Raw genomic sequence first — 576,716 nt, 5'->3', positions numbered from 1 at the left:
ACGTTGGGTGGCACGGGATACATGCGGACGTGCATTGTCCTGTTGGAACAGCAAGTTCCCTTGCCGGTCTAGGAATGGTAGAACGATGGGTTCGATGACGGTTTGGATGTACCGTGCACTATTCAGTGTCCCCTCGACGATCACCAGAGGTGTACGGCCAGTGTAGGAGATCGCTCCCCACACCATGAGGCCGGGTGTTGGCCCTGTGTGCCTCGGTCGTATGCAGTCCTGATTGTGGCGCTCACCTGCACGGCGCCAAACACGCATACGACCATCATTGGCACCAAGGCAGAAGCGACTCATCGCTGAAGACGACACGTCTCCATTCGTCACTCCATTCACGCCTGTCGCGACACCACCGGAGGCGGGCTGCACGTTGTTGGGGCGTGAGCGGAAGACGGCCTAACGGTGTGCGGGACCGTAGCCCAGCTTCATGGAGACGGTTGCGAATGGTCCTCGCCGATACCCCAGGAGCAACAGTGTCCCTAATTTGCTGGGAAGTGGCGGTGCGGTCCCCTACGGCACTGCGTAGGATCCTACGGTCTTGGCGTGCATCCGTGCGTCGCTGCGGTCCGGTCCCAGGTCGACGGGCACGTGCACCTTCCGCCGACCACTGGCGACAACATCGATGTACTGTGGAGACCTCACGCCCCACGTGTTGAGCAATTCGGCGGTACGTCCACCCGGCCTCCGGCATGCCCACTATACGCCCTCGCTCAAAGTCCGTCAACTGCACATACGGTTCACGTCCACGCTGTCGCGGCATGCTACCAGTGTTAAAGACTGCGATGGAGCTCCGTATGCCACGGCAAACTGGCTGACACTGACGGCGGCGGTGCACAAATGCTGCGCAGCTAGCGCCATTAGACGGCCAACACCGCGGTTCCTGGTGTGTCCGCTGTGCCGTGCGTGTGATCATTGCTTGTACAGTCCTCTCGCAGTGTCCGGAGCAAGTATGGTGGGTCTGATACACCGGTGTCAATGTGTTCTTTTTTCCATTTCCAGGAGTGTATTAAGAGAACCATATTTAATACGCATTTTTTCAGCCAACCCTCAATTTTATTTTGCAAAGGAGAGTTAAAGTAATAATTAACAATTAGAATTTTTAGTTTTTCAAACTGTCGTTTTATGTAATACGCAGGAAGCAACACATACAGAGTTTAACATTTCATTCTTTTACATTCGTATATTTTGATCTTAAAATGATGTGTGATGGATGAAATATGCTCATTACAATATCCTAGTAAGTTGAAAACCTATTTGTAATACGTAAACAACTGTTCAATTTTTAATTTCATCTGAAATTTGGACGAAGTTATACTTAATAAGCTCTTAAAGCTGATAATTTACAGTTGACTAGACCTGTAAATAATTATATGTTTGTATATTTGTTTCTAATTATTTTTATTGTTATATTAATTTGATGTATCTCATTTCGTTGTCAAATGATCTGCAGAAGATCAAATAACAACAAAATTCTTCAGAGTGATGGATTTTCCTTCAGAAGTCTAATGCCTATATTATGTATTTGATATAATTTCATCATGCAGATTGGAACTAAAGGCTTTCCAATTATATGTTTGTTTATATTGAGAAGAAATCTGAAATTATAAAGAAAACACGAGCATCCAATGATCAATATTATCTTTACTTTTAGAAAATAAATCTAAATATGAATGTTAAAACGACAGAAAAGTATCCTTTCGATAGATGTGGTATTGTAAAACACTAAATATTTTTAAAACGAATAACTGAACATAAATTACAAACTTTTTCCTATAACTGTGATGATCAAGGCTCGCAATTGTCAATAACTGATGTGGTTTGGGGGATGTAGGGATCACTGTGCTGTTTTGCAAACAAATAACTGAAAACAATTACATAAAGATGAAATTTGAAATATAAGTTTCTTCTTTTATTTTTAATACCAAGCCCACCATACTCTATTGTCTAGCAATTTGTTTCTCTTTGAGGGATAGAAGGGTTACCAGAAAGCTACATATCTGCTGATGTCACCTAAAGACGTCAACAGCACCACGCGAATGCTCGCCGAATGCCGTGTCATGGGAAGGGGCTGTGACATCTGCTCGCCTTTCCCGCACCGTATCGGTTTTTTGTGCCATATCAAAATGAACGAATGTTCGTCTAGACGTACTCATGAACGCTGTCGATACATCGGATTCGCTTGCAAGCGTTCTTGGGCAAGTAATTTTTCATTATTCTTTATTGTATTCGCTCTCTCAACATAACTGATTATCTTTATTTGTATTTCATCGGTTTCTTTCACTGGAAATTACCTTTATTTTTGTTATCATTCACAATTTCTGATTTGAATGATCCATTTCTTCTATCGATTACCTGTTTCTACATCTTCACACATATTAGTGCTTGGCGGAAGGTGCTCCCTAGTCTATTCCACTCAGATAAGGTTCTAGGAAGAAAGTGATGACATCTCTCCGCGTGATTACTGAATCTAAATAATTTCCAAAATTTAAAACATCTTTTGTGTCAAATAATTGATCTGAAATAAAAAAGAACAGTATTTCCGTGACACTTTCATTGTTAGTTATTATTAACGTAGTTAAAATCCTTATTAGACATTCTGCAAAAAAATTCAAATTTTCCAGTCTGTCAATAGGTTTGTGCCATTGTATCTACCAAAACAACAACAACAACAAATTGATCATAATTCTCAAATATGAACAAAAAGTGAATTAAACAATGAAGTTCACTTTAAATAGTAAGTTCTGAACATAAATTTACTTTTGATTGCTTAAATTTGGTGATATCATTCACTGTCTCTCTTCTGGACATAGCACACGACAACGTCATAGAAAGGACCTGCACTAAAAGGGAGTAAGATAGGGCTTAACGTCCCGTTGACATCGAGGTCATTAGAGACGGAGCACGAGCTCATTGTGTCAACGATGTGAAACGAAAGTGGGCATGCCTTTTTCATCTAGGCATTTGCCTTGAGTGATTTAGGGAAATGGCGGGAAACCTATATCTGGATGGCCCGACAAGGGTTTTAACCGTTCCCCTTCCAAATGCGAGTCCATTGTCCAAACCAGTGCCTCAACTCGCCCGGTCACCTACACCAATTACGAGTTCCGAGCAGCTTTCCTTTCCACAGGTCAGCTGACCGGCGAATATTATTTGTTCCTAGAGTGTGTCGATAAACAGCAATGCAAGCATAATATCTGTTCAAGGCACTCGACATGAGGCGAGTACTCTTCCTCCCCTCGGCTATTCGGATTTCGATGAGAACTCCCTCGGTGTTCGGCGAATGTCGCATGTCTCACGCCGCCTTGATTCTCACGCACATAGCAATAACATGATTATGAAGAGTGTCTAGGAAGAAATGTTTCCGTAGTCTCTTTCGATTAAGTGCCTGACGCAGTCCGCTGTGTCGAAGTATCCATGCTCAGATGGCCTCCCATTGGATTCATGTCTAGAGAGACAGAGGCCTTTCCATCGTCGATACTTTGGGATGAAGTTTGGCCAGTTTTTGTCGTTTTTTCGATTAGTACATGGCGCTACTGTCGTGCATCAAGACAAGCGTCTGTTCTGCTGCATAAAAAGACGTAATTCTTGGCAGCATACGAGGGGAGCTATAGTAATGGATTTTCTTTTCTGAAAGCTGGTTGGTTTCATTCTCGAATTCAATACGGCATATTATTTACCACTCTTTTGGCTACAAAACCCTATTTTTCAACATAATCTCCTTTCAATGCGACGGCCTATTATCACCTTACTGAGGAGGCTCGTACGATGGCCGCATGATATCACTCTACTGGTCGACGTCGGATACAACGTCCTGCTGCATCAATAACCTCCCCATTACCCACGTATTGCCTCCCGTAGAGTGCATCCTTCTTTGGTCCAAATACATGGAATTCGGAAGATGCGAGGTAGGGCTGTAGAGTGGCTGGCGAAGAACAGTCCTATTAAGTTTTGTGAGGTCTTCTCAGGTGCGCAGACTTGCGTGAGGCCTCGCGTTGTCATAGGGGAGAAGTTCGTTTGCATTTTCTTGGCAACGAACACGCTGAAGTCGTCTCTTTAATTTCCTGAGAGTGGCACAAAACACTTCAGAGCTGATCGTTGCACCATGAGGAAGGACATCACACAGAATAACCCCTCCAGAGTCCCAGATGACCGTCGTCATGCTGAGTGTGCAGCTTTTAACTTTTTCCTCGGATGAAATGTGATGTGGCCCCACTACAAGGATTATCGTTTTGTTTCTGATTCGAAATGATGAACCCATATTTCATCGCCTGTGTGTCAACGATCAACTTCGTAACACGCAGACAACTCCGTACAGATGATCCTTCGTTCTTTACGTTCGTCTGTCTGCAACGAGAAACCCAGAGCGCCCACACCTCTGAGTACCCCATCTGATGGACGAGTGCGTCAGCACTGCCAACAGAGACGTCATGCTCTCCAGTGAGAGGTGTCTGTGATCCGATCACCTCGAGTCCGCACCTCCCAACATTGCAGGACTCACAGCTTTGTGCGGCCAACTGGCAAGCGCGAGATCGGATACGTTTGTATGACCTTGTTGTGATGACATATGCCTCGTCCAACGACTCGCGGTGCTTTTGTTCACTGCCACGCCTCCGTGGACATACTACAAGCGGATATGGGTATCTACGCTGCTCTAAAAGAAACTAAATGACAGCGCTCTGCTTAGAACGCATCTCCGCTACAGACGCCATTCTGAAATCTACGTAGAGCGTCGCCACCTATTAGAATTTCATGAAACCGTCGGGGCTGGAGCGGGAATATTCCACGATGTCCCATAACAAATTCTGCATTTTTTCATCCGTAACTCACCAGGAAAAAAGAAGTGTTGCTTTACTTACTGAACGCCCCTCGAAAACATGATTTTATCGTCCGAGTCTATTATGGATAAAATTTCAACCAATTATCCCACTCGTGCTACAGTTCATTCTTGCTGTGGCAACAACTTGATCTGGAGGGTAGTGGATTTTAAAAGGTCTCCATAAATAGTCTCCCATTCTCGCCTAAACAAAGAATGTTGTTATCGGAACATATGAAGAAGTCCTAGATGTCCTTGCCAGCTTTGAGGTAAAATAGACAGATTGCTATGTACATACGTGTTCAAATTATTAGACTAAACGATTATTTTTGATAGTCTTATGTTTTTTGTTGTAAAAATAGGAGCGAAAAGCGTAATAGTTGATTTGTTTTAATGGTTTGATTGACGCCACGAAATTTTCCTTTCAAGCGACTCACAGATCACTGAATTTTTCACAGTTGGTAACATCTGTCACTTTCCTTCCAAATCATGTTGGTGTTAGTTGCCTCTGTACATGCTTTGAAACTGTTTTTACTGTATTGTTTTAAGTTTCTGTGGTATATTTCAGCTTGTTATTTATTCTATAAACTTCTTGCTACATGAACATGACATTATATCCCTTGTGAAGTTGCATGTTTCTAGCTATAGGAATAAATCGTGGAGTTTCCAAAGAAAGTGATGTTATGGAGAAGACAAAAGATGTTTCACCTCGGAAAGTTTCTGCCGTGGTAGCACTTCTTGCTGAAAATCGTTATACACAGCGCTGAAAATCGTTATAGAAATTGCTGACAGAATGAGAATACCACAGAAAACTATCAGCAGAATCAAACTTTCAGTGCAGAAATGTGGTGAATAAAAGCCAAACAGGAAATGAAAACGTGGACGTAAAAGAAAAATCAGTCGTAGAACAATGAAAAAACTTACAAACATGGCAACAATGAAACGCAAACTTACTTCTACAGACATGAGCCATCATCTGAAAGGTTTGGGTGTTGAAGTTTGTGGTTTAAAGGCATGCCGACCGAGGAAAACACAGAGAATCACACCTGCCGCGAAAACCAAAAGATTGAAGTGGGCTAAACAACTTCAGGAGTGAACAAGTAAGGACTGGGCTAAGGTACTACAATGATATGGTAAATTAAGTGGGCCTGGTCTCCAAATTTAGGAGTTCTGGATTGAAATTGTGATGTTTTATTGATACTGAAGAAATGCACATTTGAATTTTGGGACTGTTGAGGTCTCCGATGCTTCTATTCACAAATTTCCTAACTTGCAATTTTGTACACATGCTCAGGTATGCTTCAGTGACGAATCTGTATTCACTGTGATAGAAGAAAGCAGCCGGCATGTTCGTCGCAGACCTGGAGAACTGTTCAAAGCGGAGTGTGTGAAGCATAAGACTTCCGTTATGGTCTGGAGTGTAATGTCTGTGAAAGGTCCTGGCAGATTATACATTGTTGAAGGACAATGAGGCAAGAATATTATAAAGGAATCCTTGAAAAGAAACTATTCCCCAAATAAATGAGTGGTTTCCTAATAAAGATGTAATATTTATGCATGATGCGGCACCTTGCCACAAAGCCAAAAGTGTTTCCAAGTACTTGGAAGAAAAGCAAATGAAAGTGTTGCCCTGGCCAGGTAATAGCCCTGATATGAACCCTACTGAAAATTTATGGGCTATTGGGAAACAGAGGATAAGGAAACATTACAATACCCACCAAACAAGATCTCATGGAGAAACTAGAGGAAATGATATTAATATGTCGTGTGAGAAGTTAATAAAACTATGCCAAACAGGATAAAAAATGTTGATTAAGAACAAAGGCAAGCAACTTAGTATTGAATGTACAAATATAATCTGTATGGGGAAGTAAATGTGTAATAAATATAAGATTTTGGAAAAAATGTCTTTAGTCTAATAATTTGAATACGTCTGTATGCCTCTAGATGACGAGGTGTTCACTTGCGGCGATGGGACGCAGCAGAATAAGGCGTCGGCGGACTGCAGTAAGCGCATGGTTCTGCCCACTTTTCGAGCTGACATAAAATGGGGTTCAATCTTAGTCCTTAGCAGTCTGCTTTTTGACGACTACGAAAACCGTCCTGAAATCATCTTATGCACATATTCACAATTACCGTCAGTGAGATCCCTATTTACCTCAAAAGTAACAAAAACGAAGAAGATTTGAAAAGAACTACATCCAGTTATAGATTTCCTCATCTTTAGACGGCTGTGGATGCAACTCTCACGTAATACTTTAAGTCTCTTGCAGCAACGCCGAAAGCAATGAACGCGCGGAGCTCGATTTTACTGACAAATCTGGAGGAGGAAGGAGGGCTCTCCACTGTCGCGATTTCAGAGTTTTCGCCAAAAAATATCCACCACTACACAAGCTCACCATGAAAACCATCTACCGCTGTGCAGAAATCAGTAAAATGCTGCCACTATGGGTTTGCCAATATCAACGATTTTACTTCTACTGAATCTGTTACATACACATCAAAAAAGTTTTCCATCAGCTCGGTTCCGAGAGTTCCAGAACCTGCACGGAAAATTGGAATAGAGATTATCATAACCATCTTTTCTGCCCTTTTTATTGCTCATGAAAACCATACATTGCATGTTGTACCACCATACAGCGAGACCTTCAGAGATCGTGGTCCAGATTGCTGTACACACCAGTACCTCTAATACCCAGTAGCACGTCCTCTTGCGTTGATGCATGCCTTTATTCGTCGTGGCAAACTATCCACAAGTTCATCAAGGCACTGTGGTCCAGATTGTCCCCATTCGTCATAAATCCCTCAGAGTGGTTGGTGGGTTCGTCCATAAACAGCCCTTTTCAATCATCCCAGGCACGTGCGATAGGGTTCATGTCTGGAGAACATGCCGGCCACTCTAGTCAGGCGATGTCGTTATCCTGAAGGAAATCATTCACAAGATGTGCTCGATGGGGGCGCGAATTGTCGTCCATGAAGACGAATGCCTCGTTGATATGGTTGCACTATCGGTCGGAGGATGGTATTCACGTATCGTACAGCCGTTACGGCGCCTTCCATGACCACCAGCGGCGCACGTCGGCCTCACATAATGCCACCCCAAAACAGCAGGGAACCTCCACCTTGATGCACTCTTTGGACAGTGTGTCTCAGGCGTTAAGCCTGACCGCGTTGCCTCCAAACACGTCTCCGACGATTGTCTCGTTGAAGGGATATACGACACTCATCGTTGAAAAGAACGTGATGCCAGTCCTTGAGCGGTCCATTTGGCATGTTTTTGGCTCCATTTGTACCGCGCTGCATGGTGACGTGGTTGCAAAGGGGGCCTCGCCAGGGACGTCGGGAGTGAAGTGCAGCCTACTGCGCGCAGTTTGAGTCGTAACACGACGCCCTGTGACTGCACGAAAAGCATTATTCAACATGGTGGCGTTACTGTCTCTGTTTCTCAGAACCATCCGTAGGTAGCAGTCATCCACTGCAGTAGTAGCCCTTGGGAGGCCCGGGCGAGGCATGTCATCGACAGTTCCTGTCTATCTCCTCCATGTCCGAACAACATCGCTTTGGTTCACTCTGAGACGCCTGGGCACTTCCCTTGTTGAGAGCCCTTCCTGGCACAAAGTAACAATGCGGACGCGATCGAACCGCATATGCACGATTGAACTACAGACAACACGAGCCGTGTACTTCTTCCCAGGTGGAATGAGTGGAACTGATCGGCCGTCGGACTCCCTCCGTCTAATAGGCGCTGCCCATGCACGGTTGTTTACATCTTTGGGCGGGTTTAGTGACATCTGTGATCAGTCAAAGGTACTGTGTCTGTGATACAGTACCCACAGTCAACGTGTATCTTCAGGAGTTCTGATGACCGGGGTGATGCAGAACTTTTTTTGGCGTGTGTATAAGAATATATGTCCTAGGCTTACCTCGATACCACATTCATATGTTGGAACGGTAAATGGACGATTACGACTTTTTTGGAGTATTCTGACAAGGATCAATGTCGATGTCAAGGGATCATTTATAAAAATAATTCTACGAGGAGGATAGCGATAGAAATCAGCGGAGTGGTGCTAAATTCGTAACCGAAAGGTTTAGTCGGCACAGTCTTACAGGGATGTTTAGTTATCTTACACGAGAATCTCAAGAAGAAGGAATAGTCCTTTGCGCGAAAAACTGTTTAGCAAGTCGTATAATGCACAGAAGGAATACAAGGAGGGAGAGAGAGAGCGCGTACTGTCATTTTATCGTGCTAGATTCCTATAGGGGCAAATGTAAATAATAATAATAATAATAATAATAATAATAATAATAATAATAATAATTTCTTACTGAACTGCTCCAGTTGCTAAAAGGTTCTTAATTTTATTCCACGACTGGTTTTGGCTTTCATTTTTAATCCGTTTTCTAGTAGAACCTGAACCTTATTTTATCAGCGACCTAATCCGCGTCAGGTTTTCCATTTACATGCGTAAGATCTAGTCCACCTTGTACACACCCGCAGAGTGCAGAGTATCTAACTTGACCTTAGTGCAGTCAAAACATTCCGATTCTTTCTTACGTTGCAGAAGACCTGGTCTCTAACGTTACGTAGATTTTTTTCTGTTGGGTCGCTCCAGATTCCACTAGAAAATGGCTTCAAAATATAAATCGCAACCGGTAGTGGAGTAAAATACAAGACTTTAGCAACTGGAGCGGTTATTCAGAAAAGTTAATTCTTCTCATTTGATGTTTTATTTTCCTCTAGTATTCTACCATATTTTCACCACGTGCCCTTTTTTCCTATCTTCTGATAACTAACATCTGTTTTCTTCGTGCTTCTGCCTTCGAATCCTTATCCTGCTGCTTCTGCTTTTGTGTATTTTTGAATCTTCACTTGTCGGACCCATCAGCTTGTTAATTGCTTTTCCAGAGATACTTTGTTTTGTCAACTAACTGTAATTTGTCCAGTACAAATGTCCAAAAATCAGTCTTCTTTGCTTTCCTCTATTTTGATGTATTTCCTAGTTTCTGCTTGATTCCACGTTTCCCTGATTCTTACTGGACCTAAAATTTTCCTCGCAATTCTCCTAGCTAATGTTCACAGTTTGTCTAATTTATAATTTAGCGAGAGAGATTCATTTTTAGAGGTTTTCTGCTTTCCCTACCGTATTGTAATATATTACATATGTTCCTTGATACTTTTCACTGTAAGCATTTTTTTTATAACTTCATATGCAGTTTTCATTTATTGAAGATCTTTCTAACCCTTTTTCTTTAATTCTCTGTGGTATATCGTTGAAATTTTAAACTTTTCCGTTTGAACAACGTCTGTAAAAAAAGGTTGGTGTATTTTTATGTTAATTTTTGTTTCTGTTGTGGAGATTTTTTACATTGTTATGTTGGCTATCCATTATTAATTTATTACTACACCCTTTATCCAAAGACAGGCATACCTTCTGCCGCTCCTTATGCATCTAGCTTCATAGATGATGATTATTTATAACGGAGGACGCTAAACAGCAAGGTCATCAGCGCCAAGCTACATAGATACCAATTTATGGCGGTGGTAGCATTAAATTTAAACGCTTCAAAGTACATGCACCCACTGGAGAGAGTACTGATAATCAGGACGTAAAAACCATGTGATTCATAAAAACTGCCCCACTTTATCTGGATGGCAGCCCGTTAGTACTCTTACGTGATTACGATCTGGCTTTTAAGAGCGGCGAGGCATTTCTGATCAGAACGGAGCCAACAACCACTCAAAATGTTGACACCTTGCAATTTTTACATAGTGTATGGTGCTGCAGAAACTCTGAAGAGAATAAGATGCTGCAGCGACTAACTGACCATTTGGATTCTCCGTTTCGGTAACTAGTTCGAGAATTCTTCACCCATTAAAACTGCAGCAGTTGTCAAGGACGGGCTACTAGTGATGAATTCATGTAGTCACTTCGTCACCGGAACTTTTTATAGAAACCTAGAATTATGGGGATTTTACAAATAGAGAATGTCACGCAGGAGACAAGATTATCTTGTATCGTACCTACTTTCTGCCCGTTAAGCGCCCGGATCGTTTCCCCCACCATCCACAACACTGGAATACTTTAAAGTTAGTTTAAATTCTGCTACTTTAATGTTACAAAACATTGTGCTGCCATCTGCGATAGAAATACTAACATCGATTCTATACCGCAGCCGTATCTGAGGGTACCCTTATAAGGCCAGTGGGGACGAATAACGCTATCTGAATTAAAATATAAGACTTTCTCCCTGGCACAACATTACAGAATCAGTCGAAAAATCGAGATCGACAACAGAGCCGCTCGAGACGGAAGACAAGCTTGGAATGGACAAGAGCGAAGCATGAAACAGGCCGTGGATTTCTTTTAGAAATCATGTAACCACTCAACGTACGCGATTCAGGCAAACCACGGCATCCCTAAATACAAACCTTTCTCCTCGTGAGGGAGTCTCAAATGAATTTTTTATTCCAACTTCCAACACATGTACGATCTTTCATTGCCCAATGCATGCCGCCGCACGCTATTACTAATGCCAACCGCACACGCAGCCACTCGTTGCCGACCGGAGTTGGTAACGTGTCTGCAGCGAATCACTTCCTTTGTAGTTAAATAGGGCTCTGCAGACAGTGTGAGTGCATAGTGACTCACCAGTCAATCTCTTGCAACGCGTTGCCAACCAGTTGCTACCGACCCGGCACCAGAGTTGCCAAGCGATCTGAGTTGCGTCGGTCACCGAACACAGCTCTGTATTCGTTTAATTTCAAGATAAACGAGCCGTTTGTGAACATCTGCTTTGTACTGGCACTCGACAACCTTCCCCTTTGATACAACTGCAAGCTCCCAGTCTACCGAAATAGAGATTTGACAGAGAAAGTGGGATGTTGAAGGGGACAAAAATTCGAATGACATGTGTAATATACTGTACATCTATTGTTTAAAATAAGATTCCCGGTACGCCAATGGACGCAGATGTACAAAAAATGATTGTAAAACACGTCGACAGGATTTTGTAAGACTAGCAGCCTTTTCCGTTCTGTAAAATTACACAGTCAAATTGAAATCAACAGTAAAATGCCACAATGTCCGATACGTATAAATATATTGGTGTTCACATGTAAATGATTTAACGACCACAAAGCTGCAGCACCACATTTCCGTGCATATAAATCTCAAGATATTTAGGTTTTCTCAATTAAGGTCATGATGTGTTATGGCGCTAGAAATCAACAGCACCAAATCACTGTAGCACTGTTTAGTCGTTCTATAATAAACTAGAAATTTCGAGCACATCTGTTACACCTCCTTGGCTGTTACTTGCAGCATGTTGTTTATGTTCCTTTGGATGTACGAATAAATCCGGAATTTTCTTTGCTTTTTTTATCGAACAGAGAACATCTTCCTCTGAGCTTGAACGTGTTGTCGACATGCCGAGTATAACTAGAAGATGCTCTCCTCTACGCTTGCAGCCGCAGTTTTTCATTTCTGAGTTGCTCCGTGTGCGGAACTGCTTTGCCAGCTAGTTGGCAACCAATTGTCGGTGCAGGTCGCCTGCCCGTTGCGTTCTTTTGCAGTCTCTCCTTGCCCGGACAGCGGAATAGTTAACAAAATTTATACAACCTACGAAAGAGCACACAACGACCAGGTCTCGTATCTCGACAAACTCACGAGAAAAAGGAAGATAACGCATCACTTCATATCTTGCACTGTCATGTATGAGGCTTCGAATTCTTTGCCGATAAAAAGTACAAAGTGATACATCATATTTTCGGAACCGTTCCCAAACTCTCACCGTATGGACGATTTTGTCGAACAACTGAAGTGACATCTTGCCTCCTGTGCGCACAGTGCCAGTGGAAGTACATACATCGCATGTACTTATGCACTCACCCCTAGGATATGCCACAACACAACCGTGCAATATCGTCAGAGGGAGAGAGCCCACAAGTTTTTTTAGGTACGCCATATCCAGCTGAAGCCACTATTCGAAACAGTCGCAGACAGTTTTTCTGTGTGATTAAGATCCAGTGGTTTAGTGGACCAGTCAAGATGCGATAGGGTGCAAGACTGTTAGTCAAACCAAGAACTTATGCGTGCAGCCCTGTAAACTTGGGTGTGGTCATCTCATCTTGGACCACAGGAGTCTCCTAAGCACACTTATCTTTAAGTACATGAAATGGCAACACTTAGTCACCAAAAAATGTTGAAATAAACAACCTGGTTCATGTTCGCGGCAACCATTATTAATATTGTCCCACGTCATGCAACGAAAACCACCCCTCAAAATATAGGACCACCTTCGTCCTGAACAACATCCCACACAGAATGCCGGTTAAGCGTCTCTTGCTAGGCACAGACGTCTGAAACACTTGCCGTCACAGAAATGCACACACAGCGTACACGATCAAATTTGTCTATCTGGTGGCTAATTAAATATTCGGTTTAACAATTATCTGGCCAACTCATAGATTCAGTCACTTATTTCTATGTATAACCAATCTGGCAACGATGTTTTAGCACCGTTTCACATCTGTCCCAGTCAATTGCCCTAACATCCCAATACTGTTTTAATCAGGAACCAAGCCACTATATTAGCACGCTAGGTATCAGTTTCAGTCAACGCCGCTTGTTAATAACGGGATATTACCGTTAGAAAAACTTAAGTTTGGTATCAGTGTCAGCCCTCAGAGATTGTTTAATTGTGTGCAAACAAAAATATCCAACTGACTCCCCCGCAAATAGTCTGCGGTAAAGTGTCGCGTGGGTTGTAAACCATTTCAGACTATTCAAGCAACACTGCCAGAACCGTGATATAGTGTTCCTGATCACCCCCCCCCCCCCTCCTCCACCTATAAATGCCACCAAACACAGTCGGATTGTCAAGTTATATTGTTGTCACATACTGAGTAACATAAAGCACAGCGTTTATTACGATGCGCGTTCCGCTCGAGACACAGTTACTTGTTTCGGCCCAGAAAACATCTTTGGGCTATTTTTACTAGCTTCACTGTTGAAACTTGTACTGCGACGTATTAGTTAAGTCAAGTCCTGAGACAAACAAGGAAGCACGTGAAGATTCTGTACATCTTCGTGCATCACGCTACGAAGAGATCGTAACACAAGATTTTAAGTCTTGTCAAAAAATACCACCAGAACATCGATTTTGCGGGTCTGAAACAGATCATGGTACATCTTTGCATTAAGATTTAAATGAATTTTGTGGTAATATATTTTTCTAAAGTTAAATTGCTAATGTATTGTATTAGACCTACGTTCTTCTACTAGTGCGAGATAAAGCGTCCATTAATTTTGCTTCTAAGACGACTTGTGAAATATTTTTGAGGCTTAAAGGATTTTCGACAAAGTTCGCTGGTGTGAAAGAAAGTTTCCTTTCGAATATAAAAAAAAATCAAAGTATAAATGTACACTCAGAAACATGTAATTTTGCTATTTGACTTTTTTTTAAATATGGAATCTGCAGATCATCATTCCTTGAGATTTGTCCCTACCGTGGCCCACATGCGAGATTTGGTTTAGTAACAGCGGCGAAGCAAACGTTTAGAAGAACTCCCAACGTAACATACCCTTTATTTTCAATATACAAAATAAATACATAGATAAATCAGTTAGTGGCCTCGTCGCAAGTACGGCAACTTCCTGAACAGGAAACATCACTGGAGCGCATTTTGGTCGATGTAATCAACTCTTCCCAGAAAATTAGTTCCTATCGACATTTTCATGATTGATTAGCGCTGTATACCGCGCCCAACACAGGCAGAACGTTTGCAAGATAAAACTTACGAAATGTGTATATAATAACTACACGAGGTCGATCAACCCAAAGATCAGTAAATATTTGTAGCAAAAAGGGAACACTTGTTCTATGGTTACAACGTAACGACACTTTTTTAAATAAGGATCTCGTACGCAGTCACCTTTAATTTACAAACAATTACATTATTTATATTTTCTTCAATTAAATAGTACGCTCGCGCGTGAATGCTATGTCAACAAACAACCATATGCTCGTCCAATCGCTTTACATCCATCAAATCTGCGTTTTTGACCAAAAATTGTTGTTACACATGTGCCCACAATTGAGAGGAAACGTAAAAAAACGATGCCTATGAAACATGAATTGCAAGACTGCAGTTTGTAGTTTCGAAAGAGGTCGTACTGATCTAAATCAATATTATTAACGGTGAGATTTATGTAGGATATAAGCACACAGACCTCGAGGCCTGATAATCTTCATCCGAAAAAGGTCGCATTGTACATACTCATCTACGTCCTTTTTTTTTTTTTAGAAGCCATACAGTTACGCGTCTTTTCCATTCGGTTACGGATGGTTTGTCTCATTAGCAATTAGTCATTGACTGCGAATTTCGGTCCCGAGAGTGATGTTCGTGGTTTATTTGCAGGTCGAGTGACTGTCCTAGTCGAGACGGTAATAATCCGCTGTCATTTTCAATAGGCGTTTCGAACTGTAATGGAGCTGTGACACGTACTTAAATCATAACAACCTCAGGCTGATAGAGAAATTTTCCGCAAATTCAAGCGTAGTGTGAAATCTGGGAAAGCTTTCGGTGTGCCAGTACTCAGAAGGCTTCCCAGGACGTCTCTAACTTTTTAGATTATCGAATTCGCAAAAATCTTCGAGTGATTTCCTCAGGCTGTCTGATACAATATTAAGTAGAAAATGATTAGGCTATTACCGGCTGAGGAGACTGAACCTAGAGATTGCCTCTGAACGAGAAACAAGGCACTCTTTATACCGTAAAAATGCTGAGTGGGTAAAACACAAAGTTTAACAATTAATGTGATTTCCTTGGAACTCGTGAAATCTGGCAGACGATTGTGGATCCTGTAAGATGGAAGCAAACAAGTCTTGCGGGACCAACACGAGTTTTGATTTTCATTTTTCTAGCGTTGGTGTCTTTGATTTTACAGCAGCACTTTTGCATTTGATCTGGGAGCTAACAGATGAGCTGCTAGACGAAGAACCAGACTTGTCGCGGCTTTTTTTTAGAGGCTTAACAGACTGCATTAATTCCGTGAAAACTCGATTGGTGCGATTTCCTGCCCGTTGCATCTTCATTGTTATCCAGTTTTTGCATTTGTGCATTTTATGTGGAAGTCGCAAGGAACCGGTTCGAGGTAGTGTGTTAGCTGTTAACGATGAATTTTTGTTAGGGCTGTGCTCTGAGCATGAAATGTTTGTAAGAGTAGTCATATCGTTACAAAGCTTATTTCATCAGCGTCGAGCGCTGATAGTTTTTAACAGCGTCTCTCCGGGAAACTCGATGGTGGCGTCCTTTATCAAGACATTTACAGGTGTAGCAGTAACCAGAATTGATCGAGGTACACCTATAAAGATTTTCGTAACCAGTAGGAGGCGGCATACGTCACACGATTTAAATAATGCGCCACACACTGCTAAAAACGCGTGGGGTCTACCAAGAGCACTCGTAGGAGAGTGAAGAAACAGTATAATATGTCTAGTTTTGGAGTAAACTAAATCAAATTTAAATCACCGATGACAGTTCCTAATTACCTACATAATAAACGGAAACAAATTTCCAAATGAAAGTGATACAAGTTAAAGAGGACTGCTGTGTCTAAAAAAAATTATTGTCTATTGTGTGGCATTATTACACAAAATTCCAGTTCAACAAAATACAAAATGAAGAAATAAAAGTGAAATCAACTTTGTCAATGCATCATCTAGTCGATGTCCAAGATAGGAACCGCAATGACTTCGCTGACATCACAATTAGCAAAGTGTTTCAAGACAGCCAGTAATCATCATACAGGCTGATTACTGAATTCTTCGTTTTCAGATAGTTTTTTTCAATAACATTCTTTATTCGAAGCTGGTTATTTCCTCCCTATGAATGTAGAAGTGACACGGGTGACTAACATTGGATACACAGCTTGAATAGGGTAGGAGGAAGTGGAGGAGATCTGACCTGTTGATTACAAGCCATGAAAGCGCCTAAAAACGTGACAGACGGAGCCAAACCTAAAGACTCTAAAAATACTGGCGAGTACTATAAAACTGTGACTGGCGAGGTGCAGAAAGCACAAACTTCACACACAAAAACTGTAGATGTTCAAAGCGAATTCTTCACTGAGGACGTATGAAGGGCGCCGTCTGATAGATTACACGATATTAATGATTTCATTTGAAGAAACGACTGTTTACGTGGACTCATCCGATGTCTATAAAAAGCAGACCGCTTACTGGAATTAAGTTATATGGCAGTATACCCTTTCTTCAGCAATAAAACATCATCACAATGTTAGTAGGATCTTTTATCGGTTTTCGCCCGAACTGAGTTTCCCTCGAAACAGAACTACACACAAATCAGAAACAGATGAATGTTCTTTAGATCTGCGACTCACGGGGGAAAAAATCATTTGGCTGAAAATTCCCAAGCCGCAAGTCCAATATTATAGAAGGTTTCATGTTTATACTAGGTAGTGAGAGTGAAAGAAATCAATTTAGATGTTAATAGCCGAGAGAGATTTTCAATCGACAACTTTCTGCAACGAAACACTCAGCTGCGACAAGGAGAGGTGAGGTGAGCCAGCTGCTGATCATACCTGCACGTCTGATTAACGACAGTTTAGTCCTCCACAACTCTCTAGGTCAGAGATTCCAAAATTATTCCTCTGATTTTGAGACTCTTAGTACTTTGAGGGAACAACTTATTTATTGTTAAGTACACAAAATTTTTTTCGATGCTAGAAAAACTTGTTTTAATCCGTGATTACTTCATTATTAAATCATAACTAAGAACACAGAAATTTGAATGCAAGGTTATTCTGAATGATGGATCCATTTTCAAAACTTCGTATTTATTTAAGAACAAATCGAAAATGAGTTTTATGCCAACGAAAAGTGGAAGTTTCAAGGTTTTTTCATAATGTTTGATATCAATTTATTAATTATAAATGAGATAAATGATTTAAATGTTAAATGCGGCCACCATTGGCTGTACGGTCCATATCGACGCGATAGTATCTGCTGTTACTGTGTGCACGGCAGCAGTGAGCCGGTTCCGCAGATTGTTCAGAGTGGTTAGTAGAGGCGGGACGTAAACCACTACCTTCACATAACCACAGAAGGGCAGAGCCAGGTTCTCAAGTCACCAGCGACCGATCCAGCGCTCAGGAAGGGAGCCTCGTACATCACGGTGCCAATGGAGCAGAGCTCCATCCTATTGAAAAATGAAATCTTCCATAACTTATGGAACAACCATTGTTCCAACATGTCCAGGTACGTGATTCCTGTTACAGTTCTTCCGCAGCTAAGAATGGTCCATAAATCTTTGTGCGGGATACGGCACAGAACACGTTGATCTTCGGTGAGTCTCTTTCGTGTTGAACTGGTGAATGTGGATTTTCCAAACCCCATATGCGAACATTGTGCCTGTTGACTTTCCCACGAAGGTGGAACGTCCCTTCATCGCTAAAAATTACAAGCGTCATCCTCAATATTTGCTAGGAAGTAACCGTAAAATCCGACACGCTTCTCTTTATCATTGGGGTTGAGAGCCTGCACAAGTTGTAATTGGTAGGGCTTTTGCAGCAAACGTCTTCTCAGAACTTTCCATACATTTGGTTGGGGTATTTAAAGTTCTCTGCTGGCTCTATTAGTAGACTTATTGGGACTGCGCACAAAACTTTCCGTCGGACATCATCTTCTGGCACACACAGTCGACCTGTGCTTTTTCCTTTACACACATTCCCAGTCTGTTTAAATTTCTTAAACATTTTGCGAGTTGGTGGTTGAATACCGAATTTGGTACGAAATGCCCGCTGCGCTGCAATGTGGAACTCACTTTTCGGGAACTTCAGAACGCAGAAAACCTTGTGCTTCGCAGTCGCTATTTCCCTCACAACTGACAGTGAAACGGAATGACGGCCCTATTGCCGCGCGAACTCTACCGGCCGCGTCTGAAACCATCACCGCCTACCGCTGCTCGCCAAAAACGTAGGAACTTCCTCTTTTCATTGGTATAAAGCTTGTTCACTTTGGATTTGTACTTGGATACATACGAATTTTAAAAAATGTGTCAATCATTTAGAATAACCGAGTATTTTTAAAAAATAATTGGCATCCTCAAATTGTCGTGGAATACATCACGTTATTAATAGTTTCTCGCGGAGCACTTATTCACTTCTGTGGAATACATTTTTGGGGAAACCTGCTCTAGGTAATTGCTGGACAGGTTCCCACCTCTTCTTTAACACCGTTACAGAAAAGAACGGTTAAAACACAGTGAAAAATCACGCTTTTGCATATATAACTTTCCCTTCCATCTTACGCTCAAGTGAATATAGGATTGGTACGCGGCCACGAATTTTAATAAAGGCTCATTACTCTACCATTGTCGATTTAGTCGTACGCAAGACAGTGAAACAGAAGACTTTATTTAAAAAATTTCACACTAGCTCTTTCGACCGTCACATGTTTTTGTGTTATAAATTAGGCCATAATATATGAGCGGACTAAAAACGCAAGTTACAGTTTACAGATTGTTGTGACAGGCAATATTCAATGTTGCATTACACTCAAAAGTGAGGCAGATACACCACAGCATGTTTTCAACATAGTCAACGAGTCGTCGTAAACAAAGACTCCAAACATTCTACCAATCTTTCAGTTTTTCGACGACAGAGATCCACTCCGCGTAAACGTCCTCATCGTTGAAAAATCTGCGACTGCTACGATTCAGTTCCTCGACCGCCAGAACACTGTTGTCCGTGGTCGATGTCTATGGCCTTATATGTCTGCGCGGCCTTTGTAAAATTGTTGGCACCATGCGTTTGGTCCGTACACTGCCAGAATCACACAGTGAACCAGTGTGTAATTTAGACGGTTTGCCCACCAGAATCGTACAGTCTCGCATACTTCCACTTTGGAGCACGTTTCCAGCTGCCACTCCATTTCTCTCCCATACTGTGGTGCACCTGTTACCCGCACTACAGGAGAACTAGGTCTGCAGGAAACCTATAACGTACTCTCTTCTGACAATGCGCCTCTTGATGCGCAATGGTCTTGGCGTGGGATGAGACGTGTAACCTACGTTCTGAAGCCCCTCCCTCGTACGTATAACTTAGGGGGGCGTCATGGTGGTAACAAACTGCACGTTTGTAACAAAGCTTATGAAAACTGATGCAAGGACGTACTCAATTGGTCGATGCAAAGAACTCACAGTTGTTAGTTGGCAAGGGAAAAACAACGGAAATCATGTATAAACTGCTGTGAATACCCTACCAAATAACAAGCATTACTCACTGCCCTACAAGTCTGCACTGAACGGCCTCGGTTCCATTCGGCACGCTCATGAAGGCCGACCGGAAAATCTGAAAGTTAGCAAACGATAAATTTGAATGGTAGACGGTGGCTCTAGTCACTTCCAAAATAAGCTGCATGAATACTTCCTGCAGAGGAATCAAACACGTAGGGTTAGCGAGGGAGAACACTAACAAATGTGGACCGTCGTGGGGAAGGGAATAGCTTGGAATTTCTTCAAAGGAATAGTTCCGGCATTCGCTGGAAGCAACTGAGCGAAACAGTATAAAAAGTAAATCAGCATCTCCGGAACACCCTTCACTTCCAGTTTTTTCTTGGCCACTGTAAAGACTGTCGGTACCCTACTGAAGCAGCTCCGATAACGTCGGCCCAAAACAAGCTTTAAATATTTGAGAGAGATGTTAGAAAAGCAACCTCTGCTACAGCAAACTCTTCGATAAGTGCCAAATGTTCTCAATACTTATGCTCTGTGGCGAATAAAATTGTAAGCTCTTACTATTCGAGCAATGTAGCTACAGTGATAAGCCAAAGGCAGTTCCACAATACAGTAGTTTTCAAAACATGTTCGAACAGAATGGAAGAAAATTAGACTTTCCCGACTCGTCGATAACGGCGTCCTTAATTACAAGAGGGGCGGAAGAGAACGATGTTCTTGCCATCCTCCGACCCGTGGCGCAGAATCAAGTTGCAAACTTAAGTCTTTCACATATAGCAGAGATGGAAATCATGGTATGACCTAGAGGCAATCCAAAAGATCCAGTTTTTTCAAGAGCTCTCTGCAAGAGACTCTTGAATTAATACAAGATATACTTCTTAGCCAGGCGATTCATTAATTCTAGGTGTGGATTTTCCAATTGTGGTTGTGATCTGACTGTGGTACTAAAATTTAAGTTATTACGTGCTGTACTTCATCGTTTGAGAAACTTACTTTTATCCCTTGTTGACTTCTATAGGTAGTACTGGACTGTACGTAGTACTTGTCAACATTCAGTGATACTTCATTTATCTTTAACCATCTGTTGATGTTTTAGGATATTTCATTAGCTGCCTTTTCAATAAGGTGACTGGTACTATTTTTTATTCCAATACTTATATCTGAAGAAAGTACAAAATTTGCCTCTTCTGAATAAGCAAATGGAAGATCATTTATGTATATCAGGAATAAGATTGGACCCTGAATCTAATCCCGTCTGATGGCTTCAAATTCGCCATGCGGCTTCCATAGAGTGGGTGCCCATTGCTCTCTGTCAGCTGTAACACACTGCTCGCACATAACTTATCCAATTTGGGAAGAAACTCTGAATTTGTTAAAAGTGACAAGCCAATTTTAACGCAGGCGTTAAAGCAATGGCTAATAATGAATCACCTTCTTAATGTAAAAAGTTTTCCCTTTTTTGTAAAAACTAAAATAGAAGTTCCTTTTATCCACCATAGTAATGAATACCAGTAATTCGTTTGCAGACAATTACATTAGTAAAAGCAATCAAGTTCGTTACTAACGACTATAGTTCAAGCCACTGACAAGTTAGTGGAGGAATGAGTTCTTAATTGAAAATAAGGCCCAGTACCACCAAAATTTCTCCACTATCGGTCTCGGCCGTCAGGCCATTTCAAAGTGTTCAGAACTGAAGAACAGGCGGACCTCTGCCACTTTGAGAGCGCCAGGGAGCGTTCTCCAGTTGCGAATACTAGGAAACGCCCCGAGTGCCGAGACCGGAAGTGGAGAAATTTTGGTGATACGGGTGCTTCGTTCCAATAAAAACATCACTGACATTTGCGGATGCTCTGTGTGCAAAGGAAACCGAACAATGAATGACTCTTAAGCTGAATGTACATTGACTGCACCTGATTCGTGCACGGAGGTGACAAGCGGACCGACTTCTGTATACACACACACACACACACACACACACACACACAGTAGCGTTAGCGCTTGCAGCCGACCTTGCTGTGTCCCGCCGCCGGTTCTGGCTCGCACGTGGTCGGCGTCCTGCGTCGGCAGCGTGCGCGCCACAACTGACGTGGCCGCCGCAGCGGCAGGGACCGTCTGCGATACAACTGCCCCCACCGGGACCACCAGCAAGCGCCCAGTAGCGGCGCGTTGTTTACGCTGGCGCCGCGCCCGGCACACGACGCTCCTCCGGTACTCTCTCCTCGTAACGAACCATCACTTCTAGCTCTCGATTTTTCTGAAACAAAACCAAACAGAGGACTCTGTCATCTATACCAGTCACTAGCTGTTTAGCTGTTAGGGGCGTTGCAGGAATGGCCCAAGACACGATACAAAAAGCGAGTCAAACGATTTAGTTTGCTTAAAGCCCAACAGTGAAAGCCAGGTTTAGTATACAAGTACTAATATAGCGTAGGAATTTTGGAAGTAGCAATGATAGAGTTTACTAATAACCAAAGAAAATTTCAGAACAAATGTTCGTACAGGTTGTACGGTAAATTTCTCACACTGCTGACAACTGAAAGAACACAAGTGTCGTTGGACATTTTAGTACATTGACATTATCTGCTCTAGTATACAGGGTGTTACAAAAAAGGTGCGGCCAATCTCTCAGGAAACATGCCTCACACGCAAATAAAGAAAAGATGTTATGTGGACGTGTGTCCAGCAACGCTTAATTTCCATGTTAGAGCTCATTTTAGTTTCGTCCACCTACGCTCAATGGAGCACGTTATCATGATTTCATACGGGATACTCTACCTGTGCTGCTAGAACATGTGCCTTGACAAGTACGACACAACATGTGGTTCATGCACGATGGAGCTCCTCCAAATTTCAGTCGAAGTGTTCGTACGCTTCTCAACAACAGATTCGGTGACCGATGGATTGGTAGAGGCGGACCAATTCCATGGCCCCCATGCTCTCCTGACCTCAACCCTCTTCACTTTCATTTATGGGGGCATTTGAAAGCTCTTGCCTACGCAACCCCGGTACCAAATGTAAGAGATTCTTCGTGCTCGTATTGTGGACGGCTGTGATACAAACGCCATTCTCCTGGGCTGCATCAAGGATCCCATGCGATGGAGGGTGGATGCATGTATCCTCGCTAACGGAGGACATTTTGAACATTTCCTGTAACAAAGTGTTTGAAGTCACGCTGGTACGTTCTGTTTCTGTGTGTTTCCATTCCATGATTAATGTGATTTGAAGAGAAGTAATAAAATGAGCTCTAACATGGAAAGTAAGCGTTTCCGGACACATGCCCAAATAACATTTTCTTTCTTTGTGTGTGAGGAATGTTTTCTGCAAGTTTGGCCATACCTTTTTGTAACACCCTGCATAATAACTCTGTGGTGCGTGAATTTCACTGCAGTGGACAACTATTAATGGTCAATTCTCTAATGCAGGGTTTCCCAACGTGTGCACCCGCGGCCACCTTTCACCAAATCGTGTAAAATAATGAGTAAAACCATTGGATAAAAATGTTAAAATCAAATTCATCACTATTTTTTGGTTCGTGTGAAAACGTGCGTCTTCCCAAACAGCCTTTGCGGTTCCTAAGTGAGAACGCATACAGTTTGTACCGGAGAATGCGGCTTCTCTGATCGACTGTTTCGCAACAATACGGGGGTCGTTTGGTGCGCCGGCTCACGGCGCTAGATGCGCTGAAACCTTTTACGCATGAGCGGAGCGAGCTTTGTCGACCAATCACAGCGTTCGGTGGCACGTATGCGGCCGCTGGCATCATTAAATGTTAAACTTGCTTTTTCAGTGCACTACCTATTTCGTAAATCGATTTTTGACCTTCAAGTTGTTTTCATTCATCTCTAAACCAAAGACTATTGGAGATGGTGGGGGGGGGGGGGGGGTCATTGGGAACATGGCACTTGCATTAAGAAGCTTTCAGTTCCCATGGGCTTCGGTCTGTGTGGATACTATGCGCCACAGGGTTAAAGGCAATACAAAACGTTCTTCCGTGCATCCTTGACGTCGATGTTCCATTCCACTGACGGTTTGTGTGAGTACCGCTTTTTGAAAAGCACCGAGGAGTGTTCCGATGTTCCGTTCCATGGCGTCCAATGTGAGTCGACCTTGAAAATTCGAGATCTGACGCCAGTAGTCTATTAGCTGGCAAGCTTTTTCCAGATGTATGCCACACGTCCAAGGGGTGACAGCATCGTAGAGAGTGAGTATTACTGGCACTGAACCAATGTAAAGAGAGTTGCCCCATTAACAACCGAACAGCATGCCGGTATTCTGCTTATTCCTACTGAAGGTGTGAACCTGCTGAAATACGTCTCAAGGTGAGGATTCGACATGATGATATCTGTCTTTCCAAGCAAAGATCAGTAATCAGCTGGCAGAAAGTTCAATGTCTTACTACTTGCTTCTGTTTGGAAGTGAAGAGTGGTTTCTCTTGTTTCTCTGTCTTCATTACTAATTTAATGTTTGTTACTTAATCGTCTGTTTTACGAATTTTAGGTTCTGCGTCAAATATTATAAATGTACAATAGCTCAACCAGTTATATTCGTATAAAAGCCCCAGTTATTTTGACTATCACAACAGCTGTAGATATTTTTAAATAATTCGTGTACCTGACTGTTTCTTCCCAATTAATGAAATCAGTCTTGGGTCTGTGCCTATTGTGTGTGAATGTAGGGGGAAGGGGGCCACATTTCACAAAACGCTGGAAACCGCGTTAGCCGCGGTCGACAGCCTGTGGCGACGATGCGAGCGGGCCCTTCGGGCGACGGCTTTGCACCCCACATAGAATTGTCGTTGCCTATATAGTCTGATATTCACGCAGGGTTGAGTACTCGTCGTACACCTCTCTACTACCAGGTTAAGAACACTTCGAGGAGTTGTCCATCGCTGACAGTACGAACGATCCAGTAAGAGACACTTCACCAGTTGGGACTGAGGCAGTTCTCCTTGCTACAAGCTGACTTTCACAGAGAACGGACATTTTACACTTGTCGGGCAGCCATCGATACGGCAGTGGCACGGGAAGCCATATGGCGGTTATCACATATACGCGGGATGGACCGTTGCCGTTCGAACGACACACGGCAGCCGTGCCGTTAGCACGGTGACGCAATGGGATAGTGATTAGGGGCCTAGTAAACACTGACGCCTCCAGTCTTTGAAGCACAGCGCGTTCTGATGTTATTTACCGTTCTTTTTGTTTTCATAACATTTTCGTAGGTTCTAAGGAAGACATTTTTACCAGTTTTAATAAATTATTGTCTCTTATTGATGTAGTCACGATAGTTAGGAACTACTGTAGTCCGTAGCTGGCCATGAATCGGAGAGCATTTCCCACGCTGGCTGGCTAGGTGACCAAGCGACCACATGTCGCGCGTAGTGCGGTGAGGCTCGGCGCTGGACCGTAGCAACAAGCGTCGACCTGGGAAATATACATGACGGGAAGTACCGCCATCTTGGCGCCAAAGTCACCAATTTTGTTTATTTATATTTAATAATTAAAGTCATTTATGAAAAACATTCACACCCGTTCATTCACAAATGCATATCTTAGTAAGTACGAACTTGATCGTAAATCCACGAACTGTGACGAAACTAGTAAGAGATATGGACTGCGCGCCGAAGTCGGCAGTCGTCGTCAAGAGCTCTTCCTGTCTTGTCCGATGGTAGTATTGCTCTCGGTTACGAGTAGTTTGTGACACGAGTGTTTCATTATTGATCTAATAGGAATAGAAGTGATATTACGGTATTCTGAATGTTAATTTCGAATAAATAGATACCCCGAAGTTGATAGACAGCAATTTGAGATAATTAGCTTCCACCGACAGACACATCCAATGTGCCAATGAAGAATCTGCACGGGACGACATTTACGAGAGCTGTACCGCGCACAGGTATGATGAAATCCGAAATCAAGGAAGGTCCGACTTACACTCGCAAATTCCGGGTGGAAATGCTGACCAGTTATACTGTGCGTCACATATACCAACCACCCTCTACGGTCTAGCGGCTAAGCTGAGTAATAACAGTATCTGTTTAGAAGCGAGGGGATCTCGCAAGGTCTAAATATGGCTTGGGTCGCAGGCACTGAGCGAATTAATTAATTTAATGGAAGAATGGTGAGTTTCTTGGGCCAAACCTCTAAATCAGTGGTCGTCAAACTGCGGCCCGCGAGCCGCATGCGCCCCACATCATGTTTTCGTGCTGCCCTCCACCCTCCTCGGCTTCGCACGGGTAGCATTAGTTATCTACTTGTCTGGCGTAGCGGTGTTTTGTTTACAGAAACTGCGTAGAATTGTGATTAAAGTTGGGGAAGCGATTAGGTAACTGAAAACCATCCACCACTTTCGTTTAACGCGTCACTCGCCGGTGTCAGCAGCGCTGAAGGCGTGAGCGGCCTGCTAGCCAGCAATGTGAGCTGTACGTCAAACGCGCCTTGTGCCCACGGCCGATCGTTTGTCGGCTAGTTTGTCCCGCAGCCGCCTCATTGTTAGCTTTGTCTTGTCAGTTTGTCAGTCGTGAACTAAGTTTCGGTGCTGGGTTTATTTTTGCTCATATTTGGTGATATAATTATTAGTGGAATAAATAACGTCTGATGTACCCTCAAGAACAATGACAAATATGTGAAGAGAAAAGAAGTGTCCAATAAATATGGGAAAAAGGGTTTTGTCTTGTAAGTGGACACAAAAAAGGTACTGCTGCTTGCTTAATATGGCTGGATACGATTGTGGGACTGAGGAGATACAGTTTATTTCGCCACTACACAAGTAAGCACACAATTCATGTACAGTAGCTTTTCCTTTCAATTCAAATGAAAGAAAGGAAAAAATTGCTCATCTAAAATCTACCATTCGTCGTCAACAAAAGTTGGGCAATGTGAGGCTGTGACAGGAGCATCATACCAAATACATCATATTCTGGCAAAAAATATGAAAGCTTTCACTGATGCTGAATTAATGAAGCAATGTATGATGACTATTTCTGAAACTTTGTTTCAAAATTTCTCCATCAGTAAACAAATATCAGCTGAAATAAATAAGCTCACACTTTCAGAATCTACCTATCGACGTCGTATAGAAGGTATTTCAAAATATATGTTTGAGGCAGTAATTAATGAAGTCAAACTATGCAAATAGACTTACACTTAACGTATTATGTAACATAAGACACGATCACATGTTTTGAGTCATTTTTCTTCAACTCACGTGACTGAACTGCAACAGCCTTAATTTAATTAGTAAATATATAATTAAGGCTCACCGGCCACTTGACCATCTTCTTCTTTTGTGCGAATGCACAAACAGTGCCCGAATTCGTACGGGAATCGGCAACGCGCCGCGAGTAATGAGCATAATGGGCGGGGGCACTACGAATATAGTGCGGGAAAATACGTTGAGAATTTGGGTTTCGCGGGAGGCGCGCCAGAGATAAATCCCTGCAGTCGCGCTATCCTCTGTCCTCTCTGGCTCAGATGGATAGAGCGTCTGCCATGTAAGCATGAGATCCCGGGTTCGAGTGCCGGTCGGGGCACACATTTTCATCTGTCCCCGTTGACGTATGTCAACGCCTGTAAGCAGCTACGGGTGTTGATTTCATTGTAACATATCTAGTCAATGCCAGGTACTTCATCTAGTATGAAATAAAATTAAGGCTGTGCAGTTCAGTCACTTGAGTTGAAGAAAAATGACTCAAAACATGTGATTGTGTCTCATGTTACATAATACGTTAAGTATAGGTCCATTTGCTGTTATTAACCATCAGTTCACAAAGACAGCGCAGCAACATTTCGTTGGGCAATTACAGTGTTACAATTTACGGATCATTGAGGATGGCAACAATCTGAAACAGAACATTCTACATGTAGTGGTCCGGATGGTATCGAATTCAACGATAACTGCTAGAAAGTGAGTGGTAAACCTCTCGCTTCTTTACTATAGCTAGTCTATTGAAGGTTCATAGCACACCATTTACGTGATTTGCCAGTTAATAAAAATACCTGGAAATCTGCGGGGGTGCCATTCATATTTTTAGTTTTGGCCCTTGAGCAAGTTTGACGACCACTGCTCTAGATGATTACTAGGATAAGCTTTAAGAGGGCAGGAAACACACAAAAAATGCGTAGATCAATATATGCAAAGGAACTTGCAGGGTATTTCAAGAAACGAACGGCAAGGGGAAAAATGAAAATGGTACGTTGAGTCATTCTACTATTTTCAAAATTATGTTTACACTGAATGGAGTAATAACACTCCTTCGAAAAGCTATGTTTCACAAAACTATAAGTTTGGAGACCCAGTGAAGTTAAAAAGTAAATCAGCATTATGTTTCTCACATTATTTGCTGAAATTTTTCCCTGTACCTGTCTAGCTGCCTGTTACCGATAAAGTAGTTGTCTGACAAGGGGAACTTACCATATGTCACTGACACTGTCTAAACTTAGCATGTGAAGGAATGGTGAAAATATACATCTATTTTGGCCTAGTTTCGACGCCACTTCATCAGTCTGGTCGCAAGGTGTAAAGCCAAGTGAGTCTTATCACAGTTGATAAGAGCACTGTTTCAAATTTTCGCCCCGTGTTTAAACATAATCTTATGAGAATTGAATATTTTTTTGACATCGTGAAATACGATGGAATTATTGACAAATAAAATAAAAATATTTTCTTCATCACCTTTACAAGTAACAGTAACTGAACATGAAGTAAATTCTTAGTTATTTCAGTTTTTGTTCCGATTTTTACTTTTATACTTCAAGAGATCCAGTGCCTTCCCCAGGGTGGTACTGATCATAAAAATATTCAACGCATTCAAATTGGGAGCAACGTACGAAGCCACATAACCGCCTAAGCAAGTCACAATTTTTTAGTGTAACTATTGTTAGGAAAATGAACATCGTTGAAATTGCTAAATATCTTGCAATCTGGCGAGAATTTCGCGGCAGGACATGTATATAAAAACATTTTCCCGACACTGGGGCGTGAAATAGATAACGGAGGAAGGTGTGTACCTTATCTGCATCGCTTCTGCTTGTGATGTCTCTTTGTTGTGCGTTGAGAATAGGACACTTCTGTAGTCTGCGAATGTAATTATTCATCTGGCAGTATTAGCATACATCGCAGCGTTGACAGAACGGCGTACACTTTGGCGGAATTACTTTTAATGAGCAAGTTGTTATTCCGATATTATCGAATAAACAATCGATCATGTAAGGACGGACCTTTGCCCACGCCACGAGTTAATACTGTACAGAAGCGGCTATATTTTTACGTGAAGTTGTACAAGTTCGTCCAATACCTAGTGATAGGCATATTTTGTGAGCTTCCCTGATACTGTGGCTGCTGCATACGTAGTCTGATGCCGTTCCAATAAATTGGTTTTTGATTTGTTGGGCTCAAGTATCAAATTTGCCACTGACGTCTTGAAGATAAACGAAAACTGCTGTTAACCCTCGCATGGCATCGGCTCTGGAAAAATGTGTCTCAGGTCTTTTTTGATCACAAAATGACACTAGCAAAATGTAAAATATTTTCATAAAAATTACACTGATTTATTAAGAGCCCGATGCACAATATTGTGATTTCAACTCCATTGTTGCCTGCTGTAAGTTTCATATACGTTGTAGTTATGGAACAGCTATGTGGGATATTTGAAACAGGGTGTCCACGTGGACAAGGAAAAAAAATTCCCGGATTTTTCCTGTATTTCCCGGTTAAAAATACACTTTCTCCCGGGTGATAGTATATTTTCCCTTATCAATCCTTGGTTTTATACACGAGCGTACAATTTCCCGGCACTTTAGAAAACAAAACTCAGGGAAAAAGGCACGTTTTGGAAATGTCTTTGACGTGCAGCAACATGTACGCTGCATATTTTCATATTACGAAAGTATACATTGGAATTCCACCAAACACCGTGTGTTAATTCCCGAATCACTGAAATCGACCTTTCGAAGCGCTTTTATAAGCCGTTCGTAGCTCATGTCACGTGATCTCGCCAACCGATGACGCGTATATTCAGAGCACAGGACACGTGATAGCCAACAGCAACAGCAACAGCAACAGCAACATCACTGTTAAGTAGCACGAACACACAAACAGGGAAAGTTAATAGTTTACATTAAAAGCAAAGCTTTCATATATAATATTGGTCTCAAGCTGCAAGCGAAGCTAAGCTTTCGCATATACTGTTGATCTTTTTTGCGCGTGTTACGCTTTAAGATATCACACACAAATGTGATATTATTAAAAATTTTACTGACATACATGTCTGATCTTCAGGGTTCCAAATTCTTCTAAATGGCTCGTCATCAAAGAGTTGATTTTTAAATGAGAGTCAAACGCTCTGTGATTTAATAAATTTATGGTACATTATTGCACATAGTGCAACTTACGTAAAAGGATATTTACTTTAAAAGTAACGCTTTTCAAACTACTACTCGCAATATTTTCCCGCAGCCTGTTCGAAACGGGTTCGATTCAGCAGTTGCCAGAGAGCGCAGATAACAACCGACACCACGCTTGGCTAACTACCATGACGTAGGAAGCCCGTATGTACGTACGTGTAAAATATTGAAAGATCATACATTATGTCATAAAAGAAACAAGACGTCAGAGGATACTCCAAGAGCATCGGAATTTCGCGAACCATACTAAAATGTGCACATTCGTATGTCCAGATTCCCAATGAAGAAGACCTCGACCTGATATTAAGCCTTTCAGTGTGGTTTTCGGGATGTAATTTTTCTTGAAGCACCAGTACTGTATAATATGTTTGGTTCTTTATTATGGCATAATGCCATACGTGCTAGAAAATGAAAACGTGCACTTAAAATATAGCGAACAATTGAAATTAGCCAGTATTGTGAAATTAAACATTTCGTTTCAAATACACTGACTGCCTCTGCAGAAACGGCTAACAAAAGTCAAATTTGTTTCGCAAACAGACAAAAATAACTTCATTGCTCCGCAAGACGATTAATGGTTGACTGTCAGAAAGGTGGAAACTAAATAAAATCTGAAACTAATGACATATTTCAGTCTTCCGTAATTATGTGAATGTGTTTTAATTCACTTGATAGCTCCCGGCCACAGAAATCCGTTTTGTTTTCATTTGACGTTTGAGTAAACGAAGGGGAAACAGCAAAATCACTAAATGTTAACACGGGTCGCGTGGAGACAACCCACTATAACTCAGACTGCTCTGCGCATCAGCCCCGGATCTACGACATTTGTGAACCGAGTCAATATTTTAAAAAATCGAATTTTCAAAATATGTTCATCTTGTAGCGCACATCTTCCTGAAAAGACTGAAACATAAAACACATGTATTCGTGGAAATGTAAGACATACTATTTGGTCTTAAGTATTCCAAAGTGCAGGCCACGCCTCTTCATAAAGCATTTTTCTACCGCACGTCCAAACTATATCCAGGAGAGAGGAAATTGCAATGTCCTGTGGTACCTCTCCTTCTCCCAGTCAGCCGATTTGACAGCCTGTCCCTCTTAAGAAAAACATCTCACAATGAATAGCGGATGGGATTATTTGTAATCGAGAGAACAAGAACTCTGCAGAAAATCTGAACTCTTTATTGCCTACTAGTTAATAACTTGCTATTTTGAGTGACATAAAATTAAATATAGGATACATAAAACCAATACTGACGAGAGATGAGCAAGAAATTACACATTATTTCAAATCTTAGGTGCTAGCATTTTTTTTTTTTTTCTCTCTCTGATCTTGCTACAGCTTTACATGGCGTGCTTTCCTTCTGCGAAAGAATCTATTACCTCATCAAAGTTCCTCCAACGTTTTGCTACATGAAAAATCGAAATGTCGATATCTAGTACTGGAAAGACTGTTAATACAAATAATACCCAAGACTGGTGTGGTTTCTCGATCTGATTACGTCTATTTTGTCACTGCTAGATAAAACAGGAGGCCTTTCTAATATGGAAGCAATTTTGTAACACACCAAATAAACGAGATTCTTTTGGCACAAATGGCCATTTTTATAATACGACAGAATATAATCCAAGAACCAATATCAATGCCTATTAAGCTTACTACAGGCAAAAAGCTTTATGTTAGGAAATAGTTTCACATTTCATTCACACGCACCAGCTTCTTAAGCATGAGATCGGAAAGTAGTATTACGAAATTTTTATATATATTTGGAATCGTCTTATTCTTCCATAAATTGTGTGATGTACCCGTTTTTTCTCCTTCCTCGTTCTAACAGTCAATCTTGTCATGACCAATTCTGTAGCTATTGCTGCCACTGTCAAAATCCGTTCGCCGATTAACTTCACTAACCCTGCCAGAATCACAGGTTTAGTTATCCGGTTAGGCGTTGTCACGTGTTCCAACAACACGTTTTCCGCGTTACTTCCCGAATAGAATTTACGCGGCTGCTAGCCGGGGTCTGTACTACTGGTCCTTACTAGTGTAGCAATCTGGCCAAAAATTTTCGGTCAAAATTTCATTTCCTTGGATACACTGAGAAGATAATACGTAATCTCTCTCACCTGTTATTCCCGTCAGTTGTTTATTTCCATTTGGGTAGACCGAATTTATGGATTTCGCTAGTAATTATAACAATGCTGATCATTCGAAAACCCGATCAACCACATAATCAGACAGCGATTGGCATTCATTCGTTCGGCTTTACTCCCTCAGCTCGTATTGCCCCGTCCCCATTTCTCTGCGGAAAGTTCATTTCTAGATGCGACTAGGATTCTCCTGACAGAGACATCACGTACACTACGCATGCATTCAAAAGTCAACTTATGATTCATTCAGAAATCAACTTAAATGTGTTCAAAAACCAAAGGGAGGCGTTTCAAAGCCATATCAATAATCGATACACAAACGTGCACTGGATGCTAGGCGCTATGTGAAACAAGTTTTTTTCCTGAAGAATATGAATTTGGCGCCCCCTTTTTCCCGGTAGCATCCAGCTCCTTGCTGCGACTGCTTGCACAGCCACAAGGCTGTAGCTAGAAGCGGGAGAATCTACTACTCAAACGTGACTCAACTGCGCATGCGCATTACCCGGGGGGGGGGGGGGGGGGGGGGGGGGGGAGAGAAATTGCTAAAACAAATCTAATGTAAAATATTGCGACTACACGCTTATTGAGGCAACTTGTTATGAAGCACTGCATAATCTTCCTAAAGCCTTTGACACATTTTCAACTGGCAGACGCTTGCATGAGCATTGAGCGTCGTTGTATATGGCGCATTTCCTCTGCAATTTAAGTTATTTTCGTTTTTTTCTCTCGTTTACGTTCATACCAGTCAAAATTACAGAAAATTAACTGAAAACTAAAACAACGACAAATTTCCGGAATTCTAAAAATATCCCGGGTTTCTCCCGGATGATAAAATTCCCGGGTTTTTCCCGGATCTCCCGGTTGTCCCGAGTCGTATACACCCTGTGAAAACATTAGTTCCAAAAAGTATTTTAACACAGAATATTTATATACCACTCACTTTGTAACAATATTGTAATTAATTTATTGTGTAGTATCACTTACAAGGAACTGTTTTAGAAATAAACTTCCACTCATTCTCCACGTCGTATGATGAACACTTAATACACAACACTTAACGAAACAATGCCTGCAGTTCTGAAGGGTCAAGTTCAATCAAGATGTGAGTGTCGTCTGCACGATTATTGGTATGCATTACTATTTACACTCTGTATGCGATGTCAGACAGTCTGCCCTTTAATGTAATAGTGGTCTAAGGCGACGTGGAGTATGTGAAGTTTCACATATTGCATTCCTTGACTCCTGCTTGCGCAGCATCAGGTGGTACTAGTCACACGTCATTTACAATTAATAAAATATTATGGGCTATAATGTCGTAGTCTGAGGGATTTCATTTCAAAAGCCGACGTTTCGTCCTCATATGCAGACAACATTTTCATGGAGCATCGTAGTTTTGTTGAATGTCCGATTCACACCCTGGCTCGCTACTGACTACAGCAAAATTCCGTTTCTGCGCAGTGGCGGGACGTCACACGTCTTGGATGCGTGAGCGCAGCTGGCCGTTGTCGACTGCCTTCGTCGGCTGTTACTACCGTCCTATGGTGAAAGATTGGTTGGTACAAATCATATTCAGCACCGGAATACAAATTTCATCCAATTTCACGTCCTCCTTCCCACTAAAATTCCTGGGGTGTTTCACATTCTCTATGATCTCTCTGAATAGCCTCCCCTCCCGTGGTATCCGTTTGTGGCTGCCAGTACAAGAGTCCGGTCAAACTGGATGTGGTGGTCTGGTCTCCTGGTTGTAAAGCATGTTCCGCAACAGCTGATTTATCAATCTCCCCTCTTCTCCAATTGCCCTTGTGCTCTTCGGCTAATTTTTCCAGTTCTTTTTGTAGTACCCACTTATACCTCCCCACAACTACACGGAATCCCTTAAAGTTCAGCTTTATCCAGGATTTGGAGAGCATCCTTGGTCGATTTCAGATGATTTTTTATCTTCCATGCGAGTATGTAAACTACCGCAATGTTCCGCTTGCTCAACGTTTTTCCTATGCGGTCAGTCACGTCCTTAACGAATGGCAAAAAAACTTTCGATTTCACCGACGCTAGAGCATCACTGATTTCTACGCGGTGGTCTTAACGCCCTTTTCTCCTCACCGTACGAATAACCATTCTTAAGCAACGCAGTGGTGAGATGTTTTAATTCTGAGTCAAGCAGGTCTGGTTCACAGATTTTCCTTGCTCTATCCGCCAACGTTTTTATGACGCCTCGCGTTTGTTGCGGGTGGTGGTTCGAATCCCAATGTAGGTAACTGTGTGCGTGGGTTTTCGGTACACTGTGTGGCCCAAGCTACCATCATCTTTCTTGAAAGCTAGTACACCAAGATAATTTAATCTACCGCCTGCCGCCTCCTCCTCCGAAAACTCAGTTTTCGGATTGATCCCGTTCAGATATTTGAGAAAACGATTCAGTACCTCCCTGCCATACCGTCACAAAACAGACTTATCATCCACGTAACGGAACCAAATATTCCGTTTCTTGTTCACCGCTTCCAATGCTTGCTTCTCGAATTCTTCCATAAAGAAGTTCGCTATAACCGGGCTTAAGGGGCTTCCCATAGCGACACCATAAGTCTGTTCATAGAACTCTTCGTTCTATTTGAAATACGTGGTTGTGAGGCAATACTTACACAGTACCGCAACATCAGGAGGAAAAATCCGATTCAGCTGTTGCAACAATGGAACCATAGTAAATAGCGACACCACATCAAAACTAATTAATATGTCGTCCGACTGTATTACTACGCCATTTAATTTACTGATTTAGGATCCCCCTTGAAAACGTTCTCCGCAGATAGGGACAAAACGTCGCGTTTTGAAGTGAAATCCTTTAGACCACGGCATAATAGCCCGCTATATTTTATTAATTGTGAAAATTACGACCGTGAAAGTTTATATTTTACGTATATTATCTGCCTACTTCTAGATACAAGAATAGGCGCACAAATTTCCTGAATAACACTATCATCATTTTGACATTCACTTACATCCACTTCATCTCAGGCATGTATATCTTCCTCCATAATGTCTACATCAGCATCACTCTCACCCTCATTTCCAAAAATTGATTCACTATCACTTCTGTAAAACTGCTACAGCCTGCTCGAGAGCGTAGCCCCTTTCAAAATGTGTAGCGTCCAAGACGAATAAAATACAACACCATGTCTTATTTTAACAAAACGCAATTCCTAACCGGGAATTTCTCACAACAATGTACGTTTATGTACAGGATGATGATTATTGAACTATATGAAATAAAAGAGTCATAACTTCTGAACATAGTACGCACATTGTGTGGTTTGGTTTAGCGAAGCCCACTTTCATTTGAATGGGTTCCTCTATAAGCAAAATTGGTGCATTTGGGGGTATGAAAATCCGCATTTCGCGATCGAGAAGTCTCTTCACCCTCAACGGGTGACTGTGTGGTATATAATGTCCAGTCCCGGAATAATCGGTACGATATTCCTTGATGGTACGGTGACTACCGAACGGCACGTGAAGGTCTTGGAAGATGATTTCATCCCCGTTATCCGAACTGATTTCGACAAGATGTGGTTTATGCAAGACGCATGTCGACCCCATCGAAGCAAGAGAGTGATGTCCTATAGGAGCACTTTGTGGATCGCATTCTGGCTCTGGGGTATCCAGAAGCCACTGGCATGGGCCTCGATTGGCTGCCATATTCTCCGGATTTGAACACATGCGACTACTTTTGTGGGGCTTTATTAAAGACAGGCAAGCATATAGAACATATCATAACCTAAATCCGAATGTCTGTAGTGACGTGTGCATGTGTTGAATAAAGTATGTGCAGGCTGCAGTTTGTATGAGAGAGGGGGGGGGGGTTATGAGAGAGGGGGGTGGAGATGATAAAGAGGTATTTTACGCTGCCCCACAGATAAAAGTCATAAGGTGTGTGGTCTGGAGACCTGGGACGCCACCAGCGATGTAGTTCATCTTCTGCTCGTCCTCTTTCTCTCCAATGTTCTGGCATGGTGTCATTCAGATAACGTCGGATGTGCTTAGAGAAATTGTGACTTATCTGTGGGGTTACGTAGAAGAAGCCGCCGAGGCCGCCGCCGACGCTTCCACTCCCTCCCCCTCTACCTACCTCCCTTTATGTCAGACACTCTTGCCTGGCACATCGCTGTGAATTCGATAACGAGAGGTTAGCTGCTTCGTTTGTGGCAGGAAGTCAGCCACCATTTTGATATTTGTCGTGTAACACACGGTGCTCACATCGAATGCATAAAAATTCGAACTTTTCTCTTTCCAGGAACTTTGGAATTATGTTTCTATCTTTTATAGTTTGGAACCAATAATGTTTGAAATATGTTTGTTCTTTTTGAATAGCCCTGTATTTACAATTCTCTTTTTGCCATGTTAAATTAAGCTTCTTTTGTCAAAACATAGCAGATTTTAACAGGTCAGTGGCCTATGAAAAGCTCATTATTAGCATAAGAATAAATGCGTAATTTTTCCACCGTATCGTTTCAAACTCTAATTCTTGTTTCGCCAGCTTCCAATGGCCCTTAAAATATTAAATTTTCCCACTGGAAAAAATCTGTTGTTTCCTATACAGTGTGGTGTTAGCCTCATGGCAAAATAACTTCTTCTTTATCTGCTATCATTTGCCAAAGATTTCTTGATATCTCAAACCGTTTATGAGATACGAGGGATGATATGAACATTTAATTTTCAGTATATCGTTTGTGCGTGGCTGCAGAAATGAGTTCGGTTCATACAACCCATTTTCTCGAAACTGTAGACAGATATAGATCTCTTGCTAAGTTTAAGGAAAAATTAAACGTGTTAGCGTCATTTCGTATGAAGCAATGTATGATCTAACATGCACCAAACGTAAACACGTAGCGACTCATATTTTTCATGGTAAACAATTCTAATTTTGTGTGATGGATTACTTAATCTGGAAATATATTAATTATTATCATTAACGAAACTATAGGCAGTTCACCTTGGAACTGACGAATGAAACTACAAGATGTGAATGAATCAAACACTTTTAAAGAATATTTTCTGTAACGTCGTGAGAGAACGACTGCAGAATATCCGGTGTGCTCCGCTGCCGTTCTAGCAGTGCGACGCATCGTGAAACTGCCACGCTAAGGCGGGAAGAGAGTGTTTCATTCATACTGACAAACCGCACAGAGCAGCAGGACGATGGGTTTCTGCGCATGGGCCCGAGATTTTGGTGCGAGTTTTATCTTCAATCTCTGGAAAACGGTAACTGACTATATCGAGGGATTGTGTTGATAGTTACAAAGATAATGTTTAAAGAGGAGTCTCTGCAGTCCAAAAGGATCTAGTCTTCCGTGACCTAAATAAGAAATCTTCGGTCTTCCATGCAGTTCAAAAAATGTTGGTACACCTTACTCATTCGTAGGGGCTGAAATAATTTCTCTGGATCGCTACCAGCTCTTTAAACTAGATGTGAAACGCACTGTCTTTGTACCTTTAAAAATTAATTCGATGACACCACTGTTTTCTCTTTCTTCTTTTAATGCCAAACCTATGGAAGAAGGCTGTGCTGAGAGACTGGGAGGGAATAAAGTGAAAGGAGGTGCCGTGGCGTTCCGTCCGCAAAAGCAACCGGAAAAATTTGAAACCACCGTGGCGGCAAGCTGTGCACATTCTGTCGTTTAGGCCCATATTACACTAAGTTCTTTCACAGATAAAAAAGCTACCACCACATTCCAACTTTTATGAGAGACATGATATAATTAGCCCAGTATACTGTCGAAGACTATACAAAATGTCAATTATATCTGACAAAGATCGTTTCCAGCAGGGCCGGCCGCGGCTTGCCATACTTCACGCGTCCAGCAAGTGCGGGCCAAGACCCGGCCCGTCATACGGTTTTGCTTGGTCCTTCACGGAAGTACCGGCATTTTGAGGTCGGCACAACTCTCGTCAGAATCGTGATGTCAGCACTGTTTACCCTCCGCTATTTGTTCGTGGTATGATGGATGTTCACAGATTCAGTGGCTGTCCACACAAAATGAGGCAGTCTAGCGATATGTTGTCCCAATCCTTTTAAATGAATGGGAACAACGGGCGAGAGGGATGAGAATTCTCACAAGCGACAGGTACTTTTTATTTGCTACGAAACGGCATTATAGTACCATGCAGAAAGAATTTAAACTGTTAGATGACACATGAATTGAGGATACTGTCTACCTTACATATGTTTTCAAGTTGTTTTCGAGACCGTTTGCTGTTTCAGTTGAAAGCGCCCCCTGTGCATTCGCAGATGTAACTGACTGGCCTGCAAGGTAATTTTAGTTTTAATTACAAATCGTTTTACGTTAAACCCGTCCAGGGCTCCTCAGGTAGATTTTCAGTCTCCACAATGACGTTTCAGAAATGCTACAATATTTCGATCGGCATAGTTGTGCGAAAGAGCTGTTTTTCGATGTTGTTGTTGTTGTTGTCTTCAGTCCTGAGACTGGCTTGATGCAGCTCTCCATGCTACTCTATCCTGTGCAAGCTGCTTCATCTCCCAGTACCTACTGCAACCTACATCCCTCTGAATCTGCTTAGTGTACTCATCTCTCCGTCTCCCTCTACGATTTTTACCCTCCACGCTGCCCTCCAATGCTAAATTTGTGATCCCTTGATGCCTCAAAACATGTCCTACCAACCGATCCCTTCTTCTAGTCAAGTTGTGCCACAAACTTCTCTTCTCCCCAATCCTATTCAATACCTCCTCATTAGTTACGTGCTCTATCCACCTTATCTTCAGTATTCTTCTGTAGCACCACATTTCGAAAGCTTCTATTCTCTTCTTGTCCAAACTAGTTATCGTCCATGTTTCACTTCCATACATGGCTACACTCCAAACAAATACTTTCAGAAATGACTTCCTGATACATAAATCTATTTTTAACTAAATAAGTTGCGATTACGTGGGAACTTGAATGCGAAACTCAGTGAAATTGTCTGCGTCTGTCCATATGTTAGCTGTTTGTACCGGATAAAAATTATATTGTTTATTCAACTCGCCGACAGTAATTAATACTGAAAAGTTATTTCGTTTGGGATCTATGCTGCTAAAAAACGTGAAATATAAAATGAGTCTTATGCATTACGACTATATAACTATTTAACCCTACTAATACTATGGGGTCTATAATGACCCCAGACCGTAATTTTCTGTAAAATATGCTTTATTTCCTATTCGTAAAAATTATGAAAAATTCAGACTTTTCCTCAATTAAGTAATGGGCTCGTAATGTACTGCTACATCTTTTTCAAAATATTTAGTTTTGCAAAAAATCAAGAGAGAACCACTGAATACCATTGGGGTTAAATGCGACCCCATTTCCCTCTTGCGGGATTACAACCCAATAATGCTACATTGAATCCGTAACTGTTGCTGTATTTCCTTTGTTTTATTCTTGTAAATATTGTTGTAACGTATGATTGTTGCCAATAATTTACAAGCCGACAGTTATTTGTTCCATACAAGTGGAGACAACTATTGCGTGTGTTGCATTTAGTGGAAAATGTCTCGTCACCTTTCCGAAGACGAAGTGCTTGAAATATTACTGCAAGATAATACTTTATCTGGAGAATCAAATAGTGATATCAGCGATATAGTTTCTGATGTCTCATGCAGCGATGAAGAAATTGACGCCTTAGAAGAGAAGATTCCTCAAGCAGACGAGTTCAGAAGAAGATTTGGACAACGCAGATGTCCAGCCTGAACAGGAAGTAACACATTTCTGACTGTTATATGTAAGTACACCTCGTATTTTTGTGAAAGTGCGTTAGGGTCCAGCGCCAAGATATACGCATTGTATTTTTTATTTTTTTTATTTTGTGTAGGGCTAAAAACAAAGAAGAATTGTGGCACAAACACGAGTTGAAAAGAGCTTGTGGAAGAGAAGAGAGATGGAACATAATGTAAGTAAAGCCAGGTCCAACAAAATACGCAGTGAAAAATGTAGACTCGACAGAATCAGTTTTTCAGTTGTTTCTTAGGAGAAACATTGTTGATGTAATTCTAAAGTGGACTAACAAAGAGGGTAGCCTTGTTTACAGCAGTAAATGGAAACTAGTAGATGTCATTGAACTGAAGTGCTTTATCGGTGGCTTGATCCTAGCAGGTGCTCACAAGGCCCATAATGAAGCAGTTATACATCTGTGGAACAAAGAGGATTGTAGACCCCTTTTTAGTGAAGCAATGGCTAGAAATCGCTTTACGCAAATTTCAAGGTGCATCCGATTTGATGACGCAGATCGGAGACGTCACAACCGTGCTCCTGACAAGCTGGCTCCCATTAGAGAAATGTTTGAAATGTGGGTACACACATTTCAAGAAGCATAGGTTCCTCACAACAACGTAACAATTGATGATCAACTTGTGGCATTTCGTGGTAGATGTCCATTTCAGCAATATATTCCTTCAAAACCATGAAAATATGGGTTCAAATTATGGACTGTCTGTGATAGTGCAAACGTCTTACGTTCTCAATCTCCAAGTTTACACTGGTCGACAAGAAAATGAATCTAGTGAAATTGGTCAAGGCAATAGAGTTGCTTTAGATATGGTGAAAGGCCTAGAAAACAGTGGCCGAAATTTAATAACTGACAATTTTTTCACTAGCCTTAGTTTGGCGAGAGAACTTCTGAAAATCAATCTCACACTCTTAGGAACAATTAGAAAAAATAAAGGAGAACTACCACAAGTTTTCACTCAGACCAAAGGTCGAGTCAAATATTCGTCTATTTTTGGATTCCAAGAGCATGCTTCAATTGTTCCATATTGTCCGAAAAAGGGAAAAGTTTTAACTCTGCTCAGTACAATGCATTCAAGGAAAAAAGTGGAAGATCGTGAAGAATGCAAGCCAGTAATTATTCTGGATTATAATAAACCAAAATCAGGAATAGATACCATGGACAAGCTGGTTAGAACGTACATTACAGAGAGGATTAGCAGAAGGTGGCCAATGGTATTATTTTACAACATGATTGATATCAGTGCACTGAATGCATTTATCATATGGCTACATCTTACATCAGACTTGGCAGAAAGGACCAACTACAAGAGACGTGAATTTCTCATAGAAATAGGAAAGCAGCTCGTCGGAAGAAAGCCAGACAAAATTATTTCCCCAGTACTTCCATTAACAGCACAGACAAAAAAAGGTGTCCGTTTTGTAAAAGGTCTGAGGATAGAAAATTCACCGATAAATGTTCAAAATGTGGATGTTCTCTGTGTGAAAACCACTCTGCAATTTATTGCTGTAAGTGTAATGAGTCATAAATGTTAATTCGGAATTTAATCAAAAATGTTTGTAGTTCCATGACAATCTTTTGTAAATCTTGCGCAAATAAATAACTTTAAAAAATATGCATTTTAATTTAATGTAATATCACTGACAATGTTTTAGATTGTGGATAAAATAAGAAATGTGATTTTATTGCACCATTATTAAACCTATCCTTAATAAAAAATTAAAATTCGTTGGGGTCACTAAAGACCCCAATGGTACTCAGTAACAAAAAATACACGGTATTACAAGGGTTAAATGCGTCGCGTTCCCTGTTTCCACCTCTTCCCTCCCCCCCCCCCCCCCCCCCACCCCCCCTCCGCGCCCATAGACAGGGCGGCGTGGCGGTGGGGGAAACGTGAAGCGAGGCTGAGCACTTTCGACACTCGGGCCCGGGTATGGCCACCCGTGTTTTACATTGGAATTCGCGCCTTAAGCTTTGCCGGACATGGGTGAATCGGCGTTAAGACCAGACTTACAAGAGCGTCAAATAGACGCAAACGCGGCGCGGTGTCAAGTCACGCGACATAGCAGTACATTGTGAACAAAGCATCAGTTTCACATGACGTCACATGCCGCACTGTCGTCGCCTGTTTTTGTGACTCCAAAATTGTGCTGCCTGGTGCCCAGGTCGTACGTGTTCTCGTTGGTTGCGGCATAGGTCGCGAGATTGACGATGAATTGTACGTTAATGAATTAATAAACTCTTACAGTTATGCGAAATTTTACTGAAATGTGCAAGAACACCAGAACGTCTCTAAGAGTCTGTGCAGTTTTATTAAGAATAACGTTGACGACCAGGAGGAAAAGATCGCAGCACAACAGGTAAAAATGGGCGCCAAGAGGAAAGAATAATTTCTGTAAAGGCCTTTGAGGCAACCGACAGAGAGGCTGTGGAATTGTGCAAGATTTCGTTCATGAATACTACAGATCCAGAAGATAAGGAAGCAAAAGCTTTATTCGAATACTCGATTCCAGTTGTTAGTACTTTTTAACCCTGAAACTTAATTTTACAAGTGGCATTTGGTTCCGAGACCCTGCAAACATATTACACGACCTCCCGTTCTCTCTGTCTGATAAATACAATCAGTAGAGTTTGTTTCAACACAGCAATCATACAGTTTTTTCCTTCTTTAGGACCAGCACCATAGTATGCCTGATAATGACATGGTTATTAAAAAGATGCGGTAGAAAAGCTGCTTATAACAACTAATCGTTATTCAAGACTGACTGTTTCGGCATTTATCACCATTGTGAAGTACGTCGTTAGTGAACCGTCTTATAACTGTCACCGTTTTCATTAGATGGTAAATGACGAAAATTATTGGAAATAAAACGTTAATTACAGTTTGATAGTTGAACTGTCAAACCATAATTAGCGTTTTATTTTCAATATCTTTACGTCATTACCATCTTAGGAAAAGAGTGATAGTTATAAGACAGTTCATTAACGACATAATGTGGACGTCTTATCAGTCTTTGGCGATAAATGCCGAAACGGTCGGTCGCGAATAAATATTAGTTATTATAACCAGCTTTTCTAATGTATCTTTCCAATAATCATGCTACACAATAGGTTTATCTTAATGCTTCCCCACTTCAAATATATCGGTATTTTTCGTCTATATAGTGCGTCCGTGACTATTCCGTACATATTCCATTGAAGACTTGATTGAAGCAAATACTTCTTCCAGATTCTGCAATTCAAAGTGGCCGAAAGTCCGATTTGTGCAGGCACTAGGGCAGATTTGCTCAGGACAGACATGTTGTGTGCAGTTGTGTCCGCTGGAGATCACTCGTCATGTCCTCGTCAGGTGCCCGCACCACGCGACCGCATCACACCATCTGTGGCGCTATCATGTGCCAACGCTCGACAGTTGTGCTGCGGACCTGGCCGCGTGATGACCGTGCTTAAAGTACGTGCATTACAAGCGTCACTGTTGCCGCTGAGCGCGGGGTCATTAAGCAGTTCTTAGAACTCAGCGAAGACTTCAAATGTTTGTGGACTACTACTGTCTAGCAGTATTGCACAAGGATGCCTTCATTGTACTCATTAGGCAAATGCCGATTCGGCTGTTCCAACAGTTTGGAAATTTGTGGTGATAAGGACTATGGTACCGAACTGCTGAGGTCATCGCTCCCTAGGCTCACACTAATCTAACTTAACCTAACTTAACTTACGCTAAGAACACACACACACACACACACACACACACACACACACACACACACACACACACACACACACCCACGAGGACCCGAACCTCCGACGGGGGGGGGGGGGGGGATTACCATGCCAACAGAGCGTTTACAGATGTCCGGCCTCCTTGCCATTCGCTTCACGCTTCCGTCTGCTTTAGGTTGGCGCTAAACTTTCGCACTTTGACTTGCTCTCTAGTGCTGGTGGCTTAGAAGAAATAACAAGCTAACATTTTTCGCACTCGCTGACAAATTAATTAAAAAAAATAATTGCTGCTAATACTACTTTTACTGCAGAAAAGTAAAGAGGTCCAAGCCCCTCTCATCAGCTGCTACAGTATTCGCAGTATCATGGATAGACCATGTTGACATATTAGCGTATACCATGATTGACTTCATTAGCCCCATAGTGATGAACCAATAGGCTTTTTTACCAAGGCTGTCCTCTTTGCCACGACGATTTTCAGATACTTCTGGCCATAAATGCGAATGTACTGACCTCTGTAATATTGTGTTCTTTGGCCAGAGAGATTACTTCTTTTGAAGAGGTAGCATTGTGTGTTGAGCAGTCTGGCTATGTACTTTGGAAAGGATGGAAGCTTGGCCTGTTGTGTAGTGAAGGCTGCATTATTTAAAAAAGGATTTTGTGCTAATATATTTTGAGGAAAGAAAATGAGATTATGTTAGTGGAAGAAAGGCCACTTCTGAGGAATCCCGTTTGTTTTTTCCTAACTGTAGCTTCTTATGTTAGAACATATTGTGTATGGTTGAAGTTTACTGTAGAAGTCTTATAATGCATCACATGGTTTTGTTTTATAGTTGAAACCTTTGCCAAGGAAAGCAACTGTACACAGGAGAGATATTAAGAAATAATTTTGTTAATTTGTCTGTGTGTGAGTACTTTACGAAAGGGGTATATTGTTGTCATGGCTTTATGAAACACAGGTAAACTGAGTGTGTGTGTTCTCTTATTATTCGTTAAGATTACTTCCAAATTTTCATTTTACTTTCATAACATTGTTTGAACACTTGTATTGCCCATCGCAATTTATGTACTGAAGCATTTTTATGAAAATTGATAAAATACCGTCTTGTATTGCACATCGCAAGTACGACCAAGTACATTTGATTTTTGACAGTCACATTATTTTTACTAGCAACAGTTTACAGAGTATACGAGCATTCCATGGGCACCGGTATGTCCGTAATTTTAACCAACATCAAGGTTTACGTCCACTGTAAAGCACAGTGATTGTCAGTGTTTTTGTGAAAATCAGTAAAATATTTCAGTGAAGTGCTGTCTTGTGAATTTTTCGAGCAGTTTGATCAGGAAGTCAAATGCATTAATCTTTGTTCTGTAATTACAGTAACAGTTCTGGCACAGTGACAGTTTACAAAGGTTAGCCATATTCCGGACTAACAGTTTAAACTGAGTCATTTGTTTTGCAGTCAGATAGCACATGTAAATGTCGTTGAAAACTGATTGCTTACTCGCAGGCGAATTGTTTCTTGTACCAGATAGTCTGGATTTCGGATTTCGCATCGTGCGGCGTTGACTTCCAGATATTTCCGCTCAAAATTACACTTTCACGTAGTTATTTCGCTCTGGACCGAAATTTACACATTTTGATATCAAAATAAGTTTTACATACTACTTTCAAGTATGTTTTTTTCAATCGTATGATACAACCAAATGAAACTAGTCTCTGTGGCTATATATGTTTTTACTTACTATACAGTGGTTTCACTTAGGCTAAGCACAAACAGATTCTTAAAGCACTTTTGAATTGACAATAAAGCGCGACGCGCACGTTCCGCGCGGGTCCGGCGCATATTGTGAATCGTACGTATTCTTTGCTCGCGCCGGTTTGCGATGCGCTGCGCTGACAGAATCTAAGCGCAGCGCACCCTGTTGTAATCTTCCTTAAAGGATTTTACAGATGCTATTCGCTAAAAATATTTGAACTTTGCCTTACTTGTAGCGTTACATGTCAGCTTCCTCATGAAATGCCCATCAACTACCTAATGGTCATACTTATTGTGATACATTTAAGTAAGACACTGCGCAAAGTTCGAAAACTTTGCCATGAAAAATATGCGTCGCTATGATTTAGTAGTGTTACACCATATGTTGCTACGTATTAAAAATTTAGCTAACATACCGAAATTTTCTTTAGACTTAAGAGGTGGTCTACCTGTCTTCGATCTCGAGGAAATGGATCCATGTATCCGTTTCACTCACGATCACACGCCTGTGAGAAAGAAATATTCACAACATCCCTCGTATCTCCTAAACCGCTCGAGACATCGAAGCGAGATTTTGGCAAATGATAGCACACAAGGAGAAGAGTATGTTGTCAATTCGTAAACACAAGGAAATTTCTTGTCTATGGCAATATATCAGAAGTTATACTTTATTTTGTTCACTCCAATTTTTTGAGTATTCGACAGCTAGAGAAACGATAATTTCGTAGTATGAAAATAAACGTTTAATTTCTTGTCTTATGTTCCTGCAAATCAACACAGTTAGGTTTCTCATAAGCTATTGACATTTCTGATCGCCAATTGCTTGTTTAATGAGACACTACTTCAGAATTCTGTGACAATAGCTCCTGCAAGATGAGTTTGTTCAAATTATACTGTGGTTTTGGCAAAAGAAGCACTATTAAACCTGTACTAAGAGAACTGTGGCCATTACTCATAAATGGTGATGCTTCTTCGTTGAGAAAACGTTCCCAATTCACACAAATAAATCGCAAAGTCTGTTGCAGTTTTGGCTGACTCTCCATAATTTTTTAACACTGAACGAATGGGATTGAAACTTACCAAAGGATTCTATTCCTTTTCTTCATCTGAGCAGTATTAAATTAATGACGAGCGTATGCTTCAGACAGTATGACGCGCACATGCCAGATGCTGGTTACTCACTCACGGCTTGCCAAACTGACAATGAGTGATTCACGAATAAAATAGTTCTTATTGAGGAAAGTATACAATTTGTACGTTACACATCACAATGGTCAGTGTATTGTCATCAGCTGAGAATATTGCACGCGAGAGGAATGCGGACGCTTGCCATGTGTACCTTGAGAGAGGAAGCGTTCACCTTGTTCGAAAAACATTGTTATGAATGTAGGTCTGCCTTCGTCAGCAAGACATTTCAACATCTTAAATATATCAAATCATCACACTCTTTCAGGATACTCATTGTTTTGGAATAATACCAACCACTTCTCCATTGGTGCTGTTACATAATTAGTTTATTAATGCTGACGCTGTGTATACAATCACTGAAATGCTTTTTCTCGTCTCGACGAGCCAGTTAAAACACTCAGTTGCAGGGGTTTCTCGACTGTTTCTGGCTTTCAGTGGTAATGTGATGTACACATGTATTTACTATAACGTCTCTTATGTCCATATCTAACTAATCGTAGTGAATCTTATGCTTCAGACCTTGGACGACCGGCAGCACAAAGGCGTCACAACTATGGAAATTACTCCTTTTAGAATTTTTGTGACATCGTACTGATACACCAGCAAAATATGCACCACGTAGATAACGTTTTACTTTCCTGCCTTGCTTGTTGATCACACGATTTTATAATATTCCTTACTTCCTTAACTACCCTCATAAATAACTGAAGAAAATTATGTATTAATGAAAAATTATGGAGCGGTCAAAAGGAGAAACACGAAACACTACTCAGTGACAAAAATCAATATACATTAAGGCTATACTTTTCGGATTGGCAGCACTACCATTGGTGCGGTGCTGAAGGCAGCATATGGGAGGACTGCTTTCCCGCTCGCCACCTCACCCCTCTCGTACGTTAGAAAACTGCAACAACCATAGAGCCACGCGACCTGGCGCAGACTCGTGTCGCGTCCGAATTTACGCGATCCCATTTGAATCTGTGAAGTGCGCGCCGTTCTGAGCCGCACCACACGCGCTATACTCAATTTGCGCCTAGCGTCATTGTGGCTCAAAAATGGCTCTGAACACTATGCGACTTAACTTCTGAGGTCATCAGTCGCCTGGAACTTAGAACTAAGGACGTCACACACATCCATGCCCGAGGCAGGATTCGAACCTGCGACCGTAGCGCCTAGAACCGCACGGCCACTCCGGCCCGTATTAATGTGGCACAACCGACTGAAAAGCGTCGGCTGTTCCGTGAATGTTGTCATTCTGCCTCTGGGTTTGAGTGGTTTTGCTTACAAAGTTGTTCAGCCTCTGCGGTTATTTATGACTCAAGACGAGGATTGCCAACTTTCTTAGAGACAAATAACGTATCTTATTTTAAGAAGAGGTAAATGAAAAGAACATTTCTAAAAATGAAGTATTTTCAAATTGTATGTATTTAATTTTTTCGTATTTCTGGCATTGAATATCAATTTTTGTTTAAAATGAACAATTATATTCTTTCATTTAAATTTCGGTAAACTGAGGTGATGTGAGCAGAAAACGTAATACACATTTTTAAAGTGAATTAATCACTTGTTTTTCAACCATAAATATTTTTCGCAAAAAGTAACTGTCACTATTCGTTAATTTTCTTTGAATCTCTTTAATAAAGTTTCAGAAAATGAATATGTTCTTTCAGGTACTATAAAGGCTGTAACAAAAATGTATGGCACAAATTGCAGTACATATTCCTCACACGTAGAAAGAAATTATGTTACATGAACGTGGGTCTGGAAACGCTTTGCTTCCATGTTACAACTCATTTTCTCCAACTCAATCACGGAACGCGCACACGAACAGAACGCACCAGCATACCACATGCAGAGGCCAGAAAGATACACGGGCCCTGCAACGTACTTCGACGTCACACTAGTGCTTGTCCGCCACACTTCGCGAACGGTCGGTTCAGTTGCAGGGCCCACGGGAAATCAGTATTTAATTGAAAAGGTACACGCTATAGGTCTTTACTTTGTCGTGTGCTATTGAGAACGTGCATTTAAACATGCAGCCAAGAATTATTAAACTCGTCTTGCCTCCGGAGATAGCTGCTGGCATTCTTAATACCTGCAGTGTCAGTCACCTGCTGTGACGTACGCGCCACGGCCTGTCTTCCTCGTGGGCACCGACCACATGCAACTCTTTCTCACAGGAAATGTTCAATATGATCTCCGTGCGCATTGATACATACATCAACACGCGCGTCGTAATGAATCTCGGATGCGCTGATGGATCCCTGGGAGTATTTTGTTTGGTTTTGCAGCCTTCCCGGACACTGGACATCTTGTAAAAAGTTCCACACATAAGAGTTTTCTCGGATACCCGACAAATAAAAAGTCCAATGGGTTTAGGTCTGGAGAGCATGGAGGCCAGGCACTTTTCCATCTTTACCCATTCATCCGTCACCGAATTTGTTATTTAGAGGCCGACGGACATTAACACTAAAATGAGGTGGTGCTCCATCGTGCATTAAGTACATGTTTTATTGCACAACTAAAGGCACATTTGCTAACAGGTCAGACAGAACATTCTCTACTTCATTATGATCACTTTGGCCGCTGAAAGAAAGTGGGGCCCTACCAAAGTCAGCAACAATGCCGAGCCGAACATCGGCAAAAAATCTTTGTTCGTGACTTACTTCAACCGTTAAGTGAGGATTGACGTCTGCCCATACATGTCGATTGTGAAAATTTACTTTCCGATTTCGCTGAAACGCCCATCATCTGTGAACAGCACCGTAGCACTAAAATTAGGGTTGACACTTTGTTGAATACCATTCGCAGAAGAGTACCCGTGCGGGAAAATAAGCCGCTGACAGTGCCTGCACACGCTGTAAATTATATGAATACAGCTGGTCCTCTTGATACTCGCCAGGAAGTCATGTGGCCAACATTCAGTGTTGCACTGCATGTCTTGTACCGACACTAAGGTCGTCGTCAACCGCATGACGAATTCCGGCTCTAGTTAACCCATTAAGTCCCAAATTATTTTTTTTTAATTTCATTTTTTATTCCTTAATTATAACGTACATAGTGTATGAAACACAATAAGTACAAAAATAGCCAAAGAATATTTTTACATGCTGATATAATGGCCGTCCTCAAAATAGGACGCTGGGATCTAACAGTATCGTATAGCATACTAAACTGTATTCAAGTCTTAACTATTTATTTCTTGTGAAATGGTACAAAAACACTTCACACACAGTATTACACGACATTTAACACAATGTGTTTTTGGTTTCCCGTTGCATTTAGCTCTCACACATCTTCTTGGTGTACTTCTTTTGACGATATGACCAATTCCATCAAACCTGATGTCTGGTACCACCCTCAACTGACTTGATGGGTATTCCATTGGACGTCTAATATTTGGTCTTCCAATGTCCAATTTCAGGTATGTAACTGTAACAGCAAGTCTGAAATCCAGTGCATTTTTCCGATGTACTAGTCTGTAGAAGACTAGGAGGGCCATTTCCAGCATATGTGTAAATAGGACCCAGTACCATTTTTCCCTCTAAATACCGTCGCATATTTTCCAACTAACCAGTCATGGTGGTCAACACCTCCCATGTACGCGTTATACGACTTCAAAACGTCAGGTTGTTGCACTTGTGTCTTCTTACTTGCTTGTCTAGTGTACCGCGTAGCTGCTCCCAAAGGTTCAACTTTGTCAAAATTTTTACCAATTGTAACGCATCTGTTGTCGTGCCATCGAACAAATAAGACTTCACCATTCCTGTCGAACTGGTAGCCATAGTTTCCTCGAACTGTTTTTTCAGTTTGTTGCTGCTCAGTAGTGGACAGTTACCAACTCGATTCTCTCTGACAGTTCCAGTTGCTCGAAAACCCAAATTTCTCAGATGTATCAGAAGATCTCTACTAGTGAAGAAATTGTCAAAGTACACCCAATAATTCTTGGGGTTTTTCAATGCAGTCCAGCATGTTTAGGACTACTCTTGATCCCAATAGTAGGTCATCCCTTGCAGTATCTTCTGGATCCTTTGCACAGTATAAATCGAATTTGAAACAATAGCCACTTGCTAAACAAAGAGACCACAACGTATAGCCAAATCTAATAGGATTGCCTCAGAAAAACTGTTTCAGTCCACTTCGTCCATAGCATTTGACTATCATTTCGTCAACAGACAAATATTACTCAAATATACCAAATTTTTGAAAAGATTAATTATCATTTTCAAGACAGGTCTACTTTTGAATCCGCGATTGTGTTTGTTTTTATTGGCTAAACATTATCTTGAAAATGAAACAGTGTTTTCAACTTCTGATATTTTGGCTAAACATTATCTTGAAAATGAAACAGTGTTTTCAACTTCTGATATTTATTCCTTGACATAGCTGTCTTTATTATTGGTATGCCAATCTCTGTCCATCTGGAACTGTATTATTTACTAATGGCTAACATACTCATAAATATACTTATATAATACGCTGTAACTTCATATCCTGTAATATATGTATATAAAAGAGGGGTTGTTGCTTACCTCAGCAACAAAATCTGGTAAAATTACCACGTTCTAAAAAGAAAATACATCGGCAGTAGCAGAGTTTCATATTCGAACGTGCAGCAATACAAATAACTGAAATGATAACACCAAGTCCCAGTGTCCTATTTTGAGTACAACTAATTTTATAACAATGGCAAACAATGAATATAATTGGGCTAACAATGAAAGTGGTTTAAAAGACACATTGTTGACTATAAATAAACACAAAATGATCTTTGCCACATATTTCAAATATTACTGAATTTTCAATAGAGTAAATACCTGTAATAACGAAAAGTGTTCCTTAGTATTCAATATCAATTAATGGTATGATTTATTGCTTTTAAATTCCTGTAAGCATACATTTGTCATAAAAAGCATCAACAAATTACGTAGAACAGTAATTGTTTCAAATTAATAATTTATTGTCTACTTATAAATAATTATGTGCTCTGTCCTCAAAATAGGACACTGGTACTTAATGGGTTAAAGTACCCTCATCTTTCCATGCTCCGCCCGCCTAATTTGCAAAGGGGTTGAATCAGATTGCTTCACCTCTTCATCATCAACTGCTTAACACCTATTTGCATGGTGTCACCAAACTACGCCTCTTTTCGGATGGATGCTGTGGGAAAAAAAAAAACAAGATTACAAGAATGATTGGGATGTTCCTGTACTGGTTCCTGTACGCTGCTCCAGTACACAGAGAGGGTTGAAGTATGGTGCCCGATCGTCGGTCATTCTTTTATACCCCCTGATAAGAGTTTTTGGAAACATGGACAGAAAATTTTCAAAATTGAGCATAATCAAAAACCCTGCAGTATACGCCGGCATAATGGAAAAATTCACAACAGTGTTGCATTTGGGGTCGGACGACTGCAAAGTGAGAGACTGGAAGATCGCCACTGAATTTATCAAAGCTCGGGAAAGAAACTCTTCCTGAGGAGATTCCAAAAGGCGTCCCACTGAAAAACGCTAAAATTACGGACGTCAAGCGGCTCTTAGAACTACACTGGGGATTGACATGGCAAGAGAAGGAAAAGTTAAAATTCTACACTTGTATTTTTGAGTGTCAGCAGCAGCTGATCATGGAACGAGACGAATGTCTAAACGGCGAGGATGAAGGAGTTGATCCTGAGCTCTTAGATGATGACTATTCCCTGAATAGAGCCTAAACCTTGTGTACTTCATTTTACCTTGTTATCGTTTCTTTGCAATATTTCATTTTCCCAAGATTTGTTTCGAAAGATTTCTCAATTTCATGGCGATGAAATCTGAGTAATATTGATATTGTACCTTGTAGTTCATGTTTTTTACGTAAAGGTTTCAATCTCTTAAATATTTAAAACAAAACAGTATTTCAGCACTTTCTTCGTTTAATTTTCTTCCTTTGCATTATTTTAGTATGCTACTGTAGTCTGCCATTCTTACCGACATAGCCAAATAAACACCGGAATTAATTTTTCGGCCGGTTTTGCAATCGACTGCATTCCATCATGGCCGCCGATGCGGTTGCAGAAGCGGCTAACAGGCCTATTTGGTTGCAAAACGGGGGTAACTACAAATTTTTACATAAAAATACTAATAAGGGGTTAATGTAGGATTACAGGGTCATTTATGATTTGGTTGCTGCGTTTTTTTCCTTTTCTTATAGCCATTAACAACCGTTGTAATATTGCTGTGAGAACAAGGCTGCGTTTTTCGGTTTTTCCCAAGTATCTTTTAAAACTGACTTTGCTACCTTTACAACTGGGCTACTCGTATGTCAACGGAGGTATTCCATGCCAATGCTACGTACGGCTTTTTGTTTCTTTTTTCGCTAGCACTTGTGTCCGCTCGTTCAGTTGACCTACATAGATCAACTGAATGATACTCTGGCATTCTACTGTGCAAAAAGCGATGTGTGTAAAATTACATTCGAAATATGGACATCTGTGGTATGTCTACCATCTATTTTCTCTGCTACATTCCTTCGTTTCTCAACATTCGTCTATGTTAAATGGTCTGTCTTGGCAATGCATCATCTGTGGTATCTTGGGCGTCATTTTTCAAAAGCTGACGGTTTGTATCTCATTCTTCAGTATTCCCGATATTTCAGTAACTGATTTTGTAATGCGGAGAATTTTAAAGGGAAGCAAAAATTTTAGTTCTGACATTTCGTAAGTAGCGTACGAAGCACACACTAGTCACCGATTTATCTTGACAATCGAACTGACAATAGTTACACCAAAGAGGGTCATTTCAAAGGCAAGACAAAATGCCTTATGGCTTAAGAAGACATTAAAGAAATTTCATAAGCGGTTGGCACTGAAATGTTACGATTAATTAAATGCTGGAGTTGGCGAGAATATTTCAAAAAGGTTTACCAAAGGAATGAATTGGTACATATATCTAAAAATTATACAAAACATTACTCACGGAACAATTAACTAGAAGTGATGCCTAAAGAAGTTTATTTACGTTTTCCTACTAACACTTTGAACCTCTGGATTTGGGCATCAGAATACATTACAAAAACAGTTTGATACTGGAACTTCAACACTTCAGTGATTTGCAAGCGATTGATGGAATGAAAACGATAAAGGCTTCACTATCATGATACTAAAAATCCTATTTTAATGCGAGAAAAAACGATAGTGAACTATTTAGTGCGCACCCAACATTATATGTGGATTTTGTTTCGTCAATATGCTTACACTAAATAAGATCCTTTTAATTGAAGGTATTCGTTAGTGCTGGGAGGTGGAATTACCAATTAAGTCCAGCATACGATTGCTTATTGGTCACAACGTTGCTCGTACAGTGTTTCTAGCAATCTATTCTGAGAGGTAGGATAGAATTCTGCCACGCCAGTCCACGAGTAATTATGAAGTTTATTTATATGCTGAGGAAAATGTAGAAGAGAATGAGAGGCCATACAGTCAGATTCACGACGAATATTTAACATCCGAATTACTTTAAAGATCATGGGATGGGCCTGTTGACAGCGTTGAATGGTGATGCACCTATCACCCTACACTGAAGCAGTGTTTCTTAGTCATGCTGAAAATTGGAAAGATGTCAGTGAGAGAGCTGCAAGTCCTGGGAGAAAATAATACCCAGGATTATTTATGTAAACCAAATAGCTAATGTTACTGACGCAAAGAGGGTTTTTTAGGCAAGAGAGAGAGAGAAGGTAATCTGTCTTACAAAGCTCGTCCTGTAGCTAAAGGTTTCTAACAAAGAATGACATATACAGAAATGTACAGTCCAGTAGCACAATTAGTTCAGTAAGACTTTTTTGTAATGAGAATGTTTATCCCATTTATCAACTACGGTTTGTAGTGCTTTTCTCTATGGAGAGAGAGATCGAGACTTCTGTTAAAATGCTACTAGGTGTTTCAATAAAATGAAATAGTTAAGTTTGTAAACTTAGAAAGGCTATCTATGGTTTAAAGGACTCACTAAAAAATTGGAACATTAAACTCCTCACAATATTAACTGGTTTAAGATTTATAACAAGTGACTGAGCATTGCTTGTATATAAAGACACAAAATAACGAAGTGTACTTACTTGTTTATACTGGTGATTCACCGATAGCTTCAATTCTCAGTGAAATTGACAATTTAAAGTTGGTATTAAGTGAAACTCCCCAAGGATGTAGGTCTGATTAGGAACCGTTTGGGAATAAATATTTTCAAAATTTAAGTGCAGGAACTATTACATTTGTCAACATACATATCTTGAAAAATAGTAACTTTTTTTTTGATACATTTGAATGTAATTCTGTTTCAACTCCCAAGAGTAAAATTTTGGTCACAATGTGTTAAGAGCAGAAAAATGTGAAAATGAAGGTATTAAGATGCAGAAAATTGAGTCATTTATGCATGCTGTGTTAGGTTCCAGAACATTTGTGTAGCAGTAAGTATTCTACACAGGTACCAATCAAAGTCTGCACTTATGGAATGCTTTTTGCATTATATTAAGGGAACCCTAAAAATTAAGCATTACATCCTAGAAATAAAAATTGCACCAGCACTATAATTGGTCATGTAGACCATGTCTGGGCTGGTGACTGCAAAGAATATTCACAAGCAGTTACCTTTTTGAAGTTCTTGGTTATGTTTCATGGGCATCTAAGAATCAGCCCACAGTGTGTCACTAACAGACTCAGAATTTTTAACCTTAAGCCCATTTGGCTCCGTAGCTCGTATTTAGTCTTTCTGCCAATCAAAGAGTAGTAGTACTTTATGTTCACGTCAGTAAGTAAGCCTTAGCAAAAACCCAAAGTTTAATCATAAACTGTAGCATATATAGATCTCAAAATTTTATTTGTTATGGAGAACGTTACTGCTATGGAAGTTGTGTGAAAGCACAGTAGCACAAATGAGCATTTCAGGAAGCCACTAAGTAAAACAAAATTTGGAAAGTTTGGAACTTTGCTAGAACTGACTTAAATCATGTAATATAGTTTTTGTAACACTGATCATTAGTGATGTTAGTGGTATAATGTTAATGATTTAAGGTAGCAACATTGCCTTTTTGGTTTCTGTTAACTTTTGATGCTTTTGTTTTATTTTAGCCTTGGTGTGAGTCATTATCATCCATCAGTGAGTCGTATGCCAAGTGTATTTAAATGAACACTATACAAGCAGACTTATTATTGAGCTTCATTTACTGCCCCTGATTACAAGGATGAACTTCGCACATATTCATAAGCTATGGGATCACAGATGTATGAAAAAAAAAAAATTGCACAACTAATATGCTGTGAAGAAAGTGACTTTGACGGCCCACCAATACAAGGCTAATTTGTGTATATGCAACAGTCCGAGTGGGTAGAGAGCTGTTTAACGAGTCCAATGTGTGGCAATGCCTTTATGTCTTAAAGGAAGCACAACTACCCAACTAAACATTTTGATAATACTATGCATCTCCGAACTACTGGAAATTCAGAGGCCAGCCAAAATTTGCGTGATATCGGCGAGGTGTTCAATGTTGACTGAGTTATTTCACTTCTGTGGAGATTACAGATTACAGGGAGGGGGGAAGAGGAAACTTTCAACAGTACTACACTCAGTATAACAATCTTGCCTTCATATCCCAAAGATGACCAACCAATGAATCACCCATCTCCCATCAAGCTGGCTTGTCAGTTTCTATAGATTTATATGCATGCGTATCAGCTTGTCAAATACAATGTCCTTACACAAATGCGCAGTGTTGGTTGATGAATTCAGTGCCTTGCTCACTATGAGCAGATCCAGGAACAATGGGGTAGAGCATTGCTCGTGAATCAGGGAGAAGTGTTTATTGCAGTATGATCACTTTTCACACTTCAAGAATTCTTCATGACCCAGCATTTATTGTGGGAAGTGGACAGTACAGTGACACTAGTGTTCTGGCACCATCATGTAGGCCATAGCAAACGTTTCAGAGGTGCCTGACAACTGTAGTCTATTTGGGCAATTGACAGTGGTACATTTGCATTTGTCATGGTGCATATCCAACAAGATTCATTCGGACAGATAACACTTCCCAATTGTGAAGTGGTGGCCTGTTTAAGAATAATTGCAACAGGATGGTATCTTATGTCTAGAATGTTAAATCTTCCTTAAGGACTTAAATCCACTGGACACAAATGAGACATTCTAAGAAAAAGGATTGAAGCCCAAACATTATACGCAATACTGACCACCAGAAATCTTTTTCAGCAGTTGTGTTAGCACAAGCCATGCAGGCTAGCCTGACGGTGAGGGGAACTGTTATACACCTTTTATTGCCATCTGAGCATATCACTTAATCCACATGAAGTTTGTGTGCTCTTGGCAGAAGTACTCCACTTGTTAATTGCAACACAGGTATACCCTGGATCCACATCACTACACATGTTGCCATGGCACCTTTGACCACAGACATTAACTGCTATTTCATAATTCTCTCCAATTCCTTCACTTACAGACATGAATTAGTTACAGATGAAAACTGTGTGACTGAAAAAAATAATAAACAACACAATCAACTTTCTCTAAGTGTAATTGATCTGCACATCTGTTAAGTATGATTGCCAGTGCCTACTGTAATCAGACGCAGAGCTGGTGTCTACTTCAATCGGTACCACAATCAGAGTGAAGGAATGTTAATATAACATGGAAATATGTAAAACAGTGTCGGAGATAATTTAAGTGTTTGGAGTGGTGGGTGATCACCTATAAAGTTAATATGACACTGTCAGACGAACTCTTGGCATAGTCCAGGACAGCCCATAGCTGAGAATTTCTTCACTTTAAGATAGAATCAGTGCAAGACATCAGTCGGAAGAATAAATTTCAATTCTGGAGTGTGTGGCATCACAAGTAGTAAAACAAGAATGACTTCTCTTGATGTCTGATCACATTTCAGTCTGTCTGTGCATGATGCTTGATATTCTTCACACAGTCTTCCTAGGCTATACACAGCCAATCCTTGTAGTGCTCTTAGGTTCGTTGGTTGGTTGGTTGGTTGGTTGGTTTGTGGGATGTGGGATTAAAGGGACCAGACTACTATGGTCATCGGTCCCTTGTTCCATAAAAACTAAAACCACCCGAAGAGAATAAAAAACGAACAACAGGAAAGACAGCAGACTAAACAGTACATGAAATACTCTGACAGAGACCAGACAAAACAAATTAAAACACACAGTGTGACGGTGGTTGGCCGACCGTAGAGAAAAAGAGGAAAAGCCAACCACCAAGAACACTTTAAAAACTCAGTTTAAAATCAGAGGCTAAAAGCCAGAATCAACACTTAAAAAAAACTCAGATTAAAGGATAAAAACCCCCTGCCCGAATAAAACACAAAACCAAGTCCACCATGGCAGAGTCATCTGATAAAAGAGCAGAGAGCGTGTCAGGCATTGCAAAAGTCTGCCTGAGCACGGTTAAAAGGGCGCACTCCAACAGAATATGGACCACCGTCAAGGACGCCCCACAACGACAAAGAGGGGGATCCTCACGACACAGTAAATAACTATGCGTGAGTCGAGTGTGGCCAATGCGGAGCCGACAAAGGACGACTGAGTCCCTGCGGTTGGCTCACATGGATGACCGCCACACAGTCGTCGTGTCCTTGACGGCACGGAGTTTGTTAGGGGTGGTCAGACCGCGCCATTCAGCATCCCAAAACGAGAGAACTTGGCGGCGTAAGACTGCCCGCAAATCATCCGCCAGGAGGCCAATCTCCAGAGATGGCGCACTGGTGGCCTCTTTCGCCAGGCGGTCAGCAGTTCCATTGCCGGGTATACCAACATGGCCTGGGGTCCAAACAAAGACCACAAACCTGCCGCTGCGGGCGAGAGTATGCAGGGACTCCTGGATAGCCATCACCAGACGAGAACAAGGGAAACACTGGTCGAGAGCTTTTAAACCGCTCAGGGAATCGCTACAGATAACAAAGGACTCACCTGAGCAGGAGCGGATATACTCTAGGGCACGAAAGATGGCGACCAGCTCAGCAGTGTAAACATAGCAGCCAGCCGGTAACGAACATTGTTCAGAAGGGTCCCCTAGAGTCAGCGCATAACCGACTAGACCAGCAACCATCGAACCATCAGTGTAGACGACGCCAGAGCCCTGATACGTGGCCAGGATGGAATAAAAGTGGCGTCGGAAGGCCTCCGGAGGGACTGAGTCCTTCGGGCCCTGTGCCAAGTCGAGCCGAAGGCAAGGGCGAGGCACACACCACGGGCGTGTACGCAGAGCAGCCCGGAAAGGAGGTGGAACACGGAAACACCCAAGCCAGGAAAGAAGCTGTTTGACACGTACGGCGATCAGACAACCCAACCGGGGCCGACGTTCTGGCAGATGAACGACTGACTGCGGGAAGAGGACATGATAATTTGGATGCCCGGGCAAGCTAAAAACATGGGCAGCATAAGCAGCCAGTAATTGTTGGCGTCGTAACCGCAGTGGAGGGACACCTGCCTCCACAAATATGCTGTCCACAGGGCTGGTTCGGAACGCACCAGTGGCAAGGCGTATCCCGCTGTGGAGGATTGGGTCCAGCACCCGCAACGCAGATGGGGATGCTGAGCCATAAGCCAGACTCCCGTAGTCCAGACGGGACTGGATTAACGCCTGGTAAAGCCGTAGGAGAGTAGATCGGTCGGCACCCCACCTGGTGTGGCTCAGGCATCGCATAGCATTTAGATGCCGCCAACACGCCTGTTTAAGCTGCCGAATATGAGGCAGCCAAGTCAACCGGGCATCAAAAACCATCCCCAAAAACCTATGTGACTCCACCACTTTAAGAAGCTCGCCGTCAAGATAAAGCCGCGGCTCCGGGTGAACAGTGCGTCGCCGGCAGAAATGCATAACGCAGGTCTTGGCTGCGGAAAACTGAAAACTGTGTTCTACAGCCCAAGACTGCGCCTTGCGGATTGTGCCCTGTAGCTGACGTTCAGCAGCTGCAATGCCAATAGAGCTGTAGTAAAGGCAGAAGTCATCAGCATACATGGAAGCGGAGACAGTATTTCCACGGCCACAGTGAGCCCGTTAATAGCTATTAAAAACACACACACAATGAGAACAGAGCCCTTTGGCACACCGTTCTCCTGGACGTGGGAGGAACTATATGAGGCCGCAACGTGCACGCAGAAGGTACGATACGACAGAAAATTGCGGATATAGATCTGCAGAGGGCCCCGAAGACCCCATCCATAAAGCGTACAAAGGATGTGATGACGCCATGTCGTATCATACGCCTTCCGCATGTCGAAAAAGACAGCAACCAGATGCTGACGGCCGTCAAAGGCAGTACGGATGGCCAACTCCAGGCTCACCAGATTGTCGGCAGCGGAGCGGCCTTTACGGAACCCACCCTGAGACGGAGCCAGAAGGCCTCGAGACTCCAGTACCCAATTCAAGCGCCGGCTCACCATCCGTTCAAGCAACTTGCAAAGAACGTTGGTTAGGCTAATGGGACGGTAGCTGTCCACCTCCAAAGGGTTCTTCCCTGGTTTCAGAATGGGGACAACAAGACTTTCTCGCCATTGCGGTGGAAACTCACCCTCGACCCAAATGCGGTTGTAAAGATCGAGGAGGCATCGCTGGCAGTCCACTGAAAGGTGTTTCAGCATCTGAGAATGGATGCTATCTGCCCCAGGAGCGGTATCGGGACAAGCGGCGAGGGCACTGCGAAATTCCCACTCACTGAATGGAACATTGTACAATTCAGGATGGTGAGTTCGAAAAGAGAGACTCCGACGTTCTATCCGCTCCTTAATGGAGCGGAAGCCCAAGGGGTAGTTGGCAGAAGCGGAATTCAGAGCAAAGTGCTCTGCTAAGCGGTTTGCAATGACGTCGGAGTCAGTACAAACTGCTCCATTCAGTGACAGCGCAGGGACACTGACAGGGGTCCGATAGCCATAGCGGAGGCGAATCTTGGCCCAGACCTGCTTTGGAGTGACATGGAGGCCAATGGTGGACACATACCGCTCCCAGCACTCCTGCTTGCGTTGGCGGATAACGCAGCAGGCTCGCGCACGCAGCCGTTTGAAGGCGATAAGGTGGTCGATTGAGGGATGTCGCTTGTGACACTGGAGCGCCCGCTGGCGAGCTTTAATCGCTTCAGCGATCTCAGGCGACCACCAAGGCACAGTCCGCCGCTGAGGGGATGCAGAAGAACGGGCAATGGCAGATTCGGCGGCAGTAATGATGCCGGTGGTGACCAATTGAACCACTGCATCAATGGCATCGTTAGAGAGAGGCTCAATAGCGGCAGTGGAGGAGAACAAGTCCCAGTCAGCCTGATTCATAGCCCATCTGCTAGGGCACCCAGAAGACTGACGCTGTGGCAGTGACAAAGATCGGAAAGTGGTCACTACCACACAGGTCGTCATGCACTCTCCATTGGACAGACGGTAAGAAGCTAGGGCTACAGATGGAAAGGTCAATGGCGGAGTATGTGCCATGCGCCACACTGAAGTGTGTGAGGGCACCATCATTTAAGATCGAGAGATCAAGCTGCGCCAATAAATGCTCAACGATGGCGCCTCGACCTGTTGCCACTGACCCACCCCACAGATGGTTATGGGCGTTAAAGTCGCCCAGTAACAGGAAAGGTGGAGGCAATTGAGCTATCAGAGCAGCCAGGACATGCTGCGCGACATCACCATCCGGTGGAAGGTAAAGACTGCAGACTGTAACAGCCTGTGGCATCCACACCCGAACAGCTACAGCCTCTAAAGGTGTGTGGAGAGGTACAGACTCGCTGTGAAGAGAGTTCAGGACAGATGCAAACGCCACCCGACACCCTTTCAGAAGCTGCCCGGTTCTTAAAATAACCCCGATAGCCACGGACGGCGGGGGTTCGCATTGCCAGAAACCAATTTTCCTGCAGAGCAATGCAGAGGAAAGGGTGAAGGCTGATAAGTTGGCGGAGCTCAGCTAGATGGTGGAAGAAACCGCTGCAGTTCCACTGGAGGATGGTGTTGTCCATGGCTGAGAAAGGCTTGACGGGACTGGGAAGGGAGATTACACCGCTGGGTCACCTGCTGCCTCCGATTTAGCACCTGTGATAGTGCTTTCCATGGCGTCTGATGGACCAGCGAGATCGAGGTCGTCAGCAGATGCCAGAATCTCCACCGCATCCTCAGACGCAGAGCTGGAAGGTTGCGGTTGGATGGCTGCCACCTCGAGTTCCTCAGGCTGAGAGCTCTTCTTGGGTTTCTCACGACGTTCCTTGGGTCGCACCGGCTGGGAGGGCTTCACCGTTTCAGTCTCCGGGACGTAGGTGGATCGTGAAGCCCTACGACCAGCTGATTGCGGGCACTTACGCCATTGTCGGTTGTCAGGCTTCTCGCTGGCGGAAACCTGGGAAGGGAGGGACCCAAGGGACCCCTTGCGAGCGTGAGAAGCCGTAGAAGTTGGACACTTCTCTGGCTTAGAAGTGGAGACGGACGTCCCCGATGGGTGGGATGGTGTTGCTCCTGAGGTAGGTGGCGCAGGAGCAACCCGGTGGGTAGACCCCCCCCCCCCCCCCCCACTGGCGAGGGGGCAGGAGTTGTACTACTTGTTGATCCGGCCACAATTGGAGAAGCAGACGGGGCTAGCACAGGTGTTGTAGCAGCAGCGTAGGAAGATGTCATTCTCACAGGATGGAGTCTGTCGTATTTCCTTTTGGCCTCAGTATAGTTTAGTCGGTCCAGGGTCTTGTATTCCACGATTTTACGCTCTTTCTGGAAAATTCGGCAGTCTGGCGAATAAGGTGAATGGTGCTCCCCGCAGTTGACACAGATGGGAGGCAGGGCACATGGAGTATTGGGATGTGATGGGCGTCCACAATCTCGACATGTGAGGCTGGAAGTGCAGCGAGAAGACATATGGCCCAACTTCCAGCACTTAAAGCACCGCATCGGGGGAGGGATATAGGGCTTAACGTCACATCGGTAGACCATCACTGATTTTTTCCGGTAATGTATCCCCTTCGAAGGCCAATATGAAGGCACCGGTAGCAATCTGATTTTCCTTCTGACCCAGATGAATGCGCCGGACGAAATGTACACCTCGGCGCTCTAAATTGGCGCGCAGCTCTTCATCAGACTGCAAAAGAAGATCCCTATGGTAAATAACTCCCTGGACCATATTTAAACTCTTATGGGGTGTGACCATAACGGCAACATCCCCAACTTGTCACAAGCGAGTAATCGTCGTGACTGGGCAGAGGATGCCGTTTGTATCAGGTCTGACCTGGAGCGCATATTTGACAAGCCCTCCACCTCCCCAAACTTGTCCTCTAAATGCTAGACGAAGAACTGAGGCTTTGTGGAGAGGTAAGACTCCCCATCAACCCTTGTACAAACTAAGAAGCGGGGCGAATAACTGCTTCTGCCATCCTGAGACTTACGTTCCTCCCACGGTGTGGCCAGGGAGGGGAACGTTTTCGGATCGTACTTCTGAGCGTTAAACTGAGCCCGAGAACGCTTAGAGACTGCTGGCAGCTGGCCACCAGCGTGAGATGGTGTACCACGCTTCATTGAGGGTCATCCGCCCTGATGCCACCTACTCCGACCAAGGGCCCTCCCCACGGGCGCCACCCAGCCACGGCAAGAGCCACCTGGCCGGATGGCCGTTGCCGGAAGTCCCGATACCCCAGGAGGATAGGCATCTACTCCGTGGCAAACGTGGGGAGTTAGCCGGGCAGGCATCAGTAGAGCGATCCCTGTGTTGTCAGGGGGCTACAACCAACAGGGTACATGGCGGCCCCACCACAACGGACTGGCTACCGTGCTGGATGTTAGGTAACATGTGGTCCATGGTCGCCGTCGGTGCAGAAAGAGGCACTGCACAGAGCAAGGTGTTATCTGCATGCAGAAAAAGAGTCATTCCCAAGAGATGGAGAGCGGACAGGACTGCAGTTCAACGGTATATAAGCTGGCGAAAGATCTGATCGCAAGATGGACACAATGCACCAAGTAAGGCGCCCTTCCCCAATCGGCTCGCTCTTTGGAAAATTTTGAGAGGTGGAGGTCAAACCCAACAGGGGACCATCATATAAGGCCGAAAAGTTTGAGACTCCTATAAGTCGCCTCTTAGGACAGGCAGGAATACCGCGGGCCTATTCTAACCCCCGAACCCACAGGGGGCACTGTCTGGCTTAGTCAGTACAAAGATCCAAGTAACCCAAGGTGGTGTTACAGCAAACTGAACAATGCATAGTAAAGCACTGTGGTGCTCAAACCAAATTTTGCTTTAAGGAAAGCCGTCTCCAAGCCTGGATCAAACAAGACAGGACTCTGTCGAAGGAAGATGGACAGTGAATGCTAGTACATGATGAGAGCTGAAAGCCTAGGACGTTATTAGTAGTATGCAGTATTGTTGAGAAGGTAGAAGACAAGAACAGATTTAAAATGGATGATGATCTGAAGTGACAACAAAATGATTACATTTTTACAGTTTTACTTGGTTTCAAAAATCCTCAACATTCTGCTGCCTATGTTCAACTGATGAAATTGCTACCCACTAACAGAGCTTCATCAACATTTAACCTGGATGTAACAGGAGCAATACTTATGATGAGCTTGGGAATCTCAAAACATTCCACTGCTCGTGATCAAACATTAACCATTTATGGATTGTCTTAAAAACTGATTACACAAATAACTTTTTACTGGGATATTTCCACACTGGCTGGAATATGCTTAAGTTGACCTCTGTACAACAAAGGGACTAAATACAATAACACTTTTGTCGAATTAAATTTCTGCCAACATTCAACATTTTAGAAAGACTTTATACAAACAACTTCTTAACCAACTAATCAAAAAAAGTGTTTTCCTCACATTTTGATTTATGAAATATTTTAATACTGAGAAGACAATTTACACATACAACATGTATGACTATTTACTAGGTGGCAAATTAAAGGCCAGTGGTGTTTCCAGTAACTTGCGGAAGTGTTTGGGTTGTATGAATTTTAGGATTCTTAAGTAAATTAGAGTATTATTAAATCACAAGAAATGTTACAAAATGGTTCGAATTATGTGTGTCAAAAGTGTCATTATGAAAGCATAAATTAAGCCTTAGCCGTCATCTGATTCAAAGTAATTGAATGGGTGCCTCTCAGGGTCCCAGCTTAGAGCAACTGTTTTTTCTTGTGAATAATAATTAACTTTTAACAGTCATATTGAAGACACTTTTGTATGTAATAATACAAATATTATGGTCTAACAATTCAAACAATTTTTGAATGGGCTGTATATGGAGTTTTCTTGGTCATTAAGAAAAATTTATTGCCAAACTCATTGTCATTGCATCTCAAAAACAAACATTTGTAGATCATAACCTGTAAGATATTTCTACACATCATGTATAAAAAAAATGTAGATGTAGTGATACATATTGATGGTGTTAAATTGATTACAGCTTTATGATAAATTCATTTGAGAGTAATGTACGCAGAACTGCTGAAATATCCAAACAAATCAATTTGTAATGCTTAAGTTTTCTATGTCCCCAAAATGTGCAATTTAAATAATGTATGTTGTAAATTTAAGAAGATACTACAAAAACCTGTTCAAAGAACTGTGTGTGTGAATTTTTGTATCATTAACACATCCTTTGTGCTTCAACATATACCTCGGTTTACAAATTCAGTATAAGTAATAATAAAGACATAAATGCCTTTAGTCTGTTTCAAAAAGGTGTGTGTTTTACACAAGAAAATAATTTTTAATAACTTTCTAGCAACCACATAAGGTTTATTTACTATTTTGGTACTATTTAAGAAGAGTATCCTGAGAACTCTTGCATTTAAACTCTTACTCAATGGATGAGATTCTTCACAGGCCTAACTAATTTATGTATTACTAATATTAAATGTAAGTTTTATGTAGTATTTCACTTCTGCATGTAAGTGCAGAAATAGTAGGTTGGCACACAAGTGTAGCATTTTTGTTTTGCACGCTGGTATACTAATTGCTTTGAGTTTATTCATTGCTCATCACTTTTTCTCTGTGATTCACTGTTACTATTTGAGTTTTCATATTGTCATTTTTGAACTTTAAGATAGTGAGTGGAGCTGTAAACACTTGAAAATGGAGTGCCAAATGGACAAATCTGAAAATTTCTGACATTTTCTTCTGTTTGAGTTCAAATACAGGGGTGACAGCAGCAGATGCCATGTATGTGGATAATGCCACTGGATCGAGCATGGCAAGAAAATGGTTTTCATTTTAAAGAGGACTGTTTTGACATTTTAGTGACTTCATGTTCAGGAAGCCCTTCGAGGTTTGATGAAGGTTGTTTCAACAGATTAATCCATAATGATCAATGCCAGTGTACCAAAGAATTGGCAAATGTTATCATTCCACCATTGTGTGACATTTGCATACCATGGGAAAGGTTCAAACATCTGGTGTATAGGTACCATGTGCTCTAAGCCACAATCACAAAAATCAGCAGGTATGTGCATCTATGCTTTGCTCATCATCACTTGGATCATGAATAGCACCAACCATTCTTATTTATGTATCATTACTGGTGATGAGAAATGATGTCTTTATGCTAACATAAGGAAAAGGAATGAATGGCTGATCCCAAACAAAGCAACAACTCCCTGTACAAAGACCTGCATGCATCCACAAAAGATAATGTTATGCGTCTAGTGGATCAGACGCAGTGTGGTGTACTACAAATTGCTTCCTCTAGGTGTAACCATCACTGCTGACATTTATTGTCTACAACTGAGATATCTTGAGATGCAATCCAAGAACAATGACCATGAAGACTGTGTGAAGTGATATGATAATGCCTTCCCACTTAGTGCTAGACTTACAAAAAAATGCTATATAGGAGTTAGGTTGGGAAATCATTCTACACCTACCGTACTCACCTTATCTTGCATCCTCATTTCCACATTTTCTGATCTCTATCAAACAATGCTCGAGGAACTTCCTTTCCAGATGAAAATGCACTCTGGACATGGCTTGATAAAAACTTCACCTCAAAACCTTTTGATTATATTTATTACCTATACTTTGCCATAAAAGCCTAGGAATTATTTTTCCATGGAAAGGCCTGTACATATCATCATCATAATCATCATTTTCTATGTGACGATGACAATCATTGTTTCAGAACACGCAGGAACATAGTCATCAGTTCCCTCGCAGGAATATGACTAAATCCGTTTAGTAATTGAACAAACTTTTCACTCACAAGTAATCTTACTGTGAATATATTCCATGAACAGAAAATAGAGACTCTAAAGACAATTTTTAACAATGTCATGTTTGGGAGGGACAAGATGTGCCATCCCTCCTGTCTAGATCTGTGGTGGGAGTCAAGGCCCAACCTTAACAGTGGCTGTCCTTTTCCACTCAGAATGTAGGTCATTTCACTTTGTTCCCTTTCACTGTTGGGAACACACAATTCAGATACACATTGTGTTACAAATGATAAACGACTTAATAAAATATAGTACTATGAGGACACAGTATAAACAAACTATTTGTGTGGGGTGAATGAACAAGTGCATCCGATTCCACTTTCATAAAAGAACAAATATAACTTAAAATTACAAGAGACAAAATTTGGTCACCTGACTGCTGAGTGAAGTTTGGAATATCCCAATGTTTCGTGCCCATCAAATGGTTATCAAGGCGTATGGTATGTTTATATTCTCATTAATGCAGCTAAACACTCACTAGTGACTGAAAAAAGGTGGAAACATATGGGAGAAAGTTACCAGGAGTTTATAAAATAGAGTAAAAGTATCTAAGCACCGCCAGCTGGTGAGTCCTGTCACTACAGGATGTAGCAAGCATCAGGAAACAGTGCCCTGTTCTCACTCTTGTTAAGGCAATTTTTGGTGTGTGGCTCTTTTTGCCCTAATTTTCTTTTACAGCCAGTCAACAAGTTTTTCACTGAAACAAGACCATTTCTCCTGACACTATGGCAACTGCATGCATATAAAGATGGCATAATTTGTCAGCGAGTCCTTGGGATGCCTATTTGGCCACTGAGTCAGCTTCTTCACTGCCCTCAACTCCCAATGTGCCTCATTATGCAGCAGAATGGAACTTTCTCCTATAATTGTAAATGAAGCATGATGCCCTGAAAGCCCTGGACAATATTTTATGCTTGCTATATCTATGTGACAGCTTGCAGAACATCCTTTGATCAGCACTTATGTGCTCCAATTTACTCAGTCATCAACCTCTCCTGAAACAAGTTCTTTCTCCTGGGAGACAAGTCTCAAATGCATGATCAACTAAATATCCAGCAGCAGAAAGGAAGATTATAATTTAACATCCCATCGACAACAAGGTCTTTATAGACTGTGCATAAGCTCGGATTAAGGAAGGATGGGGAAGGAAATCAGCTGTGCCCTTTCCAAGGAACCATCCAGGCATTTGCCTTATTCAATTTAAAGAAATCATGGAAAATTTAAATCTTTATGCCCAGACAAGGATTGGAACCATTGTTCTTGCAAATTCAAGTCCAGTGTTCTACACACTTGGCTAATTTTAAAACCACTCACCACTTGGCCTCATTTGTAATCATGTACTAAAAATTTTTGCAACACTTAGAATTCAAAATAGTTACTTTGCTTCAATTGCAGATGACTTGGATGCTTTTCTGTGAGTTGCAATCATGCACTCAACAGGTATTCAACTAACTGGGCAGTCCAATCATCTCTCTATCCTTGACTGCACTTTGTATAAATGTCACACCATGTAATAAGTTGTCTACTGGTGGAAATGGTGGCTCATCAGCCTCTGCACATAGAGGCTTGTTTTGTAAGCCCATGTTGACAGCTTATGCACTTACGGTGATCAATGTTCAGCACCTTACAGTAAATCAGTCTAACAGAAAGTGCAAAACCATAGTACTAGCAGTGCCAAATAAAAATTTTATAGAACTCCAGCGCCTCAGGTCCTACCAAGCCCTGAATGCCCTTCCCAAAGATGTTTCACTTATGGTAACAACACGAGTTTCTGATCAGATGACAACGAAGAACTTCAGGTATTTAAAACCAACAATATTGTTTCACCCTCCCCAATACAACTGTGGCAATTTCAAAATCTATATAGAAGATTTAAATTTACACATACTGTCTTTTGTGGTGAAAAGCTTTTGCCAGTTCATCTATTTCCAAGGAATCTGATGTTCTGTACTAGCCACACTGAAAGGTAGACAAAAAAAAATCATCAACTAGTGAGCGATGATTGGTTGGTTGGGGGTTAAGTGACTAAACTGCACGGTCATCAGTCCCTCGACCCAGAGGTAGTTCATCTGGACTTTATGACATTTGCAAAGTACAGGTTCTAATGATGAAATTATGTAGGCACAATAAGGCTGGGGCACTGAAGGCAATAGTGTCTACTAATGCCAGAGCTAAGAAAGAGTTTATGGTGAAGTTCATGAATAGGCTGGTACATAGCCCAGAGCAGATAAGAGGTCTCCCATGACATCCAATGACAAGAAAAGCCCCACCTCTCATCTGACTCCCATCAGCCCAATGAATGGCAAAGATAAGTTACAAAGAAAGTCTTCTGGTCAGCAGGTTGAGAACAGTAAAAGTGAAAAGGCTGAAAATGTAATGGGCATCAGCTGGACCACCAATAATAAAAAACAGGAGTGAAATAAGTAAGTCAGCAGGTGAGCATCCCTGGGGCTCTACATGCGACAGGATTCACCCCACACATAGCCATCCTACTCCTGGTGCAGTACAGTCAGGTCATTATAAGAGCCACCCACTATTCAATGGTGTGCTATCTCTAAAACAAGGGTGGCAGAAAAGAGGACAATCTTCATCTAAAGCAACTAAAACAAAGTTTCATCTAAAGCAACTGAAACAGAAAGTAAGATTATGGTGAAAGAGTGAGCTGGTCCAGGAGACACAAATCTCAACCATCCTGTCCCTAAGATAGGTTACAATCTTATATCTGAAAATAGAAACCACTTTTACAGAGAAAATTGAGACCAGTTCGGCCATTGTGAATTGTCTGCCATATCTGAGACAGAATTTGTAAGGCTGTGCTTAGCACGGAGGGCCAGGAGAATGGTGGATTCCACCAGGATATGAGTTACTGTATCATAAGGCTGCACAACTAACATATGGGGACGGCTCTAAGTAAAAGGAAACTATGGGTTAGCCTGGTATGACCGATGTGGAGGCGACATTTCATGGTTGATCCCTTCCAGGACAATTGAAAGAGTACCATGCAGCAGTAGCTTCCCTGACAGTGTGGAGTTTATTAGAGGGGCAGTTGCCAACCAGGTATCAGTGAGGAAAGATACTGTTTGCATTTGTAGATCCACACCTGGGGCTGGCAGACCAAACGAGGCGGCAATTAATCACTCCTCTCGCCCAATGGTTGGCCAGTTCGTTTCCTGGGATACCCATATCACTTGGGACCCAGACAAAGGCAACTGAGTGGTCAGGTCTAAGTTCAGTAATAATTGTGAACAACAGAGACGACAGGGTGACAAACATTACATTGTCCTGGCAACAAAAGGTGTTCCTAACTGGTAAGGGATGTAAAAGCATATCTCCATCCTACACACATTTTTAGAGTGGTCTGTGTAAAAGAAGGTAGCACCCTGAAGCTTCTGAAGAACCTCATGTAGCAGACACTGAAATGTCAACAGACCTTAGGATCTTGAAATAGACCAGTCCTAATTTGTGGCTTGGGGAGGTGCACGAGAAAACATTAGGAGCACATTCCAGGGAAGAGGAGGAGATCGTGGCAGACAGCTGTGAGGCACATTTCAAATTTCTAGCAATCCCACATGAGGCTGCTTATTAGGAGGTTGATGTTCCTCATATGCAAAAAAAAAGAGGCATATGTTGGAATGATCAGTGAACTGTCGAAAGATGATTCGATAGGAGACCATAATGAGTTGAAACCTCTGGAACTGAAAGAGGTAAGATCCCCACTATGGTATTTATGGGATTAGTCTAGAAGGCACCAGTGGCCAGACAAACTTCACAATGATGGACTAGGTCTAATAATTTCAAAGCCAAAGGCACTGCCAAGCCATAAACCTGGCAGCCATAGTCCAGTCATGATGAGATCAGGGCCTGTTCAAAACCGAGAACAGTAGCCCAATCTGCACCACAAGAGATATTTGCAAAGAAGCAGAGAGTGTTAGGCCTCTGCATGCAACTAGTGTTCAGTTGCTGAATATGGGCAGCTAAGTCAGATTTTTATAAAAAGAAGTTCCAAGAACAAGTCTGCGCACTAACTTCAACTATGTACCCACGTAGAGTTCTGAACAGGATAGACTGTGGTATGACAAATGCATCACCAGCATTTTTGCTGGAGATAATTGGAAATCATGGGCAGGGTTCATGTACTGGCCTGCTGGTTGGCACAATGGAGCTGATGTTTAGCTGAAGCTACTGAGTGGGAGCTGTACTAAATACAAAAGTTGTCAATATACAATGCAGAGACGACTGGCTGCCTGGCAGAAGTCACAAGCCCATTGATGGCAATGAAGAGGTGTGTGACACTAACAACAGAGCCCTGTGGAATGCTGTTCTCTTGGAGCCGAGGAGAGCTCTACAAGTACCAATTCAAACCTACAACAATAAACAGGATAAAAAGTGATGAATAAAAATCAGTATGGAAACTCTTAAGCTCATAATCGTGTGTAAATAAAATGTGATGGTGTGAAGCAGTGTTGTATGCCATATGTAGGGCAAAAAGGCTGCAGTGAAGTATTGGTGTTTAAAAAAGCATGTCAGATGGCTGTTTGTAACTGGACCAGATGGTTGATTGTGGATCATCTTCGTAGAAACCACATTGACATGGGGACATATGACCCAACTTGAGAACCCAGCATAACACGTGGGCAACAATCCTTTCAAACAGTTTGCAGAGGTGGATGGTGATGACAATTAGTTGGTAGCTGTCTAGAGACACTTACTTCGCTTAATGGCTGGAGCAATGATACTATCTTGCCACTGCGAATATAAGACGTCTCTGAACCAAATATGATTGAAGATGCTGAGGAGATGTAGCATTTGAGTAACAACCATGTGCTGGATCATCTGATTATGAATTTAATCAGGTCCTGGGTTTGTATCATGAGACAACGCAAGAACCTTGAAGCAGATCTGGGTCAGTGAAAGATGGATTATATGATTCAGCTTGACTGGGAATGAAACATAGGCAGATGTCTTCAACTTGTCATTCCTGCAGTCGTATGGCACCTGGATAAGAAGACGATGCTGATGATGTTGCAAAATAGATTGCAAGGTGTTCAGAACTTGTACAAATACCACCCTGAAGGAAACAAGTCCTAAAACAGCTGTTGATCATCGGTGGTCCAGAAGACTGTGGTGCTTTTCCCCACAGCTGGGATGAAAAGGCCTACATTCCAAGGGAGGAGATGCAGTGTTCGCAGCAGTACTTCTTGCTGCATTTAATTAGAAGGCAAGCCATAGCATGAAATCACTTAAAAATGATTAGGCTGGTCTATGAAGGCTGTCGCCTGGAGCACTGCAGAACTATTAGGTGATTCTGAATAGCTATTACAATGCATCCACCATGGCACTGACCAGTGCTGGAGGCCACCATTAGAAATGGGACTAAAGTGTGGGTGATCATGTTGTAGACACCTAGCACAACCCCACCAACACAATGTGACAGAGGGGCCGAAGGTACCAGCAGAGACATACAACTGCCAGTTGTCTGAAGCTCCCAATGTGGTAGCCTGTTTGTCTGACTAGGACAAGGAGGCAACAAGGTCACCAGAAAGTGGTCACTGTCACAAAGATTGTCATGTAGTGACCAACACTGAAGCCATACAACCACATGACTGGAAGAAGAGATCATTACATCAATAGTTGGAAAGCTATGACGTGGGTAGGAGAAACAGATCATTGTCAATAAGAATCTGGTCAAGTATAAGGTGAAGTGGTACCCCTCCATCCCCACTCTCCTCCCTACAGGATGGTGTACACTGAAATCCCCAAGTAAGAGAAAAGGGACAAAGTTGTTGGATTAAGGTGGTCAACTCAAGTAAGTGGCCTACCTGACACGTATAAATGTTGCAAACTGCTCGCTGAGGTTGTTCGCACTCATACTGCTACTGCTTGCAACATAGTACAAAGGGGAATCCATTCACTGACAACATCTTTGTTAACCAATGTACAGATTTCTCCAGATGCCTTCTCAGAGCCAGCAAGGTTCAAACAGAATGCATGATAACTATGGAGCATTAGGAATGATCATCAATGAAGAGTGTTTATTGTAGTGCCACATTGCAGAAGACAAGGCAATAAGTTTTAGTACCAGCAGATGACAGTAGTATCTATTTTACTGTTCCACTGAATGGTCACACTAGGTCGCCTTGACTTTTTTCTGCTCCTGCTCCTCCTCATCCTTCTACATAACCTTTGGTGGCTAGGATTCAAGTGAGGGATTATACATGTCATGTTTGGGGACAGATTAAGAATAGGCAGTCCTGCCACCCACAGTTTGTGATCACTCAGCCATTAGCTGGCATTGGACATTTAATGTGGGTTTCCAGAAAGCAGGGTACCGAGAGGAAGCCCTGTCGCCGGTAGACACCACAGGAGGAGGCTGCTCATCCACCCAGATGTGGAAAGTCGTTTCCAAAGACTGTGCGGCAGGAATTGCAAGAAGGAAAGCAGTGAGAGAACTGGTTTCAGAGAAGTTGAGGTAGTGGAAGTTATGGCTACAACTTTCGCACAATCGGAATCCATATTAACAGGATGTAGGTGTTTGTATTCTTTTATCAGCTTCAATTTTTTTATACAACACAAGGTCCGTAGGTTTATATGCCTTCATATTCTCTCCATTTTTGAAGACTGGATGACACGATGAATGTGAAGGACTGTTCTGCTCAAATGAAACACAGAAGTGGTTGTTCAGAAAGACAACCTTCATGGAATGAGTATCCAAAGTTATGACATTTTGAATTCAGTGCAGTGGAATGACATGACCAAAGGGCAAGCATTGAAAGCATCTCAGAGGTGGTGGGAGGTACGGTTTCCCCATTATACCTCTACACCATAACTAAGGTGTACATTCCCTTCAAAGGGCCAGAAAAAGGCACTTGTATCTACTGTTTAATCTTGGGACCTTTTTGGATGGACCTGACCGAATGTACACCTCGCCACTCGAGGTTAGCTCATAGCTACTCATCTGAGTATATGGTGTCTGAAAGATGATACCTTGGACTACACTCAAAAGTCTTGAGTAGGGCAATGGTCACTGATACATCACCCAGACATTCACATGCCTAAAGAGTTTTAGATTGTGCAGCAGACAAGGCTTTAATAAATAGCAGCTCACTGTGCATTTTCCATAATGAATCAGCTTCTTCACATTTATCATCAATATTCTCCACAAAAAATGGTTTTGTCACAGTAGAAACAAACCCATCAGTTCGGATACATACTAAGTATGGGATAAGTTGTTTCACTCCTAGACATCTGGCTTTGCTCTTCTGTGGGGCAGCCAGGTAGGGAAAGCAGCAGGGTTGTAACTGTCTGCATTGAGGTTTCGATTTCTGTCCAAAAAGACTGCTAGATCAGAACTGTTTTGTCCTGGTGCAATCTAATGTGTGTCACATACATAATGCCCACCCTTATGCCACCTACTCTGATCACGGGCTCCCCCACAGGCACCAAGCAACCACAACAAAAGCTATTGCAGGGAAACCTGGTGCTACAGGAAGATCAGTAATCTAATCTTTGCAGTGTGTGGAGTGCTAGTAGCTCAGACATCAGTAGTGTTAGCCATGTGTTGTCAGTGGGCTCCACTGATAGGTTACATAACAATCTCACCACCTCACATTGGTTACTGCATTATGTTTTGAAGTAAAAATAAGAGACTACACAAGTAATGTGAAGGCACTATCTAAGATGTGCTTCCTCAATTGGTCCACATTACAGAAAAATTTGGAAAATGAAGTTGAAACTAGGAGGGGGCCAGAGATTACCAAAAGTTACTGAATGAAAGAATCTTCCAAGAATGAAAAGCAGGTGCTGGAAAATAGAAGGGTTGACATCGAAGGCTGCCACCATAATAGAGATCAAGAGTAGGAAGAATAGTCAAAGAGACTGCAGCACTTGAAAGGAAGGAAGTGCTTTAACAGCTTGTGCCCCATGCCCACCAATCACATACGAAAGTCTTGAGCCCCTTGAGGGCCACTGTTCAGTGGGGGTGGGCTCTTCACAACAGGTGTCATGGTATTTACAACAATACCAAAGAAGGTTGAACTTCAAATACTTTTCTAAGGAACACAATTCTCCTCAACATATTTGTCAGATAAAGTCAGAGTTTCTACAGTAGAAAAGATATACAGAAAGAACAAATTGTTAAATGTTGGCAGTTGTCCATGAAAACACCAGCTATGGCACTTTCTCACAATGCTCACCATGTCTTTTGGTTTATGAACCTATTCTAGACAGATTAACCATTCACTCATGAGTCTTCACTACATAGCTTGTCAAAGAAACACTGCAATAGCTAAATTGAAATGCTGAAATCTTTCCCAGATTTGGAATTATAAGGCCCTCTCTCAAATGCTGAGTAACTTCAATCAATCCATATGTTATTAACATCATGAAGGATCTCTCTAACTTATGCTTAGATGTGCCGTACTGAATACTACCCAGTGCTGGTGCTATATTGTTAGTAATTGATATATCTTAATTCGCAAACAGTTGTATGATTTGTGGTTTAAGAACTGATGTCCAACTGATCCCCATCCACAACTTTTTTATAATCCTGCAATTAGAATCCTGGGCATCACTAGATGTGAGCTGTGGGGAAAGGGGGGGGGGGGGGGGGGCACACGACACCATTTCATGTGGAAAGGTTTCAGATCGTCTGCATCTGGTAACCTGCCTGCCTCTATTTGCAGAGTGACATTCTTCACAACATCAAGGCATTGCTATTTTTCAAGCTGACTAAACAATACCTGGATGGTTTTAGCAGCTTGTCTAACCATTCCAGTAATATGATTCATGTCCTGGGTGTCATCCTGACATTATTCAAGCACAGCTTGTTAGCATTATCCTAGGCGTAAACCCAGAACAACTTTGAAAATTACTTTTGTATCTTCTATTGTCATCATTTAATGGCATTGAAAAATGATATTAACAAGAAGTGCAAAAAGCAAAGTAGGAATTGCTAGAGAAGAAATGCAAAGCGACAGCAGCCTGCACAACTATGGGGAAAATAATTGTAACATGTGCAAAGGAAACTTTGCAGAAAAAGTGTATCAGTGCATATATCAAGAGCTCAGATGGCTATCAAGCAATAACCAAAGAAGTGAATATATAGATGAACTATTTAAATATGATGACAATATTGTGTAAAGAGAACAGGTAGTGGATGAATAATGTGATACTGTGAGAAGTTCATGGTGTGGGTTCCTGTAGTCATGTCCTAGTTCATGAACCACGGGCAACGTATGAGTGGCCAAGTAAGTGGTCCCGACAGTCAGGATACCAGTTACTTTGGAATAAGGCTGGGCATCTCTGGCATATTCTGAGTCGTAGTCACCTTTGTGCTCATACGGCAAAGACTACCAAATCCACCAGTTAGTCCCTCAACCGTTGGGGGTAAAACTCAATGGGACTCAGGGCAAGTAAGGCTAGCAACCTGCTTCCCCGATACTTTCAATATGATGCTGGCAACAATCAGAGCAAAATGCCTCGGACCTTTGGAGGTGACGGAGTCCCACCTCTAACTGACAAACCAGAGACTCCTAAGACACGACTTGGCAAACAAATGGTAATGAGATGGGGAGCTGTTAATATCAATGGGGGCTACCCTGGCAAGAAGGTAGAGCTGGCAGAGGCTGCAAGTAAGATGGGGCTGGACGTTTTAGCTGTTAGTGACATTCGGTTAAGGGGTGAGAAAGAAGAGGAAGTGGGAGAATACAAGGTCTACCTGTCAGGAGTCAAAGCAGGAATAGCACAATGGGGTGTAGGGCTTTACATCAGGAAAGAAATGGAACCTGGCATAGTTGCAGTAAGGTATGTAAACGAACGACTGATGTGGATAGATTTGACAGTGTCTGGCAAGACAATTAGGATTGTGTCAGTATATTCGCTTTGTGAAGGGACAGATCAAGATAAGATGGATAGTTTTTATGAGGCACTCAGTGATGTAGTTGTTAGAGTAAAGGACAAGGATAGTGTTCTGCTCATGGGTGATTTTAATGCCAGGATTGGAAATCGAACAGGAGGGTATGAAAAGGTTATGGGTAAATTTGGAGAGGATATGGAGGCTAACAGGAACGGGAAACAACTCTTGGATTTCTGTGCCAGTATGGGCTTAGTAATCACAAACTCCTTTTTTAAACATAAGAACATTCACCGGTATACTTGGGAAGGCATAGGATCCAGATCTGTCATTGACTATATAATAACAGATCAGGAATTCAGGAAGGCTGTGGTTGGTTGGTTGGTTGGTTGATTGGGGTTGAAGGGACCAGACAGCAAGGTCATCAGTCCCTTGTTACAAAGGCGGTCAGTTCCGACAGAGGGACAGCTCAGAAGAGTCAAAAACGATAAAAGGTAAAAGGTAAAAGGTAAAAGGCTAAAAAAGTGCAGTTGTGTCGTCAATGATAAAAACACAAGGAGGGAAGTCAGTAAATGGGCAACCTCAAGAGAGGAAATATCCCACCTGTGATGCAGTACAAGCAAGACCACATGCTATTTAAAAGCGTTCAACCGCCAGAGTGTAAAAGGGCGGATTGTAAAAGGGATTAAACAAACCTAAAAGGCGATAAAAACAGTAAAAGGGAAAAAAGAAGGAACATGGCCAGGGAGGGGAGTCAGGAATCTCCAAGCACAGCCTACAGTGGGAGACATCCCAACCCTCACCGCCCTGCCCCTACTCCAGAGGGAGATGAAAATCCTTAAAACTGAGAATAAAAACCACTTTCACGGAGGAAACTGAGAACCAGTTCAACCATCCGGGAATCGTCTGCTAATATTAAGGGTAAAGTGCAGGGAAGTCTGTACTTAGTACGCAGAGCTAAAAGAAGGGGGCATTCCACCAAAATGTGGGCCACTGACTGGAAAGCTCCACAACCACAAAGTGGGGGTGGCTTACCACGCAAAAGAAAACCATGGGTCAGCCTGGTATGGCCGATGCGAAGACGACAGAGGGTGGTTGAGTCCTTTCGCGAGAGGCGTAAGGAAGAACGCCATGGGACAGGTGTCACCTTAATCGCACGAAGTTTATTAGACAAGGAGGTAGCCTCCCAGGATGTGGCCCATGATTGCGCAAAGTGGGATTTGAGATGAAGCCGTAAATCCGCCACAGGAGGGGTGACAGGGAATGGGGGGTAAGTGACTGCTCTCCCAGCCAAACGATCAGCAAGCTCATTTCCTTGGATGCCCACATGGCCAGGGACCCAAAGGAAGCTAACAGAACAAGCAGCATGGTGGAGATCAGCGAGATGGTCATGGATGGAGGAGACCAAGGGATGACGGGAGAAACACTGGTCAAGTGCCTGAAGGCCACTCATTGAGTCTGTACATAACAAAACGCGATTGAGCTTGGACTGTTTAATAAAGGCCAGGGCCCGGGAGACCGCCATCAATTCCGCAGTGAACACCCCACATGCATTTGGCAGGAGATGATTTTCCATGCCTACAGAGGAGGTGAAGGCATAGCCCACACGATCAGCAGATTTAGAGCCATCAGTGTAAAAAACAACAGCATCCCGAAACTCAGATAAAATGCGGCGGAAAAAACAACGGAACACCATCGGGGGAACGGAATCTTTCGGACCTCGGCAGAGATCCATCCGAACTCGGGGCCGAGGAACTAACCAAGGAGGTGTGTTGGGGAGGGAACGTGGGATACAGGAAAAGGAAGGAAGCTGAAAATCACGGCGAAGAGACGCTAGGCGGAGCCCAACCGGTAAACCCGCCCGAGGGCGGGAGTCAGGTGGGCGACTTCCTTGGGCAGGGAACAGGATAGAATAGGAAGGATGAGTGGGAGAGGAACAGACAGCGATTGCATACGAAACCAGAAGCTGGGAGCGCCGAACGGAAAGGGGGGGGGGGGGATCCCAGCCTCAACCAGGAGACTATCAACAGGGCTAGTCGGGAAGGCACCGATGGCCAAACGGATACCACGATGGTGGACCGGATCCAAGAGGCGTAATGTAGAAGGGGCAGCTGAACCGTAAACTTGACAACCATAGTCCAAGCGAGACAACACTAAGGCCCGATAAAGGTGGAGGAGAGTGGAACGGTCAGCACCCCAAGAGGTGTGGGCAAGGAAGCGAAGGACGTTTAGTTTACGGAAACATCCTATCTTCAGGCGTCTGATATGAGGCAGCCAAGTGAGCTTGTTGTCGAAAAGAAGGCCAAGGAAACGAAACTGTGGGACCACAGGTAATCGTTGTGCATTGAGATAGAGCTCTGGATCGGGGTGGACTGTCACACGGCGACAAAAGTGGACCACTCGCGATTTTAAAGGAGAAAACTGAAATCCGTGTGAGATGGTCCATGCAGAGGCACGCCGTATAGCACCCTGGAGCTGCCGCACTGCAGCGGCCATCGAAGAGGAACTAACCCAAATGCAGAAATCATCCACATACAGAGCAGGAGTGACCAAAGGACCGACGGAGGCCACAAGTCCATCTATAGCAATGAGGAACAGAAGTACACTCAATACGGAACCCTGAGGGATGCCATTCTCCTGGGTTCGCGGAGAACTTAAAACTGTACCAACCCTAACCCTAAACGAACGATGAAACAAGAACTGGCGGATAAAAATCGGGAGTGGGCCCTGAAGACCCCACTCATGAAGTGTAAATAAGATATGATGGCGCCAAGCCGTATCATAGGCCTTGCGAAGGTCGAAAAATACAGCAACCAAATGGCGGCGCTGGGAAAAGGCCTGCCGAACTGCGGATTCCAAGCGAAGTAAATGATCGATCGGAGACCGTCCCTCTCGGAAGCCACACTGGTAAGGGGACAACAGACGCCGAGATTCGAGGACCCAAGTGAGCCGACGGGCTACCATCCGTTCAAGTAACTTACAAACAACGTTCGTCAGACTAATTGGCCGATAGCTGTCGACGAACAGGGGGTTCTTACCGGGCTTAATGACGGGAACCACGATGCTATCCCTCCATTGAGAAGGGAAGTCACCCTGGAGCCAAATACGGTTAAATACCCGGAGAAGATGTCGCTGTTGTGGAGCACTGAGATGTTGAAGCAGTTTGTTATGAATGGAGTCTGGGCCAGGGGCCGTATCATGAGAAGAGGAGAGTGCGGAAAGAAGTTCCCATTCAGTAAAAGCGTTGTTGTATGATTCTGACTGGCTGGGGGTAAAACATAAGGCGGAAGCTTCGGCCCGCTGTTTCTGGGGAAGGAAAGCAGCCGGATAGGAGGCTGATGCCGACGCTGTTGCAAAATGGGTCGCAAGGTGTTCCGCGAGAATCAACGGGTCCGTGCAAAGGCCATCCGGGAGGTGAAGACCCGGGAGGGTAGACTGCCGATGGCAACCTTGGAGAGAGCGAAGTGTAGCCCATACCCGCGACAGAGGGACAGCAGAACCGAGGGAAGAAACAAAGCGTTCCCAACACATCCGTTTGCTCCGTTTGATTAAGTAACGGGCTTTTGCGCGAAGGCGTTTAAAGGTAATAAGATTGGCAATGGATGGATGCCTCTTAAGGTGTTGCAAAGCTCGACGGCGATCACGGATGGCAACGGCAATGTCCGAACTCCACCAAGGGACCTGCCGGCGGCGAAATGGTCCAGATGAGTGCGGGATAGCAAGGCTAGCAGCGTGAACAATCGCGTCAGACATGTCACGTATGACATCATCAATACCATCCGACAATGAGGGAGAAAAAAACGACCTGTGCAGTATACAGAGGCCAATTGGCACGTTTGAAGGACCAACGAGGTGATCTGTCCATAGGGGAGCGGGAAGGGAGCGAGAGAATCAACGGGAAGTGGTCACTATCGCAAAGGTCGTCGTGCGGTGACCATTGTAGGGAAGGGAGGAGGGAGGGAGAAGAGAGAGAAAGATCAATGGCAGAAAAGCTACCATGACCGGCACTGAAATGGGTAGGGGAGCCATCGTTAAGAAGGCACAAGTCGTGGTCGGTAATAAACTGGTCAATGAGATGACCCCGACTAGATGGAAATGCACTGCCCCACAAGGGATGATGTGCATTAAAATCGCCAAGTATAAGGAAGGGAGGAGGAAGTTGCTGAAGGAGGGCACTTAAGGAGGCAGGTGTAGGAGTTCTGTCACGAGGGAGATACAGATTGCAAATTGTGACCCCAGAGTCCAGGTGGATCCTAACAGCAACTGCTTCCAATGTAGTTTGGAGAGGAATCCACGTGCTGGCAATGTCCGTTCGGACCAACGTGCAAACTCCGCCAGACGCCCGTAGGGGGCCGACCCGATTTCGACAGAAAGCACGGAAGCCACAGAAGGTTGGTGAGTGACCACCAGTAAAATGAGTTTCTTGTAGAACCACACAAGCCGCAGAGTAAAATGAAAGAAGGGATTGCAACTCCGGTAGGTGACGGTAATAGCCATTACAGTTCCATTGGATAGCCAAAGAACGATGAGTCAATTGGGGGGTGAACAGGCTAATGTCAGTCATGCCGGTGGGTCACCACCCGTCACCGACAAGGAGGGGGCGACATCCATGAATAACAGGTCAGAGTCAGGTTGTGAAGATGGGGACGAGACCTCTGGCGACACCACAGACTCCTTGTCCCGGGACTTGTGTTTCTTCTTTCTTTCTGTTTGGGATCGTGGAGGGCTGTGCAACAAAATGGAGCCAGCCACAGCAAGATCGGGAACAGAAAGAGAGCGGGCGATCTGGGGGCCCGCAGACCGTGGTTCTCGTGGTGGCCGCGTGGCAGCAGACCTTTGGCCTGGAAGGTGCCGGGAAGGGGGATCCCGCGAGGGGCGCCCATGACCGGCAGACGCCGAAGAAGCAGGACACTTCTCCAGCCGGGGAGAGGAAGCGGTGCCCGGAGGGGATGGTGTGGGAACCGCAGGGGGAGGGGGGAGGAAAGGGGTTCGGGACTGGGGTAAGGAATGAGGAGGAGGGGGTGAAGATACTACTGAAGCATAACTAGTTGTCAGGGTCACTGGATGAAGGCGTGTATACTTTTTACGGGCCTCGGTATAGGTGAGACGATCAAGAGTCTTATACTCCTGTATCTTTTTCTCTTTCTGATACACTGGGCAATCCAGTGACCGTGAAGAATGATTCCCACGACAATTTACGCACACAGGAGGGGGAACACAGGAACTTCCCTCATGGAACGGATGTCCACAGTCACCACAGAGGGGGGCCTGCGAACAGCGCGAAGACATGTGGCCAAAACGCAAACACTTGAAACAATCGCATAGGTGGTGGGATGTATGGCTTCACGTCACACCGATAGACCATAATCTTGACCTTCTCAGGGAGGGTGTCCCCTTCAAAGGCCAAGATAAAGGCACCAGTGTCAACGCGGTTGTCCTTCGGACCCCTCTGAACCCGCCGAACAAAGTGAACCCCCCGCCGGCTTAGATTGTCCCGAAGTTCCTCATCAGATTGAAGGAGGAGGTCTCTATGGAAAATTACACCTTGCACCATGTTCAAGGACTGGTGTGGGGTAATTGACACAGGAATCGTACCAAGATGGGTACAGGCATGGAGAGCTGCAGACTGGGTAGCTGAAGCGGTTTTAATCAACAGCGACCCAGACCGCATCTTGCTGATAGAGTCCACCTCGCCAAACTTGTCTTCGATGTGTTCAACAAAAAACATAGGTTTCGTATGAGTAAAAGTATCCCCATCAGTTCTGGCGCAAACCAGATAGCGAGGGAAAGGTTTCACCCCCAGCCGACGAGCCTGGCCCTCCTCCCAGGGGGTAGCCACGGAAGGGAAGGCGGAAGGGGCAGAGGAAGCAGCACGTGAAGAATCTTTTCCAGTCAAAGAGACGGCCGGAGAACGGCCAGAGTTGTGGACTCTTATGTGTTTCATGAACATAGTGTCCGCCCAGATACCACCCACTCCGATCAGGGGCTCTCCTCATGGGTGCCACCCAGCCACAGCAAGGGCCGTCTGGCACGGCGGCCATTGCTGGGAGTTCCGATGCTCCAGGACGACAAGCAACCACTCCTAGGCTTACATGAGGAGGTCACAGCTCAGGTATCAGACGTGTGATCCCTGTGTTTTCAGGGGGCTCAACCAAAAGGGTACATAGCGACCCCACCACACGGGCTGGCTACCGTGCTGGCTATGGACCCTAGCGTCAAACAACGACGTAAAGGAAACGATGGAATCAATGATGATGGCACACGCCGGAGACACTAGGTAATGTGCTCTTCCCCAAATGGCTCACACTACGGAAGAAAATTTAGTGATGGAGGTCAAACCCCAGAGGGGACCAGAGAATACCAAAAGGATGAAGGAATTACAGAACAAGGCCGAATTGCAAGGTCAACAGAACCAGGAGAATAGCAGGGCCAACATAAGGAGGGACACCATAAGTAGGGACACAAAGAGAGGGAGAGGAGAGGTCGGAGGGAAGGATGAAGGACAGGAAAGGAGGGGAAGGGAAAGGAAATGCAGCCCGGAAAAAGAAGGAAGGCTGCAATAGCTCGGGGCCCCGTGCTCGCCTACGCACGTACTCACGAAAGGACCGCGAGCCCCCTGGGGGGAGGAAGGCTGTGAGGGACACACGTGTATTCAGGGGATTCTTCGATGATCATTATTTAATCTGCAGTGAAATAGGGATTGTGAGGCCGGAAGTGCAGGAGGTCAGGTCCATATGTAGGAGGATAAGAGTGGAGAAACTTCGGATAAGGCAATCAGTCACAAGTACATAACAGCAATCTTATAAAGGTACCAGTTAGTTGAATGTAGTCAGTTACAGTCATTGGAAAATGAATGGACAAGGTACAGGGACACAGTACTAGAAGTGGCTAAAGATGTCTTGGAACAGTAGTGTGTAAAAGTAGGATGAAACAAACAGCTTGGTGGAATGTCACAGTCAAGGCAGCCTGTAAAAGGAAAAAGAAGGCGTATCAAAAATGGCTACATACTAGAACTCAGGTAGACAGAGTTATGTTGAAGAAAGAAACAAAGCCAAACAGATAATTGTAGCATCCAAGAAGAAATTTTGGGAAGACTTTGGAAACAGGTTGGAGACCTTGGGTCAAGCTGATGGAAAACCATTCTGGAGTGTAATTAGCAGTCTTCGAAAGGGAGGTATGAAGGAAATGACAAGTATTTTGGACAGGTCAGGAAAACTGCTGGTGAATCCTTTGGATGCCTTGGGCAGATGGAGGGAATATTTTGAAGAGTTGCTCAATGTAGGTGAAAATATGATCAGCAATGTTTCAGATTTCTAGGTAGAATGGGATAGCAATTATGATGGAAATAGGATCACATTTGAGGAAGTGGAGAAAATGGTCAATAGATTGGAGTGCAATTAAGCAGCTGGGGTGGATGAAATTAAGTCGGAACTCATCAAATACAGTGGAATGTCAGGTCTTCAATGGCTGCACAGGATATTTGAAATGGCCTGGGAGTCGGGACAGGTTCCATCAGACTGGACGAAAGCAGTAATCACACCAATCTTTAAACATGGAAACAGAAAAGATTGTAACAATTACAGAGGTATCTCTTTAATCAGTGTTGTGGGTAAAATCTTCTCAGGTATTGTTGAAAGGAAAGTGCGAGTATTAGTTGAGGACCAATTGGATGAAAATCAGTGCGGGTTTAGGCCTCTTAGAAGTTGTCAGGACCAGATCTTTAGCTTGCGGCAAATAATGGAGAAGTGTTATGAGTGGAACAGGGAATTGTATCTATGCTTTATAGATCCAGAAAAGGCACATGACCGGGTTCCTAGGAGGAAGTTATTGTCTGTTCTACGAGATTATGGAATAGGAGGCAAACTTTTGCAAGCAATTAAAGGTCTCTACATGGAGAGTCAGGCAGCAGTTAGAGTTGACGGTAAATTGAGTTCATGGTTCAGAGTAGTTTCAGGGGTAAGACAAGACTGCAACCTGTCTCCACTGTTGTTCATATTATTTATGGATCATATGTTGAAAACACTAGACTGGCTGGGTGAGATTAAGATATGTGAACACAAAATAAGCAATCTTGCATATGCGGATGACTTAGTTGTGACGGCAGATTCGATTGAAAGTTTGCAAAGTAATATTTCAGAGCTAGAGCAGAAATGTAAGGACTATGGTATGAAGATTAACATCTCCAAAACGAAAGTAATGGCAGTGGGAAAGAGATATAAACGGATTGAGTGCCAAATAGGAGGAACAAAGTTAGAACAGGTGGACGGTTTCAAGTACTTAGGACCCATATTCTCACAGGATGACAACATAGTGAAAGAACTGGAAGCGAGGTGTAGCAAAGCTAATGCAGTGAGCGCTCAGCTATGATCTACTCTCTTCTGCAAGAAGGAAGTCAGTACCAAGACTAAGCTATCTGTGCACCGTTCAATCTTTCGACCAACTTTGTTGTATGGAAGCGAAAGCTGGGTGGATTCAGGTTACCTTATCAACAAGGTTGAGGTTACGGATATGAAAGTAGCTAGGATGATTGCAGGTACTAGTAGATGGGAACAATGGCAGGAGGGTGTCGACAATGAGGAACTCCAAGAAAAACTGGGAATGAACTCTATAGATGTAGCAGTCAGGATGAACAGGCTTAGATGGTGGGGTCATGTTACACACATGGGAGAAAGCAAGGTTGCCCAAGAGACTCATGGGATCAACAGTAGAGGGTAGGAGGAGTCGGGGCAGACTAAGGAGAAGGTACCTGGATTTGGTTAAGAATGATTTTGAAGTAATAGGTTTAACATCAGAAGAGGCACTAATGTTAGCACTGAACAGGGGATCATGGAGGAATTTTATAAGGGGGCTATGCTCCAGACTGAACACTGAAAGGCATAATAAGTCTTAAATGATGATGATGATGTGAGAAGAATTTGTCAGACAACTGAAAGACTCAAACTGCAACACAGTAAGATAATTGAGAATCCCTAAAAATTATGAAGGCCTTTGTTAGAACCTACCACAAAAAAACTATTCCATGCAGTATGTATGGGGCAGTACTGGCCCCAACAACTTATCTTAAAAGAGAGACAGGCAAACCTGCATATATACATTTAAAAAAATACTTTTCACAAAACTCTAAATTCTGAAGGTAGCAGGTATAAATTACGTAGCAAAGGGTTATCTTCGACTCATATAGAAACCAGATTGCTGTCCTAACAAATGGGGCACCTTGCGGGAAATGAGTGAGAGAGGGTTGTTGCCAACACCTCATGTTATCCAGTTTGTGCACTGAGCAAGCAATAAAGGAGACTGAGGAGAAATCCACAGTGGAGATTTAAGGTTCACACAGAAGAATTTAAAATTTTCAGGTTTTCCAGTATAATTTAATTCTGTCAGAGAAGGCAAACCTGTTTGAAGATCAGTTGGAGGGAATGACTACCACCTTGAAGAGGTAATGAGATGAACATCAATAAAAGAAAACACAAGTAAAGGGATGCAATCAAATTGAGTCAAAAAATGCCGATGAAATTAGAGACAAAGCAGTGGACAAGTTTTGCTATTTGGGGAGCGAAACAACAGACAATGGTAAATACAAAAATCAAACAATGGAAACTCCATGTTGGAATATCAACAATATAAGGAAAAGATGGAGTACTGCAAGTACTGAATGGGCTACTGGCACATTGCACGTGAAACTGGTGACTGCTGTCTACGAGCTTAACTAGCCACAGCTCTTAACTCATGTGAGTATGAAACAGCATTTCCTCTGTACCTGATATGGTAATAGAGCCAATACTTGGTCATCAGAGCCTATAACCAAACTGAGAAAATAGGGGAACGACAGGAAAATTTACATTTTATGTTGCATTTTTCCCTAAATCTTAAAAACCACTTCAAGTCGAGTATTCAAACTTTCAGGGAAAAATAACATTACATATCCTGAGTCTACTGAACTAAAGAAACAAATAATGTTATGAATAATTAAAATTATTTAGGATAACGTACAAAAGAAGTACACAAAATTTTAACTGTGTAATTAAAAAATTATAGCCTATTTCTGAAAGCAGTGGCTGAAACTCAATTATTGTAGTTCAGTAGACTCATAACATACAGTTAAATGTCCTGTAAGAGTTTCATGTTAATGGCTACAGTGGTTCCTGAAATTCCGTGGCTGCCAAGCCACTAAATTTAACGTTGCCGGGATAGGCCATCCCTGCTCCCGTTAAGAAATAACAAAGCGACGTGGAAAGTTGCTACATGTCTAACTGTATAGTAGAAGCCTAGTTATTGACAGATTGGAAGAATGCATGCATTTTCCAACTCTTTGATTACAGAGTTAGGCCTACTGGAATTACAAGTTTCCAGGGCCAGACGGAGTTACGAGGTTATCATTGCCTACCATCATTATACAGCTGCATCAAACCAGTGTTTCAGCTGAAGATACAATCATTGAGTTGTTTATTCCATTTTATTATTTTTCTGGAAAAGTATTTTCAAGCAACGTGTTTGTTTCGAAACTCACCTGTGAATAAAGAAGAAATCATTTCAAAACAGTGGTGGAGTTGCATAATGCTATTGCCTACAATTTCAGATATTTGTCTCCAAATCATGAAGTACCTTGGCTGGTTGAAAATTTGAACACTATATTTAGTGAAGTATCCTTCACAAATAAACTTCATGGCAGTTACAGTAACACAAAGAAACTAATTAGGTCAGCCACGATTGCATTACGTACATTGTTCGTTTGTGTTTTAGGCAAACATGACCGCAGTTATGACATTCACCCTAATACTATGATGTCTAAAAGTAACTGTGCCACATCAACTGTTTACTTATGACTGTCACTGGGATTGGTGTACCAAAGTGAAAATGGTTAAGATTACCGTCACCGTGACTAAATACTCAATGGGGGGATCTGGCTTACAGAAGTCCAACTATGGCAAGCCGTTTGCTTTCTAGTACCATCAAAACTAATAAACTTAATTCGGAATGCCAGAGTGCTGAAAACTTTTACGACAGCGCGAGTACACACACTTCTGAAGATGCGTCGACTCGACAACGACATTTTATACAACATGCTTTTTTTCCATCTTACCTGTTAAAGACAACGGCTACTGAACTGCAAACAGAGTTCTTTGCGCAAATTGTACGAAACTGATGGCTTTGGTCAGCATACTAGGTCAGTCATACTACAGATTGAATGCTACTGTTTATACGAAATGAATAACAGTCCTCTATCAGAACTACACAATAGGGCATCAACATACGTCCGAAGTGTGCAACTGTAAGCATACTAACAATTTCACACCAAAATTACGAATGAGTATCGAGCAAATGGAGTTATTTTATTAATACATGGCTCAGTCATTTCAAATATCACAGGTCAAGAGAAGTCATACCTTGTGACGGCTGCTCGCAGGGAGACAAGAGTTCACTCTCGGAAATGACATAGATGAAATCTGTAAACGAGCATTTGAAAGATCACACGGCTGCTATAGACAAAATAAAACCTGCAGTAAGGATGTTGACGGCTGTTCTACTAAATCATAACTAATTTATGTTAATATTCATACGTTATGCGAAAGTGTCAGATCTAGTTCAATTTCTGTGGAGAAACAGCGAACCGCTTCAACTGTGTAGCGTATAGAGATATTTTAGCGAACCGCGCAATCCTTCCTAAGGTCGATAGCTAAAGATAACAATTAAATTTTAGCCCTAGGTGCAACGTCTCTGCATCCTTCAACGTTTTCAAAAGTCAAACAATTCGTTTCAAGTCCATGCAACATAATTTTGCGTTAGAGGGCATGCCATGTTAATAAGTAATTATGCAAATACGCTTTGTCAACAAAGTCGCAAGTTAGAATGCGTGCAATATTTTTGTGTCTAATCAGGACGGGGAAGAATTCACACACGCAGGAGAACATGAAACTCATATTTGACACTGCATCATTAACTTTCTACACAATAGAGTTATCTGATGAAAAATATTATTTTAAAGGCAAGAAAACATTTTATTAACTTTATAATACCCTGGATACGAAAAAAAACATTTACTGTAAGAAAACACAGAAGTTACATACAAGCCAAGAATAAAGATATTGACAGCAGAGTCATGGAGCAGCACATAAATATAGACGTCAAGGAAGTTTTTCTTTTCTTTTAATACTTCCTCCAAAAGAAAAAAATCATGAAATTATTGCTTTGTCTCTTGTATGCCAATTTCTGAACATAGAAAATTAAATCGAACTCGTTCAAGTGGTTTCGTCAAAATATCGGCCAACTAGTTGTGTCCATCAATGTGTTCCAAGAAAATCTCACCGTTCAGATATCTTTCACGAACATAGAAATGTCGGGCCTCTATATGTTTAGAACGTCGATGATATTCTGGATTTTTTGCTAACTTCAATGCAGTAGCATTGTCAATGTAAAGAACTGGAGGCTGCCCCGACATTTCCACTAATTCTGATAGCAGACGACGTAAGCAAACTAACTCTTTCGCTCCTTCACTAGCTGCAATTATTTCCGCCTCGGTTGTTGATGTGGCCACTACTTAATGCAACTGACTTGTCCATGACACTGCACCACCTGAGTACTTTGCAAGAATTCCAGCTGTTGAGCGCCTTGTCCGGTTATCACCTGCGAAATCTGCATCAGCGTAAATCTTTAACTCTTCTTTTTTATTATATACAATTCCAAAATGTAAGGTCCCTTTCAAATGCCGGAAAATGCGATTTACTCTATCCCAGTCTTCAGTGGTTGGTTTCTCCATTGCTCGAGCAGCTTTATTGACTGCAAAACTGATGTCTGGAGGAGTTACTGTTGAAAGGTACATGAGACAACCAAATGCTTCACGGTAGGGTACAGATGACGAAACTTCTTCGTTTTGATTATTGTCCTCACGTCCAATAGGAGTTGAGATTGTATTGCATTCTGACATTCGAAATCTTTGCAGAATTTCTTCTGTGTATTTCTCTTGACTTATCATTATTGCTCCATCTTCATATTGCTTTATTTTTATGCCAAGAAAATTGTTAAGACTGCCAGTTGTTATACCGAATTCATGTTGTAAAACACCCATAAAAACAGCTATTTCTTTCTAGTTACTGCCGACAATCAGGCCATCATCAACGTAGATTGCCACATAAAGGCTATTTCCATTTTGTCTACGATAAAATAGGCATGGATCTGCATCACTGTTGGAAAAACCAGCTTTCTTCATGAACTCAACAAAACGTTTGTTCCAGCAACGTGGTGCTTGCTTCAACCCATAAAGACTCTTTTTTAAGAAACACACTCGACCTGTGCCATCTTCGAAACCTTCTGGTTGATCCATATATACTTCATCTTCAAGTATTGCATTAAAAAAAGCTGTCTTTACATCGAATTGTACTAGCAGCATTTTCTTTGAAGCAGCTACAGCCAACAGAGTTTGTATGGTATCATAACGTACCACAGGACTAAAGGTGTCGTCATAATCAATTCCTGCTTTCTGAATACACCTTTTTGCAACGAATCTGGCTTTAAAACGAGTACCTCCATTGACTACAACGTTTCGCCGTAGAACCTAACGGTTTTTGCAATACTTTGGCATTCTTCAGACGTTCAACCAGCACCCAGGTATTGTTTTTCTTTAGTGATTGAAGTTCTTCACTAATAGCTTGCATCCATTCTTCCTTCTCGTTTGACTTCAATATTTCTGAAAAACAGTTTCGATCTTTGTATTCAAGTGCATCAACTTTTGTTGCCATACAAAATTCAGGTTGGTTTCCTTCATTGTCTTTTATTATCCTATTTCTCTTCATTAGAAGATTCAGCAGCTTCAGCTTTGTAACTTCTGTTAATTCTTTATTTTCATCAGATTCACTCTACTCTTGACTTTTTCTAGAATCGAGAGTGCCAATTTTTTCTTGAGTTTGATTTCCTCCAGAAGTGTACAGTCTAGGAGATTTACTTTGGTCATCTTAAGATGAATTCGGATCATTAAATTCTTCCTGAGGGACTTCAAATTCAACATGATCACTGTGTAAATCACAAACAGTTTCTGGCTTAAATTTCACATCGTGACTCAACACCACTTTTCTTTTAGATGGAATCCTAACTCTGAACCCATCCTTGTCAATAACATATCCAACAAGTCGTCTAAAAACTGCTTTATTATCAAACTTGGAACGGCATTGTTTGTTAATGTGAACATAGCAGCCTGTGCCAAAAATTCTGAGATGATCAAGTCGTCCTACTGGTCGATTAAACCATAGTTCATAAGGGGTTTTATTTTCAACTGAATATTTTCCAGTACGATTTATTAGGTAGACTTCTGTGTTACATGCCTCTGCCCACAATCCTTAAGGTAATTTACTCGGATTTAGCATTGACCGGGCAGCTTCAACAATGGTCCTATTTTCCTGCTCAAACATCATTTTGTTCAGGAGTGTAAGGAGGAGGAATCAGTAGCTCTATTCCCCTGTCTGCAAGCAGTTCACTGACATTCTTATTGTTAAATTCTTTGCCACCGTCACATCTAAATTGTTTGACAACATGTTCATTAATTCGTACTTCATTTAAAAACTGCTTAAGTACAGTTCACACTTCACTTTTGTGTTTTAAAAAGAAAATTCGACGAAATTTACTAAAATCGTCTTTGAAACATACATAATAATGCTTACCTCCAAAAGATTTCATGCTCATTGGTCCATTGACATCCATGTGGATTAATTCACCAGTACTGGTAGATTGTATTGTTCATGTTTTGAATGGCAGCCTATGCATCTTTCCAACCGCACAGCCGTCACAAAATTAACTCTTGGCATCTTCCACATTGTTCATTGCTTTTAAAATATTCTTCACATGTTGTTTATTTTGATGACCAAACCTTTCATGGTACACTTGCAATGTTTCGGATGAAGTCATCAAGTTCACACAATTCATTTTTACATTTCTAACAACATGCATGTTCAACAGATAAAGTCCGTTTTTCATATAACCTGTCATAACAATATTACCACTGACTTGTTTTCGAACACAGACATTATTACAACTAACATAAGTACTGTAGCCTCTGTAGGCAATGGCTCTCACAGAGAATAGATTAGCATTTGCAACAGGGACGTACAAAACATTGTCCATTCTAGCATTGTACCATTAATTGTTTCGTCGAATTTTGATGTAAACTGTTCCTTGACCATACGCACACATTTTGACATCCTGTTTTCTCAATGAAATTACTTGAGGAGCATCAAATTCACTACACGAAACAAAATACTATTTGTTGGGAGTGATATGATTTGTAGCGCCACTGTCGCAATACCTTTTATTTGGGTCACTGTGGTTACTAGTACCCTAACCCATAGCATATGAAGTAAATGCAGCGTGTTCACTTTCTCGCTTCTTCGCTTTTCTTTTATTGCTGCAATGAGTGTTCTGTGGACACTCTGCTGCCCAGTGACCTAATTGTTTGCATAAATTACACGGAAACTTCTGTTTTAATTGTGACTTCGTCATCTTTACTTGCTGATTACTTGTTTGCCGTTTTCATGTTTTAGAAACGACAAAAGCTGCACCTCCATTAATGTCTTGTTCACGCAGTTCAATAGTACAGAGTTTTTCAATCAATAAATTCAAGCTTTGCTTTTCTGTCGGTATCGTATCCCAGAGATCCTTCGTATCCCAGAGATCCTTAAAATTGTCGTAGTCTTTTCCCAGTGTAGACAAAATTGGACCATTTAAGATTATTTCAGATAGCGTATTTTCTTCATGTTTTGCTAATTCATCGTTCAGGTCCACAAATAACTTTTGCAGTGTGGCCACATGTGCAGTAATATCTTCCGTTTCATCACATTTAACACGGAAAAATGTTTCAATCAACATATTTAAACGCTGAGTACTGCTACATTCAAATCGGGCGCGTAATTTGTCCCAGATTTCTTTAGAATTCTTGCACGTTAAGACGAGTTCTGCAACAAGTTTACTTAGTGCACTTGCTATAAGACTTGCTGCCTTTGCGTCGTCCTTGTGCCATTCCACATACGCTTCTTTTTGTGCACTTGTCGCATCTTGCGGCAACTCTACACGTTCACGTGTGCCGTTTATAATATCTTCTAGTCCATATGAACGCAGCTCCTTAGTAATATGCCATTTCCATTTGGCCCAGTCGTCAGGTCCTTCTAGCTTATCAATGCTGATCTTATAATCGCCGCTAGCAGTCTTGTTTCTTTACAGACATAGGCTCATTTCAAATATTGTTTTAATTAAACTATGTTGTTTGACTTTACACATGTACTGGGCTCATAACCTGATGAAAAATATTATTTTAAAGGCAAGAAAACATTTTATTAACTTTATAATTACACCATAGATACGAAAAAAACACATTTACTGAAAGAAAACACAGAAGTTACATACAAGCCAAGAATAAGGATATTGACAGCAGAGTCATGGAGCAGCACATAAATATAGACGTCAAGGAATTTTTATTTACTTTTAACATTATCAAACCAAAAAGCGCCGCATTAAAATTTCTGTGCACAAACTAAAGCTGCTGTTTTAAAACACGAATAACAGCTCCAAAACTCAAAAGTAGATATTACAAATTAGAGAAACATAAAAACAAACGACAATTTACTCTGATCCGTGGGTAAGTTACATTTCATTATCTTTATTTATTTGACCATAGATCATTTAAACCCAAGTCAGGGTCACACCAAGAATGAGGTATGAAAACGACTGGCAAAAGAATAAACACACTAAATTCAACAAATTTACATCAGAAATAATGAATTAACAACACACACGACTACAAATTGCATCTGCATTTCAACTACCAAAATTTCGCAAGTTTTCGTATGACAATCCCAACTGGTTGGTTGGTTTGGGGAGTGGGTACCAAACAGCGAGGTCATCGATTGCAATCTCTGTCAAGAGTTAATATGGGTCTAACAAACACATTTGACTGTGTAAACCATAAAACAGAAGGAATATTACATGTATTTGTTATAAAGGGAAGGGTGGAGATTAGATCCTATCTTATTTGAAAAACAGTAACAAAAATTTGAAGAGGAAGAATAAGATCTGAAGTAAAGATTCTACACTTCTTTCCCTTACAAGGATACATACTTGGCCACTGCGATTCATTTTACACACAATTCACTTCCCACACTTGGTTAATTATGGCAAAATAATTACTAGTAGTAGTAGTAGTAGTAGTAGTTTTATTCATCCGTAGATCTCTTTTTACAAGGATATAGGACATGTCAAAGTATTTACAAGCCTAGATCAATTTACAATAAGCTAATTCGTATACACATATATTTACAGACTTCTAGTTAGAGACAATCATTAGATTTTACTCCTGGTATACAATAATTTATTTACAAATAACTCATTAAATAATGTAATGCCACACTATTCACTCATATTTCACTATCAGTCACTGCACACACTATACACACATTGTTTCATAACACTTCACTCACTACATACACACACACACACACACACACACACACACACACACACACACACACACACACACACAGGTGATCCTTGGGCCATTTTCTGTACTGCAAGTTCACATTTGCTATCCTGAAAAACTGAGTCAGCATCCCTTCATAATGAGTGAGATGTTGAGCTCAGAAAGAGGAAGAGGTGTTAGTATTGTGCTATGCATAGCTTGAGGGGAGAGTGTCTCTAGAAAGGAAAAAAGAAGAAAAAAAATAAAGTGAAGGTGTTATGTGGAATATTGGATGTTTTATAATCATCATTATTATTATTATTTGTTTGTATAACATTTTTTTATCAAACCCCTACTCTGCTTTATCTAAGTAATCCTTCAATGTATAAAATGTATTGCATAACAGGTACTTTTTAGCTGCCTTCTTAAATAAGTGTATTTTTGAAATTTCTTTAATCTCTTTTGGTAATTTATTGTACAGTTTTATTGCTTGGTAGAAAATGCTGTTTTGAGTTTTATGTTTATTTTTTCTTGGTAAATGTAAGTTGAGTCTATCTCTTGTTGCATGGTCATGGACAGAGCTGTTTGTGCAGTAATTGCCAATGTTACTTTTGATGTGTACAACTGACTGGTAAATGTGTTCACATGGAGCAGTTAAAATTCCCAGTGTTTTGAACAGATCTTTACAATGAGCTCGACTACTATTTCTGGTTATTATTCTTATGGCTCTTTTCTGGAGTTTGAAAATTGTGTTCATATTTTGTGGATTTGTTCCCCAAAAAAGAATGCCATAGCTAAGAATTGAGTGTACATATGAATAATATGTAACTAAAAGACACTGCATGTTACACACAGATGATAGAATTCTAAGGGCATAACATGCTGATGACATTCTGTTTGCAAGTACCTTTGTGTGTTCGCACCACTTCAGCTGAGAGTCAATATTCATTCCTAGAAATTTTGCATTTGTTACACAGTCTATAGAGGTGCCATCTACATTTAATTTAACATTGTCATTTTTCCTCTTCAAACTGAAGTTCATGGCATTAGTTTTCTTTATGTTTAATGTCAATTTGTTGCTTATTGACCAATCGTAAACTTCCTTGAGAGTTTCATTTGCTTTCTCGGTAAGGAGTTCTCTTGTTCTCTCAGTGACTATAATATTGCTGTCATCAGCGAAGAGAATTTTCTCACCATGAGTAACACTACTGGGAAAGTCATTGATGTATATCAGGAATAGTATTGGTCCTAATATGCTACCTTGTGGAACCCCTATATTAATATGTTTTGGTTCTGATAAGTATTTTACTAAATGTTTAGATCTATTTGAAGTATGTGTTATCTCTACTCTTTGTACCCTATCTGTTAGGTATGATCGAAACCAGTCATTAGCTACCCCTCTTATTCCTAATGCTTCTAATTTATTTAATAGAATCTTGTGGTCGACTGTATCAAAAGCCTTAGAAAGATCCAAAAATATGCCTGTGACACACTCATCTTTATCAAGAGCATTAAGTACAACTTTTGTGAATTCTACTATGGCTGACTCCGTATTTTTGCCACTTCGAAAACCAAACTGTGATTTGCTTAAAAGATTGTATTTATTCAGATAATTCATTAATCTGTCTTTCATAATTGCTTCTATTATTTTTGAGAATGCTGACAGCAGGGAAATGGGCCGGTAATTTTCTATGTCTTCTGCATTACCTTTCTTAAGCAAAGGTACAACTCTTGCCTGTTTTAGCTGCTCTGGAAATGTCCCTGATGTGAAGGATTCATTTATTATATTTGTTAATGGGCCTTGTATAATCCCTATGCATTGTTTCAGTACACACATTGGTACATCATCTAAGCCTTCTGACTTTTTATTTTTTAGCTTTTGAACAGTTTTATTGACTTCATTCTCTGTGGTTGGAAGTAACATCATTGTATCTAGTGCAACAATTTTTGCAGGTGTTATATTTGTTTTGGGGAATTTTTGCTGTAACTTCTCTGCAATACTTGAAAAATGCTCGTTTACATAGTTTGCTAAGTGTTGTGGATCATTTATTACCTTATCCCCCTCCCTTAGCAGTATGTTATTCTGCGTTTGTTTGCCTCTCCCCGTTTCCTTTTTTATAACATCCCAGACTGCTTTGCTTTTATTCTCTGCATTATATATTATTTTATCATTAAATGACTTTTTTGCAGCAATCAGCACCTTCCTATAAATCTTTTTGTATCTATGATAGAAATTTAAGAATTCTGGATCATTGTGAATCTTTTTCATGGAACTGAGGTGTTTAAGTGTTTGGGAGGACTTCTTAATACCTGCTGTTATCCATCTGTTTTTGTGAGATGTTGATACAGTCATGCATACTTTTGGAAATGCTGTTTCAAAGTTCAATTTAAACAATGTGGAGAATTTGGAGAATTTCATATTCACATTGGTTTCCTTATACACTTCATCCCAGCTTTGTTTTTCTAGTTCTTTTGAAAAATCTTTTATTTTGATTTCTGATAGATGTCGTTTATAGGCTTGTAGTTTAGGGAATGATTCGATGCCTGATTTTACTGTTGTTATTTGACAGAGATGGTCTGATAGTCCGAGATCTTTTACAGCTACATCACATTTTTCCCTGTCTATATTTGTGGCCACATGGTCAATTACTGATGCAGTCATTGTAGTAACCCTTGTTGCACTATTGACCAATAGGGACATGCCAAAACTTTGAAGGATATTTATGAAGGTGCTGCTGGATTCATTTATGATATTAGTGTTGATGTTTATGTCCCCACACAGAATTATGTTGACCTTTGTACTTGAGACTTTATCTAGAACTTCTGTTAATTTATTGAAAAAAGTGTCCACACTACCAATGGGAGATCTATACACACACAAAATGATTAATTTCTTGGTGATATCGAGCCCTGATAATTCAATAGCTGATATTTCAATGTGTTTGTCTTCACTTACTGTACTGAGGTCATGTCTAGATTTGAACTGTGTTCCTTTTCTGATATAAATGCATGATCCTCCACCCCTTGAAGTAGTTCTGCAGTAAGAGTTTGCCCTTTCATACAATGATAATACTACATGTAGGATTTCTGTGTCTCTACACCAGTGCTCAGTAATACAAACTACTGTGCAGTTCAAAGATTGGAGCTCAACTTCTAATGCTTGTATTTTATTTTTTATTGATTGCATGTTTTGATGGGGGATTGTTAAGTCTGTGAAATGCCCCATGTTACTCTTTCCGATGGTTTGTTTTTCTTTGTGACATCTGGTATGTGTGATTTTTGAAGTGTTATAATCTGTCTTGTGAGTGATTGTTTCAGTATTTTTTGAACTGCTAGAGATACTCTTTAGGCAGGGGAACCTGTTGTCTGGATTTATCCTAAAAAAGACCTACTTTTCCTACCTATGACAACAGGTATTTGACCATGTGTGGCCCGAGATCCACCCCCTATACTTTCATGAATCAGCTGTACCAATCTTCCCTTCCCAGTCCTGTTTAGGTGTAGGCCATGCCTAGTGAAACCCCATCTGTTGATAGTCCCAACGGGCACCAGAGAAACATGAGCAAAGTTGCCGTCCTCAGAGCCATCCCCAGCCCCACATTGATTCGCCTCACAGCTCCATCAAGGCGTGGCTGATCATGACGCCGGAACAGCTCAACAAAGTGTACATTGGTGCCATGAGTCAGGGAAGCTATCTTGTCCAGGTCACCACCTATTTCATATGCCCCATCCCTGTCCAAACTGTTTCCCGCCCCACCCACTATCACTACATGGTCCTCTTTTGTAAAATCCTTACATAAAGACCCTAGGTCCTCTATCACATGACTTAGCCCTGCATTTGGTTTGAAGATACTGGTGGCCTGGTACGCTGCCCCTAAACTTTCCTGTAACTGAGGGCTGACACCTCGCCCATGGCTACTACCTAGCAGCAGCACTTTCTTCTTCCTAACACTTTGTACATTCCTAGGCTTCTTGGCCTCGGTTGAAGTGTGCTGCACATTTCCTGCTCCTCGTTCTACCTGCGGCTCTTCTCCACTTAACTCTGGCAGCGGCAGATACCTGTTTTTGGTGTTGATGATAAAACTATCAGATCGCGTTCTCTTTCTTCCTATCCTCCTACCAGCTGCCAGTTCCCAACCACCCTCCTCCCCCCTATTTCCCTTGATCCTTATCAGTTCCTTCCTTGCTTCCTCCAACTGTGCCTGAAGGGCACAGATTTTCCTTTCCTGCTCCCCAATCAAAATGTTCCTACTGCATACTCTGCAGTTCCAGGAGAGAGCCTCTTCTGTTCTCCCAACATTCTCCCCACTGCATCCCCCCCCCCCCCCTAGTGAAAATATTTCCTACAAGATTGGCAACAAATCCCTCTACTCACTACCCTATAACAGCTCCCACATTTCTCACTCATGGTCAGTTTCGAAAGAATAGTTAAGTTTAAAGAATGTTTTAAATTTGTCAAGGTCGCGAGATTGTATGTCTGCAAGCAAAAAAAAAAAAACGACACAAAGATCTTATGTGCGGTGGTTGTTGTTTTTCTACCGATTTAGAGATGCAAAAACAGAAGAATGAATTTGTAATTACTTTGCTTTTAGAGAATTTAAGTTATCAGGCGTGTTTGGTCAGGTTTTTAAACGTTTATAACTCGGAAAATTTAGACCTAGATCGCGTCTATCTAACTAGTAAACAATACGAAATGTGTTAGTTAAATACGATTTAGAAATGTTTAATTACACTTTTATTGCGACAATAGACACTGATGAAACTAGTAGCTGTCTTTTTTAAACGATTTTTGCACTATCAAGAAAACTTGAATAGAATTTGTTGTGTTTATGTCACGCAAAATTACGGGTTATGTCGCGATTATCGGGACCTCAGCTAAAGAACAAGTTTTTTCAAGAACAAGCTCTGCTTGGACGCTAATATTCAGTTGTGTGACAAGAACGGACACTACAGCAAGTAATAAAAACAAAGAATATTTAAACTTGGCACTATTTCCTCTTAAATAAGTTATTTTAGTGGACGAAGAAAATACGTGTGATCTCACTCGGCGGCCATCTTGGATACTTCTGTTATGAAAGTCAACTTGCAAGTACCAAATGCTACTCAAACGCTTTCTCAAATAAATTCCAGTAATACTGTTGCTAAAATCACGCTGTTTTAATATCAGACCAAAAAACCAACATATGGAAATATTATCATTTGCATAAATGAGTCCATAGCAAAAAAACGCCAAATACAAAAGATTCTTTGCGATAAAATTCGATGGAAATGTGAACTGGAATAAGCACACAGCATATGTATAAGGGGAAAACTAAGCTCAAACCTATATGCAAAGCACAAACTCATCTACAGTGGTGGAAACATTCGTTGTACCACCTCCTACAATTAACAATTTTTGTTACAATCATTGAATATTTTTGAATAGAGCATTTGTGTTTTGTCTTCCTTGTACTTAACTCCTGTCACAACACTATTGCCATACCTGCACTATAACATTAATACCTGCCACCCTAAAAATGAAAACAGAGTGAAACAATTGAGACGAAAACCTCATTTTATGATGTACCTTCGGTGTATTGTAGAAAGCATCCATTACTTCAAATAAAAATTTAAAATTATTGCTCTTTCAAATAGGTATGTATATTGCAGTGATGATAAAGTGTTTCTAGTTGCGATATATCTCAATGTTGCTTGCAATTTAATGTGAGTTGGCATGGCATCTCACATATGTGTATTAGATTTTTGCAAAGAGCCAGAAATATGGCTCAGAAAGAATCCAAAATTGATTTTCGAGAGAAACTTCCTCTTCAGCTGGCTCCTCCTTTATTAGCATATTGTCCTTAACAATTTCTAGGAGACTTGTATTTCCATACCCAACATTTCTGAGTCTGTTTTTTCTTCATCAGTGTCAGTATAAGCTGCTCAGTCATATGAACTCCCATACAATTAACTTCACCAGTCAGCACCTTGAAAATCACATAAGTAGTATTTGCAGCATCAACAAGTGGAAAAACTAACTTGCATATAAGTGTAGCAGTAGGGGGTACACATGTAAATAGCATTTCTGTAACTCTCTTCCTCAAGTCAGACAAACATATAACCATTTGTGCTGCTCTTCTTCGTTTTCTTCAATATTCTTCACTAGTCCTACTTAATATGGTTCCAAGCACATAGGCAATATTGTGAAATGGGCCACATGAGTGTTTCATATGAAGCCTACTTCATAGTTGCTGTTTTAAATAGTTCTTACAGCACATTTTTTTTACATATTTGGTATTAGTTTACTTTCCAATTTTGATTTTTTAAGTCTGTTTGCAAAGTTATACATGAAGAGCCTCAATGTCACAGAGACGTCTGTCAGATCGTTCAGTAATCCAGGATATGGACGCATGCTGCAACTAGACGCCTTTAGGCTACAAATCTATTCCCACTCGACGTCATCAGAACACAAACAGTTCCAATCGCATGCTTAAGAAATGCTCACATACTTTGAAAATTATAGAAACAGCTTCAACACTCCTAAAGGAACATTCCATTTACAATGAAAGTTGTTAGCTGCATTCCTGGGATAAACAATCATTCTTGCAATTAATCTTTTCTGGCAACACTTAGTGGACTGAGTGCTGTTGCACATTACAATACAAATATTTGTTGTTATCACTACTTTATACTGTCAGATGTGTAATTAAATGAGCCTGCTGGGAAAACAGCTTCTGCAAATTCCGAATATTACTACCTTAAGTCGAAAAATCGAAAGACAGCTTTTGAAGTGTGAAACAACCTTGTACTGTTAAACCTAGATACATTTTATCCTCGACACTTTATAGAATTCTAACATTTAGTAACATATATATATATATATATATATATGTCATATCAAGATATTCTTATGACTTTTCTCACTGAAAACAAACTTTGCATCTTTGCAAAATTTGCTGTTGTTTTTGGTGAAAAATCTTTCATATTAGTGAGATGACTAGTTCTACAACATAGGACTCATCTTTACCAATGTAATGTTTCATAGCTTGACAATTACTGTAGTATCACTCATTATCATTTATGACCATACCATGTACTTTTGCTAATGCAGTGCTAGGTGACAAATAAATGTTTTGTAACACATGCCTTTCGTCTACAAATCTGCCCAGAGCCCCCAGGTGCTAACACAAGAAAACATTACCCAAGCATGACTCTTGATCAGTGTAATCAAAAATTTCATTTTCGCTGCGGGAAGATTGACCCCTCAGTGAGAAGTGATGATAACTACGCGACCATGTGGAACTGTGTGGATTTAAACAAAAAGCAGTGTCCGTTAATGGTCAAGAAACGTGTACTTCTGAGGCAGCAAGGACGATCGACGGCATCAAAAAGGAAAACCTTTCGTATATTACAATTATTGGACTCTTGTAGGATCTAACTACACACACTGCAATAATGCAGTCACAATGCTGAAGAATTATCTACGACTATCACTTCTTCTAATGTCCTCCCCAATAGCTGAGTGGACAGCATGATGGATTGCCGTCCAATGGGCCCAGTCCGATTCCTGGCTGGGTTGGGGATTTTCTAAGCTCAGGGACTGGGTGTTGTGCTGCCTTCATCACCAGTTCAACCCCATCCGGCGTCAAATGTAATAAGACCTGCACCAAGGCGGCCGGATGTGCCCCACAACAGGCCTCCCGGCCAATGACACTAAACGCTCATTTCCATTTCCACTTCTTCTAATCAGCAAAAGTGTTATTGTAATTAGTTATAGCAAGAGACACGATTTACCTGAGTGGTCGTGTGTGAACCAGGAAATTGATAAAATTAATAATAAGCTTAAAAGATTTTGAACAGAGTTCTCTAATGTTAAATTAGTTGATGTAAGCATGTTAGATAGGTCATATTTTACAACCCATGGTCTTCAAATGAACAAAAAGGAAGATCCAAATTAGCACACCTAGTAAATAAACGAATTAGCCCTCAGTCTCACACCCAAGCCAAAATACTAGTATGGAACGAAAGGAATAATGTGCTTGTTACTGAAGACAAGGTTTTTCGCGAGAGCCAAGCTGGTCGGAACAATATAGTAGTGTAACAGATAGGAAACAAGCCCTGAAACTAATGCACATAAATATTCAGTATCTCAGAAATAAATTAGACACTTTACAAGTTTTTGTGAGAGAACATGCCCCCCAATCTCATTGTGATTACGGAACAGTGTCTTAAAGCAGAAGAATTAAAATTTTGTAAATTAGTTGGTTATGTTCTCGCTAACACATACTGTAGAAAGCTACATAAAGGTGGTGTGGTGGCTATTTTTTTCTCCAAGAAACACTAATTACTGCTAAAATGTCATTCCTGGATAAACACAGTAATGACAAAACCCAGAAACTCTTAAATTGAAGGGAGAGGGTAATAATAATACAAAGCACAAAGTAATAGGAATTTATCACCCACCAAATGCAGATGTGTCTCACTTTTTTAATAGTGTCAGGTCAGTAATTAGTTTAAGTGGCCCTAGTAATCTTAATGTACTTGGGAATTTGAATATTAATGCAATCTTTCATGAGATGCCTAGCTTGAGGCTGACATATACTGAATTCATAAACCTTGTAAACATAATAGACACTCATACAAGAGTGACAAACTGCACCTCCAGCAGGATAGATTATTTGATAGTCAGTAAAATTGCTACTAACAGTTTGGGCCCCAGAAATATAGAATTTCACTACTCTGACCACTATTATCAGTCTGTTGAGTACATGGGTGTAAAAACAGCAGAAACAACAAATATCACTGAACAGAAACGAATCTTGAACATTCACAATACAAATCGCCTTAAACATAAACTAGACCAGGAGGAATGGAACTAAGATAAGAGGCTCAAACAAGAAATGGGATTAATTCTATGAAACAATTTTGAGACATTTTAATCAATGTTGCCCATTAAAGATGTAAAAAGGACTCTGATAAATAGAAAGAAATCAAAGCTGAAACTACCAAGTAGTTTGATTAAACTCAAGCAGAATGTTCATGACCTCTTCTTCTTATTTATAAATCAAAAGACGATATCAACCATTGGGAAAAGTATTGTAAAGCCAAGAAAATTTTTAAGGCAGAGCTTTCGACTTTCAGGAAAAAGGTGCACAGTAATACAGTTATTAAATCTGACAATGTGAGTGAAGCATCTTGTAAGCTCATCAATCAATACCAGAAAGCATCATCAAATGTGAATACAAAAGAGATAATCATACTGCAAGAGGGTAGATTAATAGAAGATCCGAGAACAATCTGTGACATTTCTAATAAAGATTTCATGACTGCATGTAGCATTCTAACTCAACCTGTTTACCAAAATGGCAAGATAAACATTTGCTCACCCCAATGTACAAACTTTGAATTCAGAACTCTGCGTGAACATGAAATAAGTGTTGAATAATCTGCACATTAAAGACCAAGCACTCAGCTGGATGGGATGAGATATCTAGTGCCCTAGTTAAAACGTGCCAAAAAGAATTGGTTAAACTTATTACCCATCACATTAACTGTTGTATTAGGGAAAACACCTATGCAGACTCATTAAAAATGAATTAAGTAACAGGTTGAAAACTTTAGGCCAATATCATTAATCCCCAAATTTAGCTAATTCTTTGAATATGCTTTGCTGTCACAACTTAGTGACTACTTCACAACAAGTAACCCACTCACTGAAACACAACATGCTTTCAGGAAAAACCACAGCACCATCACAGTGTCAGGTCTGAATTTTTACACAATGTACATAGTGCACTAGATGAAGGAAATTTGGCAACAGCCACATTCCTTGATCTTACCAAGGCATTTGATTCAGTTAAATATGACCTATTAATAAAGAAACTTGAGGCATATGGCTTAAAAGATTCAGCAATACTACTGCTAACCAACTACTTGACAAACTGGAAGCAGTGCAGAAAGTTAACATACCAATTTAATGACTGATTTGGAATCGTCGAGTCTTCTAATAAAACCGTCAAACAAGGAGTCCCCAAGGGATCCGTTCTTGGCCCCTTCCTCTTTTTAGTCTATGTGAATGATGTCACCTTGTCACAAAACTCCACAACAGTGAGTTACACAGATGACACATCTATGTTGTTTTTTGGCAGAAATACCTGTAAAAGTACATCTTCTGCACCAGATGAAGTAATAACTATAATTAAGTATTTTCATGAACAATAGCTAGAGGCCAGTGTTAATAAATCACGATTATTGACATTCAAGATTGTTAACTCTCAACATACCCCTATAAGTAATATAAATGGAATTGAGACAGCAGACACTAATAGCTGCAAATTCTTGGGCCTATACTTAGACGAAAAGTTGAGGTGGTCAAAGCATATTAACTTTGTGTGTGGAAATATTAGTAGTGGATTATATCTACTCAGTCATCTTGCAAAAATAGTTACAAACACTACTACCATCTAGTAAGGCCATCCGAAGACCAGTATCAGTTGCAAAGCGATTTAGAAAAGATTGCTGTATGGTGTGTCAGGTGGCAGTTGACGCTAAATAACGAAAAGTGTGAGATGATCCACATGAGTTCCAAAAGAAATCTGTTGGAATTCGATTACTCGATAAATAGTACAATTCTCAAGGCTGTCAATTCAACTAAGTACCTGGGTGTTAAAATTACGAACAACTTCAGTTGGAAGGACCACATATATAATATTGTCGGGAAGGCGAGCCAAAGGTTGCGTTTCATTGGCAGGACACTTAGAAGATGCAACAAGTCCACTAAAGAGACAGCTTACGCTACACTCGTTCGTCCTCTGTTAGAATATTGCTGCGCGGTGTGGGATCCTTACCAGGTGGGATTGACGGAGGACATCGAAAGGGTGCAAAAAAGGGCAGCTCGTTTTGTATTATCACGTTATAGGGGAGATAGTGTGGCAGATATGATACACGAGTTGGGATGGAAGTCATTACAGCATAGACGTTTTTCGTCGCGGCGAGGCCTTTTTACGAAATTTCAGTCACCAACTTTCTCTTCCGAATGCGAAAATGTTTTGTTGAGCTCAACCTACATAGGTAGAAATGATCATCAAAATAAAATAAGAGAAATCAGAGCTCGAACAGAAAGGTTTAGGTGTTCGTTTTTCCCGCTCTCTGTTCGGGAGTGGAATAGTAGAGAGATAGTATGATTGTGGTTCGATGAACCCTCTGCCAAGCATTTAAATATGAATTGCAGAGTAGTCATGTAGATGTAGATGTAGATATTCAAACTGTTACTATGGAACAATATATCCTTTACCAAATTATGGTATTGAAGTTTGGGGGTGTGCTGCTGATACACACCTCAATAGATTATTGTTGTTGCAGAAGAAGGCAATTAGAATAATGCATGATCTGGGTCATAATGATTCTGTTAGAGAGACTTTTGTGCAACATAAGTACTTTACAGTGCATTAGCTGTATTTATATAAGGTAATTTTATTTTTTGTAAATCATCAAAAAGATTGAAGAAGATGTAATGTCATACACGATCACAGCACTAGAAAAAATAGTTACCTTAGGCAAAGAACAAAATTAAAAATAACAGATCACAGTCCATACACCAGTGGTCAAATTTCGTTTAACAAATTGACAAAAGACTTATGTGCCTATGTTGGAAATATCTTTAAAACGAAACCCAAATTATTCGTGGCAAAGAAATGTTTATACTCTATATCTGAATTCTAAGTTGAAAACACGTGATTTTATAATTTGTATTAGAAATTAGAAATATTTTAGTTGCATACCTACTTCTGTGACACTACATTCCCTTTGTGCGCTTGTATTACAATCTTGCTAATTTATATCAACTATTTTTTTGTTTGTATTTTAAGGACATATTCATAATTATGTAAACAACACTGACGTTTGCAATAGTTATCATTTTTGTTGACTCTATGGAAAAAAATATTAAGTAATTGAATAAATAAATACATAAATGGAACAAGCACTGACAAGCCCAAGCCAAGTATAGCCCCTTCCACCACTGTGTTCCCTGAAGTCAGATTTGCCAGTAGAAGCCTTGGGCCCCCAAAGTCTCCATACTCAACGTCGTGTAATTTTTATTTATGGTGCACACTACAACATGTTGTTGGTAACATCATCACATGAAGTCAGTGATGCCTGGATGCCCATGTCTACTAATTCCAGATTCTCTTAGAAACAGGCAACTATGTTTTTCTTAACATTTCTATTATCTACTCTTTTATATGTAGTTCATTGTTATTTGAATTTCGTGTGTGGTTCATACTCGTTTTATCTATTACACCATGTACAAATAATAAGTAATATCTGAAATGGCAAATGAATAAGACGCCATCGTTTTATGTAAGATGGAGTCTTCACATTAATTCACCTGTAGTTAGTCAGACGATGTGAAGTTAGGTTCAGCAGCAAGAGTAGGCATTTTCTATGCAGTTTTTCCAGTAACAACTTTCAGAAGAGTGTAGTATTCTGTGTTAGTGATCTTGTGCTTCACAGAACATTCATGTAGAAAGTAAAGCTGTCTTACTGCATCCAAGCCCATGCTAAAAATTTTCCATTACAGCATATTATAAAAAATAATTAATACTCACTGTAATATTTCCATGTATGATCATCTGTTTAGTCATTAAAAATGGGACAAACAAAAGGTGAACAAAATAACATAAATATTTTAAATATTTTGTAGTCATGAATGTGGATGAGCCAATGCAGACAATCGATATCGTACATCATCAGAATGACAACACCATTAATGGCAGTCACTATTTGGACGTAACAGGAAGTATAAATTAGAGAATTTTTCTAGTTAATAGTTCAATGGAAACAGTAGATAATTTAGCCCTACAATCAACACCTGAAAGCATTTTCTCCCAGTTATGAAAGAGGTATAGTAGAGGACACAACATTTCAGATAGTCCGAAATCATGTGAACAGGGAATGTTTACGGGAGGAGTAGCATCATAAACATTAGATAACATTACGATCAGCGCGAATGGGATGAAGCAGTTTCTCAAGGATATTTTCGAAAATTTCGATAAAAAATTTACAAATCTTGAGCAAAAATTTACAGATCTTCATAAAAGATCCAATCAAAATTTTCCGCAAATATTAGAAGGAAACTAACTGAAACAAGACGATTTGTGAACTGCACACGAAGAATTAGCGAAAACTGTGACGAAAGTCCAGACAGAAGTTTCTGAACTGCAAACAGTCTGTGAAGATCTTTCCAACGAGGTACAAAACTATAGGAGAAGATCGGAGTTATGAAGCTTGAACCAAAGCATGTCAGTATCGATGTAAATGAATTGAACGACCATGTAGGAGTAGTGACAGCACTCTTGCACAAAATTTGTAATACAGCACATAACTTACTTCGAGGAAACAGAAAAGTTCTTATCTGAGAAAGGAAATTGCTGATAAAGAAGTTATCGATACACAAATTGCAGTGAAATAAATTCGTTCTGAATGAACACTGATAGATTAGTTCGAACGAATCAAACAAAGTAAACACAGAACCATACCAGACGGTTTGCTAGGTAGACGAGAGGATAACTCTCCACACTTGCAGATTCGCGACATTAAAAAGAGAAATTCCGGCACATATACGCAGTTGCCACCATTAATGCCTAATCAGAGAACTTACCACACACCACCATAAATGTTAGTATTACACTCACTGGAGACAAATTCTTATCTTTTGTCGATATTAGATGATGACAGCCATTTGAAACACACAAATTTCTGGTGTTTATGACACAATCAAAAAAAAAGTCCAGTCATATTTATAAGAGCATTTCGTAGGTGGTCTGAACAACAACAAACTCGCTACATAGTGGAGTTTACTCAAAGTGACTTCTTGACATAGGCTGCAGATATAGCAGACCGAGGTCAAACGTACAACCAATTCGAGCAGGTTTTTGGACTAATTCTGGACTACAGCTTTACAGTATAAAGTATTTGACCCACAACCATTCAATGGCAGAGAGGGAGCGGGGACATGCTTATTTTAAAACAGACAACAGACGGGAAATTTACTGTACACGTAATTAGTTTCCGCAAGTAGAGCTCTGGCAGAATTTGAAAGATATTCAGTTCCAGAACTGGAAGCCTTGGCAGTCGTTTGGCAGTTTAAGAAATATCAGTACTATTTATGAGATAAGCATACAAAAGTGCTTTGCGATAGTCAAGTCCTGTCCTTTCTACTAACCTGCAAATTGTTACACAGGCATATGGTCCACCAGTGTCTTTTTTTGAAAGAGTTTAGCTGTGAGATATTATACATAAAAGAACAGTATGTTATAGCAGATGCATTCACGATTGCCTCAAATATTACACGAATTCATCGAGTTAACTTCCAATTTTTGCACTTTTCTTATGTATGTTAGCACCCAACGATCATACTACCTAAGGAAGTACCGAAATATGAGTAAGTTACAGGAATAAGATGCACACTGGCAGAATGTAAGGCGGAGACTCCATAATGATAACAGTGAAGAACTGGGTAAGTATTATATTCTGCACCAAGGAGTGCTATTTCAACGTGGCATAGCAGAGTCATCTCGGTGGTATGTATGTTTACCTGATCATGCATTGATGACTTCACCAAATACATCTACCACGCTAGGATACATTATGGGTTGTCCAAGTGCACAGGCGAGATCGTATCGTACTGTTATTTTCCTAATGTCTCACGCAGTGTACACCAAGTCATAAGAAAATGTATCATTTGTCAAAAGGTGAAACTCCCAAACCGATCTAGTGTAACAGAACTCCATCCAAATATTCCTATTAAAATACTGGAGTTGGCGTCCTTAGACGTAGCTGGCCCTCTACCATGACCAGAGGTTGAAAATACCGCTAAAGTTTTAAGGTTCTTTTATTTAACACACGATCGGTTTCGGGCTCTTGTATGCCCACCTTCAGGTGTCGTATTGAAAATAGCAAAAGACGAGAGATAATCTTTACACACAAGAATACACATGAAAAACAAAAATACATAAAAAAATTTAAAAACATAAGTAAAGGCCCATTCGGGCTAGGTGCTGTGACATCTAAGTCAATGCCAAAGTGACACCAGACAGTACTACGAATGACTGCATGGGTAAAGAAATATACAGAATACCAGGACACTTACAATTGGTGCTGTGACCCCAAACGCTGCAGTGGACGTGCGATGTGCTGCCAACAAGTGCAGAGAATGGAGTAGCTACACGAAGGAGAGAAAAAAAATTACATAAAATGTTACACCAAAAACTTTTTAAAGTGCATTATGCATAGACAAGGAAAATGTTGGGCAGGGCAGTACCAAAATGTAGTAAAACTGAGTGGAAGCTGCAACATAAAATTTATGTATAAACCATAAAACAGAATGAAACTTTTCTTGTTATATCAGTGGCATGCAAGTTTTTAATTTAGTGGGGATATATATGTGGCGATGTGAAACAACAACCCACAGTCATCAGTTAAAAGGACATATACATGTGCCTCACCTACTCACAAGCATCTCACTACTGACCAAAAGGGAACATAGCGATAACTTATAGTCCATACTGTCAAACTATTATGCCAATTAATAGGTAGCAGCAATAGCACTAAAAGAACACATTAAAAGCGGGGCCAGTTTAAAACCTGCTAATTAAAAGTCGACAAACAATCGAGGCTTACATGAGATAAGACCTGAGACGCCTTTTACACAATGAAAGACAGGTGAATTCTAAATTAGTGAGGACACAGATAAGGACATAACACAATAAATTCGCCCTAGTCATAGGATAAAATGAAAATCATGCAAGTTTCTATTAAAAGAGGATAATTTTGCAGCTATGTAAAATGAACTGGGTGGATCTTGCAGACCTCACAATAGGAAACAGTCATATGCTGTACCTTCGTTAATCCTTGTTGAGGGCCACAAAAATAATGGCGAAAAACACTGATCCACTTAAGAAATATACATGTGTGGCGTACAATAATCAGAAACCAGAAAGAGAAGGAAATGAGACTCGACACTGCTTCAAAAAAGAAAAGTTATTCAGCAGGACAGCATGCTTAAAGGCAGTCTGCTCGTTCAGAATGCCAGATGGATCATGGCAATTGCTGTGGATGATTTCCATTTCTACTGAAATTTTTAAAACTGGGCCCTTATGTTCTGTATGTAGAATGCTGCAATTTGTGTTTATATCTGAAATGGAAGGGTTATGATCCTACAGGTAGTTAGTGAGAGCGGATTTTGAACTGCTAAGCTCTATCATGAGCTAGGGGTGGTATCAAATATATGATTTCATTAGATTATGTCTTTACAAAGTACCTTCACATGTACCCTCTTAAACAGTGATTTCTGTACCTATTATCAGAAGGATTACAAATTATTACTTGCTGAGACTTGGTAAGACGATAACAACATTAACTGATAACTTTTTTTACACCAAGCCAGTTCATGAAAAATAAGGAAATATACCCACACAAAGAGATAAAGAAGTTTATGTGATAAAACCAGCAGGGGTAGAGCAAAATATCCTACTCCCGCCTTCAAATAATAATTAGTAATTACAAAAGGAAAATAAAAACGTTTACATATTTAAAGATTACTTTTTAGGCTTACATTAATTAAGTAAACTAGATAGAAAAAAGGAAGAAATAGGAAAATGTACACAAGAGCAACTACACTACTAACAATGTAAAAATAGAGTATTTACACTAACCACTACAAAGAAGTAACTTCGATTAATAAAAGTTACTATGACTAAATGTTATAACTAAGTGGGCATAAATAAGTGCAATTTTCAAGGAGAAAATGTAATTGACGTTCTAATCAAACCGTCATCATGCTACCTGACAGGTAAAATGCTTAAAAGGTAAGTTTTTATGGTCTCCAAGTGCAACATGTTTTAGCACTAAGCAGCCAACACAATAAAATAAATACGTAACTTTACTAGCCAGAACTGTGTCTGAATGAACTCAGTTGTACTACTTATGGACTGTACAAGACATTAGAACAATGTTTCATAAAAACGGAGATTAGTGCACTCTTATACTACTCTAGAGATGTTGTGGTAAGGTATAAGTGACGATCTCAGTATGCTATGGATAATCAAGCAATTAAATAGTTTATTTAGTATTTGTTACATGAGAAAGATGCAGGTGCATGTCCCAATTGACAGGAAAGGATGTATCAGCACAGTGGTAGGAACCTTGAGGACCCTCCTGGTAGAGAATGTAATTATGTAAAAATGTGTGTGATGACAAATGATATGTAATGTAGTGAAACACACATCAACATTCGTTACTGTGAATAGGAAAATAGTCATGAACATAATGTAATACAATGATATGAAGTACACTGTCACTTCATATTGGAGCCACATGTACATAAACTTCTACAGTAATATAATCATCAGGTAAGTGTTAAAGTGCAATTCAGTATGGAACTTTAATGTTCATCTACAGTGCCACATTTCCATAGTACTTTAACAAAGGCTTTTTCTAGCAGTAATCTATGAATCTATCTTATGTCGATTTTATCGTATCCTTCTAATACTAAAAAACAATTTAAAAGTATATTTCATAGTATATCCTTCTGTAGGAGTTGTTGAATATTATTGTCACTGCATTCTGTTGGTTACGACTTTAACAGCCACATGTGTTTGTCCATACTGAGGACGTTCATTTGCCTAAAAATAAAAGATAAAAAGGAGAGTTAACCTGTCTCTTCAAGAAAGCGAATAACTGTTTTAGTATTAGCTGAGCAACGATATGTTATGCCCAACGTAAATTTAAAAAAATTCGAACATACTTAATGGATGATAAAATCTTATTCTTACTTGAACTTGTAAAAGAAATCAAAGCATACATGTATGCAAAAAAAAAACCGAACTTCTGTACCAGTGATAAAATTACCTACTACCTTTACAAAAACAAGGAAGACATGATCTAAGCACTAGGGAACTGACAAGAAAAGTTAAAGTGGTACAGTCATTACAAATCTTTAAGAAAAAATTTAAAGAAAATTTATTTGTGTAATAAAGTCAAATTCTGAAGAGGTATAAAATGAGGTAAGTGTGAGTGAATGTGCACAGTGCAACAAAAGGGTAACGGCCAATGCTATAAGGCGTACTACTTCATAGCGTATTACAAACATATGGTGGACTTGCCAAATGGTGTCCTGCCCACGTACACTATGTCTTGTATCACCTTCATTCTTCACTGTGCCACACATGAATTGCTGTAGTAAACTGGGAGTGTGACTTCAGGACTCAACACATAGTATAATATTCAGCTTGATAGAACTGCTACACAAATACACTCTTGCTTGATTGGGAATCAACAAAGCTGAGAATTCCACAGCTGAGTCAAAGAATGCAGTGACATGAAGTCCAACTTTGAGAATAATGCAGGTCCAAATATCGTAACTGAAATGTTTTAGTGACAAAAACTGGCGAAAACATATATACATCCAGTTTTGAGGAACATTGAATAACAAAAACATTGCCCATTGTAATCCAGAACATACATAAGGACAGTACCGATTACCTAGTATCAAGTATTTTCTTTCACCATAGGCAGTTCCTTATATAATATTGTCTATACAGAAAGTAAGTTTTACTTTTCAATTGGGCAAACACATGGCTCTTAGAAGAAAAGTAGAATAAATCACTCACACAAAATACCTGTCATAAATAAACATATCCACCTTGAGTTCATTGCTAGCTACAAAGGCAGTGTACATTGCAAAATGGACACTAATGGAAATGAGTTTGTGTACCACTTCTTTATTGAAGAAAATGGGTCCATTTGTTTCCTGGTGCAGTAATTCCAGCAGGTATGATGAAACAATGAAAGGATTATCTTTTTAAAAACATCAAGACACACTGCAGAAAGAAATAAAAAAAATATTTTGTATCCTGAAGTAGGACCAGAACCTAAAATCAGTGACAATGAAAATCATGAGGAAGAACCTGATCGGCGACATATTCCAGAAACAAATAAGAGGAGGCGAAAATGCTGTTTCTAAACGACCTTGAACCCTTTAAAAAACAAGTATTTTAGAAGCAGAAATCAAATCCTTTTGACGCTATAAAATATGAGCTCTCAGTAATCTATTTTGAGGGTTTTGTAAATTCATAATTTCAGGTGATTTTGGCTCTATTAATGGTATTAAAATCAAAGTTGTGTTTAGAAGGTGTCATAACACAGTGTAAAAATGACAATATTTTGGAAAAAAGCTGTGCAGGGTACATTAATTTTCTTTAATTTTGACCCATTTTATTTATTTTTAATTTTTTTTCTTTAATGTGCTTTAGGTTTGACGGGATTCACCTCTTAAAGTGTAATATTAACTTAGAAGTGTCTGAGATATTTGTCAAATGACACCTAAAGGGTAATATATGTGCAGAATTTGTTTCTTAAATATGTCCAATTAAACTACGGCAATAAAATGAACCTTCAAAATGTATTATCTCAAAACATCTATTTTCCATCAATAATATTCAGCCTGCCATAACTTACTCAGATTTATAGATAGAAGCAACAAACTTGTAAACTTGTACAAAAGTTACAATACCTTATAAATGCAGCTAACCGATCTTTTTTGCTGCAAGCCAGTCGAATCTCAGTACCCTGCAATACTTCTGTCTAACTCTTCTTCTCCTTCAATAGATTATTGACATTGTTCAATTTTTGAACATCCAATCGATTATTTGAAGGTGAAGCCACATGAGTGCACTTCATTGATCATTTACTAGTCCATTGAAACATTCCTGGGGTAGCTACCAGTATTTTATCTACTACCAGATGCCTTGTGTGGATCATATTATAATAGTGTTTGAGACATCTTTTACTGTAGGCGACCCTCAGAGTTGTAACGTCACACTCATATATATTACATGTACTCTATCTCAACATTCTACACTACCACAGATTGTTACAATCCCTTATTTTAGAGGAAACTAAGGTACCTCTTTATTCTTGTGCTGATGTTATGCTGTATGAACTCTGGTTCGTAACTGTCGGAAACAACTCACTGCATTTGTTACAACTGGGAACTGTAACAGCATTTCCCTGTTATAGTCAAGCACTCATGTCTCACATCAATCAGTTAGTCAGTGGACTATCACTGAACAGTTCTTACTGTGTTGTAACCACACCCATAGTTAGATAGTTAGAATATCCGCCCACTTAACATACACATGTGATACCAATATCAAACATTTTCTGCTCTATTTGCCTGAAACACCTTTCCTGCTGCCACCATCTGACAGCTTACTTATTCACCTTACCTTGACAGCTGAATAACACGAAGAACTGCCTTCTGGAGGCCACTGATGAATCAATAGCCTGGGGTGATGGACAATTACTCTTGATCATTCCACTGCACACACTGTTGATTGGAATATTCGAGGATATCTACACAAAGTGGCTATTTCTGGCGGAACATCTCTTTCATTATCACAAGAATCCGTTGTGCTAATTATATGGATCATGTGTATCCAAAGAGAGTGTAACTGATTTAGATCGCCAAAATCAGATACACCTGAGCAGCACCCATTGGGATGTTATCAGAGTTAAAACTCAGTTAACATAAGGTACTGTTCAGTCATGGCGCTCCCTTACGGTTAGGCATTAGGGACAAAATGTTTATGTATTGTGTAGTGTTTTCATTTAATATGATTATCCTACTGCACTCTGTAATGGGGAAATGTATTAATTTCTATTCCACATGTGTTGAAATTACTGTCTATAGCATTATACCTATTTCTGCAAGGACCAAGCAAATAATTTGGTATTTAGCGATAGCACTACCATTTGGTAAACGTAAACAATGTTTTATAGATTACCTTAGAGTCATTTATTCACTCAACAGTTTTCAATGTCAATTTTGTTAAAGAATTTTGACATTATAACATTATATAAAAACAATATAGCCTATAGGAACCGTCATGAACCAATTATGTTGGGCTAAAACCCCCTCTTTCTATTGGAATACCGCCATGAGCCTCTAGTGATGCCCCCATTTGACGAAGTGTTGCACTCTCCCACAACCTGCAAGACCTATCCACCCCACCGGAATCAATCTTGGCAGCTCTCCAATTTGTAATTAGCTAAAAATAGCCATTTGAATTATAACTCATTGTAATTATTTTTGTAATCTTAAAGAAAATCATGATCAAACTCTGAACTTCTTGACCCTTTTCAGTAACTTCAAAGATCTTGTTATTTGAAATCTACCCTCATTAAGCTGTAGCCCCTTGTTAAATGTCAGTACAATCTGTCCAATGGAACATTTACTTAAATCAATACTGTCAATAGTCCTTCTAATACCAAGTCATTTTTCAATTAATAACCTGATCCAACGAAAGTCAAGAGGAATTTATGTGGTGGACCACAAGCCTGAGGAAAAATTTTATTGTCAACAAATTTTTATGTGTCTCTTGCAAGTTTTCTTTCTAAGGGTAATGGAGCTGTGTTCCACTGTTGGCATGTTGCTAGGCGTGGGCTGATGTGATGCCAAATGTCGCTGGATATTGTCGCCTACCAATGGTCAGCCCACAACAATAGCCTTCTCATAGCAAATACTGCTGACAAGGGCATACAGTAAAGATTTGCTGACCGATACCCACTCGTGAGGTACCCACCTGCAGCCAATCAGAGGGCTATGAATGGTCATGTAGAGGATGCAGATAGCTGGGTCTCGAGCTACACAGATATGCCTTCCTATTCTTCTTTTAGAGTGCAGTGCCACCTCAGTTCGACTGGTGGTGGCAGCCCACTGGCCGCTGATTTACTCCTGCATCCCTTTAAGTCATATTTATTGAAATAAACCTCCTGTCAATTTTTCACAGTTTTTGTTCTTATTTAACCAAAATCTTACTCTGCTTACCCAGATGTCCACATCGCACCTCCCTCACGACCTCAGCAAATCCTGTACAATTGAATACATACACAAACGAGCCAATATTTTGAATCTAAAGACAGGCTTAGCTCCTCAGAGTATTGGTTCAGGTTTGCCCTTTCTAAAGGCAAAGCAGCTGAGAGCATGATATGAAGTGGATACAATTGTCTTGAAAGTAAAAAGATAATCTGTACAAGATTATTGGACCTAAGGAAAGCATTTCATTCGCTCTCCCAGAATCTTTTTGTCAGAAATCCACCACTATGGAGCAGGAGAGAACGCTCTATGCTTACTGCTTCGCTACCCAGACTTGAGCAATAGGAAGCAGGTAGTAAAGATAAATAATTAAAAGTTAGCATTTCTTCTAGTTATAAATGATGTTGCTTAAGGATCTTGAACCTTTTTGCTCATTATTTATTTAAATGAATTACTCATTGCTGTGTAGTGTGATGCAGTGATATACGCAGTTGACACAACACTCATAACATGTGGATCAACATCGAAAAAGTTTAACTTCGTTTGGTGGTAGAGATGGAGAGATGTACCACTTGGTCTGAGGCAAATGTACTACTGAAAAAGATGGTAAAACTGAAGACATTATATTCAGTCCTAATGCTCCCATTCATGATAAAAAGAACTGTCAGACTGCTGCTGTTGTTGTTGTTGTTGTGGTCAGTTGTGGTCAGTCCTGAGACTGGTTTTATGCAGCTCTCCATGCTACTCTGTCCCGTGCAAGTTTCTTCATCTCCCAGTATCTACTGCAACATACATCCTTCTGAATCTGCTTTGTGTATTCATCTCTTGGTCTCCCTCTACGATTTTTACCCTTCACACTGCCCTCCAACGCTAAATTTGTGATCCCTTGATTCCTCATAACATGTCATTCCACCCGATCACTTCTTCTAGTCAAGTTGTGCCACAAACTTCTCTTCTCCCCAATCTTATTCAATACCTCCTCATTAGTTACGTGATCTCTCCACCTTATCTTCAGCATTCTTCTGTAACACCACATTTCGAAAGCTTCTATTCTCTTCTTGCCCAAACTAGTTATCGTCCATGTTTCACTTCCATACATGGCTACACTCCATACAAATACTTTCAGAAACGACTTCCTGATACATAAATCTATACTCGACGTTAACAAATTTCTCTTCTTCAGAAACGTTTTCCTTGCCATTGCTAGTCTACATTTTATATCCTCTCTACTTCGACCATCATCAGTTATTTTACTTCCTAAATAGCAAAACTCCTTTACTACTTTAAGTGTCTCATTTCCTAATCTAATTCCCTTAGCATCACCTGATTTAATTTGACTACATTCCGTTATCCTCGTTTTGATTTTGTTGATTTTCATCTTATATTCTCCTTTCAAGACACTATCCATTCCGTTCAACTGCTCTTCCAGGTCCTTTGCTGTCTCTGACAGAATTACAATGTCATCAGTGAACCTCAAAGTTTTTACTTCTTCTCCATGAATTTTAATACCTACTCCAAATTTTTCTTTTGTTTCCTTTACTGCTTGCTCAATATACAGATTGAATAACATCGGGGAAAGGCTACAACCCTGTCTCACTCCCTTTCCAACCACTGCTTCCCTTTCATGCCCCTCGACTCTTATGACTGCCATCTGCTTTCTGTAAAAATTGTAAATAGCCATTCGCTCCCTGTACTTTACCCCTACCACCTTCAGAATTTGAAAAAGAGTATTCCAGTCAACATTGTCAAAAGCTTTCTCCAAGTCTACAAATGCTAGAAACGTAGGTTTGCCTTTCCTTAATCTTTCTTCTAAGATAAGTCGTAGGGTCAGTATTGCCTCTCGTGTTCCAACATTTCTACGGAATCCAAACTGATCTTCCCCGAGGTCGGCTTCTACTAGTTTTTCTATTCGTCTGTAAAGAATTTGCGTTAGTATTTTGCAGCCGTGGCTGATAGTTCAGTAATTTTCACGTCTTTCAACACCTGCTGTCTTTGGGATTGGAGTTATTATATTCTTCTTGAAGTCTGAGGGTATTTCGCCTGTCTCATACATCTTGCTCACCAGCTGGTAGAGTTTTGTCATGACTTGCTCTCCCAAGAACGTCAGTAGTTCTAACGGAATGTTGTCTACTCCCGAGGCCTTGTTTCGACTCAGGTCTTTCAGTGCTCTGTCAAACTCTTCACGCAGTATCTTATCTCCCATTGTGTCTTCGTCTACATCCTCTTCCCTTTCAATAATATTGTCCTCAAGTACATCGCCCTTGTATAAACCCTCTATATACTCCTTCCACCTTTCTGCCTTCCCTTCTTTGCTTAGAACTGGGTTGCCATCTGAGCTCTTGATATTCAAACAAGTGGTTATCTTCTCTTCAAAGGTCTCTTTTATTTTCCTGTAGGCAGTATCTATCTTACCCCTAGTGAGATAAGCTTCTATATCCTTACATTTGTCCTCTAGCCATCCCTGCTTTGCCATTTTGCACTTCCTGTCGATCTCATTTTTGAGACGTTTGTATTCCTTTTTGCCTGCTTCATTTACTGCATTTTTATATTTTCTCCTTGCATCAATTAAATTCAATATTTCTTCTCTTACCCAAGGATTTCTAGCAGCCCTCGTCTTTTTACCTACTTTATCCTCTGCTGCCTTCACTACTTCATCCCTCAGAGCTACCCATTCTTCTTCTACTGTGTTTCTTTCCCCAATTCCTGTCAATTGTTCCCTGTATACAAAATGAAGCAGTTGTCAGACTGCTAGGATTTCATATAGTCCAAAACCTCAGCTGGTATACCCACACACCAAAACCATTTCAATCTAGCAGGTGTCATCTATCTGCTCTAAAAAACTGGAGAGGATTCATCAGTCTTATCACTGATTTCATGCAGTGCGCCACAAATTCCTCTTCTGTGCGAAATTTTTCATCTCAGAGTAGCACTTGCAACATATATCCTCAGTTATTTTCTCGATGTATTACAATCACTGTCTTCTCGTATAGTTTTTACCCTCACTGCTCCCTCTAGTACCTTGGAAGATGACCCCTGATGCCTTAACAGATGTTATATCGTGCTGTCCCTTCTTCTTAACCATGTTAGGCGCGTAATTGGGCCCCTTAGGGACACGGCGGCTAAGGAGGGGAAGAAATCCAGTGTGCACTCCGTGTGCATTCCGGGAGGAGTCATTCCTGATGTGGAAAGGGTCCTTCCGGATGCCATGAAGAGCACAGGGTGCAGCCAGCTGCAGGTGGTGGCACATGTCGGCACTAATGATGTGTGTCGCTTTGGATCTGAGGAAATTCTCTCTGGATTCCAGCGGCTATCTGATTTGGTGAAGGCTGCCGGTCTTGCTTACGAGATGAAGGCAGAGCTCACCATCTGCAGCATCGTTGACAGAACCGACTGCGGACCTCTGGTGCAGAGCCGGGTGGAGGGTCTGAATCAGAGGCTCAGACGGTTTTGCGCCTGTATTGGCTGCAGATTCCTTGACTTGCGCCGTAGGGTGGTGGGGTTTCGGGTTCCGCTGAATAGGTCAGGAGTTCACTACACTCAGCTGGCGGCTACACGGGTAGCGGAGGCTATGTGGCGTGGACTGGGCGGTTTTTTAGGTTAGAAGGCCTCGGGAAAGTGCGGGATGGGCTGCAATGTCAAAGCGTGCTTGGCAATTACAGGACGTGCTTGTATCAAGGAACAGTCGGAATTATAGTTGTAAATTGTTGTAGTTGCGCTGGAAAAGTCCCTGAGCTTCAAGCGCTAATAGAAAGCACAGAAGCTGATATCGTTATAGGTACAGAAAGCTGGCTAAAGCCTGAAATAAGTTCTGCAGAAATTTTTACGAAGTCTCAGACGGTGTTCAGGAAAGATAGATTAGGCAGAATTGGTGGTGGAGTGTTTGTGTCTGTCAGTAGTGGTTTATCTTGTAGTGAAGTCGAAGTAGATACTCCGTGCGAATTGGTGTGGGTGGAGGTTATACTTAACAGCCGAATTAAGTTAATAATTGGCTCCTTCTACCGACCCCCAGACTCCGATGATACAGTTGCGGAACAGTTCAGAGAAAGTTTGAGTCTCGTAACAAATAAATACCCCACTCTTACGGTTATAGTTGGTGGGGACTTCAACCTACCCTCGGTATGTTGGCAAAAATACTTGTTCAAAACCGGTGGTAGGCAGAAAACGTCTTCCGAGATTGTCCTAAATGCTTTCTCCGAAAATTATTTCGAGCAGTTTGTCCACGAACCCACGCGAATTGTAAATGGTTGCGAAAACACACTTGACCTCTTGGCCACAAACAATCCAGAGCTGATAGAGAGCATCATGACAGATACAGGGATTAGTGATCACAAGGTCATTGTAGCTAGGCTCAATACTATTTCTTCCAAACCCATCAGAAACAAACGCAAAATAATTTTATTTAAAAAAGCGGATAAAGTGCCACTAGAAGCCTTCCTAAAAGACAATTTCCATTCCTTCCGAACTGACTATGCGAATGTAGACGAGATGTGGCTCAAATTCAAAGATATAGTAGCAACAGCAATTGAGAGATTCATACCTCATAAATTGGTAAGAGATGGAACGGATCCCCCGTGGTACACAAAAAAGGTCCGAACGCTGTTGCAGAGGCAACGGAAAAAGCATGCGAAGTTCAGAAGAACGCGAAATCCCGAAGATGGGCTAAAATTTACAGACGCGCGAAATTTGGCACGTACTTCGATGCGAGATGCCTTTAATAGGTTCCACAACGAAACATTGTCTCGAAATTTGGTAGAAAATCCGAAGAAATTCTGGTCGTATGTAAAGTACACAAGCGGCAAGACGCAGTCAATACCTTCGCTGCGGAGTGCCGATGGTACTGTTATAGACGACTGTGCCGCTAAAGCGGAGTTATTGAACGCAGTTTTCCGAAATTCCTTCACCAGGAAAGACGAATGGAATATTCCAGAATTTGAAACACGAACATCTGCTAGCATGAGTTTCTTAGAAGTAGACACCTTAGGGGTTGCGAAGCAACTCAAATCGCTTGATACGGGCAAGTCTTCAGGTCCAGATTGTATACCGATTAGGTTCCTTTCAGATTACGCTGATACTATAGCTCCCTACTTAGCACTCATATACAACCGCTCGCTCACCGATAGATCTGTACCTACAGATTGGAAAATTGCGCAGGTCGCACCAGTGTTCAAGAAGGGTAGTAGGAGTAATCCATTTAACTACAGACCTATATCATTGACGTCGGTTTGCAGTAGGGTTTTGGAGCATATACTGTATTCAAACATTATGAACCACCTCGAAGGGAACGATCTATTGACACGTAATCAGCATGGCTTCAGAAAACATTGCTCTTGTGCAACGCAGCTAGCTCTTTATTCGCACGAAGTAATGGCCGCTATCGACAGGGGATCTCAAGTTGATTCCGTATTTCTAGATTTCCGGAAAGCTTTTGACACCGTTCCTCACAAGCGACTTCTAATCAAGTTGCGGAGCTATGGGGTATCGTCTCAGTTGTGCGACTGGATTCGTGATTTCCTGTCAGGAAGGTCGCAGTTCGTAGTAATAGACGGCAAATCATCGAGTAAAACTGAAGTGATATCAGGTGTTCCCCAGGGAAGCGTCCTGGGATCTCTACTGTTCCTGATCTATATAAATGACCTGGGTGACAATCTGAGCAGTTCTCTTAGAGTGTTCGCAGATGATGCTGTAATTTACCATCTAGTAAGGTCATCCGAAGACCAGTATCAGCTGCAAAGCGATTTAGAAAAGATTGCTGTATGGTGTGTCAGGTGGCAGTTGACGCTAAATAACGAAAAGTGTGAGATGATCCACATGAGTTCCAAAAGAACTCCGTTGGAATTCGATTACTCGATAAATAGTACAATTCTCAAGGCTGTCAATTCAACTAAGTACCTGGGTGTTAAAATTACGAACAACTTCAGTTGGAAGGACCACATGGATAATATTGTCGGGAAGGCGAGCCAAAGGTTGCGTTTCATTGGCAGGACACTTAGCAGATGCAACAAGTCTACTAAAGAGACAGCTTACACTACACTCGTTCGTCCTCTGTTAGAATATTGCTGCGCGGTGTGGGATCCTTACCAGGTGGGATTGACGGAGGACATCGAAAGGGTGCAAAAAAGGGCAGCTCGTTTTGTATTATCGCGTTATAGGGGAGAGAGTGTGACAGATATGATACACGAGTTGGGATGGAACTCATTACAGCATAGACGTTTTTCGTCGCGGCGAGACCTTTTTAGGAAATTTCAGTCACCAACTTTCTGTTCCGAATGCGAAAATATTTTGTTGAGCCCAACCTACATAGGTAGGAATGATCATCAAAATAAAATAAGAGAAATCAGAGCTCGAACAGAAAGGTTTAGGTGTTCGTTTTTCCCGCTCGCTGTTCGGGAGTGGAATAGTAGAGAGATAGTATGATTGTGGTTCGATGAACCCTCTGCCAAGCACTTAAATGTGAATTGCAGAGTAGTCATGTAGATGTAGATGTATTCCTTTTCTTCCCAATTCTGTGGAGAACATACTTCTTATTTTCCACATTATTCTGTAGCATCATATGTCAAATGTTGTGATTCTCTTCTGTTCCAGTTTTCCACAGTCCATGTTTCACTACCACACAATGCTGTTCTCCAAGCTTTCATTCTCTGAGATTTTTTCCTTAAATTAAGTACTTTGTTTGCTACTAGTAAATCTTTCAGGCCCAGGAATGCCCTTTTTGCCAGTAACAGTCTAGTTTTATGAACTCCTTTCTGTGTCCCTTGTGGGGTATTTCGCTGCTTAGGTAGCGGGTGTCCTTAACTTCATCTAATTTTTGATGTCCAGCTGTGACATTAAATTTCTCGCTGCTCTCGTTTCTGATACTTCTCAATACTTATGTATCTCTTGATTTCCTCTAAAACCATATTCTACACTCGCTGTTCATTTCCACTCAACAGATCCTGTAATTTTTCTTCAGTTCAACTAAGGATAGCAATGTCATCAGCTAATCTTATGATTGATAAGATTTCACTTTGAATTTTAGCCCCACTCTCGAACCATTTTTTATTTCTGTCACTGCTTCTTTGATGTGCAGATTGAACGGCAAAGGTGAAAAACAACATCTCGGCTTTACACCCTTTTAAATCTGAGCACTTCGTTATTGGTGTTTCAGACTTTTTAGTATTTATTGGTTCTTGTAGAAACTGTATATTACCCATCTTACCCCTGTTTTTTTCCAGAATTTCGACTATCCTGTATCATTTTACACTGTCAAAAATTTTTTTCACAGCATTGAGTGTCATGCAAGGAGGTTAGAATAAATAGATATAGATTAACATGTTAAAATTTCATGGAGCGGCTAGCTTATAAACCATAAATCTGTGGTCTATAGGCTAGGTTATAGTTATAGATCTCCCTGTGGCAACCAATGGTAACTCGGACGCCATGTTCTGGATATCAAAACATTATAAGCCAGTTTGCTGTTTGTGTTTGAAATGTCAGTTCTTAGTGAATTATTTAATTTTAATGGAAGATTTGTGTAACAAAATAGAAACTAATGCATCTGCAGTATCTCCTGCATTCAATTACACAAATCGAAATGATAAAACTATCAATATTTCCTATTACAAGCAAGTATAACTAAAACTGAAATACATTTTTGATGTTTGTTGTAGACTCATTGAATGTACTGGAATTGTAAGTATGCTTAGTACAAATGCTGGAAAGTATTTGGTTTTAATAGTTACAGGTGTACTTTGAAAGACAACAAGCTCACAAAAAGATAGATTCTGAACATGAAACAAGACAACCGGTTTCAGATTACAGCCACTCACCTCTGCTCAGCTCATTCTTAAGAGAAATATATTTATCAAACAAATGACCAGAGGTACCTTTTGTCCAAGACAATGCCAACGATCTTTACATTTCCTACACATTTATTAAATCTTATGACCACTATCCAGAAAGTGGAGTTCTGATAATTTGCAAGATAATCCTATTAATTTGGGGAAATCTGGCTACCATTGGCGAATATAAAATACCTGCATTTGCTGCCAATAGCAATGGTAAGTAACCTTATGTTGGACTCTTGGCTGAAAATGATAGATTGGAACATGTTTACTACATTAAAGGATACACAAAAAACCTATTTGTAAAGCTCTATTCCCACCTGGATCTGCTTAAAAAGGATCGTTGCATTGTATGTAAGTGCACTGGACTGGATGTTGTATATTTATCAACAGAACAACTGTTTTCAGAGCTTAAAACCGACATCATAACGACATTTAATGACCACATATTTGAAAAAGCTATGAATGTAATATTCTATATGTAAACTCAACAAGTATGTGTAGCAGAAGGGAGGTAGCATACACTCAGCAAAATGTGGCATGTTATAACAACAGTATTACAGAGGAAAAAAGGAGTAAGATTAAAATACACAAATGCTCTCGTCTAGAAGAACTGCTGGAAGGAACAAAGCTAATTGTTGAAGCCATAAAAGACATAGTATACAAAAAATGAGATATGTTTTGGAATTCGAGAACATTACTCCTTTGTAGCTGTCAAACTTCTGGTTGGAGAAAGCAAAAGTAAAGAAAGTGTTGTTTTCTGTGTATAAATGTATATGTTGAAGCTAATAAAGATTTTGTAGAAGAATATTTGTTTTAATATTCTATCTACCCAGCCAAAACATACAAAGAAAAATACTATTATTTACAATGACCTGTGTGCATAGAATGTTGGTAGCTGGGTGATGAAAAGTGGCTGAAATTAGATAGTTGAAGGCAATGCAACCATCGTTTCTTACTTATATGAGATTCTTCGGCTCCAGCACAGACTGAGATGTTTTCCCATCAATTTTCAGATGGAGGAGAGGAGGGGTAGTGGGGGAGGGGGTTGGGGGAATGGCTGGGGGATTTCCCAGAGGGGTTAATTAATTTATTTATTTAATTAATTATTCAATTAATTTAATATCAAAGGTTTCTTGTGTTTTTGAGGGAATTCCCCAGAGGGATGGAGGAGGAAGAGGGGGAGACTGGAGGCTTTCTCAGAAGGACGAATTATCCCCAGGGGCTCATAAATCACCTCCCTGAGGGTCATAAATCAGTTAAAAGAAATTAAGTTAAGGGGAAGGGAGAGTGGGTCATATTTTAATCAAATTTGCCCCTGAATGTATGCAACCTGCACTAACAAAAAGAGCCAGAAAAACTGTTACACTATCACTCTCATGAATAATAAACATATATTTTTGTAGTTGTCTGTTCTTATTATGATCGTCATTTTCCTTCATACCTAACAGTTTTGTGTGCATTCTAGCCATTTGCATATTTCCACACTTCACTCGACCTTGTAGTGCACAAATATTTTTGTAAATGTAACTATTTTTGTTTCAAAACCACTGGAGGATACGTTAAATGTAACAGGTTTGAAGAAAAATATTTTTTCAATGGAAGCAACAACCAACAAAGATTTAAAAGTCATATTCAACAATAAGAAGTTTATAGTACATAGTTTGAGGCCAGTGACAAAAGTTGTAAATGCTGTAAATACTGTTTTCAATAGAAAGTATTGAATAGGAAATCGTGCATCATTTGACTTAGCTCCACTATGGCACATGAGGTTGGACTGTGGTTTGACACCAAATTTAAAATCAAATGCTTTAAGCAGCTTCTTTTGTGAATTGTGACAGTATGGCAACTGTGTGGGAAGGGATTTACATCAAATTTATTAGCTCATGCTTTTGCTTTAGAAGAATTTGTTAATGCTGATGAATGTGAAAAGGTGCCACTCACTTCATTGGGTGAAGGCAACTGCTTTGTTGCTTTTAAAGATGAGTGCACTTTATATAGGTTTGTATTTTGTTAAGAATAAAAGTGATGTTACTACTGTTTTATTAGACCTTCGAGAGCTGGCAGAAAGGGAGACAGGGTATAATCTGAAAGCTATCAGAGCTGGCAATGGGACAGAGCTTTTTAATGATCAACTTCAAGCAGGCTAACATGTACCAGGGCAGACTGGTATAGCTGAAAAAAAGTTGTAACAGATTAATAGTGGAAAGTGCTTGCACAATGCTCCTCGATTCTGGTCTTTCAAGGACGCTTTGGGCTGAAACTGACGACACTGCTGCTTATACATTAAATCATTGCCTGTACAAGTCTTCTTTTTGAAAGATACCTTATGAGAAATGGTTTGGCAAGGATACATCATTAAAGCATATGAGCAGGTATGAAGCTTAGTGCATCACACATAATCCCACACAATTTCGATTCAGATTTCACAGCAAATAAAAAACGATGGTAATAGTTGGTTAAAGTAACAGTTACAGGGAGTATGAAAGGACAACAAAAAATAACTGCTTGATAAGTTGTTATTTTCAACGAAAATAACACAAACTATTTCAGAAAAGCTGTAGTCCAACAACACTACCACTGGCTGCATACTCTAGCTTCCCTATCTTCAATGTACCAAACCTTGCACATCCATCACTGCATAAAAACCGATTAGGTGAGTCGGTTTCTCCTAGATGTAAGTTGGTGTTTCTATCTTCATTCAGACATATTATAAAATAGTTAATATCCTTCAGCTAGCTGCTTTCACAGATATAAGTGACTGTTAATCAGCAGAACTGTATCTCACATGAATATTTCTTCATATTTATTTTATGTTCTTTTGAGCAGAAAATGGTTTTCTATCACATCTCATATACATCAGGATCATTTAGTCTGTCTAGGCGAGAAGGGACTGCATATAAAACCTCATGTAAGTGGTCATTATAGTGCAGGAACTGCCTTGTACAGTACAATGACACCTAGTATCATAAAATTTGAGCAGCTACAGATGCTACTTCATTGCGCTGCTGCATAATATTTAAGTACAGGTGAGTCAAAAAAGACTTCACAGTATTAGAATTATATAGAAATTTAATGAGATAACTTCCAGAACCGATCGCGGTCCTCTGGTTTGGAGCCGAGTGGAAGGCTTAAACCAGAGGCTCAGACGATTCTGCAGAGAGATGGGGTGCAAATTTCTCGACCTCCGCTATCGGGTGGAGAAATGTAGGGTCCCCCTGAATAGGTCAGGCGTGCACTACACGTCGGAAGCGGCTACGAGGGTAGCGGAGTACGTGTGGAGTGCACATGGGTTTTTTTTTAGGTTAGAGAATCCCCTCCCTAGGCCCGACAAGGCGCCTCCTGAGACGCGGCAAGGCAGGAGTAGGCAAAATGCAACAGGGAATAACAATATTAATGTGCTAATAGTAAACTGCAGGAGCGTCTATTGAAAGGTCCCAGAATTGCTCTCATTAATAAACAGTCACAACGCCCATATAGTACTAGGGATAGAAAGTTGGCTGAAACCACATGTAAACAGTAATGAAATCCTAAATTCAGATTGGAATGTATACTGCAGAGACAGGCAGGGCAGTGAAGGGGGAGGCGTGTTTATAGAGATAAGAAGTGCAATAGTATCGAAGGAAATTGACGGAGATTCGAATTGTGAAAGGATTTGGGTGAAGGTCACGGTTAAAGCAGGCTCAGACATGGTAATTGGATGTCTCTATAGGCCCCCGGGCTCAGCAGCTGTTGTGGCTCAGCACCTGAAGAATAATTTGGAAAATATTTCGAGTAGATTTCCCCACCATGTTATAGTTCTGGGTGGAGACTTTAATTTGCCGGATATAGACTGGGAGACTCAAACGTTCATAACGGGTGGCAGGGACAAAGAATCCAGTGAAATATTTTTAAGTGCTTTATCTGAAAACTATCTTGAGCAGTTAAACGTAGAACCGACTCGTGACGATAACATATTAGACCTTCTGGTGACAAACAGAACCGAACTATTTGAATCAGTTAATGCAGAACAGGGAATCAGCGATCATAAATCGGTTACTGCATCGATGATTTCAGCCGTAAATAGAAATATTAAAAGAGGTAGGAAGATTTTTCTGTTTAGCAAAAGTGACAAAAAGCAGATTACAGAGTACCTGACGGCTCAACACAAAAGTTTTGTCTCAAGTACAGATAGTGTTGAGGATCAGTGGACAAAGTTCAAAACCATCGTACAATATGCGTTAGATGAGTATGTACCAAGCAAGATCGTAAGAGATGGGAAAGAGCCACCGTGGTACAACAACCGAGTTAGAAAACTGCTGCGGAAGCAAAGGGAACTTCACAGCAAACATTAACATAGCCAAAGCCTTGCAGACAAACAAAAATTACGCGAAGCGAAATGTAGTGTGAGGAGGGCTATGCGAGAGGCTTTCAATGAATTCGAAAGTAAAGTTCTATGTACTGACTTGGCAGAAAATCCTAAGAAATTTTGGTCCTATGTCAAAGCGGTAGGTGGATCAAAACAAAATGTCCAGACACTCTGTGACCAAAATGGTACTGAAACAGAGGATGACAGACTAAGGGCCGAAATACTAAATGTCTTCTTCCTAAGCTGTTTCACAGAGGAAGACTGCACTGTGCTTCCTTCTCTAGATTGTCGCACAGTTGACAAAATGGTAGATATCGAAATAGACGACAGAGGGATAGAGAAACAATTAAAATCGCTCAAAAGACGAAAGGCCGCTGGTCCAGATTGAATACCAGTTCGATTTTACACAGAGTACGCGAAGGAACTTGCCCCCCTTCTTGCAGCGGTGTACCGTAGGTCTCTAGAAGAGCGAAGCGTTCCAAAGGATTGGAAAAGGGCACAGGTCATCCGCGTTTTCAAGAAGGGACGTCGAACAGATGTGCAGAACTATAGACCTATATCTCTAACGTCAATCAGTTGTAGAATTTTGGAACACGTATTATGTTCGAGTATAATGTCTTTTCTGGAGACTAGAAATCTACTCTGTAGGAATTAGCATGGGTTTCGAAAAAGACGGTCGTGTGAAACCCAGCACGCGCTATTCGTCCACGAGACTCAGAGGGCCTTAGACACGGGTTCACAGGTAGATGCCGTGTTTCTTGACTTCCGCAAGGCGTTTGACACAGTTCCCCACAGTCGTTTAATGAACAAAGTAAGAGCATACGGACTATCAGATCAATTGTGTGATTGGATTGAGGAGTTCCTAGATAACAGAACGCAGCATGTCATTCTCAATGGAGAGAAGTCTTCCGAAGTAAGAGTGATTTCAGGTGTGCCGCAGGGGAGTGTCATAGGACCTTTGCTATTCACAATATACTTAAATGACCTGGTGGATGACATCGGAAGTTCACTGAGGCTTTTTGTAGATGATGCTGTGGTGTATCGAGAGGTTGCAACAATGGAAAATTGTACTGAAATGCAGGAGAATCTGCAGCGAATTGACGCATGGTGCACAGAATGGCAATTGAATCTCAATGTAGACAAGTGTAATGTGATGCGAATACATAGAAAGATAGGTGCCTTATCATTTAGCTACAAAATAGCAGGTCAGCAACTGGAAGCAGTTAATTCCATAAATTATCTGGGATTACTCATTAGGAGTGATTTAAAATGGAATGATCATATAAAGTTGATCGTCGGTAAAGCAGATGCCAGACTGAGATTCATTGGAAGAATCCTAAGGAAATGCAATCCGACAACAAAGGAAGTAGGTTACAGTACGCTTGTTCGCCCAATGCTTGAATACTGCTCAGTAGTGTGGGATCCGCACCAGGTAGGGTTGATAGAAGAGATAGAGAAGATCCAACGGAGAGCAGTGCGCTTCGTTACAGGATCATTTAGTAATTGCGAAAGCGTTACAGAGATGATAGATAAACTCCAGTGGAAGACTCTGCAGGAGAGACGCTCAGTAGCTCGGTACGGGCTTTTGTTAAAGTTTCGAGAACATACCTTCACCGAAGAGTCAAGCAGTATATTGCTCCCTCCTCCGTATATCTCTCGAAGAGACCAGGAGGATAAAATCAGAGAGATTAGAGCCCACACAGAAGCATACCGACAATCCTTCTTTGCACGTACAATACGAGACTGGAATAGAAGGGAGAACCGATAGAGGTACTCAGGGTACCCTCCGCCACGCACCGTCAGGTGGCTTGCGGAGTATTGATGTTGATGTAGATGTAGATGTAGATGTGTCATGTTGTAGCAAACAACATCAAGTTTGATTCATGTAGTGCATTAGTACTCCATACCGCCACTAAGAGCGCCACCGTAGCTCACAGTTAAAATGGCTGGTTTCACTGATGATGAATGTGCTCGCTGTGTGTTTTAGTCTCATGAAACGAACTCTGCAGCAACTGTTCTTCATAAATTTCGTACCTAATATACCAAAGAATTTCCAAGCAGACTTACAACTACTCTTGGCACATGAGCTTTGTTGAGGCATGTTGTTCACTGCAGCGTGGTAAATCACCAGGTCGCCTGCATGTAGACGGTTATGCCGAGCAGATTAGGGAGAGCTTTGTCTGCAGTCCGCAAAAATCAATGCGAGGTATGTTTTGTATGACTGGCATTCCACAAAAGACTGTTGGGCAAAACTGCATAGACATTTACACTTGAAACTGTACAGATTCACAATGACATAGCACATTAGTGATGCGGATAAGGTTGCTCATGGGGAATTCTGTGCAGAAATGTTGTGTAGGGTAGAGGGCGGAAAGACATTCCTGAACACAATAATCTTGACTGATTAGTCAGTATTTCATATCAGTGGCATACTGAACACCTACAACTGCAGAATATGGGGCAGCAAATATCCACATGCAATGCTGGAACTCATTTGTGACGGTCCCAGAGTTAATGTGTTTTGTGACCTTAGCAAACTGAAAGTGTACGGCCCTTTCTTCTTCATGGAGAAAACTGTCACTGGCCTTGTGTATCTGGATATGCTTGAAAAATTTTAATTCCACAGATTGATGAAGATGACCGAGATGGAATGGTTTACCATCAGCAAGACGGTGCACCACCTCATTTCCTCAAGGAAGTTCTCAGGTCGGTGGATTGGCTGTGAAGGTTCAATTGCACGGCCACTTTGCTCCTCAGACTCCACTGCTCTGGTTTTCTTTCTCTGGAGTGTAATTAAAGACCGTGTGTATGTTTCTTCCCTAGCAAACAATTTAGCCGACGTGAAAAATCGAATCTTTGCTGCCACTGCACAAGTTACACCTGATTCCCTGCAACGAATGTGGCAAAAAACTGATTACCATGAGATTTTTGCGTATCAGAAATGGTGGTGATATCGAAACAAAATGGAACTTGACACTTTTATGTGAAACCTGAGGTTGTTTGCTACAAAATATCACATCTACAGATTTTGTAGGTTATCTCAATAAATTTCTATATGATTCCAAAGTTGTAAAGTCCTTTTTGATTGCTGGCCTCTGTGGCCGAGCGGTTCTAGGTGCTTCAGTCCAGAACCGCACTGCTTGCTGCTACAGTCGCAGATTCGATTCTTGCCTCGGGCATGGATGTGTGTGATGTTTTTAGGTTAGTTAGGTTTAAGTAGTTCTAAGTCCAGGGGACCGATGACCTCAGCTGTTAAGTACCATAGTGCTTAGAGCCATTTGAATCATTTGAATCTTTTTGATTCACTCTGTGTATTTTCTACCAAAATTTCAAACAGTACTTCCGATAAGATTGTACTTATCCGTTATTCCTCGAAGTTATTTGTTCACTTAATCGTTAGACCAAACTGTCACTGTTATTAAGAAATCACTCACAGACTCTATGACTTGAGGCAAAATTTGTGCACCCATAATGTTCTGATATTAATCAATCTGTTAGCAAAAACCTTAAATCTAACAAAAGAATTGACTGAAACTATATCAAGGGATTCTTCAAAATTAGACACTTTAAAGAAATTAAGGTTTCTCTCTTTTTACTTTTCCAAAATTATTATTCAGACATTTTTTCTCAAATTAGTTACTTTAGATTTACTGTCTACAGATGAACTTTAAATATATGTTTCAAAAGGCTGCTCCATAATAACTTCCAAAGGAGTGTTACCTAGTTAACAAAAGTCAAAAGTAAAGACGTTTCCGTTAAATATACACTGAAGTGACAAAGAAACTGTTAGAGGCATGTGTATTCTACGTAACCTGGCAGAATACGGCGCTGTGGACGGCAATGCCTACATAAGACAAGCGTCTGACGCAATTGTTACATCGGGTACTGGTGCTACAGTGGCCGGTTATTAATATTTAAGTGAGTTTGAACATAGTGTTATAGTCGGCGCGCGAGTGATGGGATACAGCAGCTCCGAGATAGTGCTGAAGTGGGGATTTTCCCCTTTGATCATTTCACGAGTGAACTGTGAATATCAGGAGTCCTGTGAAACATCAAATCTCCGACATTGCTGAAGGAGGAAAAAGATCTTACAAGAACTGGACCAACAACGACTGAAGAGAATCTTTCAACATGACAGAATTGCAACCCTTCTGCAAATTGCTGCCGATTTCAGTGCTGGGCCACCAACATGTGTCAGCATGCAAACCTGTCAAAGAAACTTCATCAATGTGGGCTTTCAGAGATGAAGGCCCACTCGTGTAACCTTGATGAGTGCATGACACAAAGCCTTACACCTCACCTGGACATGTCAACACTGGCATTGGACTCTTGATGACTGGAAACATGTTGCCTGGTCACACGAGTCTTGGTTCAAATTCTGTCGAGCGGATGGATGTGTACAGGTATGGAGACAACCTCATGAATCCATGGACCCAGCTTGTCAGCAGGGGACTGTTCAAACTGGTGTAGGCTTTGTAATGTTGTGGGACGTGTGCAGTTGGAGTAATATGGGACCTCTGATGTTCTGGTGTAACCACAGGCGCTGGATTGAAGAAGAACACAACGCAAGAGAAGAGAAGGCGTTGAAACGACGTCGGCCAATGGTGCGCTGATAAGGACCGCGCAGCGACAGGAACGGCCTCCTGCCAGCCTCGGTCGCTCAGTATTCGGACAGTATTAGCACGGCCTAACAGAGAGTACTACGAGAGCAGCGACATGTGATCCATATCAATTGCTTGCATGAACATTGTGTATAACAAAGGACACTTATTTCCATGTCGCCCATCGCTTGCAACCACTTGTTGTAAAACAGGTTAAGTATTGCTTTCTTCTTGTTTGTAATACAACTATTAATGAGATTTTGCTTGAATTGTTGTATAGCATTCCTAGAATGCAGCATCCTTCAGGCACCCTATACGAGACGATTGGGTAGGACTCCACATTTGGCAATGAGTATCTCCTGAGCCCAGCGCCTGACGGCCACAGAATTTTCGTTTATAGTGTGCTGGCGCCTTAATTCTCTCTTTGTCTTTACTTAACAGGGGCGTTCATTTGCTTTAATAGTTTCTTGTCGTTTTTGCTAATCAGTGTTCTCAGATGGATGTTGCAAAAAATTTCTTTGCCTATTTTGTTTGCTTCCCTAGTCTGTTTGTTGCATTTGTGTCTTCCAACATGCCCACCCCACCCGATCCGCCCCATGCTGATAGTTAGTTGCCACACAGCTAATGCAGATGTTTCAGTTCCAGACTCAACAAATCTCCACGTTACACAACATGGTGCAGCAGCTACTGGCCAACACTATGCGCCTGCCGGAGCAAGCACCGCCTACTACAGCTGCTATACCACCCTTCCGGGATTTTGGAAACAAGATGTGGAATGGCTCGAGTGGTTCTCACAATTTGAAGCCCACATCATCGCCAACAGTGAACCAGGTTCTGCGAAACTTCCCTATTTACTATCAACAGTAGGAAGTGCAGTGTTTAGCCTCCTACAAAAACTGTTCACTAACGCCACTCCGATTTACCTTGCTTACGACGACGTGGTAGAGTCACTAACTCACTATTATGATCAACAAGTGAATGTGGTAGCAGCTAGGCATGAATACTTTGGTTCAAATGGCTCTGAGCACTAAGGGACTTAACATCTGAGGTCATCAGTCCCCTAGAACTTAGAACTACTTAAACCTAACTAACCTAACGACATCACACACATCCATGCCCGAGGCAGGATTCGAACTTGCGACTGTAGCGGTCGCGCGGTTCCAGACTGAAGCGCCTAGAACCGCTTGACCACAAAAAATTATTCAATTGCAAAACACGATCAGAACAAAGTTATAGCGAGTGGGTAACAGATTTGCAGGGTATGACAAGAAAATGCAAATTCAAATGTGCTCACGATGCTTCATATTCAGTTGTTACGTTGCGTGATGATCGTGTAAAATGTCCCTGATGTCAAACTCAGAAAATAGATTTTGAAACAGTGCCATCTATTATTTCAGCAGGTAGTGCAAATACTAGATCAGTACGATACAGATGCCTTGTCGGCTCATACATTTGAGGAGCCAGCTATTTGCCGGGTTGAGTCCCTTGCTTGCGGTCGCCCCATTCCGAACCAGCGACTTATGCTAGCGATACTGAGTAAACAATGCTACACACCGCGTACGCATTTCGCTAAACAGGCAGCTACATAGGCGAACAGAATTAAGTCTTGAATGATATGAAACTTCCTGGCAGATGAAAACCGTGTGCCGGAGCGAGACTCGAACTCGGCAAGTTTCATATCAGCGCACACTCCGCTGCAGAGTGAAAATCTCACTGTGGAAACATCCCCCAGGCTATGGTCAAGTCATGTCTCCGCAATATCCTTTCTTTCAGGAGTGCTAGTTCTGCAAGGTTCGCAGGACGGCTTCTGTAAAGTTTGAAAGGTAGGAGACGAGATACTGGCAGAAGTAAAGCTGTGAGGATGGGGCGTGAGTCGTGCTTGGGTGGTTCAGATGGTAGAGCACTTGCCCGCGAAAGGCAAAGGTCCCGAATTCGAATCTCGGTCCGGCAGACAGTTTTAATCTGCCAGGAATTTTCAGAATTAAGTCTTGCCCTCGGTGTTATTCATAGCACAAACACCAAGACTGTCCCTCCCGACAAGCTCGGTGTTATGCTTATGGTAGGAAAGGACATGATCAATCTGTATGTTTGCAACAGAACTCACAAAAATCTAGTCACAAGACCCATGTCATAAATGCAGTATATTCCAAGTCTGCAACAAGCATTAGCAAAACTAGCAAGCGTGCAGTTTCTTCAGTGATCCACCACTCAAAAAAACTTTTTGTTCATTTACTTATTTGTGGGACATATGTGAAATTTCAGTTGGACACGGATACCTCTGTCACATTGCTCAATCGCCACATATGTGAACTGATAGACTCCCCACGCCTGTCTAAAACTAGCATGCAACTGACGGCTCATAGTGGACAAGACATTCCTGTTCTCGGAAAATGTACGTTGCTTCCCATGTATCACCCGCATACGCGAACAGTGACTTTTACAGTGCTACAATCACGCGATTGTGAGAACATATGTGGTTCTTAACTCTTTTGATTTGTTTGGCTTTCACATTCAGGACAATGTGTTGTCACGTTCGGCATTCCATGCAAAAGACAGTGTAGATAGCTTGCTAAAAGAATTCTCGGAACCCTTTTCTGAAGGTTTAGGCAAAGCTAACAGTTTTGTTGCACATATTACTCTGAAAGATAATGCCCAGCCAAAATTTTGCTGGGCCAGAACTGTTCCCATTACATTATGGGACAAAGTGGTGGCTGAACGTTAAGAATTCCAATATACCAGAGTAATTGCGCCCATGTCGGCTAGTCAGTGGGCGAGTCCACTGGTTTTGCTCCCCGAACCTTCTGGTCACATTCGTCTCTACGTTGACTAAGTCTATAGTCAACCCACAAACTGTCATTGATACTCATCCGTTGCCACTCCCAGAAGGATCTCCTGGACAAATTAGGCGCTGGACGCTACTTTTCAAAAATTGATTTGCGCGACGCGTATTTTCAAATACCGCTCGATGAAGAATCTCAAAAAGTGTGTGTAGTAAATACTTATTTGGGCTTGTTTAAATATTTGCGTTTGCCTTTTAGCAGTGCTTCCACATCCGCCATTTTCAATGGTATTTGGAACAGCTGACTGCACATGTGCCAAATTGTTCAAACTATTTGGACGATACTATCGTAGCAGGTCGTACCCTGAAGAGCATATTGCTTTGTTTCGTGTGTTATCTGAGGCAGCACTAAAGTGTCGACTGGACGAGTGTGATTTTTGTAAACCTGAGTTGCAGTATCTTGGTCACGTCATAAACAGTCAAGGTGTGCATACTCTTCAGTCGCATTTGTTAGCCATACGCGATTTGCCGGTTCCTCGCAATGCCACAAAATTGCAACCAGTCTTAGGGAATATGAACTATTACGTTCGGTTAATACCGAATGCTGCAGATAGCGGCGCAGTTGCATCGCTTGCGTCACAAGAAAATCCCCTTTGTTTGGACAGATGAGTGCCAAGTTGTTTTCAAAAACTTAAAGACGCATTACTCAGTGATCGATGCTTAGTTCACTTTGATCCTGGCAAATAAGTTGTATTGCAAGTTGACGCTTCCTCTTACGGAATCGGTGCAGTGCTTTCGCACAGAATTGGTGATAAAGACAGGCCTATTGCTTTTGCATCAAAAGTGTTGTCCAAACCTCAGTGTAATTATTCACAAACTGAGAAAGAGGCTTTGGCTATTGTGTATGGTGTCACCAAATTCCACCACTAATTGTATCGCAGATTATTCTACTCAGTAACGGATCACAGGCCTATGCAATCCCTGTTTCATCCAACGAAAACGGTTCCAGTACGAACTGCCCAAAAATTGCAAAGATGGGCTTTGTCGTTGTCTCAATACCAGTGCGAGATTTTCTATCGTCCGACAGCTCAACATGGTAATGCGGACGCACTTTTACGTCTTCCGATTGGCCTGATACGGATTTTTACGCTTCTGCTGCATCTTGTTGCCACATCGATGTTCAGGATTCTGAATTGCTACAGTCATTTCCGCTGAACTATAGGAAAATTGCACAGGCCGCGGAAGCTGATCCAGATTTGAACATTTTCATAACATACATTCCACACATCTTGGCCTCGTTCCTTGATGCAGCTCTCCATGCTGCTCTATCCTGTGCAAGCTTCTTCATCTCCCAGTACCTACTTCAACCTACATCCTTCTGAATCTGCTTACTGTATTCATCTCTTGGTCTCCCTCTACGATTTTTACCCTCCACACTGCCCTCCAATACTAAATTGGTGATCCCTTGATGCCTCAGAACATGTCCTACCAACCGATCCCTTCTTCTGGTCAAGTTGTGCCACAAACTTCTCTTCTCCCCAATCCTATTCAATACTTCCTCAATAGTTATATGATCTCCCCATTTAATCTTCACCATTCTTCTGTAGCACCACATTTCGAAAGCTTCTATTCTCTTCTTGTCCAAACTGTTTATCGTCCATGTTTCACTTCCATGCATGGCTACACTCCATACAAATACTTTCAGAAATGACTTCCTGACACTTAAATCTATACTCGATGTTAACAAATTTCTCTTCTTCAGAAACGCTTTCCTTGCCATTGCCAGTCTACATTTTATATCCTTTCTACTTCGACCATCATCAGTTATTTTGCTCCCCAAATAGCAAAACTCCTTTACTACTTCAAGTGTCTCATTTCCTAATCTAATTCTTTCAGCGTCACCCGACTTAATTAGACTACATTCCACTATCCTCGTTTTGCTTTTGTTGATGTTCATTTTATATCCTCCTTCCAAGACACTATCCATTCCGTTCAACTGCTCTTCCAAGTCCTTTGCTGTCTCTGACAGAATTACGATGTCATCGGCGAAGCTCAAAGTTTTTCTTTCTTCTCCATGGATTTTAATACCTACTCCAAATTTTTCTTTTGTTTCCTTTACTGCTTGCTCAATATACAGATTGAATAACATCGGGGAGAGACTACAACCCTGTCTCACTCCCTTCCCAACCACTGCTTCCCTTTCATGCCCCTTGACTCTTATAACTGCCATCTGGTTTCGGTACAATTTGTAAATAGCCTTTCGCTCCCTGTATTTTACCCCTGCTACCTTCAGAATATGAAAGAGAGTGTTCCAGTCAACATTGTCAAAAGTTTTCTCTAAGTCTACAAATGCTAGAATCGTAGGTTTGCCTTTCCTTAATCTTTCTTCTAAGATAAGTCGTAGGGTCAGTATTGCCTCTCGTGTTCCAACATTTCTACGGTAGCCAAATTGATCTTCCACAAGGTCGGCTTCTACTAGTTTTTCCATTCGTCTGTAAAGAATTCGTGTTAGTATTTTGCAGCTGTGACTTATTAAACTGATAGCTCGGTAATTTTCGCATCTGTCAGCACCTGCTTTCTTTGGGATTGGAATTATTATATTTTTCTTGAAGCCTGAGGGTATTTCGCCTGTATCATACATCTTGCTCACCAGATGGTAGAGTTTTGTCAGGACTGGCTCTCCCGAGGCCGTCAGTAGTTCCAATGGAATGTTGTCTACTCCGGGGGCCTTGTTTCGACTCAGGTCTTTCAGTGCTCTGTCAAACTCTACACACAGTATCGTATCTCCCATTTCATCTTCATCTACATCCTCTTCCATTTCCATAATATTGTCCTCAAGTGCATCGCCCTTGTATAGACCCTCTATATACTCCTTCCACCTCTCTGCTTTCCCTTCTTTGCTTAGAACTGGGTTTCCATCTGAGCTCTTGATGTTCATACACGTGGTTCTCTTATCTCCAAAGGTCTCTTTAATTTTCTTGTAGGCAGTATCTATCATACCCCTAGTGAGATAAGCCTCTACATCCTTACATTTGTCCTCTAGCCATCCCTGCTTAGCCATTTTGCACTTCCTGTCGATCTCATTTTTGAGACGTCTGTATTCCTTTTTGCCTGCTTCATTTACTGCATTTTTATATTTCCTCCTTTCATCAATTAAATTCAATATTTCTTCTGTTACCCAAGGATTTCTACTAGCCCTTGTCTTTTTACCTACTTGATCCTCTGTTGCCATCACTACTTCATCCCTCAAAGCTACCCATTCTTCTTCTACTGTATTTCTTTCCCCCATTCCTGTCAATTGCTCCCATATGCTCTCCCTGAAACTCTGTACAACCTCTGGTTCTTTTAGTTTATCCATGTCCCATCTCCTTAAATTTCCACCTTTTTGCAGTTTCTTCAGTTTTAATCTACAGGTCATAACCAATAGATTGTGGTCAGAGTCCACATCTGCCCCTGGAAATGTCTTACAATTTAAAACCTGGTTCCTAAATCTCTGTCTTACCATTATATAATCTATCTGGTACCTTTTAGTATCTCCAGGCTTCTTCCATGTATACAGCCTTCTTTTATGATTCTTGAACCAAGTGTTACCTATGATTAAGTTGTGCTCTGTGCAAAATTCTACCAGGCGGGTTCCTCTTTCATTTCTTTGCCCCAGTCCATATTCACCTACTATGTTTCCTTCTCTCCCTTTTCCTACTACCGAATTCCAGTCACCCATGACTATTAAATTTTCATCTCCCTTCACTATCTGAATAATTTCTCTTTTTGATCATACATTTCTTCAATTTCTTCGTTATCTGCAGAGCTAGTTGGCTCGTAAACTTGTAGTACTGTAGTAGGTGTGGGCTTCGTATCTATCTTTGCCACAATAATGCTTTCACTATGCTGTTTGTAGTAGCTTACCCGCATTCCTATTTTCATATTCATTATTAAAGGTACTCCTGCATTACCCCTATTTGATTTTGTCTTTATAACCCTGTAGTCACCTGACCAGAAGTCTTGTTCCTCCTGCCACCGAACTTCACTAATTCCCACTATATCTAACTTTAACCTATCCATTTCCCTTTTTAAATTTTCTAACCTATCTTCCCGATTAAGGGATCTGACATTCCACGTTCCTCTCCGTAGAACGCCAGTTTTCTTTCTCCTGATAACGACGTCCTCTTGAGTAGTCCCCGCCCGGAGATCCGAATGGGGGACTATTTTACCTCCGGAATATTTTACCCAAGAGGACGCCATCATCATTTAATCATACAGTAAAGCTGCATGTCCTCGGGAAAGATTACGGCCGTAGTTTCCCCTTGCTTTCAGCCGTTCGCAGTTCCAGTACAGCAAGGCCGTTTTGGTAATTGTTACAAGGCCAGATCAGTCAATCATCCAGACTGTTGTCCCTGCATCTACTGAAAAGGCTGCTGCCCTCTTCAGGAACCACACGTTTGTCTGGCCTCTCAACAGATACCCCTCCGTTGTGGTTGCACCTACAGTTCGGCTATCTGTATCGCTGAGGCACGCAAGCCTCCCCACCAACTGCAAGGTCCGTGGTTCATGGGGGGAGGGATGAGCATGAAGTGTCTTTAAATACTTTTGTTGATGGCAGGCGTGTTACTTGCACATCTCATATGTTCCAGCGTGAAGTCAAGCCAGTCGGAACGTTAGAGCAGAGAGGGCTGTGAATTAGACGTCAACCGATAACACGCTGACCGATCCCTCTCTAGGACAATGCGATAGCAGCGGCGTCTAGGCGCAGAGAACATAAGTGCCGCTCCCGACTGGTCAAAAATGGTTCAAATGGCTCTGAGCACTATGGGACTCAACTGCTGTGGTCATTAGTCCCCTAAAACTTAGAACTACTTAAACCTAACTAACCTAAGGACATCACACACATCCATACCCGAGGCAGGATTCGAACCTGCGACCGTAGCAGTTGCACGGTTCCGGACTGCGCGCCTAGAACCGCGAGACCACCGCGGCCGGCTCCCAACTGGTCGCGGCCACGTTTTCTTCTACAGCAGGATTAAGGTTAGGCACTTAAAGACCAACCACTTAGGAATTGTATATATCACAGAAACTTCAAGAAAAAAGTAAAGGGCACAACATAAAGCGTACGCAAGTAGTTGATATAACAAGACACATGTATTTTATTTTATGACACCAACCAAAAACATAGATACGGCAGAGAGATTAATATAAACATTTTACTTCAACAGTATATACTGCGTGTCGCCCTTTGTTTGCGACACTTCTGTGTTACTGTCAAAAGTTAAGTATTGTAGTAAACAAACGGTTATTTTTAGGAAATATGGTGCGAAATTGTGATTTAGAATTTTTGAGGAACTTCCTTCGTTGTCTGCAGTAACTTCTAGTGAGAGAAAGATGAATCTAAGAAAAAGAATAAGAAAGGAGTAGATAAACAAGAGAACCAAGTTAATTGTGGAAGCGACCAGACATGCTATTATGCTCTTAGGCCACGCGTAAAAAGGAAGAGCTAATGTGAGTTGTTTTTTCTTTTGTTTCTCAGGAGGTGTGACGTTCTGGTAAGAACAGCAGTTCCAGCGTCATGGGCTGCGCTGAAGAGGGAAGAGGGAAAGCTGTGCACTATCTCTCAGCATAGTTATTCTGTTTTGCTGTTGAAATTTAGCTGAAGCCTTGAAGGTACGTCCTATATCAAATGGTGTTTTGTTCTCGCGACAAGGGGACGTAATTATGTCCGGACATCAATGGACCTTAAGGGTGGACTGTAATATATGGGCGGTTGAAGACGAAATCTGTAAATTAGAGGATACATTTAATGAACTTCATTCCATGGTGGCTAATCAGTCAAGATTTAACGACGCACAGGGGGAATATCCGCTACTACGATAAGCTTTTGCACACTTACAAGCTCAGTCGCGGCAAACTGCAGGGTTAATCCCGCACGTCCGTAGGAGAGGATGGTTAGACGCAGGTGGCTTTATCCTAAAAACTGTTTCTGGGACAGCTGACGCGGAAGATATTAAAAGTATTAATGAAACACTACAGCAAGTACAGGATAATGTGACTAGCAACCAGGGAATGCTAGATCTTCACACAACCCAATTAGAGAGTTTGGAGAAAGATGTAGTTAATAATACGCTCCAATTGCGAGCTTTGGCCGCGATCTTGATGTCCCACATTAAGACCACAGCTGACACAACCAATCAAGACATGGGTATAATCAAGGACCGGTTGGATAACATCGATTCACAGCTGATAATCGCTAAGATGCTCCGTTTTCTTGCTGATAGTATTACGGAAGCATGTATAGAAGCCACGGAAGTACAGGCTTTGTTGCACGCAATGCGTGGGTACCTAACCCCGGCACTGTTACCTTCGGAACAACTTCGGGAACTTCGGGAAGGATTACGGAAAGTTCAATCGGAACTGCCCGCATTCCTGGAGCTACTGACGACTTTAACAGACGAACACTTATTTCTGCACTACAAAATGACCACTGTTACCAGTACGTGGACGGGTACCCTTCTGAGAATTCATATCATAATGCCATTAACATGTAAGGATAGTACATTTGAATGTTACAGCCTTGCATATGTATCCAGTGAAGTGGCAAATTTTGCAGAAATTCGTACAATTAACCATACGGGAAATACTGTTAGTGGCACGTAACAGACAAGCTCATGCGTTCCTCGCTGCACAAGACTTGCTGCGTTGTTGAACAGGTCCAGTTACCATCTGCCCCATGAAATTGTTACACACGGTTCCCAAATCTTGTGAGTATTTTCTATTCCGCTCTCAAGAACCAGTCACGGAATTATAGCAGGCACGATGCAATTCTTTCAGCAAGTGGGTCCACATTGGGTCTTTTCAGTAATGGAAAACATAGTCGTTATTTGCGTTTGTTACGAGCAGGGTAAGCAAGGGAGTATGGAAAGAATAGAATTGCAGGGGCAGGGACTGTTAATTAACACAGTGTGACATTTCAGGGCCAACTTTCCGTTTATCAGCCGTGATTACTGGAGCTACAATCATGACCATAACACGCACATTGATCTATGTACCCGACCAACAGGTGCAATTCGGCCCGAAAGAAAATCTCACTCTTTTGTATAGCTCATTAGACCCTATTTTGCTCGCCTCTTTGGACCAGATGGTAGCAGCTCAGGATGGACATATAACTACAGAACATCTTTTTCAACGAGTGCATGAGTGCCGTAATGAGCATAAGCAACACTTACTAGTTATTGGATCATCAACCACCACCACCTGTATTTTTATTTTTGTCGTAGGATTAGTGTATTATCCGCTCAAGAGGAAGGTAGCCCAAGTCCAGCCCCTTCCAACATTTAACTTAAGGGTCCAGACAAAATCACTGAACAGTTGTGAGGCACAGCAGCAGAACACTGAGTAATGTGTATGAAAAAAGTTTAGACTGAGGATAGAAGTGAATGAACACAGTGTAAATAGTGAATCAATCGCATTTTGTGGTGTTTGAAAAGTGAACTGTAGTTGTTTTGACTTTTTGGTTGAATACATGGAGGAATTCTTTTCGTACGAGGGAGGAATTGTAGAGGACAAGGGTCTATTTTTAGGAAACATGGTGCGAAATTGTGATTTAGTGTGTTTCAGTGGGCGACGCGCCAGCCTCATGGCAGACGGCGGACGAAGGCTGGCCGGCGCGTTATGCAGGTGACACAGTTTTGCAGCGAACGTCGGGGGCCGCGTGTGGCGCGGTTGCGTTAGCCAACTCATAGAGAACCTTCTAATAAACACGCCGCCGCGTAACTGGCGGATTGAGCAACGGTCTGCACTATTTAAGGGCATCAGAGGTGGGCGTCGGCAGTCGGTTCGACCGATTGGGCGTTCGGTCGCTGTCACATCGTCGTCATCAGTGACACTGTCCCTGAGGACCGGCCGGCGGGGGCCGTTGCCCGCTGCAGCAGCGGCGACTCCCGGCGTCGTCACAGCCGCAGCGTCTGCAGGAGGCGCGCTGGGCCAGGCCTCGTGCCGCTGACCTCCTGCCGCCTGCGCAGCCGCTGACCGAGCGCATTCCCCGGACTGAGTGCATCAGCTCGTCTCCACCACGACACGAGCGGTGCGGCTGAGCTTCCGGAAAATGTATTGGGAGAACCAACAATAACGAGAAATATATACGAAGACAGTAACTTGTTCTCGAAAGAACAGTTACTGTTGATGACTGTGCAGCTTTTCCCTGGAATAAATGATGACTGTCTGACAACCTCAGCTGCCGACAGGTATATCAACAACACCTGTCGGCAGCTGAGGTTGTCAGTCAGTCATCATTTATAATAAAGAGTAAGATTGCTAAAAACAGCCACCTTCTTCCACCCAGCCACGCCCTACAACCCCGACCCCGTCACCTGCTCCCGTCATCCTGTTACAGTATTGTTATTGATTCATTTCATAATAAAACTCTTTAATACGGTTTGCTTGGATTGTTGTCTAGCGATCCGAGAAAGCATATTTCCTAGGGACCCCATTTTTACAGCTAGGTGGGATACAACATCATAGGCAAAAATGTGTTGCCAGATCTACAAAGGAAGTTGAGAACCTTGCAGCTTCCAGCACAACTGCTGAAATAATGTAGCATCGCATGTTTTTTTAGGAGCTCACTGTCAACAAGGAACAGCTGAGTCATCTCTTTGTGGATAACGAGAATTAATTGAAATTGTTAAAAAGATTGAGCATCACAAAACGACTAAACAGGCAATGTTTCATTGTATTTGTGAAAATAGAAATCTACATCTACACACATACTCCACAAGCCACAGTACGGTGAGTGGCAGAGGGTACCCGTAACCACAACTAGTAGTTCCTTTCCTGTTCTTCTCACAGATAGAGCGAGGGAAAAACGACTATCTATTTGCTTCCGTATGAGCCATAATTTTTCATATCTTATCATCGTGGTCCGTGCACGTATGAATGTTGGCGGCAGTAGAATCGTTCTGTAGTCAGCTTTAAATGCCAGTTCTCTAAACTTTCTCAGCAGTGTTCTTCGAAATGAATGTATTCTTGCCTCCAGGGGTTCCCACTTGAGATCCCGAACCATATCTGTAACACTTGCAAGCTGATCGAACCTGCTGCTAACAAATCTGGCAGTTTGCCTCTGACTTGCTTCGATGTCTTCTTTCAATTCGACCTGGTGTGGACTCCAAACACGAGAGCAGTACTCAAGAACAGGTCGCACTAGCGTCCTATATGCAGTCTCCTGTACAGATGAACCACACTTTCCTAAAATTCTCCCAGTAAACCAAAGTCGAACATTCGCCTTCCCTACCATAATCCTAACATGTTCGTTCCACCAAATATCGCTTCACAGCTTTACACCCAGGTATTTAAACGATGAGACTGTGTCAAGTAGGACACTACTAATGACGTATCCAAACATTGCGGGTTTGTTTTTCTCTACTCATCCGCATTAACTTACAATTTTCTACATTAAGAGCCAGCTGCTATTCATCACACAAACTAGAAATTTTGTCTTGATCATCTTGTAATCAACCTACAGCCACTTGTCTTTTACACCTCCTTGTGCACCACAACATCATCACCAAACAAGCGTAGATATATAAAATAGCAACAGTCCTATCACACTTCCCTGGCGCACTCCTGATGTTATCCCTTTCCCCGATGAACACTAGCCGTCGAGGACAACATACTGTGTTACATTACTTAAGAAATCTTCGAGCCAGTCACATATCTGGGAGCCTATTCCATACGTGTGTACCTTCATTAACAGGCAGCAGTGGGGTACCATGTGCAATGGTTTTCGGAAATCTAGAAATATAGAGTCTGCTGGTTGCTCTTGATCCATAGTTCACAGTATATTATGTGAGAAAAGAGCAAGCTGGCTTTCGCACAAGCGATGATTTCTAAAGCTGTATTGATTCGTGGACATGAGCTTTTCGATCTTTCGGAAATTTATTATATTCAAACTCAGAAGATGCTCCAGAATGCATCAGCAAAGCGGTATTAAGGGCGTTAGTCTGTAATTATGCCAGTCCGTTCTTTTACCCTTCTTACATACAGGAGTCACCTGCACTTTTTTCCAGTCTCTTGGCACTTGGTGCAGAGATTACACTTTTTAAAACCTAACTGAGATTCCATCCATACCTAGTGACTTATTTGTTTTCAGCTCTTTCGGGTATTTTTCTAATCCAGAGATGCTTATTACTATGTCATCCGTATGTATAGTAGTCAAACGATGGTATATGTGAACGATTTCTCATAAGTCGAATTTAAAACTTCGGCCTTCCTGTCACTATCTCCTGCTGCCAAACCAGACTGGTCAGTGAGTGACTGGATGGAAGCATTTCCTGAATTTAGTTATTAAACCACGGTGGGTCTGTTCCATCCTTAATCAACTTACTAGGCACATACTTGTGCATAGCACGATTTTTCATTCTATTTAAACTTTGCCCATAATTCCTCTGTGGCCATCATTCTGGAACTAAATGTTTGCAGTTCATTGTCTAAGTGAGATGATAACAACTGGTTATCTGCTCTTCCTAGCAGAAGCCCTCTCCCAGCTCTCTTGACTGATTCATTAACTTTCGTCAACATAGTCACTATGATGACATCATGATCACTAATCTTCAAGTCTCTACTGACGCCATTATTAAGGTCTTGCCTGCGTGTAGCCACAAGGTCTAAGACACTTCCACTGTATGTGTGCTTCCGAGCTAGCTGCTTAAGACACTTTTCGAAAAGCGTGTTCAAAAATACTTCACAAGACTGTCTGTACCCTCTGCAATGAATCCATACACATCCTATTCTATACTCAATAAGTTAAAGTCACCACCAACTAGTATTACATAATCCGGATATTTATGCACAACTGAACATAGACTTTCTTTGAATGACTCTAGAACTGTCACAGTGGAGTCAGCTGATCAGTAGAAACATCCAGCAATTAACTTAGTTTCATGAAGATCTGTTATGTGCGACCAAATAATTTCACTGTCACACTGAATCTCACCCTCAGAAGAGACAATAAATGATGGTTTTAATCTTGTATCCTATGTCAGATCAGACCATCTATTCTCAGACATGTTTACAAATGCACTTGTAAAAGAAATGTTCCAAACTAACTGTAGATCATTATAAATTGTGTCTTTAAAACTGGCAAACAAGAGTGGGAGTGTTACATAGTATGGCGCTTTGTGCTGATTATCCTGTGGTGTCTGTGTGTAGATGGACAATAGGGTCTATAACCTTTTTACGTCTCTGCAGCTTCCAACTGACCCATGATCGTTCATTCCTTTGTGTACTAATTCGTCTTGTTCCCATTGTTGTAGGAATATGTTCTGTGTCTTGTCTTCAAAGTGCTTCTTCTTTATACAAGTAATAACACATATTTATCCCTAAAGAAGAAATATGTCTGAAATTCGGATGTCCTACCAAAGCTCAGCTCACTTTGTAAGTTCTTGGGTCGCTTCGTAAATATGGAGCCATAGCTGCAGCACTGTCCAAATTGAGAAGCAACAAAACTTCAACATATTTTGTAACATTGGTACTGCAGCTCTGGCATTTATAAACACACAGAAAGACGATTTGTGTTGGAATGGAGAAGCATGTTCAAAATGCAAATGAGATCGTATTTCATAGTTCATTGTTGTGCTGTACACTGAAGCAGCTTCAGTTGCATCTGGCTTTCGCGAAGGATCTTTACTGGACAGAAAGTTAGTACAACATGTTTAATTGATGGTACAGCAGTGGTAAATGAGGGTGAACAGGAATTGGAGTGTTGTGCTAAATGTAATGGAATCTCCACACACACACAAATCACCAAATTCCACTAAATTCTGGGAAGGGGGCGACGAGCACTGACACCACATTCAATCATATCCCAGATGTGTTTGATTGGATTCAGATCTTTCCAGTTGAGGGCCAGCACATCAATTGGAAATCACCTCCGTGTTCCTCAAACCACTCCGTCACACTCATGGCCTTGTGGCATTTCTCATTATTTTGTTGGAAAACGTCACTGCTGTTGCGAGACATGAACGTCATGAAGGGGCATATGTGGTCTGTTAGCAGTGTGTGATGTTCCTTTGCTGTCATGGTGCCTTGCACGAGCTCCACTGGACTCAAGGAAGGCCCAAGTATCTGTTCTCCAAGGCACACTGGAGCTGCTGCTAACTGTCTCCATCCCACGGTATATTTGTCAAGGAGCTGTTCCCCTGGAAGACGACGGATTCGCGCTGTCCAACCGAAACAATGAAGAAGGTATTTGGATTCATTAAACCATGCAACACTCTGCTACTCTACCAACGTCCAGTGCTGATGGCCACATGTCCATTTCAGTCGTTGTTTCCGACGTCGTGGTGTTAGCATTGGCACATGCATGGATCATCAGCAATGAAGGCCCATCATTATGAAAGTTCGGTGCACCGAGTGTTCAGACATATTTGCCCTCTGTCTAGCATGAAAGTCTGATATTAGGTTCTCCACAGTTCTCCGCCTGTCCTATTTTACCTGTCTGTCCAGCCTAAAACTCTGAAATATGTAATGAGGGGCGATCAAAATTCATTTCGCATATTAAAGGATTTTCAGTGCTACTGTAAACTGTGCTTGTGCTAAGAATTTATTGTTACATTAACAGGAGATTGAGTATTACTTGAGATATGTTTTCCTGTTTGTATCAGAAAAATCTCCTTCACATTGCTTGCTCATTGCCTGGGAAATATGGAAGTAACCGCATTAGCCACTTGGATAACTAGCATCACTTCAGCTGTCAAAAGGTTGCATTTTTTTTGTACCCGGTTGAGTTTTGCGACTTCTTGCCATAAACTGGGGTTGCACACCAGGAACTATACACAAGTAACACTGACCTACTGACTGCATGCACACAGTGACTACAGTGTCACCCTGTGCCTATCGCTGGTTGTGAATTGTTATCTTCTGTTCATTGAGATTAAGTTATACGAGATGCCAGTTAGTGCAGACACAAAAACTGGGAATTTCTTTCGCTATTTTAGAGCTAACAAAACGGCAAAGCTGAGAGAAAACTATAGGCATATAACTGGCTAATGTGGAGGGAGAAATTCACCTACACTCTGTTACTTAAGGATACAGGGTACTTTTCTGTTTCAATATTGTGTAAAAATCAACACCTATTTCTTTCAGGCACTGTTTATAATGAGTATGTTTTACATATTTTTTGTTGATATCAGGTAATGCAGTACACTTTCTAAACAAATTAGAAGTATTTTGAATATTTTTGAACCTGCTTAGGGTTATTGAGAAATTACAAAGATATTGATGCAATTTTTTCCAAAAATGCTTCCTCAAATCGAGGTACCATTTAATCCAATGTTATACATTTGAAGCAGACAAACGTTTTATCAGGTATTCATGACATGATGGCTGGGGTACTAGACCTGTTTAATTCCACCTATTATGTATTTTACAAAGATTAAAAATTTTTAATTTTTATAATTTTTTCCAAATAAAAAAGTCGTTTTTCGTATAATTTAGTTGATTCTGCAATAAAGCTTAGGTTTGTTGCATAAGTATGGTCTAGCAAGTTACAGAAAAAATAGAGCAATGCATAATAAACTTCAGGAAAGATTTGTACCTGAATTCTGAAACATGCAACTTGCAGTAAATTTCAAATGAAGATATGAGTCCAATTAAACTGTGCCTCAGAATATTCCTGAAGCATAGTCTTCAACCTGCAACATTTCTTCATCTTCAATCTTCCTCTTGGCATTTCTTTTAGCACTTCTTGCTTCTTTGGTAACTTGAAGAGCGAATCTTTCAGCTTCATGCACCTGTTGTCTGTCACACGCAAGCAATTGATCTTCAATATTAGAGCCACATTTTATGCCTAAATTTCACAGGAGTTCCAATCTTCCTATCACTCCATCACTGAAACATATCACTGCATCTAGTACACCAACTTTTAATGCATTTAGTCCTTCAAAAATATTATTGGGTAATCTTTCCCATATGCAGTGGCTGAAACTTTCATTTGTATTCTGAGTGCACCCATGAAGACATTTACTAAGCAAAACAGGGTCACTCCATTCTCTAAAAATTGGTTTAATTTCATTCATAACAGGCTCAGGAAAAGAATGCTTATGGTGGTATATTTGACCACTTTCTTTTGCATTTTGGTAACCAAACCAAGAATCTGCTCCTTTAGTGCAAAGTAGGTACTTTGTATATCTAGCGTTATAAACGGGCACTGACCTCTGAAACATTTTTACAGCTCCATCACACTCCACATCAGAGAAGCTAAGATGCAAGAAGAGGATGTTAGCTGTATTACGGTTTCCAGTCACTGACAGGCGTTACAAGGACTTCAAATTACTGCTGCTGTACCCTCACAAATATTATTTAAATTGATTTCTGGAATGTGAATGTGATTTATAATTCTCTGAAGAAACACATCATGGCAAAACAAAACCAACAAATGGAATAAATGATGTTCACATACAAATTGTGAATTTATTTATGTATGTACCATAAAAATGTTCCATATAAGTTTATAAAACTGATTTCAGATTAGAAGAAGAAAGACTGCAGATGGTGGTGCACACTTGAGGTGATGCATAAGATGCATAAGAAGTGGACTGTTAGAAACTGTTATGTGAAAAATGTCCTGCACTTGCTAATCTTAGCTAAGGCTGGATTTTTTAAACACTAATAACAATGAAGCAAGTATATTTTAGCCAGCTGGTGTGACTGCTATGATCGCAGGTCCGAATCCTGCCTTGGGCATGGATGTGTGTTATGTCCTTAGGCTAGTTAGGTTTAAATAGTTCTAAGTTCTAGGGGACTGATGACCTCAGCTGTTAAGTCCCATAGTGCTCAGAGCAATTTTAACCATTATTTGAACCAAGTACACTTTACTAATAAAAGACTGTCAACTGACTATGTTATGGTTTTTATACTTCATTTCCATTGTTTACCAGAACTGAAATTTAAAATCTATTCTGGCTGTATTTCAATTTTAGCTTTTATTTCTGATAACCTAAAAATTTAATCTACCTCCATTTCGATTTTTGATTCAATGTTGACTTTGTAAACTGTACCACATTATATGAAAAATTTCTGCAGTTCAGTTAAAATAGCATTTAACAGGTATATAAAATTATATTAGGGGAATACCAAATAATGTGTACACACATTTACAGTACACTTAAGTTTTCATGGAAACACCAACATAAAAAGAACTGTTGCCATAAAATACCTTGTCCCATTTTCGAATAACATTTTGCTATAATCAGTGATGTGAAAAAAGCCAGAATTCCTGAGAACTAGTAACAGCTGAATAAGTAAAGTCTTAAGTTCATGGCAACTAATCACTGTATATTAATGTGACAGTGACGCCTGTGCTATATCAGACTCATCACAACTTGACAATGAACTGTTGTAAGAAACTTCATGAACAGGAAGCGTCCTTGAGGTAACAATTTTCTGAGAATACAGTGGATATGAAGTTTATAGAAAGGGTAAAGCTCCTTTCTGAAGTCTCCTCATGTGACCAGTTTTCTTCAGGAAAGTGCTCAGAAAAGAGACCTGAAGCCTTTATAGGGGACCAGATCTTTCTGTGAAGTCCTTTTACCTAGGCATCCCCTGACTGGAAATCTGAAAGATCGTAATAATTATGTTACTTAGTTTCATCTTCATGTGTATTCATAAGTCATAATGATGTGAAATTAGTAATTTTACATTAACAGTGAAAATTAATTTGTAAAAATATAGTCAGATTCTAAATGTTTAGAAGCTCTATTTTTATTTTTTTTATTTAATTTTTTTTAAAGTGTACAGATGTAAGTTAGTACTTCATACCCGTCGTCATTTACAATTTCCTGTAGTTGAAATTCTTCTACGAAATAGAAGGAGTTGGCAAAGAGAATTTTTTCAGTTTGTTTTCAAATTTTACTTTTCTGTGTGTCAGACATTTTATATCCAAGGCCAAGAGATCAAAAATATTAGTTACAGCATTGTGCACACTTTTTTGTGCTAAAGACGTACCGCCGAATTGCTCAACACGTGGGGCGTGAGGTCTCCACAGTACATCGATGTTGTCGCCACTGGTCGGCGGAAGGTGCACGTGCCCGTCGACCTGGGACCGGACCGCAGCGACGCACGGATGTACGCCAAGACCGTAGGATCCTATGCAATGCTGTAGCGGACCGCACCGCCACTTACCAGCAAATTAGGGAAACTGTTGCTCCTGGGGTATCGGCGAGGACCATTCGCAACCCTCTCCATGAAGCTGGGCTACGGTCCCGCACACCGTTAGGCCGTCTTCCGCTCACGCCCCAACATCGTGCAGCCCGCCTCCAGTGGTGTCGCGACAGGCGTGAATGGAGGGACAAATGGAGACGTGTCGTCTTCAGCGATGAGAGTCGCTTCTGCCTTGGTGCCAATGATGGTCGTATGCGTGTTTGGCGCCGTGCAGGTGAGCGCCACAATCAGGACTGCATACGACCGAGGCACACAGGGCCAACACCCGGCATCATGGTGTGGGGAGCGATCTCCAACACTGGCTGTACACCTCTGGTGATCGTCGAGGGGACAAAAAATGAATAGTGCACGGTACATCCAAACCGTCATCGAACCCATCGTTCTACCATTCCTAGACCGGCAAGGGAACTTGCTGTTCCAACAGGACAATGCACATCCGCATGTATCCCGTGCCACCCAACGTGCTCTAGAAGGTGTAAGTCAACTACCTTGGCCAGCAAGATCTCCGGATCTGTCCCCCATTGAGCATGTTTGGGACTGGATGAAGCGTCGTCTCACGCGGTCTGCACGTCCAGCACGAACGCTGGTCCAACTGAGGCGCCAGGTGGAAATGGCATGGCAAGCTGTTCCACAGGACTACATCCAGCATCTCTACGATCGTCTCCATGGGAGAACAGCAGCCTGCATTGCTGCGAAAGGTGGATATACACTGTACTAGTGCCAACATTGTGCATGCTCTGTTGCCTGTGTCTATGTGCCTGTGGTTCTCTCAGTGTGATCATGTGATGTATCTGACCCCAGGAATGTGTCAATAAAGTTTCCCTTCCTGGGACAATGAATTCACGGTGTTCTTATTTCAATTTCCAGGAGTGTATATCATTAAAACCTGATAAAGGGAATAATGTGGCCATACTTAACATGTATTGATAAGGTCATGTTATTCTTTGATTCTTAAAATATCACAGAATTGCTACACAACCCTACCAAAAGGTTTACAACTAAAATAAAGAAAGACATTAAAGACTGTAATATCATTCTCGCTGATCATGAAAAAAGAACATACATAGTAATGAATCACACTACACCAAAATTGCGAGCTCAACCAGGGACACATAAACCGGCAGTTCAGATTCGACCCGTAATTAATTGTGTAAACAGCCCATCATAGTTGATAAGCAAAAAACTAAACACACTAATTACAAAATACTACACTTTAAACTAAAAGTACACAATCAAAAATTGGCATAATCCAACAAGAGATGTAAAAGACATACAAATACAACCTAATGGTAAATTTATTTCATTTGATGTCGCTAATCTATACACCAATAATAGAATACAACATGTTACAATATAGGAAATTATCAATGGCTGGAAATTAAAAATCTTTTGGAAATAAAATTATTTTGAACTTAACAACAAAATTTATACCCAAGCAGATGGAGTAGCCATGGGTAATAGTGTAGTGGGCAGTTTAGCCAATATTTTCCTACATTCTCTGGATGAAAAATTCTTTTAACTCAGATTGGCCTACTCTCAACCAAATTGTACGCTATTTTAGATACTTCCCACGTTGGTAGATAGCAGCCTGTAGATATCGAAAATATCCACCAAAAACTCAACCAACTACAGCCTAAAATTAAATTCACTACAGAAACTGAGGAAGACAATATCATTAACGTTCTAGTCCTCACTATTTGCAAAAATAATAATCCCCACACATTTGATATCTGTAGAAACAACACCACTTCTGACAATATTATACATGATAACCTGTCATCCAATGGCTCACAAACTAGCATGTTTCCATTCAATGATTAATAGATTAAGTAACTTACCAGCAGAAAAGCCAGGAGTACAAAAAGATCTTAACACACTTTTTATGTAGCCTATACACATGAATATGACCCCAACACAATCACAAAATACTACAAATGCAAAACACCATAGCAGAACACAATGCATAGCGAGATATGCCTAACTTGAGAAACATTACCAACACAGAAAATAAGATATGTACCAACAGTCTACCTTCCTAAAATCTCCAACAGAATTAATGCACTTTTAAAGTCATAAATATTCAACTAGCCTTTCAAACCAACAACAATTTTTCAGTACAAGTACATTCTGCCACCACTAGACCATCATAATTTGATAACCCAGGCACAAGTAAACTCACATGTGGCATCTGTAATATCTTTTACATTAGCCAAACAGAAAGAAATTTTAATGTGATATATAAAGAACACATTAGTGAGAGCAAATATAATCAGCCGAGCTTCTTTCTACACTTGAATCATCAAAATCACACTGCTGATATGATCCAATATGAACTACAGATTCTGCATAGAATACCAGAAGGTTTTTCAATGAACATTATTGAATAATTAGAAATCTATATGTACACAAGAAAATACCCACAAGAAACGTTAAAGATATACAAAATTTAAACACAACTGCTACCTCATAAACTTTATTGATCTTGTAGAACATGAAAATGGGTAAACCAGAAGTACAATATGCATCATAGTAACAAATTTTAGTTAATAAGATAATGTCTCAATTAATCTGCACCGTCTTTGTAAACATACAGCATCGTAAGAGTGGAAATGTCAAACTGCTATCATGACGTAATTAATATCTTATTTTCAGCATCTTGACATCATTTACCATTTTATTAAAGCAGTGACAGTTATGAAACAGTCCACTAACTACGTAATATGGACGTCACATCAATACAGATGTGAGTACAACACAGCTAGTGTAATGTAAATGGCTTTGATATTCATACCTGTTCTTACCAAAATTGTAATTACAGGTACTTGAAAATGGCTGGAACAGTCTGTTGTAAATAAAGTTTATAAGCAGCTATTTGGAGCATCTACTCTAAAATCATGTTGTTATCAGATATATATTACATTGCTGGGCCTAAATAAGAAAGATAAGTACAACTTTCTGCATTCTTTTCGTCGTGTAAGACATTATCCATCAATTGGCTATACCATCACTCCCATAAAACTTTAATTTAACTAAGAGAATACTGTGATTCACACAGTCAAATGTCTTAAATAGGTCGCACAAAATACCAACTGGCGCCATTATATTATTTAATGCTTCTAATATTTGGTGAGTGAACGTTTAAATGACATTCTCAGTAGAGAAATTCTTCTGAAATACGAACCATTGTTGCTCGGGAGTGGTACCATTCTAGAGTACATCACCTTCTCAAAGATTTTGGAAAAGGATGCTAGCAAATAAAAGATAAATAACACTCTTAATGTAACTAACACTAAGTTGACTGTGTCATTGGTTAACATCATTAAGGTACATTTTTAAACCCAGATTTTTCAAAAACTTTAAAATATTCATAAACTATTTAAACACTAATGATACATCAGATAAGACGAATTGTAATGTAATTATTTAGGCTTGCATACATTACAAAAGCAAATATATGTAAGATGTTTCTACTTGTGCATACATAGAGACATGTTTCTTTTCTTTGCATCTTCTGTCTGCTGTATCAAAAATTATAGCCAGGTGAGATGTATGTATTAACTATTATATCAAAAATCTAGAAGTAACATAGTTATATCAATTTATCCCTATTTATTATAACTGTCTTATCAGAACTGGTACACAAACAGTTTTTTTACAGGTCATTTAAGGCCCTTGTAAACCATCAAACTTGCTTGTCAAACTATCTTTTATCTGTCCACAGATTTGTCAAATGGGCCCATATTCACACCAATTAAGATTGTCAATTGAAGGGCTCGCATTTTGCCAAGTTTCGACTATGCTTCAGAAGTTTGTTTCGAAGCCCTTACATGTCGTCTGTACAGTCCCAATCTCTCCTTACGAGGTTTCTGCATTTTTGGAGCCCTGAAGAAAGACATTTGTGGCTTCAATTTGTTTTGGATCAAGAGGTGCAGGGTGAGGGTACAATCATGAGTGCGTAGGCAACCGTAAACACTCTTCCATGTAGGCTTTGATCATAGTGTGTCACAGTGGGATAAATGTTTTAACACTTATGGCAATTACTTTTGAAATTGTAAACAGTTTGCCTACTTTCTTCCTATCTGTCTCTCTGTCATTTGACTGCCCGTTATACAGGGTGCCTCTAATAAGAATAATCAGGAGCATTTTCGCTGGTGTTTCAGCAGACATTTACATTTTTGTTTTTGCATTGTGTAACTGGTGTCTCTGAAAGAAATAGTGCTCATTATCTCTTCATGTGGCAACTACTATCGATGGAAAGCGTCGATTTTTTCCCCATTACAATATGATTATTAAACTGGAATGCCTATTCGGTAGAGGGGTCCCAGATTAGTCTAATGCAATACTTTTTTATCGATGCATATTAACAGAGACAGTGAAACTAGAAGAATAACGAGTACACCAGCAGTGAAGCACTGCCCTGGCCTATATTGACTACTAGTGCAATGCATGCAGCACTACTGAGTCACAGCTGGATTGCTGTTTACTCCTCATGTTTTTCTGTCCATGTTAGTATATAACGATAAAACAAATATCAGATTAGGCTAATTTGGGAGCACTCTATTGAATGGGCAAATAAAATTTCACAAACATTGTGAGGCCTGCACATAGTCTAAAGCAGACCGAAACCAGGAACCTCATAAAAAAGTAAAATTTCTATTTAAAAATAATGGGAAACAAATCGATGATTTCTTTTGACACTGGGTGTCGCATGAACGATGTGATAAGCAGTAACTGTTTGGGCTGACTCCAGCTACAGAACGTAAAAACGAAATTGCAGATATCTGCTGAGACATCAGAGGTAATGCACCTGACACCTCCTATGAGAGACAGCTGGTATATAGCTGTGGAACTTGGGACACCTCTACCATTTTGGTGACTGCCAGTGCTATTTTGTTCTCATCCTTGATCATTCTTTCTACATATACAGAAACTCACAATACAGTCAGATTTAAATGGAATTATATTTTTTAAAAAAATTATTATTAGTTTTTCTGAAAAACATACAGAAATATATGTGTGACGTTCCGTCTCTGACAATAATCCAATTCTGATTGGGAACAAAAATTAAATAGAAATTTATTACTCCTCCTACCAATTTACTTCCTGGGACAGCTGTGGACTATGGCCACAATTCATTGGTTATGAACTGCAGATTAAAACTGAAGAAATTGCAAAAAGGTAGTATTTTAAGGACATAGGACCTATATAAACTGAAAGAACCAGAGGTTGTAGAGAATTTCAGAGAGAGCATTGGGGAATGGTTGTGGCAAGGCTGTTGCCCCAAAATCTATTTAGAAGAAATAGAAACTTTGAGGTTTACTGATGACATTGTAATACTGTCAGAGACAACATAGGACCTGGAAGAGCAGCTGAATGGAATGGAGGATATAAGATGAACATCAATAAAAGCAAAACAAGGACAATGGAAGGTAGTCGAATTAAATCAGGTGACACTGAGGGTGTTAGATTAGAAAATAACATACTTAAAGTAGTAAATGAGTTTTGCTATTTGGGGAGCAAAAAACTGATGATGGTCGAAATGAAGAGGATATAAAATGTGTACTGGTAATCGCCAGGAAAGCATATCTGAAGAAGAGAAGTATGTTAACATTGAATGTAGATTTAAGTGTCAGGAAGTATCTTCTGAAAGTATTTGTGTGGGGTGTATCTATGTATGGAAGTGAAACGTGGATGATGAATGGTGTGGACAAGAAGAGAATAGAATCTTTCTAAATGTGATGCTACATGAAGATGCTAAAGATTAGATGGATAGGTCACGCAACTAATGAGAGGGCACTGAATATAATTGGAAAGAAGGGGAATTTGTACGACAACTGGACTAGTAGAAGGGAGAAGACACATTCCTTGGCATGGAGGGATCACCAATTTAATATTGGAGAGAAATGTGGAGGGTAAAATGCTAGAGGGAGACCAAGAGATGAATATCCTAAGCTGATTCAGAAGGATGTAGGCTGCAGTAGTTGTTCAGAGATGAAGAAGCTTGCACAGGATAGAGTGGCAGGGAGAGCTACATCAAACCAGTCTCTAGACTGAAAACCACAACAACTACAACAAACAACATGAATTATAAAGAAATCAGTTCTCAACTATCAGACTTCGAGTTTTAATATATTTCCTAACGTCTCCTAACAACTGTTCTGCAATGCTCCTGCACAACAGACAACTTCCATCTTGCCATTGCAACTGCGTGATCAGCGACATGCTAAAGTATTTCAAAAGCAATATTTCTATCCATGCAGTGTGCAGTGCATGAACATAATAATAGAAATAACTACTGCCAATATATGATCAATAGGTCGACTAGCCTTGAACAGTAAAAAATGAAAGAAACCAAAAAAGACTACAATGTATTACATTTCCAATATATTATTTAAACACTTACAAACTTTGTAGAGGCTTAATTAATTATTCCACAATGTCTATAATTAATAAACACTTTACTGTCCACAACAATGTTACAAATATTACTCTCAGTGTATGCATAGATAAATATAACAAAATACATCCAGTGTGCAAGCAACCAAGAACTACATGCAGCAAATAGGAAAATTACCAAGATATCCTCAGTTAATAGTAAAGTCTTCTCTGGCTCCACTAGCACGATAACAGGAGGCTGTGACCTTTCATATCACACGGCTTCTCTCCACTACAGGCTGCTTTCTACCACTTTTCACTCTTTTCAACAATCGTTTGCTCTCTGCTACTTGCGATATCAATATCTCACACTCAGAGTTTGTGTATGCACACCATAGCAGACTCATTGGTCAACTTTGTAGTATTAATGTTCAACTTTCACCGCTCCCACCCTCTGTTTTAAGAGTATTGTGGGGTGATTCTTCCCTGAAATACCAGCAAGGAGCAAAAGCAAAATTCTTACATACTAAAATTAAGAGAAATAGCATAAGATGTTTTACAAAAATGGTAGAATGCATAAACACAAGCATAAGATTATATAAGTTATCTACAAAATAGGAAATGATGAGCTGTACTATTTAGTCCAGAAAAATAGTATAGAAGTATTATCTTGTGCATGTAAGCACTCGTTTCCAACTGACATCAATAGTACTTAATTTGGCAGGATAAAAAAGAGTTATTTATAGTTCTCCAAGAGTGAAAATGTCATTCAGTTGTGTAGATGCAAATATTACCTAGTATTGCAAATAGTGCAAATAGGCAGAAAATAAATATACAATATAATTGTGCAGGTGAGCACTAAAATCTGCATGACATTGGCGCAAATTCATTTGACAAGGTAACAAAATGTTATTTACAGTTCTTCAAGGGGATAAAGATCATCTGACAAAACAAAACCAGGTGAAGATACAGTTCTAGGAGCAGCAAACTCAGCAGCAACTCACACTATGCCCATTGACAACCACACCGAAATGTTATACATTCATTTGATAACATGCAAGTTTGAGGTGTACGCAGACTCAGGACATACATTACGTCCACTGCCAACCACGCCAAAAGATATTCTGGTTGTGCCTTCCTTTTCGTATTCAGATAAAGATACGGTGCAGAATCAGTAGTAATATTATAAGGCACAAATATACCTTGTTGAATAGCAAAGAAGTCATGGATATCACAAAAGCATTGAGTCTGTATCCCTTTGAGAAAACAGGTTCCCATAATTGACATAGAAAATCGAAATCTCAGATATCTCACAATATCAGAAATGAATCATAGTAAATAAATGAATAATAGTAGATTATATATACTTGAATATAGAAGTCAACATTATTTGAATAAGCACATAAGCTCTGTGCTCATTAAATGACTCTAATATGTAAAACCACAGATAACTACATAACTGTGGCAAGTTCCTTGAAGTACAGTTGTAAATATGAAGTTTAGGCTAATCACACAGTGGCAAACTTGTTCTACATAAATTCATTATCTGATGGTTCAGGGCACAGCGTACCATACAGAACACGTTTTGATCCAGTAAATACAAAATGTGTGACATATAACATCACTGAATGGCATACAGGTTTGTCCAAAGACGTTAATGGTAACATATTTAAAAAATATTACAATTAATTGTAGATCCCAGTGTCTATATATATACATCTTAGTTACATGTCATTTAAATTATCATACAGTAGAAAATTACAATTGCTAAGAGATACATTTGCATACACAGTAAAATTACAGTTAAACAATCAAAATATGAAATTCATATAATCAAATATCTATGGTAGATATGTAAGAAAAAATATATGTGAGTTTACAAGCAATTCCTTCTTATACAAGATAAGTGACTTGAGCTCCAGTCAACAAAAGTTACTAAAGAATGTCATTTCTTGAGTTTACATTTCATAACTTATTACACATTCAATCATTGAGTAATGGGTCTGTAAAGATTACAAGTACTTTCTTATTATTAGAACATAATTATTTCATGTTTTAAAATTGTAGTAATGTTTACATGATGATCATTGAATAAAAATAGTAAGTAGCATCACAAGGCCGATATTGTTAAATGTTAAATGTCAACTTATCTGTGTGTGGAGTCAGAATTCAATGGTGTCATAATCTTATGGAATCAGAATCCTATGGAGTCAGAATCGTATGTATGGGCATAAATAGTTAATTGCAACAGCAAAATAAATACAAAACTCAAAAGACATATCTTATAAAGTAACTAATAATGGCATAGCTTGCACTAAGATGCAACACAAGGAAGATTTACGCTCGAACTCTTCAGTAGTAGTTGAAAGAACTGGTTTATTAACCAAAAATGAAGTAACTTCTTTTGAGCTTCAGTACTGCTTAATGACAACAGAAAAAGTTATCATCTTACAATCATTAACTTAATGTGATAGAATGAGAACTGCATGAGTGTTGTAGCAGAACGTAAGAGAAAGTCTGAAATAAAATTGTTTAAATAGACAGTCACTGAAGTGTTGAAATAATTTATTTTTAGCAGTTATTTACAACATGCATAAAAATTTAGCTGACCAACTTGCATGAAGGTGTAAAAAGGCTACATGCTGAAAGAAAAGGTTGTGAAAAATGCATTACAAGTCTTGTATCAATGTCTTTAGTAGGACTGGGTACTTCTAGAACATCAAATTTTGCACAACAGACCGCTGCGACATTCATCTTGTTAGAATGTAACCCGCCCACTATGTGCATTACTCTCTGATATGAAAAATATTGTTTAGTTCCTACAAGCACATAGAGTTCTGTGTTCTTGCTTATTACTTCTGCAAAAGAGAAAAATTCAGTTAAGGTCACATATATACAAAAATAAAAAATAGTGAGTTTAACTAGTAATAAGCAAAATTTTTTATTGGGAGGATTTCATTCCACGTGTTTGCAGAGTTAGAAAATGCATTTCACTCATACTTCACGTTATTTAGCTGTAGAGAAAAAAGCTTTGTAAAATTATCCATGCTCATTACTCAACAGATACATCCATATACGCACTCTTATCTCCAAAATGGTGAAAAGGGTCATTTGCAAGTGTTTCATACAGATAGAAGTTTCGTGATTTCTAGACTTTACAATGTTTATAGCAGGTGTGATTGGTACCTCCAACAGTAATTCACGTTCTTTCCATAATCGATAACTCTTAACATCATAATGAATCTCATCAGTAGCTACAAAACTATAATAGTAACTTCTGCCCAGAAATCATTTCATGACAAAATAAATCTCTTTTGAAGACATCACTGTGACTGTACCTTCCAATAAAGTGTGCACAAACAGAATGTCTTGTATCCATTACAGCAGTGGGTTGCTTCTTTTAAAGACTGTACATCACTTACCTTGCGTTGCTCCATACATGCTTCGAAACTAAATTGTATATAATTCCTCGTCTGTCTTCCTCAGAGCAACATATTTCGTTAACCTTCAGCATAATATCCTACAAATAATATACTCTTCATATAATATACCATAAGTGCCCCAAAAATATACAAAAGCCTCACATGGCCATCCTAAAGCAAAATTCCTTATCATTATATCACTCAGTATTCCCTAGATTCATCACGTGTATGCATACAACTCTGAAATTATCACTCTTCAAAATAATAAATAGCAGAACAAGCATAAGTCAGAAATGTACCTAGTTAAACAACCATTAGAAATACCTTTCTAACTGAGAACCACTCATACTCAATATCTCATCCAAAATAAAGTCAGCAGTTATACCTCCCCAATTCATCACCTACTTCACAAAATATGTACTTAAAGAAAAAGTCATCTCACCCATTTTTGTCAAAAATAACACAGTATTCAGTCTGGTAGAGTTACCATAAGACACAAGAAACTTCATTATATATGCAACTATGTACCTGAAGGAAAAAACGAGTATCTTAGAACTTCAAAAGGAGGTCTATTCTGCCATACGAAGATCTCAAAAGAAACATTCCAAACTCATGAAAAACAACAAACAAATCATGAACTCAATAGTTGAATTTGATTCCCAATCAGAAAGAATATAAAGTTTACATTCACAAGCACAAACAAAATCTACACAATTATCAGTAGAAATGCCCCTCTAAATGAGGATAACAGAAAAAACATTGAAAAAGTGGAGGCCTTTTGGAATAATCTAGATGACATTATTCAGAAGATTCCAGATAAAAAAATATCATTCTTCTTGGAGACTTTAATGCACAGATTGGTAAAGGAAAAAGATATAAGAAAATATTTGGAGACTAAACAAAACTCTACTCCCAATTGTTGAAGAGTTTATTAAAAACAATCCAAGAATCTTTTGCAGGACTTTCAAACAAAGGTTATCAAGATACAAAGCACCCATCCTCCAATTTCGAGATGTAAATGGGACCAATGCTCACAATAACATGAAAATTACAAAATATTAGTAGGCTACTTTGAGAAACTCTTAAATTGTGAACACACCCTTGAAAAATTTGTATCCATCCCAAATAACTGTGAAAAGCCGGATTCAGAACCACTGACGACTGAAGAGCTACAGAAGGTCATTTCGGAACTTAAAAACAACAAAGCATCTGGAGAAAACCGAATAGTGGCCGAACTATGGAAAATAGGTGACAAAAATGCAATTACATTCCTTCAATGTGTTTTCCATAAAATCTGGAAAGGAGAAGAGATCCCCACAGAATAGAGAACAGCTCTCATCCACCCCATCCACAGGAAAGGTTTGAAGATAGACCAACAACTGCAGAGGAATATCACTGCTGGATATAACATATAAATTCTTTCTAATGTCCTTTTGAACTGGGCAGAGCCTCAATTGGACTTGCAAATTGGGGAATACCAGGAAGGTTTTAGAAAGGGTAGATCATGTTTGGAACAAATACTGACCTCAAAAACATCATGGCATACCAAAAATCAAGGGCAAAGACATCAGTTATCTCTTTCATTGATTCCAAACAAGCATATGATTCGATTATAGAGAATCTCTATTATCAGTCCTGGAAGAAATGGGTTTGGATAAGAAAACAACTAATATTATAAAAGCGATCCTTACAAATACATTTTTAAAAGTTCACTTTATGAACAAATTATCGGATCCCTTTGAAATAAAAACGGGAGTGTGACAGGGGGATGGGCTCTCACCGTTGCTGTTCAATCGTGTGCTTGACAAAGTAATCAATGAATTGAACACAAATATTAAGAATGGTATAAGACTGGGTTGCAAAAAGAAAAAAACTTAAAGTAAATTGCATTGCTTTTGCAGATGATATGGCCCTGTTTGATGAAACAATTGAAGAAGCACGGGAGAAATCCTTGAACTAAAGAAACAGACAACTAAAATAGGTCTTCACATCTCCTTTGAAAAAACTAAGATATTGACAAACGTCAAGCACTCATGTAAATACTTCAAAGTTGAAGAAAAATGGACAGAAATAGTAAAAGAATTCAAATATCTCGGAGAACGGATTAGATGCAATGCTGGGAAAAGCAAAACAATGGAATCCAGAAAAAATAAACTTGAATTGGCCTTCCAACTAACAAAAAATCCTTTTAATGGGGGTCCAAAATTACACACTACAAGACAATGATTAAGCCAGAAGCACTGTATGTGGCATAAACACTTAAACATGAATTTCAAAGGTCTAATGGAGAAACTTGAGCTAAAGGAAAGAATAATTTTAAGAAAAATCATTTGACAAAATTTCGAGACAGTAATGGACATCTCTACAAGAAAACTGAAAAACTTTCAGATACTATCCAAAAAAGGATGATAAATTTTTATGCTTATCTTCTCAGAATGAATTCCTACAGAGTAACCAAACAAATCTTTGACTTTTTCCATAAACCGCAAAATGAGACTCAAGTGGTTTAAAGAAACTGAGAAAGATGTAGCAGACTTAAAGATTTCAGAAAATTCACTTATCTATCGAACAGCTAAATCATTTCATGACAAAATAAATCTCTTTTGAAGACATCACTGTGACTGTACCTTCCAATAAAGTGTGCACAAACAGAATGTCTTGTATCCATTACAGCAGTTGGTTGCTTCTTTTAAAGACTGTACATCACTTACCTTGTTTTGCTCCATACATGCTTCGAAACTAAATTGAATGTAATTCCTCGTCTGTCTTCCTCAGAGCAACATATTTCGTTAACCTTCAGCATAATATCCTACAAATAATATACTCTTCATATAATATACCATAAGCGCCCCAAAAATATACAAAAGCCTCACATGGCCATCCTAAAGCAAAATTCCTTATCATTATATCACTCAGTATTCCCTAGATTCATCACGTGTATGCATACAACTCTGAAATTATCACTCTTCAAAATAATAAATAGCAGAACAAGCATAAGTCAGAAATGTACCTAGTTAAACAACCATTAGAAATACCTTTCTAACTGAGAACCACTCATACTCAATATCTCATCCAAAATAAAGTCAGCAGTTATACCTCCCCAATTCATCACCTACTTCACAAAATATGTACTTAAAGAAAAAGTCATCTCACCCATTTTTGTCAAAAATAACACAGTATTCAGTCTGGTAGAGTTACCATAAGACACAAGAAACTTCATTATATATGCAACTATGTACCTGAAGGAAAAAACGAGTATCTTAGAACTTCAAAAGGAGGTCTATTCTGCCATACGAAGATCTCAAAAGAAACATTCCAAACTCATGAAAAACAACAAACAAATCATGAACTCAATAGTTGAATTTGATTCCCAATCAGAAAGAATATAAAGTTTACATTCACAAGCACAAACAAAATCTACACAATTTTCAGTGGAAATACCCCTCTAAATGAGGATAACAGAAAAAACATTGAAAAAGTGGAGGCCTTTTGGAATAATCTAGATGACATTATTCAGAAGATTCCAGATAAAAAAATATCATTCTTCTTGGAGACTTTAATGCACAGATTGGTAAAGAAAAAAGATATAAGAAAATATTTGGAGACTAAACAAAACTCTACTCCCAATTGATGAAGAGTTTATTAAAAACAACCCAAGAATCTTTTGCAGGACTTTCAAACAAAGGTTATCAAGATACAAAGCACCCATCCTCCAATTTCGAGATGTAAATGGGACCAATGCTCACAATAACATGAAAATTACAAAATATTAGTAGGCTACTTTGAGAAACTCTTAAATTGTGAACACACCCTGGAAAAATTTGTATCCATCCCAAATAACTGTGAAAAGCCGGATTCAGAACCACTGACGACTGAAGAGCTACAGAAGGTCATTTCGGAACTTAAAAACAACAAAGCATCTGGAGAAAACCGAATAGTGGCCGAACTATGGAAAATAGGTGACAAAAATGCAATTACATTCCTTCAATGTGTTTTCCATAAAATCTGGAAAGGAGAAGAGATCCCCACAGAATAGAGAACAGCTCTCATCCACCCCATCCACAGGAAAGGTTTGAAGATAGACCAACAACTGCAGAGGAATATCACTGCTGGATATAACATATAAATTCTTTCTAATGTCCTTTTGAACTGGGCAGAGCCTCAATTGGACTTGCAAATTGGGGAATACCAGGAAGGTTTTAGAAAGGGTAGATCATGTTTGGAACAAATACTGACCTCAAAAACATCATGGCATACCAAAAATCAAGGGCAAAGACATCAGTTATCTCTTTCATTGATTCCAAACAAGCATATGATTCGATTATAGAGAATCTCTATTATCAGTCCTGGAAGAAATGGGTTTGGATAAGAAAACAACTAATATTATAAAAGCGATCCTTACAAATACATTTTCAAAAGTTCACTTTATGAACAAATTATCGGATCTCTTTGAAATAAAAACGGGAGTGTGACAGGGGGATGGGCTCTCACCGTTGCTGTTCAATCGTGCGCTTGACAAAGTAATCAATGAATTGAACACAAATATTAAGAATGGTATAAGACTGGGTTCCAAAAAGAAAAAAAAACTTAAAGTAAATTGCATTGCTTTTGCAGATGATATGGCCCTGTTTGCTGAAACAATTGAAGAAGCACGGGAGAAATCCTTGAACTAAAGAAACAGACAGCTAAAATAGGTCTTCACATCTCCTTTGAAAAAACTAAGATATTGACAAACGTCAAGCACTCATGTAAATACTTCAAAGTTGAAGAAAAATGGACAGAAATAGTAAAAGAATTCAAATATCTCGGAGAACGGATTAGATGCAATGCTGGGAAAAGCAAAACAATGGAATCCAGAAAAAATAAACTTGAATTGGCCTTCCAACTAACAAAAAATCCTTTTAATGGGGGTCCAAAATTACACACTACAAGACAATGATTAAGCCAGAAGCACTGTATGTGGCATAAACACTTAAACATGAATTTCAAAGGTCTAATGGAGAAACTTGAGCTAAAGGAAAGAATAATTTTAAGAAAAATCATTTGACAAAATTTCGAGACAGTAATGGACATCTCTACAAGAAAACTGAAAAACTTTCAGATACTATCCAAAAAAGGATGATAAATTTTTATGCTTATCTTCTCAGAATGAATTCCTACAGAGTAACCAAACAAATCTTTGACTTTTTCCATAAACCGCAAAATGAGACTCAAGTGGTTTAAAGAAACTGAGAAAGATGTAGCAGACTTAAAGATTTCAGAAAATTCACTTATCTATCGAACAGCTAAATCATTTCATGACAAAATAAATCTCTTTTGAAGACATCACTGTGACTGTACCTTCCAATAAAGTGTGCACAAACAGAATGTCTTGTATCCATTACAGCAGTTGGTTGCTTCTTTTAAAGACTGTACATCACTTACCTTGTTTTGCTCCATACATGCTTCGAAACTAAATTGAATGTAATTCCTCGTCTGTCTTCTTCAGAGCAACATATTTCGTTAACCTTCAGCATAATATCCTACAAATAATATACTCTTCATATAATATACCATAAGTGCCCCAAAAATATACAAAAGCCTCACATGGCCATCCTAAAGCAAAATTCCTTATCATTATATCACTCAGTATTCCCTAGATTCATCACGTGTATGCATACAACTCTGAAATTATCACTCTTCAAAATAATAAATAGCAGAACAAGCATAAGTCAGAAATGTACCTAGTTAAACAACCATTAGAAATACCTTTCTAACTGAGAACCACTCATACTCAATATCTCATCCAAAATAAAGTCAGCAGTTATACCTCCCCAATTCATCACCTACTTCACAAAATATGTACTTAAAGAAAAAGTCATCTCACCCATTTTTGTCAAAAATAACACAGTATTCAGTCTGGTAGAGTTACCATAAGACACAAGAAACTTCATTATATATGCAACTATGTACCTGAAGGAAAAAACGAGTATCTTAGAACTTCAAAAGGAGGTCTATTCTGCCATACGAAGATCTCAAAAGAAACATTCCAAACTCATGAAAATCAACAAACAAATCTTGAACTCAATAGTTGAATTTGATTCCCAATCAGAAAGAATATAAAGTTTACATTCACAAGCACAAACAAAATCTACACAATTTTCAGTGGAAATACCCCTCTAAATGAGGATAACAGAAAAAACATTGAAAAAGTGGAGGCCTTTTGGAATAATCTAGATGACATTATTCAGAAGATTCCAGATAAAAAAATATCATTCTTCTTGGAGACTTTAATGCACAGATTGGTAAAGAAAAAAGATATAAGAAAATATTTGGAGACTAAACAAAACTCTACTCCCAATTGATGAAGAGTTTATTAAAAACAACCCAAGAATCTTTTGCAGGACTTTCAAACAAAGGTTATCAAGATACAAAGCACCCATCCTCCAATTTCGAGATGTAAATGGGACCAATGCTCACAATAACATGAAAATTACAAAATATTAGTAGGCTACTTTGAGAAACTCTTAAATTGTGAACACACCCTGGAAAAATTTGTATCCATCCCAAATAACTGTGAAAAGCCGGATTCAGAACCACTGACGACTGAAGAGCTACAGAAGGTCATTTCGGAACTTAAAAACAACAAAGCATCTGGAGAAAACCGAATAGTGGCCGAACTATGGAAAATAGGTGACAAAAATGCAATTACATTCCTTCAATGTGTTTTCCATAAAATCTGGAAAGGAGAAGAGATCCCCACAGAATAGAGAACAGCTCTCATCCACCCCATCCACAGGAAAGGTTTGAAGATAGACCAACAACTGCAGAGGAATATCACTGCTGGATATAACATATAAATTCTTTCTAATGTCCTTTTGAACTGGGCAGAGCCTCAATTGGACTTGCAAATTGGGGAATACCAGGAAGGTTTTAGAAAGGGTAGATCATGTTTGGAACAAATACTGACCTCAAAAACATCATGGCATACCAAAAATCAAGGGCAAAGACATCAGTTATCTCTTTCATTGATTCCAAACAAGCATATGATTCGATTATAGAGAATCTCTATTATCAGTCCTGGAAGAAATGGGTTTGGATAAGAAAACAACTAATATTATAAAAGCGATCCTTACAAATACATTTTCAAAAGTTCACTTTATGAACAAATTATCGGATCCCTTTGAAATAAAAACGGGAGTGTGACAGGGGGATGGGCTCTCACTGCTGCTGTTCAATCGTGTGCTTGACAAAGTAATCAATGAATGGAACACAAATATTAAGAATGGTATAAGACTGGGTTGCAAAAAGAAAAAAACTTAAAGTAAATTGCATTGCTTTTGCAGATGATATGGCCCTGTTTGATGAAACAATTGAAGAAGCACGGGAGAAATCCTTGAACTAAAGAAACAGACAGCTAAAATAGGTCTTCACATCTCCTTTGAAAAAACTAAGATATTGACAAACGTCAAGCACTCATGTAAATACTTCAAAGTTGAAGAAAAATGGACAGAAATAGTAAAAGAATTCAAATATCTCGGAGAACGGATTAGATGCAATGCTGGGAAAAGCAAAACAATGGAATCCAGAAAAAATAAACTTGAATTGGCCTTCCAACTAACAAAAAATCCTTTTAATGGGGGTCCAAAATTACACACTACAAGACAATGATTAAGCCAGAAGCACTGTATGTGGCATAAACACTTAAACATGAATTTCAAAGGTCTAATGGAGAAACTTGAGCTAAAGGAAAGAATAATTTTAAGAAAAATCATTTGACAAAATTTCGAGACAGTAATGGACATCTCTACAAGAAAACTGAAAAACTTTCAGATACTATCCAAAAAAGGATGATAAATTTTTATGCTCATCTTCTCAGAATGAATTCCTACAGAGTAACCAAACAAATCTTTGACTTTTTCCGTAAACCGCAAAATGAGACTCAAGTGGTTTAAAGAAACTGAGAAATATGTAGCAGACTTAAAGATTTCAGAAAATTCACTTATCTATCGAACAGCTAAATTAATTACTGAAGATGAAAATATAAGGTTCCAAGACAAATCTACACAAAAGTCCAAACCCTTTATCTGAGCAGAAGAGAGGAAAAGAAGATCAGAAAGAGTAAAGAAATACTAGACCCTAAGAAAAGAACAGTGCACATAGAAATGATTGTTCAAGTGTACCACAAAGAGGGTGAAATGAAATAAGAAGGTAACAGTATTACATTTCTATCAGATACTTCATTAGCAAACTTAGAATAATACTAGCTGAATTCAAACTGTTTACAGGTGGCTTACCATTCCATATTGTCATAGTGCAAATATAGATGCAAAAGATGTGTATTTCCACTTTAATATCAGCTTAACAGACTATGCTTAGCAAATTCAAAGTACTTTTCTTCACACATCACGACTGGTAGATCATCAATATTCTTTAAAATTCTGTTTTAAGAAGATTGACAGTAAGAGATAGCTTAACTGATATACAGATTAATTGAAGGGTATGGAACAGTGCTGGAAGTTAAAGTAAGAAAATGCACTACAACAGATGGGGCATATATGCTCGCCACTGCACATGTTTACCAAAGTATAGTAAACCTCCTAGGGTACTATTCTTTGTTCACTTTTATGTTTGATACAAGATGAAGATCTTGTGATTTATGTGTGCATATGGTTTCAAGTTCCAAAGCATAAGGATGTGCGATTTGCCGATTGTTGAAAGGATCTTCATACACCAAGAAAAACTTGATGCTTAAAGGCTTTCCTTTATGAGATAAGCAGTGCGATTTGGGCAACACTTTCTGATCCAACTGTAAACTCTTGATGTTCACTCCTGGATTCTATAGCTTCTTCCTTTTCTCTGCAGCTTTCTTGTGTTTTGCAATACTAAATTAATTATTTCATATTGTCTTAAACGTCATTGTGTTAGAAAGGCTACTAATTGTTTTGTACGATCTGGTGGAGATTTATTCTGTAATACAAGGAGTGGAAGTAAAGTTGTAGAATCATTAACGATATTTTCAAAATCAGGTGGATGTGAATTCTAATTTCTGTATTGATGATAGCAGTACAATCTGCAAAGTTTACCTATTTCTTTGGTAATGCGTTCTGATGGGTTACAAGTTGGCATAAAACAAGATATAAATATGGGTGTAATTCTTCTACATCTCAAGGTTTTTAGCCATATATTAGGACGAGATTGTGGGCCATTATCAGAATCTGCTTTGTCAACAACACCAATTCATTCAGAAAATTCCTTACAAATCATATAGAAACAGATTATGCACTATCTTTCTGTAAAGGCATGAATGACACAAATTTATAAGTAAGCTCAACAGCTACAAAAACAAATGAATGACCATGTTTAGATATCGCAACAGAATCGAAAATGTCAACAGCAGCTAACTTTCTTAATTTTACAGCAAAGATGGGCAATAGTGCTGTTCTATGCATAACGGTAGATAGTTTTGCCTTTTGGCACAGTTCGCATTTTGTGAAGACACTACAAATTTACTTTTCCATATTGTTGAAATGACATGTGTCCTGTAATTTCTGAAAACATTTCTTTGCATCAAAGTGTGCATAACTCAGATGTGTTGATGAATTCGCCTGGGATGCACAGTAATCAAATAGGACTGTTACATATGAATAAAATGTTGTTACATACAAAGTAAAACTGTCTTATCGCAGCATTTGATTCGTTTTGTCATTTCTCCTTTCTCCCTTTCCAGACTGGATCTTTCTCCTGTTCATGAGCACTTTCACATATGGAGGATGAAGCCAAGTTTTCAGTGGCTACTATTTGCATATATAACAAACAAAAATTATTTTCTTTGTGGTCTTCTTCAGTACTCTGGACTAAACCAACACATGCACATGAAAGTGCATCAGCAATAATGCTTTCTGAGCATGGATTGTAAATGACTGTGAAACCGAATTCCTGAAGAAACAAAGCCCAACGTTTTAAGCGATCATGATTCAGTTTAGCTGTCATAAGGTACTGAAGTGCCCAATGATCAGTATATACTTTAGTGTGTTTGCCTTGTAGAAAGTAAAGAAATTTATCTATTGCCCAATCTATGGCTAACGCTATGAGCTCAATGATGGAATAGTTAAATTTGGCTTTGGCTATGACTGGACTGGCAAAAGCTATTTTTTTCTGTATAATTCCATTTTCTATAATTTCTTGAAACAAGTGTACACGAAGACCAGATTTCGCACTATCTGTGGAAAGGCAAAAATTAAAAGATTAATCAGGATGTGGTAATACTGGAGCATTAAGCAATCCAGGTTTTAGATCATCATATTCGGGCTGAGGGTCATCATTACAGTCTCAAACTGTATTCTTACCTGTGAGTTGACATAGTCTAGGTGTAGATAAGCTCTCTAAGCTGATGAAACGTCGATAAAAATTCACAAGAGCTAAAAATCCTCTAAGTTATCGTTTGTTTATAGACACTGGTTTCGTAGTGACAATTTGGCCAAGAAATTTAATTTGCGTTTTACCAAATTCTTCTGATTTATCTAAATTGACTGTAATTCCATGTTCAAGAAATGCCTGTAATACTTCGCTCAGTACCTGGTTGTGTTCTGTCCATGAATTTTCCGCAGCCAGAATGTCGTCAACATAGGTCGTGATACTGTCTCTCAAATGTTTAGGTAAAATAGTATTCAGACCTCACATAAATGCAGTAGATGGAACTTTGAGACCAACTTGTAATTTTCGAAATTGGTAGCAGTTTCCAAAACAAAGAAAGGCTGTATATTGCCTACATTCAGGGTGTAAGTCGATTTGTCAAAAGCTGGATCGTAAATCAAGAGAAGACAGCATATAATGGGCTGTTATATGAACTCACAGCATGCACAGTAATTCCCTGGTCTAGCATCAACTGTATTTCCTGCTTAACCATTTCTCTGTATATCAATGGAGTAAAGTAAGCTGGTACAAAAAATTACTATGTTCCTTAAACTTGAATTTGTAAAGAAAATTTGGTATAGTTCCTGTCTTGTGAGGAAGAATGTGACTGTAATATTTCTAATAATTCCTCTGTGTCTGCCCCAGTATGTACTTCATCTCTGAGTACTTTCTTTTTAATTAACTGTTCTGTGGTTACAGATTATTCAGCTTGACAATGAAATGTTGTTACGTCGTTCATGCAATTGTCAGACAAATTCAGTGAGTGTTATGCCTCAAGCGGAAAGAGAAATGGCAAACAGTTCACATCTTCCTTTGTTAACCAACCTTGAAATTTAAGTCTTATAGGTAACCAAAATTGATTGTGTTGACCAAACAGGAACTATCAGAAAATTCGCAGAAAACTTGTGCCCTGACACATGAAAACTAACAAAGTTTGATTACGCACATCTGCACTCTTTTCTTGAATAACTCCCTTCAATTTGGTTCAGAGTTGGACAAACAGATGATTGTGCACATTAAACACTGTCTCACTAATGACATTAACTGGGATACCAGAATCAGGTACAGCAGAAAGTGAAACGTTTCCTATGCAAATTTTTCCAATAGGATGTCCAAGTGTATTTTCGCAGTCGTCATTTTCTTGTAAAAATGTGTCTGTAATATCATCACAATCTACAAAATTAATATGGATTTTGTGCAGATTATCGGCATGAGAAAACGGTTCATTTGCAAGCATGGCTGCTAGTCATTGTTGTGTCAGCTCGTTTTGCCTAGAGTTGTTGTGTGGGTTGGTCGGTCTGATTCCTACAGTTGTACCATGCTCACAACATGACGCCAATTTCGCTTTGATGTGTCATCATAATTTTTTCGTCTTGAGTAACTGTCTTTAATGTCATTGTCCTGTGGGCTCGATGCCCTGATTTCTACAACCTGAGCACCACATTCAGAATAAAAGTTTGATTTACTCCATCATTACCTTTGCGACTAAAATTTTCTGCATTGCCACAATGTCTATGTTCATGCGATCCGTGATCTCTGTTCCTGTGCTGATAATTCCTACAGTTACAGGAATCATTTCTTGAGCGTCTGTAATCTGTACTGTAGGGCTGTAAGGTTTGTGTCTGAAATCATGCCTGTTTTGGTCGCATCTCTTGTCATATCGTTCATGCGAATTCCATCTACGTTTTCGGTTACGCTGCTGACGGTAATTTTCCCAATACTGATTATTATTGCCTCTTTGTGTTTTATCATTATTGTCAAATTAAAGTTCTTGGAAAAGGGCGTAAACAGCTTCCAAGTCATCGTTACAACGTCCTGCCAAAAACTATATGGCGTAATCTGATAGGTAAGTTAGTGAGGCAAGTGCACATTAATTCCAGCAAACTGTACAGATTGGTTAAATACGAGGGCCGTTTTTTTTTTAAAAAAAGGTCGTTAATATACATAGACAAATATCCTTGTTGGTGTTTCACATTTGATGTTTGTTCTGTGCGCCAGTGAAGTTTCGAACCGTTCTGAAAAATGGCAGAGCCATAGTACAGCGTCAAAATGGCCTCCACGTTTCACGTCACAAGCAGCATGCTGTTACTGAATTCCTGTACGCAGAAAAAGAAACCGTGATGAACACCTGTAAACGTTTGTGTGCAGTGTATGGCGATGCTGCGGTTGATAGGCTTACAGTTGGGTGGTGGATGAAGAAAGTTACAGCTACAGGAAATGCAGAAACAGAGCTGCGTGATCAGCCATGCTCGACCCGTTCTGCTCCAGACATGCTGAATCGTGCGGATGCCATTATTCGTGCCGACCGGTGCATCACAACACGACAATTGGCTCTATAGTTGTCGTTCAGCATTCTAAGTGCGTCTGCAATCATAGAGACTCTTGGATATTCAAAGAGGCGCTCACGATGAGTTCCACAAATTCTCGCAGCAGACCACAAGATTCTAAGAGAGGCCATTTCATCTAAACTGTTTGAGTGTTTTGAGACCGATGGAGACGCCTTTCTGTCACGGATCGTTACGGGGGACAAAACCTGGGTGCACCACTTTGCCACAGAAACAAAAAGGCAATCCATGGAGTGGTACCGTCCTGATCCACTACAAAAGAAGAAATTCAGGACAACTGAATCTGCCGGAAAAGTCATGGTGACAGTCTTGTGGGATTGTGATGGCGTCATTCTCGCGAATGTGGTGCCAAGAGGGTCAACCATCAATTTAGAGGCATACGTAAAGACTCTGAATAAGGTCAAGAACCATTTCCGACGTGTTCGATCGGATAAGAATACAGCAGAAATGTTGCTCCAACACGATAATGCACGCCCGCACATGAGTCAGAGAACCAGGGAACACATCTCCAAATTTGGTTGGACACCATTGCCTCATCCACTCTACAGTTCAGACCTGCCACCATCGGACTTTCATCTCTTTGGACCGCTTAAAGATTCTCTACAGGGAACATACTTTGAAGATGACAAGAGTGTCAGTCATGCAATGAAAACATGGTTAAACCTACAGGACAAGAGCTTTTACAGGCAGGGAATACATGCCCTTCCAAAACGTTGGCGTATGGCCATAGAATGTGATGGAGACCACGTAGAAAAATAGGACATGGGCAAGACATGTTGAAGTAAGTTGTCACCAAATTCTGACTCATAACTATAAATATGTTCTGAGAAAAAATGGGGGGTGTTACTTGTTGAATGATCCTCGTATCTGTTCATGCACATTGTTTTCAAAATACTGAACAGGTGTTGAAAAATTCGATTGTTCATAATTTTGGGTCATGATAATATTTATCACGCGATCTTGAGTTGTTTCGGACCAGTAAGCGGACAAGATGCGTCATAGAAATCACCGTACATGTGACATTCACTTGCAATCGATCTCATTCTTGCCGCAGGTTCTCCTTTAAGATAACTGCAAATGTATTCCGGTTTGTGGGCAATTTGCCATGTTGGTGGTAAAGAGTAGTCAAAATATTGTAACAACTGCCTTGGGTGAATTTCTTTACTAGCATTGCGAAAAATTTTAAATATCCTATCTGTGAGAAAATGTTTGTAATCAAAACCATTATTTTTTCTGAATGAGTGAGTTTTCTCTCATACTGGAAGTAACATTGCACTCACTGTGTCCTGTAAACATATCACGTTCACGAGAGAATTAATAAGCACCTCTAAAATTTGTGCATTCACTGTGATTGTCAATGTGATGAGTATTGAACCTGTTGGTATCATTATCGCGACCGATCCTTTCTTCGATATTGGCAAGCTGTTCCTGTATCTTACGTCACGTTTATTTTGCTGATTAATCATCTACCGTCTTTAGAAAGTTGTAGAGACTGAAATTCTTTGGTATCAGTAAACGTAACTGGCTGAGTATCGTCTGTCCTTTTGTCTGAATCATTATTCATTTGCGTCACTTTCTTGGATAATTCTTCGACACGTTCTGCAGCAGTCATCAACAGATTTTGCGTCTTTGATACTCAGTGTTTGCCTGTAACTGTAAAGACTCGAACTTTTCTGCTAATTCCTCTATTTGTAATTCTTGTTATGATGTCTGTTGTCTCAACCCAACAATATCAACAGACAGTACATGATCAAATCTGGATTAAGATTATTAATATTTGAGTTGAGTTCCTCATGAACCTGAATTTTCAGCCATTCTCACATTTCCTCGGATTTACGATTTAAATTGTCATTAATCTCATCCTGGAACAATTTGAAGTTCTCTTCATGTAGCTGGATATTTTGTACTTGTTTACTACTACATTCTTTGATATTGTCATTTATCTCATCACGAAACAATTTGAATGTCTCTTCCTTCAAATTACTTGACTTCATTATCCTGAGCAGAATTTTCTACATCATGCCTCTAATTTTTGGAACTTTATTTGAAGCTACTTCTGTTGTCTTGTCCATTCCTGCCTGCACTCTAGTTTTCATTGTCATTGCGGCAATCAAGAAAATGACACAAAGAGCAAAACAGGTATCTTAACACGAAACACTTAACTTCGCTGTTAGAAAAATAAATACTGAACTAACAAATTGCTGAAACAAAAAGTATTGAATTAACGTGAAGCACTGCGAAAGCAACAAAAAATTCTCTGCTCCAACTACTGACTAAGTGCTGTTGCATAAAATTTTGCTGATACAGTAGCAAGACGAAGTATCTCTAAGTGCGAAATCATTCAACTAAACGAAATCTTGGGAGGCAGATCGACAAGTGACACGGATTAGTTATTATTTTTTAAGATTATAATTAGTTCTACTGAAAGAGGTACTGAAACGTGTGTGACGTTCTGTCTCTGACAATGGATTCCGCAAACAGTGATCCTGTGAAAGTCAGCTTGCTCTGTTCCTTCATGAGATCCACAGTGCAAACAGCACTCAGGTTGATGCTGTGTTTCTTGATTTCAGTAAGGTCTTTGGCACCATCCTGCGCTACCTTTTAATGAAAAAAAAAAAAAAAACGAACTTACAGACTATCAGAGCAGGTCTGCGATTGGATTCAAATCTTTTTTGCTAACAGAACTCAACAAGTCGCTCTTAACGAAAAGAAATCGACTGATGTAAAGGTAATATCCCGAGTACCACAGGGAAGCGTGATTGAACCTTTGCTGTTCACAATATATACAAATTATCTGGTAGAGAGCGTGGGTCTTTCTTTAAGGAGGAGAAGGAGGTTGGTGTTTAACGTCCCGTCGACAACGAGGTCATCAGAGACGAAGCGCAAGATCGGGTTAGTGAAGGATGGGGAAGGAAATCGACCGTGCCCTTTCAAAGGAACCATCCTGGCATTTGCCTGAAACGATTTAGGGAACTCACGGAAAACCTAAATCAGGATGGCTGGAGATTGAACCGTCGTCCTCCCGAATGCGAGTGCAGTGTGCTAACCACTGCGCCACCTCGCTCGGTGTTCTTTAAGGCTATTCGCAGATAATGCACTTGTTTATGCCAAAGTAGCAAAGTCAGAAGATAATAAGAATTTACAGAACGACCTGCAGAGAATTGATGACCCTGAACATTAATAAATGTAACATATTGCGCATACATAGGGAAAGAAATCCACTACTGTACAACACTATTGATGACAAAGAACTGGAGACGGCGTCTGCCATAAAATATCTAGACGTAACTATCCAGAGCGACCTTAAGTGGAATGACTGTGTAATACAAGTAGTGGGAAAAATAGACAGAATCGTGTTCGTCGGAAGAATCTTAAGAAAATGTAACTCATCCACGAAAGAAGTGGCTTATAAGGCACTTGTTCGCCCAATTCTTAAATATTGTCATCTATCTGGGATCACTATTAGGTAGGACTGATAGAGGAGATAGAGAAGATCCAATGAAGGGCGACTCGTTTCGTCACGGGGTCGTTTAGGTGGCGAGTCAGTGTTACGGAGATGCTAAAAAAGCTCCACTGGCAGACGTTACAAGAAGGCGTTGTGCATCACATAGAGATCTACTATTGAAATTTCGGGACAGCACTTTTCAAGAGGAATCATACGACATATTACTTTCCCCCAGATACATCTTGCATATTGACCACGAGGAGAAAATTCGAGAAATTGAAGCCAATACAGAGGCTTACCGCCAATCATTCTTCCCACACACTATTCGTGAGTGGAACAGAATTGTAGGGACAGATAGTGGTACCGAAAGTACCCTCCAGCACAAATAATTACGTGGCTTGCAGAGTATGATGCAGATGTAGATAATGAAATTCTGATTGAAAACAAAAAGGAAACAGAAATTAATTACTCCTCTCACGAAGTATAAAGAAAGCGGTTCTCAACTATCTGACTGCAAGTTTTAAAATGTTATCTAACGTCTCCTAACAACAGTTCCGCAATGCTCCTGTACACAACAGACAACTTACCTCATCTTGCCACTGCAAATGTGTGATCAGCAAGAGGCTAAAATATTTCTTTATTTCAAAAGCAATACTTCGATCCATGCAGTGTGCGATGCATGGACATAATAATTACAATAACTACTGCCACATATATATATTGAATGGTTAGGAAGGGTTTGATCACTTAGTCTTGAACGGTAAAAATTGAAAGAAACCAATAAAAACTACATTATTTAAATACTGGCAAATTTTACACAGACTTTTAATTATACTCAATATACACGTTTCTGGTCACAACAAAGATACGAATATTATTCTCAATGTATGCATACACAAACCTGACAAAATTTCTCCAGATCACAGGAATCCAACAACTACGTGCAGCAAAAAGGAAATTACAAAAAAAGTCCCCAATTAATACCTAAGTCTCCTCTAGCGCTACAGGCACGATCATGGCAGGCTGCGACCTCCTGAGTGTCGCATCTTATCTCCAATGCAGACTGTGTCCAACCACTTTCAACTGCTCTCAACAACTGTTTGCTCTCTACTAATTGCGATATCTCAGACTCGGAGTTTCTGTATGCATACCACAGCAGAGTCACTGGTCAACTTTCAAGACAAATAGAAATAAAACTATTTTTCCCTCAACACATGTGGCGAACATCAACACAAACAACATATACCGATCTGTCAAATTTTCCATCAACCAAAATTTTTGTCAAACACATCAAACATGCTCCACAATTGCCAAACACTTTCAACAGTGTGGTACACAGTCAAATATGTGGCAGATGTAAAATCTGACAAACTATTTGATCTTGTACCTGGGCCTTTAGAATCGTAATATGGCAGCAAGTACTAAGTGTTGGCTTCAGTGACATTAATGATAGCAGTGACGTATCTACAATATTTTATTTTTGATGGGGGGGGATATGCTTTTCATTTTACAACAGCCAAACTGAAAATTGATTTTATTGATCCATCACAGTTTAATGTACAATACTTTAAAAATAAAGTGTATTGTTGGTTTAGGTTTGTTTAGTTCGAAGGCAAATGATTTTACAAAAACGAATTATGAGGTTATGAAGTATAAATAATTTTAATTATACAATTCACTTGCTAAGAAAATTTTCTGTACTGGTTCCATTAATTGCCTTTTTTATAGTCTAGTCTCTTGTTAATTTACTCTGCAATGTATAAAATCTGTTTTTTCTACACTTTAATACCCATAAATACAAGAAATGTTTAAACCATTTACCAGAAATTTAAAGTACAAAAGGAAGACAGAGGTCACTTTATTTTGCTACATCACTTATCATAGTTTGGACATCAATCCTGTTTTCCGCAATGAACTGTCGTCATTGCAAGCCCATTCAGACATGGCTCGCTAGTTGTGTTCCTTAGATTTGTCTTGATTCTCTTTATATTGGAGAATCTGCGTCCATTTGTTCCCATTGCCAAGACTGTAGAAACACATTAGGATAGATCTGACAGTCCCCGACAGACATAGCTTCCATTGTTTTCTGAGGCAACTGCTCCAGTCGACTCAAACGTTGATGAAAGAGTTTCAGCTCAGCCTTCGCCGTTGCTAAACCTGCAACTAATAGATCTAAAGCATAAAGTAAATGAAGATCTGTAGCTCCATCAGTAATATCTATGTCTTCAGTTTTTCATGGTAGGAGACAATTAAAGATGTTAAAAAGGATCGATCCAGCAGTGAACTAATGAAGGCATCCAGAAAGGGTATGAACGCAGATCATTTGTAGTAACCCTCAACATCATCACTACTATCCTATTTGAACGCTGTGCTTGCTTGGTAGAAATGCATAGTTGCTTGATTTCAGCTCTATTGACCGAAGCTAATTCCTTGGCTTCTAGGAGAAGGTGGCTGCAGGTGTCTTCAACATTTTCTCTCATTGCTAGTAGTTCCCTTTTAAGATTTCTGCCATATTGATTAACTCTGCAAAATCTGTATTTTGGTGCTGAAGCTGTAAACAGATTGACTACCCAGCACAAACAGTTCAGAAAGTATGACTGAGCAGACCACAAAAATTCCCTTGGTAATGGCTGCTAACATCGTGGGATGTGATCTTGTTGTCAATTCTTGAATCTTCCCCAGAGCAGAAACTATAGGACCATATATTTGCTTGAAGTTTTGTGCTGTAAAGACGCTCAATCTATCTAGTAAATGTGGCACATTCAAAACTCCTGACTTGAACATCAGTTAATGATTCAAGAGCATCGTTTAATATTTGCCTTCCTTTTCCAGTGTTCTTAGTGAATTTCTATTAAGAAGAATATTGCACATGTCAGTGACTAACAAATTAAAATTATGACCTGTGCAATTAGAATATAGAGCTGAAAGAGAGATATGGGAAAATATAATGGGCGCTAAGAGAGAGTTTGTAGGGAAGCAGCCTACTCACGTCGTATAAAATTCACATCAGTCTTTCCATTGTGTGCCAGCCCAGGCCGCTGTAACTAGCTCTGACATCATAAATGTTGCGCAATACTTTAAAAATCAAGTAAATAACCTGAAACGTTTCTAGCACTAAATCAATATGTGTTGAATATCAGTTCAATAACTTTAACCATTTTCGAAATTTGGACGTTTTCTGTAAAAATCATTGGCGCAACAGAAAAGAGCTAGAAACTTAAAAATTTATATTTAGATTCCTTTTCCATAATAATTTAATAGAAACAGTATTCTGGATCTTATAAATTAAAATTTTAGTTGAAATTCATGATTTTTTGGTTTTTGTCTTAAAAATTAAGGAAGCAAGATAGATTAAGTAGGTGAATAAATCAAGCTAGGATGTTTAAATTTAATTAGAAAGGAAATCCGCTATATTCATAAAGATGTGAGAAGCTTCAACGGAATAACTATAGAACTATAGCGATAGCGTATCTCCAAAGGGCAAGTTCAAAGCTCATCTACTGCGTGTAGTGTAATTAAATTAATTCTCTCGCCCAAAATATTGGACTTTTATTATGATTACTTACCTGTGTGCTGATTGCACATTTAAATTGAGAGCTTCATTGGCCATCAGCAAAGGAAGCAATGATTTATTCGAGAAATTAAAGTGGTGCATTACTAGCCAGCGGCTAGTCGGGACAGCGGATGTAATCAGGCGTTCTCTTAGCCGTCCTCTCCGCGGCTTTATAGATAAGAACGCTGCGCGTGAGAAGAAGGCCCCAGTTCTCTCCAGACGCTCATCAGCGCACCATCTGTGCCGGGAGTCCCGTCGCGTCGGTATAAATGCTATAAACAGCCTCGGATGCCGTAATAAGTTACTCGGGATGCGCTTAGCCATGAAATCGTTTTCGAGTGAAGTGTTAATTCTGGGATGACTTTAATGATCTATCTTCAGTTCGTGTACGTTGCATTTTCACGTGCCGCCGCGGGACAGACATTCTACCATTATTTAGCGCGGCGTTTGATGAACATTATCATCAAATTATGGCGAGCATTTACTTAAACATTTCATTGGAACAGTTATAGTTGCATCAGCACATTGGACTCTGAACTGCTCTGGTAGTTGGATTGTATGGATTCTTTTGGTCTGTGACTTTCAGAATATAGTGAACCTTTTAGAGTGAATCGTTTTTGATTATGAATCCCAGACAATCTCCTAATTCCTCAGAGCTATAAGCTGTAACTATAAGTGTATTTCTTAGATGAAGTGGGCACTAGGAATTCTGATTACAGGCTTCATGTTTTGCTAATCACTTTCTGGTTGCCAATATTGTAGTTAGAGAGCCAGTGTTGAGAACGGCAAACAACAGCATTAAATGAATCATAGGAACATCTAATACCAATAAATTCCATACACCACATATGGTGCATCGGTGGGAAATATATTCCACATTTATTATTCAACATATAAATATCCCTACATCGCCCCACATATGGTGCATTGGCCGGGAAATGCGTCTTTTCCTCATTTCAATAACAATAAATTCCATACGCCGCCCCACATGTGGTGCATGTGCCGGGAAATGCGTCTTTTCTACATTACATTTAATATACAAATAATTCCACCCGCCGCCCCACAAGTTGTATGAAAGCATGCACCCCATGGGCTTTCCCGACAAATTTGTAGGTTTCATTGGGCACAAAAACGGTTTGGAAATGTAGCTTGATGTTGTCACCAACTTATTCGTTATTTAAGAGCAAAAAGACAAGTCAAGAACAAATCTGACTATGTTTTAAATTATAGAGCCAGCTAATCTTTTGCCTCTCACATCAAACACTGGTACAAATTTCAGGAAATTTTCACGAATCTTGAGATTTAGGGAAATATAATGGGCACAAAGGGTGAGTTGCTGTATTCCTGCAATGTCAGCACACAAGAACCAGTAGCCTTTGGCATCATTAATGTGCTGCACAATCCTTCCCAGGAGTTTGTTATTGATGCTACAGATGATCTAATTTTCAAGCAGGGCACTGGTGTACTTGTCAAGTTTAACTGCTCCTTCCAAACTTGTTCACAGGATTTCGCTACTTTTCGTGCAATATTTCAGAAAGGTGTGGAAGGTGTGCATGTTCTTGTCGTCTTGTTTGACAACTTTAATAGGTTCAAAGTCTTGTCTCCCCTTAATGTAGTCTCCTTACGTCCACAGAGAAGCACTGCCTCAAAGATAGGCGCTATGCATTATCCATTTTTTTCCCATCTGCTTCATCAAGCTTTGGTCCAGGTAATGCTTTTTATCTTTTCCCTTGTTCAGAATGATGTGAACAAAACTGTTACCTTCGAGTACTGCAGCCTTATGAAAGCATTATTCGCATGGATGTTGAAATATTCAAGAGCATGCTTCCACTTCGAAAAGTTGGAGGTTACCAGGGCTCAAACACTTTGGCGACCACCTTTAGCCAAACTTGCCTTAGCGAAAAATGCATACTACTTGTAAAAGGCACAGTCCTCATTGTGAGAGTACACTAGCCAAAAATATTTCTCCTGCCAACTTAGGTTCAACTTACGATATTGGCCACTTTGGAAAGTGATGGGAAATTTGTAGGTTGCATTGGGCACAAAAACGGTTTGGAAATGTAGCTTGATGTTGTCACAAACTTTTTCGTTATTTAAGAGCAAAAAATCTCTTATGTCATAGTAGTGATGGATTGTCAGAGCCTGATATCTCCATGAAAGATGATAATGTTACTTCAGTATGCGATGAAGGTGATTTAAGAACAAACAGTCACTTATGTAATATTAGTGATGGATTGTCAGAGCTTGATGTGGCAATGAAAGATGTTGATTTGCTTTAGAACCCGATAAAGGTGATTCTGAATTTACAGTAACGCTTCCATTGTTGGAAAACAGCAACAGTGGAAACTGTCGTGAATCATGCATTTTCCCAGCCTGAGAGGACATAGTATCTTCTAGTCGTGGTTTGTTGGAGAAGTAGTTCAAAATGTTTCCAATTTTTGTTTTGCAGTGCATTGTCTTTGCTCTCAAAATAAAGACTGTGCTATAGTAGCTTAAATAACGTGGGTTTTCCCAACACTGTTGCATTAACAATTTAATAACTGGTAATGCATAGAAACCTGTACAAATCAAACTAAAACATTTCCTATTCAGCATATGCTCCAACAATGTGTCTGCCATCCCTAATGGCACACTCTTTCTCTGTTCATTAACTTTCATTTACAAGTTCTGTAATATGCTGAGACAGCGATCATAAACTTTGTATTTAATTCATCGTTGATGTTAAATTGATATGTGTTACTGAAATAAAACTGAAAACATGTAATGGAGTATGTTGTTTAAATAAATTAGCGCAAATGCCTTAAAAACAATATTTACTGTTAACCAATAACAGTGTGTAACCATGACAATTATCGGCGATTCTCTTTTGTGAGGAAATTAGTTTGGAAACAGTCTGTTGTTGGCATATTGAAGCAGCTTGCAACCTGCTTTTTCACATACTGAACCAGCGGTTTGTTAACCTTTGTTTCCTACCCACAGTATTATGATATTGTGCGCAGATGTGTAAGAAAAACATGTCTATAATTTCACATGTAGGGGGAGTGTGCTTAAGCCTGGGAGCCCCCAGCCAATAAATATCGCACTTAATGATACAGTATATGGTTTCTCCAGTCTAGTAATGTTTCTTTGTGGTTGGATGGTCGATACAGAAACAGTGCACAAAGCACAGTTTATTGGTTGAACTGATGTGATGGAGGGAGGGAGGGTCATATGTAAGGTGGTCATACCCAACCAATCTCTGGACAAGGAAAATCGGTTGATCAGTTGGTCAACAAGTCTCCAGACATTATATTTGTATGTCGGTATATCAGGTGAAAGACCCTTAAACGAAGCCCAACATGTAAGTTGGCATGGTAGTGTGCAAGTAGGATACTGATGCTTCCTGCAGATTAAAATTTTGCACCAGGACCTCTAAATTTTGTTGGCAAGTGCTCTACCGACTCAGCTACGCAAGAACGAATCACGTGCCGATGTTTCCACTTGAAAGTTGACTTATCTTGAGTGGTTTTAGTGGGGGAGGGTGGGGGTGTCAGTAATTCTGTGTCTGTGGAAAACCAGTTTTAGATGGCTTTATAAGAGGGGATGTAACTGAAAATATAAACATTTATTTTAAAAATCGTTGCTGCCAAAGTTATTAACATAAGGTCAAAAAGTTTGCATTTGTATAGAAAAAGGGATGTATTTTAACGGAGACATATAATAACAGGCACTGGATTAATATTTTGAAAGAAATTTGAATTTTTAATTTTTTAATTGGTTTCTTATGAAAAGCTATACCTAAGATTCTTACCATGCAGTGAATTTGAAAATATTAATGATGTCCTAAGAAGGTTACAATCATTAATTTATGGTACAAATTGCCTTATTAACAGAATTTTGAATTTTGTACAACCAAAATTAATTTTTTACTACATACAATCGTATGACACTGAGAATGTATTGGAAGGGTCTCACATTTTTTAGTTACAATGTGCCAGCAAGATGTTTCAAAAAGCTCATGAAAATTTCATAGCTGTAGTGCAAATACTTTTTGAGAATTGACTTTTAAAAATGCAAAAAATATAAAACTGAGAAAATGGGGATTTACTTCTGATACCTCTGCAGCTTAAAATACTCCATACAGATCCGCGCCGTCCTTCAGATTAGTCTTCTCTACACTTCGAATATGCATGGCATGTATTCATAGGTAAGACAATGATGTGTCAACTTTCTTGGCCCTGTTGTCATCGACAGTGTAAAATCCTTTTGTTGTAAACAAGTCTGGATGTATACCAGCTCTCTTCAGCACTTCAATTCTGCCATTATTTCTGTCACTAAAACATAAAACTTTATCATATACAGCTATTTTGAGTACCTCAAGTCCACAGAATGTCCTTTCTGAGCATCTAACCCAAATTCAATCACTGAGGCTTTCATTTTCTTTCTGTATCTTCCTGTGTAGACACTTTTCAGTAGATCTAGGTTTGTAAGAAATCTGAATGTGAGCTTGATTGCATTCATAAAAAGGGTTCTGGTAATGAGTTTTATATGCATATGTCTTGTTTCTTCTGTTATACTTACACCAACCGTCTTTCAGACACGGATTATTGTTAGCAGAGTAATTTATGGGTGGGTTCTGATTGGAACAATTTATTAACACATTAAGCAAGCTACATGAATTACACACATAAAGCTCAATACAAGGAATAAAATAAGTCATAGCGTCCGTAGTTGCCCACAGCAACACAAAAGATATTGACCATCCAGGGTGGCATAGATTATAAAATCCCACACCACCACTAGAATTATGCCTGTAAAAAAAGATACACACACACACACACACACACACACACACACACACACACAGATACACACAAGAACAAAAAACTACACACACACACACACACACACACACACACACACACACACACACACACACACACACACACACAGATACACACAAGAACAAAGAACTACTTTCTCAGTCCAAAATCTTGCCGTAGCAGATGATGGTGTGCCTTCGTCAGATATTTTGTCATCATATCTGTGAAGATAAGTGCTCCACAGTAATTTGTGCTGATTCTTTTTTTTCCCTTATGAAGTGGTGTCTTGCATCTATATGTTTGTTTCGACACTTATAGCCGCTAGACTTAGACAGGTCAATTGCTGCCTTGTTGTCACATAATATTTTGAAAGGGTCTTTTTTGAGGTTTGGCGATATTTCATTGCGTAGCCTTTGAAGCCATAGAGCCTCCTGACATGCTGAGGGCAGAGCCATATATTCTGTATCAGTTGTAGATAGGGCCACTGTTGGCTGTTTCTTACACTGCCAAGATATCACTGCTCCTTGAGATTTAAAGAGATATCCAGTTGTTGACTTTCTGTCTTCAGAATCTGCAAGCCAATCTGCATCACAGTAACCTACTATTTGGCAGTCCTCTGATTTAGAAAACAAAAGTTTTATATCCTTAGTACCTTTTAGATGTCTGAAGATTCTTTTGAGTGCTTGCCAGTGCAGTATGCCTGGATTATTACAAAAACGGCTAACAATTCCTATCGGCAAGACTAGGTCTGGCCTTGTTCCTGATTGAACGTACATTAAACTACCTATTGCTTCATGATAGGGTATGTTCTGCATAGCTTCTTGCTCTTGTTCTGTTTTTGGACACATATAGTAAGTGGGTATCTGATTACTGTCCAGTGGTGTACATATTGGGTTACACTCCTTCATCTTAAATCTATGAGAATTTGTTCCACATGTGTCTGATCCATCCACAAATAACCTTCTTTGCGGTTCCTAGTAATTCGGATGCCTAAACAGTTTGTAATTTCACCAAACTCTTTCAGCTTAAATTTTTTCCTGAGTTTGTTTTTAAAAGCATCTCTGTCTTGTGAATTGTTACTAAAATGAGCATATCTTCCACATAAACAGCAAATATTAAAATATCTGAACCTTGATTTTTATAATAGACACAAGGATCAGTTGTTGACCTTTTGAAGTTTAGATTCAATAGTGTACCATCTAATTTCAAGTCCCAGCAGCGACCATCTTGCTTCAATCCATATACTGCCTTTTACAGTCTTTTTACACCGTTATTTTTCACTGTCTTTATAACTGGATCTACTTCCGGAACTTTCACATAAATCTCTTCATGTAAGTCACCTTGTAAGAAAGCTGTGACAACATCTAAGTGATCAATGTCAAGATCATAATTAGCAGCCATAGCAAATAAATACCTCAATGAGTTATATCTTATGAGTGGAGCATATGTTTCATGATACTCCAGGCCTTGCTTCTAAGCACAACCTTTTATTACTAGCCGTGCTCTATAGCGTATAATGAAATCTTTCATATCTTTCTTTTTTTTAATACTCATTTTGCTTTTAATGGCTTTTTATCTGAAAATAAATCAGCAGATTCCCACGTGTGGTTTTCATTGTGAGATTGTAACTTGTCGTGTATTGCTTTCAGCCAGTTTTCAGCATTGTCTGACATCATTGCTTCTTCTAATGTCGAAGGATCGGAGTCAGTTGACTGTTTAGCCAAGTTTCAAAGTCATGCAGTTTCTGTGGCTTTGTAATTCTCAATTACCCTCGTGTTTTCTGCACTTGCTTATTGTAATTAAATGGTTCGTCAGAACTTGTTTCCTCATTGCTGCTAGTATTCATTGAAGTACTACTTGATGTTACACTCTCGGGTTCAAGTTCAATTTTTTTCTAATTCACTTGTAGTTACTTCATCTTGTTTCTTCTCTGTCAGTGGGAGAAACAGGCGACTTGGTTCCTTTAACTCAGTTCCCTCTTTACATTGTTTCGAAACATCTTTATCATAAATCACATATCTCGTTTTTATGATTCTCTGACAGTTAAGTTCAAAAAGTCTATATACTTTTGAATCGTCGCAGAATCCTACGAAAATACACTCAACATTTTTTGTCCCATTTTCGTCTGTTGGCTCTTGGAATGTGAGCATCCAAATTTTCTAAGATGCTTAAGATTCGGCTTCTTGTCCAAGCTTCCTCTGGGGTCTTGTTCTTTAGTGCATTAGTCTGGGACCTGTTAATTAAATAAACACCAGTGGAGACTGCTTCTGCCCAGAAATTATTTGGCAAATTTGTTTCAAAGAGCAGGCATCTTGCTTTTTCTACTATTATATGGTTATAATGCTCAGCCACTCCGTTTTGTTCTGGTGTATATGGCGCTGTAGTATGATATCGGATTCCTTCCTTGCTGAAAAATGTAATAAAAAATGGCTCAGAGCACTATGGGACTCAATTGCTGAGGTCGTAAGTCCCCTAGAAGTTAGAACTACTTAAACGTAACTAACCTAAAGACAACACACACATCGATGCCCGAGGCAGGATTCGAACCTGCGACCGTAGCAGTACTCCTTCTGAAGAGACAAGAAACTTTGTAAAATTGCTTTAGCTTGTCCCACGGTTCTTTTGCTGTAGATGTATCTCGCAAGTGATCATATATCAACGGATGGACGGAGAGTATAATTTTGGCTCTTGCTGAACGAACTTTATTTACATCCTGTACTTCGCCACTGACGCATCCCCACAATCGTTCGTGTTCTAAATATGTTCGCATGGCGAAATTTCAGGTACTGTAGATTTCTCTTCCCATCTGTTTTTCGACTGTAGGTAATGAATTGTTATTTACTGGGACCATGATTTTAGCGATTACGCCGTGCCATATTACCGTGTACTGCTGCTAATTTTCGCTAACCGGTGATCTCGTAATTTTTTTTAGAATATTACGCCGATTTATAATAGGGGGCCTATAACCTGTTAGCAGAGTAATTTATGGGCGGCTTCTGATTGGAAAATTTTTTAATACATTAAGCAAGCTACATGAATTACACACATAAGCTCAATACCAGCATAAAATAAACCATAGAGTCCGTAGTTACATAGCAACACGAGGTATTCACACACGAGGGAGGCATAGATTCTAAAATCCCACAATAATGGATTGGTGTTTGGTTAATGAATAATTTTTGGTAAAAAATATTGCCACGCAGCTCGCCTTGTCTCTGAATTGTTTGCGTTTTTTCTGATAGCTCTCCCACAATATAATTAAAGAGATTCAGCCTCCCTTTTCCTCCTGGTGGCTTTTCATTGTCAAGCAGTTCAAAACGTAAATAATTACATGAAACGTCTCACCCAAAGATGTATATGTGAGCCAGAGATATCGAAAGAATATAGCCTCCTTCCTTCGCCACATTTACAGCCTTCGACCATAGATATTAGTATCTAATGACGAAGTTTACATTCTTACCTCCATGGAAGTTTACACCATAAACTATTATCTATGGTCTAAGCGTTATAAGGCGTAACGAATAGACCATAGATAAAATAGAGTTCCCGCAAGGTAATTACAGGGACCTTAGATATATGGCCTATGCTGTTCACTCACAAAAGAGCCGCTGAAGCAAGCAGTTTTCCAAATATCGGGAAAGGTGGGAGTTGCTTGCAGTGCAGAGTTAAACAGTTTAATATTGTAATGCGGCTATCACAATAAATTCACCCATAAATCTGTAAATTAAGAAAATAATATTTAAAAATATCGATTTTTTGCACCAGAATCCATTACATCGTCCCTTAACCTTGGCAAAGGTTCTTAAGTAGCTGTTAACATAGCAGTCAGCAAGTGATAGCGAATGAAGATAAGAGCGACGTATGTGATCCCGGTATAAAACCTGTCTTCGTGTGATACATTTATCGCGACATAGTACACCAGGAGATTAGGGCTGATTGTCGAACGTTTACTAGTGTGTTGTCAGCTGCTGCTGGAGATACCAAGGTAAAACCACAGTTCTTCGCGCATTAAGGATGGCGTTTAGTTTCTGTTGTTAATCCTCAAGTGATAACAATGTTTTCTGAAGATGTTTTGTGGTGTATTACGTTGACGTGATAAAGCGGCGTTGCAGTAAATTTTCACACTGACGAGGCAGAAAATAATGTGTGGGGCACAAAGAACATTTATCGGAGTTGTTGGAAGAGTGCAGTCGCCTTCACTGTATAGGGATTGCGCCTAAATTTCCTCTGTAGCTTCAATATTCCACATACTGTGTTTATGAGCGCTACCTATGTATTCATTTCGTAATATAATTTGCAAACGAAGTAGCTTTTTACGTTTTGACGTTCCTTCGTGTAGCAAGCAGACTGCAAAGTGGCGACACTCAGTTTATGAACTATTTCTGCGATCACCTTTTTCTTTCGTATTTATTTACTACTGCTCCGAAATCTTGGTTGTTATTTTGTTTCATGGTTAAGGTGTGGTAATGGAACCTCCCCCCTCCCTCCCCACCCTGTGTCAGTCAGCCTTCGTTGTGGTCACTGCCTGATCTGTAGTTCAACCCGAGGTCTTGGCTAGGTTGAAAGGTAACAGTATGTTCCAATACGGAACTTTTACTGTTTTCTATAGAAACGTAAAAAGAAAGAGGAAAAATGTCTTACCATGTTACAATTCATGACTGTTTGTTTTCTAATCCTGCAAACTATTCCATGAAAGAAATAACTGAACTTGAAGTTGAATCTGTTGCTTGTCTTTATTTTGTTACAAATGAATTAGTTTTATGGATATGTATTGTTTTGCGCAAACTTACCTTTTTCTACCCAGACAGGTTTTGCTGATGTCGCTGTAATTTTAGCAAAACATGTCCAGCTTAGATTGTTTGTTCAAAGTGATGATGGTTTGTAATCAGTCAAGTTATTGCTTACTGAAGCTCTTTAAACATTTAATTTGTGCATGTAACAAAGATACAACCAATGCTCTGTATTTGGTCATGGCACCTCGGCACTGAATATTTTTAGGGGGTGCAGTTCTTGTAACCCCACTGCCCCACACACAGTGTTACTATCTAATTACTCCTACTGCACACATGCATATCTATTACCATTTCTGTGTCATTCACCACCCATTGCTGGTCGGACCATTAAGTTTACAATATTACTACAATAAAACAAATACTGTATTGCAGTGTAAACTAGTATAGAACATGAGGTTAAGCACTGTATTGCAGTAATATTAGAACACAGTGTGGTAAAATAGCATAATTGCTGCTGTTTTTACTGCCACTGAGTTGCAGTTCAGGTAGACATAGTGAGTGCCGTGTTGATTATGAACTTCATTTTTCTTTCTGTGGGGCTTATACTTGTCAGTGTCAGAACAAGGCAACTGTAAATAGGCTATATTGTCTTTAAACAGTCAAAACTCCCAATTTGGAAAAAAAAGGTTTACAGTGATCAGTTTTTTTGTTTGAGGTAATGACACTCATTATTTTTGTTTGCAATATAAGCACGCTCTTGCAGCATGCAGAATGGTGCCACAATAATATACAGAGCTGATGTGGCTGTGGAACATAGCATAGTATACTGATAATAGGCACTATTCGGATATTACCCATTTGAATTTCCTCAAGAGGCATAGAACCCGTTAGCTTGGAACATAGATGTTTTGTGTGCTGTGTCCAGGTTCACTTGGTATAAATGAAAAACTGAAGTTGCATATGAACCTCTGAGTTTTCTTGAGTTTTCTCTTCATTAATTTTCATCTTATGCCGAATAGAACTTCTGCTTGTTGAACAGCGTGAACTACATTCTCCCCATTTGAGAACCAAATTGTATCCTCTGTGAACTGCAAGATATGCCCATTGGTGACTGTGTCATTAACAAACATTAAGAACAATAGAGGCATTATTATGGATCCCTGTGGCTCACCTTTTTTCAACTTCATTTCACGTGAGTCTGCTTCTTGCACTGATACAATGTGTCAACTGTTATTTAGGGAGGATTTGATTTTTTGTAGAGCACCCCAAACGCCGTGAGATTTTTACTCTGCCACCTCTCGGGGGTATAATCAACTATAAAAGATGCCTAATACCCCTGGAAGGGCTACCAAACAAAATTTTTCCCCATGACTTGATCCATCACCCCAAGATTTTGTTTCAAAGACTTGGAGACACACTGTAGAAATGGTTCTGTCCACAAGTGCAATTCCAGTGCTACATACTAAGTTCATGTGGTAATGCTTAAAGTTAAACAAATTCTCAAAATATTACACACTGTCAAAAGATTAATGTAAAAATGAATAAAGCTATCCAAAATATAAAATTTTAAGTCTGGTTTAACATGATTGTATTTGTATATGTTTGGGCCTGAGTAGTATACTGCTTTCTGTGCCAAACTGAGATTTTTTTATATATCTTTGTGAACATCATCTTTACTTCTTGTATCATGATTTTGATGTATTTATTTTGTAAATTTTACTGTTCTTGTTGACAAAGCACATAAGTGGGGAAAAATGTACTGACCTAGGCATGGTGAGAATCCCCAACTGTTTGAGTAAATTTCTCCAAAAGTGTCCATAATGGACTCTACTCATAATTCTAATGATCTTCTTGTGTGCCATAATGATTTTATTTACTTGTGACTGTTTTTTTTAGAATATGTTGTCATATGATGCAATCGAGCAAATGGCAAATGCTGCTGAATTCAGAATTTTTCATAGGTCAGGGATGTGAACTGACCAGTTTAGTTTGTTGTTAATGTGTAATGCCAGAAAAGTGGGAGACTCAGCTCTTATTATTTTTTACCACATTTTACTTCAACAGCTAGCTGTTTGTGCTGTGAGAAACCAAATGAACTGAGTCTTGTTAACATTGAGGGATGGACCATTAGAAATGAACTGTTCTAGAACTTCTTTGAATATAGTGGTAGCGGTGTTCTCAAGATTGCAGTTGGGTACTTAATTGATAATATTGGTTGTGTTGTCAGCAAATAGGGTAAAGTGTGTTTTTCAGCTCATATATTGTTGCAGGACATTGTTAAAGATTAACAGTAGTACGGGATCAAGCACTGAGCCCTATGGTGTCCCACTTTTCAGTGTGCCCCACTCAGAGCAGGCAGTTAGCCATTATGGAATTACTCAAAGCTGCTGTATACTTTGTCATCTATGTGTGGCTCGAGCCACGTCCTTGCTTTACCATTTAAGCAATAGTAAGCCATAGTGTCCAGTATTCCTAAGTAGAAAGAATTTTGTTATCTAAAGAAATGTGTGGAAAGGGGGAGGGGGGGGGGGGGGGAGTATAATAAATTAGCTGCAAGCAGTTGTTTTTACAGGCATTTATTTTTCCAAGTTGACATTTCAAGATGCCTGGCATCCCTTCTTCAGTTGTTTACATTTATGTATGTTGCATGAACATTGTTTATTTGCTAATGGTGCTTCAGAATTTTGCAGCGAAATTTCTTAAATACAGTTGTTTTAACATTCATACCAGTGTGTTACTCCATAAACATTAACATCATGGAAGCTATAGCTTTCAGTTTAAGCACTAGGAGTGCTGCTGTTGTGTAATGTGATGAGGCTGAAGTATGTATGTGAATCTGGCCTACTGGTCACCAAAGGTTGGCCATGCCTTCTCTATACCATTGAATGTTTTAGATACACACTTCAGTCATATTAATGTGACACCTGCCAAAAGCCTGAATAATCACCTTTTTGCTGTGCAGACCAAAGCACAACATGCGGAAAGAAAGAAAGTGATGTTCAGGAAGATACCAACAAGAGTGTGGAGCCATGACAGTTTCAGTGCTGTCACTTGCTGCACTAGGTTTCGTGGTTGAGGATTTGCAGCGTGAAGAGCCTAATGCCACAGTAACTTTCGCAGACCATAATGCTCAAACGATTGTTTGCTATCAGACATTTCCTGACACGTACCAATGATCATCTGCCCAATAGAGCATAAAACATAGCTCATTTGAAAAGCTACCTGTCATTACTCATTGAACATGCAGTTGTGGTACTAGCATGCAAATTCCAACCTTCGTCACCAATGAACAGTAGTCAGCATGGGTGCTTGAACCAGGCACCTGCTGCAGCGGCCCATATGCAGCAACGTTCACTGAACGATCATTAAGGAGACACTGTTGGTAGCCCCTTGGTTCATCTGGGTGATAAGTTGCTCAACAGTTGCACATCTGCTCACCTGTACACATCTTCGCAGCCGTCATTCACCCTTTTCTTCTTTGGCCCATGGTACACCATAGTTGCCTTGGTGCTGGTTGTGGATAGCGCCATTTTGCTGTGCACAATATACTGTTAACATGGTGTCATGCAAATACTTTACAAACATAGCTGTTTCAGAAATGCTTCCACTACTGGCCCAAAAGCCCACAGTCATGCCCTTTTGTACGTCAGATAAATCCATCTGTTTCTGCATTGACAACTCTTGCACTATTTTCTGCATCCCCAACACACTTTATATACCCTCCACTGCTAGTGCTGCCACCTGCTGTCTGTGAGTGGTTATTGCTTGTTAACGTCGAACATAAGTGGTGGTCACATACATGTGACAGGACGATATAGATCACAAGATTCCACCTGGTGACATTTTATTGTTTATGGGTTCTAGGAGGTTAACAAATGTGAGAATGGCCTGTTAAATTAAAATATCATTTTGAAGTCTCAACTGATTTTTACTAAGAATACTGTGTTTGTTAAAATTCGCCTTCCAAAATTAAGAAAATGATATATTCTCTCAAAAATAAAAGCTCACATAGGTTTGCTAACAAGAGTACTATAGATTTGTTCCCATACAATAATCACAGAGTTTCCTGAAATATGTAGTGCATCACTATTTCAGGGCATCTTCCCAGAGGTATGGATATATGCCTTTGTAAAAATACCTTCAATAAGGTGATGAGAGAGGACCACAACTACTGACCTGTTCCAGTACCGATGTTTTCAAAATTTTTTGAGAAGGTCATTTATTCCTGAGTAATAACCCACCTGAGCAACAACAATATCCTCAGGAAATCACAGTTTGGATTTCAGAAGAGTTTCTTAACTGTGACTGCCATTTTTCACATACACACCAAATTTTACTAGCATTAAATAACAAAATAATACCAGCTGGTATTTTCTGTGACCAGTCTTAGGCATTTGACTATGTGAATCATGATATTCTAGATAAACTGAGGTTTTAAGGAATTGATAGTATAGGAAACCAGTGGATAATGTCATCTTTTAAAGTTGAGCCTTGAAATTTTGTAGGCTTCTTCTGGATATTTTGCATCTGTTTTAAAGTGTTTGCCAGTTTAGTATCTTCAGCATCTCCATGAGACACTACCATAGGTCAGACAAACTTCTGATCATTTGTGTTGTCATTCTCTGTATACATTCAATAACTCCTGTCACTTCTACTTGGTAAGTATAACATTTCAGCTCCTCAACACCAAATTAAAACGTTCCACTTCAATTTGTTTGCACTTATAGTGATCCCAGCTTCCTCAACCAAATTAAAACGTTGCATTAGGAGGTGTCTGCTTCGTGCAAAAGGTCTTGAGTTCATATTGACGACAACAATTAATTCTTCATTACAGACGTTTATTTACAAAACAGAACTGACAAACTTCACAGACTCAACAACTGCCTCTCTGAGCTAACCGCACTGCATATCCGAACTGGCAACTGACAACTCCTAGGTGTCTTAATATCTTTCCAAACAATGAGAGTCTTTGACAATGTTTCGTTTACAATACAATAGCAATTCATGACTTAAAAGTAAATTAGACATTACAGAATTTTAGTACAGATTAAAGTAAGTAAAAGGATCAGTACATATAAATTCTTACAAGCATAATTTCCAAATAGATTTTATAACATTTTTCTACCAGCTTCTGGATAACCTTCACCAGATTTGTACCGATGTTTCCAGAAATATCTTGACATTTGATTCTGGATATTTCTTGAGTGATTTAGAACAACTATTTATATGTAAAATGATTTAAATCGTGTTTCAAAACGTAAATAAATCTTTTTAGCAATATTTCTTGATACAAATCGTCTTTCGAAATTAGGTTATGAAACAGTTTTCACAAGTCTTCGTATTTTTGCGATCATAATATAGAATTTCTCCATATAAAGTTCCAGAAGTGTGCATTAAACGTTCATTTACAGACTTTCTCTTTAGCTGGTGAGTTTTTAAAAGTATCTTGTCCATATTATACGAAATAATTTAGCTCAAAACTGATAATTTATACAATTAATCAGAGCTACAGCAAACAGTGAGTCTTTCTTTTACAAAATGAAATATAATTACAAAATTGAATGAAAATAGGTTACTAACACTAATATATATTTACATTAATTCTATTTTTGTTCTTTCTGTGCAATATGTCCTAATATTGACACAGTACAATATTTAAACATCACCAAAGTTTCCCTTTACATTTTGCATATCTGTATCGACATCCCCTAAAAGTCTACAGTATCGAATACTTCAATATGTCCCAATATGTCCTGTAATGTTACATAAGGGTGCCATATACTTAAACAGTACTGTAGGTTGGGTTGTGCGAGTGATTTGTAAGCAATCTCTGTTCTAGATTGACTACATTTCCCTTTTTTCTACCAACGAACCACAGTCTGCCAACTGTTTTACCAGAGAGTAAGCCTATGTGATCATTCCACATGATATCCCTACAAAGTGTTATGCCCAAGCAATTGTAAGAGTAGACTCATTCCATTAGTGACACATTGGTACTATGGGCGTAGGATAATTTTCTTTTTGAAGTACACAGTTATACATTTTGAACATTTAAAGCATGTTGCCAATCTTAACACCATGTTGCAATCTTATCAAGAGCTGACTGGTTATTTGTGCAGGTTTTCTCAGATATTACTTCAACATGGATAACTGCATCATCTGCAAAAAGTCTGTACTAGTAATATTGTCTGCAAGGTCATTAATATACATCATCAACAACTAGGACCCCAACACACTTCCCATATGAGCATGCTTTTGTTAATAAATGTTGGTGTGGTATGCTCCATGAAACTCAAGAAATACTGCATCTGACTGCCTGGATCCATGGTTTTCCGCATGTTGTGTGAGAAGAGTGCAAGTTGCGTTTCAAATGCTCGATGTTTTTGGAATCCATGCTGGTTGCCATGGAAGAAGTCATTCTATTTGAGATACCTCATTATGTTTGGCTCAGAATATGTTCTAAGATTTTACAACAAATGGATGTCGGGGATATTGGATGGCAGTTGTGTGGGTCACTTCTGGCACCCTTGTTGATGACAGGTGTGATGCATTTCTTCCAATTATTGTACAAATTTGTTTGTTAGAGAGATCTCCAATAAATTATAATTAAATGATGATTTAACTTGGGTGCAAATTCAGCATAGGATCTGGTAGGGATTCCGTCAGGCCATGGAGCTTTGTTAGATTGTAGCAAATTCAGCTGTTTCTCAACACTATTGACACTAGTATCTATATCACAAATCTTTGGTGTGGCATGAGAATTAAACTGGGGTAGTACCCCTGGATTTTCATTTATAAATGACCATTTGAAAACTGAATTGCTACCCTTGATTTCTGTCCCTATCTCATCCATGAGAATCTGGACAATAGTTTTGGTAATGTTAACAGACTTTGGATTTCGTGAGAGGTTGTTCAATAATATTCTGCTATGCTAGTCATTAAACGCATCACACATTGCCCTCTGGGCAGCCAAACACATTTCATTTAGTATCTTCCTTTTTATAGTCCTATGCTGTGTTTTACACCTTTATGCAGTTGTCATTATTTCTTTAGAGGTTTCTTTATGGTAACTGTGTGTCATGGTGGGTCTCTCCATCGTGAACTGATTGATCAAGAGCATAGTCAACTATCCTTTCAATCTGAGCTGCTGAGCTGCAGTTCTTTTACATACTCTTCGCCAGAGCTAATAGTTTAGAGTTTCTTATTGAGATACTACACTAGTGTCTCCTTAATATTTTGCTGAAAATATAAATCCTTCTATTTGTTTTAGTTGCCATTTGTACTATGGTAATCATTATTGTTACAGCTGCTTCATGGTCACTGATATTAGTTTCTACATGGGTGTCCCCAAAAAAAATCAGTTCTCCAATGTGTTCCTATCATAAGTTGGTTGCCGACAATCTGTTGTCGGTAGTTTTTTGAGAACACATTTAATAATGTTTCACAGGATGTCTTGTCATGCCAACCACTTACAAAACTATAATTTTCCCAGTTGATTGATGGATGATAAGTCTCCTCCATTGATGACAGTATGGTTAGAGGACTTACATTTAGTGATCTTTGGTATTCACTAATGTTTTTAGATTCATCTGGAGATGAGCCTGGTGGTCGATAGAAGGATCGTAATATAATTTTATGCCCACCATTGATACTGAGCCTTGTACAGACAATCTCACATGCAGTTTCTGTTTCATTGGACCTGTGTTTTGTGAGGTTTACCAACAGATGAAGTGAGTCTTGCTGGCACAGATTTAATTTCAATGGGAGGCAGCACCTTGAACTTGGTGGTTAGTGGTATTAGTAGAACACTCAAGATTTCTCTCACGTACCTGTCTCCCCTGTACAAGGTGCCTAGTCCTGTCACTGGCGCACTACTCACTAACAACTGGAAAAGTAGCATTAGATCTCATGCTTCCTGTAGAGTGGACGGGATGCACAGAAAAGGATAGTACTTGAGGTACCATTGGTAGATCTGGCACGATTCCCAGAAGCTCTTCCAACACACCCATTTGTTTTTACTGCTCTGACAGGTGCAGATAAGGCCTCAATTGCACAATTTGGTCATTTGCTTGCTCTATGCTAAATATATTTATTTGTATGAAAAAAGTAAAAAAAAAAAGTTGATGATCACAGCCGCATTTAGCCATGTATGGCCCTATTGCAGGTTGTGTGCTGTTGCCACACTCCAACATTATAGTTGACCATCCGTTAGTTGTATGTGGACCCACAGTTGAACGTGGACTTTCAACCACTTAATTTTAAATGTAAAACATTCATCTGTTTTTCTTTTTCACAATGTGTGTAGATATGCCAGATCAGAATAGTATTCCATTGACAAGTGTGAAACAACACAAGCTTCCTTAGAATGCTTAGGGTAATTACATACCCACATGTGAATAATAGCTGATGCATACTCCCAAATTCTTGAACTGAGAAGCAATAGATGAACACATGTGAACATTGATGGCCACCAAGTATTCTGCAGGTAATCAAAAAGGTAAACCTCATAAATACATTCAACATTACCGTTGGACTTAATTGTAGAAATGATCTCTTGAAGAGCTATATGTGGTGTAATTTTCATTGTTGCTCTTGCTGATAATCAGTCAGTAGTGTGTGTGGCTGCAGCAACAGCTTGAAAAGAGTATTTCGTTTCAACTTGTTAGATCATACTGTAGTCCATTGCACAGACAGGGATTGCAGTGTTGCATTTCCAATCGGCAATTGCAGTATGCGCGTAGAGGGGCTTTGCACTTGAAGAAAGCATTATCTTGCAAATTACATCTCTAGCTCAGTAATGTACAATTTTTCATACACTACCATCATCAGTCTTGACAACTTGCTACAGCGGAATAAAAATTTACCAAATAACTTGCTACAATCACGTATAATGCTCAGGTTGGTTACAATGTTTACAGCAGGGTGTTCAGAGAATCCATGACATCAGATGTGCAGAATGAGTCTGAGCTTGACCACCATAATTTATGGCTACAACTTAAGGACTATACGTTGAGCATTAAATAGGCAGAGTCAAGAAGTTGATTTCAATGTCATCATACTTGCATTGCACTACGTTATTTGTATGTTCATTTTCAGTCCATCCTGTTACAAGTTCAGAAATATTTTACATAGCTGTCATATGTTGTGAATGTTTTATAGGTGGATAATATGTCTTATTTGAGAGTTCTTTCATGATTCACATCTATGACTACTTCTGCAGTCTGCATGTTCAGAATATTATAAAAAGGGTAGGTTGCCTCATTGTGTAGATGACTTATTGAGTTGCAGATAGGCAGAACAAAAAGACTGCTACAAACTAAGGTTTTGCCCAAAGTCTTCTTAGGAAAGGTAAAAGTCCACACACACATTCGCACAAGCAAGCACAAATCGCACACACATGACAGCTATCTCTGGTCGGAGCAGTCAGAGATAGCGATCATAATTGTGTGAGGTGTGCTTATTTGTGTGAATGTGTGTTTTTTTCTTCCTTTTATGAAAGAGGGGTTGGCCATAAGCTTAGTGTGTAACAGTCTCTTCATTGTGCTTTTGTGTAGCTCTTGATATTCCAACCTGGACTTTCCATAATTTGATTTTGTTCCCTATATTATTTATTTTTCTTCGCCTTATTTTCTGCATCCTTTTGCTGAACCTGATCTTCCAAAAGGATATACCAGTAAGCCACATAACTGCTTTAAAGTAGTTCTCACATTGGAAACTTCTTGCAAGTTTGTAAACCTGTAACAGATAAATTTCATTATGCGGATACTCTGTGCAGTAAAGTGTCTTCTTAGACAGTATGCATAAAGAATGGCGTTGAATTTTTTTGCTGACCTATTTCTAAGCCTTGTTGAAAGGATGCAAAAAACTTTAATGTAGAAAAAAGAATTTAAACCACATTCTGGCTTGAAGCATTGAAAACTGGATACTGACTGTTAATTTTGTGTGTCATTAGATTGTTATGGTATAGATCAGAAATAAGCACAAAATAAATATGAAGAATTAGAGTAAGCATGCGATAAAGAAAGTTAAAATACTGAGAATTGTACATAGTAAATTTTTAAAAAAAGCTATAGTTGCTTGAAATAATTTCAGTCACTTTCGGACGTTGTTGAGTAGAGTGCTGTTTGCAATTAGATGACGTGACTGATCAGTAAAGGATTTCTGATGTATGTTTTCTGAACACCATACATTGATGACTGTGAGTGTCACTTGAAAAAGGGAACAAGACAATTATTTCACTGAATAACTTCTACTATAAATGTATACAGAAAAAAAGTATTTACCAAACAGCAGATATATACACAGACACAAAGAGGAATTGAAAAGATAGGTTTTGGAATCGGAAATCCCTTTATCCAGCAGAAGAGGGGACTGTTTAGTGGGAATGAGGCTAACTGAAATATAATTAATGCTGAATCATTATCCACTTTTGAAACCCAAGTTGATTAATGTTGTAGACCTGCCACTGGGAGGTACTAAGCACCGTATGTTTTTGATAAATATACCTAAAACCTCTGGGAAAATACAGATTTTTAAACAAGGTTTTCTGTTGACATTATGCAGTATTAAAGCATTCTTAGAAACAAAGGAACACCAAATATGATAGCAGATGTAAGAAGAAACATCTATTTGGAAAAAGAGCATACAGTTACAGTTGTTGATTCACCTCAAAAAGAGGATTGATGAGTCTCCAGTGAGTTTCCCCCTCCACATCTATATGTGTAACAAATTCTTTTAACTTTTCATGCATTCAGTATTTTCAGCCACAAAAACCTTGCCTGTTTGCTTCCTCCGTTTTAGATGTAGCTGATGTTAGTATTTTCCCTACAGTCTTCTCACTTCTGAATCAGTGTGTGGGGGGATGGACTTGGTAAGAGAGCCCCTCATCACATAAGAGGTCCAGGGCCTTCTAGCTGCCCCTCCTCTCCCCACCCCCCTTTCCAAGTCAACATTGTCCCATCTTTCTTAAAAATGTGTTATTTATGTTTTAGCCTCCATTTAGCAAGAACGTTTCTCAGCTGGCTAGACATTCCACCCCTGCTGACTGTTAGATTAGTCAAGTGGTGGGTTACAGTAACTGTCATAGCAAATAAATTTGACACTGTAAATTCTCTGTTCAGTGTCACCACCACCACCACCACCTTCATGAACAGCAGAATTTGACTAGGATGTAGGAATTCATGACCTTCTAGTCTAGTCCCTGTGAAATGGCATTTATCATCATATATTTGTTCGAAGAAAAATTTCTTATAATTTCTTTTGATGTGGCTTGGACAGAATTGGGATCACCTTACTTTCTTTTATAATGTCATAACTGAGGTATATGGATTAACGGATTAATAAGGAAGAGGCTCAGGTATACGTAAGTGTAGTTAATACTCAACAGACTTTCACCAGGAAACCAACTTTAAAAATAAAATAAATAAAAAATAAAAAAAAGTAGAAAGTAAGAGGAAAGTTCTGTTGTTAGGTAGTAGCCGTGGAAGAGGTGTGAGCCAGATCTTGCAGGAAAAATTTGGTGACAGATACCAGCTCACAAGCGTTTAAAAGCCCAGTGCATGTCTTAGCCAAGTGATAGATGATGAAGGATCATTGTGCAAGGTTTTTTACAAAGCAGGGTCATGTTGTGATAGTGAGTGGAGTAGGAAACAGTGTTGATAGGGATCAGAGCTAAAGTATTAAATGTGACCTGATAAAAAATAGTACCTACAACAAAGCATACAAATGTTGGCTTGGTTTCTACTTTCATGCAGTATGATCGGCCCCAATTTAACAGCTGTGTCAGGAGGGTCAGTATGGAGTTAAATCAGCTGCTTCGGGTGACTACTTTGTCAGGCATAGGTTTGGTTCTTGTTGATTCTATTGGTAGGTGGGACTCTCAAGGCATGGCCTGCATCTCGGTAGGAATGGGAAGAACAAATTGGCTGGGATGATAGCAAAGTATTTAGGGGGGGGGGGGGGGGGCACTGAAACTCATGGGATATCTCTTTTTTTGGGCTAAGATCAGTGTCCACTGATTTAATGCTGAATGAAATTAAGCTTACTGAGAAGCTCAGACAGTCCGGTGCTAGAGATGTTAAAATATCACAAGATTCACATAAAAATACAGTGAAAAATAATATTGGTATATCACAGGAGCCTCATGAAAGTACAGTGAAAAATAATGTTACCATTGAATAACCAAATATCATGCACTGCATTTTTCTGTGACCTCTCAAAGGGTTTTATCTGTGTGAACTGTGAAATTCTTCTAGATAATCATAAGTATTATGGTATGGCTGGGACAGTTCACAAATAGTTTAATTCATATTTAAAATTTAAATAAACAGTACAGATAATCTGTAAAAATCAGCAGAGTCCTCTAACTGGGGAGGTATCAAGAATGATGTCCTACAAGAGTTTAGTCTTGGGTCCCTTAATGTTCAAAATATATATTCTCTCCAGTCATGAAGATGGAAAGCTAGTTCTTTTTGCTGATGATAAAAGTATATTAATTGCACCCAGCAAACAAAAATTTGCTCAGGAAATTGTGAATAATGTCTTTCAGAAAATTATTAAATGGTTCTCTGCAAATTGAATCTCACTAAATTTTGAGAAAACACAGTGTATGCAGTTTTGTGCAGTAAATGGCAGAACACCATTGATAAATATAGACTTTGAGCAGGAGTTTGTTGCTAAGGCAGAATATTCAAAATTTCTGAATGTGTGCAGTGATGAGAAATTGAATTGGAAGAAATACATTGATGATCTGCTGAAACGTTAAGGTTCAGCTACTTTGCTATTAAGGTTATTGCAAATTTTGGTGGTTAACATATTAGTAAATTAGCCTACTATGCCTATTTTCATTCATTGCTTTCATATGGCATCTTATTTTGGGGTAATTCATCATTAAGGAAAAAAAAGTATTCATTCCACAAAAGCATGTAATCAAAATAATAACTATAGCTCACACAAGATCACCTTGCAGACATTTATTTAAGGGACTCGAGATATTCACAGCGCCTTCGCAATATGCATATTCATTTATGAAGCTTGTTATTAATAACCCATCCCAATCCAAAAATAATAGCAAAGTGCATAGCTACAACACTAGAAGAAAGGTTTATGTTCACTCTTCTGGGTTAAATCTGACTTTGGCACAGAAAGGGATGAATTATGCTGCCTCCCCCGCCCCCCCCCCCCCCTCCACACACACAAATTAAATCGTGTAAAAAAAGCTAAGTTAAACTGACACATTCCATATCATTAAGAAATAACATACACGTGATCTATGGAACAAGCATTAATACAGTGATAGTAGAAAATGGCTTCCAAGCTTTATGCATTGTACCACAGGGAACTACTCAAAGAAACAAATAAAAAGTGATGAACATTCACAGTAAATTGGCAAGAATCCCAAGTTAAGACCTACAAATTCATATTCAAGGAAGTAAGTTGATTGCATGGGCAAAACTCTCATGGTAATGATTATGACTAGAGTAAGGAAAAACTAAAACCAAAAGAAGAGCAAAATAGGGGAGCAGAAACAGAAGGAAAGAGAACAGATGGCCAAGAAAAACAGTAATGAGTGACATGAATTATGGAAACAGTTGAATGAATTAGGGTACAGATAAGACAATTGGTCAATGAAGGCCCACATAACAGTGATTCGAAAGAGGTTACTGAAAACAGGTTCTTGGCTGAAAGGGAGGATGAATCTTTTTTTTGGTAAATGGAAGTGAACTGTATGTTGAACAGTTTACTAAACCATGCTTGTCTGTGCACAAAAATCTGTTAATAATGAAACACACAAATATCTGCTGTTGTGCTATAAATTTATTGAATCAAATAACTATTTGCTGAAATTGGTTACCTATTTCTTCACATTAATGAACAGAATATTGTCATTATGCTAGTATAGGGCCCCAAACACTTGCACATTGTGAATGCTTTTAGTGATACCTCTGTATTTAAGATATATCTTACTGTTGATGTTGGCATATATGTATGTACATAGCTCCATTGTTCATGACAGAAGCTGTGGAAATATGGTGGATGTCTAAAAACTGTCTGGTAACAGGCATCAATAATATGTCTCATTTTATGACAGAGACAGAAGAATTAACAGCTCATGTCACATTTCCAGTTCGAGACTAATATTGCCTTAAGCAGTGTAAGCAAAGAAACTTTCTGTATATTGATGTGAAATATTACACTCACAAGAAGTTATATGCTTTGACAAATTTGAGTTGCACAAAAGTTGTTGGTGTTTGCAAGATTTGAGATGTATTTGCCAAAAAATGTTATGAGTCGTGCATTACTTATTGTAGATGTAGATAGTAAGAAGAGCAGTGTTTGATAGATAACATATAGCATTTACACAAATGAGATGTTATTATTTGTAATTGATTTCAATACTTAACAGGTTGTGTACCTGGTTGCCAGTGACTTGTGTTTTAATCACTAACTGGAAGAATTATAAATTGATTTAACATATGAATTTGTTTAAAACAGTCTTTCTTTACCAACAAATAGTAAAGTTCAGCTGTCACATATGTTCTGTGTAAGAGTGGCAGTGGCTTCAGTTTTATTTTTATTATTACTCTTTTTATTCTCAGTTTACGTAGGCTTGCTGGAGTGTTTGCAAGTCTGAGACTTAATTTAGACCTTGTGTGTAAATAGATGAAAGCAGTAGGTAAGGAAGTATTTTGTTTACTATTATGTGGACAGTGCAGAGAGATTTGTGAGATAAAGTTAGTAGGTGTGTTGCTTTGGATTAGAAAGGTTGGAAACGACTCAATTCAGTTACAGTCTTGAGAAGAGACTGAGGAGAAATGGTGAGAAAGTTTTATAAATTTATGTACTAGGGTATGGAATGTCCATACAATGTGCAATACATTTTCTTGCAAGATGGAGGGACACGTCAAACCCAGACAGGATTCACATACCAGATCTGTACTAGCAGTCATTGGTTATTTTATTTTATTTACATTCCTTTTTGCATGTAGTCATCAAATGATGGTCTTTGCAAACAGCATACTATTACAGAGGTATAGTAATATCATATTTGTATACAAACATTTAATAAATAACATAATTAATTAATTACACTGAAGAGCAAAAGAAATTGGTACAAGTGCCTAATATCATGTAGGGCCCCCGCAGATGTGCAGAAGTGCCACAACATGATGTAGCGTGCCTTCAACTAATGTCTAAAGTAGTGCTGAAGGAAATTGACACCATGAATCCTGCAGGGAGTTTGGTGGCCAGTGAAAGTGCTTAAACGCAGAAGAGTGTTCTTGGAGCCACTCTGTTTCAATTCGGGATGAGTAGAGTGTCGCATTGTCCTTCTGGAATTGCCCAAGTCCGTCAGAATGGACAATGAACATGAATGGATGCAGGTGATCAGACAGGATGCTTATGTACATGTTACATGTCAGAGTTATATCTAGACATATCAGAGGTCCCATACCACTCCAACTGCATCCTCCCCCCCCCCCCCCCCCCCACCATTACAGAGCCTCCACTAGCTTGAACAGTCCCCTGCTGACATGTAGGGTCCATGGAGTCATGAGGTTGTCACCATACCCATGCACATCCATCTGCTCAATACAATTTGAAATGAGACTCGTCTGACCAGGCAACATGTTTCCAGTCATCAACAGTCCAATGTCCATGTTGATGGGCCCAGGCGAGGCATGAAGCTTTGTGTGACGCAGTCATGCAGGGTACATGAGTGGACCTTTGGTTCCAAAAGTTCTTGTGAATGATGTTTCATTGAATGGTTTGTACACAGACACTTTGTGATGGCCCTGCATTGAAATCTGCCGCAATTTGCAGAATGGTTGCACTTCTGTCACACTGAATGATTCTCTTCAATTGGTCGTATAGTTGTAGGATGTTTCCCCGGCTGCAGAAATTTTGGAGATTTGATGTTTTACCAGATTCCTGACATTCATGGTACAGTCACGAAATGGTCGTATGGGGAAAATCCCCACTTCATTGCTACCTCGGAGATGCTGTGTCCCATCAATCATGCACTGATTAGAACACCATGTTCAAACTCACTTAAATCTTGATACCCTGTTATTGTAGCAGCAATAACTGATGCAACAACTGCATCAGACACTTATTGCCTTATATAGGTGTAGCTGACCACAGCACTGTATTGTGGCTGTTTACATATCTCTGTATTTGAATATGAATGCCTATACCAGTTTCTTTGGTGCTTCTGTGTACTTAAATACATAATATATACAGCTTGGAATTCTTTCAGTAAATATAGGCATTTATTTACAAGAAAAGTTTTTAATTTTGTTTTTAAATGGATCCTCAGTATGTGCTGTGCACAGGCCAGATTGTGTAAGGCATTTTAGTGGTTATCAACACTCTTGTGGGGAACTTGCAGGTGTGGTCCCTTACATATCCCTCAACGGTGCTCACAATATGGGTAGAACAAAGTTTATACATGGGTAATGCACATGGTGTTGCTCTTTTAGGGTAATTGACAGTTGCAAGAACAGGAAGGATGTCCAGTTGCAGAATACAAATGATTATCACATCATGGGTGAGAAATTTCTTATCTTTAGCTGCCATAACCACGCTGGGACAAACTAGCATGGGGACTAGGAGGAGAAGAAAGAAGAACTGACACGTTAGGAATCTGGTGCAGACTACAAACTGGGGACCCTTGGATACCTGTAAGAATGGCACTGCGTCAGTTAGTTGCTGGAAGAAATGCAATTTTAATTATACACATGTCAATGCTTCTCTTGGGTTACCCTTATCAGACGTTGGTGAAAGATCTTAGCAATAGTTGCATCTCCAGTTCTTTAGAACTACCCAAAGGAGGTAGTACAAGGAGAGTAGAAAATTTTGTAAAAGTTATTGCAGCATGTGAATGTTCATTTAGTGAATATTTCTAAATAGATCTACCCAAAAAGTCAGTTATTAAAAATTGCTTTGGGCTTTTGAAGTATTGTAGCTAGACCATCACAAGTGGCTTGTGGGCTGTAAGTATTTGTACAAAATTTACTCCTACAACAACTCAAACCATCATGGTTAGAAAGGAGAGAATTTTTCTCATTGAGTTAGTGTCATCTGAATTTTGTTGAAAATTACATCAGAAAACAGAAATATGGAAATGCAGGCTTGGCTGGTATGTGAACTCACACAGGAAGTTGTGGACTATTGGTCCCAGCTAACCAAGAAACTGTGAAGATATGACCTGTAAAGAAAGCAAATTCACAAGCAGTGCTGTCATTCATTAGTAGTAAACTGCAGTGAGCTTCAGCTGTTTGCTTTGCTTGCTCCATTTCTAGGTGAGAGGATTAGGGTGGTGATTAGCAGAGCCCTGGCACACGTGACTCGTATTGGCAACCCCGAGTTAATTATACATTTGTCTGTCTACGCAGTCACTTGTGTAGCACCCGTGACGATTTGTCACATTCATTTCTGTTCCATATTTTTTAACATTTAATACTGTGTCTAAAATCTACTGCTAATGGGATGATCTTTTGCAGCACACCCGTAATTTCATTTTCCATCTACATCTACATGATTACTCTGCAATTCACATAAGTGCTTGGCAGAGGGTTCATTGAACCACAATCATACAACCTCTCTACCATTCCACTCCCGAACAGTGCACAGGAAAAACGGACACCTAAACCTTTCTGTTCAAGCTCTGATTTCTCTTATTTTATTTTGATGATCATTCCTACCTTTGTAGGTTGGGCTCAACAAAATATTTTCGCATTCGGAAGAGAAAGTGGGTGACTGAAATTTCGTAAATGGATCTCACCGCGACGAAAAACGTCTTTGCTTTAATGACTTCCATCCCAACTCGCGTATCATATCTGCTACACACTCTCCCCTATTACGTGATAATACAAAACGGCTGCCCTTTTTTGCACCCTTTCGATGTCCTCCGTCAATCCCACCCGGTAAGGATCCCACACTGCGCAACAGTATTCTAACAGAGGACAAACGAGTGTAGCGTAAGCTGTCACTTTAGTGGACTTGTTGCATCTTCTAAGTGTCCTGCCAATGAAACGCAACCTTTGGCTCGCCTTCCCCACAATATTATCTATGTGGTCTTTCCAACTGAAGTTGTATATCAGGAACAGCAGAGGTCCTAGGACACTTCCCTGGGGAACACCTGATATCACTTCAGTTTTGCTCAATGATTTGCTGTCTATTATTATGAACTGCGACTTTCCTGACAGGAAATCACAAATCCAGTCGCACAGCTGAGACGAAACCCCGTAGGCCCGCAGCTTGATTAGAAGTCGCTTGTGAGGAATGGTATCAAAAGCTTTCCGGAAATCTAGAAATCTGGGATCAACTTGAGATCCGCTGTCGATAGCGGCCATTACTTCGTGCGAATAAAGAGCTAGCTGCGTTGCACAAGAACGATGTTTTCTGAAACCATGCTGATTACGTATCAATAGATCGTTCCCTTCAAGGTGAGTCATAATGTTTGAATACAGTATATGCTCCAGAACCCTACTGCAAACCGACATCAATGATATAGGTCTGTAGTTCGATGGATTACTCTTACTACCCTTCTTAAACACTGGTGTGACCTGCGCAATTTTCCAATCTGTAGGTACAGATCTATCGGTGAGCGAGCAGTTGTATATGATTGCTAATTAGGGAGCTATTGTATCAGTGTAATCTAAAAGGAACCTAATTTATATACAATCTGGACCTGAAGACTTGCCCATATCAAGCGATTTGAGTTGCTTCGCAACCCCTGAGGTATCTACTTCTAAGAAGCTTATGCTAGCAGCTGTTCATGTTTCAAATTCTGGAATATTCCATTCGTCTTCCCTGGTGAAGGAATTTCGGAAAACTACGTTCAATAAATCCGCTTTTGCGGCACAGTCGTTGGTAACAGTACCATCAGCACTGCGCAGCAAAGGTAGTGACTGCGTCTTGCCGATTGTGTACTTTACATACGACCAGAATTTATTCGGATGTTCTACCAAATTTCAAGACAATGTTTTGTTGTGGAACCTATTAAAGGCGTCTCACATTGAAGTCCGTGGCAAATTTCGCGCGTCTGTAAATTTTAGCCAATCTTTGGGATTTTGCGTTCTTCTGAAATTCGCATGCTTTTTCAGTTGCCTCTGCAACAGCGTTCGGACCTGTTTTGTGTACCATGGGGGATCATTTCCATCTCTTACCGATTTATGAGGTATGAATCTCTCAATTGCTGTTGCTACTATATCTTTGAATTTTAGCCACATGTCGTCTACATTTGCATAGTCAGTTTGGAAGAAATGGAGATTGTCTCTTAGAAAGGCTTCTAGTGACTTTTTATCCGCTTTTTTAAATAAAATTATTTTGCGTTTGTCTCTGGTGGATTTGGAAGAAACAGTATTGTGATCACTAATGCCTGTATCAGTCATGATGCTCTCTATTAGCTCTGGATTGTTTGTGGCTAAGAGGCCAAGTGTGTTTTCACAAACATTTACAATTTGCGTGGGTTCGTGGGCTAACTGCTCAAAATAATTTTCAGAGAAAGCATTTAGGACAATCTCGGAAGATGTTTTCTGCCTACCACCAGTTTTGAACAAGTATTTTTGCCAACATATTGAGGGAAGGTTGAAGTCCCCACCAACTATAACCGTATGAGGCTGAACTGTTCAGCAACTATATCATCGGAGTCTGGGGGTTGGTAGAGAGAGCCAGTTATTAACTTAGTTCGGCTGTTAAGTATAACCTCCACCCATACCAATTCGCACAGAGTATCTACTTCGACTTCACTACTCACAGACACAAACACTCCACCATGAATTCTGTCCAATCTATCTTCGTAAAAATATCTGCAAAACTTATTTCAGGCTTTAGCCAGCTTTCTGTACCTATAACAATTTCAGCTTCTGTGCTTTCTATTAGTGCTTGAAGCTCAAGTACTTTCCCAGCACAACTACAACAATTTACAACTACAATTCCGACTGTTCCTTGATCCAAGCACGTCCTGTATTTGCCGTGCACCCTTTGAGATGGCAGCCCATCCCATACTTTCCCGTACCTAAAAAACCGCCCAGTCGACGCCACACAGCCTCCGCTACCCGTGTAGCCGCCAGCTGAGTGTAGTGAACTCCTGACCTATTCAGCGGAACCCGAAACCCCACCACCCTATGGCGCAAGTCAAGGAATCTGCAGCCAACACGGTCGCAAAACCATCTGAGCCTCTGATTCAGACCTTCCGCCCGGCTCTGCACCAAAGGTCCGCAGTCGGTTCTGTCAACGATGCTGCAGATGGTGAGCTCTGCCTTCATCTCGTAAGCAAGACCTGTAGCCTTCACCAAATCAGATAGCCGCTGGAATCCGGAGAGAATTTCCTCACATCCAAAGCGACACACGTCATTAGTGCCGACATGTGCCACCACCTGCAGCTGGTTGTACCCTGTGCTCTTCATGGCATCCGGAAGGACCCTTTCCACATCAGAAATGACGCCACCTGGAATGCACACAGAGAGCACACTGGATTTCTTCCCCTCCTTAGCCGCCATATCCCTAAAGGGCCCCATTACGCGTCTAACATTCGAGCTCCCAACTACCAATAAGCCCACCCTCTGCGATTGCCTGGACCTTGAAGGCTGAGAATCATCCTCTGAAACAGGGCAGGCAGCTGCATCTGGTTCAGCCAGAGACAGTACCTGAAACCTGTTTGTCAGACGCACCGGGGAGGCTTTCTGACCAGCCTCCGGGGACGTCATTCGCTGCCTGCCACGCCTTGGAACGACCTCCCAATCAACCATGGGCGAGGGCTCAGCCCCACTGCAGGCAGCAACTGGGGCAACCACAGCAACAGACCGATCTGGGGACAGACAGGACGAGGTTGACATCCCCGTGATACCCAAGTCCGGCTCCCCATTGGCAACAGCCGCAAGCTGCATGACCGAAGTCAGTGCCACCTGAAGCTGTGAGCAAAGGGATGCCAACTCAGCCCTCATCCGAACACAGCAATTACAGTCCCTGTCCATTCTAATTGATGTTGAACAACAGTTACTGAAACACGAGTCCGTGCCTAGGTAACGCCAGGGAAACACGCACAGAATGTATGAACTAACCTGTACAAATACCTAATGACTGCGCTACAGTCAGGTAATAAAGTGCGATGCTACAACTCTCAAATACTATAATACGCCCGAAATTTATGAATTAAACAATGCAAGTACACAAAAACACGCAAAGAAATTATGAATTAAACTATGTAACAAATAATTAATCTAGGAGTATACGACTTGCTGCTGGCAGCTGCTTATCTAACGGCGGCAGGGAGCACACTGGCTGTGACCAACCGACTTTGGCCGTTCAAAACAAAAACAGAAGACAGACGACTACGCGAATATACTCTACCCACGTGACAGTGGTTACACAATAAGGAGAAATTGATGACACTATTTTGGGACACAGGGTGACATTGTCTATCGCGGTGCGTGTCATGGTCAAGAAAGTAGAGTATTCTTCTCTCTAGCTATTATCCCTCCACCTGCTAGCTTCGGGAAAAGGCACCATGAAACTAAGCTCGCTATGTTCACCTTTTGTTCTTTCAGCTTGCTCTGCCTCATTGGTTAATGGAAGCTAGTCAGTAAGTAAATTAATAAAAGCTTACATTTTGTTCACTAACATGGTCCTCTTCACAAAAATAAAAGTTTAAAAGTAAAAGGCCTTATATTTGAATTAACCACCTTGTGAACGAAGTTTGGTAAAAAGACTTTAAACACAGATTAATAAGATCTGTGGGTTCATGCACATCGTCAGTGAAGAGAATAGACAGATAGTAAAAAAAAAGTGACACAAACATTATATTCTAAGTGAATTCTTTTCATTTCCATTTGGTGCTATTTTTTATCCAACCTTACCATTTTTTGGTATGCAGGTGTTGCTGTCAGAGAAGATTATTTCACCAATGCATTATATACCATGGCTAAATTTGGAATACAACTCACAATAGCTAATAACCAGTATCAAGTGTTAAATGTTAAGAATCAAGTTGAAGATTTTGGTATGATTTTGCACTTCTTCCTTGCAGATACCTATGTAATGGTGCTGTAACATGCCTTCTGATATGCCTGAAGCTACTTTTAAGTCTGAACGTTTTTCTCCATTAAGAACATCATGATTCTTAGAAACTGTCAAATCCAGTCTCATAGTAGGTCTGATACCCTGTGCTCATTTTTTGTTTGGTGCTGAACCACACAAGATTCTGAAATTCAAAAAACATAGCATCAGCGTGGGCACTGGTGTCTAATGGCTTCTGGGTCTCATGGATGAACAGAGAAAACTGGGCGTCAGAAGATCACTATTTGTGGAATCTGTGTTGACATACAATGGAAATTTTCAGTCTCCAAAAATTTCTTTAATACGCGAGCATAAGGTATACTGCAAAATTTTGCAACATATTGACAGGAGCAATATATGCTTATAGTTTTATACTTACTTTTGATGAATTTGTGAAAAGATGAATGGTCTGGACACTTTTCCAATCATTTGGAATACTTAATTTCTGTATTAAGCAAGTTCTTTCACATTCTCCATGTAGGATGTATAGTTATTTCATTGGGTCCTGTCACCTTTACTGTTGTTGAGTCAATTTAGTTGATTTTCAGCTCTGCAGTCATTTTCATATATCATTTTGTTGTTTGTGCTGCAATTGAGAGGAGTAAGTGTAGTACTATCACCCTCAGTGAAACAGTTTCTGGCTATGGAATTTAGTCTGTAACCCTTAATTACACTGCCTCAATGGCCATTAAGAGAGGGAATAGATAGATGTGATTCATTTTCTGTCAGTTTAGTAGATGGAATTTTACTTTCACTTTCATTGAACACTTCATTCATGGCTGTCCTTACATGCATTTGGGCATTTTTGAAAAGTCTATTCTATTTTTGAAGTGAGTTTCTGACATGGCTGTTAAACCATGACAGGTCTTTACCATCCCTCACAATTTTACTTGGCACTTACTTGTGTATGATGTCCCGGGAGGAATGGTCAGTGTTCAGTGATATGACAGGATTTCTCATCTGAAGCAAAAACCTTCGTCTGGTATTCTGAGTGGTTTCAGAGATGTTATTGTTGTGGTCTTCAGTTCAAAGACTGGTTTGATGCAGCTCTCCGTGCTACTCTATGCTGTGCAAGCTTCTTCATCTCTAAGTAACTATTGCAACCTACATCCTTCTGAATCCACTTAGTGTATTCAACTCTTGGTCTCCTCCTACAATTTGTACCCTTCGCACTGCCCTCCAGTACTAAATTGGTGATCCCTTGATGCCTCGGAACATGTCCTACCAACCAATCCCTTCTTCTAGTCAAGTTGCGCCAAACATTTCTCTTCTCTCCAATTCTGTTTAGTACCTCCTTATTAGTTACATGATCTACCCATTTAATTTTCAACATTCTTCTGTAGCACCACATTTTGAAAGCTTCTATTCTATTCTTGTCGAAACTATTTATTGTCCATGTTTCTCTTCCATACATGGCTAAACTACATACAAATACTTCCAGAAAAGACTTCCTGACACTTAAATCTATACTCAATGTTAACAAATTTCTCTTCTTCAAAAATGCTTTTGTTGCCATTGCCAGTCTACATTTTAATCCTGTCGACTTCGACCATCATCAGTTATTTTGCTCCCCAAAGAGCACAACTTATCTACTTCTTTAAGTCTCTGATTTCATAATCTAATTCCTTCAGCATCACCTGATTTAATTTGACTATATTCCATTATCCTCTTTTTACTTTTGTTGATGTTCATCTTATATCCTCCTCTCAAGACACTGTCTATTCTGCACAACTGCTCTTCCAGGTCTTTTGCTGTCTCTGAAAGAATTACAATGTCATCGGCAAACTTCAAAGTTTTTATTGCTCCTCCTTGGATTTTAATTCCTATTCCAAATTTTTCTTTTGCTTCCTTTACTGCTTGCTCAATATACAGATTGAATAACATCGGGGATAGGCTACAACCCTGTCTCACTCCGTACCCGACCACTGCTTCTCTTTCATGCCCCTCAACTCGTATAACTGTCATCTGGTTTCTGTACATAATGTAGATGGCCCATCACTCCCTGTATTTTACCTGTGCCACTTTCAAAATTTGAAAGAGAGTGTTCCAGTCAACATTGTAAGTAGTTTCCTCTAAGCCTACAAATGCTAGAAATGTAGGTTTCCATTTCCTTAATCTATCCTGTAAGATAAGTCTTAGGGTGAGTATTGCTTCACATGTTCTTCTTGAAGTCTGAGGGTATTTGAGATCTTGCTTACCAGATGGTAGAGTTTTGTCAGGGCTACCAGTAGTTCTAATGGAATATTGTCTACTCCCGGGGCCTCGTTTCGACTTACATTTGTCAGTGTTCCGTCAAATTCATCATACAGTCATCGAGTCATCGTCATCTACGTCCTCTTCATTTCCATAATATTGCCCTCAAGTAAATCACCATTGTGTAGAACCTCTATATACTCCTTCCACCTTTCTGCTTTCCCTTCTTTGCCTAGACCTGGTTTTCCATCTGAGCTCTTGATATTCATACAAGTGGTTCTCTTTTCTCCAGAGGTCTCCTGTAGGCAGTATCTATTTTACCCACTAGTGATATATGCCTCTACATCCTTACATTTGTCAGAGATAGAACTCATTTAATATACACTTCTTTTTGGGTAAAGTATGCTGCTGCACTCAGCAGGGAAAGCACAGAGGCACTTGGACAAACAACACAATGTGTTTTTTGAAGAGTGCACAAATGCGTTGAGATTGATGTGAGATATTGAAACATCAATTGTGAACTTAAGTGGTATGTATGATGATGAGTAGAGGTGAATGCATTAAAAATGCATATTTTTCTATTCATACTGTGTAAAATGCATGTTTTAATGTTTACTAACTGTTGCACATATGTAAGCCCAATAGTGTATTGAATAATACAGAAAATAATAACAATGTACATTAGTATCGTTCCCAGAACCGATCGCGGTCCTCTGGTTTGGAGTCGAGTGGAAGGCTTAAACCAGAGGCTCAGACGATTCTGCGGAGAGCTGGGGTGCAAATTTATCGACCTCCGCTATCGGGTGGAGAAATGTAGGGTCCCCCTGAATAGGTCAGGCGTGCACTACACGCCGGAAGCGGCTACGAGGGTAGCGGAGTACATGTGGAGTGCACATGGGGTTGTTTTAGGTTAGAGAATTCCCTCCCTAGGCCCGACAAGACGCCTCCTGAGACGCGGCAAGGCAGGAGTAGGCAAAATGCAACAAGGAATAACAATATTAATGTGCTAATAGTAAACTGCAGGAGCGTCTATAGAAAGGTCCCAGAACTGCTCTCATTAATAAACGGTCACAACGCCCATATAGTACTAGGAACAGAAAGTTGGCTGAAACCAGACGTAAACAGTAATGAAATCCTAAACTCGGATTGGAATGTATACCGCAGAGATAGGCTGGACAGTGAAGGGGGAGGCGTGTTTATAGCGATAAGAAGTGCAATAGTAGCGAAGGAAATTGACGGAGATTCGAATTGTGAAATGATTTGGGTGAAGGTCACGGTTAAAGCAGTAATTGGATGTCTCTATAGGCCCCCGGGCTCAGCAGCTGTTGTGGCTCAGCACCTGAAGAATAATTTGGAAAATATTTCGAGTAGATTTCCCCAGCATGTTATAGTTCTGGGTGGAGATTTTAATTTGCCGGATATAGACTGGGAGACTCAAACGTTCATAACGGGGGGCAGGGACAAAGAATCCAGTGAAATATTTTTAAGTGCTTTATCTGAAAACTACCTTGAGGAGTTAAACAGAAAACCGACTCGTGGCGATAACATATTAGACCTTCTGGTGACAAACAGACCCGAAATATTTGAATCAGATAATGCAGAACAGGGAATCAGCGATCATAAAGCGGTTACTGCATCGATGATTTCTGCCGTAAATAGAAATATTAAAAAAGGTAGGAAGATTTTTCTGTTTAGCAAAAGTGACAGAAAGCAGATTACAGAGTACCTGATGGCTCAACACAAAAGTTTTGTCTCAAGTGCAGATAGTGTTGAGGATCAGTGGACAAAGTTCAAAACCATGGTACAATATGCGTTAGATGAGTATGTGCCAAGCAAGATCGTAAGAGATGGGAAAGAGCCACCGTGGTACAACAACCGAGTTAGAAAACTGCTGCAGAAGCAAAGGGAACTTCACAGCAAACATAATCATAGCCAAAGCCTTGCAGACTAACAAAAATTACGCGAAGCGAAATGTAGTGTGAGGAGGGCTATGCGAGAGGCTTTCAATGAATTCGAAAGTAAAGTTCTATGTACTGACTTGGCAGAAAATCCTAAGAAATTTTGGTCCTGTGTCAAAGCGGTAGGTGGATCAAAACAAAATGTCCAGACACTCTGTGACCAAAATGGTACTGAAACAGAGGATGACAGACTAAAGGCCGAATTACTAAATGTCTTCTTCCAAAGCTGTTCCACAGAGGAAGACTGCACTGTGCTTCCTTCTCTAGATTGTCGCACAGTTGACAAAATGGTAGATATCGAAGTAGACGACAGAGGGATAGAGAAACAATTAAAATCGCTCAAAAGAGGAAAGGCCGTTGGTCCTGATGGAATACCAGTTCGATTTTACACAGAGTACGCGAAGGAACTTGCCCCCCTTCTTGCAGCGGTGTACCGTAGGTCTCTAGAAGAGCGAAGTGTTCCAAAGGATTGGAAAAGGGCACAGGTCATCCGCATTTTCAAGAAGGGACGTCGAACAGCTGTGCAGAACTATAGACCTATATCTCTAACGTTGATCAGTTGTAGAATTTTGGAACACGTATTATGTTCGAGTATAATGTCTTTTCTGGAGACTAGAAATCTACTCTGTAGGAATCAGCATGGGTTTCGAAAAAGACGGTCGTGTGAAACCCAGCTCGCGCTATTCGTCCACGAGACTCAGAGGGCCTTAGACACGGGTTCACAGGTAGATGCCGTGTTTCTTGACTTCCGCAAGGCGTTTGACACAGTTCCCCACAGTCGTTTAATGAACAAAGTAAGAGCATACGGACTATCAGATCAATTGTGTGATTGGATTGAGGAGTTCCTAGATAACAGAACACAGCCTGTCATTCTCAATGGAGAGAAGTCTTCCGAAGTAAGAGTGATTTCAGGTGTGCCACAGGGGAGAGTCATAGGACCGTTGCTATTCACAATATACATAAATGACCTGGTGGATGACATCGGAAGTTCACTGAGGCTTTTTGCAGATGATGCTGTGGTGTACCGAGAGGTTGCAACAATGGAAAATTGTACTGAAATGCAGGAGGATCTGCAGCGAATTGACGCATGGTGCACGGAATGGCAATTGAATCTCAATGCAGACAAGTGTAATGTGATGCGAATACGTAGAAAGATAGGTCCCTTATCATTTAGCTACAAAATAGCAGGTCAGCAACTGGAAGCAGTTAATTCCATAAATTATCTGGGAGTACTCATTAGGAGTGATTTAAAATAGAATGATCATATAAAGTTGATCGTCGGTAAAGCAGATGCCAGACTGAGATTCATTGGAAGAATCCTAAGGAAATGCAATCCGACAACAAAGGAAGTAGGTTACAGTACGCTTGTTCGCCCAATGCTTGAATACTGCTCAGCAGTGTGGGATCCGCACCAGGTAGGGTTGATAGAAGAGATAGAGAAGATCCAACGGAGAGCAGCGCGCTTCGTTACAGGATCATTTAGTAATTGCGAAAGCGTTACGGAGATGATAGATAAACTCCAGTGGAAGACTCTGCAGGAGAGACGCTCAGTAGCTCGGTACGGGCTTTTGTTGAAGTTTCGAGAACATACCTTCACCGAAGAGTCAAGCAGTATATTGCTCCCTCCTACGTATATCTCGCGAAGAGACCATGAGGATAAAATCAGAGAGATTAGAGCCCACACAGAAGCATACCGACAGTCCTTCTTTCCACGTACAATACGAGACTGGAATAGAAGGGAGAACCGATAGAGGTACTCAGGGTACCCTCCGCCACACACCGTCAGGTGGCTTGCGGAGTATGGATGTAGATGTAGATGTAGATGTAGATGTGTTCTATCTTGGAAACCATTGGCATAGGCCAAACATCCATATGAAGTTTTTGATTAAAATCACTTGTCCCTCAATACTGACCATTCCTCCTGACACATTGTATTACATCTATCACACAATAGTCATGAATTTTGTCCATTTGTACTTGCTGTTTTAGTCTTAGATACAAATTATTGATATTGGCAGCTTAGCTAATCTGAGATCTGTTTCTTGCCACAAGTAATATGCAGAAATATTGTACTGCCTTTCTTTTATCATGCAGAAACAACCTTATGAGAACTGATTCCCTAATCCAATTCAAAAAGCTTGGATCTGTTCGTAACTAGGAGATTTAAGATGTTATACAGATGACTAAGTTCTCTGACTGGCTGTTCGAGGTAATTTTCAGATAATACATTTCGAACTATATCACAGAAATCTCTGTCCTTACCACATGCCATAATGTTATGGTCTCCCAACATATTGCCGGTAAATCAAATCTCCCCATAATATTACAATTTGATCAAGAAATATTCTTGGAGCCTTTTGCGAGTACTCCCTGTAATGATCCACCACTATGGCTCCTGAAGCAGAGGCTCTGTAAAAGCTCCTGCTTACTATGATTGATCCACCTCTTAAACTTATCTTCACCTCCTGTTCTAATCTTACTAGATATTATCATGTTATTTACTGCTATAAACACACCTTCGCCAGTGGTATCCAGTCTCTTTTTCTGAAAAACACAGTGATTGGGATTTAAGATTTTGTCACTATTAAATGCAGGTGGATATTATTACCATTAATTTGCAAAACAGATTCTGGGGCCTTTCTGTACAAGACTCAGCAGTAACTGACATTACTTTTACTTTTTTTTCTTTTTGTGATCTGTAATGCTCAATGCTAGCACCTTCATGCCTGTAGAGGGCTCTCTCTCTCTCTCTCTCTCTCTCTCTCTCTCTCTCTCTCTCTCTCTCTCTCTTTCAAGAAGAAGAAGAAGAAGAAGAAGAAGAAGAAAAGAAAGAACTCCTTTGCATATGAATGCTGCATACATTCTGTTATTGTATCGGCTTCCTGCATGTAGTGCTCACCTGGCCAATTAAAGGGGTTGAGGGTGTTCTAAATTCCCCAATTGATTGTGGAGATAAAGAAATTCACATCCTTGATTGTCATGGAATCATTTGAGCCTCTGGTTCAAACCTTCCACTTGGCTCCATACTGGAGGACTACAATCTGTTCTTCAAATGATACCACAAGACACTAGCTTGGCTTCCTCCACACATCAGAAGCTAGTTGTATTCACCAAATATTTCAGCCACATGTAGGAACTGAATTTTATGAATCCAAGCAGCAGATGTCTGTGATTTGTAGCCAGTTGCACCCGGTTTGTTTAGTATCGAGAATCAGACTCCTATCAGAAGTTTAGATGATGTTTTCCCAATAATTCTGTGATATATTGAATCTGTGGCAAGCTGAACTGGTGGTATTACTATACCATCCATAAGGGCTACTAATTTTAAGCTTAGCAGCGATTTTAACCAAAGTAGAATTGATCCTCTAAGTGTCTCCATTGGCTCTAGGGCATCCTGTCATAATTGAAATATGTTCAGTTCCCTCTGTAATGCAGCACTCCTTGAATTCTTGAGAAGTAAACAAGCCTCTGTATCAATAATAACTTGGACTGGATTCCAATATCAATATGAGCTGCTTGATAAGTATATAATGGCTCACTTTCTTTGAATATGAAATGTAGGAAACCTTTCTTCTTTCCTGGTTTCTTATTCACAATTAAACATTTTACACAATTGGAGACCACTCTTTTCACCTTGTAATTCAAATCTGGCACACAATAATTTTGATTTAGTTCATACTCTGTTTAACTGTGTAATGACCTTTCTCATGCACAAGCTTTGTGATTTCACATTGCATAGTGCATGGAACCAGCAATGTCTCTCTTCCATCATATATGTTGAAAAGAATTCCATCTCCCATTAAAAAGATTTCATAAGGCCATTCTCTGAGAATGCTGTTGATTGGTGCCAAATCATCATCTTTCTCTTGAGCTTTCCTGATTCTAGCTATTAAACTATCTGCAAAAGCAAATGGTATGTTTGCGCGACAGCTTCATATGTTTACATGTTTCATTCTAGAATCAGGTTGGTGTTCAGTTGTGTAGGAATACTCTTTTCAGACTAAAGCCCATCTTGCTATTCTTGGTAAGAAGTTCTTCTTGTCCATAGTCTTTTGGAATGCAGCACACTTTGTTACAATTATAAAATGTGTTTCTAGTAAATATACCCAGAATTTCCTTCAGGCATTATCAATAATTAAAACTTCAAGCTCATAGCTACTGTATTTTTTCCCTTGATGTGGTGGTGTTTTACTCACTTACAAGATTGGATAGTCATTATCTGGAGATTTTTGTTATAGCACAGCTCCAAAACCTCCTTTGCTTGTATCTGTGTAATTCAGTTTTTTGCATTTTTGGCTGTAGATCTTTTAAAACTGGATCTGATGAAAGGATATCTTTGAGCATCTTCATTACTTGCCCAGTTCTTCTTCAAACTTATATTCTTGATTATTCCTCAGTAAATTGGAAATTGCAGAGTAATTTGAGATAAACTTCCAAAAACACTGTATTAGACTTAGAAAACTTTGTATTGCTGCAGTAGATTTTGTTTCTGGAAAGTTTTGAACAGCTATTGTCTCAGTGTGCAAATGTGTACCAAATATTAAAATCTAATATTTATATCTAACAGAGCTTAAACGGTGTGTAAGCTGTGTGATATACTGATTTTAAAGTTCATAAATAACAAGCCAGATAACTGGTCAGAAAAAAAGTGTTATAAGGAAATTTATCAATATTTAGAGTATAAATTTTAATCCTTAAATACACATGTGATATGAATGATACATTACAAAAATAAACAATACAATAAGGAAAGCTTAAGTTACTCAACAATCAGGATGCTAAAATGTATTTAAAATTTAACTAACCTTTACAGAAGATGAATTTGTGCATAAGACACCAACACAATTCACTGGCTCAGACGTATTGCTCATTGTGACTAAGTAGCTTTCCAAGTGTTATAACTGATAATATTCTTTTTGAATCTGTAGTCGGATCATGAAATCATCTTGACACACAATTTCTGTGGCCCGCCTGGTTGCCACCTTCAGGTGAGTAAGTTGTCACGTGAACTCACTGGAAGTGAGTTCAACAGAGAACAGTGATTCCTTTATATGTGCAGAAGGCCAGTAGCACGTGCACGAGAAATCATTGTAAGTGCCCTCTAGCGCAAGTGAAAATTTAATGCAACAGTGGTAGAAGCTGGTGAAATTGATAAATCACTATCAAAATTCAGATGGATGAATTGAGGATTGTTTTTTCTTAATGTATGATAAAACTGGGTTTGAAATCTTATTTAAAGAGTAACCCTTGTCTCTCTTTATAAGATTGTCAGATAGATGACTTTCAATGGATTCTTTTAAAACTCATCCCCAATAGTGAGACCCTGGTCAATCATTTGTGTCCATTCATTCAATGTTTTACACCCTTGTGCCTCCCTGTTGGGACTGTTTTCAAAGAATCCATTGAAATTGAACTATCTGACAATCTTACAAAGAGAGACAAGTGTTACCCTTTAAGTAAGATTTGAAACCTTGTTTTATCAGATGTTAAAAAACATAGGTCTTTGATTCAGCCATCATAATAGTTTTTGATAATGATTTATCAATTTTGCCAGCTTCCACCATTTGGTCACTATATTTTAACTTGGCTAGAGGGCAGTTATGACAATTTTTTGTACACGCACTGTTGGCCTTCCACAGTCTTTAAAGGTACCACCGCTTGCAATCTTAATTCAGTTCCAGCAAGTTTGTGCAACAGCTTACTCACCTGAAGGTGGCACCCAGGTGGTCTGTAGAAATATTGTGTCAAGATGACTTCATGATCTGGTTGCAGACCCGAGAAGAAGAATATTATCAGTTATTATGCCGGGAAAGTCATCATAGTCACATCAGAAACCTCTACAGGGAGGGTATAGTTGAACTTGTAAGGACATTTGGTAAAGGTCTTAAGGAGAAGGGGAAGGTGCTGAATGCCCTTGCATTTTTGTTGAGATGCCGCAATAAAGGTATTACACCTAAATTTTCAAGATTTGTTCATTTTATTGATATGTAAACAGTCAACAACATTAAGAACATGTTAGTTTTGTCTTAGAAGGGAGTCCATTTGTTTTACTTACAGACAACTGGATCCCATATCATTTTACTTGCACTTGGAAGTACTGTCACTGCTGTTGCCTCTATCCTGGGAATCAGTGGATTGTTCGTCTTGGACCCTATCATACTTGGTGCACAGGAGTGCTGTCACTAAGGAGTCGTCAGAGTTTCGCCAGTGTTGTTCTCGACCCACAAAATCAGATGACACCTGTCAATGGGCTGTGATTAACTTCACAAGTAAAGAACTGGACAATGCAACACTATCAGAATGTCAGTAAGGCTTATGTTTTGCTCCTACACTGAAGAACATTCCCATCACTGAATTCATTTGCACATTTGAACAAGCTGTGCCCAGTATTCCTGACCATCAAACTGAAGAAATTATGTAAGAGGTCTCACATACATTGTCTTGGGCACTGCCCCTGCAGATTAACGTCACCTCTCTTGAAAGGGCAGCAGACCAGTCCATTAGAGATGACCAGGATTTAATAATTCTACCAGTGAACAAAGGGAATGCCACAGATCTTCTTTCACATGTTGATTATCTGGGAGAAATGGGTAATTTACTTCAGGACTCAGCATACTATACATTGCAAAATGACATAACTGAATTCATAAAATGGAAGGCTCATCCACTGCTCATGAAAAGTTCATTACCTAACAGTGTGTTTAATAAAATTTGTTGCGGCACAGCTATTCCACTGAGATTATATGGTCTACCCAAAGTATTTATTTGAGGGCACCTGCTTACAATTTGGCCAAGTATTTAGCATCTGTTCTTTGCCTTTATCTCAGAAATTGTGTACATCATATTTCCAATTCTATGGTTTCTATTGTGTCTTGGTTTCTCAGGTTTGCTTGTCAGCTTTGATGTTGTCCACAACTGACAGCATGGCTATGTGGAGACCATTATCCCGAATAATTACCAATTTATTTATGGAAGATTTTGAAGACACAGTGTTGAGGACAGGGTTTTTAACATCTACCTGTTTTTGGAGATATGTCAATCATGCGTTTGTGGTGTGGCCATGTGGGAGAGATGCTCTTAACCATTTTCCAGGTCATTTTAGCTGCCTTCATCCCAGCATCAAGTTCAAAGGGGAGGTTGAAAGATACTGAAAGCTTCTGTTTCTATATGTTTTGGGTTACAGAAAGGATGTTGGGGCATTGGTCTGGTGTCAGAAAGCATGGAAGTTAATGCAGGCCAGAGGGTATGGACCTAGATACCCAGTAGGGGTCTCTGTGCTGCAGTGTATGCCTGTGCCACAAGCCTCTCTGTGCGAGTGCACCACTCTCTGTACCACATGAAGTCTGCGGCCAATCACATTTCCTACAGTCATGTATTTAGGCAGGTGCGTGGCACTATCCTACCAGGATGGTACTCACCATTGTTAGCGTTTGCATCTCAGCCGTACTGCGTCCCAGTTCTTTGTGTTGAGATTCATACTGTCATTTGTTTGGAGTGTTCTCGCATTGTTGTCATGCTGTGTAAATCCCCTCAGTTCTTCCTTGCTTGCCTCGTGTTGTGTCCTTGTCAGTCGTAGTGTCACCCCATATATGTTCATCTGTACTGTCTGTTCGTTGTTAGCAATACCTCCAGCGCCTCCCCCACCTAGTGGCTTCGTGTCTCCATTCTCTGCCATACACCACTTGCTGGTCACTTGTGGCTATAACATTTCACAGCATTTTAGGTCACGGATGACTCTATAGCACTTGTTATTCTGTCCTGAGCATCGCTAGACATGTTCTTTCTGCTCCATAAATTGGCACCATTTTCAGACTCCATTAATGAGATATGTGTGCTGCTAACTACTATTCCCAGCAATACCATGTCATGGCATCTCGGCTCGAGTTCCACCAGTACCATAAACAGCCTGGTCAGTCTGGGATCACAGACTTGCAGGGTCTCAGCCACTAAAGCGACTTCGCTTGTACCAATTGGCATTGCAAGACATTACATGTGGGCTCCTTGATTCGTGATGTTGTTGTTCACCTGGCACCCGATCCAGAGGTCCACATGGCTCCATTGAAACTTGATAACCCCTCACTGGAAGACATTCTGTGCGTAGCCCACTCCTTTGAAATCTTACAAGTGGTGAATGAGCGTCTCATGGTGAGGCCACAAGTGGCAGCAATAGTGTTCTCCCTGTGGGTGCCTCCCCCGCACTATCAGCATGGTACCGCCCACAGAGAGCAAAGTCATTGAGACTCCTCCTCCTCTTACGTCTGTGGCTTTGGAGCCACCAGAGTCCCCATCGCTGGAAGACATGCACGCGCTGTCAGAAAGATGGCCATCTCCGATCTGTCTGTTGGAGCTGCTCAATCCACTCCCACCCATTATCCACGGGGCATCAGGATACCATGCACACACTGCAATCAGTCATCCCACTGAATGCCCCATAGATGCAGAAATTGTTCCGCATGCTCCGCATTTTTAACGTGGATGTTCATTTCCAGGTCGATATAGGGGCCACAGCCTGCTCAATCAGTCTAGCGATGTATAAATGCATGGGTCCCCTGGAGCTGTCTCCCACCTCTGGGTGGTTGGTTGTGTATGGTGACAGACTATCCCCCTCCATAGGTGGTTCACGGTCCAGGTCACCTATAAACATGTTCCCTGGTTCCTGACCCTACTGGTGGTTGACCGTCCTTCAGCTTCAATCATTTTTGGACTTGATGCTTTCACACTGTTTGGCTTTTCGATTTCTGACAAAGTTACAGTCATTTACACTGTCATCCCATTCCAGGACCCCAACGATCTGTGCTCCGCCCATGCCTCTTTGTTTCAGTTTGACTTAGGGTGTGCTTCAGACTACCAGGCACACATTGCTCTCTGCGTAGATGCTCCGCCATGGTTCTTCCAGGCTTGCCTCATTCCATTGGTCTTATGTCCAGCAGTCAAGCAAGAGCTCAATGGACTGCAGGCTGTTGGTGCCATTGAGTCTGTGAAAGCGAGTGCTTGGGTGACCTCATTAGTGGTGATCGGGAAACCCAATGGCTCCCTTCGCTTATGTGGGGATTTCAGAGTTACAACCAATGCGCAGTCCCTGGTTGAAACTTGACCCATTCCCTGGCAGGAAGACCTTCTCACCAGACTTGCGCATGGCAAGTACTTCTCTGAAATTAACCTGGCAGTGGCTTACCACCAATTATCCTTAGATGAGGAATCCCAGAACAGCATTGTCATCAACATGCCTTTCGGGTTATATACATACAAGCACAATCTATTTGGTATTTCCTCGGTGCCAGCTATTTTCCAGAAGTACCTGGAGCAGCTCACACAGCCCATCCCAGCTTGTGTCAATTATGTTGATGACATCTTGGTCACTGGCCATACATGCCATGAGCATTTGCAAAACCTCTGTACCTTATTTCATGCCCTGCAGTTTGCTGGCTTATGCTGTCAGCTTGAAAAGAGTAGTTTCTTTCAACCGGAAATCAAATACCTGGGGCACTGGCTCAGTACAGATGGCGTTCATCTGTCAGATCGAAATGTTGTGGGCACCAATTCCTTTCCCCACAATAAGGATTTATCTGACCTCCAGGTTTTTTTTGGGCAAGGATAACCACTACTTAAAGGTTTTACCCCAGGCTGCTGATGTTGCACAGCCCCTCAATCACTTGCATCACAATGGGTGCTTTTCAACTGGACTCCTGTCTGTGATCAGGCTTTTCTCCACTTGAAAACTATGCTCAAGTCCGCCCCTTGCCTGACTCCCTTCTCTCTGGACCATGCTTCGGCCTATGTTATTGGGGCAGTCCTGGCTCACAGGAATGAGGATGGCTCAGAACAGCCCATTGTGAATGCATCCAAGATGCTATCCCCAGCACGGAGGAACTATTCTCAGATTGAGAAAGAGGGTTTGTCGATTGTGCTTGCCGTTCAAAAGTTTCCCACCTACCTGTTTGGCATGAAGTTCTCTCTGCTCACTGATCACAAGCATTTGGTTACCCTATTCGGCCCACCCACATGCCTCACTTACGTTATCCCATACAAGCCCATCTATCAACACTCCAATGCAGATGCCTTGTCATGTCTCCCCTTGGGCACTGATCCTGAGTTCAACCAGCAGAAAGTCCTCTGCTTTCACATTGATAAGGCCTGCCAAGATACACTGAACAGATTTGCCGTCACAGCTGCACAGGTCACCTTTGTCACACACCAGGACCCCATTCTGCAGCAGGTTCTCTGCTACATGACCCATGGTTGGCCCACCTACCTGACTCGCTGGTTGAAAACTGAATTCAGCCCCTAGCAGCACCTCTCACACAGGCTCTTGGTTGTGGTGGGTGTTCTTCTGTTGGCCACAGAGGCTGACACCCTTCAGGTCATCATCCCACCTGATTTGTACCAATCCATCCTATGCTTGCCATACCACGGACACTGGGGGGATGTCCTGTATGAAAGCACTGGCTTGTCGGCATGTTTATTGGCTCGGCATCAATGGCGACATTGAACATTTCGTCCATGGGTGCACGGTGTATGTGCATCACCCTTTGCAATCATTTGTACCCTGTCCCATGCCTTGTCAGCCCTGGGACAGCATCTGTCTCAATTTTCTGGGCCTGTTCTGGGGAACGATGTGGTTACTCCAGATACCTGTACATGGTGCGCATGGCGTCCACCATGACTGATGCCAAACTCACGGCCTTGGCTCAGGTTCTCGCCATCGAAGGCCTGCCTCATACCTTGGCCTCTGATAATGGCCCCCAATTCATGGCAGCCTCCTTCCACATATTCCGTGAGGCCAACGATTCAAACACATCTGCACCACATCTGATCCATGTGTCCTTCAATGGCACAGCAGAACGACTGGTCAGGATGTTTAAACAACAGCTGATAAAAGCGGTAGAATCCTCTGCCACTAAATCAGCCCTCACCTTATTCCTGAGCACTTATCGCACCATGCTGATTGATGGTCATAGTCTGGCGAACCTCTCCATGGGTGGCAACCACAGACCCTGCTCCACTTTCTGGTGCCATTGAGTTCTGAGCCCTGCTTCCAACCCTCTCAGTGCTACACCCTGGGAACGACTGTGTGGGCCTGCTCATATGGGGGCAAAGCTGCTTGGACTGCTGCTACAGTAGTCATGACCCGTGGGCAGCATGTGACATCGGTACTGACACAGAAGGGGCTTGAGCGCCACCACCATAACTGACTCCGGCCTCATACACCTATGGCACCTCACGTTCCCCAACCCCCCACCTCCTCCTGGTGTGCACGAGGCCCTCGAGTTGGCCCCACTGATGACAGCCAACAGCTCCCCGCAGGCATGGTGATACACCTTCCTGCATCCACAAGGATAGGAGGCGCCGTGCAATGCCCTGTCCCTCCAGTGACATTTTGATGGATTCCACGTAGTGCCCTCGCAACCCACCAATGGAAGTCGACAACACAGGGTCTCCCTCTGTTCCCTCCTTATGCCCACCCTCCACAGCACTGTCAAGGGCATTTCTGTCCCTAAACACAGGTTTCAAGGGGGAGATATCTGATGTTGGAAGGCGTGGAAGCTGCATGCGCACCAGAGGGTATGGACCTGGATACCTGCTAGGAGTCTATGTGCTCTGGTGCACGACTGTGCTGTGAGCCTCATCATGTTAGTGCGCCACTCTCCGTACCATGTGAAGTCCATGGCCAGTCACATTTTCCGCGGTCGTGAATTTAGGTGGTTGCACGGTGCTACTCCGGCAGTCTGTTACTCCTCATAGTTCGCATGTGCATCTTGGCCATAGTGCGTTTCAGTTCCATGTGTTGACATACATACTGACATTATTTTGAGTGTTCCTGTGTTGTCATCTCACCATGTTTATTCCCTCAGTTCTTGCTTGCTTGCCTCGTGTTGTGTCCTTGTTGGTTGTAGTGTCTGGTGTCCCCTATTTGCTCATTTGCCCTGTCTGTTCATTGTTGGTGATACCTCGAGCAGCTCATCCACCAGGCAGCTTCACGTCTCCATTCTCTGCCGTGCACCACTTGACAATCATTTGCGGCTATAAGAATTAGGACACAGTGTTCATTGAATGCCCACTCACACCTACCTCTACCTGCATGCATCAAGCTGACTTCAATTGTTCCAATACACGGGGGTCCTGCAAACATTGGCAAGGAGAGCTTATGCATTTCAGATGTGGAAAGCTTGAAACAACAGCTTGATCATCTTAAAAGTTGTGTTCAAGCAGAATGGCTATATGGACAAACGGACCATAGGAGGAACTTTCAGAAGACACTTGTAAATTGGTGGCTATCTACCCTTTTGCTGGGAGTACATCTTCAAAAATAGGAAGAATTTTTAAAAGATGTGAAATCAAAAGTGTTTTTCATCTGGTAGCCAAGATTAAGAGTGCCCCTTGGCTCAGTAAAGGATTACTTGGGACTGAGGAAGCTTGGTGTGTAGAAAATACTCTGCCATTATTGGGAAGCTTATATTGGTCAAACAGTTCGTATTATTCAGGGCCAATGTGTTGAGCACGAATGCCACACACATTTGTTTCAGCCTGAGAAATCTGCAATAGCGGAGCACTGTCTTATCAAGGGACATAAAATGTAGTATGAAGAAACACAAATGATTGCCCTTGTGTCTCAGTACTGGGACTATGTCTTAAAAGAATCCATTGAAATTTGACTGTCTGACAGTCTCATAAACAGAGACAAGGATTACCCTTTAAGTAAGATTTGGAACCCTATTTTGTCAGTCATCGGAATAGTGATTTATTGATTTCACCAGCCTCCACCACTGGGGCGCTATATGTTCTCATCTGCCAGAGGGTAGTTATGAAATTTTCTTGCAAGTGCTGTGTTGACCTTCTGTGGTGTATAAAAGAGCTGCCACACACAGTCTGAATTCAGTGCCGACAAGTTTGCACAACAACTTACTCACTTGAAGATGTTGGCCAGTTGGATTGTGGAAATATTCTGTAAAGATGACTCCACAATCCAGCTGCAGATCCAAGAATAATATTATGATATTGCTCATTGCTGCACACGGATCAAATTTTACCTTTTTTGAGAAAATTAATATTTAGTTTACATCCACGTCATTTCATTGCAATATCATAGTAGTTGCTCACTTCGTACTAACTTGTCAGGGTGCGTATTTGTTCTTTTTCAATAGAGTAGCATCTGTAGGCAATCATAGGATTAATCAGCGTAGATAAATTCAAAAGTGTATTTGAACATGCTGTGACATCCTAGCAAGACAGAAAATATTAAACTAGTAACATGTATTGTGTTATTTCTATTCTTGTATGGATAAAAGTTAAGGTCTCTTTGCCTCCATCCTTTGCTACTTCCAAAAATATCCATTTGAATGGTTATACTTTTTAAATATTGACATGCGTGAAACATAATTGTAGACATAGTTTCAAGCTATACTATGTTTATTTCCAGAAACTGCCGTAGAAAAACTATGCTAACTAACAGAACACAGACAGCAAAAGCTTTTTACAGTGGGGAGAGTGACTAAAGTATTTTTCCACATGAAGGCTAATTTCTCTTATTTTATTTTTCAGAATAAAATTCAGTCATCAGTTGCAAGTACATTTTTATTACACTTTACCAGTTTCAACAAATTTGTCATCTTCAGAAGCTTAGTGTTCATTGAGCAGATGTCAATGTTTTCTTCATAGCAACGTAATGTCATGATATGTCAAGAAGTGTATGTGTTGTGATTATTGTAAACACAGGTTGACAGTTTACAGTAACTGAATCACATCTGTATATATTGTAAGCTGTTGTGCTAGTAGTGAGGAACATTTCTTGTGGCAAGAACAACAGTTTGACATATACGTACAAAATTGTGGTTCAGTTACTGCAAATCTGTTTATAATAATCACATACAATATGTACATTCCTGGATGTATCATGGCATTATGCTTCTACAAAGAAGCTTCTGAAGATGACAAATTAGTTTGTCAGACCTGGTGAAGTGTAATAAACGCGTATTTGCAACTGATAACTGAATTTTATTCTAAAAATATATACTACAGTTGCTGAAAATTAAAGCCATGAATAAAATATTCCGGTTTGACTACTGAGGAAGGAATAGGTTGCTTGACTCTTTGGAATATATACATTTTGATTTTAAGCCACTCCTTGATATACATTGCCCATCTTGTCTCATTAGCCACTGGATTTGGATTAACACTTTTCAAATGAATCCATGATAAAATGCAGTACTCCTACCTGCCATGGGCAATACACCTCTGTGGGTGTATTACATCCTCTTACAATGCTTCCGGTGACTCCCTGTCTACCTTTCCTGTAACTATTTTTAGAGGATTGTCCCACTTTAATTTTCTTTGGGTTGTTACACTTAGATATTTGATGGTTGTCACTATAGTTCATAATATGGAAGCATAGAGAGAGTGACTGTTAATGAAATGACACATTCTGTACATATAGGACAAGGTTTGCACTAAATTCTCAATTCAACCATATTTATGAATTATATCAGATCATATCGGTCTCTGTGGTATTGATTTATTTTTACAATCCTAACTGATCGTAACGCTCTGAAACTATCAAGGTATTCATATCGGATGTTAACAATTAAATCCAACAGTGGAAAATCCAGGATGGAATGCAACAATATTATGAGAAGGAAAGTTGCTACAGAGCATATCTCTCAGTTAAAGCTTCGCTAACAATTGACACATATACACACACTCACTCAAATGCAACTCACACAAACGATTGCAATCTCAGGCACTTTAATTGTATCTTTTTATTGTTCCTAGCTCAGCATCTGCATCGCTGCTAGAGGATGTTAACAATTAGAAGACTTAAGTGGATTTTAATGCATAAATGGCATGCATATGTGAAAAGAGTAGAATATTGGAAGCAATTGACATCATGCTTTTCATAACCAAGGAGAATAATTCCTTTTGGAACAACAAAACACTAAATAAAATAAATCTGATTCTATAAAACACAACAGGCTAACAAGATGCACATTGAGCACACAATCAAATTAAAAAAGATTTAAGCAAATAAAATGCTGTAAGGATGAAAACTATCAGAAGAATCAAACAATGCATTTAAAAAAATACAGTGGAATGGTAATCAAGGAAAAGAAAACGGCAAATTGTGCTAGAAAAATAAAATCAAAAGTAGATTGAAATGGTTTCTGAAGAGGAAGCTAGAGTGGCTTATGGAGTAATGAATTAGGAATTATTAATATGAGTTTGAATAGCTTGGGTAAGATGTGGCTTACCAAAAGTACACCAGAACTGGAAATGGTAAAGGATGAAAATGGTGGTGCTGGTTCTTTATGTGATTTTTGTTGTTTATCTTGAGAAACTTTTTCAGATGCCAGGTGGGGTGATTCATTATATAAAAAGAGCTTAATATTGTTGAGGAGGACTAAATGTAAATTCCAGTCAGGGTGTTCAAAAATGGTTTTCCTGAATCTGATAACAAAAATGTGGGGATGACTGTGTAGTGTGTTTTGTTCTGTTGCTGTTGAGGCATAAACCTATAACTTGAATTAAGTATAAACACACATAAATTTACAATTTTGCCATATATTTTTAAGATAATATAAAATAGATAACAATTTCATTTCAGTGTTCAGTTCTTGCCCATCAGAATATTTTGTATTGTTCTGTATCTGAAGTATTGTTTTTACTTTTCAGGTCTTCTGACATGAGTTCATTCCAGGTAATAACAACAGTACTCTCAGTAATCTTACACGAATTGCCATGTTTGGCCTTGTTAAATAGAACACAGTATTTTTTAAAACTCATTCGAGACAAAAGTTAACCACATCATTGAGAACTGCTTTCACAAATAAACCACCATTAAATTTGCACTGATATCAGCAGAAAATGTCTTTAATGACACTGTTCCTCAGAAGGAGTGTTTTAACATTATGGCACGATACCAGTAATCTGAAATTGCAAATCTAGTTTATTTTGACCTATTAGTAGCATATCACAAAAAATTCACGCTCCCAATGATAAAATACCAACAGCCATTATTTTGGTTTTATTTGTTAAGCTACCAGTTTTTTTTTTTTCCCCCACAGGCATATGTGCTTGTCAGAAAGCTGTGTTGCTGATGGCTGTCCAAGGAGTGCACATCCCCATGGGAAAAAAATATTCACATTACCACTTGACAGTGCTGCATTGGTTTCTAACACAACGGTTACTCGATATACGCAGGCCTGAAGATGACATAATGTAATGTTGAAACTGTTTGCCTAACAAATAAAACCAAAATAATGTCTGTTGGTATTTTATTTTTGGAGATCAACCAGCCGACGTCCCGCACTCCAGACATAGGATGGAGTTACAGTTATTAAAATTTCACTTTGTTGTTTCTGTCCTGGCTTCTAACTTTTTGCTATATCTTACTAATTTTTTAATATTGTGCATCTGTATGAAAATGCTTCTGAGTGTGGCCTTCTGAAGATGTTTGACATGTTTGATACTTACACTGCCTATCTGTCTGATTATATAGAAAAACTTAATGTTATGTTTTTAAAGTAAAAAGGAAACGTACCTCAGGTTGGTGTTAGATACTTCATAGTCTGTTTAATCTCATATTGTGAAATTTTTACATGTGCAAGTGAAGGCTGTACCCATTTACAATTAACAGTTTGTTTATTATATGGGGAAACCTGTATATTTATTTGCTTGGTCTAAGTACACAAAGCGACACAATTAATGTATTATAAACAATAATAGCTATCAGCTTTGGTAGTTTATTGCAACATAAAATATGAAAATCTAGTCTTCTTTTATGGAGTGCTTGAATTCATCTTACCTTGTAAGTTTTTTTTGTATCAGTTGATAATGGGTCTTTTTCCTTGGGTATTCAATTTGAAATCCCATTTCTTTGGAAAGATTATCAAATCCTTAACCTTTTGATAATAGTAATGAGATTTCAATTTTTGTTTACACTGTCATTTATTTTGCTGTTTGTGCCAACTCATTACCTTACCATTATCTTCCCCAGTGACTCAAAAACTTTAGATGTGTGTCCAGTTTCACTAAATATGTCACTCATGCATTGTAATTTACTGATTTCCATCTTTCATAATGATAATTGTATTGGTGAATTTTTTATTCTTCACATTGTGCTGATAATTCAGAAGTGTCTGTTACTTTATGTTGTACCATTTGAAGTCACTTCCATTAAGTTGCCTCAGTAGAAACATTATCTTTGCTTCTCCATACTCATTTTTGTAGTTATTCATTTATCAACTGAAAACACAAGTTAGTGTAACAAGTCACATTTATTATTCTTCCCACTGTTTTTTTTTTTTTTTTTGATAGATTATACCTTTTTATCACCATGGAGATGCATTCAATTAATAAAAAATGGATAGTTCATGTGTATGACTTTGTGAGAGCAACTTATGGTACTGTGTGTAACGTAAATGTGACTCTGAAAGCAGGATGTGACCACAGGAAGGTGGTCCCATAGGCTGCCACCCCCCCCCCCCCCCCCCCCAAAAAAAAAGTTGTATGTACCATAAGTAGCAATAACTCTTGCCTTTTGGATAAATATTATTTTTCCCTTCAATTTAATTTCCAGTAATAATATAGTGATTGGAATTTGACCAACACATCATTCTCATCTGGTGAGTGCACCCAATATTTAGGCACGTCATACATTTACAGAATCCTTTTTGCTCTACAGAATACATTCTGCTTTAGCAATGACCCCAGTGGCAGAAGACGACATGACAGCTGGTGAGCACATAATGAACCTTTGGGGCTAGAGTGCAGAGCTCATCATCAGAAACAATGGTGCATTACCTGTTTTCCATTGTTACTCCCTCTGCCCTCTGCCTTTGCCCCCTACCTTTTTGAGCACTACATTTTTTCTGAGCAAAAGGTCACACACATGCACTCCTGTAGCCATAATGAGACAATATACTCGATTACTGAAAGTTGTGAAGAGGTGTAGAGGAAGCAGCAGCTACGGAGTGAAGAGAGAAAGGAGAGGTGTAGGAAAAGGGAGGGGGTAGCAATTGGGGGGAGAGAGACAGAGTGCCCACATTTGGAGGGGGGAGGGGGGGGAGGGGAGCAGTGTATGATCTGGATGGGAAAGGAGTGGTGTGGACAGAACAGAGAAGGGAAAAAATAAGGTGAGGTAGTGGGAACAGGTTAGCAGAGGTTTAGGCATTATGAAAGCACAGGGTATGGTGGAGGGACATTTTCCACCTGGGTAGTTCCGAGAAAGTAGTGTTGGAAGGGAATATCCAAATGGCATGTACAGTAAAGCAGCTGTTGAAATCATTTGTGTAGTGGTGCACAGGATGCTTGGCAGCTGGTTGGCAAAGTTTTCTGTTTGTCACAGTTTGGCAGTGGTCATTAATGCAAGTACTCAATTGGTTACTTATCATGCACCTGTAGAATTCTGTACAGTAATTGTATCATAATTGATAGATAACATGGCTTCTTTCACACATGGCCCTGTGTTTGATTGAATAGGAAATGTTTGTGACTGGACTGTGGTAGGAGGTGGTGGGTGAGTGTATGGAACACATCTTACACATGTGAAGATCACCAGGAAATGACCCATAGTTTGCAGAATTGGGAGTATGATTGAAAGAGGTATGACAATCATCATGAACCCCATGGGTCATCATGAACCCCATGGGTCACTCTGCCTGGGTTGACCCACATGCAAAAGCTCTCTTTCATGCCAACCTACATACCATCTCCTACCACAGTCCAGTCACAGGCAGTTCCTGTCCAATCAAACGCAGGACCATGTATGAAAGCAGCCTTGTTAAGATCAGCTATGCTGCAAATATTGTTCGGCATTCTGTGTGGATGAGGTAAGTAACCAACTGTATATGCACCTAAACACTCTACGCTAAACTGTGCCAAACTGCAGAGTTAACCATCCAGGTACTGAACATGCTGCACACTACTCACAAATGACTTCTATATGTGCTTCATTACACAGGCTATTTGGATTTTCCCTTCCAGCATAACTATCTCTGAACTATGCAGGTGGGAATTATGTCTGCATCATGCCTGCATTCTCACAGTCCCCTGGCCTAAACCTATAATAATCTGTCCCTACAGTGCCACCTTACTGCTTTCCTTCTCTCTTCTGCTCACACCTCTTTTTCCCATCCAGACCGTGCACTGCCTTCTCTCGCCCCTCTTGTCCTCCCCTCTCCCTCAAATGTGGGCACAGCTCTCTCTCTCTCTCTCTCTCTCTCTCTCTCTCTCTCTCTCTCTCTCTTTCTCTCTCTTTCTCTCCCTCTCTTTCTCTCCCTCCCCCCTCCCCTCTCCCTTCACCCTTTTCTGCCTCTCTTCCTTCGCTCTCCACTCCCTCTCTCCTTCTTCATCTGCAACTTCCTCCTCTCTTCCTTCCCTCCCCCCAACCACTTCCTTTAACTTCCTCTTCTGCTATGTCTTTGTGCTCTACCCTCTGTACTCCTTTTGTCCTGTTTTGTGGCTGCAGAGTCATCTGTCCAAATGTGTGCCTCTTTCTGGCTACCCTCTCATTGCCACCTTCCATATTCCCTCCCCACATCCATCAGCTGAGGAAACTGCTTTCAAAGAGGAGTATCAGTAATCAGTCTCACCGGAGTCACAGGATTGTGCATTGAAGTGTTACTGTGGTTACATGTGTACTACTGCCAGAAAAAGCGCTAGTGCTCAAAAACTAGTGTGAATGCTTTTTCCTGTTAAGTGGTGCTGTCTTACACACACTGATTCACTATAGGTGAATGGTTGCCTTTTGCTTATTGTACACTTAGATCCACCCAGGAGTTTCCTTCAATTGTTGTAGCTTACCTTAAAAATAAGAGGAAAATGTGCGCATGCACATGCAAACGCGCGCGCGCGCGCGCACACACACACACACACACACACACACACACACACACACACACACACACACACACAAACGTACAAGCATGCACACCTCACACACGTCTGTCTCCTGTGGCAGCTTGGACCAGAATGCATTCTTTTTAATCTTTGTTGATTCATTATGGACTGTGGGACAATGGTTGGCATGTATTTCTTGATGCAATAATTTACCAACAGCTGTATGTATTGTAGAAATTTATTTTATGAACTTCTTATATGCTTCCAGTTTCGGCATTACATTGATGCCATCTTCAGGCCCCACACATCATAGTTGTAAAATCGCTATATACTGAATGTAATGCGAAACTGGTAGCATATAAGAAGTTCAAAAAATAAATTTCTACAATACATATGGCTGTTGGTAAATTATTGCATCAAGAAAAAAAAGTAATGCATTCTGGTCTGATCTGCAGGAGAAGACAGTTGTGTGTGTGTGTGTGTGGGGGGGGGGGGGGGGATTGAAAGCTAATGTTTATGTGTCTCTTAATGGTGCATGTCTGCAACTTAACATGTCATCTTTATCGTAAACAGCCATCTAGCTTTTCCTTAAATTTTTGATATTCCACCCTGGAGTTTCCATTGTTTAATTCAATAATATGTTGCTTACATTATTGTAATATTCATTTCCTTATATGGGCATGGGCATGGGACTCAGAATATCATCATCAAGAAAAACAAAATGGCATGGATGGTTCAGAGTGTGGAATGTTACTCTGCTTAATCAGGGAGAGAGGTTGGAAAATTTAAAAAGGGAAATGGATAGATTAAATATAGTGGGAATTAGTGAAATGCAGTAGCGGAAGAGCAGAGCTTCCAGTCAGATCAGTTGTCATCATCGTCTTCAGTCTGAAGACTGCCTCTTTCCATGCTGCTCCATTCTTTGCAACCGTCTTCACCTCCGAATAACTGTTGCAACCTACAACCTTCTGAACCTTAGTGAATTCATCTCTTGCTCTCCTCGTAAGATTTTTAACCCCCCCCCCCCCCCCCTGCCCCCAACACTTTCCTCCAATACTGAATTGGTCATTCCATGACAAGTCATAAGTCTTATGAAATGACCTCTTCTTTTAGTCAAGTTGTGCAACAAGTTCTTTTTAGCCCCAATTCCATTCAGTACCTTCTCATTAGTTACGTGATCTACCCACTCAATCTTCAGCATTCTTCTGTAATACCTCATTTCCAAAGATTCTTTTTTCTTCATGGCTGGACTATTTAGAGTCGACATTTCACTTCCATACAAGGCTACATTTCATACAGGTACCTTCAGATATAACTTCTGAACACTTAAATGTATATCTTTGATGTTAACAAATTTCTCTTCTTTGGAAATGCTTTTCCACCCATTGTCAGTCTACATTTTATGTTCTTCACTTTGGCTGTAATCAGTTACTTTGCCAGACAAATAACAAAACTCATCTACTACTCTAGTGTCTTGTTTCATAATGTAATTTAGCCTTACCCTTGTTTTGCTTTTGTTGATGTTCATCTTAGGCTATATCCTGCTTTCAAGACGCTGTCCATTCCATTCACCTGATCTTTCAAGTCCTTTGCTGTCTCTGAAAGAATTAAAATGTCATTGGCATACCTCAAATTTTTTATTTCTTCTCCCTGAGCTTTAATTCCTACTCCAAATTTTTCTTCGGTTTCCTTTACTACTTTCTCCATCTACAGATTGAACACCATGTCGCATTCCCTTCTCAACCACTGCTTCCCTTTTATGCCTCTGGATTCATATAACTGCCATCTGGTTTTTGTACAAGTTTTATGTAACCTTTTGCTCCCTATTTTTTATCCCTGCTTCCTCCAGATTTTCAAAGCGTGTATTCCAGTCAACATTGTCAAAAGCTTTCTCCAAATCTACAAAAAGTATATAAATGTGGGTTTGCCTTTCCTTAACCTATCTTCTAAGAAAAGTTGTAGGGTCAGTATTGCCTTGTGTGTTCCTACATTTGTGTGAAATCCAAACTGATCTTCCTTGGTGTCACCTTCTGCCAGTTTTTCCATTCTTTTGTAAATAATTCACATTAGTATTTTGCAGATGTGAGTTATTAAATTGATAATTAGGGTACATTCACACCTGACGGCACCTACTTCCATTGGAATTGAAATTACTACATTCTTCTTCAAGTCTACATCTACATCTACATCCATACTCCGCAAGCCACCTGACGATGTGTGGTGAAGGGTACCTCGAGTACCTCTATCTGTTCTCCCTTCTGAGGGCATTACTTCAGTCTCGTAGGTATTTCATACCAGATTGAATAGTTTTTTACGGCTGGCTCTCCCAGGGATGTCAGTAGTTCAGGGCTCTTGTTACAACTTATGTCTTTCAGTACTCCGTCAAATTTACCTAGCAATATGAATCTCCCATCTCATCTTTATCTACATGCTATTCGCTACCTATAATATTGCCTTTAAGTTCATCAGCCTTGTATAGCCCCTGTGTTACTACTCCTACCTTTTTGCATTCTCTTCTTCATTTAGTAGTGGTTTTCCACCTGAGATCATGATGTTCATACAGCTGCTTCTCTTTTCTCTAAACGTCTCTTCAAATTTTCTGCAGGCAGTATTTATCTTTTCCCTAGTTATACATGCTTCTATGGTCTTGCATTTTTAATATAGCCATTCCTGCTTAGACCTTCTGCACTGTCTCTGTCTCATTTTTTAGATGTTTGTGTTGCTTTTTGCCTGTTTCATTTGCTGCACTTTTTTTGCTTTCATCAATTAAATTCAGCATCTGTTGTGATATCCAAGGATTTCTACTAGGTCTTTTTTTCTACCTATTTGATCAACTGCTGCCTTCAATATTTCATCTCTCAAAGCTACCCATTTGTTTTTACTGTATTCCTATGCCCTGTTTCAGTCAGTCTTTGCCAAAAGCTCCCTTTGAAACTCTGAACAACCTCTGGTTCTTTCAACTCCTTAATCTCTTACCTTTTTGTAATTTCTTTAGTTTTAATGTACAGTTCATAATCAGTAAATTATATTGGGGTGCACATATTCTCTTGGAAACGTCTTACAGTTTAAAATCTGGTTCCAAAATCTCTATGTTACTATTATATAATCAGTCTGAAACCTTCACATGTCTTTAGGCCTCTTGCCCCCAGGGGCTCAGCATTCACTTGCTGAGTACGGGCTTGGCGACCCCGGGGTCCTGAGCTGGGGACTGGTCTGCGCCGCCAGTGTCCTGTCACCGTAACCCCCGGACATGCTTCAGCGACCACCGTACGGCGCGGCGGTGAAATGTTGTGTGCTGCGGGGAATGGTAATCTTGGCTTGACCGCCTGGATTGCGAGGAAGGCCAACCTCTATAAAAACCCCTCAATCTTTCGGTGTGCTCCGCGCCTAGAAGATGCATGGCTGTTGGGGTGGAACAGTCGCAAGCGGGCAACCTCTGGGGCACCTGCCGCACCCCAGTTGTGTAAGGCTTACTCAGGCACACGGGGCTCTGTCTGAGCGGACTTTTAGTTCCCTAGCTGCTCGTGGGACCACAATGGACCCTTCGACCTCTACATTTCCCCCTACCAGTGGCTTGGGTGGGCCGCTGGTAGGAAAACACACCCAATCGAAAAAGCGGCTACGCGCTGCGAGTCCTCCAGCGCCTGGTGTTGCTAGAGATTTAACAGAATGCAGTAACAGAGCACATGCTGATAATCAGAATGTGTTTTTGATTATTAAAAGGAAGGAGGGTAGCTTTGAGAGGGTTTCTCCCTTTTACATCCACAAGGGTCTTGAGGGAATTGCAAGAACACTGAAATCTGTAAAGCGACTGCGCAATGGGACTCTGTTAGTTGAAACTTCTAGTTCCCGTCAAGTCGCTGCCCTTCGGAAAGCAAATTGTCTAGGAGAGTACGCTGTCGAGACCGAGCTCCACTCCACTTTGAACTATAGTAAGGGTGTTGTGACGTGTAGGGACTTGGTGGATATCCCCATAGACGTGCTAAAATCTGAGTGGGCTGACGAAGGAATTGTTGACGTGCAGCACATTATGAAACGAGTCAATGGGGACCTCGTCAAATCTGACTCGTTTATTCTCACATTCAGTTGCCCGAGACTCCCGGAGCATGTTAAAGCGGGGTTCTTACGTTTGTCCGTACGGCCATATTTCCCCAACCCAATGCGCTGTTTTAAATGTCAGCGCTTTGGGCATACTACGTTGGGGTGCAATGGGATAGCCACGTGTGGTAAATGTGGTCAGCCTGCCCATGACGGAGCCGATTGTTCATCGCCTGTGAAGTGCGTGAATTGCTCTGGGAGTCACCCTGTCTGGAGCCGGATCTGCCCCATCTATCTCGAAGAGCGGAAGGTACAGGAGATTAAAACATCTAAGCGCATCCCCTATGGTGAGGCCAAGAAGATCTTTAAGGCCATGCAACCTCCTGTGTTTTCCACATCTTTCGCTTCCGCTCTCAAAAAACCGGTACAACTGGCCACTGTTGCTACACAAACGGAGGTTGCTAGTGTTAGCACTAAAACCTGCGCTTGCCAGTGCACTTGTGCTGCTGCGGTTGTTTTGCAATCTGCGGCTCTCCCCGCTACATCGGACAAGGCCGTGGTTGCTGACATTGAGGTACTTCCAGCCTCCCCCCATATGGCGCCTTCTGCCCAGGCGAGTCAACCTCCAACTGTTGACAAGGCTCTGCATTCCAAGCCCCCCAAGACAAAGCCTCAGAAGATGAAGGTTCTGCCACCTGAGGAGACTAGTCAGCGTCGGTCCGATGATGATGCCATCGTACTGTCTGACATCTCCCGTGGTTCGTCATCGGATCTTATGGACATTGATGTCGACCGGGGGCGATCTTCTCGCCCCAGGAATAAATCTCCGGCCAGTACGGTCTCTCCTCCAAAGCACAGAGGCAGGGTGAAAGTTCAGCCACCCTGATCACTGGCTCCCATATTACAGTGGAACCTGAATGGTTTCAGGACGCATGTGGCCGAATTACAACTCCTCATACGAGAGTGCCCCTTGTGCTTATGTATCCAAGAGACACATTTTCGGGCCACTGATTCTCCTTCTTTACGCGGCTATACCGCATATCGAAAAGATGATCTGACGGGGCAAAGGGCAAAGGGTGGTGTTGCGGTTTTTGTCCGTGATGTGCACCCCTCATCTGAGCTCCCTCTCGTCACCGACTTGCAAGCAGTTGCAGTTGACATTCTTGTGGGTCGGAGGCTCACAGTCTGTTCTGTTTATTTACCACCTCCGGATGCGATAGACTCTGAGGCTCTCACGGACCTTATTAGCCAACTCCCTCGCCCGTTTCTTCTTCTGGGGGACTTCAACGCTCATAATGTCTTATGGGGCTCTCCGACTACTTGCCCCAGGGGTCGCATTCTGGAAAGCGTCATGATGTCTGAAGAACTGTGCCTCCTCAACTCTGGTGCTCCCACTCATTTCTGTACTGCTTCCGGATCGTCATCGGCTATTGACCTTTCCTTTTGCTCTCCAGCACTCGCGGCTTCTGCTCTGTGGGAGGCTGCAGCTGACCTCCATTCTAGTGACCACTTCCCTCTGGATTCGCCTCCTGGATGAGGCTGTGGCATTACCAGTGCCGCCCCGGTGGCACCTTTGCAGAGCTGACTGAACACTTTTCAGCCAACTGGCTGTTTTGGAACACCGTGCCAGCGTCCACGAATGGGTAGACCATGTTGCAGCCGTGATCTCTCATGCTGCTGAATTGTCAATCCCACGATCATCCGGTCATCCCAGGAGGCGTCCTGTCCCTTGGTGGACCACTGAGTGCCACTCAGCCATCCGCGCCCGCCGTGCAGCACTGCGCCGCTTCAAGTGCCGTCCCTCAGCTGACAATCTTGCGGCTTTTCGGGTGGCAAGGGCCAGAGCGCGGCGAGCGATTAAAGAGAGCAAACGACGGTCATGGCAATCGTTCTTGAATTCCATCTCTCGCTCCACTAGTTCTACGAAAGTATGGGAAGCCATCAGGAGGATTTCCGGGAAACTCGGCCAGCTACCTGTCACGGCATTGCTGCATCAGGGGTGTCTCCTCACGGCGCCGAGAGACATTGCCCAGACACTGGCCATGCATTTTGCGGAATCTACCGCCACTATTAACTGTGATCCAGATTTCTGCCGCTACCGCACTGCCGTCGAAAGGGGTCACTTGGACTTCCGGTCTCTAAATTCTGAACCCTATAACTGCCCCTTCACAATGTGGGAACTGGAATCTGCGCTGTCTGTGGCTCATGATACTGCGCCTGGTCATGATCAAATCCGGTACAGCATGCTGCGGCACCTGTCGCTGCCATCCAAGGAAGTTCTCCTGAACTGTTTCAATATGATATGGTTATCTGGCACGTACCCTGACTCGTGGAGGGAGGCAATTTTGATTCCCCTCCTCAAACCAGGGAAGGACCGAACGCATCCCAGTAGTTATCGGAGTATTGCCTTGACGAGCTGTGTTGGGAAGACGTTGGAACGCATGGTCAACCGCCGCCTGGTTTGGCTGCTCGAGACCAGGCAGCTCCTTAGCCCCTCTCAGTGTGGCTTTCGGAGGTGTCGTTCCACTATAGACAACTTGACCCTGCTTGAGGCCGCCATCCAGCAGGCCTTTCTACGTAACCAGCATTGTCTAGGGGTCTTCTTTGACATTAATAAGGCGTATGACACTACTTGGCGCCGCCTTATCCTCAGTCAACTCCATGAGTGGGGCTTTCGTGGCCGTCTCCCCATCTTCATTCGGTCCTTTCTTTCTCACCGCCTCTTTCGGTATCGGGTTGGTAATGTGCTATCGGATTTGTACGTGCAGGAGAATGGTGTTCCTCAGGGCAGCGTTTTAAGTGTCACCCTCTTTGCCGTTGCTATTAACAGTATCACGTCCACTATCCGGAGTCCTGCCCAATGCTCCTTGTTTGTGGACGATTTTGCTGTTTTCTGTTCTTCCTCCAGTCTTGTCAGTGCTAGTCGCCAGTTGCACCTTACGATAAAGCGCTTAGAGGCATGGACTGCAAAGACGGGTTTTACCTTTTCTGCAGACAAATCTGTGTGTGTTCATTTTAATCGTTCTCGGCGTCCTTTTACCTCCCCTGAATTGCGTCTGAGGGACACCGTTCTTCCTGTTAGAGACACTGTGAGGTTCCTGGGCCTCACTTTTGATTCCAAGTTGTAGTGGTTGCCTCACCTTAAAGACCTCAAGGTGCGGGCCCTGAAGGCACTGAATATTTTGAAGTGTCTGAGCCATCGGTCCTGGGGAGCAGATCGGGCGCGTCTGCTGCAGTTTTATAGGGCTTTCGTCCGATCGCGTCTTGACTATGCTTGCACCGTGTATGGGTCAGCAAGGCCTTCGTATCTGAAGATCCTTGACGCAGTACACCATGAGGGTATCAGGCTGGCCACTGGTGCCTTCCGTACCAGTCCCATCCCCAGCCTGTGTGCTGAGGCAGGGGAACCGCCGCTCGCCATCCAGCGGAAACTCCTCATGGTGCGACGGGTGTGTCATTTCCTTGCCTGTCCTACCTCCCCTGCGTACCCTACCGTTGCCCGACCGCCTATGGAACGTCTCTTTTCCAATCGTCCCAGGGCAACAAAACCATTTGGGATTCGTGCCAAGCATTTGCTTGAGTCCCTTGGTGTGGAGCGTGTGGCCCCCCAATGACAAGGTTTTACTCGCTTGCCTCCCTGGTTGCTCCAGAGGCCCAGCATCCTTTTAGACTTGTCGGAGAACCGGAGGAACTGCACTCCGGCGTTTGTTTTTACCTCCTTATTTTACGATATTTTAAACCAGCATCCGGACCATGTACCTGTATTCACAGATGGCTCTAAACAGGGGACACTGTTGGTTGTGCTGTTGTTTTCCCTGATCGAGTCGTCAAGTTACGGCTTCCTGCGGTGTTTACCATCCTCGATGCCGAATTGTTTGCAATATTGCGGGCATTGGAGCAGATGAGATGTGTTCCCAGTATTAAGTTCCTCATCTGTTCTGACTCCCTGAGTGCCCTTCAGACCATTCAACACTTGTACCCAGCGGATACGGTCGTCCAGAACATCCATGATGCCCTACTCCACCTGCAACGGCAGGGGAAGGAGGTTTCCTTCTGCTGGGTGCCGGGGCACGTGGGTATTAGGGGAAACGAACTGGCGGATATGGCTGCCAAAGATGCATGTTCCCTCCCTCACGTTGTTGAATGTGCCGTCCCCCTCCATGCTGTAACCTCCCTTTTGCGTTTTTGTGTTATGCATCAATGGGAAGAGGAGTGGTTGGCAGTTTCTGACAATAAGCTGCGTCTGGTAAAGGCCACTACGCGTCCATGGCATACGTCCTATCAGTCATACAGGCGGGATGAGGTTCTCCTCACTCGCCTCCGCATTGGACACAGTCCCTTCACGCATGGTTTTTTACTCCGGCGGGAGGACCCCCCAATCTGCAGTGCTTGTGGCGTCCAGATTACTGTCCGCCACATTTTACTTGACTGTCTTTTATTCTCTGACCAGAGGGCGGTGGTTTCCTTGCCACCGGATTTGCCCTCTATTTTGCAAGACGACGCAGCAACTGTGGTTAAGGTTTTACGGTTTTGTGTCCTGTCCAATCTGTTGCCTCGGATTTTAGGGAGAAGGTTTTAATGTGCTGCTGGGTGACTGGCTCACCCAGTTTTTAGGTAAGAGGTCCTCCAGTCACGATTACCTCCTTGTTTCACTTCGGTATCTGTTCTCTTTTCCTTGTGTTTCCTTTCCTCTTTTAGTGTGTTTCTTCTCCTCTTGTTTTGCCTCTGTATGTGCGCATTTGGAACTGCGTCAGGCCTGTGTCTTTTAGCCGTTCTCCTTGTTCGGCGTCCGTCTTCGTCCCTTCACCGCCTGTGTTCCTGTTTCTATGCGCTTGGGCGCAGATGACCACGCTGTTTAGCACCCGTAAACCTCAAACACACACACACACACACACACACTTTAGGCCTCTTCCTTGTATACAACCTTCTTTCATGATTCTTAAAGCAAGTATTAGTGATGATTAAATTATGCCCTGTGCAAAATTATTCCAGGCAGCTTCCTGTTTCATTCCTTTCCCTCAGTCTGTATTCACCTACTATTTTTCCTTCTCTGCCTTCTCCAAATAGGGGTAATTCAGGAATGGAGCTAATAGTGACTAGGGAAACAGCAGTGCAGGTAATGTACCATAAACAGCACAGTGAATGCATTACCATAGCCAAAATTGACAAGATACCAACACCCACCACAGTAGTAAAAGTTTACGTGCTGACTATCTATGCAGTTGAAGAAAAGATTTCAGGTGAGTACAGAGTTATTGTGTCACAAAATTTTAAGCCTGGATAGCTGACACCAGTAGGAATCAAAATTACTGTTATTGTGCACATCGACAACGCACAGTTTTGAAACTATGGAAATTTGGTGCCACAAATTCTGATTGGCTGTGGAATTGCCATGTTGCCAGATGCTCTAGACAATGCATGACTGCAAATGCTTTGCCTGCTGCAGATCGCGATGTATCCAAGGTGGCCCGTACACTCAGTGGTAGCATGCCAGCCTTCGACTATGGGGTCCTGGAGGCGAATCCACTGGGGTCACAACACATCCATTGTAGTTTCATGATAAGACATAGCTGGGACAAACCCATCAATGGCTGTTAGTTCGCATACAGAAAGTATTTTACAAATTGTAACGGCCCTGAAAAGGGCCTTTTCTGTAGCTAGGACACTGTCTACATAAAGTAAGTGCTTGAACTGGCAACCCTCTGATTCAACACAAGCTTGGTAATGACGAACGGTGTTTTGCTGAACTCTTTCAAAGATTTCTGGCATTGCCCTGATGAGATTGGTGGCATGTTGTACGCGATCCATTAATTCCTCTTTGTTTCTAGGTGGTTCGCATCCAGGTGGGTGAACAAGAACCTTGAAGAATACCCTCAGAAAAAAGCCTGGTTGTGTGAGGTCTGTTGATCATGGGGGCCATGTCCTATGAGGACCTCTGCCAATTACCCAGCCATTGAAGAGTTCATTTAAATATCTGCGCACAGCATGACTGTTATGTGTAGGTGCCCCATCATGCAGCAACCACAAGCGTAGCCGTATGTCCAGTGGAACATCTTCCAGCAGGCCAGGTAGAGTTCCTTACAAAAAGTGAATTAATTTGCCCGCGTAAGTCAAGGAGGTAGACAGACCGGCCCAATCAGATGGTCACCCACAATGCCTGCCCAAATGTTGAGCGAAAATTGTTCCTGGTGTCTGTGGACATACATGATGTGAGGATTTCGCCTTGCCCACTAATTAACATTTTGAGTATTGTAAAGGCCATCCTGATGGAAGGTGCACCCATTGATAAACAGCACAATGGCAGGGAAGTCGAGATCTCGTGCAACACGCTGCAGAAACCATGAGCAAAACCCTAGCCTATGTTTATAGTTTGCCACAAAATTGAGGTCTTGGATAGGGTGGAAACCAAATGGATGCTGGACAACATCCCTCAAAACCTCCCAGAGTAACCAGTGAATGACCCCCATGTCGTGTCCAACTGCTCGAGTACTTGTCGTAGGTGCATCCTCGAAGTTTGTGACACAACTTGACTAGAAGAAGGGATCGGTTGGTAGGACATGTCCTGAGGCATCAAGGGATCACAAATTTAGCATTGGAGTGCAGTGTGGAGGGTACAAATCGTAGAGGGAGACCAAGAGATGAATACACTAAGCAGATTCAGAAGGATGTAGGTTGCAGTAGGTACTGGGAGATGAAGGAGCTTGCACAGGATAGATTACCATGGAGAGCTGCATCAAACCAGTCACAGGACTGAAGACCACAACAACAACATGCCATGCTGGAATGTTTACAATCACTGACAACATTAGCTACAAATCAGAATTGTGTGCCATAACCAGCCATTGTGAATATAGCGTTGATCCATGTGTAGTGTTATGTGTTGTGACTATTAATACTATTTACAAAAGTGAGCGAATAGGCCATAGCTGATTCTGCTAGTGACTCACCATCAACTTTAATGTCACCTCTGTGACACATTAACCTATTGCATGTTCATTCCTTTTATAAACTGTAAGCTGCCTGCTCTTGGAGGAGTAGGCAGGGCTCGTCTCAGCAACCAGTATGCAATGAGCCAGTTGCAAGCTTTCACTCCCAGCACCCTGTGCTCAGGAACCAAGTAAAAGTGTGCAATCAGTACACTACTATGAACAATATAACAAAGGCATTATCACAGCCAAGGTGGATACAAAGCCAACACTCACCACCATAGTAGAAGTTTATGTGTCATTTAGCTCTGCAGATGGTGTAGAGATTGAAAGAATGTATCATGAGCTAAAAGAAATAATTCGGATAGTTAAAGGGGAGGAAAATTTGTGATAGGTGACGAATTTTATAACCAGAAAATGAAGAAAAGGAAAAATAGTAGAGGACTATGGACTAGGGGAAATGAATGAAAGAGGAACGTGCTTGGTAAAATATTGCACAGAGCATAATTTAATCATTGCGAACACTTGGTTTAAGAAACATGTAAGAAGGTTGTGTATGTGGAAGAGACCTGGTGACACTTGAAGGTTTCAGTCTGATTACACAGGCCAACGAAAAACTTTTTTTGAAATTTTTTTACTTTGATAGCTGATCTTCATAGATTTTTATGAGCTGAATCCAAATCTAGCCTTAGTTTTTTTTGTATCAGCCATAGTTTTCGAGCAATATGCTTTGTATTATATAGTATAAAAACCCTATGCTATACGATAAACGGGGGAAATTAATGAAATGCTTTGTTACAACATAATCATGGTTTGTATTTAGAGTAAGCTACGTAAAACAATGATATGTGTTAATAGAGGTTTCACTTGTCAGCTTTGTATTTTCTTTCTCTTTTTTATTAGAAGCTTCTTGTGTAGCTTTTTCTACAATAAGTCGCTTACTGAACTTCTTGGTGAAGTGACCAACAGTAGTCCCCCATCATGTTGGTGTTCAGCTGCCTAGGTTGCGTTTTCCCATCACTAGTTTTGGATGAATCAATAAACAGCCTCCAGTCTTCCTTTTTGTATTCAGTACCAAACTCATTCATCAGACTGGGAATGTCTGAGCTGTACACTGTATCACCTTCTTGTCGAAAAAACTTGGAAAATTGCTGCTCTCTCTTTCTATACAGTTGGTTCCAACTGCCAATAAAGTTCTTTTCTTTTAATCTAGAACCAAGCAGTTCAACTTTTTCTTTTGTTAAGGTCAGATTCCTAACCAGATCATTAAGCTCAGTCTGAGTAAACAATTTGGGCTCTAGACTTTTTGTATTACAATGGAATTCATCATCATCTGGTTCATCTGAATCAGATTGTACCTCAGAAAATACTTCCGTTGGAATAGAATAGAAGTCATCTGGTGGTTCAGGAACCTGTAAATCTACACCGTGCCCTACTAGTTGGATGGTGGATGGATGGTTAGGGTAGCTTATTACATTCTTGTTTTTTGAATTATGACCAGTAATATTAACACTGCAGAAGTAGCAATCATTGGAACGATTTCTTGGCTTCTTCCATATCATAGGAATAGCAAATCTAAAGGCTTTTTTTTCCTTTTTGGACCATTTTCTCAGATCTTCAATGCATACATAACATTCCTTATGCGACACTCAAGATTTATCTTGATCACCAAGCTTAGATTCAAAGTATGATAGGTAAACCCTTTTCACAAAGTCTGTAATGTTTCTTTGGGGTTTTTTAATCTCAAATTCACCTCAAATATAACAAAAACTGTTAGCAGAGTTTTTAGAACCATGATTAGACATTTACTGAGCACATGCACAAGAAATGGGAAAGTGAGGTTAGGTTGACAGTAAACAAAACACCATCTGTTTACACAAAAATAGAATCGACCTCATTTTTTGCCAGCAAATGGTTTCTCAGCAGTGCTACCAATGTCATCTACATTCATTACACCTCCTTTCAAATTATTTTAACTATATAAAAGCTGTTATATTCTTTATAAAATCGCTTTATTTAATAAAGTTAACTGTAAAATGTGAAGAAATGGTGGGTGATACAGTTTTTAAGTATCATTTGGATTTCCTACCCTAAAAAACATAAGAATAAGGTATTTTCAGCAAAAAAAGTTTTCCCATTGTTGGCCTGTGTTATATAATGGCAAGGCAGAAATTCTGAAACTGGATTTTAAATTGTAAGACATTTCCAGGAGGAGATGTGGTCTCTGACTGCAAAATTATTGGTCATGAACTGCAGACTAAAAGTGAAGAAACTGAAAAGGTAGGAAATAAAGAAGATGGGACCTGGATAAATTGAAGGAATCAGAGGTTGAGTATTTCAATGGGACCATTAGGCAACACTGGACTAAAAAGAACACAATAGAAGACAAAGGAGACAATTAAGTATGTTACAGATGAAGCAGGTCAAAGAAAATAGATGTCTAAAAATGGGATTTACAAAACGTACAACATGATTAAGGAAGAATGACTAGAGGACAAACGCATGGCTGTAGGATAATGTATAATTAGGGGTAAGATAAATACTGCCTCGAGGAGATTTAAAGAGGTCTTTGCAGAAAAGAGAAGCAGCTGCATGAATATCAAAAGCGCAGATGTAAAACCAGTGGTAAGCAAAGAAGAGAAAGTGTGAAGGTGGAAGGAACGTATAAAGGGGCTGTACAAGAGAAATAAACTTGATGGCAATGTTGTAGGAAGGGAAGAGGAAATAAACGAAGATAAGTTGGGGGCATGATACTGTGGGAAAAATCTGACAGAGCACTGAAACACGTAAGTCGAAATTAGGTTCTTGGAGTAGAAGAGACCCCATAATAGTTGCTGATATCCTTGGGAGAGCCAGTCATGGCATAACCTTTCCACTTGGTGTGGATGGTGTAATTTTGTTTTTGTTTTTGAGGAAGATGAAATACCCTCAGTTTTCAAGAAGAATGTAATAATTCAAATTCTAAAGAAAGCAGGCTTGAAATGTGTAAATATTACTGAACTATCAGTTTGATAAGTCTTGGCTACAAAATACTGACTCGAATTATTTACAGAAGCATGGAAACAGTAGTAGGTGCCAACCTCGACCAAGATCAATTTGGATTCTCAAGAAATGTAGGAAAATGAGAGCCAATACTGACTTATTTTAGAAGATATGTTATAGAAAGGTGAATCCACATTTATAGCATTTGTAGACTCAGAGAGAGTTTTCAGCTATGTCTATTGGAATACAGCCTTTGAAATGCAGGGAGCAAAAGGCTAGTTACAACTTATGCAAAAACCAGGTTGTAATGATAAGAGTAGAGACACACGAAAGGAAAGGAGGAGTTGAGAAGTGGGTGAGAGAGAGTTGTAGATTTTTGCTGATGTTATTCAATCTAAACAGTGAGCAAGCAGTGAGGAAAACCAAAGAAAAATTTGAAGAAGAGGTTAAAGTTCAGGGAGAGGAAATAAAAGCTTTGAGTTTTGCTTCTGACATTATAGTTCTGTCAGAGACAGCAAAGGACATGGGAGAACAGTTCAACAGAAATGATAGCATCTTCCAATGAGATTATAAGATGAACATTAACAAATAGGGAATGCTGTGGCCATCAGATTAAGAAATGAGACCCAATTTGTAATAGATGATTTTTGCGATTGGGGCAGCAAAATAACTGATGATGGTGAAAGTAGAGAGGTTGAAATCTAGACTGGTTATAGCAAAGAAAACATTTCTGAAAAGGGGGAATTTGTTCAGATCAAATATAAATTTAAGTGTTTGGAAGTCTTTTATGAAGGTATTTGTCTGGTTTGTAGAATTGTTCAGAAGTGAAATGTGGATAAGAAACAGTTCAGACAAGAAAAGAATAGTAACTTCTAAAATGTGGTGCTATAAATAGGAACAGGAAAAAATTGTTGTATTTTCTGGCGTATTTTGTGTTATTTTTTGGCGTATTGTGTGTTTTTTGGCGTATTGTGTGTTTTTTTGGCGTATTGTGTGTTTTTTTGGCGTATTGTGTGTTTTTTGGCGTATTGTGTGTTTTTTGGCCGTATTGTGTGTTTTTTTGTCGTATTGTGTGTTTTTTTGTCGTATTGTGTGTTTTTTTGGCGTATTGTGTGTTTTTTTGGCGTATTGTGTGTTTTTTGGCGTATTGTGTGTTTTTTTGGCGTATTGTGTGTTTTTTTGGCGTATTGTGTGTTTTTTTGGCGTATTGTGTGTTTTTTTGGCGTATTGTGTGTTGTTTATTGACATATTCAGTGTTATTTCTTCGCAGACTTAGCATAATTTTTCTCAGATTTATTGCTGTTTTTGCCAAATTCGGTCGTTAGCCAGCAAAATTTTGCCCTCCTTTCTGCTTTTTTCACAAATTCTGTGAATTTTTTGTCGAATTCGACATTTTGCCATATTGAGTGTTTTTGTTGAATTTGGTGTTTTTACAATTTTGGCGTTTTTTGCCAGGTTGGTGTTGTTTTTACCAGTTACTTTCCCAGTTTTGTGCATTTGCCAATTTATCATTTTCTTTGCTGAATTTGGTGTTTTTTTGCCAAACTTTTTTTTTTTTTGGCCACATTTGTCAGTCTTCTTCCCTCCCCCCCCCCCCCCCCCCCTCCCCAAAGCTTTTATTTTCATCAAGACCTGTTTCCAGTTTGGTGTTGTTTTCTGCCCAATTTCCTGTTGATTTTCATCCACACATTGATGTTCATTACACAGTAATTGAACTATCATTTTAAGATTATGCCCGAACCTCAGCCTTTAGGAGATTAGAAGTCAAAATGTAGTTTTAGTGTTCAATAATTGCCAGTTGTGAATAGTAAACTGACATCTTCAGATTTTACGCAGAAAAATAACAAATTTCTTGCTATCATAAAAATTGCAAAACACTATTAATTTAAAATTGGTACTTGGGGAGGGGAGGAGGGGGGGGGGGGGGCTTTTGCAGGTAGGCCATGGTAAGTAAGCAGGTTCAAATTTATGTAGGTTACAGTAGTTTTGGAGATGGAGTGGTGTGCACAGGATACAGTTGCTTGGAGAGCTGCATTAACCCAATCTTTTGACAAAAAACACAACAACAAACAAATTTTTGGATGCATGAGTTGGTTCTTTCACCACAACAGCACCCCAGCATCTTAGTAAAAAACAATGTTCAGAATATTAAGTGCTGTACATTTCAGAATGACTGACCGGTCTCTCTCTAGTTTTAATGTTCTCCAATGAGATGGCTGTGTTTCCAAGAAGTGAGTACTTAACTGAACAGAATATGATTTGAAAGGGAGAAAAAACTTCTGAAAATTGGGAAAATGAATATTTTAATTACCCAGAACTCACATGGAGGACAGTAGTATAATGAATTATGTAGAAAATTCATTGATTGATGTGGAAATAATTTTGAAGAATTACGTAAATGATACTGAATTGCAAAAAAAAAAAATTGATTGTTCTTCATTTGGTATCCTCTACTTACAACCATGTCCAGTATGTTGAGCTCAAATTACACTACTGTCTTATTTTATACCACTTATGAAGATATCCTTGTATTAAACTAGTTGGATTTGTTAATGAAGACATTGCGAAAGTCCTTGGTGGAATATAAATAATGGAAAGTGAAAAAGTAACTAGCTTGATTGGTGTGGGAGGGGGGGGGGGGGTGTTGTGATGGGTGGAGTGGGTGAGAGGAGAGAGGTGGGAGGAGGAGTCAAAACAGAAGGGAGGGGATTATCACATGAACAGAAATTGCGGTATGTGTTGGACAGGAGCCAATGGAATCCAGGAGGATCATAGGATATTAGGATGTGTTACTTGGATTATTACCACCATCAGTCTAATTTAGAGGATCTGATGTTTGGGAGGAGGGAGCAACTGGGGAGGGGAGGGGAGGTTGAAGACACAGATGGTGTGCTCATTAATTCAAATACATATGTTGTGCAGACGTTACCAAATCTGATGGGATAGGATGTGCCTGTGACTGAATTGGAATAGAATTTGCTGGATGAGTGCATCAAGCAGATCTTGCATCTGTGTCTTCCACAAGAGTATGAACCATGTGGCATGTGGTTGGGAGCAGATGTGACTAAGGATGAACTAGCATATTTTATAGATTGTTTTGGTGTTAGCGTACCACTTTGAGTGGGGTAGAAAGGATTGTGTGAATGATGTTTCTCATTTCCATGCCCAAGGAAAGGTAATGGAAAGATAAGACAAAGGATATGGTTAAGTTGTTCCAATCTGGAGTAATTCTGGATCATGAGGGTAGTGGTCTTTCATAGTTGTTTGATGGGGTGGTCACAGTATTAGGAGCATGTGTGGATATGCCACAGTTTGATTGCTGGCAAGGTTTGGAAGGGGGAGGGGAAAAGGGGGGGGGGCTAATGCCTGTCTAAGGCCTTCAGCATGCAGGGCGTGGGATCACTTGTCACTTAAGATGTGTCTTCTGTAGGGTGGCCAAACAGCATGAGAGAGACATTTTAGTATGAAGGGATAACAACTACCAAATGCAGGTACTTCTCATGGTTAGTAGACTGCATGAGTAAGGAGGAGAGACGGAGCTCAACAACCATGAACGTGACATGCTGGGATTAGGAGGACAAGGTGAAGCATATTGGAGAGAAGGTGTTATGGCGGTGGAGGAATGAAGATAATGTGTCTTGGCCAAAGGTCCACATCGTGAAGCTATAGCCATACCTGTTGTTGGCGTGGGGTAGCTATGCTGACAGGAGGCTGATTGGCCATTGTGTGGGATGGGATGGCAGGCTGATCAGGCCCAGGAAGAAATTGCTGTCAAAATTAACACTTTATTTCCAATTGATGCATGGATTCTGTGGTGTGGCGAGGAGGTGATCCTGCCCCTGCTGAATGAGTTGGCCGGTAGTTGACCAGCTGGCAGCCAGCCAGTGACCTGATCCAGACAATGGTTTATGTTTTCGAATGGCTAGAAAGGGATCTTCTGGATGGCCATTGGTTGATATAGGATGACGCCATGTGGGTGCCCATGGTCATACTGCCATGTCCCCCCCCCCCTCCCCCCTCAAAAGATAGATAGTCATGGGGAAAGATGGACACGGTGTCCAACTGTTCAGCATAATCCAAAAAATTGAAAGAGAAAAGCTGAGCAATCATTGTAAATATTTAGATGTGGAACCTACTGGTTTTCTCTGTGTAGGAAAGGCTTACTCTAATGTAACCAAGAAGTAAATACAAACAGTGCATGAGACCACTCATATTTCAGTCTTTTTTGTCTGTTCATAGTGAGCAGAGTGTAGTCTCTTGGTGAAGTTGACAACGTAATGCTACAAAGACACCATTTTGAGCCTGTTTTGTGGGGTAGAATACTCGGTTGCCTGGAAGCAGGCCGGACATAGATTGAAGTCTCAGTATCCTTGGATGTGCCACAGCATCAGTTAGAGGCTTTGCCAACAGTTTAAAGACTCATGAGGTGTTTGTTGTTTATAGGCCAGCAGGAGCAGTGTCTGACCATAGCTCACCAACACAGGTGGAGTACACATGCAAGATAGTTGGCTGCAGAGCTTGCAGGTGCCCAGCTCTTTCCTCACATATGTGCATCAGAGGCTCAGAACAACAGGGCTGTTTGCCAGATGTTTTGCCAGATGTCCGCCCATGTGCACCCCACTAACTCCAGCACAGAGACAGGACCATGTTTTGTGGAGTCGGCAACATCAAAAGTGGGCCCTGACTGAATCGAGGAATGTGTTCTTCACAGATAAATCATACTTCAGTGTGCAAAATGATTCTCTTTGCACAGTACTCTGAGGAGAAGCTGGTAGTTGATACAACCCCAGGAGCATTGTGGATAGAGACCAGTTTGGTAGTGATGGTGTCATGGTGTTGGGAGGCATCATATTGAATGGCCGTATAAGGTATTGCTAGCACGTGTTGCATTTTCAGATGTGCATTTGGTCTGGATGGCATTTTTATGCATGATAATGCCCCTCCACATTGAGCTGCTTGGTGGATGAATTTCTTGAAGTGTGAACTGGCCAGCGAGGTCCCTAGTTCTGAATAATATAAAGCATGCCTGGGGTGGCATCCAGAGAATGGAATTTTTATGATTGGGCCATTGGGAGAAGGGGAATTCCAAGTGTTAGCATGTAAGGAATGAGTGTAGGACTGAACAGAGATATTTTCTGACTTGATCTGGATAGCTTGGTCAGAGATACATTTGGGGTCGTATGTCATTATAGAGATAGGAAAAGGACTGTAAAGGATGTCAGGGAGTGATAAGTCTGGTATCTGGGGCCACAGAGGTTACTATCTCTGGTTGCATCTTGGATTTGTTGCTTCACTTCTCTTGGAGTGTTGACATCATTGTGGCGATGGCTTTGAATAGTTTCTCATTGTCATATAGGTCCTTTGTCCTTGTCCTGGCCTATTGTCTTGTCTACAGTCTGTTGCATTTTGTTTGTCTCCCATTAGATTGCGTTACTTTTCTGCAGGCAGTTGTCCCTCCTGGTGGCTTCCTTTGTTTCTCCATTCTTCTGGAACTCTTGACATGTGCACTGATATTGGTGTACCTGTAGGATGAGGAAAAACGAAGTTATTTAGTAGCATGGACCCTCAGCTGGTTCGTCTGCTGGAGCAACAGTAGCAGTTAATGCAGCAGCAGCAGCAGCAGCAGTAGTTAGATTTGTTACGAAAATTTCTTCAGCTTCATGTGGACCAACTCGGGACACCCAAGACCCAATTGCACCAGGTCTTGGTGCCTTTCACTACTGATGACTCCATATGTCCTCCATTGTTTCCACCTATTAATGACGCTGAGGAGGACTGGTATACATACTTTCATAATGTGAAACAGCATTTTATGGTGTTTCAAGCCACAGATTATTAGTGCAGTGATTGTTTTGTCTTGCACTTCACTGGAGACTTTTTTTCTGCTCCAAAAGTTAGCCCCTTTGTCATATCCTGTTGCACTCTCCTTTCAGGAGCTCTGTGATCTGTTGACTTATTACTATTCACAGAGATACCATGCGGTTGCCTCTAGACTCGGGTTCCACCAATACCATAAACAACCAGGACAATCGTTCTGCTCTTGGGCCACTGATTTGCAAGGTCTCAACTGCAAATACAATTTCACTTGCACCAGTCAAGACTTGATACATGGACTCCTAATCTGTGACATGACGTTTTAGCTTGTACCAGATCTGGAGGTCCCCACTGTGGTGTTGAAATGAGATAACCCCTCATTAGAGGACATTCTGTACATTGCACACTCATTTGAAATCAAACAGACAGCTAATGAATGACTCGTGGTGAGGCTACAGGTAGTAGCAATCAACATACGTCTACACGATCCACTATTGGGCCACAGATGCTGGACAGTACCATGGCAGCACTGACTTAATTCGTCCATGTCTGAAGTTCTGTAGCATCTGAGCCTCCGGTTGTACCTTGTTGCAAATCACAAGGGCCATTCCCATCATGCCTACAGTGCTTTGCTATTCACTCTTATCTGGGCTTTCCTGAGTTGTCTTTGCCTTTCTGGTGTTTAGTGGCCTACAGGGACAGTTGTATACTCTTTAGTGGGCAGTTCTTGGTTGCGGCTGCCTACATGTTACAAGCCACATTACATTACTTGTTGTCCACCACCCATGAGCTACTAACATTCTTAGCCTCAGCAGCTTTACACTCTTTGGGTTTTCTAGCTCTTGATGAAGTCAAGGATGTATCCATGGCAGTCTCTTTCCAGGGACTACAATCTTTGCTTGGTGTTTTCATCTCTATTTCAGCCAGATCTGGGGTGAACCTCAGATTTTCAGGCACACATCAACCTTCAGCCAGATACCATGTCTTGTTTTTTACATGCCAGACCCATTCCAGTGCCCATAGGTACTGTGGCAAAGTAGGAGCTTTATCATTTCAAGGCTGCTGCAGTTATCAAGCCTGTGAAATCTAGCACGTGGGCCACCCTACTCATAATCAGGAAGCCCAATGGTTCTCCTCATTCATGTGGGGATTTTAAGGCTACCATCAATGCTCAATTTGCCAGTCAAAACTTATCCTATTAGCCAGACATAAGAACTCCTTACCAAGCTTGCTAATGAGAAGTACTACTCAAAGATCGACCTTCCAAAGCTTACACTTTCCCTTAGACAAGGAATTGCAGAACATTGCTCTCATCAACCCACCATTTGGATTATATAAATGCAAGTGACTCCCATTTGGCATGGACAGCCTCAATCACTCTTCCTTCCTTCAACTGGCAGTTGAGGTGTGTGGTTCTTCACCCACACCTACCTACCTACCTACCTACCTACCTACATACCAGAGGTTTTCCATTTGTACACACCTGTTTCAGGGGGAAGGAATATGGTACTGCTGGTACTGGGTGCAGCGGAGGTTGAATGATGGACTTAGAGGACACCACAGATGTGATGTGCTGTACTCACATGGTGGAAGTGCCATTCTCTCGCCTTGTGAGAGTGACAGCCAATACTGTTCCATGTGGCTGGTATATAGGGAGCCACCCAGCGCACAGCTGTGCTTGCACTTCACACTTTCAGATCTTTCTTCACTGTACTTAGGTCTGTTTGCTAACTACCTTGCAATGAGAGAGAGTAACCAGTTGACAAGCATCTTTGATGTGTTGCTTCACTTCTCTTGGCATGCTGTTATTGTTGTGACAATGTCTCTGCATAGTGTGACATTGTCGTATAGGTTGTTTGTTCTCATCCTGGTCTGTTGTCTTGTCTGCAGTTTGTCCATCACATTTCATTCACCTTTTGTCAGTTTGCATTACCCTTCTGCAGGCGGCTTTCATGCCTAATGGCTTCCTCCAGTTCTACATTCTTCTGGAACTTTGTTGTGTTCATCACCATATTCTGTGGATATAGCAGTATGTATGTGTACACAATGTATGGAAACATGGAGGAAAATGTGGATAGTATACACTATAGGGGGAAAATGAAAATTGCAAAGTAACCACATGAAGTAGTAACGGGAAATGATTAAAAAGGCATGGGGCAGTTTTTGGGATCTGTGGAAAGCAGTTTGAGGTACTGGAAATGCAAATCCAAAACTTCTGGTTGCAAGGCATAGAGATAATTATTGCTGCCATTGAACAGCACCTCTCCAAACCTTGACTACCTGACAATTTAAATTATACCTTTAACACTTCATGTTTCCATCCTTACCATTAACTGCTTCTTCTTTGAGGGGAAAATATAGAAACAAATCTAGTCTCCTTAATTATCCCTCTACCAGCCCCATCACAATGCAACAAGGAACTAACTCATCACTATCAATACCACCTCCTTGCCCATGGCCTTGCCACAGTCAGTTATTAACCCACTCAATGTTCTATCAACACGTCATTCCTTGTATGCTTCACAAAATACATCCTTACCCATAACTATAACTACTTATCCTTAGAGGGGAAGATACACAAACAAAACTGCATTACAGCCATTGGTACCCAAGTGGCCTTCTATGACAACCTGTTTATTAGTGATTTAGATTAAACCTTCCTAGTCATCCAGAAAACCTAAATCTCTGTTTGATTCAGGTTTGTTACTGATACCTTCATGATTTGAACCCAGGGCGATGAAACACTGTCCTAATTCCCCAAAGGTCTTGACAGCACTTCTCAGTGCTCTTCAACTGGTCTTCCCCAGGCTAGTATGACACCTTCTTGGGTGATGAGCTCTTCCACTCTAGTGGTTCCATTCAACCTCTGTATATATGAAGACTGCTAACCAGGAACCTGATCTGCATTTTGTTAACTGTTATCCCTTCCATACTGAAGTCTCTCCCATGCAATTCGAACCCGATGATATACTCGGATATTCTCCTAAAACTCTGATCACCCCCTGAATAAGCCTGCTTAGGAGCAACTTCATTACTCAGTATTGCCCTGGATGAGAACAACTTAACCATGTCCTTCACCAGCACGTAGAATACATAACATTCTAGGGATGGGAATGTGGTCCACACAGTAACAGGTGAATTGGCTTCCTGGCAACTTGGGATGCATTGTGACTGTATCTCTGCCCTCTAGGGAGGAGGATGGTAATGAGAAGGGGGCTGTAAAAACTCCCTTGTGGTATTTCCTTCTTGTATTTAACTGGCTTGGAATTCTTTAAAAGTGCAGTATATCTATTATTTGTGCTGCTCAGTGTGTCACCCAGGTGACGAGAAAGTGCCAACACTTTTGTCATTGTGTCTACTGGCCAAAGATCATGCAACACAGTTGAACACCACAGATACATTTAACATCTTCTCTCAGGTAGTGTGACATAAAGTAGCAGAGAATTAGACATGTTTGTGATACACGTGACATATGCTTAAGAGGGTGAATCCACATGTGGAAGGCTAGTAATTTAATAAATCAAATGTTTCAGTGTCTGCTGCTTCAAACTTTGGTATATTGCACAAAATGTATGTAATTTATCTGTTCATGTTTAACTACTTTGATAAATCAATCCACGTATGGACTTGACTTTCAAAATGTATAATATGGGGATGCAGAATTAAATTAGGAGTTTTTCCTTTGAGTCAGAGGTGAGTAGTTTTCCTTACCCTCATCTACTATGAATGAGTAAATGTGTTGGTAGTTAATTTTATGTTAAAGTTAAGCTTTCTAAATTTATGCAGGTGCGTATTTTTACATATGATAGTATGAGTTAGTGTAAATATTTGTTTGCACTGAATTATTTGTTTGAGATAGTCTTTGGGCATTACTCAGCCGCTGGTGTTTGCTATCAGATGCCTCCATGTCTTAGTAAGTACAGCAAGGAGCTTCCAACACCACACAGACTGCTTAAGGGGAGTCTCAGAGTATACAGTGTCAAGAGTCATCAATGAAGATGTTATTCAACAGTAGATTTATGAGTGCTTTCATAAAATATCTTTGTAGTTTTGCCATGAGGACACTTTCTTCACCAAAGTTATTGTTTTATCTATCTATTTCCTTCCCTTGCTCTTCCGAAGGCTATCATTGGATTTTTTGTACATGATGTTCCAGAAATAATTTATCAACTTAGTTGCTCACTGTCTGATGCATCTTACCTATAATCATGGGATGATAGTAATAAACTCGAGTTGGTTCATTATCTTTCATATTAGCCCTTTTTGGTTTACTCTGATGATAGGTTCATGAAACCAATTCACTAAGTTCACAGTTCCCTCAGTCTGACTGTAATTTGTTGAACTTAATTCTTCAGTTTTATTTTAAGAGTTACTGATCTTTAGTCACATGTGTAGAATCAGTAGGACAGTTCCATTTTCTGGATTGTAACCAAGTTTTTAACATTTTGTGGAATCGTCTTGTCTATACATTTGAAAATCATACAACTTTTCTCTCCCATTTCTCTGCAGTTAGGTTCCTAGGAACTGTATTGATATTTTAAATTTATGAAAAGCTCAAGGGTTCTGAGGGTGCAGTTGTAATTTAACAATCTAACAATAGGAGAATATAAAGCTCAACCACATTTATAATGTCTTGATGTGTATTTGATATCCTTAACTGAGAAGAAATGTCCTCAATCACTTAATTAAATATGTGAATTAGTCTTCTTATTTCAAAACCTCACAGATGATGTGAGATGGTAGTAGTACAGCCTATGTACATTCCTATATCCCTTATTATGAGCTTCACACAATCATTCTCTGTTTCAGTTCTGATTATTGTGTTTCCTATTCACATAATGTCCTGCAACAGACAGTTAAAAGAAAATTTGTGATAATGCCATCTTCATGGCAAATTTTTGTTAAGGAGGAAAAAAGTCACAACTGAACTTGAAATTTGATATAGTTTTGTTAATATCTTTGCTACTTCCTCTTCTAAGGCAACAGTTCTTTATTTCACTTGCAGAAGTACACTGCAACATGAAACAAATTCCATGTTCACAATAAAATGAAATAACTGTTCTGAGCTACAAGAAAATTAATTCACTATTACTTCATTGTGCATGCAGGTTAAATGTTATGTAGGCCTGTGACCATGTAGTAATAGAGGTGTGGTGCTATTGATGGATGGTGTTGGATATCACAGCAGTAATAACTTTCCTGGCTGAATAAGTATACTAGTCCATATGTGCTGAAGTTTAACTTCACACTACCAATCTCATACACAGGTATAGCCAACTCACATAGTGGTAAAAGCAGTCCACTTTTTGATCCGGCAGAGTCTGTAAGTATAGGGTCAGCATATGGAGAAGTATCAATCAGATTGGAACATGGCATTGGCTGACTCACAGAGAATGAGAGCAAGCTCGTCCCCACATAGGCATAAATCTGCCAGCTAGCTGGTGCCATGATCGGTAGGCTGGGGATGCTGCAAATTCCTTGCTGGCAGTCCCTTACAGGTTGTAGACGTAATTATACTTGACATTAGCCCCATGTCTTCCATCAATATGTCCATGGTATGGGAGAGAATGTGTTTAAACAGGTTTCACAACTTTTTTATCTGTACTAGATTGAACCAACATTTTTTTCCACTCTCTCTATTCAATGAAGTACTTGAAACCTAAAAACAATGTCACATCCCTGTTGTGCTAAACCATTTTGTGGAGACTGTGATACTTATGATTTTCTTAGTTCATTTGCTATTCAGCTATTCAGTTTAATTTTGGATGCGTTGGAACTTCTAACATCCTGAGTAGTTATCCACCTCTATCTGAGATTTTGATAGTATATGGCTCCAAGTTGTTAGCTGATCAGTAACTCCTGTATGTAATACCTAGTGATGCTCAACCATTATTGCACTTTTTGCTGTATGGCATAAATGTCATGTTAACCTAAACAGCAGTCGGAACAAATTATGCATAGACATTTGCTATTTCCCTGCAAAATTTCTCCTGATCACTTGTGTGGTTATTCCCACTTACATTCATTGTAGTGATTCACCACCTCCGTATGTGTAATATACTAGGCGCAATTAATAAAATATTCCAGGCTATTATGCTGTGGTGAAAGATATTTCACTTTAAAACCCAATGTTTCATCCCCATCTGCGGAGGCCATTTTCAAGGGGGCTCATAGCTTTGTTGAATGTCCAAATCACACTCTGGCTTGCTACTGACTACAGCAAAATTTCGCTTCTGCGAGTTTCCATGGAGTGGCATGATGTCACATTTTGAATACTCAAGTGCAATTGACCATCGTCGACTGTTGTCATCTGTTGTTACTTTCATTCGATGGTGGAAGACTGATACACACATTCTTCAGCAGTGGAATCCAAATTTCATTCAGTTTCACACTCTCCTCCTTCCTATAAAAATTTCTGGGGTGTTTCTCAATCTCTATGGAATCTTTGTATAGCCGTTTGTGATATCCGCTTGTGGCTGCCAGTACTTGAATCCTATTAAAATGAATGTGGTGTTCTCGTGGCTGTAAAGCATGTTAAGCAACAGCTGATCTGTCAATCTGTCCTCTTCTGCAGTTACCCTTGTGCTCTTCAAGTCTTTTTTGAAAGTTCTTTTTGTAGTACTCGTGTACAAGCCTTCCTATTTTATTGCCAAGTTCTTGACAATGACCATATATAGGCAAATCAGATATGTATATCAAGAATTTGACACATTTTATCAGTAAATTAAATGGCATAGTGGTTCAGCCAGAGGACGTATTAATTAGTTTTGATGTGGTGTCACTATTTACTACTATGGTTCTACTCAATGAAGTGTTGCAAAAGCTGAATTGGATATTTCCTCTTGATGTTACAGAACTGTTTAAATATTTCCTCACAACCACGTATTTCAAATGGAACAAAGAGTTCTATGAACAGATGGAAGGTGTCAATATGGGGAGCCCCTGAAGTCTAGTTATAACAAACTTGATTATAAAAAAAATTGAGGAACAGGTATTGGCAACTGCGAACAAGAAACCAAATATTTGGTTTCTGTTACATGGATGATATGTTTGTTTTCTGGTGGTGTGGCAGGGAGGAACTGAATCGTTTTTACAAACATCTAAATGGGATCAATCTGAAGATTCAGTTTACCAAGGAGGAGGAGGCAGTAGGAAGATTAAATTTTGTTGGTGAACTAGTTTTCAAGAAAGAAGATGGTAGCTTGGGACACATAGTTTACCAAAAACCCATGCACACTGACCGATACCTGCACCGTGATTTGAACCACCACCCACAACAAAAGCGGGCATCATAAAAACGTCAGCGGATATAACAAGGAAAATCTGCGAACAGGAGCTGCTTGACAGAATTAAAATCTCTCACCAATGCATTGCTCAAGAATCATTATTCGTTTGCTGAGGTGAAAAGTATCATAAGACCACCATGTAGAAACCATAGTGATGCTCAAGCACCCGTGAAATCGAAAGTTTTCTTGCCATTCATTAAGGATGTGACTGACTGCATAGGAAAAATCTTGAAAAAGTGGAATGTCATGGTAGTTTACACACCCACATGGAAGGTGAAAGATCACCTAGAATCGGCCAAGAATGCTCGCCAACCACCAGAAAAAGCTGGAATTTATAGGATTCTGTGTAGTTGTGGGCAGGTGTATGTGGGTACTACAAAAAGAACTGTCAAAACTCTACTTGCAGAAGAGGGAAGTTTGACAGATCAGCTGTTGCGGAACATGCTTTACAGCCAGGAGAACACCTCATTCATTTTAATAGGATTCAAGTACTGGCAACCACAAGCAGATATTATGAAAGGCTATACAAAGAGGCCATAGAGATAGTGAAACACCTCAGGAATTTCAGTAGGAAGGAGGAGGGCATGACATTGAATGAAATTTGGATTCCAGTACTGAAGAAGATGTGTACCAGTCTTCCACCATAGGATGATAGTAACAGTGGTTGACAATGGTTGACAATGACCAATTGCACTCATGTATTCTAAACAACCACTGCTCGGAAGCTTGCACAAGCAGAATTTCGCTGTAATCAGTAGTGAGCCAGGGTGTGAATTGGACATTCAACAAAGCTATGATCCGCCATGAAAATGTCCTCCACAGATGGGAACAAAACATCCGGTTTTAAAGTGAAATCCCTTCGACCATGGCATAATAGCCAGGAATATTTTTTTAATTGTGACAGTCCTGGCCATGAAAGTTTACATTTACAAGGTATTATACTAGGCAGCATTTTGAAATTATTAGACATTCATTTTGTATCATTGATTGTGATCTTAGAAAGTAAATTTGTTTTTCTTGAAATTATTTGACATTAAGTTTGTGTAAGTAACTGTGATCTTAGAAAATAAATTTGATTTTCCTTCACATTCACTTTTTTTTTTCTCCGTACTTCCTCTCCTTTGTTAATGTAATCCATGTTTTCTACATATTAAGAAAGTGATAGCCTAGGTAACACTTTTGGTATCAGGCCACATGGAAGTTGAATGCCTGCCGGAACAAGTGGATTTTGATGGACATGCACCACCTTCTCACCACATGAGCACACTGGCCAATAATGTCCCTCATGGCCATCATAAATACCACCGTACCTTGACTGCTCAGTCATTCATTGTACTTCATCTTATAGTGTTCATTACTGTCTCCATCATACTACTATTAACTCATCGACAACTTCGCTTTGGTATTGGTTTTCTTCTTTGGTCTCAATTTGGGTTGTGGTCTTAGATCTGTTGACACCATTGTGTCGAAGGTTTGTTGCACTCTGTTGTTGCATAGGTTGCTGTTGACTTGCTCGTTATGTTGGGCCCACTGTTTGGTCAGCACGGTTGCTCGACTCCAGCAGAAGTTTGAATCCCGTCTGCAGGCAGTCTTCCCACCTTGCGTCATTATCATTTCTCTCCTGTTTTCTGACATGCGCCCTGATATCTGACCACTTGCAGATATAGCAACACTAATGTCTTAATTTTGCAGTTTTAAAACAGATTTCTGTTGTTCTTGATTTTTGTTGTAATTTAGAAAAGTTATTGATACTAGACATAGTGTCGTCAAAAAGGAGTTAAGCCAAGCTACCATGCATAGAACATCTGTGCGGGATGTGACAATGACACTGCATTTTAGAGATGGAAGAAATAGCAGTAGCACTGTGCTGTGTGAACTTTTCCAGCTTGGTAATTGCTTAGCTGTTAAATGTAACACACAAGATCTTGACTTGATAATCCATTAATTTTCACTTTCCAAGAAGGAAATGCAATTCTCTCATGTACCTGATAAAATGCAGTTGAGATCTTTGTTGTTTGTTTATAAAATGTCTAGCTTGAATTTTTAAGCAACAAATGAATTAATATGAGAGGTTGGAAGTGGCCAAGTATTGACAAAGTGACATAATTTTGAAAGTGTGTTCTTGAGTGGAGTTAGTTGGGTTTAACAATTTTTCAGGCAACATAGTTGTGGCAGATAAGGAAACTTATCTCTATGTTGAGGCCTAGAGGACCACCTGATGCTGACAGGCTGCTGTGTCATACTCTGGCATCATTTGGATGTGCTGTGGAGGGTCATGGGGCCACCATATTATTTTCCAGCTACTGTTAGATTGCCAGACCTTGGAACCACTATTTCTCATTGAAGTAGCTCCTCAGTTGACAGCACAAAGCTAAGTGCACTTTGTTCCAGTTCTCTAACAAAAGAAAAATCGCTCACAGCACCAAGAATTGAGTGTGGATCTTCTGCATAGCAATCACACATTCTGCTCTTTCACCTATGGATGTGGACTGTGGAGAAGTCATATGACAGTTAATTAATTAATTTTACATATTCAGTAGTGATGTTATGTGTTTGGAATTGAGAGAAGTTTCATTATGTTTGTACGCATGCCTGTGGAGACTCCAATGTCTAATGGCAAGTCGAAGGAGGAAGATATGCTTTCGTTACTGTAAGAAGTTGGAACAAGAATTCAGATTTTGATAGAAAAAACTTTGCAACCAGTAATACTGTTTGTTTTCAATGCTCCAACTAATTTGTTACCTCTTGGTTTTGTCATAATCTATGAATTCTTTTTTTGTATTGGAGAAGTTGCTTGATTAAGTACATTGTATGTACATTTGCTTAATTATGTTTAGTTCCTAACCTTAATTAAGTAATTAGTTAATTAATACATACAGTATGTTCCAAAACTATTTTTGTGAAGAAAAGCTTTCAGTGATGTGAAGTGAGTCATGTTACTGTATAGCTGGCAGAAGTGGCCACTGTCTTACAGTTCTCAGCTTCTGGTTTTTATCTACTACAGCAAAACCCTGGTTAACTGAATGCTCATCAACAAAAACCTATGTTATCTGAAATGCCTCTAAAAATTGCAAATCTAGAAAATAATACTGTACTGCATGGGAATAGAATGCAAGGGTGTTTTGTGCTATAGTAAGTGGGGAGAGGTGAATGTCGGACTGTGAGTTGCTTCCCCAGCCACCAACTCACCAGTCTAAATATAGCAACACCGTCAACAATAGTGTCTTCAAGTGACTATTTCCATTTCCACTGGATGATGATGATTGGATTGTGGGGACTCAACTGTGCTGTTATCAGTACCTGTACAAATTCCCAACCTTTGCTCAGTACAGTCTCGCCACTTTCGTGAAAGATGATGAAATGATGAGGACAACACAAACACCCAGTCATCTCGAGGCAGGTGAAAATCCCTGACCTTGCCAGGAATCAAACCGTGGACCCCATGTTTGGAAGGCGAGAATGCGACCACGAGCTGTGGACATTTCCATTGGGTGTGAATTTTTGTGCCCTGGCAGCTAAGCAGAATTGTGGTGTTATCATCATCACTGATAAATTAGCTGCTACAAAGAAGTTGAAAAAAGAACTTTACTAAAAAACCATTGTGGCCGATTGTGGAGTTGATGTTTCCACAATTTCAGAATGGTGAAACATAAATTTAAATTTCTAGAACAAATTGTGAAAAATCATCTTAGAATAACACCAAAAACATCACACTTTTAGATAGGTGGTAAAGTTCTTTATCTTGAGAAAAAGGCATGTCTTTGACTTACTCGATGCTGAAACAAAAAGCAAAAATTTTGGCTGAGGTGTTAAATGAGGAAGGAAAAGATTTTTTTCTTAGATGTGGGTTCTTAAACAGGTTTACAAACAGATATGGCATTTGGCAATTAGGTGTATATGAAGAACAATTGTCCACAGACTTACATACGGGTGATGTTTCCAAAACAGAGTTTGAAGATTACACTGCTGGCTCACTAAGGACCAAATTTACAGTGCTGGTGAAACAGGTGTTAATTTCAAGATGTTGCCTGCAAACTCCTTAACTTTCTCAAAAGAAATGTCTACCCCAGTGAACAAAATGATAAAACGAATAACTAACTGTTGTTTTGGAATCAGTTGCTTCTGGCATACATAGATTGCCCCCAGGGAGTACTGCGAAGTCAAGAAAAACCTTGAGCCTTTACGGATATTGTCCAAAATGTGTTACTAGTGTTTTACAGAGTCAAGAAAAGTTCTTGGATGGCTTGTAAACTCTTTGCTGAATGGTTGAGTGAACAGTTTTTACTGAAAGTTGAAAAGTTTTTACCGATCAAGGCCTGCCTAAAAAAAGCAATCTTATTAATAAGCAATGTACATACACATCCTTGCAAATTACAAAGGGGCTATATTGTTGTGAGCTATGCTGCGTGCAGTGTGGCATAGGGGTTAGCATTGCTGACTGGTGTCTGTGGGTTGCTGTAGTTGGCTCCAGTAAGTACTTCTGAAACAGCTGTTCACTGTTTCTCCAGGATAGGGAGCTGATGCATACAATTGATGTATTGGTTAGTGTTGCTGACTTTCAAGCTGTGGGTTGCCACTTCCAACTCCATCACCAGCAATTATTTTTTATTTTGTATTTATCATTTTTGGATTGTTCTCAAAATTTATCTTCATAATGTGTGCATTTTCTGGAATATATGAGATTTGTATAAATGGCAGCACTCTCTGCTCAGGATGTCAGTTCTGTTCTATCCATACATTGGTGTTTATAATAAATGCAGTGCTAAGTCTTGGGATTTGTTGACAACCCTGCTGTTGCATTTGAATCTGATTCAGCTTAACAGTGGCATTTAAATGGCATTATCATAGACTGTTTTTGAGAATAATAGTGCAAGATAGTGCATACAAAACCAAAACTTGTATAGGTCCTGAAGGCGGCAAATGTGAAGCACAAAATTTATTGGTGTGTGCTAGCTTCAAATAATCTGAATGCAGAAACTCTTCAAAGGTGCTGGAGAAAACTGTATAATGAGCTTGAAGAAGGTGGCTCAGAAAATTTTGAAAACTCAAGAGAAATGGTGTGAAGAATTCCCAGATGTGAAGATATACATGCATATTAGGTGAATGAATGAGTTGTAGCGATAATTCCCTAGAAATCACACCAACAAATTGTAGAAACAGTCTTGCAGTCAAATGCTGACAAGATCTAAGAGCCTGAAGCAGATGATGTGGATGATAGAATGACAGCTGGAAATGGTTTCTGAGCTCTGGAAATAAGCCTAAATTAAGAATTTATTTTTCAGAAACCTACTGGATATAGCGTAACACAGAAATTACAGTATTGAGTTGTTGTTATTATTTTAGGTTGTCCTAGGAGTGAGTTAAAAACAGTTAATGTCCCTCTAATGAAAATATGGCATGACACCACTGCTGGAAAACTTTGGGAGAGACACAATAAATACACAAAAATTACTGATTATTAATTATAAATAACATCACATGATAAGTTTCAGGAATTCCATTCCCATCTTAATATGTACCTATGTGCATGGCAAATATTTTCCAAAAATGACATCAATACAGATATAACATAAGAGCATTTGCCATAAACTGTATGTTACAAAATGTCAAGCCTACAGACATAAGATCAGGTTAAATTTCTTATGCTCAAGACAGAATATAAATGGAATGACAATTACGCATAGTATAGGCCAAATATAAGCCAATAATATTTTCTGTCTTTGCAATGTGAATGTCATTACTTATCACTGGTAACCAATTTATAGTTAAATTAAAACCAATTACAGCACGACTGTGTAACCACTCTCTACAAGCGGTAGTAAATGGCATTGACAGCAAATGTCAATATTGGATACAAGTGAATATTAATCTGAAAGGATACTTAAATGTAATGAAAAAACTGTTTTACCCTATAGGCCATATAGTCAAAGTGTGAAACTAGCTGAATATCCACCTTAAGATGCCATATGATAAAGCAGAAGTTTCTAAAATCACTAGAATTTTCTTGTTGGATCCTTGGTATAACAAAGCAGAAAATATTAATATGATGATAATTTTGACATTGTGTGTTAACCATCATGATTTAATGTTGGCAACTAATGTTTAGTTTAAAACTAAGGGACATATACAGTGGGAATACTGCCTTTAAATAACATAAATCATTCATGTAATTGAAAATCATTGTGATAAAACTAAGTGAATATTACTCTGGAAGAGCACTGAAATGCAATAAGAGTCTGTCTTCTGCCCCATGAGCTGCATAGTCGTATGATGAAAAGTATGTAATTGTGAGAACATCAAATGTAGAATAATAGATACTAGAATAATGCATGTACAACATACCAGCATTTCTCATAAAGTTTATGACACAAATAGCCAAGCCTACTGGTCATAAGATCAAGTTATAGTTCATGTGCTTAAGTTACATTATGCATGAAATTACAGTTACTCATAGCCAACCAAATATTAGTTCATAGTATTTAATTGCTTTGGAATATCAATGCCATAATGTGGTTTTAGTAACAAATTTACTATAAATTTCCTTTAATGTTAAATGAAAAGTTAGTTGCCAGCATTACAGGATGATGGGTAGTAAATAATCAAACAGTGGAAAGTACAGGTGGGAATATCAATCCAGCTCCCATCACAACTGTGTTGTCCTGTCATTTGCCCATTTCCTACACATTTCCAGTTTCTCCAATGCCATCCCTGCCATAATAAACCCCTGTTCCATCTTTCTTCCCTAGTTCGAAAATTGTCCCTTTCCCTGGCTAAAACACAGTCTCGCACCTTTTCCTTAAATGCAGCCTAAACCATGGAATCCTACCCAACAGCCTAATCATAAAAATACTTTTCTCTGGAACCAACACTTCCTTTCACAATGACCTTCACATTCTGAGATTCCTCCTGTCCCTATCCCTATCTCTCACAAACCTGGTGCTGGTAAAACAAATCTCCAGCCAGAGGCATCCAAGAACAACATTTGCTCCCTCCTCAAGGTACTGCTACTGTGGCAGTCCCTATTGTGAGCACTCCAGTATATGGAAGAGCATTCCAGGCACCACCAAGCTTTTCACCCTTCTGAGGTCCTGCTGCCACCCTGGGACATCACTATCAAACCTTTACGCTACTGATAGTGTTCCTCCTCAACAACTTCATATAGCACCAAGACCCTGCCTAGCTGACTTTTGCAACTTGCCTTATCATCCCAAACTACCTACCACCTCTCCACCAATTCCAGAGCCAAAACAATTGCAGAACATTGTTGTTAATCTTTCCACTGAAATTCTCAGGCCCACAGAAGAGTCAGCCCTATCCAAAAATTGCTTCTTGTCCTTTTGGCTAAGATCAAAGTGTAGTATCTTTTCTCATCAGCTTAATTGCTCATAAGATACAGTGCTCTCCAATACTAAAATGCCATGTATGATTTTTTAGACCCTTCTTTTTTCAGAGGGTGACAGCTGCAGTGGCCCATCCTACACAAAACCAGGTTGTGGAGTTCTGGCCTCCTTTGCATAAACCTTTATGGCTGTGTGTGGAACGTGGACTAGCTAGCAAGAAAGTTGCGTGCAACCATCTCCCCTCTGCTCCTAGCCAAGGTGTCCAGTTTGCAAACTGCAACTGTAAATATTAGTGTTGCCTCTCGTGGTGAGATGCTGGCTACCCTAAAGGAGTGATTGCCTGCCGTGATGCACAATCACATTTCTCTCCCCAGCCAGCCATTGTGCTGGGTCTCCACCAGGGTTAATACAGCATTTTATCCTGGTCGGACTGTGCCACTGCAGTCCAGATCAAACAAAGGTCTCCTATTTTCTTGCCAAAACAATTCTTACACTGGCACTAGCATCAGCCTGATATTATCTGCTGAGCAATGACTCTCTGGTTGACCCAAAAGAGTACTACAGTTCCTAGATAACTCCGGTTTGATATATCCCTGAAGTGTAACCTATCCTATGTTCCTTCCCACTTCTGAGTACTACCTCAAGTCTAAAAAATCTGTTCTTATCAATTTAATATCTGCTACATTCTGCACTGCAGAACCAGAATTTTACAGAAATAGACCTTCATGTACACTAATGGCTCTAAGATCAACTGTGGTCTCGCGTGTGCATTTGTCATTGGCACTGACCATTTTTGGTATTGGCTTCAGAGTGCTGCTTGATATTTGCAGATCTCATTGCTTTCTATCAAGCCACCCAGTACATCTAACAACACAGCGTGTCATGTGCTCCAATTCTCTCTGTGCCCTTCAGAGCCTCTGTGTGCTGTACACAGTCCATCCCTTAGTACAAAGGGTCCTAGAAAGTTTCCGCTTCCTTGCTGTTGAGGGAGCCACGGTGATGGTGGGTTCAGGGCCATGTTGGTCTGACGGGAAATGAGGCTACTGATGCTGCTGCCCAGGCTGCAGTCCTACATTGACTTCCAACCTCTTCCATTCCTTTGGATGATCTCCTTGTTGCCGTCTGTTGGCGGATGGTGTCGCTTTGGCATCACTACTGATCTTCTCTTCATGGGAACAAGCTCTGGGAAATTCAACCTCTCTCAACAACTTGGCCAACGTCCTCTCTGCCCTCTCATCATGAGGTGATTGTTTCAGTAGCTAGGTTGTGTGTTGGACACAGTAATTTTAGCCATCATTATCTGTTACATAGTGATCCCCTACCACTTTGTGCTCATTGTCATCACCTTTGATGGTTCGTCATTTCTTGCCCCAATGCCCTTTTTTCTTTAACCACTTGCCTTCCAGTGTATGTTTGCTGTCCGAGTTGTCAGTCATTTTAGTGAACGACACCTGGGCTGTCAAACTTTTTATCCATCATAGCAATATTTTGAAGGGCATTCAATCTGTGGTTAGGGACCTTCCCTGTCGCTATGGTGAATTTTGTGGATCTTTCTTCAAAGGGCAGTCCTTGTTTTTAGCTCTCATTCATTCCAGCAACTGGGCATAACATGTAGTTGCTTGAAACTTCTTTTACTTATTGGTGATCTAAGCTTATGAAAAGAGTGCTTATGATGCCAATTGTTTTTGGTCTCAGAGGCCTACTCTACTTCTCCCAATCCCTGGAATGGAAACACTTCTTCACTACCAATTGCTCCATCCAAAGCCAACCTAATTCCAACATTGACCCCTAGTTCATACCACCATCCAACTGTGGTCCTCCCCCCCCCCCCCTTCCCCCTCCGCAGTCTAACGACTTCCCAGTCACCTTCCAGGAATTCCTTGCTTCCAATTCTCCAACTTGACATCACCATCCTTTCCCAGGTCCTTTGGTAAGAGTGCTAACCTTTCAGCAAAAGAAAAGACAGCCATCCATATTCTCAAAACAGATCATGACGTAGTCATTCCACTTACAGACAAAGGTTCCGCCACTGTCGTTATGAATTGCAGGGACTACCAGGCAGAACGCCTCTGCCAATTTCAGTCTTCTCCACCTATAAACTTTGCCAGAGTGATCCCATCCCAGATCTCCAACATAACTTCCAATCCCTGCTTGAAGCTTTAGGCCCCTCCCAGTACCTCTTGCCTGAATCCATTTCCCTCTTCATCCCTATGACATCCCATGCACTCATGATCTACATGCTCCCCAAAATCCACAAACCCAACACTTCTGGATACCCAATTGTAGCTGGTTATTGTGCTCCTACTGGAAGAATTTCAGGCCTTATCGACCAACACCTCCAGCCAATTGCCTGAAATCTAACCTTCCACATCAGTGGTACCAACCACTTCCTTCAGTGAGTCCCCGCCATCCCCACACCTTTACCTCTTGGATCCGTATTCGTCACTTCTGATGCCCCTTCCCTATACAGTAACCTCCCTCATGCCCATGGTCTTGTTGAACACTACCTCTCCCAATGTCTGTTAGATTGTAAACCCATGACCTCATTCCTCATACATCTGACAGACTTAATGCCAACACACTACTACCTCTCATAAGAAGGGAAGATATACAAACAAATCCATGGCACAACTCTGGGAACCTGTATGTCACCTTCTTATGCCAACCTGTTTATGCACAGTCCAGAGGAAGGCTTCCTTATCTCACAAAACTCCACACTCATGGTCTGCTTAACATTCATTGATGATTTCTGCATGATCTGGACTCACAGCAAAGATGCCCTATCCTCATTCCTTCAGAGCCTCAATACCTCTCCCATCTTCTTTGCCTGGTCCTCCTCAACCCAGTGTGCCACCTTCCTGGACACTGACCTTCTCCTCCCTGATGGCTCCATCCACATCTCCATCCTCACTAAATTCACCAACTACTGCTGCGTGTCAACAGCTTCCATTCCTTTCACAACAAAAAATTGTTCCCCTACAGCCTGGCCACCAGGGGATGGCATATCTGCTGTGACGAGAATTCCCTTACTTGTTATGCTGAAGGACTCATAAAGGCCTTTACAGAGGGTGTCCTATTTCCCATCCCTAATCCACAAACAGATCTCTCCCCCACCCCAACGCCCAATCCTCCCACCACTCACAAGAACCAGCTACGAAGGAGCACATCCCTTGTCAACCAGTACCACCCCAGACTGAAACAACTGAACCACGTCCTTCAACAGAGGTTTGATAATCTATCATGGTACCCTGAAATGAGGTGCATCCTACCCAGGATCATTCCCACCCCTTCTAAATTGGTTTGCCATCACCCACCTGACCTGCACATCATAGTCACCCTCATGCCAACCCCAACCCCAAACTAGGTGCAAGACCTACCTAGTTCACCCACCCAGCACTTCCTGTTCCAGTCCTATCACAGGTTTATCCTAACCTATCACAGCCCATGTCATATACCACCTCTGCTGCAATCATTGAGCAGATTTTTATGTTTGTATGAACGCCATTTAGCTGTCCACCAGGATGAATGGTGAATGCCGAACTATGGCCAATAACAAAGTGGGCATCCTGTGGCACAATATGCAGCTGAACATAATATGTTTGATTTCATGGCTGTTTTACTTCTTGGACCATCTGTATCCTCCCTCAACCACCTTTTTTTTTTCGAATTGAGGAGATGGGAGATATCTTACAACACATTATTCACTCTCGAAACAATCCCCTTCTCAACCTATGATAACCTACTGTCCCCACACCCTCCACTCAACAGTTACACACACACACACACACACACACACACACACACACACACACACACACACACACGCCTTCTCTGTTACTCTCCTTTTCCACTCCCATCCCCCCCCCCCTCACCTCCACAGCCTCCTAATGTCCTGTTACCGTCTAACCCCTGCATGCACCACAGGCAACACGGACTTTTCTCCCCCCATCCATACCCTGCTCTCACTCTCTTCCCAACCTCACTTCAGATTGCTGCTTCTGTTCAACTTTTCAACATTTGTGTTCTGGCTGGAGGGCCAGAGGTAGTCATTTTGTGCATGAGGTGTGTTGCTTGTGTGAATGTGTGTGTGTGTGTTTTCTTTTCTGAAGAAGGCTTTGACCGAAATCTTGTATGTGTAACACTTCTTTCATTGTGCTTGTCTGTTACTCATTGTTGGTTAACACAGAAGGTAGAAATTACTATTGTATTAGTGTTTTTTAGTATGCCTGCATCATTTTACCACTGATCCAGCCAGATAATTCTAGTGATTTTAGCAACATCTATTTTATCCTATAATGTCTTACTGCTGAAGATTCACCTTGGTTCACACTTTGACTTTATAGCCCATGGGGTGCAAAATAGTTTTTTTTTAAATATAAATTTTGCTCTGTGCAGCACTTAGAAGCTTTTGCAACAGCAGTAGTATTTAATAATACGTCCTTTATAATAGTAGGTATATACGGAACACCTTCAGGAAATTTTAACCTCTTCATAAAAAATATGGATGCTCTGCTGTTCCATCTCATGGTAAAAAAAAAGAAAACAGTGGGTGCTGGTGATTTTTAATGTGGATTTATTGAAAAGCTCTGTCAGTGAACAATTATTGCAGTCAGTAACACTATCGTTCAATTTAGTTCCTACTGTGAACTTTGCTACTAGGCTATATAAATGCTCTGAGACTGCTATTCATGCCATCTTTATTGACAAGTCTAGGGAAAAAAGTCATACCACAAAACCAATAGTAAATGGGCTATTTGATCATGACATGCAGCATCATAAATATTGAAACTCGTCAGGATAAAAAAAGTATTAAATCTGAGTACAGGAGGGTAATAAATAGGTAAAAAAATTGAGAAATTTAGGCAGTTGCTCCAAGACATGAACTGGATACATGTTCACAATACTTCTGACTCCAATGGAAAATACAAAGCATTCATTAATAAAGTTACCTCCACTTTTGATAATTGTTTTCCCCTGAAGCTACCTCAAATCAAACTGAAGTCAAAAATTAAACCGCGGTTTATACAAGGAACAAAGATATCATGTGGGACAAAAAGAAGACTGTATATACAATCTAGTAATAGCTATGATGTTAGAATTGTAATGCATTACAAAGAATACAGGAAAATATTGAAGCAAGTAATCCATAAATTGAGGCAGCTTTATTACGAGAAAATGATAATTACGTCATGCAACAAAATAAAAACTGTATGGGATATGGTGAAGACAGAGACATGTGGGGCCAAAAAGGGAGAGGTGTTGCAAACCTCTTACTGTTACTGACTGCTTGTGGTTATCAGGTTTGGTGAACAGTGCAATGGAATATCTGAAATCATTATTGTAATGCAATTTTTGGAAAATTTTTGCTGTGCGCACAGGTGCAGCTGAAGATGGAAATGGAATTCCTGAAATCGATCATGTAATAAAAAAGCTTTAGAGCTATCCTGCAGCCAGAGGTAATTTTTTTATAATTAAGAAACAAACTCAGCTGCATTCCCACCATACACTATGATAGATAGTAAAGATATAAAAATTACTGAGTTTTTTATATGAGTAATTCATGTATCACAAACTGTGCAGTATAGTTGATGTACTTTAATCCTAAAAGTGTAATTTTAACTTTATAAAGAACATAGGTCCATCCTACAAAGATATTTTTGAATGAAATTATGATAGAATATGCTGTAGTACATATTAGATGCATTACAACACTATGGCCTCACGGGCATAACATACCAGGGTGACTTAGACATGTGGTTTGGGAGAGAGGTGTGAATCATGCTGGGGTGTGTAGAGATAGACAGGCAGTTTTGGCATTGACTTTATTCTGTTGAAGAATAAACAGTGCCTCTGCTGATCCTGGTGACAGCAGCGTGATGTGTGTACGTGCATCAACACAAAGCCAGCACTGAAATCTGCTGCTCCAGCACCCAGCCACTCTGTCCTAGAAGAAATAACGGCTCCTATCCTCACTCAGTGGCATGGCCAACAACATGTGTTGGCTGAGCAGGAAGCCCACACAGCTGGCTGTTTCCTCAAGTGCTAATCATGGTCACCATGTAGAGAGAAACTGGCAGTAGCTGTCCTTTTAGTAGAGCCTTAGCAGCTCCAGTTGCCCACCCAGGGCAGCTCGATCGATGATTGAGGACAGCCTTGAAACCAGGATGTCACAAAATCGTGCCCTGGCTCTGCCCTTGCAAATGGCAGCTGCCAGTCCATCAAATAGTGTCTCCTAGAGAGCAGAGGCTGGCTGTGCCCCTGCTCCCTGCATCTTGCGGGCTTTCGCAATAAATGTGTACTGGTGGTCGTGGCCCTCAACTATGCACCCTTCAACAAAGTTTTGGCTGGTTTCGATGTCTAGTGGCTGGGATACGTATTTGCCGCATTACAGGCCAAATATTGCTGAGTCTACAGTATAAAATATGAATATGTACATGAATCGCATGGTCGAAGGTTCCTATCACTCGGCAATTGCGAATTTTGAACATGAAATACACATCTATAAATGAAAGAATGCAAGTAAATAAAATCAGCAGGTACTATTTTAACAACTTTAAGTGATGAGTATGATAGCAGGAGTACTTTTGAGAATGCTGTATATTTCTGCAAAACACTTACTGGTGTTGATGGTCCAGCAATTAAATAAAATATAAGTTGAATAACAGGGAAACAATAGATTCCTACTGCACATAATTAGTTGTGAACAACAACAACATAGCTCGCGAGATATTTAGTTCTAAACGCGCACTTTGTCTTCACTGCAGAAGCCATGGAAATCACACAAGAGCACAGGTCGGCACTCCGAAATATTTCTATTCTCCGCGACCACGAGCAAACCGCTCCATTGTCAAAGTCTTTCCGCCAACTGGGCACCCATCGCACTGTACTGTCCACGTCCAACACTCAGTCTCATGTCTTGTGCCATCCTCTCCAGAACTACCCTGTCCTCTCTCGAAACAATGCTCTTCTCCCGCTTCCATCCCCATTCACAAGTGCTGTGATTGGCTGGAGCACTCACACCATGTCTTGAAGCTAACCCACCCACAAACATACACTCCTGGAAATGGAAAAAAGAACACATTGACACCGGTGTGTCAGACCCACCATACTTGCTCCGGACACTGCGAGAGGGCTGTACAAGCAATGATCACACTCACGGCACAGCGGACACACCAGGAACCGCGGTGTTGGCCGTCGAATGGCGCTAGCTGCGCAGCATTTGTGCACCGCCGCCGTCAGTGTCAGCCAGTTTGCCATGGCATACGGAGCTCCATCGCAGTCTTTAACACTGGTATCATGCCGCGACAGCGTGGACGTGAACCGTATGTGCAGTTGATGGACTTTGAGCGAGTGCGTATAGTGGGCATGCGTGTGGCCAGGTGGACGTACCGCCGAATTGCTCAACACGTGGGGCGTGAGGTCTCCACAGTACATCGATGTTGTCGCCAGTGGTCGGCGTTAGGTGCACGTGCCCGTCAACCTGGGACCGGACTGCAGCGACACACGGAAGCACGCCAAGACCGTAGAATCCTACGCAGTGCCGTAGGGGACCGCACCGCCACTTCCCAGCAAATTAGGGACACTGTTGCTCCTGGGGTATTGTCGAGGACCATTCGCAACGGTCTCCATGAAGCTGGTCTACGGCCCCGCACACCGTTAGGCCGTCTTCCGCTCACACCCCAACATCGTGCAGCCCGCCTCCAGTGGTGTCGCGACAGGCGTGAATGGAGGGACGAATGGAGACGTGTCGTCTTCAGCGATGAGAGTCGCTTCTGCCTTGGTGCCAATGATGGTCGTATGCGTTTTTGGCGCCGTGCAGGTGAGCGCCACAATCAGGACTGCATACAACCGAGGCACACAGGGCCAACACCCGGCATCATGGTGTGGGGAGCGATCTCCTACACTGGCCGTACACCTCTGGTGATCGTCGAGGGGATACTGAATAGTGCACGGTACATCCAAACCGTCATCGAACCCATCGTTCTACCATTCCTAGACCGGCAAGGGAACTTGCTGTTCCAACAGGACAATGCATGTCCGCATGTATCCCGTGCCACCCAACATGCTCTAGAAGGTGTAAGTCAACTACCCTGGCCAGCAAGATCTCCGGATCTGTCCCCCATTGAGCATGTTTGGGACTGGATGAAGCGTCGTCTCACGCGGTCTGCACGTCCAGCACGAACGCTGGTCCAACTGAGGCGCCAGGTGGAAATGGCATGGCAAGCCGTTCCACAGGACTAAATCCAGCATCTCTACGATCGTCTCCATGGGAGAATAGCAGCCTGCATTGCTGCGAAAGGTGGATATACACTGTACTAGTGCCGACGTTGTGCATGCTCTGTTGCCTGTGTCTATGTGCCTGTGGTTCTGTCAGTGTGATCATGTGATGTATCTGACCCCAGGAATGTGTCAATAAAGTTTCCCCTTCCTGGGACAATGAATTCACGGTGTTCTTATTTCAATTTCCAGGAGTGTATTTAAGCACATACGAAATAGTGGATCTACATTTAAATACTTGAAATTAAATAAATATTCCTATGGCTGGACCATAAACACACACTAACACACATTATTAAATACGTAAACTATTAGATAAACATATATCAAAAGAAAAGAAGCGAAAGGTAGGCCAGGAGCCTAATGTCTCTGTGCTTTCTAACATACAGTAAATATTTAACCAATTTCTTCATGAATAGTGCACATTGGATGTAAACGATGACATGGATGAAAAAGTATATTTATAAACATCATGCTACCGTTTTTTCGTGTAAATGTGGAGTACTTATGGTCTGATGCGATCAATAGTAATCGGACACTTTGACCTCCTATAACCCATGTACTATTCAATTTACATGCCTGTAATTTATACCAATTTAGGTTTACACTAATAGCTTTCTAAGGACACATTGATTGACGAAATCGGATGAAGCATTTACATTTTGGAAATGCATTGTTGGGTGTTACGTGTCTAATTTATAGTCAGATACTAAACTTTAAACTAATAAAGATATTAAACATCGTATTACACCTGCAGAATTGTCGTGCAAATAATAATAATGTACATGTTTCTTTTTGAGGTATCATGATTCATCTGGCTACTATTAATTTCTATATGAACTGTTAAATGTCTGCCATTAAGGTTTCACAAAGTCCACCATCTTTGGCACTCCTGGCATGTCTCCTTCATCAACATAGCATGTAGCGTCACCATGGAATTCCCAGCCATGCGGCTGGACCCCTCATGCTTTGGCCAGCTTCTGGCACCACATGGTTGGCCTGCCGAGTGGCCCGCGTCTGCCAAGCAGTCCGTGCGGCCACTGATTCCTCCGAACTTAGAATATTTTCAGGGCGTGATGATTCGCCTGTTACCTCACAATCTGTGCAGTGCCAAGGTTTGGGCCCGCCTCACCACAGCTGTGAGGCGTCCATAGTGGAGCTTTGTGGTTAGTTCAGAGGGCTGTCTGGCTGCCGAAGTTCATCACCAAGTGGAAGTTGTGGTTGGCCTCCAGTTTAAACAGTCTTCATTCTCTCAGGTTAGAATTGTGGACAGAATGATGACACAAATGCTTGGACTCTCTTTCACCTCTGCCATTGTCCCTCTGAAGGGCACGGGTAGAGTGTCCTTTTTGCCTTGAATATCTGGACTCCCTTATCTACATTCCTTTTGCCTCTGACATTGTCCCTCTGAAGGGGACAGGTGGAGTGTTCCTTAATGATTATAGTGTCAGATTTTTCTAGCCCACTTCAGCGAGGCACTGTGGAAACTGCATTGTATGGGTTTTTGAAGCATGTCAGTGCGCTGTGTTGTGCTGATTACTCCACATGACCATCTCCACATTTGTTTATAGTGCCTGCCATGCTGTGTCTCCTCACCTGCAAATGGTCTCATAAACCTGCCTCACAGAGCCATTTGGTTAATATCAACATTGCCAGAGCCTTCTGTCTGATGTGTCCGTCGGTCCCTTGACTTCTGTCTTCTGGCCACAACTGTCAAGAATTCGCCAAATCCCTGCCTATACTGAGAAGATTCACCCTGAATCTTTAATATCAGGGTCCCACTAAACCACCTTAACTCCTTTAATTAATATATTGAGGACAATCTCCCCCCCTCCAGTTCACAATGTAGTGTTCACATGTGGAACTTCCCTTCACACCTGTATTGCCCCTTAATTTGCTACCATTTACCCCTGTTATACTTTTATAAACTAATGAAGTCCTTAAAACTAATTTCATCGCCAGTCTGCCAGTCAGCCATTCTACTGGTAATTGGTGTGTTGGTACATCCACAGCCTGAGCCTGTTTGCAGCTTTTCCAGACATACTCCTAGAAACACACTACAACCAGTAGCTGATATGCTGGTTTCTAACACTTTGGGAGGTATGAGAGATGAACATCAACAAAAGCAGAATGAGGGTAATGGAATGTAGTTGAATTAAATAAGGTGATGCTGAGGGAATTAGATTAGGAAATGAGACACTTAAAGTAGTAGATGAGTTTTGCTATTTGGGGAGCAAAATAAATGATGATAGTCGAAGTAGAGGGATATATAATGTAGACTGGCAATGGCAAGGATAGCATTTCCGAAGAAGAGAAATTTGCTAACATTGAGTATAGATTTAAGTGTCAGGAAGTCGTTTCTGAAAGTATTTGTATTGAGTGTAGCCATGTATGGAAGTGAAACATGGACGATAACTATTTTAGACAAGAAGGGAATAGAAGCTTTTGAAATGTGGTGCTACAGAAGAATGCTGAGGATTAGTTAGGTAGATCACGTAAGTAATGAGGAGGTACTAAACAGAATTGGAGAGAAGAGGAATTTGTGGCACAACTTGACTAGAATAAGGGATCGATTGGTAGAACATGTTCTGAGGCATCAAGGGATCACCAATTTAGTATTGGAGGCAGTGTGGAGGGTAAAAACCATAGAGGGAGACCAAGAGATGAATACACTTAGCAGTTTCAGAAGGATATAGTGGCAGAACAAGAACGAGAACACTGTGTGCTATTATTTTTCCAGGAAATGGTGTATATGCTGCTACATTTGTTCGACTGAAATTCTCCTTTGATGCAACTCTGTTAATTTGTCGAAGGACTGCGTGACTTCTGAATTGAATGTGTTATTTAAATAAGTTGAATATTGAATTGGTAATACTGCCGGAGATCCTTGCAGCCAGTGCAACATATTCCTTAACACTGTCATATCAGTTGAGCCTTTCAGCATATCCAGAAGATAAAAGTCTGTCCCAATTACCTCACAAGTCATGCCATAATAATGCAGGCCAACAATGGAAAGACTCTTTTGCTGAAAATACCTTATTCTTATGTTTTTTAGAGTGGAAAATCAAAATATGATACTTAAAAAACTGTAACACCCACCAATTCTTCACATTTTATAGTTAAATTTATTAAATTAAGCGATTTTTAAAGAATTTAACACCTTTTATATAGTTAAAATAATTTAAAAAGGAGGTTTAATGAATGTAGATGACATTGGTAGCACTGCTGAAAATCATTTGCTGGCAAAAAAAGGTCTATTCTATTTTTGTGTTAACAGATGGTGATTGCAGTTGGAACCTTACTTTCCCGTTTCCTGTACTTGTGCTCTGTACAATGTCTAATCATTGTTGTAAAAGATCTACTGTCAGTTTTTGTTATATTGTGGTGCATTTTTGATTAAAAAATCAAAGAAACATTACAGACTTTGTGAAAAAGGTTTATCTATCATACTTTGGATCTAAACTTGGTGATCAAGATAAATCTTGGGCACCACATAAGGTACATTATGTGTGTGTTGAAGATCTGTGAAAATGGTCCGAAAGTAGAAAAAAGTCTTTAGATTTGCTGTTCCTGTGATATGAAGGGAGCCAATAAATCATTCTGATGATTACTACTTTTGCAGTGTTGATATTACTGGTCATAATTCGAAAAACAAGAAGGTAATAAGCTATCCTAACCTTCCGTCCACCATCCGACCAGTAGGGCATGGTGTAGATTTGCCGGTTACCGAACCACCAAATAATTTCTATTCTATTCCAATGGAAGTATTTTATGATGTACAATCTGATTTAGATGAACCCGATGATGATGAATTTCATTGTAATACAGAAAGTCTAGAGCCCAAATTGTTTACTCAGACTGAGCTATACGATTTGGTTAGGGATCTGGGCTTAATGAGAGAAAAAGCTGAATTGCTAGGCTCTAGATTAAAAGAAAAGAATGTTTTGTCAGTTGGAACCAAAATATGCATGTATAGAAAGAGAGAGCAGCAGTTTTCCAAGCTTTTTCAACAAGATGATGATTTAGTGTACTGCTTAGACATTCCCGGCCTGATCAGTGGGTTTGTTTTGAATACAAAAAGGAAGACTAGAAGCTGTTTATTGCTTCATCCAAAACTAGTTTAAAGACTGTTATTCTATGCAAGTAACATGTATGCATCTATACCTGCTGGACATTCTGTACATATGAAAGAAAGCTATGAAAACCTAGACATAGTGCTAAATAAAATAGGCTATTCTGCTCATGGTTGGATTATATGTGACGATCTAAAAGTAACATGCATGCTCCTTGGTCAGCAAGGTAATTTACCAAATTTCCATGTTTCTACAGCTACATCTACACCCATACTCCGCAAGCCACCTGATGGTATGTGGCGGAGGGTACCTTGAGTACCTCTATCGATTCTCCCTTCTATTCCAGTCTCGTATTGTCTGTGGAAAGGAGGACTGTCAGTACGCCTCTGTGTGGGCTCTAATCTCTCTGATTTTATCCTCATGGTCTCTTCGCGAGATATACGTAGGAGGGAGCAATATAGTGCTTGACTCCTTGGTGAAGGTATGGTCTCGAAACTTCAACAAAGGCCTGTTCCGAGCTACTGAGCATCTCTCCTGTAGAGTCTTCCACTGGAGTTTATTTATCATCTCCGTAACGCTTTCGCGATTACTAAATGATCCTGTAGCGAAGTGCGCTGCTCTCCGTTGGATCTTCTCTATCTGTTCTATCAACCCTATCTGGTATGGATCCCACACTGCTGAGCAGTATTCATGCAGTGGGCGAACAAGCGTACTGTAACCTACTTCCTTTGTTTACAGATTGCATTTCCTTAGGATTCTTCCAATGAATCCCAGTCTGGCATTTCCTTTACAGACAATCAACTTTATATGATAATTCCATTTTAAATCACTCCTAATGCGTACTCCCAGATAATTTATGGAATTAACTGCTTCCAGTTGCTGACATGCTATATTGTAGCTAAATGATAAAGGATCTTTCTCTGTATTCGCAGCTCATTACACTTGTCTACATTGAGATTAAATTGCCATTCCCTGCACCATGCGTCAATTCGCTGCAGATCCTCCTGCATTTCAGTACAATTTTCCATTGTTACAACCTCTCGACTGTGGGGAACTGTATCGAACACCTTGCGGAAGTAAAGAAACGCGGCATCTACCTGGAAACCCGTGTCTATAGCCCTCTGAGTCTCGTGGACGAAAAGCGTGAGCTGGGTTTCACACGATCGTCTTTTTCGAAACCCATGCTGATTCCTACAGAGTAGATTTCTAGTCTCCAGAAAAGTCATTATACTCGAACGTAATACATGTTCCAAAATTCTACAACTGATCGACGTTAGAGATATAGGTCTATAGTTCTGTTCGACGTCCCTTCTTGAAGACGGGGATGACCTGTGCCCTTTTCCAATCCTTTGGAACGCTACGCTGTTCTAGAGACCTACGGTATACCGCTGCAAGAAGGGGGGCCAAGTTCCTTTGCGTACTCTGTGTAAAGTCGAACTGGTATCCCATCAAGTCCAGCGGCCTTTTCTCTTTTGAGCGATTTTAAGTGTTTCTCTATCCCTCTGTCGACTATTTCGATATCTACCATTTTGTCATCTGTTCGACAATCTAGAGAAGGAACTACAGTGCAGTCTTCCTCTGTGAAACAGCTTTGGAAAAAGACATTTAGTATTTTGGCATTTAGTCTGTCATCATCTGTTTCAGTACCATTTTGGTCACAGAGTGTCTGCACATTTTGTTTTGATACACCTACCGCTTTGACATAAGACCAAAACTACTAAGGATTTTCTGCCAAGTCAGTACATAGAACTTTACTTGCGAATTCATTGAATGCCTCTCGCATAGCCCTCCTCACACTACATTTCCCTTCGCGTAATTTTTGTTTGTCTGCAAGGCTTTGGATATGTTTATGTTTGCTGTGAAGTTTTCTTTGCTTCCGCAGCAGTTTTCTAATTCGGCTGTTGTGCCACGGTGGCTCTTCTCCATCTCTTACAATCTTGCTTGGCACATACTCATCTAACGCATATTGTATGATGGTTTTGAACTTTGTCCACTGATCCTCAACGCCATCTGTACTTGAGACAAAACTTTTGTGTTGAGCTGTTAGGTACTCTGAAATCTGCTTTTTGTCACTTTTGCTAAACAGAAAAATCTTCCTACCTTTTTTAATATTACTATTTACGGCTGAAAAAATTGATCCAGTAACTGCTTTATGATCGCTGATTCCCTGTTCTGCGTTAACTATTGCAAATAGTTCGGGTCTGTTTGTCACCAGAAAGTCTAATATGTTATCACCACGAGTCAGTTCTCTGTTTAACTGCTCAAGGTAGTTATCAGATAAAGCACTTAAAAAAATTTCACTGGATTCTTTGTCCCTGCCACCCATTATGAACGTTTGAGTCTCCCAGTCTATATCCGGCAAATTAAAATCTCCACCCAGAACTATAACATGGTGGGGAAATCTACTCGAAATATTTTCCAAATTATCCTCCAGGTGCTCAGCCACAACAGCTGCTGAGCCAGTGGGGTTATAGAGACATCCAATTACCATGTCTGAGCCTGCTTCAACCGTGAATTTCACCCAAATTATTTCACATTTCGGATCTCCGTCAATTTCCTTCGATACTATTGCATTTCTTACCGCTATAAACACTCCTCCCCCTTCACTGTCCTGCCTGTCTCTGCAGTATACATTCCAATTTCATTACTGTTTACATCTGGTTTCAGCCAACTTTCTGTCCCTAGTACCATGTGGGCATTGTGACTGTTTATTAATGAGAGCTGTTCTGGGACCTTTCTATAGACACTCCTGCTGTTTACTATTAGCACATTAATATTGTTATTTCCTGTTGGATTTTGCCTACACCTACCTTGCCGCGTGTCAGGAGGCGTCTTGTCGGGCCTAGAGAGGGAATTCTAAAACCTAAAAAACCCACATGTGCACTCCATACGTACTCCACTACCCTTGTAGCCACTTCCTGCGTGTAGTGCACACCTGACCTATTTAGGGGGACCCTACATTTCTCCACCCAATAGCGGAGGTCGAGAAATTTGCACCCCAGATCTCTGCAGAATCGTCTGAGCCTCTGGTTTAAGCCTTCCACTCGGCTCCAAACCAGAGGACCGTGATCGGTTCTGGGAATGATACTACAAATAGTTAGCTCAGATTGCACCCCTTGAGCGAGGTTTTACGCCTTCACCAACTCCGCCAACCGTCTGTATGAACTGAGGATGACCTCTGAAACCAGACGGCAGGAGTCATTGGTGCCAACATAAGCAACAATTTGCAGTTGGGTGCACCCAGTGCTCTCTATCTCCGCCAGTAGGGCCTCTTCCACGTCTCAGATGAGATCCCCCGGCAAGCAGACAGAGTGAAACTGGCCTTCTTCCCCAACCTTTCTGCTATTTCCCTAAGGGGTTCCATCACCCGCCTAACGTTGGAGCTCCCAATCACTAATTAACCCCTCCCCCCTGTGTGCCTGCTCGGACCTTGCTGAAGGAGCAGCCACATGTCCACTCACAGGCAGAGCAGGCGATGCCACACGGCCAGCCTCTACATTGATCCCCCACCTCGTGCGCCGCGAACACTGCTGAACCCGTCACTCCCCTTGGGGAGAGGGTGGCCCAACTGCGCCCTGTACCCGCGAAGATGTCTTGACAGCAGGGACAGTGGGTGAAGCATGTAACACCTGGGGTGTACCATGCAACACACAAGACTCCCCATTGCCGCTACACTCCGAGGCAGCAGCCTGAAGACGGCTGACCACGGCCATCAACGCGTTCAGCTGTTCGCGAACAGTGGCCAGGTCTTCCTGTGCCCATACACAGCAGTCACACATCCTATCCATCCTAAGAAATCAATTTACTGTAGAGAGTTAATCAACTTTTAACTAGATTGCTAATTCACTAAAGGTGGCTGATAGTTGATTAAACTGTGGTTACTACACACTTCTTGTAGAAAACAATGAAAATAGCACTACCTGTCTCTTGACTATATTCAAAACAAACACTAGCACTACTGGCACTATGGCTGACTAAAGGGACTCTCCCTGACTGTGTTCAAAACAAAACACGAAATCTATGGAACATTATTACTAGCACTCAACAATTAAAGTTCCTAAAAGCAAAAATACATGGAAGAAGAAGCGACAAGTAAGAAAAATACAGTTAACACTTAAATTAACACAGCTCACTGCAGCAGACGTGATGCAGACGACAGTTGCAACGACATTGACACTTGTTGTGTGTATGGGACAGTAGGGCTAGGGATCAACACCAGTGCAGAAAGAACTGGCCTGTGAGGGAGTCTTTAAAACCTGGTGAGAATAACATCTATGCAAAAACCTTGTAGATCCAAAAAACGTACTCCTACCGTTTGTACATATAAAGTTATGCCTAATGAAACAGTTTGTAAATGCTTTGCCTGAAGATGGACCATGTTTTAATTATCTCAGCCAAAAGTTTCCACACCTTTCAGAAGCTAAACTAAAAGAACGCGTCTTTGTTGGACCTGACATTAGAAAATTGATGTTTGATGTTAACTTTGAATCCAAAATGACCTCAAATGCGAAAGAAGCGTGGGTATCATTCAAGCATTACACAGTTCTTAGGACATGAAAAAGACCCAGAATTTGTTTCTATTATAGCTACTATGTTAAAGAAGTTTATAACTTTAGGATATTTAATGAACCTGAAAGTTTACTTTTTGAACAATCACCGTGATTACTTCCCGGACAATATGGGAGATGTTAGTGAGGTGCAAGAAGAGCATTTTCTCCAGGACATTAAAGTGATGGAAAAGCGCTACCAAGGCCACTGGAACACCAACATTATGGGGGACTACTGTGGGTCACTTCACCAAGAAGTTCAGCAAGCAACTCATTGTCAGAAAAAGCTACACAAAAAGCTTCAAAGAAAAAGGAGAAAGAAAATACAAACCAATTCCAGCTGACAAGTGAAACCTCTACTAACACATATCACTGTTTTAAGTAGGTTACTGTAAATACAAACCATGCTTATGTTGTAACAAAGCATTTCATTAATTTCCCCATTTACCGTATAGCATAGGATTTTTATACTATATAGTAAAAAGCATATTGCTCAAAAACTATGGGTGATGCAAAAAAAAAAAAAAACCTAAGGCTAGATTTGGATCCAGCTTATAAAAATCAGCTATCAAAGTAAAAAAAAGATTTAAAAGAATTTTTTTCATTGGCCTGTGTAACTGTTCCACTTTTCTGAAGCTAGAGTTTTCTCAACCCTACCAATCTTCCTTCTTTGTAGCAATGCAGTCATACAGTTTATAGTGTCAATACTGAGTACAATCAATGTGTTCTCATTCCCAGGAAATAAGTTAAAGTAAGAAGAGGATCCTTCACAGTATTTGTACCATTTTCTTTCCCCAGAAACTAACTCGCTTCATATGTCTGCAATATCAGTCCATACCTCGCCAGCCAGCCAGATTATAACTTTCTCTTGCGTGCACATTTCCAACTTTTACCAGTGACATTACCACGTGAGACTGCCTGTAGACCAACATTACTCTATCAGCCCCTCCCTCCATCTGAGAATGCACAATACTCAAAAAAATATCAACAATGACAACATGAATAAAACTAACAAACCCTCAAAAAAAAAAAAAAAAAAAAAAAAAAAAAAAAAAAAAAAAAAAAAGTGATACAGTAACCTGAAAAAATTCACAACAAATTACTGTTGTACAGCTTACTTATGCAACCTTAACCTATACAACACATCATGCACTTTAAATTGCTCATCAATTCCAGGTCCCTTCTTTTTAACCCTTGTAACTTTCTCCTCCTGTTTGATTGCTGATAACTGCGGTATCCCCTCTACCATTCTTTAAACAGCTTTATGTGATTGACATGTATATCAGACATTTTTGCGGGGAACAATATCTTCACATTGATGTAAAATATAGTTTTTGCTTTACATCTCAGTGGTCATTTCCATGACCTCATAAGGTCGTTTGTACTTAGTTATAATTTCTTTGTTTTTCCCCTTCGGTGTGTAGGGATTTGCGACGATCACCCACTGTCCCACACTGTACTGAGGCAGCTTGCCTATGCATCTGTTTGGCAGTTCCTGCTGTTCTAGTGTCTTTGTGTTTGCCTTCTGTACATCTCTCCAAACTTCTCTTATTTTTCTGGCAAACTTCCATATCACCTTGCCATCTGGCCCTAATTTAGGAGTCAAGATGTCAAAGGCAGGTGACATCTTCATACCATACACTATTTGTATTGAGTGTAGCCATGTATGGAAGTGAAACATGGACGATAACTATTTTAGACAAGAAGGGAATAGAAGCTTTTGAAATGTGGTGCTACAGAAGAATGCTGAGGATTAGTTAGGTAGATCACGTAAGTAATGAGGAGGTACTAAACAGAATTGGAGAGAAGAGGAATTTGTGGCACAACTTGACTAGAATAAGGGATCGATTGGTAGAACATGTTCTGAGGCATCAAGGGATCACCAATTTAGTATTGGAGGCAGTGTGGAGGGTAAAAACCATAGAGGGAGACCAAGAGATGAATACACTTAGCAGTTTCAGAAGGATATAGTGGCAGAACAAGAACGAGAACACTGTGTGCTATTATTTTTCCAGGAAATGGTGTATATGCTGCTACATTTGTTCGACTGAAATTCTCCTTTGATGCAACTCTGTTAATTTGTCGAAGGACTGCGTGACTTCTGAATTGAATGTGTTATTTAAATAAGTTGAATATTGAATTGGTAATACTGCCGGAGATCCTTGCAGCCAGTGCAACATATTCCTTAACACTGTCATATCAGTTGAGCCTTTCAGCATATCCAGAAGATAAAAGTCTGTCCCAATTACCTCACAAGTCATGCCATAATAATGCAGGCCAACAATGGAAAGACTCTTTTGCTGAAAATACCTTATTCTTATGTTTTTTAGAGTGGAAAATCAAAATATGATACTTAAAAAACTGTAACACCCACCAATTCTTCACATTTTATAGTTAAATTTATTAAATTAAGCGATTTTTAAAGAATTTAACACCTTTTATATAGTTAAAATAATTTAAAAAGGAGGTTTAATGAATGTAGATGACATTGGTAGCACTGCTGAAAATCATTTGCTGGCAAAAAAAGGTCTATTCTATTTTTGTGTTAACAGATGGTGATTGCAGTTGGAACCTTACTTTCCCGTTTCCTGTACTTGTGCTCTGTACAATGTCTAATCATTGTTGTAAAAGATCTACTGTCAGTTTTTGTTATATTGTGGTGCATTTTTGATTAAAAAATCAAAGAAACATTACAGACTTTGTGAAAAAGGTTTATCTATCATACTTTGGATCTAAACTTGGTGATCAAGATAAATCTTGGGCACCACATAAGGTACATTATGTGTGTGTTGAAGATCTGTGAAAATGGTCCGAAAGTAGAAAAAAGTCTTTAGATTTGCTGTTCCTGTGATATGAAGGGAGCCAATAAATCATTCTGATGATTACTACTTTTGCAGTGTTGATATTACTGGTCATAATTCGAAAAACAAGAAGGTAATAAGCTATCCTAACCTTCCGTCCACCATCCGACCAGTAGGGCATGGTGTAGATTTGCCGGTTACCGAACCACCAAATAATTTCTATTCTATTCCAATGGAAGTATTTTATGATGTACAATCTGATTTAGATGAACCCGATGATGATGAATTTCATTGTAATACAGAAAGTCTAGAGCCCAAATTGTTTACTCAGACTGAGCTATACGATTTGGTTAGGGATCTGGGCTTAATGAGAGAAAAAGCTGAATTGCTAGGCTCTAGATTAAAAGAAAAGAATGTTTTGTCAGTTGGAACCAAAATATGCATGTATAGAAAGAGAGAGCAGCAGTTTTCCAAGCTTTTTCAACAAGATGATGATTTAGTGTACTGCTTAGACATTCCCGGCCTGATCAGTGGGTTTGTTTTGAATACAAAAAGGAAGACTAGAAGCTGTTTATTGCTTCATCCAAAACTAGTTTAAAGACTGTTATTCTATGCAAGTAACATGTATGCATCTATACCTGCTGGACATTCTGTACATATGAAAGAAAGCTATGAAAACCTAGACATAGTGCTAAATAAAATAGGCTATTCTGCTCATGGTTGGATTATATGTGACGATCTAAAAGTAACATGCATGCTCCTTGGTCAGCAAGGTAATTTACCAAATTTCCATGTTTCTACAGCTACATCTACACCCATACTCCGCAAGCCACCTGATGGTATGTGGCGGAGGGTACCTTGAGTACCTCTATCGATTCTCCCTTCTATTCCAGTCTCGTATTGTCTGTGGAAAGGAGGACTGTCAGTACGCCTCTGTGTGGGCTCTAATCTCTCTGATTTTATCCTCATGGTCTCTTCGCGAGATATACGTAGGAGGGAGCAATATAGTGCTTGACTCCTTGGTGAAGGTATGGTCTCGAAACTTCAACAAAGGCCTGTTCCGAGCTACTGAGCATCTCTCCTGTAGAGTCTTCCACTGGAGTTTATTTATCATCTCCGTAACGCTTTCGCGATTACTAAATGATCCTGTAGCGAAGTGCGCTGCTCTCCGTTGGATCTTCTCTATCTGTTCTATCAACCCTATCTGGTATGGATCCCACACTGCTGAGCAGTATTCATGCAGTGGGCGAACAAGCGTACTGTAACCTACTTCCTTTGTTTACAGATTGCATTTCCTTAGGATTCTTCCAATGAATCCCAGTCTGGCATTTCCTTTACAGACAATCAACTTTATATGATAATTCCATTTTAAATCACTCCTAATGCGTACTCCCAGATAATTTATGGAATTAACTGCTTCCAGTTGCTGACATGCTATATTGTAGCTAAATGATAAAGGATCTTTCTCTGTATTCGCAGCTCATTACACTTGTCTACATTGAGATTAAATTGCCATTCCCTGCACCATGCGTCAATTCGCTGCAGATCCTCCTGCATTTCAGTACAATTTTCCATTGTTACAACCTCTCGACTGTGGGGAACTGTATCGAACACCTTGCGGAAGTAAAGAAACGCGGCATCTACCTGGAAACCCGTGTCTATAGCCCTCTGAGTCTCGTGGACGAAAAGCGTGAGCTGGGTTTCACACGATCGTCTTTTTCGAAACCCATGCTGATTCCTACAGAGTAGATTTCTAGTCTCCAGAAAAGTCATTATACTCGAACGTAATACATGTTCCAAAATTCTACAACTGATCGACGTTAGAGATATAGGTCTATAGTTCTGTTCGACGTCCCTTCTTGAAGACGGGGATGACCTGTGCCCTTTTCCAATCCTTTGGAACGCTACGCTGTTCTAGAGACCTACGGTATACCGCTGCAAGAAGGGGGGCCAAGTTCCTTTGCGTACTCTGTGTAAAGTCGAACTGGTATCCCATCAAGTCCAGCGGCCTTTTCTCTTTTGAGCGATTTTAAGTGTTTCTCTATCCCTCTGTCGACTATTTCGATATCTACCATTTTGTCATCTGTTCGACAATCTAGAGAAGGAACTACAGTGCAGTCTTCCTCTGTGAAACAGCTTTGGAAAAAGACATTTAGTATTTTGGCATTTAGTCTGTCATCATCTGTTTCAGTACCATTTTGGTCACAGAGTGTCTGCACATTTTGTTTTGATACACCTACCGCTTTGACATAAGACCAAAACTACTAAGGATTTTCTGCCAAGTCAGTACATAGAACTTTACTTGCGAATTCATTGAATGCCTCTCGCATAGCCCTCCTCACACTACATTTCCCTTCGCGTAATTTTTGTTTGTCTGCAAGGCTTTGGATATGTTTATGTTTGCTGTGAAGTTTTCTTTGCTTCCGCAGCAGTTTTCTAATTCGGCTGTTGTGCCACGGTGGCTCTTCTCCATCTCTTACAATCTTGCTTGGCACATACTCATCTAACGCATATTGTATGATGGTTTTGAACTTTGTCCACTGATCCTCAACGCCATCTGTACTTGAGACAAAACTTTTGTGTTGAGCTGTTAGGTACTCTGAAATCTGCTTTTTGTCACTTTTGCTAAACAGAAAAATCTTCCTACCTTTTTTAATATTACTATTTACGGCTGAAAAAATTGATCCAGTAACTGCTTTATGATCGCTGATTCCCTGTTCTGCGTTAACTATTGCAAATAGTTCGGGTCTGTTTGTCACCAGAAAGTCTAATATGTTATCACCACGAGTCAGTTCTCTGTTTAACTGCTCAAGGTAGTTATCAGATAAAGCACTTAAAAAAATTTCACTGGATTCTTTGTCCCTGCCACCCATTATGAACGTTTGAGTCTCCCAGTCTATATCCGGCAAATTAAAATCTCCACCCAGAACTATAACATGGTGGGGAAATCTACTCGAAATATTTTCCAAATTATCCTCCAGGTGCTCAGCCACAACAGCTGCTGAGCCAGTGGGGTTATAGAGACATCCAATTACCATGTCTGAGCCTGCTTCAACCGTGAATTTCACCCAAATTATTTCACATTTCGGATCTCCGTCAATTTCCTTCGATACTATTGCATTTCTTACCGCTATAAACACTCCTCCCCCTTCACTGTCCTGCCTGTCTCTGCAGTATACATTCCAATTTCATTACTGTTTACATCTGGTTTCAGCCAACTTTCTGTCCCTAGTACCATGTGGGCATTGTGACTGTTTATTAATGAGAGCTGTTCTGGGACCTTTCTATAGACACTCCTGCTGTTTACTATTAGCACATTAATATTGTTATTTCCTGTTGGATTTTGCCTACACCTACCTTGCCGCGTGTCAGGAGGCGTCTTGTCGGGCCTAGAGAGGGAATTCTAAAACCTAAAAAACCCACATGTGCACTCCATACGTACTCCACTACCCTTGTAGCCACTTCCTGCGTGTAGTGCACACCTGACCTATTTAGGGGGACCCTACATTTCTCCACCCAATAGCGGAGGTCGAGAAATTTGCACCCCAGATCTCTGCAGAATCGTCTGAGCCTCTGGTTTAAGCCTTCCACTCGGCTCCAAACCAGAGGACCGTGATCGGTTCTGGGAATGATACTACAAATAGTTAGCTCAGATTGCACCCCTTGAGCGAGGTTTTACGCCTTCACCAACTCCGCCAACCGTCTGTATGAACTGAGGATGACCTCTGAAACCAGACGGCAGGAGTCATTGGTGCCAACATAAGCAACAATTTGCAGTTGGGTGCACCCAGTGCTCTCTATCTCCGCCAGTAGGGCCTCTTCCACGTCTCAGATGAGATCCCCCGGCAAGCAGACAGAGTGAAACTGGCCTTCTTCCCCAACCTTTCTGCTATTTCCCTAAGGGGTTCCATCACCCGCCTAACGTTGGAGCTCCCAATCACTAATTAACCCCTCCCCCCTGTGTGCCTGCTCGGACCTTGCTGAAGGAGCAGCCACATGTCCACTCACAGGCAGAGCAGGCGATGCCACACGGCCAGCCTCTACATTGATCCCCCACCTCGTGCGCCGCGAACACTGCTGAACCCGTCACTCCCCTTGGGGAGAGGGTGGCCCAACTGCGCCCTGTACCCGCGAAGATGTCTTGACAGCAGGGACAGTGGGTGAAGCATGTAACACCTGGGGTGTACCATGCAACACACAAGACTCCCCATTGCCGCTACACTCCGAGGCAGCAGCCTGAAGACGGCTGACCACGGCCATCAACGCGTTCAGCTGTTCGCGAACAGTGGCCAGGTCTTCCTGTGCCCATACACAGCAGTCACACATCCTATCCATCCTAAGAAATCAATTTACTGTAGAGAGTTAATCAACTTTTAACTAGATTGCTAATTCACTAAAGGTGGCTGATAGTTGATTAAACTGTGGTTACTACACACTTCTTGTAGAAAACAATGAAAATAGCACTACCTGTCTCTTGACTATATTCAAAACAAACACTAGCACTACTGGCACTATGGCTGACTAAAGGGACTCTCCCTGACTGTGTTCAAAACAAAACACGAAATCTATGGAACATTATTACTAGCACTCAACAATTAAAGTTCCTAAAAGCAAAAATACATGGAAGAAGAAGCGACAAGTAAGAAAAATACAGTTAACACTTAAATTAACACAGCTCACTGCAGCAGACGTGATGCAGACGACAGTTGCAACGACATTGACACTTGTTGTGTGTATGGGACAGTAGGGCTAGGGATCAACACCAGTGCAGAAAGAACTGGCCTGTGAGGGAGTCTTTAAAACCTGGTGAGAATAACATCTATGCAAAAACCTTGTAGATCCAAAAAACGTACTCCTACCGTTTGTACATATAAAGTTATGCCTAATGAAACAGTTTGTAAATGCTTTGCCTGAAGATGGACCATGTTTTAATTATCTCAGCCAAAAGTTTCCACACCTTTCAGAAGCTAAACTAAAAGAACGCGTCTTTGTTGGACCTGACATTAGAAAATTGATGTTTGATGTTAACTTTGAATCCAAAATGACCTCAAATGCGAAAGAAGCGTGGGTATCATTCAAGCATTACACAGTTCTTAGGACATGAAAAAGACCCAGAATTTGTTTCTATTATAGCTACTATGTTAAAGAAGTTTATAACTTTAGGATATTTAATGAACCTGAAAGTTTACTTTTTGAACAATCACCGTGATTACTTCCCGGACAATATGGGAGATGTTAGTGAGGTGCAAGAAGAGCATTTTCTCCAGGACATTAAAGTGATGGAAAAGCGCTACCAAGGCCACTGGAACACCAACATTATGGGGGACTACTGTGGGTCACTTCACCAAGAAGTTCAGCAAGCAACTCATTGTCAGAAAAAGCTACACAAAAAGCTTCAAAGAAAAAGGAGAAAGAAAATACAAACCAATTCCAGCTGACAAGTGAAACCTCTACTAACACATATCACTGTTTTAAGTAGGTTACTGTAAATACAAACCATGCTTATGTTGTAACAAAGCATTTCATTAATTTCCCCATTTACCGTATAGCATAGGATTTTTATACTATATAGTAAAAAGCATATTGCTCAAAAACTATGGGTGATGCAAAAAAAAAAAAAAACCTAAGGCTAGATTTGGATCCAGCTTATAAAAATCAGCTATCAAAGTAAAAAAAAGATTTAAAAGAATTTTTTTCATTGGCCTGTGTAACTGTTCCACTTTTCTGAAGCTAGAGTTTTCTCAACCCTACCAATCTTCCTTCTTTGTAGCAATGCAGTCATACAGTTTATAGTGTCAATACTGAGTACAATCAATGTGTTCTCATTCCCAGGAAATAAGTTAAAGTAAGAAGAGGATCCTTCACAGTATTTGTACCATTTTCTTTCCCCAGAAACTAACTCGCTTCATATGTCTGCAATATCAGTCCATACCTCGCCAGCCAGCCAGATTATAACTTTCTCTTGCGTGCACATTTCCAACTTTTACCAGTGACATTACCACGTGAGACTGCCTGTAGACCAACATTACTCTATCAGCCCCTCCCTCCATCTGAGAATGCACAATACTCAAAAAAATATCAACAATGACAACATGAATAAAACTAACAAACCCTCAAAAAAAAAAAAAAAAAAAAAAAAAAAAAAAAAAAAAAAAAAAGTGATACAGTAACCTGAAAAAATTCACAACAAATTACTGTTGTACAGCTTACTTATGCAACCTTAACCTATACAACACATCATGCACTTTAAATTGCTCATCAATTCCAGGTCCCTTCTTTTTAACCCTTGTAACTTTCTCCTCCTGTTTGATTGCTGATAACTGCGGTATCCCCTCTACCATTCTTTAAACAGCTTTATGTGATTGACATGTATATCAGACATTTTTGCGGGGAACAATATCTTCACATTGATGTAAAATATAGTTTTTGCTTTACATCTCAGTGGTCATTTCCATGACCTCATAAGGTCGTTTGTACTTAGTTATAATTTCTTTGTTTTTCCCCTTCGGTGTGTAGGGATTTGCGACGATCACCCACTGTCCCACACTGTACTGAGGCAGCTTGCCTATGCATCTGTTTGGCAGTTCCTGCTGTTCTAGTGTCTTTGTGTTTGCCTTCTGTACATCTCTCCAAACTTCTCTTATTTTTCTGGCAAACTTCCATATCACCTTGCCATCTGGCCCTAATTTAGGAGTCAAGATGTCAAAGGCAGGTGACATCTTCATACCATACACTACCTCAAATCGTGACAAGCCCACTGCAGTACTGACCTTCAAATTTTATATGATCGGGATGGAGGGAAGACAGGTGTCCCAGTCATCATGTCTGAATTAATGTAATAACTCAACATTTTTAAAATTTCCTTGTGCATGTGTTCAGTTCTATCTTTGGTCTGTGGATGAAATGCACCCATCCATAACTTCCATATACACAACATGTGGAATAGTTGTTTCAGTAAATTCTAGACAGAGTTGATACTCTGATCCACAATTTTGGTGTCAGGTACTCCAGACTTCAGTATCCAGTTGTTTACTAATGCCTACACCACTGTACTAGCTGACTGTTGTGGCATAATACCATTGCCAAAAATCAAGAGAAATGATCAATGATCATGAGAATCTACACATTCCCTGCAGATGTTTTATCAAAAGGGCCTGAGGACATACAACCCTAACATACAAACTGGATTGGACACTTTGCAATGTCAGCCCTTTGCGCACATGGCACACAGTCTCTTAACATACTGCTCGACGTCGTGCTTGCTATTCCTCCAGCAGAACTTCTCTTCTACATGTCTATCCATCATATGTCACCCTCCATCACTTGACAACATATGGTCATGAGATTTCTGAAAAACCACTAGAACTAACACATGTGGTCCACAACTCATCATTCTACACAACCACCTCTCATGAATAATAAAATGTGGCTCTGACTTAAATGTGTGTCCCCCCTCACACTCTTCCACATTCTTCTCTAATGTTCAACATCACTACCCCATGACTTAATGCATCTGTGTTTGCACGTGATCATCCTGGCTTATGGATTATCTCATATTCGAATTCACTAAGCTTAAGTGCCCACTGAGTTCATTTGCTACATAGACCTTTCAAACCAAGCAGCCATTTCAATGGTTTGTCATGACTTAAACTTCCTAAGGTACAGGTAACATTGAAAATACGTAATACCATATATGACCACCAACAACTCTTTCTCAGTCATTGAGTATTTACACTCTGCCTTATTATATGCCTTGAAGTGTAAGCTACCAGGTGTTCTTGACCATCTACCATCTGTCTCGAAACACAACCAACTGCCTTATTTGAAGCTTAACATGCAGGGATAAACTCATACTCAAAATCCAGAAAAATCAATACTGGATCTGTAACTAATATATCTTTTAATTTTTCAGATGCCACTTGACATTCCTGTGACCAATGGAATTTCACACCCTTATTCAGCAGTTTGTTCAAGGGTTTGGCTATTTTTGTAAAGTGCCTCTTGAACCATGTATAATAATTACAAAGGGCAATGAATGGCTTACCTACTTTGTTGTTGTGGAGTCTGAAAATTTTCAAACATATCTGTAAGAGAAGGTCTGTATAGTACATTCACTAGTAATGTGGCCCAGGTGGGTTACCTAAGTTTGCAGGAAATGGCTATTGTCCACACTTAACATCAAATCTGCCAACTGTAGTCTATTAAAGACATCCACCAAACATTTCACATGCTCCGGTAAATCTTTTGAATAAACAGTTATGTCATCCAGGTACACCATACAAGTTTTTGGTTTCAGTCTTCTCAGTACCCCATCTAACAACTGCTGAAAAGTTGCCAGTGTGTTCTTTAGACCAAAGGCCATGAGTTTGCAATTAAAATGGCCACTTGGTACCATAAATACTGTTTTTGGCTTATTCTCAGGGGCAGCTTCCAATTGTGGTACCTGCTCCGGAGATCCATAGTTGTACGGAACTGATGCTGACCCAGATTATTCAAAGTTTCAGTGATGTTTGGAATTGGATAAGCATCTGAAATGTTTTGTGCATTTAGATATCTGTAGTCACAGCAAAATCTGTATCTCCTTATTCCATCCACTGATTTATTTGGCACAATCACTGTGTTTGCCCTCCAGGTGCTATCACTCAGTTCTGTGATCCCATCCCGTAGTTGTTGCTCAATAAACTGTTCTACTTATGGCTGCAGTTGCTTTGCTATGTGGTATGGCTTCCTATCAATTGCTGTGCTATCCATTGTCAGTATATTATGTCGTGTCACATGGGTTACTGGTAAACGTTCATCTGTACAAAATAGATCACTAAACCTTAACAACAAGTTTCTATAGCCCTTTGATAATTGCCCTCCAAGTGACCCACTTTTGCTCATAGCATCTCTGTGTCAACGGTTTGCATGGGGCTTTCCCCGAGACTCAACCTACTGAAGTCCTCATCTTCCAGTGGTTATTACTGCGCTCTTCGACAGTCACTTTCTCTCTTCCAAAGTTATCCACACTAACTGGAATCATTCATTTCCCATTAATGTCACTCACATGTGCCAAATTACTATGGGCAAAACAATGTTAACTATCCAACTCCTCATTACCTAAGAGCTGTTCAACCACACAGAATGTTTCTCTCGACAGTTTGGTATCCACTGAAACCCACACTATCTTCCTTGTACCTGCTGGTATTTTATCCTGCTAATTGACATGTAATGTAAATGTATGCAGTTCAATTGGTCTCTGCCCCACGACAGGTGAACCTTGAACGATTGCCTCAGATGCAGCTGTTTCCCCCCAGCTGGAACAAAGTCCCACTGATTTCTGCTGTGTGTTGCCAAAAATTAACTTTAGCATTATGTTTTTGAAGAAAGTCTAGTCCGAAAATCACTGAATAATTTTCACATGTGTGTGGCAACACCTCCATGTGTTCCCTGAACTTAGTTTTCCCAACCAAAAACTCTAGTACAACCATACCCAATGATTCCACACTTATTATTGCTAATGTCTTTTTCTAAAGCTGTTTCACAGAGGAAGACTGCACTGTAGTTCCTTCTCTAGATTGTCGCACAGATGACAGAATGGTAGATATCGAAATAGACGACAGAGGGATAGAGAAACAATTAAAATCGCTCAAAGTAGGAAAGGCCGCTGGACCTGACTGGATACCAGTTCGATTTTATACAGAGTATGCGAAGGAACTTTTCCCCTTCTTGCAGCAGTGTACCATAGGTCTCGAGAAGGGCGTAGCGTTCCAAAGGATTGGAAAAGGGCAGAGGTCATCCCCGTTTTTAAGAAGGGATGTAGAACAGATGTACAGAACTATAGACCTATATCTCTAACGTCGATCAGTTGTAGAAGTCTCAATGGAGAGAAGTCTTCCAAAGTAAGAGTGATTTCAGGTGTGCCGCAGAGGAGTGTCATAGGATTGTTGCTATTCACAATATACATAAATGACCTTGTGGATGACATTTGGAAGTTCACTGAGGCTTTTTGCAGATGATGCTGTGGTATATTGAGAGGTTGTAACAATGGAAAATTGTACTGAAATGCAGGAGGATCTGCAGCGAATTGATGCATGGTGCAGGGAATGGCAATTTAATCTCAATGTAGACAAGTGTAATGTGCTGCGAATGCAGAGAAAGATCCCTTATCATTTAGCTACAATATAGCATGTCAGCAACTGGAAGCAGTTAATTCCATAAATTATCTGGGAGTACGCATTAGGAGTGATTTAAAATGGAATTATCATATAAAGATGATTGTCAGTAAAGCAAATGCCAGACTGGGATTCATTGGAAGAATCCTAAGGAAATGCAATCTGTAAACAAAGGAAGTAGGTTACAGTACGCTTGTTCGCCGACTGCTTGAATACTGCTCAGCAGTGTGGGATCCGTACCAGATAGGGTTGATAGAAGAGATACAGACGATCCAACGGAGAGCAGCACACTTCGCTACAGGAGAGATGCTCAGTAGCTCGGTACAGGCCTTTGTTGGAGTTTCGAGAACATACCTTCACCAAGGAGTCAAGCACTATATTGCTCCTTCCTACATATATCTGACGAAGAGACCTTGAGGATAAAATCAGAGAGATTAGAGCCCACACAGAGGCATACCGACAATCTTTCTTTTCACAAACAATACGAGACTGGAATAGAAGGGAGAACCGATAGAGGAACTCAAGGTACTCTCCGCCACATACCGTCAGGTGGCTTGCGGAGTATGGGTGTAGATGTAGATGTAGAATCCCAAGTAATCTGTACTGTGGTGACCACAGTCTCCTCTTTCCCATGAGGTCTAGACTGATAACGGACATATGTGCCCCTGTGTCTACCAAAAACCTGTTTCTTGGCACTTGCCAAGCCCATGAAGCAACATTCAATCTGTGCACTAACTTATACAGTGTTACAATCTGTTTGGACTGCCTTGCAGCGGTTGAAGGACTCCCATTTGTGTTTAACGGCTTACTGTTGCTTCCTACCTTTCCTATGTCTACCATCAGATGCTTGGTGGCCCACTCCAGCGCACACATAGCACTCTGCTTGTCTTCATTAATTCCTTGTATGCCCATCCCGATCACATCTATAACATCTGATTTCAGAAGCAAACACTTGGTGGTCCATTCTTTGCTTTTTCTGCAGTATCCATCTCCTCAATATATGTCGCAGTCCTAAGAGTGGACACTAAATTCTCTGGATTTTACCTGCAAATCCTCTGTAACTTCTATGGGTTTATATCACACAGAAAAAGTCCACTGCTCTATTTTACTGCCTCTTGCGATAACACCCTATTAACTTCTACGTTCTGGGTTGGTACACACCTCTTAGCATTCAGTCTACAGATTATATCCAAGAATACTTCCAGAGACTCATAGCACTGCAAACTAAGTTTCTCAAAAAAAAAAAAAAAAAAAAAAAAAAAAGCTTTTGGTACTGTTGGTACAGTACAGTGGCCTACTTCTGAAACATTTGTGCTTTACTCAAAGCCTCATAGTATACAACATATGCTTTGGCATCCCTTGCCAAATGCATACCAGCAACAAATGGGGTTATTTCATTGACCACCCATGGACTTCCACAGCATCCCCTAACATCCATCATAAAAATTGTCACATCATCCAGTGTCTGCCCAAAAAGGGATTAATTAATCCAACCACTACTGGGTCATATGGAACAGAAGGTGGGGCTAAATCCAGACTTATTTTCATGTGACTTACAATGCAACTGACCCTGACTCACTCTTCCAACTTCCAACTCACAATAAGTTCGAAATTTCTATGCCTCATCATTGCCTATCTACTCTCAATAAGCTACTAACCAGATGACCAATTCGCCTGCACGAGAGAACAAGTAGTTGCTACAGCTCTGGTACACTGCAAATCATGCCTAGACAAATTACAAAATGGAAACCTCACTGGCACTAAATTATCAAGTCCTGCATTACTTCTAAAACAAAATAAGTCCACAGGTTTCTGTGGCTTCACAAAAGTAACTCTAAACATTGTGTACCCTAACTCTCACAATTTGCTCTGACACCAAGTGCAAACACCAAAAATAACATAAGTAAAACTAGACACACTACATCACATGTTCTGAGCTGATGCCACTGAACCCATATCAAGTGCCACTGCCTCACTCACCAATCAACACTCAAAACTCACCAAAACCAAATCTCTCATCAGACCATAGTGCTGGATGTGGATGACCACTTTCCACCCAGCTTATTGTGTTGGGAAATGAAATGACTGCTCTGACACCAAATTATTATAGCCCTCTGATGTTCAGGGTCGTAATGTGCCGGAATGACCAAGACATAGTTTGGGAGAGAGGGGTGAATCACAGAGGGATGTGCAGAGATACACAGGCAAGTTTTGCATTGACTTTATTCTGTTGATGAATGCACAGTACATCTAGCGATGCAGGTGACAAATGCCAACACCAGAGTCTGCTGCCCTGGCACCTGGCTGCTCTGTCCTTGCAGATGTAATGGATCCTGTCCTCACCTGGTGGTGTGGCCGACAAAGTGTATCCTCTGCTCCAGAAGCCCCCCACACCTGCCTTCGAGCTTGGCTGGCTATTCCCTCAAGGTCATGGTCACCATGTAGAATGCTGAAGGGTAACAGCCAGCAGCCATCATTGTAGCAGAGCCTCATCAACTCCAGTTGCCCCATCCAGGGCAGTTCAGGCAGTGATTGAAGACAGCCTCGGACCTGTGAGAATGTGGGATCATGCCCCAGCCCCGCCCCTGCAGACAACAGCTTGCAATCCATCAAATGATGTCACCCAGAAAGCAGATGCTGGATGCCCCCCTACATCCATGTGATGCCAAGTTTCGGACCCGCCTCACCATGGCTGCTTTACTTCCATACAGTGGAGCCTGGTGACTGACGCAACAGGCTGGTGGGCTGTGAAATTCATCACTAGGTGTTCATCACGATTGGCCTGCAACTGAAATAATCATTATCATTTTCTCCATTTCCAGACACAGGCAGAATGGTTTCACAACTGGTTGCCTTGGCCTCTGGGCTCTTTCCTATGCCACTGTGGAGAGGACAGGTGGGGTATTCCTTAACGTAACCTTTTCCTAGCCTGATTCGGCCCCCACACACAGGTTCCTAGGCAATGTTGTAACTGTGATACACAGGTTTTTTGTAGCACATTAGTAGCCTATACTGAACTTGATTACTTCACACCCATCTACCCATTTGTATACAATGCCTGCCGGGGATGCCACTTCATCTGTTAGTGGTGTCATTTGCTTATTATCAATGCTGTCAGTTCCCACTACCTGATGTTTACACCTACCTTTTCACTAAATCTGCACAAAATTTCAAGAATACCCCAAATCCATGCCTATTCTAATCTGTGGTGCAGCAGATGTTAATTGTTTAACCAAGACCAACTGTTATCCAAAATGGCTTCCCCTCTCTTTAATTAGTTTAAGGGAGTTTTTACTATACTTCCTACTAGGCATTTATGTTACTTAACTGATTTTAGAGATGACTATGAACTGCCTATACACTGTAAAAATTAAAAAAATGTCTCTCTTATGAACATTGATGTTAACTGGAATTTACAACCCCAAGTTCAGCTATTCCGAGAAATTACAGGAGTAATGGTGAGTGGGTGCTCTTGTACCTTTTTAAGATTATGTAGTTATTTCCAGTTTCCTGCATTGAGTTTGTTGGCAACATTTTATATACAAGAATGCACAATTATTTTGAGAGCCTTGCAAAGGGATGCATAGTCTGTATGTAATTCATTTTTGCTTATAGCATTGTAGTTGTTAATTTCACAGTGTATTCTGTATTCACTATTATTATGGACTACAAACACCAGATGAGTGTGAATCTCTTCTTATTTACTCTGTGCTTTATGCGCAGTATGCTTTCATATTTTCACCATGTCTCTTGTCCGCCCTATTAGCTGAATGGTCAGCGCATTGGATCGCCATGCACGAGGGCCCGAATTCGATTCCCGGCTGGGGCGGGAGATTTTCTCCCCTCAGCGACTGGGTGTTGTGCTGTCTTCATCATCATTTCATCCCCATTGTAGACGCGCAGGTCCCCCAATGTGGTGTCACATTCAATAAGACCTGCACTTGGTGGCTGAACTTCCCATCTGGGAACTCCTAGCCACTGACGCCATACCATGTCTCTTTCTTTCTTCAGTACACTTAAGATCTATTACCTTTTTATTTCTGTCTTGTAATCCTTCTAAATTTAAAACTTTTCTTTTGAAAACATCTCATTGTGTATTTCTTCTAAGTGTTTTTAAATAGCTTCGATCTAGCATGTCAGTCCCTTTTCTCAGTGATACTTGAAGTTTTTGTCAGCCTATTATCATTCATCCTGTATAAATGTCTCAAAAATGTTGGTCTTCATGTTCTTATTGTTTCTGTTATTTTTTTCAGTATTATGAAACATGTCTTCATTGCACCTCACTTTTCAGGCTTCTTTACGTCTTACTGGACCAACAATTTTCCTCATGGTTCTTCTTCTCTAATATTTCTAATTTGTGGAGTTTAGTTTTGGCATCCACGTATGAAGAGGAATTGTAGTTTCACTTTTGTGATGTAATGTTTTTCTTTTACATTTCTTGACATACAGTTTTTATTGTGAATAGTCTTTGTTGATCCATATTTTGTGAATCCTTTCATTTACGGCATATTTTCTAATCAATTTTCTTGAATAATCTCTCCAAAAAACTTGAACTTTTTTGATTGATCTTATCTATTACAGATATTTTAGAACCTGTGACTGTTAGTTGAATGTAAATACATAAAACTGCAACCAGTCACTTTTTGAACAGTTATTTATTATTGTATGAATCACTTTTTTGGCCTTTTCAGATTCATCTTTAGATTGTTGTCTGGAAGTTACATATCTATTTCTAGCATTAGGTGGGTGTTGGCTCTGTGATGGGAAGATGATACATGTGTTAATGTATCACCATGAGTATCGTCTTATCTGTCAATATGGATGCAAAATTTTAATTTTGTCCTTACTGCGACAGCATGGGCGGCTTTTTTTCTGGCAGTGTCAGTCTGTCTAATTCCATTGTGACGGTCAGTTGGTACATGACTTCAAACATTTTTACACAATATGTATTGCATTTACACTGTGATAGTGAAGCTTTGGTCATAAAAACAGCTGCTTTTCATTGTAAATACTGTAACTTTGTATTATTTTATTCCTGGGCATTCATGTTGATGCCAATCTTGATTAAAGTATTTGCTTGTATTGACTGTATTATACATTAATATACGAATAGAAATAAGACACACTCCGCCACGCACCGTTGGGTGGCTTGTTGTTGTTGTGGTCTTCAGTCCTGAGACTGGTTTGATGCAGCTCTCCATGCTACTCTATACTGTGCAAGTTTCTTCATCTCCCAGTACCTACTGCAACCTACATCCTTCTGAATCTGCTTAGTGTATTCATCTCTTGGTCTCCCTCTACGATTTTTACCCTGCACGCTGCCCTCCAATGCTAAATTTGTGGTCCCTTGATGCCTCAAAACATGTCCTACCAACCGGTCCCTTCTTTTTGTCAAGTTGTGCCACAAACTCCTCTTCTCCCCAATTCTATTCAATACCTCCTCATTAGTTATGTGATCTACCCATCTAATCTCCAGCGTTCTTCTGTAGCACCACTTTTTGAAAGCTTCTGTATCCCTCTACTTCGACCATCATCAGTTATTTTAATCCCTAAATAGCAAAACTCCTTTACTACTTTAAGTGTCTCATTTCCTAATCTAATTCCCTCAGCATCACCCGATTTAATTTGACTGCATTCCATTATCCTCGTTTTGCTTTTGTTGATGTTCATCTTATATCCTCCTTTCAAGACACTGTCCATTCCATTCAACTGCTCTTCCAAGTCCTTTGCTGTCTCTGACAGAATTACAATGTCATCGGCGAATCTCAAAGTTTTTATTTCTTCTCCATGAGTTTTAATACCTACTCCAAATTTTTCTTTTGTTTCCTTTACTGCTTGCTCAATATACAGACTGAATAATATCGGGGAGAGGCTACAACCCTGTCTCACTCCCTTCCCAACCACTGCTTCCCTTTCATGCCCCTTGACTCTTATAACTGCCATCTGGTTTCTGTACAAATTGTAAATAGCCTTACGCTCCCTGTATTTTGCCCCTGCCACTCTCCAGAATTTGAAAGAGAGTATTCCAGTTAACATTGTCAAAAGCTTTCTCTAAGTCTACAAATGCTAGAAATGTAGGTTTGCCTTTTCTTAATCTTTCTTCTAAGATAAGTCATAAGGTTAGTATTGCCTCACGTGTTCCAACATTTCTGCAGAATCCAAACTGATCTTCTCCAAGGTCCACTTCTACCAATTTTTCCATTCGTCTGTAAAGAATTCGCGTTAGTATTTTGCAGTTGTGACTTATTAAACTGATAGTTCGGTAATTTTCACACGTGTCAACTGTTTCTTTGGGATTGGAATTATTATATTCTTCTTGAAGCCTGAGGGTATTTCGCCTGCCTCATACATCTTGCTCACCAGATGGTAGAGTTTTGTCAGGACTGGCTCTCCCAAGGCCGTCAGTAGTTCTAATGGAATGTTGTCTACTCCCGGGGCCTTGTTTCGATTCAGGTCTTTCAGTGCTTTGTCAAACATTTCCCGCAGTATTGTATCTTCCATTTCATCTTCATCTACATCCTCTTCCATTTCCAGAACATTGTCCTCAAGTACATCACCCTTGTATAAACCCTCTATATACCCCTTCCAGCTTTCTGCCTTCCCTTCTTTGCTTAGAACTGGGTTTCCATCTGAGCTCTTGATATTCATACAAGTGGCTCTCTTTTCTCCAAAGGTCTCTTTAATTTTCCTGTAGGCAGTATCTATCTTACCCCTAGTGAGATAAGCCTCTACATCCTTACATTTGTCCTCTAGCCATCCCTGCTTAGCCATTTTGCACTTCCTGTCGATCTCATTTTTGAGACGTCTGTATTCCTTTTTGCCTGCTTCATTTACTGCATTTTTATATTTTCTCCTTTCATCAATTAAATTCAATATTTCTTCTGTTACCCAAGGATTTCTACTAGCCCTCGTCTTTTTACCTACTTGATCCTCTGCTGCCTTCACTACTTCATCCCTCAAAGCTACCCATTCTTCTTCTACTGTATTTCTTTCCCCCATTCCTGTCAATTGTTGCCTTATGCTCTCCCTGAAACTCTGTACAACCTCTGGTTCTTTCAGTTTATCCAGGTCCCATCTCCTTAAATTCCCACCTTTTTGCAGTTTCTTCAGTTTTAATCTACAGTTCATAACCAATAAATTGTGGTCAGAGTCCACATCTGCCCCTGGAAATGTCTTACAATTTAAAACCTGATTCCTAAATCTCTGTCTTACCATTATATAATCTATCTGATACCTATTAGTATCTCCGGGATTCTTCCATGTATACAACCTTCTTTTATGACTCTTGAACCAAGTATTAGCTATGATTAAATTATGCTCTGTGCAAAATTCTACCAGACAGCTTCCTCTTTCATTTCTTCCCCCCCAATCCATATTCACCTACTATGTTTCCTTCTCTCCCTTTTCCTACTGACGAATTCCAGTCACCCATGACTATTAAGTTTTCGTCTCCCTTCGCTTCCTGAATAATTTCTTTTATCTCATCATACATTTCCTCAATTTCATCATCATCTGCAGAGCTATTTGGCATATAAACTTGTACTACTGTAGTAGGCATGGGCTTTGTGTCTATCTTGGCCACAATAATGTGTTCACTATGCTGTTTGTAGTAGCTTACCCGCACTCCTATTTTTTATTCATTATTAAACCTACTCCTGCATTACCCCTATTTGATTTTGTATTTATAACCCTGTATTCACCTGACCAAAAGTCTTGTCCCTCCTGCCACCAAAAGTCTTGTCCCTCCTGCCACCAAAAGTCTTGTTCCTCCTGCCACCAAACTTCACTAATTCCCACTATATCTAACTTTAACTGGCTTACGGAGTATAAATGTAGATGTAGATGTAGGTCACTTGAAGTTTGTTCTTGTAACACTCTAATTTTTTTTTTTTTTTTTTTTTTTTTTTTTTTGGACTCTCATGTTAACACGAGTTCTGATTAAAGTATTTGTCCATATATTGACTGCAATATGTGCAAAGAAAAACAAATAATATCTCTGACCAAAGAAGACCTATATCATATCTTTGTGTCAAGATATGTGTAACAAGCAACTGTTGTATGACACATACTGGATGCTGGCAGAGTTTGTCTATCACAGTGTAAATGCATGCATATTGTGTAAAAATGTGTGAAGTGATGTACCATCTGGCCATCACAGTAGAGGCAGATAGATGAACACTAACAGAACAAATCCGTCCATACTGTCATAGTAAGTTCAAAACTAAAATTTTGCATCCATATTAACAGAAAAAACAATACTCATGGTGATAAATTAACACATATTCCATCTCCTTGTCACAGAGCCAGCACTAAGAATTATGCTAGAAATAGATATGTAACTTCTGGATAACCATCTGAAGATGAACCTGAAAAGGTTTGAAAAACAGTTCTTAGAATAGTAAATAACTGTGCGAAAAAGTGACTGGTTGCAGTTTTATGTATTTACATTGAGCTTTTTATATTCCTTTATGTGACCACTGATTCTTTTTCTTTCTTTTCAGTGATTGTAGGCCCTGTAGACCATGTGCTGCCTCACTGATCTGCTTCCATCTTCTTCTATCTCTTGCTGTCTCTTTCCATCGTGTGGGGTTTTCTGATGCTGTAACGTCCTTCCCTATGTCATCTTTCCACAATATTTGAGGTGGCCCAACGGTATTGCCTGGAGAGTGCATTAAAATGCTTTTTTTAGCATTTCTGTTGGTTTCCATTCTAGCCACATGTCCAGCCCATTGCAGTCTCTTACTTTTTAATTTCTGGACAATAGTGGGTTGCTTCATTAACTGATAAATTTCTTTCAAACTTTCCATATGTCATTCCCCAATACAGGTCCCCAGATTTTTCTCATCACTTTTCTTTTGAAAACATTCAGTTTTTCTCTTTCTTTCTTGATAAGTGCCCAGCTATCTGAACCATACAGCACTACAGGGAAAACAATGGTGTTAGATATCTTCATTTTTGTGGTGATTGACGAAGCTTTACTTTTGAGTGGGCTGCTTAGAGCATACAGACACATTGATTCTGAGGCTATTCTCACATTTCTATCCAGTGTTATCATATTTTTACTGCTGAAGTGCAATCCAAGGGATTTAAACTGATGAACTTTTGTGAATCTAGAATGGTGGACAATTTCAAAGTGTGGATTTGGCCTTATGATCAGACCTATTTCTTTATATTCTGTTTTCTCTTGGTTTATCAAGAGTCCCATTTTACTGGAATGTGCCTGAGGTATATGTACATGGCCTTCCACTCTTCTGATTCACCGATTACGACATCATCATCTGCATATGCCAGGAGTTTTACTTCAGTGTGTTCTAATCAGAGACAATTGTATAACTGTAAATTACTCTCTCAAGCCAGTTTCTCCCATGCAAAGTTGAAGAGAATACATGAAAGACCATCTCCTTGTTGTAAGCTGGTTTGGTTGGGAAGTATGGATCCTCTGCACTTCACTACTGCCTGTGAGTCATCCATGCACAGTTGAATCATCCTAATGATTTTACTAGGTATCCTAAATTCTCTTAATGTGTTGTTGTGGCTATTTCTATGGATGCCATCATAGACTTGCTTGAAATCAATGAACAGACAGTGAATGTTTTTGTTAAATTCTCAAAGATCTGCCATAGAGTAAACAGATTGCCATTCATGGAACAGTTGGTTAAAATCCAGCCTGTTACTCTTGAATAGTGCTTTCTGCATAAGGTATAATTTTGTTGAGAATATCATTGACAGAACTTTATATGTTCTGTTCAGCAGACTGATTCCTCTGTAATTTCCGCATTCCATTTTGTTTCCTTTCTTGTGCATGGGGAAATTATTGCAGTTTTCCAGTCTTCAGGTAGCCTTTCAGTTTTCCAGTTCATTGTGATAAGGTTATAAATTTCTGTGTGTAATTTGTTTCCACCCTCTTTAAACATCTCTACTAATATCTGGCCTTGCCTGCAGCCTTGTTTTTCAGCTTTTGAATGGTGTGTACCACTTCCAGTTCTGTAATGTGTGTTTTTCAGTACTACTGTTGTTAGCCATGATCACTGTGTAGTTGAAAGTTGTGTGTCAGTGCAGTTTAACATTTATGAGAAATACTCTTTCCATCTTGCTTAGAATATCTTCAAGCTGTGTTAGTATGTTTTGATTTTGATCTCGTATGAATAGGTTTTCACTTTGATAATGTCTTTTACTGTTCTTTGTATACAGAAACAGCTTCTTTGAGTCTATTTTTGCTTTCCACTTCTGTATTTTCCAAGACTACGGTTAGATATTTCCTTTTCTCTGTTTGTAGAACTCTTGCTGTGTCTCTTCTCTTTATGTTGGTCTCTTTTGTGTCTTCACTCTCCACATTATGCAGCCACAGCATACTGGCTTCTTTCCTCTTTTCCACTGCTCGCTGACAGTTTTTGTTGAACCATTTCCATTTCTTCAGTTTCTTTTTATTGTTTTCTCTGCTGCATCTGTTACTATTGTCTTTATTCTGTCCCAAGTCTTCCCACCTATATTTTGACCCCCAACTTCCTGCAGTGCTGTAAACTGGTTATTAATTTCAGTTACGGTGGTTTCTTTAACAGACAATTCCTTCAGTTGTTTTACATCAAACTTAAGTTTTGGCATGGATTTTGGTTGCTGATTCCAAATAATCTTGATTTTCATCTTTCCTGTCACTAGGAAGTGCTCTGAACCACAATCTGCTCCTTTGTATGCTCCGACATCTCTTATGAATGAACTGTATCGTTGGTCTGCCATAACATGGTCCATCTGATTTACAGAGTGCCCATTAACAAACCACTGGTGACCAGTAATAATTTTAGCATTATATTTTTTCTTAGTGATAAATTTATTTTTGTCTACAGAGATACTTAAACCTGCTCCACCAGCTATCTGTTCCTAGATATGTGTTTCTGTATCTGCTAGATTTCAAAACGATAATAAAAAATCATCTGCAAATGGTGGGCAATATACTTCTATACACTGTTTCTTTTATCCCAGTTTTATTGGTGATACCTGATGGTCTTTAAATTTTTCATTCCCATTTCTTAATATTTTTGGTAATGAACAGGCAAAGAAGACTGGAGATAGACCATCACCTCATTTACACACCTGTTTTTAAAGGACATACAATTCTTAGGAATAAAGTGTACCTTTCATAGGATAGATTAGCCAATTCAGTTTTAAATTTTGTCTTGTCATATTTTTTTATTTTTATTTTTCATGAAGATGACAGGCTTGTTGGAGCTTTGACAACAGAATGGTGGCATCTACCAGAGATTTTGTTGTGTGGCATTTTTTTGATTATAGTTAGTCTCGGGTATTAGCTGATTTCTTGAATGGTGCGCGTCCATGCAGTACTTTTACCTCAAATGTCAGTCGTGCTTGATTCTACCTTCTGTTTGATTTCACCCCATCTGCCTTCAAGAGAGAGAACTGGGTCCAGATTGCTGTAAGATTTCTTTCAAAATAGCCAGAGTGAGTAATTGGAAATGACTCTCAGTATTCTTCTGTTATTGACTAAGTCTCACTATAACTCTTCAACACACTTTCAACTTCAAACTGTTGACAACCACATGAGGACTTAGTTATCACAGTTTTGCATTGTAACCGTTCTCTTATGTATTTATGTGTACATACTATAGCTGAGCTTCAATTTTTTTTGCTGAAGCCCATGTTACAAGTAATCGTGCAGTCAAACTCAACAAAATATATTTATCCAGAATTTTTATCATCCAAAAATAGGAAAGCTTTTATAGTACTTACCAGGACAACAGATGAAGCAATCACATCAAGGAACAGACAGAATAATCCTTTTTCCTTCTATCCTTTACTCTGCCTTGATGGATGAAGACTCCAGTTCTAAAATATAGTGTTACTACTAGTGTTTGTTGGGCATAGTTTTGCTGCTGTTTGATAAGAAGGAGATTTTTAATCATTATTTTATTAAGTTTTTCAATTTTGATGAATATTTGTGCTTGTACTGGTCCATAAAATCATGGAGTACATTCATTTATATAGCAGTTGTTCAGCATGAATTATTTTAGCTGTGATTAGGCCCAAATCTAGGGAGGGGAAGTGATGGGCAGGGAGGAGGCGGGGGGTGCAAAGTGCATACCTGTGTATTTGCCCCAGGCAGCAGTTTCATGGGGTGCCAAATTCATGTTCTTGAAGAAAACAACATTGTTTCACAAAGTGCGTAGCATGTAGCACACGTTGGTCCACCTGAATGTAGGTTTGATGGCTTCCATTACAAAATATACACATTTGAATTCCACATAGCAAAATACAGTGACACGCAATAGAAGAATGCTGTGTGAAGAAGTGTTGCACTGCACTTCAGCACACTTATGACTGAATGACTTACGTTTCCTCAAACATATAAGTCTTATATATCAAACTTTTCAGAAAGATGTACGCTACAAAATGAACCTATTTTTGAAAAACTGTCCTTTTTTAAAAAAAATTTGATATCCTATCTCAAATTTTCAATGGGGGAAGGGGGCCATCACTATCAAGTTTTTGCCCCGGTTCAGAAATATCATAGATCCAGGGCCGCCTATGATGATATTCGAGCTGTAACTTTATTTGCTGTCGAACTGCAATGACCTCTGCCAATTAGCACGTGAAACAAGCCTTTAATCTTGTTACACTTAATGGTTTGCCCATTATGACTTAGGAAAATTGAAACCTTAATTCACTCAGGTAACTGTTCAATTGGCCCTTTCAAAATAGATGTGACCAAAATCTTCTCTTATACTTTTCCAACTATACTAATGCTCAGTCAGTAATAACTGCCTGTTGAGAATACATTAAACCCTAACCTTTCTTCCATTTACAGTGTTTAGATTCCAGTTTGTATTTAATCACTCTTTAATCTCAGATTGTCTAGGGAACCCTAGAAAATTATTTTAAAATGAGCTTTGGAGAGCTCTAATTGTGGTTTATGGCACAAGAGGCAGGAATCATTCTACTGAAATTTGTAATGTATACATTACCTGCTACAGTATGTTGTAGGATATCTGGCTGTCAAAGAGTCTCATAGTTAGCAATTTAATAATTTTATTTCAATGTGTAAATTAACTGTCGTGTGAAAATTTGGCTATTCAGTTTTTTGTTTTCTAGGTTGTGGAAGAATACCCCAATAACACTGTTGTTTACCCTAAAGGTCTGCCAAATGACAGAGGGTCGCGTAGTGTGTCCTGTGGAGTAGTAATTGTAGTTGTACTGGTAGCAGTAGCAGGTAAGCATATACGTTTGCTGCGTACATATTTAAGTTATATGTTGTTGTTATTCTTTCCTTTTTCACCCTTTCCATATTCCAAAGCCAAGATCAGGAAAAGACTGATGTTTAAAAGTAACTTGAACATCATTGTACAAAATGATCAAAGGATTAATAATAATAATAATAATAATAATAATAATAATAATAAGGAATGAATCCACTACCCCGGGCACCAGTTGCAAGGCTGGCTTTACCTAGTCATCGGATTCCGGGGGACCAGGAGCATCATGTTACGCCTAAGGTTGAGAACCAGATGACGTCCAAAGTATTATGCACAAAACAAAGCCACTTCATCAGTACACTTAATACTAATACTCTCTTCAAACTGGGCAAGATCAAACAACTTACAGACGTGCTGCAAAAATTCCAGATAAAAATCCTTGCAATTCAGGAAACACGATTTATGGGCGAAAACCATTTTGACAGAGACAACTACAGGATCTACAAAGAAAAACCAGCAGTTAAAACTAATGAGAAAGGACTCAAACAGTTTGGTACAGCATTTGTAGTCCACAAATCTATAAGCGACTCTGTCATTGACTTCCAGTCTGCCTCAGAACGTATATCAACGCGCTCTGTCAAATCGGCCAATAAAGAATATACCTTGATCAATGCACACGCACCCACAAATAATTATAACAAGGAGAACCCCCAGAAAGTGGATGACTTCTGGAATGACCTTGAAGAGGTGACAAACAAAATTGCCAAACACCATGTAATAATCTTGTTGGGCAACTGTAAGGCACAATTAGGCAAGAGAGAGAGAGAGAGAGAGAGAGAGAGAGAGAGAGAGAGAGAGAGAGAGAGAGAGAGAGAACCAGGAAAATCACTGGAATCCATACAGCTCACAAGAGAACTAACAAGAATGGGGAAAGATTGATAAGCTTCTGCGAAAATTTCGGCATCAGAATTATGTCAACACAATTCAAAAAACCCAACAAGAAACTGTAGACTTGGAAGCCGCCCAACACAATGTTGGGTGAATTCCAGATAGACCATGTGGCCATCTCCAAGAGTAACACAGCAGAAATTCAGAATGTGAAAATGAGAAGAGGATTTTTTGAATCAGACCACTATCTTCTACAGATGAAGACCAGATTACAACCCAATAGAAAAAAGCCAAAACTAAACAAAGTGCTGAGACCAGACCCCGAATACATAAAACTCAACAAGGAAAACATCTTACAGTAAATTAGTCAGACAAACACCACAAACTGGACAGAACTTGTGGACGTCCTCAAATCCACGATGAAATTGGGTCAACCCCCGAGAAGGAGAAAACAAACGTGGTGAAATATAATATGTGACCAAGCAATAGAAGAAAGGACCAATGCCTGGAAAAACTTCAATAGTCACAAAACATCAGAAAAATGGCAACAGTTACTAGTAATCTGAAAACAAACATCGAAAACTATTCGAAGGGAAAAAAGAAATTATGGCAAATGGCGACTAGATGAGATAGAACAAGATTTTAAGAACAACAACACCAGGAATTTGTATAAGACATTTAAAGAACATATTGCAGGATACCAGCCACCCAATCTTTGCTTCAAGAAACTGGATGGTTCACTAGAAACTAAGACAAAGAATAACTGCCAAATCCTCGCAGACTATTTCAACAAACTTCTCAATTGTGAAAGGCCTACAGAGGATATTCACTACCAGACGTCTACACCAAATCCTGACGCTAAACCACCAACCATCAACGAAATAGTAGAAATTATCAAGACACTGAAATACAATAGAGCCCCAGGAGAAGATGGAATTATTGCAGAACTATGGAAACTAAATGATGAAAGATTAACAGGAAAAATCCACAAAATCATATTAAACATTTGGGAAACAGAACAGATCCCTTCTGAATGGAAATGTGCACTCATCCATCCACTCCACAAAAAAGGGGACAAAACTGAACCAAATAATTACAGGGCTATCTCACTCGTGCCGGTCACACATAAAATCCTATCAGAAGTTCTCAAGAATAGGTTAGAAGAACAAGCTGACCCACAAATAGGAGAATACCAGGCTGGTTTTCGCAAGGGACGATCGTGCATAGATCAGATCTGAAATCTGAAAATGATTCTCCAGATGAGAAACACCCGAAACACAGTGGTCACTTTTGTAGATTTTAAAAAAGCCTACAACTCAATAGACAGAGTAGTGCTCTGCAACACACTAGAAGCATTCTGCATTGATAGAAAGACAAGAGCAATCATTCGGCAAACATTAACTGACACAGTCTCCAAGGTTAAATTTATGGGGGATATCTTTGAACCATTTGAAATCCAAACTGGAGTGCGACAGGGTGACGGACTTTCACCATTACTCTTTAATATCATTCTTGAAAAAATTATCAGGACATGAGAAAAAGAAGTCAAAGGAATCCAAATTGGCATTAGAAAAGAAAATAGATTCAGTGAAATAGATTCAGTGTGAAATGTTTAGCTTTTGCTGATGACCTTGCAATCCTCACAAATAATAGGAAAGAAGCCACTAACGCCATAGAGAAGTTACACAAAATTGCACAAAGAACTGGCCTGCAAATCAATCATCATAAAGGAATTCAAGTTCAAATGCTCTCTTTAAATGGGAATAATTGAAAATAATAATAATCAGCCAACCTTTCATCAGTAAATCTCTGTATATTGCTGTATATGACTGTTAACACAGAACTAACACTGTTAAGAAATCAAACGTAAGACAGAATGGAGCAGTGTTGAGCATAAGCATGATGAGTAAAGATAGAAGTGTTTTATCACTTCTGTCAGTGGGAAGTACCATGAGTTAGTGGAACAACTTTGTCTCCAAAGAAGAGGCACAGTTCATTCCATCAATATTTGCATTGTTGTGCAGATATTTTCAGTGCAAGACAGACACAAAGTTAATTGAGGGTAAGAAATTAAAGAAAATTCAATTACTCTTTAATGACCCACATAAGGTCATGAGTCGCTTATATCAAAATATTCAGTTAATATCCATGAACAACACCCAAAATTTTGTGGTAGAGTTCAGGTCTCCTCCACCCCATGAACCATGGTCATTGCCTTGGGTGGGGCAGTTTGTGTGGCTCGACGATACAGATAACCATACCATCAGAACCACAACATAAGGATATGTGTTGAGAGGTCAGACAAACATGCAGTTCCTAAAGAGGGGCAGTAGCCTGTTCAGTAGTTGGCTGATTGACTTATGTGGCCTTGTAACATAAACCAAAATGGTCTTGCTGTGCTGGTACTGTGAACGGTTGAAAGCAAGGGAAAACTACGGTCATTATTTTTCCCGAAGGCATGCAGCTGTACTGTATGGCCAAATGACAATGGCATCCTCTTGGGAAAAAATATTCCAGAGGTATAATAGTACCCCATTAGACCTCTCGGTGGAGACTACTCAAGAGGATGTCGTCATCAGGAGTAACAAAACTGGCGTTCTACAGATCGGAGTATGGAATGTTAGATCCCTTAATTGAGTAGGTAGGTTAGAATATTTAAAAAAGGAAATGGATAGGTTGAAGTTAGATGTAGTGGAAATCTCTGAAGTTCTATGGTTCACAGAACAGGACTTCTTGTCAGGGGAATACAGGGTTTTATATGTGTAAATCCAAACAGGAGTAATGCAAGAGTGGGTTTGATAATGAATAAGCAAATAGGAATGTAGGTAAGCTACTGTGAATAGCATAGTGAATGCATTATCATAACAAAGATAAACAGTAAACCCACACCCACCTCAGTATTACATGTTTGTATGCTATGTAGCTCTGAAGGTGATGAAGAAATTGAAGAACTGTATGATGAGATAAAAGATATTATTCAGATAGTTAAAAGAGATGAAAATTTAATTGCGATGGGTGACTGAATTAGATAGGAGGAAAAGGAAGATAAGGAACAATAATATGTGAATATGGACTGGGGGAAAGGAATGAAAGAAGAAGCTGCATGGTAGAATTTTGCACAGAGCATAATTTCACCATCTGTAACACATGGTTTAAGAACAATGAAAGAAGGTTATGAAGTATGAAACCAGAATTTCCCTATAGATGGTGCTAGGCATTGGTGTATGGCCCATGAGACCACGACGTCTGCAGCACTGTCTCCTTCCTGTAATGGCTGACGATGAATGTGAAAATGCAGTAACCCAAGTTCCATGCAATGGTATCTGATAACCCCCAAACATGTGCCTATGAACTAAGATTTGTGGACAGCATAGGTTTTCTGTTATCATTTGAAGAAAAGTGGTGCAGAACCACACTGAATGCTTTAAAAGCTTTTGGTGAACATGCTCTTGGGAAAACACAGTGTTTCAAGTGGTTCAAAAAATTCAGAAGTGGGATTTCGATGTTAGAAATGATGAGCATGGGAAATCACTGAAAAAGTTCGAAGACAACAAATTTCAGGCCTCATTGGAGGAAGTTGATTCTCAAACTCAATAGTAGCTCACGGAACAATTGAATGTGATGCAGAAGGCTGTTTCTCTTCAGTTGAAAGTTATGGAAAAGGTGTAGAAAGTGTGAAAATGGGTCAGGCACGCTCTGAATGAAAGACAGACGCAAATCAAAATACCACTTGTGAAATGCTGCTCACCAGATACAAAAGGAAGTCGTTTCTCCATTGAATAGTGACAGGTGATGAAAAATGGATATATTTTCAGAATTCTAAGCATCGTAGTAAATCATGGGTGAATCCAAGCAAAGTATTGACATACACTGCAAGGCCAAATCAATTTGGAAAGAAGATAATGCTGTGCTTGGTGGGATCAAAAGGGTGTGATACATGATGAGCTGTTAAAACCTGGTGAAACCATTAACACTGATCACTACCAACAGCAAATGATTGATTTAAATTGAGCATTACATGAAAAATGACCAGAATATGGAAAAAGGCAACGCAAAGGTCATATTGCTCCATGGTAACGCCCCATCACACGCAGCAAAACGGGCCAGGGAAATGATCGAGGGGTTCAGTTGGGAAATACTAGGACATACAGCTTATTCTTCAGACTTGGCTCTATCTGATTATCATGTATTTGAATTTCTGGGACACGCTCTCACTGAACAATGCTTCAATTCATATGAAAATGTGTGAAAACGGCTCACTGACTGGTTTGCTTTGTATAAATAGCAATGGAGATTTTTTTGAATAAAATATAGTTTATCAGTTTCAAACAAGAGATGTTTAATTATTGCAAGCAAATTCTGGTTCATTCTTCTACAACTGATATATGTGGAAGAGACCTGGATACACAGGAATGTTTCAGATTGATTATATAATGGTAAGATAGAGGTTTCAGATTTTAAACTGCAAGACATTTCCAGGGGCAGATGTGGACTCTGACCACAACTTATTGGTCATGAGCTGTAGATTAAAACTTAAGAAATGACAGAAAAGTGTGAAATTAAGAACATGGGACCTGGTTAAGTTGAAAGAGCAGAGACTTTCGGGACTTTGAGGGAGCATTAGGCAATGGTTTACTAAAACGGGGGAAAGGAGTATAGTACAGCATGAATGGATAGTTTCGAGAGATGAAATAGTGAAGGCAGCAGGGGATCAAATAAATAGAAGACAATGCCTAATAGAAAGTGTTGGATAACATAGGAGAAATTGAATTTAATTAATAAAAGGAGAATATATAGAAATTTGGCAAATGAAGCAGGCAAAAGGGAATACAAACATCTAAACCATGAGATTGGCAGTAAGTGCAATATGGCTAGGTAGGAGTGGCTAGAGGGCAAATTTAAGGATTTAGAAGCATGTTTCACTTGGGGAAAGATAGATGATGGCTACAGGAAAATTAGAGAGACCTTTAGACAAAAGAGGGGCAGGTGCATGAATGTAAAGAACTCAGATGGAAAACCAGTCCGAAGCAAAGAAGGCAAATCTGAAAGGTGGAAGAAATACAGGTCAAATATCCACAGTGTGCACAAGTTATGATGCAGTGTTTCAGAGTGGGTTGCTGGGAAGTGGATTGGTAAGGCCGATATTAGACTATAATAAAATTTGATAGTGTAATAAGGAACTTTGTCGAAGTTAGGCATTGGTCACATTTTCTTTGATCAAATCTAGCTCCTCGCCTTAGATTTGATCAAAGGAAGTGTTTGTCTTATGTTTACTGCATGGAGAAATCAACCGCTTGGAGTGCTAGCATTGCTGCAGCTGTCTGACACACAATGTTTATCAATATGACTCCCAAATTTACATGGTGTTGCATATACAGGTTGTACATAAAGTTCAGGAACACTTTCAAGTATTTATTGCACAAGAACTAAACATTGTGCAGCTGTCATACATATTGCATTTTGAAGAGAAACTCTGAAAGTTCTTTTACAAACATTCAATATGCGAAGCATGAGTGATCCGGCACACGTCAATACGGTAATTGAGTTCTTGCCATACCCACCCCAGCATGGCATCATGACGGTGGCAGTCGCTTCCTGTAGTCTCTTCCAGAGCTCTGTTACATCACGTGGTAGCGGCGGTACATACACCAGTTCTTTAATGTGTCCCCACAGAAAAAAGTCGCACAGAGTGAGAGCTGGTGATCGGCGAGGCCATTTCATGAACTCCAACATGCAGAAAGCTTGCTCCGCACCTGAACTCTCCATGTTTGCGACTAGCACTGACTGTCGGAAAATTACCAAATTACACTGTGGCAGTATACATCACAACAAAAAAAAAGAACTTTCAACGTTTCTCTTCAGAATGACATAAGTATGATGTCTGTACAATGCTTGGTTCTTGTGCAATAAATAATTGAAAGTGTTCCTGGACTTTATGTACACCCTGTATGACAAAATTTATAGAAATATTCGAGGCAGGTGAAGCATTGTATATCTTATGACACCCCAAGTACAAAAACAGAATAAAAAGTGAGAGCTATAATGAAATTGTGGATGCTGTTAGGCATGAAGTACAGCCAGGATATACCCCCGACGATATAAAGAAGTAAATCTACAACTTATGTGGAAATAAAAATTTTTCATGACTGCAGTATGTATTAAATTTATTTGCCTTCACATATTCCTTCTTCAGTGCATTATAAATAGCTTCAAATATTTCTGGTATTATTTTCAATGTGCACTGCAGCATTAGAGCACTGTACCGGTACTGTAAACTAGTGTTGCTAGATCGCAGCCTGTATAATGTTTTGTAGAATGTAACTTTTTATTTACTGGATTTTTCATTTGTGTTTACCAATCAATTTGATAGTATGGTGCTATATTTCATATATACGTTTTCACACTTATAAGTTTTTTTCTGTAGTCCGTTGAAAAACATATAAATGAAGTTTTACTGTTATACTGAAGGTCTGTACAAGGGAGATGAACTTGAAGGCAATATTATACAAATGGAAGAAGACATAGATGAAGATAAGTGATATGATACTGCAAGAATAATTTGGTGGAGCACTCATAGACATAAGCCGAAAGAAGGCCCCAAAAGTAGATGACATTCAGTCATAGCTACTGATAGCCTTCCAAGAGTCAGCCATGACAAAACACTTCCATTTGGTGTGCAAGATGTGTACCCTCAGACTTCAAGAAGAATGAAATAATTCCACAAAAGAAAGCAGGTGCTGACAGGTGTGAAAATTACAGAACTATCAGTTTAACAAGACATGGTTGCAAAATACTAACATGAGTGCTTTACAGAAAAATGGAAAAAGTGAATTTAAAAGAAATGTAGGAACATGCAAGGCAATACTGATACTACAACTTATCTTAGAAGATAGGTTAAAGAACGGCAAACCTACGTTTATAGCATTTATAGACTTACAGAAAGCTTTTGACAATACTGAGTGGAAAATTTGTAGTAAGACAAATTACATAGGAGATATTGCTGTAGGTTACATAACTGCAAAATGTGTTTGTGACAAACATGGAATTACTGTGAGGAATTCCTGCAAAAAATGGGAGTAAGTACGTAAATCGAAATATAAAAATCTAGGGCTTGACAATATAGCAAGAAGAGATTTACTTTGGTGCTTTGAACTGCTACATTTACATATGTACAACCAACACTATTGGGGAAATAGTAATGAACATCTAATTCAGTTTTACCAATGGACAGTACTACCTTTGTTTTATTTTTAATCCACTTTTGATATATGTTTTGCTGTCTTTACTACTACATTCTAAAATTTAATTTTATAATATGTAACATTATAAGTAGCAATGTTCTTGTTATTATTATTATTATTATTATTATTATTTGCTTTATTCTTCAGCCTCTTTTCCTAGCATTAAATATTTCTACTGTTTTTGTGATCCTTTCACATGTTACTTTGCTTCTCCTCCTCCTCCTCCTCCTATTAATGTGCTTCCTTCACTTAATAGACTGCACAGTCTGTTGCAAATGTCTGCTTTTAATGATGGTACTGATATTTCCATTTTCATGTTGCTATCACAGGTTTTAGGTGGAGGCATTTCATTGAATACACAATGAAAATTGCTGAAGAACTTGTTAAAATTTGCCTTACTTACAATTATCTATTCCTACTTGTCTCCAAAATATAAGACTTGTTCAGTTGTCGTCTTACTTGGAATTCTGTACATTGGGACAGAGCTGATACTTCTTGCCAGTAACTCTATGCAGTATTCTTTGGAGTTAACAACGTACTTAAAACTGTTGGACCTAATTATACTTTGTAATTTATATGAAAATGAAGAAGTGTGGAAGAGTTGCCATATGAGGTGGTTCCCCCCCCCCCCCCCCCCCCCCAATGAAATTCTTGTATTATAAAAAAAGTTTATAATGGCTTGTGGGGCAGCAGATTAATAATAAGAAATTTTGTTCGCCATCTTTTACGAGAGCCTGAAAACAATTTTTACAGTCAGCCAGAAAGCAATGGAGAACATACTGACCATAGTTTCTTGTCTGCAAGTCCACATTCTTCTTTTGTTCACCGACAGAAATGGTTCAACACTCTACTTACCCAGTGGGATCAGGAACTAATATTATAAATGAAAATTTTGAGTTCTAATTGATAGATATATTTGATAGACTTTCACACGCACAACATAGTTATATTCCTAATAATAATAATAATAATAAGAAGAAGAAGAAGAAGAAGAAGAAGAAGAAGAAAAATTTCAGCTGACATATATAGAATACAAAGACACAAATACAGAAATTAGACCAGACCATTCTTGCATAGACACCAAATAACCCACAAGTTGAAATAACAACAACAACTATCAACACAATCATACACAACAAAATAAATGAAAATACAACTATGAAAGAGTTACAACTACTGGTTTATATAGGAGCACTCACTACACTAAATATACAGATTAGGCAGAGATCAGAACCAACCAACACACAGAAGAAACCCACAAAACCAGCATGGCAACACAGGCTACAGATCAGAATAGAAAAACTGAGAAAAGACATTGGACAGCTAACACAATTTATAAGAAATGAAATATCAGACAAAAAACAAAAAAAGTTAGGTAATATCTCACAACAAGAAGCGATAGAGCAATTAGATGAAAAGATGCAGAAATTAGAAGCATTGGCCCAACGACTTAGAAGATACAAAAAAAGTGAAAAGAGAAGGAAACAAAACCAAACATTCCACACAAACCAAAAGAAGTTTTACCAGACATTAGATAACACACACATTAAAATAGACAATCCACCAAACAGAAGACATGCAACACTTCCGGAGGAACATATGGTTAAACCCGGTACAACATAACAGACATGCACGGTGGATACAAGCAGAAACAGATACATACAAGATGATACCACAAATGCCTGAAGTGATAATTTTGCAACGTGAAGTCACCCGACCAATTAATTCTACTCACAGTTGGAAAGCCCCTGGAAAAGATAAAATAGCAAATTTCTGGCTAAAGAAGTTCACCTCAACACATTCACATCTAACTAAATTATTTAACATATTAAAAACAAAGATTCCAAGACTTACCAAATCGGAAAGTGCCGGTAGACAGGCACAATAAATAAAACACACACACAAAATTTAAATTATTTAACAGTTACATTGCAGACCCATACACATTCCCTGATACACTTACACAAGGAATAACTTGTCTGAAACCTAAAGATCAAGCAGACACAGCAAACCCAGCAAAATATCCTCCCATAACATGCATACCAACAATATACAAAATGTTAACTTCAGTCATTACACAGAAATTAATGACACATACAACACAGAACACAATTATAAATGACGAACAAAAAGGCTGTTGCAAAGGAGCTCGAGGATGTAAAGAGCAACTGATAATAGATGCAGAGGTGACATATCAAGCTAAAACTAAACAAAGGTCGCTACACTACACATACATTGATTACCAAAAAGGTTTTGATAGTGTACCCCACTCATGGTTACTACAAATATTGGAAATATACAAATTAGATCCTAAATTGATACAGTTCCTAAACATAGTAATGAAAAATTGGAAAACCACACTTAATATCCAAACAAATTCAAATAATATCACATCACAGCCAATACAGATTAAGCATGGAATATACCAAGGAGACTCAATAAGTCCTTTCTGGTTCTGCTATGCTCTGCACCCACTATCCAACATGCTAAATAATACAAATTATGAATACAATATTACTGGAACATACCAACACAAAATCACACATTTGCTATACATGGATGATCTGAAACTACTGGCAGCAACAAATCAACAACTCAACCAATTACTAAAGTAACAGAAGTATTCAGCAATGATAAAATATGGCTTTTGGAACAGGCAAATGTAAGAAAAATAGCATAGTCAAGGGAAACCACACTAAACAAGAAGTTTACATATTGGATAACCACAGCGACTGCATAGAAGCGATGGAAAAAACAGATGCCTATAAATATCTAGGATACACACAAAAAATAGGAATAGATAATATAAATATTAAAGAAGAACTACAAGAAAAATATAGACAAAGACTAACAAAAATACTGAAAACAGAATTGACAGCAAGAAACAAGACAAAAGCTATAAATACTTATGCTACATCAATATTGACCTACTCATTTGGAGTAGTGAAATGGAGTAATACAGACAGAGAACCACTCAATACACTTACACGCACAAATGTAGAATACATCAGATACATTCAGCAACAGAAAGATTCACATTAAGCAGAAAGGAAGGAGGAAGGGGATTTATTGTCATAAAAAACTACATTATGGACAGGTAGATAATTTAAGAAAATTCTTTATAGGATGAGCAGAAACTAGCAAAATACACTAAGCAATCACTCATATGAATAAATCGGCTACACCACTGCAATTTCGTAACCACTTCTTCAACCCTTTAGATCACATAACATCAACAGATACAAAGAAAGTAAATTGGAAAAAGAAAACACTACATGGCAAGCAACCGTATCATCTAACACAGCCACACTTGGCTAAGAAAAGGCAATACATACAGTGTGATGGAAGGATTCATGATTGCAATACAGGATCAAACAATAAACACCAGATATTACAGCAAGCATGTTGTTTAAGATCCCAATACCACAACAGATAAATGCAGACTTTGCAAACAACAAATGGAAACAGTAGATCACATCACAAGCAGATGGACAATACTAGCAAATATAGAATACCCCAGAAGACACAACAATGTAGCAAAAATAATACATCAACAACTTGTCATACAACATAAACTAATAAAACAACATGTTCCCACATACAAGTACGCACCACAAAATGTACTGGAGAATGATGAATACAAATTATACTGGAAGACAACCATTATAACAGATAAAACAACACCACATAACAAACCTGACATCATACTCACCAATAAAAAGAAGAAATTAACACAACTATACGAAATATCCATACCCTATACAACAAATATACAGAAGAAAACAGGAGAAGAAATTGAAAAATACATCCAATTGGCTGAGGAAGTCAAGGACATGTGGCATCAGGATAAAGTTGACATGTACCAATTATATTATCAACTACAGGAGTCATACCACACAATATCCACCAGTACATCAACGCAATACAGCTACATCCAAAAATATATATACAATTACAGAAATCGGTAATTTATTGATACACGTTCAATTATGCGAAAGTTCCTAAATGCAATGTAACATATACCGAACAGTTAAAAGGAAGTCACGCTTGATCAAGGTCCGCATCACTTTCCATTTTTAACCAGACATAACGTCTGAGAAAGGAAAGAAATAATAATAATAATAATAATAATAATAATAATAATTGCCTCTTGAATAGAGCAATTAGAACCCAAATCAGAGGAACATTAAGCAGGATTCAGAGTGAACAGTTCATGCCCAGAACAAATTTTTAACCTTAAAACCATACTCAAAATGTGAGCCCTTAGACACAAAACCTCCAGGACACACATTTGTAGATTTCAAGAAAGTTTAAGACTCAGCAGATAGCCCATCAGTATTCCAAATTTTAGAACCGAGGGGACTAGTTCCCAAAAACATGATAACTCATAAAACAAACACTAACTGGAATGAAACCTAAAGTAAAATTTATGTGGGAAATCTCAGAACCTTTGACATTCAAACAGGTGTTGTGAGACAAGGAGATGGACTCTCCTATTCTGTTCAACATCATCCTAGACACAGATAGGGAGGTATGACAGAAAGAACTCAAGAAATGTGGGTTTTGGTAACCAATGCTACTGGGATTTCCCAAAAACAACCCCTAGATACAATACCTGACATTTCCGATGACCTGGCAGTACTTACGGAGGATTAAGGTAAGTCTAAAACCTCTACAACAAAAAAGTCCATGTCAAGACAAGACAAAAATTCAGCACTACAACAAAATTGTAAAACCGACATTCCTCTATGCAAGCATAACACTAACAATTAACAAAGGAAAAAAAATGGGAGAAAGATCATTAGGAAAAATTTATGCGCAGGAGATTCCCAAGTCCATTAGAGACTACAATCGATCAAAATAAAAAAGCTTTCAAAATGCAGAGTTGACAGTAAGAACAGGCAAATGAAATTCTTTGGTCATCCCAACAGGCTGCGGAGTTGACAGTAAGAACAGGCAAATGAAATTCTTTGGTCATCCCAGCAGGCTGCGGAGTTGACAGTAAGAACAGACAAATGAAATTCTTTGGTCATCCCAACAGGCTATCAGGAAAAAAACCTAACAAAATGGATAGTGGACTCTCTAACATCACTTAAGAACTAAACACTGTGACTGAACAAAATTCGAAAGGGCCTCAAAAACCTGAACGTAAGACCAACTGACAGTTTAGAAAGACACATTGCAGACACAAAATAGACAAATGGGAAGTTTCATCAGAGCAACAAAAAGGAAAACAATGTAGACCAAAGTGGTGAGCAGAATGTAACCAAGTCTTCTTGGAAAGAATGAAAGCCTGTTGGAACAAGAAGAAGAACCTAAGAAAAGTTGATTCAATTACTTGCTTAATGTCTTCCATTTCTTGGGAAAATTCCCTAATAATAATAATAATAATAATAATAATAATAACAATAATGATCTACATCTATACTCTGGAAACCACTGCGGACTCTTTGTTTCCCTTCTTTGTATACATTCAGCATCCTCTGTTAGTGCTATTTGGTATGGATACCTACAGACTTGAGTAACATTCTAGTATGTGTTGTACTAGTGTTTTGTAAGCAATCTCTTTTGCATATTGATTGCATTTTCCTATTATCCTACCAATAAACTGTAATCTGCCACCTACTTTTACTGTGACTGAGTCTGTGTAATGGTTCCGTATCATAACCCTACATTTATCCAGGTATTCCTATGAGTTGGCTAACTCCAATAGTTATTCACAGGTTTTGTAGTCACAGAGTACTCAATTTTTCATTTTGTAAGGTTCACAGTTTTTATTTATGAATGTTCAATGCAGGATGCCGGTCTTTGCACCACTCTGAAATCTGATCAAGATCCAAATGAACATTTGTATAGCTTTTTTGATAGTACTTCATTGTAGTTAACTACATCATCTTCTCCAAAAGTCTAAGGTTACTATTAATATTGTCTGCAAATTCATTAATATACAAGATGAACAACAAGGGTCCCAACGCACATCCCTGGAGCACACCTAACTTTAACATTAGTTGATGACTTTCCATCAAAAATAACATGCTACAGCTTTCCAACCAAGACATCCTCAATCCAGTCACAGATTGTGCTTGATATTTCATAAACATACTTTCCAGTAATAAAATTAGGTGCAGTACTAGGTCAAACGCTTTTCAGAAGCTAAGAAGTACTGCATCTACCTGACTACCTTGATCAATGACATCAAGTATGTAATGTGAGTAATGCATAAGCCAGTTTTTGCATGACCAATCCTTTTGGAATCTATGTTGTTTGGCATTGAGGAGGTATAATATGGAGTAAAACAGTACTAAAACAAACAACTATGTTTAGGAGCGAGACAACTTGCATCCATTAACTCACAATGTTTGCAAACCCATCACCCCCCCCCCCCCCCCCCTCCTTTCGCCTCCTTTACAGAAAAGCAGGATAAAAGTAAATTATTTAGTTTAGTATACATTTGGAGAAACTTAGTTACTTACCACAGTAAAACATGTTTAACTTCACAAATTGTTTCATGTTGTGGGTGACTGCAACTGAAGTACTCTGCATTTGACAAATAAACCACTTCCAGCTATAAATGAACCTTTATTCATAGTAACACAATTGGTTACATGATATGAAATAACATCCTCAGATGTACATCTGAACAAAATATAAAACATAGTTGAAATTGTGACCCAAAAATAGTCACCAGTCCTAATAACGGGACTGATCCTTCTCTAAGCAACAAGCAAGGTGTTACAAAGCAAATTTACCAGTTCAAAAAACTGACATCTTAAGAGAAGTGTTAAATTACAATGAAAAGGCAAAAAATATGTATGGAAAAATCCCAGCTAGTAGCGTTGATAGCCTAACTGCTAAAAAAAAAAAAAAAAAAAAAAACCTTTCAGCGCCCCTGAAACTGCCTTGCCTTGCCTTGCCTTGCAGGCCACACTGCTATTCAATGTAGTCATGTTTCTCGCAGCAGTACACACAAGCTACAAACATTTCTGCACATATCCAAATATAACAGGTGTTATTGAGACCCCCGTTACATAACACTAAAGTACAATCAAGAAAATGTCACCGTAAAATGGATAAAACAAAATAGACCAGACACAAAATTATATATCAAAAGCCAAGATCAATAGCCAGGCAGTCAAAAAACCATGACATTATGTCCCTGACAGACAGTTGAATTTGGATAGTATATTGTACTGCCTTAACTCTGTTGGAGGTATACTTTTAGGCTCCACATAATTTCAGTCTCTTTAAGAATGTTTAACGTCTGGCACTTATCGTCTGTATACAAGACTTGTAAATTATTAGCTACACATATTACTCAGTGGCCAAAACTGCATACGTGGTTACTTAAAGCAGGCTTCAAATACTGTAAATGTTCATGTTCAATAAACCTAATGCCAAAGCCTCTTGCCATTCTAACCCACATACCTTGCAGGACAACTGTCACAGTTGATACAGTATACACCAGTAGCATTGTACTTTTCATAAATGACCTCTCTACACATGAGTTTTTGTCCAGTATTCTGATGAATAAAGAGCACCAGCTTTATCTTTTTTGTTGTAAGCTTTTTGCCTACTTTTTGTGAAATCATGCCAAAGTATGTTATTCTATGGCAACCAATGAACTACTACTCCTCGTTCAATGCCTGTAGTATGATTTCATTTTCATTTTGCCTTTGCCTAGTCCTAGCGAGTTCTTTTTTATGCAGTATTGGTATTCATTACATTCCTCAAGTTCTAGCCTTTGACATACACAATGTACAGAATGCACTGAAATTCTCGATAATGCTCCTCCTTAGACTGGGGTACACTATGAAGGTGATCTGACTTCACATGAAAGCTGCCATCTTGCCCACATTGTAGCCTTTCTAAAAATGTCACATACAATCAGTGTATCCTGTAAAGAAATTTTTAAATCTAAGTAAGTTGCCAAACCTGGCAGCTTATTAATTGCGTGTTCTCTGTTTTGAATATTGAAATTATTTAGGTGTAAAAACATTAGCCATCCTCCCTCACTGTGTTCTGAAAGCTGTACCTTCTCATGTACATATGATTCATTTCATCAACAAAATCACAGCATCCCTTCTTAGAACCACTATACAATAAAAATATATACAATATACAATCAGCATGTCTGATCAAGAGTACAATATTAATAGCATAGGTGGGAAGCAGAATACCAATGTAAATTTTAAATTTAGTCACAAATATATTAGCAGTGCGGTATAATAACAGAGAGCCACAGCCAAGCCATGCTTCTAAACATAGGTACTATCCCCAGACTTGAGTGAATTATAACTAAACACTGTACTGAGGAACATAAGGACATTGTCAGTCTCATCTACAGGTCATCCACTGTAATGCCTGAAGTTATGGCCAGTCATGTCCTGTACAGTGTCAACCAGAATGTTGGTATACGTATTTTTTCATATCCATTGATGCCATGTATGTGCCCTGTATAATATTCAAACCTGTAGGCTTATTAATTATCTGTTCTCTGTTTTGAATATTGTAATTACTTATGTGTGAAAAATGTGCACTGTCCATTTAAATAGTTTCCTAGAGCTTGCTCAGTCTGATAACCAACACCCCTCCACCCACCACTCCTTGATTTGATTGCCTTTGGAGAATTGATGTACTTTCTCCACATACTGACATTCTTCCAAAATAACCATAGTTTTGCCTTCTGGGACAATTAGTGCTTAATTTTCTACCAACATCTAGTTAATATTCTCGAGAGTTACCTCTTCACCATGCTCACAATATGCTACCCTATCCAACCCTTGATCACTTCTACCTATTATGCCCTCAAGAGTATCATTAACTCTTATAGCAACCTCATTGCTGAGCAGTGTTGAGTTTAACACCTTACAATACCACAGCCATAAGTGTGATCAGTGTTGTTACATGCTGTTGCATGCTAGTGATGTGTACATTGTACGACATTCCCTTTCTCAATAAATTATTTTCCTAGTCACTAAACACAATATTTTATAGTTACATATCTAGAATAAAAGTTAAAATCACATCCTCTATGCAGATGGTCCTTGCCCTTTTTATCATAATTATCATTCTCCCCAAATTACTCACATGAGTGAAAGATATTTAGTTCTCAAGACTAATGGCAACTTGTTCAATATACTCCACGTGACTTGGGGACTATCATTTCATCACTGGTCCATGCTTGCTGTTGTCTTCATATGTCCTGAATGTGCCAGATACATGCCCCTATTAACAAAATATTTTTTGGTGTACAAGGACTGTATCTCTTTTCTGATACAATAGAAAATATCTCTAATGCAATTTGTGGACCTTGCTGTTTCATTGTGAAATAAATGCCTAATACACATAGATACAATCCTGTTCTTTTTACACATTTCTTGTTTATAACAATATTAGCCGGTTAACCTACAATGAAAAGGAAGAAATTGCACTAACCAACAATGAAAAGGAAAAAATTACTTAAGAAAATGTCCTAGCTAGCAGCATTGATAGCCCGACAGTTAACAACTTACATCTTAGTGGGAAGCGGCAAATGGCATCCCTCCATCCATCTCATAAAAACTCACATCGTAGTGGGAAGTAGTGGACAGCATCCCTCCATTCGCATTACTGTGTATGTCCAAACTGATAGTGAATGTACTCATGTGTCTCACAGCATAGGGCACTAGTTCCACCACACACACAACCTGGGAAAATTACAAACATTTCTGTATATATCTAAATATCATAGGAATGAATAGGATTCCTGATACACAGCACTGCAGTGGCAATTATAAAATATTTTACAAAATCAATAAAACAGAATAGACAAGTTGTAAGACCATATAACAAAGCCAAAGATCACTAACGAGCCAATTGAAGTAGGATAGTATATTGTAAAGTTGGCAATAGTCATAAGAACTAAGTATTGTGCATTCATGTGTATAAATTGGCTAGAATGGGTATACATGATATGGTTAGTCACAAGGAAAATAATATATTATAAAAGGTATGTCACATAATGTACATAGTACCAACATGCAACAATATGTAACAACATTGATTGCACACATGGTTGCAGCATTGGAAGGTGTTAAATTCCCCATTGCTGAACAGTTTGAGGTCACTGTCAGAGCTAGTAATATTACTGAGGGGGGTAGATAGAAATGATCAAGAGTTGTGTAGGGTGACATACTGTGAGCATGGTGAAGAGGTAACTCTCAAAAATATTAACAAGAAGTTAGTAGAAAATCAAGCACTGATTGTCCCAGCTGATAAAAGCAAAGACTATGGTTATTTTGGAATAACATCAGTATGTGGAGAATGTCCAGCAGTTCTTCATGGACAGTCAAATCGAGGAATGTGTGAGGAGTCCCACGTCTAAGCAGCCAATTTTTTTTTTTTTTTTTTTTTAAAAAGAAAATAACAGGTCAGTATTATATCGCCTTCACAGTTTGCTCTTGTGTACAGGGGTATATGATTGAAAAACTGGGAGTATTGTGCACATCACATATGTCAATGGATATGACTTCAGTTATGCAATGAATATTAGTAAGGGTTTACTGCATAAAGTCTGCCCTGATACCTGAGTGGTCAGCATGACATTGCCGTCCTCCTGGCTTGGGTTCGATTCCTGGCTGTGTCAGGGATTTTCTCTGCTGAGAGACTGGGTATTGTGTTGTCTTCATCATCATTTTATCCCCATCTGGCGCGCAGGTCACCCAATGTGGCGTCAAATGTAATAAGACCTGCACTAAGGTGGCTGGAGTTGCCCCGTAAGGGGCCTTCCGGCCAGTGATGCCAAATGCTCATTTCCATTTCCACTGCATAAGAAAGAAGTTGGTAGGACTAGGGAGAGGCCAAATGGAGATGACATCACACTATGGACATTGGACGAGGAGGAGTCTGGGTTCATTGGTTGCCATAGGATAACATATTTTGGCACGATTTTACAGACAGTAGACAAAAAGCATATGACAAAAAAAGATAAAGCTGGTGTTCTTTATTCATCGGAATCTTGGGCAAAGACTCTTGCATAGAGAGGTCACAATAAAAGTAAAACACTATCGGTTTATACTGCATCAGTTGCAACAGTTGTCCTGCAGGGTATGTGGGTTACTCTGGCAAGAGGCTTTGATGTTGGGTTTAGCAAACACCAAAGTTTAAGGAAAGTGACACCTGCTTTAAGTAACGACTTATGTTATTTTGGCCACTTGTAAAATGTGTAGCTAATAATTTAAAAGTCTTGCATATAGAGGATAAGTGGCAGACCATAAACATTCTTGAAGAGACTGGAATTGTGTGGAGTCTAAAAGTATACATCAAACATACCCTTAATAATCAGGTGGAAGTAAGGCATTACAATATGCTCTCCCTGTTTGAGTGTTTGTCAGGGTTTTTTGACTACATAGTTATTGAACTTGGGTTTTGCTATATGTTTTTGCATTTGGTCTGTTTTGTTTTATCCACTTTTATGGTAATATATTTTATAGTTTGTGCTGTAGTGTTATATAACAGGGGCCTCAATCATTCCTATGTATTTGCGTACATGCATAAATGTTTGTAACTTTCCCCATTTCCGTGTTTGGTGGTGCTAGTCCTCCACCATAACACATGTGGGTACATTGAGTAGCAGTCTGGCCCTGTTGGACGAGGCAGTTGGAGGGATGCTGTCTGACACTTCCTGCTAGCTGGAATATTTTCCTTTTCATTGTACGTTAACATAGATTTAACATGTCAGTTTTTTCAACTGGTGAATTTTATTCACGGTGCCCTGCTTGTTGCTGATAACAGCATATTATTTGGAGAATGCTGAGTCCCCCTTCTTCCCATCTTAAGGATGGAATGTTTGCACAATGTGTGAGTGTTTTCATAGTTTTTGTCATTTGTCTTATATTATTAGGATTAGTGTCCTTTTTTGTATCATAATGTCTACTGTATGTTTTGTAGCTTGTTCAGATGTACACCTGAGACTGTGATTTGGTATCTCGAAACTGGTTATATTCCTGTAAATAAAATTTCATTTGCAGCTGGAAGCAGTTTATTTGTCAGATATTTTTAGCTTTGTTTACAGGTAGCAAATTTTATATCAGACTCACAGTAATGTGCTAAGGTGCTATAGATCATAAGGATGAAGCTCAGTGGGGAGTGAGATAAAGTCAAACAGGCATATTGATCAATGATGAATACCTCATACTTTCCCCTCATTATCTACTTCCAAACAGCGATCCATAATGTGCACATGCCAAATGTGGTATTGTATGTTCCTGTAAGTGAACACTGTACTCTTAATTAAATTACTTTGTGATTAGCAGATAGCAGTATTGGCAGCGGGGCAGGTGTGCAGCCAGACATGACCCACAATGCACTGCATGTTCCTACAAAACAGGCAACACAGTGAGCATAGGACACTTGAGAAAGAACTAAGATTGGCTAGCAGCTGGCTCCTACTACTTGACCTGCTGAAATCTCCATTACAAAGTAATTTTAATTGGAGTATAAGAAATTTTTTTTACTAAGATGCTATACATGCACATTTATATCATATTCTCCTTCTATGTAGTATTTAAATGCTCATATGGGCTTGCGTGACCACATCACCATGTGCCCCAAGTCAGAGCTATTGAGCATCTTGTATGTTCAGACATTACATGTTTTCTAAACATGTGGTAAAGCACACACAAACTTCACAACACAATGTTGTACCCTGCCTATATTATCAATCTCCCGGTATGCACTCCTGTTTTCACCAGAATTTCTCAATGGGAAATGATTGAAGATTTACTGTCCACTTATGACTTCTCTGTCTGCATAACCTTATCATATAAAGCATTTTCCAAAAGAAAGCCACTGGAATGGAATCTCAGTGAGGCTAACTGGATTCTGTCTAGCCAACTGGCTGGCTGTAAATGCCATGATAGCATCAGGAATGAGTGGGTCACAGTACAAATATGATTCATCATTGTGCTGCTGTGCCCACTTACATGTCTTCAGGGTACATTCAGAGAACATGTTTTTCATAGCTGCATGACAAATACCTCTCTGCAGCCCATGAAAAGTTTGTGTCTCTACAGAAATCAAACATCAACCAACTACAGCGAACCTTGCAACTTTTGGATAGTAAAAGCCAAGAGCAGCTTGTTTGTGAAAAGAAGTAGAATTTCAAAGGTACTCTTACCCTACACACACTGTATCCAGTGGTACAGATTGGAGAAACCATATTGCTTCAGTGTTTTTAGACTTCTAAAAAGCTTTTGTACCAGTCCCAGGATTGAGGATACAGATGTCTTTCTCTAAAAATCCTAACAGGTAAGACACGCCATGTTATCCTGGATGGAGAATCATCTACAGACACTGAAGTAATATGGGATTTTTCTCAGGGCAGTGGCATAGAATTATTACTGGCTGTGTTAAATACTAATGATGAAGAGGATAATGTTAGTTGCAGTTTCGTATTATTGCAGATGTGATCTGTGACAAAATTTTATCTTGGAAAAGTGACAGTAATATCGAATTGGCTGTTATCAAAATATCAGCCCATTGTAATGACTGGTAATGTGTTCTCAATGCAGGCAAATGTTGAGTTGTGCATTTCATGAAATGCAAAAGTGTGCTGGGACTATCCTTTAATCACAGGATTAAATTTGCCGCAACTAGAGGTAAAATCATACCCATATTTGAGAATAACAGTGTGTAGAGATATAGATATAGCAACTGGTAAGATACAGCAGTTTGTCTACAAAAGAGAGTGCATACGTAACAATTATCTACTCCATACCTTAATACTGCCTATGTGTAGGGGTCCCCATACCAGATTAGACGGACAGGTAGATGTTGGCATGTACAAGAAGGGCAATTGCTCAAAGATATGCAAGAAACTGCTTAGCAAATCAAGAACTATGAGAACAGAAAATGCTAATTTTAATCCATAAAAAATAGACAAAGGATTTAATATTGATATCACGTGTGATAGTAGCTATGCTTCAATATTCACTCAGTACATGGGAATGAAAGTTTATAATAGATGAAAAGGAAACAAGCTAGTGCAGATGAATTTAGGTCCACTTAAAAGACAGCTATATGAGGCACTAACACTGATGTATTATTAGACAGTGGATAAATTCATGCAGGACGAACTGGAAATTTGAGTCAGATACAATTTGTTACATATCTGTCTCAAGCAATGTCAGTGTAGTATTATTATTTAATTTAGTACTATTATTTATGAGTGTAAAAATCATAGTAACTGTATCATAAATTTTTGTCATGTCTCCTGTACACAAACCAAATTGATTGCAGATGTATATCATGAGATGAATAAACAACAATTCATAGTCTTTCAGTTATGGCTGAGGTGAATTGTTGCATTTTTCTCTACAAAGTGTTTCTAGCATAATTTGAAACCTAGGTAAGAATAGTTCTGTTGATAACTTCCCTGGGATTCTATGTATTGAGATCAGTATAGCACAGCAGCTCTGGAACATTCAGTTAAATAAATAAAACAATTCCTTTTTTTCATAACTTATATCACTATGCAGAAGTATACATGAGCCTCCATGTCACTTGTTTCTCTTGCAAAATCTACTTGCTAACCTGAAATTCCCCATTTTGTTTAAAATATTAATTGTGTTCTCAGTAAACCACTATTCATTTAAACAAACCTTACAGAATTATTTCCAATTTGTCTCTTTTGTTGTTTGAATCATTAGTCTTTAAACCATTTATATTCTACTACATAACATATATCCTCTGATTATTATTTATAGGCTTTAGCACATTTCTTGTCTGATAATGTTTTGGTTCTGTCTGTCTTATTTGTACACATGGTTTTTCACTCACACCACTGCTTATCAGTTTCCGTTATTTTTTTATAGCCTGGCAAGTACCTGCGAACATCATACTAAATATTTTTGAGCCTAGCCTATTCAGATGTAGACCAATTTTGGCAAGGCACTTTGCACTTCAAAATTTGCTGGGATCAGTGAAAATGACTCCCCTTTTATTGCTTTGTTCTTTAATATTGGCATTTATTTTCTGTACATAGCTGTTACTCACTGATCTCCCACACACACTGCAACTGATTATTATTCTGCAAATCATGTAGGGGCTTCAGGTTATTCAAATAAGGTTTATGATTTCTTCTTCACTGTTGCTTCCAAAGGAATTTGTCCCCACATTGATAAAAACACCTTCTGGATTTTTGATGTGCTTAACTGAATAATAAATTTTTTAAAGGTGAATGTCTAATAAATATGTTTGAAAGGAAAAGTATAAATAATGTAGAACCAGAAAATGTAACAAAATACAACATATTCAACATGTTGACTGCTGCATGCATGGAAATGGATGTTTTACCACCAAACCATAGCCTTAGGCGTGAGGCTCTGCTGCGGACACTGGCAGGCACGTGGCATCAGGCTTTAGGCTCTGCTGTAGGCTCATGGCAGTCAACATGTTAAGGAAAATAACTTGAGTAAACCATTTCCAAAGCCCATTATCTCCATGTAACAAAAAGTTCTCAGAAACGAGAAAAAACTGTCACCCGATTGTTATCTGGTTTTTATCGTTATTCTTTGTTTATTACCATTTTATATTCTGGTTTTATATTTATACTGCTCATAAATCACACCACAATATTTTTATTTAAAATAAATATTTTATTTTGAACATAACTACTTTTGTTACTGTAGTCTGGACATAACAGTTTCTGAAAATATTTTGGTTTTAAAATGACAGGTGCAGATGAAAAATAACACAGAGATTTCATAATATGTATTCTTGTTACAAAATTATTAGTCATTACTAGAAAGAATAACATAGTACATATATACTAATTAACGTTTTTGAACAGGTGCCATCAACTTTATATTAAAATAATATGGCATTATGAGATCACTACTTTTTACATCAAATTCTGATCGACTCTTCAGCATCATCAGGTAGCTCTCCGACATCAAATTCTTCATCTAGTACAGCTTCAGACTGCTGTTTGAAGACATTCACTTCATTAATGCCCGTGCAGCCTGGTCCATACCATTTCTGTAAAAGGACTGTTACATCTGTGATTTTTTCTTGTTTTACCATCCAGGATTTACCCTTCTTGCAGATACTTTTACCACATTCTATATCAGTGTTATAGCTTTGTTCTGCTTGCTCTGATTTTTCTTTTTAACTAATATCCTTTTTGAAGGCTTGAATTAAAAGTGCCATGCAGAGGGAGGTTTCATGGCATCTTTAATAGATGTTTTCCAGTCAGCAACCTCTACACATGATTGAAGTTTGTAGATAATCCCAAGGTTTCCAATAATGCTGTAATAATCACTGGGGTTCGAAATAGTGCTTTTTGAATGTACTTCCTTTTCAGGAAGGCGGACCATCTGTTACTCAATACTGTGTGTATTTGCACCAAATTCCAACTTAACAGGTACACCAATATGAAAAATATAAAATACAGAAAGCTAAGCAAAATAAAGTCACATTTACTTGTCAATATAAAATAATAATATGTTTAAAATGTATTATAAATAAGATTTGAAAAGTGTACAGAGACAACGGGTTTTGGAAATGCATCTTTTCCAGAGTATTAAATAGGTCCTATATTGTTGTCAGGGTTTAACATCTACTGGAACTGTGACCGCCATGGATATGATGGAGTCTAGAACTTCAAATAAACTTCGGAGTTACTTTTGTAAGAGGCATAAAAGCAAGTGGAACTTGCAATATGTTCTGAACTGTGTAGCTCAAAGTATGCTCTTTCGACACATAAAAAGTTAATATTGAGAAACAATAGATTTAACGGGTTTTGGAAACGAGTGACTCAGTTATGAGAAAAATCAAAAGTAAAAATAAGATAACCCAAATAAGAACCTAAAGTACATAACAAGGTAAAATAATAATATGAAGAATAGGAAAAATCAAGGCCTACTTCCAAAAGCAGTAAGTAATCCCATTATTCAAAAATAAATATAATAATCAAAAGAAATTCATAGGTCCACCCATCCATCTTTTCTGGTGCCCTGTATCCAGGCAATGCCAGGTCCACACTGGTATGGCACTTCTCTATATTTGTGGAAAACTGTAACTGTGTACAGGACAAGCCCATAGGCAACTTACACATCAGGCTGGTCGGCATGCTTGTTTGGTCATTAATCCACAAGACAGATCGGACTTGGGGCCAGTGCTCGTGACTGTGTCCTTGAAGTGGATGCTTTAATATGCTCAGCGAACCACTTGGGTCATTAAAGAAATACTAGATATGGTCATGACATATTAAATAATAAAATAAACAAAAAGATTATGACATAATAAGACTCGTAGAATAAAAAGTAAGAAGGAATTAAATGTCTGATTTATTTCAAGTTGGTGCCTTGTAAGGCCATAGGTTGTGTGTGTGTGTGTGTGTGTGTGTGTGTGTGTGTGTGTGTGTGTGTGTGTGCACGCGTGAGTGTGTGCACGCTTTCTCTGCTTTTCAGTGAGTGTTCTCCTTTACCCCCTAAAGTATCAAGAATTAAATGCTTTTAATGAAATCCAGCCATGAAAAGTATTCCATGAAGAGATGGTAGGAGAATTTTTGAGCAGTATAAATGGTTTCACTAAGTCTACTATGATGTGGAAAGCAAACAGGAGGATTTTTAGGCAAGGTGTGAGAAGCCAAGTAATTGGTGTGATGAGCAAATAGATAAAGAGTGTTATTGGAGTGTCCGTCATTGTCAGGTTCCAGCTTTTCGCTACTACAAATATTTTAATGAGGGGAATGTATGGAATTTGTGCTACACCACTGAGAGAACCTTACAGCTGTGATTTTGGGACATTTTATTCATGAGATATTTTCAGGTTCTAGCTACCTTGATGACTCCGTTTAAACAATTAACATACTCATCATTTTCAGGTGGCTGAGGCTGTGATATATTAAAATAAGTATGTTGCAAAACCTAGTAAACTGGTGTGGAAGTTATAGTTTAAGTAAGATTTTGGATATGGCACTGAATTTATTAAGATCTCACCAATTTGTCAGGCCCAGAAACCTCCATGGAGTAATGGCATAAATGGAGTAAAATAAACGTGTACTATACAGTGTAGTTGGTGCCTAGATATAAATTTAGCCATAAATAGGGATACAACACCAAAAATAGCTTACTGTCTGGTAACAACCACATATACTACCACCAAAAGAAGACAACCAGACACTTACTGAAGGATTATGGTCAAAATAGACTCATCAGCTTGGTTACAAACCTTAAATTGCTCCATCATTTTTACAGCTGCCTCTTATTCTTGTTGGCGTTAGATTTGGCATTGTCTGTTGCTTACAGCAGAATACCTGATTATTATAAAAACCCATTACATGGATTACAGGTTATGGGGATATATGAACAATATATTTTGTTTGTGAATGTGTGTGCAGCAAAGTGTACAGCACAGAACATAATAGACGTCTGTGACTGTGCTTTATATACTTCATGGCATTACCTTAATGATGCAGTGTAACGCACCGTTCTATGTAATTATCGATTTTAAAATATAGCTTGCTTTATTCCTACATTTTTCGTATTCAAAATTACTTACTTAGCTGTGCTAGTTCCAGCAGGTTATGGACCCAGGCACCAGTGAATGCGTTCACAAGAAATATTCTGGCATGTAGAAGGAAATATTTTTATTACCAGTAAAAATAATTGTAAAACTGAGTGTGGTACAAATACCACAAGTAGAGAGACTTGTAGGTAACAAGAAGTACAGTCTTAGGCATAAAAACTGACCGCCGGCCGGCCGCCACAGAGACTAAAGGCATGGCCAGACAGAATCCGGCCTGCCGCAGCGACTCTTGATGCGTCAACTGTTAACACTGTGGAAAGGGCCGAACCCCATTATTAAGCTTGCATGCGTAGCGCGATTGTCTTGGCGTTGGACGATTTGGAAGCTTCACGCGGGGGACATTATCTTTGTGCGAGGAAATGAGTAGCTCGCATTAGCGATACGAAATGGCACCAAGAAGGGAGATGTTGGGTGCACGACATTAATAGCAAGAGAGAAATCTTAGGAGAATACCATCGTCTGTGTATTGATCTAGAGTCTGACGGAGATAGATTCTTCAAATATTTTCGTAGATCGCGAGAATGTTTCGAGGAACTGCATCGCCTGATAAAAAGGTAGCACCGAGAAGTGCACAGAACTGGAGAAAGCCAATTGATACAAGGCACAGACTAGCCATTTGTCTGAGATAAGTTTTACCATTTGTGGCCTCTTTGTGCTTCAAACAGAAGTCGTATAATTTATTCCATTTCAGTTTTGCTGTTTCATATGAAAGGTTCGGCGGAAGAAAGTGCTATCCCACAACGTAGTTACGAGTGGAGTGATAAACTTATCTGCAGTGTTTACGAATACAGCAAACGATAGTAACATCTAGTTCCGTGTGTTCCGCTAGAGAGAACTTTCTAGTTAATAGATTGTTTTGTTTCATTGTATTTATAACATTGTCATTGAATTTAAAGAAACATATCTTTGGTCGTTAACTTATCTATTCGTTTTATCGGCATAATTTATTTTAATCTTTTCCAGATACTTGACTACAGGCGACAGTCACCAGACCATAGCTTTTTCTTTTCGGTTAGGATGTTCAACAATCTAAGAAATTGTGAAACAAGTGTGCCAGGCAATATGGACTGTTCTACAACCCAAGTATTTACCTACTCCTACAACAGAGATGTTGAAGAAATCTGAAGAAGGCTTTCTAGAACTTTGGGGGTTTCCGAACTGCCTTGGAAGCATATACGGAAAGCATATCAGGTTAAAATTCCCGAAGGATAGTGGATCCCAGTTCCTCTGTTATAAACAAGTCTTTTCGGTGGTTCTCTTGACGATCGTTGATCCATACTACGAGTTTACAGTAGTTGATATTGGAAATTATGGACGTCGCAGTGACAACACTATTTCTGAGAATTCAGCTTTCTATCAAGAGTATATCGAGGCAAAAGTATTCTACCTCCAAATCAGGATCGCGTGTATCATACAAAAAGTTGTACTGTCTCACCTCGTCTATAAGTCTTTCTGTGTCCATGATGCGTGCACTACGAGCTGCAAGACAAAAACCGCCTCGTGCCGCTGCTTCCAATGTGACCACAGAGCAGTTGAGTGCGCCAACAGAAGCAAGCAGCCGCTCCGGCTTGCGGCGAATCTGTGATCTGTGACAACCCGGCGGCGGCCGGTGAGGCAGGCCGGTTGCCGGTGCGTCAGAGCCGCACGCAGTGTGACCGCCGCCATGGGCCAGTTCCCACTAGGGCTGCTGCGCGTCAGCGTCGTGGTTGCCATGGAAACGGCGGCAGCGGCACGGAGCGGCGGGCTCTGCGTCGCAGTTTGACCATGTCGAACCGCTTCCGCTGCCGCGTGCCGCGCTCCAGGTGCGCGCAGCCAATCACAGAACGCGCTGAGCGTGACGTCAGGTACGGAACCCCTGGCCACACGAACTTTCGCTGAACCGCTGGCGCGGACGCGGCGGTAGCTATGAAATACTTATCATCCGATTCCAAGGAAACTATTCGGCAGAAAAAAATTGATTCTTGGGCATGTTACAGCCTGATATCTTCTCTTGATAAAGGACTGGATTTCTTTTCGTTATTCGTCGTGGTTACGTGCTGTATCGCATTTACGTAAACCTTTACACGAAATTTTAATGAGTGTGCAGATGTAAAAACGCATTGCGAGGGCTTTGCGTTAATTTCATTTTAGGTAATACATTATTGCGTATGAAATTTAGTCAACATATCGAAATTGTTTTTAAAGCTGAAGAACAGATTGATAGCTATCACCGTTCTCGAAATATTGAATGATATGTCGGCGGACGAGCTGTTCCGTGACCGCGCGCGGGTTGCTCGCGACGCTACCGGTACTTCGACCTGCTCGTCGTAAACCATGTGGTTGTATCAACCGCGAATTTCGTAAACGGTTCAAGAAATCGAAACTTTTTTTTGCAAACGATAAATTGTGAAAAGTCATGTATTTCGTCGCATGATAAATATCCTGAATCTGTTTATCTACCGAGATATGAAAGTAACTACAGTTTTTCAGAAGGGATAGATGAATTTTTTTAAACAGCGTTTAATAGCATGTGGAACGAGAAGTTAAACCGAAAGTAATTTGCTGGTATGTCATAAGATGTAATTTACTAAATATCTATATCTATTGAGCTATTGATTATTGCCTTTGGTAAGTAACAATTTTTTTTTTCTTTATCCAGTGTACTTTACTGATTCAAGACGCGTTTCGCCTTTTACTTTAAGGCATCTTCGGTGGAATCTAGAATGATTCAGTTTTGTTTTGATGTGTGATACTTGCAGATTATAAAACAGTTCACATCTTTTTTTACGTGAATGACTGATTACTTACGGGGAATCGAGTTTTTGGCGGACTTATACGTTTCCCCTCACCTGGTCACATGCTGGATGTTGAACTGAAACTTATATTTATGGAACATAAGCACATTTTCGTGTTCGCTCATTTTTCTTCTGTCACTAGCAGTAGACGTTTTACCGAACACTCTTGATTTGAAGTCGTAACTACAGTGTGTTTACCTCATGTCGCTTCCTGTCTGGTTTGTTAATGTACATGCTACCAACCTGCAGAATTATATGCTGAAAACTAATGTTTGTTTATTTTTGTTTTCCTTGTATCTGTATGTGTGTGTGGCTAGCCAGTGATAGTTATAGAAAGTTGAAAGTGAATTCGGTAGTTGTCAGACAGTTGTTGAAAGATTTGGTGTTCAGCTGATTTCAGCTTTGGTTTAAATGTTTTGTGGAGGAGTGCATGGAAGAGTAAATTCATTGCTTACATTAATAGATAAAATAGTAGAATAGTATTTCAACAGATGATTATTATCAGAATACTATCACCCAACCCCTTTGTCCTCACTCTTTGACGCCCCATAATACGCCCTGTCAACTAAACCCTATTGTTGTCAAAAGTTGTGCCGAAATTTCCTCTTCCTCCTCTATTTAATTCCGTACCTCTTCTTTAGTCACACGATCCTCGTATCTAATCTTCAGCATTCTTATTGATCACCACGTTTTGAAAGCGTCCATTGTACTAGGTTGTGAGAGTCTCTACAGTCATACAGCAACAGCAGTAGCACAACCCTGACAGTTAATGGTTACACAGCGACGATTACTTTCCTTTTGCTGGCACGGTAACACAGCGTGTTCGGTCAGAGGGTTAGCTGCCCTCTGTTTTCTTTTTCTTTAAAAAAAAAAAAAACGGAGTTAATGGATCAACGACAAACTGAAACGGATGTCTTTCCGTCCGCCCCGAGCAGATACAACGAACGAAAACTAACAAAATAAGATTTTAAAAAAAAGTGGTAATCGTCGCGAATTGTGAACTTACAGTCGCGTGTTCGCGTCCGTCTAAAGTTATAAGTCTGACTGAACATCGAAAATAATTCGCTTCACATTCTACCCACCATCAATAACAAGTACTTCCAGAAACAGTTCCCGCAAGACAGCTCGTGGCTGCGTCGCGATCATAACAGCTTACGCTCGAGCGTTTCCTCGCGCTGCAGCGGCTACCGGCCACCGACCAGACGCCACCCGCCGCCTGAAATCCGGCGCCGCACAGGTGAACGCGGCGCGACGCTGTCAGTGTAGGTGTCAACTGTCATTTTCCAATTTGAAGTTCTAGTTATCATCTTACAGTTAAGCACTGTATTTTGCTTACTTGAAAATCATGAACTACAGTTAAGCATTGTAAAATTGAGTCGCAAGCAGAAAAAAGGTGTAACATCTGCAACACAATATTTACTCATGGCGTAACAGAGGGGTGAATGCAGAGGAGGCAGCTAGAAAGATTTGAACTGTGTGTGGAGCAAGTGCTTTCGTGAAAAATTTGCCAGAAAAAGATATTCTTGTTTCGACAAAGATCGATCTGGCACGAATGATTTTCTACATTAAGGAAGTCTCGACTACTGATATATGTGATGGATTACCATTTAACCATCATGCGACATTTGCATTCAACAGGCGAAGTTCAGAAGTCTGGTCTAGGAGTACTGCATGCTCTAATTCGAAACAACAAATATCAACGGGTGACTAGTAGTGTGACGGTCCTATTTTACTTTTGATAGCTCCAAAAGTGTGTTTTGCGCTACAAATTCTGCCCCAAAGGTGTGTGCATCACAGCTGGAATTTGTTGCCAACAATTGAGACACCTTGCGGTCGCAGTGTAAGAAAATCGACCGACAAAACTACATCACGTGTTATAAGACACACTGTTGATTTGAGAAACAAAACTATCCAGGAGACTGAAAAGTCATCTCTCAGGAACTTGTATTGATAAGGAAGTCTTCTCTCAAGCACTTGTCCCTGTCATCATATACTCGTAAAATTTTACATTTCCCGCTCTTGATCGATCAACCGTCAAGGCAATTCATTTCTAGACGAAAATGATCTTCAGACTACACTGATTTAGTGACATCGTTAGAACCAGTAGGTTTCTATGGGCATAGAATTTGTAAACTACTTTAGCATTGTCAGATTGTTTTAGATATCGCGAAAGAAAATCCTGCTGCTGATTAATTTCTCTTTGATGATTACTATTGCGTTCAGTAAACTTATGGAAAACGCAATTAAAATATTCACTTTACTAATACAAATTAAATTCAGCTTACAACAGAAACATCACGATGGCAGTCTATCTTAATAAAGCATTAAGTATCTGTAAGACGATTGAGCCTATTTTAATTCGAATTAGTAGGATATTACCGACTTTTGACTTAGAAAATGTCTGTTTTTACTCGATGTCCTGTATCATTCGCATGTATAATGAAAACGAGGCAGTTCATGTATACACAACAACAACAAAAATGTCGACAGAAAACAAAAGTGGCACTATGAATTTTGTAGTACCGTAAGGTTGACGCTCTGACACTAAGGGGTACTAAAAGTAGCAAGATGAATTTTGCTCGAGCGTTGTCTTACGATTTCCTTATTGAGTTTGAATCCGCCTGCTTGTAGCTCTGGTAAAAAAGAAATAAAAACCTGGCTTTTAGCGAGTCTCGAAAAGCGAACAGAAGCAGCATGCACCTGACACGCAAGCACGTTACCTAGGAGCTAGCGAACAGGTGCAGTGTCTTTACCTAAATTGGTCCACTAGCCGCTATGGCAGATAAATCGCAACATAGGAGGCGAGAGTAGTTGTATTTCCCATGTGGAACGACTTTCGTTGACTCAAAAGGATTAACTGATATCCGTATATCACATCTCAAGAGAAAATCACTCACATTATTCAATTGAAATGACACGATTATATCAAGTTAATTTAGCAGGATAGTTCTGTGCCATCAAGGAAGTAACTCGTCAATCACAGAGTTGCCAAACATATTCTCCGCTGTTGCCAAGTTTCAGGTATACTGCCAGGAAGTATACCAGCTGATGTGTTCTGTGAGTGACATCGGAAGTGACTATAGCTTCGTCTCAGAGTTGCAGGTGGCAAGGGCCGCAAATCCTCATTATACGCCAATGAGCCTTATTCGCATTTCTGTAACTAGGTTTAAGGGATAGAGTGTAATTACTTGTAATATGTCGATGCACTGAGTACAAACTAAATGTCATGAATTAATAACTGCGACAGTTATTTGTGTTTTACTGTCTTAATGAGACCGAAAGCTTGAAAGCGTATTCACCAGATGCGATTCACAATTTTGGAGGTACTCCAGTGGTTGAGTTGGCAACGTATCTTTGCTTTACAATATTGTTATTGGGGTCACTGACATTGGCACAGCCGCCAGAAGACAGGCATGGCTTGGCTTCTTGTTGTCATCTTTTCTGACGGATATTTTGCCTTTGCTCGAAACGTGAAGACTTTAGACGAATTCGAATATTCCATATGACTAAGATCTGATGTTTCTATTCTTCCAGCTCTAACATTCAAAAAACAGTCACAATAAGTGGCAAAAAAAGCGCTTGTGAACCAACAATTAATAATGCATTCATAATTTGTGGAATCTTACAAATTCCATGTGTCATCTGATAGTTCTGAAAAACTACTTTTTTCATCTGCACAACACCACAGTATGAACTCAGGGGTTTCGTAGGATTCCTATACTTAATTTGGTTGTGATCGTTTTCAATGACAGTAGGGGAGGAGCAAAACCGTCTGACTTGAAACATACTTTTCCAGTGGGATTTGAATCTTTGGCTATAGTTGCAGTAGCACGTCCAATAAGGTATCAATAATGTGAGTAATCACTCATTGCTGTATTATAGGCTATGGTAGAAAGAAGCAGGTTTCCGACAAAGTAAACGATGAGAGACACTGTCGCTGTCACTTATTAAACAGGAATTGCTCAGATAATTACAACTATATCTAGTGAAATGAGTAGGTTGATGCAGCTCCAGTCAGCCACTATCACCGAGTTGCCAAACACTTTCCGAATAGCACTTAAGATAAAAATGTGTGTGTGTGTGTGTGTGTGTGTTCTTTCGGACATTTCCTAAAGTACAGACACTACGAATCGAAATAGGTAGCCTTGTTAATCAATTAAATATCGAAGGACAGATGTCCAGGCTGCCATGGGCGTTAAAATAGAACAACGTCGTCAGACGTTCAAAGTTGATTTTCAAAAATTCCCCCACCAACTTCAATGCACATTTGACTTCTCTTGATAACACGACGTGTAGCTCTTCTGAGGCCGTCTTTGCGTTCTTTTATGAGGGCTGCACTGTTTATAATCCGAACTATCAAATCGGTTCTTGGGTTTACTTTTTCTTTGTAGACTTCGCATTTAACCATCCCCGCAGGCAAAACTCCAAAGAGAGAAGGTACGGGGACCCTTGTGGCCAAGAAAAGTGCCCATGTCTACTGATCCATCTTCTAGGAAATGTTAAGTTTGGATAATGTGTCAATGACGACTAGAATGTCCAGGAGCCCCGTCATGCTGGATGAACGTACGCATTCTTGTAGCCAAAGGAACCTCTTCCAATAACCCTGGAAGCTCATTTTCAAGAAAGTGTAGAAAACTGGGTCCTGTAAGGACCAACATACGAAACGAAAATGCATGGAACCCAGCTATGTGTACTCAATAAAAATTGGACACGTTATATGGCATTTTTTCTGCAATTTGTCTATACTACCATCTCCTACAATATTTTACTATTCCTCGTGAAACATCCTATATAATTACTCATGTCTCGACGGGTCATCGAAAGTTTTCAGTGCTAGAAGCACGTCATCGTCCGAACACACGCGGGAATACAGTGTGGAGTGGAGTAATGGTCGGGGGGAGGGGGCGGGGTACCGCGCATGTGGTATGCGGCGAACCCAACATGGGAATTCGCGTCTGACAGGGAGCGTGTGTAGATAGGTATTGCAGAGAGGTTGGCTGCTGTGTCCCGATAGTGCCAACCGTCGGGGATTCGAGTCCTCCCTCCGGCATGGGTGTATATGTTGTCCATAGCGTAAGTTAGTTTAAGTCTGATTACTTGGTGTCTAAGGTTAGGGACCGAGGACCTAAGCAGCTTGGTCCCATAACATCTTACCACAAATTTACAAACTTTTATATCCAAAATACTGGATCTCGGTTCTTACAATAGTGCAATAGGTGCGCACTTGCTAGATGTAAATGAAGAGACACTCCAACTTGTGGTTAAGGGCGAATCCCAAGCGCATGGCTACGAACAATTAGGAGCGGAAACTTAAATGTCATCAGAGCCTTGTTGAAGAACCATGACATGCGATCGATAGACCGACTGCAGAAAGTTCAGTTTATAAATAAATACATAATTAACAAAATATATCATGTCGCAGCAGTCTTACCAATACCGCAGGTCACCACACATAAAATACTAGCTGCAGCGTGTTGGTATGTGTGGAAACAAAATATCTTCAAAGTATCCTACCACACGGCGACTTTGCAGAGGCAAAACGGAGAACCATGAATTAAATACGTCAAATCTAGATGTGACGCACTGTTTCTAACTCGTGTTTTTAAACTAATACACCTCCCCCATGAACCATGGACCTTGCCGTTGGTGGGGAGGCTTGCGTGCCTCAGCGATACAGATAACCGTACCGTAGGTGCAACCGCAACGGAGGGGTATTTGTTGAGAGGCCAGACAAACGTGTGGTTCCTGAAGAGGGGCAGCAGCCTTTTCAGTAGTTACAGGGGCAACAGTCTGGATGATTGATCTGGCCTTGTAACAATAACCAAAGCGGGCTTGCTGTGCTGGTACTGCGAACGGCTGAAAGCAAGGGGAAACTACGGCCGTAATCTTTCCCGAGGGCATGCAGCTTTACTGTATGATTAAATGATGATGACGTCCTCTTGGGTAAAATATTCCGGAGGTAAAAGTCCCCCATTCGTATCTCCGGGCGGGAACTACTCAAGAGGATGTCGTTATCAGGAGAAAGAAAGCTGGCGTTCTAGGGATCGGAGCGTGGAATGTCAGAACCCTTAATCGGGCAGGTAGGTTAGAAAATTTAAAAAGGGAAATGGACAGGTTAAAGTTAGATATAGTGGGAATTAGTGAAGTCCGGTGGCAGGAGGAACAAGACCTCTGGTCATGTGACTACAGGGTTGTTGTTGTTGTTGTTGTTGTTGTTGTTGTTGTGGTTTTCAGTCCTGAGACTGGTTTGATGCAGCTCTCCATGCTACTCTATCCTGTGCAAGCTTCTTCATCTCCCAGTACCTACTGCAACTTACGTCCTTCTGAATCTGCTTACTGTATTCATCTCTTGGTCTCCCTCTACGATTTTTACCCTCCACGTTGCCCTCCAATACTAAATTGGTGATCCCTTGATGCCTCAGAACATGTTCTACCAACCGATCCCTTCTTCTGTTCAAGTTGTGCCACAAACTTCTCTTCTCCCCAATCCTAATCAATACTTCCTCAATAGTTATATGATCTCCCCATTTAATCTTCAGCATTCTTCTGTAGCACCACATTTCGAAAGCTTCTATTCTCTTGTCCAAACTGTTTATCGTCCATGTTTCACTTCCATACATGGCTACACTCCATACAAATACTTTCAGAAACGACTTCCTGACACTTAAATCTATACTCGATGTTAACAAATTTCTCTTCTTCAGAAACGCTTTTCTTGCCATTGCCAGTCTACATTTTATATCCTCTCTACTTCGACCATCATCAGTTATTTTACTTCCTAAATAGCAAAACTCCTTTACTACTTTAAGTGTCTCATTTCCTAATCTAATTCCTTCAGCATCACCCGACTTAATTCGACTACATTCCATTATCCTCGTTTTGCTTTTGTTGATGTTCATTTTATATACTCCTTTCAAGACACTATCCATTCCATTCAACTGCTCTTCCAAGTCCTTTGCTGTCTCTGACAAAATTACGATGTCATCGGCGAACCTCAAAGTTTTTATTTCTTCTCCATGGATTTTAATACCTACTCAAAATTTTTCTTTCGTTTCCTTTACTGCTTGCTCAATATACTGATTGAATAACATCGGGGAGAGACTACAACCCTGTCTCACTCCCTTCCCAACCACTGCTTCCCTTTCATGCCCCTCGACTCTTATAACTGCCATCTGGTTTCTGTACAAATTGTAAATAGCCTTTCGCTCCCTGTATTTTACCCCTGCCACCTTCAGAATTTGAAGGAGAGTATTCCAGTCAACAGTCCAGGTCATAACCAATAGATTGTGGTCAGAGTCCACATCTGCCCCTGGAAATGTCGCACAATTTAAAACCTGGTTCCTAAATCTCTGTCTTACCATTATATAATCTATCTGATACCTTTTAGTATCTCCAGGGTTCTTCCATGTATACAGCCTTTCTTTTATGATTCTTGAACCAAGTGTTACCTATGATTAAGTTGTGCTCTGTGCAAAATTCTACCAGGCGGCTTCCTCTTTCATTTCTTTGCCCCAGTCCATATTCACCTACTACGTTTCCTTCTCTCCCTTTCCCTACTACCGAATTCCAGTCACCCATGACTATTAAATTTTCATCTCCCTTCACTATCTGAATAATTTCTTTTATTTATCATACATTTCTTCAATTTCTTCGTCATCTGCAGAGCTAGTTGGCATATAAACTTGTACTACTGTAGTAGGTGTTGGCTTCGTATCTATCTTGGCCACAATAATGCGTTCACTATGCTGTTTGTAGTAGCTTACCCGCATTCCTATTTTCCTATTCATTATTAAAGCTACTCCTGCATTACCCCTATTTGATTTTGTGTTTATAACCCTGTAGTCACCTGACCAGAAGTCTTGTTCCTCCTGCCACCGAACTTCACTAATTCCCACTATATCTAACTTTAACCTGTCAATTTCCCTTATTAAATTTTTTAACCTACCTGCCCGATTAAGGGATCTGACATTCCACGCTCCGATCCGTAGAACGCCAGTTTTCTTTCTCCTGATAACGACGTCCTCTTGAGTAGTCCCCGCCCGGAGATCCGAATGGGGGACTATTTTGCCTCCGGAATATTTTACCCAAGAGGACGCCATCATCATTTAATCACACAGTAAAGCTGCACGGCCTCGGGAAAGATTACGGCCGTAGTTTCCCCTTGCTTTCAGCCGTTCGCAGTACCAGCACAGCAAGGCCGTTTTGGTTAGTGTTACAAGGCCAGATCAGTCAATCATCCAGACTGTTGCCCCTGCAACTACTGAAAAGGTTGCTGCCCCTCTTGAGGAACCACACGTTTGTCTGGCCTCTCAACAGATAACCCTCCGTTGTGGTTGCACCTACGGTACGGCTATCTGTATCGTTAAGGCACGCAAGCCTCCCCACCAAAGGCAAGGTCCATGGTTCATGGGTAGAGGGACTACAGGGTTATAAACACAAAATCAAATAGGGGTAATGCAGGAGTAGGTTTAATAATGAATAGGAAAATAGGAATGCGGGTAAGCTGCTACAAACAGCATAGTGAACGCATTATTGTGGCCAAGATAAATACGAAGCCCACACCTACTACAGTAGTACAAGTTTATATGCTAACTAGCTCTGCAGATGACGAAGAAATTGAAGAAATGTATGAACAAATAAAAGAAATTATTCAGATAGTGAAGGATGACGAAAATTTAATAGCCATGGGTGACTGGATTTCGTTAGTAGGAAAAGGGAGAGAAGGAAACGTAGTAGGTGAATATGGACTGGGGCAAAGAAATGAAAGAGGAAGCCGGCTGGTAGAATTTTGCACAGAGCACAACTTAATCATAGCTAATACTTGGTTCAAGAGTCATAAAAGAAGGCTGTATACATGGAAGAACCCTGGAGATACTAAAAGGTATCAGATAGATTATATAATGGTAAGACAGAGATTTAGGAACCAGGTTTTAAATTGTAAGACATATCCAGGGGCAGATGAGGACTCTGACCACAATCTATTGGTTATAACCTGTAGATTAAAACTAAAGAAACTGCAAAAAGGTGGGAATTTAAGGAGATGGGACCTGGATAAACTAAAAGAACCAGAGGTTGTTCAGAGTTTCAGGGAGAGAATAAGGGAGCAACTGACAGGAATGGGGGAAAGAAATACGGTAGAAGAAGAATGGGTAGCTTTGAGGGATGAAGTAGTGAAGGGAGCAGAGGATCAAGTAGGTAAAAAGACAAAGGCTAGTAGAAATCCTTGGGTAACAGAAGAAACATGGAATTTAATTGATCAAAGGAGAAAATATAAAAATGCAATAAATGAAGCAGGCAAAAAGGAATACAGACGTCTCAAAAATGAGATCGACAGGAAGTGCAAAATGGCTAAGCGGGGATGGCTAGAGGACAAATGTAAGGATGTAGGGGCTTATCTCACTAGGGGTAAGATAGATACTGCCTACAGGAAAATTAAAGAGACCTTTGGAGATAAGAGAACCACTTGTATGAACATCAAGAGCTCAGATGGCAACCCAGTTCTAAGCAAAGGAGGGAAAGCAGAAAAGTGGAAGGAGCATATAGAGGGTGTATACAGGGGCGATGTACTTGAGGACAATATTATGGAAATGGAAGAGGACGTAGATGAGGATGAGATAGGAGATACGATACTGCGTGAAGAGTTTGACAGAGCACTGAAAGACCTGATTCGAAACAAGGCCCCCAGAGTAGACAACATTCCATTGGAACTACTGACGGCCTTGGGAGAGCCAGTCCTGACAAAACTCCACCATCTGGTGTGCAAGATGTATGAGACAGGCGAAATACCCTCAGACTTCAAGAAGAATATAATAATTCCAATCCCAAAGAAAGCAGGTGTTGACAGATGTGAAAATTACCGAACTATCAGTTTCATAAGTCACAGCTGCAAAATACTAACGCGAATTCTTTACAGACGAATAGGAAAACTAGTAGAAGCCGACCTCGGGGAAGATCAGTTTGGCTTCCGCAGAAATGTTGGAACACGTGAGGCAATACTGTCCCTACGACTTATCTTAGAAGCTAGATTAAGGAAGGGCAAACCTACGTTTCTAGCATTTATAGACTTAGAGAAAGCTTTTGACAATGTTGATTGGAATACTCTCTTTCAAATTCTGAAGGTAGCAGGGATAAAATACAGGGAGCGAAAGGCTATTTACAGTTTGTACAGAAACCAGATGGCAGTTATAAGAGTCGAGGGGCATGAAAGGGAAGCAGTGGTTGGGGAGGGAGTGAGACAGGGTTGTAGTCTCTCCCCTATGTTATTCAATCTGTATATTGAGCAAGCAGTGAAGGAAAGAAAAGAAAAATTTTCGAGTAGATATTAATATCCATGGAGAAGAAATAAAAATGTTGAGGTTCGCTGATGACATCGTAATTCTGTCAGAGACAGCAAAGGACTTGGAAGAGCAGTTGAACGGAATGGATAGTGTCTTGAAAGGAGGATATAAGATGAACATCAACAAAAGCAAAACGAGGATAATGGAATGTAGTCCAATTAAATTGGGTGATGCTGAGGGAATTAGATTAGGAAATGAGACACTTAAAGTAGTAAAGGAGTTTTGCTATTTAGGAAGTAAAATAACTGATGATGGTCGAAGTAGAGATGATATAAAATGTAGACTGGCAATGGCAAGGAAAGCGTTTCTGAAGAAGAGAAATTTGTTAACATCGAATATAGATTTAAGTGTCAGGAAGTCATTTCTGAAAATATTTGTTTGGAGTGTAGCCATGTATGGAAGTGAAACATGGACGATAACTAGTTTGGACAAGAAGAGAATAGAAGCTTTCGAAATGTGGTGCTACAGAAGAATGCTGAAGATTAGATGGGTAGATCACATAACTATTGAGGAAGTATTGAATAGGATTGGGGAGAAGAGAAGTTTGTGGCACAACTTGACCAGAATAAGGTATCGGTTGGTAGAACATGTTCTGAGGCATCAAGGGATCACCAATTTAGTATTAGAGGGCAGGGTGGAGGGTAAAAATCGTAGAGGGAGACCAAGAGATGACTACACTAAGCAGATTCAGAAGGATGTAGGTTGCAGTAGGTACTGAGAGATGAAGAAGCTTGCACAAGATAGAGTAGCATGGAGACCTGCATCAAACCGACTGCTACGGTCGCAGGTTCGAATCCTTCCTCGGGCATGGATGTGTGTGATGTCCTTAGGTTAGTTAGGTTTAATTAGTTCTAAGTTCTAGGCGACTGATGACCACAGATGTTAAGTCGCATAGTGCTCAGAGCCATTTGAACAATTTTTTTTTTTTTTTTTTTTTGCTTCAAACCAGTTTCAGGACTGAAGACCACAACAACACATGCCACTAAGACAGTCATCACGAAACTTCTTTTCCTCTTGTTAGATCCTGGGGATAGGAAAGCTCCTGTTAATATAGCACATATAGATGCCAGCCTAGATTACGTCAGAAAGTACTATGTCGATTGGAGCTATATAAGACTTCCACCAGCACAAACCAACACTAGAACCGTCTTTTTTATATTACCAGACATCGTCGTCACAACCCAATTCGGTAAATTAACCTACTAAAAACTGGTTGAACGTCTGGAAAAATATCAACAGTGAAATTCTACCAACTAGAGTCAGTGCCGCATGCTACGAGGTTGTAAACGAAACCATATCCACGGCAAACGATTATGGAAAATCAAATTGAGACCATCTCCATACTACGACAAATTTCTGCTTGTAGAAAGTGTAGCGCGCATGTTCGTATGTGAAAATAAAATCATAATTTGGAGCTGGACTTGGAAGAAATTAGCACTTACCAACAGAACCGCAGAAAGTCATATACCGATAACTGAAGCTGTACCACCCGACTGGAAATGTTACCCGTCCGCAAAGAATAACAGTTATTCGTGGCTACTGGGACGGTTTGTGTTTTACATGTTAACAAACAAAACTTCGAACTTGGAAGAGTACATGTTTTATATTGCAGAAGAACATTTTAAGTTGAAGAAGGACAACAAATATAAGGAACAGCTACAATTTTTTTTGTCTATTGCCTTATGTGGGCTACAAGGAGGTGGAAAGTTTTATCGATTAGAAGCAGAATACTATTAATTCACTTTTTTTTATTCCTGCAATCTTCTTTTATGTTGGTTCTAAAATCAGAAATATTGTAATTTGACAAAACCCCTCCGGCTCCGAAATTTCTGTTACCTGTTGAAAAATACCGGGTGATCAAAAAGTCAGTATAAATTTGAAAACTTAATAAACCACGGAATAATGTAGATAGAGGGGTAAAAATTGACACACATTCTGCGAATGACTTGGGGTTTTATTAGGGAAAAAAAACAAAGTTCACAAAATGTCCGACAGATGGCGCTTCGTTTGGTGATGATCGTGTGCTCAGCCGCCACTTTCGTCATGCTTGGCCTCCTTATACTGACTTTTTGATCACCAGGTTTATGGCTTCATTACAGACCTCATATGCATCCAGTGCATAAAAACTTAAATTGTGAATATGTTTCTGAGTGAAAGTTTGTTATGTATTTTTCCGTCACCCTTTTGCCTGTTATGAGTTACGTTCTACAAGGAATCCACGCCATTGTAAGCGGCAATCTGTTATTTATTTTACCTTGATCACTACTTTAGTTTTGTTCTACAATTTAAGGTATTCGGTCCTTCGATATTTAAGATGCAATTGTTTTGTGAGGCAATAGAGGTGATTCGCGAACATTTGTATTGCCATCAGAGTAACAGGACTTCAATGGCATCCAACCCTTAGGCCATTGTTTTGTGACGGCGCTAACCCATTTCATATACATGCGAAATCAGATTGTAGCGCATATTTAGTCAAGTAACGAATGGTCAGTATACAAGTATTTACGAACAGTAGAAGCAGGGTTGCAGCGAACCAAGTGCAACGTAGAGTACCTGTGTAATGAGTCATTCCAGCTACATAGCTGATGGTACTATTTGTTAAGCAATTCACTGCAGAATTAATGTAAGACCCGCACGATGATCTCTGTAGTCATACTCTATCATTAGCAGATCGCGAATGGAGTACTATGTTCGTTCAATCGGATTACCCAAGCTGATGCCAAATAAAGAGAAGCGACAACGCCACCACACTACCTTTACTGAAGTAGGTAGTCAGCTCTAAATTGTGTTACTGTAAGCAGTTTGACCGCGTAACACCACCACACCCACGAAAAACCTGTACCATTATCATCACACAGTTGTAACTCGCAGTGATTACGCGTTGCTGATGTTTGTTAAGAATAGCGGAAAACGCCTCATGAATGTGAAGTTCCATTTGCATCACGCCTAGGACAGAGAGAATCGTAAATAACAGTAAGAGGTTACCCAGTGAAGGGAAGAGTCCACGCTTTGTCTCGAGTTCTTGCAGTTTCATAGTAATGTCGTTACAGATGGTTTCACACTAGGGCTCTTTTGGCTGTCGGAATACTCATATGGGTATTATCAAAGTGTAAATGCTAGAACGCTCAACTACCTTAATAACACCTCATTTTGAATTGAATAAGACTCAGAAAGCGACGTTAATTTGACGTTTCCGCCCATATCCTGACGTCTTACTGAATGAAGTCTGAAGTGCACTCATAGTTGTGTTGCCTGCCGCATGGATCTGTGAAGTGTTGTGGCAGCTGGCAGTCATTGCTGAATACAGACTTGTGCAAATATCCTCACTGCTGTAGGGGAACTCGTCTTTGTTGCATTTTTTCCATGCCGTAATTAGCACAGTAACATGAGGCTTACTGTTCTGGAGAACTTGATGCCCGCAAGATCTTAAATAAGAATCTTTGAGCGGTAGTAATGCATGATAGAAAACAGACTGTTGTACAAAAGAATGGACAGCTCCCTGCTTTTTGCATGTCCGATAGCGCCTACGATAAGAATCTGGTGTCATATTATGCTTCAGAACCTTAAACTGTTTATTTTTTTCCTTCATACTAAAACAAAAGCTACGATATGAGAAGAGGAAATGAAATATACGCTTCCAAGACATACAGGGTGCGTTCCGAAAGTAATGCAATTATTTTTTTAAAGTCATTTATTGAACAGATTTGCACAAACACTTAAAATTCTTCAAAGTACTGTCCTTGGGCCTCTACACATTTTTTCCAGCGACTCTGCCATGACCGGTACGCGCCCTGGAAGGCGTCTTCTGGGACCTCTCGCAAGGTCTTCGTCACGGCGGATTGGATCTCGTCTATGGACGAAAAACGGGTTCCTTTCAGGGCTGACTTAATCCTAGGAAACAAAAAGAAGTCAGCTGGGGCGAGGTCAGGACTATAGGGGGGGGGGGGGGGGGGGGGCAGCGTTGGCACCTGGTGTTTGGCCAGGAACTCGCGGACTCGTAGCGCGTTGTGGCAAGGCGCGTTGTCGTGATGGAGTTGCCAGGTAGCGGAGATGTCCTTTCTCGTCCTGACGACCCTTTTGTGGAGTCTTTCCAGCACATCCACGTAGTAGGCAGCGTTAACTGACTGTCCTTGAGGAACAAACTCCTTATGGACCACTCCTTTGCTGTCGAAAAAGACAATGAGCATTGTTTTCACTTTTGATTTGCTCATTCTTGCCTTTTTGGGCTTGGGGGACTGATCAGTGTGCCACTCAGAGCTTTGGCGTTTTGTTTCTGGGTCGTATTCAAAAACCCAGGTTTCATCACCAGTGATGACGTTGTCCAAATAATCAGGTTCAATTTCAACACGTTGCAAAAGTTCACTTGAAATTTCCGCTCGGTTGGTCTTTTCGTCGTCTGACAACACCTTGGGCACGAGCTTGGCGCACACTTACCTCGTCGCTAAATCTTCAGTAACAATGCGAAAAACAACAGTAGACGACAAGTTCAGTTCATTGGCAACCATCCTGATACTCAATCGACGGTCAGAGTCCAACAGTTGTCGCACACGAGCCACATTGTTGTCGGTTTTGCTGGTTGACGGCCGCCCAGAGCGTTGTTCGTCATGAACCTCTTCCCGGCCTTCCTTAAAGGCCTTTAACCACCTCGAAACTTGTGAGTAGGACAGAGCAGTCCCCGTAAGCCTCACGAATCATTTTGTTAGTCTCCTCAAAAGATTTGTTCAGTTTAGCACAAAACTTAATCGCGTAACGTTGCTCGATCGTCGATTCCATTTTTTCCGTGACACGGTCGGCGCGCAGAGGTTTACAATAACAGACGTCCTGCCGCTTCCACAGCTCGGATAGCACTGAAACCGGTTTCGCGGCAAAGCTTAGCGTCCCCCCCCCCCCCCCCCCCCCCCACCTACTCCATGTGGCCCTCTCCCACTCCGACTGCTAGGAGCGGCGCGGGAAATTCAATTGCATTACTTTCGGAACGTACCCTGTAATATTTCCTTGTGTGCTACTAATGCGTGCATGGAAACTCTGCAACTAATTTTTGTATGTTGGATAAATTTTGGCATCACCTCACATTCCTTGGGGAGAAGGTTCCTATTTTCTTGGGATTCAAATAGAGTGGACAGTTCACCACTGGTTAATATTCTGGTGACTAATGGCATGATATCCGTTCCAGTTCCTCCATCGCACCTGTGAGTAGAGTCTCACGTTTGTTGTTATAAGAACATGAAGACAGTGATGACCGCTCACTGCAGTCAGAGCCAAGGTGATTTCATTCTGTTTATGACGAAGCGTCTGCTGCAGTGTCCACGCTCAGCCAACATAAACAAATCGCGGCGGCATTGGGCACTGCTAATCGCTGCACTTGTCGCGAGTCGCGACAACAAGAGCGCACTGTCTCTCCTAACGATATTATGGAGCTGATACATGTAATAAGCAGGACGTGGGCTGGGTAAAAATTGAGTTTGTAACTTCCCATCCCATCCCATTAAAATACTTTGCAGTCATATTTGATACAATATTTATTGTTGGTTGTCTCTCTAATCTTAATAGTATTGATTCAGACTGTGCGTGAACACACACACACACACACACACACACACACACACACACACACACACACACACAGTCATTGATTCCAGTGACGGTGACGACTACTGTGTGTTGAACAACACGTGCACCGAGCAATTCTTCAGTTGGCGTCGAGTGGACGAGATTTTTAATTTACCTTGCATTGCAAGATTGTAAGGAGGCGACTGAAAGTAAATGAACTTGTGTGCCAATGAGCTACGACAAATCAAAGCTTGACCGATTAGTAGATAATTGACCACATCGGTTTTGTGGACGAGTTTGCTTTTAGTAACCAGCCCATCCACCATCATTACGTAAGATTTCTCGAAGGCGCAGGGGCATTGATTTCATTAAGTCGTCGATAGTGTAGCGTGATGGTTTACTTTCCACCATACGTTTTCTATATTCGTCCGTAGGTCGCTTGCATTTGTAGGTCCACATGGCAATTACCTTGTTACCTCTGCCCACATATTCTCTATCTGGTTGATGTTCGGTGATCGTGGAACAAACGGCAGCAGCTTTACCCTCTCTTGGCCCTGAAACCAATCTTGCACTGCTGTGCTCTGATGGATGCGGCTCTACTCCTGTAAATAAACTGTTATCTCGCTACTTTATATATTTATATTTAAATAACGTATTTGTAATAAGCACATTGTATTAGTATTTTCCATAGTGTTTAAGAATTCAGGCCCTGTCGTAGATAAGTCATCTAGATTCAACAGTCCGATTAAGAATGTGGTTTCATCACATCATATGATGAGAGCCGTAGTCGGATAACCTATTAGAATGATCTGGTATCGAAATTAAATTACAGAAATCGGCTAATTTGAACGTCTGTATTGGAACAATGTTCCGCACATAAATTCCTTTTATGGAGTAACAGGTAGCAACTGTCTAAGGAAAAGTGAGGAATATGTCTACTAATATTGAATCGAACAATACACATCTATTTCAGTGGTGGCAAGATACACCATATCGGATTTCCTGATGACATGATGATGATGATGATGATAATAATAATAATAATAATAATAACAAATCCCGTGTGGCGGATAGGAGAAAGACTCCCACATATGGGTGGTACCGAGGAAATCAAATACTCGGGGTGAACCAAATACTAACACAATCCTGAATGGCTACTCAACCAAGTCCAGACACGTCTGAGCGAAAATCACCGCTACTCTACCGCTGTTAGCTCAATGAGCTCGGCTGAAATTACTTGCTTTCAAAGGCATCATCACCCTCTGGTCCTGTCCGCTCCTAGTATCACCCAGGCTAAACCAATGAAACACAAGCAAACTTGAACTGTGCAAGCAAAGTCAACATTACCCCAGGTGGTACAAAACCCGCCCGTCGACAGGCGGCAGCTTGATTTTCGGATTCTGGGGAGTCCAGGCTAGCAAGTCAGAGATTATCGGAGATCTCTGGTGAATTTCCATACAAGGAGAAAACATGCATTTGAAAACTAAACATCGATACATTTATCCACTCACGAAAACTAAATAATCTCCCATAAGAAATCACCCGACAAAAAATTCTCATCCTTGCTCTTCAAGAACCATGACTAACTGACAATGACCTTGCATTACGGAAACTATCGCATCGTCAAGAGCAAAACACAACAGAAGGTAGCGAAAGTTGCACCAATGTTCGGCATGGCATTTCTCGAACACAGATTTATCATAAACTCTATCAAAGGAATCACACCCATGAACAATCGACTTATGACTATGGTCATCCAGAGCCCTAATAAAAAATATGCACTCATCAATGCACATGCCCCCACCAACATCGAAAATAAGAAAAACACCGAAAATGTCGAAAAATTCTGGAACACACTAAAAAATAAAAAAAGAACATGAGCAAAATTCATCAAGATGACGTGAAAATAATGAGAGACATCAACACTCTATTTGGGACAGAAAAAACCTATAGAAAATCATTGGCACAAATTCAACACACCGACACACTTACCCCAACGGCACACGTCAGAGAGACATTTGCCAACAATTGAACCTCATAATGATTTCTGCTCACTTAAGGAAAAAACTAGTTCCCAGGTAACATGCTTGGCTACCAGGTGCAAGCTGCTTTCGTTCGCCTTTCGAGGCTCGCTGAAAGCCAGATTTTTAATTCTTTTGTAGCAGAGCTACAGGCAGGCAGATACAAACTCAATAAGGAAATCGTAAAACAACGCTCGAGCAAAATTCGTCTTGCTACCCCTTTGTGTCGGAGCGAAAACCTTACGGTACTGCAAAATACGTAATGACACTTTTGTTTTCTGCCGATATATTTGGTGTTGTTGTGAATACATAATTTTATATATAAGCTGCCACATTTTCATAATACTTGCGAATGATACAGAACATGAAGTAAATACAGTCAATTTCGAAGTCAAAAGTCGGATATATCCTACTCATTCGTGTTAAAATAGGCCCAATCGTCTTACAAATACTTAATGCCTTATTAAGACAGACCGCTGTCGTGACGTTTCTGTTGTAACCGGAATTTAATTTGAATTAGTAAAGTGAATATTTTAATTGCGGTTTCCCTTAGTTTACTGAACGCAATAGTAATCCTCAAAGAGAAATTAATCAGCACCAGGATTTTCTTTCACGATATCTAAAACAATCTGACAATGGTAAAGTAGTTTACATATTATACACCCGTAGAAACCTACTGGTTCTAACGATGTCATTGAAACAGTGTAGTCCGAAGATCATTCTCGTCTACAAATGAATTGCATTGGCGGTTGATGGATGAAGAGCGGGAAATGTAAAATTTTACGAGTATATGATGAGAGGGACAAGTGCTTGAGAGAGGACTTCCTATCAATACAAGTGCCTGAGAGATGACTTTTCAGTCTCCTGGATAGTTTTGTTTCTCAAATCAACAGTGTGTCTTATAACACGTGATGTAGTTTTCTCGGTCGATTTTCTTACACTGCGACTGTAAGGTGTCTCAGTTGTTGGCAACAAATTCCAGCTGTGATGCACAAACTCTTGGAGCAGATTTCGAAGCGCAAAACACGCTTTTGGAGCTATCAGATGTAGTATATTATGTTCACATACTCTTTGCTCGAGTTTACGTCTTTGTTGACAAACTGCTTATTTGCTTCTGTCTCGGGTTCTTCGGCCGACGTTCGTGTGATGATTTTGCTGACGTTTCGCCAGCACGAGTGGCTGGCATTGTCAAAGCTTCACCCTCCATTGCCGGAGGTGAACTGGAGCCGGGCTCGCGGCCGCAGACTATATGTACCTTGCGCGCCAACGTCCGAGGGCTTCTCCGCGGTCATTTCCGCGGTCATTTCCGGTGCGTTTCTCCTCTTGCTACCTGCTACGGTCGTTCTCTGCAGTACGGGAAGCCAGGAGCCGTTTACCTTAAGGCTTTCTTCTTTCTTGTTGAAGCTGTTCCCGTGTTTGTGTATTTCTACAGCTTCTCTGTACAAGCGGGTGTGATAGTGCTTCTCTACAGCCAGAACTTCCGTGTCGGTGAATTTTGTTACATGTACCTGGTCGGTCTCACTCAGTGCGTGTTCTGCCACGGCCGATTTTTCCACCTGTCCCAACCTGCAATGTCGCTTATGTTCTTTGATCCTGGTGTTGATTAATCTTCCAGTCATTCCGACATAAACTTTCCCGCATGTGCATGGTAAGCGGTATATTCCTGACATTGCAAGTGGGTCCCTTTTATCCTTTGCCGATCTAAGACATTCTTTGATCTTCCTTGTCGGTTTGAAAATTGTCTTTACGCCGTGCTTGTGTAATATACGGCCGATTCTGTCCGTCACTCTGGGAATGTATGGCAGAAAGGCCGTACCCGACATTTCTTTTTCTGGTTTCTTACTTCGCCGGTGGTTTGGCTCTGTTACACTTCTAATATCATTTGTGGAGTACCCATTGCTCCTCAGAACACTTTCCAGGTGTTGCATTTCGCGTTTAAGGTGCTGCGGCTCACATATTCGTGCTGCTCGCGTTACGAGCGTCTGAATCATGCCTCTTTTCTGGCTCGGGTGGTGGTTTGACAGTTTGTGCAGATATCGGTCCGTGTGCGTCGGTTTTCGGTACACGCTATGTCCCAGGTTTTGGCCATCCCTTGTGACCAGCACATCTAGAAATGGTAGTTTTTTTGTCCTTTTCCACTTCCATGGTAAATTTTATGTTGGCGTGGAGGTTGTTCAAGTGTCTTAGGAAGTCACCGAGCTGTTCTTCACCATGGCTCCACACGACGAAAGTATCATCGACGTACCTGTACCACACCTTAGGTTTACAAGTCGCCGAGTCCAGTGCCTGTGCTTCGAAATGTTCCATGAAGAAGTTGGCCACCACTGGACTAAGAGGACTACCCATGGCAACGCCTTCCAGCTGTTCGTAGAAATTGCCATTCCACGTGAAATAGCTCGTGGTGAGACAGGCATGGAAGAGCTTCATGATGTCTTGCGGGAAAATGGAACCGATGTGCTCCAGAGCGTCACTGAGTGGCACTTTCGTAAACAAAGAAACAATATCAAAGCTGACCAGGATGTCGTTTGGTGCAAGTTTTAGTTTCTTCAGCTTCTCGATGAAATGTCCTGAGTCCTTTACGTACGTGTCGGTCTTCCCCACGTGCGGCTGGAGCAGAGAGGCCAAGTGTTTTGCCAGTTTATATGTCGGTGAGCCAGGAGCGCTAACAATCGGTCTTAATGGAACGTTGTTCTTATGGATCTTAGGTAATCCATACAGGCGAGGTGGTAGGGCTTCTGTGTTGCGCAGGTATCTCTGTATGTCCTCCGGAACAGAAGATGCCTTGATTAACCGATTCGTATTCCGTGTGATACGCTGCGTCGGATCTGCGCTTAGTTTTCGGTACGTCGTCGGATCTAATAGGTCTCGGATCTTTTGTTCATAATCTTCGGTCTTCATTACGACGGTCGCATTCCCCTTATCGGCAGGCAGTACCAATATACTCTTGTCAGCGTTAAGATTCTTAATAGCTTGTACTTCTTCTTTCTTCAGATTGCATGCTGGTGGTTTAGCTCGGCGCAGTATCCTGGCTGTTTCAGTGCGTATTTCCTCTGCCCTTTCACAAGGAAGGGTCCGAATGGCCGCTTCGGTGTTAGCAATGATGTCCTCCACAGGTATAGTTCTTGGGATGACAGCGAAATTCCCTCCTTTTTGAAGAACGGATACTTCCTCTTCGGTCAATTGTCGTTCAGTGAGGTTGACCACAGTGCGTGACATGTCGGGAATCGCCTTGTCAGTCTTCTTCCGGAATCCTTCAAACTTTTTCTTCTGTCGCTCTGTGCAGCGCTCGAGTTCATTCTGCATGCTCCTGTAAGTGATGCTGTCGATCTTGTCCCAGTCGTCTCGATGCATTCTTCTACTTAGTTGGTAGAACATGTCCAAAAGTTCCTGATCCGTTTTTGCCAAGTTTCTCCGTATTGTGTGAATTCGCTCACGAAGAAAAGCTCGTTCCATTCTGTTGTAGATACGATGAGCTTGGGCGGTGGTGAATAGGCGCTTACATTTCAAGAACTTCGGTGTAGCATCTTCATCTCTGCACCGCGAAAGGAAGGCGAGAGAGGACATCAATCGCGCTTTCTTCTTCCGTTGTTGGTCAAGGCGTCGGTACAATCTGCAAATTTCCTCCCCGTAGAGGCGCAATACAAAATTGTTAAGACTTTCGTGGCCACTTGTTGACAAACTGCTTATTTGCTTCTGTCTCGGGTTCTTCGGCCGACGTTCGTGTGATGATTTGGTAATCCATCACATATACGAGGGTCAGTCAAAAAGTAATGCCTCCTATTTTTTTTTCTACGTTTAATTGTCAGGAAATTTAAATGCAATTACATAGGTTGAAAACCACGACATTGAGGATCATTTTGTCATTTTTCAATGTAATCTCCGCCCATCTCTACAGTTTTGGTCCATCTTTGACCAAGGGCATGTATCCCAGCACGGTAAAAATCACAGCTCTGCTTCCTAAGCCATTGACGCACGGATGTTTTGACGGCCTCCTCATCTTCAAAATGAATCCCACGATGAGCTTCTTTTAGTGGCCCGAACAGATGGAAGTCTGATGGTGCCAGGTCAGGGCTGTATGGGGGATGAGGCAAAACTTCCCATCCAATTTTGACAATCTCGTCAGAGGTGTGACGACTGGTGTGTGGTCTTGCATTGTCATGCAAAAGAAGAACATCTGCCATTGATTTTGTTGGGCGAACTCGCTGAAGACGTGCTTTAAGTTTTTTGAGGGTTGTGACGTATTGAACAGAATTTATTATGCATCCCTGCTCCAAAAAACCAACCAGAATCACACCCTCTGTATCCCAGAAAACTGTTGCCATAACTTTCCCTGCCGATCGCACAGTTTTGAATTTTTTCTTCCTCGGCGAGCTTGTGTGACGCCACTCCATTGACTGCCTCTTTGATTCGGGTTCAAAAAAATGCACCCATGTTTCGTCCCCGGTCACAATTTTTTTCAGAAACTCATCTCCCTCCAAACGGAAGCGCTGCAAGTGTTGGGAGGCTATTGTTTTCCTTGCCTCTTTATTCTGATCGGTTAACATTCTTGGAACCCACCGTGCACAAACTTTTGAGTACCCCAATTGTTTAATAATCGTGATCACACTGCCTTTACTAAGAGAAATAATGTGACACACTTCATCTGCAGTCACCCGACGGTCACCACGAATGATGTCATCACCTTGCTGAATGTTGTGTGGAGTCACTGCACTCACCGGCCTGCCGCTCCGCTTTTCGTCAGTCAACGGTGTTTGCCCTTCAGCTTCCTTACAACGACGAACCCATCGTCTAACAGTGCTGACATCCACTGTCACAACACCATACACCTTCTTCAGTCTTTCATGAATGCGTATGGGCGTTTCACCTTCTGCATTCAAGAATTCAATCACACAACGCTGTCTCAAACGAACATCGATGTCGGCCATCTTACAAACTTCTGCTGTGCTGCCACCTGTTGACACAGAAAGTTACTACTGCAGTGGATTGCAGAAGAAGGTTTGAGGAATGGCGCCAAATTCAAATTTTTCACTTAACTTAATTTTTTTAAGTAGAAAAAAATGGGAGGCATTACTTTTTGACCGACCCTCGTACCAGTGGTCGAGACTTCCTTAATGTAGAAAACCATTCATGTCAGTACGATCTTTGTTGAAACAAGAATATCTTTTTCTGGCGTATTTTTCCCGAAAGCACTCGTTCCACAGACAGTTCAAATCTTTCTAGCTGTCTCCTCTGCATTTACCCTTTTGTTACACCAAGAGTAAATATTGTGTTGCAAATGTTACACCTTTTTCCACTTTCGACTCAATTTTACAACTTTTAGCCGTAGTTCATGATTTTCAAGTATGCAAAATCCAATGCTTAACTGCAAGATGATAACTAGAACTTCAATTTCGAAAATGACAGTTGATACGTACACTGACAGCGTGGCGCCGCCTTCACATGGGCGGCGCCGGATTTCAGGCGGCGGGTGGCCGGTAGCCGCTACAGCGCGAGGAAAAGCTCGAAAATAAGCTGTTCTGATCGCTATTGCTGATTGCTATTGCCGATGGGTAGAATGTGAAGCGTGTTATCTTCGATGTTGAATCAGACTCATAACTTTAGACGAGGGGCCGAAGTAGACAACACTTCCTCTTGACACTTCCGCATCTAGCAGTGTTGCCAGATCGTACAGATGGCCGGACTTGTCTGGGGCGGTCGCTTATATTGGCCACCTTAAGTGAATGGCTCGGACTTCGTCTCTGTGCCGGCCGGCCGGCGGTCAGATTTTATGTCTAAGACTGTACATTGTATGGAAATTTGATGTGGAAGCATACTCACATGATTTATACATTTTATGGGACATAGTGAATGGTACACTGAAGCCCAGTGAGCAAAATTATGCAAATAAGAACCAGAAGGCAAGATCAAAGCTAATATTATTGATTGATAGAATGAACTAGGTACACTTAGAGAAAGCTGTGATGGCAAAAGAAGTTTGGAATGAGTTGCAGAGCACATTTGAAGATGGTGGCTTTACAAGAAAAGCCAGATTACTCCATGAACTTACAACCGCTAGACTTCTAGTCAAGGGATGTTCACAAAAAGAAGGGATAGATGACAGAGAAATGTTTTTGCCAATGATAAAATATGAATCTCTTAGATATCTTTTAGTCCTGGCAATAAAATAAGATTTACTAATTCAGCAAATAGATGCGAAGACACCTTACTTAAATGGAAAATTCGGAGGAGAAATACATGTGATCCCAACAGAAGAATCTAGAAAAAACTCGTCTAGAAAAGAAGAAAGATTTGCCAATTGAAGAAAAGTATTTATACATTGAAACACAGTGGCCATTGCTGGAACAGATGTTTGCACGAAGCCTTGCTAGAGATGGGTATGAAACAATCTAAGACAGATCTTGATCTCTGTTATCAAAGAAGAGGTCACAATAATGGCTACATGGGTGAACGATTTCTTCGTTCTAACTAAAGATAAAGAACAGACAAACTATTTTAATTGACAGTTAAAAACAAATTTTGAAATGCATGACTTGGGAGAGGTAAAACAATACTTGGATATGATAGATAAAAAAATCTACTCACTAAGCGGCAGCAGAACACACGCGTAAGATTGTCGTGATGGCAAACTTTCAGAGCCAGTGGCTCCTTCAGGCTGAAAGGTTGAAGGATAAGGAAGAAGGGTGAAGGAAAAGGACTGGAGAGGTCTAGGAAAAGGGGCAGATTTTGAAAAAGTCACCCAGAACCACAGGTCAGGGGAGACCCACCGTATGGAATGAGAAGGAGAGAGACCTCTCCAGTTATTTTCCTTCACCCTTCCCCTTCAACCATTATGCCTCAAGAAAGAGCCACTGGCTCCAAAAGCTTGCCTATCACAACAGTTTTTCATGTGTGTGCTCTGTCACCACTTGGTGAGTAGATTTTTTATGTATCCAAATAAATAATCTTATCAATAATTGATTGTTTTCATTGTACTACTTGGCTATGAGGATTTTTAAAAATAAAGAGACAGAAAATAATGTAGGAAATGACAGATTGCTTCTTACTGTAAAGAAGATGTGTTAAGTTGCAGACATGCGCAATTAAAAGACACTTATATCAAGCTTTCAGCCACAGTCTTCATCAGTAAAAGAGATACACACGTCATTCATACACATAAGCAAGTACTCCTCGTGCACACATAACCACCATCTCCAGGACCTTTCCCTTTTGCTCTTTGCTCTTGAATCTGAGAAGGAGCCTACGTGCCCAAATGTTGATAGTGTTGAAAACTTCCTGGCAGATTAAAACTGTGTGCTGGACTGAGACTCGAACTCAGGACCTTTGCCTTTCGAGGCAAGTGCTCTACCAGCTGCATTACCCAAGCATGACTCATGATCTGTCCGCACAGATTATCCTTTCTTCAAGGAGTGCTAGTCCCATAAGTTTCACGGGAGAGCTTCTGTGAAATTTGGAAGGTAGCAGATGAGGTACTGGCAGAACTAAAGCTGTGGGGGTGGGTCGTGAGTCGTGGTTGGGTAGCTCACACTCCACAGTACAGTGAAAATTTCATTATGTTGATAGTGTTGTTTCTCATACTAAATATGTATGAAAAACTCTTCAGCAGATTATTAACTGTGTGGGAGTGACAAGTCGATAGTCGACAAGACACTGAGAGTTTCTCTTTGCAACCAGTGTTCGTTTCCCGCATTAACGTATGTATGTATTGTGTTTGTGCAGTACAATAAAGGTGGTCATTCACAGTATAAATTCCACACAAGTGTTTTCTTTTATTTAGTGAAATTATTTCTACATAAGTGGTGACCCCGACGTGATTGTGTTTAGTGCATTCGGCTTCTCTTAACCCTCAACCATCGCTTGCCGAAATTTCCACACTGTCATCTGTCGATCTTCAGAGCTCGATGAAGGTATCGCGGCCGTTTCTGAGCTCGTGAAACGGCCGAATCTGTGGTTGTTTCCAAATCTCTAAGAAAGAAAGAGCTGTGTTCTCAAGTCACAGTAACCACAATCTCAGAAATCCCAACATATTCAGAAGGAACAAACAAATATTCGTGACAGTGAAGATACAAGTTCCACACCTGTCCTGTTAGGATGATGAAAACCGAAAATCGATTTTTTCAACCTGAACCACTGTGTGTGGGCCCATTAAAATTGGACAATGACAGCACCGACTACAGTGTCACAGACAACTTCAGACACAACTTGCAACAAACTCACACCTTCCGCAGAACCAGGCCGCTGTGACCCACAGGAGCCCCACACCAAGGGACCTAATGCAGCAACGGAATCATCAAGCAACACCCACATCAGCACTATTGGCACTTGGGCAGGCCAAGAGGTGAAGTTTAAGTACCCCACCATACCGGGTGCTCCGCACTTCAAGGGGGAGGGGGGGGGGGCTGTGTGGGAGTGACAAGCCAATAGTCGACAAGACACTGAGAGATTCTCTTTGCGAGCGGGGAAATTTGGAGGACCCAAGGGTTCTTTGGAGGACCCAACCAGTGTTTGTTTCACACGTTAACGTATGTATCTATTGTGTTAGTGCGGTACAATAAAGGTGGTCATTCACAGTATAAATTCCACACAAGTGTTTTCTTTTATGTAGTGAAATTATTCCTACAACTGGTTTTTTTGTTCAGTTCCTTGCTTATAGTATGATTTAAAGAAATATTCTGCCCCTCACTTCTGGAAACAGTTACACATAATCTTTTTCTATGTGAGGAACATATACTTGGTATTTTTCTTGACTGTGAGAAGGCCTGTGATGCCAGATAAGTCATAATGTTCATAGCCAAATTTATCAGAGGGAATTTCAGGTATATCTTCCAGTCCAGTTCTGTTCTCTCTGTTCTCGGTCAGTTTTGCAAAATTTTACTCCTTTTTATCTTATTAGAATTACAGAAGGCAATGTCTATCAGTTCCATGTAAACCACATAATGATAGACACTCAGAATTAGAAACAATCAGACATAGTATAGCACAAGGTTCAATTTTTTGGTCCTTTTTTGTTTCTGATATACAAAAAAATGATTTTTCATAAGCAGTTTCAGAAGATGTAAAATCTGTACTTGTTTCAGATGATTAAAGTTTGGGAATAAAAATTAGTATGAGTCCCTTTACTGAAAAGGTGGCTAATGAAATCTTCAGAAACGTCAACAAATGGTTCAAGGCAAATAAACTCAGTACATACAGGTCAATACTTCTCACAGAAATCTACAAGCTGTACTATTAAATTTCTCAAACAATGAAGTACAGGAGGTGGGAAGTGTTAAGTTTCTGGGACTACAAATGGAACACAACCTCCAGTGGAAAACACATGATCTTTTATTAACAAAGCAACTTTCTTCGTTCATGCTTGGAGTATGCATGATTACTGCTATAGATGATTTAAAACTGAAGAAACTAGTTTATTCTGCAGGTTTCCATTCACTAATGAGTTACAGAATTATTTTCTAGGGAAATTCAAATTACAGAGGTAATGCTTTCAGACTACATAAATGTGTTGTAAGAATATATCTTGCGTTAACTCAAGAACATACTCCAGAGACCTTATCAGGAAACTGGGAATTTTGACAACCACTTCACAATATTCGTAATGTCCTTTGTCAATACCTATATTTCACATTTTGTAAAAAGTAGTAAAAAGCGTGGATATAGCACTAGGACTAAAAATAACCCCTACAACCCTACGGTAAAATTTTTTCGAATCGAGAAACCTACTAAGTGACCTGAAGATAATGTAGTGGAGTTTAACACTTAATTAGAGAATGTCCTTTCCGTCAACTCTTACTCCATTGGAGACGTTCTTCACATAAACTCTTAAATTTGAAGTTTTGCATTAATTTATGACTAGAATTAGCACTGTAATACAGTAATGTAATTTCACAGCACAGACCTTAACTGACATTAAATGTGTATCCTTGACTTGTCTACATACCCAGAGACTCCTTTCCTTGGACTGCGACTAATGTAATGTAACAACACACAGGTAGGAGATGACCATTAGGAAGTTATGTTGTGAACAGTACATCCAACATTACATCTACGTGCATACTTTGCAAGCCAGTGTACAATGCATGGTGGAAGATACATTTTACTGTTTCTAGCCATTCCCTTTAATATTCTAGTCACAACTGAAGCAAGAGAAAAATGATGGCCTGCATGTGTACAAGTCCTGATCTACCATATTTTCTCCTTGCAGTACATATGTGAGATTACTGTTGGAGGCAGAAGATATGTTATGCAATGTGTAGAAAATGCATGGCTTGTTACACAGTGGCTTTGGGTTCTCTAAAGAGACATCTTCCTCCATCCTTGTTTAGCATGCACACCACATTCAAAATTACCTGTGCTATAATTAAAAAGCACTGTTCTATTTAGATTTCAGAGTTTCATGTTTCCTAACAATCATTCCTGACTGCCACACCTTAAGCATCTGAAAATGATGCCTCTGAATACTCTCTTCATTCATTCATCAGGCTCTGTAGATGTCATCAAGAAGTCGAAACTTTAAGGCTTTGGAATGGGTGAAGCTATGCATTAACAAAATACACTCCTGGAAATTGAAATAAGAACACCGTGAATTCATTGTCCCAGGAAGGGGAAACTTTATTGACACATTCCTGGGGTCAGATACATCACATGATCACACTGACAGAACCACAGGCACATAGACACAGGCAACAGAGCATGCACAATGTCGGCACTAGTACAGTGTATATCCACCTTTCGCAGCAATGCAGGCTACTATTCTCCCATGGAGACGATCGTAGAGATGCTGGATGAAGTCCTGTGGAATGGCTTGCCATGCCATTTCCACCTGGTGCCTCAGTTGGACCAGCGGTCGTGCTGGACGTGCAGACCGCGTGAGACGACACTTCATCCAGTCCCAAACATGCTCAATGGGGGACAGATCCGGAGATCTTGCTGGCCAGGGTAGTTGACTTACACCTTCTAGAGCACGTTGGTGGCACGGGATACATGCGGACGTGCATTGTCCTGTTGGAACAGCAAGTTCCCTTGCCGGTCTAGGAATGGTAGAACGATGGGTTCGATGACGGTTTGGATGTACCGTGCACTATTCAGTGTCCCCTCGACGATCACCAGAGGTGTACGGCCAGTGTAGGAGATCGCTCCCCACACCATGATGCCGGGTGTTGGCCCTGTGTGTCTCGGTCGCATGCAGTCCTGATTGTGGCGCTCACCTGCATGGCGCCAAACACGCATACGACCATCATTGGCACCAAGGCAGAAGCGACTCTCATCGCTGAAGACGACACGTCTCCATTCGTTCCTCCATTCACACCTGTCGCGACACCACTGGAGGCGGGCTGCACGATGTTGGGGGGTGAGCGGAAGACGGCCTAACGGTGTGCGGGACCGTAGCCCAGCTTCATGGAGACGGTTGCGAATGGTCCTCGCCGATACCCCAGGAGCCACAGTGTCCCTAATTTGCTGGGAAGTGGCGGTGCGGTCCCCTACGGCACTGCGTAGGATCCTACGGTCTTGGCGTGCATCCGTCCGTCGCTGCGGTCCGGTCCCAGGTCGACGGGCACGTGCACCTTCCGTCGACAACATTGATGTACTGTGGAGACCTCACGCCCCACGTGTTGAGCAATTCGGCGGTACATCCACCCGGCCTCCCACATGCTCACTATATGCCCTCGCTCAAAGTCCGTCAACTGCACATACGGTTCACGTCCACGCTGTCGTGGCATGCTACCAGTGTTAAAGACTGCGATGGAGCTCCGTATGCCACGGCAAACTGGCTGACACTGATGGTGGCGGTGCACAAATGCTGCGCAGCTAGCGCCATATGACGGCCAACACCGCGGTTCCTGGTGTGTCCACTGTGCCGTGCGGGTGATCATTGCTTGTACAGCCCTCTCGCAGTGTCCGGAGCAAGTATGGTGGGTCTGACACACCGGTGTCAATGTGTTCTTTTTTCCATTTCCAGGAGTGTATAAGCAACCTTATTAACAATAAAATAACATTGTACTGCACAATACTACTTTTACTCCCTCTGCAGGTCCAGAGATTTGAATAGGTGCGAGGTATTCCCTGCCTGTAGTAAGAGGCGACTAAAAGGAACCTCACATGTTTTGGCCTTTATGTGGTGGTCCCCTTTAGGGTTTGACCTCCATTTTTCAAAATTTTCCTGAAGAGCGAGCCAATTGGGGAAGGGTGCCCTACATGGTGTGTAGTGTCCATCACGTGCTGAGACCTCTCGCATCCTTCGTCAACATGGATCTCCATTTCCACTCATTTTCCAGCTTTTGGGTGAGGTCATGCTCCTGGGTGTGTTTTCCTCCATCCTCTGTGCAGTATCGCTTTCTGTGCTGTCAACAATAATGGACTTCTTAGCTCATTTGCACCTGATATCCAGCACGGTAGCCAGTCCATTGTGGTGGGGCCACCATGTACCCTGTTGGTTGTAGCCCTCTAACCACACAGGGATTGCACTGCTGATACAAACGCCATTAACTCCCCACATATGCCAAGGAGTAGATACCCGTCACCCTGTGCCATCGGGTCTCCCGGCAATGGCCATCCTGCCAGGTGGCCTGTGCTCTGACTGGGTGGCGCTCATGGGGAGGGGCCTGGTCGGAGTGCGTGGCATCAAGGCACATGACACGCCATGAAGTGTAGTATGTCATCTCTTGCTAGTGGTCAAATACCAGCACTCTCTAAGTGATCAAGGTATAACTTCAGTGCTAAGAGATATAAACCCATCCCATTCATACCCCCTGGCCACACCATGGGTGGAATGCTAGCAAAGCTTATTCACCCCAGTACCTCGTATGTACAAGAGTTGAAGGGGAATCTTTCTTGTCAATTAAACCTCAGTTTTTTGTGGAGCATATAGAGGACAATTTTGGGGAGGTGGGGGGCTTGTCCAGAACATGATCAGGATCGGTCTTGATCAAAACAGCATCCTCTGTCCAGTCATGGGCACCACTCGCTAGTGGCATGCTGGGAGATGTTTCTGTAACCATCAAGCCCCATAAGAGCTTCAGTATGGTCCAGGGTATCATATTTCACAGGGGCCTTCTTTTGCAGTCTGATGATGAGCTGCACGCCAATTTAGAGCAGCGAGATGTCCATTTCATCTGGTGCATCCACTGGAGTCCGAGTGATAATCAGGTTTACATCGATGCCTTCATCTTGGCCTTCGAGGGTGACACATTACCCGAGAAGGTCAAGGTGATGGTCTACCACTGTGACGTAAAGCCATATGTCCCTCCCCCAATGTGGTGCTTTAAGTGATGGAAGTTTGGCCATATGTCTTCTTGCTGTACTTCCAGCGACACCTGTTGGGATTGTAGACACCCATCACATCCCAATACTCCCTGTGCCCTGCCTCCCACCTGTGTCAGCTGTGGAGAGTACCATTCACCTTGCTTGACGGACTGCAGGATTCTGCAGAAAGAATGAGAAATAATGGAATACAAGACCCGGGACCGACTGAGCTACACTGAGTCTAAGAGGAAACATAAGAGGCTACATCCTGTGCATGTGACATCAACCTACACCGCCGCTATGACAGCAGTTCTACCATCTTCCATTCCACCAAGTACAGTTGGCTCTCAGAGCAGTCAGACTCCACCCAGCCTCTTGATAGTGTGGGGCACTTTCCTCCCTGTTGCTCCTCAACAACCTACTTCAGGAGCAACCACATCCCCCCCCCCCCCCCCCCAATCATCGGGACGTCAGTTCTCACTTGTCAGCTGGAGAAGCATAAGTCTTCTTTGACTCATTTCACCAGGAAGGGATCCCTTGGGTTACTACCTTCCCAGGTTCCTACCAGTGGCAAAGCTGACGCCCGCCAGTGGGTGAACCAACCACAGGTTGCTGCTCGTAGAGCTTCACAGTCCTCCTCAGTCCCTGAGACTGAATCAGTAAAGCCCTCCCAGCTGGACAAACCTAAGGAGCAGTGAGAGAAAACTAAAAAGAAAAAGACCCCCAAGAACCAAGGCACTGTGGTGGCACCCACACCACCACTACCTACAAGCTCTGAGTCTGAGGATGAGGTGGAGATTCTGGCGTCCGCTGAGGACCAAGATCTCGCTGACAGGTACTCATCTGGTGGCAGCAGGTGACACTGAGGCAAAGGCTGCTTCATTTAACGTTTCATGCCTTCCCAGTCTCACGATCATGTAATCCTCCAGTGGAATTGTGGCAGTTTTTTCCACCATCTGGCTGAGCTACGGCAACTGTTAAGCTTTACACCTGCTTTCTGCATTGCCTTCCAGGAAACCTGGTCCTCAGCAGTGCAGACCCCTGCCCTCCATGGCTATAAGGGATATTACAGGGAGGTGGAGTTTGCATCTATGTCTGAACTCAGTATGTAGTGGATCTGTGCCCCTTCAAACCCCTCTTGAAGCTGTGGCTGTCAGGATAAGGACAACACAGGAAATAACTGTCTGCAATGTATATCTTCCTCCAGATGGTGCAGTACCCCTGAACATATTGGCTGCACATAATAGCCCTTAAGTGGCTCCATGCCTGCGTTCACCATCTTATAAAATGGCAGAAAAAAGGGGTGTCAGGAGAGGTATGTGTCGACCATTGGGTGCCATGTGTCACCTTTCCAAGTCTGGACGAAGATCAGATGTCTTTTTGGGTACCAGACCCCAACAGGTGTCCCTGCCATTAACATCAATGGAATGTTATCTATCGATGCAAACACGATTGCCAAGCACTTTGCTGAGCACTATGCGTGAGCCTCTGCATCGGAGAACTAGCCCCGCAGTCTTTTGCACCCCCAAATGGCAGATGGAAAGGAAAGTTCTCTTGTTCACTACGTGCCACAGTGAACCCCATAATGCCCCATTTACAGAGTGGTTATTTCTCAGTGCCCTTGCACGTTGTCCCGACACAGCTTCTGGGCCGGATCAGATCCACAGTCAGGTGATTAAACACATCTCCTATGACTACAAGCGACATCTCCTCATCATCTACAACCGGATCTGGTGTGATGGCGTCTTTCTACCACAATGGTGGGAGAGCACCATCATTCTGGTGCTCAAACCCAGTCAAAACCCACCTGATGTGGATAGCTACCGGCACAGCAGTCTCACCAACTTTCTTTGTAAGCTGCTGGAACATATGTTGTGTAGCAGTTGGGTTGGGTCCTGGAGTCATGTGACCTACTAGCTCCATGTCAGGGTGGCTTCTGCAACGGTCACTCTACCACTGATAATTTGGTGTCCCTCAAGTCTGCTATCCGAACAGCCGTTTCCAGACACCAACATATTGTTGCCATCTTTTTTGACTTAACGTAAAGCATACGATACGACTTGGTGATGTCATATCCTTGCCACATTGTGTGAGTGGAATCTCTAGGGCCCGATCATGATTTTTATCTGAAACTTTGTGTCACTCCATACTTTCCGTGTCCAGGTTGTTGCCTCCCATAGTTTCCCCCGTATTCAGGAGTATGGCATTCTGCAGGGCTCTATATTTAGTGGCTATTAACAGTCTAGTAGCAGTTGTAGGGCCATCAGTCTCACCTTCTCTGTATGTGGATGAATTCCGCATTTCGTACTGCTCCTCCTGCATTTCGTACTGCTCCTCCAGTACTGGTGTTGCTGAGTGGTGCCTACAGGGAGCCATTCACAAGGTGCAGTCATGGGCTCTAGCCCATGGCTTCCAGTTTTCAGCCTTGAAGTCATGTGTTACACATTTCTGTCAGCATCACACCTTTCATCCAAAACCAGAACTTTACCTTAATGATGATCCACTCACTGTAGTGATTCTTAGGACTGGTTTTCGATGACCAATTGACTTGGCTGCCCCTCCTTCATCAGCTTGAGCAGAAGTGCTGGCAGCACCTCAATACCCTCCGTTGCCTGAGCAACACCAACTGGGGTGCAGATCGCTCTATGCTGCTGCAGCCCTACAGAGCCCTTGTTCAATCCCACCTTGACTGTGGGAGTCTGGTTTATGGTTTGGCGGCACCCTCAGTGTTGTGTTTACTCGACCCAGTGCACCACTGTGGTTTTCATCTAGCGATGGGAGCTTTTAGAATGAGTCTGGTGACCAGTGTCCTGGTGGAGGCCGGAGTCCCTCCATTGAAAGTTAGGCATGCACAACTGCTTGCCAATTATGTTGCACATGTTCGTAGTTCTACTGCACATCCCAATTACCGTCTCCTTTTCCCAACCATGGGAGTTCATCTCCTGCATCAGCGGCCCAGGTCAGGGCTTACGATTGCGGTTCGTGTCCAGTCTCTTCTGTCTGAACTGGAGTCCTTCCCATTACCACCTATTTTTGAGGTCCATTCATGTACCCCTCCATGGTGTACACCTAGGCTGCAGACTCTTCTGGACCTTTCACATGGCCTTAAGGACTCCACTGACCCTGTGGCTGTCCGCTACCTCTTCCTCTCGATTCTCGACATGTACCGGGGCTATGAAGTGTTTTATGCTGATGGCTCATTGGCTGATGGTCCCGTAGGCTTTGCTTATGTTCATGGAGGACAGATGGCTGCAGTGTTTTCACTGCAGAGCTGGTGGCCATGTCTCGTGCTCTTGAGCACATCCACCCACGCCCTGGCGAGTCATTTGTCCTGTGTACTGACTCCTTGAACAGCCTACAAGCTATCGACCAGATCTGCCCCCGCCATACTTTGGTAGCGTCCATCCAGGAGTCCATCGATGCCCTGGACCAGTCCCATTGTTCAGTGGTGTTTGTGTGGACCCCAGGACACATTGGCATCCCAGGCAACGAACTTGCCGACAGGCTGGCCAAACAGGCTATGCAGAAACCACTTCTGGAGATGGGCATCTCTGAAACTGACCTGAGTTCTGTCTTATGCCACAGGGTTTCTCAGCTTTGGGAGATGGAATGGCATAACAGTAAGCACAACAAATTGTGTGTCATTAAGGAGACTACGAATGTGTGGAAGTCTTCCATGTGGACCTCTTGCAGGGTAGCAGTTGTCCTCTGCCGGCTCCGCATTAGTCATACATGTCTAATGCGTGGTTACCTCCTCCATTGCGAGGACCCACCTCACAAATGATGGTTGTCCACCTCTTGCTGGACTGCCCACTTTTAGCCGTACTGCAGTGGTCTTTAAACTTTACCAGCACCCTACCTTCGGTGTTGGGCAGCAATGCCTCAACAGTAGTTTTAGCTTACATTTTGTTCATGAGGGTGAGTTTTATCATTCGATCTAATTTTTAGTGCCTGTCCTTTGTCCCTCCGTGTCCTCCACCCTAGTGCTTTTAGGGTGGAGGTCTTAATGTGTTGCAGAGTGGCTGGCTTCTCCTTTTTATTGTCATGGTCAGCCAGCCATGGTAATCTGCTGTCTTGTTGTGATCTCTTCTACATGTTTCTTGCATCTCTCTGTGGTTTTCTTGTCTGATTTTGTCCGTTTTCGTGTTTGTTGCCCTTCTGTAATTCTTGTTGTTTTATCCTTTCTTCCAGTTGTCTGTTGTATGTCTTGATTATTTTACTCCCACCCTTGTGGAATAATTTTAATCGGAACAAGGGACCAATGACCTAGCAGTTTGGTCTCCCCCCGCCCCTTTTTTAAACCAACCAACCAATACTTTTGATTATGCAGGCTAAATGAAAGACAGTAACTTAGGCAAAAAAAACTACTTTCGAAAAAATGTCTTATATTTCCTCAGTTATGTTAAACAGCTGCTGTTCGTCTTCTACAGACAACTTGTTAATAATATATCAGCATTGGTAATTTTCAAAGAAAATAGTTAACTGTGTATGTAACAAGGCCATTTGCAGTACAGTGCTACAAAATTTATGGTTGTATGTGCAAATGAGATATAGTTTTAATTTTACTTTGAATTGATAGGTTTCCCATTTTCTTGCTGCATGTAGGATGTGAACTTGTTAAATACTTTTGTACCAGAGTGCATACTCAGAATTCTAGATGAGAAGACAAAGTTTAGATGAAAATTAATTTTGTGTCTTGTATTGTTATCATTCAGATTAGAGTTTGGCTGAAATTGATTTTTACTGACAATAATGAAAACCATGAAAGATTAAATTAGGCTGAAGTAAGGATAAGAATTGCAAGATTATTAAAGAGATCTTGCAAGATGTTTTGTCATCATCTTAATACAGTATTCTTACTGCTTACCATTACTGAATAAATACATTGTACATATACTGTAGGTATATTGCCACAAAAGATGATTCCACTACTACAATGTTTGTCTTCTGTCTCTTTGTGTTTCATGAGAGGAAACAGACACACCAAGAAGCTGGAAACCCTTATCAGTTGAAGAGAAAATTGAAAATTCACCTCAATACCATTCCTTCCACAAACTGTTGGACTGTGTAGATTCAAGAACTGAAAATGCCTTTTCAGACACATTGCAAAACCAATGTTCATTGTAAAGTTGAGTGATAAGTAGTAACATATTGTAAAGTGGCCTCTGTTTTGCTTAAAAATACACTGTACTCAAGCAAATATTAAGCAGCTAATAGTTGACAAACAGCACTTATTTAGAATGACGGAGGCAGTAGTAGCTGTTTTTCAAAATATCAGCCATCTTTCTAATTTACTATGTTACATGTAGGTGGCATAAGTACCGGTAGTATGAAACATTACAGTGGTAGTTGATTGTTGACACAAAAATTATAGATTAAGTTTTTATGGTTTGTTCATCTTTTAACATATACATTAACTCATTCCACACCCCTAAAGGTTCACTTTACATAACAGAATGAATGAATCAGTGAGTGAATGAATTATCCAAAAAGTGAAACTTCTATAGCCCTTCCTAAAATATACAGTGGGGCTGCTACATATAAATTAGATTGTTTCATTAACAACCATTTCATCCATTATGAACGCATTTAAATATAGCATTATTGATCTGCTACTCAAACCAACAAATACCGGATGTTTAATTTCTTCTCCATTTCTATAATATCATGATGAATTCCTTATCAAATTGCCATTCCACATAATTTTAGCCTGTATGAGTACTTTACCAAATATTCTTTTGTAGGCTTTAGAATAATCTGCAAATACTTTAGACTTTCATAATTATGAACATACTGTATATAGAGCACCAAGTGGAAATAAGTCAGCTGTCGTGGCGAAATTAGAGGTTTTATTGACTTGGACCAGTGCATTGAATATGAAGCTAATGTTTGTGATTTTTCAAAAGGCAGCAGTGGTGGAGGTGATTCAACAAACATAAACAATACATTCAACATGATTCCCACAATATACTGCCCAACAGGATTAACATAATGTAACATGTTGACCAAATTGCATTGCCCCAGTGCTCTTGTGACTTGCCGTGTAGACATCAGGTGGTCCCATCATATTAATTGGCAATATATTGAAATTAGCTCCATGAAATTTTTTGTACACAATTTTAAAGAAACACTGTGTACTAGATGAATCACAAAGATAAATATTTACACTTGATTCATATACAAAGATATGGCTCATTTCACCAGTATAAATTACATGAATGGAAAGGTGTCATGGTAACAAACATTTATAATCCTCCTAGGCTGTCAATATGTGCTACAAGGCGCTCAATACTCCACAATAGCTGATGAGTTCGTCCACTACACACAACAATCTTTTTATTTATGTCCTGTACAAACCATTCACTATTCCATCTATCACTAGTCATAGAGAGAGAGAGAGAGAGAGAGAGAGAGAGAGAGAGAGAGAGAGAGAGAGAGAGAGAGAGAGAGAGAGAGGAAAGAACCAACCCTACAGGTTTAGGGAAATCTGTAGGGAAAGGGGTGGAAAGAGGATGGATGGGGGAAGAAAAAGGGAGTGGGGTGGTACATGGTTAAAAGTTATTTGTCATGACAATAATTACAAGATTTGCTTCTCACATTGAATTTACAGTATGCTTGTAAAGATCAACAGTTAAATCAAGCAATCCCGGCTTTCACAAAAAAAAAAAAAAAAATTTAGTGTCATGAATGATGATGGTCTAGTCATCTAGTCAAGGATTGTGGATTATTCTGCTCACCTGCATCATGCATTCTCAAACAGCCAGTGAGCATTTAATAGCATTATGAGCACTCTGCTGTGAACGTTGTAGCCAATGTGAGCTTTAAACGTGATTGTATTGAGTTAATCATTGATTTTTTTATTGCATTTGTGGCTAGTTGTCATGGCTCAAGGTGATGGTAAGTGACTATTCTGCATAAGCAAGCAAGAGACATAATTTGCAGACAAGTTTTCTTCAAGTGCAAAGCATGTGTATGCACACAGTGGAGCTGTCGCTTGAAACCAGCAACACTGAAATCCCCCTCCTTACTTCCAGCTGAACAAACTGCCATTGTTTGTGAATCAAACTATACAGGACTCAAAAATCACAAATCAAAACCTGTCATGAAAAATTCAGTGACTACTACAAACCTTTACAACTTTTCAGATGTTCTGAAAACAGCAAAAGTTTCACCGCTGCGAGAAGGTTCTTTTGATAAAATATCAAACTACCAACATGAGTCAACCTTAAATTCTTTTCAAAAAATTCTAGAATTTTTTTTTATGACAGCCTTATAAATTTTATAAATAAATGTTCACCAATTACCTGCCAAAAACGAGGCTTTAAGAAATCTAGATCTACAACAACAGCAATTTTTTGGCTCTTAGTCTAGGCTTTAAAATCTTTTGATCAGCATAAGAGAGACACCATCCAAAAGCCTTTGATGTCCTGGATTATAAAATCCTGCTCGAAAAATCTGAACAGAGATGAGGTGTAAGAGATTTAGCACCCTGGTTCATATCTAAAAAATGCAGGCAGAAGGTATTACTTCACTATGGGTTCAACACTCTGGATAAAGCAAGAAACAGCTCTCTGCTTTCCAGCAAATTATCAATAAAATATGGAGTACATCAGAGCTCAATTCTAGGACTACTACTCTTCGTCATTTAAGTGGGCAACTTTGTTGAATTTCCGAGTCCCTAAAAAACTATCCTGTTTGCTTACACCAGCGCATTGTTCACTATATCCAGTCCAGAAACATTGCAGTTAACATCAGAAAGTTCTGTAAAAGACATTGAGTGGTTCAACTTTTCAACTAGTGCTTGTAATACACAAAGAAGATACTGTCACTCAAAGAGTGACACTATCTTCACATTAGTGTGATTGTCATTCCCAGTTATATGCCTGATGTCTTCCCGGAATAGTTGAGGTTGTAGTTCAAACTGTTCCTGGCATCCCCCGTAACCTTCTTTACCACGATGTTTCCACATAGAGGCTAAATCACAGTTAACATTGCTGATTTCTGCACTGGGCTTAAAAATATTAGTTACCTGGTATTTGCTACCCCAGCAGTTCCATACACCTTACTTATCCCAGAATAAAGACACATTCTTGGTCCTTTGAACTCCCTCACTCCTACTTGCAATTTTTCCCCTGTCTTGTTAGGGTATTCCAGATCCTCTTGGGTTGTCTGCACACTTTTGTCCGCAGTCCCCAGAGCAGTGAATCTGTTGGAGATATCTAGATTAAAGGTGGCAGACTTGCAGGAGCTGTTGTCTGATTTGGCATGTTTGACCACTGTCCTGTCATCTACCTTATTACAGAGGGCCAAGTGGGGACAGCTCAGTGTGAAGTCAGGTTAGCTGTCTGGAACCTGTGAAGCTTCAACAACACTGGTAAAACATAATTAGAGTTCAGTCTTTTATTCTCAGTGTTTACAAGTCCTCGTTCTTCTGCACCAGCCTCAGTTGTTCCTCATTTAGCTGTGTATTGTATTCTAGCTGGTCTCTGTTGAGTCAGCTTAGTGCTTGCATGACCAGGGGAAGATGTCAGTGTCCCTGGCACTGCGGTAGTCTGCCGGTGTGCAGGGCACAGTCATTTGCCCAGCATGAAATGGTTCTTGGACTGGCTTGGTCCCACTCCAAATTTTACGATGACATCTAATGTCTCACCCACAATGCACCTCTGATATATGTCGAAAGTCTTGTGGTCGGTCGATCTCCTCCCTACTTTGGTACATGTCAGCAGATGAAGGAGCTTGAGTGCTGAACAGGAACTTAGGTCCCAAGAGGTCCAATACTGACAGCACAGTCAGTTTCTCCAATAGTAGACAGTAGGTAGCAAGTAGCAAGAAGTTCATCAGGTGAAGTCTATCATCGTGAGTATATCTTTGGCTAGTTCACAGACAGTGATGGGGCATCTAGGACATAGATTCACTACAATATCATATTCATAGAATTGAGACCTGTTACTGTGAGTGCCATCAATCGCAATGATCAACCCGTGACAAAAGCTGGAGAATTGGAGTATTTAAAAAGAAGTAGCATGAAGCTTTGATGCAAGGCTGAATTTCTAATGACCACATGTATCCTCATTATTTTGCTATATTCACTCAGCAGGCTGTTAACTGCTGTATCAGATCCTTGCTATGTGTTCTTAATTAAAGAGATAGAGTTCTTGGAGCATGTCTTACAAGCTAATGAATATGCTTGTCTCACTTCTTTTGATTTTTCATCACAGTCTCCTTTCTACTGAATGCGTATCTTCACTCAGCAGACAGTGCCATAATGTGTCGACAACCTGACTCACTTGTGACTTACTGACTCACTTCTGCCTCTATCTCTAACATGACTTGAGTTTGCCTGTAGCACTGTGAATGAGCTTAAATATTTTTTTGTAATTTCACCTCTTACTATTCTGTGTTACAACACTGTTGTTAAACTGACTGCTGCCAGCTACAGGTCTCAGCTGTTCTGTAAGTAATTCTGCTTGTGATACCTGCCCAATGAGTTCTGAGTCTTAAGCTCAGCTGTTCTCTCTCCATAATCATGGAGTGATAGGCACAGTTACTAAAATGCCATCCAAGCAGGTAGCTTCAATTTCACAGCATCCAGCATGAAAAAAGTGTAGGCAGTCTTTGCGCTCTCAGCAGCTTCTTACCACTTTGCAGCAGTTTCCACACTTGTCCATTATTGTTTAACAGTAGCTGTTCAAAATCAATTATACAACCTCTTGCAGTTTTATTTAATAAAACTAAGTTGACTTATGATATATATTTTATGGAAAAAGTTTGTGTATGTGATGTATAAACATTTCTGTGTTATCTAACGTTTAGGTTCCTAAACATTTTTAAATGTAAGACGACGTTTCCTGTATGTGATTTAACTGTCAATACAGCAATGACTGAAATTAGATTAAGTAGGGTTTGTTATATACTTCCAAAGTTTTATCAGATAACTTGACGAAAAGCTCATAACAGCTATCTATAAATTATTGCCTACTACAGTATTCCAGTTCTTAGCTTTGTTGTCCTTAGAATGAAGTATATTATCACTACTTGACACTGCCTTGCTAGCGATTCATACACCTTGCATAAGCCCATAGCAGTTAGCATCAGATTCAGTTCAAATTGTACTGTATTTAAAACTCTTATTCCCATAGATTGATAATTTGTTCATGTAAACTACTTGATAACCATGAAATTTCTCATAAGAAATGTTATGTAGTGGCAGTTACAAGTTCTAAGAAAAGTCTAAACTGCTGTAAACTATAGTATTTGTATGAGATTGTTACTCTAAAAAACTGTTGGTGTTAAACTGTCTCATATTTAAAAGATACCGAGGGGATACTACAGCATAGTTTGCTTCAATAGGAAAATAATAGTTCGAACGTCACTTACATTATGACTGAACTGGGACATAGGCACTAATTATCTAAAATTCTAGCAAATAAATTCCTGTTATGGCCTTAATATATGTTATTAACACAGTTGTGTTTGCAGTTATTAAGTAAATCCTTCCTAATAAACTCAAAATGAAAGTTGTATCCATTGTATCTGGGCCAACAAACTACCAGTCAATACTCTTAACCACAGGACAATCATACTGCATATGTAAATCTTTAGCGAGTGTTTTACATTTTCCTACTGCTCACTCAGATGAAATATTCTAAGAACTTGAAAGGCACACCTCCTTCTACTCATACAGTTTTATTTCACCTATAGTTTCTGGCAACAGAATTAATGGCCCTTTAGGAATCAACAAACATCTTTTGAATTCAGTAATCTGTGGCATATAATTGACTTCATATTAAATACTTGTTCAGAACATGGTGTGTCCTTCCTAAAACCACCTTGATATTCACATAAATTACTCTCCAGTCAATTCTGTTTAGTATAATCTTGGGAAATACGTAATATGCAACTGGTCGCTACTTTGTAGTTTTTAATTTCTTGTTTATTGCCTTTCCTACATAGTTGAGTACCCTTGACTCCCTCGGGAGATTTTCTGTTTCCCAGGTTTTCTCAGAAATCTGTTTTAGCTAGAGATCTATTTTTGCTAGAGACCATTTCAAACATTCTGGTGCAGTAGAGTCTTCTGTGCTACCTTCATGAGGTTTTAACAACTTCTTCAATTTATTTCATAGTTGGTAGTAAATTGTCTACTAGATATTCATGAGTGTTTGAATATTCGAGATTGTGGATTGGTACTGTGCAATTAAGTTGCTAATAAAAATATTTTGCAAGTATTTCAAAATTTTCAGTGTTATGTAAGCCAAATTGGTCAGCCTTGTTCCTCACCTCTCTGTTTTCATATTTACGTTTGAAGTAGCTCTAACAAACACTTTATATCTCACTTTCTCCTCCAAAGACCTACTGGAAAAGGGCCTCTTTAGTCAATGATTTACAGAAAACACTTTCATACTAAATTTCCATGTATACTCCTTTTTTTACCACAATCTAGCATGTAGCCTGTTAGTAAGTCTAACTACTTGAATACATTAATTTTACTTATGTAATTGATGTGTTTAAATATATTTAAATTTCTATGAGTAATAGTTTAAAATTGTGAGGAATTGAAATAGTAACAAGAGGAAACAAACGAGGTCCATGAGTTACTTGTCTGTGCACTACTCTACACAGCCTCAGTGCTGTTACAGCAATGGCTCCTCAAAAATTCCTTGTACTCTATGCTTGCACAATAAGCCACATCCAGTTTCAAAGACAAATACTGACCTGGTGCTATGAGCAACACAGCACTCGTGGTGCTGGCAGGGATTATGTCACATCAGATCATGTGCAGTCAAAAACAAACATCTGTGTCGCTTGTCTGTATTGATTATAGTTCAACTGACCATCATGTCAGCACTCAACACTGGTTTCAGATTATCTTGGAGCGACCACTAAAAATATATTTTCAGCCATTTTAGTTGCATATGAACATACATTCTAAGAGAAATGGTGTAATTTTAGTACACTTCTTGGCTCACGTTGAAGAGAAATGATGTAATTTTAGTGTCATTTTACAATGCCACTGATCACATATTTAGAAACATGAAATACAATACAAACACTTCTTAAAATTTTCAAATAGAATTATAAAATCTTCAATTACACAAAAATTTTGTGAATGTTTTGACTGTCTTTAGTCTAAAGAGCAGATTTTTTTTACCAATTTTCTGTCAGTCTGTTCTGTTTCGCTATAAATGGAAAGTCTGGCGTATATAGTCTAACATTTGTTATTTTTTTGTGTGTTTCAGTACATTTACCTGGTTCAGAAACCAATCTGCGCTCAGCATTACAATTATGTAAGTTTTTCACATTTTCTTTTCCTCATTTGCTTGCTATAAAATGGGATAAGGAGCAAGATGGCATGGCCTGACTAGACCATTCTAGGATGGTATTTAAATTCCCAGTATTTAGTCAGGATTCACATTACTCTATGTGTCAGATGTTGAGGTATATTCACTAAAAAGAAAAAAGATGCAGCTTCATGTTTATTAAGATGCACTTCATAAATCTTTACCTAAGTTTTATGTGCAAACTAGCTTAGTACCCGTTATTTTGCTCACATAGACTGTATGGCCTGCAGAGATTTTGGTTTTGTTTTTTATTTAATTGAATTTTTATGTTATTCACAAATTGCAACACCTCCTAAGCTTTTCATGCTGATTAAGGCCATATAAGCATGTACTTCTTATCAAAAAGGGATTCTGGTAGCTGGAGTCCAAAATTTTTTTTTAATCATGCTTTTTGCGTTCTTGTGGAGATACTTCCATAGAAGCTTTCATCCCGTAACAAATTTTTCTTTACATCTAATTGAAAAGTAAAATACTAATTTTAGTTTCTTAGAAATTTTCATCCCCTTTTGCCCTCCATTAGGGGTTGAATTTCCAGAAACACTGAAACACGAATTTTTTCGTTTCATACTGAGAAGTCAAATACCAGTTGTCATAGAGTTAGCTTTACAAATCCTTTTGTAGTTCTTTAGTAATTATTTATTTTTTGGAAACAACTTCCACACGCTATTTTACCCCCTTAGTGGTCAGAAATTCCGAAACTGGTGACATAGTTCCAAAAAGCATTTCCTCCCCTATTTCACCCCATTAGCAGTATTTCAGACAATCCCTTGTTAAACAATGCCTAGAGTGTAAGATGCACATTCTCTCCAAACTTCAAGTTTATGTCCTTAGCAGTTTGGCTGGGTGATGATGAGTCAGTGAATCAGTCTGACCATATTTCACCCCCTTATGGGTTGAATTTCCAAAAACAGTGAAACACTTAAGTTTTTCATCTCTAACTAAGAAACCATATACGAATTTTAAAGACTTACCTTTAGAAGAACTTTCACAATGGAATATTTTAATAAAACATTTCAGCCCCTATTTCACCCCCACAAGGGTTGAATTTCCAAAAACGGAGAACCATGTAAATTTTTTTTTATTTCTAACTGAGATGCCAGATTTAAATTTTTAGATTTAGCTTTAAAAATGCTTGCATATTGACATATTTTCATAAAACATCTGATTCCATATTTCGCCATCTTAGGGGCTTAATTTCCAAAAACACTGAAAAATATTTTTTTTTATTTGTGATCGATAAGTCAAATACCGGTGTATATAGATGTAGCATTAAAAATACTTTAGTAGTTCTTTAATAAAGATATATTTTCAAAAAAAGCTTTCACCCACTATTTCGCACCCCATAGGGTTAAATTTCCAAAAAATGCTGAAACACATATTTCTTTATTGCTGGTGAAGAAACCGAATATCAATTTTTGTAGGTCTATCTTCAAAATTTCCTTAATAGTGACATTTTTCAAAAACCTTTTCATCCCCTGTTTCACCCTAGTATGGCTGCAATTTTGAAATATCCCTCCTTGAATGATACGTATAATGTTAAAAGTCTGTTAATTCCCATCATGTAGCCATAATCATGTCAGAACTATTTTTGCATGAATCATCTGAGTACAAAGGACAGCTCCACCAGTGCACTGCCCTTTTATACCTTTTGCACACAATATTACTGCCATCTGTATATGTGCATATCGCTATCCAATGACTTTTGTCACCTCATTGTAAATCATAGATTACATTGTGCATGGTGGTATTCTACCAGTCACACACAGTCTGCATAGCAGGTGGAACAGTTTTTCATGTGTGGTTCTCCCAAGGATCTTAATAATTCTGAGCCAAAGTCATTTACTCGAGGTACTTGTTTCTACTTAGGTCCTTAGTGCTCTGAACAAGTCATTTTGCATTATTGCATCAGTCTATTATCTTCACACACTTGCTCTTTCATATCCATAATATTATCTTGAAGTTTCTTTCTTTCATATGGTCATTCCATTGTGGATGATGCATGCTGTTGTAGTAAATGATGATTCCCAGGCTGAACTTCAAAACACTTTATTCATGGCACAAGTTCAGAAAAAAGTAAAGTTCAGATAACTGCTGAAAGGCCATTAGTGATCACTCGAGAATAACACAAACAAAGTCCACTGGCATAATACCAGTTGCATGGGAAGTCTCATCTCAGTTGGCTGTAGAAGTGCCACACATGGGGTCCATGCTGTGTGGCATACAGTGAAGCAGTGCAGGGACAGTATGGAGTAGAATGGCTTGTCCAGGCTGGTCTCAGTGAGTTCCAATTGATGACCTAAGAGGTGTAGCCAACTCCTGGCTTGGAAATGAACATGTAATTGAGTATTGATGCTGGAGGTAATGCTTTGCCCTAAACATCCAGCAGGCAGAACATCATGTTTAGACAATACACGTTTCCTTGAGTAGCAACACTGCTGGTTTCCCGATGCACGTGCTGCTCATAAGAGTGAGCGGTGCCTTCTGGTGGTTCCTGTAACAAGCAGAGTATCAATGGACTGTTTGCATACAGTGTCATGTGCACAACACACAAAGCTCTTGTGATATGTGTAAGTAGTGTCCAGAGGAAAGACACCTGTGGGCTAAGGATAAGCAGCCTGCAGTGTGAAGACATTATACTTGAAGCATAAGGTAGTTGGCCTATGGCCAATATACAGGGTGTCCCACCCAAACTTCCCTGATTTCAAGGAACCGGGAGAGAAAAACCACTGTAGATACGACAATGAAAAATGCATCACATTTTAGAGCATCTCAAAGAATGTATATTCCCACATCCGAAATGCCAAGTACTGTCGCCAGGGTGCAACATAGTTGCATGAAGTGAAAATGGTGACTCCACAGCAGTGTGCGCAAGCAGTAGTGTGGTTTGCAGAAACAAAATTGCTGATTACTGTGCAAAGAAATTATCGTCATGTGTATAAATGTGAAATGTGAAAACAGTTAATGAATGGTATAGGAAGTTTCTAGTAACAGGAAGTGCTCTGAAAAATTCTGGCAGTGCACGTTATAAGCCCATGTAAGTCAATTCATCAAGCATCTAGGCAACTTGAAGTACCTCGATCAACATAGCATTGTGTAGCTCACCAGCGTCTTCTTGTATGTGCTTACAAAATGCAAATTCTGCAACATCTTACACTGAATGACAGACCACGCTGACAACAATTTGTTGTGGATGTGCTGCAGTGAATTGATATGGATGCTTGCTTCCTGGAAAGATGTTAATTCTCAGATGAGGCAACCTTTCATATATCAGGAAGGGTTAATAGGCATAATGTTCAGCTTTGGGGTTCACAAAATCTGCATGTTGTCATTGAACATGTTGCTCACAGCCCTAAACTAAATGTCTGGTGTGGGCTATTGCATGACAGGATTGTTGGACCGTTCTTCTTCGCGGAACAAGCAGTGAATGGGTCAGTGCATTTGGGCGTGTTGGAGCACTTTGTGTACCCTCAGACATGAGACTTTCAACCCAACATCATTTTTCAACAAGATGGAGCTCCACTGCATTGGTCAATGGCTGTTCGCAAGCTCCTGGATAGGAATTTTCCCAGTTGTTGGATTGGATGCTGAGGACTCATTGCCTAGCCACCATGTTCACCTGACAGTAAGCCACTTGATTTCTTCATGTGGGGATTCGTGAAGGGCCGCGTGTATGCAACTGAAGTGGACGATATTCTTACGTTGCGACTTCATATCACTAATGGGATTGCAACAATAACAGAGAAAATGTTACAAAGAACTTGGCAAGAAATTGAATATAGACTCAATATTCTTTGTGCTACAAATAGTTCACATGTAGAGGTGTATTGATGATATATAAATAAATTTTTTGAGATGCTCTACTATGTGGTGCATTTTTCATTGTCGTATCTACTTTTTTTTTTTTTTTCTTCTCCTAGGTCTTTGAAATCAGGTAGGTTTGAGTGGGACACCCTGTACAAAAATATATTTCTTCCATCTCTCAGCCTTCCTTTCTTTGTTTGGTAGTGGCTTGTAATCTGAGCTCTTGTCCATTTTGTCCTCACAGTTACTTGTCTTTACTGCTGCTGCTGCTGCTGCTGCTACTGCTACTACTACTACTACTACTACTACTACTACTACTAATAATAATAATAATAAATGCACATTTAAGTTTCCTAAATGTGGCATCTATGCTACCTACAGTAAGCAAGATTTTGCATTTATACTCTAGCCATTTCTGCATTGCTGTCTTTTACCTCCTGAAGCCTCATTTTTAGACATCTGTATTCTCTTTTGCCGGCTTCATTTGTTACATTTTTTATTTTTATTTTACCCCTTGGTCAGTTGAATTTAATAACTTTTTGTTATTTAAGAATATCTGTGGTCCCTGTCTTTTTGCCTAGATATCGATGCTGTCTTTACTTTCCTCTCTCAAAGCTACCCATTGATCTTCTGCTGTATGTCTTATGTTAATTTCAGCTAATTGTTAGTCTACCTAATGCTCCTTTTGAAACTCTCAACAACATCTACCTCTTTCAACTTTTCCGAGTCCCACTTCTTTAATTTCTCCAACTTTAATGTGCATTGTGTAAGTAATAAATTACATTTGGAGTCCATATATCTTTCTGGGAATATTTTACAGTTCAAAATTTTATTTCCAAGTCTCTATCTTACACTGAAGAGCCAAAGAAACTAGTACACTTGCTTCATATCGTGTAGGGCCCAAACTAGCACGCAGAAGTGTCACAACATGACATGGTGTGGACTCAACTGATGTCTGAAATAGTGCTGGAGGGAACTGACACCATGAAACCTGCAAAGCTGTCCATAAATCCGTAAGATTACGAGAGGGTGGAGATCTCTTCTGAACAGCACGTTACAAGGCATCCCCGGTATGCTCAATAATGTTTATGTCTGAGGAGTTTGGTGGCCAGTGTAAGCGTTTAAACTCAGAAGAGTGTTCCTGGAACCATTCTGTAGCAATTCTGGATGTGTGGGGTGTCACACTGTCCTGGTGGAATTGCTCAAGTCCATCGGAATGCATAATGGACATGAATGGACGCAGGTGATCAGACAGGATGCTTCTTTTCATTTCACCTGTCAGAGTCATATCTAGACGTATCAGGGGTTCCATATCACTCCAGCTGCACACACCACACACCATTACAGAGCCAGCCATTACCATTAACAGCTTCAACTGTCCTCTGCTGTCATGCGGGGTCCATGGAATCTTGAGGTTGTCTCCATACCCGCACACATCCATCTGCCCAATATAATTTGAAACGAGACTTGTCCAACCAGGCAACATCATTCCAGTCATCAACAGTCCAATGTCAGTGTTGATGGGCCCGGGCAAGGTATAAAGCTTTGTGTCATGCAGTCATCAAGGGTACATGAGTGGGCCTTCAGCTCCGAAAGCCCATATCAATGATGTTTCATTGAATGGTTGGCATGCTGACACTTGTTGATGGCCCATTATTGAAATCTGCAGCAATCTGCAGAACGGTTGCACTTCTGTGTTGTTGAACAATTCTCTTCAGTCATTGATGGTCCTAGAATCTTTTTCTGACCACAACAATGTCGGAGACTTGATGTTTTACCGGATTTCTTATATTCACTCGGGAAATGGTTGTATGGCAAAATCCCCAGTTCATCGCTACCTCAGAGGTGCTGTGTCCTGTCACTCTAGCACTGATTATAACACCTCGTTCAAACTCACTTAAATCTTGATAACCTGCTATTGTAGCAGCTGTAACCAATCAAACAACTGCGCCAGACACTTGTTGTCTTATATAGGCATTGCCGACCGCAGCACCATTTTCAACCTGTTTAGATATTTCTGTATTTGAATACACATGCCTGTAATAGTTTCTTTGGCGCTTCAGTGTATAATCTTCCTGAAACCTACTGATGTCTCCATTTCTCTACGAAGTGTACTACCTTCTTTTGTGTTTCTTAAACAAATATTAGCAATGATTAATTTATATTCTGTGTAGGCTATTGACAAGTGGCCACTCCTCCTAGTCACCGAGCGAGGTGGCGCAATGGTTAGACACTGGACTCGCATTCGGGTGGACGACGGTTCAATCCCGCATCCTGCCATCCTGATTTAGGTTTTCCGTGATTTCCCTAAATCACTGCAGGCAAATGCCGGGATGGTTCCTCTGAAAGGGCACGGCCGACTTCCTTCCCCATCCTTCCCTAATCCGATGAGACCGATGACCACACTGTCTGGTCTCCGTCCCCAAACTAACCAACCAACCAACCACTCCTCCTAGTCCATATTTTCCCATTATTTTTCCATCTCTTCCTTTTCACACTATTGAATTCCAGCCCCCCATCACAATAAAATTTTAATCTCCCATAACAATCCAAGTAACATATTTTCTAACATCATACATTCTTTCATTATGTTCATTGTCTGGAGTGCTGGTAGGCATATAAACTTGTACTTCTGTCATGGATATTAGTTTTGTGTCTACCTTGGCTATTATAATGCATTAACTAAGCTGTTCATGGTAGCTCACCTGCATTCCCACTTTTTTATTCTTTAAATGATTAATAGAAAATCTCATATAAAGATGTGAAACAAATACTAACAAAGAGATACAGGGGCTGGCCAGTACGTACCACAGCTCAGTGCAGCCGATAGATACACAAAACAGAACAGAACATTTGCATTCCTAGCTTTCAGAACTTTGTTCCTTCATCAGGGAGGAGAGAGAGGAAAAAAGGGAAGAAGGGAAACGGGATTCAGTTACTCACAGCCCAGGTTATGAAGCAACAGGAAAAAGTTAAACAGGAAGGATAGTAAGGAAGGAGGCATGGCCATCAGAGGGAAGCCAAAGATATTCTACTGTAAGTACTGTGCCAGCTTCAAACCAAAGAGGATGCATACAGAAGTAAAGAGGTATATAGTATAAAGATAAACACAACTATGTAGGAAGAAAAGATTCGTGAATGGCTGAAGAGGAGAGGGTAAAAGGAGAAGACTGAAGAGTAAATGGGAGTGAGGTTGGTTAACGTAGGTTCAGTCCATGGGGATGGCGGGATGAAAGGATGTGTTGGAGTGCAACTTCCCATCTCCGCAGTTCCGAGGGACTGGTGTTTGGTGGGAGAAGCAAAATGGCATGTACGATGTAGCAGGTTCCTAAGTCCCTAGGATTATGCTGGAGGGCATGCTCTGTTACTGGATATTGGACATCTCCTAGGCAGACAGTTCATCTGTGCCCGTTCCTGCATTCAGCCAGTTTAGTTATCGTCATACTGATGTAAAAGGCTGTGCAGTGCAAGCATGTCAACTGATAAATGACATGTGTTGTTTCACATGTGGCCCTGCCTTGAATTGTGTATGTTTTACCAGTAGCGAGGCTGGAGTAGGTGGTGGTGGGGGGATGCAAGGGGCAGGTTTTGCAGCGGGGCCGGTTGCAGGTGTAGGAAACACTGGGTAGAGAAGGTGGTCTGGGAATATTGTAGGGTTTGACAAGGATGTTACGGAGGCTAGGGGAGCGACAAAAGGCAACTCTGGGTGGTGTGGGGAGAATATTGTCAAAGGATGATCTCATTTCAGGGCTTGACTTGAGAAAGTCATATCCCTGGTGGAGTAATTTGTTGATGTATTCGAGGCAAGGATAATATTGGGTGACAAGGGGAATGCTTCTGTGTGATCTGGGTGTAGGAACATTATTGTTGAACAGGGAGGAATGTATTGCTTAGGAGAGCTGTTTGTGGACAAGGTCTGTAGGATAGTTGCGGGAGAGAAAAGCACTGGTCAGGTTATTGGTGTAATTGTTGAGGGATTCGTCACTGGAGCAGATACGTTTGCCACGAATACCTAGGCTGTAGGGAAGGGAGCGTTTGGTGTGGAATGGATGGCAGCTGTCAGAGTGAAGGTACTGTCATTTGTCTGTGGGTTTGATGTTGGCAGAGGTGTGGCTGTGAGCTTCAACCAGATGAAAGTCAACATCCAGGAAGGTGACTTGGGTTTTGGAGAAGTACCAGGTGAAATTCAGATTCGAAAAGGAGTTGAGGTTATTGTGGAAATTGAGGAGTCTTTCTTCACCATGAATCCAGACCACAAATATGTCATCTATAAATCTGTACCAGGCCAGGGGAAGCAGCTGTTGGGTCTTCAGGAAAGCCTCATCCATGCGGCCCATGAAGAGGTTGGCATTGGACGGAGCCATCCTGGTTCCCGTGGCCGTTCCCCTCATTTGATTGTAGGTCTGGCCTTCAAAAGTGAAGTAATTATGGGTGAGGATGAAGTTGGTAAGTATGATAAGGAACAAGGTTTTTGGATGATCTTCAGGTGGGTGTTGGGAGAGGTAGTGTTCAAGGGTAGAAGGACCATGGGTATGTAGGATGTTTGTGTTAAGGGATGTTGTATCTATGGTGACAAGAAAGGTCCACTTCTCAAACTCCTGCTTGGAGAACACACTCAGGAACATTATATGAAGCCAGCTGTAAACTTGAGTTCCATGCCACACACCACCTGAAAAAATTTTCCACAGTGCTAGTGCAACACCTAAGAAGTGGGGTCCCTCTCCCTATCCCTCACAAACAGCCAACCACAACAGCACCTTCAACAAACCTAGCCTAGCCACCCTACTCAATCTCCCAATCCCAGCACATACCCCACACAGACCAAATCTCAACTATAACCACAGTCGAATGCCACATATCACCAGTCCCAATTCAGTTCTAAACCTCTCATCCAGATCCCTTTCTCCTCCAGAGATATCTGTTCTATCAAAAGGCTTAACCTTTAGCCCCATGCCTAAATTCAACCACACTGCCCTGGTTAAAGAGCTCCTCTCATTCACCCGGAACCTCAACTGGAAATATCACTTCACCACCCAAACACAGCCCCCAAATACTAAACCCAGTATTGAACCCTGTCTAGAACAGTTTCGACCACCTTCTCAACGGGATCCTCCTCCCTTCCCCCAAAACCATCCTTTGCAGACATTTCAGGAATTCTTCACATCCAGTGTTGCTTCCCACTCCTTCCTGAAGAACATCCCGACAAACACCAACATCACCCCATTTGAATCCCGTGCCATTAAGGAGCTGAAAACAGACTGCTCTATTGTCATCCTCCCGGCGGATAAAGGCTCCACAACTGTGGTACTTGACCGTGTGGAGTATGTGGCAGAAGGACTGCGTCAACTCTCAGACACCTCAACCTACAAAGCTGTTACCCAGGATCCCATTCCCTCTATCCAGACTGAGCTGCAGAAAATCCTAAAACTCCGAGGTCCCTCACAAGGCCTCACAACAGCTTCCATAGACCTACTCACTACACCTGAGCCATGTACCCCTACCTTCTACCTATTACCCAAAATCCACAAAGAGAACCATCCTGGCCATCCCATTGTAGCAGGCTTCAAAGCCCCAACAGAACATGTCTCAGCTCTGGTAGACCAACACCTCCAACCTATCACCCGCAGACTCCCATCTTACATCAAAGACACAAACCACTTCCTAGAACACCTCAAATCCATTCCCACTCCCCTTCCACCTGAAACCTTTCTTGTCACCATAGATGCTACATCCCTTTACACAAACATCCCACATACCCATGGTCTCTCTGCCCTTGAACACTACCTCTCCCAACGACTACCTGTAGATCTTCCATAAACCTTTTTGAAGGCTAGACCTAAGAACAAATCAGAGGAACAGCCATGGGAACCAGGATGGCTCCGTCCTATGGCAACCTCTTCGTGGGCCGCATGGAGGAGGCTTTCCTGAAGACCCAACAGCTGCTTCCCCTGGCCTGGTATAGGTTTATAGATGACATCTTTGTGGTCTGGACTCATGGTGAAAAAAACACTCCTTAATTTCCTCAATAACCTCAACTCCTTTTCGAATCTGAATTTCACCTGGTACTTCTCCAAAACCCAAGCCACCTTCCTGGATGTTGACCTTCATCTTGTTGGAGCTCACAGCCACACCTCTGTCCACATCAAACCCATAATCAAACAACAGTACCTTTAGTTTGACAGCTGCCATCCATTCCACATCAAACGCTCCCTTCCCTAGCCTCCTTAACATCCTTGTCAAACCCTAAAATATTCCCAGACCACCTTCTCTACCCAGTGTTTCCTACCCCTGTAAACGACCCCGCTGCATAACCTACCCCTTGCACCCCCCCACAACCACCTACTCCAGCCCCGCTACTGGTAAAACATACACAATTCAAGGCAGGGCCACATGTGAAACAACACATCATTTATCAGTTGACTTGCCTGCACTGCACAGCCTTTTACATCAGTATGACGACAACTAAACTGGCTGAGTGCAGGAACGGGCACAGATGAACTGTCCGCCTAGGAGATGTCCAAAATCCAGTAACAGAGCATGCCCTCCAGCATAATTCTAGGGACCTAGGAACCTGCTACATCGTACATGCCATTTTCCTTCTCCCACCCAACACCAGTCCCTCGGAATTACGGAGATGGGAAGTTGCATTCCAACACATCCTTTCATCCCGCCATCCCTCTGGACTGAACGTACGTTAACCAACCTCACTCCCATTTACTCTTCAGTCTTCTCCTTTTACCCTCTCCTCTTCAGCCATTCACACATCTTTTCTTCCTACATAGTTGTGTTTATCTTTATACTACACTCCTGGAAATTGAAATAAGAACACCGTGAATTTATTGTCCCAGGAAGGGGAAACTTTATTGACACATTCCTGGGGTCAGATACATCACATGATCACACTGACAGAACCACAGGCACATAGACACAGGCAACAGAGCATGCACAATGTCGGCACTAGTACAGTGTATATCCACCTTTCGCAGCAATGCAGGCTGCTATTCTCCCATGGAGACGATCGTAGAGATGCTGGATTTAGTCCTGTGGAACGGCTTGCCATGCCATTTCCACCTGGCGCCTCAGTTGGACCAGCATTCGTGCTGGACGTGCAGACCGCGTGAGACGACGCTTCATCCAGTCCCAAACATGCTCAATGGGGGACAGATCCGGAGATCTTTCTGGCCAGGGTAGTTGACTTACACCTTCTAGAGCATGTTGGGTGGCACGGAATACATGCGGACGTGCATTGTCCTGTTGGAACAGCAAGTTCCCTTGCTGGTCTAGGAATGGTAGAACGATGGGTTCGATGACGGTTTGGATGTACCGTGCACTATTCAGTGTCCCCTCGACGATCACCAGAGGCGTACGGCCAGTGTAGGAGATCGCTCCCCACACCATGATGCCGGGTGTTGACCCTGTGTGCCTCGGTCGTATGCAGTCCTGATTGTGGCGCTCACCTGCACGGCGCCAAACACGCATTACGACCATCATTGGCACCAAGGCAGAAGCAACTCTCATCGCTGAAGACGACACGGCTCCATTCGTCCCTCCATTCACGCCTGTCGCGACACCACTGGAGGCGGGCTGCACGATGTTGGGGCGTGAGCGGAAGACGGACTAACGGTGTGCGGGACCATAGTCCAGCTTCATGGAGACGGTTGCGAATGGTCTTCGCCGATACCCCAGGAGCAACAGGGTCCCTAATTTGCTGGGAAGTGGCGATGCGGTCCCCTACGGCACTGCGTAGGATCCTACGGTCTTGGCGTGCATCCGTGCGTCGCTGCGGTCCGGTCCCAGGTCGACGGGCACGTGCACCTTCCGCCGACCACTGGCTTCACGCCCCACGTGTTGAGCAATTCGGCGGTACGTCCAACCAGCCTCCCGCATGCCCACTATACGACCTCGCTCAAAGTCCGTCAACTGCACATATGGTTCACATCCACACTGTCGCGGCATGCTACCAGTGTTAAAGACTGCGATGGAGCTCCGTATGCCACGGCAAACTGGCTGACACTGACGGTGGCGGTGCACAAATGCTGCGCAGCTACTGCCATTCGACGGCCAACACCGCGGTTCCTGGTGTGTCCGCTATGCCATGCGTGTGATCATTGCTTGTACAGCCCTCTCACAGTGTCCGGAGCAAGTATGGTGGGTCTTACACACCGGTGTCAATGTGTTCTTTTTTTCCATTTCCAGGAGTGTATATACCTCTTTACTTCTGTATGCATCCTCTTTGGTTTGAAGCTGGCACAGTACTTACAGTAGAATATCTTTGGCTTCCCTCTGATGGCCATGCCTCCATCCTTACTACCCTCCCTGTTTACCTTTCCCTGTTGCTTCATAACCATGGTTGTGAGTAACTGAACCCAGTTTCCCTTCTTCCCTTTTTTCCTCTCTCTCCTCGCTGATGAAGGAACAAAGTTCCGAAAGCTAGGAATGTAAATTTTCATTTCTGTATGTGTATCTATCGGCTGTACTGAGCTGTGGTACGTACCGGCCAGCCCCTCTATCTCTTTGTTAGTATTTTTTATTCTTTATTAGAGCTATTCCTGCATTAATATTTGATTCTGTGTTAATATTCACCTGACCTGAAATGGTGTTCTGCATCTCACCAAGCTTTACTAATCTGCACTGTATCCAACTTCAAAGTAGCAGTTTCTCTCTTCTAGTTATCTAATGTACCAACAAAATTAATGAGTGTCGTATTCCTTGCTCTGACCTTTAGAATGCCAGTTACATTAATTCTTCTGGTGACAATGTGAGACGAATTATAATTTTCTGCCTCATCACATGTAGCTCTTTCAAATATAACGATGAAACAGGTCTGTAGTTCCCCTACTTCGAATTTTTTGATCTTTCCTTTCTCTGAATTGATTAGATTAGATGTACTTTCCATTGCAATTGATCCTTAGTGAGGAGATCCTTCATGATGTACAACATGCCTTATTGAGGAGATCCTTTATGATGTAAAACATGCCAGATAAACAAGAATACAGTATAAATATTCACAATGAAAAACAAATATGCTGATGTACCTTCCACAGATCCCAAGTGAAATGATTGTCATGGATGTGGAATTCGTCAAAACATGTAAACATAATTTTGTTTAATAGTTAGTAAATACTAAATATAAATATCATTTTACAACACTTGTGTACAATAATCATGTTTATGGACTGAAACTGTACAGAAGTCAGATTTTACTGTTCAATATTATTAGTAACACACACATATCAGTTGGTTTCACTAATAAATCCATCAGTGGAGTTGGAGTAGTTTGCCACCAATAAACTCTTTATACTCCTCATAAACTGGACTGTAGTTGAACTTTTTATAGCTGCTGGCAAGTTATTGAAAATGTGTGTTCATGAGAAATGGACACCTTTTCGGACAAAGGAATTCCATGAACTGAGCTGTTGGTTGGAAAAAAGAGATATATTTTTAATGGCAAATTTTGTTGAGAAATAAATATATTGGGAAGCAGTAGTCAGTATCTTTAGTTCCCTAAACAAGCCTCTGCAAACATTCTTGAGTTCCCACCACAAATAGTTCTTACTACACATTTTTAGATTAATGGGGAAGTATTGAATAGGATTCGGGAGAAGAGTAGTTTGTGGCACAACTTGACTAGAAGAAGGGATCGGTTGGTAGGACATGTTCTGAGGCATCAAGGGATCACCAATTTAGTATTGGAGGGCAGCGTGGAGGGTAAAAATCGTAGAGGGAGACCAACAGATGAATACACTAAACAAATTCAGAAGGATGTAGGTTGCAGTAGGTACTGGGAGATGAAGAAACTTGCACAGAATAGAGTAGCATGGAGAGCTGCATCAAACCAGTCTGAGGGCTGAAGACCACAACAACAACACTTTTTTAGACCTGTGGAAAACTTTAGCTTGACTTGATGTGTTACCCCAAAACATAATCCTGTAGGACATTATGGAATAAAAGTAAGCATAGTATGCCATCTTTTTCATTTTTATATCCCCTATGTCTGATAACATTTGCAAATGTTTAGGTGCTCTAGCAATTCTGTGGTGTGCTCCTCCCAGTTGAATTTATTATCAAGCTGTAATACTAAGAATTTAACACTGCCCACTTCATCTACCCACATGTCATCATATTTTAGGCATATACTGGTGGGAACCTCTTACAAGTTCTGAATTGCTTATAGTTCCCCCCCCCCCCCCCCCCCCCCCGAAGTTAAGTGACGAAGAATTCACTAGGAACCATTTATTAATGTCCACAAGAATTTCATTGAGCCATCTTTGTAAGACTGCACTTGATTTGCTATTTATTGCAGTGTTTGTATCATCTGCAAACAAAACAAACTTGGTATCTAGTAATGTTAGTAATGGAAGATCATCAATATGTGAGGTCTGTTCAAAAAATTCCGAAACTTTGTCCACAAAAATTTTCTACACTTACCTTTTATTTATTGTGCATGGTCTCTCTTGAAATACTCTCCTGCACAATTGATACATTGCTCCCAATGCCATTCCCACTTCTGAAAACAGTCTCGGTACACCTCTTGCTGGATTGTTCGAAGCACCATCTGCAAATGTTCTTTTATCTAATCTATTGTTGCAAATCTTTGTCCTTTCAGTGTGGTTTTCAACTTTGGAAATAGAAATAAAAGTTTGCGGGGTAGTACGGAGGATGAAGCAGCACAGTGATTTCATTCTTTTTGCAGTAGTTATGCACCAACAGGGATAAATGTGCTAGTACATTATCGTGATGCAAGAGCCATGAATTGTCTTGCCATATTTCAGGGCATTTCCTTCTCACATTTTCTCACAGGCATCACAACACATCCAAATAGTACCATCTATTAACAGTTTGTCCTGTGGCATGAATTCATGATGAACTAATCCTTCAAAGTAAAAGGAAACTATCGGCAGATTTTTTTGGTCTTGGAAAACCTTTCCCAACCCGTTGTGAAGACTGAACCTTGGTCTCAACATCGTGACCATAGATCCACATCTCATCACCAGTTGTTATTTTCTTAAGGAATACCTTTCTCTCGTTTGCAATCCAAAAGATCTTCACAAATTGCAAGGAGAAGTTCTTTCTAGTCTTAACTTATGAGCCATGAGATGAACTCGGAGCAACACGATGCATTCCAATCTGCTGTGTCAGAATTTCATGCCATGATCCAACTGAAATGCTAGATTCTTCTGCAATCTCTTGGACAGTCAGTCTTCAATTGGCTTGCAAAGTTTCATTGATGTTCCTGATTTGACCATTGTTGGTAAATGTCAAAGTGTGTCCTAAATGAGGGTCATCTTTAACTCCAGTATGGCCATTTTTAAACTCTGTGAACCATTCATAACACTGAGTACAGCTTAAGCACTCATCATAGTAGGTTTTCTAGAGTTTCACAGAAAATTCAGTGCAGATGCATTGCTCCTCTAACTCTGCCATCTCAAAATTTGCAAACTATGCTAAACAACATTTTATGCATTACAGCACTGAACAATTACTGACAGACATGGAACAATGAAACTTCTGGCAGTTACACATTAAACACAGGCATGTGCATGGATGCCAATTGCATATTGCTCCAATACACCATTGGTATGAGATTATGAATGTTCTGGAATTTTTTGAACAGACATTGTATGCAAGAAAAAGTGAGGGCTCTAAGATAGAACCTTATGGTATGCCACACATAAATGGTTCACAGTTGACTGATGCCTGACAGCTTAATACATGTCTCTCACCTAATTATTCAATTTGTTTCCTGTCAGAGATACAGGATTTGAACAATTTTGCTGTGTTTCCTGTTACACCATAATATTTCAGTTTATTTAAATGAATATTGTGATTTACACAGTCGAATGCCGTTGACAGATCACAAAATATCCTACAATTTATTGTCTAAATTTTCGCTGTATGTGTAGATAGCTTTCTCAATATCAGAATCCTTTAGAAATCTTTATTGCAGTTTTGACAGTATATTAGTTGGTGTGAAATGTGAAGAAGCTGATTGTCTATTACCTTTTTAAAATTTTTGAGAATGCCGGCAAAAGTGAAATTGGATAGAAATTTGAGGGTATTTCTTTATCTGCTTTCTTAAACAAAGCCTTAATTTCGGTGTGTTTCAACCAATCAGGAAATGTTCGCTGATAAATGACTAGTTACACAGATTGCTTAATATATTATTAAACTCGGGAGCACACTGTTGAATTGATTTTGTTGATATTTTGTCATAACCACTAGAATTTCTTTATTTTAAAGATTGTATGGTGGACTTTACTTTTATTGGCGTAGAGTGCGTCATATTCATATTACTGAAGTTAAGTATAATAACTCCTCCCAGGGGGCTCGCCACTCTTTGGAAGGTTCGTGCTTGGCTACCATGGGTCCCCAGCCTTTGCAGCATTTTTTCCCTTCCGTGCTGCATCTCTGTCCTCTTGCTGTTCTTTTTCCTCTCCCTTGAAGAACATGTCTGGGGTGTTCTTGGGAATGTTCTGTGTTCTGTCGCTGATGTGCAAACAGTCTTACCTTTGTTTTTCTCTCCCTTTTCCTTTCTTTGTGTCCCTTATCCTGTTGTTCCTCCACTTCAGCATTTGACGACTCTCTTTATTCTTCTTCCTCCCTGTGTACTTCTGAAGGCTGGCCCATGCATCTGACGTATAACAGGGTGTCATTGCCATTCACTGTGTAATGAAAAAGGTAGATTCCTCCTTAGTGCCCACCTGCACTCTCTTTCTCACCTTTGATAGAGTGGTGCTTCCATCCAAACTCAAAGCAGGCTATGAAATTATCACCATCCAGCCATACATTCCGAACCCGATTGGCTGTTATCAGTGATGTTGTTTTAACTACACTAGAACATCTTGTTGACACCCAGCCAAATGTGTCACCTGTGGTAAGGATGTGCATGAGGTCAAATGTCCACCTCCTTCTCCCCACTGTATCAACTGCAATAGTGGTCATGCAGCCTCCTCTCGGGAGTGTCCAGTGTATCTTGATGAGTGGGCTGTTCAAGAGTTCTTGGTAAAGGAAAAGGTGCTTTATCCAGTTGCTCGCAAGTTACTGGCTAGTTGCAAACCCCATGTTCTCCCATCTGGTACATAAAGTTCTGTTCTTGTTACCCCTCACTCCATGAAGGACATGGCCATGTAGAAATGTGACCTCAAATTCAGCTCTGAGGTTGTGAAATTGCCCAGTGTCAAGGTAGCATTGTCATCCCCTGTCCAGCTGTGCAACAAGCCATCAAACTCTCGCCCCAAGGGGCAAAACCACCAGCAACACAACTGGTAGGCTGGAAAGTTCAGAAGGAGTACTCCCGTGAAGACTTCCTCCGTCCCTCCAGCTAAACAACACCTGAGTCTTCATCTAACCGGAAATGCTTGAAGAAGTCCTCCAAAGGCAGACGGTCTTCTCCTTTGCTACGCCGAGGTGACACTCCCATTTCTCTTCATCATGACTCTCCTCCAATGGAACGTTTGCAGCCTTTGACCCACAAAGAGGATTTATGACAGCTGTTAGCGTGCAGCGTCTCCTTGTACTCCGTCTTCAGGAAATGAAATTGTGACCTCACAACCACTTTGAGCTTTCACATTTCATACTGATTTGTTTTGACCTTCCCCCTGAGGTTGGCATTCCCTCTCATAGGGGCGTCATGCTACTCATACGGGGTGACATTCATAGTCAACCCATCTCGCTGACTACCAATCTTCAAGCTGTGGTAGTTCACCTTTGCCTTCCCCACCTGACTGTTTCCCTCTGTACTATATATGTCCCTCCATCATTTGCTGTCACCAGGGCAGACTTCCTTCAACTTATTGGGCAGCTCCTCCTCCATTTTTGCTGCTTGGTGACTTTAATGCACATCATCCCCTTTGGGGTTCTCCCAGGACCTGTTGGAGAGGTTCCCTCTTAACTGACTTAACCTCTTCTGCCTTAACACTGGAGCACCCACTTTCCTTTCTGACTCCTCGCACACCTATTCCCATTTGGACCTATCCTTCTGCACTGCCCAGCTGGCCCATCATCTTGAGTAGTCCATTCTTTCTGACACCTACTCGAGTGCTTATTTTCTGTGTGCTATCCATTTGCTGACACCTAACCCATCTGAATGCATGCCTAAATGGTAGCTTCCTAGGGCTGACTGGCAGCTTTACTCCTCCCTGGCTACAAGATTTCCCCAGTTGTAATGACCAGGTCAAATATCTCACAAACGTTATCCTTACTGCTGCAGAGCGTTCCATCCCCCTCACTTCCTCTCTACCACATTGTGTCCCAGTCCCTTGGTGGACTGAGGCATGCCATGATGCAGTTCGTGCACATATACGTGCTCTCCACACTTTTAACTGCAACCCTACACTGGAAAACTGAATTCATTATAAACAGATGCGTGCAAAGTGTCATCGCATTCTTCGAGATAGCAAAAGAGCTATCTGGATTTCATTCACTAGTTCTTTTAACAGTTCCACACCTTCCCCTGTAGTGTTGGCCAACCTCTGATGGTTCTCTGGAACCAAGATCCATTCCCCAATTTCCATCCTGACAGGAGCTGATGATGTCATCATGGACACTATTGCTATCTCCAACACCTTGGGCCACCATTTTGTGGAAGTTTGGAAGTTTCGAGCTCTTCCCTCTTTCACCCTGTCTTCCTCCCTCGGCAACGAGTGGAGGAGGCTCGGGCGATACTCTTCTCTTCTCCGAATCGTGAGTGCAACAATGCTATCTTTACTAGGAGGGAGCTAGATCATGCTCTCAGTTCATCCCAACCCTCTGCCTCAGAGTCACACAGCATCCACATTCAAATGTTGCAGCACCTTTCTCTTGTGAGCAAGCACTTTCAGCTTAACACGTACAACTGCATCTGGGTGCTGGTGTGAAGCCACCATCATACCCATACCTAAGCCTGGTAAGGACAAAAACCTTCTTTCTAGCTACTGCCCCATCTCTCTTACCAGCTGCATTTGCAAGGTGATGGAACACATGATTCACACCCAGCTGGTGTGGTGGCTTGAGTTTTGACATTTAGTAACAAATGCACACTGTGGATTTCAAGCGCAGCATTCTGCAGTTGACCATCTTGTTACTTAGTCCACCCGTGTCATGAATGGTTTTCTGTGGAAATCTCAGACTGTAGCTGTGTTTTTCAATTTGGAGAAGGCCTACAACACCTGCTGGAGAACTGCGTACTCTTTACACGTGGGGCTTCCATGGCCACCTGCCCTGTTTCCTTCAGGCATTTTTACAAGATAGAGTTTTCAAGATACATCTGGGTTCTGCCTTGTTGGATGCCTTTATCCAGGAAAATGGTGTGCCTCGAGGTTCTGTCCTCGGCGGGACCTGTCTCACTTCAGCACTGTCTTGCTCGTCTTTACTCCTGGAGCATTGACAATGGCTTCCGCTTTTCCCCCCCGACAAAATGGTCTGTATGAATTTCTGGCGGCACAAATGGTTTCTCCCACCATCTCTACATCTTCAGCCTGTTGCACTTCTGTTCACTGAAACTACAAAATTTCTGGGGCGCTTGCTCGATAGGAAACTCTCTTGGTCCTCCTATGTGTCTTACCTGGCAGCCTGCTGTATGCGGACCCTTAATCTCCTGTGTGTCCTCAACCATCCTCCATTTGTACCGGTCCTTTGTCCATTCAAAACTCAACTGAGGGTGCTTTGTTTATGAGTCTGAATGCCGTTTCCTCTTACACTGTCTCAACACTATCCACCATAATGGCATCCGTTCGGCCACAGGCGCCTTTTACACCAGCCCAGTCGAGAGCCTGTATGCTGAACAACCACTGTCCTACTTCTGTGACTTTCTCCTCAGCAGGTATGCATGCTGTTTGTCTGCCATGTGTGGCCACCCCTCCTACACCTCCTTCTTTGATGATTCCTTTGATTGTCAGTATGGGGCTCGTCCCTCTTCTCTGTTAACTCCTGGAGTCCACTTTCGCCACTTGCTACAGCGGCTGAACTTCACACTACCAGCAACTTTCCTGCTGGGTGTGAACCCTTCACCACCTTGCCTTCATGAAGCAGCCCTTGTTAAACTTGGCCTTCATTCACTTCCTAAGGACACTACTCCAGACTTGCTATATTGCCTCCAGTTTCACGACCTTTGTATGGAGCTTCATGATAGTACCTTTGTCTACACTGATGGCTCTCGAACTGATCGTGGTGTTGGGTGTGCCTTCGTCATTGTTGCCCAAATCTTTCAGTATCAGCTTCTGGCACACTCCTTAGTATTTACAGCCAAGCTCTTTGCCTTGTATCTGGCCACGGAATACATCTGCGACACAGCCTTTCCAATTGTGTCCTCTGTTCGGACTCACTCAGTGCCCTCCAAAGTCTATGTTCGCTGTACACTGCGGATCCCTTAGTGCAATGGGTCCAGGAAAACTGTCACTTGCTCACTCTTCGTGGAGTCAATGTCATGTGTCTGTGGATCCCTGGTCATGTTGGTCTGCCAGTAAACGAGGCTGCTGATGCTGCTGCCAAGGATGCAGTCCTCATACTTCAGCCCGCAAGTACCTATATTCTCTCCGATGATCTCTGTGTTGTTATCTGTCAGGAGGTGGTGTCCCTTTGCATCGTAAGTGGTCCTCCCATCCTGGGAATAAGCTTCAGCTTATTAAGCGTCTCCCAGCACCTTGGATGACCTCTTCTTGGTCCTCCTTCCGGGAGGAGGTTATTTTAACTCGGCTGCATATTGGGCACTGCCTTTTTAGCCATCATTACTTGCTAAGGGGCACTACCCCACCACTTTGTACACATTGTACCCAAATTTTAACTGCCTGTCACTTCCTGCTGGAATGCACTTTTATTAACCATTCACATTCCAGCTTAGGTTTGCCGTTTGATTTATCAGCCATTTTAGCGAATGACACACAGGCTGTCGACTGCATTTTACTTTTTATCCACTGATGCAATATGGCAAAGGCCATTTAATTTTTAGTTTTGGACCTCCATTTCTAAATGAAATTTTTTTAGCTCTTTTTCCACATGCATGCTTTTAACTGCCTTATATTCTGTCCATTGGGTCTGACATATAGTCGTTTAACTCCTCTCTGTGTTTTCGTGTTCTGTAGTTTTGACTTTGCCACATATGACCCCAGTTGTTTTTCGTGCCCTAAAGCAAAACAAAACCAAGTGTAATGACTGATCTGAGGTACTCCCTGGCAGTGTATGCTGAACATGACAACTCCATCTTCCCGTTAACAGTTATGAAATGTTTCCCCAGTAACATGGCACATTGTCATCCATGAAAATTCCATCGTTGTTTCAGACTATGAAGCCTGTGAATGGCTACAAATGGTCTCCACGTAGCCAAACAAACCCATTTACAGTCAATGATCAGTTCAATTGGACCAGGAGACCCAGCCCGTTCTATGTAAAAACAATCTACACCATTATGGAGCCACCACCAGCTTGCACCATGCATTATTGACATGGCTTCATGGGTTCTGTGCAACACTTGAACTGTACCATCAGCTCCAACCAACTGAAATTGGGACTCGTCTGACCAGGCGATCGTTTTCCAATCATCTAGGGTCCAACCAATATTGTCAAAAGCCCAGGGTAGACACTGCACACAATGCCATGCTGTTAGCAAAGGCACTTGCTTCAGTCACCTGCTGCCATAGCCCATTCACATCAGATTTCACTGTGCACTGTTCTATTGCTTATGTTCATCTTACATCTCACATTGTTTTCTGCATTTATTTAATGTAGTGTTGCTTTTCTGTTGGCATTAACAACTCTATGCAAATGCAGCTGCTCATGGTCGTTAAGTGAAGGCTATCAGCCACTGCAATGTCCATGGTGAGAGTTAATACCTGAAATTTGGTATTCTCAGCACACTCTTTATACTGTAGATCTCAGAACATTAAATTCCCTAACAATTTCTGAAATGGAGTGTCCCATGCATGTAGCTCCAGCTACCATTTAGCCTTCATAGTCTGTTAATTCCCATCATGCGACTGTAATCTCATCTGAAACCTTTTCACATGAATCATCTGAGTACAAATTACAGCCCCGCCAGTGCACTGTCATTTTATACCTTGTGTACATGATACTACCTCCATCTGTATATGTGCATATTGCTATTCCATGCCTTCTGTCACTTCAGGATATATGTATTCAAGTACTTGTAAATGAGGCAAATCCATTACAGTACATGAATTTTATTAAAACTGCCTATTTTCCCATTTAATCTAGCACTCAAAACTGTAAAATTTTTCTAAACTTGGCATCTATACAAAATTAGTTTTTCCAAATAAACAAACTAGCTCACTACTTCCCAGTCAGGGTCACAGTTACGTACTCTAACAGGGTATTTGGTATCGTTGAAAAGGAATTGAGAAAACTTGAAACCATAATCTTGCCATTGCATTGTCATGAGGTTCTAAGCCAGCAGCTTCAGGGTCAGGAGTGGAATGTGTACAATTTCCACTGACAACAGATTAATGAAAAAGAAGCTACAATTCAAAATGTCTGAAGCCACAATTCTTTATTCATAAAAAAAGACAAAGGTAGTACCATCTTCAAATAAAAAACAACATACTCTTCCTCTGTGATCAGTGTTTGATGAATCAGTTGTAGTAAAATCTAGTGTCAAAAAAGCTGATGATGTAAACAAACTTAAGAGACTTTTGATGCATTTTCAGAAGCTGCTCAAGAGTTCTATGGGAAGGCGCTAGAGTGTTGCAATAAACATAACAATGAAAATAATGAAGTGCAGTACTTAATGACTCAATTTACTAAATTATTATTTATCGGAAGGTTAAAATAAACCAGAAAATTACTGCTATAAAACAAGAATTCAGATCTGGAAAGAACATAATTTTTACATATTTTTTATTTGGGACTGTAAACTGTGAGAAATATTTCTTCACTGTTCTATTACATATCTAAAGTTATTTGTAAAATAAAAATGTGTAAGGAACCAGCAATGTGTATTGTACAAGCAAGTAGTTCAATAAAACACGTATCTTCAAAACAGGTTTTTTTTTTTTTTTTTTTTTTTTTTTTTTTTTTAGATGTTGACTTTTCTGAAAATGGTCCTACTACTACCACATGCTCAGGATATTTCTGTAATATTGAGTTTAGGCTGCTTTTGAATGACATTATGACTGATGTGTGTGAACTAATTATTGGTAGAAAAACTGTCATTAATTTAAGTTCATCATTTCTGGTTACTCTTGCCCATATTCATTCATAATCATACTGATTTTGGATTTTACTGAACTTAATGCTTCTGTTTGTATACATGAGGACCCTAATTTTACTTTGAAGAACTGAATTTTGTGTAAAATTGGTATTTGGTGTAATTTAACAGTATATAAAAGATAATTTGAATATAAGACAATTAGTAATTATGTTGTACGAATTGGATGATACCATAATCATGACATCACAAGCTACCATTTTAAAAGAAGCTGCCACAGCTGAAGGTGGACAGTGACAAGCTGAAACAACTAGTGGTTGGGTTGGTAACAATAGGAGAGTGTGTCACTTCAGTTCGAACTGTACTTCCATTTTGAATATTGTTATGGTGGCAACACTGATGACAGCCGTGTTGGCATGATTCAGATATATGTTTTTGTTTTGGAAATAAAGAAGAAACAAACATTCCATAAAGTTTTTCTTCGTTATTCAAATCACATTGTCACTTCACGCATCAAATGGGGCCATGTAGCTGAAACTCTGCACAAAATGGTGTCAATGAAGATAAAAGTATATCCACAGAAATTGTGGACATGGGTATTCACTAATGGAGCCTTGAGTGAATGCCACAAATGAACATAAATAATGAAATGAGTAAGGATAACACCTTCTGAATGGTTGAGTTATTGATAGGCACACAAGCAAGACTTAGAATATTATTAGCTTTTGGATGATTCCTTCTGTAGCTGTAAGCTACAGAGTATACATTTACAAACACATATGCACATGTTTGGCTACATTGTCCTGGCTGATTACATTGTGCTGCCAATGCAGCTTATTGAGGTGAGAAGCTGTGTCAGGTGGTGGGTGAGGGAAGAAAAGAAGCATGGAGGGAATGGTAGCATTGGTGGGAAGGGGAGTGGGGGTGGATTGACCAGGAGTGAGAGGCAGCAACTCAGTGGATAGGAATGTGACACTGGTAAGCTTGATCTCAGAAATAAAGTTGCTGAACTACTCATTTGTATCGATGAAATGAATTCATCTAGCCAAATTGACATAATCTGCCTCTCTGAACATCAAGTGACCACTGGTATAGATATGTTAGACATTTCAGGATTTAAGCTAGCTTCCTACTTCTGCAGAGTAGATATGGATGGAGGAGGAGTTGCCACATTTATTAAAAACTGCCATAAATTCAAGAACATTGACATTAATAAATTCTGTTTAGAGCAGCATCTAGATGCATGTGCAACAGAAGTAGAGTTCCATAACAGATCCTGTATAATAGTAACTATTTACCGAGCACCTGCAGGAAATTATAATCTATTCATAAATCATCTAGAAGCTCTTTTGGGTTGTTTAACAGTAAGAAACAAAGAAATTTTGATTGCTGGTGACTTTAATACAGATTTTCTAATTCAATCTTCCAGTAAACATTTACTGCAGTTAGTAATGTTGTCTTTCAATCTAACTCACACTGTAAACTTCCCAACTAGGATCACTAAATCCTCAAGCACAGCCATTGATAACATTTTATAGACAAATCAAAGGAACAAAATCATATCATAAAACCTGTAATAAATGGACTGTCAGATCATGACATGCAGCTCCTTTTTTTAGATGTCAATTCTAAGCAGATTATCAAGACTACTAAATCTGAGTACAGGAGAGTATTCCATCAACCAAAAATTGAGTGTTTTTGAAAACTGCTCAAAGATATGAACTGGAAAGATGTTTATAGCACTCATGACATGAATGAAGTTACTCAAATTAAACAGAAGTCTATAATAAAACCATGGATCACACAAGGAATAAAGATTTCCTGTAAGACAAAAAGGAAAATGGATCTGTTGACCAAGAATAGCTCCTATGCTGATGATTTAGCTAAATACAAGGAATACTGTAAAATATTAAAAAAAGTAATTCAGACATCTAAACAAATACACTACGAGAAGAAGATAGCAATGTCAGGGAACAAAATAAAAACAATATGGGATATAGTAAAAGAGGAGACTGGTAGGACCAGAAAGGAACAGGAGCAAATAGCACTAAGGGTAGATGACGCATTAGTAACCGATGGGCATAGTGTGGCAAATCTATTTAACAAGTACTTTATATCCGTTACTGATAGACTGGGATTGTCAGGAACAGTAAATAATGCCCTTGAATATCTGAAACTAGCCTTTACAAATAGCTTCAGGTACATGAATATGTCACTCACTTCACGAAAAGAAATAACTTCCATAATAAAATCTATAAAAACAAAGCATTCTAGTGGTTACAATGAAATATTAACAAAGTTAATTAAGGCATGTTCTTGTGAGTTTAGTACAATTCTAAGTTACTTGTGTAACCAGTCAGTTATAACTGGGACATTTCCTGACTGGCTGAAATATGCAGATCTACATCTACAGCTACATTTATACTCCGTAAGCCACCCAATGGTGTGTGACGGAGGGCACTTTACGTGCCACTGTCATTACCTCTCTTTCCTGTTCCAGACGCGTATGGTTCGCGGGAAGAACGACTGTCGGAAAGCCTCCGTGCGCACTCTAATCTCTCTAATTTTACATTCGTGATCTCCTCAGGAGGTATAAGTAGGGGGAAGCAATATATTCGATACCTCATCCAGAAATGCACCCTTTCGAAACCTGGCGAGCAAGCTACACCGCGATGCAGAGCGCCTCTCTTGCAGAGGCCGCCACTTGAGTTTGTTAAACATCTCCGTAACGCTATCACAGTTACCAAATAACCCTGTGACGAAACGCACCGCTCTTCTTTGGATCTTCTCTATCTCCTCCGTCAACTCGATCTGGTACAGATCCCACACTGATGAGCAATACTCAAGTACAGGTCGAACGAGTGTTTTGTAAGCCACCTCCATTGTTGATGGACTACATTTTCTAAGGACTCTCCCAATGAATCTCAACCTGGTACCTGCCTTACCAACAATTAATTTTATATGATCATTCCACTTCAAATCGTTCCGCACACATACTCCCAGATATTTTACAGAAGTAACTGCTACCAGTGTTTGTTCTGCTATCATATAATCATACAATAAAGGATCCTTCTTTCTATGTATTCGCAATACATTACATTTGTCTATGTTAAGGGTCAGTTGCCACTCCCTGCACCAAGTGCCTATCCGCTGCAGATCTTCCTGCATTTCGCTACAATCTTTTAATGCTGCAACTTCTCTGTATATTACAGCATCATCCGCAAAAAGCCACATGGAACTTCCGACACTATCTACTAGGTGATTTATATATATTGTGAAAAGCAATGGTCCCATAACACTCCCCTGTGGCATGCCAGAGGTTACTTTAAGGTCTGTAGACGTCTCTCCATTGATAACAACATGCTGTGTTCTGTTTGCTAAAAACTCTTCAATCCAGCCACACAGCTGGTCTGATATTCTGTAGGCTCTTACTTTGTCTATCAGGTGACCATGCGGAACTGTATCTAACGCCTCCTCGAAGTCAAGAAAAATAGCATCTACCTGGGAGCCTGTATCTAATATTTTCTGGGTCTCATGAACAATTAAAGCGAGTTGGGTCTCACACGATCGCTGTTTCCGGAATCCATGTTGATTCCTACAGAGTAGATTCTGGGTTTCCAAAAACGACACAATACTCGAGCAAAAAACATGTTCTAAAATTCTACAACAGATCGACATCAGAGATATAGGTCTATAGTTTTGCACATCTGCTCGACGACCCTTCTTGAAGACTGGGACTACCTGCGCTCTTTTCCAATCATTTGGAACCTTCCGTTCCTCTAGAGACTTGCAGTACATGGCTGTTAGAAGGGGGGCAAGTTCTCTCACATACTCTGTGTAGAATCGAATTGGTATCCCGTCAGGTCTAGTGGACTTTCCTCTGTTGAGTGATTCCAGTTGCTTTTCTATTCCTTGGAGACTTATTTCGATGTCAGCCAATTTTTTTTGTTTGTGCGAGGATTTAGAGAAGGAATTGCAGTGCGGTCTTCGTCTGTGAAACAGCTTTGGAACAAGGTGTTTAGTATTTCAGCTTTACGCGTGTCATCCTCTGTTTCAATGCCATCATCATCCCGGAGTGTCTGGATATGCTGTTTCGAGCCACTTACTGATTTAACGTAAGACCAGAACTTCCTAGGATTTTCTGTCAAGTCGGTACATAGAATTTTACTTTCGAATTCACTGAACGCTTCACGCATAGCCCTCCTTACGCTAACTTTGACATCGTTTAGCTTCTGTTTGTCTGAGAGGTTTTGGCTGCGTTTAAACTTGGAATGAAGCTCTCTTTGGTTTTGCAGTAGTTTCCTAACTTTGTTGTTGTACCACAGTGGGTTTTTCCCATCCCTCACAGCTTTACTCGGCACGTACCTGTCTAAAGCGCATTTTACGATTGCCTTGAACATTGCCTTGATTGCCTTGATTTTTCCATAAACACTCAACATTGTCAGGGTCGGAACAGAAATTTTCGTTTTGATCTGTTAGGTAGTCTGAAATCTGCCTCCTATTACTCTTGCTAAACAGATAAACCTTCCTCCCTTTTTTTATATTCCTATTAACTTCCATATTCAGGGATGCTGCAACAGCCTTATGATCACTGATTCCCTGTTCTGCACATACAGAGTCGAAAAGATCGGGTCTATTTGTTATCAGTAGGTCCAACATGTTATCTCCATGAGTGGGTTTTCTGTTTAATTGCTCGAGGTAAATTTCGGATAGTGCACTCAGTATAATGTCACTCAATGCTCTGTCCCTACCACCCGTCCTAAACATCTGAGTGTCCCAGTCTATATCTGGTAAATTGAAATCTCCAACTAAGACTATAACATGCTGAGAAAATTTATGTGAAATGTACTCCAAATTTTCTCTCAGTTGTTCTGCCACTAATGCTGCTGAGTCGGGAGGTCGGGGAAAGGAGCCAATTATTAACCTAGCTCGGTTGTTGAGTGTAACCTCCACCCATAATAATTCACAGGAACTATCCACTTCTACTTCACTACAGGATAAACTACTACTAACCACCGGTTAAATGCAATCTATTCTTTTTAAACACCGTCTGTACCTTTGTAAAAATTTTGTAGGAATTTATCTCTGGCTTGAGCCAGCTTTCTGTACCTATAACGATTTCAGCTTCGATGCTTTCTATCAGCACTTGAAGTTCCGGTATGTTACCAATGCAGCTTCGACAGTTTACAATTACAATACCGATTGCTGCTTGGTCCCCACATGTCCTGACTTTGCCCCGCGCCCTTTGAGGCTGTTGCCCTTTCTGTACTTGCCCGAGGCCATCGAACCTAAAAAAACCGCCCAGCCCACGCCACACAACCCCTGCTACCCGTGTAGCAACTTGTTGCGTGTAGTGGACTCCTGACCTATCCAGTGGAACCCGAAACCCCACCACCCTATGGCGCAAGTTGAGGTATCTGCAGCCCACACGGTCGCAGAACTGTCTCAGCCTCTGATTCAGACCCTCCACTCGGCTCTGTACCAAAGGTCCGCAGTCAATCCTGTTGACGCTGCTGCAGATGGTGAGCTCTGCTTTCATCCCGCTAGCAAGACTGGCAGTCTTCACCAAATCAGATAGCCGCTGGAAGCCAGAGAGGATTTCCTCCAATCCATAGCGACACACATCATTGGTGCCGACATGAGTGACCATCTGCAGATGGGTGCACCCTGTACCCTTCATGGCATCCAGAAGGACCCTTTCCACATCTGGATGACTCCCCCCGGTATGCACACGGAGTGCACATTGGTTTTCTTCCCCTCTCTTGCTGCCATATCCCTAAGGGGCCCCATTACGCGCCTGACGCTGGAGCTCCCAACTACCAGTAAGCCCACCCTCTGTGACTGCCGGGATCTTGCACACTGAGGGGCAACCTCTGGAACAGAACAAGCAGCCATGTCAAGGGAACAGAACAAGCAGCCATGTCAAGCCGAAGATCAGTATCAGCCTGAAACCGAGCCTGAAACCGGTTCATCAGACAATCTGGAGAGGCCTTCCATTCAGCCCTCCAGAATGTCTTTCGCCCCCTGCCACACCTTGAGACGACCTCCCACTCTTCCGCAGGTGAGGGATCAGCCTCAATGCGGGCAGTATCCTGGGCAACCACAGTCGTAGTCCGATCGGGGGATGCGTGGGATGAGCTGGCCGTCCACGACAAACCCCGTGCGGACCCCCACAGTGATGCCCATTGGCAACAGCCTCAAGCTGTGTGACCGAAGCCAACACTGCCTGAAGATGGGAGCGAAGGGATGCCAACTCAGCCTGCATCTGAATACAGCAGTTGCAGTCCCTATCCATGCTAAAAACTGTTGTGCAAAGAATGTCTGAACTAATCTACAGAGAGCGCAAACAAATCGACACAAATTTAAATGGTTATTAAAATACAAGATTGCCTAGTAAATGCAGTAATGCTGCTACTTGCGCACTGCTGACACACTGCTCGGCGGCGGAAGGAGACTACGCGATTTTACACTATTCAGGTACTAAAATGCGATGCTACAACTCTCAAATACTATAATACGCCCAAATTTATGAATTAAACATTGCAAGTACCAAAAACACGCAAAGAAATTAAGAATTAAACTATGTGACAAATGAGTGAGCTAGAAGTATACGACTTGCTGCTGCAGCCTCTTATCCAACGGCGGCAGGGAGCCTCTATTCAAGAAAGGGGGTAAAGAGATGCCATCAAACTACAGACCGATTTCACTTTTGCCAGCATTCTCAAAAATTTTAGAAAAAAGTAATGTACAGGCAGCTTCTCAACCATCTGACCACAAATAACATATTATCAAGAACACAGTTTGGATTTCTGAAGGGTTCTGACATCAAAAAGGCTATTTACACCTACAGTGAAAAGGTACTTAATTCATTAAATAACAAGTTACAAGCAGCAGGTATTTTCTGTGATTTGTCAAAGGCATTCGATTGTGTAAACCATAACATCCTTTTAAATAAATTAGAATTCTATGATGTCAAGGGCAGTGCTGCAAAATGGTTCAAGTCATACCTCGCTAACAGGAAACAAAGGGTGTCAGTGCAAGGGACTAGTGAACTAAGTCATCAGTCATCATCAGAATGGGAAGAAATTACATGTAGTGTCCCACAAGGATCCATCTTAGGGCCATTGCTCTTTCTTGTGTACATTAATGATCTCTCATCAGTTACACTGCCAGAAGCAGAGTTCGTTTTGTTTGCAGATGACACAAGTATTGCAATAAATAGCATGTCGAGTGTAGTTCTAGAAAGATCTGCTAATGATATTTTCATTGATATTAATAATTTCCAACAAACAGCTCAGTTCATACATACAATACCAGGAACAAAAATTATCTGCACAAGGACTTAAAAGCACTTACTTTAGTTCAAAAGGGGTCCACTCACTGACATTAAACTTAGAAAAGACTCACTATATGCAGTTCAGAACCTGTAAGAGGTTTCCACCCAGCATATGCATAAAGTATGAAGAAGAGAAGATAGAAGAGGTTGATAGTCTACAATTCCTGGGATGACAACTTGATAATAAATTCAGTTGGGAGGAGCACACCACAGAACTGCAGAAACGCCTTAACAAATCTGTATTTGCAATTCGAGTGTTAGCAGACATAGACGACATTAAAGTGAAAAAGCTTGCATACGTTGCCTACTTTCATTTCATAATGTCATATGGTATAATATTTTGGGGCAACTCCTCAAGTCAAACAAAAGTATACAGAGTCCAAAAGCGTGTAATACGTATTATTTGTGGAGTAAACTTACGGACGTCATGTAGAAACCTCTTCAAAGAACTGGGTATACTAACTACTGCCTCTCAGTATATTTACTCCTGAATAAAATTTGTCCTAAATAATATATCTCTTTTTCCAACAAACAGCTCAGTTCATACATACAATACCAGGAACAAAAATTATCTGCACAAGGACTTAAAAGCACTTACTTTAGTTCAAAAGGGGTCCACTACTCAGGAACACTCATCTTCAATAATTTGCCAGCTAACATAAAAAATTTAGCTACAAATAAAGATCAGTTTAAAAGGAGCCTGAAAGACTTACTAGTGGCCAACTTCTTCTACTCCATTGACGAATTTTTTAATAGAAACAAATGATGTGTTGTATATATTTATACCATTAGTATTGTTATTTCAGCTTAAAAAAAATTGACATGTTCCACATCCACAAGGATCTCCTCAACACAGATCTATGGAACAAAAAACTAATCTAATCTAATCTAATCTAATCTGACGACAGTTTCATCGCTATCAACACTGTTAGGAACTAGAGATTTTGTGTTAGTGATCTTTAGACTACACTTATAACTGACATAGACACACATTCAGTATATCCTTTGATCCTGTAATCCTCCAGGCTTCAGTCTCCACCCTTACTTGTGCCTTGCTCTTCTCCATCCCTGCCGCATGTCACTACTTTCTATCATCCTGAATTCACATGATCCTCTCCACAGTCTTCCTCTTTCTCTGTTCTATCTGCCCTTCCCAATCCACAGTTCCATGTCACCCATATGCTCTATTGTGCCGTGCTTTACTAGTCATGTTCCCATCGGGGATGGTATGCACTTGCCTGCCTCTGCCTTAGCACTGGCTTTCCCAGTTACAGGTTAACATGGATTCTGAACCCCAATATATCTTGGCATTTTTCACATTAGCCAATCATCTCTAAAAGTGAAAGCCACATAAATGACAGAAAAATGCTTGGACTGACTCCTATACTATATTGTATGCTTTTAAAGATACGTTAATAAAATGTATTTTTCTTATATGTATAATGTCTTTACTTTAAATGAGATTTACTGCTTTGTCTCAACTTCCTGTTTTTCTTCTCTTTGCAGTATTATTCTGTTTTTTTGCATTGCTAACTACACAACTTTTGCTGATAAGATTCAGTCTTCTTTGTGAAGAATGGCACCATATCCATGGCAGATATGGTGGCAGCAAAATACGTTTGTTCAGAAATGTTTGGAACATGAACATGAAAACAATGTCAGCTTTCATCATTGGTGTTGTTTATACCACAGTAAGTTGTAATTACTTTTTAGTATTACTGATATTGAAAGTTCTGGGGTTAAAATTAGTTGTATTAATGTCAGGTTTAGCAGTATGACATAATAACATATATGTTTACCACTAATCATATAAAACTGAAACATAATGGAGAGAGTATTTTGCTTTTCTACAGGGCACTGCAGAATGACATTTAAAAATTTTGGTGATTGTAGAGGATAAAATTCAGAACATTATGCCGTAGAGTAGCTATAGCTCGATATGTGAAAGCGAATTTCTGCAACACTATGCACTTTTTGTGCATTCAATGAAACACTAGAATAATGTGGTTTTTAAAAAGTTTGTTGACAATAGAGTACAAACACTGTAAACCAAACGTGTTCCTTCTTTAGTGTAGAGTGAATGTCCAGTGTTATAACCATCATACCATAATGTACAACAATGAACTTTGTTTGGTGTGAGTCTCTCTGAGATTCCACACTCTCCTCTAATGGTATCAAGCACTGTAAAGATGTGCTCGATAAGCTCAGGTACTGTCCCTACTGGTGTTGAGTAGACAAGGACTTTACATAGTGCCCCAGTGGAAAAAGTTGAGAGACATGATGTTTGGGGACTGCTTATTGCAAGGGATTGGGCATCCCTTTCCATTTACTCTCTGCTGAGGTTGTCTGTGAGATATGCCTTGGCATGATGATCAAATTGCACTGGAGTACCATCGTTCTAAAACTATAAACTAGTGGACACTTGTAAGGGAATGTACTCTGGACGTTCTGACAAAGTCGTTCTCTAGAAAGTTCAAATACCATGCACCATTGAAACGATATGGTAAGATGCGTGGTCCAGTAAGGTGATCTCCAAGAATTTCAGCCCAATTGTTTACCAAGAATATAATCTGGTAATTTCTCATAGAGGTAGTGCATGGATTTTCAACAGCCCAGTGGTGGCTGTAGAAACTTTATTTCACAGTTCTGAGCATAAGATCCCTATATCAAAATGTTCTGAATGTCATTCTATAGCAGTGTGTATAATAGTGGTGAGTAAAACACAGGAACCATTCACTTTCAGTTGAAATACAGAAATGTCTGCAACCATCCTGTAATGTTACTGACTTGGATTTTATCTCGGTAGTAGTGCTGCTTTTCTCTTTGGCATCTGTCTTCCAGCTCTTATTTGGTCTAGTCACAGGCTTGTCAGGCGATGATCACAAAAAGTCGCGATCTTTTCACATGATTGACATCAGTAAAAAGGGTGACAATGATTGCATTCAATAATTTAGACAGTTCATGTGTCACAAGTGAGTACCTACACTATGATTCTTTTGAAAGAATGGAAAATTTTAACTGTACACTTTCACTGATGAGTTCTGTCTAACAAACAGCATGAAATTGATTGTAGTTACTTAGTCACTGCAAATAGTAACTTTTCACATTAAAGAACTTATTACATGATGACAGTCTTTCTTGTTGTGCCTCTCTGCATCTCTATGGGTCATCTTTATGGTGAGTAAAGTAATATTTATATTCTAACATAGAGTTTCCTTTGTTTGAATACTTAATGTGCTGTGGTATTACATGTAATTAAAGTACACGTAATAAAATACCATACCTAATAAAACATACAGTCAGATTTGTCGACATGGTTAATAGTTAAATATAGAACTAAATGTTCTAAGTTACTTACTAAGTAATAAAAGAATAGAGGGCATACAACAAAATTTCCCAGTGTGGTTAATAGAAAAACATGAGCCAACATTATTTAGTTACTAGCAATTCATTATACCCATAAAAAAAGACACCAGAAGGGACAAAAAAGGATAGAAAGTTGGCACAAACATAAATTATTATGAGTTATTTAGGACTATTTTTGAAGAGTGTAAAAAGCTTCCCCTTTCAGCAGTTTTTGGGTTTTAATTCTAAAGATATGAAGAGAAACAGTACCGTCAGATGGCTTGCAGAGTATGGATGTAGATGTAGATGTAGATGTGTCTGCACAGGTAGCAAGCTGAAAAGTTTAATTCCTGTAGTAAATAATTTTTTTTACAAATTACATTGAGCAAATGTTGAATGAAAAACTGATCATTGTTCTACAAAAAGTTAATACAAACTTCTAGAATATCAATTAAAATACATGGTTACATACATAATTTTAAATTTTTAGAAAGAAATTTTTTCTGAAAGAAACAGTGTAAATAAAAATGTAAATGTCCATTTGTTCAAACTTGTAAATCTCCAAAAGATTTTCACCAATTCGTTTGAAATTTTGACACAACATTGCATTTGAACATGAGCATTTTTTTGCATACCTGCTGAAAAGCCATATGTGTAAAGGGATACGTCATTAGCAAAAATCTTGGTCTCTCTCTCTCTCTCTCTCTCTCTCTCTCTCTCTCACACACACACACACACACACACACACACACACACACACACACAAACAAATAAATAAACATTGTGACAAAATTTCAAAGGAGTCAGTGTGTTTGCTGACAACATCTCCCCTATGGTGCCACAGTAGGTATATAAAAACACACATCTATTAGATGTGATTAAATTAGATTATATCCATTATTAACTTCATTATTTCATATAACTTCATCACTTTATACAGTTTCATTAATACCTCTTTACTTCATTTACTTCAATATTCCATTAAATACTTCTGTATTATAACATTATAAATGTGTCAGAATTTCAAAGCATTTGGTGAACAACTTTCAGAGATTTATAGTTTTGTACATATGAACATTTACATCTACACAAATAAAAATGTAAATATTTGTGTGTTCCAAATTTGAAAACCTCCACAAGTTCTTTACCAATTACTTGGAAATTTGGACACAATGCTGCATTCGAATATGTGTGTGTTTTTATATACCTATTTTTTTTTAAACAAGTATAAATAAATATGTGATATGCAAAGAGGAAATGTTACTACCAGAAATTTAAAGGAGTTCTTGATCCAAGTACTTCAGATTTTTACACAATATTCTACAATAGTGCACTGTTGTTAGCAAACAGGAATGTTACATTTATGGATTATCAGTTTATGATTAGAACACTACTAGAGAATCTGAATAAGCAATAACAATAAATAAGTCTAAAGGTCAGAGAGAGAGGGAAAGAGGAGAAGGACAGAGGGCTGGAACAGAGACAGGGGGGAGAAGGATATGAGGATGTACATCCAGTTCACATATATATTAGAAATGTGCTCTTTTATGTGTAGAGTCCCTGTCTGTTGTGAAGAACAAAAAAATTCAAACTATGATTATATTGCACTAGGAATCAGCATACTTCATTGAGTCAATGGCTTTAGCCTGACCCCCAGTATCCATTAGTACTTAGGGAGAGTTCCTTCTAGTCATTTATGAGCCTGCCATCACATTACTCAATATCCATATTTGCAGAAACATGGAAAACTAAAAATTAGCAATCAGTATTATAAATCTACAACATACCTGTGAAAATTTGTAAATCCTTAGAAAAGAAGGAAGATTTTTAGCATTTTATTACTATGGTCTTCAAGTGAACTGGACGGTAGCTGTACTGGAGACTAAAGTGGTCTTAGAGAACATTATTTCATTCAAAAATTTCAATTACTGTTAATGTTACTGTAGTCAGTTGTTTATTTCTGCCAGGCTTTTTACATTTTTTTCTATTTTATCATACTTTACGATGAAAAAAAGGTATGCAGAGTAACTTAATACACGATGTAAGTAATGCAAAGTTATTAATGACAAGTTGACACTACAAAGCACATCAGTATCCTGGAAACACATTTACAGCAGTATATAGTATATACTTTTTGAATTGTTAAATAATCTATATTTTATTCCACATTTTCAAACAATTTTGTTGGCTTTTCCTTCAACATTACCATTGCTTTTATGAGATTACTGAATTGTTTTAACCACAGTGCCGTAATTTTCATATAAATTATCAGAACGTTGCTTCAGATCACACAGACGGTCTTATCTCTCATACATAATCATGTCTTAATGTTTACTGGCACTTATATCTTTACTCACAGTTGCTAACTGATAAAGTGCAATCCCAAACCTTAACTAACACAAAGACTGGATCCCTAACAACTGCCGTAACCATTGCTACTTCACATTATACCTTTCATATTCTCCATTATTAACTTCATTATTTCATATAACTTCATCACTTTATACATTTTCATTAATACCTCTTTACTTCATTTACTTCAATATTCCATTAAATACTTCTGTATTATAACTTTATTAAATGTCAATTCCTTACTTAGCCCTATTGATACAATAACTCTAAAGGATCACATATGAGGATAGTTAACAGAGAGAATCCATAATTTCCCTTTACACAACAGATAACATGCGAGTTAATCCACGGATTATTTAATTTTGAATGACAGTTACACTGTCACAAATTTTTCTGAAAACTCATTACACAGGCACCTGAATTTGATTTGTGTAATTTTTATCTTGCTTCACGTTTTACATAATTTTTAGCTGCAAGAAATTCAGTATTTGGTGCAACACATCAACATTATTAGATTAAAAGATAAAATACAACATTTTTCACTTAATTTTGCTGACATATCATTAGCTTCCATTCTCTTAGCCATAGTTAATAAATGCTGCAATATAGATTTTTCTTTACATTTCAGTTAAGCATAGTAGAAGATGATTACCATTTACTTACCATCTAAAGACAGGATAGCACAAGATATAAGTGGCACAAATCTTGTGTTACTCATTGTAAGAACATATTATGACTGCATTTTAAAATGTGCCATACTTTAATGTCCTGCTACTTGCTGTAGATGTGGTTGTCCCTGACAATTTTTTTTATCAGATGAAAAACATGAATTGTGTAAAAGTGAAATTTTACCAATGGTGGATGATATACAAGCTGTCAGGATATTTTTATGGGTGACTGAGGACAGTGCACAGAACAACAACACACCAGTACTGTACTTCATTTGCATACTAATAATTACAGCCATTAGGATTAGTATGTTTTTAGTGTAATTAGTACCTCCAAGTAGACGTGGCAAGAGTAAGCCTTTAATGCTTGTTTTTCCCTGTGCAACAGGTCAAGTGTGGACATAAGGATGGAAAATGATAGTCTCTACTACATATAGTAAATTATGTGACTTTTTTCAGGAAGACTGTTAGATATAAAGACAAAACAAGAAACATACTGAAGTGGGTACATACTAAGATACCAGTGATCACAATATCTACACTTATACCTCTAACACCCTGTAGCACAGTGTCTTAAAATAGTTTCATAAAAACATGAATAAGGTGAAATTCCTGTAAGGGTGAATAACATGCAGCATAGAGCAAAAGGTCATAACCATAGTGAATCCTAATGTAAATAGTGTAAATGTGAAAATTCTGCAAGTGTAAAAAACATAGCAAGCACAATGTGAATAGTGTAAATGTGAAAGTTCTCCAATTGTCAAAAACATCATAAAGCACATTATGAATAGGGCAAAAGTGACATTTTACCCAGTGTGGACAACATATGCTACAGAGAAAAATGTCATAAAATAGTCATATGAAAGCATAAATAGTATAAAAATGAAAATTCTCCATGTTTAAAAGACAAATGAGAAAGATGTAAGACTGTATTGAACCACAATACAGATAGTATAAAAGTGAAGATTTTACAATGGTGAACAGCTTGTGGTGTAGAGGAAAATGTCAGAAATGTGCAGTACTGAAAAATGTAGCCCTTCCTCCAGGGTGAACAATATGTAGTACTGTGCAATGTACTATTAGGAATTCAAAACCATCAACCCATACATTGTAATGCTAGATGAGTATAGATAATAATTTGAATGCGCCAGTGTTTGGTATGCCTTCCTATGAAAATATGGTCAAAAAAAGACAGACTGTGGAACAACCGATCAGCCTATCTAGGGCAGAGGTCAAAGAGAGTGCACCAGAAAATGAAGAATGGGTTCACCCAGAGGGGAGGCACTATTTGCCAGTGAGTGTAAGCACTGAAGAGCAGTGAACTGCCAACCTCTGTTCTTTTCATTAGTGTCAGAAAGAAATTGGGTCAATGCAGTTGTTGATGCATTTCATGACATTATGTACTGAGTATAGTAACAGATCAGACGTGGAATACACTGACAGAAAAAAATCACAACATCAAATAATAATTAATGTAGAGTAATGAAATTTTGGAGCTACATTTGCCTAGGTAAAATATGTAACTGATGAACATAGATAGACCACAGGTTAATGTAAGTTTGAGATAAGCTGCTGCAAATGTGAAATGCTGATACATTAATAACCAGTGTAACTGGCAGAATGTTGAATGAAAGCACACAAACGTGCATGCACTGTGCTGTACAGGTGCCGAATATCATGTTGTTTGATGGAGTTCCGTGCCCGTTGCACTTGATTGGTCAGTGCAGGGACAGTTAGTGCTGTTTGTAGATGATGCTGGAGTTGTCATCCCATATATGCTCTGTTGGAGACAGGTCTGATGATTGAGCAGGCCAAGATAATATGTCGACACACAGATCTGATGATCGAGCAGGCCAAGACAGTATGTCAAAACTCTGTAGAGGATGTTGGGTTACAACAGCAGTATGTAGGTGAGTGTTATCCTGTTGGAATACACCCCCTGGAATTCTGTTCATGAATGGCAGTGCAACAGTTCAAATCGCCAGACTGAGGAATAAATTTGCAGTCAGTGTGCGTGGAACAAACACGAGAGTGCTCCTGCTGTCACACTAAATGTCACCCCAGACCATAACTCCAGGTATAGGTCCAGTATGTGTAGCACACAGACAGATTGGTTGCAGGCCCTCAACTGGCCACTTTCTAACCAGCACATGGCCATCATTGGAACTGAAGCAGAACTAGCTTTATTAGAAAACATAAAAAATCTCCATCCTTTCCTCCAATAAGCTCTCACTTGACACCACAGAAGTAGCAAAAGGTGGTAGTTTGAGGTCAGTGGAATGCATATGACAGGGTGTCTGACTCAGAGCTCTTCTTGAAGTAACCAGTTTGTAACAGTTCATTGTGGCACTGTGGTGCCAACTGCTGCTGCAGATGCAGTACACAATGGTCTTTCCTGTTGGTAGAGCCAAGTGGCAGTCCAGATCCCTGTCTTCGTGTGACTGTACATCCTTGTGACCATAGCTGCCATCAGTTGTGTACAGTGGCTACATTCCTACTAAGGAACATCTACCTTCTTGTAGCCCTATTACATAACCTCATTCAAACCCAGTTAGCTGATGATAATGGCATTTTTGTCCCCTTAAAGGAATTCTTGACTAACATCAACTCATGATGTCCAGTCTCAAACGTAACTAACTTTCACGACCATTACAATATGTATATAAAGCAATCCTGATTTTCATCCTCACAGTAGGGCTACTAGAGCCACTGTTATGTGACTGGTGTGAAATTTGAATGGACACCATCTTTCTGATGCAGAAACACACATACCAACTTTTGTTTATGTCACACTATTCTGTCTTGGTGTTGTGATTGTTTCTGTCATTGTACGAGGGTTGGAACTTTAATTGTGGCAACTATTTATTTACAGCTTGTACAAAATATATGTCTGTTTCAAAGTTTTACTGACCTTCAAAGAAGTCACCATCATTGTGGATAACCTGTTGCCAGTGATGTGGAAGTCATAGGATACTCTTAGCAGTGCCAGTTGTGTTGACAGTTCGAGTGATGTGGTCTATTGCCCGATGAATTTGTAGCAGTTTTGATGCGAATGCTGTGAAGTGTTTCGCTCAGTTTAGAAATCGAGTTGAACTTATGAGGGCTTAAGTCAGGGGGGTGCAGTAGATGGTATAGCACTTAGCAGCCCCATCAGTCAAACAAATCAGTAACGGCTTGCACTGTACATGCTTGAGCACTGTCCTGCAAAATGATGGTTGGGTCCTGTAGAAAGTGTCACACTTCTGTCTCTAAGCTGGTCATACATTGTATTCCAAAAATGAATAGCTGACCATCATTTTGCAGAACAGTTCTCAAGCATATACAGTGCAAGCTGTTATTGATTTGTTTGGCTGATGGGGCTGCTAAGTGCTATACCACCTACTACAGTAGAAAGTGTCACACTTCTGTCTCTAAGCTGGTCGTACATTGTATTCCAAAAATGAATAGCTGACCATCATTTTGCAGAACAGTTCTCAAGCATATACAGTGCAAGCTGTTATTGATTTGTTTGGCTGATGGGGCTGCTAAGTGCTATACCACCTACTACAGTCACTTGAGTTAAGCCCTCGTAAGTTCAACTTGATTTCTAAACTGAAGGAAACACTTCATGGGATTCACTTCAGAACTGCTACAAATTCGTTGGGCAATAGACCGCACCAGTCGAACTGTCAACACAACTGGCACTGCTAAGAGTATGCTACGACTTCCACATCTCTGGCAATGGGTTATACACAATGCTGGTGACTGCTTTGAAAGTCAGTAAAACTTTGAAACCGATATCTATTTTATACGAGCTGTAAATAAATATTTGTCACTATCAAAGTTCCAACCCTCATGTATCAGTAGGAATTCAAAAGAACAATTCTATGAAGTTAACAAAAGGAGTAGGTAGGTTATGTCCTAGTAAAAATCCATAAGGATCAGCCAGTAAACATTCACCAAAGAATGGTTTCAGAAGCCAGCATTTGAACAGACTCATATTCAGATACAGTACAGAGGCAAGGAAGAGTGAACCATAAAAGAAAAGAGTGGTTTCATCTAAAATGGGTATACAGTACTTGTCAAGCACTAAAGAGCAGTGAACCCCTGTGTACTTTTTTTTATTTACTTACAAAATTACTTTTTTTTCTTTTTTCCAACTTCAAGAATAAATCAGAATTCCATTGTTCCTCTTTTAAACATTTTACAGTTAGTGTGCATGGTTCCATATCATTAGTATTCTTTAAGCTAAATATGTTTTTAGACATATGTAGAAATTTATACATTTCGTCATTTACTTCCTCGATCTTGAGTGATACCAAATCTCCTGCTTCGAAATTAGGAGATTTCACTTTGTTATCATATCTTCTTTTTCTCTCCATAGCGTTCTTTTTAATTGTTTATTTTGCCATCCTATTTTTTCTTTTTTAGTTATTTAACTTAAAATAAGAAACTCTATTTTCTGCCCAATAATATTGGTTGACTGTTCCCCATCCCATACATTAATTCTTAAGGATCAAAATTGGTAGATTCATTCTGTGAGTTATTTATTATGTTTTAAAGACTCTTTACGTGACTTGGCCAGGCAGTTAATTTCTGCTTCATTAACTAGATGATTTCTTTCGTTACTCTTATGTATTTACTTGTAGGAAATTGGTTGGAATCTTTGTATCTTGGTTATACACACCTGTCTCAATTTTATGTACCATAGTTGGAGCTGGTTGCATTTCAGTTACCTCACTGACAATTTTATAAGTTTTATGGTCCCCTTTACTAACACATTCTGTCCCCAAATCTTTACTGTACCAACACTTGCATTGACATACTTCTACATTCGTTTTATCATTACTATCTGTTTGTTCAACTTAGAAATCAGTACATTGCCACCATCAGACTATGTTTGCCCAATGTGCATTGTTTGAGCCTTGACATGAAACAACTACTTCTACCTGTCTATGACAATAATTTTCAATTTTGTTTTTACTGGACCAAATATCAGTACTGAAAGCTAATAATTTTGATTCCAAATTGTCTTTTATATTATCTAGTGTACTTTCCAAGCAAACTTTCTCAACGAATGTACTCCCATATTTAATAAATTTGAAGTTCTCATTTACATTTACCCCTATATGTAGTTTCCTCTTCTTAATGATAGATCCTATGATTTCTTTTGTTACCCATACCCACATTTATAACCAAATGTTTGGCGTGCTATACTTCTTTTCTAATTACTATAATTTTTCAACTAGGAGATGAATTATTCAAAAATATGGATTTTTGGAAACTGCAATATTATTAGTATGAAAGGATGATATAAATTATTTGATTTAGTTTCAAATTTTAATGGGTCATTCTAGAATTTGAAACTTTGTTTTGCAATTTATTTATAACAATTTTTTTGGAAACATAACTAATTTTTTCATATGACAAATAACAAGGTGTAAAATGAAGTACACAATTTTTAATGTAATTAACGTTCATCAGTGGAAATTTTGTGTAATACATATTCTTTATACATCATAATTTCATTTTAAATAAACAGAGCATAATACATTTTTATATTTAGGATACTTATAACTAGTTACTGAATAATGAGTTTCAGTCCAAAACATTCTAGCTAAAATTTCAATAATTTCTAAAATTAGTATTCATTCACCATATATTTAATAGATTATATGATAGAAAACTTCAGTGTTAAATAAATAGGTAGCTCTTTGTTTTTATTTCTAAGTATCTCTTCGTTTCAAAATAAATGATGAGACAATGAATCTGTATAGCTATGTTAAATACAGATTCTGAAAAAATGGTTCTATTGGGTACAACAAATATCAAATGAAATGATAACTTATGTGAGCAGATACACTTTTGTAAAACCCATTCCACAATTTCATGAAAATAAAATATGCATGAGTTTTTTGTAGCCTTTGGAAGCATTTGTTTCACAGGTTTGTCATTCCATTCTCTTTTGTATTTTTCTGATAAACAGTAAATAATTTTTAAAAGATTTTACATTCTTAATCAAATGTGTTAATGATTTTTTTTCTGTTTAAAAGGAAAATATAATTGAGTTTCTGTTTTTGTATCTAATATTTTATAAATGTGAGAAAATTTATGATAAACTTTATATTCTTCTTAAGCTCCTCTGCAGTCTCATTATCTGTTGATCATGCTGAGTATAGGCTCCACTTATTTATTAATCAGAGGTCTTGCTTCTTCAGAGTTCTGTCTGCACATCTTGATTGGAATCATTTACACATCTATTTCTGAACTTAATTACTAGTAGAAAAATTGACACTGATACCAAAATTCAATGTTATAAACAGCATTTCTGGTATATTATCTTATTTGAGCAGTGGTGTTTCATGTGGAAATTTCACATACCTGTCATACTCCTAGCCTCCCATGAACCATGGACCTTGTCGTTGGTGGGGAGGCTTGCGTGCCTCAGCGATACAGATAGCCGTACCGTAGGTACAACCACAACGGAGGGGTATCTGTTGAGAGGCCAGACAAACGTGTGGTTCCTCAAGAGGGGCAGCAACCTTTTCAGTAGTTGCAAGGGCAACAGTCTGGATGATTGACTGATCTGGCCTTGTAACAATAACCAAAATGGCCTTGCTGTGTTGGTACTGCGAACGGCTGAAAGCAAGGGGAAACTACGGCCGTAATCTTACCCGAGGGCATGCAGCTTTACTGTATGGTTAAATGATGATGGCGTCCTCTTGGGGAAAATATTCCGGGGGTAAAATAGTCCCCCATTCGGATCGGGCGGGGGCTACTTAAGAGGACGTCGTTATCAGGAGAAAGAAAACTGGCGTTCTACGGATCGGGCCGTGGAATGTCAGATCCCTTAATCGGGCATGTAGGTTAGAAAATTTAAAAAGGGAAATGGATAGGTTAAAGTTAGATATAGTGGGAATTAGTGAAGTTCGGTGGCAGGAGGAACAAGACTTTTGATCAGGTGACTACAGGGTTATAAAAACAAAATCAAATAGGGGTAATACAGGAGTAGGTTTAATAATGAATAGGAAAATAGGAATGCGGGTAAGCTACTACAAACAGCATAGTGAACGCATTATTGTGGCCAAGATAGATACGAAGCCCACACCTACTACATTAGTACAAGTTTATATGCCAACTAGCTCTGCAGATGACGAAGACATTGAAGAAATGTATGATGAAATAAAAGAAATTATTCAGATAGTGAAGGGAGACGAAAATTTATAGTCATGGGTGACTGGAATTCGAGTGTAGGAAAAGGGAGCGAAGGAAACGTAGTAGGTGAACATGGATTGGGGCTAAGAAATGAAAGAGGAAGCCGCCTGGTAGAATTTTGCACAGAGCACAACTTAATCATAGCTAACACTTGGTTTAAGAACCATGAAAGAAGGTTGTATACATGGAAGAAGCCTGGAGATACTAAAAGGTATCAGATAGATTATATAATGGTAAGACAGAGATTTAGGAACCAGGTTTTAAATTGTAAGACAGGGGCAGATGTGGACTCTGACCACAGTCTATTGGTCATGACCTGTAGATTAAAACTGAAGAAACTGCAAAAAGGTGGGAATTTAAGGAGATGGGACCTGGATAAACTGAAAGAACCAGTGGTTGTACAGAGTTTCAGGGAGAGCATAAGGGAACAATCGACAGAAATGGGGGGAAAGAAATACAGTAGAAGAAGAACGGGTAGCTTTGAGGGATAAAGTAGTGAAGGCAGCAGAGGATCAGGTAGGTATAAAGACGAGGGCTAGTAGAAATCCTTGGGTAACAGAAGAAATATTGAATTTAATTGATGAAAGAAGAAAATATAAAAATGCAGTGAATGAAGCAGGCAAAAAGGAATACAAACGTCTCAAAAATGAGATCGACAGAAGTGCAAAATGGCTAAGCAGGGATGGCTGAGGACAAATGTAAGGATGTAGGGGCTTATCTCACTAGGGGTAACATAGATACTGCCTACAGGAAAATTAAAGAGACCTTTGGAGATAAGAGAACCACTTGTATGAACATCAAGAGCTCAGATGGGAACCCAGTTATAACCAAAGAAGGGAAAGCAGAAAGGTGGAAGGAGTATATAGAGGGTCTATACAGGGGCAATGTTCTTGAGGACAATGTTATGGAAATGGAAGAGGATGTAGATGAAGATGAAATGGGAAATACGATACTGCATGAAGAGTTTGACAGAGCACTGAAAGACCTGAGTCGAAATAAGGCCCCCGGAGTAGACAACATTCCATTGGAACTACTGACGGCCTTGGGAGAGCCAGTCCTGACAAAACTCTACCATCTGGTGAACAAGATGTATGAGACAGGCGAAATACCCTCAGACTTCAAGAAGAATATAATAATTCCAATCCCAAAGAAAGCAGGTGTTGACAGATGTGAAAATTACCAAACAATCAGTTTAATAAGCCACAGCTGCAAAATACTAATGTGAATTCTTTACAGATGAATGGAAAAACTGGTAGAAGCCAACCTCGGGGAAGATCAGTTTGGATTCCGTAGAAATACTGGAACACGTGAGGCGATACTGACCTTACGACTTATCTTAGAAGAAAGATTAAGGAAAGGCAAACCTACGTTTCTAGCATTTGTAGACTTAGAGAAAGCTTTTGACAATGCTGACTGGAATATTCTCTTTCAAATTCTAAAGGTGGCAGGGATAAAATACAGGGAGCGAAAGGCTATTTACAATTTGTGCAGAAACCAGATGGCAGTTTTAAGAGTCGAGGGGCATGAAAGGGAAGCAGTGGTAGGGAAGGGAGTGAGATAGGGTTGTAGCCTCTCCCCGATGTCATTCAATCTGTATATTGAGCAAGCAGTAAAGGAAACAAAAGAAAAATTTGGAGTAGGTATTAAAATCCATGGAGAAGAAATAAAAACTTTGAGGTTCGCCGATGACATTGTAATTCTGTCAGAGACAGCAAAGGACTTGGAAGAGCAGTTGAATGGAATGGACAGTGCCTTGAAAGGAGGATATAAGATGAACATCAACAAAAGCAAAATGAGGATAATGGGATGTAGGTGAATTAAGTCGGGTGATGCTGAGAGAATTAGATTAGGAAATGAGACACTTGAAGTAGTAAATGAGTTTTGCTATTTGGGAAGCAAAATAAATGATGATGGTCGAAGTAGAGAGGATATAAAATGTAGACTGGCAATGACAAGGAAAGCGTTTCTGAAGAAGAGAAATTTGTTAACATCGAGTATAGATTTAAGTGTCAGGAAGTCATTTCTGAAAGTATTTGTATGGAGTGTAGCCATGTATGGAAGTGAAACATGGACGATAAATAGTTTGGACAAGAAGAGAATAGAAGCTTTCGAAATGTGGTGCTACAGAAGAATGCTGAAGATAAGATGGGTAGATCACGTAACTAATGAGGAAGTATTGCATAGGATTGGGGAGAAGAGAAGTTTGTGGCACAACTTGACCAGAAGAAGGGATCGGTTGGTAGGACATGTTCTGAGGCATCAAGGGATCACCAATTTAGTATTGGAGGGCAGTGTGGAGGGTAAAAATCGTAGAGGGAGACCAAGAGATGAATACACTAAGCAGATTCAGAAGGATGTAGGTTGCAGTAGGTACTGGGAGATGACGAAGCTTGCACAGGGTAGAGTAGCATGAGGAACTGCATCAAACCAGTCTCAGGACTGAAGACCACAACAACAAAACTGTCATACTAGGGTGTAATTGCCACATTCTTACTGAGTGAGGTGGCGCAGTGGTTAGCACACTGGACTTGCATTCGGGAGAAGGACAGTTCAACCCCACGTCCGGCCATACTGGTTTAGGTTTTCAGTGATTTCCCTAATTTTCCAGGCAAATGCCGGGATGGTTACTTTGAAAGGGCACGGCTGTCTTCCTTCTCCATCCTTCCCTAATCTGATGAGACCAAGGACCTCGCTGTCTGGCCTCCTCCCCCAAAACAACCCAACCCAACCACATTTTTAGCACTCAAAGAAACATGAAAGAAAAGATGAAATTGACAAGACAAGACAATGCTTTTGGGTGTCTATGTGTTTGTGTATGATTGTGTGTGTGATTGCTTGTGCTACTGCTGGAAAAAGAGCTAGTACTTGAAAGCTAGTGTAATGCTGTTTTCTGTTGTGTGGTAGTGTGCTCCGTGCATCGATCCTATGTACGTAAGCGGTTACCTTTCCCACTTTATTGTACATATTGTTCCATCCAAGAATTTTATTGTTAAAAAGATAAGATTTGCTATTTACTAGTACATATGACAGAGCTGTGTATAATATGCCAAATAACCCTACATTAGCAGTGATAGAAAAATTCAAGAATAGCCTCAAACACATAAGATTTTTTACCTCAAAATGCTTTACTCAACAGAAATACGTAACAAAATATGATTTCTCTGTTATATTAAAATGGGAAAAGCATTTAAATTTCTTTAGTTACAACGACTTTCATGCCTTATTACTTGTAAATCAATTTTTAACATATCTCTAATTTCCATAACCTTCCATTCTCTTATATACACATTTCTGTTTCAGTTGTCATTGAATAAGCCTGACATTTGTTTCTACATTATACTTTGGTTGTAATTATTCACAGTAGTGATTACATTTTTTTGTAATATTTTCCACAGTTAACTATTATTACTTCATTATCTCACCAATATGTTATCATTGCAAAGTTATTAGGATATATTCACAAAAAATTTCACCCTTCGTTGTAAATACATACTACATAACTTGTAACCTAATAATCATTTAATACTGTAATTCAAAACTAAAAATCTCCAGCACTACTGTCATTAACAAAAGTATCATCATCATTATCACCATCAACAGTATTGTCATTGTCTACATAATATCTCAGTATAACATATATCACCTCATACTTCTACATATCACAATTCACAAAACTATGTCAATTCTCCATTACAAAAACATTTTGAATAAAGTGTATTCATATTCAGTAATTCTTGACTGCTTTCCTATTGCATTTTCAACGTTTCCAGAGTTTGATCACAATAAGTACTTACATAACACATAGCTATCACAATTTCCTTCACAATTTGTGCTGTCCGATAAATAACCTCGTTTCTCTGGTCAACACTTATTGTGGAGTGTTACTGAGATAGTAAATAACATTGTCACAATTTATGAAATACCAGCTTAGAGATCTCTATTCACAACAAATTTCATAATGATGCATTTGTTTTTCTGTAACAACCATGTCCATTTTCTGACTAAAATTTGGAAGTATTACAATGATAAACCAACAAGTCTGACTTCCCACCTACCAGCCTAAACACAGATTCATTCAAGTAAAGCATAATAATTCGCAAATTATTGTTAGAATTCATAAACATAAATTTCTGTGGACACAGACAGAATAGAAACGCAAGTCACATTGAATGTTATTTCATTCAGAAATATTTTCAGTCACAAACAATAAAATACATATTGCATTTTAAAACCATAAGAAATTTTTTTACTTCTCATAAATAAATTTTCCATTATTTACCTAATAATTTCCAATATCTACTCAGTTAGTACCTAACAATTAGATCATAGAATGGTAGAAAACAGTAACTTGAAGAGATGAAAAGAAATAATATAGCCCAGAAGGATGATTTTTTTACATAGCTTGTGGCCTTATGATCTCCAAACAAATATCATGAAAAGAGTTCATGACCCTCTGAATGCGCAAATGATAATGCTCACTTAAATCATCATTGTTTTTTGTATTATCTGTTTCTACCACAGTCATCAATCTGTTTGTGTAGGCTTTTTTTAACACAACCTTGCATAACTTCTTAACAAAATATAGCATTGACATAAAAATTAGTCTACTATTGTCAGATTTCCTTGTAATTTCATGTGTACACAAATCACCTGGAACTTTGCCGTTACGTACATTTCCCACCAAGAAAGTTTCCAACAATCTCAAACATCCATCAAGATGATAATTTGTAATGCCAGTCCAATTATATACAAATTTATCATTAAAGGACTGGAGGCAATTCTTGTACTGCTACAAGTTGCCCACAAATTAAATGTGTGTTGTGTGTGTGTGTGTGTGTGTGTGTGAGAGAGAGAGAGAGAGAGAGAGAGAGAGAGAGAGAGAGAGAGAGAGAGAGAGAGAGAGATAAGAGAAAAGAGTTCTGGCAACTTATTTCAGTGTAGCAATTCTTTTGACTCCCATCTATACAAGAAACAGTGGCGTAAGGGGAAGAAAAACATTTATTGTGGAGAACTGATACATTAATGCCTCTTTGCCAAGCTGAAAACATGAGAGTAATTGACTACTATAGAAATCACTGAGTTTCACCACAATGCTCTTTGCGGCCCAGAATAAGCACGCAGGCAGAACTCTGCATGGCAAATGTGCAAACCTCTCTTGACTGACACACGAGAGGAAGTGGAAGCGCTGGCCTGACTGCATGTGATGTGGTGGCTGTGGCCCAGGTGAGCTGGAAGGCTGGTGGGTGGTCATACTGGACAGAGTAAGTGGCTGGCTAGGTAGAGGTGTCTTGGAGGTGTCCGCAAACAGAAAAGCAGATTTGACATGATCAATAGATAGTATGCTGCGTTTATTACTGTATAGGATGTCAAAGGTCTTATCAGTGCTGGAGAGGATGTGGTGGGGTCTGGTGTAAGGTGGCATGAGGGATGGTTTCACACTGTCTTGTGGAGCATGACATCGGAGCTGTCAGTCAGTTCCATGAAGGATGAATATGTGCCATGGTATGATGCTGGTTGAGGTCGCAACTGTGCAATGTGGTCCCTGAGCTGTGTTACAAAATATGATTGCTGAAACATGTCGCCCAACAGAGTGCTTGACTTGACAAATTCTCCTGGTAGCAGGAGCGTCTCTCCATAAACAAGCTCCCTCTCCATAAACAAGCTCCACAGGTGATGCATCAAGATCCAGTTTGTTTCCTGATCGTAAGCCGAGCAATACGAGAGACAAAGCCGTGGTTCACTTAATATCGTAACACATTAGTGTTGACTGGGCAGTGCCATTGCTCCACCAAACTGTCGCTCGCAGAAGGATCGCTAGTGATTGGATGGTGGTAGACACCACAGAATTTGCTAATCTGTGCAAAAAGCTCAGACTTCAATTGGTGCATCCTGTATGTGGTGTTAATTCCCAAACCACGTGACCCACTGAGACGAGAATGCTGTCAACAGAGTCTCAGTGGAAGTATCTTCAACAAGAATTGCCTCTGGCCAGTGTGTGAAGCAGTCCATGATCATCAGCAAGTAATATCATCCGTCTGATGGCGGCAAAGGTCCCATTGTCAAGATGGACATGGGCAAACAGTTTGGCAGTGTCTGGAAAATCACCAATGGATGCATGACTGTGCTGGTTAACTTTACTGTGTTGGCAAGCTATGAACATACACATCCATGTCAGCAATCCTTTTGAGGTCCTAGCCAAACATAGCAAGAGGCGATGAGTTTCACAAATGCTTTGACTGACATCAGGGTGACAGAGGTCACGAAGAGTGTGTAACATGCATTTCCGCCAGCACACTAGTAGGTTTGGGTGGTTTTTGTCCTTTGAAGTGTTACAGTATAGCTGAAAATTACTGCTTGGTACATTCAGGTTGCAGTCTAGTTTGAATATTGTGTAGCATGTTGAATAGTTTCTCAACTGTTTGCTGTGTGTCGCACAAGTGAGCGAAATCAACTGTCTCAGTGACTGTGCTAATGTGAGACAAATAGTCTACTGCAACATTGTTGAGGCCAAAGATGTGTTGTAAACTGGTAGTAAATTGTGCAATGTGCTCCAGCTGATTCAGTTATCTGGGAGAACAGTTATCATTGTTTTGCCAGTATGAAAATGTAAGTGGCTTATGGTCAGTGAGGATAGTGAACATTCTTGGCTCTAGTTGGGCACCGAAGTATTTGATTGCTGCATAGATGGCCAATACTTCTCAATAATATGTGCACCATTGCTGTTGCATGGGTATTAAATTACGAGAAAAGAAAGTGAGAGGTTTTCAGCTCCTGTTGACACATTGTTCATATGTGCATACACAGCTTCAGTGATGGTGTTTTTTAACTATTTCAAATGCATATGTCATTGTTGGAGTCAACTGTAACAATGCTTTACCTTATACATCAGGACTAGCCACACAGCTGTGATTGGTTCCTGCGAAGTGACTGTGTGCAGCAGGTGGCATCTGTAGAAATTCAACATGCCAATGAACCTGTGCAGCTCTTTTGCTGTTGCCATGTGAGGAATATTTAATATGGCCTCTACATTATCAGGTAATGGATGTGACCCTTCCGCTGAAATGTGATGGCCTGAAAATGTCACTTCTGGTCATCCAAACACACATTTTGACAAATTCCGGACAATACCATATCCACTAAGGCACTCAAAGAGCTCCATCAAGTGTTGCTGGCACAATTCCACAGTGTTGGGGAGAAGATGAGAATGTCTTCAAGGTATGCAAAACAGTGTGGCACACCACATAGGACAGTCAGTAAACCTTTTCCACATTTGGGCTGCATTACAGAAGCCAGATGTCAAAAATAGGCTCTGGAACAAACCAAAAGGCATGATTACCACTCTCTTTGGCACATCTTCCTCTGATGCCAGAATCTTTTTGTATGCTTTGGATTGAACTGTCGTCCTCCTGAATGCGAGTACAGTGTGCTTACCACTGCGCCACCTCACTCAGTGCTGTGGTATTGGTATAATGAAAGGTGTCATGATGTACAAGATGAGGTCCCCCCCTCCCTCCTGAGGCCTTTCGAGTGCAGGAAACTGGTCGAGCAGTCTGGTGTACTCACCTGCTGTCATCCAGGTGTTTGACATTGGAGCTGGCCATTTGGTGTCAGTAACCAGTCACTGACAACCCAGTGACTGCATCTCAGAGACAGGTATTAACAATTGTGGGCAGCAGGCAAAAGTGAGTGAGCAAGTCCACACCGATAATTGGTTCCACGATGTCTGCTATGATGAATTTCCAGACTATTGTGCAGGGTAGCCCCAGTTCTAATTCCCTGTTCTGTGTACCAGAAGTCAGAAAGAGCACTGGCAACTTATTTCATCATAGCAATTCTTCTTAATCCCATCTACGTGAGAAACAGTGGCTTAAAGGGAACAAAAATATTTACTGCAGAGAACTGAGACATTAATGACGTATTGTCAAGCCTGATAGCAAGAGATTAATTGACTACAATATTAAGCACAGAGTTTCACATTGACACTCTTTGCAGCATGGATTAAGTACAGAGTCAGTGCTCCACTCAGCAATTGCACAAACCTTTCTGAGCAACACTGGTGATCAGCTGATCGCGCCTGTTGCAAACATGATCTTTACTGGTCGCTATAGACTGAATCAACATCATAAAATTTTCATCTTTTTCTCCACAGATACTTTTGTTTTTCAAAGCCATCACTCTTCACATGTGTTTAATTAATCTTTCTTTTCACTGTTTTGTGAAGTTTCCTTAACATTTAGTTACTTTGGACAACATGTAAGTCTATATTTTGTGCTGTTTTGTCAACATTAGTAATACTTGTCACTTACTAACATTATTACGCAAGACTTTGTGTTGAATACTGTTACAAAATTCTCCATCTTTTGCAATAAGGAAGGCGTTATCCTCCACAATTGTGTTTTTCCCCTCTACAAAAACATCCAGTTTTATTCCTAAGTTATTGAATTTAGTCTCAACACAATTTTTAAGTTGTGCAAAGTTTTCACAGTTAGTCTGAAGCTGACTTTTTAACATTTGAAAATCTGTCCATGTTTTCCTCAATTTTTGACTACAATTTTCACTGTTTGCTAGCATTTCCTTATTTGTTTGCTGTTTATGATTTGAACCATTTACTTTTTGTAATGCTTATTTTTGCTAAACATTCTGCTGATCACTGTCAGTGATCCCCAATGCTCATGGCCTTGCCACTATTGAAGTCTACCTTTCCCAAATCCTAACTGAATCCAAATCTACAACTTCATTCTTGGTCACCGTGACCAACTATATCCTCACTCGCAATTAACTTCTCCTTTGAAGACATCACCTTCAAATGAATCCGTAGTGTAGCAATGGGCACCTGCATGGCACCATCTTATGTCAACATATTCATGGACCATCTAGAGGAATCATTCCCAACCACCGAGAACCCCAAACCTCTCACCTTGTTCAGATTCATTTGTGAGATCTCTGTGATCTGGACCAAGAGTGAGGAAACATTATCCATATTCCTCCAGAACCTCAACACTTTCTCCCCCATTTGCTTCCCCTGGTCCCCCTCAACCCAACAGACCACCTTGTTTGATGTTGAGCTCCACGTAAGGATGGCTACATCAGTACAACAACATCAAAGCTACCAACCACCAACAATACTTCCACTTCAATAGCTGCCACCCGTTGCATACAGTTGTGGTTATCACATGTGTAATGATGAGCAATCCCTCTTCAAATATGCCAAGGATGTCACTAAGGCCTTTACAGACAAAAATTACTCTCCAAGCCTTGTCCAGAAGCAGATCAACCGTGCCTCGTCTCTCCAGTCACCTACGACCCTCTGCATACACACTTCCATCTCATGACTCAGTGCCACCCAGGAGTGGAGCAAGTGAATCAGTTATCTGCTGGGGTTTTGACAACCTCTCCTTGTGTCCTGAAATGAGGAATATCCTACTCACTCCTCCCACAATGGTCTCTGCCATCCATTGAACCCACACAGTATTCTTTCCTGTCCCTACCCCAACCCTCCTCCCAACCATTTGCCTCATGGCTCATATCCCACAAGACATCGAGATGCGAGAGCTGTTTATACTGCCAATTGCTCCAGTTCTTTCACAGATATTTCCTATCCCATCATAGGCCGGGGCTCCTGTGAAAGCAGCCATGTTATCTACCAACTAAGCTGTAACAATTGTGCCACTTTCTGCTTGAGGATGACATCTATCAAATTGTCCATCTACATGAGTGGCCAGTGCTGAACTGTGGCCAAGAGACAGCTGGACCATACAATTTCTGAACACGCCACCGAATACAAGATGTTTCACTTTAATGAGTGCTTTACAGCCTGTGCCATCTGGGTTCTTCCTACTAACACCAATTTTTCTGAATTGTGCAGGTACCAATTTTCCCTGCAACAAACACTTTGTTCTCATAATCCCTTCTGGCTTCAGTCTTCACTAGTCCCTTCCTCCACCTGCCTATCCTCCTATCCTCCTTGCTGCTTTCACTTCAGTACTATACATGCCTCTTATCTCTCCTAGCACTGCACATGCTCCCACAGGCATCACTAGCATCTTCCCCCACCTCTACCCTGCTAGCCCTCCCCTCTGTAACCCCCCCCCCCCCCCCCCCCTCAACAGATTGCTGCTCATACCAGATACAGTCGCAGTCGGGACTCAGCAACCGAAGACAGTGGCCATGTGTGTGTGAATTGTGATTGTGTGTATGAACATTGTGCTTGTGTGAATGTGTATGAATTTTCCAGTTCAAAGGAAGGAATTTATCCAGAAGCTTAGATATTTCGGCAGTCTTTTTCACTGTGACCATCTGTGACACAATGCTTCCTCTCTTCCTCTGTGTGATGAGCAGCAATCTATCCATTCCATGTTGTTCTTAAAGTATAATGTCTTGTGTACAATGATCTATTCATCTGGGAATGTCATGCGGGATAGCTACGCTGTCTGAGGCACCTTGTCACGGTCCACACAGCTCCCCCCCGTCAGAGGTTCGTGTCCTTCCCCGGGCTTGGGTATATGTGTAGTCCATAGTGTAAGTTAGTTTAAGTCAATTAAGTTGTGTGTAAGCTTAGGAACTGATAACCTAAGCAGTTTGGTCCCATAAGATCTTACCTCAAATTTACAAAAATTTCATCTGGGAGTGTCAGCTAATAGTTGGACATGTTGTATGCTAAAATGTCCTATACTACATAAACTACTGATACATTTTTGCATCGTCATATATACTGTACTCCACTCTCAACTGTTGTGAACACTCACATGAACAGAGCAGTTAAAGCACACAAATCAAAGTAGGTTCCTAGTAAATCAAAGTAGGTTACAAGCCCACTTATTAAAACCTACAGCAGCACTCAGCATTCAGTCTAATTATGGACTGATTTGAAATTGTAAGTTACAGCTGGAATGTGTCAGTTACTATCTATTAGGTTTTTCTTATCACTGGGTAAGCATCAAAGGTTTCTACAGTTCAATACCTGACTCCTGTCTGCGCCACACTAAGGCTGACTGGTGGATCAGAGGAAAGCACTTCTCTCTCATCTTGTCATCTGCCCATTCTTTCCAAACTTTCCCAGGCTATACCTCATTTCTTCCCAAGGAAGGGACTAATAGTTCAAAAGGCTAGGACATTCTGACTATATGTTTTGTACTTTTATACTCAAAATTCCACTTGCTGATTTTAGGTAATGGCCAGCTATTTTGTCTTCTTATAATTTTAAATGTACCGTGAGGTTGTTGTCAGTATGCCCAAATATTTAAAGAGCTATCTACAAGAGCTTCCAGTGTGAGTATCACATATTATCAATGTTACAGGCTTATGTGTAATGAATACATTCTTTTTAAGCGAAGTATTGGCCGGAATATGATGCTACAGGATATTAGTGGGTGTACATAGGAAAAGTAAGTCAACCTTTTGACATTTAGTTCTCCAAAATCTTTTATTGCCCATAATGCAAAAAACGTACAGAACTTGATCATTCAAGAAATATATAATGTAGATGGTTCCATTACTATTGAATTATGACATCACTAATGGCAGTATCTGAACTTTCAGCAATGTGAAAGCTGATTGTGGACCTTTAATTAATGTTGGGCAACAACATTCACATTTATAATGGCAGATTCTTAAGGAACAGGGTCATTGTGCAGTTATGTGACACTCCCCCATGGGGCTGAATGAAATCATTTTAATGCAAAGGCAGTATGAACAATCCTTTTCCTGGAGTAGTCATAGTGTTAATAGTAAGGGTAGAGATACATACACAGTAATCTAAATCAAGCAACAGTTTTAACTACTGAGTAGTTTTGTGGGTATGCTCTCTCTCTCTCTCTCTCTCTCTCTCTCTCTCTCTCTCTCTCTCTCTCTCTCTCTCTCTCTCTCTCTCTCTCTCTTTTTTTTTTTTTTTACCATTATCTGTGAATGTATCTTTTAAGTGGCTAAACTGGAATACAATTTCAACATAACAAAATCTTTGTTTTGCATTGTATATGACCAATACAAATTCCACTAAGGTTGCTAACATTTTCTCAGAAACCTTGTCCATCATTTTCAACACAGATAATAAGTGACCCTTTAAATTCGAACATTCCCAAACTTCTCTTGAAGATGAGCCACATAAAATACATCACGAAACTAAAATGACATATGAAGTCATCAATAAAGTGCACCAAATAGTATTGGATGAATAGTGTTCAAATGATATGTGAAATATCAGTTGCCATAGACATATCAGAAGAAAAAGTAAAGCTTTCTGCAAGATGGGTGCTATACATTTTTTGTCGAATAAATGGAAATGTGAAAAATTTTTCTCAGTAATATTTAGAGCATTTCAAAAATAATTCTGAATCAACATACACACCCTGTAAACCAGCTTATTGTGCTTGCAGGAGGGTACTGCATGTATGGCTGTCACTTCCTCTCTTTCCTGTTCAAGTCACAGATAATACATAGGTAGAACGATTGTTCATAAGCCTCCATGTGAACCTTTACAATGTTACCTTCACATCTTTTTGCAAAATGTACATAGGAGGATGCAGTATATGGGTTGATTCTTCTGGGAACATAGTGCTCTTGCTATTTGACAATAAACCACACTTTGATACACAAACTCCCTCTCATAGCATCTGCGAGGCTGTTAGTGGCATCAAAGTTAATGTCCAGACACTCATGGACAAGACTGGAACTGAAATTGTGGGTAGCAAAACAAAAGCAGAAATGCTGAACTCCAGTTTCAAATGTTCCTTTACAAAGGAAAACCCAGGAGTATTTCCCCAGATTAATTTTCATAATGCTGAAAAGGTAGTGAAACATATATCAATGTCAGTCGTGTTGGGAAACAGCTTAAATCATTAAAACTGAAAAACTCCAGGTGCAGAGGGAATTCCTATCAGATTCTATGCCCAATTTGCAGTTGAGTTAGCTCCTGTGTTAAGTATAGTGTATCATAGCCTCTTAAACAAAAAGTGTGCCAGTAATTGAAAGAAAGCACAGGTCACATGCACATACAAGAAGGGTAGCAGAAGTGATCTATGGAACTACTGTACAGTATCCTTGACTCCCACTTTTCACACATGATGCACTGGAAGCCATTGATCAAGGCAGTCAAGTAGATGCAGTAGTTCTCAGTTTTTTTTTTAAAAAAAAGAAACAAAAAAAAATTGACTCAGTCCACACCCATACAACTTGGTATCAAAAGTTTGATTGTTTGTGGTATTAAGTGAAATTTGTGACTGGACTAAGGATTTCTTGGTGGAGGGGATGCAGCATGTTACCTTGGATGGGGCATCATCGACAGATGTAGAGATAATTTCAGGCTTAACCCGGGGAAGTGTGTTGGATGCCTTGCTATTCATGTTATATATTTATGACCTTGTAAACAATATTCATAGTAACCTCAGACTTTTTGCAGATGATGCAGTTATCTATAATGAAGTACAGTCTGAAAGAATTTTCAGTCAGACCTTGATGGGACTTTAGAGCAATTCACAAATTGGCAACTTGCTTTAAATATTCAGAAATTTAAAATTGTGCACTTCTCAAAATAATAGAATGTAATGTCCTATGTCTGTAATATCAGTGAATCACAACTGGAACCAGTGAACTAATAAAAATACCTAGATGTAACATTTTGTAGGGGCATGAAGTGGAACGATCACATATGCTCATTCAAGCATAAAGCAGGAAACAGACTTGGATTTATTGATAGAAACTAGGGAAATGCAATCATTTTACAAAGGAGATTGCTTACAAATCACTTTTGTGACTCATGGCAGGATATAGCTAAATGTGTGGGACCTGTAATAGATACGACTGGCAGGGGACATGGAAAGTACACAGAGAAGGGCAGGATGAGTGCAGTGGTCACAGGTTTCTTTGACCTGGATGAGAGTGTCATAGAAATGTTGAAATAACTGAACTGACAGACTTGAAGATAGTTTATGTCTACTCCAAGAAAGCCCACTTGCAAAGTTTCAGGAACCATCTTTGAATGATGACTCTATGAATATACTACAGTCCCATACATACCACTCCTGTGGGCATTGTGAGAAGAAGGATGGACTAATTACTGCACACACAGAGGCATTTAAACTGTCAGTTTCCCACACTCCATACATGAATGGAATGTGAAAAAGTTCTAATAACTGTTACAGAGGGCTGTACCCTCTATCATGCACTTCTCATGGTTTGCAAAGTATGGATGTAGATGTAGACTTAGATGTTGATGCATTTAAAATCATGCTGTTTGGATACTCCCAAATATATAACTCATGTGATGGGTCCAGTGATTGTTCAAGCAATCCTGCAATCACACAGCATTTGTCTCCACCTGGTTATCCACAATACATTGTATCTACATCTACATCTGCATCAATATCTGCACCTACACTCTGCAAACCACCATAAGGTGCATGGCAGAGGGTGTGTCACATTATGCCAGTTATTAAGATTTCTTTCCATTCCATTGACATATGAAGCCTGAGAAGAATGACTGTTTGAGTGCCTCTGTGCATGCTGTAATCTTTCTAATCTTATCCTCATGATCCCTATATGAGTGATGCATGGGAGGTTGTATTATATTCCAAGAGTCATCATTTAAAGCCATTTCGTGAAACTTTGTTAGTAGACTTTCTTGAGAAGGTTACATCTACCTTCAAGACTCTACCAGTTCAGTTTCTTCAGTATCTCTGTGACACTCTCCTACACATCAAACATACCTGTAACCATTTGTGCAGCACTTGTCTGTATACATTCAATATCCCCTGTTAGGCCTGTATGGTATATGTCACAAGCACTTGAGCAGTATTCAAGAACAGATTACACGAGTGATTTGCAAGCAGTTTCCTTTGAAGACTGATTGCATTCCCCAGTCTTGGCACCTGCTTTAGTCACGACTGAGCCAATGTGATCATTCCATTTCATATCCTATGAAGGTATTTGTATGAGTTGGCCATTTCCAATAGTGACTCATTGATATTGTAGTCATAAGATACTACATTATTTCATTTTACGCATGCAAACCATCAGCTGCCAGAGGATGCAGTCGTGTGTGTGTGTGTCATCTATTTTTAACAAAGGCCTTATTGGCTGAAAGCTTGTATTGTGACAGTCTTTTTGTTGTGTATCTGTGACTCAGCATCTGCACTACATGGTGAGTAGCAACTTTCTTTCACATAATATTATTAAGTCCATCCTGGATTTTCTGTTATTTGAGGTTACTATTAATATTGTCTGCAAAGACATTAATATACAACATGAATAGCATGCATCCAAACACATTACCCTGTTTATGCTAAGAATCAGCTGCTGAACTCTACCAGGAAAGTTATGATCAGTATTTTTGGAATACAAATGCTGCTGTATCAATCGAAAAATTAATTAATATGGAGTACAGTGTTGCGAATCATCCATCTTCTCATCTCATGTAGCATCTTCTGACTTCCAGGTATTTATAAATAGAAAAGAAGATGAAGTAGAAGGATGAAAAATATTTTCAGTCCAATAACAGCTGTAAATGTGCAATTTGCAGACATCCAAGAAATGTGCTTCAAGGATTAATGTTCTCAGTGGGGAAAAAATGGAAAATCCCTTAGTAAATCTTCCTTCTATTCACTATGCAACATGTATTGCCCATCTCCATTCTATTGATATTGTAATCATAATTAAAACTTTCAGTATGTCAAAACTTGTTATAGAAACTCTAAACTATTCATTTCAGATGCACAAAAGGTTTAGTGTGGGAAACTGTGTTTTACCAAAGCAGTCCATGCCATTTTTACTTTTCCATTTATTTCCTTTGCTGTCCACCCAGTTATTACCTTCAACAGCCCTAAACACAAAAACTTGTCAACTGGTAGTATGACTTCTTTGTCGATTTTTATGGTTTTTTTTTCAATGCATTCATTTTTATGCATTATTTCAGTCTTATTGTAACTAATTTATGATCCCTCTCTCAAATTTCCTGTTGTAAGATCTTACATTTTGAAGTGGCACACTTTATCTGTTGCTCACTGCTCAATTACATCAGGAAGCTCCTTAAATCTGCTTCTTTTCTAGGGCAATGATAAACTTAATTCATTCAAGAAAAGTTGTAAAAAATGAACCACCAGAAAAATGCTCCCATCAGACAATGCTTGTATGTTCCTGTTTAAAAGACTCAAGTGAAAAGTGGGGTACCGGCTGCCTCATTCTGCTTTTCTCAGCACCTTTAAAATTTTTTGCAAAAGTATTGGGTTGTGAATGTTTTAACACTCTTCTTACATGCAACTCACATCTCACTCTGATATGTTCCTCTAACTGTAACTCGCTCACACCCACTAGTCCTTCGCTATAACTCAGTCGTATACACCACTCTCACTCACTCACTCACTCACCCCAACTCATTGTCATTATCTCTTTATGAGTGGGTCTCTCCAACTGTCACTGTCTCCTATCTCACAACCACAGTATCCTTCATTCAGCTCCGCTACTATTGTTGCCTCTCACTGTCACTGTCTCCCTCTTGCTCTCTCTTACTGCTAGTATCTCATTCATTCCTTCCCACTATTGTTGTCTTTTCTCGTTGTCACTATCTCTCTCTTTCTTGTTGTCATTCTCAAGGACTCTGTCTCTCATTATCACTGGCTCTCGCCCAATTCCACTTTTTCCTTCTGTTTATACCTCTCCTAGTGGCACTGTCTTCTGCAATCTTTTCATAGCACTGTTTAGTCACTATCAACTACATTCCATTGCCACTGTGTCCCTCCCTTTCATACACAGTGCCATTGTCTCCTTCGCGCTTTCTATACCACAACCACTGTCTACTATATTCCAACACTTACTATTTTTCCATCTCTTTTTCCATTGCCACTGTCTCCTTCTCTCTCAGCATAAAAAAAATGCAACTATGTTCACATGCCAAAATTTTTGGGAAAAATATTAGTGATGGTGAGGAAGGTACAATGAGACAACTGGCACCCCCACTTCCCAGTCAGAGTCATTTAAGAGGAGGATATTTGCTTCATTTGTGCTCTGATAGTAGCATTTTTCCACTGGTTCCCTTCTTTTCTGCCACAGAAGGGCATGTCACTTATATTAAAGGAACTTTATGAGTCAGTAAAATTTTGATAGTGACATAATTCAGAACTAAATTTACACCTCAGATTACATTTAATGTGCACGAAAATTTTGTATGTTCTTCAGTACTACAACATGGGCTTTCAGAACCCTTCTGATGATAAGGATGTTTCTCTGTGATACATCACTTTTCTTGTCATCAGTCTTCTGCCTGGTTTGATATGGCCCACCATGAATTCCTACCCTGTCCAACCTTTTCATCTCAGAGCAGCAGTTGCAACGTACGTCCTCAAATATTTGCTGGATGTGTCCCAACCTCTCTCTTCCTCCACAGTTTGTACCCTCTAAAGCTCCCTCTAGTACCATGGAAGTTATTCCATCATGTCTAAATAGCGGTATCCTATACCTTCTTCCTGTCAGTGTTTTCCATATATTTCTTTCCTAGACAACTCTGCGGAGAACCTCCTTATTTCTTACATTATCAGTCCACCAGTTTTCAGCATACTTTTGTAGCACCACACCTCAGATGCTTCAACACTCCTGAAAATGGAAAAAAGAACACATTGACACCGGTGTGTCAGACCCACCATACTTGCTCCGGACACTGCGAGAGGGCTGCACAAGCAATGATCACACGCACGGCACAGCGAACACACCAGGAATCGCGGTGTTGGCCGTCGAATGGCGCTAGCTGCGCAGCATTTGTGCACCGCCGCCGTCAGTGTCAGCCAGTTTGCCGTGGCATACGGAGCTCCATCGCAGTCTTTAACACTGGTAGCATGCCGCGACAGCGTGGACGTGAACCGTATGTGCAGTTGACGGACTTTGAGCGAGGGCGTATAGTGGGCATGCGGGAGGCCGGGTGGACGTACCGCCGAATTGCTCAACACGTGACGTCTCCACAGTACATCGATGTTGTCGCCAGTAGTCGGCGGAAGGTGCACGTGCCCGTCGACCTGGGACCGGACCGCAGCGACGCACGGATGCACGCCAAGACCATAGGATCCTACGCAGTGCCGTAGGGGACCGTACCACCACTTCCCACCAAATTAGGGACACTGTTGCTCCTGGGGTATCGGCGAGGACCATTCGCAACCGTCTCCATGAAGCTGGGCTACGGTCCCACACACCGTTAGGCCGTCTTCTGCTCACGCCCCAACATCGTGCAGCCCGCCTCCAGTGGTGTCGCGACAGGCGTGAATGGAGGGACGAATGGAGACGTGTCGTCTTCAGCGATGAGAGTCGCTTCTGCCTTGGTGCCAATGATGGTCGTATGCGTGTTTGGCGCCGTGCAGGTGAGCGCCACAATCAGGACTGCATACGACCGATGCACACAGGGCCAACACCCGGCATCATGGTGTGGGGAGCGATCTCCTACACTGGCCGTACACCTCTGGTGATCGTCGAGGGGACACTGAATAGTGCACGGTACATCCAAACCGTCATCGAACCCATCGTTCTACCATTCCTAGACCGGCAAGGGAACTTGCTGTTCCAACAGGACAATGCACGTCTGCATGTATCCCGTGCCACCCAACATGCTCTAGAAGGTGTAAGTCAACTACCCTGGCCAGCAAGATCTCCGGATCTGTCCCCCATTGAGCATGTTTGGGACTGGATGAAGCGTCGTCTCATGCGGTCTGCACGTCCAGCACGAACGCTGGTCCAACTGAGGTGCCAGGTGGTAATGGCATGGCAAGCCATTCCACAGGACTACATCCAGCATCTCTACGATCGTCACCATGGGAGAATAGCAGCCTGCATTGCTGCTAAAGGTGAATATACACTGTACTAGTGCCGACATTGTGCATGCTCTGTTGCCTGTGTCTATGTGCCTGTGGTTCTGTCAGTGTGATCATGTGATGTATCTGACCCCAGGAATGTGTCAATAAAGTTTCCACTTCCTGGGTCAAAGAATTCGCGGTGTTCTTATTTCAATTTCCAGGAGTGTATTCTCTTACTCACTTTATAAACTAAATTTTTTCCTGATATCAGATTTTGTGTCCAGATTGTACTTGCATATATTACTTGAATAAACAGGAAAATTTGAACCTCTGTAACTCAGAAATGGTTAAAGGTATCAAGAAAAAACTTTCAAGGTTGTTCAAGATCAGGATATAGGAATATATAATAAAAACGTCAGCCATTTCCTGTGCATAGCCATCTCTGAATCTACCGCTTGGTTCTGGTACAAAAAAAACACATTTTTGGGCGTTTTTCGATAACAAATAAAGATTTTTGAAAACAGGAAAATGGCATTTCTAGATAAATGGCTAGAGAATACACTGTTGAAAGCTGGGCATTTTGCTGTGGTTAGTTATTTATATATCCACTGCTCAGTGGAAAAATATTGAAAAATGCTTTTTTTATTTTCTCAGGAAACCCCATAAACTACATGGTGCCTCTCTAAGCCTTTTAAGGTGCTCTATAGATGACATCTAACACAAAATGAACCAAAGATTTGCTCCAATTGCCTAAGCTGGAGGACGTGTGTCATATTCAAACTTTGACCCCACACTGTAGGATAGTTGCAGTAAGATGACTCTTCTGTTGTGTATGCAAATGGTCACTAGCCTAAAGGCTGTCCAAAATGCTTAACCCTTCCTTTCTATCATCAATTAAAACCTGAGCTATGAGCCCTGGATAAATCCTGTTTTTACGCATGGCATTTTGGGACATATTGGTATTGTTTTCTGTTGCATGTGTACTAATTGAGAAGTTTACAAATAAAAAAAGAGAAATGTTCGTTACTGAAAGAGTTGATCTTCTTGCAATTGCTATGGAAGACAAAAATAAATCGATGTCCTGGAGGTACAAATACTGACTTGGTGGTTTGTAATGCTCATATTAATTCATGCCACAGGTGGTTTTGAGCTTCTATTTCATTAATTTCAGAATACAACCATACAAAATTGGCCCGGTTACATGTTAACTGATCAGCACAGGTGCTGTGTCAAGCAAAACTGGACATGCAACAGTGTGCGGTGGGGCGGGATTGGTGGGTCTCATTTTGTAATTTATTTAATGTCCACCTCAGTTTGGATTCCGTCGAAATGTTGGAACACATGAGGCAATACTGACCTTACGACTTATCTTAGAAGAAAGATTAAGAAAAGGCAAACCTACGTTTCTAGCATTTGTAGACTTAGAGAAAGCTTTTGACAATGTTGACTGGAATACTCTTTTTCAAATTCTAAAGGTGGCAGGGGTAAAATACAGGGAGCGAAAGGCTATTTATAATTTGTACAGAAACCAGATGGCAGTAATAAGAGTCGAGGGGCATGAAAGGGAAGCAGTGGTTGGGAAAGGAGTGAGACAGGGTTGTAGCCTCTCCACGATGTTATTCAATCTGTATATTGAGCAAGCAGTAAAGGAAACAAAAGAAAAATTTGGAGTAGGTATTAAAATTCATGGAGACGAAGTAAAAACTTTGAGGTTCGCCGATGACATTGTAATTCTGTCAGAGACAGCAAAGGACTTGGAAGAGCAGTTGAACGGAATGGACAGTGTCTTGAAAGGAGGATATAAGATGAACATTAACAAAAGCAAAACGAGGATAATGGAATGTAGTCAAATTAAATCGGGTGATGCTGAGGGAATTAGATTAGGAAATGAGACACTTCAAGTAGTAAAGGAGTTTTGCTATTTAGGAAGTAAAATAACTGATGATGGTCGAAGTAGAGAGGATATAATATGTAGACTGGCAATGGCAAGGAAAGCGTTTCTGAAGAAGAGAAATTTGTTAACATCGAATATAGATTTAAGTGTCAGGAAGTCGTTTCTGAAAGTATTTGTTTGGAGTGTAGCCATGTATGGAAGTGAAACATGGATGATAACTAGTTTGGACAAGAAGAGAATAGAAGCTTTTGAAATGTGGTGCTACAGAAGAATACTGAAGATAAGGTGGATAGATCACGTAACTAATGAGGAGGTATTGAATAGGATTGGGGAGAAGAGAAGTTTGTGGCACAACTTGACTAGAAGAAGGGATCGGTTGGTAGGACATGTTTTGAGGCATCAAGGGATCACAAATTTAGCATTGGAGGGCAGCGTGGAGGGTAAAAATCATAGAGGGAGACCGAGAGATGAGTACACTAAGCAGATTCAGAAGGATGTAGGTTGCAGTAGTTACTGGGAGATGAAGCAGCTTGCACAGGATAGAGTAGCATGGAGAGCTGCATCAAACCAGTCTCAGGACTGAAGACAACAACAACAACAACTACCTCAGTATAGTGTCCATTCACCACCCGTTGCTCTGCATTTGTAGGTACTACGTATACAATGAGAAAAGCAGCATTGAAGAAAACCACCATCCATACTTATGATTACAAAGTCCGTGTAACTCCAGTAACAAGAGAAACCTGTAAATCTCTATTAATAATGGGCAAAGCGGGTTCTTCCACCGTTTGTTTGTACATACTGATGATTTATTACAGTCCTTTTCATTTATTGTGTCACCAGGCCCACTTTACATTGGTAGTACATCTACTATAGTTCATGCAGCTTATATCACATGTAAGACAGCCAGAAATGGTCCAACCCAAAATATTACGAGATTCACATAGGCAACGCACTGTTACAAAACAAATTCACCTTCGATCCTTTTCAGTGGATTCTTCGAAAGAAGATACTCGCCAAAATGTTCTGTACATGCATACGGAACACACCACACAGAATATTCACAAAGGCTGATAGTTTCACAAACGATTTATTCTGCAACCAACATTCCAAAACCTCTCAAAACTTCACCGAAATGTCTGTAATTGAATCTCCTAGCTCAACGATATAAACTGAGTGCAATTTAACCAACATTTCTTCATCTTAAAAATAATTTTTTCGGACGCATTTAACATGACTTCTCATCCGGCAGCGAGTCCACAACTGCCTGAATGCCGTTGCTCCCAGGGCATATAACTCATTCAATTGTGCGGGAAGGACTTTTCTCTCATTAGTAGATCATTTTGATCATCCAATCAGATTAACCTTTCATGATCAATTTCGCAAGCAAACTGCTTTACTGCAGTCAGCATTCGCAGATGCATCTACGTAATTTCATATTGCAAAATTTCTCAAAACGTTTCCACAAAACCAAACAAAAAAAATCAAAAGAAAACTATGCTTGAAATATACTTTACAACTGTTGTTGTTGTTGTCGTCTTCAGTCCTGAGACTGGTTTGATGCAGCTCTCGGTGCTATTCTATCCTGTGCAAGCTTCTTCATCTCCCAGTACTTACTGCAACCTACATCCCTCTGAATGTGCTTAGTGTATTCATCTCTTGGCCTCCCTCTATGATTTTTACCCTCCACGCTGCCCTCCAATGCTAAATTTGTGATCCCTTGATGCCTCAGAATATGTCATACCAACTGGTCCCTTCTTCTTGCCAAGTTGTGCCACAAACTCCTCTCCCCAATTCTATTCAATACCTCCTCATTAGTTATGTGATCTACCCATCTAATCTTCAGCATTCTTCTGTAGCAGCACATTTCGAAAGAATCTATTCTTTTCTTGTCCAAACTATTTATCGCCCATGTTTCGCTTCCATACATGGCTACACTCCATACAAATACTTTCAGAAACGACTTCCTGACACTTAAATCTATACTTGATGTTAACAACTTTCTCTTCTTCAGGAATGCTTTCCCTGACATTGCCAGTCTACATTTTATGTCCTCCCTACTTCGACCATCATCAGTTATTTTGCTCCCCAAATAGCAAAACTCCTTTACTTCTTTAAGCGTCTCATTTCCTAATCTAATTCCTTCAGCATCACCCGACTTAATTCGACTACATTCCAATACCCTCGTTTTGCTTTTGTTGCTGTTCATCTTATATCCTCCTTTCAAGACACTGTCTATTCCGTTCAACTGCTCTTCCAAGTCCTTTGCTGTCTCTGACAGAATTACAATGTCATCGGCGAACCTCAACGTTTTTATTTCTTCTTGGACTTTAATACCTACTCTGAATTTTTCTTTTGTTTCCTTTACTGCTTGCTCAATATACAGATTGAATAACATCAGGAACAGACTACAAGCCTCTCTCATTCCCTTCCCAACCACTGCTTCCCTTTCATACCCCTCGACTCTTATAACTGCCATCTGGTTTCTGTACAAATTGTAAATAGCCTTTCGTTCCCTGTATTTTACCCCTGCCACCTTCAGAATTTGAAAGAGAGTATTCCAGTCAACATCGTCAAAAGCTTTCTCTAAGTCTACAAATGCTAAAAATGTAGGTTTGCCTTTCCTTAATCTATTTTGTAAGATAAGTTGTAGGGTCAGTATTGCCTTACATGTTCCAACATTTCTACGGAATCCAAACTGATCTTAGGTCGGCTTCTACCAGTTTTTCCATTCGTCTGTAAAGAATTCACGTTAGTATTTTGCAGCTGCGACTTATTAAACTGATAGTTCGGTAATTTTCACATCTGTCAACACCTGCTTTCTTTGGGATTTGAATTATTATATTCTTCTTGAAGCCTGAGGGTATTTCGCCTGCCTCATACATCTTGCTCACCAGATGGTAGAGTTTTGGTAAAGTTTTTCATAATATTGTCCTCAAGTACATCGCCCTTGTATAGACCCTCTATATACTCCTTCCACCTTTCTGCTTTCCCTTCTTTCCTTAGAACTGGGTTTCCATCTGAGCTCTTGATATTCATAAAAGTGGCTCTCTTTTCTCCAAAGGTCTCTTTAATTTTCCTGTAGGCAGTATCTATCTTACCCCTAGTGAGATGCCTCTACATCCTTACATTTGTCCTCTAGCCATCCCTGCTTAGCCATTTTGCACTTCCTGTCGATCTCATTTTTGAGACGTTTGTATTCCTTTTTGCCTGCTTCATTCACTGCATTTTTATATTTTCTCCTTTCAACAATTAAATTCAATATTTCTTCTGTTACCCAAGGATTTCTACTAGCCATCGTCTTTTTACCTACTTGATCCTCTTTTGCCTTCACTACTTCATCCCTCAGAGCTACCCATTCTTCTTCTACTGTATTTCGTCCCCCATTCCTGCCATTTGTTCCCTTATGGTACCCCTGAAACTCTGTACAACCTCTGGTTTAGTAAGTTTATCCAGGTCCCATCTCTTTAAATTCCCACCTTTTTGCAATTTCTTCAGTTTTAATCAATAATAACCAATCAATAATCATAACCAATTGTGGTCAGAGTCCACGTCTGCCCTGGAAATGTCTTACAATTTAAAACCTGGTTCCTAAATCTCTGTCTTACCATTACATAATCTATCTGATACCCTCTAGTATCTCCAGGATTCTTCCATGTATACAACCTTCTTTTATGATTCTTGAACCAAATGTTAGCTATGATTAAGTTATGCTCTGTGCAAAATTCTACCAGACAGCTTTCTCTTTCATTCCTCTCCCCCAATCCATATTCACCCACTATTTTTCCTTCTCTCCCTTTTCCTACTCTCGAATTCCAGTCACCCATGACTATTAAATTTTCATCTCCCTTCACTACCTGAATAATTTCTTTTATCTTATCATACATTTCATCAATTTCTTCATCGTCTGCAGTGCTAGTTGGCATATAAACTTGTACTACTGTAGTAGGCATGGGCTTCGTGTCTGTGTTGGCCACAATAATGCGTTCACTATGCTGTTGGTAGTAGCTTACCCACACTCCTATTTTTTTATTCATTATTATACCTACTCCTGCAGTACCCCTATTTGATTTTGTATTTATAACCCTTTATTCACCTGACCAAAAGTCTTGTTCCTCCTTCCACCGAACTTCACTAATTCCCACTGTATCTAACTTCATCCTATCCATTTCCCTTTTTAAATTTTCTAACCTACCTGCCTGATTAAGGGATCTGACATTCCACGCTCTGATCCGTAGAACGCCTGTTTTCTTTCTCCTGATAACTACGTTCTCTTGAGTGGTCCCTGCCCGGAGATCCGAATGGGGGACTATTTTACCCAAGAAGACGCCATCATCATTTAACCATACAGTAAAGCTGCATGCCCTCGGGAAAAATTACAGCTGTAGTTTCCCCTTGCTTTCAGCCGTTCGCAGTACCAACACAGCAAGGCCGTTTTGGTTAGTGTTGCAATGCCAGATCAATTAATCATCCAGACTGTTGCCCCTGCAACTACTGAAAAGGCTGCTGCCCCTCTTCAGGATCCACATGTTTGTCTGGCCTCTCAACAGATACCCTTCCGTTGTGGTTGCACCTATGGTATGGCCATCTTTAGAACTAAGTATCCTATTACTATCTTTCTGGCTGCCTTATTACAAAAGCAAATGCTCCTAGACACACGTCATCCACCAGTTAGGGGGATTCACCATTTTCAGGACATACTGGTTACGTAACACTTGCTAGTTATGGATGGTGTAATACATTATAAAATTGAAATTTGACATATGTCCCCACATACACACTCGCATTAACTCTCATCTACTCCCACCCTAACACAAAATATAAATATCAACTTTTAAACTATTATTTTCCTTACAAAAGCAAAATTATTAGAAGTTTAGAATTAAAATTCTTTAAAAATAACTTGTGCGCACTGAGAGTGCTGTTAGTATTTTCAAATGACAAAGAAACTTAAACAGTCATGATTCCTATCTGAATTTACTTTACTAAGTATGGATTAAGTACTTTTTAATAGTTTTTTTTATATTTCCAAAACTATTGAAGTTATCTGCATGAAAATTTTACACACTGTTCTTCTACATTATAAAAAGTTTCTGTACCAAATTTGAAAACAAACAGATCATATTTACCATAGTTATTTAGTTTCTTAGGTGAGATGAATAAGTGATCTTAGTATGCTGCTCACAGAGCAGTTCTCATGGTCCGCATACCGCAACAAATTGCATTATGACACCAGCAGCTGACTACACAATGGCCGGGGCTAAAGGCATCATTGCCAGCCTCCAATACAGCTTGACCTAACGGAATAAATCTTACTGCAAAACTCTGCGGGCATGCAAGTAGCTGCGACATTACAAGTGGCTCCACATGGGCCTTATATATGTTTTGCTACAGTGATCTAGTTATTAAAATAGAAATTTAAAGAATCACAATAAATTTTGAATAAATCATACAATAAAATTACTTGTTCTACAGTTCGCAAATTAAATGTGGTAAACTCTTTTGATATATAATTGTACTGTATTTTTGTGTTGAAAAGTCACAAATGCTGCCACTGAGTCCATACTAAACAAAAAGCACACTTTTGAAATGCACAGTTCTTGATATAAATGTTAATGTTTATCAGTTGCTTCCACTCTTTGGTTCTCTAAATCTACACAGTATCACTAAGAGCCAGCATCCACATTGAGATAATGACTTTCTGGGTAGAAACTGCAACATACACCAGCCCGCTAACATTCAAACACTCACATAGAATCCAATAATTAGGTGTTTCATCCAAAATATTACACAGTCCTTACTTCTTAGTGACATAGATGTTACAACTCGTAGTGACAAAGGGAGTTTTCAGCTTAGCTAATTGAGTACTGACACCATAAAAAATCATCTAAATAAGATATTAGTGATTGTATTCACTTTATATTGTTCGCTATCAAACTGTTTCTCACCTAAATGCATTATTGGACACTTACCAAAGTTTTAATAACAACTGGACATACATCCTTCCATTATGTAAAAAGAACTCTGATGTCTCAATACAGTCAATTTACTGTCTCCAGAATGTGAGACCATGCACTGTTCAGTTGTTTAAGAGAAAAACAATTGCCCAATTCTCATTGTTGCAATTATGCACTTCCTCTGTTCAACCAGTCATGATCCTGCAATAACTTTTAGAATCAAGCCAAATTTTGAACTCACACAATACCAAACGAACTATAAAAAATGATATATTTAAATTTCTGATGACCTGAATTAAAGATACACTCCTGGAAATTGAAATAAGAACACCGTGAATTCATTGTCCCAGGAAGGGGAAACTTTATTGACACATTCCTGGGGTCAGATACATCACATGATCACACTGACAGAACCACAGGCACATAGACACAGGCAACAGAGCATGCACAATGTCGGCACTAGTACAGTGTATATCCACCTTTCGCAGCAATGCAGGCTGCTATTCTCCCATGGAGACGATCGTAGAGATGCTGGATGTAGTCCTGTGGAACGGCTTGCCATGCCATTTCCACCTGGCGCCTCAGTTGGACCAGCATTCGTGCTGGACGTGCAGACCGCGTGAGACGACGCTTCATCCAGTCCCAAACATGCTCAATGGGGGACAGATCCGGAGATCTTGCTGGCAAGGGTAGTTGACTTACACCTTCTAGAGCACGTTGGGTGGCACAGGATACATGCGGATGTGCATTGTCCTGTTGGAACAGCAAGTTCCCTTGCCGGTCTAGGAATGGTAGAACGATGGGTTCGATGACGGTTTGGATGTACCGTGCACTATTCAGTGTCCCCTCGATGATCGCCAGAGGTGTACGGCCAGTGTAGGAGATCGCTCCCCACACCATGATGCCGGGTGTTGGCCCTGTGTGCCTCGGTCGTATGCAGTCCTGATTGTGGCGCTCACCTGCACGGCGCCAAACACACATACGACCACCATTGGCACCAAGGCAGAAGCGACTCTCATCGCTGAAGATGACACGTATCCATTCGTCCCTCCATTTACGTCTGTCGCGACACCACTGGAGGCGGGCTGCACGATGTTGGGGCGTGAGCGGAAGACGGACTAACGGTGTGCGGGACCGTAGCCCAGCTTCATGGAGACGGTTGCGAATGGTCTTCGCCGATATCCCAGGAGCAACAGTGTCCCTAATTTGCTGGGAAGTGGCGGTGCGGTCCCCTACGGCACTGCGTAGGATCCTACGGTCTTGGCGTGCATCCGTGCGTCGCTGCGGTCCAGTTCCAGGTCGACGGGCATGTGCACCTTCCGCCGACCACTGGCGACAACATAGATGTACTGTGGAGACCTCACGCCCCACGTGTTGAGCGATTCGGCGGTACGTCCACCCGGCCTCCCGCATGCCCACTATACGCCCTCGCTCAAAGTCCGTCAACTGCACATACGGTTCATGTCCACGCTGTCGTGGCAAGCTACCAGTGTTAAAGACTGCGATGGAGCTCCGTATGCCACGGCAAACTGGCTGACACTGACGGCGGCGGTGCACAAATGCTGCGCAGCTAGCGCCATTCGACGGCCATTCCTGGTGTGTCCACTGTGCCGTGCGTGTGATCATTGCTTGTACAGCCCTCTCGCAGTGTCCGGAGCAAGTGTGGTGAGTCTGACACACCGGTGTCAATGTGTTCTTTTTTCCATTTCCAGGAGTGTATTTACTTCCTTCATACAAATACCAGCTGTTTTTACAAAATGGCTTTCATAAAGGGTATGTTATCCACTACACAACTGCGCAACAGTATGTAAATGCTCACAATATCAATTACTTAGAATTTTTAGACTGATTCTTCAGATATACTCTTCATTCACTCCAGCATGCATTCTGACAATATAACAACTGTTTATTATTAACTGAAAATAACTGAAAGCTGAAAAAGAATATTCCTTAATATTTTTGATAGTATATATCTTATGTTTGTTGTTAAAACTGTGTGGTATGTGTAGTGTCATCTACATCTACATAGTTACTCTACAAGCCACCATACAGAGTGCAGTGGAGGGTACCCTGTAGCACTGTTAGTCATTTCCTTTCCTGTTCCACTCGCAAATAGAATGAGTGAAAAATGACTGTTCATATGTATCCATACAAGCCCTAATTTCTCGTATCGTATCTTCTTGGTCCTTACACACAATGTATGTTATTCTCAGTAGAATGATTTCGCAGTCAGATTCAAATGCTGGTGCTGTAAATTTTTTCTGTAGTGTTTCTTGAAAAGAACGCTGCCTTCCCTCCAGGGGTTCCCATTTGAATTCCCGAAGCCTCTCCATAACACTTATGTGTTGTTGGAACCTACCAGTAACAAAACCAGCAGCCTGCATCTTAACGGCTCCGATGTCTTCCTTCAGTCCAACCTGGTATGGATCCGAAACACTCCAGCAGTACTCAAGAATAGGTCAACCAGAATTTTATATGCAGTCTCCTTTACAGGTGAACCATTCTTTTCTAAAGTTCTCCTAATAAACCAAGATCAACGATTTGCTTTTCCTACCACAGCTCTCACATTCTTGTTCCATTTTATGTCTATTGCAATGTTACATCCAGATGTTTAAATGACACTAGTAATACTGTATCTCAACATTACAGGTTTGTTCTTCCTACTCATCCTCATTAACATACATTTTTCCACATTTGGAGGTAGCTGATATTCATCACACCAACTAAAAATTTTGTCTAAGTCATCTTGTATCTTCCTACAGTTATTCAACTTTGACACCTTACCATACACCACAGCATCATCAGCAAACAACCGCAGATTGCTGCCCACCCTGTCTCTCAAATCAACATATGTAGAGAACAACAGCGGTCCTATCACACTTCCCTGGGGCACTCATAACAATACCCTTGTCTCTGATGAATACTCACCGCCGGCCGCGGTGGTCTCGCGGTTCTAGGCCCGCAGTCCGGAACCGTGCGACTGCTACGGTCGCAGGTTCGAATCCTGCCTCGGGCATGGATGTGTGTGATGTCCTTAGGTTAGTTAGGTTTAAATAGTTCTAAGTTCTAGGGGACTAATGACCACAGCAGTTGAGTCCCATAGTGCTCAGAGCCATTTGAACCATGAATACTCACCGCTGAGGACAACATACTGGGTTCAATTACTTAAAAAGTCTTTGAGCCACTCACATATCTGTGAATTTATTCCTCATGCTTGTACCTACGTTAACAACCTGCAATGGGACATCATGTCAAATGCCTTCTGGAGATTTAGATATATGGAACTTGCCTGTTGCTCTTCATCCATAGTTGATTTGTGACATAAGTTTCTCAATCTCAAGGAAGTTTATTATATTTGAACTGAGAATGTGTCCAAGAATTCTGCAGCAAACTGAAGTTAGGGATATTGGCCTGCAATGTAAAAGCAATATGGGACTCCATCTGGACCTGGTGATTTTTTGCTTTCAAATCTTCCAGTTGTTTCTCTACACCAAGGATACTTATTACTATGTCATCCATACCAAGTCATATAAATAAAATAGAAAGAAACTTCCACATGGGAAAAATATATTAAAAACAAAGATTCCAAGACTTACCAAGCGGGAAACCGCCGGCAGACAGGCACATTAACAAAACACACAAACACACACACAGAATTGCTAGCTTTCGCAACCGATGGTTGCTTCTTCAGGAAGGAGAGGGAAAGACGAAAGGATGTGGGTTTTAAGGGAGAGGGTAAGGAGTCATTCGAATCCCAGGAGCGGAAAGACTTCCCTTAGGGGAAAAAAAAGGACAGGTGTACACTCGTGTGCGAGAAATGACACCGGTGTATCAGACCCACCATACTTGCTCCGGACACTGCGAGAGGGCTGTACAAGCAATGATCACATGCACGGCACAGCGGACACACCAGGAACCGCGGTGTTGGCCGTCGAATGGCGCTAGCTGCGCAGCATTTGCGCACCGCCGCCGTCAGTGTCAGCCAGTTTGCCGTGGCATATGGAGCTCCATCGCAGTCTTTAACACTGGTAGCATGCCGCGACAGTGTGGATGTGAACCGTATGTGCAGTTGACGGACTTTGAGCGAGGGCGTATAGTGGGCATGCGGGGGGCGTATAGTGGGCATGCGGGAGGCCGGGTGGACGTACCGCCGAATTGCTCAACACGTGGGGCGTGAGGTCTCCACAGTACATCGATGTTGTCGCCAGTGGTCGGCAGAAGGTGCACGTGCCCGTCGACCTGGGACCGGACCGCAGCGACGCACGGATGCACGCTAAGACCGTAGGATCATACGCAGTGCCGTAGGGGACCGCACCGCCACTTCCCAGCAAATTAGGGACACTGTTGCTCCTGGGGTATCGGCGAGGACCATTCGCAACCGTCTCCATGAAGCTGGGCTATGGTCCCGCACACCGTTAGGCCGTCTTCCGCTCACGCCCCAACATCGTGCAGCCCGCCTCCAGTGGTGTCGCGACAGGCATGAATGGAGGGACGAATGGAGACGTGTCGTCTTCAGCGATGAGAGTCGCTTCTGCCTTGGTGCCAATGATGGTCGTATGCGTGTTTGGCGCCGTGCAGGTGAGCGCCACAATCAGGACTGCATACGACCGAGGCACACAGGGCCAACACCCGGCATCATGGTGTGGGGAGTGATCTCCTACACTGGCCGTACACCTCTGGCGATCGTCGAGGGGACACTGAATAGTGCACGGTACATCCAAACCGTCATCAAACCCATCGTTCTACCATTCCTAGACCAGCAAAGGAACTTGCTGTTCCAACAGGATAATGCACGTCAACATGTATCCCGTGCCACCCAACGTGCTCTAGAAGGTGTAAGTCAACTACCCTGGCCAGCAAGATCTCCGGATCTGTCCCCCATTGGGCATGTATGGGACTGGATGAAGTGTCGTCTAACACAGGGCCAACACCCGGCATCATGGTGTGCGGAGTGATCTCCTACACTGGCCGTACACCTCTGGCGATCGTCGAGGGGACACTGAATAGTGCACGGTACATCCAAACCGTCATCAAACCCATCGTTCTACCATTCCTAGACCAGCAAGGGAACTTGCTGTTCCAACAGGATAATGCACGTCAACATGTATCCCGTGCCACCCAACGTGCTCTAGAAGGTGTAAGTCAACTACCCTGGCCAGCAAGATCTCCGGATCTGTCCCCCATTGGGCATGTATGGGACTGGATGAAGTGTCGTCTAACGCGGTCTGCACGTCCAGCACAAACGCTGGTCCAACTGAGGCGCCAGGTGGAAATGGCATTGCAAGCCGTTCCACAGAACTACATCCAGCATCTCTACGATCGTCTCCATGGGAGAATAGCAGCCTACATTGCTGCGAAAGGTGGATATACACTGTACTAGTGCCGACATTGTGCATGCTCTGTTGCCTGTGTCTATGTGCCTGTGGTTCTGTCAGTGTGATCATGTGATGTATCTGACCCCAGGAATGTGTCAATAAAGTTTCCCCTTCCTGGGACAATGAATTCACAGTGTTCTTATTTCAATTTCCAGGAGTGTATTCAAATTTTTCCTGTAGGCAGTTTGCTTTGACTTCTATGCAATTCCCATTTGTTTCATTCTTAAATGACCTATTTTTCTGTATAATTGTCTTTCCTCGGAAAGTTTTGTACTTCCTTCTTTCATTGATAAACGGAAGTGCTTCTTCTGTTATCCAACATTTCTTCACAGTTGTCTTCCTTGTATTCATATTTGCCTGTGATTATCCTTTTTAGAGATATCCATTTCTCTTCAGCTGGACTGCATATTGTTGTATTCATTATTGCCATATCTACAGCCTTAGAGAACTTCAGATCCACCTCGTCATTCCTCAGTATTTCAGTGTGTGACTTCTGATTCTCCCAGTTGACTCTTGTAAACTTCACTGTACTCTTCATCACTACTAAAGTATGATTTGATTCTAGCTGCTAGGTATGCCTTACAATCCAATAGCAGATTTGAGAATGTCTATTTGACCATGATGTAATGCAGCTGGAACCTTCATGCGTCTTAGGCCTTTTCTGTAAATAAAATAGAAAGAAACATTCCACATGGTAAAAATATATTAAAAACAAAGATTCCATCACTTACCAAGCGGGAAAGCGCCGGCAGACAGGCACAATGAACAAAACACACAAACGCACACACAGAATTACTAGCTTTCGCAACCGATGGTTGCTTCTTCAGGAAAGAGGGAAGGAGAGGGAAAGATGAAAGGATGTGGGTTTTAAGGGAGATGGTAAGGGGTCATTCCAATCCCGGGAGCGGAAAGAATTCCCTTAGGGGGAAAAAAGGACAGGTGTACACTCGCACACACACACATATCTATCCACACATACACAGACACAAGCAGACATATTTAAAGGCAAAGAGTAAGGGCAGAGATGTCAGTCGAGGCGGAAGAACAGAGGCAAAGAAGTTGTTGAAAGACAGGTGAGTTATGAGCGGCGGCAACTTGAAATTAGCGGAGGTTGAGGCCTGGCGGATATCGAGAAGAGAGGATATACTGAAGGCCGAGTTCCAATCTCCGGAGTTCGGATAGGTTGGTGTTGGTGGGAAGTACCCAGATAACTCGGACGGTGTAACACTGTGCCAAGATGTGCTGGCCGTGCACCAAGGCATGTTTAGCCACAGGGTGATCCTCATTACCAACAAACACTGTCTGCCTGTGTCCATTCATGCGAATGGACAGTTTGTTGCTAGTCATTCCCACATAGAAAGCGTCACAGTGTAGGCAGGTCAGTTGGTAAATCACGTGGGTGCTTTCACACGTGGCTCTCCCTTTGATCGTGTACATCTTCCGGGTTACAGGACTGGAGTAGGTGGTGGTGGGAGGGTGCATAGGACAGGTTTTACACCGGGGGCGGTTGCAAGGGTAGGAGCCAGAGGGTAGGGAAGGTGGTTTGGGGATTTGATAGGGATGAACCAAGAGGTTACGAAGGTTAGGTGGACAGCGGAAAAACACTCTTGGTGGAGTGGGGAGGATTTCATGAAGGATGGATCTCATTTCGGGGCAGGATTTTAGGAAGTCGTATCCCTGCTGGAGAGCCACATTCAGAGTCTGATCCAGTCCCGGGAAGTATCCTGTCACAAGTGGGGCACTTTTGGGGTTCTTTTGTGAGAGGTCCTGGGTTTGAGGGGATGAGGAAGTGGCTCTGGTTATCTGCTTCTGTACCAGGTCGGGAGGGTAGTTGCGGGATGCGAAAGCTGTTTTCAGGTTGTTGGTGTAATGGTCGAGGGATTCAGGACTGGAGCAGATTCATTTGCCACAAAGCCCTAGGCTGTAGGGAAGGGACCGTTTGATATGGAATGGGTGGCAGCTGTCATAATGGAGGTACTGTTGCTTGTTGGTGGGTTTGATGTGGACGGATGTGTGAAGCTGGCCATTGGACAGATGGAGGTCAACGTCAAGGAAAGCGGCATGGGATTTGGAGTAGGACCAGGTGAATCTGATGGAACCAAAGGAGTTGAGGTTGGAGAGGAAATTCTGGAGTTGTTCTTCACTGTGAGTCCAGATCATGAAGATGTCATCAATAAATCTGTACCAAACTTTGGGTTGGCAGGCTTGGGTAACCAAGAAGGCTTCCTCTAAGCGACCCATAAATAGGTTGGCATACGAGGGGGCCATCCTGGTACCCATGGCTGTTCCCTTCAATTGTTGGTATGTCTGGCCTTCAAAAGTGAAGAAGTTGTGGGTCAGGATGAAGCTGGCTAAGGTGACGAGGAAAGAGGTTTTAGGTAGGGTGGCAGGTGATCAGCGTGAAAGAAAGTGCTCCATTGAAGCGAGGCCCTGGACATGCGGGATATTTGTGTATAGGGAAGTGGCATCAATGGTTACAAGGATGGTTTCCAGGGGTAACAGACTGGGTACGGATTCCAGGCGTTCGAGAAAGTGGTTGGTGTCTTTGATGAAGGATGGGAGACTGCATGTAATGGGTTGAAGGTGTTGATCTACGTTAGGCAGAGATACGTTCTGTGGGGGCTTGGTAACCAGCTACAATGGGGCGGCCAGGATGTTTGGGTTTGTGAATTTTAGGAAGTAGGTAGAAGGTAGGAGTGCGAGGTGTCGGTGGGGTCAGGAGTTTGATGGAGTCAGGTGAAAGGTTTTGTAGGGGGCCTAAGGTTCTGAGGATTCCTTGAAGCTCCGCCTGGACATCAGGAATGGGATTACCTTGGCAAACTTTATATGTAGAGTCGTCTGAAAGCTGACGCAGTCCCTCAGCCACATACTCCCGACGATCAAGTACCACGGTCGTGGAACCCTTGTCAGCCGGAAGAATGATGGTGGATCGGTCAGCTTTCAGATCACGAATAGCCTGGGCTTCGGCTGTGGTGATGTTGGGAATAGGATTAAGGTTTTTCAAGAAAGATTGAGAGGCAAGGCTGGAAGTGAGAAAATCCTGGAAGGTTTGGAGAGGGTGATTTTGAGGAAGAGGAGGTGGCTCCCGCTGTGATGGAGGACGGAACTGTTCCAGGCAGGTTTCAATTTGGATAGTGTCTTGGGGAGTTGGATCATTAGGAGTGGGATCAGGATTATTTTTCTTCGTGGCAAAGTGATATTTCCAGCAGAGACTACGAGTGTAGGACAGTAAATCTTTGGCAAGGGCAGTTTGGTTGAACCTGGGAGTGGGGCTGAAGGTGAGGCCTTTGGATAGGACAGAGGTTTCGGATTGGGAGAGGGGTTTGGAGGAAAGGTTAACTACTGAATTGGGGTGTTGTGGTTCCAGATTGTGTTGACTAGAATTTTGAGGTGTTGGGGGGAGTGGAGCTGGAAGTGGGAGATTGAGTAGATGGGAGAGACTGGGTCTGTGTGCAATGAGAGGAGGTTGAGGTTTGTTGGAAAGGTTGTGGAGGGTGAGTGAGTTGCCTTTCTGGAGGTGGGAAACCAGGAGATTGGATAGTTTTTTGAGGTGGAGGGTCGCATGCTGTTCTAATTTGCGGTTGGCCTGTAGGAGGATGCTATGTACAACCGGTGTGGATGTGGGAGAGGAAAGATTGAGGACTTTGATTTGGGATAGGAGTTGACGGGTGTGTTCACTGGCCGAGTCGATGTATAGGTGAAGGATTAGGTGGGTCCTTATACCAGTTCCAAACAGCACAATCCATAGCCCTCACCCGCCTTGTCTCACTCTTTATAAAATTCCTGCATCTTTGACAGTGCTTTTCTACATCTGCCACATTTAATTCTTCAGCTCCCTTGAGTCACGTGCTTGAAAACTTCTTCCTTGTGAAACCTGAATTTCTGCTGGGGTATAAAATGATCAAATAACTTACAGGAACACTGCCACATGACATCTTTGACAACTGTCAGTATTTCAATAGGTGCACGCCCTGTCGTTTTCAAAGCCCAAATACAACACACAAGCAAAGGTGAGTAACATTAACTCTTTCCCTCTATTCGCTTGTCAAGTTCATAATCATGTACTGTATTTTTACCAGGCAAATCAGCGCAGAAGGAATGGGATTCAGTATGCTGCCAAATCAATAAGATTTATAGTATTTACATGATGTAAATCACTTCAAACAAATTTTGTATTGTTATCGTAAAAAAACCAATTGCATGTCTCCTTGTTGTCCATCTGTCCTCCCCGACCCCCTCCACCCAAAACAATTCTCTTTTCCTCTTTCATCCAATTTTTTAGTTATGTTATTCTTCATCCTTCTCATTGCTCTCATAGTTTCATTAGTCTTTACTTCTCACTCCATTCTTTCAGTTATATCTGACCTAATGCTGACCTTCTATTGTCTCTGACAGTTTCTCCTTCCTCTGTTCCTTCTGTTATCATCACAGCTGGTGAATCCCACTTAATCTAGCCTCTGGGTGACCTGCCTCTTTACAGCCTTCCTCAACTAAGCCCTAATTCCTGTATCAAGATGGAATAGACTATGTGTGTTCTGAAAGCTAAAATACTAGTTTCTGTTTAACTTTTTTAAGTGTTATGAATTTTGCCGTCTGAAGGTAAGTAGTGATCAGACATTCAGTCTCCTGGTAATATTAACAGAAAATACAAGTTTAGCATATGATTGTACATTTTTGATTGTGACATCACATTTATTTTTTGATTAATGTACTACAACAGCTGAGTTAACCACTCTTAAAATAGTGTGGTGTGACACATTGACATTTGTTTGCATGTCATTGATGATTTGTCTTTCTTGCAGCTTTAATGAGTACTTTCAGCGAAATATTCATACATGTGGAACTTATTAATTTATTTATTAACCACTTCAGAATATAACATAGTGTGTATATTTCTGTTAGCTTCCACAGGAAGAGATCTCTTTCTTAAATTATTGCCCTTTGTGTGTTTTATCTAACATGTGCACTAGTTGCTTTTTTGTTTTTTGCAGATTTATTGTATCCAGTATGGAAACCCTGTCTTGTTAATTCAAGACGTTGGTCCTCACTCAACTTTTTTCATTTTCATTGGTGCATATGTAATTTGCAATCTAATTAAAGTGGTAAGAAAACTGCAATGGTTATAGTATATCTTATTAGAATTTATAACATGTATACTGTATATGTAGAATTTCTGGTAGCTGAAGATGTACATGTAAGTAGGCTAACCATGCCATACATGATGAGGTCCATTAATCTTAATTTTTTTCCGTCTTTAGGAAGAAAGCAGATTGCAGAATTCAATAATGCTTGAACGGATGAATGGAATGGATTATGGCAGTGGCATGGCCTATAATTTTTTTTATGGATATTTGGATATTGTCCTCCCAAACAGGGGAGGAAGCGAAAAAGGTATCTGTTTTACTACAATAATAATTGTTTATTTCAAAACACCATTGTTAAATTACTCTCATTTATTTTTTTGTTGGCATCAGGATGAAACATAAATGTGATTAATTCAAAGTTCGAAAATAGAAGCTGCAGATTATTTGACAGTACAGCAATCAAACAGGAGAGGTAGACAGTGTTAAGTTTTTGGGATTACAAGTTGATAATAAATTCATTTTGGGAGAACATACCACAGAAATTCTGAAGAATCTAAGCAAATCTTTATCTGCAGTTCACTATTTTAGACATAAGTTATATAAAAATTAAGAAAAGCTGTTATGCTTTGCTTACTTTCATTCCATAAAATCATACAGAATCATTTTTTGGAGTTAATTTTTTCCAAGTCCAGTGATGTGCAAAAATAATTGTATGTGGTATGAATTCAGCTTCCTGCAGACACCTTTTCAAGGAGTTGGGGAAGCTGACTACTGCTTCCCAGTACATTTATTCCTTAATGAAATGTGTCATAAATAATATATCTCTGTTTCAGTCCAACAACTCAGTTTATGGAATCTGTACTAGACATAGTACACAAATATTTAAAATCACTCACTTTGGTCCAGAAAAGCTCCCATTATCCAGGAAAACACATTTTCTGCAACTTGACAGCAGCCATAAAATGTTTAACTACTAATAAAAGTAAGTCTTGGTCAAGGGGCAGTAATCAAAATGTCCTGAGTGTTATCCCAGCCACTGCATAAATTTTGCGTAAAAATCATCAGCAGTGGCAGCCAAAGACTTTGAGTATAAGGAGTCACCCACGTCTTCCTAACAACCTTGTCAAAGAGGATGGAGGAGCATACAAAGGTTGTGAGCACCCGCTTGCCTTTGGAGGGGTGGAACAGCATCTAAAGTCGGCATAATCAGCAATGATCAATGACATGAGGATGCAGAAGGCAATGGAAACAACTGCATTAAATACAGATAATGTAGCCTGTAGACGAAAAGGTGTCAGGTGGTCTCTCCATCACAAAATGTTCCATTTTAGTCCGCCATTCGGGCCTCTGGGTGGGGACTCCCAAGAGGGAGGAGACTATGAGAAAAAGGCTGAGTAACAAACAAAAGGGTAACATCCTACAAGAATGAGTTTTTCACTCTGCAGCGGAGTGAGCACTTATATGAAACTTCCTGGCAGATTAAAACTGTGTGCCAGACTGAGACTCAGACTCGGGACCTTGGCCTTCCGCAGGCAAGTGCTGTACCATCTGAGCTACCCAAGCACGACTCATACCCCATCCTCACAGCTTTACTTCCACCAGTACCTCGTCTCCTACTTTCCAAACTGCACAGAAGCTCTCCTGCGAACCTTGCAGAAGTTTGGAATGTAGGAGTCGAGGTACTGGTGGAAGTAAAGCTGTGAGGACGGGGTGTGAGTTGTGCTTGGGTAGCTCAGATGGTAGACCTCTCCTGCGAACCTTGCAGAAGTTTGGAATGTAGGAAACGAGGTACTGGCGGAGGTAAAGCTGTGAGGACGGGGCGTGAGTCATGCTTGGGTAGCTCAGATGGTAGAGCACTTGCCTACGAAAGGCAAAGGTCCTGAGTTTGGGTCTTGGTCTGGCACACAGTTTTAATCTGCCAGGAAGTTTCAACATTCTACAAGTCTTGAGTGTGGTAGGGAAGCTAGAAAATCTGAAAAGAGAACTGCAGATACTCAACCTAGATAGAGTGCAGTCAGTAAAGGGATATGCAAGTAAGATCACAGATGAACACATGGTAATATCAACACTAGCAAATAATTGTGTAATGGGAGTAGGATTCATCATGAACAGGAAATTAGGGAAGAGAGTGAGTTATTGTCAACAGTTCAGTTATAGGAGTATCGTTTTCAGAAACCAATGACAACAACAACAGTTCTGGTACACAGAGCAACCTCACTAGCAGAAGAATAACAGATAAAGAAAGAAAATGGTTATATTGAACTCTTAATTCAGTATCAAAAGATAGATGAAAATCTAATAATCATGTGTGACTGGAATGTTGTAGTAGGGGGACTAGAAGACTGAGTTACTGGAGAATATTGATTCAGTAATAGGAATAAGAGCGGAGAAAGACTAATTGAGTTTTATTGTAAAAACAACTAGTAATAGTGAATACATTCTTCAAAAATCACAAGAGGAGCAGGTATACTCAGAAAAGGCCTGAAGATGCGGAAAGGTTCCAGCTGCATTATGCCATGGTCAGATAGAGATTCTGAAACCTGGATTATAAGGGGACTAGACTCAAATCATAATTTAGTAATGGTGAAGAGTAGAGTGAAGTTTAAGAGAGTCACCATCAGTGTGGTAAGAAGTCACATACTGAAGTACTGAGGAATGATGGGGTGCATTTGAAGTTCTCTAAGGCTGTAGATATGGTAATAATTAATACAATAATAAGCAGTTCAGTTGAAGATGAATGGACATCTCTAAAAAGGACAATCACAGAAGCTGGTTGGACAAATGTAGATACAAAGAGAGCAACTGTGAAGAAACCTTGGATAATAGAACAAACACTTCATTTTATCAGTGAAGGAATGAAGTAAAAAATTGTTCAGGGAAAGACAGATATACATCAAAACAGGTCATTTAAGAATGAAATGAATGGGAACTGCATAGGAATCTACGTGAAATAACTGTAGGAAAAATTTTGGAGAAACTAAAAGGAAATGGATATTGGATGGCCTGGTTCAAGATATAGAAAAATCAAAACAATGTTCAGTAAATGCTGATAAGATTAAGAGTTCAAGTGCAATTCCACAGTTAAATGAAGAAGAGAGAGTGGATGGAGGAACGTGATACAATTATAGCAGAACTTGCAGCAGAAGAGATGGAGCCCAGAGCAGCAATGAAACCGCATCCAGAGAACCAACTACTCAGTCTTTGCCCTTATTAATACAACAACATAAGTAGAGGTGCCACTTGTGCTGTTAATGCTGCTGCTTGTTGGTGAATGGGAACATCACATGGCTGCGGCAAAGTGAGCGACCAAACTGAGCAGATGATATGACTGACTCATAACCATAGGGACCAGTGTATCAGCCACTTGCATAACACTGATACAATAAGTATTGTGTACTGCCACCTCAGTCCAGAATTGCCCAAATCCCATCTCTACCTTCCTTTAACCTGTGGGTCCATTGTAGTCATGTTGATACCAGAGACTCAGACTTAGTGAGTGAAATGAATTAGTGAAAATAAAACTAACCTAGAGACTCAGATGTGAGCTAAGTGGCAGAGTGAACAATAAAAAAAGATAAACTGGCACTGGGAGTGACAGTGGAAAACGCGAAATATGTATAAAGTGTAAATAAATGAGTGATTATGTTTCAACCGAAGTCTGGGGTCTGAGTTCTTGAGTGGGAAGGAAGGATTGCAATGGGATAAAATTATAATAGAACTTGGAGCAGAAGATATGGGCCCAGAACAGTGACAAGGCCACAGCCAGACAGCAGGCACTGGTCATGGAACTATATGATCAATCCCCATGTCTCATCTGCTGCAACCAGGCTACTGGGCATTGCCCCTGCTAGCACATCAGTGTCAGCAGAGGTGGAGCTTCTGCAGTCAGTGATCCTGTACACAAGCTAGCAGGGATGTCACATGGTTACTGCAACATGACTGACCGAATTGCTGATCTCAGACGTCTGGATTACAGCAGTGAATGGATGTTAATCATGGATTGTGGGAAAACCAGAAAAGGGGAGAGTCAAAGTATGGTGAAAATTAGATGGACTAGTTAGATAAGAACTGAGGAGGTTATCTGCAGAGTCAGTGAGGAATAGAATATTTGGAAAACAGTGCCAGAAAAAAAATGATGATAGGATATATGTTAAGACATGAAGAGATAACTTTCACAGTATTTGAAGAGCTGCAGAGGTTGAAAACTGCAGGGGACGATAGAAATTGGAATATATGTGTCCAACAGGTAACTGGGGATGTTGGTTGCAAGTGCTACTCTGAGATGAAGAGGTTGGCACAGGACAGGAATTTATAATAGTCTGCATTCTAATTTCTTAGTAGAACTGGCTAATGTGTGTATATTATTAATATTATTGAGTAATGTGTGTTAACATAAAATCTTATTTCTGTACAACTTCTGTGTGTTATGTTATTGAAGTAAATAACTGTTGGAAATCAATTTTCTCTTTGATGACATGTAACTTCAATAACCTAATAATTATCATATGCATGTCATTGTGTTGTACATTTAGATGTTTTGTTACAGTTGTGTAATTATCTCTTAAATCAGAATATGTTTAAGGTTTTTTGACTTATTCCATGTCCATGCTGAAAATTCATGAGGGACCTGTGGAAGAGACATCAGAATACCTCTATTTTCAGTATATATTACTTACTCATGTTTTATGACATGTTCTACATCCTAGAAGGTCTCCTCACTATGAATGAGTGGGACAAAAACTACATATAATCTAGCACAGTGAATTCACACTATAGATTGGAAACACGTCTTGTTCAGAAATGTAAAATTATATACTTCACAAAAAGAAACAAGAAAAGGAAAAAATGTAGTATCGTATGACTGCAATATCAATGAACCGCAATTGGAACTGGTCAGCTCATAGAAATGCCTTGGTGTAACAGTTTGTAGGGGAACGAACTCAAATGATCGTCTAGGCTCAGTGTAGATAAAGCAGATGGCCGACTTTAATTCATTTCTAGAATATTAGTGAAATGCAATCAGTTTACTAAAGAGATTGCTCACAAAACACTTGTGCAGGCTCATCATAAGATTTTACTCAAGTGTGTGTGACTCTTACCAAATAGTAATAACACAGGATATTGAATGTGTACAAAGAAGAGCAGTGTGAATGGTCATAGGTTTGTTGGACACATGGGAGAGTATCACAGCTCCAGTACCTCGCCCCAGCAATCTTGAAAACCACCAGAGGAGTGCAACTCGTATTCAACTTCAAGGCAGTATTGTTACAGCTACGAGCCCTAGTACAGCCGCCCTGCAGCCCTGTATGCTGCAGAGCCATGGCTAACTTGCCAGCCGATGAGCATTCACAGTCATACTATAAAGTTAGCTGCACCATGGCTATGGCTTCAGTTGCAATTTCACTGACTCTTGTATCATTTTGGTACAGGCTGTTCATTTGGTTTAAGGTTCTGCTACATCGTAGGTTTTCGATCGTAGATTACATTATTGGACTTTTTTATTCTGCGCTGCTGTTCATCCCAGCCTCAGTGGCTTCACTGGTCATTCCCAACTTTCTACTGAATCTTGGTCACTATAATTGGTGACAAAATAAAAAGGTTAGGGGCATCCCATGGATGCAAAGCTCATGTAACCCATGGAGCAGCAATACCTGCTCCAGTAACAGCAGGTCCAACAACTGTTTCAACAACAACAACAGCAGCAAACTGAGTTGTATAATCAGGGTTTCATCTTTTGAGGGAGCAACTGCAGGTTCAAGGTACTCACCCATTTAGGAAATGGCCACTTCCCAGACGAAGACCTGTCCACCCACATTTCTTCCTTTTGACAATGCCAAAGAGTATTGGGAAATGAATTTAAATAAGTTGAAATGGCACTTTAGTGCCTTTCAAATCTTTGTTGATGCTCTCCCTTCTTTACCTTCCCTGGTTATGTTTTTCTTAGTGAAGAAAGTGGCTTCCCTCTCAAGTCCACTTACGCTCAAATTCAAGTAGACGTGCACATTGCTTTCCAATTATTATTAGCAAAAATTCCATATGGTCACATTTCATCAGTATCACTAATAATCTGTTCATTTGTATTGCTCCTGAGTGACCAATTTGCAAGCACAAGTGTTGCCAACACAATTTCACTTGTGTGAACACAGCATGCAAATGCTCTTATGCTGACACTCTAATCTGAGATGTAGTGGTTCAACTGGCTCCTGATCCTGAGGTATACATAGCAGCCCTCAAACTGGACAACCCACCCCTGGACAATATTTTGAAAATTGTGCACTCTTTCAAAATTGTGCAGACAGCAAACGAGCACCTTATGGCTCGTCCACAAATATCAGTGGTCCACACACCACGTTTTGGCACAAAGAGAGTGGAATACTCATAAATAGCTTCCCAGTGATGATGAAGTGATTTATTGATTTATGATGTGTCAGTGGCCTCTGAACAGCCAGTCCCATTCTGTTAGTGTGGGGAGCAGGATTTTCATCGTATCCATATTGCCTCACAGCAGATGCCATAGGTTGCTGGGTGCACTGCACACATTGTGGAAAAGATGGACACACCCTAACAGTCTGCCATAAACCGTCAGGAAATTGGATCCCATTCCCCAGATGTGTCAAAAGACAGTGCATGAACTTCAAGTGAGTGTTCTCCTGAATGATCCTTTTGCTACCGAATTGTGTATCAACTCCACAATTGTGAACAAAGATGTCCATTTCCAGGTGGACACAAGAACTACTGTTTCCTTGGTGAACCTCCAAATGTACACTCATCTTGGTCCCCCAAAATTTACCCCACCCTCCTGTACACTGGTCACACCTGGTGTCAGTTCAATTCTCCTTCAGAATAAAATCATAATCATCATACAAAAAGATTACATGGCTGGTAACAATATTTGTCTTTGGAGGTTCAGGCTGTCACAGATGTGGTTCTCTTCCAGGAACTCGATGAATTTTGTGCCATCTTCACACCTATATTTGAACCTGTCCTGACGTTTGTCATAGGTTTGCAGGCTCATATTTATTTGTACCCTGAAGCAGTGACCCATTTCTGCATGACCTATTCCACTCTCCATACAAACAGCCAATAAGCAGGAACTTGATGGCCTCCACAAGGCTGAGGTGACTGAACCAGTTAAAACCAGCAATTGGCCACACTCCTGATTGATAGGGGTAAAGAAACCCAGTACCTTCTTCTGGCTATGCAGAGACTTTAAATTAACAGTCAATCCCCAGGCACAAATGGGAACCTACACCCACCACACCAGAGGACCTTCTCACGAAGCTTGTTCAAGGTGATTTTTTTTTTTAAGTTAAGGGTTTGCCAACACATACTTGCAGATCCTCTTGGATGAAGAACCACAACACATCATGATTATCAACTCTTCCTTCATCTTACAGAATTACAAGTTCTTGCCTTTTTGGATTTATTCCATCCAGCAAGTTTCCAGAGATATTTGGAATAGTTAGCCACGTCTGTCACTGCTTACACTATCTCAGTGTCTTAATTGTCATAAGTTCTATGCACCAGGACTACCTGCACAACCTTTGCACCTTATTTACTGTGTTGCATGACGCAGGGCTAAAGTGCTGCTGTTACACAAATGGCGTTTTTTCAGGAGCAAGAGGAATACTTCAGACACTTGTTCAGTAAAGATGGTATTGAGACCATTGACTGCAACGTCACAGTTATTGATTATCTCCCCCACCCTAAAAACTTACAGGAGAAAAGTCATGAAGCAAGCTGGGATCTTTTTACTTCCTCTCATGTTTTGTCATCTGTGTCCTTAAATTCATTTTATTTTCATTTTTGCCTAATTACTTTTAACATACAGTTTATAATCTGCATCTTCATAAAAGAGAGAGTTTGGTCCTCAGTCTTGAGAAACATGCTCCAGATCTAATTTTGTGCTTAGTTTTGTGTATGTACTCAATTTCCTAATTTATTTTGGCTATTCCTAGTTAATGTCTTTTGTTATAGGGTGAAATCCGTAATTCTTTCATGACTTAAATTCTATTGTTGATTTATAAACAAATATAAATTCTGTACCAATTATAAACATTTGGAAGAAGAACTACTAGGATTCTTTAAGTATTTATTTGGCTCTATTTGAAAACATTTCAGCACAGCCAGCCCTTATTTAATTCCAAAATAATTACCAGGTTTGCCAAAAGTATTGTTTGTATAGCTACATCTATTAATTTCATTATTTAAACAAATAATTTGGTCTCAACTTTGTCATAGAAGGAACTGTTAAAAAGAACTAATTTTTCAATGTATTCAGTTAATTGAATGAGTTATGTTTCAATTGCAATTTCTGTAACTTAAACATCAAACACAGTATAGTTTCAAGGCTTATTATTGTGAGGATGTATAAAGGACAGATTTTTGGTTCCGAGACAGTCAGTCCACAGACAAGAAACCTGTATTGGTTAGGTCAACAACTTAACCGTGAAATAAGTGTAACATAAATAGGCCCTGTGTTAAAATAAAGACAGTGGCTGTTCAATAGTGCCACATGTACCATATTATTCTGCAAGAACCATGTGGTTAGGTTTTTACAGCTCATAGATGTTCAACGGTAAACTATTGTAGCACTATGCTGGCATTTACCTGCAAACTATTAATGAGGCTTATCAAAAGTTAACCAATAGTGAACTGGCGATATAACTGTGTAATATTATGGGGTTGTGAACAGTGAAAGCAAAGAACTGTGAAAAGCAACTGTGCAACTGTTGGCTACATTATTTACTGTAATCAGTGTTGAACTTCCAGCACCCATCTTTCAGCCAGTATAAAAAATGCAGCACATCGACACTGAGGACTATCAAAGAAGAAATAAAGCAGGCAAATGTCACAAGCTGCAAGTTTTTTGGGGGGAAGATGAATTATTATTCTAAGTTCCTTTCGCAAGTAATCCATATTATGTATCCAATGAACCACTTGTAGAAGAAAGGCATTCAGTACAAATGGGTGTGTGCCTGAGAGTACACTTTCACTCAGCTGAAGCATATGCTGCACTCGGCATTCCTGCCTTACATCCTTTTACCCATCATGTCCATTAGTTCTGGCCATAAATGCCTCTCCATATAGCACTGATGCAGTGTTGGTGCATGGGCAAGAAGATGGTACTGAGCAACCAACTGCCTATGCATCAAAGACACTAACAGGTGTTCAAAAGAACTACTTGAAGATGGGAAAAGAAGCTTTAGCAACTGTCTTTGCAATTAACAAGTATCATGTCTATCTGTTTGGGACTAAGTTCACTTTCATTATGAACTACAAGCTGCTGGTGCCTACACTTGCACCACACTCAAGTCTTCTGAAGAGCATAGTACAGTGGCTACAGTGCTGGGCACTTTTCGTCAGCTCCTAAATTTACGCCATAAAGTGAAAGCCTCCAGCACAACACACAAATATAGATTCTCTATCTTGCTGACCTGCAGGATCCAACCTAGGCTTTAACCAGCAGAAAATTTTGTGTTTACACCTAGACATGGACTGGTGACAAACCTCGGATGCTGCAAACGCATGCCATGACCCCATCTTACAGCAGACCATGCACTATGTGCTTTTTGAATGGCCCACACACTTTTTGGGGATGCCAATTTGGAGCAAATGGTCTGGGCTTACCTGGCCCACCTGGTGATCATCACCGATGTGCACCTGATTTATCCTGAGGCAAATACTTACTGTTTCATCATCTTGACTGTTATAACCTTTAATCACCAATAATTGCGTGGATATTCAACACTCTCTCTTAGAAACAATAGATGATCACATGATTACAACTCAGTCTCGCGTATTCGACTGCCGTGCCGTGACATGCGGCCGGCGCCGTTCGTAGCTAGGTGGCGCTCCCGCGCTCAGCCGATTTGCGGAGCGCCTCTATCGCCGTTTGCGCGTACTGTCGTGGCGGCACTGTTAAATGTCGTGGCACTGTCACAACATTGGCCACACTGCAGCCTCACATTTTACAATTCCTCCATTATGGACACTGGAAATATCATGGATGATGCTTCTCACATGGTAAAATGCTTACTGGCTGTGTTCCAACAAGCACACGGAAACCATAGTGCGCAGCTGTTCCACTTGCACCTGGCATCGGGCTGCTCCACACCAACCTTTCGCCCTCTGGCCCTGTCCCTGTCACCCATAGGACCACATTCATTTGGACTTTTTGGGCCCCTTTCTGGGCTCTATGTGGTGCAATATCATGAATGTTTTCTCTACCAACCCATACGTGGTCAGAATGGCATCCATCACAACAGAATTCACAGTTAACATGTTAGTCCATATTTGCACCATTAAAGGCATTTTCTGATCCATCATCTCAAACAATGGGCCCCAATCCACAGCGATGCCTTCAGGTCAATTCCATACCTCATATGGTGTTGAACACCTATTTAATCTGCTGTTTTATGTTCCCTGAATGATGAGACAGAAAGTAAGGTGCGGATGTTTAAAAAACAGATGTTAAAAGCAGTGGGAATCACACACAGCACCCCCATACTGAAAATACTATCCTGTGATCTGAATTCCCCAAGAGAATGATTACATAACTTATTAGTAAATGGAAATATGCAGAATAAACTAGTTTTTTTCATTTTCAAATAGCCTTTAGCTGCAATGATGCATACTGCAAATATAGCTGGAATAGGGCTAATTCTGAGTAATCAGTTTTCCAATCAAGATTATGATCTATCTGTAGCCCCAGAAACTTAACATTTTTTACTTATTATGTTTCATTGTTTGAGAAATGATTTCATATGACATAATATAATGAAAGTGAGTGAAGTATACATTTTTAAAAAAAAAATTACATTTGTGTCTCCTACAGCTGACATCATTCTCACTGCAAATACACACTTGTTTAGGCACTTCAGCAATTCTGTTGTATACCCTCCCCAATTGAATTTATTATTAAGTTGTAACCCCGGAAATTTAATATTGTCAACCTCTTCGATCTGCATGTCTTCATATGTTATACACATGCTGAAGAGTAAATCTCTTACAGGTTCTGAACTGCATGTGGTGGGTCTTTTCACACTTTAATGACAGTGAACTAGCTTTAAACCATTTATTAATGTAAGTGAAAATTTGATTAGCAGCCGTTTCTAAATCTGTTCTTAACTTGCTATTTATTGCAATGTTTGTATCATGTGAAAACAAAACAATCTTAGCATCTATGAATGTAGCAGACGAAGCTTATTAACGTACACGAGAAAAAGCAACAGACCAAAAATGCAACCTTGAGGAAACACCACATGCAATTAATTCCCAATCAGATGAAGACTGATTGCTTACTCCACAAGCATTTTGCAATGAGATCCACTGTTTCCTGTTAGTAAGACGAACTATTTTGCAGCACTGCCGGTGACACCATAAAATTCTAATTTACTTAAGAGAATGGTGCGATTCATACAGTCAAAGACTTTTGACAGGTCACAAAAAATGCCAGTAACCTCTTGGTTTGGCATGATATTTTCTACCCATTTGGAATGCAGTGTGTACGTGCCTTTAATTGGCGTCCAATTAATTTCTTAGGAAAACAGTTTTCAAAGTAGACTATGCCTATTTTACAGAATACATTATATTTTTCATTTACACATGGTGTTGAGCACATCTCTCCAGTCTGTATTTTGCAGATTCTTCAATTCTATAGTTTCTTTTTCATTTATTACCCATATAGTCTTCCAATTACGTAGAGGCATCAGAAAGTAAGTTACACATGTCATGCCACACTAAGACTGTTGTGCAGCAAGTGAGGCCCTTTGTCAGAAGAGAGTACGTGTTCCAGGTTTTTGCAGGCACAGTTCTACTGTGGCACAGAGAACAGGTGGATCACAGTGTGTGACTGGAATGGCTCAGCAACTGGAAAAAACTGTATAGTCTAAGTACATGGGACAGTATGATTCTTGGGGGCAAAATGACTAAAAATTGCACACAGATTCACTACAAAATTCTGGCAGTATAGGGATCAAATGCAATGCCACATCCAATAGTGGTGCCAACAGTTTGACCAAAGCTGTGCATATGTAATTAATGCTGATTGGGAAAAAAGGAAATCTTGTATCATGAGATTTCCACCCTTTTGTCAAGCTCGAAGAACATATGAGAGGAAAGAGATTTTCCAGTGATGAGGATCTGTGTAACGAAGGAGCAGACCCTTTCATCGAGGAATTGAATGATTGGTAGAATGTTCTGGCCATTGTGTTCAAAAATAATGTCATGTATGTGTGACATTTTCAAGCGTAGTGCAGCATTCTATGAAAGTTAGTTGGCTTGTCACAGTTATGTGTAACTTACTTTTTGAAGTCCTTTAATACTCTTGTTTATGTTATCCATTCAGATATTTAACATCAGCAGATGATCATCATAGCCTTAAAGGAGACTTAATTATATAGGAATTACTCTATGACTTTGCAATCTTGGTGCGTTTGATACAGTAGACCACAACATATTGTTAAATAAGTTAGATGAACTGGGAATAAGGGGACTTGTGAAAAAGTGGTTCCAGTCATATCTAAAAAATAGAAGACAGATAACTGAAATCTCACATATTTCAAGTCGCTCAAACTATATTGTAAAGTATACTTCAGACCCAAATTATGTAAATATAGGTATCCCACAGGGTAGTGTCCTTGGCCCAATACTATTCCTCATTTACATAAATGACTTCCCACAGAGCATCAAGCATGGACAAACAATATTGTTTGCAGATGACTCAAATGTACTAATCAATGACAAATCACCAGATGCACTGAAAGAAAAAGCCGAACAAACACTACACAGTGTACGTGAGTGGGCATCCAATAATAAACTAACACTAAATTTTAAAAAAACAAATGCTGTAAACTTCTATGTCTGCAAAAAACCACACTATAACAACTTTAAGTTAAACGATCAAACTATAGAATGTGTAGACTACACAAAATTTCTTGGTATGCATGTTGATAATCAGTTAAAGTGGGAGGAACATATTAAAATACTTAGTAACAGAATCGCTACAGCATGCTATGCTCTTAGAATTCTGACTGCAGTGTGTGATACTACATGTGTCAGATCTGTATATTTTTCTTATATCCACTCTGTTATTACCTATGGAATAATATTTTGGGGAGTCAACAGTAAAAATATTCAAATAGTTTTCAAATTACAGAAAAGAGCAATTCGTATAATAACCAAGAATGGCAGTAGGGCTCACTGCCTTGAACATTTCCAAAAGCTGGAAATCCTAACTGTCCCCTGTGAATACATTTTTCAAAGTATTATGTATGTAAAGAAAAATATTGACTGCTATGTTAAAAATTCTTTAGTACACAGCTATGGAACCAGAAACCAATACAATCTGCATCTAGAGAGAAAAAATAAAGTTAAAATGCAGCAGAGCTTGTTGTACAATGCTGTTAAATTGTATTATAAATTTCCCCAAAATATAAAAGATATTGACACAATTGGACAGTTCAAAACAAAACTAAAAAATTTTTTATTAAATAAAAGTTATTATGCAGTAACGGACTATCTGAATTAAAACATGTAGTGAAATTAAAGTAGCCTGCATTGTAATACATGAGGAAATAATTAAAATATGAAATCCAAAATTTTACAGTACTATAAGAAAATTACATAAGGATATAAAACTAATGTAACATACTTTAAAAATTTGTGTAAATATTAATTTTATGTGCATAATTTGTAGGTATATTGTATTGTATATGATTTTGCTGACGAAATCCACACAATGTAAATTCTTACATGGATTAATAAAGAAATCAAATCAAATCAAATCAATAATGTTGCCAATAGCAGTGCTGCTGCTTCCCATAACTCTTTTTTGCAAAAATGTATGAAGGGAGCTAGACTGTATGTGACAACAAGGGACTCGATTATAATTTCTAATATTAGAAGCCAAGATAGCTTGATGTGAAATAGTTTATTTCATGATCAGTTTTGACAATAACTGGCTGTCATTCTCAGATCTCCCAGAAATATTATCACATATCAGTCTCGTTGACACTCTGAGAACATGCTCCATTTATAATAATACAGCTCCAAACTGGTTTTGTCAAATGCATAAAACTTGCTAAATAATATATCCAGAGCACCAGTAAGCAGTACAGGTGCAAAAACAGGTACATTAGTAAAGATAATGCATTGACGACAACTCAGGAAGCAAACACAGTTCCTCATTTGTTGCCCACACATCATCTTTACTGGTGTATCTATTTTTGCTCCTTTACTCATTGTTGGTATTATGGATCTTTTATTTAGCAAGTTTTATATACCTGACTCACCAATATGGAACTGTCTTACAATAATTGGAGCATGTTTTCAGTATGTCGATGAGACTGGTGTGTAATGATATTTCTGAGATATTTGATAATCTAAGAATGACAACTAGTTACTGTTGAAACTGGTCATGAAATAAATTATTCAGATCAAGCAGTCTTGACTTCTAATATTATAAATTACAACATTAGATCGACTCAGCAACATGTGTAAAAGTATGCCCAATTATAACTCTACAATAGGTATAGTGTAAAAAATTTAAATTTAAATCTGTATTAAATATTACCTCATTATGCTTGGAAGTGAAGACGTTTGATAATTCATCAAGCTCTTTCATAATTAATTCAAAATTACCGGATGGAGCACTATGTATTGTGAAAATCTGCTATTGCGGCTTAAACTTCAAAAATGCTGGTAACTGCAAAATCTGTCAGTATCAATATTTTCCCTGTTGCAATTGACGGCTCCTTCCTCCCTCTGTACTTGACCTGCTGTAACTGGATACCCATCCGTATTCAGCATTCGTGTGTCTGTTTTCAAATGACATTCAGAAACGTATATTATATCTACATCATTTGCAGGCTGCAGTTCGTCTAAAGAAATCAGAAGTACATTGATTTTGGTTTTTAAGTTTATTGATTTTGTTTTTTAACCATGAAATGGTAATTTGATGCAATATATTTACTCTGACTTCCTTTTCGTCTTCATGTATTTTAGGCTCAACATTTTCAGTTATACGAGGTCTGTTCAAAAAATTCCGGAACTTTGTCCACAAAAGTTTTCTGTGCTTACCTTTTACTTACTGTGCATGGTCTCCTTCGAAATAGTCTCCTCCACAATTGATGCACCACTCTTAATGCCATTTCCAGTTCTGGAAACAGTCTTGGTACGCCTCTTGCTGGATCATGCGAAGTGCTGTTTGCGAATTTTCTGTTATCTGGTCTATTATTGCATATCTTTGTCCTTTCAACAGGGTTTTACTTTCGAAATAAAAAAGACACCCAGGGGCCATGTCTGGAGAGTACAGAGGATGAAGCAGCACAGTGCCATGAATTGTCTCGCCATATTTCAGGCTGTTTCCTTCTCACATTTTCTCCCAGGTATATCAACATGATGAACTAATATTTCCCATGTCAAAGAACACTGATCCCACAAACTTTTTTTGGTCTTTGAGAACCTATCCCAACCTATTGTGAAGATTGAACCTCGGTCTCCTCACCAGTTATGATTCTCACTCTCATCTGCATGATCCAAAAGCTCTTCACAGGTTGTGAGGTGAAGGTTTTCCTGGTCTTAACTCATGAGCCATGGGACGAACTTGGCAGAAACATGATGCATTCCAAGGTGCTGTGCTATGATTTCATGATATGATCCATCTGAAATGTTACATTCTTCGGCAATCTCTCTGACAGTCAGTCTTCGATTGTCATGCACAATTTCGCTGACGTCCCTGGCATGAATGTCATTGGTAAACATTGAAGAGCATCCTGATGAGGGTCCTCTGTAACTCCTGTCCAGCCATTTTTAAAGCATGTGAACTGTTCGTAACAGCAAGCACGGCTTAAGCACTCATCACCATAGGCTTCCTTCATCATTTGGTGTTTCTCTGTAAAGGTTTTTAAGCAAAATTTAATGCAGATGCATTGCTCTTCTAACTCTGCCATCTCGAAATTCGCAAACTGTGCAGCACAATGTTCAACTCAATACAGCACTGAACAATAACTAACTGACATACAACAATGAAACTTCCAGGAGTTACACATTAAACACGGGCATGTGTACAGATGCCAACTGCATTTCGCTCCAACACACCATTGGCGCAAAATTATAAATGTTCCGGAATTTTTTGTACAGACCTCATACATACTTCTTTTAAAACTGTGGACCTGAAATTGGAATTTACCCTAAAAAAGGTTGCTGCCCTCATACAAGTGAATACAAGAATGTGCCCAAGAGTGTCGATGTCCCCCTGTAACAATTTTGGTATCATCTCAGTAATTGTTCTTTCTCCATTTGCCAATGACAGATTCCTGATACTGTTCTTTCCCTATGGCCCCTATTCCAGCTACCACTTTCCACTTCTTTTTACCCCTCTTCACCTTTAACCTTTCCAGTTTTTTTCTAGCACTGGCAATCTCTTCTCTAAGGGCTCAAATTTTTCCCTTCTGTTGTGTCTCATCCACAGGTTGTGCAATACCATGGAAGAGTATCACTTAGATCAACATTTCTCATGCCACTACATCGCCCCCGATAAAGCCATCTATCAAACAGCCATTCTCTACTTCAGAATAACTTTCCTATGGCAGCTCAGACACTTCACATTCATGTTTGTTTACACACTACATTGAACCTGGATCAACTAATAACAGTAAACTCTTAAACACAACAGTTATGCACTTGAGTTATATAGTGTGCTATTTATATGTTTATTGAGTCGCAAGGGAAATAAAATGGAGTAATATGGAAATTTTCATATTAGAAACATAGATTGTCAATTACTCTACAAAACAGGATTCTAATGTATATATAGGAAACAAACTATATTTAATATTACACTTAATACTTAAAAATTATTTTATTTGTGCACAGAAAATGAAAGTACAATCACTTGGTAAAAGACATTATATCCTTCCAAGTTTCTAAAACCAGTGAGGAAACTAGGGTACACTACACATGCCTATGTAACACTTCCTTAGGAATTATCAAGACAGCATTAGACTAATTACAGTATCAAGAGACATTTAAGCAACCATTCTTCCTATACTCCAACACATGAATGGGACAAGGAGAAGCTGTAATAACTGTTACAGTGGAAGGTATCCTCAGCTATGCACTCCACAGTGGTATGCAGCCAATAGATGTAGATGGAGAAGACTCATGTTGTAGTATCTGTGTCTGAGTTTGTAACTGTAGTTACTCAAAGTAGGAAGTGAAGGCTAACACGATGCTATTTTAATCATTGTAATTGAAGTATTGTGGCAGGGCTGGTTGATGTAAAAATAGACACTACTGTTGTGACTCGTTCTGTTGCCTCCATCTGTAGCAGCAGATGATGGGCTGCACAGACTGGAAATAAGCCCGCTGACATCCTTGCTGGTCCTTTCCAGCAGGGGGAGAACTTAGATGGGCACACTTTCCTGAGATGAGGCACACCAAACCATCGCTCGAGCAGTCACTTGTTGCGCCCTGATAAGGGGGTATAATAAAGGGTATTTCAAAAAGGATTTTACAACTTTGAAAACTCATATAAATTAATTCATAGTATCTACAGAGGTGAAGTAGTGTCAATTTATAGGAAAATACAACAAGTTTTATCTCATGTGGTTCGCTAGTGCCGAATGGCACTGTGAGGGGGAGTAGCAGCAGTTGCGTTAAAGATGGCTGCCTTCACTGGACCCGAGTGTGCTACCTGTGTGTTTTGGTTTGAAGAATCGAAGTCGCCGACAACAGTTCAGTGTAATTTCCGTACCAAGTATTCTAAAGATACTCCTAGTAGGCCAACAATTTTTGAGTGGCATAAATGTTTTATAGAACAAGGTACTCAGTAAGACAGGAAACCATCAGGTCATCCAAGCATATCTGATGACGTCACTGAGCATCAACAGCGCTATGGAATCAACCTGGCATGCATCTCGCAAACTGCAAATCCCACATACAACTATTTGGTGTGTGTTGAGAAACCGTTTGCATTTGAAACTGTACAGATTGACAAACGCAAAAGCAATAAAAGGCACTGATAAAATTGCTCAGAAGAATTTATATGTGTGTATGTTAAATCGATTACATGAGGATGAACATTTCATGGACAAAGTCATCTTCTCTGACAAGTCAACTTTTCACTTAAGTGGCAAGGATAACACGCATAACTGTAGGATTTGGGGGAGTGAAACTCTGCATCAAACATTGAACATAGTCGTGATAGCCCTAAACTGAAGGTTTTTTGCGCATTGAGCAAGAACGAAGTGTACAGCCTCTTTTTTTCCCATGAAAGAACCATCAATGGGATGGTGTACCTGGATAGGTTACAACAGTTTTTGATACCACAGATTGATGAGGATAACCAACAACAAATTTTACGCAAAATGGTGCAAACCCCCCCCCCCCCCCTCCCCCCGCAACTGGCTGACGCATGGGATTTTCCTACAAAATAACACTAAACGCAGCTCTATATCTTCTTTCAATAAATTTATATGATTTTTTTACTTTAGGTTGTAAAGTCCTTTTCGAAACCCCCTGTATATTACTACATAAATTGTTTATTCACTGGTGACCCCCTCTAAACCAAAGCACCAAGTCTCATTACCAAAACATGCTGGTCTTCCGTTTTATTATTCCAATTAGCACACCGCACGTGGCCGCAAAATCAGCTCCCATTAGGTTGGCTGGAGGCATCTCAGTCGTACCTCCACCTGCCCCGTGCCTTCTCCAAACTTTCAGACACCCCACCCCTCCACACTTATCACAGCTCTCCTCTCGAACCCCTCCACCCATGACCTCCCTTCGTGGGCACCACTGTTCCCCTTCTTCACCACTCCCCATGCACCTCTGTGTATGCCATCCCATTGTATGGACTTCTATGCCCCTCCCACAGCTGACAGCCACACATCTGGCAAGCCAGTGTTGCCATTTGGCATATTGAACACCCCTTTCTGCAACAAAAGTTGGTAGAGATTGTATTGCGTGGTCCATGGGTATCCCAAGTGTCTTCTTCTCCCCAGTATTGCTTATCAGTACCATCCCACATACTGCAACATGCTGCCTGCACGGTTAAATCACAACGTCACTGCCACAGGTTCTCATCCCTAAGACAGTCATGCCTGATGGCCTCTCTAGCCAGCAGCCCCTCCCTCCTCCCCCCTAGCACCCTCGAGCTGTCGGAGGTGTCAGGACACCACATGCAACTGTCACTACTACAGAACCACTTGAATCAGCTGGCCTATGGGGCAGCACAGCTAGCACAAGCCAACTCTGGAGACAATCCCCCTGGTCACCTTGCTGCTCACTTGCCCCCCCCCCCTTTTCAACTCACAAGATTCGTGCCTTGGTTTGTGTTATCAAGGTAGGTTTCAAAGGTTGCTCTATCACGAGTGATGCAATGACATTCAGGATGGTTGTTGGCCACCTAAACCTGACCACTGCCACTGAGCGAGGTGGCGCAGTGGTTAGCACACTGGACTCGCATTCGGGAGGACGACGGTTCAATCCCGTCTCCAGCTATCCTGATCTAGGTTTTCCGTGATTTCCCTAAATCTTTTCAGGGATGGTTCCTTTGAAAGGGCACGGCCGATTTCCTTCCCGATCCTTCCCTAACCGGAGCTTGCGCTCCGTCTCTAATGACCTCGTTGTCGACGGGACGTTAAACACTAACCACCACCACCACCACCACCACCGACCACTGCCACTCAAGTCCAGGATGTTATTTCACACCCACCTGCCTCCAGCAACTCCAAGCAGTGCATCAACATGCGTCTGTCCCTGTTCCTGGATCATATCCAATCACTCGCCTGTTCCCGGATCCTACCCGATCACTCCCCATCCTCCCCGTATGCCTGCTCCTAAACTGCTGGCTTGTGCACTTTCTCACCTCCATACAGGCTGCCCTGGCCTCACTCGTCCATTTATCATTAGGCGATGCAACGGTCTTGGCCGATAAACTGTTCGAAACCCTGAACTGCTTCCCTGCTGCAGCTGCAGTGCAGAATGCTGACTAACATGCTGTGGCTCTGGCCAGCTATTCACCCACACCTACCACTCCACCCCAAGCCTCTGTATGCAGCAGAATCACTCGTGCTGCCTGCCGCTAATGACCCTCTGCCCTGCACGCAGGCCCCCAACCTCTACCAGATTCTGGTGCTCTTGAGTTCCAAGATGGCAGCACTTACTGCCAGTGGTAACCGTCTACACCTCACACATACACCACCAGACGCTGACCACCCATGCACATGTTATGGTGGCGCAAGTGAAAACATTCGCCCCCACAGGCATGGTTCTAACTGCTCCCCGATAACCACAACCACCGTGACCCAGGCACAGCTTGTTGGTACCATCAGAGGTTTGATTAAAATGCAACAAAAGCAGACCATCCTGCTGTTGAACCCCAAACCATGACAGCCACCAGCAGTAGGCACGCCTAGTTGCTGTACCACTTTGCAGTGACTGTTCATATGACATTAGTCCCCCTGCCCACTCCCCCGTAAACACCAGCTCTGACTTATCTATATTCCTCCACAAACTACTCCTAAACCCCAGACCCTGCTCTCCCCTCCTCATCATGCCTCCAACAATTCAGTCATGCCTACTTACAGGGTACATACCCGCTTCATCTAGACTTCCAGCACTACCTAGACTTCCAGTGCTAACTCCCGTGGACATTCATAGTCGCAGACGTTACCAACCACATTCTAAGGGCTGACTTCCTCAGCCACTACAGCCTACTGGCCAATGTAGTGAAGCACCATTTAGTTAACAGCACCTCCAGTAGGACCATCGCCTGCAGCTTCTGGCCCGCCAAGTGCATCGCCATGATACAGCTGGCCGTTTCAGGCCCATATGCTCAGCTCCTTGCAGAATTCCCCCTACTCATCCAGCCATCCAGCATGACCTGATGCATTACACATTACATTACATCACTACTACTTCTGATCTCTCCCCCCCCCCCCCCCCCCTCCTCCCTCCCTCCAGTCCTCTGCAGGCACGTCCTCTACCAGCCCACAGGTGCAAAATCACACAAAACAAATTTGAAGGGCTATTTGCTGGTGGCGTACTTCACTCTTCAAAAGCCCTTAGGCTTCAGCTCTTCGCCTCACCCCCGAAGGAGGATGGTTCCTGGCAACCTTGTGGCAATTACCATAAACCCAACGCCCACACCATCCCTGACTGCTATCTGGTCCCAATCCTCCACATCTACAATGAAGCCATATCTCTCAATGAAGACATCTCGGGAGCTACTATCTTCAGTAAGACAGATTGTACTGAAGCCTATACACAAATCTTAGTTGCTCAATAGGAGATTGAGAGACCAGCCATAATCACACCTTTCAGCTTGTTCAAGAGTGCATTCATGACATTAAGCACTACAGTGCTGCATAATTGTGGCAGCGATTTTTGGACAACATCCACCAGGGTGTTTAGATGGTTTACTCATCTACGCGAGGACCCGTACTGAGGATCACCAATACCTATGCTAAATTTTTTTCCCACCTACAGAAATCTGGAGTGATCCTCAACATGGCAAAATGCATTTTTTGGCATGAACGAGCCCAAATTCCTCGGACATCTAGTCTCTACTGCTGGGCTCTTGCCCCCTCCCTGAGACAGCACAGGCAGTACTGGACTTTCCACACCCTACTACCTTCAAAGGCCTCTGGCATTTCATTGGAATGGTCAACTTTTTCCATCACCATCTTAAGGACGCCACTCCCGCCCAACAGCCCCTTACTACAGCACACCGTAACAATAAAAACAAAGGCAACAAGCTGGTCTTTTGGACCCAGGCCATGATCGAGAGCTTTGAAAAAATGAAACGGTACCTACCCAGGCACCACTTTTGGCCCACCAACCAACCTAATGTCCCCATTGCAATAGTGGCAGACATGAGCCGGATGGCTATTGGAGCCGTCCACATCAATACATGGACAGCATCTGGCAACTGCTTATCTTCATTTCCTCTAAGCTCTCTGGTACACAACACCGCTGGGGCTCACATGACCATGAGCTGCTTGCAGTCTACAAAGATATCTGCTATTTCTGATCTTCAGTCGGGGGATGTGTCTTTACAAGCTTTACAGACCACCACCCGCTCGCCTCTGGTTTTTGCATGAAAGATATAGACCACATCTCACCTTGACTGTTTATGCTACAGGAGTACATCACACTTCTCACTACCATATCTGGCATGTTGCTGGCATCAACAACATTGTGGCAGATTGCCTTAGTCACTCGTGTGCGTTACCTAATCCTTAAACTACAGTGCCCTGGTTGCTGCTCAAGAGGAGGACCCGGCCCTGGCCCATGCCCTGTGGAAGGTGAACTCTGGCCTTAGCAGCCATGTAAGATCCATACCCACCTCTGACCATAACATTTGGTGTCATGTCCTTGTGGATCCTTCATAATGTGATGGTTCCGATGATTGCCCCTGCCCCTTCCTTCCTCCCACCTTCCGAAAACTGGCATTAGAACGCATCCACAGCCTCGCACACTCAGGCGTCCATGCTTCCACCAGCCTCATGAAACAATGCTTCATCTGGCCTGGCATACAACGTGACTGCAGCATCTGGGCCCGGTCCTCAACACTGGTTCACACACGTTCACCTCGACGTTTTCAGTCCACTACCCTCCACCAAGGGATATTGATGTCTGCTGACTATTATTTACAGATTTACTCTCTGGCTGGAGGCCAGACCTATCCCTGATATTTCAGCCAAAACTGTAGCTACAGCCTTTCTTTGGATCTGTTGTGTTCTGCTTCACTACAGACCACAGGCACCAGTTCACCTCGGCCCCCTTCCGATCTCTGAGAGCCAACTATGGCTCCAGTTTCCACCATGCCATCAGCTATCACTCTGCAACTAATGGCTTGGTGGAGTGGTTCCACTGCACACTTAAAGCCATCCCCCCCCCCCCCTCCCCCTGATATGTTATTCTTCTGGTCTGATACTTCTAGGCCGGCAGACGGCACACAAAACTGATCTGGGAGCTTCTGCTGCTTGGCTGGTGTATGGACAGCCACCCGCCATTCCTTGTGATTTTCAGGAAGTGGCCCCACTCCCTTCTGACAGCACCATCCCAGATTTCGTGCAGCACCTCCAGTGCATGTCCCAGTTGTGACCAACACACCCACAACATCATGGTGAGCATGGTACCTTCATTCACCTTGACCTCACAGCATGTACACACATCATGCTTCGGGTGGATCCATACCAACCACCAACCCCCACTCAGTATTTGGGCCTGCACCTGGTGTTGCAATGTGGGGGTATGACGTTCTCCATGTGTCTGAACAGATTTGTGACAACCGTCTCAATGGACAGGCTCAAGGCATTCTATGTCCTAAAGCCCCACCCAGCCAAAAAGCACAGCACCATCAAGGTGGAGTTGCCCCTGCCTGTCACCAGATCCACTTGTACCACCATTAGCACCACATCCTATATAACACAGACCAACACCATCCCCTCTGCAGTCCCCAATGTGCCACCAGCTGATGCCACACCTGACGCCATGTCTGGCACACCACCAGCCATTGCTCCCTCTGGTACACCACAAACAAACTACATGAGTGAAACACTCCCCAGTGCTTGAGACCGTGATGTTGCCACCATACTACCCTTTCTGCAGTCTCCAGCCGACACAGACAGTGCTTCGCCCCCCACAGGCACCTGCCAGTCCCAGCAGAGTGTTGTCACCACCACCACTAGCACTTACACCATTGGATCAGCAATGCTACTTCACATGCTACCAATGCCACATGCAGGAGCTGCCCATGCTCCTCCTCTTGCTGGATACCAGAACACAAGCACGAGCACAGGAGTGACAACTCGTGCATGGCCTCCTCCCCCCCCCCCCCCCCCATCCCCTCAAGCATGCACCGTCCGTCAGCTTCAAACACCCCTCTGCATGGTTGACACTGGTGTTTACCTCTCAAAAGGGGGGGAACTGTGTGTGGACTTCTTCCATCACCTCCATTTACAGCAGCTGATGACAGGCTGCGCAGACCGCAATCCAGCCCCCCAAAACTCTCACTGGTCACTTCCATCAGACGGTGAACTTAGACAGCCATGCTTTCTGGACACAAGGCATGCCAAACTGTCACTCAAGCAGTCTCTTGTTCCACTCTGATGAAGCAACACCCCCGCCAATGCTCCCAGCAGCTTGCCACGCAGCACCACATGGCTCACATTGTCATCTGCGGCATTTCGCCAGAGCATGTGCGAACCACAGAATTGTCATCCAGCATACAGGCGGTACCAGATGGGCTTATTACTATTCTATCCCTGGCTATTTTGGCACCCTCTTTGCCACCACGTGTGTCACTGAAGTGAGTTTCCCGTACTGCCAGACGATGTCAAACGAGGGCTGCAAACCATTTGTGATCTGCCTGGTCCAGAGTCTCCACCCTGAGCGAGGACCCTCCTTGATTAAGAGGTATTAGCTCATTGAATTTTACTGTAGTCATTAGCTTTTAGGTATAGTATGTTATAACCACCCACACAGCTCTCCCAGCATGTCCCATCATTTATTGTCATCTTCCTAAACTAGCACACCATTTACACATGTATGCCCGTTACACCCAATCCTCCAGATATCAGACACTCAAATCGATACCAAACTTTTGCGTGTTAATAGGGTATCAACCAGAACACCAATTTAGTTCATGCTGTATGCTGTCGTCCAGCAGAAATTGCGTGAAAGGGACAACAGCACACAGCACAAACTAAATCAGTATTTTGATTGATACTCTATCGACACAAAATGTCTGAATGTTTGGGTGTTAAGAGTATAGAAGAGTACATAAATCATTCCTTAATTACAATTTAGCATTTGGAGCTGGCAATTTCTGTTTTCAGAGCTGAAAGTAAAATAGGAAGAGAAAAATTAAGGGATGTGGCACACTGACCGGAGGAGAGAAAAGCATTCAGAATTACAGAAGTATATTGTCAGCTGCCAATAATAAAAACACAGTTCAATGTAAAAATAATGTTTCCTTTTCTGTTGTAAACTTTGATAAATAAATGGAACATAGTTAAATAAAGTGAGGTATCTCATACAGTTTCCACCATTCATTTCTCTCATTTGACAATTGAGCAAGTGTCAGTATTATGATGTGATAAAGCTCTAAAGCTTTTAATACTTAACCATAGTAAGTACAGTATCACTTCTGCAGTATGTTTCTTACTGACTTAATTTATTTTTCATTTTATCATGTAGAATTACATTTTACATGAGCCTAAAAATAATATATGGGATGTCAAGAACACGAAACATTTGGTGTCACATTTTTCTTAAAGAGTGACAAATCTGATTACTTTTCTAATAGGAATGATTGTACATAATTTACATATTTTTATTTATTAGATAATCTCCGATGCTCTTATTTTCCTGTGCCACTAGACAGTCTTCTACTTTCTTTGGGAAGTTACTTTCATGAACCCTCTATGAACTGTGGACCTTGCTGTTGGGGGTTGGCTTGTGTGCCTCAGTGATGCAGATAACCATACAGTAGGTGCAACCACAACAGAGGGGTATTTGTTGAGAAGCCAGACAAATGTATGATTCCTGAAGAGGGGCAGCAGCCTTTTCAGTGGTTGCAGATTCAACAGTTTGGATGGTTGACTGTTATGTCAACATTAAGACAACATGGCTTTGCTGTGTTGTTATTGTGAATGGCTGTAAGCAAGGGAAAAGTATATCTGTTATTTTCCTCCAAGGGCACGCAATTCTGTTGTATAGCTTAATAATGATGGCATCCTCTGGGTAAAATATTCTGGAGGGAAATAATGCCCATTTGGAACTCTGAGAGTATCATCATCGGGAAAATCAACAATGACATTCTATGGGTCAGAGTGTGCAGTCCTAGATCCCTTAATCAGGTAGGTAGGTTAGAGCATTTAAAAAGGAAAATGGATAAGCTGAAGTTAGATACAGGGGACATTAGTGAAGTGCAATGGCAGGAAGAGTAAGACTTGTGGTCACAGGACTGTAGGGTAATAAATACAAAATCAAATACGGGTAATAAAAATGTAAATAAAATAGAAAAAAACTTCCACATGGGAAAAATATATTAAAAACAAAGATTCCAAGACTTACCAAGTGGGAAAACGCCGGCAGACAGGCACAAGAACAAAACACACAAACACACACACAGAATTACTAGCTTTCGCAACCGATGGTTGCTTCTTCAGGAAGGAGAGGGAAAGACGAAAGGATGTGGGATTTAAGGGAGAGGGTAAGGAGTCATTCCAATCCCGGGAGTGGAAAGACTTCCCTTAGGGGGAAAAAAAGGACAGGTGTACACTCGCGCACACACACACATGCACAAATATCCATCTGCACATACACAGACACAAGCAGACATATTTAGGCAAAGAGTAAGGGCAGAGATGTCAGTCGAGGCGGAAGTACAGAGGCAAAGAAGTTGTTGAAAGACAGGTGAGGTATGAGCGGCGGCAACTTGAAATTAACGGAGGTTGAGGCCTGGCGGATATCGAGAAGAGAGGATATACTGAAGGCCGAGTTCCCATCTCCGGAGTTCGGATAGGTTGGTGTTGGTGGGAAGTATCCAGATAACTCGGACAGTGTAACACTGTGCCAAGATGTGCTGGCCGTGCACCAAGGCATGTTTAGCCACAGGGTGATCCTCATTACCAACAAACACTGTCTGCTTGTGTCCATTCATGCGAATGGACAGTTTGTTGCTGGTCATTCCCACATAGAAAACGTCACAGTGCAGGCAGGTCAGTTGGTAAATCACGTGGGTGCTTTCACACATGGCTCTCCCTTTGATTGTGTACACCTTCCGGGTTACAGGACTGGAGTAGGTGGTGGTGGGAGGGTGCATAGGACAGGTTTTACACCGGGGGCGGTTGCAAGGGTAGGAGCCAGAGGGTAGGGAAGGTGGTTTGGGGATTTGATAGGGATGAACCAAGAGGTTACGAAGGTTAGTAGACGGCGGAAAGACACTCTTGGTGGAGTGGGGAGGATTTCATGAAGGATGGATCTCATTTCGGGGCAGGATTTTAGGAAGTCGTATCCCTGCTGGAGAGCCACATTCAAGGTCTGATCCAGTCCCGGGAAGTATTCTGTCACAAGTGGGGCACTTTTGGGGTTCTTCTGTGAGAGGTTCTGGGTTTGAGGGGATGAGGAAGTGGCTCTGGTTATCTGCTTCTGTACCAGGTCGGGAGGGTAGTTGCGGAATGCGAAAGCTGTTTTCAGGTTGTTGGTGTAATGGTCGAGGGATTCAGGACTGGAGCAGATTCGTTTGCCACGAAGGCCTAGGCTGTAGGGAAGGGACCGTTTGATATGGAATGGGTGGCAGCTGTCATAATGGAGGTACTGTTGCTTGTTGGTGGGTTTGATGTGGACGGATGTGTGAAGCTGGCCATTGGACAGATGGAGGTCAACGTCTAGGAAAGTGGCATGGGATTTGGAGTAGGACCAGGTGAATCTGATGGAACCAAAGGAGTTGAGGTTGGAGAGGAAATTCTGGAGTTGTTCTTCACTGTGAGTCCAGATCATGAAGATGTCATCAATAAATCTGTACCAAACTTTGGGTTGGCAGGCTTGGGTAACCAAGAAGGCTTCCTCTAAGCGACCCATAAATAGGTTGGCATACGAGGGGGCCATCCTGGTACCCATGGCTGTTCCCTTTAATTGTTGGTACGTCTGGCCTTCAAATGTGAAGAAGTTGTGGGTCAGGATGAAGCTGGCTAAGGTGACGAGGAAAGAGGTTTTGGGTAGGGTGGCAGGTGATCGGCGTGAAAGGAAGTGCTCCACTGCAGCGAGGCCCTGGACGTGCAGGATATTCGTGTATAGGGAAGTGGCATCAATGGTTACAAGGATGGTTTCCGGGGGTAACAGACTGGGTACAGATTCCAGGTGTTCGAGAAAGTGGTTGGTGTCTTTGATGAAGGATGGGAGACTGCATGTAATGGGTTGAAGGTGTTGATCTACGTAGGCAGAGATACGTTCTGTGGGGACTTGGTAACCAGCTACAATGGGACGGCCAGGATGTTTGGGTTTGTGAATTTTAGGAAGTAGGTAGAAGGTAGGAGTGCGAGGTGTCGGTGGGGTCAGGAGTTTGATGGAGTCAGGTGAAAGGTTTTGTAGGGGGCCTAAGGTTCTGAGGATTCCTTGAAGCTCCGCCTGGACATCAGGAATGGGATTACCTTGGCAAACTTTGTATGTAGAGTTGTCTGAAAGCTGACGCAGTCCCTCAGCCACATACTCCCGACGATCAAGTACCACGGTCGTGGAACCCTTGTCAGCCGGAAGAATGATGATGGAGCGGTCAGCTTTCAGGTCACGGATAGCCTGGGCTTCGGCTGTGGTGATGTTGGGAGTAGGATTAAGGTTTTTCAAGAAAGATTGAGAGGCAAGACTGGAAGTGAGAAATTCCTGGAAGGTTTGGAGAGGGTGATTTTGAGGAAGAGGAGGTGGGTCCCGCTGTGATGGAGGACGGAACTGTTGCAGGCAGGGTTCAATTTGGATAGTGTCTTGGGGAGTTGGATCATTAGGAGTGGGATATAATAAAGATGTAAGTCTGATAATGAATAAGAAAACAAGGAAGCAGCTAAGCTACTAAGAACAACACAGTGAATACATTACCATAGCCAAGACATGAAGTCGACATTCAGCACAATAATACAAGTTTATATGTCTATCAGATGATGGAGAGATTGAAACAATGTGTGACAGGATAAAAGAAGTTATTCAGATTGTAAAGGGAGATGAATATTTAAATGCAGTGAGAGGCTAGAATTCAAAAGTAGGAAAAGGTAGGAAAAGAAGATAAGAAAATAGTAGAAGAGCAGTGTCTGGGAGAAAGGAATTAAAGAGGAAATCACCTAGTGCAATTCTGCACAGTACATAATTTAATCATTGCAAACATTAGGTTTAAGAGTCAAAAAGGAAGCTTGTACACCTGAAAGGAGCTTGGAGACACCAGAAGGTTTAAGACAGGTTACCTGACAGAGATTTCAAACCCGTATTTTTAACTGACAACATATTCTTGGGATGTGGACCCTGATCATATTTTATTGGTTAATAATTGCAGATTAAATCGAATAAATTAGAAAGACAGAGAAATATAGATACAACATGTAGATAAATTGAAAGAACAACCAGTTGTTGACAGTTTCAGAGGCAACTTTAATCAGTAATTTACTGAAACAGAGGAAAGTGTGATGCACTGAAGTTTTTCTACTTAACACAGTGTTTTCTTCTTCTTCCTTGTGTGTGTGTGTGTGTGTGTGTGTGTGTGTGTGTGTGTGTGTGTGTAGTGGGGTGGAGGGGGAAAATAAGGGCTAAATTAAGTGTGTGGCTGATATTTAAAGTCTATTGGCTTCGCATCTCTCTAGAACACAGGCACACATCTGTTGCATTTCCCTGTTATTGTTCTGCCAACATCCTATAACTTGATTAAATTGCAGGCAGGATTATAGTTGGTAGAATGAATAAATGTCCATAACAGAACCAAGTACTATTCAATAACTGAAATGCTTTATTGAGAACTTGCTTAGTAATGTGAGTGCCTGATTTGTGAGATCAGTAAAGAATGCACTAAATCTGATGCACAGCTTTGCTGTTCAGTGCTACAATTCAAAAAATCAGTTGTGGATGACTTTGCAAAGTGCATGGATTTTTACTGAAATTTCACAAGTTTTTAAACATGATTCTGCAGTTCATACTTGAAGTCCTGAACCTATACAGAATTTTTTCCAAATCTACCATCCCTCTACTGTTCAGAGTTAAAGTCAATAAATACAACTGCCAAAACTTCTCTAAGTTGCTGAACTCCTACTGCTGAATTTCTACAAGTCTCTGCACTTACCACCCAAAAACTTTAAACACTTTAATCATTACCTACGTAGTGGTCATCAGCACACATCCTTGTTCACCAAACTCTCAAAGTGAACCGACTCTGGTCAGCCTGGCTGTTGCCTTTATGTAGACTCGATCAGTCATATTTAAACCCATAGAACTACATGTATTGAACATGTTACTATGAAAGCTACACATATTATCACTTTTCATGACTCAACATTGAGCTGTTACAAAACATGAGTTTCATTGTATTTATTATCAAAAATTATAACATAAGGTTTTTCATTATGTGAACATCATAACGAATATATATGTATATGAAACTTATCACTACTGCAAGTATTACATACAAATTAGGATGAGAATTTCACCAGCCTTATCTGTGGTTACATTAGTTTTTGCTGAGGTCCTTGGCTTTTTGGATATGTTGTACATTATTCAGTGAAATGGTCAAAATTAACATTATTTACTACTATCTATTTTAAACCTAAGGAGAATCAAGTGTGTACAAATTGCTATTGTAGTCTGTTATTTAATACTTCTGCTGCACTTAATGTTTTGCAGTTTCCTTTGCATCTAAATTTTGTTTTTCAACCCTGGAATCAACATTCCAGCTCATAACTCAAATTGTATTACTTTAATAGAAATTCTGAAGCTATTTATTAGTAGAGCTGTTCAAGTGCTATCAGTTTACACTTTGTCCATTAGGTCACATAGTGTTTAGAATTTATTAATTTTTAAATGAATTAAATATATTAATATCTTCTGTCATGTATATCTTAAGTACTTTTTGGAAAATCGTGCATTTGCAGACAGCTGTATTGTTACTTTATTGGTTTACCCTTTTGAGTACTAGTGGTTTCTGCTGAAACCACTGTTGTTGCTGTTGTCTTCAGTCCTGAGACTGGTTTGATGCAGCTCTCCATGCTACTCTATCCTCTATCTCCCAGTACCTACTGCAACCCACATCCTTCTGAATCTGCTTAATGTATTCATCTCTTGGTCTCCCTCTACGATTTTTACTCTCCACACTGCCCTCCAATACTAAATTGGTGATCCCTTGATGCCTCAGAACATGTCCTACCAACCGACCCCTTCTTCTGGTCAAGTTGTGCCACAAACTTCTCTTCTCCCCAATCCTATTCAATACTTCCTCATTAGTTACGTGATCTACCCATCTAATCTTCAGCATTCTTCTGTAGCACCACATTTCGAAAGCTTCTATTCTCTTCTTGTCCAAACTATTTATCGTCCATGTTTCACTTCCATACATGGCTACACTCCATACAAATACTTTCAGAATTGACTTCCTGACACTTAAATCTATACTCGATGTTAACAAATTTCTCTTCTTCAGAAACAGTTTCCTTGCCATTGCCAGTCTACATTTTATATCCGCTCTACTTCGACCATCATCAGATATTTTGCTCCCCAAATAGCAAAACTCCTTTACTACTTTAAGTGTCTCATTTCCTAATCTAATTCCCTCAGCATCACCCGACTCAATTCGACTACATTCCATTATCCTCGTTTTGCTTTTTGTTGATGTTCATCTTATACCCTCCTTTCAAGACACTGTCCATTCCGTTCAACTGCTCTTCCAAGTCCTTTGCTGTCTCTGACAGAATTACAATGTCATCGGCGAACCTCAAAGTTTTTATTTCTTCTCCATGGATTTTAATACCTACTCTGAATTTTTCTTTTGTTTCCTTTACTGCTTGCTCAATATACAGATTGAATAACATCGGGGAGAGTCTGCAACCCTGTCTCACTCCCTTCCCAGCCACTGCTTCCCTTTCATGTCCCTCGGCTCTTATAACTGCCATCTGGTTTCTGTACAAATTGTAAATAGCCTTTCGCTCCCTGTATTTTACCCCTGCCACCTTTAGAATTTGAAAGAGAGTATTCCAGTCAACATTGTCAAAAGCTTTCTCTAAGTCTACAAATGCTAGAAATGTAGGTTTGCCTTTCCTTAATCTAGCTTCTAGGATAAGTCGTAAGGTCAGTATTGCCTCACGTGTTCCAGTATTTCTACGGAATCCAAACTGATATTCCCCGAGGTCGGCTTCTACTAGTTTTTCCATTCGTCTGTAAAGAATTCGAGTTAGTATTTTGCAGCTGTGGCTTATTAAACTGATAGTTCGGTAATTTTCACATCTGTCAACACCTGCTTCTTTGGAATTGGAATTATTATATTCTTCTTGAAGTCTGAGGGTATTTTGCCTGTTTCATACATCTTGCTCACCAGATGGTACAGTTTCGTCAGAACTGGCTCTCCCAAGGCCGTCAGTAGTTCCAATGGAATGTTGTCTACTCCGGGGGCCTTGCTTCGACTCAGGTCTTTCAGTGCTCTGCCAAACTCTTCACGCAGTATCGTATCTCCCATTTCATCTTCATCTACATCCTTTTCCATTTCCATAATATTGTCCTGAAGTACATCACCCTTGTATAGACCCTCTATATACTCCTTCCACCTTTCTGCTTTCCCTTCTTTGCTTAGAACTGGGTTTCCATCTGAGATCTTGACATTCATACAAGTGGTCCTCTTTTCTCCAAAGGTCTCTTTAATTTTCCTGTAGGCAGTATCTATCTTACCCCCTGTGAGATAAGCCTCTACATCCTTACATTTGTCCTCTAGCCATCCCTGTTTAGCCATTTTGCACTTCCTGTCGATCTCATTTTTGAGACGTTTGTATTCCTTTTTGCCTGCTTCATTTACTGCATTTTTATATTTTCTCCTTTCATCAATTAAATTCAATATTTCTTCTGTTACCCAAGGATTTCTACTAGCCGTCGTCTTTTTACCTACTTGATCCTCTGCTGCCTTCACTACTTCATCCCTCAAAGCTACCCATTCTTCTCCTACTGTATTACTTTTCCGTGTTTCTGTCAATTGTTGCCTTATGCTCTCCCTGAAACTCTGTACAACCTCTGGTTCTTTCAGTTTATCCAGGTCCCATCTCCTTAAATTCCCACCTTTTTGCAGTTTCTTCAGTTTTAATCTACAGTTAATAACCAATAGATTGTGGTCAGAGTCCACATCTGCCCCTGGAAATGTCTTACAATTTTAAACCTGGTTCCTAAATCTCTGTCTTACCATTATATAATCTATCTGATACCTTTTAGTATCTCCAGGGTTCTTCCATGTATACAACCTCCTTTCATGATTCTGAAACCAAGTGTTAGCTATGATTAAGTTGTGCTCTGTGCAGAATTCTACCAGGTGGCTTCCTCTTTCATTTCTTAGCCCCAATCCATATTCACCTACTACGTTTCCTTCTCTCACTTTTCCTACACTCGAATTCCAGTCACCCATGACTATTAAATTTTCGTCTCCCTTCACTATCTGAATAATTTCTTTTATTTCATCATACATTTCTTCAATGTCTTCGTCATCTGCAGAGCTAATTGGCATATAAACTTGTACTACTGTAGTAGGTGTGGGCTTCGTATCTATCTTGGCCACAATAATGCGTTCACTGTGCTGTTTGTAGTAGCTTACCCGCATTCCTATTTTCCTATTCATTATTAAACCTACTCCTGCATTACCCCTAGTTGATTTTGTGTTTATAAACCTGTAGTCACCTGACCAGAAGTCTTGTTCCTCCTGCCACCGAACTTCACTAATTCCCACTATATCTAACTTTAACCTATCCATTTCCGTTTTTAAATTTTCTAACCTACTTGCCCGATTAATGGATCTGACATTCCACGCTCCGATCCGTAGAACGCCAGTTTTCTTTCTCCTGATAACGGCATTCTCTTGAGTAGTCCCCGCCCGGAGATCCGAATGGGGGACTATTTTACCTCCGGAATATTTTACCCAAGAGGACGCCATCATCATTTAACCATACAGTAAAACTGCATGCCCTCGGGAAAAATTACGGCCGTAGTTTCCCCTTGCTTTCAGCCGTTCGCAATACCAGCACAGCAAGGCCGTTTTGGTTATTGTTACAAGGCCAGATCAGTCAATCATCCAGACTGTTGCCCTTGCAACTACTGAAAAGGCTGCTGCCCCTCTTCAGAAACCACACGTTTGTCTGGCCTCTCAACAGATACCCCTCCGTTGTGGTTGTACCTATGGTACGGCTATCTGTATCGCTGAGGCATGCAAGCCTCCCCACCAACGACAAGGTCCATGGTTCAGGGGGGGGGGGGGGGGGGGCTGAAACCACTATTATATGAATTGTTTTTAAGTACCAATGCCTTTCACATGAAACCACTGATGCTGTTATAAGACAGAGACTTCTAGTGGTACACTGAGGTAATTGCACTAATGTAGTGCTATGTGGCAGCCACAGAATTCAGAGCAATAATTGGTGTGGAGACTGTGTGACGTGACTGTAGGAGATTTAACTTAAGGAGTTTGTACAACTGCTTTTTTGAGTGGTATCAAAATGAAACCACTGAAGCAGTATGCACTTTTGATATAAATTCATTAAATTTTAGGCCCATTTTTGCTTGTTATTTTGGACTATAATTCATTTTAAGAATTGAGAGTTAATGGAAATTTCAAGTTGTGGTATTGTGTCTAGGACAAGCAAAATTGCTTTCAAACATTTCTCATGAAATGAAGGGTGGTTGAAAACTGTATGTCCTAGTAGTTCCAAAGTGAAACCACAACCTTAAAACAATTGATCATTCACTTTCTTCCAATTTCTCCTTGTATTCATTGCTTATTATGCAATAAATATTAATTATGTGAAATTATGTTCTAAAGTGGAACCACTTTCTTAAAGTAATTGATTGTTCACTTTTTGACAATTTCTTCTTGTATTCGTTGCTTATTAAGATGACAGAGCTCAATTATGAAAAAAAATTTAATATTATTTTTTTGTATTATTGAGACTCAAAGGGTTAATAAATTGAAATGCAACTACACACAAATGGTGCTTTTCCAAAAATTTCTAGCACTGTAAATTTATTGCCTCCTGAAAATAATCTAAAGTACTATTATACCTACAGTGTAAATGTTTATGCATGCTTCCTCACTTCATTTTTCCCTTTCATGTGGTGCTACTGTCTAGTCCATATATTTTTAGTGTGAATTTTACTTATGCAGTACCCATGAACTAATTTGCAGCCTCTGAGTTTTTTCCATAGGAGCACACTCATACCCTACAAGGGCCAGGAATGCACACTCACCAGGGAAGACCATTTGGCATAACCCTTCAGACTACCTGCAGCCCCGTACGACAGACGGCCTGCTTAATGGCTGCATATTCCACCAATAGCAGAGGTTGACGTGTTGTCTGCTGGTCAGACAGACAGTGCAACACACTGCCTTTTTGTGGGCTATGCTCACCTGTGTTGGTACTCACACCATGCCGCATCATCTGTCAAACCACAATGTATCTAGCTCCACCAGTCTTTCATCACTCAATAGGAATATAACAGAAGACAAATGGGTAGCTTTGAGAGATGAAATAGTGAAGGCAGCAAAGGATCAAATCAGCAAAAGCACAATTCACAGTATAAATCCTGGTATAATAAACAAGTTGTTCAATTTAAATGATGAAGGACGAAAATATAAAAATGCATCAAATGTAGCAGGCTTAAGGTAATGCAGACACCCAAAAAGTGAGAGTGACAGAGAATGCAAAAGGATATGTTGGTATACCTAGAGGACAGATGGAGTCTGCAGAAGCACATGTGACTATGAGAAAGACAGATACCATCTATAGAAAAATTAGAGAGATCTTGGACCAAAGAAAAGCAGCCATATGAGTATCAATAGCTCAGATGGAAAGCCAGTACTAAGCAAAGAAGGGAAGCTTAGAGGTGGAAGAAATGTATAGAAGGGCTGTACTAGTATATTAACTTGAAGGCAATATAATAGAAATGGAAGAGGAAGTAAATGAAGATGAGATGGGCAATATGATACTGTGAGAAGAATCTGACTGAGAGTGCTAAGAGCTCAAAATCAGAATAAGGCCCCTGGACTAGATGATGATCAGTCAGAATTACTGGCATCCTTGGGCGAGCCAGTCATGATAGAAATATGCAATGTGGTGTGGATGACACATGAGATAGATGTAATACTCTCAGAATTAAAGAAAAATGAAATAATAATTCTAGTTCAAAAACAAGGCAGGTGCTATGAGCTATGAGTTTAATGAGTCAGGGTTGCAAAATTATTTACAGGAGAATGGAGAAACTGGTACATACCAAACTCAGGGAAGATCAGCCTGGGTTCTGTAGAAATTTAAATACAAGAACACTGACCCACATGGTTTATATTAGAATACAGATGTACACAAGACAAACACTATAGCACTCGTAGAGTTGGAGAGAGCTTTTAACAATGTTAACTGCACTATACTCTTTGAAATTCTGCAGGTAATAGGGATAAAATACAAAGAATGGAAGATTATTCCTGACTTGTACTGAACCATACTGCAGTTGTAAGTGTCCAAGGTCATAAATGAGAAACATTAGTTGAGACTTGTCCCTGATGTTATACAGTCTGAGGGAATTAAAGTTCAAGGAGAAGAAAATAAAATTTTGTGACTTGCCAATGACATTGTAATTCTCTTACAGACAGTGCCTTGAAAAGAAGTTATAATATGAACACCAAGGGGGGAGAAAAAAGGAAATGGATTGCAGTCAAATTAAATAAGGTGTTGCTCACAGAATTCGGTAGGAAATGAGATACTACAGGTACTTGAATTTTGCTGTTTTGGTACTAAAATAATTGATGATGGCCAAAATAGTAAGGCTAGAAATTGCAGACTGGCAATAGCAAGAAAGGCATTTCAGAAAAACAGAAATTTGTTAACTTCAAATGTAAGTTTAAATGTTATGAAGCATTTTCTAAAGGTATTTGTCAGAAGTAAAATTGAACAAAAACAGCTCAGACAAGAAGTAGATAGCTTTTGAAATGAAGGCACCAAACTACATGAGAGTGCTGAAGATGATATGGGTTCATTGAATAATTAATGAGGTGGTGCTGAATTGAATTTGGAGGAAAAAGATATGGATTCCTTTACAACACACAGTTTATGATAACAAAGGTACAGGTATAAGGTAATTATTATTTATTGTTCCATCTCAGTTGCATATTTTTAATTAGATTATGCATTTTTATCACTCTGGGTCATCTTCAGATCTAGGTTGTTGTGTCAGCAATCCATCTTGTCTACTCAGAACCACATATCAGTGTTCAAAACATATAATCTAATTAAAAATGTGGGGGACAGGTCAAAGTAATGAAGAATAGTGAAAAAATAATAATAGCTAGCTAAACATGAATCAAAGAAGAAAAAAAAATGAGGTAACTGCTAAAAGCGAAGCAACTTTCATGACCAGAAGATGTATGCTGGTGTGAAGCTTAACAAAGTCCTGAGAAAGTTAATGACCTAAATGTTGGTAGGGTATCATAATACATGGAAGTGAAATGTTTGCAGTCAGAAAACTAGAAAATCCATTTCAAATGTAATCTTAAAATTTTTCACAAATTAATGATCATACGAAGTTAGTAGATAGAATAAATGGAAAAGGATATCTGTGACAGTCATACACACTGACCACCACAAAAAACACAACATTTCAATTTGGTAAAGAATTTTTATTTTAAATTCCAGTCATTTTTATGACAGTAATCTACTGCTGCTGTGTTGTGGTTTGCTACATTTCACATTTCAATCCACAGACCTCTCTTTGCATCTTCAAAAGCATATACCAACCCCTCGTGCACTAATCATGGTATCCAACCTTTCAGGCATACTCCTAATTAATGCTGCAATGTGTTCTTGAGAAACCATCTCCCATTTATTCAGGAGGCTTTCCCACAGGTCCTGTAAGTTCTCGGAATTGTGCTGATAGGCCCTTCTCCCCAGCGCGTCCCATACATGTTCAATAGGATTCAAATCAGGGATTCGAGCAGGCCAAGCCATAGCCTGAATGTCAGTTTCACCAAAGAACTCTTGCACAACTGTCTTGACATGTGGCATGCATTATCATGCATCAGTGTAAAGCCACCACCAGTAATAAATGGAGCGATAGGCGTAACATGCTTCAAAAGGATGTAATTCCACATAGCAATGTGCTGTGAGGCCCCAAGCTCTATTATTGCAGACATATTGATTCCTGTTCACACCATCAGACATCCAACCCCGAAAAGGCATCCGGGTTGATAATGTGCAAGAGGAATACCTTTTCCCAGGCCTTGTCCCGGCCCTCTCTTTACTGTCAGGTGACCATAGGCCAAAATTTGACTCATCAATGAATCACATTTGCTCCCACTGTTGTACGCTCCAGCTGTGATATTCCCTTGTGAAACTTAGTTGAGCTGTCTGATGCTCTCTGGTGAGTTCTGTGCCTGTATCAGATCTTCTGGATTGGTTTCTTCCATTCTCTCATAAACCCTCAAACTTGTTGGAGTCTATTTCATGCTTCACTCGTGGTGGTGTGACTGTTGCAAAGAACTTGTATGGATTGATCATCTCTTGCTGATAATGCTCTTCTTAAGCCTGACCCTTGTTTCCTAGCATAGTCTCCAGTTTCTCTGTGCCTCTTTGCAGTTCTGGATATCATGGAAGGTATAGTCCTGAACATTTTGGCAATGTAATGCGTGCTGCGGGCCATCTTCCACCAAAGCAACAGCTCTTGCAGTATCTTCAGGGATTAAAGCATGTTTACACCAGAAACCTGATTACAATCCTCACAGGAAGATCACACAAACACATGTGATTCAAAGGGGAACAGTACAAGGTGCAACAATATATGTAAACATTGTTTCTTCACATGCTGTGTTTTGTTTTCAGGTTATGCATGAAAAGGTATTACGGCTAGTGCAGTGAACAGTCACTGCCTCATTGTTTGTTCACTAAACGATGCCAATAATATATCCTATATAAAAATATAGAATAAGATTAACTAGATAATGACACATCATTTATTAGATGTTGCAATTTTTGTGCCAGTGAGGGTATAATAGAGAAACGAAGAGCTAAATAGGATTTGCCAAGATAGGACTACAGTAGAACCCCTCTAATCCGTCACCATGGTCAGAACGAGAAAAAGGTCAGATTATCCCAAAAATCTAATATTTATTGCAAAAAATATAAAAAGACATTTAGTACAAAAAATTAAACTACACTCCTGGAAATTGAAATAAGAACACCATGAATTCATTGTCCCAGGAAGGGGAAACTTTATTGACACATTCCTGGGGTCAGATACATCACATGATCACACTGACAGAACCACAGGCACATAGACACACGCAACAGAGCATGCACAATGTCGGCACTAGTACAGTGTATATCCACCTTTCGCAGCAATGCAGGCTACTATTCTCCCATGGAGACGATTGTAGAGATGCTGGATGTAGTCCTGTGGAACGGCTTGCCATGCCATTTCCACCTGGCGCCTCAGTTGGACCAGCGTTCGTGCTTGACGTGCAGACCGCGTGAGACGACGCTTCATCCAGTCCCAAACATGCTGAATGGGGGACAGATCCGGAGATCTTGCTGGCCATGGTAGTTAACTTACACCTTCTAGAGCACGTTGGGTGGCACGGGATACATGCGGACGTGCATTGTCCTGTTGGAACAGCAAGTTCCCTTGCCGGTCTAGGAATGGTAGAACAATGGGTTCGATGACGGTTTGGATGTACCGTGCACTATTCAGTGTCCCCTCAACGATCACCAGAGGTGTACGGCCAGTGTAGGAGATCGCTCCCCATACCATGATGCCGGGTGTTGGCCCTGTGTGCCTCGGTCGTATGCAGTCCTGGTTGTGGCGCTCACCTGCACGGCGCCAAACACGCATACGACCATCATTGGCACCAAGGCAGAAGCGACTCTCATCGCTGAAGACGACACGTCTCCATTCGTCCCTCCATTCATGCCTGTCGCGACACCACTGGAGGCGGGCTGCACGATGTTGGGGCGTGAGCGGAAGAAGGTCTAACGGTGTGCGGGACCGTATCCCAGCTTCATGGAGATGGTTGCGAATGGTCCTCGCCGATACCCCAGGAGCAACAGTGTCCCTAATTTGCTGGGAAGTGGCGGTGCGGTCCCCTACGGCACTGCGTAGGATCCTACGGTCTTGGCGTGCATCCGTGCGTCGCTGCGGTCCGGTCCCAGGTCGACGGGCACGTGCACCTTCCGCCGACCACTGGCGACAACATCGATGTACTGTGGAGACCTCACGCCCCACGTGTTGAGCAATTCGGCAGTACGTCCACCCGGCCTCCCGCATGCCCACTATACGCCCTCGCTCAAAGTCCGTCAACTGCACATACGGTTCACGTCCACGCTGTCGCGCCATGCTACCAGTTTTAAAGACTGCGATGGAGCTCCGTATGCCACGGCAAACTGGCTGACACTGACAGCGGCGGTGCACAAATGATGCGCAGGTAGCGCCATTCGACGGCCAACACCGCGGTTCCTAGTGTGTCCGCTGTGTCGTGCGTGTGATCATTGCTTGTACAGCCCTCTCGCAGTGTCCGGAGCAAGTATGGTGGGTCTGACACATCGGTGTCAATGTGTTCTTTTTTCCATTTCCAGGAGTGTATTTAAGAAATAAAAGATGTCTCCCGTAATATAAAAAGATGCTTTTTACTCAGTGTTAAACAGTATATTAACTAAAAAACGTCTACATACACTATAACATGTATTGGTTTTAAAAGGGAAAACGAAAACAAATTACAGTACCGTACTGTACATAATAACGTATATACTGTAAACTAAAAAATGTTCATAGCACTGTACATAAAAAAGAAATTTTTTACAAAGAAGTAAGCTACTGTATGTATAAACTAAGAAATGATTATACTGTATGCATTGTTTTTACAGTAGAAACAAAAACAAATTTTTTGGAAAGAGAGTCAGGGATACATTTTTGACGAGTTTTCCAAGGATCAATCCAGCCTTCACTGGCAGCAAATTTACTTTTGGCTTCCAGTTTTTTGTGCAAAAATATTGCTTTTTCTTTGAGAATTGGCCCAGATATTGGAGTTCCTTTCCTTCTTTCTTGACAAAACCAGATCCACAATGCATTATCAAGCAGTTCAATTTAAGGCCTTTTTAATGTTTTGCAATTCTTCAGAGTGTTATCACCATAATCGTAACTTTATAGGAGTTAGTGTCTTTCCGATTCTTCCTACAATCCTTAATTGTCGTAACGCCTACATTCAGTTTCTTTGCAATTTTTTGGAGCGAAGCTCCTTTGTCCAGTCTTTGTAGCACTGCTAATTTTTCATTTAGTGAAAGAGTTACGTGTTTACGTTCGAATCCAGACATGTTGAAAAACAGACAACTGTACGCGCAGTGAATCTACAGTAATAAGTACTGTAGAGAACACAGAATAAAGCTAACAACGACGTTTTTTAATCCCAACAAAGGATAAATCTGCACAATAACGTACAGTATAACAATACGCAGTACGATAGACACTGCAACAATGGCCCAACAGGCGTCCAGTCAGTGACAAGTTGGCACAGGTTCGCGAGCATGAGCATGGTCGGACTAACCGGAGTGACGGACCATCCAAGGTCAGATCAGAGGGGTTCTACTGTAGTTACTGAGGCAGTGATATGCTTGAGGAGGACTACAGGTGTACAAGTCTGTAACCATATTTTTTCTATGTATTACAACTGTGGTGGATGCTAAAGCAAATTTTACACTGATGTTCATGTTCTGTGGATCATTTGTACAATTAATCGTATTATATGGAATGAGCCATTTTACATTAAAATTACACATTCACATGTAAATATGGCTACATACTGATCATTGACTTTTTTTGTGAGTTAATAATTCCTTCCCATCACCTTTTACACATTACAAAATTATAAAAATAATGGAAATTGGAGCAATATATAAAATAAGGAGAAGACAAAACAGTCGCCTAAAGTGGATAGATGCATGAAGCACAGAAATATGCAACAGAAATTGCATTTTTTTTATCTATCAATAATACACATAGTGACATGCAGGCCACAGCAAGACTGAGGACTCCTGTTGCTGTGTCTTGCCATGGCCTTGGGAGTGTGCATTTTGGTGTCTGTGTGGTTCTGTTTGTCAATATTTGTAGTATTGCTAGAAAAAGAGTTAATGCTTAAAAACTAATGAGAATGCTGTTTTTGTTATGTGTCTCTGCTTTCCATGCATTGATCCCTTATATGTGAGTGCTGACTTTCCTTTATTGTACACATTACAAAATTAGAAACTCTTCTATGGAGCAGAAGGAGCGATCAAGGAGAAATTTTTACAGTTTGTTTTCAAATTTAACTTTGCTTTCTGTCAAACTTGCATAACATTTGGTAAGTGACAAACATTTTGGTGGCAGCATTGTGCACCCCTTTTGCGCTAAAGACAGCCTTAATGTGGAGTAATGAATCTAACTGTTTGTTTTGTTGTAATTATGTACATCATTTTTCCTTTTGAACTGCAGTGTATTATTTACAATAAACTTCATGAAGGAATAAATATGCTGTGAAGCAGTAGTCAAAATGCCTTACTCATTAAACAAATGTCTACAAGATGACTATGGGTGAGCATCACATCTCATTCTTACAGCAAGTTTATGAACAGTAAACACTGTAAACAAAGCTGAGTTATCCCTGAACATTATTCCAGACGACATTACTGAATGACAACATGCAAAAAAATGTCAACTCCCCAAGATCTGCAATGATTATAAGTGCATATGCGGCTGAACTAGATTGTTTTAGGAGTTCCAGTTTCTTTTCTTCAGTTTAAACCTTCATCAGTGTGGACACCTAAAAATTTTGACATTTCCACCCTGGTTATTATTTCCTCGCATGAGTTACATTTGTGTAGTCCCTCTAGATGTGCAGAACTGTATATGTTTAAGTCTGTCTGAAACTGAGGATACCACCATTTACAGAAAACTACTCAATAATACTTTTAAGAACATTATTTACCATTTCTTCTCATGCTGTATGTACGTTTGGATTGATTAAAATACTGGTGTCATTCACAAAAAGAACTAATCCTGCATGTTGTATATGAGATGGAAGGTGTTTACATATATGAGCAACAATAGTGGACCTAAGATTTAACTTTGTGGAATCCCATAATGATTTCTCTCCAGTCAGAAGAATCTCCCCTGTTTGCATTGGCTGAATTATAAAGTAAAACTTCTTGCATTCTTCTAGTTAGATATGACATTGTTCGTTAGTTTCCTGTACCATCGATTCCATGAAACGTCAATTTATCTAAGAGAGTTATTGTGATTCACAGAGTTAGATGCTTTAGGTAGGTCACAGAAAATACTAGCTGGTGCTACTGTATTATTTAGTGCCTGTAAAATTTGGTGAGTGAATGTGTAAATGATACTCTCAGTTCGGCAACTCTTATGAAATCCAAACTGTTTACTGAGTACATTATTGTCGTAGATGCAGTACTGTTCTAGAAAACATAAACTTCTCAAAAATCTTGAAAAATGATGTTAATAGGTTGGTAGTGCCTGGCAGCTCTCCTGTCACCTTTCTTATAGAGGGGTTTGACAATGACATATTCCAATCTCTCTCGAAAAATGCTCTGAGTTAGTGATACATTACATATTTCAGAAAAGACAGTGTAAGTTATATACGAAGAAGTCTTTAGCACTCTGTTGAGAAGGGGTTGAGACAGTCATATGACTGAATTTTATGTTAGTTGTTTGTTCAACATCCTTTTTTGATTTTTCTCATGATCTATATTCTCTATTACATTTGAGGAATTATTATCAAACATATCTGCTAACTGTGACAGATCATTTACAGCCGTTCTGTTTAAATTAATGGTAATGTTATCCTCATTTGTGGCTTGTTGTACTGTCTCTCATTTTACTACACTGCCTACTAAGCCTTGAGACTGTTGTCAGAATTACTGATTTGTGACATAACGTGCATGTTTCTAGAGTTCTTAATAACTATGTGTTTGGGCAAATTATTTTCAGAAAATAGTGATAAAGATTGATAAAACATCATTCCTTCGAGCTATATATCATACAAACATTCTACAGAAACGACATCCTGTATACATATAAATTAAAAGAATGTTTTATTAAGTACCATATAAGATATCTTACAGGGAAAGTTACCCAAGATTATCAATAGAATGAAAAGTGGCAACTCTGAGATTACTTACAGGTCATGATTGCTTTGCTGAGCTCCTGCACTGATTTTTAATTCATAACGAAAATGTGTACTTTGTAATAAAGAAACCACTGTTATGAACTGGCGTCATTTCCTACCTTGTGAAAAATTATAACATTATCAGCTAGTACACTGTATTGGGAAGTCCAAAAATAATTGAGTATGTGACAATCCTAAGAACAGAAAAAAAAACAAATGAATTAATTAAAACATTGACAGTGGTCGTTGCAGTGTGTGTGTGTGTGTGTGTGTGTGTGTGTGTGTGTGTGTGTGTGTGTGTGTAGAGAGAGAGAGAGAGAGAGAGAGAGAGAGAGAGAGAGAGAGAGAGGAACACACTTGATGGTGTTAAATGTTGCAGAGATTATGGGGTCATCACAGTATAGGTTAAGTAAGTTCCTATGGGACCAAACTGCTGAGGTCATCGGTCCCCACAGTACAGGAAAAAACAGACTATCATGTTGAACCAGTTGAATGGCAGATGTTTATTTATAATTTGCTGGTTTTATTAGAAGATGGACTTTAAAAAATGTTCTTTTTATTCCATGGAAGGCCATTGTGAGAGGGAAACTCAACCTGCAATGACAGTAGTCTGTACAGTCAACAATATTAAAATTTTGTTATAGCAGATGTCTAATTATTCATATTATCAACACGAGTGTCAGTCATCAAATTAGATGTAATAATGCTTACAGGTATGATTGAGAAGATTGAAGATTATATTGACCAACAGGGACTAAATGATTCTAGTTTCCCAGTAAAGAAGCTTTTCATAATTATACCATCATCTGCCTACACTCCAAGTAAACTGAGTGACATCGCAGATGGCTGGATGGAGCCTGCTGGGGTGAGTATGAGTGACAGGAACTTAAGTTACACTCCTGGCTTTACTTTGATACCACAAAAAAGACACTGGATAGTACATGCAGAGTCTTAAGATCATGACCTTTTGTTTGCAGAGGATGGAAGTTCTTCATATTTTTGAAAATAATTTCTCACCTCTATCTGTTTTGCACAAATTTGTGATGTCATTCATGACAGAAAGTCATTTTTTCCATAAGTTTGTTGTATCTCACTTTCCCAAACATTTTATATATACAGTATATACTAGGTGCCTCTACCATGCGTCATCAAGCGCATTTTCCCTGGCGTTTTAGCAGATATTTGCAATTTTGTTTATTCATCGTTTAGTTGGCATCAGCCCAAACAAATCCTGCTCATCGTCGCTTTCATTGAAGGACCAGCATCGATGGAATGCATCTGTCTGTTTCCCATTTCAAACAAAATGATTTTTCAATATGAAGGTAATGTGCTCATTTTATGGAGCACTACCAGTTAAGTCTGGTGTGATATTCAATTTAGTGATATGTATTACAGGGGCAGTAAAATACTAAGCATAATCAGTACTCCAGCAACGACTGAGGTGCTTGTGCATGGTGGTAGCGCGGGCCAGAATGGTACTGCCACTAGTGGAGTACTCATGTTTCACTGCCTCTGTTAATAAATATTGCTAAAACAAATATCACAGTAGACTAATTTGGGACTGCTATGTCAAATGGGCGTGTAAAATTCTACCTTAATTTTAATTTTTTTTGATGGGAACAGACCAAGGCTGTCCATTGACACTGGGCAGTGCATGAAAGATGTGATGAGCAGCATTTATTTGGACCGACTCAAGCTACACACACACACACACACACACACACACACACACACACCACTGCTTCACTTATGTACACTATATGGCTTTTTGTTTTTATTTAATCGAATTTTCATGTCATTCAAAAACTGCAGCATCTTCTAAACTTTCCCCATTAAGGTCATAGAAGCATTGTATTTTCCGAATATATTTCTGACCAAAAAGCAATTCTGGTAGCTGGAATCCAAGGCTTTTGTTAATGATGCCTGTTGTTTTCTTGTGGTGATGTTTCCAGAGAAACTTTAATCCCCTAGATCATATTTTCTATATATCTAACCAAGAAGTAAAATACCATTTTTTATAGATTTAATTTTTAATTATGAAATTAGATGTACAAAAATTGGTATATGGTTTCTCAGAAAGAAATAAAGAAATATGTGTGTCACTGTTTTTGGAAATTCAACCCCTATGAAGGTGAAATAATTAGTGATTTTTTTAAAAAAATAAATCAGTATTAAACAACTGCTAACATGTTTCTAATGCTACATCTATAAACAGTGGCATTTGACTATTCGGTTACAAATAATAATAAAATAAAGACAGATGTTTTAGTGTTTTCGAGCTGCAACCCCTAAAGGGATGAAATGTTTTAAGAAAATAATAATGCATTTTTAAAGCTACATCTATGAAAATTTTTGGCTTCTCAGTTAAAAGTGAAAAAACTACGCGTTTCACTGTTTTTGGAAATTCAGCTCATACGGGTGTGAATTTATAAAAATTGAAATTTCACCTCGGTTAGATATAAAGAAAATATGTGCTATGGGATTAAAGTTTATATGGAAATATCACCACAAGAACAAAAAGAACCTTGGACTCGAGCTACTAGAACCAATTTTTGGTCATAAGTACGTTTGGCAAACACCATGCTTCTACGGTCTTAATTAGTGGGAAAAGTTTAGACGATGTTGCAATTTTTGAACAACATAAAAATTCGATTAAAGAAAAATAAAAACCATACAGACCACTGATGTACACATTTTGACAAATAGCACTTTTTTGAACTGTGGCTGGAAGCGAGAATCTCTGAAATGGCAAAACTGGTCACCTGCTGGCATACTGCTGTTGTGAGCACCTACGGGAAGTGGTTGAAGGAAATAACAAATAGACTGTATGGTATTGGACGACCATGTCTTATCACAAAAAAGCAGAGGTCAGAGGATCCCTCTTTGTGTAATCCAGGATAGGCAGTGATCTGTGCCATATCTGATGACAGAGTACAATTCTGGTGCAGGCATAAGGGTTTTGGACCCCACTATTCAAAGGCCTTTGTTAAACATCACACAACCCTTGCATGTTCTTGTGTTGACTCAATGACATCATCAGTTATAACTGCAGTGGGCACAGCATCACCGAGTATTAATCATGGATCAATAGAAATGTGTTGCCTGTCGCGTTAATTGCATTTCTTGTTATACTAGGTACATGGTTGGGTCCTTGCACACCGTGGCCCAGGTGAATGGCTGCATAAAACATGCACTGTGCCACACATGCAGGTTGGAGAGGTCAGAATTATTCTATGGGTTATGTGGAATTGGGCTTCCATGGGATCTGTGGTGGTAATCAAAGGCATCATGACAGCATTGAACTACATGAACATTATTGCAAGTAATCTGCATTGCTTCACACATGAAGTCTCCCTCTACACCAGTGATGATTTGTGTTACGGTGGTTTGAGGGGCATTATAGTGAACCCACACTGATGTCTTGGCCAGCAAATCTGCCTGATCTGTACCCATCAGAAAACATATCATGCACCAGATGTGTGCCAGTAAACCACTATCTGGTAATTTGTGGGAATTGCTCGATCTGTGCTTAAGACATCTGGTGCCACAAAAGGACTTGTAGAATGCATTCCAAGCAGAATCTATGTTGTACCATGTTTTGAAAAATGGAACAACATGCTATTAAACAGGTGGTCATAATGTTTTGGCTGATCAGTGTAAGTATGCTGTAGTAACACACAGCTACAAAACTAGGGATAAGCAAACAACCTCAAATTACTGACCTATGTAATTCCATCCAGTCTTTACAAAAGTGTTCAAAAAAGTGACTGATTTAGGAAAACTGACTCATTTAATTGAATAGAATTTGTTAAATATCTATTGATTTGGCTTTCATAAAGTTTTCTCTACAGAGAAAACAATACAGTATCTCACAAATGAAATACTAGCTTAGTCAAACAACAAATGTTCTGAGGCCTTGCCAAAGCGTTTGGTTGTCTGGCCGCAAAATTCTACTTGACAAACTAAAGTGTTGTGGCATTAGTGGAATCTCTTTTGTAGCAAATGGAATCTTACCTTCATAACAGAAAGCAGAGGATCTCCTTAACACATTGTGTCTCAGTCATGAAATTAACCTCAGAATGGAGGAACATAATATGTGGAGTACCACAAGGATCAGTACTGGGTCGACTCTTGTTTCTAAACTACAGGAATGACCTTCCAATTACTTTAAAGGGGTGTTCAGAAACTATGATGTTTGCTGATGAAACATACAAATAAAGGGTCTAATGTCAACCATAGCAAACACTACTCAGATGATAGCTGAAGGTCACACAGGCAACAGTATAAGTCTTACTCTCATGAAGATTCATATTATGCACTTTCATATCAACAATAATCACCTGTTAGCATCATAAATAGACATTAGTGTTTCTTTTTAATTTTTAATTTTTTTGCTTTGCACATCTAGTTACACAGGACCAAAATGAGGAGCAAACAGCCAAGATCATGGAATGTGCTAATACATGAAATTGCAACATAAAACTAATAACATATAAATTACAGTGTTTATGAACCCAAAAAAAGATAAGCCGTAAGTTTATGTAAACGCAATCAACAATATAACACAGGAATCAGCTTCATTTTTCAAGGCACTCCTTGACAGAATAGAAGGAGTGACCCATGAGGTAACTCTTCAGTTTCGATTTGAAACTGTGTGGATTACTGCTGAGATTTTTGAATTCTTGTGGTAGCTTACTGAAAAGGGATGCAGCAGTATACTGCACAAGAGTCAATGAAATGCAATCCAAATGCAGATTGGATTTCTGCCCAGTATCAACTGAGTGAAAGCTGCTAACTCTTGGGAATAAGCTGATATTGTTAACAAGAAATGATAGTAAAGAATATATATATTGACAGACGTTAGAATACCCAGACTAATGAATGTTAGTCAACAAGAGGTTCGCTAACTTACTCCACTTATTGCCCAAACTGCCCGTTTCTGAGCCAAAAATATCCATGGGAAGAGTTACCCCCAAATATAATACCATACATCATAAGTGAATGAAAATAAGCAAAGTAGACTAATTTTCGTGTTGAACTATCATTTACTTCATATGCTATTCAGATATTAAAAATGGCAGCATTAAGTCTTTGAACAAGATTCTGAGTGTGGGCTTTCTGTGACAGTTTATTATCTAAAACTTTTATCCGTTATGAAGGGAACACTGTGACTGTGACGAATGCAGGTTTCTTAAAAGGCGACTGGTTGCAGTAATTTCCAGAAATCTTTAGTTTACTATCTATATGAACACCTACAAATTTGAATTGTTCCATTTCACTAATCATATGCCCATTCTGTGAAATTAAAATGGGTTTTGTTGAACTGTGTGTTAGAAACTGTAAAAACTGAGCCGTACTGCAATTTAGCGGTAGTTTATGTTCTGCAGGCCATGAACTTATGTCTGGAACTGCCGTATTTAAACCAGGACCAATGTTGTATACACCATCCTTTACTACCAAGCTAGTGTCATCAGCAAACACAAATATTTTAGAACCACCTGTAATATTAGAGGGCATATAATTTTTATAAATAAGGAATGGAAGCAGTGCAAGCACTGATCCCTGGGACACCCCCCATTTAACTGTGCCCCACTCAGATCCCAGATCATAGCCATTCTCAGCACTGTGGAGAATGACCTTTTGCTGTCTGTAATTAAAATAAGAGGTGAACCAATTGAGAGCTACTGCTCATACTTCATAATGGCCCAACTTCTGGAGCAATATCTTATGATCAACACAATGAAATACCTAAGTTACATAAAAAAGATACCTAGCTTTTGAAACCTTTTGTTTAATCTATCCCATACAATGAGACAAGAGATTACAGCATTCTCAATTGTTACGCCACTTATAAAACTGAACTGTACATTTGATAGCAAATTATGTGAAATAAAATGATGAATTATCCTTACATACACAGCCTTTTCAATAACTTTAACAAACACTGATGGCATAGAAATACAGAATCAACAATCTCCCCTTTGCCAGTACCACAGAGGAGTATTTCAGAAGTCAGTCTCAAAAAGGCATTTGCCAGGAGTGTTATAAGATTACCTGCAGAAACTAAGTTTTTATTTAATTCACCAGCAATACTCAGAAAGTGATTGTTAAATACTGTACATACAGGGTGTTACAAAAAGGTGCGGCCAAACTTTCAGGAAACATTCCTCACACACAAAGAAAGAAAATATGTTATGTGGACATGTGTCCGGAAACGCTTACTTTCTATGTAAGAGCTCATTTTATTACTTCTATTCAAATCACATTAATCATGATATGGAAACACACAGCAACAGAATGTACCAGCGTGACTTCAAACACTTTGTTACAGGAAATGTTCAAAATGTCCTCCGTTAGCAAGGATACATGCATCCAACCTCCGTCGCATGAAATCCCTGATGCGCTGATGCAGCCCTGGAGAATGGTGTATTGTATCACAGCTGTCCACAATACGAGCATGAAGAGTCTCTACATTTGGTACTGGGGTTAAGTAGACAAGAGCTTTCAAATACCCCCATAAATGAAAGTCAAGAGGGTTGAGGTCCATGGTGGCCATGGAATTGGCCCGCCTCTACCAATCCATCGCTCAAAGAATCTGTTGTTGAGAAGCATACAAACAGTTTGACTGAAATGTGCAGGAGCTTCATCGTGCATGAACCACATGTTGTGTCGTACTTGTAAAGGCACATGTTCTAGCAGCACAGGTAGAGTATCCCGTATGAAATCATGATAACATGCTCCATGAGCACAGGTGGAAGAACATGGGGCCCAATCAAGACATCACCAACAATGCTTGCCCAAACGTTCACAGAAAATCTGTGTTGATGACGTGATTGCACAATTGCATGCAAATTCTTGTCAGCCCACACATGTTGATTGTGAAAATTTACAATTTGATCACGTTGGAGTACATACTGACGAAACTAAATGAGCTCGTAACATGGAAATTAAGCGTTTCCAGACACATGTCCACATTACATCTTTTCTTTATTTGTGTGTAAGGAATGTTTCCTGAAAGTTTGGCTGTACATTTTTGTAACACCCTGTATATCTGACTTATCAGTAACAAAAACATTTTCACTACAAACTAACTTTATATCATCAACCTTGTGCTGCTGACCAGACACTTTCTTCATGACTGACCATATAGTTTTAATTTTATCCTGTGAATCAGCTATTTTACTTGCATACCTCATATTCTTTGCCTTCCTAATAACATTTTTAAGTACCTTACGGCACTGTTTGTAATGGGCTACTGTAGCTCGATTCTGATTATTTCTAACATTTTGATATAATTTCCACTTTGTTCTACATGATTTCCTTATCCCACTAGTCTGCCACCCAGGCTGCCTTTTACTACTAGTACCCTATTTTGATCATTCTAATGGAGAGCATCCTTCAAAGAGCATGAGAAGTGTGCCAAGGAAAGCATTATATTTGTCATTTATGTTGTTGACACCATAAACATTCTTCCACTCTTGTTCCTTAACAAGGTTTAAAAAACTCTCTATTGCCATTGGATTAGCATTTCTACATAGTTTGTAATTGTATATAACATTTGTTTGTGTACAAAAGCCTTTTAGTGTTAAAATTTGTGTACCACAGTCTGAAAGGCTATTCACCCTTTTACTAACAGAATGCCCATTTAGTAATGAAGAATGAAAAAAAATATTGTCTATAGTTGTGCTGCTGTTCTCTTGGACCCCAGCAGGAAGAAACAGTTTGCATCAGATCATATGAATTTAGATCATCTTCCAACTTCCTTTTTCTTACACAATCACATGCAAAATTAATACTGACTTCCACATATAACTATTTTTTGGTACGTCCTATACAGTGAATCAAGAACTGTCTCTAGCTTGAGCAGAAATGCTCTGAAGTAAGGGTTATCGGATCTATAAACAATAACAATTAGAAGCTTAGTTTCACTAAATTCAACTGCCCATGCACAACATTAAAATCCCTGTTCAGTGCAGTGCCATGATACATCTGCGGACACTAATCGAATGTTGTTTTTTACGTACATGACCACTCTCCCAGTCAGCAAAGAACACCTTGAAAAACAGCCAGCTAATCTGTATCCCGGTAAACAAAGCCTCTGAGTTGTCAAATTATTTAACTGGTGCTTTGATATACCAATAATGTCAGTCAACATCCATAAGCAGATCGCTAACCTTCTCTCTAATACCTCTTATATTTTGATGAAATACGCTAAGTCATTCACTACTTGGATACCTGACCACATCTGAAGGTGATTCCTTTGTTCGAAGGACTTCCTTTAAACAGGGATACCTACTGACTGACTTCAATCTAAAAAAGATTCAGCTCTAACATCAACTATTATAGGAATTTGTCCATGAGTGATCCCACCACCACCCACTACACTGTCACCCATAACCTTTGCCAGCCTCCCCTTCCCATACCTATTGAGGTGCAGGTCTAGTGAAACCCAGCCTATTGATAGACTCAACTGGCACCGCTGCAATGTGAACCATTCCCTCCACTATCAGTGCCTTCTACAACCCCATGTTACCACACCTAACAGCAGCATTAAGATGAGGCTGATCTTCTCACTAAAACAGTTGCACAAAGTGCACATTAGTGCCACCAGTTAGAGTAGCTGTCTTTACCAGGTCACCATCTACATCATACTCCCTGTCCCTATCAAGACTATTCCCAGCTCCACCCACAATCACCACCTGATCCTCTTTCATAAAATTCCTACAAAACTCCACTATGTTAACAAGCACCTGAGCCAACTCTGTACTAGGCTTCACAATGCTGGTGACATGGTACTCACTTCCCAACACTTCCTGGAACTGTTGGCCTGCACCTATGCCATGCGAACAACCTAGCAGCAGAACCTTCTTCTTTCTGTTAGAATTTGCAACTGACCTAGGCTCCATAACAGCTGAGGACTGCTGCATGTTTCCTACACCTACAGCTACAAGAGTCTCCTCTCCACTAAACTCTGACAGTAGCACCCTTCACACTCCTGATACTATGTAGTTCCCCCTTTGTGTTTTGTAACTGCACATAAAGGGCACAAATTATGCACTCCTGCTCCTCTATGAACTTATTTCTGCTACAAATTTTGCATTTCCAGTAGAGGATATCGCTAAAATTTCCACTGGCATTCCTCCAAATGAAAATACTTTGAACTAATCTCACACCATAACCCACTAATCGCAAACCTATGACAAAGCCCACACTTTTCACTCATGGTAAAATGTCAACATTACCGGAAAAAACTGAACATCTATGTCACCTAAGTACAATTACTACAGTAGGACCATTTAAAGAACTAACAAATAGTGATCTTGAATTCCGCTCTCTATTAAGAAAGCAACTACTTTTATTAATACTAATAAACCACAACTAACACCAGTATCACAAAAACTTAGCAATTTATTATCTAAAACAAAAAATTCAAGCGACCACTGGAACACTCACAGAATTAAACATATTGAACGAAAGTTTTACTGAAATATTTCACTACAAACAATAAAAAAACGTCAGCTGAAAACTACTGTGCTAAATTTAATAAATGACTTCATCGCACAAACAACTCTATGAAACACAGTGGGCAAAAGTTTCTGAAAGTTTATTAAACCATTATTTCACCAGAAACAGCAAGAGACACCGGTGAACACTTCAAAATTTAATAAGTGAATAATAGTGCACAAACAACTTTGTCACAACTTAAGAATTGCACATTGCGAAATGTAAACACACTGATACTATTTGGATGAACAAATGAAAACTAATAAATTTAATATTCGAATAGAGTGCAAAAACAACTTTGTCAGTACTTAGCTTTAGGACCACTATAGCTGCAACTGTGTGCTGTGAAATGTGAATAATTATGCCAGATTAAACACGCTTGTGAAATTCCTACGTATCCAGCTAGATGACAAATTAAAATGTAGTCATGACATACATAAACTAATAAAGAAGCTCAGTTCAGCACTTTATGCCCATAGAAGACTCTTCTTGTGTTTAACGAAGGACATTTTCACCCCATGTTTTTCTGTGGAATTATGTTCTGAAGACACCTGGCATGAATAAAGTGCTTATTTAGCAGGAGGGAGCAGAAAGAATGTTGTGTAAGGTGACTAACTTTACATTCTGCAGAAATATTTTTAAGGCTCTTGAAATTCTTACATTCTCTTTCCATTACATTTACTCTGTAGTGGTTATCGTCATCGATAATAAAAATCAGTTTCTGCTGACTGTGATTTACAGTCACAATACAAGACACAAAAATAGTTTTCATATAGACTTTGCCTCCTCGTCTAGGATTAAGAATGGAGTTACATACTCTGATGAGAAGACCTTCAACTAGGTCACCTGTAACACAAAGCAAGAAATTGTAAACCCCCATCATTTCAAAAGAAAATTATAAATATATCTCATTAGCCACATTTTCTGTAAATTATCGCAATATCCAAATTCAGGGATCCAGAAGCTCTGTTAGCTACATGGCAAATATAGTGTCCATTGTGAAGCTGCATTGCAAGGAATAGTCCATTGTAAATAGCACTCATGGTCTCTGAAAAGTACCATTTTTATCAAGTAATATTAAGTTATAAATAACATGTAAACAGCAGCTATGCAGTATCTATGGGGAGACAATTACTGAACTACATGAAAAAAAATCAATACGCCTGCCACCTTCGATGCTGATGTGCAATTGAAGCCCATGCCAGAGGCCTCTGGGGCACCAGAGCCAGAATGCAGTCCCCAAATGCTCCTACAGGACATCATTCTCCTGCTTTGATGCGGTCGAACTCCGTCTTGCATTAACCACATCTTGTCAAATTCAGGGGCACTTTGGATAATGGGGATAAAATCTTCTTCAACAATATTCACGCACCGTTCAGTAGTCACCTTGGCATCAAGGAATATCACACCGATTATTCCATGACTGGACACTGCACACCATGCAGCCACCTGTTGAGGGTGAAGAGACGTCTCAATCATGAAATGCGGTTTCTCAGTCCCCCAAATGTGCCAATTTTTCTTACTGACGAACCCATCCAAATGAAAGCAGAATTTCTCGCTAAATCAAACTGTACATGCACATACTAATTCCCATCATGCCCTGCAGCCAAACATGCAGTTTGAACATCCTAACACAAACCATTCAAAAGTTATGACAATTTTATTTCATACAGTTCAATAATTGTCACACTGTACATTTACATACACTCTCCATAAACCATCATATGGTGCATGGCAAAGTGTTCCTTATGCCACTTCTAGATATTCTCTTTTAGGGTACACTCACAAATAGAGTGAGGGAAAAATGTTTGATTTTATGCTTCCTTATGAACACTGATTTCTCTAGTCTTCGCAGTTCTTATACGAGGTATACTGTCAAACCTCTGTATAGCGATTACCGATACAACGATAAACCTGGGTACAGCAATAACTTTACATAGCCCCAGCTGATTTCCTACATTTACTACATTAATTACTCCTCATTACAATGATGAAGTAGATTTAGCAACACTCTGTTATAATGAAGACAAAATTTCGAGGAATTTACTATTTCCTACTTCTAAGCAGCTCACTATGGCAGTAGGTATTGTTTATTTAGCTACTAGAATTCGACACTTTATTTCCAGAAGCTTTGCTACATACTACAGTACTGCATTTATTGTAGAAAGAGAATAGCGTTCAGCTGAGGGTGAGCTGTGGTGAGCGGTAAACGTCAAAGAGCTCCTTTGATTGAACAAGTGTTTAGTTTGTCCATTCTTGAGCTTCAGTAGCGGACAGAAGTGTTTTGTTGGGCTCATATGTAGCTTATCTCCAACAAAATTAATACTGGAATGAAACAAGTACGAGGAAGTATGGACTTGCACAATCAATGTTAGCAATGGTCCTTAAAAAACGAAAAGAAATTGAAAGTTTTGTAGATGGCAAATTTAACACTTCGAGACAAAGAATGTTGAACTATGCTACTTCCCCCTGAACTGTACTTTGATTCAACAGCCACTAGATATGGGGAGAATTAAGAATTTTAAGGCAAAATAATATTCACATTTAGTTCAACACATGATCGCAAACACTGAAATAAAGGTGAGCAATCCCTACAGTTTCAATGTGAAGCAGGCTTGTGACATGATTGCTAGTTCCTGGAACAGTGTACAGCCAAATGTGATTGTGAGCTGTTGAAAAATGCAACAATTTCCAAAAGTGAAGATGTTGGTGAGAATGTTGTGGTGGATGAAATAATGCAGGATGATATTCACAAAGTGATCTGAAGATTTATTCAGCAGTTACTGGTAAAACCATAGCTGCTTCAGTAGTTGAATACTTGTCAGCGTTGGTGTTTGAAGCATGTACCAATGAATCTATCATTGAGGAGTTAAAGGGTAATTCGCCTGTTGAAGATTCTGACGATGACAGTGGTGCGATAAGTGTGAATCCCTTTCCTCTGATTGAGCTAATAGGTGAACTGGAAACCATTCAGCAAGTAGCAGCTTCAATCCCCAGTGTTTCAGCGCACCAACTGACTGCGTTGGAGGAGATAAAGACAATATTCACAAAAAAATCTTTAAGAAAAAGAAACAAAGGAAAATAAGTGAATTTTTCTGTACACAAAAGTAAGATATTCTACAGTACAGTACTGTAATAATAAATGAAGTGAACAATGTTTTTCATTATTTGTCTTTTAATGTTATTTTTCATCAGAAAAGTACTACAGTAATGTACTTCACAGCCACAAAAACATGGCTCCTTGCTCCGAGTCACGATTACAAAACATCATTATAATAACCCTGGTATAACAATTTAATTTTCATGGCCCCATGAAAGCCATTATATCAAGGTTTGACTGTACGTGTGTGACAATAGACTTTCTGCAGCCTGTCGCAAATGCGGGTGCTCTGAACTTTCTCAATAGTGTTTCACAAAAAGATTCTTCCCAACACAGACATCCATTTGACAATGTAAGGAAAAAATAGATTGCTACTTACTGTGAAGATGACATGTTAAGTTGTGCGTGCGCACAACTAAAAGACACTTTAACATTAGCTTTTGGCCAAAGCTTTCATCAGAACAATTAACATGCACACATTCCTGCATACAAGCAAACACTGGTTGTGCAGCTGTCGTGTAGAATAGAAGCAGCAGTCTAGAGGGGACAGGGAAGGGGAATGGATAGCAGTGTATGGGTGAGGGGAGAGAATAGCACTGTCTGGCAGAATGTGGTCAATCAGGGAGGTTGTGAGAGGTTGAGTTGGAGGGTGAAACAGGGAGTGAAAAAGGAGATGAATGAGGATAGTTGGGTGGGTGTGTTGGCAGATGGTGGTACATAAAGAGGATGGGAGATGAGAATACAGAGGAGGTAACAGAACAGACGGGGTGGAAAATGTTGGGTGGAGGTGTGGGGACAGTATGTTACCATACATTGAGGCCGAGATAATTTCAGGAGCAGAGAATCTGATGTAAGGATAGCTCCCTTCTGCACAGTTCAGGAAAGCTGGTGGTGGAGGGGAGAATCCAGATGGCTCAGCTAGTGAAGTGGCCATTGAAATCAGTTACATGTTGTGCCACAGTGTGGTCTACCTTACTCTTGGCCACAGTTTGGCAGTGGCCATTCATTCTTGTGGACAACAGCTGATTGGTAGTCATACCAATATTAAAAATTGTGCAATGATTGCAGCAGATCTGGTATATGACATGGGCTGCTTTCACAAGTTGCCTGGCCTCTGAAGGAGTAGGATAAACCTGTGACAGGACTGGAGTTGGAAATGCTGGGTTGGTGGATTGGGCAGATCTTACACCTGGGTCTTCCACAGAGATATGATCCTTGTGTGAAGAGGTTGGAATTGGGAATGGGAGTGGCTTAGGGATAGACTAGGATGTTGTGGAGGTTGGGTGGGCGATGGAACACCACTTTAGGAGGAGCTTGAAGGATCTTCGGTAAGATATTCTTCATTTCAGGGCATGATTGATTGATTAAATCAAAGTCCTGGGGAAGGATATGATTCAGTTGTTCCACTCTGGGTGGTATTGGGTGACAATGGGGGCACTTCTTTGTGGCTGGTTTTTGGGGGTACTAGGAGGATTGGAGGTTTGAGGGGGAAATGGCATGGGAAATATGTTTGCAGACGGAGGTCTGGGGGATAGTGCCTGTTTGTGAAGGCCTTTGTGAGACCCTCAGCATGGGACTGGACAAGAGGAAAAAAAACACAAAATACATAAAAACATGCACAGGAATTCAAAAACATGCACAAGTATGTAAATTATGCACAAATACATAAAAATATGCAAAAATACATAAAAATTATGTAAAAATGTGTGAAACAATATAAAAATACACACAGATATCTGAAAAACTTACACATACATAGCAGAATAGGAAAGAATGACATATAGGAGTATGTGTGTGTTGGGATGAGAAGGGAAGGGCAATCAGTTAGGTTGAGGATCACAAGTTCATGTGGCACTGGTAGGTGTGAAAAATAAAACACTAAAATTCGTGAGGATGATGGAGGAAGTGGGATCAATAGGAATAAATAAAATTGTTGGTGGAGAAGAATCTGGGGCATTAGATGATGCATCAACTATCTTCGCAGTCACATAGCCGTGTGTTGTGCACGACGATTATTGACGCGCAGTGGTTTAGAGTGTATGTGATGTGGAAGATTGAATAAACATAAAAGAAGAGTGAGAATGTACACTGAGAAGAATAGTGCTGCAGAGAATAGTAACAAAGGAAAGTATCACATGGTTGTGGGATGGAAGAAAATCCTTTAGGCAAAATCAAACAATAGAAACTCCGAGTTGGAATATCAACAAGCTAAGGAAAAGGTAGAGTGATACTTTCTGTAGAGACAACACAGTTGCAGACACACACAACTGGAAGACCCTTAAATATTGGCATTCGGCCATAGTGTCAGAAAAGGAAACCCCCCCATGACCCTCGGACTGGAATGCAACAATCATGTAGAATGAAAGCAGCAATCTGGAGGGGGTGTGGAAGGGTTAGCAGTGTTCTGGTGGAGGCAGGAGGTTGGGATTGGGAGTGACATAGAGATAGACTAGAATGTTGGTGGGCGACAGAACACCACTTTAGGAGGGGTAGGATATCCCTCGTTTCAGAGCATGATGAAAGGTAATCAAAGCCCTAGTGAAAGATGTGGTTCAGTTGTTCCGAACAGTCCAGGGAGCAGGATGGTACTGGGTTACGAAAGGGACTCTTCTTCCTGACTGGTTTGGGGGGGATGGGGGATTAGGGATGGGAGGAGAGGGGGATGGGAGGATTGGGGACATGATGGAAAATGGCACAGAGATCTGTTTGTGGACTAGGCCTGCTGGATAGTGCCTGTGTGGCAAGGCCTTGGTGAGACCCTCAGCATACTGAGCAGGGGAGTTCTCGTCACACCGCATACGTACACCAGTTCACTGAGCATTTTTTAATACCAGGGTGTATACGACGTGGGACAACCGGGAGATCCGGGAACAACCCGGGAATTTTTTCATCTGGGTTGAAAACCGGGAAAAACCCGGGATTTTTTTAGAATTCCGGGAATTTTTCATTGTTTTAGTTTTCAGTTAAATTTTTGTAATTTTGACTGGTAAGAACCGATACTCTAACAAAGGATATTACTGTACCCCACTACTGCAGAATAATACTTCAACAATGAAAGATAAATGATAGAGAAAAACGAAAATAACTTATATTGCAAAGGAAATGCACCATATACAACAACGACACACAGTACTCATGCAAGCATCTGACAACTGCAAACTGTGACTATCCAGTGCTTCATAACAACAAATTGCCTCCGATGAGTGTGAAGTCACAACTGTTTACAATAGATTCGTTTTAGCAGCTACGGGCGGGCTCATGCGCATGCGCAGTTGAGTCGCGTTTGAGTAGTAGAATCTCCCGCTTGTGGCTACAGGAATGTTGCTGTTGGCTGTGTAAGCAGTCGCAGCAAGCAGCTAGATGCTACTGGGAAATGGGGGTGCCAAATTCATATTCTTGAGGAAAAAACTTGTTTCACAAAGCGCCTAGCATCCAGTGCATGTTTGGCTATCGATTATTCATATGATTTTGAAACGCTTCCCTGTTGGTTTTTGAACATTTTAAGTTGACTTCTGAATGAATCATAAGGTGATTTTTGAATGCATGCATAGTGTACATGATGTCTGTCAGGAGAATCCTCGTCGCATCTAGAAATTAACTTTCCGCAGACAAAAGGTGATGGAGCTATAGGAGTTGAGAGGAGTAAAGCCAAACGGATGAATGCCAATCGCTGTCTGATTATGTGGTTGATTGGGTTTAAGAAATGATCAGTGTTGTTATAATTACTAGCGAAATCCATAGATTCAGACTACCAGAATGGAAATAAACGAGTGACCGGAATAACAGGTGAGAAAGATTACATATTATCTTCTCGGTGTATCCAAGAAAATGAAACTTTGACAGAAAATTTTTGACCAGATCGCTACACAAGTAAGGACCAATAGTACAGTCCCCATCTATCAGCCGCTTAAGTTCTATTCTGGAAGCAACGCGAAAAACGAACACGTAATAACGCCTAACCAGAAAATAATCGCGGGATAACTAAACATGTGATTCTGGTAGGGTTAGTGAAGTTAATCAGCAAACAAATTTTGACAAGGGTAGGAATAACTACAGAATTAGTGATGACAAGATGGTTTATTAGAACGAGGAAGTAGAAGAAACGGGGACATAACACAAATTATGGAAGAATAAGACGATTCCAAATTTATATAAAAATTTCGTAACACTACTTTTCGATCTCATGCTTGAGAAGCTGGTGCGTATGAATGAAATGTGAAACTGTTTCATAACATAAAGCTTTTTGCTTGTAATAGGCCTAATAGGCATTTGATATTGGTACTTCGTGAATTATATTCTGCGTGTTATAAAAATGGCCATTTCTGCCAAAACAGTCTAGTTTATTTGGTGTGTGTTACAAAATTGCCGCCATATTAGAAAGGCCTATTTTACTTTATCTAGCAGACAGTGACAAAATAGACATAATCAGATCGAGAAACCAAACCAGTGTTGGGTATTATTTGTGTTAACAGCTTTTTCAGCATTAGATAACGACATTTCGATTTTTCATGTAGCAAAACGTTTGACGAACTTTAATGAGGTAATAGATTCTTTCGCAGAAAGGAAATGTAAAGCTGTAGCAAGATTATAGAGGAAAAAATGCTAGCAGCTAAGGAAATGTGTAATTTCTTGCTTATCTCTTGTCTTTATTGGCTTTATGTATCCATATTTAATTTTATGTCACACAAACAGCAAGTTATAAGCTAAGAGGCAATAAAGAGTTCAGATTTTATGAAACGTTCTTGTTCTCCCAATTACAAATAATCCCATCCGCTATTAATTGAGAGATTTTATTAAAGAGGGGCAGGCTGTCAAACTGGCCAACTGGGAGCAGGAGAGGCACCACAGGACATTACAATTTCCACTTTCCTGAATGCGGTTCGATGGCATCCATTACAAAATAAACACGTTTCAATTCCACAGAGTGAAATACAGTGACATGTGGTAAAAGGATGCTTTTCTTAAGACCAAATAATATGCCTTACATTTCCTTGAACACACGTTTTATATTTCAGACTTTTCAGAATGATGTGTGCTACAAGATGAACATGTTTTTGAAAATTCGATTTTTTTTAGTATTGACCCAGTTTGCAAATGTCATAGATCCGGGGCTGATGCACAGAGCAGTCTGAATTATAGAGGGTAGTCTCCACGTGACCCATGTTTACATTTGGTGATTTTGCTGTTTCCCCTTCATTTACTCTCGCGTCAAATGAAAACAAAATGGATATCTGTGACCAGGAGCTATCAAGTGAATTAAAATACATTCACATAATTACGGAAGACTAAAATATGTCATTAGTGTCAGATTTTATTTTATTTCCACCTTTCTGACAGTCTAGCATTAATCGCCTTGTGGAACAATGAACTTATTTTTGTGTTTGCTAAAGAAATTTGACTTTTATTAACCTTTTCCACAGAGGCAATCAATGTATTTCAAATGAAAGTTTAATTCCACAGTACTGGCTAGTTTCAACTGTTCGCTGCATTTCAAGTGTACGTTTTCATTTTCTAGCACAAATGGCATTAAACAATTAACTTTCCGTGTGTTGTGTGTTTGTGCTACTGAACAGTGATGTTGCTGTTGGCTGACTACATCACTTGTCCTATGCTCTGAATATCCACTGTCATCAGCTGGCGAGATCACGTGACATGAGCTATGACTGGCTTACAAAAGCGCATCGCAATCTCGATTTTAATGATTCGGAAAGTAACATGCAGTTTTTGGTGGAATTCCAATTTATACTTTCGTAATACGAAAGTACGCAGCATACATGTTGATGCACATCAAAGATATTTCCAAAACGTGTCTTTTTCCCTGAGTTTCGTTTTCTAGAGTGCCGGGAAATTCTACGCCCGTGTATAAAACCACAACCATTCATATGATTGACAGGGAAAATATACTGTCACTTAACATGGAAGAAGCGTGTTTTCACTCAGGAGAAAGTGTATTTTTAACCGGGAAATATGGGAATTTTTTTTCCATGTTCGCGTATACACCCTGAACACTCACATGCTGATTGCACCTACAGGTAACAAATCTAGCAGCTTGCCTCTGAATTCCTTCACTGTCTTCCATTAATCCAACACAGTGGGGAGCTCAGAAACTTGAACAGTACTCAAGAATTGGTCACACAGGTGTTGTGTACTTTGTCACCTTTATTCGTGAGCTACACTTTCGTAGAATTCATTCAGCAAATGCTATAGAAAATAGTAACAAAGGAAAACATCACAGTTGACCATTCACCTACTTTACGCGCTCATTCCATCTTTGCAATGTTATACCTAGATATTTAACAAACATGATTGTGCCAAGCAGTACACCACTAATACTATATCTGAACATAACAGGATTGTTTTTCCTGTTCATCTCCATTAACTTACATTTTCGACATTTAGAACAAGGTGTCACTCACCACATCAAATAGAAATTTTTCCCAAAGCATTCTGTGTCTTCCTACACTCAGTGAGGGCCCTTTCAGGATGAGCTAACATCTGACATGCTCTTAACCAATCCGACAGTTCATTTATGTGTACAGAGAAAAATAGTGGTCCTATCAGATTCCCTGAGGCACTCCCGATGATACCTTTTTTTCTGATGAACACATCACCCAGGATAACATACTTAAAAAGTCTCCACTTGCATACAAACATAGAATATGCTCAAGAATTCTGCTACAAATTGATATTAAGGATATTGGTCTGTAATTATCTACAACTGTTCTTTTACCCTTCATACATACAGCAGTCACTTTCATCTTTCACCAGTTGTTGCAACTTTCTGCTGGGAAAGAGATTCATGATAAATACAAGCTAAGTAAGGGGCCAATTCTGTTGATATTTTTTCATTTCATTTTGACCTGACATTGCTACAGTCTCTGTTTCCTCTGCTTTTTCTGAATGTTGTTACTAAGGACAATAGATCTTTTTTGTTCTTAATCCACTTACTTGGCACATACTTCTCCAGAGTACTATTTGCAATGCATTTAAATTGATTTCTCTATTATCACTATATTGGAGCTAAGTGAATGCCACTCATTGTGTACGTAGATTGCTAACAACTACATACATGCTCTTTGCAGCATAAAAATTTCCCTACCTTTCTTCAAGATTTATTAACTTTAGTGACCAATCTGACTATGATGACACTGCAATCACTAATCAGTGTGTCAATACTGAAACTATCGCTAAAGTCAGGCCAGTTTGTAGCTATGAGGTCTGAAATACTTCAGTTGTGTGTGGTTTGTTAAACTAGTTGCTCAAGGCAAGTCGCATAAAAAGCATCCAGAACTGCTTTTCAAAACCGTCTGTCTACTTGCAGTGAATGAGTCCATAGACTTCGCAATCTATACTCATTAGGTGGAAGTTGTATCCATTTAATTCTGCATAATCAGGGTACTTCGCCACTATTGATTGTAGGCTTTCTTTGAATGATTCTTCAACTGTCACAATGAAACCTAGTGGTCAATAAAACATCATACATTTAATATGAGTTCACCTAAGCTGGTTACTTGTGTCCAAATAACTTCGCAGTCAGATTCAATTTTGACATTTTTGTAGGTAGCAATGAACACTCTGCCTCTTATGATAATCTAATTTATCTTTTCAGTATAAATTCCTTGTTAAATTCTTAGGAGCTTGCTGCATCTGATTTCTTAGCTCTTGGTTCAGAGTACAATTTGAGCACAACAGCTTTCCTGGAGGGCAGTAAACTCTACAAATTTGTTACAAATCGGCAGTTTACACTTAAAATCTTCACATTCGAAGTGTCTTTACTTTGTACACAAACTGATTTCACTGTGCAAATTAACTAACCAGCGTTCATAAGAGGACCTCAAACTGTTATCTAGCCTAGAAAGCCCCCATGCCATCTGCTACCCAAGTTGCTGCTTCCTCTGTGTAGAGCACCACTGACTTGTCAAGGGAAATCACACAGTTCTCTGCCCCATATCCAGAAATCAGCCAAGATAATCACAGAATGAGCAGAGCTTCTGCTGGAGACCCTCCTTTCTGCTACAAATGAAAGGATCTCAATCAGTTTGGGATGCTGTTGTTGTGGTCTTCAGTCCTGAGACTGGTTTGATGCAGCTCTCCATGCTGCTCTATCCTGTGCAAGCTTCTTCATCTCCCAGTACCTACTGCAACCTACATCCTTCTGAATCTGCTTAGTGTATTCATCTCTTGGTCTCCCTCTATGATTTTTACCCTCCACGCTGCCCTCCAATACAAAATTGGTGATCCCTTGATGCCTCAGAACATGTCCTACCAATCGACCCCTTCTTCTAGTCAAGTTGTGCCACAAACTCCTCTTCTCCCCAATTCTATTCAATACCTCCTCCTCAGTTATGTGATCTACCCATCTAATCTTCAGCATTCTTCTGTAGCACCACATTTCAAAAGCTTCTCTTCTCGTCCAGACTATTTATCGTCCATGTTTCACTTCCATACATGGCTACACTTCATACAAATACTTTCAGAAACGACTTCCTGACACTTAAACCTATACTCTATGTTAACAAATTTCTTTTCTTCAGAAACGCTTTCCTTGCCATTGCCAGTCTGCATTTTATAACCTCTCTACTTTGACCATAATCAGTTATTTTGCTCCCCAAATAGCAAAACTCCTTTACTACTTTAAGTGTCTCATTTCCTAATCTAATTCCCACAGTAACACCCGACTTAATTCGACTACATTCCATTATACTCGTTTTGCTTTTGTTGATATTCATCTTATTTCCTCCTTTCAAGACACTGTCCATTCCTTTCAACTACTCTTCCAAGTCCTTTGCAGTCTCTGTAAGCTCTGCTTGCACCCGATAAACAAGGCCTCCACTCTTCACCACTTATGCTAGCTGCCTGTAGGAATTGAGGATGGCTTCAAACTCAAGCATCAATGGTGCCAACAAGCCACAACTTATGACTACATCCTGCACCCTCAGTAGCCACAAGCTGGCCCTCCACCACATCTTGGATGAGGCCCCATCCTAAGACAGCAACAATAAATTAAAATAAGCACTTTGTCTTTTTGTCACAGATTTTTGCCACCAAACTTCTCAAAAATTGCAATACAAGGTACTGTATTGCACTGCACTGGACTTCCTTCTAGTCGTGGACACTATTTCCCAAGGAGCTCCATAATGCACCTAACATTGAAACTTCTGATAAACAGCAAACCCTACCCTGCATGCCCACTCAAACCCTGCTGAAGGAGAAGCCAATTATCCACTCATATGTATATGGCAATGGATATGGCGAGATGGCCAGTGTGCACATACACTCTTCACTTTTATCAACACTAACAGATTACAATATGCCACTGGCCTCCCCCCCCCCCCCCCCCCCCCACCCGTAGGGCACACTGAAAGGTGCCCTGTCAGCAACGCCCACTGGTTTAACAAGTAACATCTGAGGTGCTCCATGCATTGCGCCAGAGGCCCCATGCGATGTGTGCCAGATTCTCCTCTGTCATTACACTCTGAGGCAGCAGACTTCAGACACATTACCAAGGCCAAAAGCATCTGCAGCTATTCTCGGACTATGGCCACCTCCTCCTGCATCCACACACAGTAAACACACTCCCTAACCATTCTAATACTGCAATAATAAACTGAAATAACACTGTTCTCTTTTAGTCATATATTTGTTGGTTGGTTGGTTTAAAAGAGGGGGGGGGGGGGCTAGGTCATCGGTCCCTTGTTCTGAATAAAACAATGCCACAAGGATGAGGAGGAAACAAATGAATCTTACAACACAAAACAAAAGAAAGAAAAAAAACGCAAGAATGGCAGAAGGGCAACAAACATTTAAATGGACAAAAGGGGACAATAAAACCACAGACACACAAGAAACAGGGAGAAGAGATTAAAACAAGAAAGCAGATTACCATGGCTGGCTGACAGTAAGAATAAAAAGAAGCCAGCCAGCCACTCTGCAACACATTAAAACCTCCATTCTTAAAGCTCTAGGGTGGAGGACACACAGAGACAAAGGACATGTGCTAAATCTTAGATCAAATGATGAGGCGTTGTCAGATAAAATTAGGAGCAGCGAGTCGGTAACCTAAGATTTCATCGCAGGGCAGTCAGAGTAGGACAGTGTACCAGAATATGGGCCACTGTCAAGCGGGAACCGCGCCGACACTGAGGCGTGTCTTCACAGTGAAGGAGGCAGCTATGGGTCGCCTAAGCATGGCCAATGTGGAGCCGGCAGAGAACCACAAAATCCCTGCGAGAGGCCGAAATGGAGGACTTCCACACAATCGTAGTCTGCTTAATGGCACGCAGTTTGTTGTGCATACTGAGATTATGCCATTCCATCTCACAAAGCTGAAAACCTTGCAGCGTAATAATGGTCGCAAGTCAGTTACAAGGACACCAATCTCAAGAAGCAGTTTCCACCTAGCCTGTTTCGCCAGCCCATCGGCAAGTTCATTTCCTAGGATTCCAACATGGCTTGGAGTCCACACAGACACCACTGAACAAGCGGACCATTACAGGGCACACAGGAACTCCTGGGTGGTTGCTACCAAAGGATGGCAAGGGTAGCACGGTTGATAAGTTTGTAGGCTGCTCAACGAATTACTACACAAGAGAAATGACTTGGCAGGGCATGAGCGGATGTGTTCAAGAGCATGAGATATGGCTATCAGCTCTGCAGTAAAAACACTGCAGCCATCTGGCATGGAGTGCTGTTCAATATGTCCCCCATGAACATACGCAAAGCCACCGTGACCATCAGCCACCAAGCCGTCGGTGTAAACCACTTTATGGCCCCGTTACATGTCAAGAATTGACAGGAAGTGACAGCGGAGAGCCGCAGGGTTAACGGAGTCCTTAGGGCCATGTGACAGCTCCAGGCAAAGCTTTGGCCAAGGTTTACACCACGGAGGTGTACGTGAATGGACCTCGAGGAGAGGTGGTGAAGGGAAGGACTCCAGTTCAGAGAGAAGGGACCAGATGCAAACCGTAATCATGAGTCCTGACCTGGGCTGCCGACGCGGGAGATGAACTGCTGTGGATGGGGAAAGGAAATGGTAATTCAGATGCACAGGAGAACTACAAATGTGTGCAACATAACTGGCACACAGTTGGTTCAAATAGCTCTGAGCACTATGGGACTTAATTTCTAAGGTCATCAGTCCCCTAGAACTTAGAACTACTTAAACCTAACTAACTTAAGGACATTACACACGTCCATGCCCGAGGCAGGATTCGAACCTGCGACCGTAGCGGCCGCGCGGTTTACAGACTGTAGCGCCTTTAACCGCTTGGCCACCGCGGCCGGCAAGGCTCACAGTTGTGCACGATGGATCTACAATGGTGGAATCCACCACGACACTGAGCACAGGACTCATTCTAAAAGCTCCTGTTGATAGGCGGAGGGACTGAGGTGCTGCCAGCACTTCCACTTAAGCTGACGAAGGTGAGGAAAACAAGTCAATCGGGTGTCGAAAACCAGTCCTAAGAATTGATATGTCTCCATTGCAGTGAGTGGATCATCTTTAAGGTAAAGTTCTGGTTCCGGATAAATGGTACGATGCCAGCAGAAGTGGATGACACACGACTTCGGCTGAAAACTGGAAGTCGTGGGCTAGAGCCAATAACTATGCCTTGTGAATGGCTCCCTGTAAGCGCTGCTCAGCAACACCAGTACTGGAGGAGCAATACGAAATGCAGAAGTCATCCGCATACAGAGAAGGTGAGACCGACAGCCCTACAGCTGCTCCTAGACTGTTAATAGTCACTAAAAATAGAGACACACTCGATACGGAGCCCTGCAGAACGCCATTCTCCTGAATACAGGGGAAACTATGGAAGCCACAACTTGAACACAGGAAGTACGGAGCAACAGGAAGTTTTGGATAAAAATCAAGAGCAGGCCCCAGAGACCCCACTCATACAATGTGGCAAGGATATGATGTCGCCAGGTGATATTGTATGCTTTATGTAAGTCAAAAAAGACGGCATCCAGTTGTTGGTGTCTGCAAAGGGCTGTTTGGATGGCAGACTCAAAGGACACAAGATTATCAGTGTAGAGCAGGGGCGGGCAGGAATCCTGCACGTGTGCGGTGCTCTTGCATGTGTGCAGTTAACAGGTGTTCTGCGTGCACACAGGGGAAAGCTGGCCACCCGCTTATCTCCCCTCCCCACCATACCTTCTGTCCGCTCCTTCCTCTGCAATGCGTTTTGTTTCCTAGCTTGCTTTATTGAATGAAGGAATAAGGTTAGTAGGAGTGCTTGAAAGATATCGTGGTTTGAAAGAGTACATATTACCTATGATACGTTTTATTTAATTATCTCAGGTGGAGTGGAACAAAATAAGGTTAATAAGAGTGCTTGAAAGATGTCGTGTTTTGAAAGAGTACCTATTATCTACGATACGCTTTATTTAATTACCACAGATGGAGTGGAACAAAATTTCTATATACAGACAAACGCAAACAGATACTTAAATTTTCATCACTGATGTTTGCTCTTAACCGACACTTAACTAATTCAGGAAATGGTTTTCCAGCTCTCGCTATATTAAGCGCAATCTTACGTACTGCTGGGCTATTATTGTTGCCATCCTGAGAAATTGAAAACAGTGCTCCATAAAATGCTAAATCAGTTAGATGAGAGACATGACGAAAGGAAGTCGCAGATCTCTCGTGACCACAGCAACTACGACAGATTCATCTAGTATCGTCAGATCGCTCTTCTTAAGCACAGTCAATTTCCCCATCCGCTCATAATTCGACAATAAATTGTACTCGTCCTTGTGAAATTTGTTACAATGGCCTTCAATACTAAACTTCCGCTGACCAGCAAGAATACTGCCACATATTAAACATTTCGGGTTTTCACGTTTTTGCACAAAGAAAAAATGATTCTCCCATTACTTTTTAAAAGACGGCAAATCTCCACTTCTCCGTTTCCTTGTTTCACTATCCATTATCCGGTTTTTTAAATACAACATTCACTACTTAGTGGTCGTTTCGCATCAATGTCCGCGGCTTAGCCTGGCACTACACTGCAAACCTGCTGGCTGTCGCCACTGCCCCAGTCGACCGATTGCACGCAAGCAGCATACGTGCAGCGCTGTGCGCTCATGAGCCGCGTGCAACGTTTGCCCGCCTCTGGTGTAGAGCGACCCTGGCGGAAGCTGCCCTGCAGTGGAGCCAATAGGCCACGTAACCCCAGGACCCAACCCAACCGTCGATACACCATACATTCTAGCAGCTTACAAGGAACATTGGTGAGGCTGATGGGTTGATATCTATCCACATCAAGCGGGTTCTTACCAGGTTTGAGCACCAGAATGATGGTGCTCTTCCACCATTGCAATGGAAAGATTTCGCTTTTAGTCAGACGCAAAATGTTTAATCATCTGACTGTGGATACGATCTGGCTCAGGAGCTGTGTCGGGGCAATGTGCAAGGGCGCTGAGGAGCTCCCACTCTGTAAATGGGTCATTATAGCGTTCACTGTGGCGTGTAGTGAGCGAGAGGACTTTCCTTTCCATCCACCGTTTGTGGGTGCGAAAGGCTGGGGGTAATTCTCCGATGCACAGGCTCGAGCATAGTGCTCATCAAAGTGCTCGGTAATTGCGTCTGAGTTGGTAAATAACATGACAACACCTGTTGGGGTCTGGTACCCAAAAAGACGTCCAATCTTCATCCAGACTTGGGAAGATAACGTGTGACACCCAATGGTCGACACGTACAACACTCCTCTTTCCGTCATTTTATAAGCTGGAACGCAGGCATGGAGCTGCTTAAAGGCTATTAGGTGCTCTAGGGAAGGGAGCTACTTATGTCACTGTAGAGCTCACCGACACTCTTTAATTGCCTTAGCAACTTCTGGTGGCCACCAAGGGACTGTCTTTCACTGGGGGCACCCTAAAGAACAAGGGATTGCGTTTTTCGCCATGCAAACGATCATTGTAGTGACCTGCTCAACGACAACATCGATGGCACCATGTGGGGGAGATTTAATGGTGACAGCAGAGGTGAAGGCTACCCAGTGTGCCTTGTTTAAAGCCTATCTGGGCAGGCGTCCATGGGCATGACGCCAGGGTATCGACAGGAAGGTGGGGAAATGGTCACTGCCACACAGATCATCATGAGCTCTCCAGTGGATAAATGGAAGAAGGCCAGGACTGCAGACCGAGAGATTAATGGCCGAATGTGTGCCATGAAATGTGTGGGGGCACCTTATTTAAGAGGCAGAGGTAGAGGTGGTACTGTAAATTCTCGACATCTCTACCTCGCCCAGTGAGCACAGTACCATCCCACAAGATTTAGGGAGTTGATCAATCAGTGCAGCCAATACGTTGCAGACAGTTATTTCCTGTGTCGTCCGTATCCTGACAGCCACAGCTTCAAGAGGAGTTTGAAGGAGCACAGGTTCACCACATACCGAGTTCAGGACATAGACGCAAACTCCACCTGACACTCTTATTATATTCGCTACGGTACTTGTGATATCCCCTGTAGCCATGAAGGGCAGGGGTCTGCATTGCTGGGAAACAGGTTTCCTGGAGGTCAATGCAGAAAGCAGGTGTAAAGCTTAACAGTTGCCTTAGCTCAGCCAGGTGTTGGAAAAAAAAGGCCGCAATTCCACTGGAGGATGACGTGATCATGAGACTGGGAAGGCACGAAACACTCAATGAGGTAGTCTATGCCTCAGGATCACCTGCTGCCACCGGATGAGTACCTGTGCGATCAGCATCCATTGTATCTGAAAGCCCAGTGAGATCTAGGTCGTAGGCGGACACCAGAATCGCCACTTCATCCTCAGACACAGAGCTTGTAGGTAGCAGTGGTGTGGGTGCCACCACAGTGTCTTGGTTCTTGGGGGTCTTTTTCGCATATTTATGCTGTCAAATTTATCATAAATCACAAATTCAAGCTACTGCACTGATATTGTCACTGACACTAGCTCACTGCACACAAAAAATGTGCGCACCGATTGTTATGTTATGATATTCAGAACTAGTCAACTGTGGCATTACAGGCAGTACTGCGCTACACTACAGCTAAGGAAACAGCAGCAAAGGAAATTTTAACAGCTTTCCCCCTTATTTTGTCCCATGTTTTAGGTCCTTGTCCCACTGACTTTTTTTTAAAACGTCAGTCTCAAAGTCATGATTTTATGCAACTTGGATCTGGCAACACTGATACTTAGGTACAAGGGAACTAAAGGAAATGAAACAGCTGACATAGCAACCTGTAGGTGTGACAGAGTTGAATGACATGCCATTGCCCTAGAGTCTCAATAACAGGTAGGCTGTGAAACAAATTATGAGTATGTGGAATTCCTCCTTCAGTCACACAGGTGGAATGGAGCCTTACTAATTTGACTGCTTATAGAAGATATGAGGAGACTTCAAAATGTAGCTTTTATTGAATGTTGTGCTACAATACACAGATATGTGACATTATTTTTCAGGGTAGTCACCAAGTCTCTGTAAACAAAAATCAGAACATTCTACCGATCATTCCATTCCTCAACAACAGAAATCCACTCCTTGCTCAAGAAGCCATTCTAGATCATCCCCATCATTGAAAAAATCTTCTCTTTCATATGTTCTTTCAGTTTACTCAAAAGATGGAAATCACATGGTGCAAGATTTCTTCCATACCCGATTAGGATTGCAACATGTGGGTGGCCTTGGTCAAATTGTTGGCACCATTTCACTATGACTGACCACAATATTGTGTCTGGTCAGTATAACACCAGAATTTCACAGTGAATGTGTGTGCATTTGGGTGTTTTGCCCACAAGAACCATAGTGTCCTGCATACTTCAACTTTGTAGTATGTTTCCAGTTGCGACCCCATTCCATTCCTATACGGTGATACATCTGTTTCCTATACCACCTGAGAATAGTGTCTGCAGGAATCCTGGTACTTGTATTCTCTTCTGGCAATACACTAGTCTTGTGCAGTGGTCTTAGGGTGGGGTGCCAAATGTAACTTGCTTTCTGAAGTCCATAAGTGGTACACTTACAAATAGCTTCTTGCTCCAGGAAAATCCATGTGTTTGTGATGCCTATGGTGTACATACATCATATTTTAGTGAACAGCATTTTATATTCTGATGAGAGGGCAGTAGTAGACTTAAGTGGGGATCTACTCTAAATTTTAGCAGAGGATGTAACGAGTGTGGTCCGCATTTTAAAATTTTGTGAATTGTCCAGACTCCACCCTAAGCTCTTAGGCTGCAGATTTTAGTGTACTGTATACTGGCTAGTTCGTTATTTATTAGTCCAGTGGTCAGGCAGCCACATTTTCTAGTGTACAATTTTACATCTTTCTTTGTGTCTTTACTCTCTTAGATTGTGTTGTGTGTGTGTGTGTGTGTGTGTGTGTGTGTGTGTGTGTGTGAGAGAGAGAGAGAGAGAGAGAGAGAGAGAGAGAGAGAGAGAGAGAGAGTCATGGATAATATCTCCGAGAAGACACTAGAAAGTTGTGTCTCTATAATATGTAAAGTTCTTAGTCACTGTAACACATAATTAATTCACGGTGTTTTCCCAGATAGATTGAAACTGTCTCTCGGGAAGGATGATTCCGCATATGTCAGTAACCAAGACTCGTCACTTTTTACAATATTTTCTAATTTTTTTGGGAAGGTAATGTACTCCATTTTGTCACCCAACTGCATAGTTATGGAACACTTAGCCAGTCACACTTTGGATTTCAAAAGCATCACTTTACTGAAATAGCTATTTATATATTCACTAAGCACATAATAAAATATTTAAATGATAAAATATCACCAGCTGGAATCTTCTATGACTTATCAAAGGTATTTGATTGTGTCAATCATAATATTCTATTAGATAAATTAAGTTTTTATTGAATGTGTAGTTCAGTATATACCTAGTTTAATTCTTATTTCATAAACAATTATAAAACTATTCAACAATCTAACCATTGAAATAAAATGTATGACAGACAGCAAAAGCGTTTTCAGAAGTGGATTAAAGATGTTTCTCCACAAAAAAAATCCTTCCCTGTAGAGGAATTCTTGGATGTCAATAATCAGTTCTTACAGTAAAAGCTGTTTATGGCCAGTTTATAGCAAAAAACTAATTTTTAATCTTTTACAAGTCAGTATTTAATCACATTCCACATAATAACATTAATCATGAACATGATGTATGGAATAAGTGTTGGGCCTGGTGGTGTAGTGGTAAAGTGCATGACTGGAAAAGGATTGAATCTATGCAGAAATTTTCAGTCTGTGTTTCATCTAACCCACCGTACACCTTTCAATGATGTGAGGAGTTGCCAGGACGACACAGGATTCTTTCTCCATGTTTGGTGTTGGCCATCCAGTAATGTTTACAAATATTACATGGTTAAATTTCTAGACACCAGGGCACTCTACGGAGTTTAACCGGTAAACGTGTAAAAGTTGGAACAGATTGTGACAATCTCCTGCTGCTGCCAAGCTCTACTTGGCGTGATGGATGACGTGAGGAACGAGGTTCGTTCGAATAAAGATATCATGATCACTTACAACAATTTCCAAACCCTCTACCATGCAAATGCAGTTTTGTGATTGTTGTGATCATCGTGACACCTTTGTCAAACCATATTTAGTGTGTTTTGGCATTTGGCCACTTGTAGCGCTAGTTGATACCATCCATTCACTTTGCACTAGAGCTGTGAAAGTAACGAGAAAATGTGTATTCGTATGTATTAGTTACTGCAGACAACAATACTTGTTACAAATGTATAGTTACTCGTTACTTTAGTTACCGACAATACCGTATAACTGGTATGGGGTCCAGTCACATTCATAAGATTACATTTTGGTACTTTGGTGTATTTTTTGTACTTGAAACAGTTTGAAGCAGGTTTCACAACTGAATAAAAACAAAAACCAGTAAATCTTGAATTAATTAATGTGATAGCTAAGGGCAATTTGTTGCAAATGCACTAGCACGGTGCAATAATCAACATAATATGTAACCTGTACAACAGACAGAAAATGTACAGAGAAATGTCTTACAGAAACCTTTGGTTCAAATTTAAAAAATAATTTTTTTTTTCCATGGATTTCGGCTTCAGGGAACTCCGCCTATCAGACTATATTTGGCCTGACTTCAAGAATGCTCTTTCTGACAGTACTGAAGTAGCCATGACAGATAAATATTTTTGTGCTAAGCATGACAGCTCAGGATAGAGAAGTGTTTGCATCTGCCACCATTTTAAAGGACACTCATGCCTACTTAATAACTTTTCTTCCATATATTGCCACATTGAAATTATGCTGGTAACACCTGATGTCGTAGAGCTTGACGTTGCCTTGGCATCAAATTCTTTCCAAATTGAGTCCTCTTTGTCATAATGAATGACCGATACAGGCTCAGGCAACTCTGCTTCAAGTGGTGTTCTTGAATGAATATTTGTGCTACACTATCGGTGGCTGCTACACTATCGGTGGCTGCTACCACCTTTGAAATAAATACTTGTGTTTGCAAGGACATTTCTTCTGTAAAGTGCTTAAAAGGCTTTAAAATGTTAACTTCTGGTAGAGCTAACCATTTATTTTCAAGGAGACTTTCAGCAGGATTGTAAAGAAGTCCCAGCGCCGCTTCAAGGGGTTCTTGTGAATAGAAATCCTTTCCAGCATATCCAGTGTGCTGTTCCACCTAGTTGCAACGTCCATTTTCAGTTTTAAAGGCTTTTGTCCAGGCCTGAACTGCTCTTGTATTGGTGTTAATTTTTTGTAGGCACTGGACTTCTATGGAAGTGTTTTTGTTTTTTGTATAATGGTTTCAATGTTCTTAAGTTGCACTATTAAATTAAGTGTATGTGCGACACAAGGCAGATGTTCATAATCCCCCAACCGAATTGCTGATTTCATGTTAGCGGCATTATCTGTAACTTGTACCTCCCACTTACATAGTAAATTACTTAATTCTATTTTAATATAGTCAGCTGTATGCCGCTCATGACATTCAAAACATCCTAATAATGCAGACTTCAGTTCCCAGTTTACAATGTTGTGTAACGTCAATGCTAGATAGGACATCATTGCCCAAGAAGTCCAACCATTGGTCATGATGGAAATATGAGACCCAGTTCCCAGTTCGTCTTTTAGTTTATTTTCACTCTTACATACTGAGCATTCAGTAATGTTGTGCTTAGTATTTACCTTGATGGTAATTTATAGCAGGGCTCCAAGTATTCAATTAAAGCTTTGAAGCCAGCATCTTCAGTTACAGAAAAAGGTTGGAAATCTTTAATTATAATACTGAAAATTTACTCAGTATTTTTTTTCTCTTGCAACACTTAAGGATCTTTTGATAAAGGTGACAACGGTTGTTTGTTGTTGTCAAGTTTGAGGTTTTAATTAAGCGACTTCAGATGTTGATGTAGACGGTACTGGCATTTAAGAAGAAAATTCTCGACCTTCTTGGGATCTGATGAGCTCTATTGGATTTGGTGAAATTGTAATTATGGTCTCGTATGATGATCGATGTTTTTTTATAAGATTATTCTTTAATTTGATGTCGAGCCTCCTTTCACGGAATATAAGGTATGGCAAAGATCACATTTTGCCTTGATCATCGGTAACTTCGGTGAAAAAGTATCCATTGTAAATTGCACTGAAAAGAACAATACAGAACTGTTTAAACCAGGGCTCCCCAACAACTTTACTTCAGGTCGTATTCCCAAGCAGCCTTTGCGGTTCCTAAGTGAGAACGCATACACAGTTTAGTGCCGGAGACTGCGGCTTCTCTGATCGACTGTTTCGCAACAATACGGTCGTTTGTGCACTGGCTCACGGCGGTAATGTGCTGGATGAAGCCTTTTACGCATGCGCGGAGCGACCTTTGTCGACCAATCACAGCACTCACTGGCACGTATGCGGCCCCAGGCATGATTTAAACTTGCTTTGTCAGTGCACTACCTATTTCATAAGTCGATTTTTGGCCTTCAAGTTATTTTCATTCATCTCTAAACCAAAGACTATTGATACTTCGGGGGGGGGGGGGGGTCATTGGGAACAGACTAGGGGTCCGCATTGGATTTTCGACTGAAGAAGGGGTCCACCAGCTAAAAAGGTTGGGAAGCCCCGTTTTAAACCATCATCCTGATTGACACAAGAATCAGGAAACGAGTAAGAACGCTAAGTACTGTCCCCGCATTCTATCTTGAAGGCTTGGCCTGGATTAAGGTCACGGAATTTCAGAAACAATCAGAATATTTTGACGTCTGTCGCCTGTTCCTCATTGCCACCAGTGTGACCGATCTTAGTTGTATGACTACATTTGCGAACCGCGGGACTGTTGTGAGGTATTTTGTGACATTAACAGTTAAAATAATATCGACATTAGCGAAAAAGTATCGCATTTGAAAATGACACTCTATATAATGCGCATTCAGGAATCCATTTTACCACTGCAGTTATACGGTGTAGGCGCACTTCCTAGCTTCTAGGTTGCAAGCTCCAATTCGATGGGGTTCAACACTCCCTACCCACGACTTAGCTCGTAGCCACATCCGTCTCTGAAGTAAAGTGAAGTAACAAATAATAAACATCTAAATCATTTAAAATTCGTCAAGAATGCGTATATAAATTACTCACCTCACAATAAATATTAACAGAGAATATTCCAACACCGATATTTCAAATGAAGCTAAATTTACTCAACAAAGCTTGTAAAGCAGAACCATATTGTCGAAATAGCATCTACTGCGCTGATGCGCGCACATATCTTCCGAAAACGGCCGAGTAGAACCGAGCGCAAAGCACTGCATGGTAACGAGTAACGAAATTATGAGTAACCATTCGGTACTTCGTGTCCACCAAAGTAAACGTTACTCAGTACCGTATACATGATCTTTGTACTATAATGTATTTTTTATAACTGAATACATTTGAAGTGGGTTTAGTAATGAAATTAAATAAATAGCAAGTTTTAAATTATTTAATGTGGAAGCTAAAACCATTTTTTTACAAATGCAAGATGCAACGTATGTATTTTAAATAACTGATCAGCGAAATGAAAATAATGTAAATGATTCAATCAACTAAATAAAGTAAAAAAAAACATGTCATAGTAGCTTTATGTCATAGTAGGACCCAATTACAACCAAAAAACAAATAGTAAGCATTAAACTGAAACATTTGCTGGTAAATTAAAAAAAGCCGTGTGTTTGCGTTAAAGGCGACGGACCTGCAGATCAACGAGAATTGATCAGCAAACACGGACCAAGAAGTAAGAAAATATTTATAACAGTAACCATCAAAATCATAGAGCCACGCACGTCAAATTCGTCAGGAAGGTCTAAACAAATTACTCACAATAAATATTAACACAGAATATTCCAATTCCAAAAACAATATTAATGAAACTAAATTTGCACGACGACAAGGCTTGTATAATAGTAACTATATTCTCTAAATAGTAACTACCGCGCCGACGGGCATGCGTCCTTAATTTTCCGCAAATGGCCGCGCAGAACCGAGCGATACGAGCCGAACACGGAGTACGGTAACGCACAACGAAATGTATTTATGAGTAACGATTCGGTGCCTAGAGTCAGCCAAAGTATTCGTTACTCAGTACCGATTTGCTAAAGCTCTACTTTGCACTGCTCAATGTTTTTTGGTTTAAGCACAGTGCCGTTACGTATTTTTTCATGCTGAGCGAAACAAGTTTCGAGAAGTGCAGTATTTTCATTTATATTGTTTGTGATGTTACACAGACAGTGTGAGTGACAGTTGGAGAGTATGTGGTTTTCTACACAACTCAGGAGGCACAGTAACTGATAACCTCAGAAAGATGACTACAGTGCATGAGAGGCAGAAAACATATATTCAAAAACCACACGAAATACTTATGTACGTATTTGCACTTGACAGTGAGAAAAAATTCTCGAAATGCGTCGTGATGAGCATGAAAAAATACGTAACTAGTGCAGTAGGTTATTGTTTAAATATTGAGTGACAGCTGAATGCTTTCCAAAAACATCGAATATGACGTTTGAAATTGAGTAAAACGTTTCTGCTTCCCAAACAGTTATCAGTTCCAGCTACATCAGCGGTTTTTAATAGATAACAAACCGTTATTAGATAATAAACAAGTCCCTGACAAGTCTTTTGATGCCTGTTATGTACATAGACATAAAGTGCGAAAATGCAAGGGGATACCCTATACATAACTTTTGCAGCTTAAAATGTTATTTCCCACATTTCACATTTTCCCGCATTTTTACCTTTTTTTAAAGTCGCTTGAAAAGTGTAAAAGCGGGGCTTCACTGTATTATTATTATCATTATTATGACATATGTAATTAACTTTATTTCATGTTGACATTTTCTTTATGGTATGTTTGAATCAATCATTAAAGATTTCACAAAGGTGCTAAAGATCTAGATGCTGTGCTCTCAACAAAATATATCATTACCATCATCATCATCATCATCATTATTATCATCATTTACATCCATACTCCGCAAGCCACCTGACGGTGTTTGGTGGAGGGTACCCTGAGTTCCTCTATCGATTCTCCCTTCTATTCCAGTCTCGTATTGTTCGTGGCAAGAAGGATTGACGGTATGCTTCTGTGTGGGCTCTAATCTCTCTGATTTTATCCTCATGGTCTCTTCGCGAGATATACGTAGGAGGGAGCAATATACTGCTTGACTCCTCGGTGAAGCCCGTACCGAGCTACTGAGCGTCTCTCCTGCAGAGTCTTCCACTGGAGTTTATCTATCACCTCCGTAACGCTTTCGCGATTACTAAATGATCCTGTAACGAAGCGCGCTGCCCTCCGTTGGATTTTGTCTCTCTTCTATCAACCCTATCCGGTACGGATCCCACACTGCTGAGCAGTATTCAAGCAGTGGGCGAACAAGCGTATTGTAACCTACTTCCTTTGTTTTCGGATTGCATTTCCTTAGGATTCTTCCAATGAATCTCAGTCTGGCATCTGCTTTACCGACGATCAACTTTATATGATCATTCCATTTTAAATCACTCCTAATGTGTACTCCCAGATAATTTATGGAATTAACTGCTTCCAGTTGCTGACCTGCTATTTTGTAGCTAAATGATAAGGGGTCTATCTTTCTATGTATTCGCAGCATTGTCTACATTGAGATTCAATTGCCATTCCCTGCACCATGCGTCAATTCACTGCAGATCCTCCTGCATTTCAGTACCATTTTCCATTGTTACAACCTCTCGATACACCACAGCATCATCTGCAAAAAGCCTCAGTGAACTTCCGATGTCATCCACAAGGTCATTTATGTATATTGTGAATAGCAACAGTCCTATGACACTCCCCTGCGGCACACCTGAAATCATTCTTACTTCGGAAGACTTCTCTCCAATGAGAATGACATGCTGCACTCTGTTATCTAGGAACTCTTCAATCCAATCACACAATTGGTCTGATAGTACATATGCTCTTACTTTGTTCATTAAACGACTGTGGGGAACTGTATCAAACGCCTTGCGGAAGTCAAGAAACACGGCATCTGCCTGTGAACCCGTGTCTATGGCCCTCTGAGTCTTGTGCACGAATGGCGCGAGCTGGGTTTCACAAGACCGTCTTTTTTGAAACCCATGCTGATTCCTACAGAGTAGATTTCTAGTCTCCAGAAAAGTTATTATACTCGAACGTAATACATGTTCCAAAATTCTTCAACTGGTCGACGTTAGAGATATAGGTCTATAGTTCTGCACAGCTGTTCGACGTCCCTTCTTGAAAACGGGGATGACCTGTGCTCTTTTCCAATCCTTTGGAACGCTTCGCTCTTCTAGAGACCTACGGTACACTGCTGTGAAGGGGGGGGGGGGGGGGGGGGCGACAAGTTCCTTTGCGTACGCTGTAAAATCGAACTGGTATCCCATCAGGTCCAGCGGCCTTTCCTCTTTTGAGCGATTTTAATTGTTTCTCTATCCCTCTGTCGTCTATTTCGATATCTACCATTTTGTCATCTGTGCGACAATCTAGAGAAGGAACTACAGTGCAGTCTTTCTCTGTGAAACAGCTTTGGAAAAAGACATTTAGTATTTCGGCACTTAGCCTGCCATCATCTGTTTCAGTACCATTTTGGTCACAGAGTGTCTGGACATTTTGTTTTGATCCACCTACCGCTTTTATATAAGAACAACATTTCTTAAGATTTTCTTCCAAGTCAGTACATAGAACTTTACTTTCGAATTCATTGAATGCCTCTCGCATAGCCCTCCTCACACTAAATTTTGCTTCGCATAATTTTTGTTTGTCTGCAAGGCTTTGGCTATGTTTATGTTTGCTGTGAAGTTCCCTTTGCTTCCGCAGCAGTTTTCTAACTCGGTTGTTGTACCACGGTGGCTCTTTCCCATCTCTTACGATCTTGCTTGGCACATATTCACCTAACGCATATTGTACGATGGTTTTGAACTTTGTCCACTGATCCTCAACACTATCTGTACTTGAGACAAAACTTTTGTGTTGAGCCATCAGGTACTGTGTAATCTGCTTTTTGTCACTTTTGCTAAACAGAAAAATCTTCCTATCTTTTTTAATATTTCTATTTATGGCTGAAATCATCGATGCAGTAACCGCTTTATGATCGCTGATTCCCTGTTCTGCGTTAACTGTTTCAAATAGTTCGGGTCTGTTTGTCACCAGAAGGTCTAATATGTTATCGCCACGAGTCGGTTCTCTGTTTAACTGCTCAAGGTAGTTATCAGATAAAGCACTTAAAAAAATTTCACTGGATTCTCTGTCCATGCCACCCGTTATGAACGTTTGAGTCTCCCAGTCTATATCCGGCAAATTAAAATCTCCACCCAGAACTATAACATGGTGGGGAAATCTAATCGAAATATTTTCCAAATTATGCTTCAGGTGCTCAGCAACAACAGCTGATGAGCCAGGAGGCCTATAGAGACATCCAATTACCATGTCTGAGCCTGCTTTAACCATGACCTTCACCCAAATTATTTCACATTTCGGATCTCCGTCAAGTTCCTTCGATACTATTGCACTTCTTATAGCTACAAATACGCCTCCCCTTTCACTGTCCAGCCTGTCTCTGCAGTATACATTCCAATCTGAGTTTAGGATTTCATTACTGTTTACGTCTGGTTTCAGCCAACTTTCTGTCCCTAGTACTATATGGGCGTTGTGACCATTTATTAATGAGAACAGTTCTGGGACCTTGCTATAGACGCCCCTGCAGTTTACTATTAGCACATTAATATTGTTATTCCCTGTTGCATTTTGCCTACTCCTACCTTGCCGCATCTCGGGCCTAGGGAGGGAATTCTCTAACCTAAAAAACCCACATGTGCACTCCACACGCACTCCACTACTCTTGTAGCCGCTTCCGGCGTGTAATGCACGTCTGACCTATTCAGGTGGACCCTACATTTCTCCACCCGATAGCGGAGGTCGAGAAATTTGCACCCCAGATCTCCACAGAATCGTCTGAGCCTCTGTTTTAAGCCTTCCAATCGGCTCCAAACCAGAGGACCGCAGTCGGTTCTGGGAACGATACTACAAATTGGGAACGATACTACAAATAGTTAGCTCTGATTCCACCCCGTGAGCGAGGCTTTCCGCCTTCACCAATTCCGCCTGTACGAACTGAGGATGACCTCTGAACCCAGACGGCAGGAGTCATTGGTGCCGACATGAACAACAATCTGCAGTCGGGTGCACCCAGTGCTCTCTATCGCCGCCAGCAGGGCCTCCTCCACATCTCGGATGAGACCCCCCCGGCAAGCAGACAGAGTGAATACTGGCCTTTTTCACCGACCTTTCCGATATTTCCCTAAGGGGCTCCATCACCCACCCGCCTAACGTTGGAGATCCCAATAACTAATAAACCCCTCCCCCCGTCTGCCTGCTCGGACCTTGCTGAAGGAGCAGCCACATGTCCACTCATAGGCAGAGTGGACGATGCCACACAGCCAGCCTCCACATTGACCCTCCACCACGTGCGCCGCTGAACCCGCCACTCCCCTTGGGGAGAGGGTGGCCCAACCGCGCCCGGTACCCGCAAAGATGTCTCGACAGCAGGGACAGTGGGTGAAGCAGTAAACCCTGGGGTGTACCAAGCGATGCACCAGACTCCCCACTGCCGCTACACTCCGAGGCAGCAGCCTGAAGACGGCTGACCGCGGCCATCAACACGTTCAGCTGTTTGCGAACTGTGGCCAGCTCTTCCTGCGTCCATACACAGCAGACACACATCCTATCCATCCTCATCATCATCATCATTTAAGACTGATTATGCCTTTCAGCGTTCAGTCTGGAGCAATAGTCCCCCTTGTAAAATTCCTCCACGATCCCCTATTCAGTGCTAACATTGGTGCCTCTTCTGAGGTTAAGCCTGTTACTTCAAAATCATTCTTAACCAAATCCAGGTACCTTCTCCTTGGTCTGCCCCGACTCCTCCTACCCTCTACTGCTGAACCCATGAGTCTCTTGGGTAACCTTGTTTCTCCCATGCGTGTAACATGACCCCACCATCTAAGCCTGTTCGCCCTGACTGCTGCATCTATAGAGATCGTTCCCAGTTTTTCTTTGATTTCCTCATTGTGGACACCCTCCTGCCATTGTTCCCATCTACTAGTACCTGCAATCATCCTAGCTACTTTCATATCCGTAACCTCAATCTTATTGATAAGGTAACCTGAATCCACCCAGCTTTCGCTCCCATACAACAAAGTTGCGGTGCACAGATGACTTAGTCTTGGTGCTGACATCCTTCTTGTAGAAGAGAGTAGATCGCAGCTGAGCGCTCACTGCATTAGCTTTGCTACACCTCGCTTCCAGTTCATTCACTATGTTGCCATCCTGTGAGAATATGCATCCTAAGTACTTGAAACCGTCCACCTGTTCTAACTTTGTTCCTCCTATTTGGCACTGAATCCGTTTATATCTCTTTCCCACTGCCATTACTTTCGTTTTGGAGATGTTAATCTTCATACCATAGTCCTTACATTTCTGATCTAGCTCTGAAATATTACTTTGCAAACTTTCAATCGAATCTGCCATCACAACTAAGTCATCTGCATATCCGAGACTGCTTATTTTGTGTTCACATATCTTAATCTCACCCGGCCAGTTTATTGTTTTCAACATCCATCCATCCTAAGAAATCAACTTACTGTAGAGAGTTAATCAACTTTTAACTAGACTTCTAATTCACTAAAGGCGGCTGATTGTTGACTAAACTGTGGTTGCTAGCCACTTCTTGTAGAAAACAATGAAAATAGCACTAACTGTCTCTGGACTGTATTCAAAACAAAAGATAGCACTACTGGCTGGCACTATGGTTGACTAAAGGGACTCTCTCTGACTGTATTCAAAACAAACACGAAATCTATGGAACACTATTAATAGCACTCGACAATTAAGCTTCCTAAAAGCAGAAACACACGGAAGAAGAAGTGACAAGTAAGAAAAATACAGTTAATACTTCAATTAAGGTAGCTCGCTCCACAGCAGACGTGAAGCAGACGGCAGTTACGACGACATCATACTAGAAGATTTACTAGAGGAGTCTTATTTGCTACCAAGAACTTCCGCCAGTTTCAAATAACAATGAACTTTTATTATACAGGGTGAACATTAATAAAACCGACAAACTGCAGAGACGAATTCCTGACTAAATGAAGGAAAAAAAGATCATGTGAAAAGTGTCCAGAAGTGCATTGCTGCCATGGTAGTTGGTGCTGATGAATGAAAGTTTGTGCCATATGTTCCTTGTGTGTTGCAGGCTGTGTGACACATTCTATTATAAGCAGCAGAATGGTCCACTATTCATGTTGGGAACAAGACGACATGGTGTTTGTGTACAGCCAAGCAGATGAAAATGGTCAAGAGGCAGCACGGCTATAGGAAAACAAGTACCATCACAGACACCAACCACATCACACAATGATTGTCTGTCTGAGAGGATCCCATGATCATACAAACACCCAAAAAGGGGCTTGTAATGTTCATTGATTCAACTCTTATTGAGCATCCATTTTATCATATACAATGATACAGGAGTTGTCATGTTACATTATATGAGTTTGTAATTATACAATAAATTAATAACATAGGCCTACAGTGGTAAAACATATATAAATATATATCTCATGCAGCTTGTAGTAGATAATAACAAAACAAACAAGAATTAATTATTTATAGTGCATAAAATTTCATACATTTGCTTTTCAGATAAGACTTATCATTATCATTGACCACTCTAGTAGAGAATAGCAGAACAAACAATAATTAATTAATTATAGTGTGTTCAGGCAGACTATTTTCATACATTTGTTCAAATATGAATTATCATTATCATTGCCCACTATGTCACTATGTTCTGAAAATCCATGTATTCTGTAACACTGTAAAAACATTCTCTTAATAACTCTTTTTTTAAGCTCATTTTTAAAAAATATAAAACTTTTCTATCTTTCTGATGCTTAAAAATAAGCACATATTACTGTCTTTTCACTGCAGCAGTTTTTCAGCATTCTGAGTATATCATTTACTTAGTTTTTTATTGAGCATTTCAATATGTTTATCCCACTTTAGATGCTCGTCTAACCAGATACCTAAAAATTTTGTGTTTGAAGTTTGTAAAATATTCTGTTCACCAAGTTTCAAAGCTATATTGGGCTTTACTTTATTCAATACATGGCTGAAATTCATCCATACTGTTTTTTTCTCATTTATAAGTAAATAGTTGTCTCTAAACCATTTTTCTGCTTCTTCTTGTGATATTTCTACTTTGTGTTGCAAGTCAGTCTCATTTTGAGCTTTAATAAAAAGACTTGTATCGACCGCATACAATACACCATTCGCTGGTGTTAAACAGTTTGGTAGGTCATTTATGAAAATCAAGAACAAGAGGGGTCCCAGCATAGAACCTTGTGGCACTCCATTACTAACTTTCTTATATTCCGAAAAGTAAGAGATTCCTTCGTGAACTATTTCTAGTTTCTGGTATCTGTCTGACAGGTATTATTTAAACCAGCTGTGAACAGTACCACATACACCATAGCAATATAGTTTCTCAAACAATAATTCATTATCAATAACATCAAATGCCTTTGATAAATCTAAAAACACCCCACAGTTTACTTCGTTATGATCTATAGACATCAGGAGAAGTTTTAGGGAATTGTATACAGCTGTTTCAGTTGACCTATTTTTTCTGAAGCCATTTTGCTCACTGACTAATATTCTACTTGTGTTCAGGAAAGCGGAGAGTCTTTCATGCATTATTCTTTCAATAACTTTTGAGAAGCAGGATATCAAGGATATGGGTCTGAAGTTTTTTACATCATGAGGAGCACCATTTTTATATAATTGTTTTATGAATGACAGCTTTAATTCTTTAGGGAAAGTGCCAGTGCTGAAAGAGGCATTAATTATGTCTACAAGGGGATGAGCAATATTTATGCTGTGTTTAAGTACTTTATCTGGACTGCCATCAGCACCACAAGACAATTTATTTTTTAGTTTTTTTATTGCATTCTGTACTTCTTGTACAATTACAGGGTATAAGAACATAGCTTTAGGATTTATGTAGATGTTATGTGTAATCTTAAGTTTGTCTTTGGGTTTTTATGAGGCTTTGTACAATACTGGTATAATGAAGGTTGAATATATTATACGTAAAGGATCACTTTTAATAACAAAGCTGCTGTCTCTTACTTTATTTCTGCCTACAGTTTTATTTATCACATTCCAAACTGATTTCATTTTCTTGTTATCCTTGCTTCTACTAATGAATGAGTCATTATGTAACTTTTTTGCTGCATTAATGACTTTCCTGTACAATTTTCTGTAACAGGTGACATAGTTTCAGAGCTTGATTTAGCCTGGCTGATTTACTTAGCTTTCTAAGTCGCTCTCCAGATCCCCTGTGTTATCCAAGTATTAGGCTTGCTTTTTATTTTAATTTTCTTAAGAGGGAATGCAATTTCATAGTTATATTTATAACAAGCTCGAATTTCATATCCATGGTGTCGAGTTTGTCTAAATCCCAGTCTGAGTATTTTAATGAATTATTAAAAACCCTGATATTGTCCTCATTGATACATCTTCTGTAGATATATTTCCCATGTATTCTAGAATTTGTGCCCAGTACATTATTTATATAGAGTTTTAAAGCTTTGTGGTCCGAGAACCCTGTGTCAGTTACTTCAATAACATGATCCAGCTTTTGTAAGTCAAAAAATATTTGATCTATTATTATTTCAGAGTGTTTTCCATATCTAGTGCATTCATGGACGGATGTGAATATAAGTAATTGTTTAGTTTTGATACTTTTTGACAGTTCATTTTAAAGTTGACATTCAAATCACCCAAGTACAATAATGCTCTCTGTAAAATGTCTTAATTTACTAAAAAGTCTTTCAACACTGTCTAAAACGTCATAACGTTCCCTGTGTGGGGAACGATATATGCACACAATAATTATTTTGGGTTCTATAAGTTTGCACATACTGTATTCAAACTCATTTTCAATGTGTTTTATCTTACTGAGTTTAATTTCTTTACATTCAATTCCTTGATTCACATATATACATGTTCCTCCCCCTTTAAAATTCGCTCTACAAGAGCTGCTGATCATTTCAAATCCTGTTGTTCTGGCTGTAAAAGTTTGGTTTTCTTTTAGCCAGTGCTCACTTATACATAAAACTGAAATATCCTTTAACTGATCCATCAAAAGCACATCTAGTTCAGCAATCTTACTCATTAGAACCTGGACATTTTGATATAATATAGTTAATGATATGTTGTCTTTCGAATCCCTCACACTGTTCATCTCGTTGTTTGGTTGCTGCTTGTCTTAAATTAAAAATCCTTCAGATGGCCTGGTGGAGACAAACTTCTTTTGCTCAAGGGGTGGGTGGTTTCTAAAGCTTCTGGAGGTGTAGTACATACTGTCATTGCTGATACTGCTGGTATAGCTTGTTCCATTTCTGGTGACAATTTTTGTGTTGCAGAAGATACTGTTGCTGTCTAATTCCATCTACCACATGGTTGCCCAAGGAGAACCTCGAACAAATTATAAAACACAAAACATATAACGGGATATCACTTACACATAAATAACAACCTTTTGTCCAAAATCAAACAATGGAAACTCCAGGTTGAAATATCAGAAATGTGAGGAAAAGGATAGATTGCTACTCACCATAAAGATGACATGCTGAGTTGCAGACAGCAAAGACTGTAATGATTTAGCTTTTGGCCAAATCCTTCTTCACAAAAGAAAACAAACAAACACACACACACACACACACACACACACACACACACACACACACACACACACACACACATTCATTATGCTTTCCAGTCTGAGCTGCCAGAGATGTGATGGTCATGTGTGCCTGGGGTGTGCTTACTTGTGTGTGTGTGTGTGTGTGTGTGTGTGTGTGTGTGTGTGTGTGTGTGTGTGTGTGTGTGTGTTCTTTTCTGAAGAAGGCTTTGGCCAAGAGCTAAACTGTTACATTCTTTTCATCGTGCCTGTCTGCAACTCAACATGTCATCCTTGCAACTTATTATCCCATATACTTGTTATTAAAATTATAATAAGGTTAGTTGCACACATTTGCTCATTTATAGCCCAAAAGGGTACAGAAAATAATGCACCTCTATTGTTTATGAGAAAATTTCTGAGATTAATTTGGCTGAATTCTGTACTCTCAGAGTGCATTTTCACAATATTTCTTTGAATCCTTTTTCTTCTTGCAGAGCTTGGAATCACATATTTTGAATAGAGCAGGTGTACAACAACGTGTGTATAAAAACTCTGTATACAGGATAAAAAATCCTAATACAAATGATGAACCTGTATACATAGCTGCAGAAGGTGCAACTCCTTTGAAAAGCCTCCACGATGCTATTTCTCGAAGTGGAGAAAATCAAGGTGATAAGATACATCCATATCAATTACAACTTTACAGTTAAAATCCTCAACTTATTAACACACCTTTTATGTTTTTCAAACTCTTTCAGTATTTTACAGAGAACACTTACAGGAGCTGATGTCACTTTTCTACAAAACGTTACGTAAAATTATAAAAGCGGACCGCGATTGTCGCGATTTGTGTGAGATTGTATATTACATTGGTAAGTTACGGAAAAGACATCATATTAGTCATTCTTATCTGTTTCTGTCAATTTTTATATTAGCTATCACTATTTATCATATGACACACATTGTATGAGGGTAATTTTAAAGTAATAACTGATTTGTAATGGATTAAGAGAAACTTTATATATGAATGTAAATTGTGTGATAAACTACAATATGCACATTTGTATCACAGGCACCATGAACATTTAAACATTTGTCACGTTTTTGGATCCCAGCATCAAAGAACTCTGCTGCCTGACTGTTAAACCAAATAGTAAAAGTTTCTTTCAATGTGTCATCATTTTCCAAGTGCTTTCCACAATGAAATTTCTACAGTTTTGGAAACAGATTAAAGTCTGATGGTACTAAGTTAGGGGCTGTATGGTGGATGGTCCAGAAATTCCCAGTGAAACTTGTCCAGTTGTGTCTTTGTTCTCGCCACCACATGATGCCACGCATTGTCGTAAAGCAGAAAATGCCGCTAGAGACCAGTCCCCGCTAACGACTGAATAGTGCACTTAAGGTTTAACAATATTTTACAGTAACTCTCAGCAGCTACTGTCATTCCTCTTGGCAAAAAGTCTAACAGAAGAATACCTTTCTGGACCCAAAAAAACTGTGGCCATTATTTCACATGTTGAAGGTTCTTGTTTGAATTTCATGATATCGTTGGAGAATTTGAATGATGCCACTCATTGGATTGACGTTTATTCTCTGGAGTGTAGTGCACAATCCACCTTACATCACCAGTCACATTGTGATCCAAGAACTCACCACTGTCCTTGTGATAGCAACCCAAAACAGATAAAGAATGTACCATTCACTTTGTTCTGCATTCTTCCATCAACATTTTATGACCCATCTTGCACACACTTTTTGTAGAGAAGTTTGTCAGTGAAAATGTGAAAAACTACTGATCTTGAAACTTGTGGAAATTTCTGATGCAGCTCATAATTACTGAAGCATCTGTTGTGGTAAATTGAGTGATAACCTTTTTGTGTCAACTCTTCATTCGTGACAGTAGGCCATTCAGATCAGTCTTTATCATGAATATTTGTCCTTCCTTCATCAAACATTCTACATCATTTGTGCACATTTCCACCATTCATTACATCAGCGACATAAACTTCAACAAGCTACCAGTGAAGTTTACCAATATTCAAAAGTTTTATAGACATGCTTCACAAACCATTCTTGAAGATTAAACTATTGAAAGTTAGCACAATGGTGATGTAAAAAAAAAGTAATCAGCACTCCGAATTCAAGTTACATTTCTTTTTTATTGCTTTTGTTGCAATGGCATGTAACACACAAAACATCACTTCACAATACAAAACATACTTGAAAACATCTTCCTCACTGTTAAAGTTTACATTTTATAATCTGAGTACAATATGCATGCATTTTATAATCTGACTACAATATGTGTCTTTCCAACATGACATCCAAGACTTGACCTTCTCTAGGTCCGACCCTCTAACTCTCTAATAATCGCTTATGCGCCCAAAAATCAGAGTTACAAGTACGTCAAAGATCATAGTGACAAAAGAAAGAATACACATAAGAATAATATCATTGCAACATAAACATATCGATGTATCAAAGTACCTCTACATGATGAAATCAAATCTGAATGTTGTCTCAGAAATATGTTAACTACTTTACAAGATACCTTTTATAACTCATTTGTTGCACTGTTTACACAATAAACTGATTGATTTTTTTTTCTTTTTGTGACAGAGTGATGTGTTGTTACACAATATACTGGCGCCAACTTCTGGGTCTTCTACTAGAGCTTGTTGAGAAGTGTTAGATTCTAATGCTGACTAAATGATTTTGGTTACGCATGTTGTGAATCTAGTAAACCACAATTTCCTTCACATTCCTTTTGACATAGCCCTAGACATAGGGAATTTCTCAAAAATTTGGATAGTAAAGATCACAAAGGATGCAAATATATATCTACATCTCCATACATATTCTACAGGCTACAGTATATGGTGGAAAACACCTGGCACCTCTACTTGACATTTCTTTTCCTGTTCCACAAGCAAATGGAGTGAGGGCAAAACTGCTTTCTATATGCTCCCATACAAGCCCTAATTTCTCTTATCCTGTCTTCACAGTCCTTGCACAAAATGTATGTTGGTGGCAGTAGAATTGTTCAGAAGTCAGCTACCCAAAGGTTAGAAGATCCACAAACGTATAAGTACTGTTCATTTTTTTTTTTACATAACAATCCTTACTCTACTAGCAATTTTGGTGCCCAAAGCAAGTTACTTAAATCTTCCATCTAGAATTCAGTTGCACAAGTCTTCAACAGTTAAGAGCTGAAGCATTGAACACTTAAAAAAATCTTTAAAAGTTTGCATTTTAAGCCATTTCCAGATGTAAAGGAAAGGGTAGTGTGTGAGATAACGGCTATAAAGGAGTTGTCTGAAGTTCTAAATTGTTTGCTCAGGATTAAAGGCTGTAAATGTATGCCCTCATGATTCAAGACCGATCCACATCTCCATTCTTCATTTTGATGATAATTAATACATTTCAGTTCTGAAATTGTTTCACAGTTTTATTACATGCATCTAGAATGCACATTATTTCTTCCAAATCACATCTAAAAAGTTCATTATTTGTTCCAAAACACATTTGCTGTGAATATTATGTTTGTTTGAACTTTTTTGGCTTTGCTGTATTTGGATGACAAGAGCTACCATCAGTGACAGAGAAAGCAACAGTAGTATGATGAACATTGCCTATTTGTGCATGGAGGATCTGTTCACAATACTCTGTAACCACCCACTGATCACTTCAGAGTGTCATTTTTTTCTGGACAGTTGGCACTTTAGGGTTTACTTTTTGTGACTAAACACATAGATATATTGCTAATATTCCAATCAAACATGGCTGACATTTTGTTATTTGTGTTCATACATATCATCCATATTTATTTAGGCTTAAGGAGAACTTGCATTCACAATACCAAATACAAATCTGCCTGTATCATTTCTCCTTCCACATCTATACTCTGCAGGCCATCTTTCCTTTGTTTTCCTTTCTCAATTGGTATCTGCAAATAACAGCTGTTGGTAAGTCTTTGCACGTGCTCAAGTTGCTCTGATTTTACCGTCTTTGTCTTTATATGAAGTGTAGGTGGGAGGCAGTAATGGTCGCCCAACTCTTTGTAGAATATATAACCTCAGAATTTAATTGTAAACCTTTAGTAATGCAGATATCTCATGTAGTACCTGCCTTTGTAACTAGAGGAGAATTTTGCAAGGTACCTCTTTTGTGGATGAAGCATATTTTCTTATAATTCTTCCAATTAAACTGATTGTGGATCTGACTTTCCTATGACTTGTTTTATGTGGTCATTTCTCCTTAAGCTGTTCCAGCACATACTCCTAGATATTTGATGATGTTAATGTTTCCACTGATGAATTGTGACTCATGTAATCAAACAATAGTGGGATTTTCATCTATTTAAGAGCATTAAATTACTTTTGCTTATTTTGAAAGCCATAGACCAATCTCTGCATCAAATGCCATCCTCTGCAGATCTTTGTGCATTTTGCGAAATTATTTTCATGTTGGGACATACTCTGCGAATCCCTAACTTTACAGTTCAGTATCATGCAGATGGTGGAGAGCCCCACACATTATTTACAGATAAGAAACTAAGGGCTGGAAGTGAATATTTAGTTTTTAGTGACAACTTGCACTTTATAGCAATAACTTAGGCTCATAGCAACTGTTCAAAATGATGACTGCACATTCAAGTACATGGAATTTGATTTAATCTCCTTCACAGTACTGGCCTTGGCTAGCAATCCACTTATCCCAATGTTGCATCCATGTCGGGAAACATTTCTGGAGGGTTTATTTTGGAAGGGCATTCAGGTGCTTTGTCGTGGTTCTCTTGATGTCAGGCATGGTATCAAAACTTTTTCTTTTAAGCACAGTAATTTTTGGAAAGAGCCAGAAGTTGTATGGTGCTAAATCTGGAGAGTAAGGTAGATGCAGACAGTCAGGAACACTTTCTGCGGCCAAAAACTTGTGAACCAGAAGAGAGGTTTGGCATGATGTGAATTGTGAGAGGAAGCCTTTGGCCCACTTTTCTGGTCTCTTTCTTTGTGCATTGTTTTCCAAACATTGCAGTGTACTGTAACATTTGCAGGTTGCACAGAGTTGAAGGATTGTCTTCATTCATATCCAGATTTCATGTCCCAAATCATAACTGGATATGAAACTTGCATCTAATTATATGACCCTGAGATGGAAATTCAGAGTTCCCAATGGGAACCCAGTGAATCTTCTTGGACAAGGAGATTCACTGGTTTCCTCTTGGGAACTCTGAATTTCCATCTCAGGATCATATAATTAGATGCAAGTTTCATATCCAGTTATGATTTGGGACATTTAAGTCTGGATATGAATGAAGCTCTGGAATAATTAATCACCTGTTTGAAGGAACAATTTTTGCCATTTTAGCACATTTTCTTTTGCTTTTGAAGTAGTGGATGTTCCAAACATTGCTAGTCTTCTACCGACTCATTTTTGCTTTTCAATCACTCACACCACTTGTAAACAATCTACAGAGTTAGAGTGTCATCAACTTTTCATGAGTTCCTTTGGCACTTTTTTGCAACATGAATAAGAACTTAAGTGTTCCCACATTGTTCAAAATACATGATGCATGACAAACATGGTAAACACAACTTCACTCTAGCATATCTACATACTGACCGCTGACAAGTTAAAACATCTCCCAACTTGACACTGCTTTTGTCTTTCATGCACAGCATAGTTAAAGGAAAAAGATTTCACTCAATAACTGTGTACTGGTTGTGGTCCTAGTCGGAAAAAAAAATAGAAATTAAAAAAATAACTAACTTTATGTGTGTATAAATAAGTTTCATATTTGTAAATGTTTAGGATTTCAATATTTTGAAATATGTGGATTGACCTATTTATTAAAACCTTTCCAGATCTTGATGAACATGGAAACAGATGTGTGAACATCGCAGAACTTTTACTGTATCGCATAGAACAACTGAAAAATATGCAAAGGCTCTGAATGTTTTTTTATTAAGAATGTGTGCCAATTATTATTCCATCAAGCATATTATTGACATACTTTTTAGAATGACAGTTTTTATTTTATTTTTATCTAACTGACACAATTTTTGGTCGTTACATGAAGAATTTTAAATATTTATGGACTGAAAGTGCCTTTGTAATTTTATAATTTTTAAATTTGTTTACAAGAACTGACTTAATGTATTATAACATAATAATTGTGAATCATATCCTAAAGAGAGTACATCAGTAAATGCAATGGGAACATTTAAAACAATTTTTTATCCAACATGGCATTATTAAGAAGAAATAAAACAGCTTATTGACCATATCGCAAAAAAAAGAGGAAAGAAAAAGAAAACATTGTGCAATCAAACTAAAACTAGTTGGTTACTGTAATCATTCATAGTTATATCTGATGATGTACTTAGAGATACTTTTAAATTTTTTTTTACACTGTATCTCCAAGAGATATAAGAGACTGTACCATAAAATGAAATGAGAGACAAGAATATTACAAAATGGGTGATGAGAGGCTACACTGCATGTAAATATCATCAAAGCATCATTCTGCAATATTTATTGTGGCGCTGTGGTGCAAAATATTTTTATAAAAATAAACAATATATGTTTTCTGAAAGCTATGTTTATATTCCCAATTTTATCGACACCCTCTGAAGCATACAAGGGTAAGGTGAAAAGTTCTTAGCATGGCACAAATATGATGTTGATACACTGAAATTCTTGTTTTGCTTACATTGGAGCATGGTAAATGTCAACTTGACCTGCGGAAACAGCTTTTACAGTAGGTGTGTTCTGTGTGTTTAGTATAAATGGATAAACTGGAGTGCTGTGTTGTCACAAAAGTCTTATGCTGAATGATTTATTACCATTGAAAATCCATCCAAAGTGTCAGTGTTTCTAAGCAGTCCGTTACTTCATTTTCAGATCTAACAAATGAGTGTGTGAAATGAAATGTGGCCTTTCTTCTCTTGAATATGTAGGATGTTTGAAAACTGCAACTGCTTTTGAAAGCACCAATTTAGTAGACAATACGTTCTTGGACAATTAAGAATGAAAGCTCTATGTTATAATTGATACTATAGGTATATCAGAAGAAAAAGTATAGATCATTTTAAACAAATGTTAACCATGAAAAGTTGTATGCTACATGGATACAACATTAGTTGACTGCTGACTATACGCAGAAGCGTAAACAAATTTCTCTCCAATTTTTGGAACAACGGATTTTATGCTGAAATTAGTAACTGTTGATGAATCATGGGTATACTGAGACCACCACTTCATGCCAGTAATGTCATAGGAATCAGCAGTGGATGGAAGCTTGTAAAGCTGCACAGAAAAGATAAAGACAGTTTCATCTGCTGGAAAGTTCATTTGTTGTTGAATCTCAGCTTAAATATAATGGAATATCTCAAACAGAACTACCTCCTACAGGCAAATGAGCATGGATTTCAAAAACACAGATATCGAGATACCCAACTTAATTTTCTTACATGACATGCTGGAAAAAAACCATTTGTCAAGACAGTCAGATCGATGCAGTCGTCTTCGATTTACAAAAAGCATCTAAATCAGTTCCACGTCTATGTTCATAACCAAAAATATGATCATATGGAGTATGTAGCAAAATTTGTGCCTGGATTGAGGATTTCTTTCTGGGGTGGATACAACATGTCTTGGATAAAAAGTCATCAGCAGGAGTGAGTTGGGATCTCTGCCATTCATGTCATAAATTAATGACCCTGCAGCCAATATTAATATTAATTTCAGACTTTTTGAAGAAGATACAGTCATCTATAATGAAGTACTGTCTGATAAAAACTGTACAAAGATTCATTCATATTTTGATATGATTTCAAAATGGTGAAAAGATTGGCAATTTGCTTTAAATGTTTAGAAAATGTAAAACTCTGGACTTAAAAAAAAAGATAAAAAGACTTTCAGACTTAGAAGTCTTATAATAGATTGAGAGAATTCTTACTTTTATTACAGAAAATTTGGCAATAAACTTTCTATTAGGTGTAATTGGTACAGTGGAAGTACCCACTGCCATACACTTCACAGTGGTTTGCAGACCATGGCTGCAGGTAGGGAATGCTTATGGCGAGTGCTTTCCACAAACAAAGGGAGTCTTTTCTTGATTATCTTGTAAAGTGTACAAAAGTACTGACAAAAGTACACAAGTCTTATGAGTCAACAGGATAAAAAAAATAAAGACTGATTCTAAAAACAAAAAAATTAAATTTCTTCAGAAAAGTGCATCTGTCCAAAAAGCTAATTTTTGATGTTGGAACATCCACTTTATTCATCTCAGCATATTTGCCACCCTCTAAGATCTCCTATTGTCACATCTAAGAAAAATGGTGCCTGGAAAATATTTTGATTCTAGCAAATAACCTGAACAACCACATCTGGATATTTTGTGACCTAGAATAGCATTTCACAGGTGGAATATGTGTGCTTACTGGAAAATGTTGGATGGGCTTCATTGACCTAAAAGAGCATTACATCAAAAAGTAAATGTATCACTTAACTAAAATACCCAGTTATTGACTGCCAGACCAAGAACTTCTGATGTTAATTTTATACTGCAGTGAATGTGACAACAGAGGTTACAAAAGGAAGTTACATTTGCAGTTATACTTTTATTGTCACTACATTTGAAACTTACTGTAATGAGTAAGGAGGAAAAAAGACAAGAGGAAGATATGGAAATGTTTCATCATCTCACTCAAGAAACAGTGCTTAACTAAGGAAATTTCTTCTTCAAGTTGTTTTCTTTGTTTTTGCTACACCTGTGTTAACTTTCTTACATTTTTGTGAACAACTCCAACCTGAAGTTTTAATTTTTTTTTTTTTTTTTTTTTTTTTTTTTTTTTTTTATGGAAACCTCACTTTTCCCGTGTTCAGTGGGGAATAATTTTAATGCACGATTGTTAATCAAATCTTGTCCAAAAGCCCAACTGCTATATACACTTACCATATGACAGCATACATATATATGTATCAATAACGACAAGGAATGGTGCCTTTCTACAATAGTACTTTATTTGTCCATGACGGAAGAGTATAGTATTCGAGTAAGTGCTGGAGCAGACAGTACTGTTCAGGGACATAATCAGAAATTAAATTTGACATTTACAATACATGAATTGTGTCCTAATATACATAACTAATGAGGAGGTATTGAATAGAACTGGATAGAAGAGAAATTTATGGCACAACTTGAGTAGAAGAAGGGTTCGTTTTGTAGGGCGTATTCTGAGGCATCAAGGGATCACCAATTTAGTATTGGAGGGCAGCGTGGAGGGTAAAAATCGTAGAGGGAAACCAAGAGATGAATACACTAAACAGATTCAGAAGAATGTAGGTTGCAGTAGGTACTGGGAGATGAGGAACCTCGCACAGGATACAGTAGCATGGAGAGCTGCATCAAACAATAATGAAGTTGCATCCAATGTACACTGAACAAATATGGATTAAACTATGCATGCCCAGATCATTGACACAATACAGGTTACTCCCAATCAGTGAATGGCAGGTCAAAAGTTAAGTATCTCCCAAGAAGTCATTTCACTGCAGGGGAGAAAAAAATTATGGCATTATTTATTACTAAATTCAAAATATGACTGGCGCAATGTACATACTCCGCATTTGGCAGAATTTTTATTGGCTTTTACACCATTATAAACATTACTCATGACACTGACCCCATCAATCTTTTTTTCAATAGGAAATAATTTCGTTACTTGCTTGACTAAATGTATGACGACTGCATAAAGACCTAGAAATAATTCTTTTACTTCTACATCGAATGGTTGTCCATTTTCCGATCTGATTATTACTGTATGTCTCTGAACAATGCTAAGCTGACCTACCTTCAATATATCGTATGTAGTGCCCATTACGATGGCGAAAAACGGTGATACTCTTAATTTGTTCTAGCAGATTATTTTCAAGCACTTAATATTTCATTTTGGATTGTTGGACTCAGATTACTTGCAGATCCTACAAACAAAAAGGCGTAATTTTAAAAATGTTTTAGAATGCAAACAACTGAAAAAATAAAATGCTAAAAAAATTCTTAAAGTGAAAACGATTACCTTTGAGTATATCCAAAACTTGTAAAATAGGATCATATCGTGCGACAAGCTCTACAACGAACAGAAAAAAGGTTTCCTTCCCCCTGACTTACGTTCTCTCAATGTCCTCTGAAAGCCTATGAACTTTTTGCTAAATATGATTTCGAATATCCTTATAAGAACCATTTTATAAAACTACGTTTCTTTACGAATTTCATTTTCAACTTCCTTGTCGATAGCATTATTGTTCGCACGCAGCACATGTTTTCGTTGGACACTCGAGAAACTGCGTTCTTCAATTCTTTTTTGATAAGCGCTGCCAGTTCCCATTACCAGTACACCATAAATTACCCTGTGCGAAACAAGCACACTGCAAGGTTGATAATACGCAGCATTTAGAATTTTGGAATAACACAGCCAAAAACGATTAACTGGTCCATACTTCGAAACTGAAATATAGTAAAATGTTGAGAAACACATGTTGTTCTGGTGGGGATCTCTAGGAAATGGTCCTGAAGGCTGTAACGGTCCCATATCAAGAATTAGATATTTTTCTTTATCCCTCAATGTCTTATTCGTGAAGATTCCAAGACATTGGAGGTTTTATTTACCTTTTGGAAGGATGTATTTGTCTACGGTTCTTTCCCTGTTTCGTGTGCTACGCAGATGTCGCTAACATGATCAGTGGCGTCGTTGTTGCCGGCGGTATTTTTAACTGCAATTATATTCGGATCGTCTTCAATAGACTTCTCAACAGATACTGCATTATCTGAGTCACAATCAACACGAATGTTTGGGCCAGAAGCAGTTGTAGAAGAGTAATAAATTTGTCAATTATGATCAACTTCTGTTTAATCTCATTTTTCCTGACGTGCTAAGGTCATCAGTCCCTAAGCTTACACACTGCTTAACCTAAATTAGCCTAAGGACAAACACACACACCCATGCCCGAGAGAGGACTCGAACCTCCGCCGAGACCAGCCGCACAATCCATGACTGCAGTCCCTCAGACCGCTCGGCTAATCCCGCGCGGCTAGTGTTCTTTTTTACGTGATTTTAGTTCACTTCAAAAAACTTGGCAAACCAAACAATCAGTTCCAATGCTTGGTCACCCTTATATCCTCGATTCCAGTACTCACTCTACCGCCTGTAAGTTGAACAAGCCTGACGTAAACGTGGCGCTATGTTTACTTCCGCATTGGCTGTTACCTCATTAGCCTGTTGTTTACGTGGAGCTTATAAACGCCCACTCGAGTACACTCAAGTAAGATGATAATAAGGGAAGTTGTATTGCAATGTCACCGATAAGACCGACAAAATCTCACAACCGCACAAATGTTGCCAGCGTATTTTCGCTGACTGGTCAGCGATGCCAGCGAAGTCACAGTTATGTGACCACTTTCAGTTAATTTGTAGAAACGACAACCGCCAGGGAAACAACAAAACAGAAAATTCTAATTTATTTTAAGACAATGAATTAAATTACGCTGGAAATAATAATAATAATAATAACAGTAATTTTATTGTCATTCAGCCATTACAGCAATAGGCAACGTCAGGCATATAATACAATATAACTGTTAATTCAAAGAAACCGAGCCTTGTCATTGATACTAAAAAATATATTACATTTGAAATAATATTTTATGCCATAGAACGGGTGAGCAACTAGCCATTCGTACACTGTTTGTTTGAATGCTTATTCAGGTAGTTCTTATACATATTGTGGAAGCTTATTAAATAATTTGTGCCCCATTCGGAAATACGTGCTTCACTCCAACAGCCGGGTGGAGACCATATGAGAGTTCAGGAAAAGAGCAGGTAAAGAAAGTGAAGCCACTGAAGGCAGTACTTACTTTCATAAATCATCCAGTAATCTTTCTAACTCCCTCGATATCTGAATCCAATGGATACAGTTATAAAGGTCATCACTGGAACTGTTATTTGCTACACTGATGACGAGCCGGTCACTAACCCAAGCTACAAAACCATCCAAGACCAAGATCCACTTTTTCTCTTCTTCTTTCATCAAATTCAGATTGCAATTGGTTACAACACATCAAAGGGGTCATTCGCTTCGGGGAATTCCCTACACAAACAACTATGCTCAGTGCCATATTACTGCTTGTCCGCTACTACGTGACTTCTCGCTGCCGCGGAGAATCCTGGGACGTGCGGAACAAGGCCTTGGCAGACGCCGGAAGAACAGGCTTTGTAGAGCATGTAATTTCGCGTGTAATACCTATCGTTTTCGATGTTAGAAATGACGCGCAGCACCAAGAATGTTCCGTAAAAACACTGTGTGTAGATTTCATATTCAACGGTGGGCACACAATGTATTGTCGAACATACTGCCCGTAATTCAGTGCCACTCGCCGTTAAGTTTCGCAGAGGTTGGCAGCCAGGGTAATCACGACTTCAACCGACAACACTCGAATGGCGGCTGGATCCGCGTCTTAGCGCACAAGCAATACACTCTGTTATGTTTAGGTAGTCGACAATTACTGATACAACGAAGATATTACATAACTTCTTTCGCATGTCGTTCATGGAGCTACTGCCCCGCTTAGCCCTATGGCAGCCACGCTACTACTCTTGTATACAGCAGCAATTTGTTTCGTTTCATCGTACAATTAATGTATCTGACCGTCGTCTTCAAACGGCGATATCATTGCGAGTCACCTGCGCGAATTCAGTAACCACATTTTGACGAGTCAGCTACCTTTGTGTGTAAGGAATGTTTCCTGAAAGTTTGGCCGTACCATTTTGTAACACCCTGTATACACTGGATTTCCAAAAGTGACAGAGTTGTAGAACATTATTTAACATCACTAGTTTTCTGGTCTGAAAAATTCGTCACTACAGTGATAATAAAACAGAAATTTTTCTGACATGTTCTTAACGGTGTCCGGAGATATGCGAACACGGAGATTTGCGGACACAACTATTTCGTGGAAGGAAGGATTCACGTGCTCTGAAGAGATGGGTAAACGCGCCAACAATCTGTGAACATCGCTCTAATGGGAAAACAAATCCCTGTGCCTACCGTACTTCGGAATTAAAGTCAAAACATGATCGTATTTACCACGAAAAAGGCAATCTATTCAAATAACAGTCGATGTTTTGTGGTCTATAAAGAAGCAGAAACCATTGTATGGCCACAGACTTTGCCTGTAACAGTAATCAATAACTTCTTCACATTGTATTTGTTGCATAATAAGCCAATACAAAATTCTTAGGTGGCATAGGTATATGCAAAAATAATGATATTTAACACTTCGGACTGTGGTTTATAAATAATTCTCTGGGACACTGCATCCATTTAAAACATTAAAACTCAGTTTTGCATTTTCGAATTAACTCCCTGGTGTATTCCAAACTGCTTACACTTTGAACAATGCATCAAATTTACACAATAACAGACAGTCTGTAAAATTCACTTCAATCTCACAAAATTATCACAAATGAAGAATGAATCTGAACATCCAGCTTATCAAAATATAAATCTGCATATATTTATGAGTTTTATCTCTATTATTTATATTTTTGCATTACTCTGCAGTATCATTGATCTTAATGGCATAGAAATAAAAATCGAAAATGTTTCTTTGTTTTTATTTACTTAAGTAAAAACATTGTCACATGACATTTAATTTTTTTTCACGTTTCATGACAACTTTGCTGCTGGTTTTTCCTAGTAACACAAGACTATACACCGCTCAAATAACATTCCCGTCGGCAGAAATTTCATATACTGCTTACCTTTTTTCAACTACAATTTTTTCTCTAATTATCATGTTTTCTTTCTATGTTCCAACATGTGACACCATAAATAATAGCATCATTTTTGTTTGGGAACCGAGGCACCCAGGACCAGCTTTGTACATACCTTTTCCCTTCTTCAGACATTTTGCAGAATGTCTTGAACACTTGATGTAGCAACGTTTCTCCATCGTGATTTGTAACACACCAACACTGACACACTAAACCCACTTGTCCATTACTTAAAACTGCTTACTCACAACTGACTGGTTGAACGTATGTCTATTGTTTAATAATGAATTAAAAAAATAGGCTTGCGGGTAAGATACTACAGACAGCATAGTGAACGCATATTTGTGGCCAAGATAGACACGAAGCCCACGCCTACTACAGTACTACAAGTTTATATGCCAACTAGCTCTACAGGTGACGAAGAAATTGAAGAAATATATGATGAAATAAAAGAAATTATTCAGGTAGTGAAGGGAGACGAAAATTTAATAGTCATGGGTGATTGGAATTCGTAAGTAGGAAAAGGGAGAGAAGGAAACATAGTAGGTGAATATGGATTGGGGCTAAGAAATGAAAGAGGAAGCCGTCTGGTAGAATTTTGCACAGAGCATAACTTAATCATAGCTAACCCTTGGTTCAAGGATCATAAAAGAAGGTTGTATACATGGAAGAATCCTGGAGTTACTAAAAGGTATCAGATAGATTAAATAATGGTAAGACAGAGATTTAGGAACCAGGTTTTAAATTGTAGGACATTTCCAGGGGCAGATGTGGACTCTGGCCACAATCTATTGGTTATGAAATGTAGATTAGAACTGAAGAAATTGCATAAAGGTGGGAATTTAAGGACATGGGGCCTGGATAAACTGACTAAACCAGAGCTTGTACAGAGTTTCAGGGAGAGCATAAGGGAACAATTCACAGGAATGGGAGAAAGAAATACCGTAGAAGACGAATGGGTAGCTCTGAGGGATGTAGTAGTGAAGGCAGCAGAGGATCAAGTAGGTAAAAAGACGAGGGCTAGTCGATATGCTTGGGTAACAGAAGAAATATTGAATTTAACTGATGAAAGGAGAAAATATAAAAATGCAGTGAATGAAGCAGGCAAAAAGGAATACAAACGTCTCAAAAAAGAGATCGACAGGAAGTGCAAAATGGCTAAGCAGGCATGGCTAGAGGACAAATGTAAGGATGTGGAGGCTTATCTCACTAGGGCTAAGATAGATACTTCCTACAGGAAAATTAAAGAGACCTTTGGAGAAAAAGAGAGGCACTTGTATGAATATCAAGAGCTCAGATGAAAACCCAGTTCTAAGCAAAGAAGGAAAAGCAGAAAGATGGAAGGAGTATATGGGGGGTCTATACAAGGGCGATGTACTTGAGGACAATATTATGGAAATGGAAGAGGATGTAGATGAAGATGAAATGGGAGATACAATACTGCATGAAGAGTTTGACAGAGCACTGAAAGACCTGAGTCGAAACAAGTCCCCGGGAGTAGACAACATTCCATTAGAACTACTAACGGCCTTGGGAGAGCCAGTCCTGACAAAACTCTACCATCTGGTGAGCAAGATGTACGAGACAGGCGAAATACCCTCAGACTTCAAGAAGAATATAATACTTTCAATCCCAAAGAAAGCAGGTGTTGACAGATGTGAAAATTACCGAACTTTCAGTTTAATAAGTCACAGCTGCAAAATACTAACACAAATTATTTACAGACGAATGGAAAAACTGGTAGAAGCCGACCTGGGGGAAGATCAGTTTGGATTCCGTAGAAATGTTGGAATACGTGATGCAGTACTGACCTTACGACTTATCTTGGAAGAAAGATCGAGGAAAGGCAAATCTACGTTTCTAGCATTTGTAGACTTAGAGAAAGCTTTTGACAATGTTGACTGGAATACTCTCCTTCAAATTCTAAAGATGGCAGGGATAAAATACAGGGAGCGAAAGGCTATTTACAATTTGCGCAGAAACCAGATGACAGTTATAAGAGTCGAGGGGCATGAAAGGGAAGCAGTGGTAGGGAAGGGAGTGAGACAGGGTTGTAGCCTCTCCCCGGTGTTATTCAATCTGTATATTGAGCAAGCAGTAAAGGAAACAAAAGAAAAATTCGGAATAGGTATTAAAATCCATGGAGAAGAAATAAAAACTTTGAGGTTCGCTGATGACATTGTAATTCTGTCAGAGACAGCAAAGGACTTGGAAGAGCAGTTGAATGGAATGGGCAGTGTCTTGAAAGGAGGATATAAGATGAACATCAACAAAAACAAAACAAGGATACTGAAATGTAGTTGAATTAAGTCGGGTGATGCTGAGGGAAGTAGATTAGGAAATGAGACACTTAAAGTAGTAAAGTAGTTTCGCTATTTGGGGAGCCAAATAACTGATTATGGTCAAAGTAGAGAGGATATAAAATGTAGAGCTGGCAATGGCAAGGAAAGCGTTGATGAAGAAGAGAAATTTTTTAACATCGAGTATAGATTTGAGTGTTAGGAAGTCGTTTCTGAAAGTATTTGTATGGAGTGTAACCATGTATGGAAGTGAAATATGGACAATAAATACACTCCTGGAAATGGAAAAAAGAACACATCGACACCGGTGTGTCAGACCCACCATACTTGCTCCGGACACTGCGAGAGGGCTGTACAAGCAATGATCACACGCACGGCACAGTGGACACACCAGGAACCGCGGTGTTGGCCGTCGAATGGCGCTAGCTGCGCAGCATTTGTGCACCGCCGCCTTCAGTGTCAGCCAGTTTGCCGTGGCATACGGAGCTCCATCGCAGTCTTTAACACTGGTAGCATGCCGCAACAGCGTGGACGTGAACCGTATGTGCAGTTGACAGACTTAGAGCGAGGGCGTATAGTGGGCATGCGGGAGGCCGGTGGACGTACCGCCGAATTGCTCAACACGTGGGGCGTGAGGTCTCCACGGTACATCGATGTTGTCGCCAGTGGTCGGCGGAAGGTGCACGTGCCCGTCGACCTGGGACCGGACCGCAGCGACGCACGGATGCACGCCAAGACCGTAGGATCCTACGCAGTGCCGTAGGGGACCGCACCTCCACTTCCCAGCAAATTAGGGACACTGTTGCTCCTGGGGTATCGGCGAGGACCATTCGCAACCGTCTCCATGAAGATGGGCTACGGTCCCGCACACCGTTAGGCCGTCTTCCGCTCCCGCCCCAACATCGTGCAGCCCGCCTCCAGTGGTGTCGCGACAGGCGTGAATGGAGGGACGAATGGAGACGTGTCGTCTTCAGCGATGAGAGTCGCTTCTGCCTTGGTGCCAATGATGGTCGTATGCGTGTTTGGTGCCGTGCAGGTGAGCGCCACAATCAGGACTGCATACGACCGAGGCACACAGGGCCAACACCCGGCATCATGGTGTGGGGAGCGATCTCCTACACTGGACGTACACCTCTGGTGATCGTCGAGGAGACACTGAATAGTGCACAGTACATCCAAACCGTCATCGAACCCATCGTTCTACCATTCCTAGACCGGCAAGGGAACTTGCTGTTCCAACAGGACAATGCACGTCCGCATGTATCCCGTGCCACCCAACGTGCTCTAGAAGGTGTAAGTCAACTACCCTGGCCAGCAAGATCTCCGGATCTGTCCCCCATTGAGCATGTTTGGGACTGGATGAAGCGTCGTCTCACGCGGTCTGCACGTCCAGCACGAACGCTGGTCCAGCTGAGGCGTCAGGTGGAAATGGCATGGCAAGCCGTTCCACAGGACTACATCCAGCATCTCTACGATCGTCTCCATGGGAGAATAGTAGCCTGCATTGCTGCGAAAGGTGGATATACACTGTACTAGTGCCGACATTGTGCATGCTCTGTTGCCTGTGTCTATGTGCCTGTGGTTCTGTCAGTGTGATCATGTGATGTATCTGACCCCAGGAATGTGTCAATAAAGTTTCCCCTTCCTGGGACAATGAATTCACGGTGTTCTTATTTCAATTTCCAGGAGTGTAGTTTGGACAAGAAGAGAATAGAAGCTTTCGAAATGTGGTGCTACAGAAGAATGATGAAGATTAGGTGGGTAGATTACATAACTAATGAGGAGGTATTGAATAGGATTGGGCAGAAGAGAAGTTTGTGGCACAACTTGACTAGAAGAAGGGATCGGTTGGTAGGACATGTCCTGAGGCATCAAGGGATCACAAATTTAGTATTGGAGGGCAGCGTGGAGGGTAAAAATCGTAGAGGGAGACCAAGAGATGAATATATTAAGCAGATTCAGAAGGATGTAGGTTGCAGTAGGTACTGCGAGATGAAGGAGCTTGCACAGGATAGATTACCACGGAGAGCTGCATCAAACCAGTCTCAGGACTGAAGACCACAACAACAAACAACACTCGTGTCCATAAGACAAGGGTTCCATGAAAAGTTACTGCATCGTTGCAACATTGTGTATTCTGAATAGCAACCGCAATCATACATTTCTTGCCTGTATAAGAACCTTTAATGCATCTGCAATAGTTCTTGCGAGCAAAGAGCCTGGGTACTTTGTTTCCAGTTGTATGTTGTAGGCATTTGCAAAAGTAAGTAAAACACTCCACCTAGATCAGTGTGCGCATTTAGTGCGCGATAATCAAGTTGTATGAAGCAGAATGATCCTAGTGTATCCATGATTGTAAATTTTATGAGAAATTCATGATTGCAAATACTGTAAAAACCAGTTTGAATAGATTATTGCTAATCATAATTTATTGTGAGTACACTTTACAGATGTAGGCGGCAGTGTTAATTCGACTCGTTCCACATCCTTGAAGGCTCTCCTTCATGATACGCTTGATTGAACTTGATGTGTGAACGTGTGAATGAGCCCAACTATGCAGGTGAAATTCTAACTCATAAATAAACATGTCGCTACCCTACTGTGAACGAAGTTACCCATGATCGGAAATACGTCACTTCCGCCAAGTCACATGTTGCATTAGGACAAAGGGAAATCATATCAGCTTGCTGAGAATACAGGGCAACCCCTTGAAGGTTATGACACTGAGCCTGGTGGAAGGTGTTTGGCCCAGAGACTGCCACGAACTCGCTAGCCAGGGCAGATGATGTGGTGGTTTACGTCTTTGTACACAAAAGGCACGATAATGATCCTGGCACTGTGCTACAATATGTGGTCACACTGTTGTTGAAGATTTTCTTCTTCCTGGATCTTCTCCCCAGAAGTGCAATGACTTTATAGGGGACACTTAACTTTTTGATCATCATCCACTGACTGTGAGCAGCCTCTGTTGTTTCAATGATTTGGGCATGCAAAACTTAATCCAAATTCGTGCATTAATTGTGAGCTTGTAAATAAACATCTACATCTGTGTTCAGGCAAACCACTGAAAGAGCAAGATACAGAGTAATTTCCATTGTATCAGTTACCAGAACTTGACGTATGGAGCAGGGATAGATGGTTGGTTCAGTACCTCCATGCATTCTCTAACTAATCTTGTCTTGTGGTCCTTATGGGAGTGATATGGTTTTAGTACTCCTGCTTTCGTCACTTAAAGTTCATTCTCAAAACATTTTATGAAGGCATTCACGGTACAGTCAATGTATATCTTATAACTTCCGCCAGTCGAGATTTTTCGTCGTCTCCGACTCGAGAGATACTCATTATTACAAATATCGATTTTTACACGGAAAAGCATCGCTGCTGTTAACAATGATACATCGATGTTTTGTCGTCGTTTCTATATATTTTAGAAATATTAGGAAAAGCATGCGAAAATGATTTTATTTTTGATCAGTATAATGAAAATCGTAAGTTGTATGATCAGAGATATTTTAAAAAGACCAAGGAACTGGAAATAGTCACCGACTTATTCATAATCTACCCACATCTTTCTTAATGTATCCATAGCATGGATAACCAATCGCTTCATAGACCACATGTATGTGAGCAAATCAGAGTGGTCGGTTGCCCATCGCTGGTCACATGGAAATCCCAGACAATGTGGTGGATCACTTTCGATCCGTGAAGGCAATATGGCTGTCTGGCTGGTTAGCAGCAGTGTGTATGTGTGGTAACGTGGTTGCAGCTCGTTTCTCTATTTACAAAAATGGCTACGCAGTTTTGTTTCGTTTCACTTTGCCCACAATCAGTAAGAAATTTACATTAGAATTTATAGTTATCCGTGGACCACGAGCTACTCTTAAGGACAGACATAGGGCAAAATGCATTCTTGTACTTAAACATACATATCTCCAAAAATATTACAAGTAAAATAGTAAAGCTTGAAACTATTATGTACAACATAATCCTTCATATTCTGTGCAATTTGTGTTTGAAAATGCACATACATCTTATAAGGTTTTTAATTTTTAATTACCATAATTTCTGTAATCCACCTTTACTTGTAAACTAATCAAGCAATAGAACTGGAATTTCACAGTTTACATTTTCGTAAGAGGCTAATAAAACGTGCGGGACAGATTGTTGTTTCTACTTCTACATCTATACTGCATGGCATAGGACACATCCCATTGTGTTAGTTATTTGGGTTTCTTCGTGGTCCATTCGTGTATAGAGC

General features: G+C 40.5%; 3 protein-coding genes and 1 pseudogene across 10 annotated transcripts in view; 2 read left to right on the top strand and 2 right to left on the bottom strand.

Annotated features, from left to right (window-relative positions):
- LOC126329925 (glycerol kinase-like) overlaps window positions 1-88,822 on the bottom strand; it is a 260,608-nt gene extending 171,786 nt beyond the window's left edge. The window contains exons 1-4 of one of the 5 annotated variants that reach the window (XM_049996252.1): window positions 88,690-88,797; window positions 88,516-88,575; window positions 52,092-52,221; window positions 22,091-22,335 (exon numbers count right to left, since the gene is read on the bottom strand). The gene's annotated coding sequence lies outside the window, so the exon portion shown is untranslated. Of the gene's footprint in view, window positions 1-22,090; window positions 22,336-52,091; window positions 52,222-88,515 lie in introns of all 5 variants that reach the window. The other 4 variants (XM_049996242.1, XM_049996251.1, XR_007562628.1 and 1 more) reach the window with 4 other exon arrangements.
- An 844-nt stretch (window positions 88,823-89,666) lies between these two features.
- LOC126335864 (uncharacterized) lies at window positions 89,667-90,194 on the bottom strand. The gene has a single exon (XM_049999337.1). The coding sequence runs from the start codon at window positions 90,192-90,194 to the stop codon at window positions 89,667-89,669; it is 528 nt and encodes a 175-aa protein (XP_049855294.1).
- Window positions 90,195-189,945: 99,751 nt separating this feature from the next.
- On the top strand, window positions 189,946-562,918 carry LOC126329815 (stimulator of interferon genes protein homolog). 4 transcript variants are annotated; one of them, XM_049996213.1, is made up of 12 exons: window positions 190,057-190,144; window positions 190,269-190,488; window positions 233,110-233,134; window positions 314,616-314,733; window positions 387,570-387,617; window positions 419,450-419,634; window positions 468,481-468,591; window positions 468,748-468,880; window positions 513,205-513,356; window positions 556,818-556,992; window positions 557,082-557,195; window positions 562,188-562,918. In XM_049996213.1, exons 3-12 carry the CDS (start codon window positions 233,120-233,122, stop codon window positions 562,274-562,276), a joined length of 1,140 nt encoding a protein of 379 aa, XP_049852170.1. In that variant the 5' UTR covers window positions 190,057-190,144; window positions 190,269-190,488; window positions 233,110-233,119; the 3' UTR covers window positions 562,277-562,918. The 4 variants fall into 4 exon arrangements, with proteins under 4 accessions (XP_049852172.1, XP_049852171.1, XP_049852170.1 ...); XM_049996215.1 differs by lacking the exons at window positions 190,057-190,144; window positions 190,269-190,488 and adding an exon at window positions 189,946-190,056; XM_049996214.1 differs by lacking the exon at window positions 190,269-190,488 and having other exon boundaries at window positions 189,946-190,144.
- Window positions 271,644-271,763, top strand: LOC126337487 (U2 spliceosomal RNA; annotated as a pseudogene).
- Window positions 562,919-576,716: the final 13,798 nt, after the last annotated feature.

The sequence above is a fragment of the Schistocerca gregaria genome, chromosome 2 (assembly GCF_023897955.1).
Source record: "Schistocerca gregaria isolate iqSchGreg1 chromosome 2, iqSchGreg1.2, whole genome shotgun sequence".
Lineage (NCBI taxonomy): Eukaryota > Metazoa > Arthropoda > Insecta > Orthoptera > Acrididae > Schistocerca > Schistocerca gregaria.
The sequence above is the reverse complement of the archived record's forward strand: the minus strand, read 5'-3'. Positions and strand labels throughout refer to the sequence as shown.

Coding starts and splice junctions, on each gene's coding strand:
- LOC126335864 (XM_049999337.1), bottom strand. CDS start 90,194: ATGGGTGTTTTACAACATGAATTCGGTATAACAACTGGCAGTCTTAAC.
- LOC126329815 (XM_049996215.1), top strand. Junction 468,592..468,747: donor TTTGCAATCTAATTAAAGTG/GTAAGAAAACTG, acceptor TTCCGTCTTTAG/GAAGAAAGCAGATTGCAGAA. Junction 513,357..556,817: donor GCTGGATGGAGCCTGCTGGG/GTGAGTATGAGT, acceptor TTCTTCTTGCAG/AGCTTGGAATCACATATTTT.